At 40.1% G+C, this 487587-nt stretch overlaps 2 protein-coding genes across 3 annotated transcripts; one reads left to right on the forward strand and one right to left on the reverse strand.

The window, feature by feature from the left end:
• Positions 1 to 170588: 170588 nt before the first annotated feature.
• On the forward strand, positions 170589 to 205407 carry LOC124583542 (hemolymph lipopolysaccharide-binding protein-like). The gene is made up of 3 exons (XM_047131345.1): positions 170589 to 170835; positions 191190 to 191588; positions 205028 to 205407. The coding sequence occupies exons 1-3, from the start codon at positions 170640 to 170642 to the stop codon at positions 205192 to 205194; spliced, it is 762 nt and encodes a 253-aa protein (XP_046987301.1). The 5' UTR covers positions 170589 to 170639; the 3' UTR covers positions 205195 to 205407.
• A 44544-nt stretch (positions 205408 to 249951) lies between these two features.
• LOC124588421 (lysosomal alpha-mannosidase-like) lies at positions 249952 to 480830 on the reverse strand. Of its 2 annotated transcripts, XM_047131612.1 has the most exons (18): positions 480700 to 480830; positions 468163 to 468265; positions 462337 to 462418; positions 427630 to 427815; positions 393312 to 393517; positions 363012 to 363148; positions 345876 to 346009; positions 336288 to 336507; positions 313245 to 313444; positions 311358 to 311539; positions 311074 to 311282; positions 309385 to 309598; positions 297069 to 297186; positions 296701 to 296977; positions 296166 to 296411; positions 280457 to 280606; positions 250328 to 250553; positions 249952 to 250054 (listed from the first exon to the last, which is right to left on the reverse strand). In XM_047131612.1, the coding sequence occupies exons 1-17, from the start codon at positions 480805 to 480807 to the stop codon at positions 250353 to 250355; spliced, it is 2973 nt and encodes a 990-aa protein (XP_046987568.1). In that variant the 5' UTR covers positions 480808 to 480830; the 3' UTR covers positions 249952 to 250054; positions 250328 to 250352. The 2 variants fall into 2 exon arrangements, with proteins under 2 accessions (XP_046987568.1, XP_046987465.1); XM_047131509.1 differs by lacking the exon at positions 249952 to 250054 and having other exon boundaries at positions 250257 to 250553.
• Between the last annotated feature and the right edge of the window lie 6757 nt (positions 480831 to 487587).

Below are 487587 nucleotides of genomic sequence, written 5' to 3' on the forward strand. Positions count from 1 at the left end.
AGAAGCTGTGCAGAACAGATCATCACTTTAAAATAAGCCATAGCATATTACACAATACGAAATAAACCTCTTGTAATAACCTTTGCAGACTTTAAAAAAGCATATGACTGTGTCCATAGACCTTCAATGCTAAAAATCTTAAGAAATTTTGGACTCTAAACAGAATTAATCAAATTGATAGAACTCACTTAAGCAACACTCTATCAAAAGTCAAGTTCAGGGGGGAACACTCTGAGCCATTCATCATAAAAACAGTTTTAAGACAAGGAGATTGCTTAACACCCCAGCTGTTCAACTGTGCTTTAGACATAATGTGGTAATGGTACAAGAATAACCCAAAGAACATCCAAATTGGAAGACCCAAAGACAACATAAGTTTAAATTGTCTAGGATTTGCTGATCACCTTGCTCTCTTGTCCAACAGTATTCAGGAAACAAACAACAAGTTATCTCACTACAGGAAACAGCACAGAAAATTGGTCTTGGAATGTCCTTTGAAAAAACAGTCATCATGTTATTCAATGAGGCTTTCGCAACCGGATGGTACTGTTGTTGATAATTCTTCCGGGTCATATGGCCGTGGTCCATGGAATTCTTCTATTCCTAATGTTTCATCCAATACTATGTTGGACATCCTCAGAGGTATGGCTGGTCCTGCTGAGTCCTACCGACTGATGAGTCGGGCGTCGGAGAGCGGCCTAAATACCGAGGAAAATGGGCGTGGTCTAGCTTGCACATAGTAGCAGAGAGAAAACTAGTCAATGATAAAATGTAACTATCGCTAATAGGCCGTCATTGATAAAAATCACTTATCGATTCTGTAACGCCACTGTCCATATCTCGCTTAATTTCAGGGCCTCTTCTTTTCTGTTAAAATTATCTTCATGTTCATGAATTTCAATAGCCTTCCTATAAACCTAATTACAGCAGGCCAAAGAACAAGGATGGTACACAACAATGGAAGAACACGGTGTCTTTACCTTTCATTAGTAAGGTTACAGATCGAATCGGCAACATTTTGCTGAAACATAAAGTGAAACCGGTATTCAAACCTACTAGAAAAATAGGACAAGTACTTCATTCTGTTAAAGATAGAAGGCCACCATTATCATCTAGCGGTGTGTGTAAAATTCTGTGTACTTTTGGCAAGGTCTATGTTGGTACTGTGAAAAGAAGTGTGAATACGATGGTAAAGGAGCATAAAAGTCTTTGGCAACTGGGAAAAATAGATGAATCGGCTGTTGCAGAACATGCACTTCAGTCAGGTGACCATGTAGTTAAGTTTTCTGAAACTACACTTTTAAGTGTTATCACGAACTATTATCCACGACTGTATACGGAGGCTATTGAAATTTATAAACATGAAGATAATTTTAATAGAAAAGAAAAGGCCTTGAAATTAAGCAAGATATGGACAGTGGCTTTAAAGAATCGATAAGTGATTTTTGTCCATGACGGACTATTATCGATAGTTACATTTTTTCTAGTTTTCTCTCTGCTACTATGTGCAAGCTAGACCACGCCCATTTTCCTCGGTATTTAGGCCGCTCTCCGACGCCTGACTCGTCAGTCGGTAGGACTCAGCAGGACCAGCCATACCTCTGAGGATGTCCAACGTAGTATTGGACGAAACGTTAGGAATAGAAGAATTCTATGGACCATGGCCATATAACCCGGAAGAATTATCAACAACAGTCATCATGTTAACCAACCCACCACTCATAAACAAAATTACCACAGGAAACCAAGAAATCAAAATTGTAGATAAATTTAAATATCTCGGAGAAATCATAACATATAACCTCAACGAAAAACCAATATGGCATAACAGAATAAACAATAAATCACCAAGAACACCTACAACAAAACGAGCCTGTCAATAGCAACAAAATTAAAACACTACGAAACAGTCACTCAACCAGAAATAACATACGCAAGTGAAACCATCTTCAAAACAGCTAACATTGCACAAATAGACAAAATACTCAAAACAAAGAGAAGAATCATCAGAATGTGCATCAACAAATCATACCAGAAAGATGGACACTGGAGAGTAGCTACAAATGAAACAGTCTACAAGGAAATTGAACTAGTAATGAGTATGAGGAGGAAGTTTGGGTCGGTTACACCAAACAACACTCCCATTTTGTGGTAGTTCGTTTATTCACCTCTTTACACAAGCAAGGCTTACACAGAACTAACATGGCAGAACTGCACAAAGATAATGTTTAGCTTAGTTCAAAGAGGATACTCAGATCATCTGCGCCACAAGTACAATCAGGAAGAAACGCATTTCATTTTTCGGACATCTAATCAGAACAACAGAGAACAGCATCATAAGAAGAATAATAGAAAAATTTTGAAATAGTAAGTGCAATATTGAGTGGATTACAGAAATCGAGGAAGATATGGGTGAGCTACAGATTACATTGGAAGACTTAAGAAACAAAACTGACAAAATCAAGAAACTTACAGACAAACAAACCAGGCTGCAAATGAGACTCAACAGATAGACAATAGGAAGGGTGATTTCTGATGAAGAAAGAAGGATGAGTTCTGAGAGAATGAAGAGGTACTGGGCTGATAGGAAACTGAAAATTTCTTTGTATAAAGTTGGCTAGAGTTGTCCAATGAAGGCCATAAAATGTAAATAATAATAAAGGGATATGAAATTCAGGATCTGTATGTCTTATGAGCTGTCATGACTGCCTCTATCCAACAGTGGGTTCTTGAATAACTCTCAAACATGGTGTTCTGGGCAACACCTGTTCACTGAGCAGGTGAAAATCAAATGCTCTAGAATGGCATAAAATCTCCTTCTTCTACTGATTATGACACCTGCTACATTGTACAGATGGGGCATAGAGTGGAGGTCCACTTTGATGAACATGTGGCCTTTGATAAGAAAGATTCAGTAATGCCCAACCTTGCTGCTCACCTCATTCAGAGTAGACATTGTGTGCCAACTGTTGATTCACATGTGAAGTTACTGCACTAGCCTGAGAAGAGCATATTCATGGATCTCTTTGAGAAGATCACCATTTTCTGCTGTTCTAGAGCACCTAGAACATATGGTAATTTTTACATCTGGGTGTGCTCTGTGCAGTTTTACTCCAGTGTACTTTAGCTGTTAATATTTTTCTTATGTATGTGGCATTTTAGTTCCTTACATTCACAGCCATTTGCTATGAAGTGAGCCCACTTGGACACTATGCCTTTGAATACATTCAGTTCTAATTGTTTACCCATTTTATAGATAAAAAAATTTTTACGGTATGATACACCTATTTTACGATGCAATAAATGCCCAATGATTTGTGTAATTTGTATATCATGAAATAGCTGGGCCTGACATAACTAATAGTTTGCCCATATAAAGGGGATACGTGTTTGATCTATACAATTTTTGCTCCAGTATGTTTTAATTGTTAAATATTTTCAGTTTTAATTGTTTGCTCATTTTATGTATTTTAAGAAATTTTCACAATATTATACACCTACTCTTAGATGTAATAAATATCCACTGATTTTTGTAATTTACTTGCAATTAAATGGTTTTGTCTGACATAATTAATGGTATGTCCACATAAAGGGTGTGAATATTTGGGTCTGAAACAATGAGAAGCCACTGCAAGGTTTTGTAAGCAGTAGCTTTCTGTTTTGTATTAGACTTCGACAACTTTTGTTCCACTGGCTGTATCTTTCATAATGACTTCTGTATGAATTCCCGAATTCAAATTGCGGGCTACATGCCTCTGAACTTCATGTCCATATGTTTTTTGCTATGTTGGCATTTATACATATCTTGTATGGCTGTGTGACACTGGTTGCAACCGCTGTTACTTTACTGGTATTTGTCCTTTGTACCGTCTTTAGCAGTGATGATGACTATTCTATAGTTGAAACCAACTGCAGTAAAATTCAGATTGTTTGTGACTATGAGCTGCTGTTGCTGTCTGAAAACCAATGGTTCCTGCACAATGGATCTTAGGTACTTCAACATGAATAAGTTTCAAAGAGCATCATACAGATCAGCTTCTGGTGTATGAAAATTTACACATAAATGATCCTTGATTCTTAAAGATTAGTTTCATGAATGTCTCTCAATGAGGTTCTGATAAAATGTAAGATAGTTCTTTCTTTTTTTTTTTTACGTTATGAACAGTTTGCTTAAAATGTGATAGTAAAGGTACTTAGTGGTTTGCTTTATTCTTCTAATACAAGGATTTAAATTCTGACTGCTTTGAAGAAAGTCATGTATTTATATTTTGAGGGTGAAGCCAGATTAGTGTAAGTGCAGGACTGTAAAATTATTATCTATACTCCACGATGTTAAGTGTTTATGCCAAACAGTACAAAAAATTTGGGATGTTTACACAGTAAAATTAAGAATTTCTAGTGATCCAAATTTTTGCATATTTACATCAGCCTGTTCAAAATCATCACTGCTGCTACATTTTACATTGGGTGACCCAATATACACTATGTGATCACAAGTGTCTGGACACCCCCAAAAACATGTTTTTCACATTAGGTGCATTGTGCTGCCACCTACTGCCAGGTACTCCGTATCAGTGACCTCAGTAGTCATTAGACATCGTGAGGGAGCAGAATGGGGCGCTCCATGGAACTCACAGATTTCGAAATTGGTCAGATGGTTGGGTGTCACTTATGTCATACGCCTGTACACAAGATTTGTACACTCCTAAATATCCCCAGGTCCACTGTTTCTGATATGATAGTGAAGTGGAAACGTGAAGGGACACATACAGCACAAAAGCATACAGGTCAACCTCTTCTATGGACTGACAGAGACTGCCGACAGTTAAAGATGATCATAATGTGTAATAGGCAGACACCTATCCAGACCATCACACAGGAATTCCAAACTGCATCAGGATCCACTGCTAGTTACAATATATGACATAGCTCCATTCAGCAGTACTAAACAGTCCTCCAAAGTAGTACGTTCAGTCAACAATTTAACAATTGCAAATTTCAGGGAAAGCCTACAGCAGTTAGACTGGGATGAGGTGTACCATGAACCTGATGCCAATTTAAAATATAATTTATTTCATAACACTTTTGTAAATGCATTTGAAAACTGCTTCCACAAGAAAATAGTTAAATATACTCGTAAGAAACCATGTAACAAACCACGGCTTACTAAGGGCATAAAAATATCTTGTAACCGGAAAAGGGAAATGTATCTGACAGCAAGAAAGAGTAGTGACCCAGAAACTATCAAACATTATAAAAACTACTGTGCTATATTAAGAAAAGTTATTAAAAAATCCAGAAGTATGTGTATCATGTCTGAAATCAGCAACTCTGATAATAAAATTAAAACAATTTGGAATGTTATTAAAAGAGAAACAGGTCAACCAAGAGCACAGGAAGACAGTATTACCATCAAATTGAATGTAAACTCTACGAACAAAAAGTCAGAAGTTGAAAATATTTTTAATAATCATTTTCTAAATGTTGTGGATATAGTAGGATCCAGGTGTTCAATAGAAGATGCTAGGCAGTTAATGGAAGAGGCCATACCTATGCAATTTGATACAATTGAAATCTCACCCATTTCTCCCTCTGAAATTAGGAAAATAATAAACTTGCTTCAAAGCAAAAACTCACATGGAATTGATGGCATTTCCAGCAAAATACTAAAAGCTTGTTCTCAACAGATAAGTAAGATTCTCAGGCACCTGTGTAATAGCTCTCTGGAACAGGGCATTTTCCCTGATAGACTGAAATATGCTATTGTTATACCTTTGCATAAAAAAGGGGATAGATCTGATGTCAACAATTACTGTCCAATCTCCCTTCTACAGCTTTATCCAAATTTTTTGAGAAAGTAATGTATTCAAGAGTAGCTTCACGTATCTGTAAAAATGAAGTACTAACAAAATGTCAGTTTGGTTTCCAGAAAGGTTTTTCAACAGAAAATGTCATATATGCTTTCACCAATCAAATTTTGAATGATATGAATAACCGAACACCACCCATTGGGATTTTTTGTGATCTCTCAAAGGCTTTTGATTGTGTAAATCATGAAATTCTGCTAGACAAGCTCAAGTATTGTGGCATGAGTGGCACAGTGCACAAATGGTTTAATTTGTACCTAACTGGAAGAGTGCAGAAAGTTGAAATAAGCAGTTCACATAATATGCAAAGATCAGCACATTCCTCAAACTGGGGAACTATCAAGAATGGGGTTCCACAAGGGTTGATCTTGGGTCCTTTGTTGTTCTTAATATACACTGCTGGCCACCGTAAATGCAACACAAAGAAAGACAAGTAGTACAACAAAATTTATTTTGTAGATAACATGTTGACCAAGTATCAAATGATTACGTTTACAGACGTCTGTGACATGTGGTTCCTGCCAGAATCAGTAGCCAGAGTAGCCTCCATTGTTGGAGATCACCACTGCCACACGTCTCGGCATTGAGTCAAAGAGACATTGGATGTGTTCCTGGGGTACAGCAGCCCAAGCAGCTTCCACACGTTGCCAAAGATCATCTGGTGTGGCAGCTAGTGATGTAATCTGGGTCACTCGTTGAGCAACCATGGACTACATGTTTTCTATCGGCGAAAGATCCGGAGAGCGAGCCGGCCAGGGAAGCACTTCAATCTGGTTATTGACGAAGAACCTTTGGACAATGCGTGCCACGTGTGGTCGCGCATTATCCTGTTGAAATATGGCTGTGGCCGAGCCCTGAAGGTAAGGAAGGACAACTGGCTCCAGCACCTCGGATATGTAGCGCTGGCTATTTAAAGTACTGGCAATGCATACTAGAGGCATGTGAGAGTAATATCCAATACTGCCCCATACCATAATACCTGGTGCAAGACCAGTGTGGCGGTGCATAATGCAGCTGTCCAGCATCCTCTCTCCACGGTGTCTCCACACTTGAATCCGACCATCGTGGTGCTGCAGACAGAAGCGTGCCTCGTCAGTAAAGACAACGTCATTCCATTCTGCCGTCCACATCCATCTGTCATCACACGATTGGCAACAGAGACGTCTGTGGTTCTGCGTCAATGGTAGACGAAGCAATGGACGTCTTGCGGACAGACCACTCTGCTGTAAACGGCATCGAATGGTACGCGCAGACACTGGATGATGCGTTACAGACGCAATGTGCTGTGCTATGGTTCGGGATGTCACTGAGCGATCCGTCACTGCCATGCGCACAATTTGCCTATCAGCACGTGCAGTGGTGCACCGAGGTGAATGCGATCGACCACGTCAGTCCGTCGTACCCTCCTGCATCCAACAGTCACATATCCGCATTACAGTTGTTTGGTTTCGTCCAACACGACTAGCGATTTCTCTGTATGATAATCCACAATCTCGGTAAGCCACTATCCTTCCTCTGTTGAACTCGGATACTTGATCAAACGATGTTCACTGTTGTCTAGGAGGCATAACTGATCGTCTTGTGAAACAACCACAAGGTAAACACACGTGCCGAACGTACACTCGTCGAAATCGCCAAGCCTTAAATGGCGCTATGAGGTGGCGCCACAGGCGCGCGTGATGTGCGTCTGCGCTGAAATTCTAATCAGTTGCATATCTCGTCGCTGCAAACCCATGGTGTAAATTTCACTTGATTCGGATGCTTCCTTCAGGGTGTTGCATTTACGGTGGTCAGCAGTGTATATTAATGACTTGCCATTCTATATTCATGAAGAGGCAAAGTTAGTTCTCTTTGCTGATGATACAAGTATAGTAATCACACCTGACAAACAAGAATTAACTGATGAAATTGTCAATAATGTCTTTCAGAAAATTACTAAGTGGTTCCTTGTAAACGGACTCTCACTGAATTTTGATAAGACACAGTACATACAGTTCCGTACAGTAAATGGTATGACGCCATTAATAAATATAGACCTTAATCAGAAGCATATAGCTAAGGTAGAATATTCAAAATTTTTAGGTGTGTCCATTGATGAGAGATTAAATTGGAAGAAACACATTGATGATCTGCTGAAATGTTTGAGTTCAGCTACTTATGCAATAAGGGTCATTGCAAATTTTGGTGATAAACATCTTAGTAAATTAGCTTACTATGCCTATTTTCACTCATTGCTTGCATATGGCATCATATTTTGGGGTAATTCATCACTGAGGAATAAAGTATTTATCGCACAAAAGCGTGTAATCAGAATAATAGCTGGAGTCCACCCAAGATCATCCTACAGACATTTATTTAAGGATCTAGGGATATTCACAGTAGCTTCTCAGTATATATACTCTCTTATGAAATATGTTATTAACAACCAAACCCAATTCAAAAGTAATAGCAGTGTGCATAACTACAATACTAGGAGAAAGGATGATCTTCACTATTCAAGATTAAATCTAACTTTGGCCCAGAAAGGCATGAATTATACTGGCACTAAAGTCTTTGGTCACTTACCAAATAGTATCAAAAGTCTGACAGATAACCAACAAGTATTTAAGAAGAAATTAAAAGAATTTCTGAATGACAACTCCTTCTACTCCATAGAGGAATTTTTAGATATAAATTAAGGAAAAAAACAAAAAAAAAAAAATATAAAAACATAAAAAATAATAAAACACAAAAAAATAAAAAAGTTGTTATATTAACTTAAGTATGTTGTTAAATTAACCTAATTATGTCATGCATTGGAAAATTTGACTCGTTCCACATCATTACGAAATATTGTATTCATGATCCATGGAACTAGTATTAATCTAATCTAATCCAATCTAATCTAAACAGTTAGGTGGGAGGTGAGAAAACTTGGATTTCATGGTTGAGCAGCTGCTTATAAGCCACACATCATGCTGGTAGAAGCCAAATGATGCCTCGCTTGGTGTAACGAGTGTAAACATTCGACTATTGAACAGTGGAAAAATGTTGGGTGGAGTGACAAATCATGGTACACAATGTGGCGATATGACAGGGTATGGGTATAGCTAATGCCTGGTGAACGTCGTCTGCCAGCATGTGTAGTGTCAACAATAAAATTTGGAGGTGGTGGTGTTATGGTGTCGTTGCATTTTTCATGGAGGGGGCTTGCACCCCTCTTTGTTTTGCATGGTACTATGACAGCACAGGCATACATTGATGTTTTAAGCACTTTCTTGCTTCCCACTGTTTAAAAGTAATTTGAGGAGGGCGATTGCATCTTTCAACAGGACTGAGCACCTGTTCATTGCACAGCATGTGTCGGAGTGGTTACACAACAATAAAATCCCTGTAATGGACTGGCCTGCATAGAATCCTGACCTGAATCCTACAGAACACCTTTGGGATGTTTTGGAAGGCTGACTTCATGCCAGGCCTCACTGACTGACATCGATACCTATCCTCAGTGCAGCACTCCATGAAGAATGGACTGCCATTCCCCAAGAAACCTTCCAGCACCTGGTTAAACATATGCCTGTAAGAGTGGAAGCTGTCATCAAGGCTGAGGGTGGGCCAACACCATACTGAATTCCAGCACTACCGATGGAGGGTATCACAAACTCATAAGTCACTTCCAGCCAGGTGTCGGGATACTTTTGATCACATAGTGAATTATTAACATAATATTCAGAATTAACCAGTGGAGGTGTGGTGATGTAGCATCTCTGACTATGTAAATGAGGATTGCTGCCCCATGAGGCATTAGGAATTTGTACACTCTGTATCCTACTCCCATGAACCATGGACCTTGCCGTTGGTGGGGAGGCTTGCGTGCCTCAGCGATACAGATGGCTGTACCGTAGGTGCAACCACAACAGAGGGGTATCTGTTGAAAGGCCAGGCAAATGTGTGGTTCCTGAAGAGGGTCAGCAGCCTTTTCAGTAGTTGCAGGGGCAACAGCCTGGATGATTGACTGATCTGGCCTTGCAACACTAACCAAAACGGCCTTGCTGTGCTGGTACTGTGAACGGCTAAAAGCAAGGGCAAACTACAGCCATAATTTTTCCCGAGGGCATGCAGCTTTACTGTATGGTTAAATGATGATGGCGTACTCTTGGGTAAAATATTCCGGAGGTAAAATAGTCCCCCATTCGGATCTCCGGGCGGGGACTACTCAAAAAGACGTTGTTATCTGGAAAAAGAGAACTGGCGTTCTACGGATCGGAGCATGGAATGTCAGATCCCTTAATTGGGCAGGTAGGTTAGAAAATTTAAAAAGGGAAATGGATAGGTTGAAGTTAGATATAATGGGAATTAGTGAAGTTCAGTGGCAGGAGGAACAAGACTTTTGGTCAGGTGAATACAGGGTTATAAATACAAAATCAAATAGGGGTAATGCAGGAGTAGGTTTAATAATGAATAAAAATATAGGAGTGCGGGTAAGCTACTACCAACAGCATAGTGAACGCATTATTGTGGCCAAGATAGACATGAAGCCCATGCCTACTACAGTAGTACAAGTTTATATGCCAACTAGCTCTGCAGATGATGAAGAAATTGATGAAATGTATGATGAGATAAAAGAAATTATTCAGGTAGTGAAGGAAGACGAAAATTTAATAGTCATGGGTGACTGGAATTCGAGAGTAGGAAAAGGGAGAGAAGGAAACTTAGTGGGTGAATATGGACTGGGGGAGAGAAATGAAAGAGGAAGCTGTCTGGTAGAATTTTGCACAGAGCATAACTTAATCATAGCTAACACTTGGTTCAAGACTCATAAAAGAGGGTTGTATACATGGAAGAATCCTGGAGATACTAGAAGGTATCAGATAGATTATATGATGGTAAGGCAGAGATTTAGGAACCAGGTTTTAAATTGTAAGACATTTCCAGGAGCAGATGTGGACTCTGACCACAATCTATTGGTTATGAACTGTAGATTAAAACTGAAGAAACTGCAAAAAGGTGGGAATTTAAGGAGATGGGACCTGGATAAACTGACTAAACCAGAGGTTGTACAGAGTTTCAGGGAGAGCATAAGGGAACAATTGACAGGAATGGGGGGAAGAAATACAGTAGAAGAAGAATGGGTAGCTCTGAGGGATGTAGTGAAGGCAGCAGAGGATCAAGTAGGTGAAAAGATGAGAGCTAGTAGACATCCCTGGGTAACAGAAGTTATATTGAATTTAATTGATGAAAGGAGAAAATGTAAAAACACAGTAAATGAAGCAGGCAAAAAGGAATACAAACGTCTCAAAAATGAGATCGACAGGAAGTGTAAAATGGCTAAGCAGGGATGGCTAGAGGACAAATGTAAGGATGTAGAGGCTTATCTCACAAGGGGTAAGATGGATACAACCTACAGAAATATTAAAGAGACCTTTGGAGAAAAGAGAGCCACTTGTATGAACATCAAAAGCTCAGATGGAAACCCCGTCCTAAGCAAAGAAGGGAAAGCAAAAAGGTGGAAGGAGTATATAGAGGGTCTATACAAGGGCAATGTACTTGAGGACAATATTATGGAATTGAGTCGAGGGGCATGAAAGGGAAGCAGTGGTTGGGAAGGGACTGAGACAGGGTTGTAGCGTGTCCCTGATGTTATTCAATCTGTATATTGAGCAAGAAGTAAAGGAAACAAAAGAAAAATTCGGAGTAGGTATTAAAGTCCATGGAGAAGAAATAAAAACTTTGAGGTTCGCCGATAACATTGTAATTCTGTCAGAGACAGCAAAGGACTTGGAAGAGCTGTTGAACGGAATGGACAGTGTCTTGAAAAGAGGATATAAGATGAACATCAACAAAAGCAAAACGAGGATAATGGAATGTAGTCGAATTAAGTTGGGTGATGCTGAGGGAATTAGATTAGGAAATGAGACACTTAAAGTAGTAAAGGAGTTTTGCTATTTGGGGAGCAAAATAACTGATGATGGTCAAAGTAGAGAGGATATAAAATGTAGACTGGCAATGGCAAGGAAAGCGTTTCTGAAGAAGAGAAATTTGTTAACATCGGGTATAGATTTAAGTGTGAGGAAGTCGTTTCTGAATGTATTTGTATGGAGTGTAGCCATGTATGGAAGTGAAACATGGACGATAAATAGTTTGGACAAGAAGAGAATAGAAGCTTTCGAAATGTGGTGCTACAGAAGAATGCTGAAAATTAGATCGGTAGATCACATAACTAATGAGGAGGTATTGAATAGAATTGGGGAGAAGAGGAGTTTGTTGCACAACTTGAGAAGAAGAAGGAACCGGTTGGTAGGACATGTTCTGAGGCATCAAGGGATCAACAATTTAGCATTGGAGGGCAGCGTGGAGAGTAAAAATCGTAGAGGGAGACCAAGAGATGAATACACTAAGCAGATTCAGGAGGATGTAGGTTGCAGTAGGTACTGGGAGATGAAGGAGCTTGCACAGGATAGAGTAGCATGGAGAGCTGCATCAAACCAGTCTCAGGACTGAAGACAACAACATCAACACTCTGTATGCTCTTAACACTTGCATGTGTTACATATATGTGCTTACTAATAAATAGTGCGAAAATCATATCTCTAGGCTGTGTCACTATTCTGGTATTATGCTGCCAGTACCCCATTTCCCAAAGGTGCATTGAAACAAAGTATTTTTAATCCAACCATTTAACATGTTACAGACACCCTTACTGTCTCGTTATCACAAATGTGTAATCATGACTACACCATGAGTGTGTTGTTTCCAGTCCTAGTGATGGTATGGTAGAGGATGAGGATCACCAACAATTCATTATCAAAAAATTTAATGGAATGTAAAAGCACAATACAATTGAACAATTTGTAATGGCATGCAGACACAAAGACAAAGAAAGCAGAGTCAAAGACCACAACATCAAAATGAACGATGGTGTTCTATTGGTCAATGGTCATCACAGGTCAGTGGTGGGTACAGAAAAACCTCAAGGAGGGGGTGAGCTACCTTTACGTTTACTGTAATAAAAAATAATCAAGTCACATGCAAGGTTTAAGAAAATTTTATTTAAACTGATTATACGCATATACAAGGCAACAACATGTTATGATATAAAAAAGTTACGATTGTGGTTCTCTTCCTTAAATGATGAATTCTATGCACCTTTTCTTACTGGAAAATTGGTTAATTACATCATCAACAGGACAATCAATGTCAGGGTGAGTGTTCAACAGAGCTAAGCCATTAAGTTGATCCTTCTTCATTGTCAACCTCAGCCATGTTTTTCTTCACTACAATGTTGAAAAAAATTTTGTACTGTAGCAATAGACGCAGTTAGACAAGCAAATATTTTGTACAGTGTGTACAAAGTAGGATAGCCAGATCTAGGACAAACAGACAATGCTTGCAAACAGAATCACGATCATTAAGGGCATTTATGCTCGTTCACTTGTATTGAAAATGCATGCGGGCTGACTGGCGGGGCAGCACAGGTGGCACTGGAAAGGGGGTTGGGGGTGGTGGGGAGGGGGGCACGTGCCCCAAATATGTATCTGCCACTGCTACAGGTGTACAGAAATTTATCAACTTTCACATTTGGTAAATGATTTCATATTCCTATTCTTACAGATATGTTATACCCAACCAGAAACATTGTGATGTAATTGTTTTCACTTAAAATTAATTAATTCAGAATATATCAGGATTTGAAGGCAACATAATGTCATTCCCATACAAAAATACAAGTGTCAAAAATGAAACCTACAAACCAACAATTTAGATTGTAGACAAATTGTTTATGATTCTGAGAACGTGGTTACCTTAGTTTAAGTGTCTATAATTCAAAAGTTATTAATTAATTAAGGAACAGTTTCAAGACACCAACCACTTTTATACCTTGTAATATTTCACAATTCTGTTCTGATGACACCAAAGCATGAACAGAACACAGTGCTGTTCTTAGATTTCCCATATTCTATTTTATAAAGGAAATCATAAAAGTTTAAACTTTTGTCAAATAAATTATAAATGAAAAGTCTCTTAGACACCAGCGAATTTTTATTGAATCTATCATTACAATATGAAGAAGTATTGTCTTGTGTTTGTGTAATACACAAGGACACAAAACATCATGTACATGAAGTATTTAGTGTTAAAAATCCAAGCTGGTTACCTTAATAATTTCTCTTTTTTGTATCATCAGTTATTGTAGCATCCACTTTTAAATGGCTAAAAACCATTAAGTGAGGCATTCCTGCCAAGGGGTGAAAACATATATAGCTGGACATGATCCATTTGTAAGTAAGCTGCATATCAGTTACAATTAGTGAAATTTCAGTTACAGTCAAGTTACAATTACGTTAGGTTGACAGCATGGACTATGTTGCAAACCCATGTGAAGTATATCACACAGGAATACAATGAGAGTTATCAAGAACTATCTTAATGTCATGATGATGATGTATATATGTTGAACTGTTTTAGTGATATATTAGGAATAAATTGCCCATATGTTGTGAGTCTGTGTTTATTAATTAACATCCCCATAACTTCATATTTAAATGCACATGCAATTCAGAAAGCACATACAATGATCCTACAGAGGGATGAGATTGTACACCAGAAAAAGTCAGGAGAAAAATGATCTATAATGACAAGTTAGATAGTTAAACAATTTTTTTTTGTAATAATACTCTTTCAAATAATAACTGTAGTAAATTCCAAAAACGTTAAATTTATTCATACTTTTCTCATGTTCAGCAGCTACAGCTACAGAGTGAAAAAATATTATAAAAATACAATGGAAGGCATAATTGTTATTTAAAATAGTAACTGTGTTACTGAAAGCAGCTATAGAATAGTTTAATGTAAGTACAGATGTAATTGTTATTGTTATAAAATAAAACATGTTTGACTCTATCCAAAGTATTTGGTAAGAAATACTGTCACAATACCTTTATTCTACGTTATTATTTAATGTAAACAAATGCAGTGAATGGTATGCTGCATGTGTGTGACTTTATGAATGATGGATGAGGCACGGTATCTGTAAAAAGATACTGTCCCATAACAACATCACCTAAATCATCATAATTCTTATTTTCTGGTTTTCTTATTGCACTGAGAACATAAACCAATGTCTACAGGGAAAGAGAGGCATACCATCTCACCCTCAGACATCACATTCAGTATCTATGCAAACTCCCAAGGTACTTAAAAATGAGAAAAAAGCTGTGAAACGAGTTTATACTACACACAAAAAAAACTTAATTAGTGCATTACTTTATAATTTAAAACAATAACTACTGCCTTTAAAAGGAAATCACTGAAGGTAATTGTGGCTAAAAGCAAGTTGTAAGTGGCTGTTGTTCTACATCTTTCCATCCTCTTTAAGGAAAATCCAGTACAGCACATAAACACCAGAGCAACTGTCACCTTGGCAAGATGGGCAAATTGGCTGTAGCAGATCATGCACGAGCACTGGAAAACCATCAAATTCATTAATTTCACATTTTGGTTTTAGTAAGATCTAATTATTACTACACAAGGATGCACAGGGAGGTCATAGAAACTCCAAAGCACAAAAACAGCTCCTGCAGAAAAGAAGTATTGAAATTAGACAAGTTGTGGGCCCCAGTGCTAAATAAAACAAACAGCATCAGCTTTTCCCTCTACGGGCTCCATAGCATATGTTGGCATGACTCCTTTGGCAGTGGTCTGATGATGTCATGAACCAACCATTGTGTGTATACTTGTAAACAGTTTGGCTTGGTGAGCTTGTTTTGAGCCTGTAATAGCTTTGTCAGTCATTAAAGCCTCTGATGAAATCACCAGTGGTAGAAGATGAAAAATTAGGCAGGGAATTATGCCTTGGACCATAGCTTTCTGCCTATAAATAAAATGTCAGCAACATCACTAATATCGGCCATGAAAGCTTGCATTGGTACATGATAATGAGACTTCAGTTAATTTTACATGTCTGTATTAATATATTTTTAAAGAATTTCCTTGTACATTCAAACAGTATGCTGGGCCAAAATGCCTTTATCTTTAAAGCATTTTCTGTGAAAGACTATTTTTCAGATTTAATACTATGTCTCTTACAGTTTAGAAACTGTGTGTTCCTCTGCAGAGAGAAAGATTTATTGACTCCCCAGACATTGTTAGCATTATTAGCTTATGTTTGCAGCTCTGGTATTGTAGCATAACTGCTCAACGTAATAATCACCAACATATAGGGCCAGAGACTTACTTCTTATTTTTGTTTGCATATTATGTTTAGAAAAAATACAATTTAATATTTGATTTTACACCATTTAAATGAGACCTGGCATTGTGTAAAGTTATGATGGTAAGATTACTGTGTCTTTGTAATTTTTTTAATTTTTTTGAGTGGGGTTGGAGCTAGCATGGCAGTTTGAGCAAGGTGTGATTGTTTGAGATGAGGAAAGTAGTCAGACTGCTGACAACAGAGGAGGAAAACAGGTGTGTGTATAAATTATTTCTCATCAGAAAACATTGTTCAGTGAAATAAAAAGTTTTAAATTAACTGTTGTCATCCATAAGTGCTATCATTCTGATCTTTAAAGTAGTAATGAGTGATATAGCATATGATGATTCTTGCTCCAGCACACTGGTATGTTACAAGACGCAATGAGTGATTAGTACAATCTTCAGTGAAGAAGAATGTGGGGAGAACAAACTGAAACTATAATATAAAAAGTGAAAGTGATGGTGAAGATGTAACAACAATGACGCTGTACTATTGTACGTATAAGTAAATTTTTTTCCATTTCTTTTTTGTTTCATATCATTGTGTTAAGAAAACTGTAAACAATTTTCAATGTGAATATTAATGTTTATGTCAAATGTCAAGCAATATTGTAATAGAATTGAAATGTAACAAATGTTGAAACTGTTGTAAGATGTTTAAAATTGTAACTGTGCGTCTGGTCCATACATAGGCAATGTGTTAGGATATGTAGAATGCAAAACCTCGGGTGAATACCCTGTCTGTAAGGGAGCGGTAAAAGGTGGATGCCAGGCGAGCGCGGGAAAATGCGCATGGGCACTGTACAGCACAACGGGCTCAGCAGTAGTAGTTGGAGTTTGGCATTGGTCTGAGCAACACCTTCTGGAGCGAGGAGGCTCTCCTGGAAGACGTAGTTTCACTGAGCCTCGGGTATGCTGTTCCAACGCCCACACAGCATGGAAATATTCCATAGGCACTAAATGGAAAAGTATTGCGACGCTAAGAAGAATGAAAGTGCCGATACGTCAAGAGCCATAGCTGTGGTTGTATGTGTGCTCTGTGCCTCGCCATCTCGCCGCTTGCCAACCGCCGCATTGATAGAATCAGGTTGAAACTTTTAGTACTGTATGCATATGGACCATAGAGTGAACAATAATAACCTAAATTTTACCAGAACTTTCCCCTCATTTAATTATCCTCACAACTAACCTAGACAGGGTCCTTTCCAAATGTTGTGCAATCTGAGTGTCCCAAAATGAAAAATTAAATTTTGTGTTAATAATAATTAGTTGCAGACCTAGTTATGTTAGAATGATTTTTAAAGAACTGTTTTGTTAATGAACCAGTAAATGAATAACGAAGGTCTAACGAAGTTGAAAGATAACTTTAATATTGATATAGTAATGAAGTTTAATTATTTCGAGACAGATATAAAGGTATTTAAATGAGAAGTAAATAAGATAAAAAGAGTAGTAACTCATATACTGGAAGTCGAACGCATGATAATTTCAGTAATCAATTCTTTTAATATAGTGATCATAACAGTTTCAGGGTCCCCCCCCCCCCCCCCCCCGCCCTTTTATTCATTTGAATCCTGAAATGTTCCAAATTGGTTTGACCAGCAAAAGTTAAAGTCAATATATAAGTCAAAATTTATCAATGTTTTATCTTTATCAAAACTGAAATTTTGTGTGTGGCTCGAAAGTGCTATTTCTAGGGTAACCTATGCCCGATTTTAATCAGATCTATAGACAGTACAAAGCTTTGTAGTATACATTATAGTGTAGCGTTATGTATTTATGGTTTTCCCATATCAGTACACAACATGAAACTATCAGTTCAATAGATTTTCTGGTTCTAAAATTTTACGATATTATGCAGTGTTACTACGTGTTGTTTTGCATGAATATACATCAACTTGTACAGGGAAGAAACTCAGTTAATGCCTAATTAGGCTGGCGACCGTATTATTATCAAATTGGTAGCATCTTCAGTGTTGCTTTTGGTACATACTGACGTGTAATTGCATTTTGAACTTACTTGATGGATCATTGTTATTACAGAGTGGGTGTAAGTCTGATTTTGCCACCATTCAGGTTCATGCAGTCAATATCTATACGAAAATCCTGTCTTGTAAGGTGAACCCCACTCACTTACCATAGTACAGGCTTTAATGAGTATTGTGTGCCCCACGCGCACGTTACAAAGAGATTAGCATTATGGGCGAACAAAAGAGTTGACAATAGAAAGGAGTGCTCATAGTGTTGAACAACAAGTAGGAATTAATGGAGAACTGTGCAGGCAGATTAAGGTGTTGAATGAATTTTGGTATGGAAAAGAAGTAATTGTCAATGTGTTTAACAACCACAATAGTCACAAGAATGCCTTGGTATAGTTCCACACATTGCAGAGCATCCTATGCTATGTAGCCACATTCATTCAAGACAACTAGAAGCAAAAGTCACAAGAAGCAACATCATAGACTGTCTAGCATCAACACAGTATAATATTTTGGTGGTTACAGCTGTATTTTTGGGTGTGAAATAGCACGTCAAGATTTGGAGCTAACTGTGTTGAAAATGCACCTTACATTTTTATCCAAATTACATGGCAATTGTTAAGCTTGTAAGATTACAATTATCATATTGCCAAACTAGCAGATGTTTTTAGTGGGATAAATATAGACTATAAGACAACAAAATGGAGCAAGTACTTGAGTGCAAGACTTCAGAATTTTTGGATAGCAGCAAAATCAGAATGCAAGAAAATCTCACATACAGTAGTACGTCATGTTCAGGGTTATGCAAAGATCAACAAAAGGAAGAAATGACCAGCAGTGAACTGGAACTACGAAATCAAATCAAAGCATCAATGTATTTAATAATAAGAGAGAAAGAGGGAGGAAATCTGGGAAAGCACAGAGTTATATAAGGAAGAAAATGTGGAAGCAGAATTCATTGTACAAGGGTTCATAGATATGTCACCAAAAACAAGAAGACTGCAGTGGAAACAAATGAGAAAATGCCAAGAACAATAACAAGACTGACACAGACATACAGGAAAGTATAAAAAAGGAATTAAAGGCAGAATCACATAGTGTGCACAATGGATTAGCAGTCATAGAGTGTCATAACTAATGCTTAAGGGGAGTTGGAATGCCCTATCTCGCCAATGTTAAATTTGCTAACTTTGTGTACCTTTTTCTTTGGAACTATTATCTTCAGAACTTTGAAATTCTGGCAGAGGTTTTCAGCATATATTGTGAGCCCACTGAACTAGAACCAATGTTTTCTTTTTGTTGGTATAGTATTTATGAATTTTTTACCATTAAGCCATTTTTTATTGGAAAAAGTATAACATAAACTTCCCTAGTTCAGAGAATAAGCCAGTTCTTGTCATGATTCTAGTTCAGTGGCCTCTTTGAACTGTTTTGCAGCATTTCTGAAAATTTGAATGTTGTTGGTTGAGTGGTTTATGAGATAAAGGTACATGTAACACTAAAAATGTCAAATGCCAGAAAATGCGATTAAAGTAATTTATTATGAAAATTCACAAATACCTTTTATTCTATTATCAAAAGTGTCCAGCAGAGTAATCAGGGTCATCTTCTAGTTCTTCTTCTTCACCTAGAAGCTTTCTTCTCCTTGCTGCCCTTGCTTTTTTTGTATTAAATTCAGCTGCATACTGAGCCTTCCTTACTCGCACGCTGTCCAGAAGCTGAAGACCTCTGATGGTGTTGATACCAGGAGCAATGCCGAGCCTTGCCATGACCTTTAGCCTACCCATATGACCATCATTGAATGAAATAACAGCATCACTGACTCCCCATTTCAATGTTTTTATCCCAACAAATACATTCTTAGGTACACGAGTCCAAATGAGGTTGTTGAACGACTCGTTTTGATTCTGGGTACAACCATGAAGACATTTTCGCAGAAGATCAGGATGCCCCAAGTCTCTATATATTGGTTTAATTACTTCCATAACAGCCAATGGAATATAATTTTTATGGTGATAAGGATCCCCAGTAGCTTGAGATTTTCTATAATTGCACCATGACTGAGGACCATCTGGACAAGCAAAATGTTGAGGATTATCATCAGTTGATGATCGATGTAAATATGTGGCCCATACAGCTTGTCTCATTTCCTGCAAATTATTTGCATTATTTCTTATTGCCATACCATAGTATTGTTGTAATTCATTTATAATTTTATCTGACAGGCGACCTCTAATGGTTTTACCATCTGACAAAATTTTGTCCTTCAGATTCTGTTTCAGTTTCCTTAGACGAGTGCCCATTCGTTTCTGAACATGACCGACACATTCTAGTTTAGTTATTGTCTTATTGACATATGGCATGGATTCTGTAACACTTTTGTATGCCTTGGAGTCCCCATCTCCAAGGAATTTTGTGTAAAATACTCCCCGTTCTTTTTCTGATCTGCTAAACATTTTCACAGCAGCGGCAGCCTCCATGCCTCCACTCGTACCTTCATAATTCTTGCTACATATGTGAGCTGCTTCTATCTTACCAGATGCACAATGGTAACAATGTTTAGTGAGCACTTCATAGTCCAAAACTTTACCGCTGTCCACACTAGTAACAGTAGCAACAGCATTTTTGGATGTGTGACCCCTTTTCTGCCAGGTTCCATCAAAAGCAACAGGGATATCTGGGTTTCCTTCATTTATATATTTTGCTTCACTGGCAGCAGCTTTCATTGATAAATCTGCTACAGACTGAACAGCATCTCCTATCACTTCAGTGTAATTGTCAATTTTAGCAGGTGGAGGTGGAAGATTCATTATGGCACAAAATGTTTGAGCAGCAGTATGTCCTTTACCAATTGCTCTCATTGCATACATTAGCCTGATATTACTCTCAAACAAATTGCTACTGCATGTTTTAGAGCTCCAAAAACAGGTCTCATTTTCACAACTGGCACAAACTATAGCAATTTTGCAGGAAAGTCCTATAGATTTTGTTATGTTCATATCAAAAGAACCTCCACAAAGATTACAACACAAACATTTCTTCATAAACTCAGTAAAAACAGGAAAGTCGACTAAAACATATTGTTCATTAGAAGCTTCATCTGTAATTTCACTTGCACAGTTTGATAACTTCTTTTTTGATGCACTGGTGGGCGTGTCTCCTTCACACATCTCAGCTGTACAAACGTCAGAACTTTCACCAGCATCAACAGGTGCTGAAGCAGAATCACTTGAACAAACGTTATTTGTAAATCTATTACCGCGAAACTTTCGCTTTTTAAATAATGATGCACTCCTAGGCATCGTAGAAACTACGCACTCACCACTGAAAGTCAAAACAAGACAGATAACAAACTCCAAATGAGCGACAAACTAAACTCGAGGCTCAAAACAAACACTCACAGATCAAAAACTGAACAATAAACACAGCTAGTCGTAAAAACAATGGTACCTATGGAAGGATCAAAGATTCTACAACTGAAGAGTGAAATCCACAGCCTTCTATATGTAATGTTTTCGGAAATGCGAAGATTTAAATGTGTACAAATCACAAGATGGGTAACTTTGCTGGGCGCACATGTAATTTTGAAAAATTAAATAAAAATACTTCCAATTGGAATTTCTTAACAAATTTTGCACCATTTTAAGCAGAAAATTTCAAATTAAGTTATAAGGTTAAAAACTGAAAATGTGAATTTTTTCCATTTTCCGGCATTCCAACTCCCCTTAAGTGGGATAGACAAATCTAATGTGAAAGGATCAATCCACCTTGTACCATTTTTGGAGAACTTCAAAGGAGGGTGACCTACTGGATGGATGGGAGATCAGTTTTGAAGCAAGGAAGCTATGGGAGACATAGTTTGGTGGTGCATGCACATAGGAACAACAGTTGAAAGCTGTGCAGATTTTGAGGTGGCATTCATAGAAGATGTATGGTCAGAAGATAAACAGATTGAAATAATGCTGATGCTAGCAAGTTATCCAAAATACCAGAGAGAGAGAGAGAGACAATGAATGCATAGAGAATGCACAGTGATGCAAGAGGGGTGAAACAAGAACATGATGGGAAGGAAGAATGAGACAAAAGATCCCCTTTCATCTCAGAAATCTTCAAATGTCTAAGAAAGAAAAAAAGATGCCACATATTTTAGGATGTGAAAAGGCATGGAAGAAAGAAGAAAAGGACAAACTTTAAGCCCTGTTATGCAGTAGTAAAAGGCAAAACAAGGTGATGACTGATAAAAAAATGTATGAACATGAGTGAGTTTATTAACCACTAAAATGGTAGTTGCAATGAAATAAGGTTAGGAGAGGAGCAACACCAGGTTGAAAAGAACTTCATACCAAGAGACTAATGCAGTAGAAGTAAGGCCAAATAACAGTCTGCACAAGTGCAGAGCAAGGCTGCCCTCTCCTCCAGAGCAGCAAACAGTGTCAGTTGTCAATTTTGCACATGTGCAGTGTAATCTACTTCCCCCCTCCCACCTTATGATGGATGTGGCTAGCCATAAGCTGCACCACTGGGCACAACTCTGTTCATGTTGTGAGGTGAAGTAACTGACCTAAATGTGATGCACCAATAATAGCTGCTTTACCCCCCCCCCCCCCCCCCTCCACCATCCAAAACACCCAGTGGATGATGAGACAATGACACAAACAAACAAAGAGATTCTTTGTGTGTGATAGTGAGGTTTTTTCAATTTTGGTAGTATCAATTTTTTTTTATCTTTCAGCAGAATATAAAGTAAGTGTTAATACAGAAAATGAGGACTTAATGATAACTTAGATTTATTATGATCCAATTCTGAATATGTAATAGCTTAGTACCTTCAGTATTGTGAGTAAGATGTTTGGACAATTAACTTATTATCAAAGTAAAATTCATACCTTTTTTCCTTGTTAATTAATCCTGCTACTATAACTTGATGAAGGGACTCTGACTTATATGTATTAGGTAGATTTACATTATGCATGCATGCACACAAAGAGTTCTTTGATCTTTTTAGTGTGGTTGGAGTTAGCATGGCAAATGCAGCAATGTGTAATTGTTTGAAGTGAGAAAAATAACCAGAGCACTAAGTAAATGACCAGCAGAAAAGCACATGTATGCATTAACAATGTAGGAAAAGATGGATCACTTCTTACCATAAGCTGCAGACAGGCACAATTAAAAGACACTTACAAATTAGCTTTCAGCCACAGCCTTCATCAGAAAAAGAAAGAGAAACACATACCATTTGTTCACACTAGCAAGCATACCTCACAAACACATGATCATCAACTCTGGCAGCTTGGACCAGAATGCAACTATCATGCAAAATGGAAGCAGCAATTTGGAGGGGCCAGGAAAGGGAAGGGGATAGCAGAGTATGGGTTGGGGGAGAGAGGAGCACTGCCTTACATAGTATTCAGGGACTAGACCCAGACTGGATCGAGGTCCTTTGGTTTGGAGCCAAGTGGAGCGTCTCAACCAGAGACTTCGTCAATTCTGTGACGGTCTTGGCTGCAGATTTCTAGACTTGTGCTATTGGGTGGGGAATTGTAGGACGCCCCTTGATAGGTCAGGGGTGCACTACACAAAGGAAGCGGCTACTTGGTTAGCAGAGTACTTGTGGCATGCACATGGTCTTTTTTAGGCTAGGCAGTAGTGCGAGGTGTCCTGTTGAACACTCACCAGTTGATGTGCAGGCAGGGAAATCAAGATGCGCTCAGTGTAAAGACACTTCAACTATCAAGATATTAGTAGTAAATTTTCAGAGTGTTCGGAATAAAGTTCCTGAATTTACTGCCCTCCAGGAAGCCTGTGGCACGCAAATTATTCTCGGGACTGAGACCTGGCTGAACCCTGAGATAGGAAGTTCTGAAATATTTAGTGAGGATTGGAACGTGTATCGGAAAGACAGATTAGAAACCGTAGGAGGTGGTGTCTTCATCGCAGTTGACAAAAATATTGTGTCTACTGAGGTCGAAGTAGAGTGTGATTGCGAAGTTATCTGGACACATTTAACAGGGCTAGGGGAAATAAAGTTAATTATGGGGTGTTATTACTGGCCACCAGGTTCCACCGTAACAGTTCTAGAATCATTCAAATGGAGTCTGCATTCTATATCGCAGAAGTACCCAGATCATGCTATATTAGTCGGAGGCGACTTCAACCTACCTAGTATAGACTGGGACGTCTATGGATTCATTACAGGTGGTACAGACAAGCCGTCATGTGAATTACTTTTGAACACATTATCCGAAAACTGTCTTGAGCAGCTAAATCGACAGGCAACGCATAATGGAAATATTTTAGATCTGGTAGCTACGAACAGACCAGACCTCATCAACGGTGTCAGTGTTGAGACAGGGACTAGTGATAATGATGCTGTCATTACAACTATGGTTAGGAAAGTTAAAAAGTCAGTCAAGAAGGCTAGGAGAGTATTCTTACTAGAAAGAACAGATAAACAGTTGTTAGCATCCCACTTAGGAAATGAATCGACTTCATTTACTTCCGGTACAATGGACGTGGAAGAATTATGGGCACATTTTAAACACATTGTAAACCACACATTGGACAAGTATGTGCCAAAAAAGTGGGGTTACGGACGGAAAAGACCCACCATGCTTTAACAATTCGGAGAATGCTCAGGATGCAAAGGCAGTTGCACTCGTGGCACAAGAAAGATCCGGAGAATGAGGACAGGCAAAAGTTAGTAGAGATTCATGCTGCTGCAAAAAGAGTGATGCGTGAAGCATTCAACCACTACCACCGTCATACCTTAGCAAAATATCTTGCTGAAAACCCAAAGAAATTCTAGTCTTACATAAAATTGGTAAGCAGGTCAATGGCTTCCATCCAGTCACTCACTGATAAGTCTGGCCTGGCACTGGAAGACAGCAAAACAAAATCTGAAATTTTAAATTTAGCATTTGAGAAATCTTTCATGCAGGAGGATGGTACAAACATACTGCCGTTTGAGTATCGTACAGATTCCCGTATGGAGGACATAGTGATAGACATCCCTGGGGTTGTGAAGCAACTAAATGGGTTGAAAATAAATAAATCACCAGGTCCTGATGGGATTCCAATTTGGTTTTACAGACAGTACTCTACTGCAGTGGCTCCTTACTTAGCTTGCATTTATCGCGAATCTCTTGCCCAACGTAAAGTCCCGAGCGACTGGAAAAAAGCGCAGGTGACGCCTGTATATAAGAAGGGTAGAAGGGCGGATCCTCAAAATTACAGACCAAAATCCTTAACATCGGTTTGTTGCAGGATTCTCGAACATATTCTCAGTTTGAATATAATGAATTTCCTTGAGACAGAGAAGTTGCTGTCCATGTATCAGCACAGCTTTAGAAAGCATCACTCCTGTGAAACGCAACTCGCCCTTTTTTCACATGATATATTGCAAACCATGGATCAGACAGATGCTATATTCCTTGACTTCTGGAAAGTCTTTGACTCAGTGCCCCACTGCAGACTCCTGACTAAGGTACGAGCATATGCGATTGGTTCCCAAGTATGTGAGTGGCTCGAAGACTTCTTAAGTAATAGAACCTAGTACATTGTCCTCGATGTTGAGTGTTCATCGGAGGTGAGGATATCATCTGGAGTGCCCCAGGAAAGTGTGGTAGGTCTGCTGTTGTTTTCTATCTACATAAATGATCTTTTGGATAGGGTGGATAGCAATGTGCGGCTGTTTGCTGATTATGCGGTGATGTACAGGAAGGTGTCGTCTTGAGTGACTGTAGGACGATACAAGATGATTTGGACAGGATTTGTGATTGGTGTAATGAATGGCAGCTAACTCTAAATATAGATAAATGTAAATTAATGCAGATGAATAGGAAAAAGAATCCTGTACTATTTGAATACTCCATTAGTAGGGTAGCGATTGACACGATCACGTCGATTAAATATTTGGGTGTAACATTGCAGAGCGATATGAAGTGGGACAAGCATGTAATGGCAGTTGTGGGGAAGGCAGATAGTCGTCTTTGGTTCATTGGTAGAATTTTGTGAAGATGTGGTTCATCTGTAAAGGAGGCCATTTATAAAACATTAATACGACCTATTCTTGAGTACTGCTCGAATGTTTGGGATCCCTATCAGGTTGGATTGAGGGAGGACATAGAAGCAATTCAGAGGCGGGCTGCTAGAGTTGTTACTAGTATGTTTTATCATCATGTGAGTGTTACGGAAATGCTTCAGAAACTCGGGTGGGAGTCTCTAGAGGAAAGGAGGCGTTCTTTTCATGAATCGCTACTGAGGAAATTTAGAGAACCAGCATTTGAGGCTGACTGCAGCACAATTTTACTGCTGCCAACTTACATTTCACGGAAAGACCACAAAGATAAGATAAGAGAGATTAGAGCTTGTACAGAGGCATATAGGCAGTCATTTTTCCCACGTTCTGTTTGGAAATGGAACAGGGAGAGAAGATGTAGCTGTGGTATGAGGTACCCTCCGCCACGCACCGTATGGTGGATTGCTGAGTATGTATGTAGATGAAGATGTAGACTGCCAACAGGCACAGCACCAGGAGGTTGTGAGGCAGGCAGGTGGGAAAAACAGAGTGAAAATGGAGAGGAGCAGGAAAAGATGGGTAGGCTTGTTGGCAGAGGGTAGCTCACAAAGAGGCTGAGAGACAAGATTGGGCAGGAGGTGATTGGTTAGAAGGCATGGAAACTGTTGGGTGAAGGGGATGTTGGGCTGTATGTTACCATAGATTGAGGCTGGGATAATTATGGGAGTGGAGAATGTGTTGTAAGGTTAACTCCCATCTGCACAGTTCAGAAAAGCTGGAGGTGGAGTGGAGGATCCAAATGCCTTGGATAGTGAAGCAGCCATTAAAGTCAAGTGTGTTATGTCCAGCTGCATGTTGTTCACCAGGTAGTCTACTTTGGTCTTGACCACAGTTTAAGAAAGGAAGGAAGATTGGACTTAATGTCCTGTTGACACTGATGTAATTAGGGACAAAGCACAAGCTCAGTTGGTGTTAAGGATGTATAAGGAAATTGTTTGTGCCCTTTCAAAGGAACCATCCTGGCATTTGACTGGAGTGATTTAGGGAAATCAAGGAAAACCTAAATCTGGATGGCTGGATGCGGGTTTGAACCGTCATCCTCCCAAAGATGAGCCTAGTGTGCTAACCACTGTGCAACCTCACTCAGTTTTGGCCACTCTTTGGTGGTGGTCATTCACCCTCATGGTCAGCTGGTTGGTAGTCATACCAATACAAAAATCTGTGAACTGATGGCAGCAGAGCTGGTACATGACATGGCTGCTTTCACACATGGTCAAGCCTCTGTTGGCGTAAGATAAGATTGTGACAAGACTGAAATAGCAAGTGCAGGGGGGATAGATTGGGCACATCTTGCACCTGAGTCTTCCACACCGATATGATCCTTGTGGTAAGGTGTTGGGATTGGGAGGGGCATATGGAGAGACTGGGGTCCTGTGCAGTTTGAATTGGCAATGGAAAACCACTTCAGGAGGGATGCAAAGGATCTTGGGCAGAATGTCCCTCATTTCAGTGCATGATGATACGTAATCAAAGGCCTGGTGAAGGATGTGGTTCAGCTGTTCCAAACTGAGGTGGTGTTGGGTGACAAAGGAGGCAGTCCTTTATGGCTGGTTCTTGGGGATGGTTTGAGGATTGGGGGTGAGGGGGGGAATGGCAGAGACCCTCAGTGTACTGTTAAAGAGTGTTCTTGTAACTGCAGATACGCTGTCCTTAGGTGGCTAGGCTGTTTGGGAGGGATTTTTTGGTGTGAATAGGCTCTAGATATTAACTATTTGCCATCAGAAATAAATGTCCAGTGAAATAAAATGTTTTGATTTTGCTGTTGTCTTCTGAAAGTGTTATGTTTCTTTTCTTTAAGCGGTAATGAGTGACATTACACTCAGAGGTGGCTCTAAGGGTTTGTGTGTGGGGGGAGGGGGTGGATTGGGTGAAGTGGGGGGGGGGGGGAGGGGAGGGGCAAACCATACCACTGCCCAGGGTGGCAGTTTTCAGGCCCAAGCAAAATCTTAAATTTTAATGTGGTGCCAACAGAATGAACTAAATAATATGGTGAATGTTTTGCATGAATAAAAAAGTGAGAGAATAGAATTATTTAATTGGATAGATTATATAATGGTAAGACAGAGATTTAGGAACCAGATTTTAAATTGTAAGACATTTACAGGGGTAAATGTAGATTCTGACCACAATCTATTGGTTATGACCTGTAGATTAAAACCGAAGAAACTGCAAAAAGGTGGGAATTTAAGGAGATGGGACCTGGATAAACTGACTAAACCAGAGGTTGTACAGAGTTTCAGGGAGAGCATAAGGGAACAATTGACAGGAATGGGGGAATGAAATGCAGTAGAAGAAGAATGGGTAGCTCTGAGGGATGAAGTAGTGAAGGCAGCAGAGGATCAAGTAGGTAAAAAGACGAGGGCTGGTAGAAATCCTTGGGTAACAGAAGCTATATTGAATTTAATTGATGAAAGGAGAAAATATAAAAATGCAGTAAATGAAGCAGGCAAAAAGGAATACAAACATCTCAAAAATGAGATCAACCGGAAGTGTAAAATGGCTAAGCAGGGATGGCTAGAGGATAAATGTAAGGATGTAGAGGCTTATCTCACTAGGGGTAATATAGATACAGCCTACAGCAAAATTAAAGAGACCTTTGGAGAAAAGAGAGCCACTTGTATGAACATCAAAAGCTCAGATGGAAACCCAGTTCTAAGCAAAGAAGGGAAAGCAGAAAGGTGGAAGGAGTATATAGAGGGCCTATACAAGGCCGATGTACTTGAGGACAATATTATGGAAATGGAAGAGGATGTAGATGAAGATGAAATGGGAGATATCATACTGCATGAAGAGTTTGACAGAGCACTGAAAGACCTGAGTCGAAACGAGGCTCTGGGAGTAGACAACATTCCATTAGAACTACTGACAGCCTTAGGAGAGTCTGTCCTGACAAAACTCTACCATCTGGTGTGCAAGATGTATGAAACAGGCGAAATACCCTCAGACTTCAAGAAGAATATAGTAATTCCAATCCCAAAGAAAGCAGGTGTTGACAATTGTGAAAATTACCAAACTATAAGTTTAATAAGTCACGGATACAAAATACTAACGTGAATTCTTTACAGTCAAATGGAAAAACTAGTAGAAGCCGACCTCGGGGAAGATCAGTTTGGATTCCGTAGAAATGTTGGATCACGTGAGGCAATACTGACCCTATGAATTATCTTAGAAGCTAGATTAAGGAAAGGCAAACCTATGTTTCTAGCATTTGTAGACTTGGAGGAAGCTTTTGACAATGTTGACTGGAATACTCCCTTTCAAATTCTGAATGTGGCAGGGGTAAAATACAGGGAGCGAAAGGCTATTTACAATTTGTATAGAAACCAAATGGCAGTTATAAGAGTTGAGGGGCATGAAAGGGAAGCAGTGGTTGGGAAGGGAGTGAGACAGAGTTGTAGCCTCTCCCCGATGTTATTCAATCTGTATATTGAGCAAGCAGTGAAGGAAACAAAAGGAAAATTCAGAGTAGGTATTAAAATCCATGGAGAAGAATGAAAAACTTTGAGGTTCGCCGATGACATTGTAATTCTGCCAGAGACAGCAAAGGACTTGGAAGAGCAGTTGAACGGAATGGATAGTGTCTTGAAAGGAGGATATAAGATGAACATCAACAAAAGCAAAATGAGGATAATGGAATGTAGTCTAATTAAGTCGGGTGATGCTGAGGAAGATCAGGAAATGAGACACTTAAAGTAGTAAAGGAGTTTTGCTATTTGGGGAGCAAAATAACTGATGATGGTTGAAGTAGAGAGGATATAAAATGTTGACTGGCAATGGGAAGGAAAGCGTTTCTGAAGAAGAGAAATTTGTTAACATCGATTATAAATTTAAGTGTCAGGAAGTCGTTTCTGAAAGTATTTGTATGGAGTGTAGCCATGTATGGAAGTGAAACATGGACGATAAATAGTTTAGACAAGAAGAGAATAGAAGCTTTTGAAATGTGGTGTTACATAAGAATGCTGAAGATTAGATGGGTAGATCACGTAACTAATGAGGAGGTGTTGAATGGGATTGGGGAGAAGAGAAGTTTGTGGCACAACTTGACTAGAAGAAGGGATCGGTTGGTAGGACACGTGTTGAGGCATCAAGGGATCACCAATTTAGTATTGGAGGGCAGCGTGTACGGTAAAATTCGTAGAGGGAGACCAAGAGATGAATACACTAAGCGGATTCAGAAGGATTTAGGTTGCAGTTGTTACTGGGAGATGAAGAAGCTTGCACAGGATAGAGTAGCACGGAGAGCTGCATCAAACCAGTCTCAGGACTGAAGACCACAACAACAACAACAATTGGATAGATAAAAAATCTACTCCCCAAGTGGCAGAAGAACACATACATAAAAGATTGTTGTGATTGGCAAGGCAACTTACTGTACGGTAAGTCTCCACTGACCAGCGGTTCTGGGTGACTTTCCCGAAATCTACCCCTTTTCCTAGACCTCTCCAGTTCTTTTCCTTCACCATTCTTCCTTCCCCTTCAACCCTTCTACCTGAAGCATGATCCACTGGCTCTGAAAGCTTGCCAATCACAACAGACTATTATGTGTGTGTTCTGCTGCCACTTGATGAGTAGATTTTTTATCAATCCAATTAAATAATTTTACCAATAATTGATTGTTTTCATTGTTATACTAGCCAAAGCATTAGAATAAGTTGAAAATACAAATAATTCATAAAAATCTAGTGACTTACTAGAAATTATATGTGGTATTTTGAAACAGATGACAAATGAAGCACTGGAGTTGGTCACCTATGGTGCATCTTCCACAATAGCAATGCTTGCTAGAGACAGTTTTGCCAATTTCTATCATGCACCTACACAGCACTTCAAATGTACCTATGTCATCTTGGAAGCCTGTACAGAAGTGAAAAACTTTGTAACAAAGAAATAAAGAAAAATGTCAACATATGATGGTCTAGAAGTTCCTATAAAGCAACCTTAAACACCTATAACAGTGTCACTGAGAAAAACGCTTTGTTATAAATAAGCAAACAACTTTGTAAAAGATGAACTGCCAGTGACATGCCATAGTCTTTCGAATCCAGACTTTGTGATTAAGCTGCATTTACAAGAGGAAAGATTCATCGCAGCCTCCCCCACCGTGTCGTCCCCTTTGGATCTGCCATTAATATCATTTACATTTGTCTTCTCCTTGCTGTTCTTATCTAAATTAGTCTTTTCTGCTTTGTTTGTAACTATTTTAAGTTTTCCTTCATTCTCTTATCTTTCTCAGTGTTCAAACCATTGTCAATAGATATTGGTATTACAAGATCTTACAGAAAAACCATCACTTATTATTTTGGATCTGTAGCAATTAAACTGCACTGATCAACTATCTATCCAGTTTTGCTTTCTTTCACACTGGGGCTCAAAAATTTTATTTAGGATTTAACTGCTACCTTTTGCCACAATAAGTGAAAGTGCTTTTGCCAAAGCAAGAAAGCATCTGTTGTATAAGGTAAATGTGAAGTCATGTTTGCCATTAATTTTAGTTTTGATTTATTTACATACATTGTGCTTTTTCATTCATTTATTTAATAAACATACATTGTAGGGTAGGACTACATTTGTTCTGCCTGATGAAAAAATACATTCCCGAATGTCACCGGCCTGGGCAAATCCATCGCTGGAGGTGCTGTTTCACATCCTATAATCTGTATACTTTTTCTTGTCCCCTGAGACCCATAGTTCTGTCATTTCATGCCTTTTGCAGCTTGCACCAACGTATGCAATTTAACACTGTTGAGGGCTGCAGCGAACAGTTGTTCAGTTTGCAGTGAGCAGATACATGTTTGTTTCTTCGTGTTTATGTGGTGTGCTATGTATATGTACTGCACTGAAGCTAAACATCAATATAAACAAGCAATTTCATGACAACTGTGTCTTCTGAATGTCATTTATACCAGAGCAAGCTGTCAGTATGACATACTAACAGTGAGCTCTAAGTAGACTGTGAGAACTCTACTCGCATCTACTCGCCAGTTGTTACTCTCCCTGCAGCAGTCATAATGCTCCATGCCGCACACTGTGCTCTGATCAGGGAACAAGAAAAAATTGAGTTAAATAAGTTAATTTTGGTGTAAATAACTTAATTTTTGTTGAAATAACTTAATTTTGGCTAAGATAATTAGTTTGGGGTTACAAGGCAAAACGTATTGGACTGCAAATGCTTCACTTCTGTTTCACTGACTGATGAAATTCTTGAAGTTGGCCCTGATAGCAAGTGAGAGTTTAGTTCCTGCTTTCCCAAACCAATATAAAGTTTTTGTAGTTTCAATAGTTTTTAACTTTTACAATGTATCTGTTCATAATGTTCTAGCAAATGATAAGTGGGTAGTTTTCTTTCATTTTGAGAGCATACAGGCTATGACTCAATTAAAAACCTGTGCACAGACTCATTACTTTCACAGATAATATTCACTGCACAAGTAAACACACTGGAATTATCTGTAGCATTCATACAAACATAAATTTTTGAAATGTTAAGAATACTAACAATAATCTTAAAGTATTCATTGTTCAGCAATGAAATTTGTAATCAGGGGCTGATTACAGTTTCAGCACTGGAATGGCACTCATAAGTTACTGATGTACAAAACATTAAATGGCTATAATGACTTACATAGTAAATGTAAGAACTGTTAGCTAACAGTAACGGGAATATGTTCAAAAGCAATCTATAGCTGGTGTGGAAGAAGGCATGTTTGTTTGCAGGCAATGACTGTAGGACAGATGGTAAAAATATATATTATTGTACTGAAATCCATACTAAATAGCACTTTTGGTTATCTCCTCATCTCCTGCTGTTGCAGCTAAATGTGCAGTTCTGTTACGAAATTCCTGTGGGATGTCCATTAAAAAAATCATTGGTCAGATGTTCAATGCCACTACTTGTATTTGGTCATTGAAAACAAGGATCAATAAAGTACTGACTAGAGTTTTCAATTTCTGCCCATCTGGTACTTATTTCATGTGAAAGTTAAGTTTCAGTCTTGGTATTTAATAGATTTAGCTTTCAAAGAAACTGCTTATGTAATGTGATTTCCATGTTAGATGGTTAATTAAATTTTCTACAGATCATCTGAAAAAATTCCACCAAAATTAAGTAGAACAAATCACTGAATCATGATTGTTTTGCATGTGGCTGCATACTGATTAAATGAAGAGCACTAAATACAATAATTGCTTAAATTTAACAACTACTCAACTTCACGGAAAGATAGGTAAGTGACCTTAGAAGCAGTAGGGGCAGATTTGTCTAAGTGCCTTCAGAAATATGTGTAGAAGCTTAAGTTGGAATTATTGGTGATGCACTCTAATCTCCAATAGTTGTCATTACATTACAAAGAACTGATAATCTTTTGCATCAACTACACTTTCACACAATCATTGTCTGGCATGTAACTAGGCACACAAATCCTTTACATGGTTCATTTCCCAGGATCTTAGGGCTGACAGGTCACACAAGGGTAGTAGGAGAGTCAGTGCATATACAGGATCTGACTACAAACCCAAAGTCATGAAAACATTGAAACATAATGAAGAAAGACAGGTGGAATTCATGTTCATCAAAACAAGTTTGCAGAACCAGAAATATTTAATTAGCATTATACACTAAATAGTCAGAACTTTATGACCACTGAGCTACTATTGATATAAACCCGTTCAGGCGACAACAGTGCCACATGGCAAGGAATGACTGCTACTCAGACACATGATGGTGCTTGTAGTATCAGTAAGAGTGATATTAGTGTGTTGAATTGGGAAGGTGCGTGATCTATCTGATTTTGATCAAGGGCAGATTTTGATGGCCCAGAGGCTCAGCACAAGATTTTAGAAACTGCATAACTTGTTGGATGTTTGAGAAATGCTGCAGTGAGTGTCTTGAACAAGTGGGTGAAACAAAAGTGAAACCATGTCAGGACATGACAGGGGGGTTAACTGTGATGGAACTAATGTCAGGCTTTAATGCTGGATAGAGTAAAACTGGGTCTGATCAAATAGTGCGCCAAACACTCCTGTACTGTGGCACAGAGACAAGCTGTTGACGGCTCGATTATGCTTTGGGGCACATTCATGTGGGCATTCACGAATGCAGTGGAGCTCGTTGCAAGGCACAATGAGGACCCAGGAATAACGTATGCTAGTTGCAGACCATGTACACCCCTTCATGACGATAATGTTTCCTGACAACAGCAGCATTTTTCAAAATAGATAATGTGCTATGTCATGGGGCCAGGAATGTGATGGACTGGTTTGAGGAACACAGTGGGGAGTTCCAGTTGATGTGCTGGCCCCTCCAACTCACCAGATATGAAGACAGGTGGTCATAATGTTCTGGCTGATCAGTGTATATAATTTACAAAAAATCTGCAGACTGAATTCTTTATTGTCAATAAGAGCATATCATCATAGCTGGAGACGTGAACACTATAATGATACAGCATACCCCAAGACTCTAATGAAGAGACTGATCCCACATTATTTGTATGCATCCGGGTGGCTGCTGGACGAGTCAGTGCTTTCTAGGTACTTTTATATATATATATAACTAACACCAACCTGTCAGAACTCCGGAGATGGGAACTTGCTCTTCAATATATCCTCTCTTCTCGTTATCCGCCAGGCCTCAACCTCCACTAATTTCAAGGTGCCGCGGCTCATACCTCACCTGTCTTTCAACAACATCTTTACCTCTGTACTTCCGCCTCGACTGACATCTCTGCCCAAACTCTTTGCCTTTACAAATGTCTGCTTGTGTCTGTGTATGTGCGGATGGATATGTGTGTGTGTGTGTGTGTGTGTGTGCGCGCGTGTGTATACCTGTCCTTTTCTCCCCCTAAGGTAAGTCTTTTCACTCCTAGGATTGGAATGACTCCTTACCCTCTACCTTAAAACCTACATCCTTTCATCTTTCCCTCTCCTTCCCTCTTTCCTGACGAGGCAACCGTTGGTTGGTTGGGAAAGCTAGAATTTTGTGTGTATGTTTGTGTTCGTTTGTGTGTCTATCGACGTGCCAGCGCTTTCGTTTGGTAAGTCACATCATCTTTGTTTCAGTATTGTCCATCCGAGTTTTGTGATCACTTCCATGGTTTTTTCACTGAGATGTGGGCGTGCATTGTCGTGCAACAGCAAAACATCCTGCTTTTGCTGATGTGGTAGAACACAACTCAGTTGAGCTTGAAGTTTCTTCAGTGTCATCACATAGGCATCAGAATTTATGTCGGTTCCACTTGGCATGATGTCCACAAGCAAGAGTCCTTCAGAATCGAAAAACACCGTAGCCACAACTTTTCCAGCAGAAGGTGTGGTTTTTGATTTTTTTCCTTGGGTGAAATTGCATGATGCCACTCCATTGATTGCCTCTTCATCTCTGGTGAAAAATGGTGAAGCCATGTTTCATCACCTGTCACAATTCTTCCAAGAAATTCATCTCCACCATTCTCGTACTGTTCCAAAAGTTCACAGCATACCGTTTTTCTTGTTTCTTTGTGAGCCACTGTCAACTTCCTGGGAACCCACCTGGGACAAATCTTTTCTAACGCCAACACTTTCAGTATTCTGCAAACACTTCCTTCCCTATCCCAACGTAGCATGACAATTCGTTCACTGTGATGCATCTGTCAATAGTCACCAATTCGTTAACTCTCTGCACGTTGTCTGGAGTGTGTGCAGTACGAGGCCTGCCACTCCGAGGACAGTCCTCTATATTGCCGTGCCCACTTTCATCACGTAACCTGCTTGCCCACCGACAAACTGTACTGTGATCGACAGCATCATCTCCATACACCTTTTTCAACCTCTTGTGAATGTTTCCCACTGTCTCGTTTTCACATCACAGGAATTCTACGACAGCACATTGCTTCAGACGAACGTCAATGTAGTAGCAATCTTGAAGACATGCTGTGATGGCGCCACTAACGAGAACAGATTGAACTAAGTTTGAAAACAAGTGGGAAGGATGTACCTACACACTGTAAAACTTTCACACCTGCAGAGTGAAAACTGTATTTTCACAAAAAATAGTGTGCATTTCTTTTGGAGTGACCCTCGTATTTAAAAGGGGTGAAAGAAGAGGATGAATTCATGAAAATTGGTAATGACATCTGTAGATATCAGAACCATGATTCCAACTGGAAGTTAGTTAAAAGTTATCTGGGTAAGACAGGATATGAGAAAGTGGAGCAGTATTATAAAGTGCACAAGGGTATACTTTTCAGAGGCTACAGTGCAGACAGTGATGCTTGGAGATTGTGTTGGCCAGAGCAGTATACTGAGGTATTGATAAAGTATGCACATGAGAGTTTCAGACATTGTGGGACACTGAAATGTATCCGAAAGATCCAAGAAAATGTGTAACATGGCCAGGAGAGTGAGGAAGCAGTTATCTACATGTGACAGGTGCCAGAGGGTAAAAGTTATTAATCAAACCTGCAAAGGGTGTATACAAAACATCTTGCCAAGAGAACAACTACAATTGTAGCAGTTGATTTTTATGGATCATTGCCTAAGACTAAAGGAGGATTTTGTTATATATTTGTCACGGTGGATCTTTTTTCAAAATTCATTACACTGTATCCGTTGAAGAAGGCAACAAGTAAAACCATTATTTTGAAAACTAGAGGACACTGTTTCACAAAGGTAGGAAAACCGAAGAGCATCCTTTCTGACAATGGAGCACAATTTACTTCTAAACTTTGGAAAACATTTGTTGAGGATGAGAACATAAACCATATTGTGATATCTGCTTATCACCCATCAAGCAATCCAGCTGGACATTACATAAGAGAAATAGAGAGATTATTTAGAACTTATTGCAACAACAATCATGTAAGTTGGATAGAGTATGTAGACAGCTTTGAAGACATACTGAACAGCTTACAACATTCATCTACTGGGTTCTGCCCATATGAAATAATGTACCACAAGAAACCACTGAATCTGATCAATGAAGTAATGGGAATCAGGTCGCTTAGTTGCCTTTATAACCTTAACACCACTTGTATTAAACTCGTATTTATTCTAACTGCACAATTACACATATACGCACATAAACAAGCCTTGCGAGCATCACCGGTCGAAACGTAAACACACACTGCACTAAGGTGCGCGCCAAGACCCGCGTGCTACGAGCATGTCAGTGCACAGAGATACCACTCTGCTCTATTCCGGTGGTCGATGATCGTCACAGAGCCCCCCCCCCCCCCCCCCCCTTCAGTGCAGAGCACGGTGAGAGGAGGTGATGTAGGTTGGCGTAGTGATTCGTCCGTTGTGATGAAGTTGCAGTGCACACTGGTGGGCGTAGCGGGCGGCTGAAACGGGAAACTGGGATCAAGCGGCCAGGCGATGTGGGGGCGTGGTGTGCCGTGAGTGGCATGCGAATGCAGAGGTGGCCGTCCTCGTCAATTGAAGCGGTGATTGCCGCCACCTCCACTTCTGTCGGTACTGCAAATGTGTGTAGGAGTGTAACCTGGGTGGCCGAATTGTCCAATGTGCGGGGGGGAACGTGCAGGATGAACAGTGTCCCATCTCGTAGCTGGAGAGACAGGTCCTCGACCAGAAAAGGTGATGCGTCAATGTGGAAAATGGCGACGCTGGCGTTGTCGGTCTGCGTCGGCCAGTCGACGGAAACACAAAGGTTAGGGGAGGGAGGGGTGAAACCTTCACACGCGACCTTTCCTCCAGCCTCTGAGCTGGGGGGACAACACAAACCACTGGTGTCACACGCATCATCAGACACATCGTCACACGTGTCACAGGTACCGGAGGGGGGGGGGGGTTCGGCGCATTTGAGGTATTAGAGATGGAAGGTGGCACGAGAGTGTGGTCGGGATGGAAGTTGTATTCTGAATTTGCCTCGTCGTTGAGGTGCCGAGCTGGTTTAAGGCGCGAGACGGACACTGTTTGTATTTTATCGTTGCACAGAATGTCAAAGGTCTGCAGCGAGCGGCTTATCACTTAGTGTGGGCCCGAGTTGGACGGGTGTAGTGCGGGTCGTAAAGTATCATCGCGCAGCATCACGTAATCGCAAACGTGTAGGTCTTTGTGCACGAAGACACGAGGGACCGTGTGTGCTCATGGGGGCGGGGGTATACATTCGCGGCGGAGTGTCAGATGCGATCTATAAGCGTCGGAAGTTCTGACTTCTGGGGAGGATCGGAATTCTCGATGAATTGTGCTGGCAGGACGAGGGGTTCTCCGTACAACAATCCCGCTAGGGAGGCTTGCAAATCGTCTTTGTAAGCCGAACGGACACCTAGTAATACCCAGGGGAGGGCTTCGGACCGAGATCTGGACATCAGCGCTGCCTTTAATGTGCGGTGCCAGCGCTCGACCGACCCATTGCTTTGCGGGTGGTAGGCAGTTGTACGTAATTTGTTTGCACCGCATAGATCGCATAATTTGCCAAAGAGTACAGCTTCAAATTGTCGCCCTCGGTCCGTCGTGACCGAAGATGGGCAACCGAACCCTGCGATCCAGGAGGCGATGAAGGCCCGTGCGACAGAGTTTGCGGTAATGTCTGTTATTGGCATCGCCTCCACCCACCGACTAACACAGTCGATTATAGATGATATGTATCAGAAACCCTCGGAAGGGGGGAGCGGTCCGACCAGGTCAAGATGGACGCGACGGAACCTGCCTTTCGGTACCTCAAACGAGCCTGACGGTGGGTATGCGTGACAGCCGACCTTAGCACGTTGGCAAGGTATGCGTGCCCGTGTCCAGTTTTTGCAGTCTGCTCTAACCCCAGTCCATACGAATCGCTCTTTTATGAGGTGTGTGATAGCCAGAATACTGGGATGTGCTAGGTCGTGGATAGTGGCAAACAACTTACGGCGCAAGGCGGCCGGTACTAAGGGATGGGCAGTACCTGTGGAGACGTCACAGAGGACTGGAAAGGCCGAACCTGGAATTCGGCGGGGCTCAATTGAGAGCGAGGTTGACTCGCTATTCAGTAACTGTTGAGTGTCGTCATCCGCTTGTTGCTGGGCAGCTGGGTCGTTGAAGTCCCAAGAAAACGAGATCGTACTGACCCGTGACATGTAGTCAGCAACGACGTTGTCTGCACCCTCGATATAACGGACGTCTGTTGTCTGTTCTGAATTGACATATTAGGTCCATGTGTCTGAAACGGCGGGGGTGTGGGGGGGAAGTTCGATTGTGGGATTACACACGGCGTCCGCCAACTTTTATTAATAGAGGTGGAGCCCCTCTACGCCCACACCGGCATGATGGCCAACAGAAAAGGTCTTCTGCCATCTCTGCATAAGGGTTAGTATTCACTAAAGTGAAGTGTCGCAGGATGTGGGTACTGCGATGTTTCGTACGTCTGGTTATGGTTAACCATTAATACGCGCTCATCTGGAGATAGATTGATCGTAATCTGACGAAGGGTAGCGGTTTGAAGGGCAGAGGAAAAAAAGTGCCAAAGCAAGAGCGAAGGGAAAAAAACCTCTGCGAAAGTTAGGTCGGGCGGCAAGAGCAGTAGCGGTTGTCTTGCTGCCTGCGATAGGTTGTGCAAGGATAGGCTTTGTTAGTAGTGGGTATCATGCATGTCGATACCTTGACGATGTGCGTTTGTGCTGCTCGGCGGCTGGCGCTGGGTGCTGGTACAGAGTCCTTGTTCAGCGTCCTGCAACCTGCAACAGTTAGGTTTGTTATCGGTCTTGTGTCCGATAGGTCATATACCGGAGGCACAGTGTGAGGGAGTGTTGGCAGATTGTTTGTGCGTCTGTGGGCGAGCTCGTCGGTGTCCTTGCTGTGGCCTGTTGGTCGGCTCTAATAGCAGCTGGTAGTTGCCAGTCAGTGTTGCTGATATGCAGGGGCTTGCCGACGTTTGTCGCTGTTTGCGTATGTTAGTTTACCATAGGTGGTTATGCCCTAGCTAGCAGTGTCTTTGGCCGCTTGTGTTTCCACCTGTGGTTGTGATCGTAGTTTCCCAGAGTGAGGATGAAAGGATTGTTCGAGTGTCTCGAGTTCCTGTATAGTCGTGTGGCGTGTTTCTTGAATACTTCCTTGAGGGTATCAAGGCGGTATTCATGGTGAAGATCCACGGTGCGTGTGTAGCGTGGAGCATTGCTGATGATTCGTAGCACCTTGTTCTGTATGATCTGCAGGAGGCGCAGTCGTGTGGGAGCTGCGTATCCCCAGACGGGAGCTCCGTACGTCATCAGAGGTCTAATCAGTGTCATGTATAAGAACCTCGACACCCTCCTATTCAGTGTGCTTTCCTTGTTGAGCATTGGGTAGAGCTGTTTGAGCCTCGCGTGCGCTCGGTTGGCAACGTATTTGATGTGGTCCCCCCATGTAAGTTTCCGGTCCAGCCAGACACCAAGGTATCTGACTTTCTCTCGGAAACGTATTGGGCGTGTATGTAGTGTCATCAGTCTACAGTGTTGGTGTTTGCGCAGTAGTTTCGGTCTGCGTGTGAACAGAACTGCTTCGCACTTGTCAACGTTTACTTCAATACGCCATCGCTCCAGCCAAGGCTCAGCTGTTCTGAGTGCTGTCTGTATTCGTGAGTTGATGTTCGACGGTTTCCAGTCTTGCGCGAGGATGGCTGTGTCATCCGCGTAGACGGCTAACGTCCTGTTTCGTGTCGCTGGGAAGTCATTAATGTACAGGTTAAACAAGATGGGCCCTAGGATGCTTCCTTGGGGTACTCCAGCTTGATTACCGTGTTGTGATGATTGTTTATCCTGCACGTTAGTGTTGAAACATCTGTTCGTGAGATATGAGTGTATGAGACGTACGAGTCCGTCTGGGAAACCAGCTTCGCTTAGTTTGCGTATGAGTCCGTTGTGCCAGAGACGATCGAAAGCCTTTTCGATGTCTAGGAACACGGCCACTGTGGCTTTGTTCATGTTGTAGCCGAGTGTTATATGTTCGACTACGCGGAGGAGTTGTTGTGTTGTCGAGTGGTGATTCCTAAAGCCGAATTGCTCCGGTCTTAGGGTGTCATTGGCGATGCAATGCCTAGTGATACGTTTCAGTATTACCTTCTCAACAATCTTGCTGAGCGAGCACAGCAGACTGATGGGTCGGTAATTTTGTGGGAGGGAGTGGTCTTTCCCTGGCTTCCTGAACATCAGGACCTTGGCCGCCTTCCAAAAGTCAGGGAAGTGTTGGTGTGTCAGGATGGCATTCGTTAAGTGTGTGAGGTATTCTACGGCTTTATCCGTGAACTCCTGGAGGACACGGTTTTGAATGCCATCAGGCCCAGGGGCTTTTCTAGCGTTGGTGTGCTTGATAGCCCATGTGACTTCATTTGTGCTAGTACGTCTTATTTCGTTGCACGAGGGCTGGGCTACAAGTCGTGTAACCTCCTGGTCCGTTTCAAGTGTGAATGCTGGGTCTGAAGGAGCCAGATTCGGCATGAAAGACGCTGCAAGTGTTGTGGCCATAAGCTCTGCCTTCTCCGTCGCGGAGTAGGCCGGGCCGTCTGGTCCTTGTAACGTGGGAATGTAATGTTTCTCCCTGGCGAAGTGTCTGGCCAGCTGCCACACGCCAGGACGTGTGGTATCCAGCCGAGCGAGTCTCTGTCCCCATTGTTCGTTTCTGAATGTTTGAATTTTATTCCGTATTATGCCCTGGAGTCTGCTGACGTGCAGTTTATAGAACGGGCGCCTGGTACGCTGCCAGTATCTCCTGAGGCGGTTCCTCATTGAGATAAGGCCCAGGATTTCCTGGGGCAGGGCCGTCTGTATGGCGTTTTTGAGGCCGTACGGCACGTAACAGTATTCGTACAGTCCAAAAGAGGTGATAATTTCTGTTTTAGGGATGTCGTACAGGTACATGGGGATCTGATGGTACACTTTTTGGCAATCAAGTACACTGAAAACGCGTGCACCATGGAGTTGTTGGGCGAAATCTTGTATGTTTGGTATAGGGTAGTTGTCTAAAATCGTTCTGGCATTCAACTGTGGGTAGTCACCACACAAACGAAATGAACCGTCCTTCTTGGGCACTAGATGCATAGGAGAGGACCAATTGCTGTTGGATGGACGGACAATACCTGAATCTAACAGCTTCTGTACAGCGGTTTTGGCATGCTGTAATCTGGTGGCATTAAGGCGTCGAGCCTTGATGTGTACTGAGGGGCCTTCCGTGGTGTCCGAATGGTGACAGGTACAGTTAGTAATCGCGCCTATCACCTGCGGGACACCCTGGGGAACCACACTGGGACTAGGTGGAGTAACACGCACTACATTAGAGGTAGGAATGTCACTGACCTGCGGGAAAATGCATCGTTGCGGAGGTATCTGTGCCTCGGTGGAGTTCTCGTGGGTGTATCCCCGCGGTGCGGAAGCGTGCCCTGCTGCCTCCCATGCGAGTGGCAGGTCGGCTGGCGTGGCGGTGATCAGCTGCTGCAGGCGCGCGTTTTCGGCGCGAAGGTCGCAGATCTCGAGGCGCCGGGTTATCAGGCGCGACCGGGCGGTGGAGAGCTCTGTCATGAGATGGACGTGTTTGGCTGTCACGGTGGGCAAGGTATCACAGTGTGTGGCAGGGGCCGGGGGGAAGGTGGCGAAAATCCCCGGTATCCTGTTGCCGGAAGCGTGATGCAGGAGGACTGCTGTCTCGAGGTCTGGCGAGAGCTCGAAGTTATGCAGGAAATCCGTACCGATAATGGGGCAGTCGACATCTGCGACGCAAAATGTCCGGGTGCAGCATAAATCGGACGAGAGATTTAGTTGGAGTTCGGCTGAACCGTGGACGCGAATTGCGGAATTGTTGGCTGCTCGCAGTGGCACGGTGGGCGTCAATGTCGAAGATGGGGCACTCGACTTAGGGATGACGCTACCATTGGCGCCCGTGTCCACGAAGAAATAGAGTGTCCTCGTCCTGTCGTGGATGTGCAGTCTGCCGGCACGGTGGGCAGTGGGGGTGGCCAGTCGATAATGTTTTTGGCGCACTAAACTGCCGGTGCGAGCCGTGGCACCTATTCTGAGTCGCGCTTCCCGTTTGGGTAGTTGGAGGGTGCGCGACAAGAACGCGCGGCGTCGCAGAACGCGATATGATACCAGCATGGAGGGTATGCTGGGTGTTGTGCCTGAGGCGGCGAGCCGGCAACGTCACGTGGCGTGTTCTGTTGCGCCCGCATGGAGGTGGGTGGACAACCGGTCGAGGAACCGTAACAAGTACGGCCGTCTGGCCACCAGGGGGCTCCATCGGCTGTTGCTGCGAGCTGCGCCCCCGGCCTCTATTGGCCGGCTGGTGAAACGTAGTAGACGTGACGGCAGTGTCGCCAACATTCGGAGTGTCGGAAAAACAAGAGGATGCGACCTGACGATGTTTGATGATGGAGTATGCCTGGTCCGCCAGGAGTTCAAATGGTTCAAATGGCTCTGAGCACTATGGCACTTAACATCTGTGGTCATCAGTCCCCTAGAACTTAGAACTACTTAAATCTAACTAACGTAAAGACATCACACACATCCATGCCCGAGGCAGGATTCGAACCTGCGACCGTAGCTCCGCCAGGAATAGTTTTTCCTGCAGAGCGGCGTTTTGGTAAGCCAGCAGGTGTAGTACGAGGTGCATTCAAGTTCTAAGGCCTCCGATTTTTTTTCTAATTAACTACTCACCCGAAATCGATGAAACTGGCGTTACTTCTCGACGTAATCGCCCTGCAGGCGTACACTTTTTTCACAACGCTGATGCCATGATTCCGTGGCAGCGGCGAAGGCTTCTTTAGGAGTCTGTTTTGACCACTGGAATGGAAAATCGCTGAGGCAATAGCAGCACGGCTGGTGAATGTGTGGCCATGGAGAGTGTCTTTCATTGTTGGAAAAAGCCAAAAGTCACTAGGAGCCAGGTCAGGTGAGTAGGGACCATGAGGAATCACTTCAAAGTTGTTATCACGAAGAAACTGTTGCGTAACGTTAGCTCGATGTGCGGGTGTATTGTCTTGGTGAAACAGCACACGCGCAGCCCTTCCTGGACGTTTTTGTTGCAGTGCAGGAAGGAATTTGTTCTTCAAAACATTTTCGTAGGATGCACCTGTTACCGTAGTGCCCTTTGGAACGCAATGGGTAAGGATTACGCCCTCTCTGTCCCAAAACATGGAGACCATCATTTTTTCAGCACTGGCGACTACCCGAAATTTTTTTGGTGGCGGTGAATCTGTGTGCTTCCATTGAGCTGACTGGCGCTTTGTTTCTGGATTGAAAAATGGCATCCACGTCTCATCCATTGTCACAACTGACGAAAAGAAAGTCCCATTCATGCTGTCGTTGCGCATCAACATTGCTTGGCAACATGCCACACGGGCAGACGTGTGGTCGTCCGTCAGCATTCGTGGCACCCACCTGGATGACACTTTTCGCATTTTCAGGTCGTCATGCAGGATTGCGTGCACAGAACCCACAGAAATGCCAACTCTAGAGGCGATCTGTTCAACAGTCATTCGGCGATCCCCCAAAACAATTCTCTCCACTTTCTCGATCATGTCGTCAGACCGGCTTGTGCGAGCCCGAGGTTGTTTCGGTTTGTTGTCACATGATGTTCTGCCTTCATTAAACTGTCGCACCCATGAACGCACTTTCGACACATCCATAACTCCGTCACCACACGTCTCCTTCAACTGTCGATGAATTTCAATTGGTTTCACACCACGCAAATTCAGAAAACGAATGATTGCATGCTGTTCAAGTAAGGAAAACATCGCCATTTTAAGTATGTAAAACAGTTCTCTTTCTCGCCGCTGGCGGTAAAATTCCATCTGCCATACGGAGCTGCCATCTCTGGGACGTATTGACAATGAATGCGGCCTCATTTTAAAACAATGCACATGTTTCTATCTCTTTCCAGTCTGGAGAGAAAAAATCGGAGGCCTTAGAACTTGAATGCACCTCGTACGAGGTCTGGCGGTAATTTCACAAGCCACAACGCCCAGAGTGCAACATCGGGGAGTTGCTCCTTGCTCCTTGGGCCCTTAAATGGCGCCAAAGTTGTGAAGGCGTACGGTTCCCTATTGGCACGTCGTGAATTAAGCAGTGGATGGCTTCTGCTGGAGGGCGAGATAAGCACTCGATGATGTGAGCTCTTGCGATGGCATATTTGTGCTGGCTTGGTGGTGAGAGCAATAGGTCACTGACCAGGTCCGGTTCATCGTGGAGGTGGGTAATTAAACAAATGAAACGTGTGTCATATCCCCACACTCCGTGAATGTCCAGAATATTGTCCACTAACACAAACCATGATATAGCGTTGTCCTTCTGTAGTTGTGGCAGCTTTGGAAACCACCCTACAGGTGGCTGCTGTGGCATTGTGGGAAGATGGTGATTGGGGGGGGGGGGGGGGTAGCGGGGGCCCGGAAACTGGTATAGGGTGGAGTGTCTGTACTGTAGCGCAATTAGGCCTCTGACCACACGACACACACGGCGTGGGAGCAAACGCGGTAGGTGCAGGTGTTGCGGCTGCTGCAAATGTGGTCGCATGCTGTTGGTATGTCGGGAACGTAGCAGTATGCGCTTCAGGCATGTGTCGGGCTGGTATGTAACATACTCATACGGGATGATGCTGAGCCCTGTGGTGAGGGAAGTCCTTGTTTCACCTGTGGTATGAAGTCTGGGAACTGCCACACGTTTGGATGCACTGCAACATGTGTGGGCCACGGTGCGTGGACTGTACTAGAGGGGTTATGTTGTGCACACAGGTTTAACACTGTAGTCGGAGCCATCGATGGCTGAATTACCAGCAATTCGTCCATGGATGAAATTGTAGTTAAACTCATCTCGAGTTCTGGGTCACAAATCACGTGGTGGTTCATCAGTGCGTAATGGTGGCAGGAGGAGAGATGAGAAACACGCGTACTGTGGTCGTATTGAAAAAGTCCGGGGTCACCACTATGGGAATCAGTTCAGTTAGCTGCCATAATAACCTGAACACTTGTATAAAACTCGTATTTATTCTAACTCCACAATTACACATATACACACACAAACAAGCTTCGCGAGCATCACCTGTCGAAACGTAAACTCACACTGCACTAAGGAGTGCGCCAAGATCCACGTCCTAAGAGCGTGTCAGTGCGCAGAGATACCACTCTGCTCTATTCCGGTGGTCGATGACTGACACAAATTAATTGAATTTCCAGCGTATAAGGCTATGAGTTCACCGGAAAGAGAAGAAATAGTCGAGAAAGTAATGGAACAAAAAGGGAAATTGAGGAAAAACAAACATGAGAAGAAATTGAAACCAACAAATTTTAAAATCAATGATCTAATCCTGGTGAAAACACATGAAAAATCCAAGGCTATAAGAATGAATTGAAGAAATTCTTTGACATATATATTGGTCCATTCAAAATTCACTCTATGCCACACCCAAATACATACTGGTTAGTGTGTCCAAAGTCTGAAAGGTTATTTGGTTTACGTAACATAACTGAACTGAAACCCCATAAGCAAGTGTCAAACACCAAGAAAAAATAAGCTAATGTAAAAAGCCCTCAGGAGGACACATCTTTGTGTCAAGTGCTTGGTGAGCACTAGGTCTCCGAGCTATGTAGCATTCTATTTTCTTCATTTCATATTTCAGATGCTACTCTTTTACTCATCTATAAATGTATAATAAAGTTACCTCTTACTGAAAATACTCTCCATTCCCTGCAGTATAAGTTTTCTGTATGTAGTATGACTATTGAGTGACATTATTTGAGGAATAATTTGATAATATAAACTTTGTACTAAATTTGAGTTTCCTACTGTAGTAATTGTCCAGTTGTTGTAGGTACACTCTGTAGATCATGTATTTGATTTTATGGGTGGTTCTTTGATAATTACAGGCATGGTCATGATTTTATGAGTTTGCTAATGAGATATACAAGTGGACAATGTTAAAGATGTAAACATGTTACTGAATGGACAAGTTGCAATGTGAAAAAAGATATTTTGTGAAAAGTTTGTCATCACAAGATGGTGTGATAATGAACAATCTGTGAGTTTGTGCTTGATATGATAAAGAGTTAATTGAGATCTGGGGGGGGGGGGGGGGGTGTCAAATATACTGTATATGGGAACATACTGAAATATTAATCAAAAAGAAAGGATACATATATAATTTGTTTTTGTTCATTGACTTTAATCTGTATATAGCTAAACATTTACAGCTTAGAGATACTTATCTTTGTGTGATTTTGTTTATAAATATGCTAATAGTACAGGATATTATGTGAATGATTTTGACATATTTATACCTGGTGTGACCTTAATTGTAACCTGCACAAGTACTTTGAGTAATGAGTTCATCCCTGTTCGTACCTAGGGAACCATATCCAAGATTCTTACCTGAGCTGGAAGTAAAAATTAAAAACTGTAAAACTAATAGTGGACTGTGCTAGTGCAGCATAGACAGAAAAAGAGGGTTGCAAACAGAAGATGGACAGGGTAGAAGAACTGATGATTGTGAGCTGCAAATTCCTTAAGATGTGCAATGTGAACCAGTGAGTGGAGTGTTCTTAGGGGTTGTTTTACTCATTGTATCAGGCAATCTGTCACAGCATAAGTCCTACAGACAGTTACTGTAAAATTCCAGCTTCAGAAAAGTTAAAATTAAAATTCATCTTCCATTATGTTATTTTAAATACCTTTATTATACTTTCAAAACAAAGTTAAAGTATTATTACAAAGGCAAACAATGCTTACAATACAAAAGGAGCAGCAACATGCTCACTGCTCAAAAACTAAAACCAGACTGACTCCTCTTGCCAACATGGCAGTCACTATTTATATTTTCTTAACAACTGTGATCAATCCTTGGCATTGTTTAAAGTAAAATTTTGATGAATAACAATTAAAATTTACATATAAAAACTGAAAATACATGTATAAATCTATGTCTGTTCAGAACAGTAAGTACACTATGATATTAGTATGTCTGTTATTTCATTCGAGAAAAACTCTCAAATAAGGAATTACAATAATATGTTTATATTTTTGTTAATTACTGGAGACTCCCTTCACGGGAATTATTCCCTTCGTTTACAGAGCTTCTACACTTTTAACTTAAACAGATTAAACAGCTATTTTCTCAGTTACAAGTTTTTCTAGACGAGTTACATATTTTGTTTACATGTGCGATCCTGAATTAGACTGGGAAATGGTCATTTTAAATAGGCTTTAATGGGCTGTTACGTTTCAACACCCCCAGAAGGATTTGTGAAACTGAAAGTTGAACAAAACCTTTTCTGTCAGATGTATGTAACAGTCCTCATTTTATAAAAAACTGGAGTAACATGCATTTTACTTAAGATATGAGATAAACCTTATCTTTGATTAAAAATGTAAATTAATTATGAAGCATTATGCAATAATTATTACTCAATAGTACAAGGGAAGAACAAGTTATTTCTTAACTGTATGAGCTAACATGCAACCTAAGAGTTTCAAACTAATACAATATTCCTTAGTGTAAATGTACTAATCTCTGTACTTTACATAAATGTAAAATAGTCTTGATGTTTGCAGTTCGCAGACTGCTTCATAGTGAATCTTGATGTTTGCAGTTCGCAGATGCCTCCACAGTGAATCTTGATATATGCAGTACGCAGACTGCTTTTTAGATAATCTTGAAGTTTGCAGTACACAGACTGCTGTTTAGGATAAAGTGTCTGACCAATGACCAATCTTACTATTTTTCGTTTGTCAAGACACTTCCAACGCCACTTTCCCACCTTTAAAATGATTCAAACATGATACATAAGAGCGCAGTTACATATATCTCTGAGTGACAATATAAGTGACTAATACATCATACTGGTTGTGTTTTATAAGTAACTGAAACAGCACCAACAACTTCGTGGTTGGGCCTTATATACAGGTGTGTTTTCACCACTTGGGTGTGAATACACAATAAATGAATCATAAATAATTGGCACATCATAACATTTATATGGTAGAACATTGGTTCATAAGTGACACATACACCATGGCAGTTATATCATTGAGCATTTATTTAAGTAAAATCAGTATCTTCAACAGTGCAAAAATACTCTCCTATAAAATAGGGTTTGTACTTTGATGAGAAGTAAAAATTAAATAGAAAATTCGGAGTGTTAGAGTTGAAGAAGACTTGCATATAAGTGAGTTCACAATTTTGAGTGCTGGTACATATAAAAAAATTACATACAACAACCTAGGACATTGATAAATATAGAGAGTAATTACAAATATTAATAAGTGAGCCATACCTCATCATAATTACAAATATTAATGAGTGAGCCATTCCTCATGATAATTACAAATATTAATGAGTGTTCACAACTCTGAGTGCTCGTATGTAGCAAAATAAATTCATAAGTAAAATGTTTATCAATTTGGTGATTACATACAATAAAATAAGACATAAATAAATAATATAGTGGCAGAGTATGGTTACATCTAATAACACAGAAATGCTAGCTTGTTCCCCGGATCCTCCTAAAAAATAGGTTTTAGTTATTTAATAAAGTTGACACGGTAAATAAGAAGGGTCTCAGCAATAGAGACATATGCATGTGGACAGAGGGAAAGGGTAACTTGGTACTCTAATGAGAAGTAAGGAATGAAATAGAAGGTTTGGAGTGTTGGAGTTGAAGAAGAAAAGACGACAGACCCCAAAGGCAGGAAACCACCCTACCCCCCTACCCAGGACACCCACTGATCCAGTACTTCACTGTGGTGCCGGAGGGAGAAGAGTTCAAAATGGTTCAAATGGCTCTGAGCACTATGGGACTCAACTGGTGAGGTCTTAAGTCCCCTAGAACTCAGAACTACTTAAACCTAACTAACCTAAGGACAACACACACATCCATGCCCGAGGCAGGATTCGAACCTGCGACCATAGCGGTCGCGCAGTTCCAGACTGTAGCGCCAGAACCGCTCGGCCACCAGCGGCCGGCTGGGGAGAAGAGTGTTCGGCATTCCATGCACAACAGACTTGCCACAGCTTCACCTTCCCAGTTCCCGAAAATTAACCCCAACACTCCCTATTGATTGAACAACGAAAGGTGAACGAATAGCATTCTGCTGGACAGAGTAAAGGACAAATACAATGCTGTATTGGTTAACCAAGTAATAAATGCGAGACCCAACAGCTGACTTACAAGCAGTCCCTCTAGTATCTGGGTTTGATCAAACATAATTACCTAAACACATAATATTGAAACCTGTGACATATCTAGGACATATTCATGAAAATTACTAAAGCGAGGTACAGAATTACTGTGTTCCTCTAACATCTGTTGCCGCTCAAACATAAATTATTATACAAATATAACAATATAGAAATAAGGTAGCAAAATGCAATGAATACAGCATATCTCATATAAAAAAATGGACAAAGTCAATTGCCTCACTGGGTGGGTCATCCAAGTGTTACAATGTTCACATTATGTGAAGCACTTTCTTATATATCAATATATTTGCTTAACATCACAGAGTCAAGTGTGACAATGACAAAAGAAATTTTTTTTTGGTCACGTTTTCAAAATTAAACAAGAGGCACATCTGAGACATAAAATTAAAGTTATTGGAATCTCAGGCAAGTGATATAGAATTTAGAATGAAATTTTCACTCTACAGCAGAGTGTGAGCTGATATGAAACTTCCTGGCAGATTAAAACTGTGTGCCGGACCGAGACTCGAACTCGGGACCTTTGCCTTTCACAGGCAAGTGCTCTACCAACTGAGCTACTGAAACACGACTAACGCTCTGTTCTCACAGCTTCAATTCCGCCAGTATATAAAATTTTCTTTTCTAAATGTCATGGCATATATAGGTATTACATTAAGTTCAAGGACAATTTCATGTGTCTATAATATTACAAAATTTTATATAAAGCAAAGGCAATATATATATATATATATATGTTTTTCAAGTGGCAGTAATTATAAATAAGCAGTCATCAGCAGTGTGATAGGATCAATTATAGCTATAATATTGCTATTAAAAACTGCTGGCGTAGGCTGTATACCACAAGAAAGCAGTTTACTGCAAATACAATAAATAATTGCAGAGAATAGAGTTGCATGTGACAGCATATCATAGTATATGTCAGTACATCAATAGTTCTAATTTTGTGCCTGTAAGTTGTAGATTAACTACTGTAAGTGCATTTCTTTTGAAAAGAAAAGAACATTGATAATAAGTGACTGCTGAGAACAGTATATCATTGTATTAAGTATAGGCAGAAAATATTACAAGCAGCATTGCAGATGAATAAATACTCAAAGTTTGAAATTACATTGACAATACATAATTATAAAGGAATATATTGCATGTACCATTTGTATATCATTGTATTGAGTCTAGATAGACCAGATTAAACAGATGATTATAGTATGCATCGTATCGTATAGGTAGTTTTCAAGCAATTTACAAGAAACAGTAATTGTTAGCCTTTCAAACATCTATTTTCATGGAAAAATTGTGTCAGTTTTCATCTGTTGAAATGCACATAGATATAATGACTGTACCACTTGTAGGACCAAATGTCCTCATTTCTTTACAACTCAAACTCTGACTTTAGAACAACTGAACCGACATGAAAATTTCAGGTCAGGAAACCACAAGGACGGATAAAGGGATTTGCCCACAATAACTGTCAAAGGTATCTTATTCTCGTAGCGTGAATGACCTCATCCCAAATTTCTTCAGCATCTTCTTGTGGAGACTGAGAGCCACCATGGCCACAGGCCACTGCAGAATCAGATTTACATTGGCAAATTAAGTACCAGCAGGTTACTTCCTGAACACATACTGCTCAACAACTAGTTGACAGATTTATTGTTGGTCATCACCACATTAGACACGATGTAGCAATATCAGATCAGACAGGAATTGACATTGGGCACAGATATGGTAAATTCCAACATAGGCAAAGGGTAAAGTACTAGTGGTTAAATATGAATGGGATAATACTAGGAGTAAAATGGTTAGTTCAGTCACTCTAAAGGTATGATAAATATATTTATATTTCCTCATCAGCTACATATTAATGAATCAACTAGTCTTCAATTGAATGTAGATGTCCACAAAAACCATAACTATATGATGAATACAAATCCTCAATCTTTCGTTTTTCCTTTGCTACTCATTACACATGAATTATTAGTGGTCATCAGAGTATTTTCAATAAGGCATTGGAGAAAATTAACCAGCTTTCATTAATAATCAGCTAATAAGCTAACATTTGTATGTATTGAAAAACATGGACTTGCTGTAACATACAGCAGTATTGAACAGTTCAGATTTGTGTACACATTGTGACAAAGAACACTTCACATCTATACTGAGGATAAAGCATGACTTTTACAGATACCAAACATGTTGTAAACATCATCCATATCTTATAGTGTTAAGATGGCAAAAGAATAATTAAATAAGGCTACCAGTGGTTTGGTCATTGAAGTGGTAGAAAATTATGTGAAAATAAAACTATATGAATCTTAGATCCTGTGCGTCAGACCACTTCGTCCCAGTAACTATTTCCAACACAAAATTCAATTTTACTTATTGCCAACAGATGAATTACAGAAGTAATACTAACATAATAAATTTCCTTCTGATAAATGTTCCCTTTCCAATTACATACTAGATCTAATACATGTTAAGGACAAGATCATGAAAAAGTATTTTCATATTTGATAGTAAATCTACGTCTATCCAGTGACTTTCACATAATAGGTATAGTAACAGGTGAAACCAAATGAGAACACATCTATAAGGCCACAAAGAGTCTAACCTAATTGTAATCACATCTTAGCTGTAAAGTAATAGTACATTGCTATAGCAGCACAGATATCTTAAGTAAACTTCACACCAATTTTAAACATTTTCTCAACTTTTCACAAAGTCAAATGAGATTATAATTTTATCAGCATAATGAGAATAACTGTATGGACATCATGAGTAAGTATTACACCAACTCTCCTCAAAATTCATACTCTGTTTGTATTATTAAACTACACATTATTAAATCTGCCCAAAGTTTGTACTCGTATCCAGATAACCAGAAAAAGAACAGCTTTCCCAGTATAAAATACATGCACCAGTTCCTTTTGGCATCCAGTCTCTAACTACTTGTCCGAATCAGAAAGTGGAAGAGGATGAGTTTATACAGATAAGTAAGAGAGGATGTGACTTGAAAGGAAAGGGTCACACCAGCTCGGAGCCTTGGGTTCGCCACCCAAAAATTGCAAAAAGAGCTTGGAAACTCCTGAGGACAGACAATTCTTATGACATTATATGAGTGAAGAAGGCTGTTTGTATAATTTCAGCTGTGTAACATTCAGAAAAGTTAAAATTAAAATTCATTTTGCATTATGTTATTTTAAATACCTTTATTATACTTTTAAAATAAGTTAAAGTCTTTTACAAAGGCAAACAATACTTACAATGCAAAAGGAGCAGCAACATGCTCACTGCTCAAAAACTAAAACCGAACTGACTCCTCCTGCCAACATGGCAGTCACTATTTGTATTTTATTAACAATCCTCGACATAGTTTAAAGTCAATTTTTGATTAATTAACAATTAAAATTTACATATAAAAACTGAAAATACTTATATACACGTATGTCTGCTCAGAACAGTAAGTACACTACGATATTAGTACATGTCTGTCATTTCATTCGAGAATAAACTCTCAAATCAGGAATTACGATAATATGTTTATATTTTTTGTTAATTACTGGAGACTCCCTTCACGGGAATTATTCCCTTCATTTACAGAGCTTCTACACTTTGAACTGAAATAGATTAAACAGTTATTTTCTCATTTATAAGTTTTTGTAGATGAGTTACATACTTTGTTTACATGTGCGATCCTGAATTAGACTGGGAAATGTTCATTTTAAACAGGCCGTAATGGGCTGTTAAGTTTCAAGTCACAGCTAAGAAAAGAAAACTTTTAGATTTTTTTGAATTATGCATATGTATTTAGCAGCCATTCACACAAGTAATAATTGTAAGAGTGGCTGGGGTGTGTGTGTAACAATACAGCCTTCCCCAAGACTCTAATGAATAGATGGATACCACATTTTTTGTATGCATCCGGGTGGCTTCCGGACAAGTCAGTGCTTCCTAGGGACTTGTATGTGTGTCTATATTATATCACTCGGTCCAGTTTACTAAAACACATAATATTCATTGTGAAAGCATACAGAATGTAAGCTATAATTGTTTTGCCCATATATTTAATTCAGATTATTCACTGATAGTTTTTACATAATATGCTGTTATTCATATTTCTTCTGTATGTAACATATGACAAATCCCATATCATTGTACATGATAAAACGGGTGTTCAATAAACTGAAACTGAATGTTCTGGAAGGTTGTATATTATCATGATTGTCAGGGGATTGTTATCACTAACAAAATTATGTACAGATGCTGAGTTAGATGTTTAATCAAGAGATTGAAGTGTTAAATATCTGGTGGCAAATATTAAGAGGCTGTGGAAAAGCAGGCATAAGTGGCTGGTGCCTCTAATTACCTTAATTGCAGTTGATTGGTAGGTTGACACAGAGAACCTCATTATCTTGAGAAATGGCTTAAAAGTTATTGCCAAGCGATGTATTTTCATTTGTTATCTAGTTTTATGCCTGCGTCTGTAATTAATATCCTTTGTAATTACATTTCTAATTAATCTCCAATTGTTTACATCACACAACTTTCCAATTTTCTGAATTTGAGGCTTTATTTGTAAATGTTACGTATGTTGTCGGATAAAGCATGAGATTTGAACTGTCATTGATTGTTAGAAACCAAATCCACACTGTAATTAGTTACGTAACCAAAATAACACAAGAGACATTACTGTAATTAAAGTACAGGTCGATTTTTATATTTAAAACTAATGATGATACTATAAAAATTTTGTTAGTTAATATTGTATTTTATTCCTTATTCGGCTGTTACATTTTGTAGATTATAATTGTAGCATCAAAATAGTACAAATTTAATAATGGGTTATTTTGAAATTTATTGTTAAAATTCTATATAAAACAAAGCAGTGATGCTGTTAGGGAGTCAGTTGTTTTGTCAGTCAGTCAAAGAGAACTGTGAAGTATGTCAGTTAGTGTTTTTGTTAACATGACAAGTATGCAGTTCAGTTAATTAATTTTGTGAAGTTGGAAACTGTTGTATTCTTTCATCAAATGAACTCCAAGCAATATAAAGTTAAGTTAAATGCAATGATGTGAGTGGAATGTTATAACAGAGGCATGTTGAGAGACAGTCCCTCCACAGTGAACTAGGAGTACTGTTTAGTAGTATTAATATGAGCATTCTTATGTGGCAGTTCAATACATGGATCCATGTGATCTCTCTTTACGATGCTCTTTGAACTCAATTATTAAGTTTTGTGATCACGAAGTGAATAAAGAATATAATTACAATAAAGTGGTGTTAAATGTCATTATTTCTCCGTAATATCATTACTCGCCACACTGGTGAGTCTGTGTTACACATTTTCTGTGAATCCAGCAATTTGGACATTTTCTGTCATTGACAAACCACAGGACAACGTGGCCTACAATAGCAACTACTGTTATGACACAGAAACTGACTCCGTCCACTGGTTATATGCCTAAATGTATGTCTTCTGCTTCAGTTTGTCACCATCTCAAATTGCTGAACAAAGTGCACAGACAATGGGCATCATTGCACATTCTCTTATGTCCTGTGAACATTTTGCAAGACAATTTACTCATTACGCCACTCCATTGATTGGTTTCTGTGCGCACAATAATGCTGCTGTATCACAAAATCCATTTGTTACCCTTTCTAATTCTAAGCTACAAATGATGCTGTCAGCTCTGCACCATTGTGCCGTATTGCCAGCAGATTCACATAACCTTGCGAAATTCTATGGTAAATCACAAGTGTTTGGTACAGTGTGATAGCGGTGGTGCTCTAATAGTGACCTTTTGTTAATGAACAATGTGACTTTTGCCACTGTCCTGTCCAGTTCTCCTAGATTGAGTGTTCCCAGTGCACTACTGTTAGTAAACAAATCTGCACAGTGTACAGTGTCATGCAAACCAAATCTCTTGGTGGCCACGGCCATTTCTACTGCACCAGTCAGCCCTGCAACCACAGTTGCTACATCGGGTTATATGTATGAACATTAAGAACAGTGTAAAGTCGAGCGTCCAGATATTCTGCAGGCCGCCACAACATTGTCTGTGTTCACCACTCCACTCCTGCCTGTTCCTTTAGGATGTCTACCACAATTGCCTCCACTTAACAAGGAGAGCCCGAAAACATGGCTTGCTTTTGTGAGTTGCATCCTCAATGTCCATTGAGTCTTATCCGATGAAGCACAGTTCAAATCTTTGAGTGCAGCTGTGCACAAGCACACAGATTTGACATCTGATTTCATCCTTGCGGCACCGACAAGGGACCGCTATGAACACGCAAAATCTATTATTCTTGAGTGTTTGTCGAGAACTCCACAAAAAGCAATTAATCACAAAGTGCATGAGGTATTGCTCTGTGAGCCCACACCATTGCAGCTGTCGCAAAAGATCAGGGCACTGATTGATCCCTCCTACCTGTTTGACACCGCTTTGTGATTGCTATGGATAGTGAAAATATCGGAAGCTCTCTAGCTGCAACTTTTATCACACACCACCGACCCATTAGAGAAGCACCTACAGCTAGCAGATGACATCTATAAAATCATCAGACATCGGCAACACAGAGCTCTTCACCAACAGTTGACAATACTGCACACATCTCACCGTACTTTCACACGAGGCCACACAAGGTTGCTCCAGCCAACAACCTTGGTTGAGGTGCTACCTGGTGGTCGTGGCAGTGAAATGTCCTCCCCCTTCGTGCCTCCGCACCCAGGCTCCCTCTCCACCTAACCCAATTCCTGCACTGCAACTACAGAAGTCACGCACAGTCTGCAGCTGCACTCCGTATACCCGCTGTGTCGGTATCGTGCCCATCACGGAGATGTGGCTCAGAAGTGTCACCTGCCATCTGCCCTGCACCCATCCCACTGTGGGATGAGTTAGGCGCATCATCTGAAGGGTATTCTACAGGGTGCCTGCAGCAACAATAACAGTCTTCACACAATAAACAACTAATTCTGGGCAGACTGTACGTACATGATTTCATCAGTGACACTTTCTTTCTGGTCGACATCAGTGCAGATACCAGCGTCAGACCTCCAGCATTGTCAACACTGACGTCTTCCGCCTTGACATTGTGAGCAGCAAACAATTCGTCAGTCACCGTCCGTGGCTCAACATACCATCGCCTCAAACTTAAACCAAAATTTTGTTTTGAACGGACATTCAATGTGGCTGACACTGATGAGCCAGTGTTGGGCAATGACTTTCTGTGATACAATGGCCTCTCTCCAGATTTATCATCAGGAACACTGCTCCACCATTCTTCTGACACGGGCATTGAATGCTCCTTCATCGCAACACCCACACACTCATGAGCAACAACGGCTGCCCCTTTGCACCAGCTGGCTGAACACACTTCCCTCACACTGGATCTGGTGGATTCACTGTTCCAGCTACTGAACAGACGACATGACATTGCAGCCCTACGCATGGCCAACAAGTCGCTGCAGGCACTGATCTACAACACTTCCGCAGACCTGGCATGCGCACCAATGACCATCACAGCACTTTCAGTCGCTACCACCACTACAACACTGGCCACTGCTCCAGTCTTGCTCTCTATGGACAACATTGAACACAAACTGTGTTCTTGCTCCCACGGCGAGCAATCTGCCTCGTCCACGTCGGCAGACTATGCTCGCTCTCTCACATTGAGCCTGCACAACCTTGTGTCACCTCGCCCACCACAGACGCAGACCACGCCCCTCTCACCATGCTGCCACCACACACTACAGCTGGCCCAGACTCTACTCTTGCAGCTGCCGACGCAGTACCTGATGGCAGAGAATCTTCACCATTGCCACCTGTTCTACAGGGCAGTCCTCAGTTTCACAGTGCTATGTGTGATTTTGTTCACTGCTCGTGAGTGCCTTCTGCTCGTGTAGGACCAGTGAGTTTCTCCAATAAAGTTATTATGAATGGTATATGTCATAGGCTACATACTATGGAAGGACCCCCTGTCGACGCAAAAGAACGCCAGCTATCGGCGAAGAAACTTCGTGTTGCAAAAGAATGCATTTAGAAACTTTTACAACTCGAAATCGCACATCCTTCTGCCAGTAATTCGTCATCACCTATTCATCTCATCCCCAAAAAGGACTCAACCTTCAGATTTTGTGGAGACTACTGCAATCTCAATGCCCATACCATATTAGATAACTACCCCATCCCCAATACTCAAGATTTTGCGCTGCAATTATATGGTTCTCTGCATTTTAGCGTTATTGACTGTCATAAGGCATATCATCAGATTCCAATACACAAAGACGACATTCCTAAGATAGCTTTTAACTCGTTAGAATATTGCTATATGCCTTATGGACTCAAAAATGCAGCTCAGACGTCGCAATGTTTTGTACACTCATTATTTCGCCAGTTCCAGTTTTGTTATTATGCTTACCTTGATGACATTTTAATTTGCTCTGCCTCTGCTAATGAACATGAGCAACATCTTTCTCAAGTACTCCATGTGCTCTCAGATAACGGCGTGGAGATAAACGAAGACAAATCCCAGCTGCACCAGCCGGAAGTTGCGATCCTGGGGCACACAATGAACTCTGAAGACACATGCCCCATGTCTGAATGTGTCGCTCACATTACGAGCTTGCCTTCACCTGTCACTTTTCGTGACCCACGTCGCTTCTTGGGCATGATCTATTTTATCAGGCGCCACATTCCTCATACCGCCTCCGTGCAGTCTCCTCTAATTGACACCTTGCAAGGCAAACATACTTCAGGAGATCGCAAGATTATGTGGACCCAGGACATGACTCGCGCCTTCAGTGACCTAAAAACAGCCCTAGATAATACAGTCAAGCCCATCCAGTGCCGATGCACCTTCCTCAATCACTACAAACGCTAGTGACACCGCAATCAGCGCCGTGCTGCAGTAACACATTCACAAAGACTCTCAACCACTATGCTTCTTTTCAAAAAGCTATCCACCTCTCAACGTAAATAGTCAACATTTAACAGGAAGCTACTGGCCATTTATGAAACAATACGCTATTTCCGAGAGGATATTGAGGCATGTGATATATCCATTTATGTGGATCACCATCCCCTGGTTGACACACTGTGTAACCCTGCTAGTGATCTCCCTCCACGTCGCTTCAGGCATATGGATTTCATCAGCCAATATACTACAGATATACGTTTTATCAGAGGCATGGATAACATCGTAGGAGAATACATGACATGCATGAATACTGTTATGAGCCTGTTTGATCCCATGGACCTCACGCTACTACAATCTACTGATCCAGAGGTACAACTCCACCTATACTAACAATTCCACCACTCTCCACATTCAACCGTGCCCTTTCCCTGCCGTCACACAACCGATTCTTTGCGATGTTTTGACTAACACACCATGACCGTCAGCGCCCCTTCCCCTTCGACAGGCCATTTTCTCTTCGCTGCATGGTCTGGCTCATCTGGGCATCAGTACGCCTAGTAACTGAACATTTCGTTTGGCCACGCATCAAGAAAGACTGTCGTGAGTGGGCACAAGCCTGCATATCTTGCCAACGTGCCAAAGTTGGTCGACATGCAGATCCCCCTCTGGGACACTTTGAAATACTGAAGAGACGCTTCAAACACATCACACATGTTCACATGTACTCTATCAGCCCCCTACTCCATTCCAACAGCTTCCGTTACATTTTGTCAGTTATTGACCACATGACATGGTGGGTAGAGGCAGTTCCTTTGAACAATAGCTTGGCAGATACCGTGACTCAGGTGTTCATTACCTGCTGGCTCTTCTGTTTTGGCTGCTCTGCACCCATAACCACGTATCAGGGCAGCCAATTTGAGTCTCTACTCTTCAAATGATTGTGTGTCCTTTGTGGTGACAAGCGTTTCCATACAACAGCCTACCATCCCCAAAGTAACGGGTTAGTGGAGCGCTGTCACCGCACATTAAAGGCAGCATTAATGTGCCACTCCGACTCTTGGTTGGATGCACTTCTGTGGGTACTGCTAGGCATACGTATGGCATATAAGGACGATTTAAAGGTCCCTCTGGCAAAGATTCTTTACTACAAACCCCTGGTACTCCCAGCAAAATTTGTCAAGGACACTACTTCTCTCCAAGAAGAGAGGCTACTCTCCTTAGTTGTGCAAGTTCACTCTCATATCTTGTGTACGCACATAACACAATCATGAGCACATATTCGCCCACCAGTCTTTTACACAAGGAACTTGCAGACAGTGACTTTATTATGTTGCAAGATGATACCGTTTGTCCAGCTCTTACTGCACCCTATTCAGGATCTCATCGGGTTCTCGACTGAGCTGCAAACACTATGACCATCTTGTTAATTGGCATACCACAAACGGTCTCTCTACATAGAACGAAACTGGCATAGGTCTCGAACAACAGGGCCTCAGAGATTCCTCCAACTGCCAACACAACAAGTGAACTGGTTTCCAGTGAGTGTTCAGCAGGCACTTCCCTCCCACCCTGCTTTACATCTTGTGCATTTTGTGAAGCCAGTGTTAGTGATTGTGTCTCCCCCAGTTCTTGAGGTATACGAGTAGAGGTTCGAGATAAGATTAGAGTTACTTCAAGGCGACGGTGCACGCTCAAGGAGATTTGCGCCTTCGTTCAGTGTACCACCATTTGCCGGGCTGGAGAGAAAGGCAGCGTTACACAGTAAAAAAAAAAATGGTGCAATAGAAGTGGAAGGTTTTAGTTCCCCATGTTTTACAGAGGGTCGCCGTTGCCCAGGAGAGCCACCAAGATAAGTTGGAGTCATAAGCATCGCAACGATGCCAGTATCATGCCCACGCGTCCTCGACCGTACAGCGACAGTCAGGTGGGCGACATTGAATGTACACAGACCACTGTTCAGCATGACTTTCGTGATGGGTATGGTGTAGATTCTCTTACAGCACAGAGCACTAGACGATGGCATGAACAATTCCGAGAAACAAGTTGTTTGTGTAAAGGCAAATCGCCAGGCCGTCCCCGAGTGTCTGACACAGACGTCGACCGCATCCGCCGAAATCCGTTCGCCGTGCAGCTCGACAGCTCAACATGACCCCAATGTCAGTCTGGAGTGTGTTGCGTCGACGTTCGCACATGAAACGATACAAAATTAAGCTACTGCAAGCTCCTCGTGAAGGTGATATGCAACAATGTGTGGAGCTCTATAATTTCGTTCTTGGCGATATGGAGGCTGACAGTTTTCTTTCATGCTTAGTTTTTGGTGATGAGGCAACATTCCATTTAAATGGAAAGGTGAGCCGTCATAGTGTGAGATTATGTGGTACGGAACAACACGTGAAGTTGTACAACATGAGACGGACTCAACAAAATTTAACGTGTTTTGTCCAGTTTCAAGGGAAAATGAGTGTGATTCATTTTTCTTTGTGGAGAACGCTGTTGCAGGAAGCACAAATGTCGACGTGCTTGAGAACTTTCCTTTCCCTCTGCTGGGGACTGATTGGAACGGCTCCATTTACCAACAGGATGAGGCAGCACCACACTGCCTTCTGGAAGTGTGGGGATTTTTAAATCAAAGGATTACTGACCGGTGGATCTGCCGCACTCGGCCAAATGATTCAACCTTAACATTACTGGCCTCCAAGGTCACCGGACCTGACTCTATGTGATTATTTCTTGGGGGGGAGGGGGGCTTATAAAAGACTCTGTTTATGCGCCTGCATTACCAACAACGATGAATGAACTGAGACATCGCATAACAGCAGCTGCGGAAGGTGTAAATCAAGAAATTCTCGCTGCAGTATGGAAACAATTTGAATATCCCATTGACATATGGCGTGCATCTGAAGGGGAGTATATTGAACACCTATGAAAAGGTACGAAAAAAATTTTTTTTGACTTTCCCGTTCATCAGAAAACAAAATTCATTGTACATGGTTATTAGTTGCAGAAATATAGACGTGCCAAATCGGAGTATTTTGTTCTTTTAAGCGTTCCCACAAATAAAAATCTAGTGGTTTAAAGTCTGGATAACGTGGAGGCCAGAAAATTGGACCTTCACACCCAATCCATTTCCCTGCAAACGCTTCATTTAAATAGTTACTTACAGTCACATCGTGTGGCAATGCACCATCGTGTTGAAACCATAGCAGTCGATGAGCACAAAGTGGAATGTTTTCTTATGCATCAGGCAAAGGATGACAAAGAGACGTACGATACAGGATCGCATTCATCTTTTCCAGTAATAGGCAAGGGCCTACAAGCACTCCTCCCACGATTCCAGTCCACAGATTTTTGTCAAAGCAGGCCTGAAAACCACGTTCACAGGTGATATGTGAGTTGTGTTCCGACTAGTAATGGCTGTTGTGGAGGTTGAAAAAGCCTTCCCGAGTGACGCTAGATTCATCAGACCGTATCACATTATTTATATAGTGTACATTATCTTCCACTTGGTACAAAAACCATTCACAAAACTTTACTCGTCGAATGCCGTCTTCTGACCCCTAGTGTTGAGTCAGTATGTAATGATATGGATGCAGTTCTTCATCGTGTAACACTTCAACAACCAGATATCTGGAACTGCCTTGCAGTATGATGGGTGCTTTGCCGAGTTGTGAACGGTTTCAAGAATTGCGTCCTCTGTTTGTGGAGTGCATCTAGTCCTTGGACGACCTCTGTCCATTATTTGTGGATGAACATTACTGGTTTCCCAAAGTTGTTGCTCCAGCCAACGAGAAACATTATAACTGGGGTGGCACCTTTGAGGATACTGTGCAGCGTACACACTAGTAGCAGCAACAACTTGGTTCTCAGATACAGCCAGCACCAAAAGCATATTAACCTATTCATCGTGCGTGTACTCCAGTAGGGTGCCATCCTGCATGAATTTTGCAGGCCCAGCTATGGTTGTGCATTGTGTGGTTAGTAAATACATGCATGCAGTTTAATGGATCCCACTTTCATGTTATAGGCTATTGTCGTGTCAAAAACTGATGTCCTGATTATAAACTGCAAGAACTACGAAACAGCTGTCTAAAAAAATAAAAGAGGAACCTGATGATGATTTGAACCATAAGTCCATGGTGGATGTGGATTTGACTTTCTAGCAGCCTGCTGAGTGAGCTACAACAGCTGGTATGGTAGTGTTGGTTGACACAGGTTCTTAACTCCATTCTGACGAGTTGCAAATCTTGTCAGTCGTACCTAGCCACCAGCGAGGTTCAACCACCTGATGATGTCAGACAGTTGCTCCGAGGAAATATTGTGGGATTTTCACAACGTCATCCGGTGGCACAGCCGTGAAGACTATTTACAAAAGAGTAATCGTTTATTTAAATAATAACATGTGATGTCCGGCCCTGGTAGCTGAGTGGTCAGTGCGATGGAATGTCATACCTAACGGCCCGGGTTCGATTCCCGGCTGAGTCGGAGATTTTCTCCGCTCAGGGACTGGGTGTTGTGTTGTCCTTATCATCATCAATTCATCCCCATCGACACGCAAGTCACCGCAGTGGTGTCAGCTCGAAAGACTTGCACCAGGCGACTGGTCTGCCCGACGGGAGGCCCTAGTCACACGACATTTACATTTTACATAACATGTGACAGTGAAATGTTACACAGGAGTTAATCACAAGAGGTCAGATGATGACAGACAGAGGAAGGGCGGTGGCGTAGGTGGTGGGTGACGATGGCAGCCTCAGACTTAATGTATGAAGATTCGTCATTCAGGCGTTGCCTCATATTATACATTGGTTGATCCATTCCGAACATTATCCCAGAATTTATTTTTGCATATCTCGATCCACCTGAAGCATTATCTCCAGGCGAATCCACCTGAACAGTATTTGCTACATGTACTGAATACTGGATCCAGCCTGAACAGTACTCCTAGATGTACTATGTGCTGGATCCAGCCTGATCAATATTCCCAGTTGTAGCACTGGCAGGTCCATCTTTTGGATAATACCGCAGATTATACGTGTTTGGGACCATATTGAACATTATCCAGCAACTATTGCACAGGTGTATCAATCCAACCATTAACCAAGGTTTTGTGCAGGTCGATCCACTGCAAACAGTATTCCTGGATGTAGCACATGCTAGACCTACACCTAATAAGATTCCTGGACATATGGTGTTGTGAAGCTACCTTTAGCAATATCCTGCACCTAATCCAGGTGGATCCACCTTTCAGGTGTAACTCTGAATCCATCCTAGAATGCTGCTGCCAATTCCCCACACTGCCACCGCTGCCTCCACGCTGCTGCCTTTGACGATGCTTCCCGTGTTGGTGAGGGAGGGATTAAGATTGCCAGCACGGAAGTCAACACACAAAATAGCATAACTGTGCTGTTTATCTGTTTATAACAGAATAACATCAACATTCTGTCCCCACAGCAAGCCATGTACGTGCATGTGTGTTTTAGCGTAGGCTTTGGCTCTTGAAATTGAAATTTGGAGCAATACGTTCTGGCTTGGGGCTCTGTATCAAAGTGTGATGGTGCAGGGTGGGGCAAATAAAAGTGGTCCAGACATTTTGAAACCATTTGTGGCATCATTAACAGAGGAGTGAAAGACGTACAGTTACTTCCAACAGAATGGAGCAATTGCCCATCATACAGCTGGTCGAACCTTACACAATCTTGACGCCTGACTGAGTCGTTAGCAGAGGTCAGTCTGGTCATGGCTCCAGTTGGCCACTCAGGTCACCTGATCTGTCAGCGTGTGATTGTTTTGTGGGGGGAGCTCTCAAGACTAAGGTATATCGCAACAACCCTCATAGTCCTCAAGAACTACAGCAGAACGTTTCAGATGAGACTGTAGCAATCCCAGCAGTCCAGCTTCAATCCGCCTTCAGCAACTTGCTGACCAGTGTCCAGACATCCCAAGAAATGAACGATAGCCACTTTCAAAGTCTACTATAGTCATGTTAGTATTGTATTTCCTTTCCTGTGCTGTATTTGTTTGTATCCTGGAATTGTGTTCTCCAGGCCATTTTTATTTGCACCATCCTGTATAAAAAAATAGGAAGAAAATAGGAAGCCGCATTTGGTTAAGTAAGTAATAAGAGCATATATTCGCCTGTACATTTACATATGGAATAAGAAAAAAATTGATAAAATAGAAAAATTTGGAAAATGTCAAAATTGTAGTAAAAATTTCAAATACAGTTTGGTCACGCAAGATGTCTACTTTATGCTCAGAGGGTAATCGAAATATGACATAAGCACCAGATCAAAGTTTCTGGAGATATCTCTTGGACGCCTTCTTAGAAAACTATAAGGATGAGTGATCTATTAGAATCATAGCACCATCTGCCTCAAAACTGATGGAGATCTGCTCTAAGGGCTGAGTGTGAGAGCTTGTCGTAGGCCTTTTGGAGAATAATTTATGGATTTTGTTATTTATAGAGTGGCAGGGATGGATACGGCATCACACAGATACTTAGAAGAAACGAAATCATTATACAGATTGGGTAATCGGCGGAGAGAAGCTGTCACAAGTAAATGTAAGTGAGGGAGTGACACCACGTACGCCTTAAAAGCGTTCAAATGTGTGTGAATTCCTGAGGGACCAAACTGCTGAGGCCATCGGTCCCTAGACTTACACACCACTGAAACTATCCTATGCTAAGAGTATCACACACACCCGTACACGAGGGAGGACTCGAACCTCCGGCAGGAGGGGCCGCGCAATCCGTGACATGGCGCCTCAAACCGTGCGGCCACTCCGCGCGGCCCTTAATAGTGGAACGATGGTCCATTCAAGAGAGATGAGACAAAATTGTCATAATCCCACAAATTCTGTGTATTGGAGGAAACGGTACTGTTATTTTATTTTGAGTGCTGTGCCATTCTCCATCCAATACATGCTAGTTGCAAATCGTATGCATTTGGCATCGTAAAAAAAATTTGGATACAGTGTAAATTGGTATGATTTCAGAATCGAAAAAAGGGAAACACACTAACTACATGTAGACATAACTGTACTACAGACGAAATCATGACAAGCTTGTCGATAGAGGGTAACAAGGGACTCTGTGGACAACATAATAGCATAACTTTTATCTACATTACTTAGTTTAGCTTCTAATACTATTGCCTGGCGTTTCTCTAATTATTAACCCATTTTTCGTACATTTAAACCTTTCTTCACTTATTGTCTCCGGCTGTATCAGTTGTTCGGAAATTTACTGCTTCATTGGCTGTTTTGGCGGAGACTGGCGATGATGGTCTGAGACGCCGTCGGCGCAGATACGGCTACATATCCCATCTTCAGGTCTGTTGTGGGAGCTGAATCGCCAGGGCCGTCTGACAGCTCTGTCTGCCATCCTGCGCCCTCTTGTAGCTATCCTGTGCGTAATATTTTACCGTCACACATTGTTATTAAAATAAACAACTACTCTTTTATTATGAATTGCACTTGGTGTCTTTAAAACGAATTTACTCTATTAGTATGCCGTCATGGATACAGAAAAAAATCACATCCATCCTACCCCTTGGTATTGGGGTATAAACAGTGCTGTACACTCCTAGACGATATAACGGAGAAATGTTGCCATCTTGAGAAGTTATCCGTATGTTTTATACGAATCATCTACTAAACAGTGTTTGACTTGTGGGGGTCTAATGCAAAATATTATCTACCTGTCTATAATTTTAATTATTTAACTTGGAAAACGATTAAACGTAATCGTGTTGCTGGTTTGTGCTCGTATAAAAAATAATGTATTTTGAGCCACTTACTACTACTACAGAGTGGGCATAAGTGCTGCACTGAGGCTCTAAATCTAGAGTATGTGCTTTATTTTAGTTCTGTCTGAAACGATATCAAAGTCACCTGTGCTATTATGACGATTCTCCATGCTGTGGCAGCATTAGCACGCTGTTCCATACAGCTGTTAATCTTGGGAGCATCATCTCACGCTTTTTATAGACATCTGGGTGATACTTTGATAACTATACAGAGCTAAGTATGCTTTTTTTATTCTGCGGAGTGGCACTATGGACGTTGCTAATCATTGGTGGAATCCACCGCCGCCTCCCCCTCCCTTTCCACATCATGGCCGTGGGATGTCTACATCACTACATCACGGTACACACTAAATAGTGCAAGTTCAACCTCATTTAGAAGACTGTGTTACTGGAAGTGTTGACACCACGATTTTTTCCCAACGGTTTTTGCTGCAACAGTACTAAACACCTTTAGTAAACAGCACTTGCTGTTGATGGTCATATTGATATGCTAACAATAAAAAGCTTTGCAGTGTTTGTCCTACACGCTTTTACGAATTCTAATGCAGATTGGCTTGAGAATTAAATACCGCTCTTGTGGCCGTGCATACATTCATGTATAGTCAGCGCCGATATGTGGTTATAATGCTATGGTTTAAATTATTTTACCCGGAAATTGATTATCTGAGCTATAAAACAGTGATACTGACAGTTCTACTAGGGACTATTCGTGCACTGGATGACTGTGTATCTGTCGTAAGGAAGCCCGTGTGGGATACAATTCCTTCAAAGAGTTTTTTTATAGTTTTAAAAATATGAAAAATACTAGTTTCCATTAATAAGTGAATGCACAGAATAATTATAAGCCTCTAGAGGGTGTGGCAGTCTCTCTGGCAAGGATACAGAACAAGTTACAGTATATCTTCCTGGTACGTAAAGAAGGCAATTTGCGTTAAGCAGACTTAGACAGTTACCTATTAAAATTATCGTATATGTAAACGTAAGATTCTTTAGCAGTAAGTTTACTGGCGAAGTGATACCAGCTCAGATCGTGTTGACCATGACCCCTTTTCTCACTATGGTTCCTAAAATTCGAATACATTATATTATTAGCTGATGTGTGCATATTGTGGAAGACTGCAGTTTTAGGAAATTATTTGATAATGGTACACTCTGCTTTTAAAGAAGGCTATCAGGACCTGTAACGTTTTGTTAATGATGGAAGAATGTTTCTGGCTACTCATCTCATCTTTTAGTCAACCAAATTAGTGATAGCACAAACATGTTCGTTATTTGCGGTTCCTGTGTCTGTAAAATTCACAATCCTCTCTACAGCTTCTTGTTAGTGTGTTAAGAATATTTTTAAAAAAATCTTGTGACAGCAATTCTGATAATGCAAAGGTGAGTCCTGGCTCTCTTGCTGGTAACGATATAGAATAAATTATACCTGGTGACAGTAATTATGTTAACACAAAGGTGAGTCCTGCCTGTCTTGCTGGTAACGATGTAGAACAAATTATACCTCACTGGTTTGTCGAGAAGACTTAGATTACTTGTTTAAAGTTTCGAATATGTAAGTCTAGTGTCGTTCTGGAACTTGTGTATTGGGGAAGTACTACTATATTAGATGTTTTTGATCACGACATCTTCTTATTGCTATGAAACCTAAAATTAGATTACATAAGTGTTGTATTTTTAGCTGGGTGTGTAAACTACGTGTTGTGCAAAACTGGAGTTTTAATGGAATCAAGAATCTAAAATTTTATTCACAACAGAACATTTTAGAATGGTATTGGCTTCATTATACGGGATGTACATAATAATAAAATAAACTAATGTTGATACATTATAATATACATTTTAAACATGGCAGTCGACCAAATTACAACAGGATAGTTTTTAAAAGTTAATTTTATAAGCTACACTATAAAATAATATAAAATTGTATAGTATAGTATAGTATACCCTGTACATAGTGTATTGTGTATTGTATACACTATGTAATTACAGACAACTTGACCCCAGCACACAATAATATGTTTAACTACAGAAAACTTTTAAATGCTAATATCCTCCACAGGCATCTCAAAGAATTCTTTAATGTCATAAAATGGACTCCATAGACTGAAAACGAACTGGCAGTTTATTGAACGTTCTGAGTGGGTTAACTTGGTGGGAATTTCCTGTCCTTGCTAATCTGTGGCGCGGTATGTCTAAATTACCCTTAGCCCTGGTGTTGTGTTCATGTATTTCGCCTCTGGCAATATATTCTGATATATTATTTTTAATATAGAGTGCAGACAGATAAATGTATAAATTTATAATTCTGAGTATTCTGAGTCTGGAAAAAAGAGGACAATAGTGCTCCCTATGACCTCTTTTACAAATTATGCGTAAGACGTATTTTTTTGTAGTTTGAAAATGTTCTTGATGTGAGGGGAGTGCTCCCGTATAATCAGGCCATATGATAGGTGACTGTAATAGTCCGAAGTATGTCACCGTAAGGTACTCCAACTCACTTACTCCCTTTATGTAATGGCAGGATGTAATACTTTGATGGTACACTCAAAAAAGAACAATGAGAAATTAAATGATTTATAAAACTATGCATTATATACCTATTCTTTTAACGTGAAATTGATTATTCAAAAAAGCAGCGATTCTGGCAGCTGTTTTGTAGCCAGTCTGATGGTAGAATTCAGAAATACTCTGCTGGGACATTGAAATCATCTCGTCTGCCCACGTTACTTCGTATGAATCGAGACTTGGAAACTAGCTCTGTCATGGACTCGCAGTATGGCTGGTAGAAACACCGTCGTTCCAGATGTATTACGGTTCCACTATGCCCTGTAATGTCCGTATGATGTAGTAGATAAATACCTACGATTGGCCTTCGAATCTATAACTATTTATAACATACATAACATGTAACTCTTCAGGCTTTCCCGGCGAGATCTTGACATGTGGAATAATCGGGTCTACTGCCAGATGTTTGTGTCGCTGTGGCACAATATTTCGGCCACGTAACTCGTTGCCTTCTTCAGGTGCGACCTGAGACTGCCGTATTGGAGGATCTTGTCTACTGGACTAGATCCTCCAATATGGCAGTCTCAGGTCGCACCTGAAGAAGGCAACGAGTTACGTGGCCGAAATATTGTGCCAGAGCGACACAAACATCTGGCAGTAGACCCGATTATTCCACATACATAACATGTTTTGCATTTTCGTGGTGCGTTTTGACAAAACACAGGATTTTATTGGAAGTCTGAGACACGTATCAGGTTGGATTAATGGATGTGGGCTATAATTATCGCAAGAACTACTTCCATAGAAGCCTATTTTACTAACAGTCCAGGGGTTAGATAGATTCAGTTACGGACAATTACCCACAGATTCATAGTGTTTTTTAAATGCTTTCCGAAGTATAGGTCTCTTATTGCTTATTAGAGGATCAAACGTAAACGATGTCTCTCATCCTAACAAGGTTGATCAGGTTTTGCAAAGAGGATCTATATCGAAAATAAATCTTATGCGTCCACAGCGGGGCTGCCTACTGCGCACACTCTGAATCGGTCGGCGCCGGCGTCGACTCCTTTCGAAGGCATGACGGACGTTTTGCCTCTCTCTCCTGCACTGTCGGTGGAAGTAGTAGCAACGGACGACGGCCATCAGCAGGCCCAAGCCGTCTGCTCCGACCCCACGGTTGCTGATTGTGGAGATGTACCGACCTCCGCTTTTCTGCCGACTTCCGCCACCTGACACGGAACAACGTATTAGAAAGCAACGGCCGCCGCGGAAACAGAAGAGACGGTGCTGACGACTGCACCTCGTGTGCGCGGGATGACGACCCTCCTACTTAGGATGTCCCTCCATCTCCAGCCAGCATCCACCTACGGACACCACCGACCTTCCCCTGCCAGCGTCCGATGCGGCTGCCCCCCTCTATGTGTCTGGCGCTCGCTACTTGTGCACTGGGGAACCTCCCCATCGCAACCCCCTCAGATTTAGTCATAAGTTGGCACAGTGCATAGGCCTTGAAAAACTGAACACAGATCACTCGAGATAACAAGAAGAAGTTGTGTGGAACTATGAAAAAAATAAGCAAAATATACAAACTGAGTAGTCAATTGGCAACATCAAGGATACCATGAGCTCAGGAGTGCCGTGGTCCCCTGGTTAGCGTGGGCAGCTGCGGAACGAGAGGTCCTTGGTTCAGATCTTCCCTCGAGTGGAAAGTTTACTTTTTTATTTTCGCAAAGTTATGATCTGTCCGTTCCTTCATTGACGTCTCTGTTCACCGTAATAAGTTTAGTGTCTGTGTTTTGCGACCGCACCGCAAAACCGTGCGATTAGTAGACGAAAGGACGTGCCTCTCCAATGGGAACCGAAAACATTTGATCGCAAGGTCATAGGTCCACCGATTCCTCCACAGGAAAACACGTCTGATACATTCTATACGACTGTCGACGCACCTAACTTGTACACTTGGCGAATGGGTAAAAAGATTCTTCTACCTCGCCCGATTTAGGTTTTCTTGTGGATGTGATAATCGCTTCCAAAAAAGTGATGAAAACATAAGGGTTTAACACATAAACTGCAACAAATGAATGCAACAGTTTCACAGTCGCACAGTTTTCCCTGTGCTCTGTCAAAACATATGTTTTTAACGTTTTCAAATTTTTCCGTTTAGGTGTAGCGTCCCCATACTACGGCGCAGTTACCTCGCACCGGACGGACGGACGGACAGATAATAATTGTCTGAAAATAAAAAATAAAACTTTTCACTCGAGGGAAAACTTGAACCAAGGACCTCTCTTTCCGCAGCTGCTCACGCTAACCACCCGAGCACGTCGCTCCTGGGCGGAAAGTTGCCTTGATGTTGGCTATCTTGTGCATGGACTACTCAGTTTGTATACTCGTATTTTGCTTATTTTTTTTTCGTAGTTCCACACAACTTCTTCCTGTTTTCTCGATTGATGTGTGTTCAGTTTTTCAAGGCCCATCAACTGTGCCAAATTGTAACTAAATCTGAGGGGGGTACGATGGGGAGGTTCCCTTGTGAGAGTGTTCCACTGAACCGACGTGGTGAGACGTTTGTTTCCTGGGCGGACGACATTGATGCCGAGGATGAACATGCTGGAGCGGTGGAACCCCCTTTGTGGGGTCGACTCCCTCCCCATTGCAGTGACGTGCACTTGCACAGGGACCTAACAGGGAGCTCCTCGTGCTTCTTCGGTGCTCGCATCGCCAGCCCTCCTGGTGATGCCAGCTTTTCAAACATCTCATAGCCACGGTGAATGTCAACACAGTTCTCGCCATCATTAGTCCGTGAAATGCTGTATGCTATGGGCATTGACGTTGCCCTCCTTCAGGAGGTGCATATTGCAACGTTTTGTGCTCCCCGTGGCTCTATGGCAGTGTCTCCTACGCTTCTCCTAATGGTTGTGGGGCGGCGATCCTCTTGTACAATAACAGGCTGCAGTGTCACACGACAATACAAATCACAGAACTGGCACCATCTGCTAGAACATGTGTATCGAGGGAAATTTCGCCTATAATTTTCCGGCGAGAGAAAAGTAATTTGAAAAAATAAATAAATAAAATAAATGCCAATAAAAGTCAGCCACAATGAAACAGTTTAAGTTCTACTGAAATCCACAAAAGATTTGACTGTGTGTTGAATGGACAGTTGGAAATAGGTCATAAAAAGAAAATAACATTTGAATAACGAAGTGTCGAAACAGAAGCTGTAAATATAGTAAGACTCTTGATTAGTATGTGTGGATTCCAGCACTGTAATGATCTAAACACAAACAAAAGTGTATTTTACAGCAAATATGATTGAAAGAATATCTTAAATTTTGTGATAAATATTTTAATGAATACGATCTAAATGTAAACATAAATGACAACTAAACGTAGTTGGCCACAGATGACTAAGGCAGTGCCACTTTTAGATTAGATTAGATCAGATTTACTTTCATTCCAATTGATCCATAGTGAGGAGGTCCTCCAGGATGTGGAACATGTCAGAAAAACAACAATACATGACAAATGTTTACAACTAAAACAAATAAGCTAATGTACCATTCCACAGGTCCCAAGTGGAACGATCGTCATTTTTTAATGCACTAAGAGTCATTTTACAAATACTAATGCACTGAATTTAAAATAAAAAGGTTTTTTATTTATTTATAAGGTAATAAAAATGTAATACAACTACTGTAATACTTATTTACAATGAACACATTACTGCACTGAAATGACGCAGAAGTTAGATTATACTTACACACACACACACACACAGACACACAAATTTTCAATGAACACATTACTGCACTGAAATTTTGCAGAAGTTATGTTGTACTTATATACAAATCAGTTGGTTTTACTAAGAAATTCATCAATGGAGTAGAAGGAGTTGGCCACCAATAAATCCTTTAGGCTTCTCTTAAACTGAATTTCATTGGTTGTTAAGCTTTTTATGGCTGCTCGCAAGTTATTGAAAATGTGTGTTCCTGAATAATGCACACTTTTTTGTACAAGACTAAGTGACTTTAAATCCTTGTGAAGATTATTCTTATTTCTAGTATTGATTCCATGAATTGAGCTGTTGGTTTGAAAAAGTGATATATTTTTAATGACAAATTTCATTAAGGAATAAATACATTGGGAAGCAGTAGTTAGTATCCCTAGTTCCCTAAACAGGCTTCTGCAGGATGTTCTTGAGTTCACACCACATATAATTCTTACTGCACGTTTTTGTGCCCGGAAAACTTTAGCTTGGCTTGATGAATTACCCCAAAAAATAATCCCATACGACATTATGGAATGAAAGTAAGCATAGTATGCCAACTTTTTCATTTTTATATCCCCTATGTCTGACAAAATTCACATTGCAAACAGAGATTTGTTAAGACGCTTCAGCAGTTCTGTGGTGTGCTCCTCCCAGTTCAATTTATTATCAAGCTGTAATCCCAAGAATTTAACACTGTCCACTTCTTCTATCTTCTTGTCGTCGTATGTTAGACATATACTCTTGGGACACCCCTTACAAGTTCTGAACTGCATGTAGTGTGTTTTTTCAAAGGTTAGTGACAAAGAATTGGCTAGGAACCAGTGATTAATGTCCAAAAACATTTTATTGGCTGATCTTTCTAAGACTACACTTGATTTGCTATTTATTGCAATGTTTGTATCATCGGCAAACAAAACAAACTTGGCATCTGGTAATGTTACTGATGAAAGGTCATTGATATACACAAGAAAAAGTAAGGGCCCCAAAATGGAACCTTGTGGGACCCCACATGTAATTAGTTCCCAGTTGGATGATGCCTGATAGCTTGATACATGTCTCTTTCCTAATAACACCCTTTGTTTCCTGCCAGAGATATAAGATTTGAACCATTTTGCAGCATTTCCTGTTACACTATAATATTCTAGTTTACTTAAAAGGATATTGTGATTTACACAGTCAAATGCCTTTGACAGATCACAAAATATACCAGTTGCCTGCAATTTTTTGTCTAATGAATTAAGCACATTTTCGCTGTAAGTGTAGATAGCCTTCTAAATATCAGAACCTTTTAGAAATCCAAACTGTGACTTTGACAGTATGTTATTTGAGATAAGATGGTTATAAAGACGACTGTACATTACTTTTTCTGAAATTTTTGAGAATGCTGGCAACAGTGAAATTGGACAGAAATTTGATGCTATTTCTTTATCTCTCTTCTTAAACAGTGGCTTAACTTCAGCATATTTCAGTCATACGGGAAATATTCCACTGATAAACGACTGGTTACACAGATAGCTTAATATGTTACTTACCTCAGAATCACAGTCTTTAATTAACTTTGTTGATATTTCATCATACCCACTAGATGTTTTTGATTTTAAAGATTTTATGATGGACATTATTTCTATTGGGGTAGTGAGGGTCAAATTCATATTATGGAAGTTACTTGAAATGTCTGGTCTAAGGTAATCCATAGCAGCATCTACCGAACCTGACAGCCCCATCTTTTCAGTAACAGTTATAAAATGTTTGTTAAAAAGTTCTGCAACACTACACATCTGTCACCAATGTATCATTTACTCTTAATGCTATTTGTTCCTCTTCATGTCTGGTTCTACCGGTCTCCTCCTTCACTATATCCCATATTGTCTTTATTTTGTTATCTGATATGACTATCTTTTCCTTGTAATATATTTGCTTTGACATCCATATTACAGTCTTTAATATTGTGCAGTATTTCTTATAATGTGCTATAGCATCAACATTGGAAATGTTTCGGATTGACAGGTTCAGTTTTCTTTTTGTTTTACAAGGTACCCCTATTCCTCGAGTAATCCATGGCTCCTTTGTAGACTTTGCTCTAACCTTGGTAAGTTTTGGGGGAAAGCAGTGTTCGAATAAGGTAAGCACTTTATTAGCAAAAATGTTATATTTTTCACTCATGCCATGAGCACTGTAAACATCAGTCCAGTGAATGTCTCTGAGGAGTGTCCTAAAATAATCAATTTTTGGCTTACTGATTACCCTCTTGAGCTCAGATTTTACAGATTTTATATCCTGTTCAGTATTAACATTTAACAGAAGGAACTACATGTCATGGTCTGAGAGGCCATTGACTATTGGTTTTGTAATATAATTTAGTTCATTGGACTTTTCTGTAAAGATATTATCAATGGCTGTTTGTGAGCAAGTGGCTATCCTAGTGGGGAACTTTACTGTGGGAATTAGGTTGAATGATAGTGTTGCTAACTCAAATAAGTTCTTATTGGGAGAGTCTTTAAGGAAATCTACATTGAAATCACCAGCAACCACTATTTCTTTGTTTTTGGTTGTTAAATGGGCCAGTACAGCTTCAAGGTGGTTTACAAACAGATTAAAGTTACCTGCAGGTGCTCGATATACACTTAATATTATGAAGGATTTTTTGTGAAAATCTAATTCTGTTGCACATGCTTCCATATGCTGTTCTAAGCAAAATTTATGAATGCCTATGTTCTTACATTTATGACAGTTCCTGATGAATGTGGCAACTCCTCCTTTCTCCATTTCTGATCTACAAAAGTGAGATGCTAACCTAAACCCTGTAACACTTAAAAGTTCTATACCAGTGGTCACATGATGTTCAGAGAGGCAGATTATGTCAGCTGGGTTTGAAGACTCTAATTCATCTATGCAGATAGTTAATTCATTAATTTTATTTCTCAGTCCTTGAATATTTTGATGCAATAAAGATAGCTGACATTTCAATTGACTGAGTTAAAATTGGGTGGAGTTAAAATATCTGCTGACAGTTGAAAATTCTTAACCAATGGCTGTTTATGCTGATGTAATAAGCTGGAATTATGTTTTTTGATTTCTTTCTCAAACTGAAGGTTTGTCTCAGTTCTAACCTCTCTTAACATTTGCTTTCTTTCTGTCCTCCCTACCCTAAAAAAGGGTCTTTTCTGAATCCTATAACCACTGGTATTTTACCACTCATGACAGTGCCTCCCCCCTCTAACTTTCCTGCTATTTCCCCAGCCAATTTACCCCTCCATACTCGTGTATGTGAGCTGATAACGTCTTTGGGAAGTCTGCTTTAACGTTAGGACTGATATTACCAAGAGCCAGTTGTTCTTAGCGCTACATACGAGTAATTTTTTTTGTTTGCATGTACATAATTTGCCTGAAAAGTTCTTCACATGCACTGGTATGCATGTGCCAATTCAATTTGTTCTTGGAATAATATCATACTGATGAATATTCTGTTGGCCCAGGGTTCGAATGTGAAATGTTGTCATTAGATCTGAGTTTCGAAGTGTTAAGATGTTTGTTTTCATAATTCACTGACTGTGATGCACTGGCCACTTGGCCACTTGATAAAACTACAACATACACATAAGGGCGTAAATGCAACAGTGAACAACCGTTCCCCTTAGCAGATGAACCATCTGCTAATTTTAGGTTGTTCACTTTCCCCTTCAATGGGAAAGCAGCGGTGTTTCATGGTATTAGAGTCTGCTAGGCACGACAGGTGTTAGTTAGTGTATGCTACTTCCCTGGTATGTTGCACTCTTACCTGACGGCATCCTTCCTGATACAGTTGCCGATCTCCTGGATGCCAGAGGTATGGATCTTATGCCGGCCGGAGTGGCCGAGCGGTTCTAGGCGCTGCAGTCTGGAACCGCGAGACTGCTACTCTCGCGGGTTCGAATCCTGCCTCGGGCATGGATGTGTGTGATGTCCTTAGGTTAGTTAGGTTAAAGTAGTTCTAAGTTCTAGGGGACTGATGACCTCAGAAGTTCTACATCTACATCTACATTTATACTCCGCAAGCCACCCAACGGTGTGTGGCGGACGGCACTTTACGTGCCACTGTCATTGCCTCCCTTTCCTGTTCCAGTCGCGTATGGTTCGCGGGAAGAACGACTGCCTGAAAGCCTCCGTGCGCGCTCTAATCTCTCTAATTTTACATTCGTGATCTCCTCGGGAGGTATAAGTAGGGGGAAGCAATATATTCGATACCTCATCCAGAAACGCACCCTCTCGAAACCTGGCGAGCAATCTACACCGCGATGCAGAGCCCCTCTCTTGCAGAGTCTGCCACTTGAGTTTATTAAACATCTCCGTAACGCTATCACGGTTACCAAATAACCCTGTGACGAAACGCGCTGCTCTTCTTTGGATCTTCTCTATCTCCTCCGTCAAACCGATCTGGTACGGATCCCACACTGATGAGCAATACTCAAGTATAGGTCGAACGAGTGTTTTGTAAGCCACCTCCTTTGTTGATGGACCACATTTTCCAAGCACTCTCCCAATGAACCTCAACCTGGTACCCGCCTTACCAACAATTAATTTTATATGATCATCCCACTTCAAATCGCTCTGCACGCATACTCCCAGATATTTTACAGAAGTAACTGCTACCAGTGTTTGTTCCGCTATCATATAATCATACAATAAAGGATCCTTCTTTCTATGTATTCGCAATACATTACATTTGTCTATGTTAAGGGACAGTTGCCACTCCCTGCACCAAGTGCCTATCCGCTGCAGATCTTCCTGCATTTCGCTACAATTTTCTAATGCTGCAACTTCTCTGTATACTACAGCATCATCCGCGAAAAGCCGCATGGAACTTCCAACACTATCTACTAGGTCATTTATATATATTGTGAAAAGCAATGTTCCCACAACACTCCCCTGTGGCACGCCAGAGGTTACTTTAACGTCTGTAGACGTCTCTCCATTGATAACAACATGCTGTGTTCTGTTTGCTAAAAACTCTTCAATCCAGCCACACAGCTAGTCTGATATTCCGTAGGCTCTTACTTTGTTTATCAGGCGACAGTGCGGAACTGTATCGAACGCCTTCCGGAAGTCAAGAAAAATAACATCTACCTGGGAGCCTGTATCTAATATTTTCTGGGTCTCATGAACAAATAAAGCGAGTTGGGTCTCACACGATCGCTGTTTCCGGAATCCATGTTGGTTCCTACATAGTAGATTCTGGGTTTCCAAAAACGACATGATACTCGAGCAAAAAACATGTTCTAAAATTCTACAACAGATCGACGTCAGAGATATAGGTCTATAGTTTTGCGCATCTGCTCGACGACCCTTCTTGAAGACTGGGACTACCTGTGCTCTTTTCCAATCATTTAGAACCCTCCCTTCCTCTAGAGACTTGCGGTACACGGCTGTTAGAAGGGGGGCAACTTCTTTCGCGCACTCTGTGTAGAATCGAATTGGTATCCCGTCAGGTCCAGTGGACTTTCCTCTATTGAGTGATTCCAGTTGCTTTTCTATTCCTTGGACACTTATTTCGATGTCAGCCATTTTTTCGTTTGTGCGAGGATTTAGAGAAGGAACTGCAGTGCGGTCTTCCTCTGTGAAACAGCTTTGGAAAGAGGTGTTTAGTATTTCAGCTTTACGCGTGTCATCCTCTGTTTCAATGCCATCATCATCCCGTAGTGTCTGGATATGCTGTTTCGAGCCACTTACTGATTTAACGTAAGACCAGAACTTCCTAAGATTTTCTGTCAAGTCGGTACATAGAATTTTACTTTCGAATTCACTGAACGCTTCACGCATAGCCCTCCTTACGCTAACTTTGACATCGTTTAGCTTCTGTTTGTCTGAGAGGTTTTGGCTGCGTTTAAACTTGGAGTGAAGCTCTCTTTGCTTTCGCAGTAGTTTCCTAACTTTGTTGTTGTACCACGGTGGGTTTTTCCCGTCCCTCACAGTTTTACTCGGCACGTACCTGTCTAAAACGCATTTTACGATTGCCTTGAACTTTTCCCATAAACACTCAACATTGTCAGTGTCGGAACAGAAGTCCCACAGTGCTCAGAGCCATTTGAATCATTGTTATGGGTCTGATGTTTGGTGGTGGAAAGGATCATCACCGCTTATGTGCTGTCTGGTTCGCACTGGCACTGCAAACGTTCCACTTCCTTCTGCAAGGTGGTCACGTCTCTCTTCCTGGGACGGTAGGGTGACTTGATCATGGGAGGCGACTTCATCTCCACCCCGGCTCCCAAAGGCCAACTTTCACATCACCCTCAATGCACGATGCTAGCGGCAATTGTCCAGACTCTCGAGACCATGTTCATGGTGATCGTCCAGGGTTTACACATTTCACTAGCCATTCTTCCAGTCTCCTCGATGGCGTTTATATCACCTGCAATACTGTCAGTGGGGTGCAGGCTGCTGAAGCCTCGCCCATTACGTTCTCTGACCATGACGCCTATATCTGTGCCCTCAATCTCTGACCCCAAAGGGCGTGGTGCGGCTGGGGACCATGTAAACTGAATACAATACATCTTACTTCACATGACTGTCAGCAGCTCAGCGAGACCACCTCGATGAATATCAGTCTGCCCTGTCATGGTTGGTCCTCTGCAAAAGGCTGCCCAAGGCGTTGATTGGTTATGGAGCGGTGGTCGTGGCGTGAGGAGGAGGATGAGATTGGTGTTTAACGTTCCATCGACAATGAGATTATTAGAGATGGAGCACAAGCGGAGATTCCTTTCAAAGGAATCATCCGGGCATTTGCCTGAATACATAAATTGGGATGGGGTGCTTGGGTACCCAACCCGATATAGGGTATGATCCCATGCTGTACTCTGCTCAATGTCAACATCCTGCCAACTTACAGCGCTCTCCAGAATCCCCTTTGGCTCATTTTCTGCGTATGTTATGCTGATCTGCTTGTTGACATTATGGAGGACGAAGTCCATGATGTCATCCAGGTGGAGGCTACGAACAAGTCGCCCGGCCCTATGGCTGTTCACTAAAGTTTTATTGGACATTTCGTTCCCTATTAGCGACAGTGTGGACAGAAATCTGTCGAGACCTTGTATCGCCTAACGCGCAGATCCCAGACAGCCTCGACGGTCTCCTCATTCCCATCCACAAGCCTCAGGGTACATCACGGATGTGTGATTGTCGCTCTTTGACGTTGCTCAACAGTGACAAGAAGATCTTTACTCGGCTGTTGGCTGCACGGCTTAAATGGATGGTCCGATATGTGGTTTTCCCTGATCAAATGTCTTTGGGATGTGCCAGCATCATCCGCACTGCCCTCTGTCGCTATCGAGACATAAACACTCTTGCCCCCTCATGCTCGTCGTGTAACTGGACTTCTGGCAGCTATTGACTTCAGCCAAGCATTCAGTCAGGTTGATCGTGTCTACCTGGAAGGGGTGCTCCACCATGTGGAATACCCTGATACTACCATCGACATCGTAATGCATCTCCTTTGTGGAGCTGCATCCCGAGTATTCTACAATGGCAGTTTCCCTCCTCCCATCTCAGTCCGTCGTTTGGTGCGTCAAGGCTGCCCACTCTCTGCACTGTCGCACGCTTTCCCAATTAAATTGTTGCTCTTTGGCCTCCGTCAACGTCTGTCTGGGGTGTCTCTCTGCGGCCATGTTTTTTGCTGCACTGCCTATGCAGGCGATCTCGTCCATTTTCTTCGTAGAGGTGCTGAGGTCAGGGGGTCATTGGCATAGGTTACCACCTGCAGTTAACCTTTTGGCAGCTGCCTTAGCCTCCTTAACGTTCACAAATCGAGGCCCACTGTTATAGGTGTGGGGATTCCTTAGTACTGTGTTGCCGCATGGCATGTTGCTGCTATCCAATGCTCAGAACTCGATTTAGGGAGTGTTATGTGGCACACGATTGCCCTCAAATTATGGCGGCTACTGTCCCAACTACGAGCTCGGCCACTCTATCATCGCTTACAAGTCCTCGATCTCCTGAAATGGACACAATATGTAAATTTATATTTGGTGCCATCCGCTGTGGCTGAGCGGACCTAGACTCTTCTGTCCGGAACCGCGCGACTGCTACGGTCGCAGGTTCGAATCCTGCCTCGGGCAAGTATGTGTGTGGTGTCCTTAGGTTAGTTAGGTTTACGTAGTTCTAAGTTCCAGGGGACTGAAGACCTGAGATGTTAAGTCCCACGGTGGTCAGAGCCATTTGAACCACTTTATATTGGGTACCACGTGTCCCCCACGTTGCACAGACACTGCTCAATCACCCTTCCATGACTGGGAGTTTGTGTTGTCCTCATCATTTCATCATCATTCATGAATGTGGCGAAATTGGGCTGCACAGAGGTTGGGAATTTGTACAGGCGCTGATAACCGCACAGTTGAGCGCCCTACATCATCAACATCATCATCTTTCCTCCTTCCATGGACTGGTGGATGCTAGCGCCATTGGTTTCATATGTTTGCCATGGCTTGCAGTTGAAGATTCGGTATGAGACCACCACCCTACCGCAGTGCAGATTCGGTTTAGGCCTGTATCAGGTCCCTGACAAAGCGATAGCCCTTTTCCTCAGGTCTCAGATGGAGTGGCGCCATGAGCCTCACCGGCCTGTTATTGGAGGCTCTTGCACGACGCACTCTCTTAGCTCCCTATCCAGCTTTCGGATGTCCCGCCGTCTTTCTTCTATTTCCACCATTTTTTCCTTGAGCTAAGTCCGTACTGGATGCTGCCAACGCGCTTGATGACCACGAAGGCGATCTATGGCTTTCTTCAGCAGAACATGGTACCGAATGTGGCTGAGGGGAAGCATCGCCTTGTCGGATGGCGCACCGTCTGCCGATCGATGTCCGCTCCTTACCTTGCTACTGACGTCCAGTCTGCATGGTACCTTACGGTCAACGGGAAGCAAGTATGCCGCTCGTGCCTCCACGGGATTCACCTTGCAGACATTCCACTGTGTGTCGCTTGTGATGTTCTGGACACAGCTGAGAATCGCCTAGTGTGCAGATCATCGATAGGTATCTCGTTCTTGGTGCGATAGATGCTGACCTTAATTACCTGTACGACTCCTCAGCAGATACCTACTCGCCTGCTCTTCTTTCCGGACTCGGGATACTAGCACAAATGAGGACCAAATCTGTGGAGTGGATTTGTGGACACTTAGTTCACTACTTGTTTGCTGACGGCGAGAAAAATATCCTTGATTTAAGACACTCCTTTAACGAACGATATTTTGCAGTTGTCAGCAATCTCTAATTTTCTTTGTAGTGTCTTCCTTAACCCGCCCCAGAGTTGGGGTGTTACTGCAATTAGATGTTGATCCACGCATTTTCCACTCTTGCTACCAGTCATTCTCTGGTCATCGGAATGTTCTTTTCAGTGACATAAGTTTTTCTGCTACGCTCAGTGGTAACAAAAAATTTAAAAAATCAAACAAATGAACAAAAAACAACAAAATAAATAAATTTGTTTCATTGATGTACTTTGTACCTTTATTCCGCGTTGCACAAAGCGGTCAAGGCATTAGACAACCAAACTGCTGATTCATTTTCGGTTCTAGGTCGTGACTAATATTTCATTCGATATCTTTTTCGGTGTATCTGACAATATTGTGATGTGGAAATACCTTTCTTTGCCCCTTTTTTAAATAGTATAAAATCGGTAAATTTGATTAGAATCAAGTAATTATATATAATGAATTGACAGTTATCTTTATTGTGAAGCGCTCCGATAGGACTTTGCTGGGTGATGTTCAACCGACCTAAACCTAGAAAGTGATACCACAGAAATTTGACATTTACTTTTTTGTGACAGGTTTGGAATTTCATCGCGACAACTTCAAAATCAGGCGACATCACAGCAGAGTAGAGAATTGAAAGATAGGGTGTGTGCTATCAGTGTTGATGCGTTGATCCATAACTAGTTGTCTGCTCCTGTCTTTCGTACGCTCGGTGCACATCCAAACAAATATCTGATACATCTGTTCCTAGCAACGTGAATCGGTTATGTTTCCCACGAACAATACTGGAAAACACGCCAATGGGGCGATATTTCGTTTTGTGTGTTACATATAGCGTGAGATACGTCTATATTTTGTCTGTTTCTATGATGCGTTTCAGTCAAACGTTTGAGAGAACGTTCATTAATAGACGATTAGTTAGGGTTAGGCAATAATATACTTACGTGTGTTTTTGCACTACGTATCATAATGAAAATAATTGTCTGTCAGAACATTATATATACGTATTTGAATATTAATCAATGTTAATCACACCTCACGGTGTTTTACTTCAAAAAAAGGCAAAGGAAAGTATTGCGATTAGACGAATATTGTTAGATACACTGAGAAAAACATCGAATGAGAAAACCCACAACCGAGTATCAGACAAGGACCATCAGTTTGATAGTTCAGTGCCTTGACTGCACGACCGCCGATCTCACTTTGATAGACGCGTAGAATGACCGTTATCCTACCTATAACATGACAAGACAAAAACCTTAATAACGCGAACAATGTTAACTTTGAACCTCATATTATATTAGTAAAAATGTTTGTTTTAGACGATCTGTCGATGTGTAGCATCGAAAACACGATTTCCCGTCGTCAATCTAGATCTCGACTTCTTCAAAAACTAGGGAGTGTCTAACAAAAAACCGAATAATGTGTCTGTTTTCAATACAGATCGTCTTTGCAAAAATTAAAATCGGCGACCCACATGTCAGACCTTCCCCTTGTAAGACACACACACACACACACACACACACACACACACACACACACACACACACACTGTATGGTACCTTGTGCCACTCACAAAAGACAGTGCTACAGAGGAAAATGTCTATGGATCCATAATTTCTCTTACCTTACGCGAAACATATGATGACTATGAATGTCACTCTTCAATAATGTATTGGCGAGAAGAGGGTTGTCCCACTTGAGTTCACGTGTTACTAGCGTGTTGATTGAACCTACTGGTACCAAGGCCATCTTTACGTTATTGGTTTTTTGGCAAAATTCTTCTACTTAGTAGGGTCTGAGTACAGCAACATAAAATTCACTGTTGTACGACTAATAAACCTAAAAAACCAAATTTCAGGATTTACTCATCAGTCGAGACCCATACCGTCTTGGTGTAATAGATGTGGAGGATAATTATGGCGCACTGTATCTTAAATATATTATCCCCAAACAAAATATCCAGCAGAGTGCTATTAGAGGAAAACGTCACATTCAAGGGTTACAGGCATTTTTCCAAACGAGATGTCTTGTTTACCACCTTAGAAAAAATCAATAAAATGATTTAGTAATATTAACTGAGCCTATATAGTTCCAGAGATCAAGTCTCTGACATCTGTGATGTATGTATGCAGATTGAAGCGATGAATGAAAATTTGTACCAAGGGCAGGATTTGAATCCGGGTCAGCTGCTCACTGTGTGGACACGCTAACCACTACACCGTCCTGGCACAGTGTCTTTGCGCAACTGCATGGACTACCCTAGCACGCCTCCTTCACGAAACCAGCAGGCGCTGAAGTTGACTCAGATATTATCTGATATGAATGTCATAAACGGGATGCTGTCGGAGCTCTAACAAGGAGAGAGGTTATGATAAGGTGCTATTCTGGTGAAGCTGGAGAACGTCTGCAATCCTATTCGAGTTTAGGGGGAATACCAAGTGGGCTGAGGCGTGAATGGGAGTTTGGAATGAGGAGGGAGGTACGCAAGGTTAGATCCTGCAGTTGTGCAAAGCCACTGTGCCAGGATGACATAGTGGTTACTGACAAGGGAACCTCCCCATCGCACTCCCCTCAGATTTAGTTGTAATTTGGCACAGTGGATAGGCCTTGAAAAACTGAACACAGATCAGTCGAGAAAACAGGAAGAAGTTGTGTGGAACTATGAAAAAATAAGCAAAATATACTAACTGAGTATTCAATGGGCAGCATAGGCAACAACAAGGAAGATATGGGCGCAGGAGCGCCATGGTCCTGTGGTTAGCGTGAGCAGCTGTGGAGCGAGAGGTCCTTGGTTCAAGTCTACCCTCGCGCGGAAAGTTTACATACTTTATTTTTGCAAAGTTATGATCTGGCCGTTCGTTCATTGACGTCTCTGTTCACTGTAATAAGTTTAGTGTCTGTGTTTTGCGACCGCACCGCAAAACCGTGCGATTAGTAGGCGAAAGGACGTGCCTCTCCAATGGGAACCGAAAACATTTGATCCAGGAAAACACGTCTGATATATTCTATACGACACTGGTGACGGCATGTGCGTCACATGACAGGAATATGTTGTCGACCCACCTAACTTGCACACTTGGCGAATGGGTGAAAAGATTCTTCTACCTTGCCCGATTTTGGTTTTCTTGTGGATGTGATAATCACTCCCAAAAAAGTGATGAAAACATAAGAGTGTGTCACATAAACTGCAACTAATGAATGCAACAGTTCCACAGTCACACAGTTTCCTCTGTGCTCTGTCAAAACATATGTTTTTAACGTTTCCAAATTTTCCGTGTGTAGACCGTCAAATCCTGCATACGCCAAGCAAATCTGAACATGTCCTGGAATTTTGTAGAGCGAAATTAATTATGTGTGAGTGCCTGAACTCTGGTAATTGTCTGAAAATAAAAATTTAAACTTTTCACTGTAGGGAAGACTTGAACCAAGGAACTCTTGTTCCGCAGCTGCTCACGCTAACCACGGGTCAACGGCGCTCCTGAGCTCATCCTCTCCTTCATGTTGCCAATCTTGTCCATGGACTACTCAGTTTGTATATTTTGCTTATTTTTCATTGTTCCACACAACTTCTTCCTGTTTTCTCGATTGATCTGTGTTCAGATTTTCAAGGCCTATCCACTGTGCCAAATTGTAACTAAATCTGAGGGAGGTGCGATGGGGAGGTTCCCTTGTGAGCGGCAGACCCAGGTTCGAATCCTGTATTAGCCACGTGACTTCAGTCCACCAGGGAGTATGGTCCAGCTGAAAATGGGGTTGCACACGCTAATTTTAGTGGGTTGTCAGTGCTTGGCAGCTAACACGTCAGAGAGTTACGAATGGCTTGCCGAGTCTCCTTCCCTGAATGACTGAACGACATTTACATAAGCCACTAGGTTGGTCGCATCGGAGACGATTACAAACAAGTATTGTTTAATGATTTCAAATTTCTCTGCACTGCTTGGGGAGATTATACGGTGTAGTGTTGGGCAGAGATGTGGAGCTCTCTCATTCACGACCTGGGATTCTCTGATGGCCACATCCACTGGAGGAGTTCCATACCGTACCAGCATTATGCAGCGCATGCGTGGGAGGGGGAGTTATTCGTAATCAAGGTTTGTATCTCACCTTTAGTAATGCATCTTTCTCGCAACTGTTGGGTTAGGTGGAAGTGTGTCCACGATCATACTCGAAGCAATGGCTGTACCCCTACATATCAGAGTCTGATGGGTGGTCTGTCCTGCGGGCGACATGACTTTCGCTGGGGTGGTTTCAGTTCGTGCTCGACTCTAAGTCTGTATTTTATAGCGTTGTACTGCACACATACAATATCTTTAGTCATAGGTACAGAATTTTATTTGATATCACACATTGTATTAATATGACGCTGGCTTTGCCAGGGTTTATCCTTTGCGGTCTGGTATTTTTTATACGGGGGGTTTCAAAAAGGTCTATACAACATTAAAAATTCACATAAATTTATTGAAAGACGATATATAGCTGGGTTCAATGACATTTTGTAGGGAAAGACATCAAGTTCTGATGTGTTGGCAGAAGAGCCAACACTGTATAGCTAGAGGAGGCCGAAATGCACGCGTTTAAGCTCACGCAGGCTGGCATGAGGTCTGGAACAGTTATGTGAGTTGAGTCTAGTAAAAAAAGGAGGTAACTGGTAGAATACTTAACTTTAATCCATAATTGGAGAACATCGCTCTTGTTGATACATTATATAATCTCAATATAAACTGGTAATGGCGCCTTGCTAGGTCGTAGCAAATGACATAGCTGAAGGCTATGCTAACTATCGTATCGGCAAATGAGAGCGTATTTGTCAGTGAACCATTCCTATCAACGTCGGCTGTACAACTGGGGCGAGTGCTAGGACGTCTCACTAGACCTGCCGTGTGGCGGCGCTCGGTCTGCAATCACTGACAGTGGCGACACGCGGGTCCGGCGTATACTAGCGGACCGCGGCCGATTTAAAGGCTACCACCTAGCAAGTGTGGTGTCTGGCGGTGACACCACAAGTTCTTTTACCTTAAACTAAAGCTATTATATGTGGCTTCCATTGGTTATCCTGCACCCATCCCATTGGAAGTCAATTTCTTCCCAAACTCACTGTAGCATTGCAGGTGTAATTTGCTCAGTCGTGGGGTAAATTCTTGTTCTAAGTTCTGGTAGAGAATCCGTGACAGGAGGTACAAACACGAATCCTTGATGAACCACATAAAAAAGTCGAGTGGTGTCAGGTCCGGGGAATGTGGGGGCCATGCAATTGGCGCATCACGGCCAATCTATTGACCTGGAAAGCGGTCACTGAGAAAATCCTGGACGTCAGCCAGGTAGTGGGGTGGTGCACCATCTTGCATGAAGTAAACATTTCATCCTCATTGAGCTGTGGTATCAAAAATTGTTGTAATGTATCCAGATATACTATCTCATTGATGGTTTTCTCGCAGAAAAAAAGGTGCCGTACACTTTGTTCTTGCTCAATACACAAAAAACGTTCAGTATACGGCTATCACGAACATGTTGCAATGTTTGATGTGGATTTTCACTGCCCCAAATCCTACAGTTGTGTGTGTTAACTTGCCACTTAAGTGAAAAGTCGATTCGTCAGAAAACATGATTATGTCCAAGAAATGTTTATCCTCATGTAATTGGTTTAACATATCCGCACAGAAGTTGTTGTTAGCAATATTTCAGTGCCTTTTATTGCTTGTACAATCGTCAGTCTGTCCGGTTTCAAATGCAAACGGATTCTCAACACACGCCAAACAGCTGTATGTGGCATTTTCAGTTCGCTTGATGCACTCTGGGTCGATTTCGCAGGGCTGTTGACAAAACGTTGTCTCACTCGCTCAACAACGTCGTCAGATGTGCTTGGATTTCCCACGTCTCACCGAGCACCATATTTCTACAAAACATTTATGCCACTCTTAAATTGTACGCCTACTAGAAGGATCTTTAACGTACTTGGTACAAAAATACGCTGAACTGTTGTCGACGACTTCAATTCTTCAAAAGAAAAAAAAAAAAAGAAAAAAGACGCAGTTAGCACGCTCGGGTCCAGTGAAGGCAGCCATCTTTAACGGAAGTGCCCCTAGTGCTTCTTACGGTGCGATTCGGCACTAGCGAACTACGCGAGACAAAACTTGACGTATTTCCCTACAAATTCACATACAATTACCTCTGTTGGTACTATTAATTAATTTATATGAATTTTTGAAACACCCTGTACATTATCTTCGGTTGGAATTGTTGTTGATGTGGTCTTCAGTCCAGAGACTGGTTTGAAGCAGCTCCACTTGCTATTCTATCCTGTGCAAGCTTCTCCATTTTGAAGTACTTACTGCAACCTACATCCTTCTGAATCTCCTTAATTCATTCATCTCTTGGTCTCCCTCTACGATTTTCACCCTCTTTATTGCCCTCCAATACTAAATTGGTTATCCTTTCTTCTTGTCAGGTTGTGCCACAAATTCCTCTTCTCCCCAATTCTATTCAGCATCTCCTCGTTAGTTACATGATCTACCCAACTAATCTTCAGCATTCTTCTGTAGCACCGTGTACCGAAAGCTTCTATTCTCTTCCTGTCTAAACTATTTATCATCCATGTTTCACTTCCATACAAGGCTATACTCCATACAAATACTTACAGAATAGACTTCCTGACATATGCGAATGCAGTCTTTCTCGGCGGCATATTCAACTGATGAATTCTTCTTGGGTTATGAGCCGAGTGGTAGCGTCGTCTTCTCGCAACTTTTCATTGAAATGACACCACCACTTGGCTGATAGGCCGAGAATTCATCAGTGACTTCCAGACATAAAATTTTTGAAAACATTATCAGTGATGTTTAAAATTAAAATTTAAAGATTAAAAAACAGTCTTGATTGCAACTTTTTGTTTTTATTGGAGTGGCCGGTTTTGATTTGTAACAACAACTGTACATATAATAATTTTTTCTTCTGATTTTCGATAAATTAGTGTAAGCAATGTTTTGATTTCATTTCTTTTTCTTTTCGTGTCATTATGTTAAAGAAACTGTAAGCAACTTTCGATGTGAATATTAATATTTATGTCAAATTTCAAGCAATGCTATAACAGAAGTGAAGTGTAACCCGCGTTGAATCTATTGTAACATGTTTAAAATTGTAATTGTGCGCCTGGTCCATACGTAGGCAATGTATTAGGATATGTGGAATGCAAAACCTTTGGTGAATACCCTGTCTGTAGGGGAGCGGTAAAAGGTGGACGCAGGCGAGTGCGGGAAAATGCACACGGGCGCTGCACGGCATAACGGGCTCAGCAGAGTTAGTCGGAGTTGGGCATCGGTCTGAGAAACACACTCTGGATCAAGGAGGCTCTCCTGGAAAACGTGATTTCATTGAGCCTCGGATGTGCTGTTTCCGACGACTATACAGCATGGCTATATTCCATAGGCACTAAATGGAAAAGTATTGCGACGCTAAGAAGAAGCAAAGTGCCGATACATCAAGAGCCATAGCTGTGATTGTACGTGTGCTTTGGGCCTCGCCATCTCGCCGCCCGCCAACCGCCGCATCGACACGAACAGGTTGAAACATTTAGTACTGTATTCGTGTGGACCAGTGTTACTTTTGTTCCTGACTGTTCAATAACAACTTAACTTTTACCAGAATTGTCCTATCATTTAATTATCCTCATCACTAACCTAGACAGGGTCCTTTCCAAATGTTGTGCAATCCGAGTGTCCCGAAATGAAGATTTAAAGTTTATGTTAATAAGAATTACCTGCAGACCTATCTATGCTAGAATGATGTTTAAGGAACTTTATTGTTAATGAATATACAAGTAAAGAACATAGGTCTGACAAAGTTGGAAGATAATGTTGAAATTGGTTTAGTAGTGAAGTATAATTAATTTGAGACAAAAATAATGGTAGTTAAATAAGCAAGACATAAGACAAAAAGAGTAGTAATTCATATATTGGAAACCTTGAGCGCTTAATGAGTTCAATAGTCAAAGAATTTCAATGCAGTGACAATTACAGTTTCAGGGTCCCCCCCCCCACTCCCCCTTTTCTTTTCTATTCATTTAAATTCTGAAGTGTACTGAACTGATTTGACCAGCAAAGTTAAAGTCAATATAAAACCTAAATTTATCAGTGTTATACCCTTCTTAAAATTGACATTGTATGTGTGTTTCAAAAGTGCTATTTCTAGGGTAACCTATGCTCGATTTCAGTCGGATCAATAGACAAAACGCAGTTTGTAGTAATCATTATAGTGTAATGTTGTGTATTTATAACTTGTCCAAATTAGTACAGAAAGGGAAAATATTAGTTCAGTAGATTTTTCTGGTTCTAAAATTTACCATATAATGCAGTATTACTACGTGTTGTTATGCTTGTACGTACATACGTACATCCACTTGTACAAGGAAAAAAATCACTTAATGCCTAATTAGGCTGGCGACCGTATTATTAACAATTGGTAGCATATACTGTGTATGTTTCTTGCCCGTCCTAACGTGTAGTTGCACTTTAGACTTGCTTGACGTATCATTGTTGTTACTGAGTGGGTGTAAGTCTGATTTTGCCTCCATTCAGGTACACGCGGTCAACATATTTACTAAAATCCTTTCTTATAAGGTGAAGCCTGTCAACTTACCATAGTACAGGCTTTAAAAAGTTAACGTACGCAAGAGCGTAGACATTACAGATTCTATTTAAGAACCATCTTCAGACTCTGAAAAAACATATTACCAGATAGAGGGACCGTTATAATAGTAAGTATATACAGCAAAATGTAGAACTAATAAATAAACATACCCAGAACGGTGGTTGGACTCCGTGGAGCAACTTGCGCCAACCATCGAAGCTGGAATAACTGCTAATTACACAAGGAGGGAATGGTTATTAAATAGGCTTGGTCACGCCCACCGTCCTGAGTGTGACACCATTGCTAGCCAATCAGAAAGACGTCTATGATTAAGTAAACACAAGAAGTAGATTAAAAAATGTGCTTTATAGTTAAACTACATCGTAACATCATTATTAATGATTATTCGTCATAAAATATAAACTATAAAGGTTACTTGGTTTAAGATCAGCTAAAAGTATGATGCCCTCAAATTTCAGTTCTGTAAAAGATGCACCAAAGGTTGTTATATCGATAGTGAGACGCTGCTATCGGAGGTACATCGACTGTTGCCGTGGAAACGCCGTCCTTTTCCGATGCGGCAGTCTACAGAGCTGTCAAAGATTGTGTTTACCTAATCATAGATGTCTTTCTCATTGGCTAGCAATGATGTCACACTCAGGCCGATGGGCGTGACCAAGCCTATTTAATAATCGTTCACTCCTTCTCCGTTTAGCAGTTATTCCAGCGTCGAGGGTCGGCGCAACTTGCTCCACACAGTCCACACACCGTTCTGGGTATATTTATTTATTAGTTCTAAATTTTGCTATATATACGTACTATTATAACGGTCCCTCTATCTGGTAATATGTTTTTTCAGAGTCTGAAGATGGTTCTTAAACAGAATCGAAACCGGTCACTCCAATAAAAATAAAAAGTTGCAACCGAAACGCTCTCCTTGTCATAGCCAGTCTACATTTTATATCCTGTCTACTTCGACCCAACATCAGTTATTTTGGTGCACAAATAGCAAAACTCATCTACTTTAAGTGTCTCATTTCCTAACTTAATTCTCTCATCATTACCTGATTTAATTCGACTACATTCCATTACCCTCGTTTTGCTTTTGTTGATGTTCATCTTATATTCTCCTTTCAAGACTGTTCATTCCGTTCAACTGCTCTTCCAGGTCCTTTGCTATCTCTGACAGAATTATAATGTCATCGGCAAACCTCAAAGTTTTTATTTCTGCTCCATGAATTTTAATACCTACCCAAAATTTTCTTTTGTTTCCATTAGTGTTTGCCCGATATACAGATTGAATAATATCAGGGATAGGCTAAAACCCTGTCTCACTCCCTTCCCAACCACTGCTTCCCTTTCATGCCCCACTACTCATAACTGCCATGTGGCTTCGGTACAAAACGTAAATAGCCTTTCGCTCCCTGTATTTCACTGCTGCCACCTTCAGAATTTGATAGAGAGTATTCCGGTCAACGTTGTCAGAAGCTTTCTGTAAGTCTACAAATGCCAGATACATAGGTTTGCATTTACTTAGTCTATCTTCTAAGATAAGTCGTAGGGTCAGTATTGCCTCATGTGTTCCAACATTTCTACAGACTCCAAACTGATCTTTCGCAAGGATTCGTATTAGTATTTTGCAGCCGTGACTTATTAAACTGATAGTTCGGTAATTTTCACATATGTCAACACCTGCTTTCTTTGGGACTGGAATTATTATATTCTTCTTGAAATCTGAGGGTACTTCGCCTGTATAATATTTCTTGCTCACCAGATGGCAGAGTTTTGTTGGGACTGGTTCTCCCAAGGCTATCAGTAGTTCTAATGAAATGTTGTCTACTCCCAGGGCCTTGTTTCAACTTAGGTCTTTCAGTGCTCTATCAAACTCTTCACGCAGTACTATATCTTCCATTTCACATTCATCTACATCCTCTTCAATCTCTATAACATTGACCTCAAGAACATCGTCCTTGTATAGACCCTCTATATACTCCTTCCACCTTTCTGCTTTCTCTTCTTTGCTTAGCACTTGTTTTCCATCTGAGCCCTTGATATTGATACAAGTGGTTCTCTTTTCTCAAAAGGTCTCTTTAATTTTCCTGTTGGCAGTTTCTATCTTACCCCTAGTGATATATGCCTCTAGATCCTTACATTTATCCTCTAGCCATCCCTGCTTAGCCATTTGTACTTCATGTCGATCTCATTTTTGAGACGTTTGTATTCCTTATTGCCTACTTCATTTACTGCATTTTTATATTTTCTTCTTTCATCATTTAAATTCAGTGTCTCTTCTGTTACCGAAGGATTTCTACTAGCCATCATCTTTTTACCTACTTGATCCTCTGCTGCCTTCACTGTTTCAGCTCTCAAAGCTACCCATTCTTCTTCTACTGTATTTCTTTCCTCCGTTGAAACGTCCCCAAACTGACACACAATATTTGTAGCACAACGGGATCTGACTTTCAATAATCCCTACAAAAGGATGGCCCTGATAAACATTAACCTATACCTTTCACAAATCAATTACCACACAAAAATCTTCGTTACTCGAACTACTGCCAGCTAAATAAAAGACTCAAACTACTGAAGGCACTAACTACTGATAGGCATAGTTAGCAAATGAGAGATTTTGATATAGAACAAACAATGTATTTACCTTAATAGTGTTCAAAAGTCATAATATATATATATATCAGCTCATGACATCCAGTCTTACAAATCTACTGTCTCTGGTGGACACACGTCCATATCATCCGCTCTCAAAATTCCGCCATCTCTCTCCCCACATCCACCACTGATGGCGTCTCACCTCCAACTGCGCAACGCTACGCGCTGTTAACAGCCAACTGCCCACTACAATGGCAAAAATAACAACAATGCCAACCAGCCACAGACTGCTCACAGCACAGCCAGTGATTTTCATACAGAGCGCTACGTGGCGTTACCAATATAAAAACCTAAACAGCCTACCTACATAGCCCCCATGCTCCCCACAAAAAATTTTACAAATTATTTTGGGCAGTGGCCAATACAGATTTGAAAAAGTGTTTCAAAATTACAGTAACAAAGATATCAAATGCACACACTTGTCGATACAATGTTGGTCAAAAGCTAAAATTTTCTCACAGTCCATAAGGACAGTCCTGATCGGTCATCACAGTAAAATTGCAGTGTTTTTCTCAAAGTCTGAGCAGTAAAAGAAAATGCACACAGAAGTAGTGGATTTCCATGCAGTCTTGAAGAAGTAGTGTTGTCCTTCCAACGGAAAGACAGTGCTGACTCTTGACATGCCCACAGGTAATGGGCCACAACAGAGCAAACCCACAGCAGAGTCAGTCGAAGTTTTGAAGGGTATTGGTAGGTAGGTCATCACAGAGCAGACCCACTGTAGTCCCAGTAGAGATTACAGTATTGGTGGGCCACCAGAGATGCAGACCCACTGCAGTCCTTGTAGAAGTAATGGTATTGATGGGCCATCAAAGATGAGGACCCACTGTAGTCCTTGTAGAAATAATGGTATTGGTGGGCCATCAAAGATGCAGACCCACTGTAGTCCTTGTAGAAATAATGGTACTGGTGTGTCATCAAAGGTGCAGACCCACTGCAGTCCTTGTAGAAATAATGGTATTGGTGGGTCATCAAAGGTACAAACCCACTGTAGTCCTTGTAGAGACGGCCAGCAGCCATCTGTTGCGACTGTGCAGGTGCACACTCACCATCGAAGAGTCTTGAGGAGAATATAGCAAGTCCATAAACCACCACTTGTGCACTCACAAAGTTTTTGGAATTGTCCTTAGAACCAGCAATGCTGTTAACCAGTCCCTTGCTGAATTATCAACACACGTGGGAGCACTAACAGTCCTCTTTTTTTCACATATTGTGCATATACTATGACCAACAGAAATGTGTGCAGTGAAATGTAACTTAAAAGTTACTTAATTTGATGAACTGGTGTCACTTACAATTTTATAACATGAGAATACAATAACAAAGGTACAAAATACATCATTAAAGAACATAACAATACAGATAACATTTGTAGTAATACGGGCTTTACAAAAGAATCGAACTAACATATACATCAGTGTTACAAGAATTATGACATAAGTAAATACATAAAAGATCAGTATAACTTTTGAAACATCAACTTCACACATGAGCATTAAAATAAAACAGACTAAATAATGTCTAAACATCTTTACAAAGTAAATAACATATTATCAGAAAAATTCTACAACGTAAATCTTATTAGCTAAACATGTAATGATAGGAAAAACACAAATTCACATAACGTAATAACATAAAAGTACAGGACAGGGTTTGTTTTCAGTGTGACATTTGGTACTTCAGTCCAACCCGAAACTTCATTCTGTAGATCTTTCCTCTTATTTCAACATTTGTTTCCACAAAAAGAACCATATCCAAGCATGCTTTCTGTATTCTGTTCACATCCTCTTTCAAAAATAGTTTTTCTCCACTGTACACTACTTTTTTGGCCAAACCATTTTCTTATAGCTTCTCAATGCATTTCTTCCAATTCATCATAGTTAGTTTCTTATAGTCCACCCCCTCCTAAGCTAACTTAAATCTACTGAGCTCAGATATATATACCAAGGGATGAGGCAATGCGGCAGCACATAACAAATTAACAGAAACAGCAATGGCAAAAAAATGGAAATTGGGAAAGCAAGTAGCAGTATATATAAACTAGCAAAGCAATTGCAATATTACAACTAATATAAGGCAAAGTGCAGCAAACATGAAAAATCAATCCGTAGTAAAACTGGCTTAACAGAGTAATACAAAGTCAAATTCAGTAACACTATGCCTGGCAAACAGCAGCAGCAAATGCTATAACTTATACCTAAACATGACAAAGCTCAAGCAGAAAAAATATTACACTAAAGACAACAATGCAGACAAGGGAAATGTATATTCACATATTAATGTCTATGTAATTAAAGTGGTGCACCACAAAAACTTATTCTACAAAAAATTACAAAGTACTTGAAAAGAAAATAATGTATGCAATTACTGTTATTAGTCCCTTCATATTGTTCTTCCCTTTCCAAGGGCTCCTTTTTCCATGAATGTGAATCATAAAATTATTATTTAATAGATCTGTTGACAGAAAGTTTCCACATTAGCAAATGCATTTAATTTTATTTTATAAAACCAATGCTGCAACACAGCTTGAAACCAGATATCAAATGAAATAAGCAACTATCTAAAGAAAAGCATAAAAATATCATTCAATAGTCATGTGGCATTTCATAAGTTAGTATAAATTCTCTCAACTCTCGTAAAAAGACACTTGTCATAATCAGGCGTGCAGATGTAAGAATATTTCCCATCAGTTCATAATCATTTCAGTAAGTACCACAAAGTACGTGCTCCACAGTATAATCATATGTTCCAAGTTCGAGTGTGTCGTACTTGCAATGCTTTCTACAACGAAATGTCAATAGCGAGGATAATGGCCCCTTTTTTTTCTACACCTCGTAGCTTTCTTTTTTCAGACGACTATCTCTGAGCTGGGCGCCCAAAACGCGTTATGTCAAGGTCACTTACCATTCTTAACGAAATATTTACGACAGCAGTTTCCGCTACAGTGACATTCTCATATAAAAATTTCACAGGTCGAGAATTTGCGTTACAAATGTGTAGAAGAAAAATCCTATAAATATAACAGTGTCCAAAAAATTTTCGCCGGTATTGTGATACATCCACGCATTTACACACATTTCATAACTCTTAAAGTACGATTCTTGGTTTCCAACATCCTTTTACACAAAGCAGAGTCCGTAACCACTACTCATTATTACTTACCTTATTACACATATACATATTCGTCGACACTTCTTCAATATTTCGTCGTAATAAATATGTAGCATAATCAGATTCCTCATATAGCATCAGCTTATTGATCATAAATATACCTCAACAGCATAATACACATTGTCATCATAATAATAACATCATAAAAACTCAGCCAAATCTAAAAAACGTCGTACCTTTCTTCAATAATTTCAAACCCTAAAAAACATTCTCTGCTCATTTCAATAGTGTCATCTACCTCAAACGTACTTTAAAAATCATGATCTCATACCAAATACATCATTCAAAGCTCTCATAGTATCACAATGGTTCTGAAAAAATATGAAGAGTTCACAAAGTACATAAAAAATACAGTTTCGTAAGTGTGAAGTTATCCAACTGTGTAATTGCGTAAACATCTATCACTGACATAGTAAAAAAATGTTTGTTTCTCTGTTAAATGATCAGATAGCTGTGTAATTTATGTGTTATTGAAATATGGTACCAATGTGTAAAGTTGTATAAGCAAATACCATATAAGCTAGGGCTCCTTGTGCTTGCCAGACACATAGTACACAATGTAGGCGTGTACCCCCTGAGCATTAACGTAATTATACCCTCAGGTGTTACAGATTACAGCAATCGAAAGAAATATATCACCGAAAACTTTCTCTGTATCTTTGTGATTCAAAAATCTTTAAAAATAAATGTTTTAAGTACAAAATTAATGACTCAAATGCGTGTCCTGTAGCGCTAAATGTGCGTCTTGCTGTAAGATAATTCTGTGGAAGTGTAGTAGTTATCGTCCTCTGTAAGCAAAGTTCTGCTGAAGTCAATGTACTCACCTCATCATAAACAAAAGTGAAATGGTTTACGTATAGATATCGTAGTTATTATGATTATTGCCATGATGAAGAAAGTACTGTACTGTAACGTATTGTTGTGCTACGGAAAAGGCTGCCTCATTGTAGCTATACCACAAAACTTACTACTAAAACATGTTTTACTTTCCAGAATAATACATAAAAACTGTGCAGATATAAAACAGATACACCACAAAAGCAACAATGTAAATTGTGTCACACATTAGTAGCGTCGTGATATAACCGTGTAGCTGTCAAAGAAACCAAATGCTAAGTCATCTTTAATCTCACTGAAAGTACTTCAAATAAAGAATGTCTTTTCAAGTAAACCAAAATGTTGCATTAAAATCTCATTAGCAGTATATGTGCTAACTATGTAAGCCTTATAGTCGTTACGTAATCGTGCAATTAACAAGCAAGAATGCACACACACAATAACACCGTGTCCTCTGTTCACTATAACAATGCATTCATAATTTCTGTTTAAATAAGTTCTCTTGGTTCTTGACTGGATATTTAACTTCAAACATTGTTGCATGTTAACAGATTCTCAGTGTGATAAATTCTACTAGTAGCGTGAAGTGAAAAATTTTATGGCAAAGACTAAGTAAAAAAAAACAGATTATCTCTCAATAAACGGTTTTCCATATGAAATGTGGTGCAGTCCTTTACCCTTTCTAGTGCGCAGAGTTTCAACTTCAAAGTAATTATCATGTTGTATATGTCGGTAAGGAATGCTAAAATTTTTCTCAAGGTTAGCGTCTATGTTATTTTTCTGAAGCCCAGCTGGCGCACGTGGCTGTCTGCGGTGCGGGTCATTGTCTGTCTCTTTGTTGGCGCGCGTCGTTATTGGGATTAGGAGACCTAAATTCTACAAATTCATCTTGTCGAGAGGGCCCAGCCCTGTTTGAATCCCGCCAGATCTGATAAAATTCAGGTCTGTCGTTATGATTATATTGTCTGTTGTCATGTCGGTAGTTCCTGTAGTTTCTTTCTTGTTGGTTAAGTGGTGGAGAATTTCTCCCTGAATCGTAACTGCGCGCTTGACCGTTGCATCTGAAGTTATTCTGTCTCCCTTGATAATATTTATTTTGGTTCCTATATTGCCCATCTCTGTGATAGTCACTACCGCGGAGAGGTGATCTTTCCCTGTAATTATTACTACTCTGCTAACAGTTGTCATACGGGTGGTGTCTGTTTTGTTCACGGTTTATGTTGTAAGAATAGCCTTGTCGTGTCCATTTATTATTTCTGTCATCGTGGAATTGTGACGGATGTGACCTGTAATTGTCGTGCTCCTGTTTTCGCGTTCCGCGATTGTCAGTGTCAACTTCCATTTCTTGTAACAGTCCCTGAAAAGCTTCAATGTCGTCTTTGCAACGTCCTGCCAAAATAATATGTCGTAAATGTTCAGGCAATTTGATTAAGCAAATGCTGATGAGTTCTGAGGGGCTGTAAGGGTTTTGACAGGTACTGATTCTTTTGCAACATGTCTTCAAAATATTTCACAAGACTGGAAAATTCAGATTGTACGAAATGTTTCATCATTATGATGCTATGTTTTACTCGGTCTTGTGTGGCTTGAGACCAATATGCTGAGATGAAGGCATGGTAAAATTCTCCTTCACTGTGGCAATTGTGAATGACTGATCGCATTCTTACAGCTGGTTCACTCTCTAAGTAGCCACACATAAATTCTAATCTGTGCTCTAATGACCAGTTGGGAGGAAAACAATGAGAGAATTGATGAAGCTACGCTTGTGGTTGAATGTCGTTTCCGGGATTCTTAAATGTTTTGAATTTACGTGTAGTAATAAACAGCTTATAGTCAAAATCATCATGTCGGCGAGTCGCATGTCGGTCATTGTTACGTCGTTTCGGCGGTTCCATCTCAAAATTCGGTGTACCTTGCCAATTTCTTTCATAATTTCCGAAGTGCCCTGTGTTATAATTTTGTGGCTGTTCCGTATTTCTATGTCCCTTTTCCCGTATTGGAGCGCGAGTGTCTTCTGAAATATGTAATTCTTGTATTACCTGTGTCAACTGATCTTGTACTTCCCGGATTTCTCTTTGGAGTTGCGTATTAATTTGATTCTGATTTTGTTTGAATTTCCTAATTTGTTCATACTATTCTGTGTCAGTGAAGGCTACATGTCTTGTGTCATTCAGATCATCATCCACCTTTATAGATAAGTTAGTGAACTGATCCGAAAGTTTGGCTACTTTCTCTGATAGTGAACTTATTTCCTCAATGTGTTTTTCTGAACCGAGTTTCAGAGTGTCCATTTGTATTGAAATCGTATCTACTGTGTCCTTTAAGTTTTCCTGGGTTTTTGCAAGTTGCGTAACCGAATCGGTAGATGCAACTGAGTCAATCTTAGCTTGTAAGGTCTCATGATTTTTATGAACAATAGTTTGCGTTCTTTTATGGCTGCTTCGTGAGTCTGTAATGTATTTTCATGCCGTGAAAAAATAGGTTGGAAATGCTCACAAATTTGTGTTTTTACGTCATTACAGACTTTTTGACATTTCGATTCTATTTTATGTAACTCAGTAGTTAAATCTTCACGTGTTTGTTCAAGCGTGGTGTCTAACCTTTGAAGATTTTGTTCCATTGTGTCTAACTTTTGAAGATTTTGTTCCATTGTGTCTAACTTTTGAAGATTTTGTTCCATTGTGTCTAACTTTTGAAGATTTTGTTCCATTGTGTCAAACTTTCGAAGATTTTGTTCCATTGTGTCTAACTTTTGAAGCTTTTGCTGTGTTTGTCCCATTTGTTGCATTAATTGTAATAACAATGCACTGGTGTCTGAAACATGTTCCTCAGTGCTTTTAGGCAGTGAATTTGCACCGGTAACATTCACATTTTGACAAGTATTAAATGTGTCTTGACTTATTTGAGAAAATGGTGAGGACCCAAAAACTGAATCTACAGTATTTGCGAGATTGTGTCCTGTCATTTCGGATTCCTGAGGCGAGCTGTTGCCGACCGATCGATCGATAATGTTTCCCTGTTCACTAATTGCTTCACTGTCTACGGCATTATTTACCGCCGATCCATTTCCCTATGCACAATTACCAAATTACCACTTTGAATGTCTGTTAATTCATTACATAGTGGTGCTGATAATATACGCTCGTCGTCACTATTATTTCTCAGTTTACTTTGGAGCATAGTGTTCCGTTTTTCACACGCCATTATTGTCACAATATTTCACACGATAACACAGAAAAGCACAATTTGAAGAGCAAAATATAAAAACACATTAACATAGCACTGAAAATAATATCTAGTTAATTGCAAGCACAGCTGCGAAATACTTGGTGCAAATTTACATGCATGCCACAACTGTTTTACTGTACAGCAATGAAAAACTATAACTACAAGGGAAATTCTCTCTATGATTACGCGCTAGCAATAAACAATAGCTACACTAATTACACAAACTACAAGAAAAAAAATCAGAATATTCCAGTGAGGTATCCTCGGCTAAGGGTCGACATATGAAACGTCCCCCTAGAAAAATTATTGAATTACTATGCTGATAAAGCTCTTACATTATTTGATTTTCAAACAGCTGAGCAAAATTAAACGCACTCAGACATTACTCTCTTTACTTATTCTGATCACTGACACACAATATTTTTAGCCCTGACTAACATTAACCTATACCTTTCACAAATCACTTACCTCACAAAAATCTTCGTTACTCGAACTACTGCTATACAGCGAGAGCCACTACTGCCAGCTAAATAAAAGATTCAAACTACTGAAGGCACTAACTACTGATAAGCATAGTTAGCAAATGAAAGATTTTGGTAGAGAGCAAACAATGTATTTACCTTAATAGTGTTCGAAAGTCATAATATATATATCAGCTCATGACATCCAGTCTTACAAATTTACTGTCTCTGATGGACACACGTCCAGATCATCCGCTCTCAAAATTCCGCCATCTCTCTCCTCACATCCACCACTGCTGGCGGCTCACCTCCAACTGCGCAACGCTATGCGCTGTTAACAGCCAACTGCCCACTACAATGGCGAAAATTACAACAATGCCAACCAGCCACAGACTGCTCACAGCACAGCCAGTGATTGTCATACAGAACGCTACGTGGCGTTACCAATATAAAAACGTGAACAGCCTACTTACACCGTTCTCGTCCATCATTCGCTAATGGTCTCTCTGAAACTCTCTACAATCTCTGGTTCTTTTAGTTTATCCAGGTCCCATCTCCCTAATTTCCCATCTTTTTGCAGTTTCTTCAATTTTAATGCACAGTTCATAACCAATAAATTGTGGTCAGAGTCGACATCTCCTCTTGGAAATGTCTTACAGTTTAAAACCTGGTTCCTAAATCTCTGTCTTACTATCATATAATCTATCTTAAAACTTCCAGTGTCTCCAGGCCTCTTCCACGTATACGGTCTTCTTTCATGATTTTTACACCAAGTGTTAGCTATAACTAAGTTATGCTCTGTGCAAAATTCGACCAGGCGGCTTTCTCTTTCATTCCTTACCCCTATTTATATTCACCTACTACTTTTCCTTCTCTTCCTTTTCCTGCTATCGAATTCCAGTCCCCCACGCCTATTAAAATTTTGTCTCCTTTCACTACCTGAATAATTTCTTTTATCTCATCATACATTTCTTAAGTCTTTTCGTCATCTGCGGAGCTAGTTGGCATATGTACTTGTACTATTGTTGTAAGTGTGGGCTTCGTCTCTATCTTGGCTACAGTTATCTGTTCACTATGCTGTTCGTAGTAGCTTACCCGAGCTCCTAGTCGTTTTATTCATTATTAAACCTACTCCCGCATTACCATTATTTGATTTTGTGTTCATATCCCTGTATTCACCTCACCAGTAGAGTTGTTCCTCCTGCCACCGAACTTCGCGCAATTCAGCTATATCTAACTTTAATCTATCCATTTCCATTTTTAAATTTTCTAATCTACCTGCCCGATTAAGGGATCTGACATTCCATACTCCGATCCACAGAACGCCAGTTTTGTTTCTCCTGATAACGACGTCCACCTGAGTAGTCGTCGCCAGGAGATCTGAATGGGGGACTATTTTACCTCCGGAATATTTTACCCATGAGCACGCCATCGTCGTTAAACCATACAGTAAAGCTGCATGTCCTTGGGAAACATTACGGCCGTAGTTTCCCCTTGCTTTCAGCTGCTCGCAGTACCAGCACACCAAGGCCATTTTGGTTAATGTTATAAGGCCAGATCACTCAATCATACAGACTGTTGCCCCTGCAACTACTGAAAAGGCTGCTGCCCTTCTTCAGAAACCACATGTTTCTCTGGCCTCTCAACAGATACCCCTCCGTTGTGGTTGCATCTACGGTACGGCTATCTGTATCGCTGAGGCACGCATGTCTCCTCACCAACGGCAAGGTTCATGGTTCATAGGGGTTGGAATTATACAGTAGAATTTCCTGTGATGTCATAATCGCTACCAATGTGTTCGTTTATAACACATACACTAGTATGCCACACACATTAGCCATGTTGTGGTGAGTTAGCAGTGATAAATAAATTGGTATCATGCAGCGTTGTGACTGGCTGAGAGCATCATGAGATTGACACGACATGAGGCGATACTGGCGTTGCGCCGCTTCGAGACACGATGCGGCGCTGCGAAATCATGTCACAACGTCATGACACACTGTGTTGTCATGTTGAAGTGACTTCAAGAGCAGTGGGTTCAGAACTCGTGTAATTGGATAAAATGTGTAAAAATTGTGGAAAATATATAAAATTGTGGAAAATACAGAAAATTGTTAGCAACCCTGTAAAACTACAAAAATGGATGAAAAATATGACAAAGTGGGAAAACACGAACAATATGTGGAAAATGTGAATAAACACGTCAGAGTGTGGAATACTGAGAATGCTTATAATAAATAGACCTATGGTGATGTGACTTGCCGGAATTTGTTATTAACAAATGGACACAGGCTACAATGTCTCCATATTTTGTGTCCACCTCCTGAGTTCTCCCCACTTCCAAAAGAGGAAAATGAGGAAAAAATTACGAGAATGAGTGGAAAATGCGTAAAATTGGGGGAAAAAAAAGACGAAAAAATATGTAAAATAGGGATAAATACATTTAACTGTGGAAGAATAAGAGTACTTACATACGTGCCAGGTTATGGTCTCTGCAGGTGTCTCTACTAGTATTAAATTGTTGTTAACAAACAGACCTAGAGTAATGTAATTTGCTATTAACAAACAGAGACACCCTGCAATCTATCCCTCGGCTGACCAGCTCCTGAGCGAACTCCACCCACCCAAGTGTCCCAGCTGTAAAGGGGGGGGGGAGGGAGGGAGTGGAGGGAGTACTTGATTTTTATTGGCTCATTGGGTTTTATTGTGCTCCCATTGGCTGTGAGGGTGTCCCACCAACTTTACATCATGTGATCAGTATCGAGACCACTTTCGAGTTATGGCATGACGTTGAATACAACTTGCAGAATTGGCTGCGGGATTCCCCTGGGTGACCTTGATCAATTCGCGGTGGTTCCCCAGGGGAGGAGGGGGAGGGGTGACCTTGAATATAAGTCCCTCCACTTTTCATTCAGAGTAACATATTCAACTTTTCTGTGCTTCGACAGGGGAATTTTTTCCGCTGGTATAGTAACACACCTAACGACTAATGCGACGGTCTTGGACATTTTGAGGTTTACTGTGTCGGTCAGATTCTCATCAGCTCATAGTAGAAAATCTCTGGACTTGGTTTCGAATATTGCATTCGTCTACCGTGTAACCGTTGTATTGGGCTTGGAAACGATTCTTGTAACTCGGATCAAGATGTCTAGCAGAATGATGTAGTCTGGAAGCCGCTGCTTGAGAGAAGGAGGAAAATCTCTCTGTCTGAAGTGAAAACTCAACAGGATCGTGAAGACAAAAGGGCCAGCTGGATATGATAGACAGACCTGCTCATAGCCCCAATATAAACCTGACGAACCTCTCGGGCAGAAGCAGAGGGCTGAAAAGTCAACAGCATCGTGAAGACAAAAGGGCCAGCTGGATATGATAGACAGACCTGCTCATAGCCCCAATATAAACCTGACGAACCTCTCGGGCAGAAGCAGAGGGCTGGCTGTGCGCCACAGCTGTTTACCACGCATCAGAAAGGGTCCCGGTGAATTTCACCTTCAGTGCATCAGAACTTCGTTATAATGGCACGTATGAAATCTTGGTAAAATATTACATGCTATACTCGTACTTACTCATATGTACGTTGTATCTAGTTAAGGATATAAAACAAAACAGCGAATAAATAATATTAGGACTTAAAGCTAAGCTGTCCTTGAAGATGAAATGATTTGACTGTCAGGAAAGAATGTAAAAAACTACGGTATACATTACTACCAGCGCCTTGAGAGCTGGTGACAGTACCACACTTTCGTTATACTCTGGATGTTGAAGGAAATCCTCGTTCTCCAAACTCAGCAGAAAGTTAAATTTTTATGAATTATAGACGTAATTTTTTTGTGTGGAAGACATAGAACCTTTCCTCGGCAATTCTAGACAATGTGAAAAATGTGAAGAAGGATCCAGTTTTGTTGAACAACTTTGTTGAATAAATGTAATAATAACATGGACATGTTACACGCGATAATGAACTAAATAAGTATCTATAGCAATGGACCTCGTTCACCTAACTTGTTAATGGAACAGAATGCAGTCTCTTCTAGCTTGCTTGGTTGTGATTATAATATGTGGCGCAGAAATAGGGGATTAATTGCGGCCATTAAGTAGCTTCTGAAGAGAGGAAGTGAATAAGGGAACTTAATATCACATTGCAGCAGAAACAATGACCTATTAACTGAGACTTTATCTCAAATGAGGACGGAAAAGCGTTACGATGTTTTCGTCTGAAGTATAATTGAAATTACTGATGGCGAGTATTTAAGTGTATCATTAAAACTCGTAACTTCTCTACTTGTTGAGGTCCTGAGGTAAATATGGCTGCTATACACAAAAGAAATGGAATAAATATGGCTGCTATACAGTAATGAAATTGGATGCTAACGGTTACCATTTTACAACAATCTGTTTTATGTAACTTGGCTCTACTTCAGATAGTGGTATATATTTTCATGTGTAAATGTGTAATCTGAAATTATACCTGGAGGCAATGCTTGACTTTAAGTGACTCGTTAAAAAAAAAAAAAAAAAAAAAAAAAAAAAAAAAAAAAAAAAAAAAAAAAAAAAAAACGGCACTGCGATCTTCCTTGGGGAAGGGCGGGCATGAAATTTAGACTTTTCAAAACGTTACTTTGGCGCTTTTCTGCGCATTTAAAAGTGTACATACAACATTTGGGCTGAAAATATAGTTCTATCATAGTGCACTCAAAATTTGCGGCTCTGATTTTCTTTCATCAGTTCTACCAGTACGTAGTACTAGCGCCTACTGTCACAAATCAGACTCCAGCAGAGGTAAAACAGTCCTTCATCCTTATATCCATTCAACGATAACTATCAACAGAAAAAACAAAACTCTAGCTTTCCAGGGAACGGAGCGTGTAGGTTTATTAGAAAAGAAAAAAAGAATAGGACAGGATGATGTTCGGCAGGAAGAACAGAATTTCTGATCAGGTGAGTTCCGAGTTATCAACACAAAATGATATCAGGGCGGTGAAGGCGTAGGTGTTAGAATGAAAACGAAAATAGGAACAACGTGAGACCAGATCATCACAACCAAGACAAGTATTAAATCACGGTTCGCCACAGTAGTACAATTACACATCGCTAACACCTTCGCAAATAGATATTGAAAATAAAAATGCTGTTATAAAAGAATTATTCAGTGTATTAAGAAAGGCTAAAACTTTAATGTGATGGAAGACTGGATTTCGACAATATGAAAAGAAACAGAAAAAATTGTAGTAGGAAAATATGGAGTAAGGTAAAGCAATGAAAGGGGGAGTCGTCTGGTAGAATTTTGCACAGAGTCTAATTTAATAATTTGTAACACTTCGTTGAATAATGATGAAACGGCAGTGAATGTATGAAAAAGACCTGAAGATACTAGTAGGTTTCAAATAGATAAATTATGACAAAACATTTTATTAATTATAAAGTGCGGGATAAAACTAAAGAAGGCAGAAAATCAACGACTTTGATGCCTTAGAGCCTTGATAAGTTGAAAGTAGCAGAGGTTCTTGAAAGATATAAAGGAAACTGTAGGCTAAGAGTCACTGAAACTAGAGCAAGATATACAATAGAAACTGAACGAATGGCTTTCAGAGATGAAATCCTTGTATAAAACATACGCTATTAAATTCAAGCGATGAAAAGAAAAACTATAAAAATGCAACAGATACAACAGAAGAAAGGGAATATAGACTTACAAAACATGATATTGACAGTAAGTGCAAAAATGCAAACCAGGAATGGCTAGAAGTGATATGCAAAACTATAGACGGATACATGGCTACAGAAAATATAGATGTTACTTAAAAAAGAAACCTCCGGAAGAAATGAGAAGTTCCTACATAAACTTCAAGCGCTCGGATGAGAAGTCAGTACTCTAGGCAAAGAAGGGAAAGCTAAAAAGTGGCAGCAGTATATAGACGTGCTCTGTAAGAAAAAGAAACTAAAAGACAAATATGGAAAGAAAAAATAAGCCGATGAAGACGGGGTGGAGGAAGACATACTCAGAGAAGAATTTGATGGAGCACTGAAAGATTTACTCAGAAACAGTTCATAAGTATCAGAGTCTTTGAGAGAACTTATAACGCCAATAATGCTCCAGCTGGTACGCTAGAGAGATGAAAGAAGAAGAATGTGATTATTTCAATTTCAAACAAAACAGATGCCGACAGGTGTCAGTATTACCGAACCTTAAGTTTAATAAGCTATAGTTGCAGCAGCGTGCATTGTTTATGGAAGCATGGAACAACTGCTGGAAAATCAATTTGATTTGGGAACAAAAGAAAGAATACGCGAAGCAATTCTGACCCTTAGCCTTACGTTAATAGAAAGGTTGAAGAGAAGAATGCCTAATTTCCTAGAATTCGTAGATTTACAAAAACTTTCGATACTTGTTGACTAGAGAACACTCACTGAAATTTTGCATGTCTCAGGGATAAAACACAGGGAGCGGAAGGCTAGCTACGACTTGTACAGATATCAGATAGCAGTTATAAATTTCAAATGACGTGAAAGACAGAGCGTGGCTTAGAAACCACTGAGACAGGGTTGTAGTCTGTATCTTATGTAATTCAGTAAATGAGCCTGACGCAATTAGTTTACAAGTGAGACGCCGAAATTAGTAAGGGTAGTTTATGATGTGGTCAGCGAAATAACAAACGACTACAGAATTATGAAGTCACAAAATTTGAATAGGGAGGTGAAAGAAAAACTTTTCTACAAATGAGAAATTTATCTGGTAGTAACCTTATATGGATACTATCGAAAGCGATAACAGTAGCAACAAGAGGAGAACAGAAGCTTTTCAAATGTGGTGGTTCAAAAGAATGTTGCAGATTAGGCAGGTAAATCGGATAACTAATGAAGGAGTGCTAACGAATAGGGGAGACTTTTTTTTTTAGGCAAGTTCACTACAAGAGAGGATCAGTTGCTAGTGCTATTCTGAGGCATCAAGGAATAAATTAATCGGTAAACGTGGGGAGTGTAAGAAGCAAGGAAAGTGGAGGGAGTTCAACAAGATGTAGGTCACAGCAGCTAAGCGGAGACGAAGAAACTTGCTCGGGAACATCATATTTACATCTACATCTAGACCTACATGGATACTCTGAAATCACACTTAAGTCGTTGATAGAGGGTCATCGTCTAACTTCACAATAACTCTCTATTATTCCAGTCTCGCGCGGAAAAAACGAACACCTGTATCTTTCTGTGCGAGCACTGATTTCCTTTATTTTTATTATCATTATCGTTTCTCGCTATGCAAGTCGGCATCAACAAAATATTTTCGCATTCGGGGGAGAAAGTTGATGATTGAAATTCCGTGACAAGATTCCACCGCAACGAAAAACGTCTTTGTTTTAATGATGTCCACCCCAAATCCTGTATGATGTAAGTGACACTCGCCTATTTCGCCATAATACAAAACGAGCTCTCTTCTTTGAACTTTCTGTATGTGCTCCGTTAATGCTATCTGGTAAGGATCCCAGACCGTGCAGCAGTACTCCAAAAGAGGACAGACAAGCGTAGTGCAGGAAGCCTCTTTAGTAAATCTGTTACATTTTCTAAGTGTTCTGCCAATAAAATGCTGTCTTCCGTTTGCTTTCCCCACAACATTTTAAGTTGTTCGTAATTGTTATTCGTAGGTACTTAGTGGAATTTACGGCGTTTAGTTTCGTGTAACCGATTCCTTTTAGCACTCATGTGGATGACCTCACACTTTTCATTACTTAGGGTCAACTTCTAATTTCCGCACCGTAGAGGTATCTTTTCTAAATCGTTTAGCAATTTGTTTCGATGTTATGATGACTTTACTAGACGATAAATGACAGAATCATCTGCAAACAACCTAAGACAGCTGCTCAGATTGTCTCCAAAACCGTTTATATATGAAAGGAATAGCAGAGGGCCTATGGCACTACCTTGGGGAACGCCAGAAATCACTTACGTTTTACTTGATGACTTTCCCTCAGCTACGATCTGTGAGCTCTCTGACAGGAAATCACTAATCCAGTTCCGTAACTGACACAATATTCCATAAGCAAGCAATTTCACTATAAGCCGCTTGTATGGTACATTGTCAAAAGCCATCTGGAAATCTGGAAATACAGAATCAATTTGAAATCCCTTGTCAATAGCACTCAACACTTGGTGTAAGTAAACAGCTAGTCGTGTTTCACAAGAATGATGTTTTCTAAACCTGTGTTGACTGTGTGTCAATAGACCGTTCTCTTCGAGGTAATTCATAAAGTTGGAACACAATATAGTCCCAAACTCCTGCTGCATATCGACGTTAATGATATGGGCCTGTAATTTAGTGGATTACTCCTACTACTTTTCTTGAATATTGGTGTGACCTGTGCAACTTTCCAGTTTTTGGGTACGGACTTTCGTCGAGCGATTGGCTATATACGATTGTTATCTATGGAGCTAATGCATCAGCATACTCTTAAACGAACCTAATTGGTATACAGTTTGGACCGGAAAACTTGTTTTTATTAAGTGATTTAAGTTGCTTCATTACTCCGAGGGAGGATAGTTACTTATAATTTACTCCTTTTGGCAGCTGTTGTTGATTCTAATTGTGGAGTATTTACTTCGTCTTCTTTGGTGAAGGAATTTCAGAAGGCTGTGTTTAGTAACTCTGCTTTGACAGTATCTCCATTGCTATGGCGCATATAGGACGTTGATTGTGTTTTCCCGCTAGTATACTTTACATACGATCAGAATCTCTTTGGATTTTCTGCCAGGTTTCGAGACAAAGTTTCATTGTGGAAACTATTATAAGCATCTCGCACTGAAGTCCGCTCTAAGTTTCGAGCTTCCGTAAAAGATAGCCAATCTTGGCGATTTTGCGTTCGTTTGAATTTGGCATGCTTTTTTCGTTGTTTCTGCAACAGTGGTCTGACCTGTTTTTTATACCAAGGGGGATCCGTCGTTTGTTAATTTATTTGGTATAAATCTCTCAGTTGCTGCCGATACTATTTCTTTGCATTCATGCAATATCTGGTCTAAACCCACAGTGTTACTTTGGAAGGAATGGAGATTGTCTCTCAGGAAGGTGACAAGTAAATTTTTATCTGCTTTTTTGACTAGATATATTTTTCGTTTATTTTTGGAAGATTTGGGTGTTTCAGTCTCACTACGACAATCACGTCTTCACTAATCTCTGTGTGCGTGTTGATGCTCGTTAGTAGCTCAGGGTTATTTGTTGCTAAAAGGTAAAGTATGTTTTCACAACCGTTTACTATTCACTTAGGATCATGAACTAACTGCTAGAGATAATTTTCAGAGAATGCGTTTAGCACAATTTCGGATGACGCTTATGCGTACCTCCGGATTCAAACATGTTTTTTCGCCGACTTATCGAAGGTAAATTAAAGCCACCAACAACTATAATTGTATGAGCCAGGTACGTGTTTGAAATTAAACTCAAATCTTCTTTGAAGCTTTCAGCAATTGTATCGCCTGATTTCGGAGGTCGATAAAGACATCCAATTATTATTTTATTCCAGTTGCCAAGAATGTCCTCTGCCCATTATAACTCACAGGAACTATCTACTTGAATCTCACTACAAGATAAACTGTTGCCAACAGTAACAAACACGCCACCGCCAACTGTGTTTAGCCTATCCTCTCTGCACACCGTTATTTTCTTCGCAAAAATTTCGGCTGAACTTATTTTCGGCTTTAGCCAGCTTTCAGTGCCTGTAACGATTTGAGCATCAGTGCTTACTATTAGCGCTTGGAGCTCTGGTACTTTCCCAACACAGCTATGACAAGTTGCTACAGTTATGCCGATAGTTCCTGTAACTACGTTCTTCCTGTGTTCGACCTGCATCCTTTGAGACTGAAGCCCATCTTGTGTTTTCCCGAGACCCTCTAACCTAAAAAACCGCCCAGTCCACGCCACACAGCCCCTGCTACCCGTGTAGCCGCCTCCTGCATGTAGTAGACTCCTGAACTATTCAGCGGAAACCGAAATCCGACCATCCTATGTTACATGTCGAGGAATCTGCAGCCTACACAGTCGCAGAACCGTCTGAGCCACTGTTTCAGACCCTCCACTCGGCTCTGTACCAGATGTCCAAAATCGGTCCTGTAGACTAAGCTGCAAATGGTGAGTTTTGCTTTTATCTTACAAGCAAGACTGGCAGCCTTTACCACTTCCGTTGGCCGCTCTAAACCAGAAAGAATCTCCTCTGATCCTACCTCACACACATCATTGGTACCGATGCGAGCCACCACCTACAGTTGGGTGTATGCTGTGCTTCTCATGGATCCGCAAGGACCCATTCCATGTTTGGAATGGCTCTACCCAGTATGCACACGGAGTATACATTGGCTTTCATTCCGTCATTGACATACATGTCCCTAAGGGGCTCCATAGCGCTCCCAGCTACTTATAATCCCACCTTCCGTGATTGCCTTCTTCTTGCAGGCTGAGAAGTTTCCTCTGAAGCACAACAAGCGACTGCATCTGACTGAACTACAGTGTCAGCCTGACCTAGAATCTGTACATGGCAATCACACTCCGTATCCATACTAAAGACTATGAAAAACTACACTAGACATACAAACAAGGAGAATCGTCATGCACTGTGGAACTCTACTGTAGACACAGAGGAAAATGCAGGAATTGTGCCTAATAAATTAGATTAACATGCAGAGATTCAAAAACTAAACTACCAAAGCACTCAGGTGAGACTAAATAATGCGCTGCTGATTAAGAACGTGTGATATGTCCCAAAGTCGGTTTTCTTTCTGATGCAAACGAAAACAGGAGAACTGTGTCTATTAAATATTAAATTAACACGCAGAAATTCAAGAAACTGAACTACCAAAGCACACAGATGAAACCATACAGTTCGCTAACGGTTAGGAAGTCATGGAATGTCACAAAATCGGTTACTTCCCTATTGCTGCTTGTGTCTCAACTGGTTGCTGCTGGCTGACTGAAGGAATAGACAGGAGAGGTGCACCAAACCAGTTACCGTACTTTAGACCACGACACCAGCAACGTGATACAGTCTTTCCTTTCCTAAAATATTTTGATTGATTCATTTGAGACTAGTATCCCATCCTTTTTAGGGTTCCGCGCCTCAATTTGTATAAATGGAATCTTTGTAGGGTTGCTTTGTTGTTCGTCTGTCTTTTTGTCTATCCGTCTTGTCAGTCTGTCCATTTGCCCGAGTGTTGAGAGCCATTTTTCTCAGGAACTGGTAGACGAATCAAGTTCATTTTTATGTCACGCATTAAAGTCTGTGGTCCCTTGTAGGTATAAATCCCTTAAGTCTCTAAGTCTTCCCGTTAACAGAATAACGAAATTTAGTAAGAAGCGAGGTTTCACAGTACAAGTAAAGGAAAAAATCCGAAATGGTTAATTTGTAACTATATCAAAAGAAAAAAATATTTTTTCTAATTTTTTACCTGTCTGTCTGTCTGCCCGTCTTTTAAGACCCATTTTTCGTATCAAGTTCAAATTTATATTGCATACTAAGGTCTAAAAATGATTCAAATGGCTCTGAGCACTATGGGACTTAACTGCTGAGGTCATCAGTCCCCTACAACTTAGAACTACTTAAACTTAACTAACCTAAGGACATCACTCACATCCATGCGTGAGGCAGGTTTCGAACCTGCGACCGTAGTGGTCGCGCGGTTCCAGACTGTAGCGCCTAGAGCCACTCGGCCACCCCGGGCGGCACAAAGGTCTGAGTCAATGCAATGAAAATGTTAGGTCATTTATGTCATATATTTTGATACTCGCAAACTCACTCATCAAAATCTATAGAGTACTTCCCGTTGACGAATCTTCCCGAATCATGAAATTCGGATAGAAACGAGATTCCAAGTACAAGCAAAGTAAAAAATTTGCAACCTGTTACATTGTAATTATATCACATAAAATTATCTTTTGCCATTTGAAGACACATTCCATTCAACATCCTTCGAAAACATAAGAGACGAACATTACTGCATGCAAACATTAAACGTAAGTTGTCATGTTTTAGTAAATAAAAGACTTTTTGTTAAATCTTCTCGCCCCACATATATGTGTAAACTGAAGTCCCCTGTCCCCCCCCCCCCCCACCTTTTTTTGTATACTGTAGGAATTTTGATACGGTATTGAAATTTCCAATATCAACACCTTACCAGTACCGGTGTCCATAACGGGCAAGTACTATCGAGACTGTCGACTTCCAGGTTGAATGAACACACGTACACACACTTAATTGAGTTCGTACGGAAGCCTCAGAGTGCGAGACCCACTCGCAGTCGGTCAGTGTTTAGCCCAAAAGGCGCCGCGCCTACAAGTACAAAGTTCATAATGTCAACTGGTGACTCATCATAAAAGCTTGCAATAGTCTGAACCGATGTAATGAACTTTTAAGTTAAACCGAGCGTAAACCAGGGGAAAAAAGCAACACACCATCTCCACGTATATTTTCCTGCTGCCACAACACAGTCAGAGATGGGCGCTTAGCTCAATGCCAAGGCACGAACCGACACTCATTAGGCTAGCCGTACAGTGAGAAAAAAACAACAACAAAAAAACAAATTCAGGAGCAAAAGGAAGATATTCAGACGGGGAATAATGATTAAGAGACAGGGAACTGAAATTGAAGTTGTTCAAAGAGAATGCCAAACTCGGAAAAAGACGGTGACCAATTTAGTCAGCAGAGCAGTAGGTAAACTTCAGTTGCAGTGACAGAGGTAACTGCGAATGAAATACTGTCCTAGTTGGTACAAATACATCTGAAACGCAAATTTTCGATTAAATCCCTATTTAATTAAGCTCTATAGTTCACGGCTGCGGAATGAGGACGGTGCATGATAGAGCACCGGCATGTTTTCCATCTGGAGTAAGACTACATCTAACATGCCAATATGGTCCAAGATGAATCTTTCTTGTATTTCCATCATTACTGTTTCTATTTATAGACTGGACAGAATGGGCGAAAGACTACATCATCTTCATCTTAATATCTAAAATGAATGTTCTGACTGACTTGCTCACCAACGCCCACCGCAAACCGCTAACAACAAAAACTTGAAATTTGGAGAAGGTGTTCATCTTATACTGTAGGCGTCGTTTAAGGAGGGAGTTTTCTAAATTCCACCCCTAAGGGGGTGAATAGGGATGAATGATTTTTTCAGTGCCGCTATTAAGGCTATTTTGAAGCCAGATCTACGAAAATTGGTATTTGGTTTCTGGTCAGAAATAAAGAAATACGTGTTTCAGCATTTTTGGAAATTTAACCCTATGGGGGTGAAATAGTGGGTGAAATATTTTTTTTAAATATGTCTTTATTAAAGAACTACAAAAGTATTTTTAAAGCTACATATATGAACATTGGTATTTGTCTTCAGTGTTGCAGTGTTTTTGGAAATTGTACCCAGAAGGGGGTGAGACAGGGTCACACTGACCCACTGACTCACCGCCACCCAGCCGAAACTGCTGAGGATAGAAACTTGAATCTGGAGAGGCTACAGGCCTTTTTATAATGTAGGCATCGTTTAAGGAGGGATTGTCGGAAATTGCAGTCCAAAGACGGTGAAACAGGGGATGAAGGGCTTTTTGAGAAAAAAATAAATGTTGCTATAAAGGTAATTTTGAAGCTAGAACTCCGAAAACTGGTACTCGCTTCTCAGTCACAAAATAAAAATACGTTTTTCAGCATTGTTGCAAATTCAACCACTATGGGAGTAAATTAGCTGTCGAACGTTTTTTTGAAAATAAATAATTACTAAAGAACTACTAAAGGATTTTTAAAGCTACATGTACGACAACTGGTATTTCACTTCTCGGTTAGAAATAAAAAAAATACGGTTTTCAAGGTTTCTGGAAATTCTTCCCCTAATTGAGTGCAACAGGGGAAGAAAATTTTCAAGAAAATATTTCGTTACATTAAAAAATTTAAAGCTGAATTTATGAAAATTGGTATTTTCCTTCGCGGTTAGATATAAAGAAGTATTAGTTAGGGAATGAAAGATGCCATGAAAGTATCTCCACAAGAACGCAAAAGGCACTATTATCAAAAACTTTGGACTTCTGCTACCAGACTCGCTTTTTGGTCAGAAGTACATTAGGGAAAGACAACACTTATATGGCCTTAATTAGCGTGAAAAGCTTAGAAGCTGTTTCTGTTTGTGAGGAACACAAAAATTCGATGAAATAAAAGCAGAAAAATCTCTGCAGGGCACACAGTCCACGCGAGTGAGGCAGCGGGCGCTACGCTAGCTGTGTCAGGCCCACTCTGATCCAGTCACCTAGCTGTTGGCCTTCAATTCTTACTTTTCTCTCTTGATTCTAATACATATTGTATATTAACCGTATTTCCCTATAGCTTACAGCTACTTTCCTCAACATTAGAACATATGGCGCCAATTTACATTGTCGAATACTTTTTATAAGTCGACAGATCCTGTGAACATGTCCTGATTTTTCTGAAGTCTTGATTCCATAACCAAGCACAACGCCAATACTGTCTCTCCGATGCCTTTACCGTTCCAAAAGCCAAACTGATCATCTAATGGGTCCTCAATTTCCTTTCCCATTCTTCTGTGTATTATTCTTGTCCCCAGCTTGAATTAATGAGCTGTTAAGTTGATTGTGCGATATTTCTCGCACGTATGTACCCTTGCCACCACCAGGCATGGATCCAAAGGAAGAAAGGCGGTCAGGGGGCAGGCAGAAGGAGAAGGGTGGGGTGGGGGGGGGGGGTGTTTTGGGTGGTCATAACTCTTCACAAAACTAATTAGTAGAAGCGCTTATATTTTTACGTGCACCAATTTTCACCGCCCACACGAAACATGGGCCACGTGGGGTGGGGCAGCTCGCATGCCTGCAACATACCGATAACCGTATCATAGATTCAAGGTCACCGTGGAGAGGCCATGCAAACCCTAGAAGGCCAGCAGCATTTGCAGTAAATGCAGGGTCATAACTTTTGGTGATTGACTCATCTGGCCTTATGACATTAGTCAACATGTCTTGCAGCCTTTGTATTGGAAACGGCTGAAAGCATGGGGGAACTGAACCAGTTCTATTTCCTGGAGACATACAGCCCTACTGTGCAGCTTAACGAAGATAGCATCTTCCTGTATAGAATATTCAAGAGATAAAACAGCCTCTATTTGGATCTCCGCGTGGGGACTACTCAGGAGGGTGACGCCATCAGGAGAAACAATCTGGGGTTCAACAGGTGGAAGTGTGGAATGTTAGATCTCTTAATCGAGTAGGTATGTTACAGAATTTAAAAAGGAAAATGGATAGACTAAAGACACATTTAATGGAAATTAGTGAAGTGTAATGGCAGCAAAAAAAGGCCAGTACAGAGTGATCAACGTGAAATCAAGTTGAAGTTAGGAGCCGAAGGAGGTATAATAATGAATAAGGAAACTGAAATATGGGTACTTTAGTAGGAACAGCATCGTGAACCTAATATACAGTAGTATCCAAGCTAGATACGAAGCCAACACTCAACCATGATAGTACTACTTTATATGCCAGCTAGATCCACAGGTGGTAAAGAGATTCAAAGAATGGATGATTACATTAAAGAAATTATTCATATAGTTCAGGGAGACGAAAAATTTGTGATGAGAGACTTGATTTGGTTAGTAGGAAAATGCCGAGAAGGAAAAATAGTAGGAGAACAGGGACTGGAGGGTGGAAATAGTCTGCCAAAAAATCATGAATGGAGGTTATAAGTGGAAGCAGAAAGTTTTAAATAGATTGTGTAATGGTAAGACAGAGATTTAGTAAGTGGATTTTACACTGTAAAAAAGTTATATGGAGAGACGTAGACTCCAACTGATTAGAGTTGGAGAAACTGTAAAAAGGCAGGAAATTAAGGACATGGAACTTATACACGGTATTTCCGTAAGTGCTTGCAAAAATGTAACAGGACATAGAGAGTGCTCCATTGAATAATTTGAGGTATGGAACCCGGGGTCGGAGAAGCATTACTGTTTTCCAACTTATTTGCAACTAACGTGTGTACCAGTTTACACGTACTGCGCTGTTTATTTACATGTGCATTCTTTATTTCCTGCAAGAAAACGAGGAGGACGAGCCTGATTGCTAGGAAGTATTCCCCGGTCGCTGGACTGGAAAGGAAGGTCCTATACCACGCCTGGCGAGGTCACCTGACCTGAATCCACTTGTTATTTTCTTTGAGGATATCTAAAGTTACTTGTGTATGAGAACCCAGTGGATACGGAGATGGAATTAGTTGCCAAAATTATAGCTGCCTGTGGTGTAATTCGAAACACACCAGGAATGTTTGCCAGGGTGCGTCATAATCTTGTTCGCCGATGTCATGCCTGCATTGAGGTTGAAGGCCAAGATACAGTACAATTGGTACCTTCATTGTGTCAGTGATGGTATTAGCAGTTAACTGTAACTAATATAAACAGAAAAGTACACAGTACTGTCACTTTACTCCTATTATCTCCTTAAGCTGGCTTCTCCGACGACAGATTCCCTACCTCAAATTGTTCATCGGAGCATTCTCTATGTCCTGTTAAATTTTTGCATGCTCTTACTTAAACACCCTGTATGAGTGAAACAATCACAGATTCTTGAGATTTTTCGAAGGGAGCATTAGGAAACGATAGACTGAAGCGGGAGAAAGAAACGCAATTGAAGACGTATGGGCACGCTTGAAAGATGAAGTAGTGAAGGCAGCAGAGGATCAAATAGGCAGAAAGACAAGACCGACTAGAAGCCGTTGGATACCACACGAGTTATTCAATGTAACCGATGAGTTGTGGAAATAAAAATGCAATCAATGAGCAGACAAAGGGGAATACACAGGTCTAAAAACTTAGAGTGACAACAAACGCAGACTGGTAAAGCGAAAATGGCTGAACGAGTAAAGCAACACATAATTATGGGAAAGATGGATTACAGGAAACTTAAAGAGACCGTTAGAGAAAAAAGAATCACCTGTATAACTATTAAAAACCCGCACCAATCAAAGAAGGAAAGGCGGAAAGGCTGAAGGAATGCGTGATGTGTCAATATAAAGGAAACATACTTAACATCCAACATTAAAGAAAGAGAAGAGTAAGTAAATGAAGAGGAGGTGGGAAAGATAATGCGAGAAGAATTTGACAGAGCTCTCGAAGTGTCTAAGTCGAAGCAAGTCCCCTACCGCAGACGACATGTCTTCAAATAGTTGAGAACCTTGGGTGATACCACCATGGCAAGATACATCAAATGGGCGAATTACCCCCAGACTTCAAGAAGACTGTAATAATTCCTGTTCCAAAGCAAGCGGACCTGGTAGGAGTGACTTTTGCCGAAACAACAGTTATAAGCCACGGTTGCAAAATGCTGTCATGAATTACTTAGAGAAGAATAGAAAATTTTTAAGAAAAGGAGTCAAGTTCTGAAGAAATATAGGAGACGAGGGCAATACTGAAACCGTGATTTATCTTAGAAGATAAACTGAAGAAAGACAAACCTACGTTTATACTATTTTTAAATTTGGAGAAAGCGTTTGACAGTGTTGATTGAAATGCACTGCTTGAAATTACAAAGGCAGCAGGGGCAAAATATAGGGGACGAAAAGTTGTCTGCAACTTTCACACATACTAGATTGCAGTTACAAGACCGGAAGAGCTTGAAAAAGTAGCACTAGTTGAGAAGGGAGTGACACAGGGATGTAGCCTATCTCCGATGTTACTCAGTCTGTACATTGAGCAAGGATTTAAGGAAACAAAGGAGGAATTTGGAAAGAGAACTAAAGTTGAGGGAGAAGAAATAAAAACTTTGCGGTTTGCCGATGAGCTTGTAATTCTGTCAGAGACAGCAAAGGACTTGCAGGACCAGATGAACGGAATCGATAATGTTTTGAAAAGTGATTATAAGATGAATATCCAAAAAAATGAGTTTGGCTATTTGGACAGCAAAACAACTGACGATGTGAGCAAGTGTAATTTCTGTGTAACATTACTGGACAGAATTGACGATGATGATGCTTTTCTGTCAACCCTTCTGACAAGGCAAACTTTTAACTAAATAGATTTGTTAATAAACAAAACTTGCACTGTTACTCATTCATGAAAAGGCCCAGGGTAGCCGAAAGGTGTGTTGTGATATGCCATTTAACAGTCTGTTGGAACTGTTGGGCGATGTTATTTTGAAGACAACGGTCGACCTGTGAGTGTCAATGTGAGTAGTATGCGACCGTGATTAACAATTTTTTGGTACCATAGCTGTAAGGACGTTGCCGTTAAAATGAGATTTGTTAGCTACAATCCATACATCCCGTAATTCAATAACTTTTCGCCATGATTTACTTTGTAAATAAACATTAAGAGGGAACCACCACATTGATAAGGAAGAGTGAAGAGATGATATTCTATCCAAATACACTCTTTCCCGAATTAAGAGTGACTGTTTTTCACTGATTAGGACAGGACCGATTTTCTTTTCTGAACGTTTAAATTCTTGTAGTTGTCGGCATCATAAAACTGAACTGTATATGGCTTGCAACATATGTAGATGCCTTCTACACATCGGACAACAAGTAAGTGTGAATGAGGGTGGTTTCCATAAATATGAGTGTGACAGTAAACATAATGTTCTCTCTTATAGATTGTCAATGCGTCCCTTTCCAATAGTTGTCGTCAATTTTGTTTCCAGATGCCCAGCGGGTAGGTATACTCAAATATTCCTTCAGTCTGTAACACAATGAAGTCTGTCACTGACCTCACAAAATCTCAAACGTGAATGGGATGTAGTGAAAGAGGGTGAAACTGACAGTTTCATCGACTTTCACTTAATTTATGTTTGAGAGATTCTATAGCGTGTATGTAGATCGAATTAATTTCCTTTATTTTTATTAAAGGTTGTCCGATAGTGGATGCACTCTGTGGAACTCACGGACTTCGAACATGGTTGGTGATTGGGTGTCACTTGTGTAATACGCCTGTACGCGAGATTTCCACACTCCTAAGATCATCCTGCAGACACTTATTTCAAGAGCTAGAGATCTTCACTGTAGCCTCACAATATATATATATTCACTTATGAAATTTGTTATTAACAATCCGAACGAATTCAAAAGTACTAGTAGTGTACATGGCTACAACACTAGGACAAAGGATGATCTTCACTACTCAAGGTTAAATCTAACTTCGGTTCAGAAGGGGGTAAATTATGCTGCCACAAAAGTCTTTGGTCACTTACCTAATAGCATCAAAAGTCTGACAGATAGCCATATAGCATTTAAAAGGAAATTAAAAGAATTTCTTAATGGCAACTCCTTCTACTCATTAGATAAATTTTTGAATATGGTAAGTGGGTAATTTCCCCAACACCCACAAAAAAAAAGAAATTAAAAATATTGAGAGTCATGTAATATTTTGTGTAATGTAATATCTTGTATAGACACCTTTTATTAACCTGACACGTTCCACATCTTTACGAAGTGTCATATTCATGATCTATGGAACAAGTACTAATATAATCTAATCCCTTGGTCCACTGTATCTCATGTGATACTGAAGTGGAAACGTGAAGGACACGTACAGCACAAAAGCTTACAGGCCGACCTCGTCTGTTGACTGCAAGAGACCGCCGACAGTTGAAGAGGGTGGTAATGTGTAATGCCAGACATCTATCCAGACCATCACACAGGAATTCCAAACTGCATCAGGATTCACTGCAAGTACTATGGCAATTAGGAGGGAGGTAAGAAAACTTGGATTTCATGGTCGAGTGGCTGCTCATAAGCCACACATCACGCCAGTAAATGGCAAACGATGTCTCGCTTCGTGTAAGGAGCGTAAACTTGGACGAATGAACAGTGGAAAAACGTTGTGCGGAGTGGCGAATCACAGTACACAATGTGGCCATCCGATGGCAGGATGTGGGTATGGCGAATGCCCGATGAACGTCATCTGCCAGTGTGTGTAGTGCCAACAGTAAAATTCGGAAGTGTTGGTGTTATGGTATGGTTGTGTTTTTCATGGAGGGGGCCTGCACCCCATGTTCTTTTGCGTGTCACTATCACGGCACAGATCTACATTGATGTTCTAAGCACCTGCTTGCTTCCCACTTGCGATGCCACTACCCGAATTTTCTGTATTATTATTAAACCGTGCGGCATCGAACTTCCGGAAAGCGGCTCTCGCGTGTAATAGCTTTGAATATACACCCTGTGCTGATCCAACTACTACACGGAATTTTTGGAATAAATAATGATAATGGCGCGTAACAACTTATTTTTACATTTGTATTTGATTATTAGTAGCACTAATAATCTCTCTGAAGTGACTGAACAGGGAGCACTTAATTCTGTATGTTTGATATTGCCTAGCAGGAGGACATTATTCATTTAAAACAATACCACAGCCTGAAATCGTTTCACAATACATAAACACACATGATAAACACTTGAAATTGTTTTAGGTTAATGTAAACTACACAAATTGTAACTACTGAATTTAATGTTATTGAGCTTGCATTGTGCTGAAGGCACAATGTGTACTGTGGTGGCAGCAATTTCCTTGAACGCTTAATTGAAGAACAATATAGATCTGCTTGTCAATATAGTTACTGAAAACACTGACTGAGAATCACATTGCTGGGACGGAACTGAGTAACTTTTGACTATGGCAATGTAGTGAAGAGCCACCACATCGAGCTGGATAGTAATTAAGGTGGCACAGAACCTGGCATCTTCCATCCGTTGCATGAAGCGGCGTCTGCTGGCAATTTCGGCGTTAATTCCGACTATTTTCTCTTGTAACATAGCTGGGCCGATGCTCACGCACCACAACTGTTCACTGATGTTACAGCACATAGAAATCACTGGATATGGGGTAATAATGAGCTATTACCTTTAAATAATTGATTACACTCGGGGAATGCAATTTAAACCACAAAATTATTATTGCCTCCAAACTTTACACACTGTAGAGTATTTGGTTTGATTATTACACAAACTGATTCACAAAATATAAATGTACTGGTAATGGTGTCGGTATAACAACCACTCTTCATAATAATATGCCTGTAAGATAACTTGTAGTTCGTTGCTACCGAAGTGAACTCACCGATGGACCTCGTCAGTTATTGAGGTCACAATACGCCGTTGGATGCGGCTACTGGTCCCTCCACACCTCGCCCTTGGCACAAGCAATTCGACGCAATTAACGCAGCATTGCACCATGCCGTGCCATGTACCCCAGAGCGGGAAACCGTACTATTTTGCCGCTCACAGCCCATCTCCGTCGAAATACCGCGTCTAACAAGCCTTAGTGTCCATTTAGCTTGTAGCCATATGATTAACGAAGTCCATAACTGTTTTCACCTCACTTCTATATGGTCTGTTAGCAATGTTAGCGTAGCATACACCGGCAGTCACTTCTATGCCACTTAACACTTGTTCTGCCTCAGAGCTACGCCAACTTACTTCTACCGCCAATATTACGCGCCAACCTGTACACTGTTCTCATTCTCGGGGATTCCACTCACCCTTAACGTTATTTTACATTACGCCAAGTTCTCTATTTACAATTAAACATACCATAGCATTACAATATTCAATTACAGTCATTTTCATATATTAAAGTAATATTACATTTATACACTCCTGGAAATGGAAAAAAGAACACATTGACACCGGTGTGTCAGACCCACCATACTTGCTCCGGACACTGCGAGAGGGCTGTACAAGCAATGATCACACGCACGGCACAGCGGACACACCAGGAACCGCGGTGTTGGCCGTCGAATGGGGCTAGCTGCGCAGCATTTGTGCACCGCCGCCGTCAGTGTCAGCCAGTTTGCCGTGGCATACGGAGCTCCATCGCAGTCTTTAACACTGGTAGCATGCCGCGACAGCGTGGGCGTGAACCGTATGTGCAGTTGACGGACTTTGAGCGAGGGCGTATAGTGGGCATGCGGGAGGCCGGGTGGACGTACCGCCGAATTGCTCAACACGTGGGGCGTGAGGTCTCCACAGTACATCGATGTTGTCGCCAGTGGTCGGCGGAAGGTGCACGTGCCCGTCGGCCTGGGACCGGACCGCAGCGACGCACGGATGCACGCCAAGACCGTAGGATCCTACGCAGTGCCGTAGGGGACCGCACCGCCACTTCCCAGCAAATTAGGGACACTGTTGCTCCTGGGGTATCGGCGAGGACCATTCGCAACCGTCTCCATGAAGCTGGGCTACGGTCCCGCACACCGTTAGGCCGTCTTCCGCTCACGCCCCAACATCGTGCAGCCCGCCTCCAGTGGTGTCGCGACAGGCGTGAATGGAGGGACGAATGGAGACGTGTCGTCTTCAGCGATGAGAGTCGCTTCTGCCTTGGTGCCAATGATGGTCGTATGCGTGTTTGGCGCCGTGCAGGTGAGCGCCACAATCAGGACTGCATACGACCGAGGCACACAGGGCCAACACCCGGCATCATGGTGTGGGGAGCGATCTCCTACACTGGCCGTTGTAACCTCCCCACCGTAATTTTAAAAGAAGATGTAGCTATACTTAATAGAAATGGGAGCCAAGTGTAACCTCCCCACAAAAATTTTAAAAGAAAATAACGATACTAATTAGAAATGCTAATGGACATGGCTCTATGCGTAACCTGCCTACAATCAAATGTACTGACAATGGCAACAAATGTGAAATTCGCAATCTGACTCAATTATAAATCCTTCAAAAAATTAAAGTCCATTCAGTGACAAGAAAATTCAATTAAACCGAAATATCGGTTTTTGGCCCTGTGTAAAAACAATCAGAATTAAAGTCTTACCTCAGAATAAATGGATGTCACATATCTGCTCTTGTTGTTGCGCACCACTTGGAGGAACTACATTGCAAATAATAATATTCTCCTTTTTTTTTGTAATTCTAGTGAAATTTTTCTTCAAAAAGAAGTGGAATGAAATGGGAAGTGCAACGAGATCTTTAGTTCAAAAAAAATTAAACTTTTGAGAAAATGCTTTTGAAATAAAAAATTATTATTGGGAGACTTGTTGGAGAATAATTACAATAAATAAAATTTTTCATTATCTAATGATTATATTAATTAACAGTATACCTTATTCCTCATCTTGACCATTGTTGCCGACCGCCTACATCACACAACCGCACTGGGCTGCTACTACTGACCGACCGCTCTGCATGACGACTACAGACTGAGTACTGCTCTCAACTAGACAGAGCTACAGACTCGCAACGACTGAACTGACAGACTCGCAACGACTGACTGACTGCTACTCTGCATAGCGACAACTAACTCGCAAAGACTACTACTGACTGAGAACCGCTCGCAACACTCGCGCGGTCAAGCGCATACTCTCTGGTCACAGATGCTACAATGCCTCGCCATCGCTGCTGCGTTACATACGTGTTTCATAACCCTCCACTCGGGGGGCAAAAATTTGGCAGCGATGGTGAGTCATTTGGACTTGCCAAGCGCGGCAAAATTTTTCTTTAATTAACAAAATCCTACAACTTACAGAATATTTAAATGTTGTGCACACGCACTAAGTACAAAATATATCAGACAAGGACAAAATGTGAATACTAAACATAGTAGCAAATCAGAAAAAAGTATATACAAACTTTTTGACAGATAAAGTGCACAGGCACTGAAAAAATTCTTTAGCATATGCAGAACAAATAAACAGACTGGCAAGAATAATTAGATGTAGTACATAAAGTAAATGTTGTGCACACGCACTAAGTACAAAATATATCAGACAAAGACAAAATGTGAGTACAAAACATAGTAGCAAATCAGAAAAGTATATACAAATTATTTGACAGATAACAAAGTGCACAGGCACTGAAAAAATTCTTTAGCATATTCAGAACAAATAAACAGACTGGCAAAAAATATTATGTTGACAAGTGTACATGCACTGAAAAATGTCTTTAGCATTTTCACAACAAATAAACATAATGGCAAAAAAAAAAAAATTCATGTCCAAAGTGCACATGCACTGAAAAATGTCTTTAGTATTTTCACAACAAATAAACATAATGGCAAACATCATGTCGACCAGTGACATAAGTGTACTCACACTGGAGTTTAGCGAATCGAAAAATGTATAACCTATGAACATAAATGATGTTACCAAAAAAAATTTTTTTTTTTTTTTTATGTGACAAGAATCAGGATAGGAAAGGGAAGGATTGCATCATGGTTGTAGCACTTTAGATTGCACACAGCTGCTCTGAAAGTCCATATCTTTCCACAGTAGTACAACACCAAGTGACACAACTTGAAGTTCTTTTCCCATCAGAATTTATCAGTGTAGCCAAGACACTGAACTGTCGTAGTAATGTTCCATGTTTTCATTTTGGCAGTACATTAGGTACACCAAACAGTGGGACCATAATAATGTCTTCATCGCTCATGGTGGTGGACAGCATGTCGTGTCAACACCACACTCTTACAAGGCACACCAACGTAGAATTAGTGCAAAACCAAATATAGTGCTCCATGATCACTGGGATAAACAGGACAAATGGACATTGCAGTAATTCAGGGTAGTCAGCTTATGAGGTGAAGGACATCAAGTCACATAATATTGACAATTACAGTCTTCATTGATAGTTCGTGGCATTCATAGCCCAGTTATTGAACATTTCTGTACCAAGTATGTAGTATTACAGAAAAATGTTCATTAATTGTTTTACATAGAATCAGTAGCCTTCTTTTCCTGGTTACAAAATATTATGAAATAATCGCATTCTTTTCAGTTACAGAGTATAATTAAGAATCATTAACCTTCTCCTAATTACAGTTAATTAATCATTTGTCTTTAATTAATCATTTGTCTAATTACAGTTAATTAATCATTTGTATAATTACAGTTAATTAATCATTTGTCGTTAATTAATCATTTGTCTAATTACAGTTAATTAATTAATCATTTGTCATTTCAATATACTAAGAATTATTAGCCTTAATTAATTACAAAGCATTATTAAACAGTACCATAGTTAATTAATTATGTGTCATTCCAATCTATTAAGAATCATTAGTCTTTTCCTAATTACAAAGCATTATGAAACAGTCACATTCATTTCCAACAACAAAGTATCAACATTGGAAACAAGAGCTAATCAATGGCATAATTAATAACAATTCGTGGAGTGACATTAATTATTGGCACTCAGTGGCCAGCAAGTATTGAATAAAATCATCATTCAGTATTATTCAGATTATTACGAAGTCATTATTAAAAATCAGTTAATTACAGTCAAATCATTAGTAATCACAGGCATTACAATAAACAGTGGCAGTTATTAGCTAGTGACAAAGCATTATTTTGAATATAGTCTCATTAAGAGGTCATTACTCGAGTGACATGCTATTCAGAGTTGATCAGTATTATTCAGAATTATCATAAACTAGTGACATTATGTGGGACTGGTAATACATTTTTTTGGTAGCAATGCATTGCGTTGGGATCGATAATTAATTGCTGAGGCATAATACTTTTTGCTTTTGACCTATTGCTGCAAATGAGGATAGGTAACGTCATTCGTCATGAGTCAGCTGTAGCAAGATTATGTAACAAGGCAGTACATGTGATCACATTTATAAATGATAAACACAAATGGGTAAAAATATAAAAATGCAAGTACTAGAACAGGTATAATAAGTAACAGGTTTAGTAAGTGTCATGAAAAACTTCTCCTGGAAAAAATACAAAAACGGATTATTGACCTGAAAGAAGAAACGCACACTATGCTGAAAAGTAGTGAACTTCGAATTAACAAGTAGTGAAATGTGTATAAAATGTGTTCCATAGCTGTCCTTTCCAAAACTTTCCGTCATCCTACTATGCAATGTAACACCTGCTGTCAAAGCAAACCGCAACAAATACTTAAATAACTACGTGGCATAAAGAAAAAAACTTCATTATCCATATCATCATAACTTCACCATTATCATCACCTGTAAAGAAAAACTTCATTATTCATAATACCATTTCCTTCATCATTATTCATCAGTATTCACTATCATCTGCAAAAAATCACTTCATTACTCATTACCTAACTATTCCTTATCTCTAGCATATTTCATCACTAAAACTAAGATGTGTAGTTCTCTCTGACAGCCTGCATCAATCACCTTGTATTCTGAAAGAAAAAATTAGTTAAGACTGCTATTCTGTGATGAGTATAGTATAGTCTTGTTAATGCTTGTTAATCCTGATCCCTTTACTCTTCCTCATAAAGTTATTGCATCTCCTTTCGTTTATTCCGTAGGTGAAATTCCCATTTATGTTAAATTTATTTCTTAGAATCATCATTCCTTTCTGAAATTGATGAACAAAGATTAATGTCTTGCATTTAAATCCTATACCCACTAAATAATGACTGGTTTATGGTGACACAATTAACCATACAGCATAACATCACAGAAAACGTAATATGTCCAAGACATTGACAGTGTTCGGATGCGAAAAAATGTACACAGAATAATACAATGCAGTAGCAAAAAAAATGTGAAACAGTCACGATGTTGAGATGTCATAAGGCAAAAAAAAAATGTCAAAGTCGACTGGTGTGTGTTATATCTTAACTATTTCATAGTGCATACAAACAAAACTGGAGTACAGTCATATACACAAAAAAATGGAAAATGTGCACGGTCTGATGTGTAACGACAAGAAAAGCGACCTGCTAACCTTACCTTGCCGGGCACTTGCCAAGAAAAAAAAAATACGATAATCATCAATAAGTAGTCACATAAATATAATTGCAGAAATAGTCGTAAATGTGTAAATTCATCTGGAAAAATATGCACGGTCTGATGTGTAACGACAAGAAAAGCGACCTGCTAACCTTACCTTGCCGGGCACTTGCCAAGAAAAAAATACGATAATCATCAATAATTAGTCAGGTGAATTAATTGCATTAGTAAATGGCATCATAGTGTGTTGAATCATACAGTGGTTTCACTCAATAAACGGTTTAATGTTTGAGATATGGTGATTGCCTTTCGATTTTCTGGTTCTCAAAGTTTCGACGTGTACAACATTGGGGTGAGGGATGCTGCGAATCCGATACGGACCTGCGTATAGAAGTTCAAATTTACTGCACTTACCTTTTAATTTGCTGGATAAATAGTGTGTACGTACTAATATCTTCTGTCCAACGTGAAAGTCGCGGCGTGTACAAACCTGTTTTTGCTGTCTTCTCCGGCGCTCTGCGGCACGTTTGATGTTGTTCAGCGCAATGTCAATTATTTCGTGGTGTCGTAGGCGACGATTTTTGGGGAATTCTATTAATTCTTTAATTTTGTTCGGTGGTTCAACGTTTTTCAGTATAACAGTCGGAGATAGCATAGTGGATTCATTTGGAATGGAATTAATTACATCTTGGAATGAGAGTATGTGTGTATCCCAATCAATATGTCTTTTGTGGCAGTATATTCGGCACAGCTTACCAATTTCTTTCATTAATCTTTCACAGGGGTTCGAAGAAGCGTGGTACTTGGATATATAAATCGGAGAAATGTTTCTAGCTCGTAACATGCGTGTCCATATACTACTACGAAATTGTGATCCATTGTCGGAAATTACTTTCATTACATGCCCTACATGAGATAGAAAATGTTTTATAAATGCATTTGAAACAGTTTTAGCAGTAGCTTTGCGTAATGGAGTGAAAGTAACAAATTTTGAAGTGAGCTCAACAGCGACAAAAATGTAGCAAAAACCTCTGTTAGTTCTCGGAATCGGACCAAAAATATCTACTGCGGCCATGTGTCTTAATTTCACAGGTATAATGGGATATAAAGGAGGAATATGTGAAGTGGTGTCTGATTTAGCTTTCTGGCAAATTTTACAAGACGCTAAAACTCGTCGTATACGTTTTTCCATGTTGGTAAAATAACAGTTCTGTCTCAGTATAAGAAAACATTTTCGTGCTCCGTAATGTGCGTAACTTAAATGAGTGTACCAAATTAGTTTGTTAACCAGTTCGTCAGGAATGCATAATAACCAAATGTTGCTGTCAGGATGAGAGCGGCGAAACAGAATGTCATTGCGTACAGTGTAGTGGTTCCTAATCGTAACATTTTTCCTATCTTGCCAAAGGTGTTTAGTTTCTTTCCACACATTGTCCTTATTTTGTTCTTGTGCTATGTCCTGTAATGACGATGAAATAAAATTTTCAAATGCAACCTGCTGAATGTACATGACACTGAAATTTGCTTTGCAGAAGTTGGTTGCTACGTCTTGCTGATTGTTACTGAGAGAACACGATAGTGCGTCTGCTATAACATTTTGCGTGCCGGGAATATGAACAATCGTAAAATTAACTTCTTGTAAATATAGTTTCCATCTACTTAATCTGTCGTGAGTAAATTTAGCTGAAAGCAAAAAATTGTATAGCTCTATGGTCTGTGTAAACGGTGGTATGTCTGCCATAAAGAAAGTGCCGAAATCTCGTAAAAGCCCATACAACACATAATGTTTCAAGTTCTGTGACGGAATAATTTCGTTCAGCAGGTGACAAAATGCGGCTTGCAAATGCGATGTTTTTGATTACTATTGAACCATCTTCTTCAATTTCCTGGAAAATGTGTACGCCTAAAGCGGTGTTAGAACTGTCGGTGGCAATGGAAAAATTTCTAGTAAGATCTGGATGCGATAAAAGTAGAGCATTCAATAAAGCATGTTTCAAATAACATTCTCGTGAGCAAAATTCTGCTTGTCAAAAGTAATGTTTGCGTTACTGTAGTATGCAATCTGTGCTGTATCTGGTTAAATTCTATCGTACGTGTTATTATTTACGGGAGAATGTTGTGGCATATCCACTGTATGAACTGTTCTGTTATTTCATACTGACGTGTTACGCTATGGATGACACCTATTGTCTGGATCATTCATGATAATGTGTTGTTGCTAATGTTCTTGCTGCTGAAAAGATCGACTGTTATTAAATGTACGCTGAAAATTGTGCTCATCATTTTTACGTCTGTCATGATAGTAATTTCTATACGGCGCATAGCGATGCGAGTTGAAATAGTGTGTTGTCTGTACGTAGTTATTTCTTTGCTGCCATGCGTTACTATTTGTTGGGGCTGGGACTATACGTGCACGCGGCGAAACATTAAAGTTTGGTTGACCTTGTAGACTGCATTGTTGGTTACGTATGCTAAGCGGTTGACTTTCATGCTATTGTGGTGAAAAACATCTATTGTTACCAAAAAATGCGTTTGCTGTTAATTTTACTTTTACACATACTGATGATTACGATTTTATCTGTAATTAAAATTACGGCGGTAGTTGTCATTACGGGAGTGCCTACTGAAAATTGTCACATTCGGTAAAAGATTTGTCGTATCCGGTTTTCATTACATACGTTTCTTAATTCTACAAAGAGCAATAGTTAAAGAGCAGTTTTGATAGATATAAAGGATAGTAGAAGAAAAGGCAGCAGTGCAGAAAACTAAAGATGAAACAGCACTACTACAGCTCGGGGCCCTATGCTCGCTACGGCACATATTCATTAAAGCGTAATGAATCCCCTGAGGTCATTACGCACTGCAAATAAATTTTAGTTTTTGCGTTACAGGCAATAGCGGTAAAATTTCAAAGGCAAATTGTTGTATTCGTGCTAATTCAAATTTCTTCATTACAGGCAATGCTGTTGTAAATACAAAAATAAATTGTCGCATCTGGTTCAAAGCTAGTTTCTGCATTACAGGTAGTAGCGGTGAATGTACAAAGATAAATTGTCGTATACAGTGCAAAGCGTGTATCTGTGTTCTCCCATTATTAAATTCCTTAGATTTTCTTACAAATGCAAATTGCTCGAAATTTACGTTCTCGTCATTGAATTTGAAAACACGTTCGGGTTTGTGTGTGAATCTGTTCGTCTGTGTCGTTTCGGATTTCAAGTTGCGTAGCTTTTCAGATTTTAAGTCGCGTGGCTTTCCTGATTTTACGTCTCGTAGTCTCTGTAAATTGCTCACATTATGCGCGCTGCGTGACTCTGACAAATGTTCATAAAGTGGCGTCTGTTGCGGTATGTTATTAACTGAAATGTTTTTCACCTCTGTTACTTCTTGTTGTAAATTTGATAACTTCCGACGTAACGTGTTGTTAGATGAATCGATTTCATTAATTGTCAGCTGTAAATTTTGAAATTCAGGTGTTTGGATAAAAGAAACCGGTGCAGTATCGTCTGATTTATTGTCATTAGTATTTTCGATAACATCAATACGACTGGCCAATTCATCACATTTTTCAGTCAGTATTTTAACCTGATCATCGGTTTTAGAATCAGACGCATTAATCTGTTTTTGCAACTTGCGCGTAGTTTCGCTTAGTTTTTTAACATCAGCTTTGATGACATCGCAATCCTGTGTTAGATCTAGTTGTTCGAATCTATCTGTCACTGTTTGAATATTTACTGTGTGTGTATCCGTTTTTGCTTTAAGATCAGAAATTTCATCCCGTAATTCCGCGTTCAATTGTTCTATGGTATTAATTTTGTCGGACACTGTAGTAATATTATTGTCTACATACGTCTTCGCTTTCGCGAATATTTTACGTTTGTCCTCTTGTCTCTGTGCAGTGATTGTTTCCATGACTTGTCGTTTTACTTTGTTTTGATCTTGAATAAATCTGCGGAAACGCGTATCACTGTTCTGTATGTGCTGACTAAAGCGCTCGTTAATCTGAGTGTTCTGCTGTTCGAATTTCGCGTCTATCTTTGCGTCCATAGTGCGCGAAAGTTCTACCGTCATTGCTTTAAACTCGTCCCGTAATTGTGCAGCTTTTTCAGAGCATTGTTTGGCGACTCCGCTAATTTCGTCTCTGAGTGTATTTGTCGCGGCTGTTTGCATTTCCCTTAATTCTTGCGCAACAGACTTTATTTCTTCGCTATTTTTTTGTGAACAAGCCTCAATTTCCACGCGCAACTGTTCCTTAGTGTCATGGCACTGCGCAGCAACGGCTGTAATTTGTTCACTAAGTTGTTTGAAATTTTCGTCATTATTGTCAAGTTTTTCATTTAAGTGTTTGTTATCTTCCCTAAGTTGTTTAAAATTTTCATCAATTTTATTAAATTTTTTGTCCATTTTCTCACTTTGCTGTTGTATCAAACTTGTCATAATTCGTACCAAGTCAAAATTAGCGTTTATATTATCTGTACTGTTTAGTGGTGGATCTGGAATTGTCTCCTTTTCTGCAACCATTTGGTTATTCTGAGATTTACAAAAAGGTTTGCCAGTTAAACATACACTGTCAGTCCCTATTTCGGAATTAAATAAATCCGTCCTACTTTGTGTGATCTGTTCATTTTCATTAGACAGATTTGTCTGTACATTGCTTGAGTTTTCCGAATCGGATGTGTTAAGCTCTACAGCGCTCATTACCATAGAGCATTCTGCGTCATCAATTGTCGTCAAGTTAACAGACGAGACAATTGAGTTCGTTTGTTCATCATTAAGGTGAAAGTCATCATTAGTGGTTGGAATGCACTGATTGTTAGTGAACGCAGGATTGTCATCATTACGTTGCGTATCACAATTACTATCGGTCACGTTGTTTAAGTCGGTAATTTCATTCACAATACTTCGCGATACACTATTCACAGTCTTTCGCGGCATTTTTACAATAGTCAAAATTTTTCACAAAGCAAATAAGCACAATGCAAAAGCAACACACAAATACAACAAAGCAGCAAATTGCCGTTGACCTGTAGAAAGAAAGTCACAATATTATTAAAAGCGTTGCGCCAAATCCTAATTATCTAAACAAATAAGAGCAGATATCTGACTGTCGCTCAAAAGACTCTCAACGAAATACGATCCTGGCAGGGTCGCCAAGTGTAACCTCCCCACCGTAATTTTAAAAGAAGATGTAGCTATACTTAATAGAAATGGGAGCCAAGTGTAACCTCCCCACAAAAATTTTAAAAGAAAATAACGATACTAATTAGAAATGCTAATGGACATGGCTCTATGCGTAACCTGCCTACAATCAAATGTACTGACAATGGCAACAAATGTGAAATTCGCAATCTGACTCAATTATAAATCCTTCAAAAAATTAAAGTCCATTCAGTGACAAGAAAATTCAATTAAACCGAAATATCGGTTTTTGGCCCTGTGTAAAAACAATCAGAATTAAAGTCTTACCTCAGAATAAATGGATGTCACATATCTGCTCTTGTTGTTGCGCACCACTTGGAGGAACTACATTGCAAATAATAATATTCTCCTTTTTTTTTGTAATTCTAGTGAAATTTTTCTTCAAAAAGAAGTGGAATGAAATGGGAAGTGCAACGAGATCTTTAGTTCAAAAAAAATTAAACTTTTGAGAAAATGCTTTTGAAATAAAAAATTATTATTGGGAGACTTGTTGGAGAATAATTACAATAAATAAAATTTTTCATTATCTAATGATTATATTAATTAACAGTATACCTTATTCCTCATCTTGACCATTGTTGCCGACCGCCTACATCACACAACCGCACTGGGCTGCTACTACTGACCGACCGCTCTGCATGACGACTACAGACTGAGTACTGCTCTCAACTAGACAGAGCTACAGACTCGCAACGACTGAACTGACAGACTCGCAACGACTGACTGACTGCTACTCTGCATAGCGACAACCAACTCGCAAAGACTACTACTGACTGAGAACCGCTCGCAACACTCGCGCGGTCAAGCGCATACTCTCTGGTCACAGATGCTACAATGCCTCGCCATCGCTGCTGCGTTACATACGTGTTTCACCGTACACCACTGGTGATCATCGAGGGGACACTGAATAGTGCACGGTACATCCAAACCGTCAACGAACCCATCGTTCTACCATTCCTAGACCGGCAAGGGAACTTGCTGTTCCAACAGGACAATGCACGTCCGCGTGTATCCCGTGCCACCCAACGTGCTCTAGAAGGTGTAAGTCAACTACCCTGGCCAGCAAGATCTCCGGATCTGTCCCCCATTGAGCATGTTTGGGACTGGATGAAGCGTCGTCTCACGCGGTCTGCACGTCCAGCACGAACGCTGGTCCAACTGAGGCGCCAGGTGGAAATGGCATGGCAAGCCGTTCCACAGGACTACATCCAGCATCTCTACGATCGTCTCCATGGGAGAATAGCAGCCTGCATTGCTGCGAAAGGTGGATATACACTGTACTAGTGCCGACATTGTGCATGCTCTGTTGCCTGTGTCTATGTGCCTGTGGTTCTGTCAGTGTGATCATGTGATGTATCTGACCCCAGGAATGTGTCAATAAAGTTTCCCCTTCCTGGGACAATGAATTCACGGTGTTCTTATTTCAATTTCCAGGAGTGTACTTTTACTACACATAACAATATTATTTAGTTTAATTCCTTTGTTATTTCGCTGTCAGAGTGCAGCACAAGTCAGACACTGTCTCCTGCATAGCTTTCTTTAATTTTGCTGCCACCAGGTGGAAGTACTTCCGCTTTGCCTTCGATTCTGGCCCACAGATGGCATAAGCGTCCACTTTCTCTACCGTTGCGCCTTGACTGCTTGTTTGTTTGGTTAGAACAGCTCAGTGTCGGTTAGACCGTCAGTGAGAGAGCACTTCGATTTCCTGCTGCTAATAAGGCGAGTACACCGTTCGCTTGTTACACATTTTTGCGAGCTTCAAACAGGTACAACTTATTTTCAGTTATCTGGGTAGTTACTATTTTATTTTTGTAATTTCTTGCGTGTTTGAGTGCCTACTAGACACAACCTTTTATTTTAATAACAGTGTAGTGTACAGTATCGCCGTTGCTATCGACCCTCGTATCGTACAGGCTTTTGTTTGTTTGGTTAGAACAGCTCAGTGTCGGTTAGACCGTCAGTGAGAGAGCACTTCGATTTCCTGCTGCTAATAAGGCGAGTACACCGTTCGCTTGTAGGGTAAACATAGTCATGTGTAGGGACTGTGGTTGTTGTGAGCGGACGCAAGGAGAATTGGCCACTCTTCGGGGGCAGGTGGAGGCTTTGTCTGTTAGGCTCATCGAGCTCGAGGCGCAGGCGTCGGCTCGTAGTGGCGTTGGGGCAACTGTGGTGAGACCTATGCCTACTTCGGTGGCCTTGGAATCACATGGAACCCCTGATGTCGCTGCGTCTTCCGGCAGTGAGCATCTTACCGGTCAGCCATCACTCCAGGGTGAATGGCGGACAGTGGTGGGCTCGCGCGTGCCTGGCCGAAAGGCGAAGGTGGGATCTGGCCGCGTGGCAGCTGCCTTACCCCTTTCCAACAGGTACGGGGTGCTTCCTAGTGGTGATGACATCGTTTCCGAGCCACCACAGGATGCCTCGCCTGTTGGGCCAGTGGCCGATTCTCCGGCAAGGTCCCGACAGTCACAGAGGGCGGGCCTATTAGTTATAGGGAGCTCCAACGTTAGGCGGGTTATGGAGCCCCTTAGGAAAATAGCGGGTAGGTCGGGGAAGAATGCCAGTGTGCACTCGGTGTGCTTGCCGGGGGGTCTCGTCCGTAATGTGGAGGAGGCCCTTCCGGCAGCTATTGAACACACTGGGTGTGACCGGCTGCAGATAGTAGCACATGTCGGAACGAATGATGCCTGCCGCTTGGGTTCTGAGGCCATCCTTGGTTCCTTCCGGCGGCTGGCTGATTTGGTGAAGACAACCAGCATCGCACGCGGAGTGCAAGCTGAGCTTAATATCTGCAGCATAGTGCCCAGAGTCGATCGCGGTCCTCTGGTTTGGAGCCGTGTGGAGGGTCTAAACCAGAGGCTCAGACGACTCTGCGACTATAATGGTTGCAAATTCATCGACCACCGTTATTGGGTGGAGAACTGTAGGGCCCCCCTAGACAGGTCAGGCGTGCACTACACACCGGAAGCAGCTACTAGGGTAACAGAGTACGTGTGGCGTGCACACGGGGGTTTTTTAGGTTAGAGGGACCCCCCCTTGGGCGAAACGATAAAATACCTGACGGCTTACCAGAGAGGACATTATCATCGTTGATAAAGAACGTCCGTCCTCAGAGACCAAAAACAGGAAAAGTCAACGTAATATTGGTAAACTGAAGGAGTATCCAGGGCAAGGTTCCTGAATTAGTATCTCTTATTGAAGGAAATAGTGCGCATATAGTATTAGGAACGGAAAGTTGGTTAAAACCGGAAGTGAACAGTAACGAAATCCTAGACACAGAATGGAATATATACCGCAAGGATAGGATAAACGCCAATGGTGGAGGAGTATTTATAGCAGTAAAGAATTCAATAATATCCAGTGAAGTTATTAGCGAATGCGAATGTGAAATAATCTGGGTTAAGTTAAGTATCAAAGGTGGGTCAGATATGATAGTCGGATGCTTCTATAGACCACCTGCATCAGCAACCGTAGTAGTTGAGCGCCTCAGAGACAACCTGCAGAACGTCGTGAAGAAGTTTCGTGATCATACTATTGTAATAGGGGGAGACTTCAATCTACCAGGTATAGAATGGGATAGTCACACAATCAGAACTGGAGCCAGGGACAGAGACTCTTGTGACATTATCCTGACTGCCTTGTCCGAGAATTACTTCGAGCAGATAGTTAGAGAACCAACTCGTGAAGCTAACGTTTTAGACCTCATAGCAACAAATAGACCGGAACTTTTCGACTCCGTGAATGTAGAAGAGGGTATCAGTGATCATAAGTCAGTGGTTGCATCAATGACTACAAGTGTAATAAGAAATGCCAAGAAAGGAAGGAAAATATATTTGCTTAACAAGAGTGATAGGGCACAAATCGCAGAATATCTGAGTGACCACCATCAAACGTTCATTTCTGAGGAAGAGGATGTGGAACATAAATGGAAAAAATTCAGAAACATCGTCCAGTACGCCTTAGATAAGTTCGTACCGACTAAGGTCCAAAGCGAGGGGAAAGATCCACCGTGGTATAACAATCATGTACGAAAGGTACTACGGAAACAAAGAAAGCTTCATCATAGGTTTAAGAGTAGTCGAATCATAGCTGATAAGGAAAAGCTGAACGAAGCGAAAAAGAGCGTAAAGAGAGCAATGAGAGAAGCATTCAACGAATTCGAACATAAAACATTGGCAAACAATCGAAACAAGAACCCTAAAAAGTTTTGGTCATATGTAAAATCGGTAAGCGGATCTAAATCCCCTATTCAGTCACTCGTTGACCACGATGGCACCGAAACAGAGGACGACCGAAGAAAGGCAGAAATACTGAATTCAGTGTTCCGAAACTGTTTCACTGCGGAAAATCGTAACACGGTCCCTGACTTCAGCCGTCGCACGGACGCCAAAATGGAAAATATTGAAATAAACGATATCGGAATTGAAAAACAACTGCTATCACTTAGTAGCGGAAAAGCATCCGGACCAGACGAGATACCCTTAAGATTCTACAGTGATTATGCTAAAGAACTTGCCCCCTTTCTATCAGCAATTTATCGTAGATCGCTGGAAGAACGTAAAGTACCTAGCGACTGGAAGAAAGCGCAGGTCGTTCCCATTTTCAAGAAGGGTCATAAATCAGATGCGAATAATTATAGGCCTATTTCGCTTACGTCAATCTGTTGTAGAATAATGGAACATGTTTTGTGTTCTCGTATTATGACGTTCTTAGATAATACAAATCTCCTTCATCATAACCAACATGGATTCCGCAAACAGAGATCATGTGAAACTCAGCTCGCCCTATTTGCCCAAGAAATTCACAGTGCCGTAGACACTGGCGAGCAGATTGATGCCGTATTCCTGGACTTCAGGAAGGCATTTGATACGGTTCCGCACTTACGTTTAGTGAAAAAAATACGAGCCTACGGAATATCGGACCAGGTTTGTGACTGGATTCAGGATTTCCTAGAAGAAAGAACACAACATGTCATTCTTAACGGTTCAAAATCTGCAGATGTAGAGGTAATTTCGGGAGTACCGCAGGGAAGCGTGATAGGACCTTTATTGTTTACAATATACATAAATGACTTAGTTGACAACATCGGTAGCTCCGTGAGGCTATTTGCAGATGACACGGTTGTCTACAAGAAAGTAGCAACATCAGAAGACTCGTACGTACTCCAGGAGGACCTGCAGAGGATTAATGCATGGTGCGACAGCTGGCAGCTTTCCCTAAACGTAGATAAATGTAATATAATGTGCATACATAGGGGCAGAAATCCATTCCAGTACGACTATGCCATAGGTGGTAAATCATTGGAAGCGGTAACGACCGTAAAATACTTAGGAGTTACTATCCGGAGCGATCTGAAGTGGAATGATCACATAAAACAAATAGTGGGAAAAGCAGGCGCCAGGTTGAGATTCATAGGAAGAATTCTAAGAAAATGTGACTCATCGACGAAAGAAGTAGCTTACAAAACGCTTGTTCGTCCGATTCTTGAGTATTGCTCATCAGTATGGGACCCTTACCAGGTTGGATTAATCGAAGAGATAGACATGATCCAGTGAAAAGCAGCGCGATTCGTCATGGGGACATTTAGTCAGCGCGAGAGCGTTACGGAGATGCTGAACAAGCTCCAGTGGCGGACACTTCAAGAAGGGCGTTACGCAATACGGAGAGGTTTATTATCGAAATTACGAGAGAGCACATTCCGGGAAGAGATGGGCAACATATTACTACCGCCCACATATATCTCGCGTAATGATCACAACGAAAAGATCCGAGAAATTAGAGCAAATACGGAGACTTACAAGCAGTCGTTCTTCCCACGCACAATTCGTGAATGGAACAGGGAAGGGGGGATCAGATAGTGGTACAATAAGTACCCTCCGCCACACACCGTAAGGTGGCTCGCGGAGTATAGATGTAGATGTAGATGTAGATTCACTAGACGGCACGTTGTCACACTACACACTGTTGAAGAGCAGTTGGGGGATGGCGATTGCCTTTCAACACGATCGAGCACCTGTTCATAATGCACGGCCTGTGGCAGTGTGGTTACACGACAATAACATCCCTGTAAAATGGACTAGCCTGCACCTGAATCCTATAGAACTCCCTTGGGATGTTTTGGAACGCCGACTTCGTTCCGGGCTTCACCGACCGACATCGATACCTCTCCTCCGTTAAGCCCTCTGTGAAGAATGGGATGCCGTTTCTCAAGAAACCTTCCAGCACCTTATTGAGCGTATGCCTGCGAGAGTGGAAGCCGTCATCAAGGCTAAGGGTGGTCCAACACCATATCGAATTCCAGCATTGCTGAAGGAGGGCGCCACAAACTTGTAGTCATTTTCAGCGAGGTGTCCGGATAGTTTCGATCACATAGTGTACTCGTATATAAACGATTTAGGAGACAATCTGAGCAGCAGTATTAGGTTGTTTGCAGACGATGCTGTCGTTTATCGTCTAGTTAAGCCACCAGAGGATCAAAACCTATTGCAAAACGACTTAATAAGATATCTGTATAGTGCAAAAATTGGCAATTGGTCCTAAATAATGAAAAGTGTGAGGTCATGTAGATGAGTGCTAAAATAAATCCGCTAAATTTAGCTTACTTGATAAATCAGTCTAATCTAAAGGCCGAAAATTCATCTAAATCCCTAGGAATTACAAGCACCGACAACTTAAACCAAAAAGAACACTTAGAAAATGTTGTGGGGAAGGCGAACCAATAATTGCGTTTTATTGGCAGAACACATAAGAGATGCAAGGGATCTACTACAGTGACTAAGTATGCTACATTTGTCCATTCTTTTATGGAGTACTGCTGGGTGGTGTGGGGTACTTACCAGTTAGTGTTAACAGAGAATGTCGATGAAGTTCAAAGACGGGCAGCGCGTTTTTTATTATCTGAAGAAATTTCAGTCACTAACTTTCTCCACCGAATGCGAAAATATTTTATTGCCGCCGACCTACAGGGGGAGGAATGATCAAAATTTTAAAAAAATAAATAAATAAGGGAAATGAGAGATAGCATGGAAGAAATTTAAGCGTCAGTTTTTCCCGCGTGCTGTTCGAGAGTACGATGTTGTTGTTGTTGTGGTCTTCAGTCCTGAGACTGGTTTGATGCAGCTCTCCATGCTACTCTGTCCTGTGCAAGCTTCTTCATCTCCCAGTACCTACTGCAACCTACATCCTTCTGAATCTGCTTAGTGTATTCATCCCTTGGTCTCCCTCTACGATTTTTACCCTCCACACTGCCCTCCAAAGCTAAATTTGTGATCCCTTGATGCCTCAAAACATGTCCTACCAACCGATCCCTTCTTCTAGTCAAGTTGTGCCACAAACTTCTCTTCTCCCCAATTCTATTCAGTACCTCCCCATTAGTTACATGATCTACCCACCGTATCTTCAGCATTCTTCTGTAGCACCACATTTCGAAAGCTTCTATTCTCTTCTTGTCCACACTAGTTATCGTCCACGTTTCACTTCCATACATGGCTACACTCCATACAAATACTTTCATAAACGACTTCCTGACACTTAAATCTATACTCGATGTTAACAAATTTCTCTTCTTCAGAAACGCTTTCCTTGCCATTTCCAGTCTACATTTTATATCCTCTCTACTTCGAACATCATCAGTTATTTTACTCCCTAAATAGCAGAACTCCTTTACTACTTTAAGTGTCTCATTTCCTAATCTAATTCCCTCAGCATCACCCAATTTAATTTGAGTCCCTCAGCATCACCCAATTTAATTTGAGTACATTCCATTATCCTCGTTTTGCCTTTGTTGATGTTCATCTTATATCCTCCTTTCAAGACACTGTTCATTCCGTTCAACTGCTCTTCCAAGTCTTTTGCTGTCTCTGACAGAATTACAATGTCATCGGCGAACCTCAAAGTTCTTACTTCTTCTCCATGAATTTTAATACCTACTCCGAATTTTTCTTTTGTTTCCTTTACTGCTTGCTCAATATACAGATTGAATAACATCGGGGAGAGGCTACAACCCTGTCTCACTCCCTTCCCAACCACTGCTTCCATTTCATACCTCTCGACTCTTACAACTGCCATCTGGTTTCTGTACAAATTGTAAATAGCCTTTCGCTCCCTGTATTTTACCCCTGCCACCTTCAGAATTTGAAAGAGAGTATTCCAGTTAACATTGTCAAAAGCTTTCTCTAAGTCTACAAATGCTAGAAACGTAGGTTTACCTTTTCTTAATCTTTCTTCTAAGATAAGTCGTAAGGTTAGTATTGCCTCACGTGTTCCAACATTTATACGGAATCCAAGCTGATCTCTCCTGAGGTCCGCATCTTCCAGTTTTTCCATTCGCCTGTAAAGAATTCGCGTTAGTATTTTGCAGCTGTGACTTATTAAACTGATAGTTCGGTAATGTTCACATCTGTCAACACCTGCTTTCTTTGGGATTGGAATTATTATACTCTTCTTGAAGTCTGAGGGTATTTCGCCTGTCTCATGCATCTTGCTCATCAGATGGTAGAGTTTTGTCAGGACTGGCTCTCCCAAGGCCATCAGTAGTTCTAATGGAATGTTGTCTACTCCCGGGGCCTTGTTTCGACTCAGGTCTTTCAGTGCTCTGTCAAACTCTTCACGCAGTACCTTATCTCCCATTTCGTCTTCATCTACATCGTCTTCCATTTGCATAATATTGTCCTCAAGTACTTCGCCCTTGTATAGACCCTCTATATACTCCTTCCACCTTTCTGCCTTCCCTTCTTTGCTTAGAACTGGGTTGCCATCTGAACTCTTGATATTCATACAAGTGGTTCTCTTCTCTCCAAAGGTCTCCTTAATTTTCCTGTAGGCAGTATCTATCTTTCCCCTAGTGAGACAAGCCTCTACATCCTTACATTTGTCCTCTAGCCATCCCCGCTTAGCCATTTTGCACTTCCTGTCGATCTCATTTTTGAGACGTTTGTATTCCTTTTTGCCTGCTTCATTTACTGCATTTTTATATTTTCTCCTTTCATCAATTAAATTCAATATTTCTTCTGTTACCCAAGGATTTCTATTAGCTCTCGTCTTTTTACCTACTTGATCCTCTGCTGCCTTCACTACTTCATCCCTCAAAGCTACCCATTCTTCTTCTACTGTATTTCTTTGCCCCATTCCTGTCAATTGTTCCCTTATGCTCTCCCTGAAACTCTCTACAACCTCTGGTTCTTTCAGTTTATCCAGGTCCCATCTCCTTAAATTCCCAACTTTTTGGAGTTTCTTCAGTTTCAATCTGCGGATCATAACCAAGAGATTGTGGTCAGAATCCACATCTGCCCCTGGAAATGTCTTACAATTTAAAACCTGGTTCCTAAATCTCTGTCCTACCATTATATAATCTATCTGATACCTTTTAGTATCTCCAGTATTCTTCCAGGTAAACAACCTTCTTTTATGATTCTTAAACCAAGTGTTAGTTATGATTATGTTGTGCTCTGTGCAAAATTCTACCAGGCGGCTTCCTCTTTCATTTCTTAGCCCCAATCAATATTCACCTACTATGTTTCCTTCTCTCCCTTTTCCTACTGACGAATTCCAGTCACCCATGACTATTAAATTTTCGTCTTCCTTCACTACCTGAATAATTTCTTTTATCTCGTCATACATTTCATCAATTTCTTCATCATCTGCAGAGCTAGTTGGCAAAAAACTTGTACTACTGTAGTAGGCATGGGCTTTGTGTCTATCTTGGCCACAGTAATGCGTTCCCTATGCTGTTTGTAGTAGCTAACCTGCACTCCTATTTTTTTATTCATTATTAAACCTACTCCTGCTTTACCCCTATTTGATTTTGTATTTATAACCCTGTAATCACCTGACCAAAAGTCTTGTTCCTCCTGCCACCGAACTTCACTAATTCCCACTATATCTAACTTTAACCTATCCATTTCCCTATTTAAATTTTCTAACCTACCTGCCCGTTAAGGGATCTGACATTCCACGCTCCGATCCGTAAAACGCCAGTTTTCTTTCTCCTGATAACGACGTCCTCTTGAGTAGTCCCCGCCCCGAGATCCGAATGGGGGACTATTTTACCTCCGGAATATTTTACCCAAGAGGATGCCGTCATCATTTAATCATACAGTAAAGCTGCATGTGCTCGGGAAAAATTACGGCTGTAGTTTCGCCTTGCTTTCAGCCGTTCGCAGTACCAGCACAGCAAGGCCGTTTTGGTTAATGTTACAAGGCCAGATCAGTCAATCATCCAGACTGTTGCCCCTACAACTACTGAAAAGGCTGCTGCCCCTCTTCAGGAACCACATGTTTGTCTGGCCTCTCAACAGATACCCCTCCGTTGTGGTTGCACCTACGGTACGGCCATCTGTATCGCTGAGGCACGCAAGCCTCCCCACCAACGGGAAGGTCCATGGTTCATGGGGGGGGAGAGTACGATAACAGACAATTATTGTAAAGGTGGTTCGATGAACCATCTGTCGTACACTTAGTTGTTATTTGCAGAATAGCGATGTAGACGTAGATGTAGAAAACGAAAAACTAACTTGTCTTACACAATCTTTCACGCTACGGTATACTGTGGGACGCGAAATTCTACGCTGTGACGTCACAAAACTCGACACTTTCTCGTCCCGTCTGACGCACCGGCTGGTGTGGTGAGCTCCCGGGCGCCACCGCGGCGCCGGCGGCCGGAAGCGCGCCGGCTATAAAAGAGGCGGGGCTGGGCGCGGCGGCGCGCGCAGCCGCAGCTGCAGTTCCCCCATGGCCCGCCTAGTGCTGCTGGCGCTGGCCGCGGCCACAGCCGCGCTGCCGGCCGCCCGGGGCGCGCTGCGCTACTGCGACTGCACGTTCCAGGGCAACAGGCACTCCGTCGCCAAGGAGATCTGCTCTCTGACGCCGGTAAGCCCGCTGCGCTCAGCGCCTGCAGCTACGTCTACGTCCGTACAGGCGCGGTTCGTAATTAAACGCTTTGAGCTGGAACCACTCCACAATATACGGGGTGATCACGATTAAACTTTCGAACCACTGTAGAAGTAACACCACTGGCCAGAATGACGTCAAATTCCAAAAATGGTTCAAATGGCTCTGAGCACTATGAGACTCAACTGCTGAGGTCATTAGTCCCCTAGAACTTAGAACTAGTTAAACCTAACTAACCTAAGGACATCACAAACATCCATGCCCGAGGCAGGATTCGAACCTGCGACCGAAGCAGCCTTGCGGTTCCAGACTGCAGCGCCTTTAACCGCACGGCCACTTCGGCCGGCGTCAAATTCCAACGGAATATTGTCAGAGAAGGGGGAAAACGTATGGCAGAAGAAAATAAATAGTTACAAAAAGGAGCAATAGATGGCGCTGTAAGCATCATAAATCAATAGAGGTCGACTACAAATGACAAATGAATCATACAACAATGCCTAAAGTGCACGTTTGTCGTTAAACAAACTACTCCTCAGTGTGCATGGGTGTACTGGTGTGGTACTCTCAGTTAGCCCATCCACGGCAAGGTCTTACCACACCGGATGGGAAAAATCGGTTTTTAATTGTGCCGAGGCCAAATACCACATAAAAAACATAACTCACGTCGGTTTTTAATTGTCCTGAGGCCAAAAACTACAGAAAAGCATCTATCAAAATCAAATCGGATTATTAATTTCCGCGTGACTGGCGTAAAACATGTTCAGTATGCTGTACACCGTTTTCTGCAACAAGTTGAAATCGAGAAACAGCATTTTTCACAACTGCTCGAAGCGTTTCCGGGGTCACGTTCAGAGCGTCTTGCGCAGCTAAGTTTTCAGTCGTAACACTGAACACAACATCTTCCAGGTAGCCCCACAGCCAGAAGTCGGAAGGATTAAGCCGAGCGGTCTTAGGCGCTGCTGTCATGAACTGTGCGGCTGGTCCCGGTGGAGGTTCGAGTCCTCCCTCGTGCCTGGGTGTGTGTGTTTGTCCTTAGGGTAATTTAGGTTAAGTAGTGTGTGAGCTTAGGGACTGATGGCCTTAGCAGTTAAGTCCCATAAGATTTCACACACATTTGAACATTTTGATTAAGATCAGGTGATCGGGACGGCCAAGCTGTAGCGAAATGGTGGCTGATAATTCTAGCATCTCCGAAACGGCGCTTCACCAGCTGCTTAACTGGATTTGCAGTGTGCGGAGGTGGGCTGCCTTGCATAAAAATGATCCCATCCGCGCTGTTGGAGAGCTGGAATGACGTGGTTGCGCAAAAGACACTCATAGCACTTACGAGTGACGGTACAATTTGGGGAATGGCGGCTATTATGGACCATTTAAGGAAAAATGTAAATTACAAAATATATTTGTAGTTCAACTTAGTTATGAGCGAAAAAACTCATGTTTTCAACTTCTTTCCTCTAAGTAATAAAAATACATTTAGCAATATATGAAGAGAACATAACACAAAATGTATTTAGAATTAAACTTGCATTTTAGGCATTTTAAAAATTGGCGGGTAGTGTGGGCCACGCTAATATGATTATGTTTATAAATTAAAGACATTGTTTTGAATAAAAGTTTTATTGTTTAATGCTATACACCATGTATAATACATTATAGCTCATTTACCCTATGATTTATTTAGCTTAGAGAGATCATAAAAGTGAAAAAGTAAGTTGTCAACGTTCACACGGAGCTCATGTGCCCAGCCTTCACTCCTGTTGCACTGAATCCGCTTTTCCTCATAGCCTTCTCCACACACAATACATTTTACATCTACAACGTCTTGAGAAGTGCTTAGTGTAGGACTGTCATTACGAAAAATTTTGATTTGTTCATTTTTCTTCTTATTATTGATCATCGTTTGTTCTTGTCTTGAAAATTTCATTTGTCTCTCTTTCTGTTGTGCTTTTTCCTTTTGCTCGGGCCCATACTAGCCGACTCACGCTGATATGAAAACACGGTAGTAAGCGAAACATTGTTAGAGCAAACGAAATGCTATTGTCACTGACTTATATTAATAGAGTAAACTAAATAACAGCTCTAGTTTCATAACTATATTCTTACCTGTAATGATGCAGAGTGATGTTAAATAGTATTCGAGACAACATCTTGTAGAAGCACAAACAAACAATAATCACTCGCGGACGAGACAACACAGGTTATCAAACAAAATCTCTGCACATGGCGAAATGGCGCTGGCGGCAAAGATTAAACTGTGTACCGTGCTGCTACCTAGTAGTGAATAGCTGAAATACCCACTGGCCCATACTACCCGCCGTTCCCCTCCTAGGACCGGAAGCACCTGTCTCTTGGAAAACATACGGTCCTACGTAAATGATGCCGTAAACCCGCACCACACAGTGGCCTCTTCAGGACGATGTGGTACTGGTTGACTTGCGTGTGGATTTTCCGTTGCCCATATTCGACAATTCTGTGTATCGACGCATCCTGCAGGATGTAAGTGGGCTTCGTCAGTCCACAAAATCTTCTGGGGCTAATCATTGTCCACTTTCATGTGAGCAAGAAATTCTGAAGCAGTGGTCTCCCTTGCTAGCAGGTTAAGAGGAAGCAAATCGTGCACATGGGTAATTTTGAATGGATATCAGAGAAGGATGTTTCGTAGGATTTTACGCACCGTGCTCAAGGGTATGTCCAATGTTCGGGCAGTTCTCTGTGCGCTACACGTTTTCACACCACCACTCGTCTCCTCCGGCATTGCTGTGGCCGCTGCTTCCACTGACGTCGAATCAATTCGTTTCCTCCCTCTACTAGATTGTACACCAAAAGGACCCGTCTTTTCGAATTTCCGAATTATTTTCTCCAGACACACGGCAATCATCGGACCAACGCCTTTTTTCAAACACTTCAGTGTCCGGAACTCCTGCAGAGCGACATGTGCACAATCATTATACTTTTAGTATAGTTTTACAAGCAGATGTCGATCCTGCATTGAGACAGTCATGGCGAACGTCGCAGACGCGAAAGGGGGAAAAGCCGTGCACCCGGCGTGTTTATACCAACTTAAGTGGGTCGTGTGCATGACACGTGTATTTATGTACTCTGGCACATACAGCGCCGCCGCGTAGTCTCGATCGCTTTGCCACGGTACGCGTTGGAGGTTCGAGTCCTTCCCCGGGCACGGATGTGTGTGTTGCCCTTAGCGTAAGTTAGTTTAAGTTAGATTAAGTTGCATGTAAGCCTAGGGACCGATGACATCTGCAGTTTGATCCCAATGCACCTTACCACAAATTTCCAAAAAAACATACAGCGCCATCTGTTGATCAATTTTCACATTAATATTCTTCTTCTGCGATACGTTTTCCCCCTTCTCCGACAATATTCCGTTGCAATTTGACGTCATTCTGACCAGCGTTTTGAAAGTTTAACTTTTGTTATATTCACCCTGTACATTAAAATAATTTCTCTATAATGTACTACAGAATTTAAATTATTAGAACGCATTTCGCGTATCCCCCACACGGTTTCAAATAACACCGGTCAATGTTTTTGGAACTGTTGGTACGTGATATCAAGCGATGTTTTTCGGACAGGTAGAAGCTAGAATTAAAGCTGCGACTTGAAATGTCGCTTAGCTCTATGTGGCAGAGGTATGGGGCGTGATTTCCTCGGAGTACACCTCTTGTGGGCGTCCCGATGGCTCTGGTGTTTCAGCCTAAGGGTGTCCTACCAACCTGCAAACAATTTTCGGGCTCTACTGGTTACATCAAAAGGCAATGAACAGAGCTGCCGAAATCCCTGTCTCTGTATATCTCTATTACGCTTTGGTATGTCATTAATCGACGTTAAGTATTATTGTTTTGATACTGTTTTAGAGTGTTTTTTTGTTTCTGCCGTTGGCTGTTCTATACTCATATAGAATAAGTTTGCATATGTCTCGCCAAAGTGTACTAGAGTAGGGTAAGTGCCAGCACCTAGCGAGAGTTTCATGAATGATTAGAGGGAAAAGCGCGGAACTATGCCCTGTTCCTTTAGTTTCCTTGCTTTCTCACTACGGCAACGTGTGTTATAAGCAATAATCCTGTTGCTAGTATGTATCTGAGTCTTACTTTCCTACTAATAGCAGCAGCATACCACGAGTTCGAAAACAACGCAATATGAATTCTGTGTGCGGTTTATCAGGTAATAATTTGGAACATGCGGTTAAGATGAAAATGAAGGAACTTGCTGCGTACGGACCCGATGTGAACATGAATCAAGAACAAAAGCAGTGTAAATCCGAGCAAGGCACACACGCAATTTTGACAGAACGATGTCCAATACAGCTGAGTGGCTGTGTGCACTATATCACTTAAAATGCGTATTTTTGTAATACACAAGCATAAATAGGATGAAAATTACTGTGGCGGTTACTCGGGTTGGTCACGTCAACTCGATAGGTCTTTCCAAAAAATAGCATTTTTCTCACCGATATATCGATACCGAAATGGCAATACCAAGTGCTGAAATTTTTATTTTATGTTATTTTCGAGATTCCAATAAACATTTGAAGTTGTTATTTTGGAATTGTGGTGGCTTAGTTCCGTGATTTGGGGGAGTAGGCCAAACAGCGAGGTCATCTGTCCCATTAGATTAGGGTAGGATGGGGAAGGAAGTAGGCCATTTCAAAGCAACCATTCTAGCATTTGCCTGAAGTAATTTAGGGAAATCACAGAAAACCTGAATGAGGATGATGGGACGCCGGTTTGAAGTGTCCTCCCGAATGCAAGCCCTGTGTGCTAACTACTGCGCTATCTCGCTAGGTGGCTCTGAGCACTATGGGACTTAACATCTGAAGTTATCAGTCCCCTAGAACTTAGAACTACTTAAACCTGACTAACCTAAGGGCATCACACACATCCATGCCCGAGGCAGGATTCGAACCTGCGACCGTAGTGGTCTCGCGATTCCACACTGAAGTGCGTAGAATCGCTCGGCCACACCGGCCGCTACATCACTAGGTTTGAAATTGTAGTAGAATATAATTATACAGGGTGATTCAAAAAGAATACCACAACTTTAAAAATGTGTATTTAACGAAAGAAACATAATATAATCTTCTGTTATACATCATTACAAAGAGTATTTAAAAAGGTTTTTCTTTTCACTCAAAAACAAGTTCAGAGATGTTCAATATGGCCCCCTTCAGACACTCGAGCAATATCAACCCGATACTCCAACTCGTTCCACACTCTCTGTAGCATATCAGGCGTAACAGTTTGGATAGCTGCTGTTATTTCTCTTTTCAAATCATCAATGGTGGCTGGGAGAGGTGGCCAAAACACCATATCCTTAACATACCCCCATAAGAAAAAATCGCGGGGGGTAAGATCAGGGCTTCTTGGAGGCCAGTGATGAAGTGCTCTGTCACGGGCTGCCTGGCGGCCGATCCATCGCCTCGGGTAGTTGACGTTCAGGTAGTTACGGACAGATAAGTGCCAATGTGGTGGCGCTCCATCCTGCTGAATTATGAATTGTTGTGCTTCTTGTTCGAGCTGAGGGAACAGCCAATTCTCTAACATCTCCAGATACTGTAGTCCAGTTACAGTAGCACCTTCGAAGAAAAAGGGACCAAAAACTTTATTGGCTGAAATGGCACAGAAAACGTTCACCTTAGGCGAGTCACGTTCATACTGAGTTGTTTCCCGCGGATTCTCAGTGCCCCATATACAGACATTGTGACGGTTGACTTTCCCGTTAGTGTTGAAAGTTGCTTCATCACTATGCACAATCTTTGAAACGAAAGATTCATCTGTTTCCATTTGAGCAAGGATAAAATCACAGAAATCGATTATTTTAATCTTATCAGCTGCAGACAGCGCTTGAACCAATTTCAGACGATAAGGTTTCATAACTAACCTTTTTCGTAGGACTCTCCATACAGTTGATTGTGGAATTTGCAGCTCTCTGCTAGCTCTCCGAGTCGATTTTCCTGGGCTGCGAACAAATGCTTGCTGGATGCGTGCTACATTTTCATCACTCGTTCTCGGCCGTCCAGAACTTTTCCCTTTGCACAAACATCCATTCTCTGTAAACTGTTTATACCAAAGTTTAATACACCACCTATCAGGAGGTTTAACACCATACTTCGTTCGAAATGCACGCTGAACAACTGTCGTCGATTCACTTCTGCCGTACTCAATAACACAAAAAGCTCTCTGTTGAGCGGTCGCCATCTTAGCATCAACTGACGCTGACGCCTAGTCAACAGCGCCTCAAGCGAACAAATGTACAACTAAATGAAACTTTATAGCTCCCTTAATTCGCCGACAGATAGTGCTTAGCTCTGCTTTTTGTCGTTGCAGAGTTTTAAATTCCTAAAGTTGTGGTATTCTTTTTGAATCACCCTGTACTTTCACTGTCTGATGGAGCCTTACTATTTTTGAGCTTTCATCACGTCCAGTCTTTCTCTCTGACCGTGTGAAGCAAGTATAGATGGCACTAAGAAGTCTGATTGCACTGGGGGGCGGCGGTGTGAATGGAATAACAAGATATGTGATGTAAAGCAATTGCACTCCAGTTGCGTTAAATGACAATTTTAACGCAAATAGTGTGCTATTTCTTCACATCGGCATTATTCAAAAACAGTTGGTGAAACTGATGAACAAAAACCTAAATGACAAGATTGGCTTTCGCGGTGGGCAGAGGTATGTGAGGGGAAATCTGACGTAATTAACGCTCGACGCTACCAACAGACACCGCAACGCCTTAACTTCACTACGCAGTTTTGACTCCACAACTGCCAGGTCGCTGACGTTTGCAGAGATAAAAAGAACAGGGGAGTCGACACGAAGCGGTCCAGGCAAATTCGGTATTTGACGAAACCGCACGACGGATCCATCGAATACCTTTTACTATTCCATTTTATCTGCAACTACCATTGTTAACAAAGTGGTCATCGCCAAGTGTGACCGTGCATCGCTTGTCCTTACAGTTCTTGCTCTAAGGGGGATAAGCAGGCTGCTAGCTTGTTGATGCACGGAGTACCTAATAAGAAATATACAGATCTGAAACTGGCAGCATATTTACAATGTGCAGCCCATATATTTTTTGGCCAGTACGTTAGTATTTTATCTGTCAATGCACCGATAATTTTTTTCAACGTATCAAGTGCTGCTACCGATATTTTTAAATATCGATATGTCGGATTCCCGATATTTTAAAAGTATAGAAAAGGAAAGGGAAGTAGTGATTGAGAGGGGAATTAGACAGGGTTGTAGCCTATCCCAGAAGCAATAAAGGAAAGCAAAGAAGAATTTGGAGTAGGAATTAGGGTTCAGGGGGAAGAACTAAAACTCTGAGGTTTTCCGATAACACTGCAATTTTGTCAGAGACGGCAAATGACTTGGAAGAACGGAATGAACAATGCCTTGAAAGGAGAATATGGCCGTGCGGTTCTAGGCGCTTCAGTCTGGAACCGTGTGACCGCTACGGTCGCAGGTTCGAATCCTGCCTCGGGCATGGATGTGTGTGATGTCCTTAGGTTAGTTAGGTTTAAGTAGTTCTAAGTTCTAGGGGACTGATGATCTCAGAAGTTAAGTCCCACAGCGCTCAGAGCCATTTGAACCATTTTTGAACTGCAACATGAATAACGGCAAACAAAAATGTTGTTCGTCTTCTCCCAACTTAACGGATTTGGAATGTGCTCAGTATGGGTTGTGATCATCTCTGACAGCATTACAGGCCTAAAAACGACGGGGCGTGCTGTGAATGATGTAATCACTCTCATCTTGAGGCAATAACGCACATCCTTCCTGCAGAGCTACTTGCAGTCTTGTACAGTGGTTCGTGGATGCTGACGTCATGCAAGCCATCTCCCCAGTGCACCCCAGACATGCTCTATAGGATTCAAATCGAGCAGGCCACGCCATGCATGCAACATCATCCGCTTCCGAGGAAACATCAACCACCTGTGCTCTATGAAGTCGGGCATTATCGCCATCAATACGAAGTCTGGACCCACGGCAACAACTGCAAATGAGGTCGCAAGATCTCGTCACAATATCTGACAGCAGTTAAACCTTGCCGATTCACCCGCACAGTTTCATGAAGAGGGTCTCGTCTGCCCGCAGCATTAGAGATCCTCCTCAATACCGGTCTCTCCCCACAGTGTTCGAGTCCAGAAATCGTGCTCCACGCTCCCTCGAGATGCGAATCGATCGAGAACCGGGGCTCGTCTGTGAAAACAGCATTGGTCCAGTGTTCGACCGTCCAGGTGACATGGTGATGACTCCATTCTAGACTTTCCCTTCTGTAAAGACGCGTCAGAGGTAGACACGCCGTAGGTCTCTGACAGTAAAGGTCGCACTGCCGAAGCCTTCTGCACATGGTTTGCCCTCGATACAATACGTACGTCCAGTGGACGGTGCGAGCTCACGCGCCAGCTGCCCTGCAGTGCCAAGGCGGCGCAGTCGTGCCCTTGCAGCCAAATAAATAACGGTCCTCTCCTCTGACGTCACACGTGGTCGGTCCTGCCCTGGTCCTGCCTCGTTAGTGCCAAGCGTCGTGTGGCAGATCACGTCCATCCCTTGACACAATGTTTGTTCAAAATGGTTCCAATGGCTCTGGGCCCTATGGGACTTAAGATCTGAGGTCATCAGTCCCCTAGAACTTAGAACTTCTTAAACCTGACTAACCTAAGGACATCACACACATCCATGCCCGAGGCAGGATTTGAACCTGCGACCGTAGCGGTCGCGCAGTTCCGGACTGAAGCGCCTAGAACCGCTCGGCCACCATGGCCGGCCCACAATGTTTGTTCCCCTATGGCAGTGTTTTTAAGCCTTTCTGAACACGCGACCCCTTTCCAAGCAAAAATATTCTGGCGACCCGCAGAACTATGATAAAAGTATGTCAGCGATTTCAAAGGGCCGGCCGTTGTGGCCGAGCGGTTTTAGGCGCTTGAATCCGGAACCGCGCGACTGCTACGGTCGAAGGTTCGAATCCTGCCTCGGGCATGGCTGTGTGTGACGTCCTTAGGTTAGTTAGGTTTAAGTAGTTCTCAGTCTAGGGGACTGATGACCTTAGATGTTAAGTCCCATAGTGCTCAGAGCCATCTGAACCATTTTTTTATTTCAAAGGCAACGAATTTAATTTTCTTTCTATTGATACTATACTGATCGAGAAATCAAGTGCAATGTGGAAAGAGGTTGCAGTGCTCTGTGGACAGATATATAAATGTATTCTCTGCCGCGGTAGAAGGGGGTCAGCGGGGGCATAGTCTCTCGTTTTCGGTCACTGCAATCAGTTGTGCAAGTACGCCAACAGGTACGGACGTGCCTGTTGTCTTCGCGCGTCGCTCCGAGCGAGCACAAAGTGGACGTCTCGTTGCGACCGCGACCCCCTGAGCGAGGCTTTGCGACCCCGTACACTGGACAGTGGTGGTGCATTCTCAGACGAGGGGGCCCCTGCTCACACAGCTCGCACCGGCCAGGCGGGACTCGTTAGGTGAGCGCGAGGATGAACTGTCGCACCTGTCCTGGTGACCACAGTCACCACATCTCTGATTACCGACCCTTTGTGGTCGTCCGCAGCTCGTGGTCTCGCGGTAGCGTTGTCGCTTACGGAGCACGGGGTCCCGGGTTCGATTCCCGGCGGGGTCAGGGATTTTCATCTGCCTCGAGATGACTTGGTGTTGTTGTGTCGTCTTCGTCATCATCATTCACCCCATTACGGTCGCAGGAAGGCAACGGCAAACCACCTCCACTAGGACCTTGCCTAGTAGGGCGGTGCGGGTCTCCCGCATCGTTCCCCTACGCTCCGTCACGGAGTATGGGACTTCATCATCACCCTTTGTGGTCTGCAATGGAGAGAAAGGTGCGTGATCGCTGTCCACCTCCATCAATGTTACCTCAACTTGCGGCATTTTGCACGAGATGCCACTCCGAGACGTCTGGGATCTGTTTTGAATGCCTACGGTTTTCCTCCCCCGTTTTATGCATGATAATTTGTCTGGTTTTCGCTGTTTCCATGCTTTTATCCACCTCCTGTAGTGCTGGACCAAGAACTAATGACATCATTGCTAGCAGCACTACTTTTACTGTTGCTGCTGCCACTAGTAATAATAATAATAATGACAATAATAATAATGACAATAATTGTGCATCAGCTAATAATACTGGGTAATGAGTAAAATTTGGTAAAAAAACAATGCAGCAATATGGTCACGAGTTCGTGCAGGGACAAAGGTAGATGTTATTGTTGCTTGACTAGATACATCATCAACTGTTTTATAAGTTGGAAGTGTTATTTTAATTGTCGGATAAAACGTGAGATCCCATTCCACAATCGGGTACCTGGTGCTGAATAGGACTTCAAGAAAGTGACAGAGTGGTTGTCTGCGACAGTAAGAGTTTGTCTCTTACGGGAACGAACTTGCTTTATGTCGTCGTGAGAAGAGAGTTAATGTCGAGGAAAGGTATGAGGGGTAATGTACATTGATAAGACAGTAGAAGAGACAGGCGTATCGCAATCTCTGCGCTTGTCTGTACGTAGCCTGCATAGCCGCGCGTTAGATGATGAAGTATGACAAAGGAGTCGAACATCACACAAAGCAGGCACCAGCGTTATTTCGGTTGGGTTGTTTGAGGGGGGAGGCCGGACAGCGAGGTCGTCGGTCTCATTGGCTTAGGGAAGGACGGGGAAGGAAGTCGGCCGTGTCCTTCCAAAGGAACCCTCCCGGCATTTGCCTGGAGTAATTTAGGGAAATCACGGAAAACCTAAATCAGGATGGCCGGACGCGGGATTGAACCGTCGTCCTCCCGAATGCGAGTCCAGTGTGCTAGCCACTACGCGACCCCGTAATTTACGAGTTGTTTGCGTCTCTACACATCAGCTAATGCATTATTAGTGAATACTTTTGAGATCTGTAACCTGTGTATTGTGACTCCAATCACGTGAGGCTATTTTGCATCAGCCAGATAAATTATGTGAAATCTATAGCTAAATAAATTGTCCAGAAAATAAAGAAAGTACATTCCTACCTCTCTCCAGCAGCCCAGGAGAGGCTGGTTCGTTTTTCCCACCTATTTTCCCTCCCTCCACACTGTCGGCAGGGTGAGTGTTTTGTATCAGCATAATAAGCTAGGTGACATACGTCCCTCGACGTACGTAGCAAATGTGGTTGGGTGACCTTGAAAAGTAGCTGAAACTAGGCAGTTCATTTGCGAATGATGCAGTTGTTTACCTCAAGTCTCAGTCCGACAGTGCTTGTAGCGTACGGTACTACAGTGTTGTTGCGTGAACAACGAATACAGTTTTGTGTAGTGAAAATGCAACAGATTGTCGCACAAGCAGAGTATGCTGACATGGTGTTTGTCTACGGTTTGTCCAATGGGAGTTCCAGAGTTGCTGTGCGACAATACCAGCAACAGTTTTAGAATCGCACAGCGCCAGGTAGCAGGGTGTTTCACGGATTGCGTGAGCGAGGTACGCTTCCCAGCGTAACTGCTGTCCCTGAACGTCCCGTACAACAAAATCCTAATGAAGTTGAGAACATTCTGCCAGTAGTGGAACGCAAGCCTACTGCTAGCTCTAGAAGAACTGCTGGCCAGCTCGGTACTCCACAGTCACCAGTGATACGCACAGTACGCGAGCAGGATCCGTATCCCTGTCATCGGCAGAGTGTCCAGCATCTGCACGAAGGATGTGCTGCCGCCGGGCGAGAATTCTGTCAGTGGATCATTTTTCCAATGAGCGATCAACTCCACGTACTCTGTTCACTGATGAATCAACATTTACCCGCAACGCAATCAACAACACGTGCAACTCTCATGTACGGGCAAATGAAAATGTACACACTAGCGTGGAAACGAATTTTTCAACGACCTTTCTCAGTCACTGTGTGGTGCGGTATTATTGATGACCGACTCATTAGTCCAGTGGTTTTAGATGACCGCCTTACTGGGACACGGTATCTTGAGTTTCTTCGACATGTGTTATCAGAATACGTGGAGGATATCCCTTTGGCAACACGAGTTCGTATGTAGTTTCAGCATGACGGAGCTCCTACACATTCCATACCGCCAGTCACACAGTCACCAACACAACGATCCTGATTGTTGGATTGATCGCCGTGGAGTCACTGCTTGGCCACTCACGTTGCCCGATCTTACCCTATCGGATTACTGTTTGTGGGAGTGAGTGAAGAGCGACGTCTACAGCCGCAGAGCGGACACAAGAGAGGAACTTTCTCACGTGTTTTACACGCTTGCGCCCAGGTAAAGGAATGTAAAACTGAGCTCCGTTCGGCGACACAACACGTGTCTACAAGAGCAGCAACATGCACCGAAGTTGACGGTGGACTGTTTGAACATCTTCTGTGAGGAAACGTACACAATTAAACAAACCATAACGTAACAGTGTCTTAATTCATCGTCACCTGCACCTTTCCTGTTCCTAGCTGTTTTCATTGGTTTACCCAGAGACGGTTAAGAAAAGGGCATATGTTTATAAGAAGTTTTTTGTTCAGAATCACCAGTAGTATCACCTGTCAAAACAAGTACCTTTCCTCCTGACTCACCCTATATATTTGTGTGTGTGTGTGTGTGTGTGTGTGTGTGTATGTATGTATGTGTGTATCAGGCCCATACCTCTTTCTTCTTAATGCTTCGCTTCCCTTCTGTGAGGACAGCAACTGTGGACATAGTTACATCATTTCTCCCAAACACACTTTGGTGAAATGGACATCAGCCGCCACTTTCATCGACATAGCCGATACTATAAATGAGTGTGCTTATTTGATTGACGCGCATTAGCTATATACTTCTCAGTCCATCCACGTTACTGGGCAGCTTGACGTCTGCATTCTGCTGTCACAACAATGGGGAACTGCCTCGTGAGATTTAGCGTCTTTGGTTCGTGTGCGTTGTGGATCTATCTTTGGTCCGCCTGCTGCCGATCAGGATGATGTGACTTCTCTGAAACTCATAACGTAAATTGCACACGAAAAAATTTGCGAAACCTATAAGTTAGTAAAGAAAGTGTGAGTTGACCGAGACATAGTTCTGGTACCACTTTACTTGCAGAACGAACAAGCCACTATTGACTACGACAGATTGTGCAAACGCGCAAGGGTGTTGAGACATCGTGACAGTCGCAGATCCTTTGTAACTGGGGGAGGGGGGCGGGCCTTTGGTTCCTTTAAGGCTTGGCACAAATTGAGACATTGTAGCGCGTGTGGCTCGGCGCAGCGCAGTACGCTTTTTTGGAACTTCACAGGTTCAAATGGGACCGCGCAAATTGCTACGCGACGCGACTGGGACGAGACACGCACCCGCTATGGGGTGAGGCGGGAGCGGGGAGGCTGTCCTGCCATAAGCTCACTTCGGCATGGCGCACGTGGGCAGCGGAAGTATTGCCCAGCCCAAAGATCAGCCTCACGGTCTACTGAATTTCATTGTCACTGAGTAGTGTTTCGTTTTTCGCCGTTTAAGCGCTCCCTCTTTTTTCGTTAGTACATAACAGTTTTCAGTTACATATATCTGTGTACTTAGAATGAGATTTTCTCTATCCTGGGAAGTGTGCACTGATATGAAACTCCCTGGCAGATTAAAACTGTGTGCCGGACCGAGACTCGAACTTGGGACCTTTGGCTTTTGCGGGCAAGTGCTCTACCAACTGAGTTACGCAAGCACGACTCACGACCTGTCTCCACAGCTTCAATTCTGCCAGTACCTCGTCTCCTACCTTCCAAACTTCCAAGGTTTGCAGAAGAGCTTCTGTGAAGTTTGGAAGGTAGGAGACGAGGTACTGGCAGAATTGAAGCTGTGGGGACAGGTCGTGAGTCGTGCTTGCGTAACTCAGTTGGTAGAGCACTTGCCCGCGAAAGGCAAGGGTCCCAAGTTCGAGTCTCGGTCCGGCACACAGTTTTAATCTGCCAGGAAGTTTCATCTGTGTACTTTTTTTGTTCATTCTTTTGTTAAGAACAGTGCACAGTTCAATAACTGGTGAGCCATTAGCCATTGGAATTGTATCTTCTGCCCGCATCTCGTGGTCGTGCGGTAGCGTTCTCGCTTCCCACGCCCGGATTCCCGGGTTCGATTCCGGCGGGGTCAGGGATTTTCTCTGCCTCGTGATGGCTGGGTGTTGTGTGCTGTCCTTAGGTTAGTTAGGTTTAAGTAGTTCTAAGTTCTAGGGGACTGATAACCGTAGATGTTAAGTCCCATAGTGCTCAGAGCCATTTGAACCAATTGTATCTTCTACCTCCACAGTGCTTTTACATCGTAGGAGGGACAGACGATTCAGTATGGGGGTATTGTATAGTATGGAACTGGGGACCTAAAAACGATGGATAGGCTTCGTCCTTGTCGTAGCCCTCAGTGGTTCACAACCCCACAACAGGCTACAGCAATCCACTCACACCACCGCCGCCCCACACTGAACCTAGGGTTATTGTGCCAGATGAGTGCAACCCCAATGTTTGCGTTGTAGGGTAATTATGGAGTACGCGTACGTGGAGAAAATGTTTGCGCAGTAATCGCTATCATAGTGTAACTGAGGTGGAATAATGGGAACCAACCTGCCGAGGCAGATGGAAAACCGCATTAAAAACCATCCACGGACTGGCCGGCGCACCGGACCTCGACACTAATCCTCCGGGCGGCGGATTCGTGTCGGAGACCGGCACGCCTTCCCGTCCAGAAAGCAGTGCTTTAGACCGCACGGCTAACTGGGCGGGCATTTTGGGGTTAGTGACTAGAAAGTAAGGAATATTATAAAATCATGTGATCTAGAAGCAAGACAGGAAAATAAAACAAGGTTACGTATTTGTTGCCTGTTATGCTGACATATTCCTACGGAATGCAATTTTGTCATATGATGACATGATGGAGACCGTGGCTGTTGTTTGAAGACAAATGTTGATGGTGTTAGAACAGCAACCAGCCACAAATTTACTATTTTACCTATACAGTCCTATAAAAAAACTTTATAAATAATTTAAAAATATCAACTCAAAAATTCAATGTCTCAGTACTAGTGTAAAAGACATTACAGTTGCGTAAATGAATATATGATCCTTTCCAAACATAGGACATCATCGTCAAATGTTACGATATATCATAACATCTGTGATACTCATATGTTTGTAAGCTCTTTCTATGTATCAAAACATGTGGTGCGTGGTAGAAATCTTCTCAGTGACAAATCTAAAGTGTTTAGTGAGAACAATTTACGTGTGCAACGATAGGAATGCAGTGGGAATGCATTTACATTTGTTGGACGAATGTTATGGAAACAAACACTCTAAACCGACGTTTCACGTAAGTCACATGCAACGAAAATCTGTAACGCAACCATCTGTCTGTGGCGTGTTTATAATTAGATATTATTTATATTTTAGGAAAAACACACATGTCATAAAGAAAGCGTGTAAACCGTCTGAGGATGAATCACAGCGATTCGAAACCGGTAACGGTGCCCTTTAAATAAAGCAACTGAAAGTAAATTTGTGGCTGGTTGCTGTCCTAACACCATCAACATTTGTCCCTACGGAATGCTAGAAAAAGTCGAAAAGGCGTAGTTTACAACCGTCCGAGATACGAGCTTCATAAGTTTGACTACCATCATTTGGATGTGGAAGTAATAAGAGACATTACATGTGGATATCACATTTCAACTGCGAGCTAGAAACAGTCGAGACGCCCTCACGAATAACGATGTTTTAATCGGCTCGTCGTGACGAGAAAAAGCATTACAGTTGCTCCATACACACTATCAGCATTAACAGACTGATTATACAACAGGCTACACAAATGAAGGAGTGGTTCGCGTTATTCCGAAAGTTTGAGTATCCTGAAAGAGTGTGGTGATCTGATATATTTAATTTGTTGAAATGTGTTGCTGACAAAGGCAGATCTACTTACATGACAATGTTTTTCGAACGACATGAACTCTTCCTCTGACAAAGCACCTTGGCTAGCTTCCGAATTCCTGTAGCGCGCATTATTCTGAGTTGCTGACGATATACTGACCATTGTGTTGTGCCACGTATCAACTATTCACTTTTCTCAACAATAACTACTTTATTCGAGAATCACACATTGTCAGTTTGGCAAGGCGTAAGTGAGTAACCAGCATCAGGCATGTGCGTGTCTTTCCGCCTGAAGGCTACGCTCGTCATCATTTTATTACTGTTCAGATGCAGAAAAGGAATAAAATCCTTTAGTAAGTTTTCATTCCAGTCGCTCAGAGTTAAAATTACGGTGAGTTATGGGATTCAATCAAAACTCCAGCAGAACTGGCGATTTATTTTTGTATGTATTGTTAACCTTTTCTCATTCGAAAAAGCATCACCATTTATAAGTAACGGCCACATTTGCGTTGTTGACAGGTTTAATTGTACTTCTTTTCCCAAAACCAATATATTTACACAACTCATTATTTGCAGCAGCTCTTGTCCCAGAATTCTGGATCAGAGTGTCTGGTTGAAGGCATATACGACACTCATCGGTGAAGAGAACGTGATGCCAATCCTGAGCGGTCCATTCGGCATGTTGTTGGACCCATCTGTACCGCGCTGCATGGTGTCTTGGTTGCAAAGATGGACCTCGCCATGAACGTCGGGAATGAAGCTGCGCATCATGCAGACTTGTGCACAGTTTGAGTTGTAACACGACGTTCTACGGCTGCACGAAAAACATTATTCAACATGGTGGCGTTGCTGTCAGGGTTCCTCCGAGCCGTAATCCGTATGTAGCGGTCAGCCACTGCAGTAGTAGCCATTGGGCGACCTGAGCGAGGCATTTCATCGACAGTTCCTGTCTCTCTGTATCTCCTCCAGGTCCGAACAATATCGCTTTGGTTTACACCGAAACGCCTGGACACTTCCCTTGTTGAGAGCCTTTCCTCGCACGAAGTAACAATGTGGACGCGATCGAACCGCGGTATTGACCGTCTAGGTATGGTTGAACTACAGACAACACGAGCCTTGTGCCTCCTTCCTCGTGGAATGATTAGTACGCATCGGTCGTCTAATAGGCGCTGCTCATGCGTGGTTCTTTACATCTTTTGGCGGATGTAGTGACTTCTTTGAACAGTCAAAGGGACTGTGTCTGTGATACAATATCCAAACTCAATGTCTGTCTTCAGGCATTCTGGGAACCGGGATGATGCAAGACTTTTTTAGCGTATTTAAAACATGTCCTAAGGACTCTTGTAAAAGTTAGTGACGCTGTTCAGAACTTCATCATGGATGTGGTGGAGAAACTACAAAACCATGAGTCACCACATAAGGCAACTCGCTAAATAAAAAAAAGAAAACACGAAGATTACCACAAAGGCGCCCCCCAACTTAAATCTTCCGGGGATCTAAAAAAAATCAGGTGATTGATGAGGGCGAAAAAAAAAAAATGTATCAATGTGATCCGTGGCGTACGAAAGCTAAGGCAAGGGCCGCCAATTTGGAAACGAGCTGCGTGTTTGCTATCGTGGAGACCTTAACTGTTATGCAAATTAGGAGGCAGAAACACGTCGTTATGCAAATCACACCCAAGTGGTTTTACATTGAATCTAGACAAGGTGTGCATCGCTATCTTATAATGGCCCCAATATAAAACTTTAGTGGGGTGGCTACTTTCCCACCTAATTTATTAATCAAACTAATTAATGAAATTTCCCTTCCAAAAATGATCATGGGAAAGGATTAATTTTTTTTAATGGAACCCAAAACTGATTATGAATTTTTACAAGAAACAATCATGTATATTAACGTAAACCAAACATGTAAACAGTCCTCACTTGATAGAGGTGTTGGCAAGAACCTAGTATAAACGACACTGCATGTAATCTAATGTGCTTCTATACTGCGAGAAGGGGGAGCAAAGAGAACAGGTGAAATGTACAATAGCGATAAACCGGTGAGTAATCGGATGCAGTACCATGATATCATCTAAGGAGGCAAAGTGGTTCTATGTATGCTACCACAGAGAAAGCTGAATTCGAATTTTTGGCGACTGAAAAATCAACTGAAACCCTAAAGGCCGGAACTGCTTATATTAACGACAGCACGACGCAAGGCGCGGTGTTGATGCCGGCTGCATGGAGATGGGGTCCGGAGACCGATGGAAGTGCGAGTGTGGAAAAAAACTATATATTGTTCCGCGTGGCCAGACAAGTGAAAGTGTGAATGCAATTACTCTGCAGCAAGGGCGGTAAAGCACACGACCGGCTCGTAGAGTGACCAGGTACCAACTCCCCAAATTCTTTTCCGCCCCGCGCCCAGAAAGCGACTACTCTGCTTGTGCCAGAACTCGGCCACTTGCCGCCGATAAACAAAGCTCTCGTCAGTTATGGCCTTACAGCTCCTTCTAGATTCACTGCTCTACTTCGTCAAGTCAGGCGCCAGTGCCGCTCCTTCCGGCCAATTTCCGATAGTGACTGCAAATGTGTGCTGACGCAAAAGTCAAGCGGCCTATCATTGCCTCCGCATCGACTTTGCTCTGAAAGCTTTCTGCGACGGACGCCAACGGAGTGTGATCATTGCGGTTCTTGGTGTGGCGCCGTTCTGTTCGGCTGTCCCGTGGAGTTTGGCGACCGCATCTCTGGAAGGTCCCAAACAACAGCACAGCCAGCTGTGGCGCTGAGCTGGAGTGTTCCCACCCGAAGCCTGAGGCTTTCGCGAGAAAATAGCGAGCGTCCGTCACTCTGGCCCCTGCGACTTGGCGTCAAAAGAAAAAGCCGCCAGCCACGGGTCTGGGCTGTGCCCGCAGTTGCCGGTGCTGGGACGTCCCCCCACGTCCTGCTGTAGTCAGCGGTTCGTCTAAAAGTTCCTGCTCGCCTCCTAGGTGAAACGAAAAGTATTACGATACGCGTGCATCCTACTCCCGATTGTGTGCATGCCGGTGCACAGCGTGCGATGACCTACTTTGCATGTTAATGTACTACAGTTGCAAAAGGACATTAGTACGCATGTTTGCAAATTCACATTTTAGAAATGCAAGACGGGCTGGTCTGTATTCCCCTGAATAAGCGAGTGAAGAGGCCAGAGGGCCTGCCACGTTGCAAATAAATCAGCAGGTCTGGATGGAAAGTCAGTTCGATTTAACAAAGAGTATTCTACGGCATTCTACCCTTACCTAGCTTGCATCTATCGTGAATCTCTCGCCCAGCACACAGTCCCAAGTGACTCGAAAAAGCGCAGGTAACTCCAGTATGAGCACATCCACAAAATTGCAGACCAATATTCCTAACTTCTGTTTGCTGCAGAATCCTTGAACACATTCTCAGTTCGAATGTAATAAGCTTTCTTCAGGCTAAGCTGCTTATGTCCACGAATCAGTTTCAGTAAGCATCGCTCGTGCGAAACTTAGCTTGCCCCTTTACCACATGACAGACTGAGAACTATGGATGAAGGGCAGCAGGCAGATTCTGTATTTCTAGATTTCCGGAAAGCATTTGACACGGTGCCCCATTACAGGCTGTTAACGAAGGTACGGATATATGAAATAAGTTCACAGATATGTGTGTGACTCGAAGACTTCTTAAATAGTAGAACCGACTATGTTGTCCTCTACGGCGAGTGTTCATCAAAGACAGGAATATCGTCTAGAGTGCCCCAGGGAAGTGTGATAGGACCGCCGTTGTTCTCTGTATACATAAAGGATCTGGCGGACAGGGTGGACAGGTGTCTGCAGTTGTTTGCTGATAATGCCGTGGTGTGCGGTAAGGTGTCGAAGTTGAGTGACTGTAGGAAGATACAAGATGACTTAGACAAAATTTACATGTGATCAATGGCAGCTAGCCCTAAATGTGGAAAAATGTAAGTTAATGCCGATGAGTGGGAAGATCAAACCTGTAATGTCGGATACAGTATTACTAGTGTCTTGCTTGACACAGTCAAGTCGTTTAAATATCTGGGCCTAACGTTGAGGGATATGACGGAAAGCATGAGCGGGTTGCACGTTGAAGAAAAAGGTTGCTTGCTATCGAATTTAGAGGAGGTAGAGATTCATTGTGTCTTGAAAGAGGAGTGCATCGGTGTTTTAAATGAGAGGATGGAAGTGTCTAACACCGGCCGGAGTGGCCGAGCAGTTCTACACGCTAAAGTCTGGAACCGCGGGACCGCTACGGTCGCAGGTTCGAATCTTGCCTCGGGCATGGATGTGTGTGATGTCCTAATTTAGTTAGGTTTAAGTAGTTCTAAGTTCTAGGGGACTGATGACCTCAGAAGTTAAGTCCCATAGTGCTCGGAGCCATTTGAACCATTTTTGGAAGCGTCTAAAGGGCATTTCTGGACACACTTTAACGATATCCTTCGTAAGAAGCAGCCACCAACAGATTTTAGCTAGTGTTATAGGAATTTCGTATGCCAAATCCTTTCAGATTGCAGCGTGGTACAGTTTTAAGTTAGAATGAGCTAGGACCAGACAGGAATTTCTCAAAGATCTTATGACAGACAATAAATAGTATCGTTGCTGCGGAGCATCAGGCTTTAAATAAATATCGCCATTGGTAGCGGCTTTCAGTTTGCAACTACACTACTGGCCATTAAAATTGCTACACCACGAAGATGACGCGCTACAGACGCGAAATTTAACCGACAGGAAGATGCTGTGATGTGCAAATGATTAGCTTTTCAGAGCAGTCACACAAGTTTGGCGCCGGTGGCGACACCTACAACGTGCTGACATGAGGAAAGTTTCCAACCGATTTCTCATACACAAACAGCAGTTGACCGGCGTTGCCTGGTGAAACGCTGTTGTGATGCCTCGTGTAAGGAGGAGAAATGCGTACTACCACGTTTCCGACTTTGATAAAGGTCGGATTGTAGCCTATCGCGATTGCGGTTTATCGCATCGCGACATTGCTGCTCGCGCTGATCGAGATCCAATGACTGTTAGCAGAATATGGAATCGGTGGGCTCAGGAGAGTAATACGGTTCGCCGTGCTGGATCCCAACGGCCTCGTATCATTAGCAGTCGAGATGACAAGCATCTTATCCGCTTGGCTGTAACGGATCGTGCAGCCACGTCTCGATCCCTGAGTCAAGAGATGGGGAAGTTTGCAAGACGACAACATTCTGCGCGAACAGTTTGCAGCAGCATGGACTATCAGCTTGGAGAGCATGGCTGCGGTTACCCTTGACGCTGCATCACAGACAGGAGCGTCTGCGATGGTGTACTCAACGACGAACCTAGGTGCAAGAATGGCAAAACGTCATTTTTTCGGATGAATGTAGATTCTGTTTACAGCATCATGATGGTCGCATCCATGTTTCGCGACATCGCGGTGAACGCACATTGGAAGCGTGTATTCGTCATCGCCATACTGGCGTATCACCCGACGTGATGGTATGGGGTGCCATTGGTTACACGTCTCGGTCGCCTCTTGTTCGCATTGACGGCACTTTGAACAGTGGACGCTACATTTCAGATGTGTTACGAACCGTGGCTCTACCCTTCGTTCGATCCCTGCGAAACGCTACATTTCAGCAGGATAATGCACGACCGCATGTTGCAGGTCATGTACGGGCCTTTCTGGATACAGAAAATGTTCGATTGCTGCCCTGGCCAGCACATTCTCCAGATCTTTCACCAACTGAAAACATCTGGTCAATGGTGGCCGAGCAACTGGCTCATCACAATACGCCAGTCACTACTCTTTATGAACTGTGGTATCGTGTTGAAGCTGGATGGGCATCTGTGCCTGTACACGCCATCCAAGTTCTGCTTCACCCAATGCCCAGGCGTATCAAGGCCGTTATTACGGCCAGAGGTGGTTGTTCTGGGTACTGATTTCTCAGGATCTATGCACCCAAATTGCGTGAAAATGTAATCACATGCCAGTTGTAGTATAATATATTTGTCCAATGAATACCCGTTTATCATTTGCATTTCTTGTTGGTGCATCAATTTTAATGGCCAGTAGTGTATACCTCAGGGACGGTGCGTGCAGAGGCTGACGACGTGTTATATTTCGTGGTTTGAGTTGACAATGGTCGTGTGCAATTTGTTTTTAAGTTGTGACGAGGCCTAATGTGACAAAAAATTTTTTTAAGGTAGGTTATAACTCCAGACGTCTGTCATCCTTATATGTCTGTCGGTATACGAAAGACTGTTTTATCTGGTTTCCTTGCTTTTCGCACTTGAAAATGGGATGTTGTTGTCCTGAAACAATTTTGTGGCAGTAGTCCCATGACTTGCAGCTGGGCCGAATGTCCTCAATGTTGTCTGCTTTAATTGGTCTGCTAGAATGGCTGCTGCATCCACCACGATACCTTGACAACAGAGACATCTATCGATGCCTTTGAGAAAGCCAAAGTACTGTATGTCTTTGAAAGGAGCGCAGCGACAGTAGGTCTCAGAACAGTTTTAAAAACAAAGGAACGTGCATCAGAAGGGATTTCGGCGACGAACCACAGACCCAGAACATGAGGCCACTCGGGCCAACAGGGAGCGAAATGATGACCGCACTGCCGACTGGGCTTCTCGCCGAACGTCGCTGCCCCGCGGCCGAACTACAAGAGAGCAGTGCTCTGCCGGCGCCGAGCCGCCAGCCACGACTTCCGGCCGCAGGCGAGTCCAAGTCAGAGAGCGACGCGGGGTACTGACTTTGCGACACGGTCACCAGCGGCTGGAAAAGTGAGTGTGCCGCAGTTCACGGCACAAGATCAGCGTACCGCGCAGTTGTTGTTGTTGTTGTTGTGGTCTTCAGTCCAGAGACTGGTTTGATGCAGCTGTCCATGCTACTCTATCCTGTGCAAGCTTCTTCATCTCCCAGTACCTACTGCAACCTACATCCTTCTGAATCTGTTTAGTGTATTCATCTCTTGGTCTCCCTCTACAATTATTACCCTCCACGCTGCCCCCCCCCCCCCCCCCCCCCCAAACACTAAAATGGTGACCCCTTGATGCCTCAGAATATGCCCTACCAACCGATCCCTTCTTCTAGTCAAGTTGTGACACAAATTTCTCTTCTCCCCAATTCTATTCAATACCTCCTCATTAGTTATGTGATCTACCCATCTAATATTCAGCATTCTTCTGTAGCACCACATTACGAAAGCTTCTATTCTCTTCTTGTCTAAACTATTTATCGTCCACGTTTCACTTCCATACGTGGCTACACTCCATACAAATATTTTCAGAGACGACTTCCTGACACTTAAGTCTATACTCGATGTTAACAAATTTCTCTTCTTCAGAAACGCCTTCCTTGCCATTGCCAGTCTACATTTTATATTCTCTCTACTTCGACCATCATCAGTTATTTTACTCCCCAAATAGCAAAACCCCTTTACTACTTTAAGCGTTTCATTTCCTAATCTAATTCCCTCAGCATCACCCGATTTAATTCGGCTACATTCCATTACCCTCGTTTTGCTTTTGTTGATGTTCATCTTATGTCCTCCTTTCAAGACACTGTCCATTCCGTTCAGCTGCTCTTCCAAGTCCTTTGCTGTCTCTGACAGAATTACAATGTCATCGGCGAACCTCTAAGTTTTTATTTCTTCTCCGTGGATTTTAATTCCCACCCCGAATTTTTCTTTTGTTTCCTTTACTGCTTGCTCAATATACAGATTGAATAACATCGGGGAGATGCTGCAACCCTGTCTCACTCCCTACCCAACCACTGCTTCCCTTTCATTCCCCTCGACTCTTATAACTGCCATCTGGTTTTTGTAGAAATTGTAAATAGCCTTTCGCTCCCTGTATTTTACCCCTGCCACCTTTAGAATTTGAAACAGAGTATTCCAGTCAACATTGTCAAAAGCTTTCTCTAAGTCTACAAATGCTAGAAACATAGGTTTGCCTTTCCTTAATCTATTTTCTAAGATAAGTCATAGGGTGAGTATTGCCTCACGTGTTCCAAGATTTCTACGGAATCAAAACTGGTCTTCCCCGAGGTCGGCTTGTACCGGTTTTTGCATTCGTCTGTAATGAATTCGTGTTAGTGTTTTGCAGCTGTGGCTTATTAAACTTATAGTCCGGTAATTTTCACATCTGTCAACACCTGCTTTCGTTGGGATTGGAATTATTGAAGTCTGAGGGTATTTCGCCTGTCTCAATACATCTTGCTCACCTGATGGTAGAGTTTTGTTAGACCTCGTTCTCCCTAACCTGTCAGTAATTCTAATGGTATGTTGTCTATTCCCGGGGCATTGTTTCGACTCAGGTCTTTCAGTGCTCTGTCAAACTCTTCACGCAGTATCATATCTCCCATTTCATCTTCATCTACATTTTCTTCCATATCTATAATATTGTTCCCAAGAACATCGTCCTTGTATAGACCCTCCATATACTACTTCCACCTTTCTGCTTTCCCTTCTTTTCTTAGAACTGGGTTTCCATATGAGCTCTTGATATTCATGCAAGTGGTTCTCTTTTCTCGAAAGGTCTCTTTAATTTTCCTGTAGGCAATATCTATCTTACCGCTAGTGAGATAAGCCTCTACATCCTTACATTTGTCCTCTATCCATCCCTGCTTAGCCATTTTGCACTTCCTGTTGATCTCATTTTTGAGACGTTTGTATTCCTTTTTGCCTGCTTCATTTACTGCTTTTCTATATTTTCTCCTTTCAGCAATTAAATTCAGTATCTCTTCTGTTACCCAAGGATTTCTATTAGCCCTCGTCTTTTTACCTACTTGATCCTCTGCTACCTTCACTATTTCATCTCTCAAAGCTACCCATTCTTCTTCTACTGTATTTCTTTCCCCCATTCTTGTCAATCGTTCCCTAATGCTCTCCCTGAAACTCTGCTTTAGTCAATTTATCCAGGTCCCATCTCCTCAAATTCCCACCTTTTTGCAGTTTCTTCAGTTTTAATCTACAGTTCATGACCAACAGATTGTGGTCAGAGTCCACATCTGCCCCTGGAAATGTCTTACAATTTAAAACCTGGTTCCTGAATCTCTATCTTACCATTATATAGTCTATCTGAGACCTTCCAGTATCTCCAGGCTTCTTCCATGTATACAGCCTTCTTTTATGATTCTTGAACCATGCTGAAATATTGCGATTTCACCTGTTATTTAAGATCGTTTTCCGACGCAGTAAGGAGCTCGATTTAGTACTCGAGGCGATGAAGCGATCGGAGTCATCTCCGTGTTTTGAAGTTATATCAAACACGGCATGCAACAATTCTGTTTCGTCAGGTAATCTAAGGTAACAGTAGTTTAGCAATGCTGTACATGTAGTGACTGTGTTCCAGTATCAGAAGTATTTTTTTAATGAAGATTGAGTAGTCATCGGTGCTAGAACTGTGGAATGTAGTTTGTCATATTTTACTTTACCCTTCGAGATGATATTAGAATCTGAAGCATAATGATTGACCCTATACATACTTTTTTCAACAATGTAGTTTGTATGTAATTCCAACATTATACTGGTGTCAGTACAGCAACTCAATATATTTGCAATTTATTAATTGATGTTTCCATCTGAGGCGCAAATAATATTTTTATTCGTGACTAGTTTCGTACTTTTGTTTCATTCTCAAATCATTACCTGTTTTTGCTATGATTCACGGTATATAATAAAGTTATGTAAGTGTAGCAAATGTTCTTGACTGTATTAAGGTTGTCTTAATACATTCAAAATGCGGTAGTATCTTTAGTTCTGCAGAAATAATAATCTAACAGGCACCTTCAGTTGTTATAAATGTGGTTTGTGGTTCTACATTTGAAGGCATTCTTTTTTCAGCAGGCCGTTTATATTTGATAATACTATAGTACATTTGTGAACTGTCTTGTAGGATTTACAAAAATCAGTAGTATTTTATGTTTTTCTTGAGGAAAAATGCTCTTATATACGCTCTAGAGAGGATTTGTGGATTTCTGTAGTTATTTAAGTGGTGCTAACTTGTGCACCACCTTGGTGGGTACAGTTTTCGATTTTCTTAAGAAATGGTGAGGATACAGAATGCGCGCTGTGCTTATGTTCATCTTCAATATTCCATTCTTTGGTTCTTTTTAAAATGAAGTCCAGTGTTTGGTTTTAACTTCCCGAAATATGAGGTAGGAACTGTTTGAATACTGCATCTGACGTTTAGTTGAATGCGAGGTAAAAGATGTAAACTGTCAACAGTTTAAGTAAAGGGATTTAATTTTATTGAGACAGTTAACAATTGTCTCTGCACTTCTAGCCAATTTTACTATGTAGTTTTTAAGTGACTTGTTGACGGTATTTCTCTGTGTACGGGCTACATACTTGCACGTTTTAAAATTTCAGGACGATGAAGCGCATCCTGAGTGCAGTACTGGTGAGTGTTTCTCTGTTTTTTAATCAATACTCGCTATAACAGATGCTGAAATTTGTTGCTGGGTGCTTATCTATTTAGCCTTTCTTAACATTTTTTTTTAATGCTCACAGAAACGGTGCCATACATATCGCCTGGCTTTACATTCTACTCCTCAAAACCGCAGAGAATGTTCAAGCACTTCGCATTGCAAACAACTGCACATAAAGCACTGGAAATTTGCAAACAAGAAGGTGGCACTCTTGCACGTCCATTAAATAAGGAAATGATAAATCACATGTTGAGAAACCTCCGCACAGACGATGAGTGGATTCTTATCAATTACACAGATGAAAAAAAAGAGGGGGTGTGGCTGGACTTTGACGGTGAGTATTTGAAAGCGAAGCAGTGTCATCGTCTCAACTGTTGTAAACAGATTGTCAGCGTTACTCGAAACTGTTGTAAGTCTGCCCTACGTTTGCAAAACACCATAACAAGATGAGGCATACATATGCTACGCATATGTATCTGTAGTCAGTGAAAGAAAATTTAGAGGCACTTGGTTTACAGCCCACAGGTACATTAACAGATGTTGGTGTAGCAGTAATGCCATGTATGCTAGCCAGTTTACAAATTTGATATTAAATCTACTAAAACTTGTGTCTATATCTGTAACTGACTGGTCAACATGTCTGAAATTGGTCGTAAATCGAAGAAAAGAACTTTCCTTCTCCGAGCACTGATTAACTGAGGATTTGTAAAAAAAAGTAAATAAAAATGTATTTCGGGAGCTCTTTTTGGAGAAGCAGTAAGATGTGAAATTTGGAATAACAAATCGAGAAAGAAGTTTTTAAAACGTGAGTGGGAGGTTTTCAGGATTATGAATAATGCCTGATGGCATGTAGCTTAAAATCGCTCAATCATTACAATTAAGAAAATTGAGGGAAAGTTAGTTTCAAGGCATACATACAAGATTTCGTACCCTTCCAAACAAAGACAACCTTTTTCTCTAATTTAGTTAGTCACAGTCTCTTGATACATCCAGAGAGAAGACTCACAAAAGTAATTTTCTAGATACAAAAAATAAGTAGATGAAATAATTGTAAAGCACGAATCATATTTGTAAAAAATAAAAAAGTTGTTAAGATGTATTTTATGTACCTAGATTTTATGCGACTGTAGGTGCTATAAGTATTCTTCTTCTTTGCACAGCTTTGAGAATTTTACCTATTTTTGTACATTAAATAGCAAATCACTTAAACGTTTCAAATACCGCACTTTACACAGAATAAAGTCTCCTTTTAGCCAAACTGACTTACGCACAATTATCTTCAAAAATCTTGAAAGAAAATTTGCGCTTCGAGTTAAATTGAAGCTAACTGTATCCCATGCCATCATCCATATCTGTCCTAATCATTCCTTGACCTATGACATACACAACCACATCGAACAGACCATACTCAGCTAAGTTACTCCCATTGACCTCAATTTTTCTAGCCTATTCCACACCAAATTACAGTGGTTGTGTCGGATTACAAACACCCAACAAAGTAATCTTATTTCCCTCCCTTAACACGCCTGAGCAAAGGGTAGCTTCACTCCATACCGTATTAACCAATCTCCATGGTCACATGACTGCGCATGCCCTTATTATGACTGGACGTAATAGAATCTCAGCCCTCTTCCGCACGCTTTACGTCATAAACAAACTCACAACACCATTCCCAAAGGTCCTATATAAGTATTGTATTTGTATTGTATTGTATGTTAACGGGGAACCTAGAAACGACGGAGAGGCTCCGTCCCCGCCGCAGCCGCAGTGGTCCACAACCCCACGACGACTACCGCAGTCCACTTCACCCCTCCGCCGCCCCACACCGAACCCAGGGTTATTGTGCGGTTCGGCCCCCGGTGGACCTCCCAGGGAACGTCTCACACCAGACGAATGTAACCCCTATGTTTGCGTGGTAGAGTAATGGTCGTGTACGCGTACGTGGAGAACTTGTTTGCGCAGCAATCGCCGACATAGTGTAACTGAGGCGGAATAAGGGGAACCAGCCCGCATTCGCCGAGGCAGATGGAACACCGCCTAAAAACCATCCACAGACTGGTCGGTTCACCGGACCTCGACACAAACCCGCCCGACGGATTCGTGCCGGGGACCAGGCGTTCCTTCCCGCCCAAAAAGCCGTGCGTTAGACCGCACGGCCAACCGGGCGGGCTCCTATATAAGTACTTCCACATCAACAGACATTCCAATAGCACTTTCATCCGTAGCCAGATTTTAAGTAACTCAACGACACTGTAAACCCCTGATGACATACATCTCACTGCAGTCTTCCTCCAATCGATTATACAGTCTATCATCTGAAGCAGAGATCTTGAAATTCTAACACGCTTCTATATATCATATCGACGTATCCGAGACCTCCTGCTGGCAAAGAAAGCCCGGAGATGGCGACAGGTATCCGCCAAGCTCAGCATCACGCTGACATTAAATTCGTCAACATCTACGTCTACATCTACGAGAGGCGTTCCATATTGATTTAAGCTTTATTTTTTCAGTCATTCATAGTGCGAGGCTTGACTCAGCGTTACAGCTGCCAGTAGGTAGCACTTTTGTCCAACTGTAGGTATACAGAAATGTAGTCCCCGTGCAGAACACAGCCCCTTTTCCCAACTTCTGCCATTCATTACTTGAGCGGACAACAATGGACTGTGGCCATCAAGGACGGCGCTCGAAGAAGTGGCTTCTGTGAAAGGATGGCGCACTCAGTGAGGACACCGAGAAGCGACTGGTGGCAGCATATAGAGGGTGTGCACCGTCACAAAATCTGCTCCAGCAGCGCGACAGCACTCGTCTCCATACGAGTCGGACAACGGTAACTGCCACCGCTGGAACGGGGCTCGGGTCCTGCCACGCCCACCGCATCCTCTTGACTTGGCCCCTGTAACTTCTGTAGGCCCTCGTCGAACCGCTTTTCTGCACTCTTGCGCACCCACTCAAGGAAAGCCGCTTGCTGTCTGCGAAAGTATGTCTGTGCAGAGGTTCTTCGTAGGCCTGAATAGATGGTAATCAGAAGGGGCCAAGTCAGAAGAATATGGTGGGTAAGGCAGTGCCTGGAACCCAATTTCAGAGATGGCAGTCGTGGTTTTCCGACTCGCATCGGGACGAGCATTGTCGTGTTGCAAGAGCGATTTTAGTGACGGTGCACGCTTTCCATATATTGCCACCAATCGCACGTGAATGTCAGCAATGATTACACCCTCCTTCTACAGAAACCACTTCGTCCAGCGCTGTCCTTGATGGTCACGCTCCAGTGTTCTCCGTTCATGTGATGACAGCAGTTGGAAAATGGGCTGCACTGTGCAGGGATTACACTTCCAGCGATTGTCCTTCCACCAACTGTTAGGTCGATGTAACAAACACTTACAACTGTAATGGTGAGTCTAATAACGGACCATGAATGACGGGAAAAAATAAGGTGTAAATCAGTATGGAACACCCCTCGCAACATATATAATCGCAAGCCACCTTACGGTGCATGGCGAAGGTTACCCCGTGTCTCTTTCTCACTGCCCTCTTTAATGTTCCACTCGCGTATAATTTGCAGCAAGAACGATTGATAATAAGCCTAAATTTAACTCGAATCTAATTTTATCTTCATTGCCTTTTCTTGAAATATCTGCTGGAAAATGCTATACAGGTTGACTCTTCTAGGAGTACACGCTCTCTGAAGTTCAAAAGCAAACTAAACTGTGATGCAGAATGCCTCTCTTGTAGTGCGGTGCCTGTCGTACGTATAGGGCGTTAACCGTGAGGTCACCAGCGTCCTTACTAAATACATTGGGGACAATTATTATTTTTACTTTTTAAACTATGCAGCAAAAGTTAAACTACACTACTGGCCATTAAAATTGCTACACCACGAAGATGAAGTGCTACAGACGCGAAATTTAACTGACAGGAAGAAGTTGCTGTGATATGCAAATGATTAGCTTTTCAGAGCATTCACACAAGGTTGGCGCCGGTGGCGACACCTACAACATGCTGACATGAGGAAAGTTTCCAACCGATTTCTCATACACAAACAGCAGTTGACCGGCGTTGCCTGGTGAAACGTTGTTGTGATGCCTCGTGTAAGAAGGAGAAATGCTTACTATCACGTTTCCGACTTTAATAATGGTCGGATTGTAGCCTATCGCGATTGCGGTATATCGTATCGCGACATTGCAGCTCGCGTTGGTCGAGATCCAATGACTGTTACCAGAATGTGGAATCGGTGGGTTCAGGTGGGTAATACGCCGTGCTGGATCCCAACGGCCTCGTATCATTAGCAGTCGATATGTCAGGCACCTTATCCGCATGGCTGTAACGGATCGTGCAGCCACGTCTCGATCCCTGAGTCAACAGATGGGGACGTCTGCAAGACAACAACATTCTGCGCGAACAGTTTGACGATGTTTGCAGCAGCGTGGACTATCAGATCGGAGACCATGGCTGCGGTTACCCATGACGCTGCATGACAGACAGGAGCGTCTGCGATGGTGTACTCAACGACGAACCTGGGTGCAAGAATGGCAAAACGTCATTTTTTCGGATGAATCTAGGTTCTGTTTACAGCATCATGATGGTCGCATACGTGTTTGGAGACATCGCGGTGAACGCACACTGGAAGCCTGTATTCGTCATCGCCATACTGACGTATCACCCGGCGTGATGGTATGGGGTGCCATTGGTTACACGTCTCGGTCACCTCTTGTTCGCATTGACGGCACTTTGAACAGTGGACGTTACATTTCAGATGTGTTATGACCCGTGGCTCTACCCTTCATTCGATCCCTGCAAAACCCTACATTGCAGCAGGATAATGCACGACCGCATGTTGCAGGTCCCGTACGGGCCTTTCTGGATACAGAAAACGTTCGACTGCATCCCTGGTCAGCACATTCTCCAAATCACCAATTGAAAACGTCTGGTCAATGGTGGCCGAGCAACTGCCTCGTCAGAATATGCCAGTCACTACTCTTGATGAACTGTGGTATCGTGTTGAAGCTGCATGGGCAGCTGTACCTGTACACGCCATCCAAGTTCTGTTTGCCTCAATGCCCAGGCGCATCAAGGCCGTTATTACGGCCAGAGGTGGTGGTTCTGGGTACTGATTTCTCAGGATCTATGCACCCAAATTGCGTGAGAGTGTAATCACATGTCAGTTGTAGTATAAAATATTTGTCCAATGAATACCCGTTTATCATCTGCATTTATTCTTGGTGTAGCAATTTTAATGGCCAGTAGTGAATAAAATGCAATTAACAGTCACTCTGCTACACCATCTCCCACTCGCACTCACACTTTCACACAGGAGACCAAAACACATGTGCCTGACGTCGTTATATGATTACAGTATACAGGCTACAGCTACACTAAAGGTAAAATAATGTAACAGGTAACCATCTCTGAACGATAAATGGAAAAATAAAAGATGAAGCAGTCGCCTTGGACACTGTGTACCAGAGAAACGTTTCACAGTATTGAAGATGAACATGTGCTCATAGGTCTTGAGGTATGTGTTACAGAGCCGACGTTTACCACAATTTTTTGCTTCTAATGATCGTTCCTGTGTTCTGCTTACAGTATTCGTCTCTCGGTCTCCTTCTACGATTTTTACCATTCCCCCCCCCCCCCCCCCCCCTTCTCACCAGTACTACATTGGTGGTCTCAGAATGTGTCCTCTCAACTGATCACTTCTTCTTGTCAGATTGTGCCACAAATTTCTTTTCTCCCCAGTTCTATTCAGTCCCTCCTTATTCGTTACGCAATCTACCCATCCAATCTTCAGCATTCTTACGTAGCACCACATTTCAAAGGTTCTATTCTCTTCTGGTTTAAACTGTTTATCGTCTAAACTGTTTATCGTCCATGTTTCGCTTCCGTGCTCCATACAAATACTTTCAGAAAAGACTTCTTAACACTTAAATCTATGTTAGATGTTAAAATGTTTCTCTTCTTCAGAAACGCTTTGGTCCCACTGCCAGTCTACATTTTATATCCTCTCATCTTCTACCATCATCAGCTATATTGCTCCCCAAATAACAAAATTCATCTACTACTTTAAGTGTTTCGGTTCCTAATCTGATTCCCTTAGCATCACCTGATTTAATTCGATTATCTTTCATTTTCCTCGTTTTGCTTTTGTTGATGTTCGTCTTATATCCTCTTTTCAAGACACTGTCCGTTCCGTTCAATTGCCCTTCCAAGTCCTTGGCTGTCTCTTATAGAATTACAGTGTCATCGGTAAACCTTGAATGTTTTTCTTTTCCCTGAAGTTTAATTCCCACTCCAAATTTGTCTTTGGTTTGCTTTCCTGCTTTCTCAATGTACAGACTGAATGACATTGGGGGTAGGCTACAACCATGTCTCACTCCCTTCTCGACCACTGCTTCCCTTTCATGGCCTTCGACTCAAGTGCCATCTGGTTTCTGCACAAGTTGTAAAGAGCCTTTCGCTCCCTGTATTTCTAACCCTGATACCTCCAGAATTTCAAAGAGAGAACTCCAGCCAACAATGTCAAAAGCTTTCTCTGAGTCTACAAATGCTATAAAGGTATCTTGGCCTTTCCTTATTCTAAGATAAGTCGTAGGGTCAGTATTGCCTCACATGTTCCTACATTTCTTTGGCGTCTACCACTTTTTCCATTCTTCTGTAAAGATTTCATGTTATTAACTGATAGTTCTGTAATGTTCAGACCTGTCAGCACCTGCTTTCTTTGGAATTGGAATTATTACATTCTTCTTGAAGTCTGACGGTATTTCGCCTATCTCATACATATTGCACACCAGATGGAACGGTTTTGTCATGGCTGATTCTTCCAAGATTATCAGTAGCTCTGACTGACTGTCGTCTACTCCCAGGGCCTTGTTTCAAATTAAGTCTTGCACTGCTCTATCACATTCTTCTCACAGTATCATATCTGCCATCTCATCTTCATCTGTCTCTTCCAGTTCTATAATACTGCCTTCAAGTTAATCTGTCTTTCATTCACACTGCTATCCACCTTTCCCCATACGCTTCTTTGCTTAGGACTGGTTTTCCGTCTGAGCTCTTGATATTTGCACAGCTGCATCACATTTCTCCGAAGGCCTCTTTGATTTCCTGTAGGCGGTATCTGTCTAGAGATATATGCTTCTAAATCCTCACATTTGTCCTTTATCCATTCCTGCTAAGCCATTTGGCACTTCCTGTCAATCTCATTTTTTAGACATCTGTATTCCCTTTTGGCTCCTCCATTTGCTGCTTTTTTTTGTTTGTATTTTTTCTTTTCATCAATTAAATTCAGTATCTCTTCAGTTATCTAAGAATTTCTACTAGGTCTTTACATATTTGATCCTCTACTGCCTTCACTATCTTATCTCTTAAAGTTACGCATTTTTCTTCTACTGTATTCCTTTCACCTGTTCTAGTCAATCGTTTCCTAATTCTCTCTCTGAAACTCTAAACAACCTCTAGTTCTTTCAACTTATCCAACTCTCGTCTCCTTAATCTTCTATCTTTGCAATTTCTGCAGTTTTAATCTACAGTTCAGAATCAATAACTTGTGGTCAGACTCCACATCTGCCCATGAAAATGTATTTCAATTTAAAATCTGGTTCCGAAACCTCTGTCATGCCATTATACAGTATAATAATTCTGAAATCTTTCAGTGTCTCCAGGTCTTTTCCAAGTATATGATCCTTAAATCAAGTGTTAACTATTATTAAATTATGATCTGTGCAAAATTGTACCAGGCAGCCTCGTCTTTCATTCCTTTCCCCCAGTCCTTATTCACCTACTATTTTTTTCCATTCTTTTCGCGCCATCGAATTACAGTCGCACATAATAATTCAATTTTCGTCTCCCTTAAGTATATGAATTAATTTTTTTAGCTCATTATACATTGCCTAAATCTCTCCGTGACTTGTGGAGCTATCAACCTGTATTTCTGTGGTGGGTGTGGACTTCGTGTGTACCTTGGCTGTGATAATGCATTCAATATGCTGTTCCTAATAGTTTGCCCGCATTCCTGCTTTCTTATTCATTATTAAACCTACTCATGCCTTACCCCTGTTTGATTTTGTGTTTATTACCCTGTGTTCACCTGACCAGAAGTGCTGTTTCTCCTGCCACCGAACTTCTCCAATTCAGACTAGATCTAACTTACCATACCAATTTTCCTTTTTAAGTTTTGTAACTTACCTACCCAATTAAGGCATCTAACAATGCACGATACGATCCATGGAACGCCAGTTTTGTTTCTCCTGATAACGGCATCCTTCTGAGTAGTCCCCACCTGGAGATCAGAAGGAGAGACTGTTTTATCTGTGGAACATTTTACCCAAGAATGGGTGTCATCATCAGTCAACCATGCAGCAGAGCTGCATGCCACCAGCAGAAATTATGGCTGTAGTTTCCCCTTGCTTTCAGCATTTCGCAGTTCCGACACAGCAAGATCGTATTGGTTGATTTTACAAAGCCAGATCGGTCAGTGATCCCGACTGTTGCGCCAGCATCTACGGAAGAGACTGCTGTCCCTCTTCATGAACCATATGTTTATCTGGGCTCTCAACAAACTTCCCGTCATATCCATGAACGTCGACCATCCCTCATGGGACACCCTGTACATTGTTCACGTCCAACTTAAACTGAACAAGATAAAAATTAATGAAACTGAATTCACCTTTTTGAGTGACTCTGTACCTGCAAAGCATTCTGCAATATAGAGTGAAATAGGGACCGTTCACAGAAAAAGTTCAAGAATAAGTTGGAAGAAGCGTGATGTACATGTCATCTGAGAAACGCCTCTATTTCTGCTGATATTCATATCGTGATACCCTGTCACGTCTCAGAGGATCTTCCAGCTTTATTAATTGGATTCACGGTTCTTACGAGGAACTTGGAGACCCCGCAGAGCTACCTGCCTGCGTGGCCTTAACTTTATATGTGCTGGCACACAGTGAGTCTGGTGCACACGTCACCACTGGGGTATCGCCAACTGAATAAGTCACATCCCATGACATGGACTGGCTGAGTTGGAGCCTTCAGCTGGAATTTCCTGCAATAATGAATGTGTCTTGGAGGTAGGAGTCGAAACTGATGACTTTATTAAGGTCGCTGGAAAAAGATTTTACTGTTTTGGAAGAAGTGTGGTTGTAGTCATCAGAAACTACTTGGTTATTTTGAAGGAGTAGTTGCTGTGGAGAAACTATGTGGCCAGCAATATCATGGGCAAATTCTATGGAGTTTAGCATACATCTGACATAAGTAGCGGCATCTTTTCTCCTTTCTATAAATACTTACCCCCAAGATATGCATAGCACAATAGTAACACCTCTTCCTCTTTCTGAGCTTGCCGGCCGGTGTGGCCGAGCGGTTCTAGGCGCTACAGTCTGGAACCGCGCAACCGCTACGGTCGCAGGTTCGAATCCTGCTCGGGCATGGATGTGTGTGATGTCCGTAGGTTATTTAGGTTTAAGTAGTTCTAGGGGACTGATGACCTCAGAAGTTAAGTCCCATAGTGCTCAGAGCCATTTGAACCATTTCTTTCTGAGCTCAACATCTCACTCATTATGCAGGGATGCTGACTCAGTTTTTCAGGATAGCAAATGGGAAGTTTTGGTACAGAAAATGGCCCAGAGATCATCAGTGTGTGTGTGTGTGTGTGTGTGTGTGTGTGTGTGTGTGTGTGTGTAGGAAGTGATGTGTTATGAAACAATGTGTGTATAGTATGATCAGTGACTGACAGTGAGATATGAGTGAACAGTGTGGCATTACATTACTTAATAAGTTATTTGTAATAAATGTATTGTATACCAGGAGCAAATCTAATGATTGTGTCTAACTAGAAGTCTGTAAATATATGTGTATGCAAATTAACTTATTTTAAATTGCTCTAAACTTGTAAATACTTAAACATGTCCTATATCCTTGTAAAAATATTATCTACAGATGAATAAAGCTACTGTCATACACTGTTATGAGTACTGAGGAAGACTGACATAATGTCTAAATCGGCATCATCTAGAGTATTAAAGTAAATACCATTGGCTTGTGTGGCTGTGCACACATTCCACATAATCCCTCAATAATTAGTTATAACGCTATGCTCTATGTCTCTGTAGTTTTAATTATTTTACGTGGACATCGATTACATGAGTCAAGAAACAGCAAAGGTGACATTTGGGCTGTGGACTGTATGTGGGTTGGATGACTGTTTATTCGTCGCAAGCAAACCAGTATGGCTTACTATACCTTCCAGGAATGTTCTTTATAGTGTTAACAATATGAAAAATTCTAGTGACGATAATATGAGAATCTCTAAAGGGTGTGACTGTCATGTTGGCAGAGGTATAGAACAAATTATACGTTCCTGATTCATAAAGGAAATAACGTGCATTGAGAAAATTTGGACCATTACCTATTAAAATTATTGTTTATGTAATGCTAAGATCATTCTGTTATATGTTTACTGGAGAAGTAATACTAGCTGAGATGGTGTTCATCATGACATCTTTAATGGTTTGGATACTAAAATTGGAATACATTAGTGTTATATTTTTAGGTGAATGTGTACATATTATGAAAGACTGTAGTTTTAATGGATTATTTGGTAATGATAGGATGCAATATCATGCATTGATACTCTACTTTATAACAAAACTGATAAGCACCACCTGTAATGATCTGCTAATGGCAGAAATATGTGGCTGTTTATTCCTCTAGTCATTTCGTCAACCTAATTGGTGGTGTCAGAAATATGTTTGTAATTTGTTGTTAGAATGATTATCAAATGCACAACCCTCCCCAGATATTTTTTTAAGTATGCTAAGAATACGAAAAAATTGTAACGACAGTAATTCTGATAATGCAAAAATGAACTCTAGTTTTCTTGCTGGTAACGATATAGAGCAAGTTATGCCTTTCTGATGTGTATAGGAAGAACTGGTTGTCAAGCAGACATAGACCATTCGCTATTTAAGTTTACATATATGTATCTCCACGATCGTTCTGCAGCTTGTCTACTGAGAAGGTAATACTATTGTAGATTAGATGCTGTTGATCATGATTCTTTTTAGGCGAATGTAACCTAAAATTAGAATAGATACTTTTTATAGTTTTAGCTGGATGTGCACAGGGTGCAGAAGGCTATATTTTCAATGGATTATTCGGCAATGGCGTTATATTATACTTAAAAAAAAAGAAAAACAATCAGGACCTACAATGGTTTATAAAACTATGTGCTGTATGTCCATAGTTTTAACGTGGAAATCGATTACACAGAAAGCAGCTATACAGACAGCTGTTTCGTAGCCATTGTGATTGTGGAATTCGTAATTACTCCATCGGATGGTTGAATCATCTCATCTGCCCAAGTTTCTCCTAATAGAACCGAGACTGGGAAACTAGGTACACCCTCGCAGACATGGTTGGCAGAAAGACAGTCTTTCGGTATGTGTTACACTTCCACTACACAGTGCTTACGTCAGTATGGTGTTGTAAATAAACAAGTTTGGTTGATCTTCAAATCATTAACTATTACATGGATAAAATGTTTAGGACTTTCACGGTGTGTTACGACAAAATAAGAGATTTGATCAGCAGTCTGAGGCACTTACCACGTTCGATTAATGGGCCTGGGCTATAATTCAAATGGTTCTGAGCACTTTGGGACTTAACATCTGAGGTTCAAAAATGTTCAAATGTGTGTGAAATCTTATGGGACTTAACTGCTAAGGTCATCAGTCCCTAAGCTTACACACTACTTAACCTAAATGATCCTAACGACAAACACACACACCCAGGCCGAGGAAGGGCTCGAACCTTCTCCGGGACCAGCCGCACAGTCCATGACTGCAGCGCCAGAGACCGTACAGCTACTCCCGCGCGGCATCTGAGGTCGTCAGTCCCCTAGAACTTCAGAACTACTTAAACCTAACCAACCTAAGGACATCACACACATCCATGCCCGAGGCAGGATTCGAACCTGCGTCCGTAGCAGGGTGATGATTAGGCCATAAAGGCCACAAAAATAAATTTAAGCATACTCAGGAGGTATTATGCATTTTGGCTTAGAAATTCGTTTATACTATAATAAGATACATCTAGATTGAACTGCTTCAGATTTTCTTTAAACTTAGTATGTTTCCAACCAGTTCTTTAATTGTTGGTGGAAGGGCATTAAAAATCTGGGTGCCACTGTATAAAACCCCTTCTGCACCATGCTCTTTATTTTTAGATCATAGTGAATGACAAGTCTTCTTCTGGTTTTATAATTATGGTTCAAACTATTGGTTTTAAATAAGTCGATATTTTTTCAAATAAAGCACACCTGGGAAAAGTGTATTGAGCAGTTCTTATAAAGATTTGAAGATCTCTAAATAGATTTCTGCACGAGTGCCTAGGATGTACTCCACACATAATTCTTATGGCTTGCTTCTGTGCATGGAACAATTTTCTTGCTCCAGTTGATTTCCTCAGGATAATACACCATAGTTGATGGAAATAGCCAAAGTATACAGTTTTTATTCTTGTCATCTCCCTACTGTCTGATATGATTCTCAAGGCTAATGTTGCTGAGCTTAACGTTTTGCGCAGATAGTTAAGTTTACTGTCTATATGCACACCCAAGACTTTGAAGAACCCATCTTTAGACTCTCATGTTCACCCATTTTCAGATTCATTTCATTGGTAGCATTTGTATTAGAGGAAAAAATAACATAATTTGTCTTCTTTAGAGTGATGTAAAGACCATTAGTTTCGAATCATTTTGTCATATCTGCTAAAGCCTTATTTACTATCTCATTTGACACATTCATCCAGGGATTATTATGGTAGTGTCATCAGTGAACATGATGATATTGCCATGTTCTGTGCATAGTGGCAGATATTTTTATAAATATTAGAAAACGAGGCGGGCCAAATACTGAGCCTTGAGGTACTCCAGTGGCAATGGAGCCTCAGTCTGAAGACACCTGCCCACCATGATTACTTTTTGCTTTCTACCACACCGACAGGATTCAAGCCATTTGCCTACTGTTCTACTCATTCCTATGGTGTTGGTGTTGGCTTCATTCAGGAGAATATGATGATTACACTGTCAAAAGCTTTTGACAGGTCACAATATATTCCAACTGTCAGCATATTATTATTTATGGATTCTAATTCACTGTCAACTAATGCACGTATTGCATCCTTAGTTGATACCCCTTTTTCAAATGCCAAACTGGCTACTGCTGAGGGTGCTATATTTACTAAGATGATCAACCATTCGGTTCTGCACCAATTTCTCTAGTGCCTTAGAAAAAACTGAGAGTAATGAAATGGGTCAATAATTTTCTCCTTTTTATAAATTGGTCAGATAAGTCCATATTTTAGCCTATCAGGGAATATGCCTTCCTCAAGTGACATATTACAAATATAGCTGAGGGCTGTACTTATTTCTCTACAACAATATTTCAATAATTTGATGGAAATGTTGTCAGCTCCAGCAGAGGTTTTACTTTTTAAAGTCAAAATTACTTTTTCTATTTCTTTCACTGCCGTTTTTCGAACACGCGTATAGTCTATTTCGTCAGTCAAATTCTGGATCTTTGTTTACAGAAGCCAGGCACTGAATTTGATTGTTGAAAATATAAGCCACTATTTCAGGATCATCCACTGCATTGCACCCTTTTCTTAAACTAGTAATTTCTTGGCAGCTGAATTTTCCCAGTCTCACTTTCCACATATTTCCATATGGTTTTGTTTTTGTTATCAGATTTATCAAGTTCCTCTTTTAAGTACAGGTGTTTGTTTGCTGTATCACTTTCCTGAATATCTCAGAGTACACTTTATATTGCCTCATCATTTCAGAGTTGTTAGACAATCTGGCTGACATATACAGTTATCTTTTTGTTTTCATGAAACTTTAATACCCTGGGTAATCCATGGCTTAAATGTAGTGTTACACTGTTTTTCTCAGACTCTTTTCTTTGGAAACATTTCCTCAAAAAGACTTATTACTTGATTTATAAATCTTCTTTTGAACTGTATACTTCAGACCAGTCTACTAACTGTAGCTTCTACCTATATGTCTCCATTCTTTCTTTATTTATTGGTCTCAAAGTTTTCCACACAGATCTTGGTTTTATCTTAATATCAAACTGAGGGATAGTGACAAGTACAGCATCATGGTCTGACAACCCATGTAAGACTTAACTGGTTATCAAGCTGCTGTGTCTAGATTTATCAACAAAAACATTATCAATTAGAGTACTAGAATGGTCAGTTACCCTAGTGGGAAATTTTACTATTTGCCCTAAATTGTAACAGCTCATCAACTGCTCTAATTCTGTTCTGTCACTACTTTCAGTCAAGAAATTTAGATTAAAGTCACCTAGTAATATGGCTGAAATGTGTTTCTGTATACAACTTTCTCAAATCTGCTTCACTCTTTTTGAAAAAGATCCCGAGATTCACTGTAGGTACTCTGTAAATTTTTAATATCACAACTGGTCTCTTATTTGCTGTTAGCTCTATACCACACACTTCAAATTGTTGCTCAGTACGACAACTGCTTAAGTTTTGGTCTCTAAATTCAATGTTATTTCTAACATAAATAATGGTTCCACCCCCTTCCATGATGGATCTACAGTAACGGGATGCTACACTGAATCTTTAGATACACAACATTTGAATACCTCTAGTGACATGGTTTTCAGTCAAACACAGAATGTCTGGTTGCTCTGTATCATTTATACCCATTACTAACTGGTCTATTGAATTTTGAATTCCCCCTAGACCTATGTTCTGGTAGAAAATTGTGATAGATTTAGACACATTTAAATTTGCACCATATTCAGAGTAAGGCTTAAATATCAAGGTAATTTCACTGTGTTCACAAATTGTTGATTTGAATTGTGGTCTGCTACATCCTCTTCCTATGTGTAACGTTTATAAGAGACTATCTTGCTAACTGTAATTGCCTGAGGAGGTTCACTGGGATGTAGTGGATCTCAAGCTCATTTGGAGATGCTAACTTTTTTGCTCCTCCTCTTTAGATGTATTCCACCTTGGCCTTACATTAACACTCAAAGATGTCCTTGGTGATATTTTTGAGACTGGATCTGCTGTTGTCCTTAGTGGGTCTCCTGTAGTTACTGCTTCTGGTTTCCATTGCACATTTCTTGTTGTTGTATTTCGAACATCTTCATCTTGCTTGAGTTACTATTTTTGTGCTGGATGCTGCTGCTGGTATCACATCCTGGTTTAGTCTTTGGTAGTTTTGTTTAGCTGTTTTCTTTCAGATGTGAAGGTGTAGTACAATTCTGTCTCTTGGCTCCTCATTTATCTGTCATCACTGTTGAGTTGGATAAGTCTGTTTTTGCTATTAATTTTTCTTGCGATTTCACTGTCATATTTGGTGAAAGGTCTTCACATTGTATGTATGTTAGAGCTGGTATTTGCAGATTGGCATCTACTGCTAGCTGTATATGTCTACATAATTTCTCTTTGCCTCCCATTCGTAGGTGAAGTTCATGCTTTGTATTATCGTTTCTGCTGAGGAATATATTGACGTTCATTACCTTTACATTCTCTTCTTTGACAGGTCACTTCCTTAAAGAAGGCTATAGTTACATTGTGCAACATGAAGTCTTACATCACATTCATAAAGGGAGGAAGATGCACTATCACGAAATAATGAAAGTTAATAAACATATGTCCATTTGCGCAAGATTAGTACTGAATGATCAGAGACAGCTCCCTTACTCTCCACTTGAAACTCCAGATACTACCAACTGTGTCATCCAGACCACTTTGTAGATTACTCCTCCTACTCAAATATACAATTTTTCGTAAGTTTCAGCTATTATAGTTTCACTTGTCCTGCTAAAAATTTTGCTTTGTGTAATCACAGTTTTTCACCCAACTGTTCAATCTCACTTATATCATTTTAGTTGTCTGTTACGTTGGATCTATGAAATGTAAGATTATCTCATTCAGCCATGCCATTACAATGTGTCAACAAAATTTACTATATTGTACAATTTATTTTTCTTCTCAGAACTGTTGTTCTATTTGTATAGTTCATTATTTAGTGTGTCATACATTTTGCTGATGTTAATAGTTTTACGTTGCATTTTACTGAAATAATTACTCTAGTTTTAGTCCTGTATCACACATTGACAATTGTAATTTTTGAAAACCAGCTGAGACACTTTATAGATCCACTAGTTTAAAATTTTCAAACCAACAAAAATTTCTCGACTTATATTTCTATCTGCCAATAGTACAAATGGTTAAAATGGGGACTTAACTTCTGAGGTCATCAGTCTGCTAGAACTTAGAACTATGCAAACCTAACTAACCTAAGGACATCACGCTCAGCCATGCCCGAGGCAGGATTAGAACCTGCGACTGTAGCGGTCGCGCGGTTCCAGACTGTAGCGCCTAGAACCACTCGGCCACCAAGGCCGGATCTGATAATGGTGTAACAGCCGAAAACAGGCTTGAAAAGTAAAATAATAAATATTGTAGAATATTACACCAGTGTCATGTGTGTTTTCATTCTGAACCCTTAGTTAGTAACATCTGAAAAATTGGCGTTTACAGTAACATCCGTCTGGACAACTAAGATGATCAAATATTTCAAAGAATTTCCACTGTAGTGAATATCGTAAATAAACAACAATTTAAAAGCTTGATGAAAAATTAATATCAATATTTCTGTTGTCTTTCAGTCACATTTTGCAATACAATACGAAAAAATTATAGCATTAAATACAAGTTTTTCCATGAAATAGTATATGAAGTATATTGTTCCCTTGAAAAATTCACGAGATTTAGTATTACTGTGTCAAATTAAATAGTTTCTAAACTTAACAAGTGTTTTCTCAAATATCTTGATATACATGCAAAGAAATGGAAAAAAATTACAAACTTTCTATAAACATTTTACATATTTTCATGGAGCACTGGAAGCGATTGGGTTTATCACATTTCACACACATGTATGCCATCTTTCTGCTCAATGTGTAGAAACAATGACGATAGTTTTCTCTGTTTCCTAGCGTGTAGCTTATTTTTGTGCTTTTTGGATCCCATTTCTTTGCTTTTCACCAAAAATACCTGGAATAATTTTCCTGAGGTCATCCAGTAAGTTTGGAATCTGGAGCCTTCTCTGCATATGACATCTGATTAAGTCCATTCCTATGCTCTTCACGAACTCAGATCTTGACATCGTACCTTTTATGAAGATACATAACATTGGCATTTGCACAGCTCACAAATATTAGAAAGTAAAATACTGCCAGTGGCCATCCTGTTCTCTGGTTAGCTGAGTAGTTGCTGCACTTCATGTGTAGAGCATCTATGCCAGATTTTGTGGCATTACAGAAACTGATAATTGTTGCTACTTTCGTCAGTATACGCAGTGTGGTGCATGAAAGAAAGAGCTAAAACTGCCTTAGAAAATTTTGGAACAAAAGGCAATAGTGTAAGATCCTTAGTAAAACCATAAATACTGGAGCTCATTTCTTTCTTTGCGTTGGGAAGAAACTCTTTTGGAACGTCTATTTCGTTGCATTTTAGAATTCCAACATATGTCAACCAGTTTTTCAGCAGCTTCTTACACAATTTAATGGAGGAAAACCAATTGTCTGCTGTGGTCTTCATCTTTGTCCCATACAAGCTTTTGGAAAGACGAATCACAGACTGTGTTGGCCTTTCCCCACATAAACGTAAGCATTATTCAGATATGAAGAATGTGCATCTGCGAGGCAAATGAATTTTATGCCATATTTAGCAAGCTTCTTGGCTATAAATATTCTGAATCGGCATCTGCCTCCAAATAGGATTAGACTCTCATCAACACATGCAAGAGCCTCAATCAAATATACCTTCTGACAATTAAAATAAATATGTTGGAAATATTGGACACAGTGGCTGCAGGATCATCTCTTTTCCTTTGTTTGTGAGTAGATGCATCATCAAATCTGAGAGCCCAGTAAAGCGTCATGTCGTTTTAGAGGCATGGTTGCATGACAAATAGGACGTCCAGTACAGTCATTTGCGAAAAGTGATGCCAAGTTTTCACATCCACACTTGAAAATAGAACATGGAAGTATCAGACCAGTCAGTGCCCCAATTTCAGTTTTGTCTGTATCTTTATAACTGGAAATCTAAGGATTTTGCAATTTATTCCTTATCACTTGTACTTTTGAGTTGGTATGTACTACTATCTCGTCCAATATCTCAGTGTTAAAAACTGAACGCCATATTTCTTGTACATCTGGATCGTTACCTAACTGACTGGCAGGGTCTAACCACAATGACAATCTAATTTTTATTACATTTTTATTTCGTGTTTTAGTACCGCAATTGGGTGCACTGGAACTCCAACTGGAACAATTCAGCTTGCCATGATAAATTGCGTCGTTTCGGTGTTATCATTTTCCCCATTCTGAAGAGAGTCAACATCACCTTTTTCATTCACAGACGTGCAAATAATATCATTGACCTCTATTTCTGAATCACTGTCACGATTTGAATCTGATACGTGATCTTCCTCAGGATCATAAGAGTCGTCTGAATGATAACCATCGTTACTTTTCTCAAACTGATCTGAAGCCATCTGCTCCATTCTTTTGCTTCCTTGGGCCACACAAGGTATCTCTTCACTAGTAGTCGTCTACAGGTAATGAGATATTTGAAAGAAAGAGAGTATGACACAAAAACGTCCTCACTTAGAGTAATATCCATCTGTCAGACAGAGTAAGTATCTTACCTCTACAGTAACATCAGTCTGTGAGATGATGTGACTGACGTTTGTGCACGAGTAAAACAATACTATCATGGAGATGAAACAATGATGGCTACACAGTAGAAAGTTCTAGTTACGAATGAAGGTAGCTGAAATATCAGATCCAAGTAACAATGCGCGCCTGTCAACAATACATTGAGAGCTTTTATATCCTCCTAAGAGACAGATGTTACCAACTAAGGGGTAACACATTGCAAGTTAAGGTGTTTGGCGGTTTTGATTACACTAGGATTATGGCCAAGTGGAGAGGTTCTTCAGTCATCAGTTTGAGCTCTGCTCTGGTCGATGAATGGCTCTGAGCACTATGGGACTTAACATCTATGGTCATCAGTCCCCTTCTGGTCGATGAATGGGAGTTGTCAGTTCTTTGAAGGTTATGAGAAGATATGTGACTGGTGTTATGAGGTTGAAGGAACGATTTACTTAGGACGAATGCGTAAATTTATGGCTGGGTGAGGGCTTTATTGAGTAGGGCTTTCTATGTGTTTTGGCAACAATGGTACTGCCCTGTTTCATGTACAGAAACTATGATGTAAAAGTATGTAGGTTAAAGTATGGTCTTTAAGCACAAATCTGTCTTCCTTTCTTCCACTGTGAAAGGACGTTCCATTTTATTTTTGAAACTGGAGATCGGAGCATGCTGCCAACTGATTTTTTTGTGATTTTACTTCTTTTCCTTGTAATCATTTCTCGCTATCTCAGTAATGAATTACTTCACAGTGACGATTACTTCAAATTATAAATAAATATAATTGCAAACATTTTGTTTGGTACTTGACCTTCGTGTTTCCATTTGAAGTACGTAACATGGCTGAAGAAAATGCTGTTTGTTAACTGTAATTTCTAAGCCATTCAGTGGACTTGTTAATTAAATAACTCACTGATTCAGAAACTGCTCCATCTCTATTTTTAACATGAAATGGATACGTATATCTGTCTCACCATTGTACTAAAACCATTGTCTCCTTTTTTTCCTTCCAAATTAATGGTAAATGTAAAACTTTTGTTCTACTCAACATACTGCTACAACCACATGAAGGTGTGATATCTAACTATAACTGCTTTAGAATGACACTGAATATTTAAAGTGAATACGTCCTGCTGCCTAGTTTAATGACTTACCCTTAAGATTCAGTTGTGGTACCAGAACTAATGTTTATGATAACTTATTCAGAATCAGAGATGGACTACAGGCCAGCCTTGTGCAGGTTTGGATAAGGGAAGTAGCTGTGCCTTTTGAAAGGAAATCATGTGTATATTACTGCTATTAATAATAAATGGTACACTCAATCATTCAAAAATTTAGATAGGGAAATGTCAATAATTTTGATTGCAGCCAACACTGGAGACAGCTAAGGGTACTCAAATATCCAAAGAATGTATTCATATTAAGACTAAACTGGAAGACTTTCGCTCAAGGCAAAACAGAAATGAGAAGAGTGATCATGTGATTTCTATCTTCATCAACAATGTGTTAGACAATATTCTAAACTATAGAACAAAATGTTTAGGAACTATGCATAGTGTTTATATGTCAGCCACCAGTGTCTCATAGAATTGTTTCTGTGTGTGGTAGGGTTTGTTTACTTTTTCTATCATTATTATTAAAAGTAACATGTGAAACTCGGTTCTTTATTAAATGTTTACAGCTCTTGTACCATATTTGCGTCTCTTGATAAAATGAATTTAATGACGAAAGTATTGTGTATTGGTAAACTCCATATGTGCTATTTTTCATACTTCAGCGACTCAGTTATTTCTCTTGTCCTATATAGTTGTTGTTTGATGTTACCTATGTCTCCATACGAGATTCCAAATCACTATATATTACCTGAAATGTTATGTGTAGTTTCAGACTCATTCTTCTTTGCATTTAACCACAGCAACATGTAACCATACTGTTCAAGGTAACCCTGCGCCAAAACTACCGTGGGCGAAAAACAGACCGGACAACTGGAAAGGTGGTGAAAACTGTCTACATATACATGCTAAGAAGGGCCACGTGAACGATATTAGCTGCTTTACATATTACACATTTATTTGTGAACGCACCCTTCGTAAAAATGTACCGAAAGGTTACACATATTATGATTTACCTCGGACCTTCTACAAGTTATACAAAGAGGAGAAACCATTTCACCTTGCAAAGAAGACATGTGAGGATGATGGAGGGAAGCTGACGGCCCCAGAGGATTGGTTCAAGGCTTTTTCTGTGCTTTTTGTTATCAGAGAAGTTGGATTCCACGCAGACTTTTATGTCGACTTCTCTGACGAAGCTGAGGAAGGGAACTTCGTTACAAGCGAAGGTACGTCCAAAAGTGCTCTTGAAATCTCTATCCTATTTAGCACAAGATAGAAGTATTTCTACTCATTTTACAGTATCGAGAGCTTCTTTTGAGTATTTTAGAGTGCATTGCAATTTTGAAAGTGACATGTTTGATAAAACATGTGGAACAATACAAAATGCCTTATATAAGAATTAGATACAACAGATAGTTTGGATGCCCAGTCACCCTCAAACACCATGTAAATGACCCAAAAAATATTATCTTTCCTTCATTCATTGAGTATTTTTCACCATTTTTACCACTATTTTCATCATTTTTAACATTTTTCCCCCACAGCATTTCCCACAAAAACCATGTAGATGACCATAATTTCCCTAACATTTCTCTAAAATTTCCCTATTTTCTAAAAATTTTAGCAGACATGATGCTGTTATGAATTAATGATTATTCATGTTGTTTGAGTGCACAGTTAACCACACTTCTAACACATCCACATGTAACTTTTATCTTATTGTAATATTTTTAAATTTGGTAAATATACTGAAAGCCCATCATTTTTATATTTAACGTTATGAAATTCTTCGCTATTTTTTTTCTCAGTGCTCTGACCATATTGTTTGGTGTTGTCCATTTAGAGATTATAAACATTAAAAAATAAATCTAACTCATGGAATTCATATAGGCACAGCCCAAAGGCAGTAACTGCTGAAGCAGGCACGCTAATCGTCACAGCACCACAGTGGACCAGGACTCTGAGTTGGAACTTCGAAGAAACCTGAGAAGGATAAGAGACGAGATATAGTAGAGAGAGAAGCTGAAAGTCACTCTGCAATTTCCTTCATGTGGGAAGAAGGTTCTGTACTTTTTGAGATGAATTCCATAAGCTCTAGTTCATTAGGTGCTGTTGAAGTAGGACACAGTCCAGTGACTGCTCCAGCAGCTGGTAGTGAATTACAGATTGCAGAACTCATTACCATTATTTTCACAAACTTTTTCACTCCTTTGTATCTCAGCTAAATACTTCCATCCTCGAAACATTAAAAATCCCAACCACTGATCAATTTCGAGTACCTGTCTGACAAAATAAATTCAAATTAATTAATGAGTTCCATTCAAATTTTCTCTCCATATCTAGTGTTCAAATATTCACATTCAGTAATGCTATATAGAATGTTTAATTTCAACTCACTTATTTTTTGAATTAATTAAAACTGCTTGTGCTGTTGAGCTTCTTCAGTAGACTTTATTTATATAGAAATAAAAATTAATAACAAACTTCATTCTCAAAAAGTGCAAAACCTTCATCCCACATGAAGGAAATTGCAGAGGGATTTTCAGCTTCTCTCACTTCTATTTCTCATCTCTTATCCTTATGAGGTATTTTCGAAGTTCCAGGTCAAAGACCTGTTCTACTGCAGTGCCATGATGATCAACATCGTAATGGTACCTGCCCTTTTTCATTTGTCGCTGGCCTTCTTTAATTGAAGGGGCAAAGCTTGGACGGCAGCGACGTGATGAACAATGGTGATGATTTGAAGCCGAGTTTTTGGCACTCCTTACATCCATTGTGGGTTGTGGGTTCACCAGCAGGACCAAGCTTTACCAATGTGCTTATATGCTGCAATACAGCAGTAAAAACTACATTCTGAAATGATCGTATTCCCATCATGGTGATTTTTTAGAAGAGATGAACCTTAAACAACACATGAATGTTAGTATCAACACGCAAATTATCATTAAAAAAGAATAATATGCATGTAAAATGAAGTATGTTTCCAAATTGATTTAAATGGAGCTTGCCTCAATTGACAGATTTTTCTAAGTGAAACTAAATCCAGTACGTTCACACTACTGTTCACAGATTGCACCATTGTATGTATTAAAATTTAATAGTTCACACTAGAATTCAAAGATGGCACAACTTCATTGGCATCTTCTTGACAGTTTTCTTGTGTTAGGTTCTTCAAATTTATTTATCTGGAACCTTTTTATTTTTATGGATAATATAATTCTGATTAAATTTTCAGACAAGAAAAGTGCCCATGAAAAACCACTACCCACAATACATGGAAGTAAGGTGTGCTGCTTAAGGGGGAAATTCTTTTCTGTTAATTTCTCACCCAAATATTAACCGATTTTAAAAATTCAAAACGTTAACATAACCTACTCAAAATAAGGTATCCAGAAAAATAATGAGTAAAATCAGGCATCATCTTGTAAGTTAGATACTAAACTTTTCAGTTTAAAAATTATCATTTACAATTCCCTGTTGTGCATAATATGTGAGATTCTCTTTATAATACATTGTTACATGTGCAAGTGTTGCTATCGGAATTTTATCATTGAAAGTGGCACAAAGTTTCGTAGAGGTTTTCTGTGTAGCAACAATATTCTTTCTACACATCACATTAATCATATACATAGATATGATAATATATTATTAAATTGTGTGGATTCGTATCAACATTGCTCTTCAAGTCTTTTAAAATCACAAACAGCATTACATGCTTAGAGATAATTACGTGGTACATGTAAAAATTCAGTAAATGAAGCAGGCAAAAACGAATACAAACGTCTCAAAAATGAGATCAACAGGAAGTGCAAAATGGCTAAGCAGGGATGGCTAGAGGACAAATGTAAGGATGTAAAGGCTTAACTCACTAGGGGTAAGATAGATACTGCCTACAGGAAAATTAAAGAGACTTTTGGAGAAAAGAGAACCACTTGTATGAATATCAAGAGCTCAGATGGAAACCCAGTTCTAACCAAAGAAGGGTAGCAGAAAGTTGGAAGGAGTATATAGAGGGTCTATACAAGGGCGATGTAGATGAAGATGAAATGGGAGATATGATACTGCATGAAGAGTTTGACAGAGCACTGAAAGACCTGAGTCGAAACAAGGCCCCCGGAGTAGACAACATTCCATTGGAACTACTGACGGCCTTGGCAGAGCCTGTCCTGTCAAAACTCTACCATCTGGTGAGCAAGATGTATGAAACAGGCGAAATACCCTCAGACTTCAAGAAGAATATAATAATTCCAATCCCAAATAAAGCAGGTGTTGACAGATGTGAAAATTACCGAACAATCAGTTTAATAAGCCACAGCTGCAAAACACTAACACGAATTCTTTACAGACAAATGGAAAAACTAGTAGAAGCCGACCTCAGGGAAGATCAGTTTGGATTCCGTAGAAATACTGGAATGCGTGAGACAATACTGACCTTACGACTTATCTTAGAAGAAAGAATAAGGAAAGGCAAACCTACGTTTCTAGCATTTGTAGACTTAGAGGAAGCTTTTGACAATGTTGACTGGAATACTCTGTTTCAAATTCTAAACGTGGCAGGGGTAAAATACAGGGAGCGAAAGGCTATTTACAATTTGTACAGAAAGGAGATGGCAGTTATAAGAGACTCAAATGGCTCTGAGCACTATGCGACTTAACTTCTGAGGTCATCAGTCGCAGTTATAAGAGTCGAGGAACATGAAAGGGAAGCAGTGGTTCGGAAGGGAGTAAGACAGGGTTGTAGCCCCTCCCTGATGTTATTCAATCTGTATATTGAGCAAGCAGTAAAGGAAACAAAAGAAAAATTCGGAGTAGGTATTAAAATCCATCGAGAAGAAATAAAAACTTTGAGGTTCGCCGATGACATTGTAATTCTGTCAGAGACAGCAAAGGACTTGGAAGAGCAGTTGAATGGAATGGACAGTGTCTTGAAAGGAGGATATAAGATGAACATCAACAAAAGCAAAACGAGGATAATGGAATGTAGTCGGATTAAGTCGGGTGATGCTGAGGGAATTAGATTCGGAAATGAGACACTTAAAGTAGGAAAGGAGTTTTGTTATTTGGGGAGCAAAATAACTGATGATGGTGAAAGTAGAGAGGATATAAAATGTAGACTGGCAATGGCAAGGAAAGCATTTCTGAAGAAGAGAAATTTGTCAACATCGAGTATAGATTTAAGTGTCAGGAAGTCATTTCTGAAAGTATTTGTATGGAGTGTAGCCATGTATGGAAGTGAAACATGGACGATAACTAGTTTGGACAAGAAGAGAATAGAAGCTTTCGAAATGTGGAGCTACAGAAGAATGCTGAAGATTAGATGGGTAGATCACATAACTAATGAGGAAGTGTTGAATAGGATTGGGGAGAAGAGAAGTTTGTGGCACAACTTGACCAGAAGAAGGGATCGATTGGTAAGACATGTTCTGAGGCATCAAGGGATCACCAATTTAGTATTGGAGGGCAGTGTGGAGGGTAAAAGTCGTAGAGGGAGACCAAGCAGATTCAGAAGGATGTAGGTTGCAGTAGGTACTGGGAGATGAAGAAGCTTGCACAGGATAGAGCAGCATGGAGAGCTGTATCAAACCAGTCTCAGGACTGAAGATCACAACAACAACAACAACAACATGTAAATTACACATATTTTGAGGAAATATTTCATTTTTTCAACTTTTCAAATGCAGGTTTCGTAGCATAACGTGATCCTGCTGTGATGAATCAATCAGTTGGTCAATTTTTATGACTAGGCTGAAACGCAACACAGAGTAAGGCATATTAAATTCCATTTTAGCTGTAGTAATTTGTGATATGTAGCTCGAAATGCTTCCTACCAGATAAGCAAACAACTTCATAAGTTGCCTGTCAATTGAACGCTACAGGAATATCAGGATTTTTCAAGACAATTATTTGTTGTTCAAGCTCATAACTCAGTCTGTATTTAATGATAGTCACACGGTTTTCCACGTTTCCTACAACAATTGTATCTTCTTTTGGAAGAGTATCTTTTATCTCGACAACAGCTTCATTGAAATCAGCCCATCTAAGAATAGCATCTCCAGCACTTGAACTCCATGTAAAAATTATGATATGAACACCTTCTCACACCACTTCTTTATAATAATTAAAAATTCAGCCAAGTACATTAAGTGGCCAAGGCATCATGTTTTTCTTATTTATTATTTTATCATTGTGAAATATATGACCTTCCATGCATATTTCATTAGAATGAGATGAAGTAAAATGCAACAAAAGGTATGAGCAAAGGGTGTTCTCTTCTAGATGAAACATAATACACTTTCTTTATGGTCATGAAGTGAAATAGTTTTGCTACATAGTTTGTGATTAACTTCTTGCTGGATTTTCCATCATATGTTGGATAATCATTTCCATCATTGTGACTAGTTCTAAAACTAATGTGCAGCTGATCATGATTGTGAAGAAACCCAACCAACACAATGTTAATCTTAATTCAAGTTTTTACACTAACACCACTGAAGTCAAGTTAACAGTTATTGTTATCTTCTAAATTTTATAATGAAATGGAATAAATGAAGGATGATACGGTTCATAAGTTATTAGTGCAACAAACTCAACATTAGGCTTGAATGAAGCAATAAAGTTACAATATTGATGAAAGTGCTTACTATGGTTAATATACATTCCATCAGCCAAATTAAAATTAATATTCATAAATTTGAATGGAATTATATTAAGAACTTAATTAGCAATAGTTTTCTCATTAGGAGAAAAACTTTAATTATGAAGTCCTAGAACCCTTGCAGTGCTATCTTCTATATCTACATACAAATAACATCACTCTCTATAGTAACACTTTTTACACCTTCACCTTCTTTAATGTGTGTATTAAGCTTTGTCATGTGAATAAATTTTCACATGTTATTGACCAATAGTAATTCCCATTATTTGCCCATCACACTAAAATTTACAATTTTTAATGTAATATTTGGAGTTAAAAAAGTTGTGCAAAATCAAACTAATGTGACACTGTTACAACTATCTCCCAATAGGACAGTCGGTCTACTTTTGTGAATTGATAACTTACCACAAAGCTTAATTAATCTACTCATGTACTAGCAATGAAGAATTATGGATTAAATGAAAATCAGTTGAGTCTGTTTTAGATGCTGCAAAACAGATTGTGATCCAAAAATCACAATTCCAGAGAAACAATTAAAAAAAAAGCATGGCAAACATTTACCTAATTCCATTTGATGTGCAATAATAAGACCAACTGAATGTGGAAAAGCAACATTAATAACCAGTAACTTTATTTTAGCTCCAGGATGGTTGAATTGGGATGAGATCAGCCTTGATCTTTACCCTAAAAGTTTGGATCAATCGAAATATCTAGGGTTTATAAAAAAGTTAAAAAAAGTAGAAGACAAACATGAAGAGAAGATTACTACTTTTATTGGAAACAACGACGAAATTATACCACTGGATAAATGTCAAGATAATTCACTAGAAGTATTCAATGATTTCGTTCTTGGAAATCGGGATGCAGTTAGTGAATATTTTTCTAGACACAGACACAATTGAATAAGACTGATTCTATTTGTCTCAGACATAGTAAAAGATATCAAAGCAACCAGAGGGAGAGAGATAACATAATTTTTTTGAAGATCTTTAGGCAGGATATCACAAATTCAAATAATATTTACCACAGGTTTGTTGGTGTAGATTTAAAGTTTGATCATTTAAATGAAATGTGCAGTAAATATTGGAATAAGTATGAATTTGGACTTTTTACAATAGACATGACAAGGAAATCTAAAGACAGTCAGTACAGTTTTAAAATATAATCATTCTTAAATATCTAACACACAGCATAGCAACATTTTCGATCCAACACAACAACACGTGAAAAGCTTTGTGTTATTTAAATTTTGTGTTTATAGATGTTGGCAAAGAATGACCCACAAGTTATTAAAAAGGCAAAGAAACAGAAAAGGAGTTGAAGAGTTGAAAGAAGGAGTGAAGCTTAGGAAAGAACAACCAAGAACAGATTATGAAAAATATAAAATAGAAGATAAGCCTGTTACTGGTGCAGTCAAACAAGTAAAGCAAAGAACTAAAAGTTTAGATGACAATGAGCTGAACGCTGTCAAAGAAAACAGAGAAGTTGGAAAACAAATGATTCCTTACACACACTATAATGCCACTCCTCATCCAGAATAATTCTTAGATTTACCCTAAATTAAATCTTACGAAAGTCTGAAGTTTGATTACACAGTAAGTCAGTTAGATATATAGGATGTACTGAAGAAATGTGAAGAAGAGGATAAGCTAAAAGGTTGACTATCATATTGGATGATAAAGCACTATGGATCAAAACAGTGTAAGTGAAAGAATATGGCAATATATCAACAACAATGAAAATAAAATTTTTAAATTGAAACATGTTGGCCACTTTAAATTTGTTGGTTGTTTGTCAGTTGAGTTCCATGGAGAAAAATAAAATGGAGGTACAGGTGGACTGATGAATCTTATAACTAAAAAGCAGGTAACTGAATATGATATGAATAAAAAATTGGATGTTGTTGATTTATTTTAAAGGTATGCAGCATATGTTGGCAGTTTTGTATTCTGATAACAATGCAAATAATATAAAATGAAGTAAAGGTAACAAACACAAAAGTTTGAACAAATCAATTTTTGATGTCTATTTCCCAAAATGTAGACAATTACAGCCAATTTCAAATCCTTCAGATTATTCAGATACGAAAACAGGCGAAGGTTTAATAAAAAGGTATACAAAACAACCAGTTGAATGATGTATGTGGATTAATCAATAGATTATCAGAAATCATGGTGAAGAGAGGTTGGAAATAAAAATTGTCATAATGAATGAGTAGGCATAGTTCAGTGATATCATTATCAGCAATCCAAAATGAATCCATATCTGATTAGATTTTTCAGCAGCTTACTACACACACTATGGAAAAGTGAACTACATGGAAAAGGGTTAGCAAAATTGGGCTTTAAATAATTTGCCAATCCCAGAGTTGCATCTAACAGACTACACATACTGTGGACCATTTACTAAACAAGATGGAAGATTAGCACAAGGTTTTGAAAGGCATAAATCATTACAAGAAGATTGTAAACAACATGATATTACCTAAAGAGATCATAATGATGTATACTCTAGGGATGCTGCAGATACACAAATTCATTTAGAAGCAAATCAAAGAATTATCCTTCTAATGCTGCATTTGATGAAAAAGTTGTGGTAACAGCAGTTAGAGGAATAGTATTGATGAAAATGGTTGGGATTTATACAATCTGATTCTAGATTGCTACCTAGTGGCAAAACTAAAGCAAAATCACTTAACATTAAACTCAGTAACTGCACAGTACCGGTAATTTTTTTGCTGATGTTCAAAAGAGTAATGGAGTAAGTAGAGAAATGGTTGGAAATTTGCTCAAGATACTAGGCATAACTGCTATAAAAAATTGAATATCTAATGAAGGAGAAAGAAGGATCAAGATTAACAAAACAGGAAGATGGTTTCCTTCTACCGATTTAACTGTCAGAATTAGGAGCAACTGGTTCATTAGCAAGTAGAACAGCAGCTAATACAAAATCATTTCATGACAAACAGGAGAATGATGCATACTTGGCAGAACAAAAAAAGACAAACTGGCAATAGACAAGAAAGGAAAAGGGTTAAAAAATTAAAAAAATAATCAAAATGTGTGAAGTATTTTGACATAGAGAAACTTGCAAAGCAATTAACAATTAAAACTTTCATGGTGTATACATGATTGATGAACTACCTGATCATCCTAGAGAATACATATCTGGAGTGGTGAATGTAGATACAACTGATAATGTTGGTACACGTTCAATATGTTACTGTAAAGCAAAAATGTAAAATTTTTATTTGATAGATTTGGGGCAAATACTCCTGAAGAACTGGTTGAATATTTTGGTTCAAGTGAGTTGTACTACAATGGACACCGAATTCAAAATTGTGATGAAGTCATCTGTGGTCATTTGTGTATATTCATGCTAAAGTTATTGTTAGTTTAGTAATATTCTGACCACAATCAGTGAGCTTTTTGGAAATAAGCAGCAGCCTATAGAATGCATGATTAACATGCAAAAAAATCTGGAGGATTAGAAAATATCATAAATGAATTAGGATCAAAAATCGAAAATTTAATCAAACAGTTTCTTAAAGAATTACACAACATCCTTAAAGTAACAAAAGTATACGTTGATTTTAAAAGTAGAAGACTAGTAGATTTAAAAAAATGTAGTAGGTAGTTATGATGCAGTTAGCAAGCAATATGTATAAAATGAACTAAATTATGTTGTTAATAAAAATGAATATACTGCTGTGCTACACAACTCTTAAAAATTACTACACAAAAAAGGAAATAGAGAAAATATTCACAGATTATCACATAAAAATTGATTCCATGCATTAATCAGGTAGAGAGATTACAAAGTAAATTATATGATAATCAAATAACTGAATTAACGTTTATGACTGGAAACGAAAATCAAACATAATTTTGAGTAGGATTTTAAGCTCGGAAGAGTTCTTGTTCTTGAGAAGAATATAAATTACGACTTGACACTGAATGATTTTGATATCACAGTAAGTGTACCTGATAAGCTACATGTAATAAAGAATGATAAAAATCTGCATATATCAGTGCATAAATGAGATTTTCTAACTATAAGATTAAAGGATATAGTTAAAACTGTGCCAGTAGATGTAAAAAAAATTGGTTTATTAAAATTTTAATTCATATAAATGGATCAGTTCTGGTGTTCAAAGTGTAGAACATTTACTGAAACAAATCACCCTCAAGGACTAATAACTAAACATAGAAGACAGAGAATTGAAAGTCTTTGCAGAGTATGAAAGACTAGAAATAATAAGTTTGTTGAAAAAGATTTGTTGGTGATGGTGTGCAGCCTAATATTTGTGAAGATTTCACCAATAAATAACATAAGCTGATGATAAAAAATTTTAAAAGAAGAAGTGTCGTCTCATTTGGTATAGATGATCTATGGGAAGCAGATCTTATATAAATGGTAGTGGGAAGTTGAAATCCACCTCAAAAATAAATGAAGGGTTTAAATATTTATTGACTGTTGCTGATGTGTTTTAGAAATCTGCATGGGCTATTCCAGTTGAGTATAAAACAGGTAAAAATGTGGTTGAGGCCTTTGAAAAGATTTTAACTATGACAACCCTAAGAAATCTACAAACAAATAGTGATAGGGAATTCTACAATAAAGAATTTCAAGAACAAATCAAGGAACACACCTTTTACCATTACTCAATTTCTATAAGTATCTCTTGTAGAAAAATTTAACAGAACACTAAAGGAAAAGAATGTGGAAAAAATTTGCTCTTCAAGGTTGATACTTTGTTGATGAATACAGCAATACAAATCATTCAACAATAAACATGAAGCCAAAGGATACGACCAAAGAGAATTGAGAAAGGCTTGTTGTAAACTGTTTATATAGTACATGCTAAGCTAAGCCCAAATATGAAATGGGTGATAAACTTAGTATCAGCAAACTTTATGGAATATTTGCAAAATTATACACTACCAGCAAGTCAACAGAAGTTTTTGAAATTGAATAAAAATATTATTCTTTCTAATCCAATCATGCACAAATTAAGAGAGTTAGATGAAGCAGAAGTAAAAAGAATTGTTTATCAACAATAATTTCAGAAAATTAAACATCAAGATACATATTTTGTTGAGAAATTTTTGAGGAGGAAAGGGTATAAAGAGTATGTTAAATGGTTATGTTTTGATAATTCAAACAACAGTTTGGTAAAGAGAGGAAAAATTTAAGATTTTTATATATAAATAAAACAAAATTTCCAATCCCCAATTTCAGTGTCTTATTTGGAAAATTATGTCAATATTTGGAAAGCATGGATCATATTAGCAATTGTGACTATCTTCAAGGATTTTAAGGAAATTAAGCATTGGAATACACATTTGGTGAATCTATGAAGAAATTACCCGCTCTGCTTCTAAAAATAGATGAATAATAATTTCTTTATTTCTTATGGCCCTTAAAAATAGTTGATCGTCAAGTTTATTATGACTATCTACCAAAAAAATTAAAAGATTATATCAATTATTATGTAAACCTTTTACATTCATTCACTGAAATAAAATCAGAATATACCTGCTTGTGATATGAAATCTTCATCCAATAATCATAGAACAACAAACATATTTCTCAATTTAATATCTTCTGTAGGTGTAACCAGAAGTGGTTGCATTTCTCTTATTCTTTCATCTTCCTCACTTTGTTGAACAAGTTCGAGTTCACTGCATACAGGATGTTTTAAAAAAAAGTGTCGAGTACTTTGGGAGATGGTAGTACACATAAGAACATGAAAAGTAAGTCCAATAAACAAGGGTCCGAAAACGCATATTTTCTGCGATAAACACCTGTTTACAGGAGGTGTTCAACGTGATGTCTATTCATGACAGTGCACCTCTCTCCCCCCTGGCGTAACGAATGATGCAATCCCTGAAGTATGCTCGCTTGTCACTGTATCTGCTGGCACACTTTCAAGACACAACCCAGTAGTTTATGCACATCGTTCACTGGTGTGGCAAAGACCAATTCCTTCAAGTTTCCACATAACAAGGTGTGCCCCCCCACCCCCCTGCTCGACCCATCGAGCCGTCCTGAAACTTACGTGTCAGATGTTCACGCCCATTGTGTGTGTTCGCTGCAGCAAGATAGTCCAGTTAATGCGCCCCACTTAACCTTTACGGTAGCACAATTAATCCATCACCAAGCATGCCTGTCCATATGTTGATTGGGAGTCAGTGTTGATGCCCTTTTTCCTGAATTGCTTCAGAATTTACATCTGCCCATACATGCTGGTTATGGAAATTCGCATCACGGTCCCTTGTGAACCTCGCCTCATCGGTGAATAAAATCTTGTTAAGTGAGCAATGGATCTGTGGCACACTTCTGCAAGAGCCATTGAGAGAATCGCCATCTGCTATGTTGATCCTGTGGCCTTAGAGCCTGAACTTGCTGTAGATGACACGGGTACAGCAATTGCTCATGAAGTAGTTCCCAGATAAGAGTGTGAGACACGCCTTCTGCTGCTGTTAATCCTCACACACTGGTCCCAAGGATTTCTTCCACCCAATGTAGCCCATGCTCCTTTGTGTCAGACATGCGGACTGTGTGTGGACTTCCAATGTCAGTCTTCTGAGGTGTAAGGGTACCTGTATCCCTCAGACGCTGGAAAAGTCTGCCAAACAGCTTATTAGAGAGCACTCTGTGCTGTGGATGTTTTTCAGCGTAGAGGAATCGGCCTCGCAGGCTATGTCCATTTGCTGAATCATAGCAGAATATCATATCTGCCATTTCATTTGTGGAGTAGTAGGCTTCCATCGCTAACAAGTGATGGAAGAGAGAAAACGCAAATGTACTACACCTTTTGTACATACAAACAGCACAATAACAGTAAACACATAAGTGAATCCGGACTTGTTAGAAGGATAAAACACCATTATATGTACCCAGCGTTCACAGTGTTGTACAGTGAGACACACAAACACAACGAATACTAACATAGTTTACAACACGACTCGAACCACTGCAGCCATCTAATGGCAGGTAGAGTACTGTGCATAAGACGCATAATACCTTGCCGACATTTGATGGAGCGCCAATGCAACGACTGTGTTAATATCCGCAACCAAGCATCGTGCAGCCATCCCTATAAACAAGTGTTTATCTCGGAAACGTCCGCCCCTGGTAGCTGGGTGGTCAGCGCAACGGAATGTCATACCTGATTCGATTCCCAGCTGGGTCAGAGATTTTCTCCGCTCTGGGACTGCGTGTTGTATTGTCCTTAGCCGGCCAGTGTGGCCGAGTGTTTCTAGGCGCTTCAGCTTGGGACCGCGCGACCACCACGGTCGCAGGTTCGAATCCTGCCTCGGGGATGGATGTGTCTGATGTCCTTAGGTTAGTTAGGTTTAAGTAGTTCTAAGTTCTAGGGACTGATGACCTCAGATGTTAAGTCACATAGTGCTCAGAGCCATTTGAACCATTTGTATTGTCCTTATCATCAGCATTTCATCCCCATCGACACGTAAGTCCCCGAAGTGGCGTCAACTCGAAAGACTTGCACCAAGCGAACAGTCTACCCGATGGGAGGCTGTAGTCACACGGCATTTACTTTTACATCTCGGAAAGTATGCGTTTCCACGGCCATTTTTATTGGACTTGTTTTTCTTGTTTAGATGAGTAATACCACCTACCAAAGTATTTGCCCGCATCTCGTGGTCGTGCGGTAGCGTTCTCGCTTCCCACGCTCGGGTTCCCGGGTTCGATTCCCGGCGGGGTCAGGGATTTTCTCTACCTCGTGATGGCTGGGTGTTATGTGCTGTCCTTAGGTTAGTTAGGTTTAAGTAGTTCTAAGTTCTAGGGGACTTATGACCACAGCAGTTGAGTCCCATAGTGCTCAGAGCCATTTGAACCATTTTGAACCAAAGTACGTGACACTTTTTTTGAACACCCTGTGTAAGTCTGTTAATCGTTTTTAATTGACGACTGCAACCTCCAACAAGTAGGTCTAGATCACAAATACGTAACGTAAAATACCTTGTTTGCCTGTGTACACAGGCCGGAGGATGGAGGACATGGAGTTTCGCAACTGGAGGCCCGACGACCCGGACAACGGTGCGCCCTTTGGACCAGAGAACTGCGTCACCCTCAATTGGGAAGGCTTCTTCGCGGACATCCCGTGCGAGTCCACACAGCCCTTTGTGTGCGAACTCAATCCGTTCTAGTGGCCAATCGACGTTTTCCTCTAGAGCCTCATGTCTTGTCTGCCATAAGGCAAACTACTGCTACACTGTCTGTGGAACACAGATCCGAATGACTGCACACAGCATTTGGGAACTGCCTTTGAACTATTTGTAACATGTGGAACAATTGTGGGGTACATATACTACTCGAGACAGCATTGTGATTGGAAAATAAATTTGATTGTCATAATGGAGCGTCCTCCTTATCAGTGAAAAGTAAGTACAATAGGACCTTGACAATCCGAGCATGCTCAGAATTCTCTCAATGGCATTCTATCGAATATGCCGGATTATCAAAGTTATTTTTTAAAATCTGGTTTAAAAAGAGGGATATAAACAAAATGTACACTTTTAACATACAACACAAGTAACTTAAACATGATAGGACAGCCTAAATAATCGAATTTTAAAAGTTTGTATTACTATCGTATGAAAACAAAAATGAATTAAAAGTCGAATACTTGGATTACTTTATTAAATCAGGTTATGGCCCAAAATTTCAGAAAATATCAACATACATAAATAACTTTTTGTATACCAGTTACAAAATTAAATAGGTACCATTGATTTGAAAAGATCAAGATAATTAACAAATATTGTTACCAAGAATTTGGTGCAGTTTAATTGGGACCACTGTATTTATGAATACTCTGACATTGTTGAGGATGGTGTCTACCATTGACAGTGTAGGTGAAATTTTCTTCTGAGCGCTCTGGGACACTGCAGAAATGCTGCAAGCCGTCACTTGCTTTAATCGTAAACATATGTCTGAATGATGCTAAATGTTATCATCCTTAGATGAAGAAAAGTAGTATCTTCTCAATAACCTTAATTTTTTAATATGAAATTAGTGATTTTACTCATGGCACTTTTGTTGCCTATGCCTGCAGTCACTTTCAGTATTCATACTAATAATCAAATTAACTGATTTAATAAGATTGAACATTGAATTGTTGGTGTACCTGTGTACCACCACAATAAAATAAAAGCAATGAGTAGTTGAGGGAGTATTAATGAGAACAGTGGCGTATATAAGTTTACAAAAATAATGACAAGTTTAATTTATCCTTTAATAACTACAACAAGCTGATAAATCTTACACAAAAAAATGATAAACACTAATCGGAAAAGGGATGATGCTCTATTTGTAAAGCATTTATTAGGGTGGAAACTACACAAATTCTACCCTGAATTAATCCCTTTTACAATGCAATATGATTTTGTTTACATGAACCCACTGTGGGGTCCAACTCTATTCGAACGGAATCAACTACAACCAAATATAGCAGAAACTATGGTTCACCAGAGAACAGGGAGCTGAGAATATTATTTAACATCCCTACATCAGTGCAGCAGTATTTCACGCTTTCACCTTGATTCCAGAGCCTGCAGCAAACAGCGCAAGGAGTGGTGCACTGCTGCAGCTGTGATGTTCTGATGCATCGTGTTTACTGGCCTGGCCAAACTAATTTGACTCAGAGACACAACAGTGCATGCTGGAAATGTCAAAGGTCAGACGACTGACTCAGCACAAATAAGTTCATTCTCATGACACACGATATGTCCGAGATGATGTGCAGTTCCATTGCTGGTACAGCTGGAAACTACCACAGGCTGTTAGTCCACCACAAAATACAGACCACAAGTCTGACCTACTAGGGTTAGTCCTGAAGCTCTTCACCAGGGGAGGATCAGAAGACAAAGAAGAGCAAAGAGTCACTGCCACTTTCCACCAAGCTCCACTACAGGAGCGGAATCAGCAAAAACGAAACCACCCCCATATTGTACTGCTGGCTTCAGGGAGTACCATTATTATTTTTTGATGTAATATTTGGAGTTAAGAAGTTGTATAAAAAGAAACTAATACTACATTGCTATAACTTTCTCTTATAGGCACAGTCAATCTTTCTCTGAGGGCAGATGACTTATGACCCAATTGAAATGATGTATTCAAATATAAGAATTCAGAGAAGAGATTAAAAAAATGAGATTGTAAGCTTTTATTAAATTCTATGCAATGTACAGTTAAGGACCAAGTAGATGTGGAAAAATTACATTAACGATCGATAATTTCATTCTGGCTCCAGGATGGTTGAACTGAAATAAAATTAATCATTTGTATGTTTATTCAGAAGGGTTAGATCAACCAAAGTATCAAGAATTTATAAAAAGTTATAAAAAGTTGAGATAAAAATAATGAGAAAATTACTACTTTTATCGAGAATAAGAATTAAATTGTACCACTGAATCAATTAAAAGATAATTTGCCCGTAATTTTTTATGATTCCGTTCTTGAAAATCGGGATGTAGTTAGAGAATATTTTACTAGAGGTATGCCATGTCCCACTGACAAGTCCCGAAAGGGAGCAGAAGGCCTGCAAGAATGCGCGTCAAAGAACTTACTTGACAGGAGGTCTCGTGGTCATGGGCTGCCTTCTGTGCACCTGCTCCACTGAAAAGAGGGCTGTAGGGTGTGTCAGAATACGGAACTCGGCTGGGATATCGGGGTACACTGGATGCAATCATGAATCAGTGCATGAGGATATATACACTGGAAGCACCCCTGGCAAATGTTTTATAATCAGTTCTATACACAAAGTGTACTTACTGCGTTCTTCATAGTGTAGCGTCTCATAGTTCCCTGAGTTTAAGTCCCAATGTAGCCGGACTAAGTGTTGACTACATGAAAATAAGTCTAAGTCTCCTCGTAGTTACGCAGCACTGCACTGCGACCTCACAGCATCAGAACTCCAGCTAAACCATACCTGACCGACTGACCTGCTGCTCCATCACTGCCATCACTCCCATCACTGTCCCAACAATATGGTGGCTAGCCTTTTTTTTTTGGTGGTAATGCACCTGGCACCACTTGTTCTAGAAGTTTCCAGTACTCCTGAGCATTGTGTGTGTGTCACGTGGTAGCACATGAGGCTTACATGAGCCACAGGCAGTACACCACTGTCCGAGGGTTGCACCTTGTGACGGCTCTCAAGCCTTGTGATGCGGCATAGTTCGCTCTTGTTAGCAGAGTCAACAGTACACGTAAGCTATGTCCAGTCACTTGCGCCTCACTGACAACAAGAACTTTCAAGCCTACATCTTACTTGATTTTTAACTCTACTTTCTATCATTCACGACAGGTAGACATGAAGGAAGAGATTGTTTTATTGAGCTCAGACCTATTCAAAAATATCTAATTAATTAGTTACAGATAATCTCAATTTTTTTGAATATTTACCATGTGTTTGTTGATGGAGGTTTAAAATTTGACGATTTTAAAGAAATGTGTATCAGATGTTGGAATGAAGGTCAGTTCGGATGTTTTGCAATAGATATGATTAGGAAACCTAATGAACAAAAGTACAGACATGAGATAATTAATTTTTTAACTAAGTAAAATTATTTTTATTAGTGTCTTTTTTATCCTTAGTAAATGTTTGCAAAACATGACCCAGAGGATGTTAAAAAATCTAGACGAAATAGAAAGATAAAGGAACAATTAAAAGAGGAATTTAGTAATCAGAAGAAACGACCTATAGAAGAGCATTAAAAAAAAGGGAGATCAATAAGTTATTGACACTGTCGAACAATTAAAACAAGGCAGTGAATTTTTAGGTGACAATTGAAAGCTATTGAAGAAAATAGAAGGGTTGAAAAACAACACTATTTTGATGAATTTGATGACATACCACCAATTAAAAAGTATGAAAGTCCAAAGTATGATTATTCACTAACTGAATCAGAAATAAAAGTTGTATTGACTAAATAGAAGAAGACTCTAATGGCAGAAAAGCTAAAAAAATTAAGAAGCCAGATGTTAAAAAAATATCTATGAGTGAAACAATGCTAGAATACATCAGCCATAGTAAAAACCAAATTTTTGGATTAAGATCTGTCGGCATATTTATTTTTTTTCCGTAATTTACCAGCAAAATTTAATGGAGATAAAGTAACAGTTGGCGATATGAAGGTACAAATGGACTGATGAGTCTTTTAACTAAAAAGCAGATTACTATGGAAGCTATGAATACAAAACTTCATGCTGTTAAGCTATGAAATTATACAGATATTTTGCACCATTCAGGAGCATTATTTTCTGGAAAGAATCCAAACAAAATATAATCAAGTGTATGTATGACATAAAATAAGCTGAATAGCAGAAATTGTTGAGGTCTTTTTCCCAAAATTAAGACAACTACTTTCAGATTCAGAAATTAAAAAGGTTAAAGGTTTAATTAAAAAGTATTTAGAAAAACCTATTTATTATGTTCGTATGAATGATTTTGAAGATTTAATCGACAGATTAGCAGTAATACATGGAGAAGAATCAGCTGGGAACAAAAATTATCACAATCATAAAGTTGACAAACACAGAAGTTAACAAATAAAGTTAATGATTTCATTATTAATAATCCGAAAGGAATTCTATACTCGATCAGATTACTCAGCAACAATCCTCACACATTTTGGATAAGTGAAAGGCTTTTTAAAATTGTACTTTAAATTATTTACCAATGCCAGAGACGCATCTGCCAGGCTATGTGTATTGTGGACCTTATACTAAATTAGATGGAAGATTAACAAGAGGAGATCAAGTGATCAAGAAATAAGTAAATTAGCTGAAGCTTGAAAAAGTATAGTATTGCATACAGAAATAATAAAGATTTAGAATCTAGACATCAAAGAACTTCAGTTATCTACAAAAAAGAAAATGTATACTAAAGATGTATCACTTTGCAAAAAATTAGCAGCGATACAGTAAGAGAAATAAAGTACAGATAACAAAAATTAGGTATGATAAGACATGGATAAAAGTGGGTGAGAATTATATTTTTTGAAAACCCATATTACATTTTTGATCTATACAAAAGAATAACTTCAGCATTGATTATACTTCGCTACCTAGCGGCAAAACTAAGCCAAAAGCAATTAAAATTAAACTCAATAATCCTCAACAGCATAATATTGATAACTTGTAACTAATGCACAAAAAGGATAGGGAGGTAAAAGAATCGGCAGTAATTTACTTATAACTTAGGCCCTTGCTGTTGGTGGGGAGGCATGCATGCCTCAGCGATACAGACAACCATACAGTAGGCGCAACCACAATGGATGGATATCCAGACAAACATGTGGTTCTTGAAGAGAGGTAGCAGCCTTTTCAGTAGTTGAGGGGCAACAATCCGAATGATTGACTGATCTGGCCTTGTAACACTAACCAAAACAGCCTTGCTGTGCTGGTACTGCAATCGGCTGAAAGCAAGGGAAAAATACAACCATAATTTTTCCCGAGGGCATGCAGCTTTACTGTGTGGTTAAATGATGATAGCGTCCTCTTGGGTAAAATATTCCTGGGGTAAAATAGTTCCCCATACGGATCTCCGGGTGGGGACTACTCAGGACGATGTCGTTATCGGGAGAGAGAAAACTGGCATTCTATGGATTGGAGCATGGAATGTCATATCCCTTAATCTGGTAGGTAGGTTAAAAACATTAAAAAGGGAAATGGATATGTTAAAGTTAGATATAGTGGTAATTAGTGAAGTTCTGTGGGAGGAGGAACAAGACTTCTTTGTCAGGTGAATACAAGGTTATAAATACAAAATCAAATAGGGGTGATGTGGGAGTAGGTTCAATAATGAATAAAAAAATAGGAGTGTGGGTAAGCTACTACAAACAGCGTAGTGATTCCTTTATATTGGCCAAGACGACATGAGGCCCACACCTACCACAGTAGTACAAGTTTATATGCCAACAACCACCATAGATGATGAAGAGATTGATGAAATGTATAATGAGATAAATGAAATTATTCAGATAGTGAATGGAGACGAAAATTTAGTAGTCATGCAGTACTGGATATCGATAGTAGGAGAAGGAAGAGAAGGAAACGTAGTAGGTGAATATGGAATGGGCATAGGAAACGAAAGAGGAAGCCATCTAGAAGAATGTTGCACATAGCATAACTTAATCACAGCTAACACTTGGTTCAAGACTCATGAAAGAAGGTTGTATACATGGAAGAGGCCTGGAGATACTGGAAGGTTTCAGATAGATTATATAATGATAAGACAGAGATTTGTTTATCAGGTATTAAAATTGTAAGACATTTCCCAGGGCAGATGTGGACTTTGACCACAACTTATTGGTTATGAACTGTAGAATAAACATAAGAAACACAAAAAAGGTGGGAATTTAAAGAGATGGAACTTGGATAAACTGACAGAATCAGAGGTTGTAGAGAGTTTCAGAGAGAGCATTATGGAACGATTGACAAGAATGGGGGAAAGAAATACAGTAGAAGAAGAATGGGTAGCTTTTAGAGATGAAATAGTCCAGGTAGCACAGGCTCAAGTAGGTAAAAAGACGAGGGCTAATAGAAATCCTTGGGTAACAGAAGTTATATCGAATTTAACTGATGAAAGGATAAAATATCGACAGGAAGTGCAAAATGGCTAAGCAGGGATGGCTAGAGGACAAATGAAAGGATGTAGAGGTATATCTCACTAGGGGTAAGATAGATAATGCCTACAGGAAAATTAAAGAAACCTTTGGAGAAAAGAGAACTACTTGTATGATTATCAAGAGCTCAGATGGAAACCCAGTTCTAAGCAAAGAAGGGAAAGCAGAAAGGTGGAAGAATTATACAGAGGGTCTATACAAGCTTCATGTACTTGAGGACAATACTATGAAAACGGAAGGGGATGTAGATGAAGATGAAATTGGCGGTATGATACTGCGTTAAGAGTTTGACAGAGCACTGAAAGACCTAAATCAAGACAAGGCCCCCGCAGAAGACAACATTCCATTAGAACTACTGACAGCCTTGGGAGAGCCAGCCATGACAAAGCTCTGCCATCTGGTGAGCAAGATGTATGAGACAGGCGAAATACCCTCAGACATAAATAATAATATAATAATTCCGATTCCATACAAAGCAGGTGTTGGCAGATGTGAAAATTACCGAACTATAAGTGTCATAACTCAAGGGTGCAATTCTTTACAGATGAATGGAAAAACCGGTAGAAGATGACTTCAGGGAAGATCAGCTTGGACTACATAGAAATATTGGAACACATGAGTCAGTAATGACCCTACGACTCATCTTAGAAGGTAGATTAAGGAAAGGCAAACTTACGTTTCTAGCATTTGTAGATTTAGAGAAAGCTTTTGACAATGTTAACTGGAATACTGAAGTGGTAAGGGTAAAATACAGGGAGCGAAAGGCTATTTACAATTTATACAGAAACCAGTTGGCAGTTACAAGAGTCGAGGGGCATGAAAAGGAAACAGTGGTTGGAAAGGGAGTAAGACAGGGTTGTAGCCTATCCCCGATGTTATTCAATCTGTATACTGAGCAGGTAGTAAAGGAAACAAAAGAAAAGTTCGGAATAGGCATTAAAATCCATGGAGAAGAAACAAAAACTTTGAGGCTTGCTGATGACATTGTAGTTCCGTCAGAGACAGAAAAGGACGTGGAAGAGCAGTTGAATGAAATGGACAGTGTCTTGAAACGAGTATATAAGATGAACATCAACAAAAGCAAAATGAGAATAATGGAATGTAGTCGAATTAAGTTGGGTGGTGATGAGAGAGTTAGATTAGGAAATGAGACATTTAAAGTAGTAAATGAGATTTGCTGTTTGGGGAGCAAAATAACTGATGATGGTCAAAGTAGAGAGGATATAAAATGTAGACTAGCAATTGCAAGGAAAGCAGTTCTGAAGAAGACAAATTTGTTAACATCGAGTACAGATTTAAGTGTTAGGAAGCCATTTCTAAAATTATTTGTATGGAGTGTATCCATTTATGGAAGTGAAACATGGACAATAAATAGTTTGGACGAGAAGAGAGTAAAAGCTTCGAAATGTGGTGCTGCAGAAGAATGCTGATGATTCGATTGGTATATCACATAACTAATGAGTAGGTATTGAATATAATTGGGGAGAAGAGAAATTTGTGGCACAACTTGACTGGAAGAAGGGATCAGTTGTTAGGACATTTTCTGAGGAATCAAGGGATTACCAATTTAGTATTGGAGGGGATTGTGGCTGGCAAAAATAGTAGAGGGAGACCAAGAGATGAATGCACTAAGCAGATTCAGAAGGATGTAGGTTGCAGTAGGTACTGGGAGATTAAGAAGCTTGCACAAGGTAGAGTAGCATGGAGAGCTGCATCAAACCAGTTTCTGGACTGAAGACTATAACAACAACATCTAATAAAAAATAAAGAAGTTTCAGGGCTAACAAAACATGAAGGTGGTTTTCTTCCATTGCTATTGGCTGCATTACCATATTTAGCTACTTTTGGTCGTTCATTAGCAGACAAAGTGGCTGGTATTGCAAAAGCAGTAATGAACAAGAAAAAAGCTGAAGCTGAATTAGAAGAACGAAAAAGACATAATTTAGCAATGAAGAAGAAAGGAACTGAAGTAAAAAAATTGCCAAAAATACTAAATATGTATCGTAATACAATAGGTAATTATGATATAGGAATACTTGCTAAACAATTAACAATCTAATACTTCTGTTGTGCGTTCATGATTGATGAATTACCTAATAAACAAAAAATACTGAATCTGGAATAGTAAATTTAGATATATCTGATCATGTTGGTACACACTGGTTATTTTATTATAAGAGTAAAAATAAGAAAATTGTAATTGATTCATTCAGTGATATTACACCAACACAACTAGTCAAGTATTTGGGAAAAATGAACTAGACTACAAAACTGAGAGAATACAAAATTTTAATGAAATAACACGTGGTCATTTGAGTATTTTGTGCTAAAGCTATCGTCAGATAATTATAAGCTTAAAGAAATAATGAATGTAGGAAATCGATATTTTTGGAAATAATACGCAAAAATAAAGTTAAATGAAACTGATCCAAAATACGAAGTTTAATTAGACAATTTCATAAAGATTTATGTACCATTTTTCAAATAACTAATAGATACATTGATTTTAAAGATAGAAGGTCAGTAGATTTAAAAGATCCTATAATTAGTTATGATACAGTTACCAAACCATATTTAGAAAAGGAATATGTTACAAAACCTGAATATACAAGTATTCTAACACAAGTTAGTAACTATGTCACTACAACACGTTCTGTTAAAAGATAAAAGTGTACAGAAAAGGTTAATAGGCAGATTTAATGTTGTGCCAAGTCAATTGAGTGCTCTTCAAGCTATAATGTGTGACAAACAAAGTGAAATTTCATTTTTTTACTGGTGATGAAATGTTAAAATACAGATTTGAGTAGGATGTAAAAACCAAGAGAATTATTTTATTTGGGTCAAATACAGATGGTGATCTGTCACCTGCTGACTCTAAAATAGAGATAAAAAGGTATAATTTTGATAAACTGCAAATTTTGTATACAACACAATGCAATAATCCATCACTTGAAATGAACATGAAAGATAAAACATTTATATCTCTAAATCGATCTGCTTAAACTGTACCTGTTTCAGGTGAATAACATGTGTGTGGTGAGCTGATATTAGATTCCAATGATGGTGATGGAATGGAAAAATAATTTTAAATCTCACTGTATTTTTAACCTGTATAAATGCCAATTACAATAACATCTGGTGCTTGAAGTGTGGAAAAGTTACTGAAAAGTGTCATCCTCACAGAGTAACGACAAAAACGGTAGACAGAGGTCTTTGCAAACTCCCCAAGATTAAAAAGATTTATAAATTTTAGAACGCAGCTATCAGTCGTCCTTTTTCTTGTAGGTTTTATTACGCAAATTCAGATTTCGACTAGGACCTAGCCATTATCAATGCAACATTTTCTAATCTCGATGCATGTTAGTTCCCAGTTGTCCACTCGTCAGTCACTGTCACAGTCACACATTTAAATGTGATTTGCAGAGTATCCACGTAAATGTATATGTATATCTATATGTAGATGTAGATGTAGATGAAGATGTAGACAGATTAATTAAAGTAAGTACACCAAGAAAACTATGTAAAAGAATCCCACAATAAAGATTTGAAAGAACCTTGTAAATAAATAAGTTCACTCATTACTCAACTTTTTCGGAAATAAAAGCATATGTTGATGAAACATTTAATAAAGTACTTAAAGAAGATATGTGAAGAAAAATTTGACTTAGAAGGCAATTGTAAACAGGTTGATTTTTTTAAGAATGTAGTTGTTGAATACAATAACAGAAAACATTCAACAGTAACAATGAAGCCAATAGAAGTTAATGACAAAAATCATAAACATATTGACATTGTATCTAATGATAAATCCAGTGTCAGACCAAAGTTTGCTTTAAGTGACACAAAACATAAAATGGGTGATAAAGTGATGTGAAAGATTTCAGGGAAAGAATTAGAAATTAGTAAACATAATTTTGAAACTAATAATATGTACATCAAAGAACTGAAAGTCCAATTGAATACTGACTTAGATCTTGATAAGAGAAGAGAAAATCCAGGAAAATGAGCTGTTGCTATGACATGTCTCAATTCATCATGGGAAATGTGGATAATGATTAAATTTGTGTTAACCTGGGTGTGTGATAGATTTACAACAATTATATGACATGCTATTGGATGACTGTTTACATAATACAGATATAAATTTTATAAATTAGAGTATGGTACAGATGATGTACAATTTCAAGGATTATTATGTATAAAATAATACAGCTACCAGCATTTTATAGAAGTGTTCATTGCATCAAATGTAAGACTAGGAAAAACGTTATATATTTTGATACACATGATCTAACATACATTGATGATGGTGAAATCTATGTAGAAAAAGAGCATAAGATAGGTGAGTGGACAAATGAATTAGGAGATAAGAAATGGATTAAAAATTTGCCTTCTACTTGACCTAAAAGTTATTATTTTGAGAAAAATGATAAGAGCAAAGTGGTGAAGGTAAAGTTTTCCACTTTAAACTACAAAACATATTCAAAAGCGAATCTATGATAAGGTTAACTGAAAGCCTAGTGATGGAAGAGATATGATCAGAGTACAATCGAATAAGCAGAGATGTTGATACTAATAATTTAATCAACAAACAAGTTAAGATAGCATTCTAATTCCACCATGATAAAAAAATAGTACTAGAAAGTTATAATACATTGCCTTATGCATATTAAATTAATTCAATGAATTAAAATTAAAATAGGTTTTCTATCTCTTCCAACATAAATATAAAATTTATATTAAATTCATTATAACTATGGAATACATTTATTAGTTGCCTTTTATTGTATTCTCTCTTTTCTAAATCTCTAGATTTAGATTATTTGGTTATTGAGTGAGAAACTCCTAGTAATAATGTATTAGCTTCAATATAATTTTTTAATATTTTCGGTTAATTATTTATTGGTAAATTATATTCATCAAGTTGATAATTCGCTATTTTTACTGTCGTAAAGAAGGGAGAATTTGAGTTTTATATCTCTTCCCGCATTTCTATATTTGTTTCCTCATAACTGTAAAATCTCCTTTCGGATTCTTGTTCTCTATGAATTCATTTTAGTACATTAATACCTACAATATCATCCATACTTAATATGATTCATACTTCTCACCCCCGATGAACCATGGACCTTGCCATTGGTGGGGAGGCTTGCGTGCCTCAGCGATACAGATGGCCGTACCATAGGTGCAACCACAACGGAGGAGTATCTGTTGAGAGGCCAGACAAACATGTGGTTCCTGAAGAGGGGCAGCAGCCTTTTCAGTAGTTGCAGGGGCAACAGTCTGGATGATTGACTGATCATTAACATTAACCAAAACAGCCTTGCTGTGCTGGTACTGCGAATGGCTGAAAGCAAGGGTAAACTACAGCCGTAATTTTTCCCGAGGACATGCAGCTTTACTGTATGATTAAATGATGATTGCATCCTCTTGGGTAAAATATTCCAGAGGTAAAATAGTCCCCCATTCGGATCTCCGGGCGGGGACTACTCAGGACGACGTCGTTATCAGGAGAAAGAAAACTGGCGTTCTACGGATCGGAGCGTGGAATGTCAGATCCCTTAATTGGGCAGGTAGGTTAGAAAATTTAAAAAGGGAAATGGATAAGTTAAAGTTAGATATAGTGGGAATTAGTGAAGTTCGGTGGCAGGAGGAACAAGACTTTTGGTCAGGTGATTACAGGGTTATAAATACAAAATCAAATAGGGGTAATGCAGGAGTAGGTTTAATAATGAATAAAAAAATAGGAGTGCAGGTTAGCCACTACAAAAAGCATAGTGAACGCATTATTGTGGCCAAGATAGACACAAAGCCCATGCCTACTACAGTAGTACAAGTTTATATGCCAACTAGCTCTGCAGATGATGAAGAAATAGATGAAATGTATGACGAGATAAAAGAAATTATTCAGGTAGTGAAGGGAGACGAAAATCTAATAGTCATGAGTGACTGGAATTCGTTAGTAGGAAAAGGGAGAGAAGGAAGCATAGTAGGTGAATATGGATTGGGGGGAAGGACTGAAAGAGGAAGCCGCCTTGTAGAATTTTGCACAGAGCATAACTTAATCATAGCTAACACTTAGTTCAAGAATCATAAAAGAAGTTTGTATACCTGGAAGAGGCCTGGAGATACTGGAAAGTTTCAGATAGATTATATAATGATAAGACAGAGATTTAGGAACCAGGTTTTAAATTGTAAGACATTTCCTGGGGCAGATGTGGATTCTGACCACAATCTATTGGTTATGAACTGCAGATTGAAACTGAAGAAACTGCAAAAAGGTGGGAATTTAAGGAGATGGGACCTGGATAAACTGAAAGAACCAGAGGTTGTAGAGAGTTTCAGGGAGAGCATAAGGGAACAATTGACAGGAATGGGGCAAAGAAATACAGTAGAAGAAGAATGGGTAGCTTTGAGGGATGAAGTAGTGAAAGCAGCAGAGGATCAAGTAGGTAAAAAGACGAGGGCTAATAGAAATCCTTGGGTAACAGAAGAAATATTGAATTTAATTGACGAAAGGAGAAAATATAAAAATGCAGTAAATGAAGCAGGTAAAAAGGAATACAAACGTCTCAAAAATGTTATCGACAGGAACTGCAAAATGGCTAAGCAGGGATGGGTACAGGACAAATGTAAGGATGTAGAGGCTTGTCTCACTAGGGGAAAGATAGATACTGCCTACAGGAAAATTAAAGAGACCTTTGGAGAGAAGAGAACCACTTGTATGAATATCAAGAGTTCAGATGGCAACCCAGTTCTAAACAAAGAAGGGAAGGCAGAAAGGTGGAAGGAGTATATGGAGGGTCTATACAGGGGCGATGTACTTGAGGACAATATTATGGAAATAGAAGAGGATGTAGATGAAGACGAAATGGGAGATAAGATACTGCGTGAAGAGTTTGACAGAGCACTGAAAGACCTGAGTCAAAACAAGGCTCCGGGAGTAGACAACATTCCATTAGAACTACTGATGGCCTTGGGAGAGCCAGTCATGACAAAACTCTACCATTTGGTGAGCACGATGTATGAGACAGGCGAAATACCCTCAGACTTCAAGAAGAATATAATAATTCCAATCCCAAAGAAAGTAGGTGTTGACAGATGTGAAAATTACAGAACTATCTGTTTAATAAGTCACAGCTGCAAAATACTAACGCGAATTCTTTACATACGAATGGAAAAGCTGGTAGAAGCCGACCTCGGGGAAGATCAGTTTGGAAATGTTGGAACACATAGAAATGTTGGAACACGTGAGGCAATACTGACCTTACGACTTATCTTAGGAGAAAGATTAAGAAAAGGCAAACCTACGTTTCTAGCATTTGTTGACTTAGAGAAAGCTTTTGAAAATGTTAACTGGAATACTCTGTTTCAAATTCTGAAGGTGGCAGGGGTAAAATACAGGGAGCGAAAGGCTATTTACAATTTGTACAGAAACCAGATGGCAGTTATAAGAGTCGAGGGGCACGAAAGGGAAGCAGTGGTTGGTAAAGGAGTGAGACAGGGTTGTAGCCTCTCCCCGATGTTATTCAATCTGTATATTGAGCAAGCAGTAAAGGAAACAAAACAAAAACTCGGAGTAGGTATTAAAATTCATGGAGAAGAAGTAAAGACTTTGAGGTTCGCCGATGACATTACAATTCTGTCAGAGACAGCAAAGGACTTGGAAGATCAGTTGAACGGAATGGACAGTGTCTTGAAAGGAGGATATAAGATGAACATCAACAAAAGCAAAACGAGGATAATGGAAGGTAGTCAAATTTGGTTGGGTGATGCTGAGGGAATTAGATTAGGAAATGAGACACTTAAAGTAGTAAAGGAGTTTTGCTATTTAGGGAGTAAAATAACTGATGATGGTCGAAGTAGAGAGGATATAAAATGTAGACTGGCAATGGCAAGGAAATCGTTTCTGAAGAAGAGAAATTTGTTAAATCGAGTATAGATTTAAGTGTCAGGAAGTCGTTTCTGAAAGTATTTGTATGGAGTGTAGCCATGTATGGAAGTGAAACATGGACGATAACTAGTTTGGACAAGAAGAGAATAGAAGCTTTCGAAATGTGGTGCTACAGAAGAATGCTGAAGATAAGGTGGGTAGATTACGTAACTAATGAGGGGGTATTGAATAGGATTGGGGAGAAGAGAAGTTTGTGTCACAACTTGACTAGAAGAAGGGATCGGTTGGTAGGACATGTTTTGAGGCATCAAGGGATCACAAATTTAGCATTGGAGGGCACCGTCGAGGGTAAAAATCGTAGAGGGAGACCAAGAGATGAATTCACTAAGCAGATTCAGAAGGATGTAGGTTGCAGTAGGTACTGGGAGATGATGAAGCTTGCACAGGATAGAGTAGCATGGAGAGCTGCATCAAACCACTCTTAGGACTGAAGACCACAACAACAACAACTTCTCACATGTTCTGTATCTGAAGACAGTTTAAAATATTGTTTGCAAATATCACATTGAGATGTTTCTCTCTTTGCTTATTATTTCTCTCAACAAAAATGTCAGATTTAAATTTATCCCACATATTAGTCATATTTATAAGATTAATATTTTTTGAGCTTAATAAATATTTTATCTGTATAAATTAAGGCTCTACTCAATAAGCTCAACAAAGCCTGCAGTTATAGTTCGTTTAAAAAACTAGTGAGCTGGAAAGAAGTGAATTATATTAGACCACATGTTCTAATGTTTCTGGCTCAAAGTGTGAGTGTGAATCTGGGTTATTTCAGTTTATTCCCCCAAACCACCTTCCATATCTGCGATGTGACTTAGTTGGAACTTGCAGCCACTCTTCTTTACTGGATAGCCGGCTGCTGAAAATCCTCTTGACTTCTCCGTCGAATAACGCTGCAAGCTTCTTGATCTCCCAGGTGGGACAAGATGGCGGAGAGTATACACGTAGTTTCAAATCGCTTGGTAATTTGTGACCGTATTTCGTCAGTGAAGTGTACCATATGCCATAAAATTGTGTTAAATGGATTAAGAATTTGCGCGTTCAATCATAAGTGGTGCCATACCCATTGTTTCTCACGATCGGAAGTTCTAAACAAGTGCAACTGCGGTATAGAATGCAACGGGCGGGACAAAGCCAGTGAAATGCACAGGGCAGGTTTGCAAGTGAATGTAGAGAACGAACTTAGGAAAGAGCTCGATTATATTATAAAATACGCAAAAACGCTTGAAAACTTGGCAATAAGTGTGAGAAATTCCTCAAAATCTAGCCTACAAGCGTTCTCAAATACCAGTCAAATAAGCAGCACACGACCAAAAACAAAAACAGCGGAACTTACTTTAAAACTAAGTAATAGGTTTAGTGTGCTTCAAAATAGCACAGAGGAGAAAGAACAATCAAATTGCACCATCATCCACACGGACAGTTCAGTGATCAACGCTAAATTGCGCTCACAAAGCAAAACAAATCGGCCTCCTATTTGCAAACAAAACAAAAAACACACGTTGGAAAATAGACATGAAATCCTTATTCTAGCAGACAGCCACGGAAGAGGTGTAGCCGAAATTATGAGTTCTAAGAAAACAGGATTCAAGGTAACTGGCGTAATCAAACCAGGAGTGCCACTTTGTGAAGTTTTAAATAGCTGTAATCAATTTATGACGAATGACAGCACATGTGTGATAATTGGAGGCGCCAACGATGTATACCACAATGAAACTAGACGTGCTACAACAGTTTTAAAGCAAGTAATTTGTAAAATGCCTGAAGTGAATTTTTTTGTTGTCAGTGTCCCTCATAGGTATGATCTCATTGAAAACTCTTGCGTGAATACTGAGATTTTTACCGCCAACAGACTTTTCGCTAAGATATGTCGAGGTTATCCTAATGCTACATATGTTGGGATAAATAGTGTTTGCAGAGAGCATTTTACAGAGCATGGACTTCACAGAAACATGAAAGGGAAAGAAGCCATGAGTGCTGAAATATCGAATGCTATTAAAGACTCTAAAGTAGAACGAAACACTATTACACTGTCTGAAAACGGCCTTATTAAAGTATCAACATTAGCGGAAATAGGAAGAGCTGACGTCCCACAATCATTGGTAGCAACAGAAGATTCTTTGACGTTAGAAGAAATAAAAAAATCTGACGTCTCGTCTAGTGCAGCAGCCACATCAGCCAATTTGTCAGTAGAGTCGAAATGATCAAATACAGCTGAACCATTATCATCAGCAGCAGATGTACCACCCTCCCCAGCAGGTTCAAAATCAAGTCCAGAATCTTTGACTAGTCCATCAATCAGAAGAACAGAGGCAAGAACAGTGGTACAAAATGCCACTCAGATATCATCAACAGAAGAAAAATCAACACCATCGGAGCTTCATTTATCAGCTTCATACACAGCTTCAAGATCCACAGTAACGTCAGTGCCAACTGTAGTTCAAGATTTAAACGAAAATACAGTTTCAACAAAAGTTCCAGTATCAATTGGAACATCACTTCCAGTATCAATTGCAACATCACTTACAAAACCAGACTCAGCATCAAAACTGGCAGCACCTCCAACATCCACTGAATCATCAGCTTCAGGAACACCTCCAGCATCCACTGAAACAGCAGCTACAACTACAGATACAAGAAGTATGGTGGCACGTCCAGGGGTAAGAAATGCAAGGAGCAGGAAACGTGTAATTCTTAAGGATTTTTGGTACCCAGCCTCGGCAAGGAACAGCCGGTAACATTGGGAAACATGAGTACAAACTCCTCTCAATCTAATTTCAATAATTTAAAAATAATGAGCCTTAACATACAATGCATTAAAAATAAAATATTAGAACTTGAGATTGCAGCCAGTGAAGCTAGTATAGATTGTATTTGCATTCAACAACATTGGTGAATGAGTTATGAACTAGAAAATATTAGCATTTCCCCATACAAATCAGTATGCCATTTTTGCAGGAAGGAAACAAGACATGGCGGTGTTTGCATTTATGTAAAACCTGGAGTAAAGGTCAAAAATATGACTGTAACTTAATCCTTGAATGAAGAAAAACATTTTGAGGCTGCAGCAATACAGTTGAATATACAAAAGAGTAAATTAATAATAATGTCAGTGTACAGATCACCATGTGGTGATCCTGAAATTTTTAGAAATAAGTTAGAGGCATTGCTCAAAATATTACATCATAAAAAATCAACAATAATTATAAGTGGAGATTTTAATGTCAACTTATTGACTGAAGGCGCATCCAAAGATCAGTTCCTGAATGTTTTACATAGCTTCAATTTGTATCCACATGTAACTAACCCTACAAGAATAACAAACTCTTCAAAAAGTCTCATAGATAATATGTTCACAAATATAGATGCCATAGATATAGATGTAATAAATGTTGACCTAGGAATATCTGATCACAATGCACTTATCCTTAAATTTACCATAGCCCCTGTGACCAAAAATAGTTCATACCAAATGTACAAAAGAACCTTCTCCACAAATAGTTGCAGTCACTTCATAAATACACTGACTAACCAATCACGGGCAGAAGTACTGTTACAAACTAGCACAAACACTGCATATAATGTTTTTTCTTCCCTGTTTATGTTGAATTTTGAAATGTGTTTTCCTAAGAAACTTGTCAAAACAAACACATATTGGCATACACATGCTAACTCCTGGATCACAACAGGTATTAGAAATTCCTCCAGGACCATGAAAATGCTTAACTATAGACTGAAAAGTTGGACAGATCCCAAGTTTAAAGAATATGTAACAAATTACAAAAAATATATAGAAAAGTAATTACAAAAGCAAAATTACTAAGTAATGATAAATTAATAAGAAAATCAGGCAATAAATCAAAAACTATTTGGGAAATTGTGAAAAGGGAAACAGGTAAGAGCCTCAAGGATCAGGAAATAGTACTCAAAAATAGTGAAAATATTGAATTAAAAGATGAAACTCTGGCAAATTACATTGATAATTACTTTTTAAGTGTACCAGTGTCATTAAGTAAAAACTTTACTAAACATGAGAAATTAACAGCCCCAAAAGTAGACAGTAGTATGTTGTTAACTCCCACAAATGATAATGAAATATTAAAGGTGATAAAAAGTCTAAAATCAAAAATGTTTGCAGGTGTGGATGAAGTGCCTGTGTCAATAATGAAAAAAGTTGCCCAACAAATTATAAAGCCCCTGGTACATATTGCCAATTTGTCTTTCAGCGAAGGTGTGTTTCCTGAGAGGTTGAAAATCTCTATGGTTAGACCTCTGTTTAAAAAAGGAGATCCATACAAGGTAGAAAATTATAGACCAATATCCCTTCTTTAATCATTTTCAAAAATTCTAGAGAAATTAATGAAAACCAGACTCATAAATTACTCAGATGCTCACAAACTTCTAGACTGCAATCAGCATGGCTTTCGCTCGGGTCACAGCACAGAATCAGCTATCCATGCCTATACCAAAGAGATTGTCAGGAGTCTCGACACTATAAAATGTGTAGTGGGAATTAACTTAGATTTATCTAAAGCTTTTGATACAGTAAATCACAAAATTCTGTTAAACAAGATGGAGGCAATACGTGTAAGGAGAGTTGTGAAGCATTGGTTTGAATCTTATCTTCAAGATAGAACTCAGGTGTGTACTGGATCTGGTAGATGTTATTTTTTTTACCGTATTTATCGATACCAAATTGTAAATGTTTTCTTATATTTTTGGCAGAATTTATTATAATTTCTCTTGTTGTTGTTGTGGTCTTCAGTCCTGAGACTGGTTTGATGCAGCTCTCCATGCTACTCTATCCTGTGCAAGCTTCTTCATCTCCCAGTACCTACTGCAACCTACATCCTTCTGAATCTGTTTAGTGTATTCATCTCTTGGTCTCCCTCTACGATTTTTACCCTCCACGCTGCCCTCCAATGCTAAATTTGTGATCCCTTGATGCCTCAGGACATGATCTACCAACCAATCCTGTCTTCTGGTCAAGTTGTGCCACAAACTCCTCTTCTCCCCAATCCTATTCAATACTTCCTCACTAGTTATGTGATCTACCCATCTAATCTTCAGAATTCTTCTGTAGCACCACATTTCGAATGCTTCTATTCTCTTCTTGTCCTAACTATTTATCGTCCATGTTTCACTTCCATACATGGCTACACTCCATACAAATGCTTTCAGAAATGACTTCCTGACACTTAAATCTATACTCGATGTTAACAAATTTTTCTTCTTCAGAAAAGCTATCCTTGCCATTGCCAGTCTACATTTTATATCCTCTCTACTTCGACCATCATCAGTTATTTTGCTCCCCAAATAGCAAAACTCCTTTACTACTTTAAGTGTCTCATTTCCTAATCTAATTCCCTCAGCATCACCTGACTTAATTCGACTAAATTCCATTATCTTCGTCTTGCTTTTGTTGATGTTCATCTTATATCCTCCTTTCAAGACACTGTCCATTCCATTCAACTGCTCTTCCAAGTCCTTTGCTGTCTCTGACAGAATTACAATGTCATCAGCGAACCTCGAATTTTTTATTTCTTCTCCATGGATTTTAATACCTACTCCTAATTTTTGTTTTGTTTCCTTTACTGCTTGCTCAATATACAGATTGAATAACATCGGGTAGAGGCTACAGCCCTGTCTCACTCCCTTCATAACCACTGCTTCCCTTTCATGCCCCTCGACTCTTATAACTGCCATCTGGTTTCTGTACAAATTGTAAATAGCCTTTCGCTCCCTGTATTTTACCCCTGCCACCTTTAGAATTTGAAAGAGAGTATTCTAGTCAACATTGTCAAAAGCTTTCTCTAAGTCAACAAATGCTAGAAACGTAGGTTTGCCTTTCCTTAATCTTTCTTCTAAGATAAATCGTAAGGTCAGTATTGCCTCACGTGTTCCAGTGTTTCTACGGAATCCAAACTGATCTTCCCCGAGGTTGGCTTCTACTAGTTTTTCCATTCGTCTGTAAAGAATTCGTGTTAGTATTTTGCAGCTGCGACTTATTAAACAGATAGTTCGGTAATTTTCACATCTGTCAACACCTACTTTCTTTGGGATTGGAATTATTATATTCTTCTTGAAGTCTGAGGGTATTTCGCCTGTTTCATACATCTTGCTCACCAGATGGTAGAGTTTAGTCAGGACTGGCTCTCCCAAGGCCGTCAGTAGTTCCAATGGAATGTTGTCTACTCCCGGGGCCTTGTTTTGACTCAGGTCTTTCAGTGCTCTGTCAAACTCTTCACGCAGTATCGTATCTCCCATTTCGTCTTCATCTACATCCTCTTCCATTTCCATAATATTGTCCTCAAGCACATCGCCTTGTATGGACCCTCTATATACTCCTTCCACCTTTCTGCTTTCACTTCTTTGCTTAGAACTGGCTTTCCATCTGAGCTCTTGATATTCATACAAGTCGTTCTCTTATCTCCAAAGGTCTCTTTAATTTTCCTGTAGGCAGTATCTATCTTACCCCTAGTGAGATAAGCCTCTACATCCTTACATTTGTCCTCTACCCATCCCTGCTTAGCCATTTTGCACTTCCTTTCGATCTCATTTTTGAGACGTTTGTATTCCATTTTGCCTGCTTCATTTACTGCATTTTTATATTTTCTCCTTTCATCAATTAAATTCAATATTTCTTCTGTTACCCAAGGATTTCTATTAGCCCTCGTCTTTTTACCTACTTGAACGTCTGCTGCCTTCACTACTTCATCCCTCAAAGCTACCCATTCTTCTTCTACTGTATTTCTTTCCCCCATTCCTGCCAATTGTTCCCTTATGCTCTCCCTGAAACTCTCTACAACCTCTGGTTCTTTCACTTTATCCAGGTCCCATCTCCTTAAATTCCCACCTTTTTGCAGTTTCTTCAGTTTCAATCTGCAGTTCATAACCAATAGATTGTGGTCAGAATCCACATCTGCCCCAGGAAATGTCTTACAATTTAAAACCTGGTTCCTAAATCTCTGTCTTACCATTATATAATCTATCTGTTACCTTTTAGTATCTCCAGTGTTCTTCCAGGTATACAACCTTCTTTCATGATTCTCAAACCAAGTGTTAGTTATGATTATGTTGTGCTCTGTGCAAAATTCTACCAGGCGGCTTCCTCTTTCATTTCTTAGCCCCAATCCATATTCACCGACTATGTTTCCTTCTCTCCCTTTTCCTACACTCGAATTCCAGTCACGCATGACTATTAAATTTTCGTCTCCCTTCACTATCTTAATAATTTCTTTTATTTCATCATACATTTCTTCAATTTCTTCGTCATCTGCAGAGATAGTTGGCTTATAAACTTGTACTACTGTAGTAGGTGTGGGCTTCGTATCTATCTTGGCCACAATAATGCGTTCACTGTGCTGTTTGTAGTAGCTTACCTGTATTCCTATTTTCCTAATCATTATTAAACCTACTCCTGCATTACCCCTATTTGACTTTGTGTTTATAACCCTGTAGTCACCTGACCAGTAGTCTTGTTCCTCCTGCCACCGAACTTCACTAATTCCCACTATATCTAACTTCAACCTATCCATTCCCTTTTTAAATTTTCTAACCTACCTGCCCGATTAAGGGATCTGACATTCCACGCTCCAATCCGTAGAACGCCAGTTTTCTTTCTCCTGCTAACGACATCCTCTTGAGTACTCCCCGCCCGGAGATCCGAATGGGGGACTATTTTACCTCCGGAATATTTTACCCAAGAGGACGCCATCATCATTTAACCATACAGTAAAGCTGCATGCCCTCGGGAAAAATTACGGCTGTAGTTTCCCCTTGCTTTCAGCTGTTCGCAGTACCAGCACAGCAAGGCCGTTTTGGTTATTGTTACAAGGCCAGATCAGTCAATCGTCCAGACTGTTGCCCTTGCAACTACTGAAAAGGCTGCTGCCCCTCTTCAGGAACCACACGTTTGTCTGGCCTCTCAACAGATACCCCTCCGTTGTGGTTGCACCTACGGTACGGCTATCTGTATCGCTGAGGCACGCAAGCCTCCCCACCAACGGCAAGGTCCATGGTTCATGGGGGGGGGGGGGGGGTATTTGTCTTATTATATGTTAATTTACTTCTGTTTTTGAGAGTGAAAGCAGTTTGATTACTATTAGAAAATGTATCGAAGAATAGCAAAGAGACTGATTACAAGTGGAAGCTTGTGTGTTGTGTAAAATATCTTTGACTTTGGAGTCGTCTTTGGCTATAGTCAGTCGGCAGCTAACTCTTGGTGTGTGTTGACAGAAGAAGAATGTGAAGGTCGCCGTCATAAATAATTTTGAATTATGTTACTATTTTTTTGTATAAACTATAAAAAGAAACTACATTTGAAGAAATGGTATTTGAAACACCAAAATGAGGCAAACACGTTGAACCACGTCTTTTCTGCAGCCGACAAAGATGCATTGTGGAATCATACTTAGACAACTGAAGCCAAGACTAATATTGCCTTGCAAACGTCTAACGGAAAAGGTACTGTCAGGAAATATGGCAAATTTAAGTAAATAAAAAATAGTGACCATATTTTCAACTTGTGTCTTAGCCGGGATGCCATATTTCAGGTGGTAGAAATCATCGCAGAACATAAAAATCAGAAAATCAAGTGGGTCTCAGATGCAAAGAAATTGGAAATAGGTGTCCCACAGGGCAGTGTTCTCGGTCCTTTATTATTCTTGCTTTATATAAATGACATAAAAAATCCTAATATTTCTACCAAAATAATGTTGTTCACAGATGACACTAGCATAATTATAAGTGATGATAAAAAATCATTAACCACCACAACTGATATAGTCCTGAAATATATTCAACATTGGTTTAATGCTAATGAGTTAACACTTAATCTAAGTAAAACAAATTATATACAGTATGGCAAAGCAACTCAAGATATGGACCTCCAGTTAAAACTAATGGATAAGAAGATAGAGAGTGTACAATCCACAAATTTTTTGGGCATGCACATTGATCAAAACTTAAGCTGGAAAGACCATCTCAAGTACTTATCCCACAGGCTCAATTCGGCATGTTTTGCATTGAGGATATTATCTAGAGTATGCAGCACAGACTGTACTAGACTAGTGTATTTTGCTTACTTTCAGACCATCGTGTCTTATGGCATAGTGTTCTGGGGTAAAACTAAATCAAGCTTAACAGATATCTTCAAATTTCAGAAAAGAGCTGTACGAATCATAACACATAACTCTCCAAGAACTCATTGTAGGCCCCTTTTCAAAGAACTGCAAATACTCACAATACCATCAGTGTATATTTTTAAAAGCATTCTGTGTACAAGAGCACATATGAAAAATCTACGTACAAATGAGGACTGCCATAATTATAATACTAGAACTTGTAAGAATTTGTATGTAGAAAGGGTAAGGACAACACAAACCCAAAAGCATGTAAGTTATTTTGGAATAAAAGTCTACAATGCTCTGCCAGTGTACATGAAGGCAATAATAGATGAAGTAAAATTTAAGACTGAGCTTAAAAATTACCTTTTAAGCAAAACTTTCTATGACGTAGATGAGTACTTTGATTGTGTGTAAATTTATTGCCAAAAATTTTAATTTATATGTCTAAATTTGTACTTTTAAAAAATGCCTTGAAAGTGATATTCCATTATTATGTCTCTAGTACTTGTACTAGTATGATAACTTTGTTGTGACAATTCCTACATCATGTAAATGATATACAGGAAGATAATAAAATGAAATGAAATGAAATGAGTACTTACTGCAACCTACATCCTAATGAATCTGCTTAGTGTATTCATCTCTTGGTCTCCCTCTACGATTTTTACCCTCCACACTGCCCTCCAATGCTAAATTTGTGATCCCTTGATGCCTCAGAACATGTCCCACCAACCAGTCCCTTCTTCTTGTCAAGTTGTGTCACAAACTCCTCTTCTCCCCAATTCTATTCAATACCTCCTCATTAGTTATGTGATCTACACATCTAATCTTCAGCATTATACGTATGACAATGTATATGTTGGTAACAGTACAGGTTTCTAGTGTCTGTAAATGATTATCATTGCTAGTGTTTACTTTTGTTTCGCTGAACCAGTTTTTTCATGTCTTAGTGAATGTTTGTTGCACAAGTGCTACACATATTTGTGGAAGTACAATGTGTGTGCTACAAATACGAACTATACCACACATCAAGAAATTCAATAAAAGGAAATTCCGTGGTAACCAGTTCACAAAGAAAGCAAGCCACACTGTTGAAAGTAACCTATGTATCAGTTCTTCAAGGAAGAAACTCCCACATGGCACATCTCCTGGTGATTCAAATTTTTGTGTTATCAATGATGCTGTTTGTAGTGGATTTGTTGTTGTTGATGAAGGTGTCTTATCTTGTTTGATAAAGGCAGTAGCGAAATGTAAACAATGTGATGGCGTAGACTGTCTGGAAATAACTGAATAACAAAGTAGCAGGAAGGGTTTAGCGTCAAAATTAGTTGTTCTGTGTAGATCCTGCAATAAATCTGCATCAAAAATGACTTCGAACATTGCGCATAATTCTTATGATGTGAATCTGAAGTTAGTGTATGCAATGCATGCAAGAGGAAAAGGAAAAAAGGCTGCTCAAACGTTTTGTGGTTTGATGGTCCTTCCTACTCCTCCTCCAGTAGGTTCAGCAAGTACATAAAAATATTTTTAGGTGCCTTGACAATTGTGTTTAAAGCATCTATGAAAGAAACGTGCAGTAGAAGAAACTGTAAGTATTATGAAACCAGGGGCATTGCTGTTGCGCTTGATGGGACACAGCAATGTCGAGGACATAATTCCTTGAATAGTAATGTAAGTGCTACTTCTCTGGAGAATGGAAAAGTAGTTGATGTTGAGTGCTTATCTAAGTACTGCCACACCTGTCATGGTAACACTGAAGGACATATTGAAGATCAGTCTTCTAAGAATTATGATGGTTACAGTGGAGGTATGGAGTTTAATGGAGCTCTACAAATATTTTAGAGGTCGGTGCCCATTTATAACGTTAGATATATGAAGTACCTAGGAAGTGAGGACTCTAAAGCTAATAAAATGAATGAGTTCAATGTTTATGGTGATACCTTGGTAACAAAATTGGAGTGTTGTGGGCATTTGCTAAAGAGTATGGGTGCTATATTGAGGAAGCTATGAAGAGAAATGAAAGGAAAGTTGTTACCTGAGGCAGATTGACAGAAACTGAAATAGACCTTCTTCAGAGTTATTATGGACTGGCCATTAGATGACATTACAGCAGTGAGAAAAGCTGTGTGGACCACATACTTCCATAATTTGTCTACAGAAGACCATATTGTTCATGGACTTTACTCTAAATGAGCAGAATCTTTCTGTGGTTACCAAAAAGCAAAAGAAAGTGGTCAAATATACCATCATAAGCATTCTCTTCCTGAGCCTGTTATTAACGAAACAAAACCAATTTTTAGAGAACTGAGTGACCCTGTTTTGCTTAGTAAATGTCTTCATTGGGGGCACTCCAAATACAAATGAAAGTTTCAACCACTGCATATGGGAAAGATTACCCAATAATGTTTTTGTAGGAATAAATACGTTAAAAGTTGGTGTACTAGATGCAGTGATATGTTTCAATGATGAAGTGATAGGAAGGTTGGAAGTTCTGAGAATTTAGGCATAAAATGTAGCTCTAATATGGAAGATCAATTGCTTGAGTGTGATAGACAATGGGTGCACGAAGATGAAAGATTCACTCTTCAAGTTATCATAGAAGCAAGAATTGTTAAAAGGAATGCCAAGTGGAGGCTTGAAGATGAAGAAATGCTGCAGGATGAAGACTATGCTTCAGGAATGTTCTGAGTCACAGTTTAATTCCACTCATATCTTCATTTGCAATTTCCTGCAATTTGTATTTTTCAGAATTCAGGTACAAATATTTCCTGAAGTCTATAAGGCATTGCTCTAATTTTTTTCTGTAACTTGCAATAGTCTACACTTATGTAGTAGACCTAAGCTTTATTGCAGAATGAACAAAATTATTGAACAAAAAACATTTTTATTAGGAAAAAAATTATAAAAATTAAAATGTAAGATGCAATATTTTTTATCCTTGTAATATACATAATAGAAGGTATTAAATAGGTCTAGTACCTCAGCCATCATGTAATGCATATCTGGTAAAAATTTGATCTCCTTCAAGTGTATAACATTGGATTAAATGGTATGCCAATTTGAGGAAGCATTTTGGAAAAAAATTGCATCGATTTCTTTTTAATTTTCTTAATACCCCTCAGCAGATTCAAAAATATTCAAAATACTTCTAATTTGTTTAGAAAGTGCGCTGCATTACCTGATATCAACAAAAAATCTGTAAAACATATACGCTATAAACAGTGCCTCATAGGAATAGGTGTTAATTTTACATAATATTGAGCTGGAAACGTACCCTGTATCCTTGAGAGGCACCCACATGCCTTGCTCATACTGTGGCATCAAGCAGTCAGGCCTGCAAGATGAGTGGTCTGCCAAGCGAGCGGATTCTTTCTTATTTGTCGAGTAACATGAATTCTAGTACTCACACTTAAGTTACAAGTTATCCTCCTATGTGATTAATACGCAACGGAAACACGCATCTGACTTTCAGTAATTTACAGAACTCTGGCTGCACACTACGCACTGGCAATACCACATTTTCTTTATGTCTTTTATTTAACGGCTTTTATCGACACGTGGCCACCGCACTGAATATGAATGGCGCACACATTATAAATTCGGAACATTATTACAACATACAATTCGAAGGAAAAGTCACCAATATTTTTTCTTTTCACTATCTTATTTATTCCGATAAACTCTCTAACCTAAACGCACAAATTCTACAACCTACAACAATAACACATAAGAAATTCCGCCCAGTGGGCATGGCTTTACAATGGTGAATCTCTATATTATGGTCTCGTAATTACTTTTAACGCTACAGTGCACTTTCTGGATAGGATGGTGGATCTTTTATTATATCTCACGCTTCGACTCTCACAATCATCATCACGAAACTTTCCTCCAGACCGAGCGGTACCGAAGGAACAAGCGTAACCCACTAATCTTTTGAAACTACCTTGCTACTCTCCCATGCAAACCACACACACCCAAATTACATGACATACATCACACTGCAATAAGAAATATAAAACACTAAATAGTCACAACACTATCACTTTCAGCTTTCCCACTTCAATTAATATTTATCCCAGTTTCACACGACACTGCCCCACTTTGTAATTCTACTTTCCTACTGTGAACTCTGAAGATATATGCACGTCTTCCTGTGCAATGCAAGCCAAGTGGCGTTGCTGGATAGACGGCCGACTCACCTTGATTCTCTCTCAGAGTTCAAATCTAGCGTCACACGGAATCATATCACACAATTTAATATTAAGCACACACGCGAGTCCTCAACTGATACCATGGACGAGTACTTCTCTTTATCTTTTGTCTCATACACAGTTTGAGACTCACACAGTACTCACCACGTGGAAGTACTCGTCTCTAATTTCAAGTCCTGCGCACGCCATTTCTTAAATATTTCAACTTACGGTACACACGCTATTTCTTAAATATTTCAACTTATTGTACACACGCTAGTAATTCAGCTTAACTTAAGCACACGGAAGTATTTCAACTTAATGCTACACGTGGTTTCATTGTGACCGTTGGTCACTCCCGAAGATTCCTACAATCCCATTAATATTACCTGCCTGACATTTAATTCTCCCCACAAAAGTTCCTGAAATAGAGAAATTAATATCTCAAACTACTCTTAAATATTCCACATGCATACCATGTCTCCACTCTTTCATCATTACGAAGCACAACTAAAACAGGTCTTAACAGCATAAGATCCAGCGGCAGAGTGCCGAAACATGGCCGTTCTCTAGGTCCTCTCGCACCTGTGTCGAGGTGGGGGAAGCACCTTGCTATCGTATTGGTCAGCCACATTTCAGACGCTCAAAGCTCTGGTAAATTTCATCTCTTTGGTCCCACCAAAGGTGGCCAAAGGATCGACTCAAAGATGATCATATATTCACATTCACTATCTGCGGTTAGCAGACGACCATACATTCATTCATTTCACAGATCTCACCAAACTGGATGTAGGGATTTACTTTGTGGGAGTGCACATGTGATCAATTAAATAAATAAATTGTCATTCTTTCCCACACTGGTATCCGGCTTTGCTGTATTAATTGAAATTGAGTTATTTTACAAAAAAAAAAATGTGTTGTTCTGACAAAAATAATGAAGTATGTTGTACCTATTTTCAATGTCGGGTGGTACTGTACCCTTTCATCCTTAAGTGTGATATGTTCTGCAGTCCTGTAGGTGGCTGGTTTGTTGCATTGTCTACGTGTGACAAATCAAAATCTTTTTCCTCTAAGGCACTTATGTTAGCTATTGACATTCCCTTTCGTAACTCCTTGTCTTCTGTCTCAAAATTACTTGTATGCACCAGTATCTTCTGTACTCTACCAATTGTTGTGACACCAATTATACTCCTGTGCACAAAACAATGTGGTGTGTCTAGTTCACCATTTTCTTCTGACAGCTCCACCCAAAGTAGCTTTCTTGTACCGAATGGTATTTTATCACGTGAATCTATCCACAAGGACATTGCTCGGAATTGAGTTGATTCCTCTTTCTGGGGAGAGGGATCTTGCGACAGAGCGGCCTTTACAGCTGTGTCATCTAATCGAAACAATGTTCCACTAAGATTTATTGTTTCCTGCCCGAGGCTGATAATGGCTCGATGTTTATTCAACCAATCAAATCCTAGGATAGTATCTTAGTCGTCGCTTACTCTTGATACGACTTCATTAACCTCCTGGAATCCTACTCCTTCAATGTGAAAGATCAGTGATGTACAACCTACTGAATGTACGCCACCTCCGCCTATACCACTTAACATATATCTTGGATGGTCACACCTCCTGACCTCAGTGCACTGTTCACTTATGACTGACACGTGAGCCGCAATGTCTGCATGTTTTATCATTAATAGTGCGTGGTAACCAGCATGCCGCCTTTGCATGCACTCTAATAGCATGGAATTTTAATGGGAACGCCTGACGTCGGTTCCTAGGTTCCCGTTCCTGTTTAACGGACCTCTGTTTGCATATTTCCCTGTACTACACACACAATGCATGTTGCGCACACTTCGGCAATTTGTACACTGTGGCTGACGACAATTTTTCGCGATGAGTCCCTGCCTGATCACATGTGAAACAACGAACCGCTGTAGAAAGTACTTTTTTATTTTCCTTGTACCTTGTCGTGGCGTCTGTTTCCACTAAAGTTGTAGCAATGTTCACTGTATCAGGTAAATTCTTCAGAAAATTCTGGCCTAACACAGCGCGATGTTTCAGACAGCAATTCTTGGAAAAAATTATCTAAGGCCGTATTATCTGCTTGTTATAGCATACACTTATTGGGTTCATCACTGGTGATCACTTGGTAAGTGTTACTATTAACTTGTCGTACTCTATCCACAAGAATTCTATTGTTTCTTTGTGCCTTTGGGACATGGTGTTCAATTGCTCCCTACAGAAATAGAAACTGTTCTGCTTTTTAAACCTTTTGAGCAAACCTTGTTTCAATTCATCAAAAGTTAATCCATTTTGTAACTCCTCATGAGTGATTTAACATGTGCCCCTTGGCTTCCCCAATTAACTGTAATTTTGTTATTTGGAACATCTGTTCATCTGAGCAGGAACCAAGTTTAGCGACTGCTAACAAATCAGCAAAAAGTGCTTCAATATCCTCGTTTGGCTTACCAAAAGAAGGGAGTCACAAGGGTGGCTGCTGATGAGTCTAGAATGGGAGGGGTTTCGACCTACACTTGGATAATCGATTCCACAATTCATTATTGTCAGACCTCAATTGGGCTACCTGATTAATTAGGCACTGAATAGCCTCGTGGGCGGAAACTGCATGTGACTTACTGACTGTCATTGTAATGCTTTCCTTTTTAACAAATGGTCATTCCCACAAATATACTGCCTATGGCCACAAGAACATAGACTCAGTTATATAGCTAGTAACATTAGAAATTTGATTACAGTTTCGATCAAAATAACAAGACCTTCTGAAAAGAGGTTTTCTAGTGTCAAATTTCTTTGAAAGAATGAGAGCTTTACATAGTTTGTTTTTTACACTGAGAAAACATTATTTAAAAAGGAAAAACATCTGCAACCAATTTGCGCTCACCAATACACTGAAATACTGTCCGCTAGCTGCAGTTTGTCGTCTGCTGTCTGTGGGTTGGTCGCAGCTCATCACTGGTGACGGCGTCATGAATTTCTTGTACCACAAATTCCTTACCATATGTACCTCGAAATAGAGCCAAGGTTATCCGACACCAAATGTATCAGGTCGGGGTTTAGCGGCACTAGATTTTGTCAGTGACAGGGGGGAGCATAGGTCTTTGTTTTGTCAGTGATGGCGGGAGGGAAAGCTACACTTTGTTGGGGGTAGGAATGGCTTCTTTACTTGGCTCAGTGGATGAGGTGTGAGAGAAACATTGGTGGTTCCACTAACAATCACTTATTGAGACATTGTTGTTGTTGTTGTTGTGGTCTTCAGTCCTGAGACTGGTTTGATGCAGCTCTCCATGCTAATCTATCCTGTGCAAGCTCCTTCATCTCCCAGTACCTACTGCAACCTACATCCTTCTGAATCTGTTTAGTGTATTCATCCCTCGGTCTGCCTCTACGATTTTTACCCTCCACGCTGCCCTCCAATGCTAAATTTGTGATCCCTTGATGCCTCAGGACATGATCTACCAACCGGTCTCTTCTTCTTGTCAAGTTGTGCCACAAACTCCTCTTCTCCCCAATCCTATTCAATACCTCCTCATTAGTTACGTGATCTACCCACCTTATCTTCAACATTCTTCTGTAGCACCACATTTCGAAAGCTTCTATTCTCTTCTTGTCCAAACTATTTATTGTCCATGTTTCACTTCCACACATGGCTACACTCCATACAAATGAGCGGCAGAGTCATAGCCTGTAGGTTCCAGTGACCAGTGATAGGTGACAACACGTGTTGCAGCGTCTTCTGGCGGAGTTCAGCAACCTCTAGGATGAAGAAAGAGTTCATGGGTGACCACGTTGCCATCATCATGTGCACTGGCGAACTGACCGCAGAGGCGCCGGCGCCGAGGTTTTATCTTTTTGCCCCCTCCAGGTGTTCCTACTGTGGTTCGCGCCCAAGCACAGAGCATCCAGCATCCACTCCGTTTGTGGTCCGAGCCCAGATGCGCGGGTTCACAGGCCTTCCTAAGGATGCAACCGCTTTCTTGATTGATCAGCGGCTCCTGTGCTCGAATCCCGCTAGATTATTTAATGACACAGTCTTAGTATGTGGACATCTGTGTCAGAACCTATGTAATTCCGGGAGCCAATGTTCAGCAACCACCAACTTGTTAGGCTGCTGCAGTCTGGTGTACTCTCGATGTTCTTGGCAACAGTCTTCGATAGCACACACCGTTTGATCTATGTAAGTCAAGCCATATTTGTAGGATGTCTGGCAGACTCCGGATTCCCGTAGCCCTAGATCGTACTTGACATAACCAAGCAGTGCCTGCGTCTTAACTGGTGGGCGGAAGACAGTCTTCACTTGATGTTTTTGAAGAATTCGACCTACCTTTGCCGATAACGCACCACAGAACGAAATAAATGCTATGGCCCCATCTTGCTCAGTGTCCTTTCTTTTTCCTGAAAATCTAGGTTCACAGGTAACCCACTTGGTGAGGCCGCAGTCCCTTTGTGCTCACCAGCCACCAGGGTAATTACCACATGAAATTGTTTCTGGTAACATTTGGGATGGCATGTTTTGCGTTGACCTATTGGCGCTATACCGACGTCGTCTTCTGTCGATCAGCGTAGCGGCTAAGTCGCTGTAGCAAAGTATGACGTCCGCTGACTAACCATCAGTCCATCTGCCCAGGCGACTGTTCTTCATGTCTTCTTTCTCCCGTCGAAGGACATTCGCATGCCCGTTTATCTGAGGTATTTATTCAGTGTTTTCGCCAATAATGCGAAATTTCTAGGGCGGCGACTGACTCTTCGGTCATTGATCTCTACATCTCACATTGGGCAGAAACGTGACCAATTTCGACACACGTACTGGCTTTCCATTGATTTATACTTCTATGCTGGCGTGGTCGGGCACTGCCCTTTCATCCTCCACTGCATCGTCAAATACGTCACGCGTGTGAGTTCAGTATGAGCACTGATTTGCAAACTGCACTGGTTGTTGTTTTCCTTGGAAGCATTGCCCATCTGCTCGGTCGTTGATCTGTCAAAGTGCTGACTGCTGTTGTGTAAACTTCACTGGTCAGTGGCCTTTTCACGTTGGGCAGAAATGTGGCCAATGTTGATACACGTGCTGGCTTTCCTTGTCTGACTGATTCCGCTTCTGAATATTGTGGCTTAACCTGTAATAAGTCTCTATGTATTTTTCTGCTTTGAACAACCATAAATATATAGTTATTATACACCCTACAAATGAGGGAGTTCTGGTCATAGGTAATGTTATTTAAAATAAATGGTGATGATCACTGTAGAAAATCAACGTGACACGGAAATGCACAATAATAGGTTCACCTCTCTAGGTTATCCAATATATGCCATAGTCAGAAGCATTAGAGACACACTATTAAATTGTGGCGGTTATCGACTGCAAGAGTCGGCCGCCTCATCTTTGAGAACGAACTTCTTTGAAAACTGTTGATCTCTGTGTGTTCCGAACTGTGTATTCGAGCGGATGTGTTTGTACCGAAATGATCAAAATGAAGTTAATTCATTATAAACGAGCGAATACTTAATATTGGGTTCGATATTACCGTATGTAACATCTCGACCTCCATACTGGTGACCGCTTACGAAGCCAGAAATGTGTACTGGAGCATCGCCATGGACAAAAGTGCAGCAACCCTTTGTCGGATTTCTACGTCCATCGACTTCGCATCGCGCCGCATCTGGATGCAGTGTACAGGAAGTGTAATTAGTGTGTAAATTGCCGACTCTTGTGTGAATCGAACTTTTTGGTAACTTTCGTCACCTTCTCATACATCGACAATGCGACCGAGGAGCACACGTCGTCCTTCGAAACCCGCTCAACGCGTCAGTAATTTCACTTCCGGTCAGTGCAGTTCTCCTTCGCCGATTAATTTGAACAATTTTGACTTGCTTTTGTGTAATGAATTAACTTTGTGCAGTGCTTCGACATTGGACAATCGTCCCAAACAATGTACTGCAACAAACGGGGACTATGTTGCAAATCCCAGTTCGGACGAACTCCAAACTACAGCTAAATCACATGCCTGGTCGAATTCACGAACGCCCGTCACGGCTACCGCGCCTTCCGCGCCGCGTGCAAATTCGTTCGACCCGGTTTCCGCACAGCCCGTCTTCCAGAGTTCGAATGTTCGCGCCAACTTTTCCGCCGCTTCTCCGCACTTGTCCCTCATTTGCAGCATTCAACTACCATCATTTCTCTCGGACCAACTTCCAATGTGGTTCATGGCCGCGGAGTATATATTCTCCTCTTATGGCATCTCCGACGAAAGTGAAAAATACCTCGTACTCTTCAGGCACCTAAAGGACTATCATTACATAATTACGGACATTATCTGTGACAATTTGAGTGACAAGTACACCAGAGCGAAAGCCGCTTTAATTCAGCGCCTGTCACCAACATCACAGGAACAATTTCATCAAGGGCATTCTAACGATCAACGACAATGCACCAATTACACCGACGACAGTGCCGGCTGTTTCTCAGTGCAACACTGGACGTGCCACGCCTCCCTCTACGCAGCACCCGAGCCGCACCAACTCTGCTCGACCGCTACCGACAGCGACGTCGCGGCCACTGCCAACGTCACCTCTCCAGGTGGCGTTGCCGCCGCCTGCTGGCTCACTGACCCTCGACCCAGTCAAAACGAGCAGCTGCGCGACATGCGAGCCCGCCACGGCTACGGCACCCGCGTCTTGTCAACAACTCGCCGACACTACGCACGCTTACCGCCTGTCCGTTCACTACTCGATCGCGCGCGCAACTCGTCCACCCACCCGAGAACACGATTTCAGCGATATCAATGCTTCATACAGCAGTGAACATGTTCTCACTCCGCCGCCGCCGAGTACTGAGTTTCACATTCGCGATCGCACGCACGATCTCTTCTACTCGGACTGTTACGTCAATACTGTGCCGCCAACCTTGTCTTGTACACCAGGTTACCCTTTGATAGATACAGATTCTGATTTCACCCCCATCTTACTCAGTGATACGCAGCAAACTGCTTCACGACATACATTTCCGCCTGAACAACTGCGACAGCTACATGAGCAAATTGCGAAATACAACTTGTTGGTACAAGATCAGTTACACATGCTGCAGCCGACACCGACCGAGCACGACATGCAACAAGATGCTCCTGTCATTGTTCTGCCTCCGACTCCTGACGATCCTTTGCTGTTACTACCAGCTACAACTAATACCCTGACGATCACGCTACACGGATCTGTCCCAGATGTCACAACTGTCACCATCACACCGCCTCAAGTGGAAATTCTACTAACTGATGTGATACAAGCAACTTATTTACGCCACTGCCACCTTTCCTCGGTAGTTCCAGACACTTCGTTTCTGTACCACGGCATAATCAGTCGCATTCCAGTGCCGCTTTCTTTGCCGCCCTCTTCACTACCTGCGCAATGTACGACCGACACATCTGCCGTTTCTGCTTCGACGAGTGAGCGTCTTTCCGTTCCGACAGACTACCGCGCAGCAGTTTCGTGCTAGCAGCTTGCAGCCTTACGACTCGACCGCAGCGCCGACAGCGACAGCTCACACGCAGCTCCAGTTCCGTCGAACTGCGTCGCCTCTCCGCCACGGACCAGTAGTTCATCCGCCGATTCGACTTCTTCACCTTCACGTCACGTCTCGTCGCCTTCCTGCTTCGACCACGGTTTCGCCGACCACGTCCGCCTTCCACCACCTCTCGCCGTCGCCATGCCTCGTGCACAGGGCTCACGGCCACGCCCCCCAACCTTCGATCTCGACTGTTTCGCACATCAAAACACCGACACTGTCGACTCCGCTCGCAACATCCTGCCATCTACCGCTGTAACATACTCACCGTCCACGGACTCTGAGGTGACGCTTCTGTCTATACTAGAGATGGGGGATCCGCTCCTGAACTAATTCATAGAGTTGAATCTTTCAAAGGAGTGAACAATCAGTGATTCAGAAAAAAAGAACTGTAGCTCCAAACGTTTCCCACAGCAGAGAGAGAGAGAGAGAGAGAGAGAGAGAGAGACGGAGCAGACCAGTGGGGCCTCTGCTGGTCAGAGCACACTGCACGCCACACAACACAGCCAGCGCCGGCCTCTACCCTGCTTCTGCCTTGGCCGCCTGCATTGTGCAGTGCCCCATTGGATTTTGTGTTTCACATATGCCGTGCCCTCTCCGTGCTTCCTGTGCCGTGTGCAGTGTGTGGCGCACCTTAACTTAGCATAGCACTCCGTCGGCGATCGTTTCAGTCGCACGTCCTGCCCTCTGGGCAGTTGATGCGAGCAACAGGACAGAGAGCCTCCTAGCGGAGAACATAAGAACTACTTGCAACAACCTGCTCGCAAGAGAACGGACGATTTGTCTCGGAGCGGGTGAGTGTTGGCCGTTCACCGCTCCCCCCACCCTCGGAACTCGCCCGCTCAACGCTCACCCCACCGTCTCGACTCTAGCCAGAGCGTTGAGCAAAGCGACTCAGGTGTCACTCTGGTCTCTGCGGTCTCGGCTCACGCAGTAATACAGCTCGCGGCTCGACCTGCTCGACTCAGCGGCTCTGCATCGGAGTTCGTCTCTACTGGATATTGTTCTTCGTAGTAATACCGCTATGTATATTACATAATTATGTTATGTATACATCATTTGTTTTTATTTTATTTGTTTAAACTGATCAGATTAGGTTCTTGATGGCTCCTCTTACTATAGGATTTTTTGTTATGGTCATTCGAATTTACACTTTAATTACGAGCGAACCGATAAACGTATAGCAAAGGTGATACACCAATTTTTCCTTGTTTTATTCTGCAGAAGGCTATATGCAGCACTTTGGTCTTACAGTCAAATTTATATATTTTTTTCTTATTGTAGTACAGATTTTGCGATTTTAGGCGTCTTTGGAAGGAAACGTTCACTTTAAAAATATATGGCTTGCGATGTATTTGTATGAGGTTAATGAAAGTTTAATACATTATAGCCAAATATATTGTTAATGTAAATCTCAAGTTACAACATTTTCCGATAACCCAAAAAACCATGATGGTGCAAAATAAATCAATAATCAAAAATTTTGTCATATCGTGGAAATTTCAATAAACAATACAAAATTCTTACTCATTATCTGTGTTACTTCAAAATAGGATCAAATAAGATCAAAATACAGGTATAGTACTGGAATAAACCAAGTTTAAAGGGCAATGTGCCTTCCATTTATTTTCTGTTGTGAATGAGTGGTGAGTCATGAAAAAGAGCTAGTTCATTTCAGTGAGTGAACAGTTCTGATCTGATCTCTGAAAAGAACAGTTTTGCCCATCTCTAGTCTATACCGAGGTCATGCGCCGCCAAGGTCAGTCGTGTGCAGGTTGCTGTTTTCTCCCCTGCTGTGAAATCGAGCGCCTCTGTAACTCCGCCATTACCGCGAGTGTTGCTCATCCGGAATCTCTTAAGCAACCCGTTAAGCCACAGCATGCTTGCTCCTTTATGTCATACGGCCAATAACAAACTGTTACCGGACACGTTGCACTTACCGCGGCGCTCGCCGGCAAATACTTTGCCAATACATCGCATCGCATCTTCGACGCACTCCGCTCCTTTGATCGGATCAAAACCCTGCCATCAGCAGCATGCAGCGTGTATATGACCCGGAACAATCGGAAGATCCGGGAAAAACCCGGGAATTTTTTCATCCGGGAGAAAATCGGGAAAAACCCGGGAATTTTTTAGAATTCCGGGAATTTTTCATTGTTTTAGTGTTCTGTTAAATTTTTTTAATTTTGACTGGTAAGAACCGATACTCTAACAATGGATATTACTGTATCCCGCTACTGCAGAATAACACTTCAACAATAAACTATAAATGAGAGAAAAAAACTAAAATAACGTAATTGCAGAGGAAATGCGCCTGTAAGACGACGACACACAGTGCTCATGCAAGCGTGTGCCAACAGCAAAATGTGTCAAAGGGTTTAGGAAGACTATGCAATGCTTCATAACAACAAATTACCAACGGTGAGCGCGAAGTCACACTTGTTTACATTAGATTCGTTTTAGCAGTTATGAGAGGGCTCATGTGCACGCGCAGTTAAGTCGCGTTTGAGTAGTAGATTCTCCCACTTCTGGCTACAGGAATGTGGCTGTGCAAGGAGTCGGATCAAGCAGCTAGATGCTACCGGGAAAAGGGGGCGCCAAATTCATATTCTTGAGGGGGAAAAAAAACTTGCTTCACAAAGCGCCTAGCATCCAGCGCACATTGGTCTATCAATTATTCATATGATTTTGAAACGGATCCCTGTTGGTTTTTGGACATTTTTGAACACATTTTAAGTTAATTTCTGAAAGAATCATAAGTTGATTTTTGAATGCGTGCATAGTGTATGTGATGTCTCTGTCAGGAGAATCTTCGTCGCATCTCGAAATAAACATTCCACAGGCAAAAGGTGACGGGGCTGTATGAGTTGAGCGGAGTAAAGCCAAACGGATGAATGCCAATCGCTGTCTCATTATGTGGTTGATTGGGTTTACAAATGATCAGTGTTCTTATAATTACTAGCGAAATCCATAGATTCAGACCACCAGAATGGAAATAAACGACTAACAGAAATAACAGGTGAGAAAGATTACGTATTATCTACTTGGTGTATCCAAGAAAATGAAATTTTGACAGAAAGTTTTTGGTCAGATCGCTACACTAGTAAGGACCAGTTGTCAGCCGCTTAAGTTATATTCTGGAAGTAACGCGGAAAACGTGTTGTACGAACATGTAACAACGCCTAACCAGAGAATAATCGCAGAATAACTAAACCTGTGATTCTGCCAGGGTTAGTGAAGTTAATCGGTGATCAAATTTTGACAATGGCAGGAACAGCTGCAGAATTGGTGAAGACAAGATTGTTTGTTAGAATGAGGAAGGAGAAGAAATTGGGACATCACACAAATTATGGGAGAATAAGACAATTCCAAATTTATATAAAAATTTCTTAATAGTACTCTTCGATCTCATGCTGGTGCATATGAATGAAATGTGAAACTATTTCCTAACATAAAGCTTTTTGCTTGTAGTAGGCCCCATACACATTTGATATTGGTACTTTGTGAATTATATTCTGTTGTGTTATAAAAATGACCATTTGTGCCAAAACAGTCTCGTTTATTAGATGTGTGTTACAAAATTGCTGCAATATTAGAAAGGCCTATTTTCTTTTATCTAGCAAACAGTGACAAAATAGATGTAATCAGATCGAGAAACCACACCAGTCATGGGTATTATTCATATTAACAGTTTTTTCAGTTTTAGATAACGACATTTCGATTTTTCATGTAGCAAAACGTTTGATGAACTTTGATGAGGTAATAGATTCTTTCGCAGAAAGGAAAGCACGTCATGTAAAGCTGTAACAATATTAGATAGAAAAAAATGCTAGGAGCTAATTGAAGAAATGTGTACTTTATTGCTTGGCTCTTGTCTTTATTGCTTTTATGTATCCTATATTTAAATTTATGTCACACAAAACAGCAAGTTGTTAGTTAATAGGCAATAAAGAGTGCAAATTTTTCTTCTTTTTTTTTAGAGGGGCAGGCAGTCAAACCGGCTCACATGGGAGCAGAAGAGGGATCACAGGCATTTCAATTTCCACTGTCCTGAATATAGTTTGATGGCATCCATTACAAAATATACACGTTTCAATTTCACAGAGCGAAATACAGTGATGTGCGATAGAAGAATGCTGTCTGAAGAGACGTGGCAATGCACTTTGGCACACTTACGACCAAACAACATGTCTTACATTTCCTCGGACACATATGTTTTATGTTTCAGACTTTTCAGAAAGATGTGCGCTACAAGATGAACATATTTTTGAGAATTCGATTTTTTTTTTTTGGTATTGACCTGGTTAGCAAATATCGTAGATCCGGGGCTGATGCACAGAGCAGTCTGAGATATATTGGGTAGTCTCCACGTAACCGGTGTTTACATTTAGTGATTTTGCTGTTTCTCCTTCGTTTACTATCACGTCAAATGAAAACAAAACGGATGTCTTTGGCCGGGAGCTATCAAGTGAATTAAAATACATTTACATAATTGCAGAAGGCTAAAATATGTAATTAGTTTCACATTTTATTTTATTTCCACCTTTCCTGACAGTGAAGTTATTTTTGCCTGTTTACTAAGGAAATATGGCTTTTATTAACCTTTTCCGCAGAGGCAGTCAATGTATTTGAAACGAAATATTTAATTCCACAGTACTGTTACTGGCTAGTTTCAACTGTTCACTGCACTTCAAGTGCATGTTTTCATCTTCTAGCACGTATGGCATTGTGTCATAATAAAGAACCAAACATGATGTAATACAGTACTGGTGCTCAAAACAAATTTAAATCCCGGAAACCACACTGAAAAACTTCACATCAGGTCGAGGTCTACTTCATTGGGAATCTAGACATACGAATGTGCACTTTAAGTATGCACTTTAAATGTGCACATTTAAATATGGTTGACAAAATTCCAATGCTCTTGGAGTATCCTCTGATATCTTGTTTCTTTTATGACAATGCTTTATTTTCAGTGTTATATGTGTACGTACATTCGGGCTTCCTACGTCATGGTAGCTGCGTAAGCACAGTGTCGCCTGTTTTCTGCGCTCTCAGGCAACTGCTGAAACGAACCTATTTCTAACAAGTTGTGGGAAAATATTGTGAATGGTGGTTTGAAAGGCATCACTTTCAAAGTAAATATCCTTTTATGCAAGTTGCACTATGTGCAAGCATGTAGCGTGAATTTCTTAAATCACAGAGCGTTTGACACTCATTTAAAAATCAACTCTTTGTTGACGAGCCATTTAGAAGAATTTCGAACCCTGAAGATAAGTCATTTATGTCACTATTAAAAATTTTACTGGCACATTTGTGTGATATATCTTAAAATGTAACACGGGCAAAAAAGGTAAAGATTATATGCAAAAGCTTAGCTTCCCTTGCAGCTTATTTACCTTAGAGACCAATATTATATGTTAACGCTTTGTTTTTCTTGTAGCAACACTATACTTATTTAAACTATTAACTTTCCCTGTTTGTGCTTTGTAACAGTGATGTTGCTGTTGGCTGACTACATCATGTGTCCCATGCTCTGAATATCCACTGTCATCGGCTGGCGAGATCACATGACATGAGCTATAAATGGCTTACAGAAGCGCATCTCAATTTCGATTTCAATGATTCGGAAAGTAACATGCGGTGTTTGGTGGAATTCCAATGTACACTTTCGTAATACGAAAATACGCAGCGTACATGTTGTTGCACATGAAAGATATTTCCAAAACGCATCTTTTTCCCTGAGTTTTGTTTTCTAAAGTGCCGGGAAATTCAACACCCGTGTACAAAATCAGAACTATTCAAAGGATTGATAAGTTTCGCAGGGAAAATATGTCACTTAACACGGAAAAAGTATTTTTCACCCGGGATAAAGTGTATTTTTAACCGGGAAATCTGGGAAAAATACGATAATTTTTTTCCTTGCCCACATATACGCCCTAAGCATGGCACAGTCAACCTGTGGACGCCTTCTGTGCCTCCTTCCCTCCGCTGGTCGTGCCTACCGAGACATCGAGAAACGGTCCGATCGCGCTTCGCACTAGCGCCTGCCACGACACGATCGGCCACGCGCACCTGCGCCATCAGCCGGCCGGCTGCACACACACACACGCCTCTCATCATCCTTACTGTGCTCCGCACTACCGGCTGGGGCTCTGTGGCGGTTATCGACTGCAAGAGTCGGCCACCTCATCTTTGAGAACGAACTTCTTTGAAAACTGTTGATCTCTGTGTGTTCCGAACTGTGTATTCGAGCGGATGTGTTTGTACCGACATGATCAAAATGAAGTTAATTCATTATAAACGAGCGAATACTTAATGTTGGGTTTGATATTACCGTACATAACATCTCAATCCCCATAAAATAATAAATACTTTAGTAAAGGAATCTCTTTACATAAATATTGCATCCGATACAAGAATGACACACAACATGGTTCACAAGAGCACACACACTGAGAGTAAATCAAAGAAATTAGTCCCCACAGAACTGGTGCTCGACTCCTACTGAGTCGACTACACCACAATAAACGAAATATTCAAAATAACTTAAAATGCAAACATACATAAAAACATTTGTATCATCATCATCATCATTTAAGACTGATTATCCCTGTCAGCGTTCAGTCTGGAGCATAGCCCCTTATAAAATTCCTCCATGATCCCCTATTCAGTGCTAACATTGGTGCCTCCTCTGATGTTAAACCTATTACTTCAACATCATTTTTAACCGAGTCCAGGTACCTTCCCCTTAGACTGCCCCGACTCCTCCTACCCTCTACTGCTGAACCCATGAGTCTCTTGGGTAGCCTTGCTTCTCCCATGTGTGTAACAAGTCCCCACCATCTAAGCCTGTTTGCCCTGACTGCTACATCTATAGAGTTCATTCCCAGTTTTTCTTTGATTTCCTCGTTGTGGACACCTTCCTGCCATTGTTCCCATCTATTAGTACCTGCAATCATCCTAGCTACTTTCAGATCCGTAACCTCAACCTTGTTGATAAGGTAACCTGAGTCCACCCAGCTTTCGCTCCCATACAACAAAGTTGGTCAAAAGATTGAATGGTGCACAGATAACTTAGTCTTGGTACTGACTTCCTTCTTGCAGAGGAGAGTAGATCATAGCTGAGCGCTCACTGCATTAGCTTTGCTACACCTCGCTTCCAGTTCTTTCACTATGTTGCCATCCTGTGAGAATATGCATCCTAAGTACTTGAAACCGTCCACCTGCTCCAACTTTGTTCCTCCTATTTGGCACTCAATCCGTTTATATTTCTTTCCCACTGACATTACTTTCATTTTGGAGATGCTAATCTTCATACCATAGTCCTTACATTTCTGATCTAGCTCTGAAATATTACTTTGCAAACTTTCAATCGAATCTGCCATCACAACTAAGTCATCCGCATATGCAAGACTGCTTATTTTGTGTTCACATATCTTGATCTCACCCAGCCAGTCTACGGTTTTCAACATATGATCCATAAATAATATGAACAAGAGTGGAGACAGGTTGCAGCCTTGTCTTACCCCTGAAACTACTCTGAACCATGAACTCAATTTACCGTCAACTCTAACTGCTGCCTGACTATCCATGTAAAGACCTTTAATTGCTTGCAAAAGTTTGCCTCCTATTCCATAATCTCGTAGAACAGACAGTAACTTCCTCCTAGGAACCCGGTCATATGCCTTTTCTAGATCTATAAAGCATAGATACAATTCCCTGTTCCACTCATAACACTTCTCCATTATTTGCCATAAGCTAAAGATCTGGTCCTGACAACCTCTAATAGGCCTAAACTTACACTGATTTTCATCCAAAAGGTCCTCAACTAATATGTACCTAATTTGTACCTATAAGATAAAAACAAATTTGAAAATTGGTTGTATGAAGCCTGCAAAATTAAAAATTCTCATTACTTTTGGATCACACCTCATACATCATAATTCTCATTCACCAGTACAGTTAATCCTTAATGGTATTTGTTGCTGATAATAAAGGTCATTTTCAGGTGAACTATGATTTGGACGATGACAAATAATTTTAATTTAGACTTTATCTCCTTGGTTGGAGCTCAATTCAAACATATTTACAGAGCTTCAATGCAAGATAAAGCAATAAATTAGGGATTACAGCCTATTCAAAACAAAATTAAAAAGATACCTCATTAGGCAAGACATATTGTTTGAACAGCTAGATTCAGTGATCAAAAAGCAACAGTCGCTACATGACAAGTAGAAGTGCTCATTGTATATATTCATGACAGGTAATTGTCCATGAACAATCTGCATTGACAGATATAGGTGATTATTTTCTTTGAAAGATATCAATCTGATCAATTCGATACTACGTTACAAAGGAGATAAAGTGCGGATAGGATGAAACTTTTCACTCTGCAATGCAGTGGGCTTTGATATGAAACTGTCTGGCAGATTACAACTGTGTGCCAGACTGGGACTCAAACCCAGGACCTTTGACTTTCATTGGCAAGTGCCCTACCAACTGTGCTACACAAGTATGACTCGCAACCCATCCTTCACAACTTGTGTGAAGATTGAAAGGCAGGAGATAAGGTAAAGGTGGAAGTAAAGCTGTGTGCGTAGCTTTTGAGTTGTACTTGGATACCTAATTTGGTAGAGCATTTGCCTGTGTAAGGCAAAGATCTTGGATTCATGTCCCAGTCTGGCACACAATTTTCGGGTCTAGTGTAGCAGGGGATACAACCCGTCGGCTTTGGACAATGACGTCACAAGTCGCCAGAGAGCAGTTTACCGTTTTCGCTTTTGCTGTCATGTTTCAGTTTCGTTTTTTTACTGATTGCTTAATAAAGTGGATCTGTTTATTCTATCTCGTGAGATTTTTTTTAAAAAAAGCCAAAAAACACTTATCAGCCACTGAAGCGAGCTACAACACTAAGAAGAATCGCTTCTCGATTGGCCACTTGTGACGTCATTGTCCAAAGCCGACGGGTTGTATCCCCTGCTACACTAGTCCCCAATTTTCATCTGCCAGGAAGTTTTGCCAGTGCACACTGAACTGCAGAGTGAAAAATTTCATTCTGGAAACAGCCACCAGGCTGTGCCTAAGCATATCTTCACATTATTGTTGCTGGAGTGTTAGTCCTGCAAGATTCACAGGAGAAATTTTGTGAAATGAGTTAATGGTGGAAGAAAAGCTGTGAGGATGAGTCATGAGCCACTCTTGGGTAGCTCAGTCAGTAGAACAGTTGCCCACAGAAGGCAAAGGTCCTGGGTTTGAGACTTGACCCAGCACACAGTTTTAATCTGCCTGGAAGATTTAAAAAGTAAATTATTTAAAATAACTGAAAGAACGTCTGCTTTATGCAAAGTAATAGCTTCCTTTTTAATTTATTAAGTTAATTTTAGCTGCCATAACCACAAATACCAATAAGCAGTGTAGTGGTACTTTATTGTTATTGCAGGGTACGTCCTAAGTTTCTGTGATTTGGTTGTCTTTTGCTAATGCGTACCCAACTTGCGTGCATCTCTGTATGTTCTCCTTCTTGGGGGATCTATGGAAAGCAACAAAAAATACAAAATAACTTTTTCTAATCATATACTTAGTGTCATCGTTTATAATTGAAAAACAGAGAGGAGCATCATATTAATTGGATGAGAGGACTTCAGGATACTGATTTTCTAATGTAAATATCCGCATATATAAACAAATATAATATGATGGAAGGGAAATAATAAAAATCGCAGAATACCAAATACTTATGCAACCATTATTTATTCAGTAAATTTGTCTCGTACATTTTATGACATGAACAGAAGAGGTATACCTGTCTGCATCTGTCTGCCAGTGCTTTACCGAGTTACTTCAACAATAAATGTCCTGATTTGCATGGGTTTGAGAGTGATATTGGGGATATCATTGGGTACCTCCCAGCTGTCCATACCGACACCTGATGTGTCTATCCAGTTGAGTCTGCCGTATTCCCCAAGGTACTGGTTTGCTGCTAGTGTTGACTCACGTACTGATTTAATGACAAACGTTGTAAACAGCTCCTAATAGGGGACAAAATATCATTATTTTGACATTCAGAAAAACAAGAGAGACAAGTACACTCCTGGAAATGGAAAAAAGAACACATTGACACCGGTGTGTCAGACCCACCATACTTGCTCCGGACACTGCGAGAGGGCTGTACAAGCAATGATCACACGCACGGCACAGCGGACACACCAGGAACCGCGGTGTTGGCCGTCGAATGGCGCTAGCTGCGCAGCATTTGTGCACCGCCGCCGTCAGTGTCAGCCAGTTTGCCGTGGCATACGGAGCTCCATCGCAGTCTTTAACACTGGTAGCATGCCACGACAGCGTGGACGTGAACCGTATGTGCAGTTGACGGACTTTGAGCGAGGGCGTGTAGTGGGCATGCGGGAGGCCGGGTGGACGTACCACCGAAATGCTCAACACGTGGGGCGTGAGGTCTCCACAGTACATCGATGTTGTCACCAGTGGTCGGCGGAAGGTGCACGTGCCCGTCGACCTGGGACCGGACCGCAGCGACGCACGGATGCACGCCAAGACCGTAGGATCCTACGCAGTGCCGTAGGGGACCGCACCGCCACTTCCCAGCAAATTAGGGACACTGTTGCTCCTGGGGTATCGGCGAGGACCATTCGCAACCGTCTCCATGAAGCTGGGCTACGGTCCCGCACACCGTTAGGCCGTCTTCCGCTCACGCCCCAACATCGTGCAGCCCGCCTCCAGTGGTGTCGCGACAGGCGTGAATGGAGGGACGAATGGAGATGTGTCGTCTTCAGCGATGAGAGTCGCTTCTGCCTTGGTGCCAATGATGGTCGTATGCGTGTTTGGCGCCGTGCAGGTGAGCGCCACAATCAGGACTGCATACGACCGAGGCACACAGGGCCAACACCCGGCATCATGGTGTGGGGAGCGATCTCCTACACTGGTCGTACACCACTGGTGATCGTCGAGGGGACACTGAATAGTGCACGGTACATCCAAACCGTCATCGAACCCATCGTTCTACCATTCCTAGACTGGCAAGGGAACTTGCTGTTCCAACAGGACAATGCACGTCCGCATGTATCCCGTGCCACCCAACGTGCTCTAGAAGGTGTAAGTCAACTACCCTGGCCAGCAAGATCTCCGGATCTGTCCTCCATTGAGCATGTTTGGGACTGGATGAAGCGTCGTCTCACGCGGTCTGCACGTCCAGCACGAACGCTGGTCCAACTGAGGCGCCAGGTGTAAATGGCATGGCAAGCCGTTCCACAGGACTACATCCAGCATCTCTACGATCGTCTCCATGGGAGAATAGCAGCCTGCATTGCTGCGAAAGGTGGATATACACTGTACTAGTGCCGACATTGTGCATGCTCTGTTGCCTGTGTCTATGTGCCTGTGGTTCTGTCAGTGTGATCATGTGATGTATCTGACCCCAGGAATGTGTCAATAAAGTTTCCCCTTCCTGGGACAATGAATTCACGGTGTTCTTATTTCAATTTCCAGGAGTGTATCTCATTACATGAGCGTTTACAAAAATGTGATAAGAAGTTTTATTGGTCGAGATTTACAATCAAAGTTCTCATTGTTCAGAGAGCTAAAAATATGTGTTCCCACCAGCAATAACAGACAAATTACTAATTGAAAACACGGGTGTTAATGCAACAAAATCAGCCCTGTTAAGCATAAGTACACTGTGCATCTCTTTTGGTGTTCATCCAGTCTTTCTATTCAGCTGTCGTACATTGGAATTTAATTTTCACTCTGCAGAGAAGTGTGCGCTGTTATGAAACCTCTGGGCAGATTAAAACTATGTGCTGGACAAAGACTCCAACTTGGAATCTTCGTCTTTTGGGGACAAGTGCTCTACAGACTGAGCTACACCAGCATGACTTACAAACCCAGCCTCGCAGCTTTACTTCTGCCAATAACTCAGAATGTGGAAGATGAGTTACTGGTGGAAGCTGTGAGGGTGTGTTGTGAGTCATGCTTGCATAGTTCAGATGATAGAGGACTTGCTCAAAAAATTCAAAGCTCCTGAATTCAATTCTGTATTTGGCACAAAGCTTTAATTTGCCAGGAAGTTTCTGTGCATCTAGCTGTATGAATTTTTTGTTAAGTTGTATGTTTTTTCTTTTTCATTTTTTACTTTATTTGGTCTTACTGTAATCTTTCAGTTCACATTAATGTCCCACAATCCTGATAGCTTGATGGAAGGTTTAGCATCAAAGTATGTATTCATTAGTATAATAACATAGGCTGTATCATTGTCATGTTTCTTAAGGGCTGTGAGCTCAGATTTACTTCAACTGAGGTGAAAGCTTTTCTCAAATTCTATGAATCCCAGGCAACTGGTGGATCATACTCATTGCTCCAATCTATAATTTTATACGTGATTTATAAGTAGTCCAATATAATACATCCATTTATAAAGCGTACTTGTTTATTGTTTAATTAAAAGCCAATGTTTTTTCTCTGTAGCTGCTAATAATGTTAGTGAATATAGAAAACACTGTTAGCTGCTACAAGCAGAAAGCGTGCTTTGTTGGTGCTGCACATTGCAGCAATGTTGACCCACCAGTGTTTTATGCACACCAGTGCAGCAGAGACAGCTAAGTGAAAAATCTTTGCAATACGCATGTTTATTTATATATAAAAGCCGACTTCGGAATTTTCTTTGTGTGAGACTGCATGTACAAGATACGTGTGTCGATTTCAATTTCTAGATTCGCATATTTTACTGTTCGCGTGGCTCCTGCTTAATCTTTCATTGATTGTACCCATAACCATTAGTACTGCAATATATTGTGAAAATTTGTACATCCGAGAGTACCGTACCGCAATAACCTCATACTGTTATCTTCAGTTGTAGGCCTTGAATTAATTGTGCTCTTTTAAAACTTTTGAGAACAGTAGGCCTATCCTCATTCAGCAGTCGTTCTCTAATGTCAATCAATCAATCAGTTCCTTTTATTTGTCTGAAGACAACATTGCTGTTGCATAAGACATCGTCAAGTACAAGTTATTTCTTTGTGGACAACAGAATATAAGATTGAAGACTAATCAAGCTAATCCAGCCTATGTTACATGTAGGAATTAATAGAAAAAAGCGATCATAGAAGCCAAAAAAGCACACAAACTCAGAAGTATTGAGAAATCCACCAACAAGTGCAAAGGGGCTTGGAAGCTAATAAATAGTGTTGCTAAAGATGAAAGAAATGTTACAATTAATATCTCTCCCCAAAAATTCAATGATTATTTGTTAAATCAGTTGAAGAAGTAGGAAGTGGTATAGCTAAACCCGAAATCAGCTCATCACAGTTACTCTCAAAAAATAGTTGTAGATCATCGATAAATATGAGTATCTTCAGTTTCTCTGAGGTCTCACCAGATTTTGTATTTAGAATAGCGAAATAGTTAAAATCATCAGCCAGTGTAGACATATATGACTTATCCTGTAACACACTAAAGAAAGTCATACACAGTATAGTGTACCCCTTAACACATTGTATAAACAAATGTCTAGCTGAAGGATATTTTCCTGATGAGCTTAAACTGTCTAGAGTAGTTCCAGTTTATAAAAAAGGGGATAAAGACTCTGCCTTAAGTTACTGCCCAATTTCCATAGTCTCATCTTTTTCTAAAGTTCTGGAATACACAGTTTACAAACAATTATCTGATTACTTTGATAATATAGGAATTATTAGTGGATCTCAGTATGGATTTAGGAAAAACATGTCAACAACTGATGTGATAGATGCTGTGTTAAAATACATCCATCAAGTATTTGAGGATAAAGACTTCGCTCAAGTCACTTTTTGTGACCTAAGCAAAGCCTTTGACTGTGTAGAACATACACTTTAACTTCTATGGTATTAGAGGTAATAGCCTTAAACTATTAAGATCATTTTTACAGAACTGTAAGCAAGCTGTCTGTGTTGGCAAAGAATTGTCCAGTGTAAAACTAGTTAAGGTAGGTGTTCCACAGGGATCTGTACTGGGCTCTTTCCTGTTCCTAATAATGATCAACGACCTGCCGTCATGTATTACATATACTATATATACTATATATTCAGATGATACAACTTTTCTGAACAGCAGTAATGACCTCAATAGCCTTAAAACTTGTGTTACAGAGACAATTGCCCAAGCATCATAGTGGTTTAAAGCAAATGGATTTTTGATTGGTGAAAATAACACTCAGCAGATAGTATTTAGTCTAAAAGACAAGCTACCATCTGACGATCCTAGTTATGTTAAGTTTATAGGAGTATATTTGGATGACAAATTACCTTGGGGTCAAGTATCTTAGTGATAAGTTGCCTAGGGTAATCTATCTGTTAAGGCAACTAATGGATTTTGTACCTAAAAATTATGTTAGAATATCCTATCTCTCATTCTTCCAAAGCATAATAACCTATGGTACCATTTTATTGGGAAACTTCAGTTGTGTGCATGACATTCTTCTACTGCAGAAGAAAGCTATTAGGGTAATTACAGGCTCATCATATAAGGCACACTGTAAACCTTTTGTTTTATGAGCAAAAAATTATGACAGTAATAAACCTATATATATACTATGTCTTAATCTATACATAAAAGAAGCTGCCCGAAGCTAAACGCAGAGAAAATACACATTGCTACAACACTAGGACGAATAGATGTATTTATACTCCATTTCACAGACTCTCAAAATCACTGAACAGTTATGAACTAATGGGGCATAAATTATTTAATAAACTTCGACTAGCTATCCAAGATTTACCAGAGCAACCATTCAAACAAGCACTGTATGACTGGTTAGTTCCCCACCCATTCTACAACGTGAAGGATTTCATCAATTGTAATATTGTACTGTAATAACAAACCGATTATTCTATTGCAACAGAAATTATATAGTATTACAAGTATGACTCTGTAGGATTTCACCAATCGTAATATTACGTTATAATAACAAACCTATTGTTGTTTTGCAACATGAACTATATTGTATTATATGTATGACCTTGTCAATTGTAATATTATACTGTAATAACAAATCTATTGCTCTTTTGCAACATAAATTATATTGTGTTATAAATATGACTTTGTAGGATTTCATCAGTTGTAATATTACACTGTAATAGCAAACCTATTGTTCTATTGCAACATGAATTACATTGTATTATATGTATTACTTTGTCTATTGCCTTAATGGCCTAATGACAATAAAATTATTCTATTCTAGTCTAATGCTACATATAACTTATATAAATTTTAATTTATGCTTGTATAAGTTATTTCTTTGTGGGCAACAGAATACAATGTTACATATTAAACATACATAAATTTCAGTTTACACTTTTATATTACCCAGTTTATAATATACACAATTTAGTTCAAATTGCAGTTAAATCATTTATAGTATTACATAAAAATTCCTGAACATTATAGAAAACCTTTCTTTTTAGCTGTGATTCCATCACCATTTTAAATTTATTGTGTGGTAGTTCCTTAATACTAAGGAAAAGCTCGCAGGAGAGCTTCTGTGAAGTTTGGAAGGTGGGAGACGAGGTACTGACAGAAGTAAGGCTGTGAGGACAGGGTGTGAGTCATGCTTGGGTAGCTCAGTTGGTAGAGCACTTGCCCGCGAAAGGCAAAGGTCCCGAGATCGAGTCTCGGTCCGGCTCACAGTTCTAATCTGCCAGGACGTTTCATATCAGTGCACACTCCGCTGCTGAGTGAAAATCTCATTCTGGATGTTTGTATGATTTAGCTGTCTCACTGCTCTAGGTTCTTTTGTTTGCTCTTGACCTTTGCCAAGCCCGGTTAATTTTAGAAATATGCCATCATGGTCAGACAGCATGTGTTTCATAACATCCAAGACGTCATTATTTCCGCAGACACTTGAGATAACATTTCTAGGCATGCATTTTGTTTTGCGGGTTTACTGTTGAGACAGACGAAATTATATGATCTAAATGTATTCATTCTATAAATGCTTGTGAAATAGGTTATTTTGGATAATTTTCAGTTGCTCACAAAACTATATTTCTGTTAAGTTAATGGTTTGAGCGTTTTGGGTCCGTAACATAGCCTTTTTCATAGCAAAGCAGTATTGTGGGTCACAGTTGCCAAATAATATACCACCCTTGAATTTCATTGAATATCATCACAAATAAAGTGCGTTTTTGGAGGTTTTGGAAGCTACCATTGCCCTTTGCATAACCTACTAGCAATTTGTAGTAAATCGGCGGTTGTGATTTAATTACTGTAGCAGATATTCCAACTGACACATTATATTACATCTACTTTACCCTTAAAGAGGATTAGCCCTGTGTATCACTTATAATTAACCTTAAAACATTTTAGGAAACTCGTAATTTTAACCACAGGTTTTTGTGCTGCATTATTAGAAATCTCGTTTTGTGTATTTGCTTCAGTTCTTACAGGGAATTAGCAACTTTTTAGCTCAACAAGTTAAAAGATAATGAGCAGTCTTAATTTAAAGTTATTTGTTCACTGTCCTGTAATACATTGCACCAGCCAAAATATAGTGCACTGTGAATGCCTTTCTCGAACATGGGATGAGTTGGTTGATATCCATAAGCACGTGGAAATCACCCTTATGGCTGTCAAATGGTCGGCAGCTGCTGTGGATCAGTGTGTTGGAAAAGTTCCCGAGAGTCGTGTACCTGTGGTACTGGTACCAGAGGTACCACAAGTACTGTCCTCTCCTGTGGATCCTGTCTCCCCTGCAGAAAGTGCTGGATCTGTCATTACTCATCCACTTGACTGTGGGTGACATGTCAATGGCAGATCTAGGCGTCCTGTACAATGAGGACGGGGACCAGGGAGGATTCAGGGTGTTGTACCAATCCCCGTAACCAACAAGTCTGAGGTGCTGTCTTTCACTGAAACAGAAATGGATCCAGTGGGACTCACCACATCTGCTTTGGGGAAACTTGTGTTGTCTGGTGTCAAGAGGAGGCATATGTAAAAGGGTAGGGGTCCATTAATCATCAGCAGTTGAGACGACATTCAGTGAATGATGGTACCCCTTAGGGAAATTGCTGCAAGGGATAGGAAGCAACACTAGGTCCACTCACTGTGTATTTCAGGAGCCCATTGAGAGAACAGGGTGCAGATTGTGTCACACATTGCAACAGATGATGCTGGCATCTGGGCTCCGAAGTCATACTTGGATTTTTCCAGTGACTGGCAGAGAAGGTCGAGAAGACCAGCCTTGTGCATGACGTTTCAGTGAATCTCACAATCTGCAGCATTGTCCCCAGAACTGATCGTGTCCCCTCGGTTCTGAGTTGAGTGGAAGAACTGACCCAGAAACTTTGAAGGTTCTGTGACAAACTAGGCTGCAACTTCCTGGACTCGCACCATGAGATCGAGAACTGTAGGGTCCCCCTAAAGGGGCAGGCGTGCACTGCACATTAGAGGCTGCTGCTCATGTAACTCACTGTGTGTGAGGTGCACACAAGAGATTTTTAGATTAGACGACACTCCATCCAATCCAGGTAATGGTAGCTGTAGGAAACCCAGAAGTATCAGTGTAAGATCAAAAATATTCATTCCACAGATGTGAGAGTATTAAAATCGTAATGGTTAATTTCTGAAGCATTCACAACAAAATCCCAGAGTTTGAAGTGCTACTGAAAAGCAATGAAGCACATGTAATATTATTACTATTAAAAACAGTCTTGATCACGATTTATTTAACAAGGTGACCGGTTTCGACCACTACTGTGGTCATCTTCAGACCATTGAGTAGGAACCTCTTCCTGTTGGAGAATCACTATGAGTAGTGAGTCTCCAACAGAAAGAGGTTCCTACTCAATGGTCTGAAGATGACCACAGTAGTGGTCGAAACCGGTCACCTTGTTAAATAAATCGTGATCAAGACTGTTTTTAATAGTAATTATTTATAAGACATTGATCACTGCTGTTCCCATAATGCATTCAAAAGTAATACATGTAATATTAGGCAGACAAAACTGACTGAAACCTGAAACTGATAAAAGTGAGATTTTTATGGAAAATTTGAGTGTATGTCGACAGGATAGGCAAATGGGAAATGGAGGAAGTGTATTTGTCACAATACACAAGAAACTCAAATACAGCGAGATAGAAATTGAAGCTGCATGTGAGATTATTTGGGGAAGTGTCAGTAGCAGGGGTGGGCATAAAATGATAATTGGATCCTTCTGTCACCTACCAGACTCATCCCCTGATGTAACTCAAAACTTTAGAGAAAACATCAGTTCAGCTGTATGTAAGTTACCCAATAATACTGTAATCATCGGTGGACACTTTGATCATCCAACAATTAACTGGGAAAACTACAGGTTTGTCAGTGGTGGGCATGATACAACATCCTGTGAAACAATACTAAATGCTTTCTCTGAAAACTACCTAGTATAGTTAGGAACACCACTCGTGATGAAAATATATTGGATATATTGGCAACAAGTAGACCTGACTTCTTTGAGGCTGTCCACAACGAAACTGCTGTCAGTGACCACTGTGCTGTTGTGGCAGCAATGATTACCAAAGTACAAACGACAGTTAAAACATGCAGAAAGATATATATGTTCAGTAAACAAGATAAAACATCAGTAGTATCATGTCTCAATGAGGGACTTGACACTTTCAGCACATGTAGAGGAATTATGGCTCAAGCTCAAAAGAATAGTTGACCATGCACTGGATACATATGTATCCAGTAGATTGATTCATAAAGGGAGGGAACCTCCATGCTATACAGTCACTGTAAAGAAACTTCTAAATAAATGGAGATGATCGAATAATAGGTAGGGCTATAGATAGAAAGTGTAGGGCTATAGATAGAGAGATGGTAAATGAAGAACGTTTTGCTGTCATGAGAAAAGTGTGTGATGCCTTCAATGAGCACCATAGCAGAATATTGTCAAATGATATTTCACAAAACCCAAAGAAATTCTGATCATATGTAAAGGATGTTACTGGTACCAAAGTTAGTGTCCAGTGCCTAATTAACGAGACAGAAACTGAAACTGTGGGTAGCAAAGCAAAAGGTGAAATGCTTAACTGCAGTTTTAAATGTTGCTTTACAAAGGAAAATCCAGGAGAATTGCCCCTGTGTAATCCTCACACAACTGGAAAGATAAATGAAATAAATATTAGTGTTAGTGGTATTGAGAAACAGCTGAAATCATTAAAATCGAACAAAGCTTCAGGGCCCAATGGAATCCCTGTCAGATTCTATACTGAATTTGCAGCTTCTGGATAAAATCTATTGTAGATCCCTCAAACAAAAAACCTTGGCCATTTATTGTAAAAAAGCACAGGTCACACCAGCCTGCAAGAAGGGTAGCAGAAGTGATCCACAAAACTGCTTTCCAATATTCTTCGCATCGATTTGTTGTAGAATCTTTAAGGGAAAGCGCATCAAGTGCAGAAGTGAGAAATATTAACAAGACAAAAAGGTACAGCTACGTCCTAAAAAAGTGTGTTTGTAATAACGGTAAAGGCGAAATCGAAAAGTTAAATGAACGATTAAAAAGTCTTCAGCTAGTTGCTGATATACTGAGACGAGATATCACTAAACTTGAGAACGAAAACCGTGAGATAAAAACATTGGTTGCGAGCAGTAAACGCCAAAAGAGCATAAACAAGTTAAACACGCATTCCAGTGAAAGTAACGGTCAAAACTGTGTAAATAGGCCTAACTCAAATGCTCTTCAAAGTGAAAACAGTGGCCTAAAGTGTGTAAACGATTCAAAAACTGTTTCTCATGTAATGCCAAACAACGTGACTAAAAAAGTGCCTTGCTCACAAAGAAATAATGGAATAAACCTAATCTCGTGTGCACAAATAAGTTCAGTGTGTCATCAGAAAGCAGCAGCAACTCCATTAACATTGAAAGTGAACAAGCCACCCAACGTGAAGATACAAACATTGTAAGAAGCTGCAAAAGCATCGCCAACAGCCAGAAACAGCGAACAAAGAAACACAATGTGCTTTTTCTAGCGGACAGCCACGGAAGAAAGCTAGCAAATATTCTACAGGATGTGAATACGGATCTTCGTGCAACTGGCATCGTAAAACCTGGTGCGAGGACAGAAAATATTGTTGAAGACACCTCAGAACACAAGAATACAACAAGGGACAGTGACTTTGTTGTTTGTATGACTGGTGCAAATGATGTATCACACAATGAAGCCAAAAAGTGTATAACAGGTTTGAAATTTTTTTTAGATGTAAGTAAGATGGAAAACACTATTGTTGTGACGATACCTCATAGACATGACTTGATCTTTAATTCATGTGTTAACAAAGAGATTCTTAAACCAAATATTAAAATCAAACAACTATGTTCCATTTATGCTAAAAGCAATGTAGTGGATATTAGCAGACTTGAAAGAAATTTGCACACTGAACATGGTGAGCATGTAAATTACCATGGGAAAACATTTTTGTACCAGGAGATAATCAAAGTTGTAAATGAAATACGAGCACGCAGCAGCCTTGTCTTAAAAGACAGTCCCACGGAGCATGACTGTACAATTTTTTTTTTTTTTTTTTTTTTTTTTTTTTTTTTTTTTTTTTTTTTAAGAAGAGGAAACGACATTACAGACGAAGGAAAGTTAGAAGCCACATTAAGTGGAAACTGCAGCAGTCTAATTCATTCATTCATTCATTCATTCTTTGTGCAGCCCTAGATCATGTAGCGAAAATAAATGAATACAGAAGGTTCTGTGAAAGTAGAATACCATTATGTAGCAGTGACAGTTTCCTCCTCCTTCATATAAATGTACTATCTCTTAGGTGTAAAATCAAAGAGTTACAATACTGGCTCGATAAAATCAACTGCGGTGTTCTATGCATCAATGAATACTGGATGAAAGACACTGAAATAGGCTTGTGTGTTCCTCTTCGATATTTGTTAGTTACAAGCTACTGCAGAAAAAGTATTACACATGATGGGGTCTCAACATGTCAAAAGTAACCTTGAATTGCATTACTCAGTTATGGACCTAAGTAGAATATGCCTTGAAGCTACAGTAGAAATAGCTGGTGTGGTAATGCACAAACAGAAAACTGTAATTGTCTCAATCTATTGGATCCCAGGCTCTGATGAGATAGTATTTATAGAAAAAATTAATACTTTAATATTGCTGTTTTCAAAATATAAACAGCATAGAATTGTAATTGTAGGTGAAATTAACATAGATATAAGGGCAAAGAGAAAAAATGTAATTCATATGATTAACACTCTGAAGTCATCAAACTATTACTGTCTCAATGAAAAACCCACTAGACTGAATGCATGCCTTGATAACATAATTAGCAATGTACAAATAGATTCCATACAATGTGATGTAATAGAATTAGGAATATCAGATCATGCAGGGCTATGGCTTCAAATAGAAAAGTTAGCCTTCAGTTCCACAGAGAGAGAAGTGACATATAGAATTCTAGGTGAATCCAATGTAAACAAAATGATAAACCAGTTAAAAGAAATGGATTGGACTCATATAATGGATAACAAGAAAACGATTAATAAATGTTTTTCCATTTTCCTGACAGAGATCAAGCATATAGTAGAAATGACATGCCCCTTGGTAACCTAAAGGTACCAGAGGAATATTACTCATAAGCAACAAAATACTAACAAGTGGTACACCCCACAACTTAACAAACTCAGAATACTACTGATTATTATGAAAGACAAATCTCACAACAGTGATAGGGACAAGGAAAATTACACTAAAATGAGAAAACTTTACAGATTAGAAATAAAAAAATGCTAAGTGCTGTGCAAATGATGAATATATTTTAAATTTTAAAAATAAATGTAAAGCTGCCTGGACTGTCATTAAAAGGGAAATTAATAATATCAATAAAGAAAGGAGTATCCCTATTGACTGCAATATTCTCAATGAATATTTTGTAAATAGTGTCACCACCCCACCCATCAAATCTGCCTCTGATGCAGAAGCATTACTCACTTGTGCAAAACGGACAAGAAGTGAGAAGTTCACTTGGACCTGAATCACATTAAACCATATTCATATGTCAATAAACAAATTAAGTAATTCCAAAACAGAAGACTATTATGGACTCAGTAATCTCATCATAAAATGTATAGCAAAAGAAATTAAAATGCCACTTCTCTCACTATCAAACAGAGTACTTGATGAAGGAATATTCCTCGACTGTCTTAAGCTCACAGTTACATTGCCTGTGTATAAAAAAGGTGAAAGAAACCTCCCAAATAACTACAGACCCATTTCAATAGTACCAATCATATCCAAGTTAGTAGAAAATTGTGTGCATAAGCAGATATACAGGTATTTTGAAACCAACAAAATTTTAAATGAACAACAGTTTGGTTTCAGGTCACACCTATCAACTGTAAAAGCAGTAGAAGCTTTGGTGAGCAATGTTTATGAAGGGTATGAAAAAAGGGTATCAATGTGTGGAACACTTATTGACATAAGTAAAGCATTTGACTTGATGTCACATGACATACTCATCAAAAAGTTAAAATACTATGGCAATGAAGATGATACACACCATCTCCTCCCCCCTGAACCATGGACCTTGCCGTAGGTGGGGAGGCTTGCGTGCCAAAGTGATACAGATAGCCGTACCGTAGGTGCAACCACAACGGAGGGGTATCTGTTGAGAGGCCAGACAAATGTGTGGTTCCTGAAGAAGGGCAGCAGCCTTTTCAGTAGTTGCAAGGTCAACAGTCTGGATGATTGACTGATCTGGCCTTGTAACATAGTGGGAATTAGCAAAGTTCAGTGGCAGGAGGAACAAGACTTCTGGTCAGGTGACTACAGGATTATAAACACAAAGTCAAATAGGGGTAATGCAGGAGTAGGTTTAATCATGAATAGGAAAATAGGAATGCGGGTAAGCTACTACAAACAGCATAGTCAACGCATTATTGTGGCCAAGATAGATACGAAGCCCACACCTACTACAGTAGTACAAGTTTATATGCCAACTAGCTCTACAGATGACGAAGAAATTGAAGAAATGTATGATGAAATAAAAGCAATTATTCAGATAGTGAAGGGAGACGAAAATTTAATAGTCATGGGTGACTGGAATTCGAGTGTAGGCAAAGGGAGAGAAGGAAACGTGGTAGGTGAATATGGATTGGGGCTAAGAAATGAAAGAGGAAGCCGCCTGGTAGAATTTTGCACAGATCAGAACGTAATCGTAGCTAACACTTGGATTAAGAATCATGATAGAAGGTTGTATACATGGAAGAACCCAGGAGATACTAAAAGGTATCAGATAGATTATATAATGGTAAGACAGAGATTTAGGAACCAGGTTTTAAATTGTAAGACGTTTCCAGGGGCAAATGTGGACTCTGACCACAATCTATTGGTTATGACATGTAGATTAAAACTGAAGAAACTGCAGAAAGGTGGGAATTTAAGGAGATGGGACCTGGATAAACTGAAAGAACCAGAAGGTTGTACAGAGTTTCAGGGAGAGCATAAGGGAACAATTGACAGGAATGGGGGAAAGAAATACAGTAGAAGAAGAATGGGTAGCTTTGAGGGATTAAGTAGTGAAGGCAGCAGAGGATCAAGTAGGTAAAAAGACGAGGGCTAGTAGAAATCCTTGGGTAACAAAAGAAATATTGAATTTAATTGATGAAAGGAGAAAATATAAAAATGCAGTAAATGAAGCAGGCAAAAAGGAATACGAATGTCTCGAAAATGAGATCGACAGGAAGTGCAAAATGGCTAAGCAGGCATAGCTAGAAGACAAATGTAAGGATGTAGAGGCTTATCTCACTAGGGGTAAGATAGATACTGCCTACAGGAAAATTAAAGAGACCTTTGGAGATAAGAGAACCACTTGTATGAACATCAAGAGCTCAGATGGAAACCCAGTTCTAAGCAAAGAAGGGAAAGCAGAAAGGTGGAAGGAGTATATAGAGGGTCTATACAAGGGCGATGTACTTGAGGACAATATTATGGAAATGGAAGAGGATGTAGATGAAGATGAAATGGGAGATACGATACTGTGTGAAGAGTTTGACAGAGCACTGAAAGACCTGAGTCGAAACAAGGCCCCGGGAGTACACAACTTTCCATTAGAACTACTGACAGCCTTGGGAGAGGCTGTCCTGACAAAACTCTACCATCTGGTGAGCAAGATGTATGAAACAGGTGAAATACCCTCAGACTTCAAGATGAATATAATAATTCCAATCCCAAAGAAAGCAGATGTTGACAGATGTGAAAATTACCGAACAATCAGTTTAATAAGCCACAGCTGCAATGTACTAACACAAATTCTTTACAGACGAATGGAAAAACTGGTGGAAGCCGCCCTTGGGGAGGATCAGTTTGGATTCCATAGAGGGAGCGAAAGGCTATTTACAATTTGTACTGAAACCAGATGGCAGTTACGAGTCGAGGGACATGAAGGGAAGCAGTGGTTGGGAAGGGAGTAAGACAGGGTTGTAGCCTCTCCCCGATGTTATTCAATCTGTATATTGAGCAAGCAGTAAAGGAAACAAAAGAAAAATTCGGAGTAGGTATTAAAATCCATCGAGAAGAAATAAAAACTTTGAGGTTTGCCGATGACATTGTAATTCTGAGACAGCAAAGGACTTGGAAGAGTTGTTGAACGGAATGGATGGTGTCTTGAAGGGAGGATATAAGATGAACAACAACAAAAGCGAAACGAGGATAATGGAATGTAGTCGAATTAAGTCGGGTGATGTTGAGGGTACTAGATTAGGAAATGAGACACTTAAAGTAGTAAAGGAGTTTTGCTATTTGGGGAGCAAAATAACTGATGATGGTCGAAGTAGAGAGGATATAAAATGTACACTGGCAATGGCAAGGAAAGTGTTTCTGAAGAAGAGAAATTTGTTAACATCGAGTATAGGTTTAAGTGTCAGGAAGTCATTTCTGAAAGTATTTGTATGGAGTGTAGCCATGTATGGAAGTGAAACATGGACGGTAAATAGTTTGGACAAGAAGAGAATAGAAGCTTTCAAAATGTGGTGCTACAGAAGAATGCTGAAGATTAGATGGGTAGATCACATAACTAATGAGGAAGTACTGAATAGGATTGGGGAGAAGAGTTGTTTGTGGCACAACTTGACCAGAAGACGGGATCGGTTGTTAGGACATGTTCTGAGGCGTCAAGGGATCACCAATTTAGTATTGGAGGGCAGCGTGGAGGGTAAAAATCGTAGGGGGAGACCAAGAGATGAATACACTAAGCAGATTCAGGAGGATGTAGGTTGCAGTAGGTACTGGGAGATGAAGAAGCTTGCACAGGATAGAGTAGCATGGAGAGCTGCATCAAACCCGTCTCAGGACTGAAGACCACAACAACAACAACACTCCATCTATTGAAATCTTATCCAAGCAATAGGTTACAACTTGTATATGCAAATAAGCAGAGGTCAGAAATACTCCATATAGAAAGAGGAATACCCCAAGGCTCTGTTCTTGGACCTTTTCTGTTCATTGTCTATGTTAATGACTTCTCGAATTACATACCGTGTAAGAATATACTTACTGTAGTCCATAATAACTATAAGTACTTAAGCATAAAATTTTTCAATAAGTTACCATGCTCAGCTTGTACAGTACCACTAAATAAATATAAGAATACATTGCAAATCTGGCTAAAAAAACAACAAATTCTATACAACTGAAGAATACTTGGAAACTAATCATCAAAATATATGTTTTACCTAAGTTATGAAGAAAATGTTTTCATATTATATAAGCTAGTTACTTACTGTGATTCTTTTCTTATATGTGTATTTAATTATTGCATAAAACATTGTTTTACATAATGCTGAAGAAAAGGTCTTTAGTTCCTTTTCTCCCCTTTCTGTAACTATTTGAATATCGTACTGAAACTAAAACCCTCTATAAACTTTGACGAAGCCAATTGTATGAAAAATACTGAAAGGCTAAAAAAATATTCTATTCTATTCTAAAAAAAGAATGTGTTCTGAGCTCAAACATAAAGAGGTAACTTGAACAGAATGACCTCCTCCATGCCAAACAGCATGATTTGCAAAAACATCGATCATGTGAAACCCAACTCACACTTTTCTTACATGACATACTGAAAGCTTTGGATCAAGGCAGTCAGGTAGGTGCAGTATTTCTTGATTTCCAAAAAGCATTTGACTCAATATCACACCTACACTATTGTCAAAAGTATGATCATTGGGGCATGAAGTGAAATTTGTGACTGGCTTGAGGACTTTTTGGTAGTGAAGACACAGCATGTTATCATGGAGGGAGAGTCATATTTGGATGTAAGAGTAACATGGCTGCACCCTTGGGAAGTGTGTTGGGACTTGTGCTATTGATGTTGCATATTATTGACCTTGCACACAATATCAATGGCAAAAAAAAAAAAAAAAAAAAAAAAAAAAAAAAAAAAAAAAAAAAAAAAATCCTAGTATCATATAACTATAATATGGAACTGGCCAGTTCATACAAATGCTTGGGACACAGGCTCAGTTGTGGGTAAAGCAGGTGGTAGACCTCAATTTAAAGGTAAAATACAGGGGAAGTGCACTCAACAAAGGAGATTACAAATCGCTTGTGCAACCGGTTCTAAAATATTGCTCAGGTGTGTGGAACCCAAACCAGATAGGACCACAGGGCGTACTAAATGTATACAGAGAAGGGCACCACAAATGGAAGGTTTGTTTGATCCATGGGAGTGAGTCATAGATATACTTAAGGAACTGAACTGGAAGACTCTTGAAGATAGATGTAAACTATCCTGAGAAAGTCTATAAATAAAGTTTCAAGAACCAGCTTTAAATGATGACTCTACATATTGCTCACATAGAGATTGTGAGGATAAGATGAATAATTACTGCACACACAGAGACATTCAAAGAATTATTCTTCCTATGCTCCATATGTGAATGGAGTGGGAGAAACCCTAATAACTGATACAATGGGACATACACTCTGCTAAGCATCTCATGGTGGTTTGCAGAGTATAGCTATACATGTAGAATATCATATAACTGTGAAAGTCAGATTAAAACTGTGTGCCGGACCAGGAAACAAACCCAGGATCTTTGGCTTTTGGTGGCAAGTGCTCAGTTGGTAGAGAATGTGTCGATAAAGGCATAGGTCCTCTGTTCATCTCCTGTTCTTGCACATTGTTTTAATCTTCCAGGAAGTTTCGGATCAGTGCACACTCTGTTACAGAGTGAAAAATCCATATAAGCTTTTTGAACAGAATGTTAATACATCCTCAAACATGTAAGCTGGTCACTTTTGAGCACTGTAGGTTGTGGACAGATGGTACCACATACTTGTATGACTGCACAGCACTGATGTAGGTGACAGCAGTGAAGTGTATTTGTGGCAGGCACTTGTATGGAATCAGCATAGTAAAATGGATTGATGTGAAGTCATGGCAGAAAGGAGGTATCATGTTTGGACATGACCACACCATCAATGAAATTGCCCAATTTGTTGAAGCAGTAATGCAGACTGTCCAACACGACTACAAGTAATGGTGCATAGCCATTTTTTACATATTAATGTTGAGTACCTGTGGGCATTCTCATCTTCTAAGATCACAACAGCTGTGTTCAAAGGGCTGCACACATTATCCCTAGTTTGGTGAACACTTGGGCATGCCCCTGCATTTTGAGTGGCCCACTAAATTGCCCAGTCATAATCCCATCAACAATGTCCTTGGCTGTTTGGAACAGGGGCTGAAGCAAAGCAGTGAGTATCCATGCAGTTCCACTCTGCAGGACATAATCATCAATGAGTGGTTTCTGCTGAAGAACTTTGTGTAATTGAGGCCATTATCAAGGCTAGAGGTAGACATACACAGTATTAGCATGATGTCTTTTGGGGTGAGGAGTGGAGGAGGACGCAGATAATTCTGTAGTTTTTCATGTCTTGTGTGTTATCTTTCTTGTCAACTACATAAATTATAGCATTGTTCCAGTTTGGGGAAGTGTTTTCCTCCAAAGGCAGTCTCAAAATAATTTTGCAACTTCCTTCTGAATTACTTTGCCTCCAGCTTTAATAAGGAGTAAATGATGCATGCAAACAGATGCACTTCAAAATACAAAATACAATCACTAAAGCAATTTTTAGAAGGAGGGACACTCATTGAGCAGAAAAAGTTGAGGAGCTACTACAGCAAGAAGACTGTAAAACACTTAAGTCTGTATGCACTTTGCAAAGGACCAGAATATTCACTATCATTTAAGCCCAAGGAGAAAGAATAAATGCTCACAAGCTCGTTTCATATGTGGCAGTGCATCACAGAAATATTGAAAATCCTTTTCTGGTGTGTGCTTAAAAAGAGACGTCAGCTGTCCCATAAAAACCTCTAACAATGTTTGTGCACCATTATTAAGTAATGGATCTAGGAATATAGTGTATAGAATTTAAATACCTAGTATTAAATCAAGAATCCCAACTTATACTACATTGCTGCTGTTAGTAGTATCTCCCATAGGGACTGCAAAGGGAAGTTCAGGCTAATTAAAATGCAAATACATGCATTTCAGCAGCGATGCTGCTCAGACTTCATGCAGGAGTGGAACAGGAAAAATCACTACTACAATGTTGTACAATGGGTGATATCCTCTACCACTTACTTAGAGGTTTGCAGAGTACAGATGTAGATCAACTATTGTCATTCATTGTTCATCGTCACCATATCATCAGAGTGAACAGATTGCAGCATTCAAAATGTATTTGGATAAACATATTAATGATGAAGTTATAATTACATAGATTGAAGTGGATGAAAATCTTGGCATGAATAAACACATTTAAAAAGTGATTGGTTGCTGTATTCCCCCAACTAATTTAATCCATGACCACTGTGTTTAATCACCAGTATAGTGGCTAAATTAATTAATTCTTAGTTTTCCTATTTTTTGCATTAAAATCCTCCATTATCATTTTAATACTTGCAAAAATGTAATTAAGGACTCCCTTGTTAACCCTTATTAGAACTACCTTTTACCACACTTTGAAATAAACTGAACTATGTGTAAAACTTTTGAAGTTTAGTTTAATTATGAGTTCTGTCACAAATAATGAAAAGTAAAAGAAAGAAATTATGAATTATTATTCATGTAAAGCAAGTAATTCTGTAGTTAAGATTTTTTTTTCATGTCCTCCGATATCTCGTGTCAGTGCACACAGTGTTTCTGGAAATAAAAGACCATAATGGGGATTAACTGAATCTATAAACAGGATCCAATTTCACATTTTAATTGAATCCGGTATCTCAAGACATACACAAGAACTCAAAAAAAATTTGTTCACTATTTAATGACAGCATATTGGTCTGTCCTGCTCCAGTTGGTTCTTGAATCAGTACTTGGTAAGTGAATGTTTCTCAAAGTAATGTAAATGACAGGGATTAAATCATTTAATGTTTTGTGTAAACAAGAAATTTAACTGATTCTGAGTCTTGCCTACTCACAGAAAATTGGTTCAGTAATAGAGATAATATGAAGATCCATGATTAATTAAAATAGTTTCATCTGGAATTGTATTGATCTGAATACTCCCAATCACACAAGAAAGGCTAGCATAGTAGCATCACTGTAGATAGTTATACCAAGTTTATTTATTTTATTATCCATCTTTAGGCATTAAAAATTGCAATTGATGACGTCATTTGTGTACATATACAGTTTACATAACTAACAGAAATGGTGTAATATATTGTAGATCATTATTGTCTAATAAGATACAAAAATTTGTCCTTGATGCTGCACAAGGTATTTGCTTTATATTTACATGTTTAATCTAAGTGAAACTATATTAGTACCAGTACTTAAGATCATCTTTAGTGCACATTGTAAACTCTTCTATTGTATAAAAAAGCTTTTTCTATTAGCCATTTCTTTGTGAGACTTTTAAACTCATTGAGTGACACATTATGTGCCTCTATTGGCAACATGTTAAATAGTTTTACTCCCATGTACCTGTAACTATCTTGTGTTTTCTTTAGCCTAGCAACTGGGATGTCAATTTACTGTTTTATACGTGTGTCATGGTGATGGATAGATTGTCGTAGTTTGTGACTGTGTTGGTTTTCTTTTATGTGTATCAGCCAACTTAGTTTAAAGAGGGCTGCAACCGTTAGTATTTTTAGATTTTTGAAATATGGTCTACAAGACTCATTATTTCTGACTCCATGGATGCATCTGACGGCCTTCTTTTGCCAAACAAAGTGGCATATGTTAAATGGGTCTGGAAAAAAGTATAGTATGCATTGAGTAATAACTTACTACTAACACATGACCTTAGTTTACCTAACAAATATGTCACACGTGCTAACTTAGTACAAATATAATCGTTATGACTCTTCCATGTTAATTTTGAGTCAAGATAGAGCCCAAGTAGTTTAGCTGAGACACAATCAATCTTATCACTCTTAACACACAAGCTAAAAAGAATATTTACAGTTATATCATGATTTATATGCAAGTCATTGAGTTGAAACCACTTAATGGATGCTCTGAGATGAGCCTCACTTTCCTCATTTAATTTTCCTAAATCTTTCCCTGCTGTAACGAAAGTTGTGTCATCTGCATAGAGTGTGGATTTACATAACATGGTGCTGGGCAAGTCATTTACATGCGTGCATGACGAACTTCAAAAAGAACTTGACATTATAAAAAAATATGTAAAAACAATGGAAAATTTGGTACTAACCATACGGGAACTATCTGAATCGTCAAGGCAACAAGATCTCATTAATGCTAGCCATAAAATTCGTAGGTCTGCACAACCAAATGTACAAAGTGTAAACAGTACGACTGTAACTAGAAATATGAACGAACTGATCACTCAAAAAGACACAAGTGAATTAAACGCAAGAAAAGAAAGTGTTAGTAGTGCATCTATGGATAAAAATATGAACAAACTATCCACACAAAAATATACAAGTGGATTAAACGGAGAAAAACACAAGGTAATTATTCGTAAAGAAAAAAAAGTAATCAACCACGTTATGCATAAGCAAGGATACAAGCAACAGACATATATTTTTGCAGATAATCATTGGAGAGGAGTTACGGAAATTATGAGAAGAAATCACCCAGACCTTAATGTAACAGGCATCATCAAACCAGGCGTGCCGTTACGCGAAATTCTGAAAAACAGTGACAACATATTAACGACGGGTAACAGCTGCATCATAATAGGAGGCGCAAATGATGTTTACTGTAATGAAACTTAGCGTGCAATGAGAATCCTAAAGGAAACAATCAAAAGGATGCCTCGAGTGCATTTCTTCATTGTTAACATCCCCAGGAGACACGATCTGATGGAAAACGCGTGCGTAAACATCGAGATTGTTACAGCAAACAGGCTATTTGAGAAAATATGTCGAGGTTTCCAGAATACGACTTTCGTAGAGATAAATAGTGTTCACAGAGAGCACTTCACAAGACATTAAACACAGCAGATATATTTCTCCTCTTCTTGTAGATATAATTAATGCATCTTTCAGTACTGGCACTTTCCCTAGAAAGCTGAAACAATCAATTATAAAACCATTATACAAAAATGGGGATCATTATGATGTAAAAAACTACAGGCCGTTATCAATGTTATCTTGTTTTTCAAAAATTATAGAAAGAGTAATGTATGGAAGACTCTCTACTTTCCTAAAAAAAAGTGGAATATTGGTCGATGAACAAAATGGCTTTCGAAAGAATAGATCAACTGAAACAGCTATATACAACTTTCTAAAACTTGTCCTAAATTCCATTGATAATAATGAAGTAAATTGTGGGGTCTTTTTAGATTTATCAAAGGCTTTTGACGTTATTGATCATAAACTACTGCTCGAAAAACTTAGTTGCTATGGACTCCGTGGTACTGCTCATGCATGGTTTAAGTCATATTTATCTGGCAGATCCCAGAAAGTAGAAATAGTTCATGATGGAAAGTCATACTTTTCTGGTTATAAGGAAGTTAGTTATGGGGTGCCCCAAGGATCGGTGTTGGGACCCCTGTTGTTCTTGATCTTTATAAATGACTTGCCAAACTATTTAACACAAGCTGATTGTGTACTTTTTGCTGATGATACAAGTCTCTTTATTAATGCTCAGAATGAGACTGACCTTAACAGCAAAATTGAAACAACAGCAGTTGAAGCAAGTAAATGGTTCAGGGACAACAGTTTATTTGTGAATGAGGGGAAAACATTATGGATGAATTACAGACATGTTTCAAATAATATGAAGCCCAATATAACTGTGAAGCTAGGCCAACAGAATATACTACAAACGCCAAATACAAAATTCTTAGGAATTTGGTTAGATGAGCATCTAAAATGGGACAAGCATATAGATGTGCTCAATAAAAAGTTAAGTAAATGTTGCTATGTATTTAGAATGCTCAAAAATTGCTGCAGTGATCAAACAGTATTGTGTACATACTATGCATTTATGCATAGTCTTTTGCGATATGGTGTCATATTTTGGGGCAATTCAAGTCAGGCAAAACGCTCCTTTATTATTCAAAAACGAGCGATAAGAATCATAAAAGGAGCTGCACCTAGAGATCCATGTAGGGAAATTTTCAAAGAATATAAAATCATGACTCTTCCATCCATTTACATATATGAAAGTATAAGCTTTCTGAAGTCTCACCCCCAGTTTTCTTCTTTAAACAGTGAGTTCCATGACTATACAACAAGACAGAGTAATGAATTTCACAGAGAAGTGCATAAGAAAGCCCAATGCAACAAGAGTGCAATATACCACCCAAAAATTCTCTATAGTGCTCTTCCCTTAAAAATAAAAAGGATTCAGCAGCTGAGCAGTTTTAAAAGTGAACTCAAAAGAATGTTAATCAGTAATAGTTTTTACAGTGTTAGTGAATATATGAATTCTTCAGAAAGATAGCGTGCCTTCACCTATCTTATAAGTTACTCATATACAAACTTGTGTCGCGGGGTAGACTCTTTTATGTACACACAAAAATTAATTAATCTGTCAATATAGAGTGTTATAATCATTGTTTCTTGTTGCTGTCCATTATACACAGAATATATGTAACCTATTTGTGTCCTATATTGTTACAAATTTATATCATGTAAGCTATAATTGTTTTGCCCATATATTTAATTCAGATTATTCACTGATAGTTTTTACATAATATGTTGTTATTCATATTTTTTCTGTATGTAACATATGACAAATCCCATATCATTGTACATGATAAAACGGGTGCTCAATAAACTGAAACTGAATGGTCTCCACATGAATGTAAAAGGGAAAAAGATTATTAGTGCCGAAATACTTAAATTTATTAATGAGTCATCTGTAATGGAAGTGTCTCCAATCCCAATTCCGCCAAAACAAGAGTTGTCTGTAACAGTGGAACCATCATTATCTGCAGTAGAGCTACAACAAACACCAGTAGCAGCAGCTATGGCTCAGATATTCTCAGTAGCAGTGTCAGATAAACCAATAGCAGCAGAATCACCGCAATAATCAGCAGAGCTGAAACTTCCTGGCAGATTAAAACTGTGTGCCCAACCGAGACTCGAACTCGGGACCTTTGCCTTTCGCGGGCAAGTGCTCTACCATCTGAGCTACAGAAGCACGACTCACGCCCGGTCTCACAGCTTTACTTCTGCCAGTGTCTCGTCTCCTACCTTCCAAACTTTACAGAAGCTCTCCTACGAACCTGGTTCCTTACCCTCTCCCTTAAAACCCACATCCTTTCGTCTTTCGCTCTCCTTCCCTCTTTCCTGATGAGGCAACAGTTTGTTGCGAAAGCTTGAATTTTGTGTGTATGTTTGTGTTTGTTTGTGTGTCTGTCGACCTGCCAGCACTTTCATTTGGTAAGTCACATCATCTTTGTTTTTAGATATATTTTTCCTACGTGAAATGTTTCCCTCTATTATAACCATATATATATATATATATATATTCCCACGTGGAATGTTTCCCTCTATTATATTCATATATATATATATATATATATATATATATATATATATATATATATATATATATATATATATAGTTGTGTAAAATCTGAATATTTGTAATAGGTACGATGTAACACCCAATATTGTGCCTTATTAGGTACAATGGTACATTTGTATCATGTATATGTAATCACATATGTATATATGACTGTACTAAACTTGTAAAAAAATGCTATGACGTTTGCAAAAGACACCAGTTGGTGTCTCCATGCAAAAAAAAAAAACAATAAATAAAATAAATAAATATTATAAAAAGTAAAGGTCCAAACACAGAGCCTTGTGGTACACCCTGCATGATATCCAAGACATTTGACCTCATATTGTTAAAATGCACAATTTATTTTCTGTCGCTCAGGTAGGATCTGATCAGAGATAGTTCTGAGCCTCTAATACCTTAGTAGTGCAGTTTTTCTAGTAGTATCCTGTGACTGACAGGGTCAAATGCCTTGCTGAGGTCCACAAGAGGGGCATTAACTGATAATTCTGATTCGAATGATGACAGTATATATGAAACAACATCTTCAACTGCTTTTGCCATTGACAGGCCAGACCTGAAGCCATACTGAGAGTCACTGAGAATAAAATTCACAGACAGATGTTGACTGATTTTGAGCTGTATGCAGTATTCCACTACTTTTGATATGATGGGTACAAGGGAGATTGGACGGTAATTATTAGGACAAGACTTGTCACCTTTCTTGTGCAGTGGAGTAACAACTGCCATTTTTAAGGATGAAGGGAAACAGCCACTGACAAACATCCGGTTCATAAGAGAACGGATTGGATGTGCTATTACATCTGCTATTTTTTTAATTACAAAATTAGAGAGACCATAAATGTCTTCTGATTTTGAGTAACTTAATTTTGCTATTGCAGTTTTAATATCTGTTTCTTTTACTTCTTTCCATTTAAACACAGGAACCATATCCTCAAAATTTTGTAGAAATGAATTTATATTATTTGAGGTATGGTTGTTGTCACATTTATGGATATGTTCATTTGCAGCACTGTTATTCATACTGGCAGCATTAATGAAGAAGGTGTTGAAATCATCCGGTCTGATACAAGTATCACATGAGTTATTTTTGTTAACATCCTTATTTCTACCCAGATGAGTCTTGATAACAGTCCAGGCTGCTTTGCATTTATTTTGGGACTTATTAATATAATCATCATTTGCCTTGCACTTGCTTAACCTAATTTCTGCCTTGTATTTGTTCCTCAAACTTATGTAGTTTGCTTTTTTGGCTTCACTATTTTTTGATTTGTCATAGGAAATCATTAATAGAGTTCTGAGCCTGTGTAGGTCAGGTGTGAACCAGTTATGCACTGATGTGAGGCCATGTTTCCTCAAAGTTCCCTTATTTTTACTCATTACTTTAGGGCAACAAGTTTTAAATGCACTAATGAATAATGTAAATGCTTTTTCAATATGATTACTTTCCAGCAGAATGTCATCTTTATTTGTGTTCTGTAGTTATCAATGTTCTCTTCATTCACAAGCCTAATGTACTTAACTTTCTGGCAGATTTCTCATTCCTAATGTACTTAATTTTTTTGGAGACAGATGCTGGCTCTTTTGTTATCAATTTTAAGAAAATGCCTTTATGGTCTGATAAAAAATGAGTATTTATTTATTTATTTATTTATTATTTGTCCCGTAGATCAAATCAGTACAATGACTTGTACAACTGATATGGGATAAGTCAATACAAATATACAGTTTACAGGAGTCTAAAATAGTAAACAAGAGTATAGAAGAAAGATTATTTTACATTACCTACCAAATTATGTTACTTAAAGTTACAGCTTTACAGAGAATTGTTACATGATGTGACAAGACTGACTTAACAACATTCAGCTTTGATACATTATCATGCACTAAGACAATTTTGATTCTAAATATTCCTGGACGGTATAAAAGCATTCTTTTATTAAAAGAGATTTCACTGCCTGTTTGAATTTATTTATTTCTTGGATTTCGTGTATAAAAGTTGGAAGATGATTATATAATTTTATTCCCATGCACTTGACACCATCACTGTACAGTTTTGTTGAGTGGGGAAGTATTCTTAGAGAGGTTTTTGATCTTGTGTCATAATCGTGGTAGTCCATATTTTTGCTAATTTTGTTGATACTTTTTTTGGTAAAGAATAATAATTCTAGTATATATTGGCATGGGAGGGGCAAAATATTTAGTTTCTTAAATAATGGTTTACTAGTGTCTCTCTGTTTTTTGAACATTATTGTTCTGACTATCTTCTTTTGCAGTTTGAATATCTTAATTGATTCAGAATTTTGGCCCCAGAAGATGATTCCGTTGTTAAGTACAGAGTGAAAGAGTGCATGGTACATTGTGGTTAGGGTACTTGTGTTAGTGACGTTCCTTATTGATCTAATCATGAAGCATACTTTACTAAGTTTTGTGCTGGTAACGTCAATGTGCCTTTTCCATGTGAGCGTATCAGTAATAGTGACCCCCAAAAATTTTATTTCATTTTCAAGTTTAACATTATTTTTTTCCAGTGATATAGTTGGTAGTAATGGATTTCTGTTTTGGGCAGTATTGAATAGACCTAGTTCATACTGATTTGTCTCAACATTTGTGATTACATTATCAAGGCAGGCAGACTGTCTTTTTGGGTTTTCATTAATGCAGTGCAGGTCATGTGATCTTAGCATATTCAGAAGATTATGTTCTTTAGGTGTGTTCTGCCTTATATCAATATTTATGTCACCAAAAATTAAAATCCTATATTGAGGCCACTTATCGAGGTATAGTATCAGTTTCTGTAAGGCCTGTGCAAATACTTCAACATCATTATCAGGTGTGCGGTATACAGACACAATTATGATTTTTAACATGGGCAGTAACATTGCTGCTATTTCCAGTACATTTTCTATACAGTAATCATTAATGCTAAGGGTGCTGTAATCCAAGACTACTGACATATATAGAGGCTCCCCCATAGTTGTGTGTTGGTCTACAATAACTTGTTAGTAAATCAAAGCTTGGGGGTACATATAACTGCAGTTGGTCTTCACTTAACCAGTGTTCATTGATACATAGTATAATATTCTTGTTCACTCCTAACAAAAAACTCAGGTCATCAGTTTTCTTTCTTAATGATCTGATATTTATATGTACAAATAACAGAGTCACCCTCACAAAGGGGTAGGTCTGGGTTCCTCTGTAGCAGTATATCAGTTTGTTCACTTTGCTTGTACGTTCTTCTGTCACCTGTTGATTGTGTTCTTACATCTCTGGCTAGTTTCTTGATCGTGTTGGATCCAGATGCTGACGAGATGATTTCCCTGGTGCCATCCATAAAAAATCACTGCTCCTCTGTGGAACTTTCCTCACTCTAGAAGATGCATGTACAGTAGCTTCTTTGTTTTCACTCATGTCTTGCGTACTTGCTTTTCTCACTTTTACAGCTTGATTGCTTACACTCACTGACTGAACGCTTACATTTAAATCATCTGCTCTTTGAATGTTCTTATTCACTGACTGAAAACTTCCTTTTAACTGGCCCATTTGACCTGGAGATGACAACATGACATTTATATGTGTAGATGATGTGCTGACAGTTCCTGGATACTTTCTTCTTTGCTGGGAAGTGGACCGGATTATGGTTTCACTTCTGTTTATATGTGTAGTTGGTGCTCTGACAGTTTCTGGTGACTTTCTTCTCTGCTGAGAAGTGGACTGGATAACAGTGTCATTTCTGTTTATCATATGAACACCCTGTCCCAAAACTGGTGTCATTATATGACTGCAGTTTACTGAGGAGGTAGCTACCTTTGTCAATGTTTCCCTCCATGTGCACCTAGCAGAAGTAGTGATAGTTTTGGGTACTTTCTGTTTTCCTTCTGCGTTGAGATGCATCCCATGTTTTGTGTAGTCTTCTCTATGTAGAAGTGTACTTATCATGCAGGAACAAAACTTTACAACAGATTACCAAGACATATAAAATCTCTTACTGAACTACAAAGCTTTAAAAAGTCTGTGACATCCTACCTTCTGAAAAACTGCTACTATTCAGTCTCACAGTATCTTATGCAAGAAAAAATGTAATTTGTATCTTTAATTGTAGAAATAAGTTATAAATACACAGTATTTCAAAAATTTGTAATTATTAACTGTATAGATCCAATTTGTCATAAAAATTTATAAAATTTATGTTTGATATTTGAAAATCCAATAGCCAAAAAATGTTTTCTGTCCAATATCCTGTGTACAATATATGTACTTAAAAAGAGATTTATATGGACAAATAAATAAATAAATAAATAAGTTGGTTCAAGTCGATTACAGTGATGTTTGTACATGGAGATGCCAGGTCCATTATAATACAGTTAAGATTGTACACCATATAGTTGTTTTCTGGCTTATCATATCTGTATGAGATTGTACACAGTAGCAGCCTAGTATGACGCATTCTTGAAATTAATCTTTGTACACTCGTTTTAAAAACTGCTGTGCTTCTGTTACTGTCATTAAAACCTGCAATAACTACCACTAAGTCATCCAAAGTGAAGCCCCTGGAGAGTTCGACTGCTTCCCTGACAACATTTCCAAAGCATGCATTTGGTTTTACTACTGCTGACGTGCTGTAATTGAAAGATGCATTTAAGAGTGACGCACACCCACGCCCATGACTATCAGATAACAGCAGTACATTGTTTTTATGCTTGATCTGAATCATTTGACTACCAGAAACTGTTTTTGTGCAGTTGAAGGACGTTCCACTCCATCCTGTTGCGCCTTTTTTTGCAGCAGTATTGTTTTTTGGTGGAATATTGACACTAACGGTTGCTGGTTTCAAATTGTGCACTCTAGGACTATTAGTTACTGTATTTTGTTTTGAATTAGAAAGAAGAGTGTGAGTGTTACGTATTCCAGGTTCACTCTGTATGTATTTTTCCAGTAATGCATCATATTGATGTTGGAGAAGTTGAAACTCGTCGAATATCATCGAGATAACTTCGTCTTTACTTTTAAACATTTGACCTTTTCTTTGTCTAAGCATCTTTGACATAGCCAGATTTTTTGCTTTTCGCTAACATTTGTACAGCTGTAATGATAAACAGTCCCGCATTTAATGCACGAAACACCTTTAAACACATGAATATTGCAATAGCAGTAGTTAATTTCTATCAGTTCCTTAGTTGGACATGTTCGATCTTGTAACGAAATGGACGCTGAGCACATGGCTTCATTAACATAGTTTACTGCATTTATGCTTCTTTTTTCTGCAACATTACATAATTATTATATAATACAGGCAAAATTCAAGGTCACTTCAGGATGTTCATTTACCACATGTGCATATATGTTATTATCATAATTAGTTAGGAAGTTATTGTTTCCTTACTTTTTAGTTAACATTCTTCTGTAATAATGTATATAAATGAAAAGTTTAGATTGAATGTTCAATAGCAGAGAATTAGGAATAGTCAGTCTGGATGCATGCCCGAAGGGAAGGGTAGCTCAATAGCAACACACAAATGTGTAGTTATCAAGTGAAGTAGACCAAGATGGTAGAATTAGTAAAATCTCTGTTGCTAGGTAATATTTACAACTGGCTTTAAATTTCCTAAATAGCAGAGTCTCATGTAATAATTAGAAATAATTAAAATTAAATTATCAGAGACTACAACTTATTCAGGGTTATAAGACAGCAATAGAGAAAAGTACTATTAAATGGTTGCATGTTAAGAATAGCAAATGGCTGAGGGATTGGAAATATGGGACTAGCATTCATGCCATAAATTGCCTTCCACTTGTGACAACAGTGGAGAAGCAAACACAAACAACTACATTTACTATACAAACAAATAAATTTACTGTTGCACATGTTTGACAGGAGAATATTCATATGTATTGAAAATACTGACTCTGTACTCTGTAGATACATACCTCCAAATTTACTACAGTGGCATTTGAAAGGATAGGATCTTCATTATTTTCAAGTATATGTTCTAGCCGCAATAGTACTGTATTATTTTTCCATGGTTCCAAAGTTAGAATGTGAACGTTTTCTGGTACATTTTGGAAGACTCCTGAGAACTGGAATGGAACATCTCAAATGAGCCATAACTAAATATGTGCCAGTTTTATATATAATTTAAATTCAAGTCTCACACATTGTTTACATATCACTATTATTATTATTATTATTATTATTATTATCATTATCATCATTCCTCAGACACAACATTACAAAATTACACACTGTAGTTACACATGAGGAAAAACATAATAAATTAATGTAATGTATTGAGTTGATAATAGAACCAAATAACCTACAGTCTGAATAGCTGTTTTATAAGCTTGGAGGATCATACATAGCACAGGATTCACACAGAGCTTCCAATAGTTAAATGCTGTGGACATTGTTGGACCTCATGAATATCATGAAATACAATTTTTGTAAAGAATGGTAGCTAGGGATCAATACAAGAATGTCAAAGAGAAATGCGATGCCAACCACAACTTGCCATGTAAAGAGGAACTTTGTGACTGTGATGAACTTCAATACACATGGTACTTTGTCTGTTGGAAGTAAGTAGTTATAAAGCAAAAGTCTCTGTTGCCAGGTAATATTTACAACTGGCTTTAAATTTCCTACATAGCAGAGTCTCATGTAATAATTAGATATAATTTAAATTAAATTATGAGAGACTACAACTGATTCAGGGTTATAAGACAATCATTCAAGGTTTTTCTTCACAGAGGTCACTGACATGTAGCCAAACCAACAATGACCACAGCATTTAACTGTTCTTTTTCTCAATTTCTGCTACTATTCCTTTTCTGACTTTTGGGGCCTCTTTTCCCAGAAAAATAATACATGATACTGATTGAAGCAGATCATAGGTATCCTGTTACAAGGCATTCTAAACATTCACTTGTAATGATATTTAATGATTCAAAAAACTACAGACAGTACGCAAACAGTCAGTAATCCAAGAAAAGGGTCTCATATACAAACAATATTATGAAAAGGATAAATTTCTACTTATTTTAGAGATGACATGTTGAGCTGTAAACAGGCACAACAAAAAGACTGTTATGCACTTGAGCTTTCAGCAAAAGCCTTTTTCAGAAAGGAAAAAATGCACACACACATACACACACACACACACACACACACACACACACACACACACACACACACACACACACACACACACACAAGCAAGCAAGCCAGCACACACACAAATGGCTGCTATCTCTGCCCACATATGCTTTTAATAGGTATATTGAATACTATTCCTCCTCCCTCCTCTTTCCTCCTCCCTCCTCTTTGTCCCCCCTCTTCCTCCTTCTGTCTGTCCACCACCTCCTCCCACTTCATCCTGTCAATCTCCTCCTTCCCACTCTGTCTATCTCTTCATCTCCTCGTCCCCCTCTCTTTGTCCATTTCCTCCACCCCTCTCTCTAACCAATCTCCCTCTGACCATTTCCTCTACCCCCTCTCCCTTTCCAACTCTGCCTCCCCCTCTTCCCTTTCCAGCTGCTCACTATCTCTCAACAGCTCCCACCTGCTTCAAGCATCTCCCCCTCATCCTCCTTCTCTCTCTCCATTTTATCCTCACCCCCCCCCCCCCCTTTCTCTCCATTTTAACCTCCTCTCACTCTCTCTGTCCCCTCCTCTATCCATCTCAACCTGTCCCCACCCATTCTCATCAGCCATGTAGCCCCTGCAGTACAATTCATCAAAGCAGATTGATACCTTCCCATAACACACCTGTCATGCAGGGCAGGCTAGACATCAGTGACTTAAAAATCATCTATTTGCCCGTGACGTAGAGGTCGCCATGCAAAACAAGTCAATAAAGTGAGCCAATACTATTTCAACAGATCACACCTGTCATGCAGGGCTGCTACATGTCAGGGGCTGGCATTTGATTTGGAAGACCGATACTGTTCCCACACAACATCCCCATAGTGCAGGACAACCTATACATTAGGGGCTGGAAAAACACCTTTTTGCCTGTATCTCCCCTTCTACTGGAGCTATGAGGTTGTATACCCAATGTGCTGATAATCATGAGACCTGCTGTTTCTGTGCCAAATTGGTTGAAATCAATCCAGGGGTTTGGGAGGAGCTCCTGGACATACACACATACACTTTGTTTGCTTGTGTCTGTACATGTGCGGATGGATATGTGTATGTGTGCGAGTGTATACCTGTCGCTTTTCCCCCCTAAGGTAAGTCTTTCCACTCCTGGGAATGGAATGACTCCTTACCCTCTCCCTAAAAACCCACATCCTTTTGTCTTTCCCTCTCCTTCCATCTCTCCTGATGAAGCAACCATGGGTTAAGAAATCTTGATATTTGTGTGTGTGTTTGTGTATTTTTTATTGTGTCTATCTACCAGCGCTTTCCTGGTAGTAAGTCACAGCATTTTTTAATACATACACTTTGTTTTGTATACATAACGAAGAATTACTAACAGATTGCTTTGTATACATATATTAGGAGTAAAACCACTGTTAGGAAAAAGCCACTGATATTCCTCTTGAACATTCCAACTGCAGTATTTCTCTAATACTACATACTAAGCATTTATATAAGTTTACTCTTTTCAAAAATAGCTGATCCAACTCAGAGAAAAAGCAGTGGTCATAAGAGTTAAAACTTCAATGCTATCAGTATTGTAAAATGCTTCAATCTATTGTTCAGAAAGCAAAAGCACATGAAATGTGATCAAAAAATACAGCAATACAAGAATAAAGCTAAAATACTTGAGAATACCACCAAACAATAAGCAATCAAGAATTGTGATGCAAATTAAGTAGAGTTACCAGGAAATAGTTCTTTCAGAAATGATTCAAACAAAATGAAATAATTGACATTCAGATTAAATGCTTACTCTACTGCACTGGTACCGAATTATAAACAAACAAATATACAGAGTGATTATAATTAAAGTTAAACTTTCAAAACGCTGTAGAAATAACACCACTGGTCAGAATGATGTCAAATTGCGGTGGAATATTATCGGGAAGGGGGAAAACATGTGGAAAAAAAAAAAAAAAAAAATGATCAATAGATTGCACTGTATGTGTCAGAATATGCAGAAAACGCCGGGTACACGGCTTTTCCTCCTCTTGCGTTTGTGACGTTCTCCATGACTGTCTCAATGCAGGATCACGCTCTGCTAGTAAAGCTGCATTACAAGAATGATAACTGTGTACACGTCACTCTGCAGAGGTTCCGGACACTGAAGGGTTTGAAAAATGGCATCGGTTCGATGATTGCCGTGGGTCTGGAGAAAATGATTTGTAAATTTGAAAAGATGGGTCCTTTTGGTGTGCAACATGCTATTGGGAGGATACAAATTGATTCAATGTCAGTGGAAGCAGTGGTCACAGCAATGCAGGAGGAGATGAGTGGTGGTGTGCAAACGTGTAGTGTACAGAGAATTGCCCGAACATTGGACATACCTGCGAGCACAGTGTGTAAAATCCTATGAAACATCCCTCTTCACTATCCATTCAAAGTTACCCATGTTCTCAAGTTGCTTCCTGTTGACGTGCCAGCAAGAGAGACTTTTGCTTTAGAATTTCGTGCTTGCATGGAAGTGGGCGATGATTGGCCGTGGAAGATTTTTCAGTCAGATGAAGCCCTCTTCCATGTGACAGGATATGTCAATACACAGAATTGTTGAATATGGGCAACAGAAAAGCCACACGCAAATCAACCAGTACCAATTCATCTTCAAAAGGCATGTGTGTGGTGTGGTCTTACGGCATCATTTATCATAGGACCATATTTTTTCAAAGAGACAGGTGCTTCTGGTCTTGTTACCTGTACCATCACTGCCAAGTGCTATGAGTGTCTTTTGTGAAACCACATCATCTCTCCAACAGTGTGGATGGGATAATTTTTATCCAAGATGGTGCACCTCTGCACACTGCAAACCCGGTTAAGCAGCTGCTGAAGCACCATTTTGGAAATGCTAAAATTAGCAGTGGCCATTTACCTACAGCATGGCCATCCCTATCACCTGATCTTAATCCATGTGACTTCTGGTTGTGGGGCCATCTGAAAGATGATGTGTTCAGTGTTCTGTTTGCAGACTTAACTTCATTGAAGGCATGTATTGCACAATACATTCTGAATTCCCATTAGTTTTTAATCACATCCCATATTAGGTCACAAAATTTTAGTTTTTATACTCTGGTACTGTAAATTACTATGTACTGATTAACTTCATGTATTGTAAAAGATGATTCGTTTAAAATCACTGTTTATTGTGTAACACTGTGTATTGCAAAAGATTACGTATTGTAAATCATTGTGTGTTATGTAACATTATGTATACAAGGTGCAAACTATTGTATGTATTTACTGTATAAACCATTATATGTAAATTTATCAAAAAACAAAGATGATGTGACTTACCAAACGAAAGCACTGGCAGGTCGAAAGACACACAAACAAACACAAACATACACACAAAATTCAAGCTTTTGCAACAAACTGTTGCCTCATCAGGAAAGAGGGAAGGAGAGGGAAAGACGAAAGGATGTGGGTTTTAAGGGAGAGGGTAAGGAGTCATTCCAATCCCGGGAGTGGAAAGACTTACCTTGGGGGAAAAAAGGACGGGTATACACTCGCACACACACACACATATCCATCCACACATATACAGACACAAGCAGACATATTTGGTCTGTCATTCAACAACATCTTTGCCTCTGCACTTCCGCCTCGACTGACATCTCTGCCCAAACTCTTTGTCTTTAAATACGTCTGTTTGTGTCTGTATATGTGTGGATGGATATGTGTGTGTTGGCGAGTGTATACCCGTCTTTTTTTCCCCCAAGGTAAGTCTTTCCGCTCCCGGGATTGGAATGACTCCTTACCCTCTCCCTTAAAACTCACATCCTTTCGTCTTTCCCTCTCCTTCCCTCTTTCCTGATGAGACAACAGTTTGTTGCGAAAGCTTGAATTTTGTGTGTATGTTTGTGTTTGTTTGTATGTCTATCGACCTGCCAGCGCTTTCGTTTGGTAAGTCACATCATCTTTGTTTTTAGATATATTTTTCCCACGTGGAATGTTTCCCTCTATGATATTAATACCATTATATGTATGTATCTTCTAGACTGTAGACTTAATGATGTGTCCTATGTTACAATTACATATCTATATAAAAGCTAATTTATAGGACCAATAAAATCATAGTGACAGTAAGTAATGTTCTCAGAGCTGTTAACATTGCAGCAGGAGCATATGTCTCATTTTAGTGAAAACTTTTCCTGTGAGAACAACCATGAGTAACTAACCTAGCTTTATAACTACTAATCTACATCTACCTCTACATCGATACTATGAAAGCCACTGTATAGTGTGAGGCAGTGCATACCCTGTACCACTACTAGTCTTTTCCTTTTCTGTATCATTTGCAAATAGAGCGAGGGAAAAACGACTATCTATATGCCTCCATATGAGCCCTATTTCTCAAATCTTATGTTCATGGTCCTTACATGCAATGGACATTGGCAGCAGTAGAACCATTTGATGGTCAGCTTAAAATGCCAGTTCCCTAAATTTTCTCAGTAGTGTTTCTCTAAAAGAATGTTGCCTTCACTACAGGGATTCCCATTTGAGTTACCAAAATAATCTCCATAACACTTAAAGTGTTGCTCGAACCTACCGGTAACAAATCTAGAAGCCCGCCCTTTAATTGCTTCGTTGTCTTCCTTCAATCTGACCTGTACAGATCCCAAATTCTCAAGCAGTAATCAAGAATAAGTCCCACCTGTGTCCTTTATGTGGTCCCATGTACAGGCGAACCGCTCTTTCCTATCATTCTCCCAATAAACCAAAGTTGACCATTCAGCTGCTTGTTCCACTTCATATCACTTTGAAATGTTATTCCCAGATATTTAAACGACCCAACTGTGTCAAGCACAACACTATAACCAAAGATTACAGGTTTGTTCTTCCTACTCATCCGCATGTTGCGTACATCATCACATTTCACTTTAAAAACCCACTTAGTGTCAGCACCTTCTTGTTTTTAGTTCATTCACATAGTGTCCACGTCATGTGGTTATTTATTGTTCACATCTCTTCTACTACAGCGTGAAGCCATTCTTCTTTGAATGCTCTGCTGAAAATGTCCCTGAAAGTGTCTGCAGTGTGCAATGTCTCAATGTGCAATTCTGCATGTAGTGCAAATATAGCACCATCTTCCATCTATGCTGGTCATTTTATTTTTCTTACACTTGTGCAGATTTCATGAGATTTCATATCTTCAGCATCATTATCACTTGATATGGAGTCATTTCTGTTGTCATTGACATTTTCTTCATCAATGTTAACTCCATCATTTATGAATTCTGGCAATCACTTTTCCAGAAAGTCATAAACATTTTACACAATCAGACACTTTCAGCTTCTGCAACTCTGGTATTGCACCATGCCACATAGTAGCAGGAACCATCATTTTTAATGCACACGTTGGTGTTCTGTTTATTAAGTAAACTGAAGTCTGTACTGTTTCTGACCAAAAAGATTTTATTGTTCAACAACATGCAGCTAGCTTTCTTTTTAGTGTTTCTACTGTTGGAACCACATGATTACCCTAACGATGGTGAAAGAAATGGATGAGCAAAATTCAGGATGAGGCACTGCTTCCTTTGTGTGGACATGGATTGAGTGTGTTGGTGCTGACTGGAAGCAAGCAGTGGGTAAGGTAACCTTGACTGAATCAGACTTTTATTCAGGTTTGTACAGAGGTACAGTCTCCATTGGAGGGGCAGCCATTAACCACAAGATGATTTGATGAGTTGCCACCATCAGCACATACGTCAGGACAACGGCTTGCGTATGCAGCATCACCCGGTGACGTCAGCGGGACAGAGTAACTGGCAGAGACTGCACACCACATCTGATGGGTGGCAGCCCTGCCAAGGCTGCTGGCCTGCTTTGAGCCATGGAATACAGCACAGGGAAGGTCAACACGCTGTAGTCCCCAACATGGTTGATGTCAAAGATATCTTCCTGCCCTGAGCAGGGATGAGTGACAGCGAATGCAATGAGGAACTGAGTGCAGCAACAGGGTAGCCAGGCAGCTACCTGTTTGGATTCAAACACACATCTCACCAGGGAGGTAGGTGCACTCAGGAGGTGACTCCATGCCATGAAGATCACAGAAAGTCAGTATATAATCTTATGCTCAAGCAGATGCTTGCAGCTTTTGGAGCCTAAATGTAGAATAGGTGACAGGCTGCATCTCCGTGTACTACAAATGGTCTTCATCTTGAAGTTAGAGGCTGGCTCTGGCAGCATAGCTCAGTGTCATGTTTATACACTACTGGCCATTAAAACTGCTACACCAAGAAGAAATGCAGATGATAAAAGGGTACTCATTGGACAAATATATTATACTAGAACTGACATGTGATTACATTTTCACACAATTTGGGTGCATACATCCTGAGAAGTCAGTACCCAGAACAACCACCTCTGGCCGTAATAACGGCCTTGATATGCCTGGGCATTGAGTCAAACAGAGCTTGGATGGCGTGTACAGGTACAGCTGCCCATGCAGCTTCAACACGATACCACAGTTCATCAACAGTAGTGACTGGTGTATTGTGACAAGCCAGTTGCTCAGCCACCATTGACCAGACGTTTTCAATTGGTGAGAGATCTGGAGAATGTGCTGACCAGGGCAGCATTCGAACATTTTCTGTACCCAGAAAGGCCCATACAGGACCTGCAACATGCAGTCGTCGATTATCCTGTTGAAATGTAGGGTTACACAGGGATCGAATGAAGGGTAGAGCCATGGGTCATAACACATCTGAAATGTAACGTCCACTGTTCAAAGTGCCATCAATGCGAACAAGAGGTGACCGAGATGTGTAACCAGTGGCACCCCGTACCATCATGCCGGGTGATATGTCAGTAAGGCGATGACGAATACACGCTTCCAATGTGCGTTCACCGCGATGTCACCAAACACGGATGTGACCATCATGATGCTGTAAACAGAACCTGGATTCATCCGAAAAAATGACATTTTGCCATTCGTGCACCCAGGTTCGTCACTGAGTACACCATCGCAGGTGCTCCTGTCTGTGATGCAGCATCAAGGGTAACTGCAGCCATGGTCTCCTAGCTGATAGCCCGCGCTGCATACATCATCAAACTGTTCATGCAGATGGTTGTTGTCTTGCAAGCGTCTCCATTTTTTGAGTCAGCGATCAAGATGTGGCTGCATGATCCGTTACAACCATGTGGATAAGATGCCTGTCATATCGACTGCTAGTGATACGAGGCCGTTGGGATCCAGCATGGCGTTCCGCATTACCCTCCTGAACCCGCTGATTCCATATTCTGCTAACAGTCATTGGATCTCGACCAATGAGAGCAGCAATGTCTTGATACAATAAACTGCAATTGCAATACGCTACAATCCGACCTTTATCAAAGTTGGAAACATGATGGTACGCATTTCTCCTCCTTACTCGAGACATCACAACAACGTTTCACCTGCCAGCACATTGTAGGTGTCGCCATCGGCGCCAACCTTGTGTGAATGCTCTGAAAAGCTAATCATTTGCGTATCACAGCATCTTCTTCCTGTTGGTTAAATTTCGTGTCTGTAGCACGTCATCTTCATGGTGTATCGATTTTAATGGCCAGTAGTGTATCTTGGTACTTCCTGAGGACATGGGAACACAGTGAGACAGAGTCTGATTAAGTACTTATGTGAACCAGGTCAGTTAGTGTTTTCCTTCCACCAATATTTTAGAGTGGAAATCAAAACAAGTTAGCACACTCACTCACCACTATCGTGTAACAGTGACTTCACTTGCCCCATTTTTTTGATCTAGTCAGCTGTTATGTCAACTCTGTTACAGCTGAGAGATGTCTGAACTTCACTTTTCAGAAGTGCTGACAGATGTATTTTGCATTGTCAGCACACTGAATAAGAACTCTTTCACTCAGTTTTGTTGAGGTGTATCTCATCATTAGTTCATACTGGAATCCCTTCTGTTTAAAGAAGCTTTCATGTTGTTTGACAAGTATTCACTGCCAACTGCTAATCCTCAAATTGAAAAGCATAGTATCCATAGCTTCATACTGTTTATCATATTCCAGTACTTCTGATTTATTATTTGACAAATATTCACTGCCATTATAGTGGAAGCTGCTAATCCCCAAATTGAAAAGCACATTAGCTGTAGTTTCATACAGTTTGGCATATTCCAGTACTTCTGATTTATTATTGCATCAGACATAAGTCTGTAAGATGGGTGTAGTCATCTACAAATGCAATGATGCACCTTTTATGTCATAAGACATTGGAGTAATGGGAACCATGACATCATTGTGTACTAACTCCTGTGGATGTTTTGCTCTTGTTCTCTTCTGTTTGTGTGGACGTCTTGTTTGCCTGCCTACCATACAGATAGTGCACAATTCTACTGTATTTGTATCTTCAACGTTATTTCCTTCCATAGATTTCAGAAGCACTTTCAGATTTTAGATTGGTATAGGGGAGACCCGAGGAATACTGACAACATCATTTTGTCAGCTGAGTGGCACTGTATTCATTGGGAGATAGTGCTGCAGTATAGTGGATGATGTCAGAAGTAGGGTGCAGGTACAATGAGTCCTTGTAAAAGACAGCCCTGCTGAGGCACTAAAAATTAATTTTTATTGATTTTTTGTTAGTTTTGGCTTATTATGAAATTAAGGTAAGTATTTCAAAATTTTTTTTAACAGTGATAACTATAATGTAAGCAGACAGTATGTTTTCTAGTGAGTCTTTCAGCATGAGTTTTGTAACATTTTGGCCATTAGCAATGACATTAAAGTATGGTCTCCACTACAATGTCCGAGAGGGGTAATATGTTGTTGTTGTAGTCTTCAGTCCAGAGACTGGTTTGATGCAGCTCTCCATGCTACCCTATCCTGTGCAAGCTTCTTCATCTCCCAGTACTTACTGCAACCCACATCCTCCTGAATCTGCTTAGTGTATTCATCTCTCGGTCTCCCTCTACGATTTTTACCTTCCACGCTGCCCTCCAATGCCAAATTTGTGATCCCTTGATGCCTCAGAACATGTCCCACTAACCGGTCCCTTCTTTTTGTCAAGTTGTGCCACATACTCCTCTTCTCCCCAATTCTATTCAATACTTCATCATTAGTTATGTGATCTACCCATCTAATCTTCAGCATTCTTTTGTAGCACCACATTTCGAAAGCTTCTATTCTCTTCTTGTCTAAACTATTTATCGTCCATGTTTCACTTCCATACATGGCTACACTCCATACAAATACTTTCAGAAACGACTTCCTGACACTTAAATCTATACTCAATGTTAACAAATTTCTCTTCTTCAGAAACGCTTTCCTTGCCATTGCCAGTCTACATTTTATATCTTCCCTACTTCGACCATCATCAGTTATTTTGCTCCCCAAATAGCAAAACTCCTTTACTACTTTAAGTGTCTCATTTCCTAATCTAATTCCCTCAGCATCACCCGACTTAATTAGACTACATTCCATTATCCTCGTTTTGCTTTTGTTGATGTTCATCTTATATCCTCCTTTCAAGACACTATCCATTCCGTTCAACTGCTCTTCCAAGTCCTTTGCTGTCTCTGACAGAATTACAATGTCATTGGCGAACCTTAAAGTTATTTCTTCTCCATGGATTTTAATACCTACTCCGAATTTTTCTTTTGTTTCCTTTACTGCTTGCTCAATATACAGATTGAATAACATCGGGGAGAGGCTACAACCCTGTCTCACTCCCTTCCCAACCACTGCCTCCCTTTCATGCCCTTCGACTCTTATAACTGCCATCTGGTTTCTGTACAAATTGTAAATAGCCTTTCGCTCCCTGTATTTTACCCCTGCCACCTTCAGAATTTGAAAGAGTATGCCAGTCAACATTGTCAAAAGCCTTCTCTAAGTCTACAAATGCTAGAAACGTAGGTTTGCCTTTCCTTAATCTTTCTTCTAAGATAAGTCATAAGATCAGAATTGCCTCACGTGTTCCAACATTTCTACAGAATCCAAACTGATCTTCCCCGAGGTCGGCTTCCACCAGTTTTTCCATTCGTCTGTAAAGAATTTGAGTTAGTATTTTGCAGCTGTGACTTATTAAACTGATAGTTCGGTAATTTTCACATCTGTCAACACCTGCTTTCTTTGGGATTGGAATTATTATATTATTCTTGAAGTCTGAGGGTATTTCGCCTGTTTCATACATCTTGCTCACCAGATGGTGGAGTTTTGTCAGGACTGGCTCTCCCAAGGCCTTCAGTAGTTCCAATGGAATGTTGTCTACTCCCGGGGCCTTGTTTCGACTCAGGTATTTCAGTGCTCTGTCAAACTCTTCACACAGTATCGTATGTCCCATTTCATCTTCATCTACATCCTCTTCCATTTCCATAATATTGTCCTCAAGTACATCGCCCTTGTATAGACCCTCTATATACTCCTTCCACCTTTCTTCTTTCCCTTCTTTGCTTAGAACTGGGTTTCCATCTGAGCTCTTGATATTCATACAAGTGGTTCTCTTATCTCCAAAGGTCTCTTTAATTTTCCTGTAGGCAATATCTATCTTACCCCTAGTGAGATAAGCCTCTACATCCTTACATTTGTCCTCTAGCCATCCCTGCTTACCCGTTTTGCACTTCCTGTCGATCTCATTTTTGAGACGTTCGTATTCCTTTTTGCCTGCTTCATTTACTGCATTTTTATATTTTCTCCTTTCATCAACTAAATTCAATATTTCTTCTGTTACCCAAGGAGTTCTACTAGCACTCGTCTTTTTACCTACTTGATCCTCTGCTGCCTTCACTACTTCATCCCTCAGAGCTACCCATTCTTCTTCTACTGTACTTCTTTCCCCCTTTCCTGTTAATTGTTCCCTTATGCTCTCCCTGAAACTCTGTACAACCTCTGGTTCTTTCAGTTTATCCAGGTCCCATCTCCTAAAATTTACATCTTTTTGCAGTTTCTTCAGTTTTAATCTACAGTTCATAACCAATAGATTGTGGTCAGAGTCCACATCTGACCCTGGATATGTCTTACAGTTTAAAACCTGGTTCCTAAATCTCTGTCTTACCATTATATAATCTATCTGATACCTTCTAGTATCTCCAGGATTCTTCCATGTATATAACCTTCTTTCATGATTCTTGAACCAAGTGTTAGCTATGATTAAGTTATGCTCTGTGCAAAACTCTACCAGCTGACTCCCTCTTTCATTTCTTAGCCCCAATCCATATTCACCTACTATGTTTCCTTCTCTCATAAATTTCTTCAATTTCTTCATCATCTGCAGAGCTAGTTGGCATATAAACTTGTACTACTGTAGTAGGCATGGGCTTCGTGTCTATCGTGGCCACAACAATGTGTTCACTATGCTGTTTGTAGTAGCTTACCCGCAAACCTATTTTTTTATTCATTATTAATCCTACTCCTGCATTACCCCTATTTGATTTTGTATTCACCTGACCAAACGTCTTGTTCCTCCTGCCACCGAACTTCGCTAATTCCCACTATATCTAACTTTAACCTATCCATTTCCCTTTTTAAATTTTCTAATCTACCTGCCCGGTTAAGGGATCTGACGTTCCATGCTCCGATCCGTAGAATGCAAGTTTTCTTTTTCCTGATAATGGGGTAATATAAACAGGCAAATATGGGGAAATGTCAACAGAAGGTTGATACTTCCCCCATGCTGTAAATTTCAGAAAAAATGTGTCTATGTTTAAATAAGGTGTCATATCTAATTTCAGATGGCAAGGACAAGAAAAAAATATCACAGAGGACTAAATGGACTGAAGAAATGTGAGAAAGGCATTAATTTTAGTGAAGTCAGGTAGGTCACTGACCTGTGCATCAAAAGAGCTGAATATCACTGACCTGCACATCAAAAGAACTGAGCATACAAAAAATTACCCTTTATGGTTAATTAAAATCAAATTTTCACAGGACATCCCACTTGGCAAGAAGATCTGTTCTTACTCCTGCACAAGAACAAGAATTAGTCAACCATGTGACTAAAATGGCACAATTATCCTGTAGCATCTTCTTAGGTGAGATACAATGAATTGCCTATGGCCTTTCCCAGGAACTGGGCCTCAAGCACAATTTCAATAAAATTACCACAATATATGAAGAAGACTGAGTTTCTGGTTTTTAAAAAAGAAATCTTAAAATAAGCTTAACAAAACCGTTAAACAAGTACCAACTGAGTCCTATGTTTCAATAAAACTGAAGTTGATTTATTTTTTGCCAAGTTGAACACCAATTACAAAAAAAGTTATCTAGCTATTTTGATACGTATTGAGTTAATAAAATGTGTAAAATGTGTTTCAGTTTTTGCAGCATTAATGACTACCTGTCTTCCAAGCTTTTACAATTTATGTACGTCTTTTATGATGTTCACAAAATATTCACTCACACCAGAGTCCAAATACCAGGAAACTAATTCATTAAATCCAACCTTACAGAAACCTCTTGGGAATCACAATTTACTGCATTTGCAAAGCCTCTCTTGTCTTTGTTTGTTTTATTACAGTCAGCTTCCTTGTGTCTCAATTCATCACAGTTGTAATGTTTAGAATTAAACTGTTTTGATCCACCTGAACTGTGCCTGTCACCTTCAACAAAATTCAAGATTTTTTTTCCATTGAGTTTTCCCATGACTGGAACCATTTCTGCATGTATTGTGCCCCTGGTTATCCCCACATTTCTTCTTAGAATTAGCATGTTTACTTTTAAGATCCATGAGCCTATTTTCATGAAGCTTAACTTTAGATTTTATGTAGAGAATGTCTCTAATGCAGTTACAATGTTATCATATTCTTGTGGCATTGTTAACAAAAAATGACACACACAATCAGTTTCATCGACTGTTGCACCTGACAGAGATCAGATATCAACTTGTAAAATTATAAGAAATACTCATTGTACTTTTGGCTGGATTAAACTTCAACTTCATAGATGTAACTGACTAGTAATTCTTCTTTCAAATGTGTACCACAAGTTTTTCCACATTCAGGATGTACTGCTTCAGAATTTAACATATTCCAGGTGGCTGCCTGTAATGTGTTCTATTATTTTTTAATGACACTGTTTATCATGTTTTGTGAGATTTTTGAATGTTTCTCAGTTTGTTCCTTTCCATGTCACTATCTAGAAACTTCCCATTTCTCTGTATTCTTCTGCAGGGAGCCCTAACAAAGTAATTCATTTGGCATAACTTACATTTGAAATTTCCAGTTTCCAAAATTGTTCCCATTGCAAAATGAAACTCAGCTTGCACAGTCATTATATTTTAAACTTCCAACTATCTATTTTCCATCTTTGGTTCTTTGGGACAATCACTGAATAAAATACTATTGGAAATAATGTCACTGGACAATTTCCACAGCCTTGATGATCTTTGTCTCTATTCCATTGGGCTAAACGAGAGGATATTTGTGCAGTTCCCATTCCTCATGTACTTGCTATTGTTGAACAGCCTGAAATATCAACTGGAAGTGTATGTGCTGTTTTCAGGAAAAAAGTTACTGTTATGAATTAAATCTACAGTATGTAGTTCTATTTAAAAAATTAATGAACTTGAGCATTTTTTAAAGCAATGCTGGTGATCAAATATAAATTATCCACGACCCTTGAAATTTCAATGTTCTCTTTTAGGTTCTCAAGAAAAAAATTAAAACTTCTTATTTGTTACAAAAACAAGAGATAACAAAGGAACAAAAGAGCCATGAACTTATAATCTCAATTCATAATTCATAGCTTGTACTTTGAGGTTTATACTGCAAAAAGTTTAGGGATTATTCTTTTCCTTTAATGTCATTTTAGATGTGATTGTGAATTATGTTTCTTTGCCAAATAAAATACAAAAATGGAAGTATACATTTTTTCCTATCTTGATTGTCTTGATGGTGTTCCTTAAAGGTATGAGATTCTTCTTCTGCAGTCCTTATGCCACAGGGTACGTAACTTCCAAATTTCCCACATTCTGATTTAAATAAAAGAATGGTCATTCATTTTGTAAATATTAGCAAGTGTTGTTTTGTGCCATCAGACTGTGAAAAAAAAACATGACTTTCAAAGTCTGAAGTACAACAAAATTGAAACGGAAAAAGTTAATGTTCTAAAATTTGATCTCTATAGAGAGATCAAACAGGGTAAGTTTCATCCAGATCTGAGACAGTGAGTGCGATAGCCAGGATGATTTGTTACTCCAACCTAGAAAAGTGTCCATTATTCAGGAACTGAATATTGTTAAAATGGTTAAAATTTCTATACTATTCTGTTGTCATCTTATGTGTTCTCTTAAAAATATCTCATTTTACTTCAGTTACTTTGGAATCAAAACCTTTAGGGAAAGTGTCCAAGAGGGGGGCTGGGGGTCAAGTTTGTGGCTTCAATGTACAGTCAATGCATATAGTGTGTGTTAGTAATTCAGCAAATTCCTGGTGATCTTTGAAGGTGGCCTCTACAGATAGTGATCTAATAATAAAATATTTGTCAGATTCCATTTCAAGACAGCTCAGAACATGTAAATGTTGTTTTTTTGGTTATAAAACTTATATTTCATGATAAATATTTTATTACCTCTGTTGTGTAAGAAGTCCATTCATCAAATGATATATTTAGTGGAGTAACAAAGACCCATGGGCTCAGCAACTTCTCCTGTGCCAATAGTCTCTCTTGGGCTGCAAGACTTAGGTTTCCAGATCCTGTAGTTGGACCAACAACCAAATAGTGCTTCCCCCTAGCAATTCGGCCCTTACCAAATGCTTCATCATCAAGTGCTTCACCAACACCTTTTGCATCATCATTCAACAGACGACGGTGCACCTTTATAACAAAAATGACCACTTTCAGTCCACTGTAATTTTCATTTGTGACATTTTATTGAGACAACAGCAACAGAGTAGTTCTCTTTTGGATCTGTCTCTATTTCCATTACACTATTTAAGTCTATGTTATATCACATTTCAAAAATTGTTAATTTCAAGATTCTTTGAGTTTTATTGCACCTAACTTAATAAGAATTCTTTTATGATTTACTACTGAACATGCAAATAAGTTCTGGCAATTGCAAATGCACAGTTTTATTTTAACATGAAATTGGCAAAAAAAGTACCATTATTTCAATTTCTCCATTTCTCAGGCTGGATCCTCCTTGTGCTCTGTCATTTAAAATAGCCAATCTTAAATCTTTAGAAGCATCCTCTATAACTATTTTTGAAGTTATAGGATAGTAATTTCCTGAAATAGGTTCATTAACTTCTAAATCCCAAGTGGGCCGGAAGTTGATTACCCTTTTCAACATTTCTCTGCCATTGGAGTCAGTGTAAAATGTTTCATTGTTGACCAAGTCTGTTGTTATGTGGGTAATAATTTCCTTTCCAATATCATCACTGAAAATGAAAAAAAAGGGGAATGAATACTATGGTAACACTCGTAGAAATATGTAATAAACTCTGCACAAAGAGAACATCAAATACATACTCAACTGGTATGGGGCCCACCAGCCACTCAAATTCAATGTGATTTGTATCTTTATACACTCTAATAACTTGACTTATCCAATCAGTGAACTCCTGATGAACCTCTTCCACAAGCTCTCCTGTAAAAACAAAAGATTCACTGAAAATTTTGTACCCTGATAATAAAAATGTTTTATGCTTGGTATTTTATATTGCTCTGTGACCATACATTTCCTATTCCTCCTCAGTGATTCTTGTTATGTAATTGCAAGCATGTATAGGATAAGTGGTCAAATACTCTTGTATATTATCTTTCTTTCTAATTATTTTTCTTGTCCAGTAAATATGTAATATTTACTAAAACAAGTCAGCTCATGAATGAATGTAATGCACCAGATACTTTTGGACTAAAGACAACCAATCACTTATAAGCAGAAGCATGAAATTGTCAACAGGCACACACAAAAGAACAAAGACTTAGGCACACACAAATGAATGAGACTTGTTAGCTTTCAGAGTTATCCTTTGATGAGTTGGACTAAAATACACATAGAAAGCACTCGCATGTGCATACACATGCCTCTGCCCCAACACGGTGTCAGCTGGGCTAACAGTGCCAATGCTTTGTTTCTCAGCAGAGGGAGTGTTTGTGGTGGTGGTAGTGTCAGGTGGTGTGGGTAGAGGGAGAGGGAAGCAGGAGGCAGTGGGAGGGACTGGGGGTGGGTGACTAGTGGCTCAGAGGGAGGCAGTCAGTTTGCTAGCTAGGACTGTGGGAGGGAAGAGTGTGCAGGTACATGGGCTAGGCATGTAATGCATGATTGTAGGGGCTGGTGGGGAGTGGCGTACTCTGAAGATCACATGGGGGCCATGAATTGGGAGGAGGTGACAGGATGGAGGAAGGGAAAGCCATTGGGTGGAGGGTGTGGGGACAGTGGGTTACCTTAGACTGAGGCCAGGATGATTACAGGAGCAAAGGATGTGTTGTAGGATAACTCCCATCTGCATAGTTCAGAGAAACTGGTGGAGGAGGAAAGGACTCAGATGGCCTGGGTTGCAAAACAGCCACTGAAACTGGGCATGTTGTGCTCGGCTGCATGTTGTGCCACCCGTTTGCCAACTATGTTCTTGGCAAAAGTATGGCAGTGCCAATTCATCCTTGTGGACAGTTGGTTGGTAGTCATACCAACATAAAAAGCTGTGCAGTGTTTTGCAGCAAGATTAGTATAACAATGGTTGCTTTCACAGATGGCAAGTCCTTTGATGGGGTAGATTAAGCCTGTGTCAGGACTGGAGTAGGAGGTCCTTGTCGGGTGGATTTGGCGGGTCTTGCACCGTGGTCTCCCATAGGGATGGTACCACTGTGGCAAGGGGTTGGGTTGTGAATGATGCAGGGATTCACTTGGATTTTGGGAAGGTTGGGTGGGTGGTGGAATACTACGAGGTGCATTCAAGTTCTAAGGCCTCCGATTTTTTTTCTCCGGACTGGAAAGAGATAGAAACATGCGCATTTTTTTAAAATGAGGCCGTGTTCAATGTCAATACATCCCAGAGATGGCAGCACCGTATGGCAGATGGAATTTTACTGCCAGCGGCGAGAATGAGAACTGTTTTAAATACTTAAAATGGGGACGTTTTCCTTACTTGAACAGTGTGCAATCATTCGTTTTCTGAATTTGTGTGGTGTGAAACCAATTGAAATTCATCGACAGTTGAAGGAGACATGTGGTGATGGAGTTATGGATGTGTCAAAAGTGCGTTCGTGGGTGCGACAGTTTAACGAATGCAGAACATCGTGTGACAACAAACCGAAACAACCTCGGGCTCGCACAAGCCGGTCTGACGACATGATCGAGAAAGTGGAGAGAATTGTTTTGGGGGATCGCCGAATGACTGTTGAACAGATCGCCTCCAGAGTTGGCATTTCTGTGGGTTCTGTGCACACAATCCTGCATGACGACCTGAAAATGCGAAAAGTTTCATGCAGGTGGGTGCCACGAATGCTGACGGATGACCACACGGCTGCCCATGTGGCATGTTGCCGAGCAATGTTGACGCGCAACGACAGCATGAATGGGACTTTCTTTTCGTCGGTTGTGACAATGGATGAGACGTGGATCCCATTTTTCAATCCAGAAACAAAGCGCCAGTCAGCTCAATGGAAGCACACAGATTCACCGCCACCAAAAAAATTTCGGGTAACCGCCAGTGCTGAAAAAATGATGGTGTCCATGTTCTGGGACATCGAGGGCATAATCCTTACCCATTGCGTTCCAAAGGGCACTACAGTAACAGGTGCATCCTACGAAAATGTTTTGAAGAACAAATTCCTTCTTGCACTGCAACAAAAACGTCCGGGAAGGGCTGCGCTTGTGCCGTTTCACCAGCAGTGGGAGACTGCCACTAATTGCCATATTTGATTACTTTTGAAAAGCATACACACAGCAGGATACCTAGTATTAAGACCTGCTATTGGAATAAATGTTAATGTCCATGTTTTTATGTAAATTAAGATCAAAATTAGACGACACTAATTGTTTATTGTTGATGTTGTAAGTGAATATGGAATGGGGGTACGGAATGAAAAAGGAAGCTGCCTGGTAGAATTTTGCATGGAGCATAACTTAATCATAGCTAACACTTGGTTCAAGAATCATGAAAGAAGGTTGTGGGCATGGAAGAAGCCTGGGAGGTCGCAGATAGATTATATAATGGTAAGACCGAGATTCAGGAACCAGGTTTTAAACTGTAAGACATTTCCAGGGGCTGATGTGGACTCTGACCACAATCTATTGGTTATGAACTGTAGGTTAAAACTGAAGAAACTGCAAAAAGGTAGGAATTTTAGAAGGTGGGATCTGGATAAACTGACAGAACGTGAGGTTGTACAGAGTTTCAGGGAGAGCATTAGGGAATGATTGACAAGAATGGGGGAAAGAAATACAGTAGAAGAAGAATGTGTAGCTTTGAGAGATGAAATAGTGAAGGCAGCAGATGATCAAGTAATTAAAAAGATGAGGGCCAGTAGAAATCCTTGGGTAACAGAAGAGATATTGAATTTAATTAATAAAAAGAGAAAATACAAAAATGGAGTAAATGAAGCAGGCAAAAAGCAATACAAACGTCTCAAAAATGAGATCGACAGGAAGTGCAAAATGGCTAAGCAGGGATGGATAGAGGACAAATGTAAGGATGTAGAGGCGTATATCACTAGGGGTAAGATAGATACTGCCTACAGGAAAATTAAAAAGACCTTTCAAGAAAAGAGAACCACTTGTATGAATATCAAGAGCTCAGATGGAAACCCAGTTCTAAGCAAAGAAGGGAAAGCAGAAAGGTGGAAGGAGTATATAGAGGGGCTATACAAGGGTGAAGCTCTTGAGGACAATATTGTGTAAATGGAAGAGAATGTAGATGAAGATGAAATGAGAGATACGATACTGCATGAACAGTTTGACAGAGCACTGAGAGACCTAATTCAAAACAAGGCCTCGGGAGGAGACAACATTCACTGATAGCCTTGGGAGAGCCAGCCCTGACAAAACTCTACCATCTCGTGAGCAAGATGTATGAGACAGGTAAAATACCCTCAGACTTCAAGGAGGATATAATAATTCCAATCCCAAAGAAAGCAGGTGTTGACAGATGTGAAAATTACTGAACTTTCAGCTTAATAAGCCACAGCTGCAAATTACTCACACAAATTCTTTACAGATGAATGGAAGAACTGGTAGAAGCCAATGATGGGGAAGATCAGTTTGGATCCGATAGAAATGTTGGAACATGTGAGGCAATACTGACCCTATGACTTACCTTAGAAAATAGATTAAGGGAAGGCAAACCTATGTTTCTAGCATTTATAGACTTAGAGAAAATTTTTGACAATGTTGACTGGAATACTCTCTTTCAAATTCTGAAGGTGGCAGGGGTAAAATACAGGGAGCGAAAGGCTATTTACAATTTGTGCAGAGACCGGATGGCAGTTATAAGAGTCGAGGAGCATTAAAGGGAAGCAGTGGTTGGGAAGGGAGTGAGACAGGGTTTTAGCCTATCTCCGATGTTATTCAATCTGTATATTGAGCAAACAGTAAAGGAAACAAAAGAAAAATTGGAGTAGGAATTAAAATCCATGGAGAAGAAATAAAAACTTCGAGGTTTGCCGATGGCATTGTAATTCTGTCAGAGACAGCAAAGGCCTGGAAGAGCAGCTGAATGGAATGGACAGTGTCTTGAAAGGAAGATATAAGATGAACATCAACAAAAGCAAAACGAGGATAGTGGAATGTAGTCGAATTAAGTCAGGTGATGCTGAGGGAATTAAATTAGGAAATGAGACACTTAAAAGTACGAAAGGAGTTTTTCTATCTGGGGAGCAAAATAACTTATGATGGTCAAAGTAGAGAGGATATAAAATGTACACTAGCAATGGCAAGGAAAGTATGTCTGAAGAACAGAAATCTGTTAACATTGAGTATAGATTTAAGTGTCAGGAAGTCGTTTCTGAAAGTATTTGTATGGAGTGTAGCCATGTATGGAAGTGAAACATGGATGATGAATAGTTTAGACAATAAGAGAATAGAAGCTTTCAAAATTTGGTGCTACAGAAGAATGCTGAAGAATAGATTGGGGAAAAGAGAAATTTGTGGCACAACTTGACTAGAAGAAGAGATAGGTTGGTAGGACATGTTCTGAGGCATCAAGGGATCACCAATTTAGTATTGGAAGGCAGTATGGAGGGTAAAAATTGTAGATGGAGACCAAGAGATGAATACACTAAACAGATTCAGAAGGATGTATGCCGCAGTAGGTACTGGGAGATGAAGAAGCTTGCACAGGATAGTGTAGCATGGAGAGCTGCATCAAACCAGTCTCAGGACTGAAGACCACAACAACAACAACAACAACAACATTGTCAATAACGGAAGAGCCAGAAGTGCTATGTCAACTCTGAGTTGATACTTGGAAAGAGGGGGATTTTTCCAATTGGAAAGATGCCCTGCTTATTGCATCAGCATGAAATTTAGATATATTTTGACTGGTCAAAGATTTGTACTTGATGTAAATGCTACAAATCTCAGTAACTCAATTGGATATTTAAATTAGAAATGTAGTGTTTAGCTTCAATTTGTTCAGAAATTAAGCACTTTTATCAGAGTACATGTATTTTATAAATATCCAAACTTCTTCGAAAGATATGAACTTTTATAGTTTGGTGAATCAAGACAGTGTCAGATGGAGTAAAGCATATAGATTCTGAGACACAAATGTGGAGGGGCAGGGGCACCTACTGTTCCAGATGCATTTGTGCAAGGTGCTTGTGTTGGTTTGGGTGGCATTTTAGCTGCATTGATAAAGTATTTGTCATGATAAATGTTAAACTGAGGATTTTAACTTTTTAAGGGTTTTTGTGTATGATGAATGATAAGCTACTTGCGAAACTTATTAGACTAATTATTCAGTGGTTTTATAACAAAGCAGGTGGATTCCATCCAGCCTTTATGTTATCCCCCCCCCCCCCCCTCAACATTTTTTTCCTTGCAAATATCATCAATGCAATCATTTATAGCTTGTGCACAGTACCAGAAATCTTAAATATTAAGTCAAGGCTTAGGCTGCTTCACTTTATTGTCCGTTAAATTCATTTGGGTAATTAGACTGTGAGAATCTGTTGATGTGACTAGTTTACCTAAAAAGCTATTCTATTTGCAAATAATGGTAATTTCAGACTTTGTTATCATTGTTTGTACAGAGTGCATTCCATAAGTAATGCGACCAATTTTTTTCTGACGCAATGGTACACCACAGCGTGTTGTACCAATCTGGGCTAAGTGGAAAAGGGTGTTAGCTTCAAAACGCTCTTTGTCTCATTTAGCTGTGAGCTGCCGGAGAGTCAGGACATGCATTTCCATCACCCCAGTTTGAGTTTATGTACATGTCACAATGGATCATTCTGTAGACTAACGGTACGCTATCAATTTTGTGTTAAACTTGGGAAGTCTGACACCAAAACGTTTCCATTACTTCAGGATGTCTTTGGGACTGATTGCTTGTCCAAATCACAAGTTTTCTGATGGCACAAGTCATTCATGGAGGGCCAAGAGGAATCACTGATGAACCTTGCAGCCATCAACCACACAAGTTGACCAAAATGTGACATGTGTGCGTGATTGTTTGAACTCTGACAGACGGCTGAGCCTTCAATTGATAGCACAAACTCTAAACATGTCAGAAACAACCATTTTCTGCATTGTGACCCAAGATTTGAACATGAGAAATGTGTGTGCCAAACTCGTCCCAAAAGTATTGATCGACGAACACAAGCACATGCAAGTGCTTCGGTGCCGAGAAATGTTGGAAATGTGTGAAAATGATCCTCAATTTTTAAACTCAGTTATCACTGGTGATGAGTCATGGATTTTTGAGTAAGACCCTGAGACAAAAAGGCAGAGTTCAGAGTGGCACACACCATTGTCGCCCCATCCCAAGAAGGCACACATGAGCAAGTCCAGGATCAAAACCATGCTCGTTGTCTTCTTTGACATCAGAGGCATTGTCCACCATGAATTCATATCTACCAGGACTACAGTGAACTCAGCTTTCTACTTGGAAGTGCTCAATAGACTGAAAAGGAGGGTCTCGTGCTGCTGAAGCGACATGGGTGCTGTTACTGGCAGATGATGGCAGTAAAAATTTACAAAGCCTAAAAATCATCTGAGTTGCATATATTCTGTTGGCAATCTTTTCAGGCAAAGATCAGATCCCATTGGCAGAGGCTTTGTGGCCTAGGAGAGTTACCTCACTTTTGCACATGATGCACTTGCCTTCATTTTGTACCATTCCATAGCTATACAACCTCTACCACCCGTCATGTACAGACTTGTTATGAATATATGCATCATCTGAATGTATTAATATGTGATCTAAATACACAAAGCAAAATAGCAAGCCTTGTTAACACTTTGTCACCAAATCCCTTCCTGGTTTGGGCTGCATTTTTAAGACCAAATGTCATAAACAAAAACTCAAACAGGCCAAAAGATGTAATAAATTCTGTCTGTGCATCATTGGTCTGTGCCACTGGGATCTGGTTGTCATCTTTACTGCAATCCAACACTGAGAAAACTTTTGCACCCACCAGAGAATAGGTAATTTCTTAGATGTTAGGTACTAGGTACCTATCTGGGACTGTTCTTGCATTCAGCCAATGGTAATCACCACAGGTGTGCCATCCTTTTTGCACACTATGTGTGTCGGGGATTACCACGGGCTGTCGACCTCCTTATAACACCAGCACAGAGCATATCCTCAAATATTGCTTTAGCCTCAACCAATAGTTATGGAGCTATTCTACAGTCGCATCTTGAAACCAGTGGACTGTAAACGTGTGTATATAATGCACTGTATTGTGCTTAACACTGCTTGGGTGCAACAATGTATGTAGGGGTGGACTGTTTACTTGCATCATTAATTGCTCCAATTACATTACCCTCAGAACCCCTCTGAATTACCTTTACTTTGTCACATTGTGTCCTGCTTATAAGGCAGGCATTTGCCAAGTCAACAGCCATTGCAAACAGGGATAGAAAATCAGCACCTAATATGGGTTGCCTAATGTCCGCCACAACCTAACTCCAACTGTGCAGAGTAGGAAAACGAATGTCTATTGGCGTACCTTTGCGCCCATACTTTTTGATGCTGGAGTTGTTCATGGCTAACAACTGTAAGGTGTCCTGCATCGTCTTCTTAACTATGCCCATGACTGGAAGGGTGCTGACCTCTCAACCAGTGTCTATTAAAAATCTTAAGCCTGAAATCTTATTAGTCATATGCAACAGATGCAATGTTGTGCCGTGACTCGTCAGAAACATAGTAAGCATGCCATCATGGGCCTTACCTTTTCCATGTGTCCATTTGTGTGATGCTGCAATATGATTCTTCTTACATTGGCAGTGCCATTTGTCAGTCTGTAGCACCTTACTTGGACTGCCCTTGCCATTTGAGTACTCACATGGCTCCGTCCACTTTGTAGTAAGGACGCCAAACTGTTTGTGGTACCAGCAGATATCATCGGCAGTAGCTTCACCTTGAGTGAAGCTGTAGGTTCGATGAACGACGTGACTGTGTCGTCTCATCAGAGCCCATCCGTACCTCCAAGTTATGTAACTGCGTGACAACTCTTCCCTTTGTGGTTCATAACTCTCAGAGTTTCCCACTGATGTCCGGTGATTGTCGATAAGATGCAGTGACACAATTCGGCATTGGCTCCTTTTCCGATACATGTTTGTCACAGCAGTTGACTGCAACATGGCATATGCTCCATCAGCTACTTGCAGTAATTTATCCAATTGTTGTCCTTCATACACTATTAACATCAACTGTTCTTGAGATGGAAGCTGTGTCACCAGATATGTAGCAGCAGCTCATTAGATATTATGCTACAGTCCACTATTGCTCACAAATGTCTCCAACACTGTGATGGGTTTCTGTCCCCATGTTTCTTCTGGTAAAACACTTGTGAAAGCCTCTGCTCAGGTAACTTCATGCAACAAGTGATTAGCATAGTATTCAGCATGAGGTATGCTTGTTGATGATGTTGGTGTAGAATTTCATTGGAGACTATTGTCTTTACTCTCTGGTCCAAATTGTTAATTGCCAGCTTAAATTGTTCATGATCCTCTATGATCTGTGTTATGTGAAAATGCTTTCCAAGATCACAAAGCACATGTCTGGTTGTGTGGGTGTAAATGGAGGTGCCCGCAACTGTAACCGCTGTGCAGTCGACATGAACAAACCAGCATGTGGAAAATTTTCAGCGCAGGTGTGTGCTCGTGGTGTGGCCGTTATCACTGGAGTTTGTGATCTCATTTTTTCCCCTCTTGCTGTCGCTTCTCAGCACTGACAGTTCAAAAAATTCAATCTCTTGCTGCAGCTGCCGGATCTCATCACCAATAGTTTGTCATAAATTATTTGTGCCTTCCATGCTTAATGGATGTAATCCAAAATATTTTATTGTGATGGAACCCATTCTTGTTTTCAGGGTCACCAGTTATGTAGGTCAAAAATCAAACCCACAAACACTTCAAGACATTATTTAGTTACCTTACAGTTAGAAGTAGCAGCTCTAAACAAAAATTAAGAATAAACATCCAATTCTCAAAACCTGTTACTCTTCCAAAGAATAAACAAAATCACTTCACTAGTCGGTCTCTTGTTCTCACATGTTCATAATGTTGATATTGTAAGAATGTGTCTTTGATGCTTTGCACCAGCCAGTTGCGGTATCTTTGTTTATTCTCTGAGTTTCAGTCTCTGGGACTAATGGAGAAATGACAGTCATAAAGAGTCAAGTGTTGGGCTAATTTTTACAAAAAACGTCAATTTTTATAATTTTGCAATAATTAAAAGTAATGGTGTATTATCTCTTACAAAAACAGTGATTATTTGAAAGCGATATACTGTAACAAGGTACAATTTATCTGATTGAACTTGAGAATAATCCATGATCGTTTATAGTTTACAAATTATTATCTTCACTAAAACATTTGAAACCTAGGCGTTCTGAAGAATCATACCCCAAATGTACTGGATAATGAGCTGAGTCACTGATTTCTTCAAAATATCCAGATGAGTTTAATTATTGTTTTCTATTTTATGCAACAACCAATGTCAGAACTTCTATTCTATAGTGCTGTTTCCCACCACACAGTGATATACATTTACATTTATGTGTATAATAGTACAGATGAAGAAATGTTAATATTAAAATTAAACCATTTCACCTAATCTTTGATTGGACTGTGGAGGTGGGACAGTTAGAAGATGCTAATCAAGGAAGTTACAGTGTGACTTTCATATTTAATTATATCATTATTATTACTATTATAATTTTTATTGAGTACTGAACTGCAATATTGAAATCATACACAATGTTACACCGAGAGGGGGACTGTCTGAATTTCCTGAGTAATATTTTACGAATTTTTTTCCCTCCAACCTGTGTTTTATGTTTTGTGTCTGTCTCAACTGCTTTCTGGTATATAGAGAGTTTTTGACTTCTATTTCATTTGATTTTGAAGACTGCAGACCTTATTGACAATGCCAGTACAGAAACAGGGATTAGGGTTCACGTTGTCTTATAACAGCTATGATTATAAACTTAATAAATCAGTCAAGAGGGCCAGAAGAGTGTTTCTGCTAGATAGAGCAGATAAGCAGTTAGGCAGTGAATTCGTGTCACTTATTTCCAGTAAGATGGATGTTGAATAATTATGGGCATCGTTTAAGCAGATTGTAAATTGTGGTCTGGAGAGTTATATGCCTAGTAATTGGATAAAGGATGGAAAAGACACACCACGGTTTAATAATGAAATTTGGTGGATGCTGAGGAAGCAGTGGTTGTTGCACTAAAAGGTTCAAAAGGGGGTGCAAAAATGATGACAAGCGAAGGTCAGTTGAGATTTTTGCATCTGTGAAAAGATCTATGTGTGAAGCATACATCAACTACTACCGTCACACCTTAGCAAAAGATCTGGCAGAGAACCTGAGAAAATTCTGGTCATATGTAAAATTGCTAAGTGGATCTAACACTTCCATTCAATTCCTTGTTGATGAGTCTGGTGAGGTAGTTGAAAATAGCAAAACAAAAGCCATTGTTCACACAGGAGAACTGTACGAACATACTGTCATTTGACCATCATGCAGATTCCTGCATGGATGACATAGAAATAAGCATACCTGTCATAGAGAAACAACTAAAAGATTCGAAAACAAATAAATCACCAGTTCTGGATGGAATCCAGTTCAATTTTACAAAGAGTACTGTATGGCATTAGCTCTTTACCTAGCTTGTATTTATCGTGAATCCCTCACCAGCACAAAATCCCAAGCGACTGGAAAAAGGCGCAAGTAATTCCAGTATATACAAAAGGTAAAAGAATGCACCCACAGAATTATGGACCATTATCCTTGAACATATTCTCAGTTTGTATATAATAAACTCTCTTGAGACTAAGAAGCTTATGTCCACGAATCAGCATGGTTCTAGAAAGCATCGCTCATGCTAAACTCAGCTTGCCCTTTTATCACATGATATACTGAGAACTATGGATGAAGGGCAACAGGTAGCTTGCATATTTCTAGTTTTCCAGAAAGCATTTGACACAGTGCCCCATTGCAGGCTGTTAACAAAGGTACAAGCATATGGAATAAGTTCACAGATATACGAGTGGCTTGAAGATTTCATAAATAATAGCACCTAGTATACTGTCCTCGATGGCGAGTGTTCATCAGAGATGAGGGTATGTTAGGAGTGCCCCAGTGAAATGTGATAAGACTACTGTTGTTTTCTACACACATATATAATGTACAGTAGGGTGTCAAAGTAGAGTGACAGTAGGAAGATACAAGATGACTTAGACAAAATTTCCAATTGGTGAAATCCATGACAGCTAGCCCGAAATGTGGAAAAACGAGGAACAAACCTGTAATGATCAGATACAGTGTTACTAGTGTTGTGGTTGACACAGTTAAGTTGTATAAATACCTGGGTGCAACATCGCAAAACAATATGAGGTGGAACGAGCATGTGAAAACTGTGGTAGGGAAGGCAAATGGTAGACTTTGGTTTACTGTGAGGATTTTAGAAAAGAGTGGTTCACCTGTAATGGATACCATATATAGGACACTGGTGTGCCATATTCTTGAGTACTGTTTGAGTGTTTGGGATCCATACCAGATCGGAATGAAGGAAGATATCGAAGCAATTCAGAGGTGGGCAGATAGATTTGTTACTGATAGGTTTGGACAACACGTGTTACAGAAATGCTTCAGGAACTCAAATGGGAATCCCTGGAGGGAAGATGACTTTCTTTATGAGAAACAGTATTGAGGAAATTTAGTGAACTGGCATTTGAAGCTAACTGCCGAACAATTGTACTGCCACCGACATACATTGAGCATAAGAACCAAGAAGATAAGATATGAGAAATTAGGGCTCATACGGAGGCGTACAGGTAGTCTGTTTTCCCTTGCTCTATTTGCGAGTGGAACAGGAGGGGAAATGACAAGTGGTGGTTCTGGGCACCCTCCACCATGCACTGTATGCTGCCTTGCGGAGTATCTATGTAGGTGTAAGTGTAGATATACTTGACCTTGTTATGAACCACAACAAAAATTATTATACGAAAATAGTACGTGTAATTACAACAGCGACAATATCTTCCATCTCAGTTGGTGCATTTTACACAGTGATATCCTAGTGGAAGAAGAACCACAAACACTGTCTGTTATAATTATTAGTATTTTTGTTTGTGAATGTGTTATAAATTTCTTTCTTCACCAACCTTTGTAAAATTTTGTTTCCACAACAGGTGACACCTCCACTGAAGTTCCATAAGGACGGAATATGTATGCACCAGAAGCCCTTAGTGATGGCTGAGAATTATTTCCAGCCCATCCTTCATAATAACGGAAATTCTGGTGCAGAGTTATTTCTTCATTATTGAACATAACAGACTGGAGTAAACCAGTACTTTCATTGAACATTGCTTGGAGAACCTGTAAATATAAGTTACATCTGACAAACTAGTTATGAATGTGGGCCCAAAATGAAATACTATCTCTTTTCAAGTTATGTCAGTACGTTTTTGATGGTGTTCACCACAATTATCTTCAGAAGTTAAAACTACTGGCTATCAGGAATTGCAAGGTGTGCTCCTTATACGCAGGAATCAGCTTAGTCTAGAACCTTCCAGAAGTGGTGTGAATTTATGCATGTTTGGGAAGGCAAGTGAAGCAGTGTGTGGTGGGTGTGGCATGTTGTGAAGTCATGTGATGGCATGAATTAATTTATTCATTCATTCTGGGGGAACGAGGAGCAATCCCACCTTCAGAACTTCCATTCCTGCCATCCTACAATCATAAATCATCATTCCATACTCTTTGTTTTAGCTTTGTTTCCAGAGCCTACTTTCCTACTGTGCTAAGTGTTTATTCTGATCTCTTATGAAATTGTATTGTGGTTTAACTAGATTGCCTCTTTTCTAATTTAAGCTCATGAAGTTGTAACATTGGTCAACAGTTTCCTCTTTTCCACCATAATTTTGGGTAATTCTTTAGGTAATATTATCTTATGGCATATTTTTCTTAGATAGCTTTGCTTTATATGTTGTGCATGTGTTCAGCACATCACTCAGCAAGAGTGTGAAGGATTTGTCACATGCAAATGATGCCTCATTCACAGGGAATACTGTATACACCCAACATTATGATGGCTATGTCATCTTTAACTGTATACAATACATGCCAAATCTTCAGAGCAGTATGGAACACTGGGGAAAGCACCCTCTTCTGCTATTTGTTACACTGCGGTGTGGAAGGAAACCAGTGCCTTAGCATTTTCTGCTAATTCAAGAAATTTGCTTTGTCTATTGTATCTGAAAGGACCTGCAATATATTTCTTGCTAAAGCTGTTTTCCTTTAACAAGTGTTTTAAATTATTTCAGATGAGTGATGGATGTTGTTGGAATTCTTTGCTCAGGTGATAACTGATTGATATTCACATAGAAATGGCAGCCAAGATTCTATTATGGTAAAATAATTACAATAGAAATCAAGAGTATGTACCTCATATGATGTGGGGGCATGCTGTTGATATTGATCAAAAACAACAAATGATACTCAGTGGGTATAGGATGTTGGATTAATTTGGAAAGAGGCACCAGACTCTTGCATTTGTGGCATCACACAGCCTGACAGCAGACTAGATCTGCCATGTGCTGTGTGACTTGGTTTACTGCACATGTGAAATTCATCCCACTTCTGAAAGATTCTGGACCTAACTGCATTGTGCATATTAGAATTGTCACTCACGACAGTCAGTAGTTTGAACACTTGAATAGGGTAGTGACGATAGTTGCCAAAAACTCAAAACTTGCTATTTTTATTGATGTGGCTTGGAAATTGAGATAATGCCACTGCAAATGACTCTGAGAACACATCAAAAATAATTTCAGGATGTTTTATGTACTTACATCATTTCCTATTGATGTATCTGAGCTTTCTAACTCATTCTGCCTTGTATCATCTGTACTGTTCAGCTCAGTAATGTAGTATGAATGGAAGCCAAGGGGTTGAATATTATTTGCCAGAAAGACAATTTCAGTAGTTGCATTACTATTTCTTTCAGGCAAGTTGCGGACTGGGTCCGGTATGGTTGCCATTTGTACTTTCAGCTCATTTCCTGCACAAAGTTATTTGTGAAACAAAAAACCTCCTAAATTACGTTGCCAATCTTTATGAATGACTTATAGCTTACCTGAAGCATCTCTTACAGAATATGCAGTCCCAAGAACTGGAAGTCTGACATAGTAAGATACTTCATGACTCAGTGGATTGTACACAGTAACCATAAATGTTTTGGAATTTTCAGAAGGCTCACACTGGCTAACATTTCTTAACAAACAAGATACAAATGGTAGATCTGATGATGAAAGTTTACTGAAAAATGCAAAAGAGAATCACTGTAAAAAACATATGGTGCTAAAAAAGTCAAAAAAAGAATAGTGAAAATGCTCTGTAATGTCATTACTCAGTTTTTAGTGAAAACTGTAAGGAAGCTACCACAGAGTGGCAACTGCAGGCAAGTTAGCACATTATGTTAACATGTGGGTTAGAATGAAATATATGCAAAAGGATAGCAAGATGGGCCCACCGTGCTTGGCAAAACCTGTACTGTGCAGCAGTAATAACTGGGGCAGGCAGGACAATGTTACCACACCAGGGCAGAACCCACATTGTGAGCTATCTGGCAGGGGACTGGATAACAGTTCAACAATGCATCTCATAGCCATATAAATAGACGTGAATTTTGAGACAGATTAATTTGGAGTCTAGCAGCAGCATCACAATACTAGATCCATGCTAGATGACAAGACAGCTGAGCAACATCAGTTGCAGTCACGGGTTCGAGAGCAGGTCGAGCCAGTTGCCACCTGGGCCGAGTCTTTTTGTGGGACTTGGTGTCACAGCACCACTGAACTGCTGTCTGTGCCTGCAAAGACCAGATGCCTGCCAGGGGGCAGTGGGTCATGTCCTGTGCACAACAGTCACCACTCACCTCTGTAGTGAAGGCAAGTGGGGCCTGAGTCACTGTTTGCGGCCGTTCCACAAAAGAACACCAAAACAAATGAAGTTGTCAGCACTGCAGGGCACCTATGTGTGCATCTCTTTGCTAGGGTGGTAGCAGCTGCCTGCCAGCCAGAGTTGTTGAAGTGGGGTGGGTCTGCTTCCCATTACTAATGACTTGATGTTAATTTAAGTTGAATGAAACATTTCTCTTGATCAGCAATGTGTCACCAGGCCCCACCAGCCCATCTCCCCACCAATCAGCTACCGAGTGTTGGCTGCACTCAACAGCTTAAAGGTGGACAGAGAGGATAGAGGAACTACTGCTTTCTCTCCTACATTTGTTATTGGTGGCACATTTTCAGTGTGGTTCTTCAGCTAAGAAATGGACACTGGCTGCCATTTACAGAAAAGCCCAAGCGCCAGTTATGTGTATATAAGTGAAAATAATCAATTTTTGAAAATATAATGCAATTGGATAAATAAATAATCTACTCAACAAGCAGCAGCAGGTGAACAGACATACAAAGGTATCGAAAATTGCAAGCTTTTGGAGCCAGTGGCTCTGAAAGCTCTGTATGTTTGTCCGCATTCATATACCATATATAGTTTTAAACTTTTTAAAGGTAACCTTACTTAGAGGCACTGAGTAATGTATTAATTTGCTGTCAGTTTAAGAACAAATAAAGAAAAGTAAATGTCTCAACAGACAGAGCATAATTAGAATTATTACAAATGCTGATGATTAATATGGTAATGTTTTGTGATACCCAGTATATTCCTTTACTGGTTTCATACCCTGGAAGTTTCTCTACAAGCTGGCAAAAAGTGTGTGTAAAAGCATCCAGAAAATATTTTTCCTGTTTTCAGCTTTTGCATAATGCAAAATCAAATCATTAGTAATACAATTTCAAAACAAACATCTTTTACCACTCTCCACTGTGGATGGACAGTTACTTGAATGCTTCAGCAATTTGTAAATGAGAATCCACATCATATGTTTGTAGAGAAAAGGTTTTGGTTGATTTCTTTTTTTACCGCATGTTTACCACACATGTGCACTAAATGAGATAATTACCTGAGAGCTCTTTCAGTAATGTTTCCACAGTGTTGAATACCTTCATATATGAGACGACTGTAATCTTCAAACACATTCTGTTTTGCTGTGCCTGTAATGGCATCATGATGTTGCATAACACCCATTGCTTCACGGAGATTATTCAAATGATTCTCATATGCTTCTTCCACATTTGCCAGAACAAAAAGTTGCTTGCAGATCTGTAAATTGCAACAAATGTTTTCTGTAAAGAATGACAGTAGGATTGTTATAGCATTGGACAAACTACTTTCCTCACTGTGACTGCCAATAAAACTGATACTGAAGTAGTGAACAAAAAGACAGATATTATTGTCAGCCATCTGATGACTGGTTTTTGCTAACTGCTGGTTGTGACAGCTCAAAATATAAAATGAAACTGTTTAATGCCTTAGGTCATTTCCTATGTGTTTTTGGCTCTGATAGGAGTTATTCAGAGGATCAGTTTAAGGAAGCTATTGGAATGTCAGATATGATACAAGGGTCACTCCAAAAGAAATGCACACTATTTTTTTTGAAATCCATGTTTTATTCTACATGTTTGAAAGTTTTACAGTGTGTAGATACATCCTTTAGGAACAATATTTTCATTTCTCCACATAATTTCCATCACTCTCAACTGCCTTACACCATCTTGGAACCAGCGCCTGTATACCCGCATGGTAAAATTCTGGACCAACCTGTCGGAGCCACTGTTTGACAGCATGCAGAAGGGATTCATCATCTTCAAACCTTGTTCCACGAAGAGAGTCTTTCAGTTTCCCAAAGAGATGATAGTCACATGGAGCCAGGTCAGGACTGTTAGGTGGGTGTTTCAGTGTTGTCCATCCAAGTTTTGTGATTGCTTCCACGGTTTTTTGACTGACATGTGGCCGTGCAATGTCACACAACAGCAAAACATCCTGCTTTTGTCGATGTGGTCGAACACGACTCAGTCAAGCTTGAAGTTTCTTCAGTGTCGTCACATATGCATCAGAATTTATGGTGGTTCCACTTGGCATGATATCCACAAGCAAGAGTCCTTTGGAATCGAAAAACACGATAGCCATAAATTTTCCAGCAGAAGGTGTGGTTTTGAATTTTTTTTCCTTGGGTGAATTTGCATGTTGCCACTCCATTGATTGCCTCTTTGTCTCTGGTGAAAAATGATGGAGCCATGTTTCATCACCTGTCACAATTCTTCCAAGAAATTCATCTCCACCATTCTCGTACTGTTCCAAAAGTTCGCTGCATACCGTTTTTCTTGTTTCTTTGTGAGCCACTGTCAACATCCTGGGAACCCACCTGGCACAAACCTTTTTTAACGCCAACACTTTCAGTATTCTGCAAACACTTCCTTCCCCTATCCCAATGTAGCATGACAATTCGTTCACTGTGATGCATCTGTCAGCAGTCACCGATTCATTAATTCTCTGCACATTGTCTGTAGTGTGTGCAGTACGAGGCCTGCCACTGCGAGGACAATCCTCAATATTGCCATGTCCGCTTTCATCACATAACCTGCCTGCCCACCGACTAACTGTACTGTGATCAACAGCAGCATCTTCATACACCTTTTTCAACCTCTTGTGGATGTTTCACACTGTCTCGTTTTCACAGCACAGGAATTCTATAACAGCACATTGCTTCTGATGAACGTCAAGTGTAGCAGCCATCTTGAAGACATGCTGTGATGGCACCACTCTCGTGAACATGTTGAAATAAGTTTGAAAACAAGTGGGCACGATGTATCTACACACTGTAAAACTTTCACACATGCAGAATGAAAACTGTATTTTTACAAAAATAGTTTGCATTTCTTTTGCAGTGTCCCTCATAATAAAAACAGTATCCATCTTTCATAAACAGAGGTGTTGTCTTTAATGTAGTAGAGATATGTGTGGATCCCAGGCCCAGGTCCAGGGATTTTGATGCCCATGTGAAAATTTCTAGTGCACCTCCTTTCATTTTCACACACAATCAATCTTTCAGAACCAGGTATGGGACGCCAGTCACTCAAACAGAAGTAAAACATTTTGCAGAGTAGTACATTTTGAGCTATAACTCCGAAATTAATTATGTCAACCAAAATTATGTCACTCTTAGAGTATACAGGGTGTCCCAGGAGCAATGCTCAATATCCAGGGATATGACTAGCAAAAGATATCTAGTAAACATGGGCTCTAAAACCCATACCTACGATATTGTGAAACAAATCCCTTCTACTGCAACGTCTCTGCTTTCCTTATTATTGCAATATGATAGTATTGCCAAAACTAGAAAAAATTACCGTGTGAACTTGGGCTGTAAAGTGCACATCTCTTTCTATCTCTCCATTGCGTGACAACTTTGCTGCCAGATGGAAGTCTTTTTAGTCGATGCCATTTAGGCAGCTTGTGTGTTGGTGATAATGAGGACAACGTAACACCCAGTTCCTGAGCAAATAAAATCCCTGACCCTGCCAGAAATTGAACCTGGTCCCCTTTGGCATTGAGCCATGGTGACACTGCAGCTACTGCGGTGTGCAAGCAATAACTATGAGCACTTTTTTCATATTTGCTACTGTGAAACACTTCTCTCCTACCAAAAAAGTGCTCATAGCTCTTGCGGTATGCATTTTAGGGGCCTTGTTTAGTAGTGTTTTTGCTTTGACTGATCATTCCTTTCATATACCTGAATATTTGTAGTAGTTGTATTACACGTTTATTACCTTATAAATAAATAAAAAACTTTTTAATTTTAAATTCAGTGCATTAGTATTTGTAAAATGACTCTTTCATATAGTGTTCATTAAAAAATGATGATCATTCCACTTGGGACCTGTGGAATGGTACATTAGCTTATTTGTTTTAGTTGTAAATATTTGTCATGTATTGTTGTTTTTCTGATATGTTCCACATCCTGGAGGACCTCCTCACAACGGATCAATTGGAATGAAAGTAAATCTAATCTAATCTGTTGATTATGAAGGAAGACTTCATTGTAATATGTGGTGGTGCAAATGACGTCGCACACAATGATGGTTTGCATGCTGTTAATGCCCTAAAATCTGCTCTAAACCATCTAAATGACTCAAACGTCATTGTTCTCAATATTCCACACAGGTATGACTTGCCTCAATTCTCATGTGTAAACAGGGCAGTAGCATATACAAACAGTCAATATGCAGAAATTTGCAAGTGTTACGCAAATATACAAATGGTTAACGTGCAACATTTTAATAGAGATCTTTACACCACTCACGGCCTTCACCTCAATCGGCGCGGAAAAAGTCACTTAGCGTCCATTATTTGTGAAATCGTCGTAAATGCTAGGAACAATGTACACTCAAAACACAAACATTTGAAGAATGAATGTTCCACAACACAAGAAGACTGCAGCAATGGGTATAGGCAGACGACATTGGACAAATGGCTGCTGAAAACACCAGGTAAAGCTGATTCTTCCCAGGCTCCCAGTACATGGAAACAGACCAACTTGAATCAATGGATAGTGAAAAATACCAAACCCACTCTGTCAACTGATATTTCTTTTTTAGGGATAAATGTATAAGTGGTTCTGGTAGGGTGACACGTCCATCAAGCATTCAACAATCCAAGCTCACTTTCAAATTAATTCAGCAGAACTTTCAAAGTCTTGGCAATAAGCACAACGAGTTGGATACCATTGCAGCAATTGATAACCCTGATATTTTAGTTATAAGCGAACACTGGTACACAGATGAGCTAATTAGTGTATGTAAGCCACTTTCCATGATCTTTTGCTCTGCCTTCAGTAGAAAAGAGAAACGTGGTGGTGGGGTAGCTATCTTTTCAGCCAGTGGTAGTAATTATAGTGTAATAGATGTAAGTCCTTTCAGCATTGAGGGTGTAATAGAACTAGTAGCAATTAATTATAAGTGGGGGAAAGAGAACTTAATTATTATAGGCCTATACAGACCTCCATCTGGTAGCCTAGATAGTTTCTTTGATGTTCTTAATGACTTGCTTGTTGACATTGACAGTAAACACTGCAATAAAAATGGCTGGGTTAACATAATACTAACTGGAGATATAAACATTGACTTGCTGTCCAATGACTCTGTGTCTAAAAAACTAATGCTAATACTAGCTCAATTTAACTTAGCATTTCTGATAAACGAGCCCACTAGAGAGGTCAATAGTGTTCTTATGTTCTGATGTTTGATTAACAATGGTCAAAAATAAACTTAATTTCCAGCTGAAATTTCATGACAGCAATTATGTCTGATGATCAGTAATATTGTATGGTTACATCTCCTTGTTGGTAATCCTGCAAGCAATGTTATTTTTTATACTGAATGGATATTCATTTATTGAAGGCTTCACACATTTGTCCCTTGATTGCCAGATGTGTTTCATTCAGTATCTCTGTATCTATAGCCCTATGCTTTGTTTTATACCTACAAGGAGAAGTCAATTTTTATCCGCAAAGTAGTTATAAAATTTTATTGTAATCAGATAGGAAACTTACAAGAACATCATTTTTTGACATAGTCTCCTTGTGTTTCAATGCACTTGGTCCATCATTGTACAGCTTCCTGATGCCCTCATAAAAGAAGGTACTCGGTTGAGCTGTGTGCCAGGAATGCGCCGCTTCTTTCACTGCTTTGTCCGATGCAAATCGATGGCCCCTTAATTCACGTTTGAATGGACCAAACAAGTGATAGTCAGAAGAGGCAAGATCAGGACTATATGGAGGGTGACCCAGTACTTCAGATTTGAGTTTCTGGAGTGTTTCAGCAGTGTTGGCAGCAGTATGCAGATGAGCACTGTCGTGCAACAACACTACACCTACTGTCAGCAATGCTCGGCATTTGCTTTGAACTGCAGGCTTTAGCCTGGCGGTAAGCATCTCACTGTAACCTACACTGTTTATTGTTGTGCCCCTTTCCCCACAATGTTTCGGTACTGGACCTTGTGCGTCCCAAAAACCCGTAAGCATCAGTTTTCCTGTGGACGATTGGGTCTTGATCTTTTTCTTGCATGGTGAATTTGGATGTTTCCATTCCATACTCTGCTGTTTACTCTCCAGCTCATAATGAAGAATCCATGTTTTGTCACCAGTAATGATTCTGTTCAAGAAGTTGTCCCCTTTGTTACCATAGCAATACAAATGTACTTTGCAGATGTCCAAGCATGTTTGTTCATGCAACTGTGTGAGTTGTTTTGGGACCCATCTTGCAAAAACTTTATGAAACCCAAGTCTGTTGTGGATGATTTTGTAGGCAGAACCATGACTAATCTGCAGACAATGTGCCACTTCATCAATAGTCAATCGTCTGCCTAAGAGAATCATTTCACGTGAACACTCAGTGGTTTCTTCATTGTGGCAGTAAATGGTTGTCCAGCTCCTTCATCGTGCGTAACACTTGTGCGACCATTTTGGAATTTTTCAATCCATTCGTAGACATTCCATTGTGGCAAACCACTGTTCCCGTACTGTACTAAAAGTCTTCAGTGAATTTCAGCCCCTGATATGCCTTCCGACCACAAAAAATGGATCACTGAATGTTGCTCTTCTTTGGTGCAAATAGACAGTGGAGCAGCCACAATTAACAGCAGGGCAGCAATAACAAAACTAATCTAGCAGGTAGAAAATTGCAAAGATATAACAACAAATAAACAAAGCATGCATCATCATCGTAAAATGACAGTACTACCAAAATAAACAAAAATATAACTAAATTGCAGATAATAATTGACTTACCCTCGTATTTGCAGTATCTCTCTTTCTTTAGAAGTATCTTTATAGAGACTGTATTCATCTCTCCGATTATCAACTGTCCCAATGGGTATGTATCTATCTAGTGCATTGGCAACTATTCTTTTAAACTTGAGCAATAGTTCCTCTACATGTTCATGTCCTGAGCTAAAAGTTTCAAATTATTCATCAAGATTTAACATTGTTTCTCTGTCTAGTTTGCAGAACATATAAATCTTTGTGCTTCTTTTAGCTGCCTTTTGTGTTTTGTTAGTCATTGTTGCTATAACTGCCTCATGATCCCTGATACCAGTTTCAATGTGCATTTTCTCAAAGAGATCAGGTCTTTTTGTTGCCATTAAATCTAACATTTTTCCATCATTTTCAGAGAAGACATTTAGTAGTGTTTCACAGGATGTCTTGTCATGAACACCACTAACAAAACTATAATCATTCCAGTTGATTGTCAGACTATTAAAGTCTCCTCCAGTTATTAGAGTATGATTAGAGAACTTATGTACAAGTGACTGAGGTTTTCCATAAAGTTTTCAGTTGTGCCAGGAGGAGAGAATCTGGTGGTTGATAGGAGGACTCTATTACAACTTTTTGACCACCAGTGATATTGAGGATGGCCCAAATAATCTCACATGCAGGTTAAACTTCTATCTAGTGGATTTGAGTTTTTTGTCTGCTGCAACAAATACACCACTCTGTTTCCCTATCCTTTTGATATACTCTCAAGTTTTCCTCAAAGATTTCACTACTATCAACTTAAGGTTTTAACCAGCTTCCTGTGCCTAGTATTATGTGAGCTTCAGGGTGTTTTAGGAGTGCTTTGAACTCTGGCACTTTGCTGCAAATGCCTCGCCAGTTGACCACTAGGATTTTGATACTCTCACTTCTGGGAGCATTTCTTTCGATCTTACACTGATACTTCTCTGTTTCCTACAGCTATCATTATTGCTATCTGGATTGGATAGAGAGACACTCATGTAATTTAAAAAAAAAAAAAAAAAAAAAAAAAACCTTGTGTGGACCCCACCCACAGACAGCTAATTAGGTAGTTGCCTATGATGTGTAGTGCACACCTGATCTATTTAGGAGGTCCCTACAACTTTCAGCACTATAGTGCAGGTCTAGGAAGTCGCAGCCTTGCTTGCCACAGAACCCTTGGTGTCTCTGGTTCAAGCCTTCCACTTGACTAGGAACCATGGGCCTATGCTTTGTTCTGAGAACAATGCTGCAGAGTACGAGCTTCATTGAAACTCCAGGAGCAAGGCTGGTATTCTTAATCCTTTCTGCTAGTTGCTGGAATGATCCAAGTATAACCACAGAGCCCAGATGACACACATTGCTTGTTCCAACATGCACAACAATGTGAGGTTGGTTGCACATGAGGCCTCCAAAGATACACACTGAGTGTAGTTAGTGTTGCTTCCCATTCCTGGTAGCAATTTCCACAAAGGGTACCATTATTCACCATACATTTATATTGCTGTCAATTAATAGACCCATACCCTTTTTTGTCTGTCTTCTCTTGGTAGGACAAAGCATATTTCACCAAAAAAAGTGAAGTGCGTCCCACTGGCTCAGTTTCAGTTTTGGTGAAAGACAACATGTTGAACATGTTTCTTAGAGATTGGTATCGGATCTTGAGTCCTCCTGTCTTCCCTGTAAAGGACACCTAGGTGAATCTTTCACTATGCTCCAATGTAATTGTCATTGGAAATTCTGATTTTCCTCTATATTGAATCCCGTATTCCAGTCTGCACTTACTGGAAATCCTGAGTCTCTATTTGTAGGGTTATCCACCATCCAAGTATGTATTGCCTCTTTTACCACACAGTCCTAGGAGGGCAATGTTGAGGATATAATTTTTGCTTTTGTGTCTGATCCTGATAGCTGGTTGGGTGTGCTTCAGCATCTTGGAACAGAATGTATATTCACTCTGGGGTCGAGTGTGTGCTGATCTGAAACTTCCTTGCAGATTAAAACTGTGTGCCGGGCCGGGGCTTGAACCTTAGACCTTTGCTTTTCATGGGTAAGTACTCTACGAACTGAATGATTCAAGCACAACCTACCATCACAACATTATTTCCACCAGTCAGCAGTGCTCTTCCTGTAAAAGGTAAAGATCACAGGTTCAAGTGGGAGTCAAACATACTGTTTTATTCCGCCAGGAAGTTTCAAATCAGTACACACACTGTTGTAGAGTGAAAATTCATCCTGCAAACAGTCCCAGGCTCTGTCTAAGTCATGTCTCTGCAATATCCTTTCTTCCAGGAGTCCTAGTCCTGCAAGGAAAGCTGCAGAACATCTGTAAAGTTTGACATTGGGAAGGCGTGCTTGAATGGCTGAGATGGTAGAGCACTTGCTTGCAAAAGGAAAAGATCTCATCAGGCTCGAGTCCTGGTCTGGCATACAGTTTTAATCTGCCAGGAAGTTTCTCTCAGAACAGTTTTATTAGAGAATGGCTATTCTGAATAACAAAATACCGATGCAGGCACCTACAAAAACAGACCTTTTACTGTACATTTGCAATATTTCCTCAAGTATTAGAACAGTCTCCAACAGACACAACATTAGCTGTGTCTTTCAGCCCCCACCCCTGCAGAACTGTGATATTTGTTGTTGGGCATTGTCAAAGGTGATCTCAGTGAATGGTCAAGGACAGACCCAAGAGCCATAACTTGAATAAATCTGCCAGGAAAGTCTGAAGAGTCAGATTATTATTTTTATTTATAATCCTAGATTCATTGTCATTTCAGCACTTATTCTTAAATGCAGAACAGTGGCTTCTTCTGGTTCCTATTTATCTGCTACCAGGCACTTTTTTCCCCTCCAGGTGCCAGTCATTATAAATTTTTTCAGCCTATATAGAAATTTTAACATTTTCAATTGCCATTAGAAAAAGCCATAAAATGAAGTGTGAAATCAACTTCTTACATTTCTGTACCATGGTAATATTTCTTTTCCATAAGCTTGTATTCATAAATATTCATAACTCACAGACCAAAAATTTAAATTTCCTTTTATTATTTTTAATAGTGTTAATAGCTAATCTTGCCCTTCTCCCATGTATACTCCCACATCCATATAGAAATGGTTAGCATTATTGTCTTTGGTGTGAAAGGAAACAGAATCAACTCCCAGTACCATCTCAGACTTTTTTCTGAGGTAGGAAGGCCTGGAATGGAGTCCACTCAGACTTGCGATGCCAAATGTGCAGCTGCCTGAATAAAGGAGCAGTAGTATCATCACGGTTCTGGCATTACTGGCAGGAAGGATTGATGACATGCTGATCACGTACCACTGAATCATAGATCACTTCTCTTACTGCCTTGTAGGTGGTGTTGTCAGTAAAAACACGACATAAGACCTAACCTATGAGTGGTGTTTGCTTGCGAGGGTAATCCCAAAAGTAAGTTCTCGTATTTTTTTATAAGTACATACACCTGTTTAGTTCTACAATGGTTTACATCAGTTAACAGCTTGAACATGCAGTTATTTTTCAACATAATCACCATTTCTGTCAATGCATTTTTGTACATGTTGTGGCAGCTCATTGGAGCTGAATCACTTTCTGGCCAAATGTTCTTTTAACCTAGGGAACAGGTGATAGTCACTGGGCCAAGTCAGGACTATAGGGTGGTTGGGTGATTATGTTCCACTGAAACTGTTGCAGGAGAACAGTGATTTGCTGAGCGATGTGTGGGCAAGTATTGTCGTGGAGAATGTGTACGCCCTTGCTCAACATCCCTCTTCTCCAGTTCTGAATTGCCCATTTGAGGTTTTTCAGAGTCTCACAGTACCTGTCAGCATTAATTGTGGTTCCAGCGATTCAGCTCCAATGACAAGGAGAAAGGTTCATAACTTACTGAACAGCATTGCGGCGAGCTGGTATGATGTGGGCGTACAAAAATTGCCACAGTGTCTACAAAAATGCATTGACAGAAATGGTTATTATGTTGAAAAATACCTAAATGTTCAAGCTGTAAAGTGATGTAAACCATTGTAGAAATAAAAAGGTCTATGTACTTATAAAAAATAGGAGACTTTACTTTTGGGATTATCCTCATACTTCATTTCCCTATGTACAAAACAACTGTGAAAACATGGAATGTAAGAAGTTGCAATTTCATTTTGGTGCTAAGATGGCGACATTTTAGCTTGGAATTGATTTCTATAAGTGCTGTTAAAATAACTGCTCAATACAACTTTTACTTTATTTTGAACTGTCCCAGGGCTGCATTCGTGGTGATCCTTTGGTATGTCATATTGTTAACTCTCTCATTTACAACAAAACTAAGAAACAGTCTCCCCTCACATTGTCCTTGTTGCTTCCAACTGCAAAATTTTGTCTTTCTTGCATTTATGTGTAATCTTTGTCATGATGCTGTCTTTAGTCCAAAGACTGGTTTGATGCAGCTCTCCACACTGTTCTGTCTTGTGCAGGACTCTTCATCTTCAAATAACAACTGCATCTTCTGAACCTGTTTACTGTACTCATCTCTTGGTCTCCCACTACAATTTTTACACCCCACACTTTTCTCAAATATGAAACTGGGGATGCCTCAGAATGTGTTCTACCAACTGATCCCTTCTTCTAGTTAGGTTGTGCCACAAATTTCTTTTCTTCACAATTCTGTTCAGCACCTCCTCATCAGTTATGTGAACTACCATCTCCAGCACTCTCCTGCAGGACCACATCTCAAAAGCTACTATTCTCTTCTTGTCTAAACAGTTTATTGTCCATATTTCACTTCCATACATGGTTACACCCACACAAATACTTTAAGAAAACACTTAAATCTGTATTCAGTGTTAACAAATTTCTCGTCTTTAGAAATGGTTTTTTTGCCATTGCCACTCTTCATTTTATATCCTCACTAATTACGCCATCTGTTATTTTGCTTCCAAAATGACAAAACTCTCCACTACTTTAAGTTTCTCATTTCGTAATCTAATTCCCTCAGCATCACAAGATTTTATTCAGCTATATTCCATTATCGTTGTTTTGTTCTTGTTGATGTTCATCTTATATCATCCTTTCAAGATACTGTCCATTCTGTTCAACTGCTCTTCCAAGTCCTTTGCTGTCTCTAACAGAATTACATCATCATCAGCAAACCTCAAAGTTTCTATTTCTTCTCCCTGAACTTTAATTCTTTCCAGATTTTTTTCTGGTTTCTGTCCAAGTTGTAAACAGCCTTTCATTCCCTGTATTTTACTCCTGCCACCTTCAGAGCTTCAAAGTGTGTGTTCCAGTCAACATTGACAAAAGTTTTCTCTAAGTCTATGAATGCTACAAATGTAGACTTGCCTTTCCTTAACCTGTCTTCTGAGATAAGTTGTTGGATCAATATTGCCTCATGTGTTCCCACATGTCTCCAGAATGTAGACTGATTTATTATATTTGTTTTGCATGTCTAGTTCCATAGGACCAAATTGAGGAGCATATCTCTGAGGTCATGGAATGTGTCAGTACATGAAATCACAACATGAAATGTTTATGAACCCAAAAAAAAGACAAGCAATAAGTTTATGTAAACCGAATCAACAATATAACATAGGAACCAGCTTAATTTTTCAAGGAACTCCTTGACAGAATACACTCCTGGAAATTGAAATAAGAACACCGTGAATTCATTGTCCCAGGAAGGGGAAACTTTATTGACACATTCCTGGGGTCAGATACATCACATGATCACACTGACAGAACCACAGGCACATAGACACAGGCAACAGAGCATGCACAATGTCGGCACTAGTACAGTGTATATCCACCTTTCGCAGCAATGCAGGCTGCTATTCTCCCATGGAGACGATCGTAGAGGTGCTGGATGTAGTCCTGTGGAACGGCTTGCCATGCCATTTCCACCTGGCGCCTCAGTTGGACCAGCGTTCGTGCTGGACGTGCAGACCGCGTGAGACGACGCTTCATCCAGTCCCAAACATGCTCAATGGGGGACAGATCCGGAGATCTTGCTGGCCAGGGTAGTTGACTCACACCTTCTAGAGCACGTTGGGTGGCACGGGATACATGCGGACGTGCATTGTCCTGTTGGAACAGCAAGTTCCCTTGCCGGTCTAGGAATGGTAGAACGATGGGTTAGATGACGGTTTGGATGTACCGTGCACTATTCAGTGTCCCCTCGACGATCACCAGTGGTGTACGGCCAGTGTAGGAGATTGCTCCCCACACCATGATGCCGGGTGTTGGCCCTGTGTGTGCCTCGGTCGTATGCAGTCCTGATTGTGGCGCTCACCTGCACGGCGCCAAACACGCATACGACCATCATTGGCACCAAGGCAGAAGCGACTCTCATCGCTGAAGACGACACGTCTCCATTCGTCCCTCCATTCACGCCTGTCGCGACACCACTGGAGGTGGGCTGCACGATGTTGGGGCGTGAGCGGAAGATGGCCTAACGGTGTGCGGGACCGTAGCCCAGCTTCATGGAGACGGTTGCGAATGGTCCTCGCCGATACCCCAGGAGCAACAGTGTCCCTAATTTGCTGGGAAGTGGCGGTGCGGTCCCCTATGGCACTGCGTAGGATCCTACGGTCTTGGCGTGCATCCGTGCGTCGCTGCGGTCCGGTCCCAGGTCGACGGGCACGTGCGCCTTCCACCGACCACTGGCGACAACATCGATGTACTGTGGAGACCTCACGCCCCACGTGTTGAGCAATTCGGCGGTACGTCCACCCGGCCTCCCGCATGCCCACTATACGCCCTCGCTCAAAGTCCGTCAACTGCACATACGGTTCACGTCCACGCTGTCGCGGCATGCTACCAGTGTTAAAGACTGCAATGGAGCTCCGTATGCCACGTCAAACTGGCTGACACTGACGGCGGTGGTGCACAAATGCTGCGCAGCTAGCGCCATTCGACGGCCAACACCGCGGTTCCTGGTGTGTCCGCTGTGCCGTGCGTGTGATCATTGCTTGTACAGCCCTCTCGCAGTGTCCGGAGCAAGTATGGTGGGTCTGACACACCGGTGTCAATGTGTTCTTTTTTCCATTTCCAGGAGTGTAGAAGGAGTGACCCATGAGGAAACTTTTCAGTTTTGATTTGAAAGCCCGTGGATTACTACTAAGATCTTCCCCAGGTTTGTTTCTACCAGTTTTTCCATATTCAGTGAATAATTTTTGTTAGTATTTTGACTTAGTTCAGTAAGATTCACATCTGTCAGTACCTACTTGCTTTGGAATTGGGATTATTGTATTCTTCTTGAAGTCTGAGGATATTTCACCTCTCTCGTACATCTTGCACTCCACATGGAAGAGGTTCGTCATGTCTGGCTCTCCCAAGGAGATCAGTAGTTTTGACATAATGTAGTTTTTCACCTTAAGTCTTTCTCCACTCTGTCAAATTCTTGCAGTATCATATTTCCCATCTCATCGTGATATACATCCTTTTCCAGTTCTATATTGTTGCTTTCAAGTCCATCTCTCTTGTATAAACCCTCTACATACACCCACCTTTCAACTTTTCCTTCTTTGTTGAAGACTGGTTTTCCATCTGAGCTCTTGACATTCATACAGCTAGCTGCTTCTCTTATTTCCAAAGGTCTCTTTAATTTTTCAGTTGGTAGTATCTATTTTTCCCCTAGTGATATATGCCTCAGCTTTGTCTTTCATTCCTTTTCCCTAGCCCACATTTACCACAATTTTTCTTTCTTTTTCTTACTATCAAATTATGGTCCCCCATCACAGTTAAATTTTTGTATCCCTTTACTGCCTGAATAATTTCTTTCATCTCATCATACATTTCTTCAGTCTCTTCATCAGCTGCAGAGCTGCTTGACATAAACTTGTTCTACTGTGGTGGGTGTGAACTTCTAGTCTATCTTGGATATGATAATGCTTTCACTATGCTGTTCATAGTAGCCTGTTTTCTTGTTCTCTATTAAACATACTCCCGCATTATCCCTATTTGATTTTGTACTTAAAACCCAGTATTCAACTGACAAGAAGTCCTTTCCCCCTACCATTGATTTTCACTAATTCCCAATATGCCTAACTTCAAACTATCCATTTCTCTATTTACATTTTTTAACCTATCTCCCCAATTAAGTGATCTGACATTCCACACTCCGATACATAGAACACCAGTTTTGTTTCTCCTAATGATGAGTATTCCCCACCTGGGTATCAGAATGGGGGACTATTTTACCCCAGAATATTTTACCCAATAGGATGCCAGAATCATTTAACCATACAGTAGAGGTACATGCCCTCAGGGAAAGTTATGGCTCAAGTTTCCCATGCTTTTGGCTGTTTGCAGTCCCAGCACAGCAAGGCCAAATCAGTCTTATCATCCAGATTGTTGCCCCTGCAAGTAAAGACACCCGTCCAGTTGTGGTGGTACATACACAGCTTTCTGTATTGCTGAGGCATGCAAGCCACCCCACCAAAGGTCCATGGTTCATGGGGGTGGGGGAGGTCCATGGTTCATTAAATTCAACAATTTTGTGTAATAGTTACTGAACACCCTCCAACGAATCTGTGAATATGGTAGTACCATAACTGTACTGGATGTTGTTGAGACATTCACTGTAAACAAGAGATTTCTCTGAGAACTGATTTTTATTCATTCATCATGTTGCATCAATACCATCAAGGAGGACAACTATCAGACAAGTGGAACAACTATACATTAAGAAAAGACAAGTAAATTGTAGACCTGAGTTAAAAATAAAGTAGTACTACATCACATAGTGATATATGTGCTAAAAGTAAACAAGTGAATAAGAAAGAAAGCTGTTACTTTGGGAAAAAATCTGCCCCTTCAATTATATTGAATAACTGCTACTTATCTCTTAATGACAGCTCAATCCTTGATTACTTCAATACTTTTCAAAGAAAATAGTTACCTACCACTGTGACTATTTACTGTTTACTGTACATCACAACTTGCCGTGCAACTTTGCAGCAAAAACTGCTGCTTGCCATGTAACTAACAGAACTTTTCAGCCCTTGAATCCAGATATTCAGATAATTTACTGAAAAAGTGGCTAACGAATATGTTATAAACTTTATTTGGAACTGGTGGGGATTTACAGTTTCTTGCTTTACATACAATGTGAGTTTCTTTCCTACTGTAACTACAAGGAGAAACAGTCTAAATGAAAATTATCAAACAGAAAGTTCACTTTAGAAAACTAAAAAATTATGAGACAGAAGTACAGCACAGTACTTATCAGTAGAACCTTTGATTGTGGCACCATACACAATCATTAACCCGGCTCCAGGGAGGTAGGGTCCCCTTCCCTATTCCTCCACTGGGGTAATTCCTTCCTGTCTGGTGCGTCCATGTCGTGGGGGTGGGCATCCTACACTTCAGTAGGCCGGAGTGATAGGATGGCTGAGTTCAGGCAGGGACTCAATTCCGTGAGGTATAGCACAGAACCCATGCCCAGGGTTACGGGTGAAGACCTGAATGTCAGTGACGGCAGAGAAGAAAGACTTCAGAACAGTGTAGCTTGCAGATGAGGCAACCCTCCTTTCTGGGGATTAAATGAGAAGGGAACCACTGCCTTGGGGTGGAGGAGAAACTCCAAAGGCTAAGGGAGACAGCCCCAACAGAAAATCCTTTCTTGCATTAAGCCTAGCTAGCCAGTAGGATAGCCTTCATACATTGCTTTTAAAACGCAACCACTCAGGATTTGACTCCTTTGCTTCTTCAAGTACTGGTACGAATGATGGGAGAGCTGATGATATTCATCAGTACAAGAAGATGAGACCAAATGGACTAAAAAAGAACCTAAATATTGGCACCCTTAATGTATTAACCCTCCATGGAAAAATGGAAGAAATGAAAGTGTACTAACAGAGAGAAAGCTAGATATTTTGGGATTAAGTGAAATGAAGTGGAAGGGAAAAAGTGAGAAGAATTTGAGAGGAGGAGGAAAACTGTACTGGAAAGGGAATAACAGGTTTGGAAGAAATGGTGTGGCAGTGATGGTGAATAATAGTGTACAAAGCTGTATTGAAAGTGTGAGATATATATCAGACAGGATCATAATCTTAAACTTGAGATTCCAAAAAGAAACACTAAAAGTGAGCGCGGCCCCTCCTGTTGGATGTTCGAGTCCTCCCTCGGGCACGGGTGTGTATGTTGTTCCTAGCATAAGTTAGTTTAAGTAGTGTGTAAGTCTAGAGACCAATGACATCAGCAGTTTGGTCCCTTAGGAATTGACACACATTGGAACATTTGAAATAAAAGTTACCCAGATTTATGCACCTCAAGTGGGGTGTAGTGAAGAAGAGAAGATGGACTTTGAAAATGAATTAGAGGACCGTATAGAGAGTGCTAATATAGTGATAGCAGATTTTAATCCACAGGTAGGCAAAGACAGAAAGGGATTTGAGCAAGTGTTGGGATGTTTTGGATATGGAGGCAGAAATGAAGAAGGGGAAAGACTCCTGGGTTTGTGCCAGAGGGATGGAATGAAAATACAAACAGCTGGTTTATGAATGTTATCACCAGGTACAGTTGGGATGAAAGAACCAAGAGTGTAATTGATTATATTCTAGTAGATAGGGAATGGGAAGAGAAAGTAACAAATGTGAAGGTAATTCCAAGTGTGAGTACAGATGGAGACCATAGATTACTGTTGGGACAATGGAAAATGAACCAGTGTTTGAAAAATAGAAAACAGAAGAAAGTGATGAGGATACAGGATTGAAAACTCAAGGAGTGTGAAAGCGCTGAGAAGTACAAAGAATTAATCAGACAAAAATTTCCAAACAAAGTTTTCTGTGATGTAGAAAAAGAATGGAGTTTATTCAAAGACACTTTAGTCGAAGCAGCACAAAAAGTAAGTGGTAGAACTTCCGGAAAGGAAAAAGTAAGACAGACAAGTTGGTACAATGATACCACAATCCAAGCAGTTACAAGAAAAAAAAATGGAGCATGGAGAAACTGGTAGAAAACTAAAAATGATGAGGACCATAAAAGATATGTAGAGGAAAGGAAGAAGTGCAAAGAAATAGTGGAAACAGCAAAGAAAAAAGGCATGGGAAGAGTTTACAAAAAATACTTGAAGAAGATGTGAAGAGCAATAAGAAAATGTTCTACAAAATGATGAAAAATAAAAGGGAGGCCTCTGAAGTACCAGTAAAGATGGAAACAAGAGGATGGTGCTGTGATTGAAGATACAGGGAATATAAAAGATCTCTGGAGAGAACATTTTAAGAAACTGTTAAATGCTGAGGAGCAGGTACATGAAGAAACAACAAATAATGGAGAAATTGAGAGAAGTTGGGAAGCAGAATTAGGACAAATTACACGGGAAGAAATGGAAATAGCTGTGAAGAAGATGAATGGGGGGAAACCCCAGGACCTGATGAAGTATCAGTGGACATGATAAGAGCAGCAGGTCCAGTGGGAATACAGTGGCTGTATAGAGTACTATCAAGTGTGTGGAGAAATAGTACAATACCTGACGATTGGAGAAGAGGAGACATTGTTTCCATCTTCAAAAAACGCAATAAAAGACTGTAAAAACTACAGAGGAATTACCCTTATGAGTCATACAGCCAAGATTTTTGAAAGAATTTTACAAAATCAAATAAGTGAAAAGATAGAAAAGGAACTGAGTGAAGAACAGCATGGGTTTAGGAAAGGAAGAAACATGAGTGACTTGATATTTTCTAACTGTCAACTGATGGGAAAAAGTTGGGAGTATAACAAAAGGGTGATAATGGTTTTTATATAGCTCAGATGGTAGAGCACTTGCACGCGAAAGGCAAAGATCCCGAGTTCGAGTCTCGGTCGGGCACACAATTTTAATCTGCCAGGAAGTTTCATATCAGCGCACACTCTGCTGCAGAGTGGAAATTCTCATTCTGGAAACATCCCCCAGGCTGTGGCTAAGCCATGTCTCCGCAATATCCTTTCTTTCAGGAGTGCTAGTTCTGCAAGGTTCGCAGGAGAGCTTCTGTAAAGTTTGGAAGGTAGGAGACGAGGTACTGGCAGAAGTGAAGCTGTGAGTACCGGGCGTGAGTCGTGCTTCGGTAGCTCAGTTGGTAGAGCACTTGCCCGTGAAAGGCAAAGGTTCCGAGTTCGAGTCTCGGTCGGGCACACAGTTTTAATCTGCCAGGAAGTTTCATATCAGCGCACACTCCACTGCAGAGTGGAAATTCTCATTCTGGAAACATCCCGCAGGCTGTGGCTAAGCCATATCTCCGCAATATCCTTTCTTTCAGGAGTGCTAGTTCTGCAAGGTTCGCAGGAGAGCTTCTGTAAAGTTTGGAAGGTAGAAGCGAGGTACTGGCAGAAGTGAAGCTGTGAGTACCGGGCGTGAGTCGTGCTTCGGTAGGTCAGTTGGTAGAGCACTTGCCCGCGAAAGGCAAAGGTCCCGAGTTCGAGTCTCGGTCGGGCACACAGTTTTAATCTGCCAGGAAGTTTCATATCAGCGCACACTCCGCTGCAGAGTGGAAATTCTCATTCTGGAAACATCCCCCAGGCTGTGGCTAAGCCATGTCTCCGCAATATCCTTTCTTTCAGGAGTGCTAGTTCTGCAAGGTTCGCAGGAGAGCTTCTGTAAAGTTTGGAAGGTAGAAGCGAGGTACTGGCAGAAGTGAAGCTGTGAGTACCGTGCGTGAGTCGTGCTTCGGTATCTCAGTTGGTAGAGCACTTGCCCGTGAAAGGCAAAGGTTCTGAGTTCGAGTCTCGGTCGGGCACACAGTTTTAATCTGCCAGGAAGTTTCAGTATCTGAGATGTCTTTGGGACGTTGGATGAGGGAGTTCTGAAAGCCACATTTTTGTGCCCAATTGTGGTGGCTAAAAGTGTGCATATAGTAGTCCATGTGTGTAGGTTTCCTGTACACACTGTGGTGGAGATGTCCAATGGTCTTTTGGCCAAATAGGATGTCAAGGAAGGGCAATGCACCATCTGTCTTTATTTACATCATAAACCTAATGTGGTCAAAATGCCATTCACATGGGCAGATGATAAAAATGTCATTGACATAATGATAAAAGTAACTCAGCTTATCTGGAGCCATGTTCAAAGCAACATCTTCAAATTCCTCCATATACAGGTTGGCTATGGATGGAGCTAATGGACTTACCGTTGCCACGCCATCCAACTAGTTGAAATACTGGCCACCACATAGGAAATATGATGATATCAATGCATGCTTAAACAATCCCACAGTTGTATTCCAGACAATATTCGTCATGAAACTGCTGGGATTATTTCGAAATCTAAACCACCACCATCTGACTTGACCAGGGAGAACATAACAGACTTCACACCCTCTGCAACGCCCCCTTCACTGTGGTGCTGTCAGCTGACAAGGGCAACGCATCTGTCATTCTAAGTATATCTTACTACTATGCTAAACTTCAGTTGATTTTTGGCAACAGGTCATGAGACCTGTGAAGTCTGATCTATCCTTAGGACACCTGGAATGTAGAAAATACTGTGTCAGTGTGGCAAAACAGTACTCATTAAGGGGCAATACAGGATGGAGCAGCAGAGGTGTTTATGCCTATGCTATCCTGAAAAACAGCAGTGGCAGAACACACTTTAGAAAATTGAAATCGAATTCTATTTGATGAAACATCTGTCTTTATTAGGACGAAGGGATTTTGGGATAGCATCGTAAAAACATTGGTAGATATAAGTATCTGAAAACACCATCAACAAAGATGGCAGTTTGCAGCTCTGCACAGCCTGGGACTGGACCATCATGAGGCTGAAGTGTATGTGGTGGATGTGGGACATCAACATTATCGCAGTTGGTGTGGAAGAGGGGACCAGTGATGTTGTAGCCAGCAGGGCAGCTATAGAATGGTGAGGCTACAGCAGCACGGAAGTCATTTATCACCTGATAATGACTGAGGAGAGCTTAGTCAGAAGCTCATTGGATTTTGACCACCTGATGCAGCTAGAAGCCAGAGAAGATTTTATTACTTTACATAATATTTTTAATGATCTCTTTTTCTGAAGAAAAATTGATTTAATTTGGTTCAGTGGCCTAGAAGAAAACTCCAAAAACTAATAGGAGTGAAAACATGGAAAGCAAGCCAACATTATTCTCTTTGGGTCAGTACAATGATAAATGCTTCTAAGCACAAGGAATGCTGAACTGAACTTGTTGATTAGTTGAAATATATGTTGATTCCATTTCAACTTATTTCACAATTGGAACATGAGGAATTTTATACATGGTGTTTCATTCAATGTAGGATTATTAATATGTATTTATAGTGCATGCATATAATTTTTTAATGTTTGGAATTACACAATATGAATCCATGAGGGATTAACATTTAAACTGTTAGTTGTGTAGCACTTGTAAGCATGTTCAGCTGTCACATGAGCTGTGTCTGCTATGGCTGAATTTGGACCCTTGATCAGGTATATCATATATTACGGTCAAATGAGGGGTTAACTCATCCAAAAATCCTGTGTAGAATCTGACAGAGGCTCCAACAAGTCCTTGACTTTTCTTGATGTTTACAGTTTTTGCTGTTTCACAATGCCACTGACATCAATTATATTTCACTCATCTTTGCAGTGGTGTGATAATTAATGTGGGGGAGTGCTCCTAGTTTTTCCCATGTAAAAAAACTCTTGAAAATGGATTTCATCATTTCTGATTTTGCTTCACCAGCCTCAATTTCACTTCATGTACCATCTGTGAGTATCTGGACACTAATTGTAGTGTCACAGGTTGCCTTCACACATAACCAGACTTTCTGTGGGATTCACGAGAGGTCATTTGATAAGATCTTCCTATGGTAGTTGTTGAAGGTTTCATACAGAAGCCAAAGGCATGTCATTTAACATTTCTAAATCTATAGCCCTACACATTGGTTTTCACATTTTATATGTTATGGCAGTAGTCACTGTTTCTTTAGAAGTATCTTTGAAATAGCAAACAGGACGTTTACATTTCTTAAAGCCTGCTCTATCCATTTATGACTTGGCAAGACAGAAACTAATTACCCTATTTTAATAAATTCTTTGAAATAGGGGATGGGGAATGAAATGGAAAGTATGGGTGGGAAACTCATGACTTCCAGCTGCAGAGGACATTGTGGTAATGCAGTGGCAAAGTAGAAAATTTGTGCCAGACCGGCACTCAAACCTGGATGTTCCACTTCTCTAGACCAATTGTCTTAACTGCCTCAGCCATCCAGACATGCTTTCCATCCGACCCCACATTCTCAACTTATCACATGCTGTAGTGCAGCGTTCTTAACCATTTAACCTTATACTTGTAAATTATTGATTCTCATTGGAGTTTGACAGAGCAGACACCAATCAAATATAGACATTAATAAACTGTGAGATAATGGAGGGTAACAACAGTTCAGAGTTATACCAAGATGTTTCACTTTGCATCCACATATACACTCTACAAACAACCACATATACACTCCACAAGCAATCTTGTGATGTGTGTAGCACTGTCATTTCCCCCTTCCCTATCCCAGTCACAAATGCTGTGCAGGAGTAATGACTGTTGGTAAGCTTCAGTGAGCTCTAATCTCTCTAATTTTACCAGCATAATTTTTGTGAGATATATTTAGGGTAAAACAAAACATTGTTCCACCCTTCTACAGATACATTCTTGGAATTTAAACAGTAAACCACACCATGATGCACTCAACATCTGTCCTGTAGTGTGTGCCTCTGAGGTTCCAAGAGCATGTCTATGGGGCTTTCTTGCTTACTGAATGAGCCCACAAGAAAATGCATTGTTTTTCATTGTATCTACACTATTTCCTCTAACATCATTTTCTCATAAGTGTGTCAGGTTGATGCACAATGCCCAGGTATCACAAAAACAAGGCTTTTGTAAGCTCTCTACTTTGTGGCTGATCTACATGTCATGAATATTGTTCCAATAAATCTCAGTCTGGTCTTTCTTACAATTACTGTTATATGGTTATTTCACTTACACAACTTTTGTAAACATACTTAGATATATAATGGTTGTCACTATTTCCAATGATTGTTTAGCAATGGTTTAATCAAACTCGTCTTTCTACCTGTTTATGGGCAATACATTACACTTGTTTGTGTTGAAGGTCAAGCACCAATCCATGCACCAAAAATCAATTCTCAGCAGATCTTCCTATGTTTTGCTACAATGTTCTAGCATTGTGACTTCTTCACATACTACAGCATCTAGGGGGAACAGCCTCATGAAGCATCTAACATTATCATCTAGATCATTTATGTATATTTGAACATTAATGATCCTATGACACTTTCTTGCTGTACTGTATGTACAAAGATGCTTTTATGTCAGAAAATTTCTGCACATTAAGAATGAGATGCTATGTTCTATTTGTTAGGAACTTTTCAGTCCCATCATAAAATTACTCTAATATGTAGTGCACTCACTTTTTTATCAGTAGGTGAAAAACGTGGAACTGTGTCAAATGCCTTCCAAATCAGACAACAGGGCATCGACTAGGACAATGGTATACATAGCCCTCTGAATCTCATGGATGATCAGAGTGAACTGGGTTTCACAAGATTGTTGTTTGCAAAATGTATGTTGATTCCTATAGAGGAGATTTTCAGTCTCCAGAAAGATCATAATACATGAACAAAGAACATGTTTCAAAATTTTACAACAGACTGATGTTAGCCATAAAGGCTTGCAGTTGTATGTATCTGTTTGATGAACCTTTTGAAAGAAGGACTGATCTGCACACATTTGCAATCACTTTGGTACTTTGTTGATCCAGCATCCTAAGATAGTCAAGTTTTTTATTGCTTATTATGATAAATTATGACCAGCTTCAGTTGCTGAGAGTTATCTTCAAATCTCTGATCTCAAATGTGTTGATGTAAAAAGCACTCAGCAAAATATTTTAATAAGCTTGATTACAGTGATGTGAAGATCATCATCATTTACTGTACTATGTATTGTTGTATTATGATCAATGCTGGGATGGAGGTCCATTTAATGATCACTGTCTTCTTTTTCCATGTTGTACATTGTATGTTACTTGTCACCATGTGAGTGTTCTGTCTGCACTCAAAAAGTCACACTTACTGTGCAGGTTCTTTTTATTTCTCTTCTAGGCAGATGATGCTTGTCATTGTTTTACGTTTTGTGTTTGCTTTCAATATGCTGCCATTAAGTAAGTGTTCACACATTATACCTTATATCCTTATCCGCTCATAGTTCATATTGTGCTACGTGCTCGATCTCTACACCACATTAGCTATATACATTTAAGTTTAACGTATCTTTCAAGCTGTACCTTATTATTATAACCATTGCTCATTGCTTTTCAAATTTCTACAGCTATATGATGTAATGCCTAAGTGCAAACAGTACCTGAAGGAAATTGTTTGCCTGTCTTTCAAAGTATTTACTTGTAGTTCTAGAAACAAAATAGCCAGTCCAATATGAGTGTTCATCACTTGCATAAGGAAAGAAGTCATCCTCTTTAACTGTCCACGTTATGTTGGCTTCATTTAAGGCTTTTAGATAACAAGCAGGAGTTGAATATAACAGATTCAATCTTCCTCCCTCTTCCTGTTTGGCATTAACATACCTGCAAAAAATACTCATCTCAATTTTCTAAAAAAAAAAAAAATTCTAAAAATAGAAAATATTTTTTTAACTGAAGCTAAATTTACATTAACAAGATGTAGCATAAATTGTCACAAAAAAGCTGACTCTATAAAACAGTCTTACAAATTAAATGAAGTTGTAACATAGCAGATTTTTAAATACCTTTTATTCTTTGCAACAGTGGTACCTTTGTACACACCTTTTGATTTGATGCTACATTAGTGCATTTTGTGTTTGATATGTCAGCTGTGTGACTATAAAGATGTGATAACTGTTGAATAGTTATACAAAAATGTTTTGCTTGAGTTATTGATTGTAATGCAAGTGTTGTACTCTTGTTTTATTGAGGTTCTGGACACATTCAAACTTGCATAAAACACTCAAATATAGCATATGTTTACATCATTTAAATACTTGCTGTTGCTATGAAAGTGTGAAACAGTGTTAATGTAAGAATGGAAATAATCTTTGATTTGAGAATCACTGTTTTTTTTTTATTTTTATTTTTTATTTTTTTTTGTACGTTGTTATCCTACTTGTATATTTTTATGTTGATGTTCTTATAGTTCTATTAAAATTGTAATGTCTAAGTGACAAGTAAATTCAATTACAAATTTTCATGTACATGTATTTTAAATTGTAATGTTTATTGACAAGTCCTATGTCATTTTGATGATGTACTACAAGGACGCTAATAAATTGAATTGAATTGAATTGAACTGAATCAAATGTAGACAGTACACACAGTTACTTCAATGGGAAACAAAGTGGAAGAAGATATTACAGCTATAAAATAACTGTATGCTACAGTAGTTGACTTCATAAGAGCTATTATACACGGCAATCATCAAGTTTCAAATACTTCCTATGAACAAATTGGTTAAAAAATAGAAAAAATGGAGGTATTACACTAATTATTTAAGTACCTACATTACAATGAAAGAAAACAATTTTCCAATCCAGATATTGCTGTCAAAATTTGTAGAATGCACAAGTATGGCTCTAAAACTCATTAAAGGAGTGTCATGTCACAACTAGAGTCAGTCATGTCATACAAATATCTGACCATTAAAATTATGAGGAATATAAAGTGGGATAATCATTTTGGCTTAGTTGTAAGTATTGTTAGTGACAAGCTCTGATTTATTGGTGGAATATTGGTAAACTGTGGCTTCTCTATGAACAATGCAACTTATAAAACATTTGATTTACCTGTAGCAGAATAGTTGTCAAATGAGTGGAATTCATTTAAACAGTGGACAACAAGCATATAAAACAAAGTGCAACAAAAATTGTTATTACCTTATCTTACTGACAGGACAGTGTAATAAATATGATGAAAAATCTTAACTTTCAAACATTCAAACTATGACATTGAATATCTTGTGGGAAACTACTTTAAGTATTTCAAGAACACATTTCCATTGTTCAATGTATTATATCTGTAGAGACTGTGTAAAAAAATTAGGCCAATAACAGCAAGCAGTCATTCTTCTTACAGTGCATCCATGAATTGAGTGAGAAGAACTTGTATGGTAAAATGAAAACTACTCCTTAACATTCACTTTAGTCAGTGTTGTCTAACCTTTTCATGAACTGCATGTATTGCACAGCTGTTAAACTATGTTGAGTGAAACATTTACAATATCTGAATTGAGAGGCATAAATATAGTCACTGCTGTTGAAATGTTTGCTCATCTTATACAATCTGATGCTATGTGAGTGTATTGTATTGTATTGTATTTTTATTGATCCAGGCAATCATAGTATTGTACAGCTGTACATATGATATTGGATAGGTCAAGAGAGCTATTTACAGTAATTTTTACAAATTGATGTTTACATTATTTTGTAGCAAGGAAATTATCTTTCTTCAACAAAACAGTTAATACAAATCAAAGAGATGTAAGGTTTTACATACAATATTGGATAGGGCAAGGGAACATATTTGCAGGTAATATTTAATAAATTGTTTTTACATTATTTTGCAATGAGGAAGTTAGCTATCTTTAACAAAACAGTAAATGCAAATGTTTATGGTAAAATTCAAACAGCCAATACAAATGTAATAGTAAAGTAGTCCAGTGTATTTCATGGACATGCACAGTATATAATTTTCAGACCTAATTGAACATTTATCATATTTTTTACATTTTTAACCCCTTTCAAAAAAATGATCAACTGCATAAAAGCAATGGTCCAAGAGATATTTTTTTAACTTATGTGTGAAGGCTCTTGGGTTCTTTGTTGCTTTGATTTCATTGGGTAAATTATTATACATTTTTATCCCAACATTTAAAACACTTTTTTGGTAGCAGGTAGTTCTGGACTGAATCATATGTAGGTCAGATTGCTGCCTTGTTGCATAGTTATGAATATCTCCATTGAATTTTAGTGTGCAGTCATTGTTTAACAGGTATGACTTGACAAATGAGACGATATTATAAATGTAAGCAGAGGGCAGTGTCATAATGCCATTTGTTTTGAAATGTTGTCTGCATGATTCGTTATGTCTTAGATTACATATTATGCGTATTGCCATTTTTTGCATTTTGAAAATATATCTACCTCCAGGTGAGTTCCCCCAAAATATGATTCCATACTGTAATGTAGAATGGAAGTAAGCATAATATACATGTATGAGAACAGATTTTGTGACTGATTTTTTGAGTATCCTTAAAATGTAACACACAGTTGAGAGCTTTTTTGAGATATAATTTGTGTGTGTCTCCCACTTAAGATTTTCTGCAAGCCATATGCCAAGAAACTTGACAGAGTCCACACACATAAGCTCTTGGTTATTTAGAATCACATCAGGCATTTCTTGTTTTTGGGATGAGAGTCTGAAGTTGATGTAGGTTGTTTTCTGTATGTTTATAATCAGTTTGTTCTCGTTGAACCATTTGCTGAGTGACGACATAAGCGGTTTAATTTTTTGGTTGTGGTCCTCTGTATCAGTACCCGTTATTAGAATACTTGTGTCATCGGCAAATAGTGTGGTATGTCCTGTAGCAAGCTTTGTGCTTATATCATCAATGTATAGCAGAAACAGTATGGGTCCCAGGATTGAGCCTTGTGGCACACCATATCTAATAGGCATTGTGTCAGAGGAGTGGACAGTAGATTGATGGGTGGTTGTATTCTTTTTTTCAAAATTAATTTCAACTTTTTGAAATCTGTTTGACAGGTAAGATTCTAACCATTTGTTTGCAATTCCTCTTATACCTTTATTTGCTAACTTCTTAAGGAGTATGGTATGGTCAATTACATCAAACGCTTTGGATAAATCTAAAAAGATACCAGTAGTGATTTCCTTATTATCCAGTGCTTTTAAGGTTTCGTTGAGATATTCATAAATAGCTGTGGTAGTTGTCTTTTGCTTTCTAAAACCATGCTGGTGTTTTGTCAATAAGGATAGTTTATTAGTAAAGTCTTCCAATCTGGTGTAAAATAATTTTTCAAATATTTTTGAGAATGAGCTGAGTTGTGCTATGGGCCGGTAATTGGCTACATCATTTTTAGAGCCCTTTTTGTGAAGTGGGGTAATTTTAGAAGTCTTTAGTAGGTCAGGGAAAACTCCGTTTGTAAAGGATGTATTTATTATGTGGGTTAGGGGTTCTACAATGGATTCTCCACATTTCTTAACAATTAAATCAGGAATATTGTCACTACCACTGGAGTACTTATTCTTTAGTCCTTTTATAACTGTAAGTACTTCAGGATTGGAGACTTTGTGAAGAAACATTGATGCCTGTACCGGTGCGGTTTCTATTAGTGTTTGGTGTTGAGCATTTGGTCTGTGGCAGTTGTTCTTTATCAGGTTTTCTGCTATTTTGCTAAAATAGTCATTAAAACCATTTACTATTTTTTGGGGATCTGATGTGACTTCATCATTTAGGTTTAGTTTTAATGTTTTGTTTATAACATGCTGCTTACTGTTTGTTTCATTTTTTACAACCGTCCACAAGCCTTTCATTTTATTGTTAGATTCCTTTATAAATTTATCATTGTATAATTTTTTTGCTTGTTGGATAACTTTCCTATAGATTGCAAAATAGGTCTTACAGTATGACCTAAACTGATCATCAACGTCATGGTGTTTCATGTGATTTTTTAAGTCACGCTTTTTTTGGCTGGAAATCCTTATCCCTTTTGTTACCCATGAGTTTGTGTGTTTGTTTCCGATTTTCCTGGATTTCAGTGGAAATGCAGTATTGAAGTGTTGGAGAAATGTTTCATGGAAGGAATTAAATATGTAGTTTACATCATTTTCTTTATAGACCTCTGCCCAGTTTTCAGCCCTTAACAGATAGTTAAAAAGCCTTATATTATCATCATTAAATTGCCTTTGCATTTTAGTTATTGTGGGATATTGTCCTATGTAATTTAAATTCGCTGTTAGTACTTGGGCTTCATGGTCACTGTAACCTGTGCTGATGACTTCGATTGAGTGGTGCAGTTTGTCTGTGTTTATGAAAATCTGACCTAGAGCTGTTCTTGAATTTTTTGTGATCCTGGTTGGTGTGTTTACAGTTGGGGATAGGTTGAATGAATTTGTAATATTCAACAATTCGTCTTTGTTTTTTCCAGGTGTGAGGAAGTCAATATTAAAGTCTCCACTTATTAATAGATTTTTGTTTAGTGAGTGAATTTTTGTGAGTAGTGCTTCGAGGGAGTGTTTGAAGGTTTGGATGTTTCCATCAGGGGCTCTATATATATTCAGTATCAATAGGTTATAGTCTGTTAAGATAATTAAGGAGAATTCAATGTCTGTTTCTATTTGCATATTATTGTACTTTGTGAGGCTTTTGTATCTTAAATATTTTTTGACATAGATTGCTGTACCACCTCCCTTACTTTTGTTCCGACAAGAATAACTAGCTAGAGTAAATTCGCCAAGTGGGGTTTTATTAATTTTGTCTTCTGTTAACCAGTGTTCAGTAATACAGAGAACATCTAAGTGTGGCTTTGTTTTTAGGAAGAGATCTATTTCTAGTAACTTATTAAACATTGACTGCACATTATGGTGTAATATTTTAAAGGATAATAGTGACTGTTTTCCAATGGAATGATTTTTGACACCACTCACCGGGTTTTCTTGTAGTTTTGGTTCATGAAAATTTTGCTCTGCACCTGTTTTCCTTTGGTTTGCTGCTAGCAGGGAGCTACTGGCGTTCTTGCCCATAAAAAATCCTGGCTATGGACTGGAGGTCTGCGTTTTCGTGTTGAAGATCTTGTCACAGTTTCCAGTGGTGCTGATTTGGAGTGTGGCTGCACATTTTTTGCTGTTTCCACTTGGATGTCGTGGGCTGACTGATTTGTGGCACTTGACGAGATATTTGCATAGGATGTTGTTGGTGACTTAGTGCTGACTGTGGATACCTTCTTCTTTTCTAAAACTGTTTCTGGTGTTTTTCTTGATGACCCTGACTGCATATTCACTTTTGTTGTTGTTACTGATGGCTCTTCAGCTCCTGGTGTTGCTGTTGGTTCAGCTGTAGTATTGCTCATTCTTCTGAGATTGTCCACCAAATTAGCTTCATTGGACCACGAATATGTTTGATGTCCTGGTGTAACACGTTTTATGGCACTTCTTGTTACCAGTGGACTTTTGATGGCATTCAGCAGATTAACACACAGTTTCTTTTTCCCATTTTTATGTAAGTGAAGCCCATGCCTGGTGAAGTCTTTCCGTTGGAGGAAGCTATTTACATCTAAAACTCTGATGTGTTCACTGTAAGATGCCTTCTGCATCAAGTAACTGTTCATTTGGTAGATTTTGCAGTTTTCATTTGGCATGTCATATCTGTACGGTATTGTGCATAGAATTAGTTGTGTGTGCCTAGTTTTTGCGATCGTTTCATCTAGTGATGTCATAAAACCACGTTTTGATCCATTAATATCGTTTGCACCAGCTAAGACGACAACATAATCATTTTGTCCTAGACTAGACGTTTTGTTTTGTATATTGCATGTTGTTTCTTTGAATATAGCATTTGGCTTTATCAAAGATGTAAATTTATAGCTGGTTGTTGAAATTTCGTTCAGTACTTCTGCACAGTTCCTACCGTGACTATCTGAAAGTAACAGTACCTGTTTTTTGTTATTTGTAAGCTGACTCATGTTCGTGTTTGTTTTCAACTTACTGCAGTCATTTTTCTTAACCATTTTTAAATTACACGAGAAGTGTTCAGAAGCACTTTGTAGGTTACCTTTATTTACTGTTTCACATTTTATATGTTCACTCTTACCTTTGTTTACTGTTTCACATTTTTCATGTTCACTCTTCTTCAATGGAGCGTCATTTCTTTCGTTAGTACAAGTATTTAAAACAACATCACTGTACAAATTTCGAACTTTTTCCTTATGTGGCGGTTCAGAAAGGTTTTTGATCATGCTTTCCAGTAGCTGAGCATGTTGTCTTGCGGTTTGAAGTTCTTTCTGCAGTGTTTCTAATACATTGGTTTCGCGATTTTCACGATACATTCCAGTCGCATCTAGATAACCGTTGCACTTTGTTCCACAAGCACACGATATGTTTTCGAGATTTACTTTCGCAAAGCAGTGTGGATGATACCACACATGCATCACTGGGCAAGTTCTAATACCGCTTTTTACTATTTTATCACACGATATGCACTTTGTAGACGCTAAATACTCATAGTTTACCGAGCGATTTATTACTACATCAACGCGCGCCGCCATCTTAAGTTGCACACTAGTGAGTGTCAGCTTCAGGAGATGGACAAAAAGAAGGAGCAGTTGGAGCACTGAACTGACTCCACAGGGTTGGGCACTGGTTGTGAATGGTACAATAGTTTTTCTGAAGCTGACAGATACTGAAGAGTGACAAACACAGTAATAACGATTCAGACCAATAAAAACACTACCACTTTCACTGAAATGATTAAAGAAGATGAAATAGGTGAATAAATGCTAAACATTCCCATAAAATGTAGCTATGCAAATTGTGCATGAAGATTTGAGTAATTGAAGCTAAGTGTAGTGTTTGTTCCACATAGTCTGCACAGAATCAAATGGACAAATATGTTATGTTGTGTCAAGACTTGTTATCCATAACTGACTAAAATCTGAACTTTTTAAAGATGATTATTCTTTGCAATGAGACTTTGTATGTTGTCTACAATTCTAAAATAAAGTGTCAGAGTTGTCAAGGAGTTAGTGAAATATTTCTGTGATTACAAAACCTGCATTTTATAATATCTAGAGTGAAGATGATGTCGCTTGTATTTCTTAATGGAAGTGGTGCCATATATAAAGAATTTGTGTCTCCTCATAGGATAGTAAATGAGGAGCTCTATAAGGAAGTGTAAAAATGTGACCTGCTTGTCTGTCATGGTTTTTCCTTCTCTGGCCCTTTTGGCAGCAATGAATCACCAGTTGCTCACTGAAGGGCAAGTCTCAATACTGCACTACTCAAATTCTTTACCAGATTTGTTAATTCCGGGGTATTTACTTTTCTCAAAACTGAAACAGCAGATTTATTTCAGGTGGAGAGATCAGGAGGTTGTGACTGACAATCCTCAATTTTTTTGAGGTCTTCTCTTGTTTAAAACTTTCTAAGCAGCTTTCTGTGAATTTGTAGTGCCTCATTCCCTGGACAAGTAAGTTTCAGATTATATTGTTCTGTAGAACCTGGTAAAATAAATTATGCCTTATTAAGGCCACAAAGAAATTAAAGAATTAATGATATGCAATGTATCTACATCTACATCTACATCCATACTCCGCAGGCCACCTGACGGTGTGTGGCGGAGGTTACCTCGAGTACCACTATCGGTTCTCTCTTCCGTTCCAAAATGAGGAGCTCTATAAGGAAGTGTAAAAATATCATGCCAAGTGGACTCTTTTTGGAATGAATTCATTGTCAAATCTCATATTCTTTGATTTTTAATTTCTTAATACCTTAAGCCAGAAACTGGACCACGGTTTACACACATTGGTGGCCACCCAAAATGTAACACCATGAAGGAAGCATCCAAATCAGGTGAAATTTGCAGCATGCATTTGTGGCAATGAGAGGCGCATGTGATTAGCATTTCAGTGCAGGTGCACATCATGGGCAATGGTAGTGCCACCTGGAAGCGCTATGTAAAGGGGGAACAGACGGCGGTGTGGACCTACTGGATTTGTTTTTTTGTGCAGTTGTTTTGTGTGGGCAGCTTCAGTATGCCTTGTAGAACACAGCAAGTATCTTTTGAACACATTTCAGAGTTTGACCAATGAAAAATAGTTGCCTATATGCATAGTGGATTATTCTTCAGAGAAACTGGTGATAGTGTCAGGTGGAACCAAGAAACTGTGATACGGATCTGTAATCCCTGGAAGCAGGAAGGAATGATGGATTGATGGGACTGATTGCATCCCCTTTGTTGCACCAGTGATGACAGGGGTAGTGTGCACTTGGCAGTGACGGATCAGTCTGCCACATCACAAACCATATCTCAACACATTCGGTTTGTTGTGCAATATGCAGTGTCTGCACATATCATTTTACATCACTTGTGCAGCAGAGTAGACTGTCGGCAAGACATCTAATGGTGTGTTTACCACAGTCAATACCACATTTTTACTGAGGAATCCTGATTCTGCTTCCACCACTGTGATGGTAGGATTAGAGTCTGGAGATTCCATGGTGAGAGACAGTTGAACTATTGCCTTATGCTTCGCCATACTGGTATTATGTTTTGGCGTGGTATTGTACTCCACTCTTGCACCCCCATAGTACACATTGCTGGTACACTGGCCAACCAGTTTTACACCTCTGAAGTGTGGAGCCTGTTGTCCTCCCATACCTTCAGAGCTTGCCGACTGCCTAATTGTGACAGGATATTGTGTTATCACACGTGGCATTGCTGCCCATTGTATTGCATCACTGCCTTGGCCTCCCTGTTCCCCCAATCTCTCACCTATTGAAATCATCTGGTCAATGATTGCAGAATGACTGCTTGCGATACACAACCTGCTGCTATACCAGATTAACTTTGGCAATATGTGGAAGCAGAATGGACTGCTATACCCCAGCAATACATCCAAAGCCTCTTTGATTCAATGCGGAGGTATGTAGCACTGGTTATAGCCAGAAACTCTCAATACTGATTTCATGATCTTCCTCACTTCACATTCAGCTGTATTTTCAGTTATGTGATCTTCACACAATATGTTATCTCGCAAATCAGTTTGGCTGTGATATCTCTAGCCCTTCTTTGTGTTGCATTGTGGATGGTCAATAGTGTAGTAATTCACAATGTACATTTATATATGTGCCTGTCACAGATTTAGACATAATTCAAAACAACATGTTACTCATAAAAACACAAAACTTACTTTTTCAATTTATCCAGATTAACAAACCACTGGGCTGCATCTTGGTAATTGAAGTCATCACCCATTGTAACCAACACATGCTCAGTTTGGAGATGAGATGCTAAATTCTCAATGTAGGCTGTAAATTCAGCAACCTGTTAATCACACAAGCCTCATTAGAGTTTATAATTTAATTTCATTAATTTAGCATACAGGTTTAGTAAACAAGCAAAAACAGGACTACAGTTGGTTTTATCACTATCTGGATATAAAAACATGGCCATAAAGAGTCTCAGTTTTATGTGTAACGAGAACTGTTCAAAATATTTAATAACCATTTCCTGTCGATAGTCGGTAAGGTAAATCAATATGTTGTTCGTACAAACAAGTATTCAGAATACTTAACACCTGATGTTGAAAGACATTTATGTCATTACTTCAAGAGGAGAGATGTATGGAGGAAACTGAGTCAGTGAAAGATAAATAATCACATTGGGATTATGAAATATCAAGTACATTTTTGAAGATCAGTGTTCCATATGTGTGTGCCGCACTGTTCCTTGTTAACATAAAACCATTCTGTAAAAAGAGGTAATGCAGACAACTGCAGACCAATATCTTTGCTACCAGTGTTTTGAAGGTTTTTTTTAGAGAGGTATGTAGAAAGCACATTCAGAACAGTATGCAGTGTCACTTCCCAAGGTGCAAACCATTGTTGAAGTGTCTTGGCATTTTAAGTTTGTCATCCATGTACATATACTCCTTCATGTTTTTTTGGTTGATACTATGAACTATTTAAAAAGGAACTGTCACATTAATTCAGTGAACACAAAACAGAAAAAGTGATTGCTCTTGGATAACGTTTCTTAAACCATTGTACAGAAAGGTATAAAAACGTGATTTTGCCAGAAGGTAAAACCTGATAACCATCTTTTATGCAAACACAAGCACAGAGTTTAAAAAACCAGGCTAAATGATATCCCTTCATTCTCTACTGGAATTCCTCTTAGTAGATTAGGACAGATTGTACTGTAGTGTATTATTATTTTTTTAATACATAATACTGGAAATGTGTTTGTGTGTATTTAACTTTTGTAGTAACTTATTTATTTTTAAATTTTATTATAAGTTTTCTGTAGATTACGTAATGAATCATTCCATGACAAAGTAGATTAGGCTTACATTGTCCCATAATATTGTTGAATTAAATCTTCTAGGGTCAGATGGATAATTTTCTATTACAATAAGATATAGACTATTCTTTTCTAGTTTCCTTAGATTGGAAATAAAAATTCAGCTGTCTTCTGGAATGTATAAAGACTGTCACTCACTCTGAAGGCCTTGAACAGGGGGTAAGTTTGAGGAGGAAGTTCTGGTCGGTTACACCAAACAACACTCCCATTTTGCAGTAGTTCGTTTATTCACCTCTTTACACAAGCAAGGGTTACAAGGAACTGGTCATGGCGGAAGAGAGCAAAGAAAATCTTAACTTAGCATCCAAAGACGATGCTCAGAGTCTAGAGACAAACGTATATTGATGCTGTGTTGACCTCATCGGCACCACATGCCCCCCCCCCCCCCCCTCCCCGCAGTATGGAGTACTCTTGAGAGGCCACGAGGGGGGGTGACCAACGCGTTGGCAGGGGTGGTCTGAGGGAGTGAGGGAGTTGGCCCACTGTCAGCTCGACAGCATCGTCGGGGAGCTGCGAAGGTAGATAACGAGAAGGAAGGTTCGGCCACCAAACCTGGAAGTCGTTGAAGCGCGCCGGGCATCGTACTGGGCATGCTGGTCGTGCAGCAAAAGGTAGGCCGGTGGTTAGCGAGTAGGACGGAGCAATGACAACGATGTCTCCGGTGGTTGTGGCGAACACACGAAGCATTTCCAGGTCAACGTTGGGCAAGAGGGGTACACATTTCACCAGGTGGCAGGGAATGGTGGAGGTTATGTCATGAGCACTGGATGAAGAGAAACGCAAGATGAACAGTGTATCATCGCATAGTATTATAGAGATGTTGTGGATTATGTCCAGGGGAACAGGCACAAACACCTCAAGCTAGGGCACATTCGAGATGGGGGGGGGGGGGGGGGATGTTATGAGAAACCTCGACAGGGCGAGGTAGGCAATGAAGGAGAGGTCGAAGGGACCAGCGAAGGGCCTGGCGGCAAGGGCTTGATCGTAGGTAAGCTCGACGTGGGGAGCATGGGGTCACTCGACGGAGTGCCGTGAGACCGGAGTAGAGGGCGAGGTCGGAGAAGAGCTCGACGATTGGAGATGGAAGTCACTCGACCGAGTGTGTGAGTCCGACTTGGAGGGAGTGGTCGGAGCGTCATGAGCCACAACAGTGAGTGGCACGGTCATGGCCTGAAGGAGGGTAGAAGCGGGCTTGACATGAGCAGGCTTAAGTCTGTTGAGAGAGACTGTAACAGCTGAAAATTTTATCTGTATGTCGTAGGTGTTAGCTGAGCGCAAGAGAACTCGGTGCGAGCCGGTATATGGAGGTTGGAGGGGAGCACAGACAGTGTAATCTCAGAGCATGAAGTATTCGCAATTGTCCAGAGATTTTGGGACGTGAACCTTAGGGCAGGAGTGGCTGGCAGGCAGAGGGATATGGAGGTTTATGAAGCGGCGTCTGACACGGTCCACAAAGGAAGGTAAGTCAGACTGAGGGAGAGAAGCGGAAGGGCTCACAAGTTCGCCAGGGAGAACAATGTTCTGGCCTTATACAAACTCGGCTATTGTGCCTTTGAGGCCTTCCTTATAGATCGCACGAATGCCGAGAAGCACAATGGGAAGGGCCTCCATCCATAGAGAGTCGTGGCATTGAAGTGCCGCCTTAAAAGTGCGGTGCCAGCACTCAACTAGCCCGTTTCATTGCAGGTCATATGCTTTGGTATGGATGCGCCGGATGCCGCAGATGTTACAAATCTCGTTGAACAGGGCTGACTCAAATTGTTTACCCTGGTCAGTTGTGATGATAGCTGGACATCCAAAACGCGATACCCATGACTCGATGAAAGCTTGAGCAACAGTTTCTGCCGTAATATTGGGGAGGGGGACATCCTCAACCCAGCAAGTTGTTTTGCCGATAGACGAGAGAACATAACGAAAGCTGTTAGAGAAGGGGGAGGGGGGGCGACAATGTCAATACGAATATGCTGGAAACGCCCAGGAGAGATCGACGAAAAGGCTCCAAGGGGTGGTGAAGTGAGCTTGTGTACTTTGCAGCGTTGGAACACGACGCAGGAGCATGCCCATTGCTGGGAGTCCTTGTTGACATTTCTCCACACAAAGCGCTCCGCAACGTGGTGGGCAGATGCACGAACACCGAGGTGGGCTAAATTATGCAGTGCGTTGAAGACAGCTCGACGGAGCATGCTTGGAATGAGGGAGCATAACGTGCCCGTACTGTCGTCGCACCAGATCTCACCAGAAATGCCAGGGAAGGTGGTGCGGATGAAGTGTAGTGAAGAGGTAGAGTCTGAAATCAGATTTTGTGTGTCCTCATCGGCGGGTTGGAGGTTAGGCAGTTCAGAGAGGTCTAACAGCAAATGAACGGCGTTGACTCGTGAAAGGAGATCAGCAACTATATTGTCAGCACCCTTTATGTGTCTGACATCGGTGTTGAACTGAGATATGAAGTCCAAGTATCTGAAACAGCATGGAGGTGGGTCATCTGGCGGGTTTGTAATGGCCGCAGCTAGTGGTTTGTGGTTCGTTAAAACATAGAAAGGGCATCCCTCAACGTCACAACGTCAGTCTTAAAATGCTTGATCCCTTAGTAGACCGCAAGCAACTCCATTGAGCATTGGTGAGCTTGCGCGAGAAGAATTGCAGAGGCGAAGTCTGGCCGTCGATCGTCTGGCTAAGGACAGCGCTGATGGCAGTATCGCTCGCGTCTGTGGTGATGAAAAGCTGCACATTGGGGAGAGGATGCGCGATGGTGCAGGCCTCGGCAAGAAGATTTTTGGGGGCAGTGAAAGAGTCAGTCATAGCAGGGGTCCATGGAACGGGCCGAGATCCAGAAGTGTTGGTGCCTGCCAAGGCGTCCGTCAGTGGAGCCTGAATCTCTGCAACCGAAGTAGATGTCGGCGATAATAATTAACAGTCCCCAGAAAGCGCCGGAGGTCTGGGTAGGTTTAGTATTGTTTGTACTTTCTCAGGCGGCGGTGAAATGCCGTCGGCAGAGACCTGTAAACCAAGAAAAGTGACAGCAGGTTGATGTAGCTACAATTTGTCCTGGTTGGTCTTGATGCCTGCTGCTGCGAGAGTGTTCCTAACAGTTTGCACATGTCGAATGTTGTCCTTGACGGAGGAGCTGAACACAAGAATGTCATCGAGATATGCAAAGCAGAATTTTAGGTCAAATAGCACTTTGTTGACGAAGCATTGCCAGGTCTGGGTTGCGTTTTTCAGACCAAAGGGCATGAATTGAAACTGAAATAACCCTCTTGGAGTGGTGATTGCTGTCTTCTTGATGTCTTCAGGAGCCATGGGGATCTGGTGGTAGGCCCGTTTGCAAACAATGACAGAGAACGTGGTCGCACCTGTGAGGAAACTGGTAAAGTCGGCAGTGTTGGGTATGGGGTAGGTGTCCATACTTGTTCGTGCATTTAGTCGATGGTAGTCTCCGCACATGCGCCAGAACCTGTCTTTCTTGGGTGTCATATGTATGGGTGTAGACCAACTACTGGCAGAGGGTTCAATGATGCCAGAGCTTAGTAGTTCAGAAATCTGGTGTTTTAGGTCATAGAGGCACTCGGGACAAAGTCGACGTGGTTTACTGGAGATCAAGGGACCTGGTGTGAGGCGAAGTTTGTGAACCATACTGTTGGTGAGGGTGGAAATGTTGCCGGCGGCGCGCGAGGCAGTTTGTTTACAATGTGTAGCGAGGCGGAGTGTGGTCGTGGTGTTCAGGACCCCTCGACGGATCTGACGGGAGCTGAGGTGGTAAAGTATCCCAGGAGTCAATGTGCCAAAATGGCCGCCGGCCCGAAGCAGTGGCACCATGGTCAGGTGAGCTCAATAGAGCTTGTGAGCCATTAGTGAGTCCATTGTCCGAGGGCGCGGCCTGTGGCAGCACGGTCGTGGGCAAAGGGCTGTGTAGCGAGGCGGAGTGTGGTCGTGGTGTTCAGGACCCCTCGACGGATCTGACGGGAGCTGAGGTGGCAAAGTATCCCAGGAGTCAATGTGCCAAAATGGCCGCCGGCCCGAAGCAGTGGCACCATGGTCAGGTGAGCTCAATAGAGCTTGTGAGCCATTAGTGAGTCCATTGTCCGAGGGCGCGGCCTGTGGTAGCACGGTCGTGGGCAAAGGGCTGGGCGTGAGTGCACTGTTTGTGTTGTCAGTGACGTTCGCACGGCAGTGCGCAGGAGCTGAAGTTGCATAGTTTGAGGTGCTGTCGGCAAGGGGAGGGGTAGGAGCCATCAGTTCAGGAACACGTGCCGCTCGTTGCACATGCGCACTTGTGTTTGGCCGAGTGTCAGTCACTGCCGTGTTAGGAGGGTGTGGCTCTGCGGAACTGTCAGTACACGTTATGGCAGTCTTGATAGCACAGTTGTGAGGGGTAGCGGGAGGTAAACACACGGGGGTTCGATTGCTGGGATTGCAAGCAGATTCGGAGCACTTACTGACCTTGCTCTGTCCTTGGTTCAGTGTCTGTAATTCCTTTGCTGCATCGGAGCTGTGTTTTGTCTAGCCGGAGGGAGAGCTCAAGGTTTTCCTTGCGTAGGCGAGCGTTGTTTCTTGTAACTTTGTCGACAGAGACGAGCATGTACAGATGAGATGAGCCCGGACCAATGTGTCACGGGGGTGGGGGATTGTGGGGGTTGCTTGATGGAGCACAGGGGAAGTGAGTCTTGGACAGATGATGTACCACGGTGTTTCGCACTAGGTCCGGTGACAGTTTCTGTTGCCGCAAGAAGTCAATGCCTAGTATAGGTGTGTCAATTTCGCACACTAAAAAGTCCAATCGAGTTTGCAGTTTGTTGTAGTTTAGTTGAATTCATAGCTTGCAGTGAATTATGATGAGGGCGGATGTTCGACGACACTAAGGATGAAGGCAGCAGTGACACATCAGCGCCTGTGTCCACTAGGGAAAGGTATCCCGACAAAATGTCTTTAATGTAAAATCATTATCCGGTCGTTCCCAGACAGAATGGAGCACTGGGGGTTGCTTGTCATGTTGTGTGCAGGAGGCGGCACCCAGACCTACCTGAAATTGGCGTTTGGGAAGTGGCAGGGTGGTCTGCAATTCTGTGCCACCTGACCAAACCGTGTGTGGAAGTAACAATACGGGTAGTGCGGTTGCATTTCCTGAGGAAAGTTTGTTGCCAGAGGTGATGGCCGAGGTTCAGTGGCTGCGGCAGGTTCGGTTGCAGGAGAGGGCATGACCATGGGTGGAGCTGGTGACATCCCAGTTGCTTGTTTACTGCTTCTCAGAGTGAGTGAAACTGTCGGCACAGTACGGCCCCGGCCACGTCCGGCTACAGGGTGATGAGCCTGAACCTGAGACTTGAGAGGTAGGCAGTGGCTGGCGGAATACAGCAGTGATGCATCGTGTAGCTTGTCAGCAATTGTCATTCTTTGCTCGATAGGTTCAGGAGACCTTTGAGCCAGAGCAAAGCGGATATGAGGAGATACTTTATCTGAGCAGATGGCAAGGAGAGCAGTGTCAGAGAATGGATCGGCACTGACCAGGGCACATAGCCATCTCCAGAGCTGGGAAGGTTTGTCATTGCCTAGTTGCTCGACGTGGAGCACTTGCCGTATTGCTGCCTCAGTTGAGCGTGCAAGCTGACGTAGAACTGTCTCTTTGGCTAGAGTGTACCGGGTAGATGAGTCTGGGGCATCGACCAGGTCAGCAATCAAGTTCTCCTGGTCGTGCAGGTGGGCAATGAGGCACAGAAACCTGGTTGACTCATCGAGTTTGTAATGGTCAAACAGTTTGTCCACAATTTTGAACCAGGTTTTTGCTCTGTCGGGATTAAATGGCGGCAGCATCGGTAAGTGTTGTAGAATGTTCAGTAGAACAGGTTGAGTTGAGTTTGCCAGGGCACTGCCTGAATCGAGCTGTTGTTGCTGTAGTATTCCAGGACAGTGTGCCTCCAGGGGATGTGGCAACGATGGCTGTTCGGGTGGTAGCATGAAGATGACATGTTGTGGTTGAGCGCGATACATCTCGACGTGGGTGAGACACCATAATGTGTTGACTGCGGTTTCAGAAGCTCAACACATTGCACGTGTGTTCCGATTGATGCGTCGTGAAAGACCGCCGCCAAGAATGGTAGCAGAAGCTCGACTGGAGCCAGCACATGGGCGACAGGTGAGAGAAAGTTCAAAGTTTTAGTTTGCAGAAAGCTAGACATTTGATCAGAGCCAGGGCCTCCTGAGTCACAGGGAGGCTGCAGAGGTATGGGCTGTCCAGGCGAACAGTGTGGAAAATGATGTCAAACGTAGGATGGAATGTGGGAATGTTCACTGTTCTTAGTCACTCCACTCAAAATAGTGTGCGGATAAGGTGAATGTCATGGGACAAAACCCTGAGGCATATCAGTGGGATGGAGGTGGAAGTCAGGCTCAGATAATAAGTTATTGTTTCTGTTGCTGGCCGAGGTATCGAAGTAGGAAGGCATGTGCTGATGTTGGACCGAAGCAGGCGTGGGTGTGGACGGATGCTGAGGATGTAGACCTGTGAACAAAGCAGTTCCGGCCATGTGGCAGGTATCCACGTGGTACTGCATGGATTGCAGCATGGCAAATAGTTGTCCTGGCAGTAGTAGGTTGTCCGATGAAGCATTTGCAGAAATCTGCATTGGTCCTGCACTGCACGTAGATCTGTAAGAGGTAACTGCAGAGTTGATGATGGCGGGCACATGTGGCGGGAACAAAGGCGTTTGATAGCCAGAGTCATGCACACTCCTAACCTCACTTATTGTTGCAGGCTCGAAAGCGAAATCGGCGGAAGCATCGAGTGAGAGGCATCGTGTTGCAGTCCTGGCGGGTGTACATCGCCCGCAACATGATGCATGTCAGTCACAAAATCTGGCATAGGCACTGGTCCAAAGTCATTGTTCGAATGCTGTGTCGATGTAATACACCTGAAAATAACCAACTTGGAGGTCACGGACACAGTAAAATGGCAAAAACGGAAGATGTTACAACTCGGGGTCACCAGTGAGTTGGATTTTTGGGTTGGTTACACCAAACAACAGCAATTTAACAGTAATTCATTTATTCACCTAAACACATCAAAGGCTCACAAAGAACTGACATGGCGGAACTGCTAGAAGATAATGCTTAGCTTAGTTCAAAAACGATAAGACGATACTCAGATCGATGGTGGTGTCGACCTCATCAGCGCCACATTCTTAATGTCGCCCGACAGAAGGAAACAACATTATGTGTGTGTGTGTGTGTGTGTGTGTGTGTGTGTGTGTGTGTGTGTGTGTATACCTGTCCTTTTTGCCCCCTAAGGTAAGTCTTTCCGCTCCCAGGATTGGAATGACTCCTTACCCTCTCCCTCAAAACCCACATACTTTTGTCTTTCCCTCTCCTTCCCTCTTTCCTGATGAAGCAACCTTGGGTTGTGAAAGCTTGAAATTTGTGTGTGCGTTTATGTGTTTTTTATTGTGTCTATCAACAACCAATGCTTTCTCATTTGGTAAGTTACAGAATCATTGTTTTTATTTATAATTATTCCATATCAAATTCATTATGGATATCATACTCTAGAAAACTTAGTGTAATGTAAACTTCCATTTATATAATTTTAATTGATGTACCTGACCTGTGAGAAACAATTAACTTTCTGGCACATAATTCTGGATCGCTTTCCCCCATATGGAGGCAACCACATGAGAGGACTTAGAAACGTTAGCAATTCATTGACAGTCCACAGCAGGTATGATTAAGCCAGGTGCTGATTTCAAAGAAGTGGCAAGAAATATCTGAAAAATGACTACACAGACCAGGAAAGCATAATGGTTTGTGCTGGAGCAAATGACATTTACAAAAATAGGGTCATAGTCATGTTTAAACAGCTCTTGAGACTTCTGTTACTTCTAACTAATACAAATATCATACTCATAAACTTAGGCCATAGACATGACCTGCTGTAATGCTTACCCGTGAGCAATGAAATTCATAGAATAAATGAAAAACTAAAAAACACGTGTAAGATTTCAGTATTGTCAAATTAATAGATGTCAGCTCACTTGATAGAGCATGTTTCACCAGACATGGATTTCACATGAATAGCTAGTAGAGAAATGTGTGTGTTAGGAAAGTTGATATCTACATCTACATCTAGACTCTGCAAACCACAGTGAGGTGCGTGGCAGAGGGTCGCCCCAGTGTGCCAGTTATTGAGGTTTTGAGGTTTTTGCCCATTTAATTCATGTATGGAGAGCGGGAAGAATGATTGTTTGAATGCCTCTGTGTGTGCAGTAATTATTCTAATCTTATCCTCATGATCCCTGTGTGACTGACACATTGGGGGTTGTAGTATATTCTTAGAGCCACAATTTAAAGCCAGTTCTTAGGTTACATCTGTCTTCAAGAGTCTGCCAGTACAGTTCCCTCAGTAACTCTTCTAAACACTTTGCAAAACTGAATCATTGCTGTGTGCCTATTATTCTTACATGAACAGTTTGCTTAGATATGGTGTGACCTTCTGGGGAAATACAGGTATGGCAAAACAAGCTTGTAAACTTCAAAAACGGCTATTAGAATAATGAAAGGGGTTCCCTGCAGAGTGCATGCAGGGAAATATTTAAAGAATTTAAAATAATGACTCTTTCTAGGTTATACATCTATGAATGTGTATGCTTTCAGAAAACTCACCAGGAATTTTCAACATTAAATAACCAGGTTCATAACCATGAAACAAGGAACAGGGATGATTTCCACAGAGACACCCACAAAGGAGCACTCTACCAAAAAAGTGTAAACTACCAGCCCAAAATACTTTTTAGTGCATTGCCTTCTACAATAAATAAAATTAAAGAATTTCATAAATTCAAGGTAGATCTTAAACAATTTTTAATAACACATAGTCTTTATAACATTGAAGAATATCTGAATATGGAAAAGTAATATTATTTATATATACTGATATAAAATATTTTTATTTATTATCCAAGTTTTTGAAAGAATTTAAATATAAGAAACTATATTGTAATTGACTACATCCGTACAATGTATATTGTTAATGGATGAATAAAGCAATTGATTGATTGATTCATTCATTCATTGTCCCTCTATCTATAGTGCTATGTTTTGTTGTACACCTATTATGCAGTATTCTCTGTTTTGTGAGGAGTTTCTTTACAGTGACTGTATAACATGGAGAGTCCCTCCCATTATGAACTGTTCTACTGGGTACATATGAGCTGCTGAGAGCCTAAGTGGTAAATTCAATCTTTCCCATTTTTGAGAAATGAAAGGTTTTGTATTTTATCTAAGATAAATTCATTCTATATGATAATTCATGATTCATTTGATGAACTGCACAAATGAAGTATTATTATTAGGTTTACACAGACATTTTAGTTATGTGTACCTTAAATTCCTTTTTATAGTCCCTAATAGTTGGAGTACCACTTTTACTCTCAGAAATTTACTGATAGTGAAAGGTAAATTGGTACTTTACCACTCTTCATACAAATGTTTTGGTGAAGTTGGGTTCCTGAGAAGGAATACACTATCATTTAATCTCCATAATTGCAATTTATTTATAAAACATAAATTGAATGTGATACAGTAAATGTGACATTCACTTATTGCTCACATTTTGCAGTTTTCTCTCACAAATTGAGTTAAAATAATTGCATTATTGTTGTCAATTACTAAACTGCTACCTACTAAGTCAGTCTAATAGTTTGGCAGTTTACTCAGCTATGGGTTATAAGTAAATCGTTGTTTCTAAATGTCAAAATTTCGTAAAATGTAATTCTTGCTATGCTGCTTTTTCAAGAGGCTTTATAAACGAGCATGTCTATTTACTCAGTTTCACCATCCACATCGTCTTCCTTTGCCAAAGAGTCAACATGTCCAGGTCCAGATGGTGGTGCACTGGAGGGATGTAAGGGAAGATTGTCATTGTGTCTTTCTGTTATGCCTCAGTGACAGATCACACAGCTTTGTTGAGAGGGATGAGTTTTATGACTTATGTATTTCATGTGAGACAGCACTGCTTGATTCATGTAGACTTCAACATGGAGCATAAACTTCCCTTATAAAGACAATTCCTGCTTTAATAACGTCTGGATATTACAAATTTAAAGAAAGAAAACAATGCTAATACTTACTAGCACTGTTATAATGCCTTTTTGATTTTAGAGTATAAATAAACACACAAACCAACGCAGTACAACAAGACCACATGGTCTGGCCATTTTACTTATATCACTATTTCTGAAAATGCACTTCACTGTGGTGGGAGAGGAAGAATGCTTTTGGAACTCTCAAGTGGCTCCAGTGGGAGTTCCAAATTTTAGTTTCCAAATTTTTCACACTACGACTGATTTTAACATATTATGGCAACTCCTCCTCTCTCCATAGTGTTTCTACTTACATGTGCCAAAAGCTTATTTCCAACTGCATTTACCATTTCCATACCTGTGACTATATGATGTTAAGATAGTACTTCTATTCCACCCTCAGTTTCTAAATCTTCTAAACAAACAAGAAGCTCATCTACTTTGTTTTTTAATCCCCTGATATTCTGATGCAATATATTAACTATGCATTTATGTGAATCTTAAGATTCTGCTGTCAACCGAGCCACTTTACCCTTCCCTTTCTTATTGAGATGCAGGCCATGTCTTGTGAAGTCCCACTTACCTATACCATCAACAGGAACCAAACCTATGCCTGACAAAGTAACCGTCCAAAGCAGCTGATCTATCTCGATATTGAGCCTCCTGACAGAGCTGTTCAATTGGGGCTGGTAAAAACCACTTGAAAGCAGGAACCAAGCCAACATTCCCATGATTCGTTACAGATGCTATTTTTACCAGGTCACACTCAATATTGTAGCCCTGATCCCTATCAATACTGTTTCCTGCTCCACCCACTACCACAACATGATCCTGCTTTGTTAAACCCTTGCACAATGCTCCTACATCCTCTATCACTTGGCTAAGACATGCACTGGGCTTGAAAATACTTGTGACCTAGTACATGTCACCTTATTTTTCCTGCAAGAACTGGCCCACATGTCTTCCATGGCTACTACCTAACAACAGAACTTTCCTCCTACTTTCTAATTTTTTTGCAACAGTTGGTCTCCTGACTGAGGTAGCAAGGCAAATCTATTGTTTGTGCCAATGATGAAACTGGCTGATGCTGTTCTCTTTCTGTGGCCCCTGTTCCTTGCTACCATTTCCCACCTGTCTTCACCCTCCTCCCCCATTAATCTCATCAGTATCTCCCTTGCACTATCCAGTTCAGCCTGAGGGGCTCTAATATTCCCTTTCTGTTCTACTATTTTCCTATCCCTTGAACATAATCTGCAGTACCATGGAAGAGACCCATTTACTTCACCAATTTCCATGCCACTACATTCACCCCAATGTAACCATTTGCCACAACAGCTGCACAGAGCCCCAGAACTGACTTTCATATGGCAACTCAAACACTTCTTGCTCACAGTTGTTTACAATATTTTTTACAAAATTTATCTTGGCAATAACAGTAATATGCTATTAACTATAGATCACAAAAGTCGCTAAAGTTATGTGAAACACTAATGTATGTGTATATTATTAATATAGTAACGTAATGCAGTTATCATCATATCACTTTTCCACAAGAAATTTCCTTGGATTGTGAATAAACTGAGTAGTATAGCTCAAAAACTAAATTATTTGGACTTGGAACACTTTGGCTTTCAGCGGCTCATATCTAAGTGCACGGTCAACTATTCTTTTAAACTTGAGTCATGGTTCCTCTAAGTGCTCCTGTCCCATGTTGAAAGTTACAAGTACATCACTGAGATATGGCACTGCTGATTTTTTATCTAGTTTACTGAACTCATATATCTTCTTGCTTGTTTTAGTTGTCTTCTATCCCTTGGTAATCACTGTTGCCATAACCATGCCATGGTCACTGGTACCAGTTTTGACATGAACATCCTCAAAGAGGTCAGCTCTGTTTGTGTCATCAGATCCACGATATTCTCATCATGAGTGGGGTTCTTAACTATCTGTTCTTGATAGTTTTCAGAGAAGGCATTTAATAGTGCTTCACAGCATGTCTTATGCCCACTACTAAAAAAACTGTAATTTTCCCAATTAATTATTGGATGATTAAAGTCTCCACTGATGATTACAGTATGTTTGGGGAACTTGTGTCCAAGTGAACCAAGATTTTCCTAGGGACTGTAAATTACCACCACGAACACATTCCCCATGCCGACATAGAAGTCCCACTGACGGATGTTCTCGCAGGCAAAAATACTTCAGGATCTCAGGCTGTCACGTGGACTCCAGCTATGGAATGTACATTTGACAACCTCAAGTCTGCCTTACAGATGGCCGTTATGCTCGCTCGTCCCATCCCTGATGCTCCCATCTCGCTTACTACAGACATGAGTGGTACAGCAGTGGGGGCAGTACAAATGACATATGTTATGTCAGAAGGGCAGACAACGCTGTCAATGATTTTTATCTCGTGTTGATATTATCTTCACAACTGGACCTCAGTGAACTCCCTAAATTGCAAACAGATGATACTGAATGTGCCACATTGCGCTCTGATGCTGAAACAGGACTCAAACTAGAGTTAGGGACACTTCCTGGGTTCTCACCACCCATCTGGTGCTACATTTCAATAGGACGCATACATCTGGTGATTCCTGTACCTCTCTGCTGGGACATTTTTAATAGTACTCATGACTTGGCACACCCCATCATATGCACCACCACACGTCTGGTATCTGAAGGTTTTGTTTGGCCCGGGGTGATAAAACAATGCCACAGTTAGGCGCAAGCACGTGTGGCTTGTCATGCGCAAAATTAGGACGTCATGCACAGTCCCCCATGGGTACGTTCAATGTGGCAAAATGAAGATTTCAACATATACCCATTGATATCGTCAGGTCCTTACTCCCATCAGGCCCTTTTCGTTACATGCTGTCTGCCATTGACAGATTTACCTGCTGGGAAGAGGTAATTCTCCTAACTACTATCACAACCGACATGGGGGCCCAAGCCCTTTTATTAACGTTGATCTCGTGCTTCGGCTGCCCAGCTTCTATCACCACTGACAGGGGTGCCAGTTCAAATCCACCCTCTTCTGACAGCTTTGTGAACTGTGCAGGGTGAAACGATTTAGGACAACAGCATACCATCCCCAGATCAATGGACTTGTCGAACGCTGGCACCGAACACTTAAAGCTTCACTGGTGTGCCACGGAGGCAAGTGGGCAGGCCGACACCCTACCGTGGGTAATGTCAAGCATTCATGCTGCATACAGAGAGGACCTCAGTGCATCCCTGAAGGAAGTACTATACGGAGAACCCCTCACCCTCCCAGCAGAGGTAGTCGAGCCTTCACTCCCCCAGATCAAATCTGTGACTCGACATTCATCGAGCATGTTAAGCAGCTTATCACTAACATTCGCATGCCCCTCCTCGGCCGCACTCACTTCTCCCCGTATTCCCGCGTAAGGACTTGGCGTCGTGCACTCACATCGCAGTGGCAATGACACTGTCCGACCGCCACCCAGCCCTCCGTACTCGGGCCCGCATAGAGTCATCTCGTGGCGCAGCAACAAGTTCAAAGTGCTCATTAATGACACACCTCAAACTGTATCCGTCTGCTGCCTCAAACCAACGTGGTCACTAGGAGAACTGTTTGATACCCCACTCAGTCAGTCCCCACCTCCTGCTACACCTGCCTCGCATGAGGTATCTACTGACGGTCTGCGGGTGAGTGATGACCATCCCCACAAGTGTGACGTTACCCTGGGTGCTTCCTTTAAATGTATGCCCTAATATTTGTGTTTGTGCTCCACACTTGGGGGGGGGGGGGCTAATGTGGTGACTACATCTTTGTGAGCAGTCTGTGATCACATGTGATATGGTAAACACATGTGTGCGAGAATCAACAAAATGTATGTATATAAATATGGGAGCTTCGGTCCATAAAATAGTGCTTATTACATGAGGTATAGTGTAAATCATTGGATCCGGAAATGCTACAACACAAAACCCATAAGCTATTTGTATCTCTGTTTGTTGGATTATGTTTAGAGTTGTGTCAAGGCTAGTGTGAGTAAGATGATGTAGTTATTGCAAGTTAAGAGTAGCAAGAGTGCTAAGTATATGATAAGGGAAAGTCAAATGTGCATTAATGATTTATGGCCAGAAAAAAGTGTTCACTGAAACAAAAATTTTGATTCAACTGTTGAGTGACTAGTGGTCCAGTACCTCCTCCCTCATGGCCTTTTCCTTAATGGCATAACGCTATCACGCCACTCTTCTTTGGATCTTCTCTATCTCCTCCGTCAACCCAACCTGGTACAGATCCCACACTTATGAGCAATACTCAAGTTTAGGTCGAACGAGTGTTTTGTAAGCCACCCCCTTGTTGATGGATTTCATTCTCTAAGGACTCTCCCTGTGAATCTCAATCTGGCACCCGCCTTACCAACAATTAATTTTATATCATCATTCCACTTCAGTTCATTCCATACACATACTCCCAGATATTTTACAGAAGTAACTGCTACCAGTGTTTGTTCAGCTATCATATAATAAAGGATCCTTCTTTCTATATATTCACAATGCATTACATTTGTCTACGTTAAGGGTCATTTGCCACTCCCTGCACCAAGTGCCTATCCCCTGCAGATCTTCCTGCATTTTGTGCAATTTTCTAATGCTGCAACTTCTCTGTATACTACAGCATCATCCACAAAAAGCCGTATGGAACTTCCGACACTATCTACTAGGTCATTTACATATATTGTGAAAAGCTTTGGTCCCATAACACTCCCCTGTGGCATGCCAGAGGTTACTTTAACATCTGTAGATGTCTCTAGATTGAGAACAACATGCTGTGTTCTGTTTGCTAGGAACTCTTCAATCCAGCCACACAGCTGGTCTGATTTTCCGTAGGCTCTTACTTTGTTTATCAGGCGACAGTGCGGAACTGTATTGAACACCTCCCAGAAGTCAAGGAAAATGGCATCTACTTGGGAGCCTGTATCTAATATTTTCTGGGTCTCATGAACAAATAAAGTGAGTTGGGTCTCACCTGATTGCAGTTTCTGGAATACATGTTGATTCCTACAGAGTAGATTCTGGGTTTCCAGAAATGTCATGATACGTGAGCAAAAAACATGTTCTAAAATTCTACAAGAGATCGATGTCAGAGATATAGGCCCATAGTTTTGCGCATCTGCTCAATGACCCTTCATGAAAACTGGAACTATCTGTGCTCTTTTCCAATCATTCGGAACTTTCTGCTCCTCTGGAGACTTGCGGTACATGGCTGTTAGAAGGGGGGGCAAGTTCTTTCACGTACTCTGTGTAGAATACTAATGGTAAGCCCTTGAAAGTCTTTGTAGAGGTTGCTTTTGGTCATGGTATTTATAGCCCTACTTGGAATTATTTTTCAAGAAAAGAGATATATTGGTAATGACAAAGGACATGAATGAATAAATGTATTGTGAAAGTACTATTCTTGTAGGTTGAGTTTCCCCAAAACATGATTCAGTAACTCAGTAGTGAATGGAAGTATGAAAAATAAACTAGTTTCTTCATTTTTAAATCACCTAAAATGGAAACCATGCATTTTCAAATGTGGTTGAACTAGGTCATTTAAATGTATGGTGAGGGTTTCTAATTAAATTCATGCTCCCGCTGTAGTTCAAAATTTTTATAACCTATTTCATTTAATTCCTTGTTTGATTAGAAAATTTTATAGAGTTTGAAGTTCTGTTAGAACCAGTGACTTTATAATCAATACAAAGAAATTCATTGGTGGATATAGTTAATGTCTATTTAACTTGCTACACAACATATACCATCATATGAAAACAAAATTTTGTTGATATCAATGTCATCTCAGTGCTAGCCCAAAACTTTTTTGTTGTACCTTTACAAGGAACTTACATGATTTTTTTTTATAAAGACTATTCATCCCTTACCCTTGAATCCACATTATAATCAGGGCTGTTAATGTCATCAATAATTGGTTCATCATTACAGTTAATATCAAAACAGAAACCAGATGGTGGAGAATATGAGCCATTGAAAGCCACAGTAAACAGGCGGGATGCTGTACCTGAAATACATTTTACCTCTATTAGCCTTGATCACATTTCTGAAAAGAAATATAATCTTGTAAATATTAGGAAAAAGGAAAGCTGGGTAACTGTTTTAGTCTCACATCATTGTTAAATTACAATGCACTTCAAAAACTAAATCCCAAATTCAGGTGAAAACTCCTAAAGAAAACAGGATGATACTAAGATACTTAATTGGGCCCACTACTCACTGGTGCAGATTCATGAACATATTCAAAACTTTCTAACTGTGAGTACAGGGAACCTTTTGTTTAGTGAGAATCACATATTACAAAGAGTATTCTACTGAATTTCACTATGATAAACTGACAAAGTGCATTTAGCAGCTCCACCACTGGAGGGGGGGGGGGAGTGAGGGAAAGGGAGATGGAGAGGGGAAAGAAGGAGACAGAGAGGAAGGGACAGGTAGAAGGAGAGGGGGAGAAGGAGATAGATGGAGCGATGGAGAGAGGGAAAGAAAGAGGGAGGAATAAGGAGAAGGAGAGGGTGAGAGATGAAGATAGTGAGTGAGAGATAGAGAGAGAGAGAGAGAGAGAGAGAGAGAGATGGAAGGTGAAAAACAAGTGGATGAAGGGAGAAGCATGACAGCATTTATCCCAAAGTATTCAGATTCAATTCTGTATTAAAATTCTTACTGCTAGTGTTTGTGTGTTTTATTGCCACTGCACTTCTAGCTTTTTCCACGAACTTGTTACTTCATGAATCCATGGTATGAGATAATCAAATAATAGCATGCATACATATATGAACCTGGTCTCCTTAAAATCCCAACAGAAAAGAACATCTTTTGGAATGCAAGTCACGAAGAGTACATGTACAGTTAATTCCACATATCAACTAAATGATTCCTTTATCAAAATGATAAGGAACAAGTTATTTTACGGGGTATGTATACATGATTAATGTCTACATTTATGAACACATTATTTTTCATTGCTATTTGTACAGCAACTGTTACTCTTAAGAAGTAATTTTTTTACAACCTACCAATTTTTCAACAAAAATTCATTTGTGGAACAGGTTAAATTGTCCAAAAGAAGTGATTATAGGTTAGATGCTTTGTGACTTGTCAGATACAAAATGTCAGTTGCTTTGCTACCTGCAGACATTTTATGTTACTGGGTAAATGATGAAAAAATTTTGTTGTTATGTTCTGAATTCTTTTTTCGACAACTGACAGCTTTGATAATGGGAAATAAAGGTCAGCATTCTCGCTAGTGTTATAGATATTGACATCACTATTTATCTCAAATTGTTATGACGATTTATGATGAATTTCACTAGGGAAAATAGGCAATATTATACATACTGTACTACACTACACCCAGATTTAAAGATCATTAGAAGTAAAATATTTCAGTAACTTACCAAATAGGGTACAGCGATTAGACAAACTTCACTCAAAAATTGACCAAACAATAACAAGAGTTTTAATATGGAAGTGAAACATTTCAGTAACTTACCAGGAGAGCTGCATCAAACCAGTCTCAGGACTGAAGACCACAACAACAACAACCAAATAGGGTAAAGCGATTAGACAAATTTTACTCAAACATTGGCCAAACAATAACAAGAGTTTTAACACATTATATAAAGTACACTATCTAATTCAGTGTGATAATTAAACAATGCAATGCAGGGAAAGTTCCCCCCTGCGCAACTCAGAAAAGCTGGTGTTGGTGGGAACGATCCAAATGGCACAGGCTGTAAAGCAGTCATTGAGATGAGGGGTATCATGTTTGGCAGCGTGTTCAGCTACAGGGTGGTCCACTTGTTTTTTGGCCACAGTTTGTGGGTGGTCGTTCATGCGGACAGACAACTTGTTGGTTGTCGTGCCTTCATAAAATGCAGCACAGTGGTTGCAGCTTAGCTTTTAAATCACATGACAGGTTTCACAGGTAGCCCTGCCTTTGATGGGATAGGTGATGTTAGTGAACGGACTGGTGTAGATGGTGGTAGGAGGATGTATGGGACATGTCTCACATCTAGGTCTATTACAAGGGTACGAGCCATGAGGAAAGGGATTGGGAGCAGGGGTTGTGTAAGGATGGACCAGTATATTGTGTAGGTTAGGTGGACGGTGGAATACCACAGTAGGAGGGGTGGGAAGGATAGTGGGCAGGACATTTCTCATTTCAGGGCACGACGAGAGGTAATCGAAACCCTGACGGAGAATGTAATTCAGTTGCTCCAGTACTGGATGGTACTGAGTTACATGCTTCATAAAGTCCATAAACTGAGTTACATGCTTCCTAAAGTCCATAAAGCCAACCACCCAGGATAGCCCATTGTGGCCGGTTACTGTGCCCCCACTGAAAGAACCTCTGCTCTCGTAGACCAACACCTTCAACCTATTACCCGGAACCTATCCTCCTACATAAAAGATACCAACCATTTCCTCGACCAGCTCTCCACTGTTCTTTTCCCTTTACCACACTGTGCCCTGCTCATCACTATTGATGCCACCTCCCTGTACACTAACATTCCTGATGCCCATGGCCTTACCGCTATCGAACACTACCTTTCCAGATGCCCTATAGATTCCAAACCAACAACCTCCTTCCTAGTCTTCATGATCAGCTATATCCTCACCCACAATTACTTCTCCTTTGAAGACATTACCTACAAACAAATCCACAGTATGGCTATGGGCACCCGCATGGCACCGCCCTATGCTAATCTATTCATGGGCCATCTAGAGGAATCCTTCCTAAAAACCTAGAATCCTAAACCCCTCACCTGGTTCAGATTCATTGATGACATCTTTGCTGTCTGGATTGTAGGTGAGGACACGTTATTGACATTCCTCCAGAACCTCAACAACTTCTCTCCCATTTGCTTCACCTGGTCCTACTCAACCCAACAAGCTACATTCCTATATGTTGACCTCCACCTCAGAGATGGCTACATCAATTCCTCTGTTCATATCTAACCTACTAACAATCAGCAATACCTCCACTTCAACAGCTACCACCCATTCCATACCAAGAAGTCCCTTCCGTACAGCCTAGACACTCGTGGTTGTCACATCTGTGGTGATGAGCAGTCCTTCTCTAAATATACCGAGGGTCTCACTGAAGCCTTCACTGACTGTAATTATCCTCCCATCCTTGTACAAAAACAAATCTCCCGTGCCTTGTCTTTCCAGTCTCCCACCACCTCCCAAAGTCCCACAGTCCAGCTACAGAGGAGCATTCCCCTCGTAACTCAGTACCATCTGGCACTGAGGCAACTGAATTACATTCTTCGCCAGGGTTTCGATTACCTCTCGTTGTGCCCTGAAATGAGAAATGTCCTGCCCACTATCCTTCCCACCCCTCCTACTGTGGTATTCCACCGTCCACCAAACCTACACAATATACTCGTCTCCCAATTCCTTACCTCATGGCCCTTACCCCTGTAATAGACCTAGATGTGAGACCCGTCCCATACATCCTCCTACCACCACCTACTCCAGTCAATTCAGTAACATCTCTTATCCCATCAAAGGCAGGGCTACCTGTGAAACCAGTCATGTGATTTACAAGCTAAGCTGAGACCACTGTGCTGCATTCTATGTAGACATGACAACCAACAAGCTGTCTGTCCACATGAATGGCCACCGACAAACTGTAGCCAAAAAACAAGTGGACCACCCTGTTGCTGAACACACTGCCAAACATGACACCCCACATCTCAATGACTGCTTCACAGCCTGTGCCATATGTATCCTTCCCACCAACACCAGCTTTCCTGAATTGCGCATGTGGGAACTTTCCCTGCAATACATCCTATGTTCCCGTAACCCTCCTGGCCTCAACCTTCGTTAGTCACTGTCCTCACCCATCCAGCCCCCTCCCTGTTCCCATTCCAGCGCTACACAGCCATCATTTCACCGCAACACCCAGTCTTTTAATTTATTTTTCTCCTTTCTGCGACTTACTCCCTCCTCCCTCCACACCTTCTCTCCTGCCCTCTGCCTAAACTGCAACACTTCACTGTCCGCCACTCCCACCATACTATCTCTCCTGCTCCCTGCCCAAGCAACCTCCTTACCCCCACCCAGTCACCACTCCCATCATGCACTGGTGCTGCTGCTCACAGTGTTGTTTCAGCTCTCTGAAACTGCCGATGTGTGTGCAAGTTGCATTTGTGTGAGTGTGTGTGTGTATGTGTGGGTATATGTGTCTACTGTTGACAAAGACTTAATGGCCGAAATCTATGAGTGTGTGAATCTTTTTATTGTGCCTATTGCGACTCAGCGTCTCCGCTATATGGTGAGTAGCAACTTTCCTTCTCTGGAATCAGTATGGTAATTACTACATCTGCATAGACTACTCTTCAAGCCACCATATGGCTCTTGGCGGAGGGTTCCCTGGACCACTACTAGTCATTTCCTTTCCTGTTCCACTTGCAAATAGAGTAAGGGAAAAATGACTAACTATATGCCTCCATATGAGCCCTATTTTCTCATATCTTCTCTCTGTGGTCCTTAAGCACAATGTATGTCATTGATAGTAGAATCATTCAGCAGTCAGCTTCAAATCTACATGGATCTGCATCTACATCTACATGTATACTCTGCAAATCACATTTAAGTGCCTGGCAGAGGTTTCATCGAACCATTTTCACAATTCTATATTATTCCAATCTCATATAGCATGCGGAAAGAATGAACACCTGTATCTTTCTGTATTAGCTCTGATTTCCCTTATTTTATCATGGTGATCGTTCCTCCCTATGTAGGTCGGTGTCAACAAAATAATTTCACATTTGGAGGAGAAAGTTGGTAATTGGAGTTTCGTGAGAAGATTCCGTCAAAATGAAAAACGCCTTTCTTGTAATGATTTACAGCCCAAATCCTGTATCATTTCTGTAACACTCTCTCTTATACTTTGCGATAATATAAAACATGCTGCCTTTCTTTGAACTTTTAAATGTACTCTGTCAGTCCTATCTGGTAAGGATCCCACACCATGCTGCAGTATTCTAAAAGAGGGTGTCCTGCCAATAAAACGCAGTCTTTGTTTAGCCTACCCCACAACATTTTCTATGTGTTCCTTCCAATTTAATTTGTTCATAATTGTAAAATCTAGGTATTTAGTTGAATTTATGGATTTAGATTAGACTGATTTACCATGTAACCAAAGTTTAATAAGTTCCTTTTAGCACTCATGTGGATGAACTCACACTTTTCGTTATTTAGGGTCAACTGCCACGTCTTTCACCATTCCGATATTTCTTCTAAATCGTTTTGCAGTTTGTTTTGATCTTCTGATGACTTTATAGTCGATAAATGACAGCGTCAACTGAAGTTGGCTGCTCAGATTGTCTCCCAAATAGTTTATATAGATAAGGAACAGCAAAGGGCCCATAACACTACCTCGGGGAACGCCAGAAATCACTTCTGTTTTGCTCGATGACTTTCTGTCAATTACTATGAACTGTGACCTCTCTGACAGGAAATCACAAATCCAGTCACATAACTGAGATGATATTCCATAAGCAAGCAATTTCACTGCGAGTCGCTTGTGTGGTACAGTGTCTAAAACCGTCCAGAAATCCAGAATCAATCTGAAATCCCTTGTCAATAGCACTCAACACTTCATGTGAATAGAGAGCTAGTTGTGTTTTGCAAGAACAATGTATTCTGAACCCATGTTGAGTATGTGTCAATGGACCATTTTCTTTGAGGTAATTCATAATGTTGGAACACAATATATGATCTAAAATCCTGATGCACATCGACGTTAACAATATGGGCCTGTAATTTAGTGGCTTACTCCTACTACCTTTCTTGAATATTGGTGTGACCTGTGCAACTTTCCAGTCTTTGGGTATGGATCTTTCATTGAGCAAATGGTTGTATATGATTGTTAAGTATGGAGCTAATGCATCAGCATACTCTGAAAGGAACCTAATTGGTATACAGTCTGGACCAGAAGACTTGCTTTTATTAAGTGATTTAAGTTGCTTCACTACTCTGAGGATATTTACTTCTACGTTACTCATGTTGGCAGGTGTTCTCAATTTGAATTCTGGAATATTTACTTCATCTTCTTTTGTGAAGGCATTTCGGAAGGATGTGTTTAGTAACTCTGCTTTGGCCACACTGTCTTCGATAGTATCTCCATTGTTATCATGCACATACAACCAAAATCTCTTAGGATTTTCTGCCAGGTTTCGAGACAAAGTTTTGTTGTGGAAACTGTTATAGGCATCTCGCACTAAAGTCCGCACTAAATTTTGAGCTTCTATAAAAGATCGCCAATCTTCAGGATTTTGCATCTGTTTAAATTTGGTATGTTGTTTTGTTGTTTCTGCAACAGTGTTCTAACCTGTTTTGTTTAACAAGGAGGATCGGGTCCATTGTTTGTTAATTTATTTGGTATAAATCTCTCAATTGCTGCCAATACTATTTCTTTGAATTTAAGCCACATCTGGTCTACACTTATATTATTAATTTGAAATGAGTGGAGATTATCTCTCAGGAAAGTGTCAAGTGAATTTTTATCTGCTTTTTTGAATAGGTATATTTTTTGCTTATTTTTGAAGGATTTGGGGATTACAATAGTCAATCTCAGTAGATCAACCCTGTGTTCACTAATCCCTGAATTGGTTTTGATGTTCATTGTTAACTCAGGATTATTTGTTCCTAAGAGGTCAAGTGTGTTTTCACAACCATTTACTATTCACATGGGCTCATGAACTAACTGCTGAAAATAATTTTCAGAGAATGCATTTAGCACAATTTCAGATGATATTTTATGCATACCACTGGAATTAAACATATATATTCACCAACATATAGAGGGTAAATTTAAGTCACCACCAACTAGTATCGTATGAGTTGGGTACGTGTTTGAAATTGAACTCAAGTTTTCTTTGAACCTTTCAGCAAATGTATCATCTGGATTGGGAGGTCAGTAAAAGGATCCAATTATTGTTTTATTCTGGTTGCCAACAATGACCTCTCCCCATACTAATTCACAGGAAGTATCTACTTCAATTTTATGACAAGTTAAACTACTTCTCACAGCAACAAACATGCCACAGCCAACTGTGTTTAGCCTATCCTTTCGGAACTCCATTAGGTTCTTCGCAAAAAGTTCAGCTGAGCTTATATCTGGCTTTAGCCAGCTTTAAGTGCCTATAACAATTTGAGCATCAGTGCTTTCTGCTAGTGCTTGGAGCTCTAGTACTTTCCCAACAGAGTTACGACAGTTTACAACTGTTGTACCAATGGTTCCTGTATCTAAGTTATTCCCGTGTTCAGCCTGCACCCTTTGTGACTGAAGCCCTTCTTGTGTTTTCCCGAGACCCTCTAACCTAAAAAGCCACCCAGTCCATGCCACACAGCCCCTGCTACCCGTGTAGCTGCCTCCTGCATATAGTGGATACCTGACCTATTCAGCGGAACTCAAAACCCAACCACCCTTTGGCGCAAGTTGAGGAATCTGCAGCCTATACAGTCGCAGAACCGTCTGAGACTCTGATTCAGACCCTCCACTCAGCTCTATACCAGAGGTCCGCAACCGGTCCTGTCGACTATGCTGCAAATGGTCAGCTCTGCTTTCATCTTGCAAGGAATACCGGCAGCCTTTACTACTTCTGTTAGCCACTTGAAACCATAGAGAATCTCTTCTGGTCCAAAGTGACACACATCATTGGTACTGACGGTGTAGTTGGCTGCACCCTGAGCTCTTCATGGGATCTGGGAGGAGCCTTTCCACATCTGGAATGACTCCTCCTGGTACGCATACGGAGTGCACATTGGTTTTCTTACCCTTCTTGTCAGCCAAGTCTCTAAGGGGGCCCATAATGTGCCTAATGTTGGAGCTCCCAACTACCAATAATCCCACCCTCTGCGATTGCCCGGATCTTGCAGGCTGAGTGGTTTCCTCTCAAACAGGACAGGCAACAGCATCTGGCTCAGCAACTGTGTCAGCTACAGACAGCACCTGGAATCTGTTTGTCAGACAAACCGGGGAGGCCTTACGTGCAGCTGCCTGGGAAGTCTTTCACCAGCTGCTTCACCCCAGGCCGACCTCCCACTTGACGACAGGCGAGGGGTCGGTCTCAGTGCGAGCATAACTGGGTTGGCCACCAGTGAGGACCAATCTGAGGACTCTGACGTGCTGGACGTCTGTTGGATCCCCACGGCCAGCCCAAAACAGTGGTGCACATCCACTGCAGCCTCAAGCTGTGTAACCAAAGCCATCACAGCCTGAAGTTGAGAGCAAAGTGTCACCAACTTATAACGGTTATCTAAATTTTCTCAGTAGTGTTCCTTGAAAAGAACATTGCCTTCCCACCAGGGATTGCTACTTGAGTTCCTGAAGCACCCCCGTAATATATGCTGTTTGAAACTGCAGTTGACAACTGCTTTGATGACCTTCAGTCCAGATCTGGTATGGATCCCAAACACCAGAGCAGAATACAGGAATTGTTGCACTAACATCCTATATGCAGTCTCCTTTGCAGGCAGACCACCCTTTCCTACAATTGTCCCAATAAACCAAAGTCAACCATTCCCCTTCCCTACCACAATCCTGATATGCTCGCTCCATTTCATACCTCTTTGCACCATTGATCCCAAATACTTAAATGAGTTGTCTCTGTCTGAACATCAGAAGTTTTATCTTCCTACTTGTCTGCATTAACTTACATTTTTCCACATTTAAAACTTGCTGCCATCTATCACACCAACTGGAAATTTTGTCTGAGTTGTCCTGTATCTTCCTAAAGTAACTCAGCTTTTGCACCTTACTGTACACATGGCATCATCAGTAAACAAACACAGATTGCTGTCCACCCTGTCCGTCAAATCATTTATGTATATAGAAGACAACAGAAGTCCTATCACACTTCACTGGGGTGCTCCTGACAATTCCCTTGCTGATACCCTTGTCTCTGATGAACATCCACCACCGGGATCAACATATTGGGTTCTATTACCTAACAAGCCTTTGAGCCATTCAAATATCTGTGAACTTATTCCACATGCTTGTAGAAATTTAAAACTGCCTACTGCTCTTCATCCAAAGTTTGCAGTATGTCATGTGAGAAAAGGGCAAGCTGAGTTTTGTATGAGCGATGATTTGTAAAGGGACATCCTCCTCTAGCATTACTTCTCCTCAACAGTAGTATTCAGTACCAGTAATATTTTTCGAATTTTGGACAGGTCAGTATTATCTCAGCTGTTTCTGTGAAAAATTTTATATAATTTTATACACAATATGTTACATTTCAAGCTAAATTTTATGAACAGGAATTATTTTATTTTCAATGTGACAATTGATAGGTACTAATTTTGACTGTACAGTTAAAATTGTCTTTTTAGGAAACATTTCAGATTACAAAATTTTAGGCACACTTAAAATTTCTGTTATGAATTATGCAATCTAGTCCTGTTTATCATATTTTGTTCTGAATTTATTTCTGAAATTGTAATCAAATTTAATAGAAACTCATTTGTCAAGGAAAGTTGTAAACCCTTTGAAATAATGTTATTACCACAGAGTGAAGAGTAGTAGTAAAGCATGTCTCTGATGTGGTCAGACATATATCTGTATTTTGGGAGAACAATGTAATTTCGGCTTTATCTGTGTGAAAATTCAAAAGACTGTGATATACAGAAATGTAACAAAATAAATTAATGAAAAACAAAATTATTTAGATCAGTTGAATCATGAGAACCTAAAATGCAAGAATTTCAGCTTCAAGAATCAGACACCTAGACAAGAACAACTGCAGCCAACTCTACAACAGAATATAATTAAACTAAAAAGTTTGTTGTAATCTTACGTCTGTCAAATGTTCAGAAAAGACTTTGCACATTGGTGAACAATAGCAGCAACTAGGAAGGAGGTGCTAGATTAAAAGTGTGGGTGTCATCGATGATTAAGTGACTAATAATGAAGGTTTGTCTGTTGCAGAAAAGACAGTGCTTTATTTTGTTTACAATTTATGTGTGAATAAATTTTTGATCACTTGAAGCAAAAAACCAAAAGGCTGTCCAACAAAGCAAATCCTAAAATAATACCAAATAATGAAAGTGAAGAGGATTCTACAGCTACAACAGGGACATCAAAAAGGAAAGATAAGTATAAACTACTTGTGAAGTTAATTTGTTTTGGACTCATGGGCTTTTTAACAAAATGAATAGGGACAAAAGCAAAAATGAGATAGAAATGAAAGCTATAGGATCCAGTCAGGACATGCCTGAGCCAAGTGAAATCATAGTCAGTAAAGAAACAGTAAAAAGTGATGTTTTGCAGTTAATTTTGGCAAAACTAGAGGAAATGAAGACAGACAGCAACAACAAATTTAGTGTAGTTAATGATCGGTTAACTGAAACAAGAAATGAAAACAATAGCTAAATGGATATAGTACAAGATCAGATAGGTAAACTTAGTAGTCAAGTTTCAGAGTTAAAAAATGAATTGTCAGATGGGTTAAGACGTGTGAATGAAAAAATTGATGTTTCAGAAAATAAATTTAATGTTTTGGAAAATGAGTATGTAGCAGAGTCAGTGAAACAATCAAAGTATGTTAATGACATTGGAGTTGAACAGAAGGCCATAGCAGATAAAAACCAACAAAATATCGCCAGTTTAAACCAAAAAATTTGAACTGTAGGTTACCATATGCAAAGTAATGTAACTGTTTCAGATCAAAAAAATTCAGCAGTTCGGGAAATTTGTCTGGACCAAAGTCAGTGTGTATACAATGGTATTGCATGGTCCAACACTTCTGTCAAAAGTTTTCCATCAGATAATTTACATCCAGTGGATTTTCTGCACCACTGCAGAGATAGTGTTGTGCCTGGCAAGAATGACAATCAAAACATTAAATTTGTTAAAAGATTTGTAGAAGGCGAAGCTCTGCCATAGGTAAATTTAAATTTAAATTAAAAGAAAACATATCAGAGTTCTGAGAAAAGTTTTTTAAATAAATTTTGGTTGGAAGCTGAAAGGGGAGAATCAGGAGTTAATTTTTGAATTATCCTAATTATAAGAATAGGGACTGGACGTTGAAAGAGTTTTGTAAGAACTAACTTAAAAAATTAGCACATCTTGACAAACCATTTGATGAAATGACCTTGATTGATGCACTTAAAAGGAGATTACCAGAAAGATTGCGGTGGGATTTAGTAAACTGACCTGACAATTGTCTTGATCAATTTTTATGATTTGTCGAACAAATGCCAGACAGAATAACATATCAAGATCACTAGAATGATCACAACTTTTCTTGTAGAGATGTGTTAGCTATCTATGTGGCAAACAAAAACATATAAAAAACAATGACATGGATGCGCATGATACATAGTTACACGCAACTACTCGATAACTCGATTCAGTCAAGTCAACTGATGAAGGGGGGCAGTGCCCCACATGGCCCCCCCATATGTATCTACCACTGGTTGTGCCATGGAATCTATTCATTGCGTTCAACCTATACCTGACAACATGTGCAACCAAAGTAAAGCTATAATATCTATAAAGTTGATAAAAACCTTGTGAAGACAGTGTGGATGTAACATTTGATGAAATTGAACATTATCTTTTGCATGAAGTGTCTGACAACAGAGAGGATGATTCAGATTTTGGGTGTCCTTACATTAAAGTTAAGATTGATCAGTGGGAAGGGAACTGTTTGATTGATACAGGTAGCCCCATTTGTGGTATATCTGAACAATTTAGAGACAAGATCAAGTATAGCAAGAATTTTGTGGAAGTGGCCTTGGTAGGTGTAAAGGTAAGAGGAGCTGCAGGCAAGCAAAGCAAATCAGTAAAATCTCAAGTTCTTTTAAGTGATAAAGAATGTTAATACTTTGACATGTCCTATATTACACTCACATTTACTGTACACAATGTAATCTTACAGGATCAAATAAAATTCAATTCAATTCAACTTGTAGTATAGAAGACAAGACCTTTGAACATGGATGTTTAGTGATCCCTAGTCTGGAAGAAAATGTAATTCTCAGTATGGATTGGATAGCGAAAGTTGAGGCTTGTTTTGGATGGAGTGTTAAAGAATTTTTTTGTATCCCAAAAGTAATACTTATGTGAAAACTAATTTCTGTATTTTAAACTGTGGGAAAAGTTGTAACTATTTGCAAAACACTGTGAACCAAGGTGAGTACCAGATTGAGGCCAAGTGAAATCTTTACAAGTTTTCTCCCAGAGTAACTTACGCTATGCCTACATGACACAAGTTACCTGTCTCACAAAACTGAGGCAGTTCTGTCCAGTTAAAGCTGCTGACAAAAGATGCCTGGAGACCTCTGCTGAAACTGCTAGCAAATTCATGCCATTGGTTTTAGCCAATAACGTGCGTGGGATAGAGGTCACACGTGTGAGCGCTGGAGTTTTCTGCGGTGCAGAACACAGTTGCCTCTCACTCTTGTAATCCAGACCTCGACCAGAATAGACATCTTTTTCAGAAGGCAAAGCCTCTGGCTCTTCTATTCATGACTGGCCACCCATGTAAGTTAACATGAACCACTTCCCCTTCCGTTGCCCTTTCAATTAATTGTTTGATCTCCTAGACTGGCCTAAAGCTGGTAACTTCCAACCCTAGGCACGCCCCTTGTACACTGTACATTGAAATATATCCTCTTTATTGTACCTAATTTCCTGTTTTGTCGTTTAACAGCAGCCCTGGATGCCCACTCTCAAATCCTGACCACTCGACCTCCTGCACACTGTCATCACGAGACATAAGTAACAACCTTCTCCCCCCTTCCCTGAGCATATACATTAACATTGGGACTAGAAGTGGGATTTAAAATCATTAATAGTTTAAAATTGACCTCTGGATTTCACCAGATCCCACTTGAAATTATTCTAGAAAGTATACAGCATTTTTGTATGGAGGTATGTGTTTTCAATACTGTGTAGTACCATTTGGTCTAAATGTATCTGTAGCTGAATTCATAAGAGCTCTGGATTCTGTCTTGGGAAGTGAAGTAAGTTCAAAATTAACTTTGTATGTTTTGATGACATTTTGGTCACTGAAAAGACTTGGGAACAACATTTGGATCTGTTAAGAGGTGTGTTTTCAAAACTGAAATCAGGAGGTATGACTTTGAAAACAGGTAGATGTAAATTTGTTGTGCATGAAGTTAACTTCTTAGGACATGTTATATCTGAAAAAGCAATTGCACCTGATAAAGATAAACTTGATGCTGTTGCTAATTTTCTCACTCCTTGCAACAAAAAACATCTTAAGTCATTTTTGGGTTAATTGGAGTCTATAGCTAATTTTGTGGCAGCCAAGCTTTGAATGCTTCATGACTGTGTGAACTATTGAAGAAGAATACTGTTTGGGATTGGAATCAGGATGTCAGGATCCTTTCAATGATATCAAAGGACAGTTGTGTCAAAGTCAGGTACTGTTGAGACCGGATTTGTCTCTTGCTTTTTGTATCATGACAAAGACTAGTTATGTTGGTTTGCATGCTCATTTATTTCAGGAGGTTATAGTTGAATATGAATAGATATCTTGCATTTGCTAGTATAGTATTGCAGAGGCATGAAAGGACATATACTGTAACTGAGAAAGAACTTTTGGCTGTACACAGGGCATTCAAAAAATTTAAAAATTGTTTACTAGGTCACAAAGTCATTAATATACTGATCACAAAGCATTATGTTATCTCCAGGTGTGTAAACTGTACCATAACAGAATTACTCATTGGGCCTTGTTTTTACAGCAGTTCAATTATGAACCAAGATAAATTAAGGGCACAGACAATGTAGTTGCTGATGCTTTATCTAGGCTACCTTTAGGGAGTGAATCAGGTAACAATTTTGGAGAAGGAGAGAAAGGGTTTAAAATTATGTGCTCGAGAGGTGTGAAAGAGGAAAAAGAGATCTCAAAAATTTGCAGAGACATCTGCAGGTATCAAAATCATGATCAAAATTCGAAATTGGTTGACAGCATGTTGGGTATGAAAGGAGAAGAAAAGATGGAACAATATTATAAGGTATACAAGGGTGTGTGTGTGTGTGTGTGTGTGTGTGTGTGTGTGTGTGTGTGTGTGTGTATATATATATATATATATATATATATATATATATATATATATATATATATATATAATGGAAGGAAACATTCCACGTGGGAAAAATTATATATAAAAACAAAGATGAGGTGACTTACCGAACAAAAGCGCTGGCAGGTCGATAGACACACAAACAAACACAAACATACACACAAAATTCAAGCTTTCGCAACAGACTGTTGCCTCATCAGGAAAGAGGGAAGGAGAGGGGAAGACGAAAGGAAGTGGGTTTTAAGGGAGAGGGTAAGGAGTCATTCCAATCCTGGGAGCGGAAAGACTTACCTTAGGGGGAAAAAAGGACAGGTATACACTCGCACACATGCACATATCCATCCACACATACAGACACAAGCAGACATGTACTGTACACCACATTCACAGGTGATGCCATATATGCTAGGTGTGTTGAGTTTGAGTGGGTCTTTAACTGAGCCCAGCAGCTCTTTCATCTTCGGCGGTGGTCGGAAGACTGTATTTATGTTTGATTTTCTCAGTAGCCTCCCGATTTTGGCTCGCAGGGACCCTAAATGTGGCAGAAAGATGAGTCTCTTGTTATCTTCCTCTTCTTCTTCTTCTTGCTCTTCCTGAAATTTGTCACCCTGTCTCCTCTTGAAGGCCCTACCAATCTGTGTTTCACTATACCCATTTTTCCGAAATACTTCTCTTAGGTATACGCCACAGATATAAAGGGACCGGCATCTGCAAAGTCTCAGCACTTCGCCAGAAGATGATGAGTATGTCACTCGTCAAAACGTAGCAGTTTGAAGACACCGCCAATTGGCTGGAAGCCTGAGAACTCTTCACCAGCTGTGTACACTGGGAAAGTATACATTCACAACCTAGATCTTGTGTCTGTGGACTTTTATGGACCTTTGTCTAAGTCTAAGAATGGATTTTGGTATGTTTATGTGGTGACTGATGTATTTTCAAAGTTCATGAAGCTGCTTTCTCTTAATAAAGCTACCAGTAAGCAAATCATGTGTAAGTTTGAAAACACATGTTTTCATCAGGTGGGTATTCCTAAAACAATTTTACCTGACAGCGGTTCTCAGTTTACATCATAAGTTTGCAAAGATTTTGTTGATCATGCAGAGATAAGGCCTATTCTAACCTCTGTGTACCATCCGTCAAGTACTCCTGCAGAAATATATATGAGAGAAATTGGAAGACTGTCTAGAACACATTGTAGTAAAAATCATACCACTTGGATAGATTATGTCAGTGATTTTGATGATAATGTAAACAGCTTACAACAGTTTTCAACAGGTTTTTCACCATTTGAAATCATGTTTAATTGTGGACAAGCTAACTTTATTTATAAGAATGTTGCGTTTCCTCCATGTAAAATTCTGTCACCACAAGAGAGTGAAGAATGTCTCTGGGAGATGATGAAAAAGCAGGGGGATAGGTCATAGCAGGACATGATGGTAAACACAGATTTTCGAAGTCTGAGGTAGGAGATCTTGTGTTGGTGAAAGCCAAAGAGAAATCTAATGTGTTGACATCTGAGATAAAGAAATTTTTCGATATTTATGTATGACCACTCGAAATTCTTGAAAACCACATCCTACATGCATACAGACTTGTGTATCCTAAACCTAAGAAGTTGTTTGGATTACACAATATCACTGAACTGAAAGTTTATACAGATGATCCATAAGTATCTAATTTTTTGTTTCCTTTTCTTTCTCCATTGTCAGGAATGTAGTATGTAAGATGATGTGGTTTCTAAAGTTCTGTCTTATCTATTGACTGAGTTTAAATCTATGTCACACTAATTTGCAGCTTGATACAACTATATAAATCTGTTTTGTAATAGATCTGTGCCTTAGACTCTGATACATATATGCAATGAAACTAAATGAGTAGAAACTTTTACAATTTTGATACGGGAGAATGCCATTAAATATCTAGTAACAAATTTCTTATCTTAGAATGCTATTAGTGTTAAATATTATTATTATCAGTTTTTACTATGCAGAAAATAAGTAAATTTATCTGCCTTATACTCTTTTGGGTAAAGTCATGGGTGTTGTGGTAAATTGAGTGATGACTCATTTTATTCATAAATACTGTAAATATTAGGAGTATTATCTTAAATTTCATATGTGAACATTTTTTAATCCATTCTGATACAAACACTGTATATCTGGTTTTTTTTTTTTTTTTTCAATATAGATAGGAAAAACATAAGCCATGTGATGTGAGGGAAGTATTGAACAGCATACTTCATACACAAAACAATGTTTCAGGATTCAATGTGAAAGCTAGACAGGAAGTTACCTATCTGTTGGAGCGTGTGATGAGAAATCTAGGGAAGAACCTGAAAGATGTGGGTGGATCCACTCCCACACTCCTGTGTGGCTTCACCCTTGCTGGTCCAGTCGACTCACAAGAGATCATAGGCGCTGGGTAATGTACTCAAGCATCTGTCAACTACATCAGTGTTGTGACTGAAATTTGTAAATTGTTAGCTGAGAAATTATCCTGTATGAAGAATTTGTGGAACTATTTGTTTAGAAAAGTAGTCACTGCTATGGGTATTGTTATTCCACATAAATGTATGTTTTTTCAAATACAGGGAATAACTTCCTAATAAATTAAATAACTTTAAACAATTCTATGGAAGGTTGATGTTCTATGGCTGATGATTTATTACGTGAAAACTAAAGAAGTTCAAGATCACATTATATGAACCACGTCGAGTATAGACTGTGTAATAAGATGTATACATTTTTGGTTTCACACACTGATTTTGGTCCTCAAGCTTCTTGATTATGTCTTCATTTGAAGCTATTTATGACTCTGATTACCTGTATTTCTCCTGAATATTGCATTAATGCATCTCATTGGATCCTGAGTTGTGTGCAAACCCATGCTTAACTCTGTTTTGGGTACCCCTGGTCATTGTGACTGCGTGTGTGTCCTCAAGGAGACTGTGCAACTGTTGACTGAGGCTAGATGCTTCCTCTAATTATTCTTTACATATGACTGAACTTATTGATATTTGATTAAGAACTTTATTCATTGTGTTGTGTTGAAACATTTCTGCTGGTGTGTACTCGGTGTGGTTTGGATTCATGTATTGGTCCCCACATTGTAAGCTTAGGCCCCAATATTTTTCAATTATTTTCTCCTTTCATGAGTCGACATATCCTTGCATGCTCTGGTTTATGTGGCTGATTGACTTGTGCTATACTCCTAGTTGTGATTGAGTATATTCTTCTGGTCTGTACCTGTCATTGTGAGTTTTTCAAGTTGGCTCACTCGTTGTATACTCAGGCTCTGAATTTTTTTTTTCTCTATTGATGATTTCAAAGGTGTGACTTTATAGATGCAAACTTTCAATTTGTAATTCTAGTAATTTACATTGTCTCTGCACTTATTTCTATAGTTTCTTCTTCTGTAGTGGTCAATCCAAGGATTGGTTTGCCACAGCTACAATGGCAGCTTGTCTCCATTCTGTGCGTCTTTCAGCTTTTCTCTTCATTTCTTTATAGGTGTCACATCCCACATCTTTCATGATTTGATCCATGTACCTCAGTCGCGGTCTTCCTCTTGGTCTTTTTCCCTCGACATATCCCTCTATGATTGTGTTCAGAAGTCCTTTATGTCTTAATAGATGGCTTGTAAATTGCACTCTTCTTTTAACAATGAAACTCCAGAAGCTTCTCTTCTCACCTGCTCTTTCCAGAACCACTTCGTTTGTGACCTTGTCGATCCATTTTATTTTGAGCATGTGTCTATAGCACCACATTTCAAAAGAATTTAGCTTCTGCTGTTCCTCTGTCCCGAGAGTCCATGTTTCACACCCATAGCATGCCACACTCCACACATATGATTTCAAAAATATTTTCCTGGTTTCAAGGCTGATGCTCTTAGATGTTAATATGTGTTTCTTCTTGTTAAAAGCAGCCTTTGCTTGAGCTATTCTACTTCTCACTTCTGCCTTGCTCCTTCCATCCCTGGTAATATTACTGCCCAGATAAGTAAATTTATCAACTTGTTCAAGCAGTTCATTGCCTACATGAACTTGGACTTTCACTTGATCTTCTTTGTTGCATGCCATTACTTTTGTTTTTGCTTTAATAATTCTCATATTATAGTCTTCACCCATAACTTTATCCATTCTATTCAGTAAGACTACAAGATCTTCTTCACTTTCAGCCAGGACAGCTATATCATCGGCATATCATATCAACAGCTTATGATGGAAAGCTCTTTGGTTAAATTCTATAGTTAAGTGCTGTAATATTGTAGTTTTGACTTTCTATGATTTGTCTTGTGACAGAATGTTCCATATATCTGAAAATCTGAATGCCATGTCCTCTTATATGTGTAGATTTTGGCTTGAACGGTAGATATTTTCTTATGTTTATTGACATTGTTTTGTACACCACTTGGTAAACCTTATAGTAGGTCACAAAATATTGTAAACACATTGTTTCCGTATTATGTGAGGGGGATATCGTAAAGCGACATCCTCCCCTAGCATTACTTCTCCTCAACAGTAGTTAACAGTACCAGTATTATTTTGCAAATTTTGGACAGGTCAGTATATCTCAGCTGTTTCTCCGAAAAATTTCATATATTTTCATACACAATATGTTATATTTCAAGCTAAAATTTAAGAATAGGAATTACTTTATTTTCAACATGACAATTGATAGGTACTAATTCTGAACATACAGTTAAAACTGTCTTTTTTAGAAACATTTGAAATTATGAAATATTTGGCACACTTAAAATTTCTGTTATGAATTACGCAATCTAGTACTGTTTATTAAGTTTATTTCTGAATTCATTTATGAAATAATAATTGAACTTAATAGAAATTCATTTGTCAAGAAAAATTGTAAACCCTTTGGAATACCGCAGAGTGAAGAGCAGTAGTAAGCATGTCTCTGATGTGATCAGACGTATTTCTGTATTTCAGGAGAACATTGTAATTTCAGTTTTGTTAATGTGAAAATTCAAAAGACTGTGTAATGTACAAAAATGTAACAAAATAAATTAATATAAAAACAAAAATTCTGCAACAACAATCTTCAAAATTATCTAGATCAATTGAACCATGAGAACCTAAAATATGATAATTTCAGCTTCAAGAATCAGACACCTAGACAAGAACAACTGCAGCCAACTCTACAAGAGAAGATAAGTAAATTAAAAAGTTTGTTGTTGAACAATAGCGGCAACTAGGAAGGAGGGGGTAGATTATAGCTTCCTAAAACCTTGCTGATTTGTGAACATAAGCTTCTCAGTCTCAAGAAAGTTTATTGTATCCAAACTAAGAATATGTTCAAGGATTCTGCTGCAAACCACAGATAGGAATATTGGTACCAAACTTTGCAGGTCCGTTATTTTACCCTTCCCCTATACAGGAGTCAGCTGTGCTTTTTTCCAGTCACTTGGGACTTTGTGCTGGGGAGAGATTCACGACAAATTCAAGCTAATTAAAGGGCCAATGCTGTACAGTACTCTTTGTAAAACCAGATAGGGATTACATCCAAACCTTGTGGCTTATTTGCTTTCAAATCTCTCAATTGTTTCTCTATGTCAGGGATGCTTGTTACTATGTTGTCCATATGGGATTCTGTCCAATTGTCAAATGACAGTATGTTTGTATGATTCTCCTGCATGAATGATTTCTTGAATGCTTTCATTTTGCTATCTTCAACTGCCACTCCAGACAATGAACGAGAGCATGAATGGAAGCAGTGGGCTCACTTAGCGACTTTATATAGGAGCAGAATTTTCTCACGTTCTCTGCCAGATCTTTTTTTATGATATGACAGCAGTAGTTGTTGCATGCTTGAGGCACAGACATTTTCACAGTCACATGAATCTCTACTAACCTTCGCTTGTGCATTCTCTTTTGAGAGAGTGCAACAGCCATACTTCCTCAGCATCTTCTAATTTCTTTATTAAACCGTGGTTGGTCTTTTCCATCCTTTAATCACTTATTAGACACATAACTCTCCTGACCAAGATTTACAATCTGCTTAAACTTTGCCCATAATCCCTCTACGCCCATCTCACTGAGACCGAGTGAGATCAGTTCACCCTCTAAATGAGATGCTAACAACTGCTCATCCGCTCTGTCTAGCAGAAATTCCCTCCTAGCCTTCTTGACTGATTTATAAACTTTCATAACCATAGTCGCTATAATGACATCACAATTGCTAGCCCCTGTTTCTATATTGACATGGTCAATAAAATCTGGCCTCTTTGTAGCTACAAGCTCTAAGATGTTTCCACAGCTTGTGGGCTGCTGAGCTAACTGCTCAAGACAGTTTTCAGAAACTTTTTCACATAACAATCTGTCTGTACCCCCTGCAATGAATCCATAGACTTCCCAGTCTATACATCGCTGGTTAAAGCTGCCTCCAACTAGTATTGTATGGTCTGAGTATTTATCCACTGCTGGCCACAGGCTCTCTTTGAATGACTCTATAATTATCACAGTGGAGTTGAGTGGCCAGTAAAAAATCCAATAATTAACCTGGTTTCACCTACACATGACTGGAGAACTTCACTGTCACATTCCACATTGACCTAGATGGAGACAATATTTTTGTCAACTGCAATGAGCACTACCCATCCTGTTGCCTCTAATCTGTATTTATGATAAGCATTTCATGGGTTGCTAAATATCTCAGAGCTTTCCACTTTGTGTTTCACCCAGCTCTCAGTCCTATGATTAATTTCAGCGCAAGAGCCTTCCTGAAGGGCAGTAAATTCAAGAACTTTGTTATGAATATTTTGACAGTTTACCAATACAATTTTGACAGTCAATGTGACTATACTCTGAATGTGATTGGACTTCCCATTCTGTCTGTCAACTGGCATGTGTTCACTAGAGTTCCTCAAACTACTGTCAATCCTGAAAAACCCTCATGTGCACTCCACAAGTACTCTGATACCCAATTAGCTGCTTCCTCCATGTAACGCACCCCTGACCTAGCAAGGGGAGTCCTACAAATCCCCCCCCCCCCCTCCCCCCCAATAGCACTGGACTAGAAATCTGCAACAGGCAGGGATGCCTCCACACCTCAGATGTGGCCCCCCGGCAGACATACCAAGTGCACATTGGCTTTTTTCCAGCTCTGAATGCTATCTGTATAAGCGGCTCCAGAACATGCCCAACATTGGAGCTCCCAATAACTAGTAAATCTCTCCCCCTGTGTGTCTGCTGCTCGGGCCCTGCTGAAGCAGCAGCCACATGTCATTTCACAGGGTGAATGGATGAGGCCAGATGGCCATTCTCCACATTGGCCTTAAGTGGGGAAAAACAAGCGACACCTAAGGTGTCCCATGTGATATGCCAGATTCTGCACCCTGAGGGAGCAATCCAAAGGTGACTGACCATAGCCAAAAGTGCATTTAGCTCTTTGTGAACAGGGGACAGCTCCTCTTGTGTCACACAAAGCATGCACACATCCTAACCATCCTTGCAAAACTAACACAGGAAGTAAACTACAAAAGCAGACAGAATCCCAGATATGCAATTTCCTACCCTCCTGATGTTTTGCCAGAGGATGCTGATGCATTAATGAGCTGTGTAGCTGGCAGTTCAGTGAGCAACTACTGTGCTATAGACTGAAAGAATTTACCCTTACAAAAACATCACATTAAACCTCATAACGAGAACAACATCCATGAAATGTAATAAATATACTAAGAGGAAAAGACAGAAAAAGATAAATGTGTAACATGCTTCTCTGTAAATGTATATCAACCAAGAGCTGTGACCTCACTGAATGGCTTACTAAATGAAGACTGCAAGCTACAGTACATTGTTATTCTGCTGCTTTATGGGAATCAGTTAGCTTTCTTTGACGGCCATTTCACACAGTTTCTTTAGTGCATATTGTTTTATGCTCATCAGGCGCAACAATTCAATTTGGTTTTGTTCACTTTATTTATATAAGTCAATATTTAAGATTTACTGGGAACATTATCTATACTTTCTCCTTCAGTTTCATCATCTTCATCCTCAACTGCTTCACTACTCTCATTTCGAACAGCATCAATAGTGTCCTTGTCATCTATGATCTGCAAAATTTGTTCATAATTGTTCATGGCTACCCAACAGTTTGAGTTTTAGAGATCAGTGTTGCACTATATAACGTCACATGCTGACTGGATGTCACTGCTGTTGAAATCTGTTACTACAGTATTCATCTTTTACATTTTGTTCAGTGGAACACTTGTCCCAGCAAGGTGGTCAGACTGATGTTTTGCCTCACCAGGTCTACTGAATATGTAAAACTCTTAAGGTTTATGGATTTCAAGAACATTTCTATTTCCACATCTGATTTTATTATTTAAATGAGCAATTCACAGTTAAAATGAGCCTTAAATGCTTGTATGATGCCCTGATCCAATTGCTGAATTAATGCCATTGTGTTTTTTTGGCAAAAGTAAAGTTTTATTTTTTTCATCTTCTGTGTGGAACACGTCAGCAGGTGAATGATCTGGACAGTGTTCAAACATTAGTAGAGCTTCTTCTCTCAGCTTGAGTGACCATAAATATTTTCTCACTGATGGAACACACTCTTCTTAAAACAACTGGTGAAAATGTTATATGTCATCCAGGCATTCTTTGAATGCCTGAAAGTGAATTGTAATGATGACACGTTTACATGTTTGAAGCATCTTGGGCTTTTATTTTTACCTCCACATAGAGGTTTCAGTTTACAGCTGCTTAATTTATTTGTGGCGAAGAGGAGGGCTATTCTGTCTTCATTCATTTTCATATCCATCTTATTTCCTGATTTTTTGTATCAAGAGTTCTGGTAGGGTAGCCATGTCCCATATTTGCCTTGATCTCCCTCATTTAAACACATTTTTTCATAATCTCACAGCTCCCATATCTTCAGGCTCATTGGGTGTTTCTCTCCAGTTCTTAAATTTCTTTTTTTTAATTTTGCATACACAGTCAGAATTCATTTAAACATTGGGCAATAGAGACAACTGATTCTATATTGACACAGTGTCTATCGATTATCTTAGAAATCTTGGCTTGGTGGTTAGACATGAGTTCATTCCAGCGCTAGTACTTACTGTGAATCATTGCTTAAGATTTTATGATGGGCAGTGAGGATGATGATAAAACACCACAAAAAACTAAAATAAAATTTATGTGCACATATCTTACGAAGTGCAAAGCCTTTTATTCCTGGACTGGACCAGCACATTCAAATACTCATAAAGCAAACTGCTCAATATAGAAATGTGACTTTAGCATGGTGGCAAGAACTATTGTGTACAGTGCATGAATACTTAAGGTAATAAATTATTACTATGTATTCTAAATAAAAAAAGATGTATCTTTCTGTTCAGCACATAGTAATTGGTAATTGGCAATTTTCTGAGTTGAGTTCTTCTATTTTCTTATAGGTCACAAAAGCGAAGCAAATGATGTCATTACTTAATCCAAGACAACTGCTTTCTTCAGCTCTCCTCATGTGAGCAACCTAGCAAATGGTGACATGAAAGCCATTGCTGGTGAACTTTCGTTAGTCTACCATACAGTACAACACAAACTAAGCCATATGAGTTTGGATTGTGTGATAAAACTTTCAGAAAACCTGTTCAGTGCATCTAACATGTCAAAGAAAATAATTTGTGGGCAAACTAAAGCTGAAATGATCGTAATGAACATATTGGCCCCAAGACGTGTGAATGATCTTTTGGAAGTTTTAAATGACCACAAAAAGTGTAGCATGTTCTTTTCCCTAGCAACAGATGTCTCCAGTCACCTAACAGGAAAATGTTTCCAGTTGTATTATGAATTTTTAGCAGAGTTCAAAACAAATTGTTGGATTTCATAGAACAGGTGGATCAAACTGCAATGCAAATTCATAGGTTGCTAAAAAACTTAGTGAAGTCAAATTATTTGAATGTCAGTAATATATCATAATACTGTGCTGATGGTGCCAATATAAACTGTGGCAAGCACCATTCAGTCATGAAACAATTAAGTAATTAGAATGAAAAAATCCTCAAAGCCAGTTGTTTCAACTATGCACTTCATAATTCCATGAAATGTGAATGCCATTGTTTACAATATGTAGTTGTTGAAGTGTTAGTGTTGAAAACATATAGTCACTTTTCCTGTTCTGCCAAACGAAGGGAAACATTAAGATAATTTTTTGAGTTTGTTGATATTGAATGGGCTGAAATCCTGTGAGATGTAAATACTAGATGGTTATCTCTCACACCTTCTGTAGAAATGCTTTTAAAAAATTGGGAGCCTATAAAAAGCTATTTTAAAAGCATAGATGATTCAGATTGTCCTAAAGTTTTGAAAAAGTATTTTTGTGATGAAAATACAGAAGTAGACTCAATTGTTCAGGCTTATAGTAGTTTCTTTGTAAATATTGGAAATATTTTCATTCAGAAAGCAAAGTATATGGTGAATTCCAATCTTAGTATTATGGAATCTCATGATGCAAACTGTTGGTAATTAGTAAAGTTAGACAGTTCTTGATTCAAATCTGACAGCTGCTAGTGAGAACAATGTCATTGAATCCTATGATTCTTTAAATTCTTACTTAATTAACAAATTTGTTGATAGTTTAAAGCGTCTAATCCCACTATGTCGTAAAAGGGAATTAACATTCAATGACATGCATGAAGTTATGGAGTATATCAAGCTGGATTAAATGAATGAAGATGAATTATATAAGGAATTTTGTAGTTCCAATTATGTGATTAAATGTGTTGTATCTTTAGAGGGTAGCATTAGCCAGAAATGGATAAAAGTTGTAGCAAATTTGAAATCAAATAACGTGAATTCTGAAAAGTTGGGTAAGCTAGTAGGTTGTGTTTTGAATATACCAGGAAGTAACGTTCATGCTAGGAGAATATTTTCTCATATGAATAATAAGTGGATATATATAAGAAACAGAAGTAGTACAAACCTAATTAAGTCTGAACTGCAAATTGCCATGAATTTTCCTTATTCATGCAGCTAATTTGCTAAAAATGATATAAAACTACTGACTGAGGCAAAATCTGTTGTAAAATATGTGTATTTGGAATGTGTAATTAAATAGTTTTCTTTTACAAACACTGCTTTGATTTTTGGTGGAATTTCACTGATGTAAGGCTCTACAGGTTGCATGCAGCTGTACAGTACGTAACATGCACTCGCCAGCCATCCTGTCTGGAATGCTGACAATTTGCTTGGTCAGCAGACGCACGTCCAGCAGCACTGCGATGGAGAGTACTCCACTGGCCACTGTCCACAGTGTGCAGTATTAACTAGCGTGGCCTTGGGTGCAAATGTCTCTTTTCTTAGCTCACCATGGAGCCTTTGAGACGACTGTAATTAGCCACTGTTAGGATGTCAAACACAGTGATGATGGGTACGTGTAGTGTGCATGTTTTATAGTCCGCCTTTGTTAATAAAATTGTTTAAACTTACTTCTCATGTTTGTGTATTGCTGTACCTCAAGAATTCACCGCTTACAAATCCTGACAAAATATTTCTTTTAATTATCATCCAGGGATACAACACAAACTACACCCTCTTATACTGTGCTCTTAATCTACCTTATTTTTTGTCAAGGATAATATTATCTCCCTTATTTTCTTTTAAAAAGGTTGGTCATTCTAAGTCCAGGTTGGAAGCAATTAATAATAAAGCACCATTTCATCACAGTTATATGCTTGATGATCATTTAAATTTTTACCTACTGCTACTTTGCATAAAATTTCAGGAAACTATGAAGCAAATTCACTATCAAGACCTTGCTTCTTAATGACGATGGAACACACAAATTGCGTCGAGATTCAATACATCGTCATCCAGCCGAAATGTCTCCAACGGTCTATTGATGCGTTGGTCACCTCATGGCCATTTGGAGAATTTCACAGTTACATTTCCATCTTGAAAACCATTCATCAGATGGAATAGAATCTTTGCTGCCATGTACATCAATGTGACATTTTTCAGCTTGAGCTTTAATAATTGGCCCTGAAAGTGGCAGACCGTTACTTTTCTGCATTATAAACCACCTGTAAATGCATTTGCCAAGTTTACTGTCTTTTCCTCATTTAGTCATTTTTTCTGTTCATTCCCACATCACTTTCGACTGTGGTTACAAAGCTTCTATGTTTATTCTCTTCTTTCACCTATCCCCTGAATGTTCCTTCAGGTACACCATAATCACATGTTGATAAACTTGTTTTCTTTTCACCATTCTTAACACAATCAATAATTTTTATTTTATCACTTGCAGACCACTCTTTCCATTTCTGTGACATTGATACAAGCATATAGCAATCTATAAAATGAATGAATAATTCATGATCAACATGATGATTGTGTTCATTTTAATTATTGCCAAGCACTGTTGCATAGTCATTTTGTTGACTGCATCTGAACGGTAGCTGTGATGTGTATTCCAAGCTTCTGTCCAACAACAATCCTGGTATGTTGATAAGACAAGCCAATGGCTAAGTTTAACTTGATTCATCTATTTTGGTTATTGTTTAGAGAGCTTGGAGGTTGCAGCAGTAAATTTTACTTCAGAAATGTTACATGCAGCCTACAATAAGATTTTTTTCAAGTTCATAAAATATACTGAGAGGTAGAGAAATCATTCATAAATGATATTTTAGTTTGGGGGATGTACTTAATACCAGTTTATATCAAAGGCTGCTGTATATCAGACCACATTATACCAGGCTTCTACTGCATGTGTATGTATATTGTGATGGAGCAGTTGAAATGCCTCACTCCTTGGAGACGTACCTACAAGATGACTGATGATGAATACTAATACCTTTCTTATTGCTCAGTTTTGTGTAATCAGCATCTTTTTTCTAAGCAAGTAGTTACCCCAGAAAATTATTCCATGAGATATTATTGAGTGAAAATACAAGGGGTGTTTGAAAAGCCCGTGCAAAAATGAAAACTACTTATGTGTTTGGGGTAATCCATTTTTATTTTTCAAATTAGTCTCCTTTTAGACTTATACATTTCGTCCAACACTGTTCTAATTTGTAGATCCCTTCTGAATAATAGGAATTGTCCAAGTCTGCAAAATAGCTATTAGTTGCTGCAATCACCTCCCCGTTTGAATAAAAGCTTTGTCCCGCCAACCATTTTTTCAAATTGGGGAACAAATAGTACTCCTAAGGAGCCAAGTCTGGAGAATAGGGGGGATTTGAAACGAGTTGGAATCCTATTTCGATTAATTTTGTGACCACAACTGCTGAGGTGTGTGCTGGTGCATTGTCGTGATGGAAAATGACTTTTTTGCGATCAATCACCGTCGTTTTTCTTGCAGCTCGGTATTCAAACTGTCCAATCATGATGAATAATATGCAACTGTAATAGTTTTACCCTTTTCCAGATAGTCAATGAGGATTATCCCTTGCAAATCCCAAAAGACAGTCGCCATAATCTTTCCGGCCAAAGGAATGGTCTTTGCCTTTTTTTGTGCAGATTCTCCATTGGTAACCCATTGTTTAGATTGTTGTTTAGTCTCAGAGTATAGTAATGTATCAATGTTTCATCCACAGTGATGCAACAATACTTAAATTCCTGTGGATTATTCCTGAACAGCTACAAACCATCCTTGCAACACTTCACACGATTCCGTTTTTGGTCAAGCGTGAGCAATCGAGGAACCCATCTTGTGGATAGCTTTCTCAAGTCGAAATGTGTATGCAAAATATTATGTAACCATTCATTCAAGGTGCCAACAGCACTAGCAAGCTCATGCACCTTAATTCTTCTGTCATCCATCACCATATCATGGATTTCATCAACGATTTCTGGAGTCGTAACCTCTGTAGGGACTCCAGAACGTTCAGCATCACTTGTGCCATATGGCCACTCCGAAAATTTTGAAACCACTTATAAACTGTTCTAATCAAAGGTGTAGAGTCACCTTAATGCTTATCAAGCCTCTCTTTAGTCTCCTGAGGCGTTTTGCCTTTCATAAAGTAATGTTTAATCACCACACGAAAATTTTTTTTGTCCAGTTTTTGACAATCACTCGACTTCCTTGATTCACACCAATGCCAAACACAAAGAAATATACCAATATGACTGAAACTTAGTGCACATTCTATCCAAAGATGCTACTAACTAAACATGACCTCGATACACGCTGGTGGTGCCATCTCTTGGACTTTGCACAGACTTTTCAAACATGCCAAATATCTTGAGACATTGATTCATTTGCTTCCAAGACTAACAAGGATACAAAGGGCAAAAACAGCTGCAGTTAATTGTTTGAAGAGCTTACTAATATGATTCTTCCAGTTTTTTCAGCAATATGTACACCTAAAAATCTGAAGCATTCTACTCTGTTTATTGACTCCTGTTCATGTAGTATATCATTTGTTGCTGTGACTCTGTCATATAGAATTGAATATAATGTGTTTTCTCCAAATTTAAGGAGAATCCATAATCAGAGCTTCTTTGAAAACCAATTAGAAAATGTACCAATTCTGCTTGATGAATGGTAAGTGGAGATCATTCACATATCCAAGGTGTCACTCCTAAAAGTTATCACATGTTTTCTATGGTATTTTGGAAAATATTTGCAATTTCATTTTTCAATGTGTAGCTGGACTCAGTCCAAACAAATACTGCTTGTTTTATTTTTCCCATGACCCCGGCATAAATGTGAAGCAAGAGTTTGTTTCCCATTAAAAACAAAATGATTTTTAAAGTGGAATTTTATATGTACATGATATAGAGTGGTCCCAGATTAGTTTATTGAAATTATCAGTGTGCATTAATGGGGACAGTAAAACACAAAGAATAATCAGTACTCCGTCAGTGACTCAGCAACACTGCCACATGGTAGTAAGAGTCAGGCCAGGCCAGGCAGTGCTATCGCTGCTGGATTACAATTTATTTTTCATGTTTTAAAGTCCCTCTTAATACATACTGATAAGACAAATATCACATTAGACTAGTTGGAGACTATTCTATTGAATGGTCACTTCAGAGTCCACTGAGTAATTTGTCATATTTAGTCAAACAGATCTTGGCCCAAGAAAATTGTGATGTATACAAGATCCCATGCCAGCGTTGGAAATTTTTTATTGGGCAGACATGTTAGACTGTGCAAGTATGCTGTGTTGAACACCATCAGTCTACACATATGGCCAAACCTGATAAATCAGTGGTAGTGGAACATTGCCAGAACATGAGATATCACATGTTTTATGAGAATAATTATTCTGGGATTGTGTTTTTAAGGAGGACACACATTCTCACAATGCAACATCTTATCAACTGGGATGACAGTTTTCAACTGAGCTTGGCTTGTAATCCAGCATTGGTTGCCATTAAATTAAAACAGGAGAGACAAAATCCTCAAATTTATGACCAAGCACAGTACACTGCAGACAGTTAGTTCAGCTTCTAGCCACAGGAGCATCTGGCAGCACTGTCATTGTCCACTAAAGATAAGTGGAAGGCTACCAGGAGGTGTGGAATTTGAGCACTGCTTCCATCCAACTGTGAGCATATCTTAGAACATGCATAGTTCCTGGTCCTGATCTGACAAAAATTTTGAGGCCATCACATGATTATCACCAGTCGCATCTTACAGCAGTGACAACAGCACCTACCACTAGCTGAAGATATGGAACAGTTGTTTTGATGAAATGCTGTGGGACTTGTGCAACATTATCTGGTGGCAAACCCAATAAATGTGTTTGCAGCCCATCTGGAGCCAAACTATTATGGGCTAAGTAAATTGTTTCCATTTAAATGTGAGATTATTATTCAGCACACTGCTTTTTTCAGCATTTTTGAAAGTAAGCTGGGTGATAATTATTTAAGGCTTAATTTTAAACTTTCTTATAAAGAGTATTAACCAATTATTTGGTGACAATGATGCTAAATAAATACAAATACAATGCAGTTTATCTTCCTCTTAAGTATTGGTGTTGTCCACATATAAATTAAGCATCCTTACTTACTATTTATGCTCACTCCACTTGTATGAACAGAACAGTAATAGTGTGATACAGTGAATGCATGTGTGATCAGTACAGCATATTTCTATAATACGGGCAAAGATGTAGGTGTATGAACTTACCTAAGTTAACACTCCCTTGCCAAATCATTTGTGTGGTTTTTGTAGCAAAGCGATTATTGAGGTCTTGGTAATCAGCTCTTGCAAAGAACAAGCCATCATATCCAAACTGGCTGAACAGGGATGCCATTTCCCGAGAATGTCCAAATGGGTCAATCTGCCATCCTACATGAGGACGACCACAGGCTCCAAATGTGTCATTCAGTTTCCTGAGAAATGGTTATATTAATTAAGATCCTCTTAATATGTTAACACAAGTTTGCAAAGTCTTGAGGAATGGCATAGATGAATCAGAGACAGTTGCCCATAAATGACATGGATTACATAAAAACCACTCCTATTGCTGTGTTACAATAAAATATATCCATCCTTTCTGGGTGCACTTCATTCTAAACACTGTGACTTATTCATTAGTGATAATGTTGTTACACAGTATTTTTGTTTCATTATCCCCTCATGAACACTGAACATTGCCAAGGCGGGATGGCTTGCATGTCATTACTACACAGACAGCCACACCATAGGTGCAGCCAAATTGGATGGGTATCCGTAAAGACATGACGCAAATATAGGGTTCCTGAAAATTGGCAGCACCCTTTTGAGCAACTGCAGAGGCGACAGCATGGTGACTTACCAATCTCTCCTTGTAACATTATCCAACATGGCTCTCTGATGTTGGTATTATAAATGGTTGAAAGCAAGGACAAACTACAGCATTTATGTTTCCCAAAACTGTGTAGCTCTACTGTATGGCTTAATGATGATAGCAGCCTTTTAAGTAAAATATTACAGGGGTAAAATAGTCCCCCACTTGAATATCCAGAAAGGGACTACTTAGGGGGATGTTGTCAACAGGAGAAATAAAATTAGCAGTCAACTGGTTACACGTACTGTACAGATAGTGTAGCAAATTGAAAAAGAGGGCTGGATAGATTGAAACTAGATGTGGTGGGAATTAGTTAAGGGCGGTGGCTGGAAGCACTGGACTTCTAGTCAGGTTATTGGAGGGTTATCAACACAAAATCAATGCATGAGTAGTTCTTAGTTAGAAAAGAATTTCTAATAAAGAGAAATTTGTTAACATCAAAGATAACTTTAATTTTTAGGAAGTCTTAAGATATCTGTATGGAGAGTAGCCTTGTACTGAAGTGAAACATGGACATAAACAGTTGAGACAAAAACAGAATAGAAGCTTTTCAGTTAATGTGGTGCAGCAGAAGAATTCTGAAAATTAGATGAGTAGACTGAACAAATAATGATCAAAAGACGAGATTGGTTGATGGGACACATCCTGGAGCATCAAGGAATCATCAAGTTGATATTGGAAGAAGGCATGCAAGGAAAAAATTGTAGAGGGAGACCAATGCTTGAGCACAGGAAGCAGGTTCAAAGGGATGGAGGCTGCAACAGCTAATGCAGAGTCAAAGGAGCCTGCACACATTATGCTCTTGTGGAGAGCTGCATCAAACCAGTCTTAGGGCTGAAATCTACAACATATCATTTAAAACTACCTGACAAGCTTATTTTAGGTTAAGATTAGTCCACCTTTGTCAAATGAGCAAAATATTAGGGGGGCGGGGGGATTCATAAAATTACTATACTACAAAAAGATCTATATTTTTTGTTTATGTGAATACATGTTATCATAATTTGTTCTGTTGTGCTGTTGAGTAAATGTCATTTTTTGTAAATTATTTTTGATTTAATTTTCTATGTTTCGATCTTAGTATGACTATATATTTACTGATGTACATTGGACCTGTGTTAACTGAGTGCAGTTGTCTTGCATGTGTGTGACGGGAAGGAACGAAGGAGAACTGTAAAGTTTTCTCAAGCTGCATTCAAATGGAATGTATTTCACTGAGTGAACATTGTAAATTTATGGTAGCAAAGTATCTAGAACTATTAATATGAAAATTATGTGTGAATCTGTTTTTCGTCTATGTTATTTCAAGCAAAATGTCAACCTACAGGGTTTTCCAGACCTAAAAGAGAACCTGGTTTGCAGACAGAAGAAATTCAAACAACAGATTAAAGGGGATCATTAAAAAACAAGATGAGTATTTTTTTTGTTAAAACTATCACTAGAGCTGGCCAACAATATTTTATCTCCATAAACATTTATTACAATTAATGGTCTTCCAATTGTACGTAACAAAGGAGGTCATTAAAGTAGTGCCATTGTGACCAGAATACTTGTACATTTGGATTTTTGACAGAGTTTACGTTTCAGGTGCCCAAAAAGTATAGAATTATGTTGCAAGGTGAAATGATTTTAAACCAAATACAATTTTACATACTACATGTGGAGGAGTTTTGGAATGATGCAACACTATGGACATACATGGTTGTAAAAGGTTGAAGAGCTATTACCAAAGTTGACACTACCTACCCAATCCAGAACAATAATAAGTTAAGTACCATACCAATTAAAACATATATTTTTGTATTTTTTCAGTGCAGTGTTGTGTGAACATTTTGACCAGTTTTTTCTTGCATTGATAATTTATGAACAAATTTACAAAAAATGGATTGTGATCAGAACAATGAAATAAATATGCCAAACCTACCAGCTTTAACCAGTGATGTTCCAGGATGTATTAGATAACAGTCAATCTAAACAGTTAAATGAAATCAGTGCAGACTCAGGATTTTTTAACAGTAGCATGTTAGATTTGAGTCCAGACCATGAGAAACAAGTACAGTTGCATGTAAGTGAAACAACGCTGGGTGAAAAATGCAAACAGTTGAATGTACAAGACATGTTTACAGCATTAATGTACTCAACAGAAAAAAATAGTGAAAAACTTGAAAAAAATCTGTCATCAATGGAAAAAATTTGTAAAAAAACTTGAAATGTCAATAGTTTCAGAATGTAATCTCATTAGAGCAGAGCTTAATGCACAAATTTCTAATGTTAAAAAAGTCTTAATTGGTGTGTTTTCTCAAGTGAAAGCTACAGATGAACATGTGAAAAAAGTAGAGGGGTGAGTAGAGGCTTCAGAGTCCAAAATACAATTTTTAGAGACAAAAATAGGGGAAGTGGACAAGGATCTCAGATGTGAGATAGGTGCTGTTAAATGTGAATGTGAAATGTTAAAGTTAGATGTAAATATGCTGTTGGAGACACTAGTAAAAAAGCCGCAACCTTTATAAATAAGCTACATCAAAAAATAGACAGTGTTGCCTCAGATGTAGATGAAAAAGTTCAGAAGATAGCCGAGATAACGGACTCAAATGTGTTAGACTTACATAGTGATGTCACTATTATCAAAAAACAAGGACAACAGTTACAAAATGGGGCTTATCTAAAAACAGTCTGTAATGTAGGACACCCAAGCTATCCTACTATGCCACTTCCCTGGTGACAAACATTTTCATCGAGTTGATTTTATACAACATTTCTGTGATAGCTTTCCCCCTGGTATGAGTGATGAATTAAAAATTAAGTTCATTAAAAGATCAATAGAAGGGGAAGCCTTGCCATGGCCCAACCGACTCGACTGTAGCAATTTATCCATGGATGAACTTGAAAAGTGTTCCTTGAAGAAGTTTTGGTCTGACACTGAACAGGCAAAGATAAAGAGTGACTTTTTAAATGGTCTGATAACTGGAAGCAGAGAGGGGGTATGAAAGAGTTTTGCAAAGACCAGATCATGAAACTTGCACACTCAGACCAACCTTTTGGTGAAGTAACTCAAATACATGCACTTAAGAGAAGGCTACCAGAAAGAATTCAAATGGGGTTAGCTTATGGGCCAGATGATTCCGTAGACCAGTTCCTAAAATATGTAGAAAAGTTGGACAGGGCATATAACAGGCTTGGCCAACATAGTACTGATTTCAGGAGGCCAAACTGGAGTAACCACAATCATAATAGAAATATTAATAGCAATGACAGTTTTAACTAAGAACATAACAACAACATGTTGGGGAGGAATGGCAAGAATCCAAATAATTTCAGAAATTATCAGTATGTAGGACCAAACCATAGGGACCATCAATTCCTATTCCTATCATCATTTCTGTTCCTAAAATTTCTATTCTCATAAAAATGAGAAGAGAAATTCTGGGAACAGGAACGGTGATAGGAATTTGGAGAATAGAGGTGGACAGTGGACTAATAATAAGCAGTCCCCCGCACATGTGAGAGTTAATGACAGTAGAGGTGACAGGTTAAACTGAAACCCTCTCGGTTGTCGGAAACATTGGTGAACATTCATTTTGGGCAGTAAACAGAAACATAAAACCTATAAAACACTGACTTTGTAAAATTCAGAGAGTTAATACTTATCTGATTATTTTTATGAGTACAAAAGTAATATGGGAGGATGTTTTTCTGATTTTAGTAAAAAAATAAAATAAAATAAAAAAGTTTCTCAATTATTTCAAAGTGGTAAGGTAATGTAATTTTACAATATGTAAAAGTATATCAAATTATATCTAAAAACAAAGATGATGCGACTTACCAAACGAAAGCGCTAGCATGTTGATAGACACACAAACAAACACAAACATACGCACAAAATTCAAGCTTTCACAACCAACAGTTGCTTCATCATTGTGTCTGTGTATGTGCGGATGGATATGTATGTGTGTGCAAGTGTATACCTGTCCTTGTTTCCCCCTAAGGTAAGTCTTTCCGCTCCCAGGATTGGAATGACTCCTTACCCTCTCCCTTAAAACCCACATCCTTTCGTCTTTCCCTCTCCTTCCCTCTTTTCTGATGAAGCAACTGTTGGTTGCAAATGCTTGAATTTTGTGCATATGTTCATGATTGTTTGTGTTCTATCAACATGCCAGCGCTTTCGTTTGGTAAGTCACATCATCTTTGTTTTTAGATATATTTTTCCCACGTGGAATGTTTCCCTCTATTATATTAGTATATCAAATTATGTTGAATGCCCTGAGTAACTAGTAAACATGTGCATGTAAAAGGTTACATAATTTCAGGAGTAATGAGATTAGTACACGGAGTAAACACAATTTTTGATAAATTTTGAGGAAGCATGTGGGATAAGATAAGATACTTTATTGTCACATAATATGTTTTTATGCAATCATTCGATTGAGAACATTGGTGACTCGTCAGTCTTTAACCTAAGTTGTTACAGTATTTTCTACAGAGTGGTCCATTGATAGTGACCGAGCCAAATATCTCACGGAATAAGCATCAGACAAAAAAAACTACAAAGAATGAAATTCGTCTAGCTTGAAGGGGGATACCAGATGGCACTATGGTTGGCCCACTAGATGGTGCTGCCATAGGTCAAAAGGATAACAAATGCGTTTTTTAAAATAGGAACCCCTATTTTTTATCACATATTCATGTAGTATTTAAATAAATATGAATGTTTTAGTTGGACCACTTTGTTCGCTTTGTGATAGATGGTGCTGTAATAGTCACAAATGTATAAGTATGTGGTATCACGTAACATTCCGCCAGTGCGGATGGTATTTGCTTCGTGAAACATTACCCATGTTAAAATGGACCGTTTATCAGTTGCAGGAAAGGTCTGAGGAGGATGTTCGGGTCGGTTTCACCAAACAACATTCCCATTTTACAGTGGTTCATTTATTCATCTCTTTACACAAACAAGGCTTAGACAGAACTGGATGGCAGAACTGCACAAAGATAATGTTTAGCTTAGTTCGACATCAAGATATGCAAGGCATAATTTTAGGTCGAATAGCACTTCGCTGATGAAGCGTTGCCAGGTCTGGGTTGCATTTTTCAGACTGAAGGGCATGAATCGAAACTTAAATAACCTGATTGGGGTGGTGATTGCTGTCTTCTCGATGTCTTCAGGAGCCATGGGGATCTGGTGGTAGGTCCGTTTGCAATCAATGACAGAGAACATGGTCGCACCTGTGAGGGAACTGGTAAAGTCGGCAGTGTTGGGTATGGGGTAGGTGTCCATAATTGTTTGTGCGTTTAGTCGATGGTAGTCCCCGCACATGCGACAGGACCAGTCTTTCTTGGGTGTCATATGAATGGACGTACACCAGCTAGTGGCAGAGGGTTCAATGACACCAGAGCTAGAACTTCAGAAATCTGCACTCGGGACAAAGTCGACGTGGTTTACTGGAGATCGGGCGGCCTGGTGTGAGGTGAAGTTTGTGAACCGTGCTATTGGTGATGACAGAAATGTTGCCGGTGGCATGGGAGGTGGTTTGTTTACAATGTGAGGTGGGCAGGGCAGGCGAGGCATGGTCGTGGGGTTCGGAGCCATTCAGCGGATCTGACGGGAGCTGAGGCACCAAAGTAACCTAGGAGCCAACGCGACAAGATGGCCGCCAACCCGAAGCAGTGGCACCGTGATCGGGTGAGCTCGGTAGAGTTCGTGAGCTGTTAGTGAGTCCATTGTCCGAAGGTGCGACCTGTGGCAGCACGGTCGCAGGCAAAACTCTTTGCGCAAGTGCATTGTTTCTGTTGTCAGTGGCGTTCGCACAGCAGTGTGCAGGAGCTGAAGTTGCATAGTTTGAGGTGCTGTCCGTGAGGGGTGGGGTAGGAGCTGTCAGTTTGGGAACACATGATGCTCATCGTGCATGCACACTTGTGTCTGGCCGAGTGTCAAACGCTGCCATGCAGAACTGTCAGTACACGTTATGGCAGCCTTGATAGCACAGTTGCGAGGGGTAGCGAGATGTAAACACATGGAAGCTCTATTGCTGGGATTGCAAGCAGATTCGGTGCACTTACTGACCTTGCTTTGTCCTTGCTGTAGTGTCTGTAATTCCTTTGCTGCATCAGAGAGCTAGAGCTGTGTTTCGTGGAGCCTGAGGGAGAGCTTGAGGTTTTCCTTGCACAGGCGATTACGTGCTCGAGCTCAACAAGGCACTTATGTGTCGTTTCATGTAACGTCATCGACAGAGACGAGCATGTACGGATGAAATGAGCCCAGACTGATGTGTCACGGGGTGGGTTGCTCGATGGAGCACAGGGGAAGTGAGTCTTGGACGGATGATCAAACACGGTGTTTCACACTAGGTCTGGTGAAAGTTTGTGGGGTCGCAAGAAGTTAATGCCTAGTATAGGTTCATCGATTTCGCACATTAAAAAACTCCACTCGAGTTTGCAGTTTGCAGAGAGTGAGACGACGTGTGAGGTTGAACCTGAGCATCATAGTGTAGTGGAATTCACGGCTTGCAGTGAAGTATGGTGAGGGTGGATGTTTGACAGTGCTAAGGATGTAGGCAGCAGCGAAACATCAGCCCCTGTGTCCACTAGGAAAAGGTGTCCCGACGAAATGTCTTTAATGTAAAGTCGTCCGCAATTATCTGGTCGTTTCCGGACAGAATGGAGCACTGGGGGGAGGGGTGGGAGGGTTGGGGGGTGCCTGTCATGTTGTGCGCAGGAGGCAGCAACCGAACCTACCTGCGACTGGCGTTTGGGAAGTAGCAGGGTGGTCTGCAGTTCCGTGCCGCCTCACCAAACTGTATGGGTAGTGCGGTCGCATTTCCTGCAGAAAGTTCGTTGCCAGAGGCGGTGGCTGAGGTTCGATGGCCGCAGCATGTTCGGTTGCAGGAGGGGCCATGACTGTGTTGGAGCTGGTGACATCACAGTTGCTTGTTTACTGCTTCCCGGGACGAGTGGAACAGTTGCCACATTACGGCCCTGACCGCGTCTGGCCATGGGACGAGGAGCCTGAACCTGAGACTTGTCAGGTAGTCAGTGGCTGGCGGAATACAGCAGTGATGCATCGTGTAGCTTGTCAGCAATCGTCATTCTTTGCTCGACAGGTTCAGGAGGCCTTTGAGCCAGAGCAAAGCGGATGTGAGGAGATAGTTTATCTGACCAGATGGAGAGGAGAGCAGTGTCTGAGAATAGATCGGCGATGACCAGGGCACGTAGCCACCTCCAGAGCTGGGAACGTTTGTCGTTGCCTAGTTGCTCGACACGGAGCACTTGCCATATTGCTGCCTCCGTTGAGTGTGCAAGCCGACATAGAACAGTCTCTTTGGCTAGAGTGTACCGGCTAGATGAGTCCCAGGCATCGACCAGGTCAGCAATCAAGTCCTCCTGGTCGTGCAGGTGGGTGATGAGGCACAGAAACCTGGTTGGCCTCTTCGAGTTTGTAATGGTCGAACATTTTGTCCACAATTTTGAAGCAGGTTGTTGCTCTGTAAGGATTAAATGGCGGCAGCGTTTGTAAGCATTGTAGAATGTTCGGTAGAACAGGTTGAGTTGAGTTCATCGGGGCACTGCCTGAATTGAGCTGTTGTTACTGTAGTATTCCAGGAGAGTGTGCCACCAGGGGATGTGGCAATGATGGCTGTTCAGGTGGTAGCGTGAAGGTGGCACGTTGTGGTTGAGCGCGATCCGTCGTGACGCGGAAGGCCGACGCAGGTGAGACACCGTAATGTGTCGATTGCGGTTGCGGAAGCTCAACACGTTGCGGGTGTGTTTGGATTGACGCAGTGCAGAAGACCAATGGAGATGAGGCACCGAGATGTGCCAGGAACAGGAGTGGAAGCTCGACTGGAGCCGGTGCATGGACGACAGGTGAGAGAAAGTTCGAAGTTTTAGTTCGTGGAAAACTCGACATTTGATCAGAGCCAGGGCAACCTCGGTTGCAGGGAGGCTGCGGGGGTGTTGGCTGTCCAGAAGCACAGTGTGGAAAATGATGTCAAACGTAGGACGGAATGTGCGAATGTTCACTGTTCGTAGTCACTCCACTCAAAATGGTGTGCGGATAAGGTGAATGTCATGGCACAAAACACTGTGGCATAGCAGTGGGATGGAGGTGGAGGTCAGGCACAGATAACAAGTTATTGTTCCTGTTGCAGTCCGAGGTATTGAAGTAGGAAGGCATGTGCTGATGCTGAACCGAGGCAGGCGTGGGTGTGGTCAGATGCTGAGGAGGTAGACCTGTGAATGAAGCAGTTCCAGCCATGTGGCAGGTATCCACATGGTACACCATGGATTGTAGCAAATCGTTGTCCTGGTGGTGGTAGGTTGTCCAACGAAGCATTTGCAGAAATCGGCATTGGTCCCACACTGCACAGAGATCCATAAGAGGTAACTGCACAGTCGATGAGGGAGGGCTCATGTGGAGGGACCAAAAGCGTTTTATAGCGTCACTTATTGTTGCAGGCTCAAAAACGTCCGGCGCAATCAGCGTAAATGTCGAGTGAGAGGCATCTTGTTGCAGTCCTGGCAGGTGTACATCACCTGCAACATGATGCATGTCGATCACAAAATCTGGCATTAGGTGTTGGGCCGAAGTCATTGTTCGAATGTTGTGTTGATGTAATACACGTGAAAATAACCGACGTGGAGGCCGCAGACACAGTAAAACGGTGAAAACGGAATACATTACAACTCGGGTTCACCAGTGAGGAGGATGTTTGGGTCGGTTTCACCAAACGACACTCCCATTTTACAGTGGTTCATTTATACATTTGTAAAGGCAAAGAGCTTGGGCAGAGATGTCAGTCGAGGTGGAAGTACAGATGCAAAGATGTTGTTGAATGACAGGTGAGGTATGAGCGGCAGCAAATTGAAATTAGCGGAGATTGAGGCCTGGCGGATAACAAGAAGAGAGGATATACTGAAGGGCAAGTTCCCATCTCTGGAGTTCTGACAGGTTGGTGTTAGTGGGAAGTATCCAGGTTACCCGGACGGTGTAACACTGTGCCAAGATGTGCTGGCCGTGCACCAAGGCATGTTTAGCCACAGGGTGATCCTCATTACCAACAAACACTGTCTGCCTGTGTCCATTCATGCAAATGGACAGTTTGTTGCTGGTCATTCCCACATAGAATGCATCACAGTGTAGGCAGGTCAGTTGGTAGATCACGTGGGTGCTTTCACACGTGGTTCTGCCTTTGATCGTGTACACCTTCCGAGTTATAGGGCTGGAGTAGGTGGTGGTGGGAGGGTGCATGGGACAGGTTTTACACCGGGGGCGGTTACAAGGGTAGGAGCCAGAGGGTAGGGAAGGTGGTTTGGGGATTTCATAGGGATGAACTAAGAGGTTACAAAGGTTTGGTGGATGGCGGAAAGACACTCTTGGTAGAGTGGGGAGGATTTCATGAAGGATGGATCTCATTTCAGGGCAGGATTTGAGGAAGTCGTATCCCTGCTGGAGAGCCACATTCAGAGTCTGATCCAGTCCCGGAAAGTATCCTGTCACAAGTGGTGCACTTTTGTGGTTCTTCTGTGGCAGGTTCTGGGTTTGAGGGGATGAGTAAGTGGCTCTGGTTATTTGCATCTGTACCAGGTCGGGAGGGTAGTTGCGGGATGCGAAAGCTGTTATCAGGTTGTTGGTGTAATGGTTCAGGGATACCAGACTGGAGCAGATTCGTTTGCCATGAAGACCTAGGCTGTAGGGAAGGGACTGTTTGATGTGGAATTGGTGGCAGCTGTCATAATGGAGGTACTGTTGCTTGTTGGTGGGTTTGATGTAGACGGACATGTGAAGCTGGCCATTGGACAGATGGAGGTCAACGTCAAGGAATATGGCATGGGATTTGGAGTAGGACCAAGTGAATCTGATGGAACCAAAGGAGTTGAGGTTGGAGAGGAAATTCTGGAGTTCTTCTTCACTGTGAGCCCAGATCATGAAGATGTCATCAATAAATCTGTACCAAACTTTGGGTTGGCAGGCCTGGGTGACCAAGAAGGCTTCCTCTAAGCAACCCATGAGTAGGTTGGCGTATGAGGCGGCGATCCTGGTACCCATGGCTGTTCCCTTTAATTGTTGGTATGCCTGGCCTTCAAAAGTGAAGAAATTGTGGGTCAGGATGAAGCTGGCTAAGGTAATGAGGAAAGAGGTTTTAGGTAGGGTGGCAGCTGATCGGTGTGAAAGGAAGTGCTCCATCGCAGCGAGGACCTGGATGTGTGGAATATTTGTGTATAAGGAAGTGGCATCAATGGTTACAAGGATGGTTTCCGGGGTTAACAGATTGGGTAAGGATTCGAGGCGTTTGAGAAAGTGGTTGGTGTCTTTGATGAAGGATGGGAGACTGCATGTAATGGGTTGAAGGTGTTGATCTACGTAGGCAGAGATACATTCTGTGAGGGCTTGGTAACCAGCTACAATGGGGCAGCCGGGATGATTGGGTTTGTGAATTTTAGGAAGAAGGTAGAAGTTAGGGGTGCGGGGAGTCGGTGGGGTCAGGAGGTTGATGGAGTCAGGTGAAAGGTTTTGTAGGGGGCCTAAGGTTCTGAGGATTCCTTGAAGCTCTGCCTGGACATCAGGAATGGGATTACCTTGGCAAACTTTGTATGTGGTGTTGTCCGAAAGCTGACGCAGTCCCTCAGCCACATACTCCCGACGATCAAGTACCACTGTCGTGGAACCCTTGTCCGCCGGAAGAATGATGATGGAACGGTCAGCCTTCAGATCACGGATAGCCTGGGCTTCAGCAGTGGTGATGTTGGGAGTAGGAATAAGGTTTTTTAAGAAGGATTGAGAGGCAATGCTGGAAGTCAGAAATTCCTGAGGGACTGCGTCAGCTTTCAGACAACACCACATACAAAGTTTGCCTAGGTAATCCCACTCCTGATGTCCAGGCAGAGCTTCAAGGAATTCTCAGAACCTTAGGCCCCCTACAAAACCTTTCAAATGACTCCATCAACCTTCTGACCCCAACGACACCCCGCACCCCTACCTTCTACCTTCTTCCTAACATTCATAAAGCCAATCACCCCGGCCGCCCCATTGTAGCTGGTTACCAAGCCCCCACAGAATGTATCTCTGCCTACATAGATCAACACCTTCAACCCATTACATGCAGTCTCCCATCCTTCATCAAAAACACCAACCACTTTCTCAAACACCTGGAATCCTTACCCAATCTGTTACCCCCGGAAACCATCCTTGTAACCATTGATGCCACTTCCTTATACACAAATATTCCGCACGTCAAGAGCCTCGCTGTGATGGAGCACTTCCTTTCACGCCAATCACCTGCCACCCCACCTAAAACCTATTTCCTCATTACCTTAGCCAGCTTCATCCTGACCCACAGCTTCTTCACTTTCGAAGGCCAGGCATACCAACAACTAAAGGGAACAGCCATGGGTACCAGGATGGCCCCCTCGTACGCCAACCTATTCAGGGGTCACTTAGAGGAAGCCTTCTTGGACACCCAGGCCTGCCAACCCAAAGTTTGGTCCAGATTTATTGATGACATCTTCATGATCTGGACTCACGGTGAAGAAGAACTCCAGAATTTCCTCTCCAACCTCAACTCCTTTGCTTCCATCAGATTCACCCGGTGCTACTCCAAATCCCTTGCCACTTTCCTTGACACTAACCTCCATCTGTCCAATGGCCAGGTTCACACGTCCGTCCACATCAAACCCACCAACAAGCAACAGTACCTCCGTTATGACAGCTGCCACCCATTCCACATCAAACAGTCCCTTCCCTACAGCCTAGGTCTTCATGGCAAACGAATCTGCTCCAGTCCGGAATCCCTGAGCCATTACACCAACAGCCTGAAAACAGCTTTCGCATCCTGCAACAACCGTCCCGACCTGGTACAGAAGCAAATAACCAGAGCCACTTCCTCATCTCCTCAAACCCAGAAACTCCCACAGAAGAACCACAAAAGTGCACCACTTGTGAGGATACTTTCTGGAACTGGATCAGACTCTGAATGTGGCTCTCCAGCAGGGATACGACTTCCTCAAATCCTGCCGTGAAATGAGATCCATCCTTCATGAAATCCTCCCCACTCCATCAAGAGTGTCTTTCTGCCATCCACCTAACTTTTGTAACCTCTTAGTTCATCCCTATGATATCCCCAAACCACCTTACCTACCTTCTGGCTCCTACCCTTGTAACTGCCCTCGGTGTAAAACCTGTCCCATGCACCCTCCCAACACCACCTACTCCAGTCCTGTAAGCCGGAAAGTGTACACGATCAAAGGCAGAGCCACGTGTGAAAGCACCCACGTAATTTACCAACTGACCTGCCTACACTGTGAAGCTTTCTATGTGGGAATGACCAGCAACAAACTGTCCATTTGCATGAATGGACACTGGCAGACAGTGTTTGTTGGTAATGAGGATCACCCTGTGTCTAAACATGCCTTGGTGCACGGCCAGCACATCTTGGCACAGTGTTACACCGTCCGGGTCATCTGGATACTTCCCACTAACACCAACCTGTCAGAACTCCAGAGATGGGAACTTGCCCTTCAGTATATCCTCTCTTCTCGTTATCCGCCAGGCCACAACCTCCGCTAATTTCAAGTTGCCGCCCCTTGTACCTCACCTGTCTTTAAACAACATCTTTGCATCTGTACTTCCGCCTCCACTGACATCTCTGCCCAAACACTTTGCTTTACAAATGTCTGCTTGTGTCTGTGTATGTTCAGATGGATATGTGTGTGTGTGTGTGTGTGTGTGTGTGTGTGTGTGTGTGTGCGAGTGTATACCTGTCCTTTTTTCCCCTTAAGGTAAGTCCCTCTGCTCCTGGGATTGGAATGACTCTTTACCCTCTCTCTTAAAACCCACAGCCTTTCGTCTTTCTCTCTCCTTCCCTCTTTCCTGATGAAGCAACCGTTGGTTGCGCAAGCTTGAATTTTGTGTGTATGTTTGTGTTTGTTTGTGTGTCTATCAACCTTCCAGCACTTTTGATTGGTAAGTCACATGATCTTAAATGATGTAACTTTCCAAACGAAAGCGTTGGCATGTTGATAGACACACAAACAAACACAAACATGCACACAAGTTTTCGCAACCAGTGGTTGTTTCATCAGGAAAGAGGGAAGGAGAGGGAAAGACGAAAGGATGTGTGTTTTAAGGGAGAGGGTAAGGAGTCATTCCAATCCCGGGAGCAGAAAGACTTACCTTAGGGGGAAAAAAGGGCAGGTATACACTCGCACACACACTCACATACATATCCGTCCGAACATATACAGACACAAGCAGACATATTCAAAGGCAAAGAGTTTGGTCAGAGATATCAGTCGAGGCGAAAGTACAGAGGCAAGATGTTGTAGAATGACAGGTGAGGTATGATCGGTGGCAAATTGAAATTAGCAGAGATTGAGGCCTGGCGGATAACGAGAAGAGAGGATATACTGAAGGGCAAGTTCCATCTCCGGAGTTCTGACAGGTTGGTGTTAGTGGGAAGTATCCAGATAACCTGGACGGTGTAACACTGTGCCAAGATGTACTGGCTGTGCACCAAGGCATGTTTAGCCACAGGGTGATCCTCATTACCAACAAACACTGTCTGCCTGTGTCCATTCATGCGAATGTACAGTTTGTTGCTGGTCATTCCCACATAGAAATCTTCACAGTGTAGGCAGTTCAGATGGTATATCACGTGGGTGCTTTCACACGTGGCTCTGCTTTTGATAGTGTACAACTTCCGGGTGCAGGACTGGAGTAGGTGGTGGTGGGAGGGTGCATGGGACAGGTTTTACACCGGGGGCGGTTACAAGGGTAGGAGCCAGAGGGTAGGGAAGGTGGTTTGGGGATTTCATAGGGATGAACTAAGAGGTTACAAAGGTTTGGTGGATGGCGGAAAGACACTCTTGGTAGAGTGGGGAGGATTTCATGAAGGATGGATCTCATTTCAGGGCAGGATTTGAGGAAGTCGTATCCCTGCTGGAGAGCCACATTCAGAGTCTGATCCAGTCCCGGAAAGTATCCTGTCACAAGTGGGGCACTTTTGTGGTTCTTCTGTGGGAGGTTCTGGGTTTGAGGAGATGAGGAAGTGGCTCTGGTTATTTGCTTCTGTACCAGGTCGGGAGGGTAGTTGCGGGATGCGAAAGCTGCTATCAGGTTGTTGGTGTAATGGTTCAGCGATTCCGGACTGGAGCAGATTTGTTTGCCACAAAGACCTAGGCTGTAGGGAAGGGACCGTTTGATGTGGAATGGATGGCAGCTGTCATAATGGAGGTACTGTTGCTTGTTGGTGGGTTTGATGTGGACGGACGTGTGAAGCTGGTCATTTGACAGGTGGAGGTCAACGTCAAGGAATGTGGCATGGGATTTGGAGTAGGACCAGGTGAATCTGATGCAACCAAAGGAGTTGAGGTTGGAGAGGAAATTCTGGAGTTCTTCTTCACTGTGAGTCCAGATCATGAAGATGTCATCAATAAATCTGTACCAAACTTTGGGTTGGATGGCCTGGGTAACCAAGAAGGCTTCCTCTAAGCGACCCATGAATAAGTTGGCATACGAGGGGGCCATCCTGGTACCCATGGCTGTTCCCTTTAATTGTTGGTATGCCTGGCCTTCAAAAGTGAAGAAATTGTGGGTCAGGATGAAGCTGGCTAAGGTAATGAGGAAAAAGGTTTTGGGTAGGGTGGCAGGTGATTGGCGGGAAAGGAAGTGCTCCATCGCAGCGAGGCCCTGGACGTGTGGAATATTTGTGTATAAGGAAGTGGCATCAATGGTTACAAGGATGGTTTCCAGGGGTAATAGACTGGGTAAGGATTCCATGCGTTTGAGAAAGTGATTGGTGTCTTTTGTGAAGGATGGGAGACTGCATATAATGGGTTGGAGGTGTTGATCTATGTAGGCAGAGATACATTCTGTGGGGGCTTGGTAATCAGCTACAATGTGGTGGCCGGGATGATTGGGTTTGTGAATTTTAGGAAGAAGATAGAAGGTAGGGGTGCGGGGAGTTGGTGGGGTCAGGAGGTTGATGGAGTCAGGTGAAAGATTTTGTAGGGGGCCTAAGGTTCTGAGCATTCCTTGAAGCTCCGCCTGGACACCAGGAATGGGATTACCTAGGCAAACTTTGTATGTAGTGTTGTCTGAAAGCTGACGCAGTCCCTCAGCCACATACTCCCAACGATCAAGTACCACTGTCGTGGAACCCTTGTCCGCCGGAAGAATGATGATGGAACGGTCAGCCTTCAGATCACGGATAGCCTGGGCTTCAGCAGTGGTGATGTTGGGAGTAGGAATAAGGTTTATTAAGAAGGATTGGGAGGCAAGGCTGGAAGTCAGAAATTCCTGGAAGGTTTGGAGAGGGTGATTTTGAGGAAGAGGAGGTGGGACCCGCTGTGACGGAGGACGGAACTGTTACAGGCAGGGTTCAATTTGGATAGTGTCTTGGGGAGTTGGATCATTAGGAGTAGGATTAGGATCATTTTTCTTCGTGGCAAAGTGATATTTCCAGCTGAGAGTATGGGTATAGGACAGTAATTCTTTGACAAGGCCTGTTTGGTTGAATCTGGGAGTAGGGCTGAAGGTGAGGCCTTTGGATAGGACAGAGGTTTCAGTTTGGGAGAGAGGTTTGAAGGAAAGGTCAAATACTGAAGTAGGGTGTTGTGGTTCCGGATTGTGTTGTTTGGAATTTTGAGGTTTTGGGGGGAGTGGACCTGGAAGTGGGAGATTGAGTAGATGGGAGAGACTGGGTCTGTGTGCAATGAGAGAAGGTTGAGGTTTGCTGGAAAGGTTGTGAGGGGTGAGTGAGTTGCCTTTCCGGAGGTGGGAAACCAGGAGATTGGATAGTTTTTTGAGGTGGAGGGTGGCATGCTGTTCTAATTTGCGGTTGACCTGTAGGAGGATGCTCTGAACAGCCAGTGTGGATGTGGGAGAGGAAAGATTGAGGACTTTTATTAAGGATAGGAGTCGACGGGTGTGTTCATTGGCTGAGATGATGTGTAGGTGAAGGATTAGGTGGGTGAGGGCAACGGATTGTTCAGTTTGGAACTGGTATAGGGACTGATGGAAAGAAGGGTTGCAGCCAGAGATGGGAACTTTAAGTGTGAGGCCTTTGGGGGTAATGCCAAATGTCAGACAAGCCTGAGAAAATAAAATATGGGAGTGTAATCTGGCTAGGGCGAAGGCATGTTTGCGGAGGGAATGTAAATAAAACTTAATGGGGTCGTTGTGGGGATGTTGTGAGGGTGACATGGTATTAGAAGGTGGAAAGTGTAACATGAGGCTGAAATGAAAATGAAAATAAAACTATATGGGGAGAGATAAAGGTGAACTAGAAAGCAACTGGAGATCTGGTGTGAAAAAAGGCGAAAAAGTGTTGGTTATAGCTGGGCTATGTAGATCCTGTGGTGAACTTGGGTTGGTAGACAACGATGTGCAAAAAGGTTAGGTGGTTGTGTTGCCACCAAAACACGTTAAAGGGTGGAGCAATTCGGGAAAATTTCGAAAAAACTGCATGTAAATGTATTAAAAGGAGTGGTTCTGTGGTGGCAGATTGTGAAAATGAGGCTAACAATTGTCTGACGAAGAAATAATGACGTTAAAACCTGTGGGAAGCGGCTAAAAAGTCAGTGATGTGGGAAAAACGGAAATGGAGAAAAAGCGAAAGTTATTAGAACTAGCCGAAATGGCTGTTTAATGGCTGAAAGGAACTGTTTGTGAACTGGAAATGGTGGATTTTATAGCAGCGGTAGTGTTGAAAGCGGAAAAAAAAAATTTTTTGTTATAGTTTGGAAGTGGGTTACGTTATTTTTGAGTATATATAGGCGGGATAAAATTGTATGGTAGATTCGGTAAAGAGGAGAAAGTGAATACAAAGTGAAACTACTTACAAAAATAGAAAGAGAAAATAAGATGACAGGAAAGATTTTGAAATGCAACAGTGACACTAACAAACGTAATTGTTGGGTTCAGATTAATGATATGAATATAATAGAGTGAAAAATATATCTAAAAACAAAGATGATGTGACTTACCAAACAAAAGTGCTGGCAGGTCAATAGACACACAAACAAACACAAACATACACACAAAATTCAAGCTTTCACAAAAAATGGTTGCTTCATCAGGAAAGAGGGAAGGAGAGGGAAAGACGAAAGGATGTGGGTTTTAAGGGAGTGGGTAAGGAGTCATTCCAATCCCGGGAGCGGAAAGACTTACCTTCGGGGAAAAAAAGGACAGGTATACACTGGCACACACACACACACACACACACACACACACACATATCCATCCACACATACACAGACACAAGCAGACATATGTAAAGGCAAAGAGTTTGGGCAGAGATGTCAGTCAAGGCGGAAGTACAGAGGCAAGATGTTGTAGAATGACAGGTGAGGTATGAGCGGCGGCAAATTGAAATTAGCGGAGATTGAGGCCTGGCGGATAACGAGAAGAGAGGATATACTGAAGGGCAAGTTCCCGTCTCCGGAGTTCTGACAGGTTGGTGTTAGTGGGAAGTATCCAGATAACCCTGATGGTGTAGCACTGTGCCAAGATGTGCTGGCCGTGCAAAAGGGCATGTTTAGCCTCAGGGTGATCCCCATTACCAACAAACACTGTCTGCCTGTGTCCATTCATGCGAATGTACAGTTTGTTGCTGGTCATTCCCACATAGAAAGCTTCACAGTGTAGGCAGGTCAGTTGGTAAATCATGTGGGTGCTTTCACACGTGGCTCTGCCTTTGATCGTGTACAACTTCCGGGTTGCAGGACTGGCGTAGGTGGTAGTGGGAGGGTGCATGGGACAGGTTTTACACCGGGGGTAGTTACATGGGTAGGAGCCAGAGGGTAGGGAAGGTGGTTTGGGGATTTCATAGGGATGAACTAAGAGGTTACAAAGGTTAGGTGGATGGTGGAAAGACACTCTTGGTGGAGTGGGGAGGATTTCATGAAGGATGGATCTCATTTCAGGGCAGGATTTGAGGAAGTCGTATCCCTGCTGGAGAGCCACATTCAGAGTCTGATCCAGTCCCGGAAAGTATCCTGTCACAAGTGGGGCACTTTTGGGGTTCTTCTGTGTGTATGTGCGGATGGATATGTGTGTGTGCGAGTGTATACCTGTCCATTCCCGGGATTGGAATGACTACTTACCCTCTCTCTTAAAACCCACATCCTTTCGCCTTCCCCCCTCCTTTCCTCTTTCCTGATGAAGCAACCTTGTTTTGCGATAGCTTGAAATTTGTGTGTGTGTTTGTGTGTTTTTTATTGTCTCATTTCAACATACCAATGCTTTCGTTTGGTAAGGTACAGCATCTTTGTTTTTAGATATATACAATGCTGTGGACTACAATTATCTACATTAATACAACATTATATATCTAAAAACAAAGACGATGTGACTTACCAAATGAAAGTGCTGGCAGGTCAACAGACAGACAAACAAACACAAACATACACACAAAATTCAAGCTTTCGCAACAAACTGTTGCCTCATCAGGAAAGAGGGAAGGAGAGGGAAAGACAAAAGGATGTGGGTTTTAAGGGAGAGGGTAAGGAGTCATTCCAATCCCGGGAGCGGAAAGACTTACCTTAGGGGGAAAAAAGGACAGGCATACACTCGCACACACACACATATCCATCCACACATATACAGACACAAGCAGACATCCTTTAGTCTTTCCCTCTCCTTCCCTCTTTCCTGATGAGGCAACAGTTTGTTGCGAAAGCTTGAATTTTGTGTGTATGTTTGTTGCGAAAGCTTGAATTTTGTGTGTATGTTTGTGTTTGTTTGTGTGTCTGTCGACCTGCCAGCACTTTCATTTGGTAAGTCACATCATCTTTGTTTGTAGATATATATTTTTCCTACGTGGAATGTTTCCCTCTATTATAACCATATCATTAATACAACATTACATGTACAACTAGTACACTTGAATAAACAAGTAATTGACATAAATTGTTGTGTGTGTGTTTGTGTGTTTTTTATTTTCTCCTATCAACATACCAACACTTTCGTTTGGTAAGTTAGAGAATCTTTGTTTTTAGATATATACAGTGCTGTGGACTACAAATATCTACATTAATACAACATTATATGTACAACTAGTACACTTGAATAAACAAATAATTGACATAAATTGTTTATTAATTTAACATTATAAAATTCTGTTTCATTCTGAGAGGTATTCATTTACAGAGTAGAAACTGTGGTCCATCAGAAATGACTTCAGCTTTTTTTTGAACAACTGTCATGCTTTACCAACTTGATATTGTTAGGAAGGTGGTTATATAATTGTGTGCCTCTATGAAGGACACTCTTCTGGTAGGCTGAGGTTCTATCATCTGAGACATGAATGTTATTGCCATTTCTTGTTGTGTAATTGTGCACAAAGCTGTTCAGCTGATAGGCATTGGAGGTTCTTAAATATTCTCTTACAAAGACTATTGTTTGAAATATATATAGGCATGGGAGGTTCAGTATCTTTAGATTAGGAAAAAGAGAGCCACATGAACCTCTTTATGTTGCAGATGATTCTGATAGCTCATTTCTGGGTTTTGAAAACAGATTGACTATAAGGTGCATTCCCCAAATTATTATTCCATATCAGATTGCTGACTGGAAATGTGTGTAATATATCTGTATTACTATTTCTCTATTACAGCGTGTGCTTAGTATCCATAGCATGTAACAGATTGATGATAGCTTGGTTGTAAGAGCTTTAATGTGTGTATTCCACTTGAGTTCACTCTGCAGATATATTCCTAGGAACTTTTGTTGTTTATTTTCAATGTGTGTTCATTTTGTTGTTTATAGTGGGATATATGAAAGTTCATGGCCATCATTTTCCCAGTGTTAATTACAAGCTTATTTTTTTCAAACCTGTGTGTTAGCTCCAGCAATGATGCATCTGTAGTTAATTGAAGCTCTTTTTGGTCTGAACTTGTAATCAAAATACTGGTATCATCTGCAAATAAAGGTTTCTGTTTGGCATGGACAGTGTCATTCAGGTCATAAATATACAAAAGAAAGAGGATAGGACCTAATATTGATCCTTGTGGCACACCATATTTGATGGTAGTTTTTTCTGATGTGTCTATTGTTGTTCTGGAAATGTTTTCAGTTATTGTGTCTTGTTTGAGAACAACTTTTTGTTGCCGGCTAGTAAGATATGATCTAATCCCTTCATTTGGAATACCTCTAATTCCCTTTCTTTCCAACTTACTTAATAGGATACCATGATCTGAAATGTCAAATGCTCCGGATACATTGAAGAATATTCCAGTAGTCATTTCCTTTCCATCTACAGCTTTTAGAATGAAGTGCAAATATTCATAGACTGTTGTGGTTGTGGATCTAGATTGCCTGAAGCCATGTGATGATTTGACAGCAATGAGTTTTTGTAAACAAACTCTAGCAACCTATTATAAAAGAGCTTCTCAAAGATCTTTGCAGTCTATAGAAGATTTCGAAAGGTACCTGTGGAAAAGGAGTGATTAACAATATGCTTCAGAGGTTCTACAATATGATATCTTGTTTGGTTTATAATACAATCTGGAATCTCATCAAAACCACATGAAAGTTTCTTTAATGAGCTCATTGCCAGTACGAGCTCACTCTGTATGGCCTGCTGGAGAAACATAGACCCCATTGGAGGTTTACAGTTCTCAATGTAGTGCACATTAGTATTCTGAAAGTTGCTTTGGATAAGATCATTTGCAGATTTGCCAAAGTACTTATTCAAGATATTAGCTACAGAGGTAGCATCAGATACTTGTTTGTTTTCCAGCTTTAAGTTAATATTTTTTGCCACTGGTTTTGTGTGTGTTTCAGATCTGATGATGTTCCATGGGGCCTGTGTTTTGTTTTTTGATTTGCAGATACATTCATCATTTCCCTTTTTCTTTGCCTTTTTAATAACTCTGTGATAGATCTTACTGTATTCTTTGATATAATTTTGCATTTCTAATGATATATTATTTTCTTTTTTATGTGAATGTAGAAACCTTTTCCTTGCACTGGAGATTTTTATGCCTTTAGTAATCCAACTTTGGTTTCTAGTTGGTTTTAATTTACATTGCTTTAATGGGAAGACTATGTCAAAATAGTACTTATATGATCCATGAAAGTTATCAAACATTCTATTTACATCTGTTTCAATGAACACTTCATCCCAAGTTTCTTGGTTTAATATGTTTCAAAAGTTTGCTATATCACTGAAATCCCTAAACTCAGTTATTTTAATGGGATATATTTTCTCTGAACATAATTCCACTGATAACAAGACAGCCCCATGTTCACTGTATCCCATCTTAACTGCTTCACTACTGTATGGAGAAAAGTTTTCTTGAATAAAAATTTCGTCTGGTGCAGTTTTACTATGCCTAGTGATTCTAGTTGGTGTATTTACTGCAGATTGGGGACCAGTCCTACAAGAGAGTGCAAGAATTCAAATACCTTTTCACTGAGAACTCATCATGTGAAGCAGAGATCAGTGCCAGAATACAAGCAGGAAACCGATCTTACCATAGCCTAGCTCAACTGCTTCTGTTCAGATATCTCTCCAGACAGTTCAAGATTCGACTGTACAAAACCCCGATCCAGCCTGTTGTTCTATATGGCTGTGAGACATGGAGTATCCGGAAACAGGACTTCCATAAGCTCCTTGTTTTCGAGAGAAAAGTGCTTTGGAAGATCTTCGGTCCAGTTGTGGATGCAGATACAGGGGACTGGAGGATCAGATACAACCAAGAGCTTGAGGAATTATACCAGCAGCCCAACATAGCATGAACTGTCAAAGCCAAACGAATGCAGTGGGCCGGCCATGTGGCCCGGATGGGGGATCACAGATGGCCTCGGAAGCTCCTGGATTTCACACCTACAGGAAAGAGACCACCAGGGAGACCCAAGAAGTGTTGGAGGGATGGGCCCCATGAAGATTTAAACCAAGTGTCAATAGATGTGAATGCATGGCAGATAGCAGCAATGGACAGAATACAGTGGAGGAGGAAACTTGTAGATGAGTGCGGTCCACTGAGCCTGATCACGTAGTAGTAGTAGTATTTACTGTGGGGATTAAGTTGAAACTCTCTGTCGTATATAGTAATCCATCTTTGTAGTTTGAGGGTTTCAAAAAATCTATGTTGAAGTCTCCACATATGATTTTTTTTTTTTTTCAGTTCTACAATATTTAACATCATTTTAAATTTACACAGGAACTCTTCTATGCCAGGGGATCTGTATATAGTTATAATAACTAGCTGAATGTCAGTAAGTTCAATAGCTGCCATTTCAAAGACTTTTTCTTTATTCAGTGCAGAATATGTTTGGATTGCTTTGTATCTTAAATCCTGCTGTGCAAAGGTAGCTATCCCTCCATGTTTACAATAAGACCTGCAAAATGAACTGACTAGGGAAAAACTAGGGATCTTTACTGTTTCTATTTGCAGTTCTTCTAGCCAATGTTCTGTTATGCTGAGAACATCAACATTTAGGTCAGACACAGTATTATTTCTAGTTCTTGCAGTTCGTTAGTCAGAGACTGAACTTCATGATACATTATATTAAATGTCAAAAGGTTGAATTTAATTTGATTACTGCAGCTACTGCTTTTTGTCATTCCTGATGAACCACTCACCTGAAATAATATCCCGACCCTATTTATCTTGTGCTGTTCTTCTTTGCTCGGTTTTCTACCACAAAATCATTCAGGTGGAAGGCAGTACTCTTTTCCTTCTGCCCTGCTCAATGGACACCGCTGCTGGTGTTGTTTCTTCTGTATTTATAAAAGAAGCTGGGACTTCTGCGCATGTATTCACAATGCTAGCATAACTTTTTCTTGGGAGAGGTATCTGATGTTGACACTGGTTGTGTAGGCCTACTGTCAGTGTGGGAGCAATCTTCTGATGCTGTTCCTGTGGTATGGGACGCTTCACTGCACTTTGATTGACTATGATTAGCATTCTGTGAAACTGTTAGTACTGTCTGAGGTAGAGGAATGGTTGTTAAATCAGGTGTGCAATGAACACTTCTCAAAATTTCCATGATTTTTTTACTGAGAAATGATTTTCCCCTCCTATTGAAGTGCATGCCATGTTTGGTAAGGAATTCATGGTCCATGTCCCCTGTAGGGAGAAACAATGTGTTCTGAAAGACTTGGCAGATTTTGTAATACAATCTGTTGGCTTTCTGGATCTCTTTGTTCACACAGGAGAAATCTGGAAGGTCATGCCTTTGTGGAATTCCCACAGCAATCATTGTTTGCTTGTCCCATGATCTCAGTGTTTTCATTAGCATCTAGTGGCTTCTTTGAGTTCATTTTTGTACACGTTAGCACCTGCTATTATTACCGTGCATCATTCTTTATTGGAGCAATTCTTAACGACTTCAAACATAGGAGCTCCTGGTTTGATGACGCTGGTGGCGTTTACACTGTGATCATTTCATAAAATGTTTGTAGTTCCTCTGCCATGACTGTCGTAATGTATACTGATTTCATGTTTATTCCGTGGCTCTTTACATAGTGTTGCTTTGTCATTCTTTCTGTTCTTTATAAGCTTTGAATTACTTATACTAGGTATCAAAATTTTTTGTCACTATTAGTGGTGGTACATGATAGTTCATCAGTTTAAGCATAGGACAAAAATTTGAATTGCACACATTGTCTTGAGACAGGTCATTACTTCTCGATTTCACAGAGTTTTGTGTAATATAACTTAATGAACCTCCAAGCATCTTGACGTAATTTCTGGCATCTTTTAATTCACTGAGCAGTGATTCTGACACAGAAAGTTCCACACCTTCAATGCACATTTGAATTGCCATGTAACACGTTATTTCCTTATTATTGGCTCGTGTGAAACATTCAGAGTGGTACCATTTCCGAAATGTTGAGCATATTCGGAGTCCTTTTATCACTTTTTCACTACATAAAAGACACTTGGTATGGATAAAATTATCGTTCAGTGCAGTGCATTTTACCACAGCCTATATACCTTCCACCATCCTAAAAATCATCTGTGTACACTATAATTTTGTGTATTACCTAAGTAGACATTTTCCAATTCTATCTATTTTTAAGTGCATTTTCAACCAGAAGTGGTATGTAAATTTCAGACAAACCCACGATCTGGGGAGGATATTTTCATTTTTGTGCTTTAAGTGTTAGTTACATGACATGTTCCATGGACACTCACCGTAGGGAATTACTTGTTAAAAGTAAAGAGACATTGACCCTGTCATAGCTCCAGCTCAATGATATGGAACAGTTGTTTCATTTTATTCTTGATTTCTCTTGTTCAGTTTAAACCCTAACAGTACTGGGTCACTACCTGGGATTTAGGTGCTAATAATGTTCGCAGATACAGAAAATTCAGCACTGTGAACAACATTTTTGCTACTGTTCATAGACCACACATAATCAAAATGTCTATTATTGGGAAATTGTGTGACAAGATCTAAAGTTACACTTTATTTTATCCATTATTTTAAGACTGTGTAAAAATATGAAGTGTGTCATTTTAATCCTCTCTAACAATTGATGGAATTCTTATACTGTGTAACCTATTGGAAGCAAGAAGCATTAATTGTAGTATAAAGTAACATAACTTCAATTTCCAGAATTAAACCCTTGCAATTAGTTTTCAAATTTATGTTGGAAGTTCAGTAGTTTTGTAATAAGAATGGGCATTACTCTCCAGACTAATTAGTTTCATGCCATTACTTTACTAAAGATATTTTGAGTGACCTGTGTTTTCTGTTAAAAGTTGAAACGTTGTTAAGACAGGTGTATTGTTAGTTCAACAAATAAGGTAATGCCTCCAATGCATATTGTAACACCTGTCAGCCAGTGATGCAGACAAATGATCCTAACCATCATTTATGGTATCCAACGGATGCTAGAAACACTGCTTCAACACTCTAGTCCCTCTGCCATGGAGCTCTGTGACCCATACACACCATCCATCTATTCATCTATAAGTTTGTCACCTCATGGGTGATAATTCAGTCATGTGAAATATAAAGCAAAATTTTTGTGACACCTAATATAAATATCAATTCAAAGGTTTTAAGTATTTGTAACCCCAATCAGTAAGCCCCCTCATAATTACTTTGAAATGTAATTCAGTATCTGCCACTGCATCCCCTCCAACCCTCCCCCACCCAGCACCCCATGCTCAAGTCCAATTGTTGCTTCCATGGAAGAGGGATGGGTTGTGCAGGACACCATGCAGTTGGAGTGTTAACAGGAGTAATTTATTGACAAGTTCTTACCAACTTAAAATTTTCTTCTACATTTAGGGCTATCATCTGTGCTCGGTATAATTCCCTATGGCCTACAAGCCAGAATAGGCCTCTATTTCAGGCTAGATGTTGTGAGTTTCAGTTAGAGTTTCTGACAGGCCATACTTTGGCGTGTCTGTGGCAGTCAGTAAGACATGTGGGAGAAATGTTAAAAGTGGTGCCATGAGACGTAAGCAGAGTGTGAACTGAAGAGGCTTCACATACTCTGCTCCCAGCCTGCAACCTCACAGTACACACCTCTCCTCTCTGTTCTTCTGCTATTTGTCTATTTTTTGGACTGCAGTCCATCTTAGATTGGCTTTGATGACCCCTCCTGGCATCTGGTGATATATACTGTCCCTAGGGTTTGCCCCTTGTATGCCATTTGTTAAATATGAGATGTATTTAAAAAGCAATGCAACATATTTTTTTTCTAAAAGCAGATAGGTTTTATTCAGGATTCCAATATGCCATATTATTCCCGACTCTTTTGGTCACAAACCCCTATTTTTTAACATAATGTTCATTAAATGCAATGCAAATGGCCTGGCACTTACTGGGAGGGCTTGAATGTCTGCAACGTACCACCCTACTGGTCAATGGCAGAGCCAATGCCTTGCTGCCCCACCATCCACATACTGCTTCCCATGCAGTATGTCCTTCACTGGGTGGAGTACACAAGCTAGAAAATCTTGGCATTAGGGGAACAGCTAACAACTGGCTCAGCTGTTATCTTAAGAACAGGGAACAATATGTGGAAACAGATCAAGAAAGGGACAATGTCATTAGAAAATATAATTCCAAGCTACTGACTGTTAATATGGAGTGCCACAAGGATCAGTAATTGGTCCTGTCCTGTTCTTACTCTATGTAAATGACCTAAACATAAGCAATGACAGCAGTAAAATATTTCAATTTGCTGATGATAGAAGTGTTCTATTTACAGGGAACTCAGAAGAAACTCTTGTAAAAACATAAAAGAAGCCACTGACAGGCTAACATGTTACTTTGATGACAATGATTTAATAATAAACACTGAAAAAACTGTAGGTATGGATATTCACACAGCACAAACAAAAACTCTGAAATCACCCAATCTAGAGCTATATGGACAGACAATTGCCAAAACAGCCTGTACCAAATTTCTTGGACTTCATCTGCAAGGCAACTTGAAATGGAAAGCACATATTGAGCAAATGAACAAAAAATTAAGTACTTCTTGTTTTGTGTTACATACGTTAAAAAATTGTACCAACTACAACACCCTTCAGTGTGTATATTATGCAGTTGTACGCTCTCACCTCCATTATGTGCTGGGGAAATTCTGGAGATGCCATCAAAACATTCAAAATTTAAAAAAATACATATAAGAATAATGAAAAGGGTAGATAATTGAAAATTCCATTGTTTCAAAAAAGGATGATCCTGCCACCTTCTTGCATATATATACTTGAAAATATAATGTATTTAAAGCAAAACTTACATTCATTCATTCATTCATTTATTGGTCCATTTGATTCATTACATACTTAAACAGTACATTAAATATAGAACAAGTCAAAATTGTGAAAGGAGCAGAAACACACACACACACGCACACACACACACACAAGAGAGAGAGAGAGAGAGAGAGAGAGAGAGAGAGAGAGAGAGAGAGAGAGAGAGAGAGAGAGCATGAAAAAATTAATTACAGATAACAATTATAAATTACAAGTGACAAATATAGCAATTTGAATTTAATCATTATTACATAATCATTGTTTACAAGGCTATTTTTTGTAATTTAGAAATTCTTTTAAAGAGTAAAAACATTTTTCCACTAGAAATGACTTAAGATTATGTTTAAAAAAATTTTATGTTGCTGCGATTTTAAATCACTACATAGGCTTTTATATAGCTGAACTGTTATCTGTGATACACTTTTTTGGTACAGTGCTGTTCTACACTGTGACACATGGATATTATTTGTGTTTCTTGTGTTGTGACTGTGTATATGCTTATTTTGTCGAAGATGTCCAGTTTGGTTTAAAAGATACTCATTAGATTAGATTAGATTAGATTAATACTAGTTCCATGGATCATGAATACGATATTTCGTAATGATGTGGAACGAGTCGAATTTTCCAATACATGACATAATTAGGTTAATTTAACAACATACTTAAGTTAATATAACAACTTTATTTTTTGTGTTTTTTTGTTTTCCTTTATTTTTTATTTTATTTTTTTTTTTTTTTAATTTATATCTAAAAATTCCTCTATGGAGTAGAAGGAGTTGTCATTCAGAAATTCTTTTAATTTCTTCTTAAATACTTGTTGGTTATCTGTCAGACTTTTGATACTATTTGGTAAGCGACCAAAGACTTTAGTGCCAGTATAATTCACCCCTTTCTGTGCCAAAGTTAGATTTAATCTTGAATAGTGAAGATCATCCTTTCTCCTAGTATTGTAGTTATGCACACTGCTATTACTTTTGAATTGGGTTTGGTTGTTAATAACAAATTTCATAAGAGAGTATATATACTGAGAAGCTACTGTGAATATCCCTAGATCCTTAAATAAATATCTGCAGGATGATCTTGGGTGGACTCCAGCTATTATTCTGATTACACGCTTTTGTGCAATAAATACTTTATTCCTCAGTGATGAATTCCCCCAAAATATGTGTTTATCACCAAAATTTGCAATGACCCTTATTGCATAAGTAGCTGAACTCAAACATTTCAGCAGATCATCAATGTGTTTCTTCCAATTTAATCTCTCATCAATGGACACACCTAAAAATTTGGAATATTCTACCTTAGCTATATGCTTCTGATTAAGGTCTATATTTATTAATGGCGTCATACCATTCACTGTACGGAACTGTATGTACTGTGTCTTATCAAAATTCAGTGAGAGTCCATTTACAAGGAACCACTTAGTAATTTTCTGAAAGACAGTATTGACAATTTCATCAGTTAATTCTTGTTTGTCAGGGGTGATTACTATACTTGTATCATCAGCAAAGAGAACTAACTTTGCCTCTTCATGAATAAGGAATGGCAAGTCATTAATATATAATAAGAACAACAAATGACCCAAGACTGACCCTTGTGGAACCCCATTCTTGATAGTTCCCCAGTTTGAGGAATGTGCTGATCTTTGCATGTTATGAGAACTACTTATTTCAACTTTCTGCACTCTTCCAGTTAGGTACGAATTAAACCATTTGTGCACTGTCCCACTCATGCCACAATACTTGAGCTTGTCTAGCAGAATTTCATGATTTACACAATCAAAAGCCTTTGAGAGATCACAAAAAATCCCAATGGGTGGTGTTCGGTTATTCAGATCATTCAAAATTTGACTGGTGAAAGCATATATGACATTTTCTGTTGAAAACCCTTTCTGGAAGCCAAACTGACATTTTGTTAGTACTTCATTTTTACAGATATGTGAAGCTACTCTTGAATACATTACTTTCACAAAAATTTTGGATAAAGCTGTTAGAAGGGAGATTGGACAGTAATTGTTGACATCAGATCTATCCCCCTTTTTATGCAAAGGTATAACAATAGCATATTTCAGTCTATCAGGGAAAATGCCCTGTTCCAGAGAGCTATTACACAGGTGGCTGAGAATCTTACTTATCTGTTGAGAACAAGCTTTTAGTATTTTGCTGGAAATGCCATCAATTCCATGTGAGTTTTTGCTTTTAAGCAAGTTTATTATTTTCCTAATTTCAGAGGGAGAAGTGGGTGAGATTTCAATTGTATCAAATTGCATAAGAATGGCCTCTTCCATTAACAGCCTAGCATCTTCTAATGAACACCTGGATCCTACTATATCCACAACATTTAGAAAATGATTATTAAAAATATTTTCAACTTCTGACTTTTTGTTCGTAAAGTTTTCATTCAATTTGATGGTAATACTGTCTTCCTCTGCTCTTGGTTGACCTGTTTCTCTTTTAACAATATTCCAAATTGTTTTAATTTTATTATCAGAGTTGCTGATTTCAGACATGATACACATACTCCTGGATTTTTTAATAACTTTTCTTAATATAACACAGTAGTTTTTATAATTTTTGATAGTTTCTGGGTCACTACTCTTTCTTGCTGTCAGATACATTTCCCTTTTCCGGTTACAAGATATTTTTATACCCTTAGTAAGCCATGGTTTGTTACAAGGTTTCTTACGAGTATATTTAACTATTTTCTTGGGGAAGCAGTTTTCAAATGCATTTACAAAAATGTCATTTGCGAACAGGAAACACTCATATATGTAAAGGCTCAATAGGCTCGTTATTTTCATCTGGATGAAATGTGGTCTACATGTTTCCAATTTTCTTAGGTTGCAGATACCCCTGATTGCTCTTTTCTGCATCCTAAAGATCTTTATGCTGGTGGCTGAATTTCTCCAGAAGATTAGCCCATATCGAAGTAGTGCATGGAAGTATGCATAATACACCTCAATAACTGTTGACTTGCTTGCACTTTTATTTGACACACGCAGAGCATAACAAGCTTTTGAAAGTTTTTTTCAAGTTCTTTTATATGACAGTCCCATTTTAAATTATCTTGTATCCATAGGCCTAGAACCTTAGTGTCAGTAACCAAGTTCAGTAACGTATTTTCAAGGTATGGTACTGTAACAAAGTTTTGCACATGGGGAGAAGAGTGGAAATACATAAATTTATTATTATTTTATTTTTTTGAAACCAGCTAGTAATTTGGGGCATTACAGTATCTATTGCTACTTCCAATGTGATTTTGTCAGCAGCTGTTATCAATATACTGGTGTCATCAGCAAATAAGATTAGTTTTCCCAATTTAATAAAGTCATTTATATCATCAATATAAAGGAGGAACAGTAGAGGTCCTAGGACAGAACTTTGTGGCACTCCGTACTTTATTTTTGATTACTCAAGACATGTGTTGTTGTGATAACATTTCCGTGTACTGAAATGTCACCATGCCTTAAAACTACCACTTGCTGCCTGTTTTCTAGGTAAGATCTTATCCACTGATTTGGGATTCCTCGGACATCATTTTGATCTAATTTGTGAATGAGGAAGTCATGGTCAATTATGTCGAAAGCTTTTGAAAGGTCCAGAAAGATACCAGTAGCATCTTTTCTGCCATCCAGTGCTTTAAGCACAGCTTCTATGTACTCATACATTGCTGTTGTTGTAGACTTTGATTTACTGAATCCATGTTGATTTGCTGAGAGTAATGAATTTTTTGTAATGTAGCTTAGTAGTCTATTGTAGAAAATTTTCTCAAATATTTTGGAGAAAACAATGAGTTGGGATGCTGGACAATAATTATGTACATTTTCAGAGTCCCCTTTTTTTGAACAGTGGGGTTACTTTAGCTATTTTTAGGCTATTGGGAAAGATGCCAGTTGATAAGGAGTTGTTTAATATATATATTACAGGTTTTAATACATTATCAGATGACTTTTTTAAAGTGTTACAACCAAAATATTAACATCTGTCAAACCAACAACACACAGCTCAAAGGCTTGTCTCTAGCCAAGCTTTGAAAATTTTATACTGCAGTAAATTTTAAATAATCTTTTACAAAACTAGCTGCTCCACCACATTTACTATTGCTTCTACAATAATAACTGGCAAACTTGTTACCTGGAATCACAGTTGACAAAATCTGGTCTTTGTCTAAACAGTGTTCAGTTACACATAGAATATTGATTTTTAGTTCAAGATTTACTACTTCAAAAAGACCACTCATCACAGCTATGATACAAGACATAAATTGTACATACATGTTCAAAGTGCCAACACAAAATTATTTCAAAATGGCCTTATCCATCCTAGTATCAAACTATACAATGCCTTACCAGATACCATACAAAATATTGGTCACTTCAAATCTAAATTGAAGTCGTACTTGGTTGATCACTGCTTTTACACAGTAAAAATTTTTCTATGTTAACCCAAAGTAGTCTCATTCAGAAGAACATTTGTATTTTATCTCTCTGTATATAGTGTAACAACATTTACTTTAAGTATTCATCACTAATTGATCTATTAATGTGTGCTATTATGTACAACTATAATAGAGGGAAACATTCCACGTGGGAAAAGTATATCTAAAAACAAAGATGATTTAACTTACCAAACGAAAGCATTGGTATGTTGATAGACACACAAACAAACACAAACACACACATTTGCAAAGGCCTCCTTACCCTCTCCCTTAAAACCCACATCCTTTCATCTTTCCCTCTCCTTCCCTCTTTCCTGATGAAGAAACCGTGGGTTGCAAAAGCTTGAATTTTCTGTGTGTGTTTGTGTTTGTTTGTGTGTCTATCAACATACCAATGCTTTCATTTATTATGTACAAACGTATATTATATGTAAAACTGTTAATATTAACATAAAAATCCAAATATCTCTTGCACATTGTGCAGCTGTAGGTGAAAATGGATCAATATATCAAAATCAATAAATCAGTCCATCCTTCATTGGGTCAAAAAGATAGAAGTATAAAGGTGTGAGATGTTGGCTGGGCTGGGCTATGCTGTAGGATGGATCCTAGTGGGCACACTCCAACTTGTGGATGAATGTGTCAGCTTTACCAACAGTCGCTCAGATGTGCAGTGAGATGTTTTCAGATTTTTCTAGTTCCCCTTTTATCCTTTCAACACAGAATTTTTGTTCCATAATGACTTAAGGGTGAGGCCAACCTCTGACTTTTTTTTTTAAGTAACATCCTGTGCACATTTTTAATTTATATTAATTCTTTCTAGAAGTTTTAGCTGCAAAGTTCCTTATCTGACATTTCAAACTTGAGGTTCCCTCACATTGTCTTGTAATACAACATTTTCATTATTACAGTTTACACCAGATGGTGGAATCAGAGTGTTCTAAAAGTGGTCATATCTACAATAAAAGATTGAGGATTAAGCAGCTATTGTGCAGTTTCCTTGTTTTAAAAAATGTAGGTAAATACTGTTATGTTAGCAGTGGAGTAAAGGAGCTGAACAATTTACCAGGGGATAAGCTAAGCCCTGCATCAGATTGCATCACTAAGTTTAAGTACCTGGTCCAAAAGTGACAAAAAAGCATAGATATGGACATTACGCAAAATTTAGTTTTTTATTAAATTATTGTATAATAATACTAGGTAGGTACATAATGTGAATACGTCATGAAAAAAGTCATATTCACCACTGTGACATCAGTCATATTTTGTGAACAAATACAAATCATCTTACCTAATATTTATTCAGTTCAGTTACTTATTTCCAGTAGGTCATCTACATTGATATTGTTCGCAAAATTAAGGTAGTGCCTAAGCAATAAACTGTGTATTTGGAATTGTTATGTTCTCTATAAAGAATCAGATACAGTAAACTATTACTTTCTTCCCTCCAAACTGATTAGCATATAAGCAATGTGACACTGGGGTTAATTCACTGGATTCGTATTCAAGATGAGTAGCCATGCACATTTCCAGGCTTCTATGACTCTCCTAAACTGTTTAAGACAAATCCTAAGGTGGTTCCTTTGGAAGAGAACATAGCTAATTTCCTTCCTCATCTTCATCCAAACCAAACTTATGCTGCACCTGTAATGACCTGGTTATTGATAGGATGTAAACTTTAATCTTTCTTATTTACCAGAAACACTATGAGTAACACTGAAGTAAATATCTAAACTAAACAGAATGCAATGATATTTTCATCAAACAACAATGAGAAATTTTTCTCTCTTTGGAAGGAGATGAAACTAGGCTAAACCCTGGAGATCGGCATTAGAAGTAAGACAATTTTTTACTGCATAACTTATTTCAGAATAAGTGGAAATATGAACCAATAGACAGAATGAGAATATACTTCTTAAGCTAATACATGAGCAATGACATAAATGACACTGGAAGACCTCAGGAAAGATGAGAGTAGCTCTCTGGACAAAACTGTAACCGGTATTTTGCCTATACCTTGAAGTAAAGGATTAGAATCATATTCTGTTTAATTACCTATGCATGTTTTCTTTTGAATATGTTACAGTATCACACAACATGTATGCTACATCTCTTAGGTCTCTGGTGTAAAATTATATGGACACCTCACATTAAGATAAACTTTATAAATTTGCTTGGTCCTCTAGTGCCTATGAATCTCATTTTTAACATTCAGTAAGACTATAAGAGACTTAATTGGATATGACTGAAAATATGCCCAGGAAAATGATAAAATGTAGAACTTGAGAACAGTAAAATGATGGAAGCAGAAAAATCCTGATTAGATTAGATTAGATTAATACTAGTTCCATGGATCATGAATACGATATTTCGTAATGATGTGGAACGAGTCGAATTTTCTAATACATGACATACTAAATAATAAATAGTTTTTGGATGTAAAAATAGTTCTGGTAATTAAGTGCAAAATAGAAATTGTCTTGTTGAGTGAAAGAACTAAATGGATACACTTACCTCAAACCCCATGTAAACTGATCTATTATTGACTGATAGTGTGTAGCTGCTTCATCATTCATGCTCCATGCCCCACCAACAATCTCCAACTGCCCAGAGTTGATAAGATCTATCAGTTGCTGTTGCTTAACTTCATCATGATCCAGCCACCACTTCCATAAAAAAGCAGTTTCAACATAAATAAACCTGAAAAAATTGAACATTAAGGACAGACTTACATATAATGACAATAACTAATATATTAGTAGTACATCATATAAGGATGACATGATTTCCAACTATGGTTGGTAGAGGCTATATTTTTAGTGACAATCTAGGTGAATGATATGCTCAATTACCCCAGAGAGAGGCACTAAAATAAAGATATATAATGATATACCAGGAAAAAGGATTATTCTTGAAATTCTGCAAGGAGCTAATAAATATATGTCATCTCTAATTTCACAAAATAGCAAAGACAGTAACATGACACATATTCGCAAATATCACACTCTGCCCTTGCACCATTCACACATGAATTATGTGACAGAAAGAAGTGGCTAATGATACTGATTCACTATGTGTCATCCATTAAATACTGCATAGGAAACTATACATTGTTACTTACCATATAGATAATAGACTAAGTTGCAGACAGGCACAATTAAAAGACACTTACATATAACCTTTTGGCCATAGCCTTCTTCAGAAAAAGAGAGAAAAATACCACCCATTCATACAATTAAACACGCTTGATGCACACCTGACTGCCAATGCCAGCAGTTTGGGCCAGAAAACACCCATCACATGGTATCGCAGCAGCAATCCGGAGGGGGTGGGGAAAGGGAAGAGAAAGGAAAGGGGAAGAGAGAGCAATGTACTGGTTGGGAAACAGAGGAGCACTGTTTGGCGGAGTTTACAGGGACTAGAATGCCAACAAGTGCAGTGTCAGGTTGTGAGACAGGGAGCTAGGGAAAAAGAGCAAAAATGGAGAGAAGCAGTGAAAGATAGACGGGTGCATTGGCACAGGGTGGAAAGCGAAGTGTGAAGGAGAAGGGAATGGGGAGGAGGTGCTAGGACAGAGTGGTTGTGGGTGTTGGACAGAATGTTGCAATAGGTTGTGACCAGGATAGTTAGAGGAGTCCATGTTGTTGAGAAAAAATTTCGTTACTGAGTAAATGTACTGTGAAGCAGTTGTAAGAATTCCTAACCTTTTAAACAGATGCCTACCAGATGTGCAACTACGAACCCCACACATTTTTCTCACTATTTTCTCTTGAGCAGTGAATATCTTTTGCCTAAGTGTTGAGTTGCCCTAGAATATTATTCTGTATGACATCAGAGAGTGGAAGTATGCAAAGTATGTTAGCTTACTAATTTCTACATCCTCAAAATTGGCAATTATTCTGATTGCAAAAGTTGCTGAACCTAGTCGCTTTAGGAGATCCAAAATATGAATTTTCCAATTAAGATTCTCATCTATATGTACACCCAAAAATTTAGTATGCTCTACTCTGGCTACTGACTTCATTTGATGTGTTATGTTTATTGAAGGAATTACACTTTTTGCAGCAGAAAATTGGATGTACTGTGTTTTTTCAAAGTTCAGAGCTAGCCGATTCACATAAAACCAATTAATAACTTTTCCAAAGACCTTATTTGTATCACTTTCTATCAGACTTTCTTTTACTGGATTAATAATTATGCTTGTATCACCACCAAACAGCATCAGCTCAGCATCTTGTTTCACATAAGAAGGGAGGTCATTCACATATATCAAGAACAGGAGGGGACTCATGATCGAACCTTGTGGAACACCTAATGTAATTTCACCCCAGTTACATGAAGTGGCAAACTCCTTTGCATCACTTGAAGCAAATAAAGAGACTTTTTGCTCCCTGTTGTGTAGATATGACTTAAACCACTCATATAACATAATGTCATGGTTCACACAATCAAATGCTTTGGATAAGTCACAGAATATTCCTACTGGTGACATTTTACTATTTAAAGACTCTGTTATGTGGACATGAAATTGTATATTGCTGTCTCAGTGACACAGCATTTCTGAAATCCAAACTGTGATTTACTAAGTATCCCATTACTGTTGAGATGGCTAACCACTCTGAGTTCATTACTTTCTCAAAGATTTTTGAAAATGCTGTAAGCAAGGATAATGGCCAGTCATTATTGACATCTGTGGTTTCCCCCTTTTTGTAGAGGGGCCCGACAATGGCATATTTTAAGCTGTCTGGAAAAATACCCTGAGTCAGTGATGCATTACATATGTGACTCTAAACATCAGCTGTAATTGATCCACATTGTTTTAATAACTTGTTAGAGATGTCATCTACACCAACAGAACATTTATTTTTCAAAGATTTAATAATTTCACAAGAGGCTGTTAGATGAAACTTAATCTAACTAAAATTTTTCAAAACTGACTCTTCCATGTACTGTCTGGCTTTTTCTTTTGAACTATTTTCACAAATTTTTCTCCTACACTTAAGAAGTGATTGTTAAATACATTGGCTGCCTGTGTACTGTTGGTTAAGATGGTCTCAAATACAGTAATACTCTCTACCCCAGTGGTTACTTTTCCTGTCTCCCTTCGAACAACATTCCATATTGATTTGATTTTATTGCTGGAGTTGTTAGTTTCTTCTCTAACACACATATTTTTTGATTTCCTTACAACTTTTCTCAGTATGTTATAATAATTTTTATAGTGTAAAAGTACTTCTGGATCTTTACTGGTTCTTGCTGTCTCATACAGTTTTCTTTTTATTTCTGAAGACACTTTAATACCTGTAGTAATCCAAGATTTCTTTGAAAAGTTTGTGGTGTTACATCTAGTAATTTTCTTTGGAAAACAATGTTCAAGAAGGGATATAAATTTATCAAGAAATATGCTGCATTTATCATTAGCATTTGGCTCATTATGTACATCTTCCCAGTTTACATTTCCTAAACTTTCTCTAGATACCAGGTTGAGCACCCTCACACTTTTACTTAATGGCTTCTGAAGTGTACACCCTGCCAGGTTTTGTAAGTTAATCAGTTGTGCATCATGGTCAGATAATCCATTTACCACAGGGAGGATAAGGAGGAAGACTGTGGGTAGGATAGTGGTTGGAAAGTGGTGTCCCAAGGCAACAGTAGGGTGCCAGCAGGTTGGATAACTTATACAGGTGGTGTCTGGACTGCTCCTCCCAATGTTGGAGAGCAAGGGATTCAGTATCAAGGATGTGATGTATGAAGCAGGGATTGCACAGTAGTAGTATCTTGTGGAGAGAGCAGAGGTGATTCTGGGATGCCAGTACCATGGAGATGTGTTTTTGCAGTACCAGGTTTGTGAGGGCCCAGGAGTCTGGTGAAATATGTAAAGGTGTACATCATTGTGAAAGGAGGGGTGGCATCCAGGGAAAGAAATTTTTATGGTTAGGTCATTTGGGAGGAGTCTATGGTTTAGGCAATATTTAAAAAATACAGGATGTGGGACTCGTGTTTAGCCAGGGGAAGGGATGCTTTTCTGAACTGGTGCAGAAAGATGGAGCAGGGGCCCATTATGGCAGGAATGATGTAAAGGAAATGGTAATGACGCGGAAATGGGCAAAATAGGTCCTGATGGTTGTGAGAGGATCTGGACAAGAGACAAGATGTGAAAACGATATGTAACAACACGCAAAAAAACTACAGATACACAAAAAATGTAGAAAACCAAAAAATACACACAAATACATAAAAATATGAAAAAATGCTTGAAAGTGAGTGAAACTATGTAAAAACATGCATAAATACATTGAAAGTGTACATGAACATGAGAGAAAATGAACAGAGAGGTTGTGGGAGTATGAATGTGTTTCGATAGTGGAAGAGAGGGAGTGAGTGGGTGTGGAAAATAAAGCACTAAAGTATATCATCATGAGGGATCTGTAATATCAAATATAATTACAACTATCAGGGAAAGAATCTGAGGCATCAGATGCTGTGTTGTGTGGATGATCGTTGATAGAGTGTGGCTGGGAAGTAGATGCCCTTTGGAGGGCAGTGAAAAAATACAGGAAAAAGAGAAAGAACAGACACTGAGAAGAGTAATGCTCTAGCAAACAACAACAAAAGAAAACATAACAGGGTTATAGGATGGAAGAAATGACATTTGATAAAATCAAACAATGGAAACTCCAAGTAGGAATATCAGCAATGCAGGATGAGATAGATTGCTAGTTACCACATAGAGACCATGTTACGTTTCAGACAGGCACAATTAAAATACACTTACAATAAGCTTTCTCCATAGCCTTCATCTGTAAAATAGAAACACACACCACTCATTCATACAAGCAAGCACATCTCACACACACATTACCGTGAACTCCAGTGACTTGGGCCATTACACAACTATCATGTGGGACAATAGCAGCAATCTGGAGGTAGTGGCAGATACAAAAAAACCTCAAGGAGGGCGTGCTAAAGATATCTTGAGCTACCTTTGCTTTTACTGTAATAAAAAATAATCAAGTCATTTGCAAAGTTTCAGAAAGTTTTATTCAAACTGATTATACACATATACAAAACACTGCCATCTTATTTATATATTTATTGATATAAAAAAGTTACAATTGTGGCTCCCTTCCTTAAATGATGAATTCTATGCACCTATTCTTACCGGCAAATTGCTTAATCACATCGTCACTAGGATAATCAATGTCAGGCTTAGTGTTCAACACAACTAAACCATTAAGTCGATCCTTCTTCATTGTCAACTTGAGCCATGTCTTTGCTGAAAAACTTCTTTCTACTGTAGCAATAGATGCAGGTAGACAAGCAAATACTTTGTATAGCGTGTGCCAGACAGAAGCAAATAAAATACAATGACGCGGATGGGTGTGCTACATAGGAAAGTACAACTACTCAATATCTCAATTCAGTCAAGTTGACTGATGAAAGAAATGAACGAATAGTGTCCAGGCTGACTGGCGGGGGTGGCACGGGTGGCAATGCGGGTGACCCCTCAGTTGGGGAGTGCACCCCGCATGGCCCCCCATATGTATCCACCACTGTCTGGGGGTGGTGGGGGGAAGAGTAAGGGGAAAGGATAGCACTGTACATATGGGGGTAGTGAGGAGTGCTATCTGGCATAGTGTGCAGAGATTACAATGCCAACAGGTGCAGCAGCCACCACTAAACAGGACAAGAGCAAAGTAGGCCATCCTGTGGCATGACATACAGCTGAACAAAACATCCTTGATTTCAATGGCCATTTTATTAATGGAGCCATATGGATCCTTCCCTCCACCATCAGATTTTCTGAAATGAACAGATGGGAGTTATCCTTACAACACATTCACTGCTCCCTTAATTATCCTGGCATCAACCTATGGTAACATATTGTCCTCACACCCTCCACCCAGCAGTTCCCACCTCCTATTGCCCATCACCACCTCTCCATTCCTGTTTCCTACACTTTTTGTTTGCTACCCTCTGCCAATGCACCTACCCATCTTTCCCTGCTGCTCTCCTTTCCTGCATTTCTGCATCTCCCTGCTCCACAATCTGACACTGCACCTGTTGACATTCTAGTCCCTGTACACTCTGCCAGATGGTGCTCATCTCTTGCCTGACCTGTACACTGCTATCGCTTCCACTTTCACTTCCCCTTCCCTTTCCCCACTCCCTCCAGATTGTTGCTGCCATCCCATGTGATAGTTACTTTATGGCCCAAGTTGCCAGAGTTGGTGGTCATGTGTGTGTGAGGTGTGCTTTCTTTTATGAATGAAAGATGTGTGTTTCTCTTTTCCCCTGAATTCTGTGACTGAAAGCTTATGTGTAAGAAAGAGTCTTTTAGTTGTGCCTGTATGCAGCTTAACATGTTATCTTTATGGTAAGTAGCAATCTATCTTTTCCCTCATTGTTGATATTCATAACTTGAGTTTCCATTGTCTGATTTTGCTTTTCTTACATGCTATAAACCTATGACATTTTCCTTTGTTACAATTCTCTATAGCACAGCTGGTTTTTGTGTCTGTTCTTTCCCTTCTTTCCAACATTTTTTCACTGCCCTCCAAACTGCATCTACTTCTGAGCCACATTGGATGAGTGATTTTCAACACAAATACAGGCTTTGTGACCATGTGGCTTGTTGATGCATTATCCTATGCCCAAATTCTTTCCTCTGATAGTTGTCATTGTATTTATTCCTGCTGATCCCATTTCATCCCTCATTTGGATGTACTGTAGCATTTTATTTTCCAGACTTGCTCATGCCACATGAACTTGGGCCATAGACCTAACCCATCCCCATTCACCCTCTCTCCCCTTATCACAATACAAACATACTCCCATACCTTATACGTTCCTTTTCTCCCAAGTTTATACACGTTTTTAATGTGTTTGTGTATATTTTTCCACGTCTGTATATATTTTTGCATATCTGTGCATGTTTTTGCATCCCTTTATATCTTTTTCACACGTCCATTCTGTTATCCAGCTCCTCCCACAACCATCAAGACCTATTTGGCCTTTTTAACAAAATTATGAAAAGGGAAGTTGCTACTCACCATACAGTGGAGATACTGAGTTGCAGATAGGCACAACGAAAACACTGTCACAAATAAACATTTGGGCCAGTAAGGCCTTCATCAAAAATAGAAGACAGACACACACACACACACACACACACACACACACACACAAATGCATGCGCGCGCGCACATGCAAATGCAACCCGCTCACATGACTGCAGTCTCAGGCAACTGAAGCCGCAATGCAAGCAGCAACACCAGTGCCTGATGGGAGTGGCGACTGGGTGGGGGTAAGGAGGCGGCTGGGGGGGGGGGGGAGGGGAGGGTTAGTAGGGTAGGGGTGGTGAACAGTGTAGTGTTGCTGGAGGATGCATGGTGATGAGGTGGAGAGACGGTGGGGGCATCTGTGTTCAGTTGGGTGGTTAGATGGTGGGCAGGTGAGAGAGAGGGAGGGGTGGGGCAGGGGGGGGGGGGGGGAAGGGGGGCGAGCAGAAAAGGAGAGAAGTAAAAAGACTGATTGTGATGTTGGAATGAGGGATGTGTAGTGTTGGAATAGGAACAGGTTAGGGGCTGGATGGGTGCGGACAATGACTAATGAAGACTGACGCCAGGAGTGTTATGGGGACGTAGGATATATTACAGGGAAAGTTCCTACCTGTGCAATTCAAAAAATCTGGTGTTGGTGGGAAGGATCCACATGGCACAGGCTGTGAAACAGTAATTGAAACAAAGGATGTCATGTTTGGTAGCATGCTCAGCAACAGAGCGTTCCACTTCTTTCTTGGCCACAGTTTGTTGGTGGCCATTCATGCGGGCAGACAGCTTGTTGGTTGTCATGCCCATGTAGAATGCAGTGCAGTGCTTGCAGCTTACTTTGTAGATCACATGACTTATCACAGGTATCCCTGTCTTTGATGGGATAGGTGATGTTTGTGACTGGATTGCATTTAGTGGTGCTGGGAGGACGTATAGCCCTGAGGTACGGGGTTGAGAGCATAGGTTGTGTAGGGATGGAGGAATATATTGTGTAGGTTCGGTGGATGGTGGAATACTACTGTGGGTGGGGCCAGAAGAATAGTGGGCAGGATGTTTCTCATTTCAGGGCATGACGAGGCATACTCAAATCTCTGGTGGAGAATGTAATTCAGTTGCTCCAGTCCTGGACGGTACTGAGTTACGATGGGAATGCTCCTCTGTGACCGGACTGTGGGACTTTGGGAGGTGGTGGGAGACTGGAAAGATAAGGCACGGGAGATTTGTTTTTATACAAGGTTGGGAGTTTAGTTACAGTCTGTGAAGACTTCGGTGAGACACTCGGTATACTTCGAGCGGGACAATTCATCACAGCAGATGCAATGATGATGTGTGGCTAGACTGTATGGAAGGGACTTTCTGGTAAGCAATGGGTGACAGGTGTCGAAATGGAGTTACTGCTGGTGGTTAGTATGTTAGATATTGGTGGAGGTACCGATGTAATCATGAGGTGGTCAACATCTAGGAAGGTGGCTTGTTGGGTTGAGTAGGACCAGGTGAAGTTAATGGGGGAGAAGTTGTTGAGGTTGTGGAGAAATGTAGATAGGGTGTCCTCACCCTCGATCCGAATCACACAGCTGTCATCGATCAATGTGAACCAGGTGAGAGGTTTAGGATTCCAAGTGTTTAGGAATGATTTCTCTAGATGGCCAATCAATAGGTTGGCATAGGACAGTATCGTGCAGGTGCCCATAGCCGTACCTTGCTTGGATTTGTTTTTAGGTAATGCCTTCAAAGGAGAATGAATTGTGGGTGAGGATGTAATTGGTCATGGCAACTAGGAAGAAGGTTGTTTAGTTTGGAATCTGTTGGGTGTTGGGGAAGGTAGAATTCAACAGCTGTGAAGTCACGGGCATTAGCGATGTGGGTGTAAAGGGAGGTGGTAACAATAAAGATGGGCAGGGCACCGTGTGATAAAGGAACAGGGACTTTGGAGAGTTGATGGAGGAAACTGTTGATATTTTTTATATGCTACTGGCCATTAAAACTGCTACACCAAGAAGAGATGCAGATGATAAACAGGTATTCATTGGTCAAATATATTATACTAGAACTGACATGTGATTACATTTTCACACAATTTGGGTGCATAGATCCTGAGAAATCAGTACCCAGAACAACCACCTCTGGCCATAATAACGGCCTTGATACACCTGGGTATTGAGTCAAATAGAGCTTGGATGGAGTGTACATGTGCAGCTGCCCATGCAGTTTCAACATGATACCACAGTTCATCAAGAGTAGTGACTGGCGTATTGTGACGAGCCAGTTGCTCAGCCACCATTGACGAGACGTTTTCAGTTGGTGAGAGATCTGGAGAATGTGCTGGCCAGGGTAGCAGTCAAACATTTTCTGCATCCAGAAAGGCCCGTACAGGACCTGCAACATGCAGTCGTGCATTATCCTGCTGAAATGTAGGGTTTGCAGCGATTGAATGAAGGGTAGAGCCACGGTTCGTAACACATCTGAAATGTAACGTTCACTGTTCAAAGTGCCGTCAATGCGAACAAGAGGTGACCGAGACGTGTAACCAATGGCACCCCATACCATCACGCCGGGTGATACGCCAGTATGGTGATGATTAATACACACTTCCAATGTGCGTTCACCACGATGTCGCCAAACATGGATGTGACCATCATGATGCTGTAAACAGAACTTGGATTCATCTGAAAAAATGACATTTTGCCATTCGTGCACCCAGGTTCATCATTGAGTACACCATCGCAGGTGCTTCTGTCTGTGATGCAGCGTCAATGGCAACCGCATCCATGGTCTCCGAGCTGGTAGTCGATGCTGCTGCAAACGTCATCGAAGTGTTCGTGCAGATGGTTGTTGTCTTGCAAACGTCCCCAACTGTTGACTCAGGGATTGAGATGTTACAGCCATGCGGATAAGATGGCTGTCATCTCGACTGCTAGGGATCCAGAATGGCGTTCCGTATTACCCTCCTGAACCCACCAATTCCATATTCTGCTAACAGTCATTGGATCTCGACCAACACGAGCAGCAGTGTCACGATATGATAAACCGCAAATGCTATAGGCTACAATCTGACCTTTATCAAAGTCAGAAACGTGATGGTACGTATTTCTCCTCTTTACATGAGGCATCACAACAATGTTTCACCAGGCAACGCTGGTCAACTGCTGTTTGTGGAATGATCATATAAAGTTGATCGTTGTTAGAGCAGATGCCAGACTGAGATTCATTGGAAGAATCCTAAGGATATGCAATCCGAAAACAAAGGAAGTAGGTTACAGTACACTTATTCATCCACTGCTTGAGTACTGCTCCCCAGTGTGGGATCCATACCAGATAGGGTTGATAGAAGAGATAGAGAAGATCCAAAGGATAGCAGCGCACTTCGTTACAGGATCATTTCGTAATCACGAAAGCGTTACGGAAATGATAGATAAACTCCAGTGGTAGACTCTCCAGGAGAGAGGCTCAGTAGCTCGGTACGGGCTTTTGATGAAGTTTGGAGAACATACCTTCACCGAGGAGTCAAGCAGTATATTGCTCCCTCCTACGTAAATCTCTCAAAGAGACTACGACAATAAAATCAGAGAGATAGAGCCCACACAGAGGCATACCAGCAATAGAGCCCACACAGAGGCATACCGACAATCCTTCTTTCCACGAACAATACAAGACTAGAATAGAAGGGAGAACTGACAGAGGTACTAAGGGTACCCTCCGCCACACACCGTCAGGTGGCTTGAGGAGTATGGATGTAGATGTAGATGTAGATGTAGATGTAGATGTAGATGTAGATGTATGAGAAATCGGTTGGAAATTTTCCTCATCTCAGCACGTTGTAGGTGTCACCACCGGTGCCAACCTTGTGTGAATGCTCTGAAAAGCTAATCATTTGCATATCACAGCATCTTCTTCCTGTCGGTTAAATTTTGCGTCTGTAGCACGTCATCTTCGTGGTGTAGCAGTTTTAATGGCCAGTAGTGTATATGAGGATAGGTTCTGGGTAATAGGTTGATGGTGTTTGTCTACAAGAGCACAGATTCTCTCAGTGGGGGCACAGTAACCGACCACAATGGGGTGTTTTGGGTGGTTGGCTTTATGGTCTTCAGGAAGCATGTAGAAGGTAGGTTTGCGGGGAGTGGTAGGGGTGAGCAGAGAGATGGACTCAGAGGAGAAGTTCTCAGATGGGCCTAAGGATTTGAGTAGTGACTGGAGATTCTGCTGGATTTCTTGAATGAGGTCACTGTGGCAAGGTTTGTAGATGGATGTATCTGACAGCTGGCCGAGTCCTTCCGCCAGGTAATACTTGTGGTTCAAAACAACAGTGGTGGAGCCTTTGTCCATAGGTAAGAGTATAAGATCCAGATCAGTTTTTAGTGGGTTGACTGCTATTCTTTCTGCAGATATAAAGTTAGTTTGCATGTTGAGGGATCTGAGGAATGATGGTGAGGCAAGGTTTAAGGTTAAGAAATTCTGGAAAGTTAACACGGGGTGATTTGGGGGCAGAAGGTGTGGATCACAGATGGATAGAGGAGTGAACTGTGTTAGGCAGGGCTCAACATTGGTCTTTGGTTGAGTCTGATTGGTAGGGTTGGGGCAAAAAAGTGTTTTCATTGTAGGGATTGGGAGAAAGATATGCATGATTGAATTTGGGAATGGGGCAAAAGGTGAGGCCTTTGGAAAGGACTGATATTTCTGTGGGGCTAAGGCGTCTGGAGCAAGGGTCCATGACTGTGTTGTACATGTTGCCATAGTTCCTGGGGGGCAAGAGTTTCAATGTGCATTACAGGTTCCAGGAATTTGGGATTGCATACTAGGAGAAATTTGTGGAGGGAGAGAAGGTACTGCAAGGAGGTTTGGACTTGGTTGATATGGTTTTACAGGACTAAGTTGGTAAGGGCTAATGATTGGTGGAATCTGTGCAGGTGTAGGTCATTGTGGAAGTGGGAGTGGCTGCAAGAGATGGGTAATTTGATGGTAAGGCCATTTGGTGGGATTCATTGAGCCAAGCAAAAATGCAGGAAAAGTTTGTAGGACTTGGTTCTGGCTGTGGATAAGGAAACTTTTCTGTATTGACTCAAATGGAAGGAGCAAGGATGCAGAAATAACCACAGTCAACCATCTAAAAACTGATCCCAAACTTATAATCCTGCCTGCGAACTGCAAGGATTACCTGGCAGAAAGACTCTGACAGGTGTCAGATAAATCCACCTAAAAACTTGCCACAGTGACCTCATTCAAGAAATCCAGCAGGATCTCCAGTCACTACTCAAATCCTTAGGCCCATTCTAAACCCTCTCCCCTGAGTCCATCTATTTGCTCACTGCTACCATTCCTCACACTCCTACCTTCTACATGCTTCCCAGAGCCCATAAACCCAACCACCCAGTATGCCCCATAGTGACCGGTAACTGTGTCCCCGCTGTGAGAACCTCTACTTTTATAGACCAACATCTTCAACCTATTACCCTGAACCTACCCTCATATATAAAAGACAACAACCATTTCCTCCATCAACTCTCCACAGTTCCTGTCTCTTTATCAAATGGTGCCCTGCTCATCACTATTGATGCCACCTCTCTTTACACTAACATCACTAATGCCCATGGGCTCGCAGCCATTGAACACTACCTTTCCCAACACCCAATGGATTCCAAATCAACAACCTCCTTCTTAGTTGCCATGACCAACTATATCCTCACCCACAATTCCTTCTCCTTTGACGGCATTACCTACAAACAAATCCAAGGTACAGCTATGGGCACCCATATAGCACCATCCTATGCCAACCTATTCATGGGCCTTCTAGAGGAATCCTTCCTAATCACTCAGAATCCTAAACCCCTCACCTGGTTCACATTGACTGATGACATCTTTGCGATTTGGATTGAGAGTAAGGACATCCTATCCACATTCCTCCAGAACCTCAACAGCTTCTCCCCCATTTACCTGGTCCTACTCATCCCAATAAGCTATTTTCCTAGATGTTGACCAGCACCTCAAAGATGGCTACATAGAACCTCTGTCCATATCAAATCTACTGATCACCAGCAATACCTCCACTTCGACAGCTGCCATCCATTCCATACTGTGAAGTCCCTTCCATACAGCCTAGCCATACGTGGTTATCACATCCGCAGTGATGAGTGGTCCCTCTCGAAATATACTGAGGGTCTCACTGAAGCCTTCACAGACCATAATTAAACTCCCAACTTTGTACAAAAACATATCTCCCATGCCTTATTGGATAGGTATATGTGAGAAGATATTGGAAAATTGAAATTGATTGATAGTTGGAAAAATTGATTGGAGAGAATAGTTGCAAGAAATTTGAAAGTAATTCAAGAATCTGTACACAATCCTGGGTGAACTTTAACTGTGAGTTCCAAAATGGCAAATACTGAGATAACCAAGTGTGCAATTGAAAAGCAACTACAATCACTTAGTAGTGGAAATGCGTCAGGACCATATGAGGTACCTATAAGATTCTATACAGATTATGTGAAAGAACTTGCTCCCCTCCTATCAGTAATTTATCGTAGATCACTTGAGCAACAAAACGTACCTACTGACTGGAGAAAAGTACAGGTCATTCCCTTTTCCAAGAAAGGTTGCAAGATAGATCCACACAGTTACAGACCTATATCATTGATATTAATCTGTTGTAGAATTATGTTTTATGCTCAAGAATTATGACATTTTTGGAAAATGAACATCTCCTTTATAAAAATCAACATGGATTTTGCAAACAGAGATCCTGTGAAACTCATCTCATTCTGTTCCTCCATGAGATCCACAGTGCAGTGGACAATGGTGCTCAGGTTGATGCTGTGTTCCTTGATTTTGGTAAGGCATTTGACACCATCCCACATTGCCATTTACTGAAAAAAATTAGCTTATGGAGTATCAGAGCAGACTTGTGATTAGATTCAATACTTCCTCGCAGACAGAACTCAACAGGTCGCTCCTAATGGAACAAAATCAACAAATGTAAAGGTAATATCCAGAGTACTGCAGGCTGCAGGGAAGTGTGATAGGACCATTGCTGTTTACAATATATATATATATATATATATATATATATATATATATATATATATATATATATATGCCTGCTTGTGTCTGTATGTGTGGATGGATATGTGTGTGTGTGCGAGTGTATACCTGTCCTTTTTTCCCCCTAAGGTATGTCTTTCCGCTCCCGGGATTGGAATGACTCCTTACCCTCTCCCTTAAAACCCACTTCCTTTCGTCTTTCCCTCTCCTTCCCTTTTTCCTGATGAGGCAACAGTTTGTTGCAAAAGCTTGAATTTTGTGTGTATGTTTGTGTGTCTATCGACCTGCCAGCGCTTTCGTTCGGTAAGTCACCTCATCTTTGTTTTTATATATATATATATATATATATATATATATATATATATATATATATATAAAAATGACCTAGTAGAAAGCATCAGATACTCTTTAAGGCTATTCTGAAGATGATACAGTTCTGTGCTGGATAGTAATTACTCCGACATCTACAACCAGCCCCACCACTCACGGTCGAGTGAATACTGTGTGCATAACGGACATTCACCGGCATACTTAAGCACTTGTGGCTTCTCTCCGAGCTACCACGTCAATGAGAATGCACATTTTGACTACGATCCTCACACCGTTTGAGCGTCCATCGCTTCTCAGCCGCCCCCCCGGCGTCAAGTGAATTTCGCGATTCCCGCATTACGGGATGCCAATAATGCGGACTCGCAATCTTCTGCATGCTCTACTTCCGTCCGAAGTAGTAGGCGCACCTCCGCAGTGACTGCAGTGCTGAATCTGCCGAAATTACCAGACTTCAAACCTGCTCACCCGGAGTTCTGGTTTAACCTGGTTGAGCAAACATTCAATGTCTGTGCTTTGGACGACGATGCACGCTTCGCCTGCCTCATGAACCATCTTCACGACCGCGTCAATTTAATTTATGATCTGGTCAAAGCACCCCCGCTAGCAGGGAAGTATGGTGTGGCGAAACAAACGATACTGGAGCGCGTCTCTAAAACCAGGAGAGAAAATGTGCGACAGCTCATCTATGTAGAGCGTCTCGGCGACAGGTCTCCTTCCCAGCTGTGGCGGTGCATCCGTCTTCTCGTCGATGAGCAAGTTATGCCTGATGACACGCTCGCAGAAATCTGGACTGAAAAGCTGCCTTTGCCTGTCCAGACTGCAATCTCTGCGTATGAAGATAGGCCAGTAAATGAACGTTTACGCGCCGCCGACAGAGCATACTCCGCCAGGCAACGTGAGCTCCGTGCACTGCATTCTGGACGTGACCGCACTAAGACGCTTTCTGACGCCACGCCCTTGTCTGGTGCTGCTGATAACAAGTTTTTTAAACTAGCCGCCCTGCCTGCACCTTCAACTCCTCGCAACGACAGTGCATCAGCCTCTGTGGAAGACTCTGGGGCACATACTCCGTCACCTAGCAACTACCCACAAGGGCACAGGCTCGCCCAACCTTACTGTTTCTTCCACGCGAGATTCGGGGAGCAAGCTTGGAAATGCCAGTCACCGTGTTCTTACCCAAACTCCAACCACAGGTAGGCTACGGTGCCACCTCCTGCGATGTAAACAACGGGCACCATCCCACGTTGCACTCCGTTTCGGACAATAACAGTAAGTGTGGTCGAGTCTATGTTCGCGATTTACAATCAGGTGTATGTTTTCTGGTAGACACTGGCGCAGACGTCTCTTTGCTGCCGGTTCGCCCAGCAACCAATAAAGTGCAACCACACAAAACAGTACTTCGTGCAGTGAACGTGTCTACCCTACAGTGTTCGGGTTCCACTTTGTATACAGTGAAACTTTCGCCCGAGTGCAAGCTGGAGTGAACGTTTCTAGTGTCCACAATTGAAGAACCTATTCTCGGAATTGATTTCCTCAAGCACTATCAGTTGTCACTAGATTTTGTGCCAAAATACTGTGTTTTACCCCTCCCCCCCCCCCCACCCCCGCCCCCCCCCTTAACAAACATATTCCTTTCGCTTCGCCGAGTGACAGTTCGGCTAACACCAAACGTGTGTGCTGTGCTAAGAAGTGTGTAAACCTATCCTTGGAGCTGCAATCTTGGACAAACAAGTGGCTAGTGGAGTGCGCCAAGTCTTCAAAGTTGCGGATGGAACGTAGGGAAATGTTGCTGCATCTCCACGACATACACCACGAGTTGGCCTCCAAACAACAACGCCTCGCAGCACTACAAGCAGACGACTCGTCGGTTACAGACAAGGTCAGTCCATGCCAATCTGGTCTTCCCGTGCCCGCGTATGTTAATGACAACGTAGTGAACTCTGTAAACTGTGTCAGCACCCCCTTTTGTAATGATAGGGTGTGCCCGAGTGCTCATGCTCCTTGCGTTCTGAATGGACAATTAACTTGCCAAGCTCATGGCAATGAACTACGGCCATCTGCTGTCCGGCCACGCCCACTCGTGCCTACAGCGCTCGTAGCGGCACGGCCCGCTACCAAGAATCAGTGTACCAACCTCGCCCATGTTAACACGTTGAAACACGTATGTAAAGTAGCAGCGATGGTGAGGCACGTTAAAATCTTTGACCAGAGAGCCTATTATCGTGGTTAGTCTGCGCTTGACCGCGCGAGTGTTGCGAGTAGTACGCTAGTAGTCGTCGTGCAGTACGGTCTGTCGATAGCAGTAGCTCAGTTCAGTTGCGTCCAGCATTACGCTAGTAGTAGTCGTGCAGTACAGTTGGTAGCAGTCTGTCAGTGGGCAGTCTGTGAGCAGAGCAGTATGTCAGTAGTAGCAGCCCAGTGCAGTTGTGTGATGTAGTCTGTCGGCAGTAGTGGTCTAGTCCTGTCACGGTCGCGAGCGGGACGCAGTCGGCGAGCGTCGACATGGCATTCTGGTCAAGATGCTGAATGAGGTATATTGTTAATGTAGGTAATCATCAGATAATGTAAAGTTTATTTATTGTAATTAATTTCCAACAAGTGCCCCAATAATAATTTTGATTTCAAAGCAATTTTTACAAAAAAAAAATTTATTTAATTGAACTAACGATTTCGTTCCACTTCCCTTAAAGAAAAGTTTCAGTTAAATTTCAAAAAAAAAAAAATTATTTGCAATGCAGTTCCTCCAAGCCGTGGGCAACAATAAGAGCACAAATTTGACATGCAGTTATACTGAGGTAAGAATTTAATTTTGATTGTTTTGCACAGGGTCAAAGACCGATATTTCGGTTTAATTGAATTTTCATTGTCACTGAAGTTTCATTAGCACTGAATTGTTTTTCATCATTTTCGTGACAGCTTATACTTTCAGTCAGATTGGGATTGGGGAGGTTACACTTGGCTCCCATTTATTATTATATTTTTATTTAAATATTTTTGTGGGGACAATCTTGCTTCTTGGCTCCTATTCATTTTATATTTCTGTCTTCTTAAATTTTTGTGGAGAGGTTACACTTGGCGACACCCAGTCCAGGATCGTATTTCGTTGAGAGTCTTTTGAACAACAGTCAGATATCTGCTCTTATTTGCTTAGATATAATTAGGATTTGGCGCAACGCTTTTACTAATCTTGTGACTTTCTCTCTACAGGTCAACGGCAATTCGTTGCTCTGTTGTATTTGTGTGTTGTTTTGCATTGTGCTTATTGTTTTGTGAATATTTGTGACTATTGTAAAAATGCCGCGAAAGACTGTGAATAGTGTATCGCGAGGTATTATGAATGAAATTACCGACTCAAACAACTTTGCCGATAGGACATGTGACACGCAGTGTAATGATGACAATCCTGCGTTCACTAACAATCAGTGCATTCCAACCACTAATGATGACTTTTATCTTAATGATGAACAAACGAACTCGGTTATGTCCTCTGTTGATTTGACGACAATCGATGACGCGGGACGCTCTATTGTAATGAGCGCTGCCCAGTCTAACACAACCGGTTTATTAAATTTACGTGATGAACACACAAATTTGTCTAACGAAAATGAACAGGATGCACAAAGTAGGACGGATTTATTTAATTCCGAAATAGTGTCTGACAGTGTACATCCGACTGATAAACGTTTTTGTAAATTACAGAATGACCAAATGGTCACGCAAAACGCGACACTTGCAAATACACCGTCAAACGGTACAGAGAATGGAGTAGATAATGTTACATTGGGTCAAATTATGGCGATATTGATACAAAATAGCGAAGATAACAAACAATTTAAAGAGAATTTCAAACAACAGAACGAAAAACAAGACAAACTTAGTGAACAGGTCAAACAAGCTAACGAAAAACTCAAACAATATTTAAATGAAAAATTAGACGACAATTCCAGACAGTTAAATGAAAAATTAGACGACAATTCCAGACAGCTTAGTGAACAAATTAGAGCCGTTGCCGCGCAGTGCCATGACACTAAGGAACAATTGCGCGTGGAAATTGAGGCTTGTTCAAAAAAAAGTAGCGAAGAAATTAGGTCTGTTGCTCAGGAATTAAGGGAAATGCAAACAGCTGCAACAGAAACACTCAGAGACGAAATTAACGGAGTCGCTAAACAATGCTCTGAAAAAGCTACACAATTGCGCGACGAGTTTAAAGCAATGACAGCAGAACTTTCGCGCACAGTGGATGAAAAGATAGACACGAAAGTCGACCAACAGAACTCTCAAATTGACGAACGCTTTAATCTTCACATACAAAACAGTGATACGCGTTTCCGTAAATTTATTCAGGATCAAAACAAAGTAAAACGACAAGTCGTGGAAACAATCACTGCACAAAGACAAGAAGACAAACGTAAAATGTTCGCGAAAGCGAAGACAAATGTAGACAATAATATTACTACAGTGTCCGACAAAATTAATACCATAGAACAGTTGAATGCGGAATTACGTGATGAAATTTCTGATCTTAAATCAAAAACAGATACACACACAGTAAATATTCAAACAGTGACAGACAGATTCGAACAATTAGAACTAACACAAGATTGCGATGTCATCAAAGCTGATGTTAAAAAACTGAGCGAAACTACGCGTAATTTGCAAAAACAGACTAATGCGTCCGATTCTAAAACCGATGAGCAGGTAAAAATACTGACTGAAAAATGTGATGAATTGGCCAGTCGTATTGACGTTATAGAAAGTAGTAATGACAGTAAGTCAGACGATACTGCAGTGGTTTCATTTAACCAAACACCTGAATTTCAAAATTTACAGCAGGCAATTAATGAGATCGATTCGTCTAAAAACATGTTGCGTAGAAAATTGTCGAGTTTACAACAAGAAGTAACAGAGATGAAAAGTATTTCAGTTAATAACACATCACAGCAGACGCCACTTTGCGAACATTTGTCAGACTTACGCAGCGTGTATAATGTGAGCAATTTACAGCAACTACGCGACTTAAAATCCGAAAAGCCACGCGACTTAAAATCTGAAAAGCTACGCAACTTGAAATCCGAAATGACACAGACGAACAGATTCACACACAAACCTGAACGTGTTATCAAACTGAGTGACGAGAACGTAGATTTCGAGCAATTTGCATTTGTAAGAAAATCTAAGGAATTTAATAATGACAGAACACAGGTACACGCTTTGAGCTGTATACGACAATTTGTTTTTATGCTTTCACCGCTATTGCCTGTAATGCAGAAGCTAGCTTTGAACCAGATGCGACAATTTATTTTTGTATTTACAACAGCATTGCCTATAATGAAGAAACTAGAATTAACTTGGATACAACTATTTGCTTTTGAATTTATACCGCAATTGCCTGTAACGCAAAAGCCAAAATTTATTTGCAGTGCGTAATAGACCTCAGGGGATTCATTACGCTTTAATGAATATGTGCCGTAGCGAGCATAGGGCCCCGAGCTGTAGTAGTGCTGTTTCATCTTTAGTTTTCTGCACTGCTGCCTTTTCTTCTACTATCCTTTATATCTATCAAAACTGCTCTTTAACTATTGCTCTATCCAGAATTAAGAAACATTGTAATGAAAACCCGATATGACAAATCTTTTACCGAATGTGACAATTTTCAGTAGGCACTCCCGTAATGACAACTACCGCCGTAACTTTAATAACAGATAAAATCGTAATCATCAGTATGTACAAAATTTTCGGCAGTCGCAACCACATTTTTGTAACAATAGATGTTTTTTCACCACAATAGCATGAAAGTCAGCCGCTTAGCATACGTAACCAACAATGCAGTCTACAAGGTCAACCAAACTTTAATGTTTCGCCGCGTGCACGTACACACTATTTCAACTCGTATCGCAATGCGCCGTATAGAAATTACTATCATGACAGACGTAAAAAAATGATGAGCACAATTTTCAGCGTACATTTAATAACAGTCGATCTTATGAGCAGCAACAACATCAGCAACAACAAATAATCATGAATGGAACAGACAATAGGTGTCATCCATAGCGTAACACGTCAGTAAGAAATAACAGAACAGTTCATATAGTGGATATGCCACAACATTCTCCCGTAAATAATAACACGTACGATAGATTTTAACCAGATACAGCACTGATTGCATATTACAGTAACGCAAACATTACTTTTGACACGCAGAATTTTGTTCACGAGAATGTTATTTGAAACATGCTCTGTTGAATGCACCACTTTTATCGCACCCAGATCTTACCAGAAATTTTTCCATTGCCACCGACAATTCTAACACCGCTTTAGGCGTACACATTTTCCAGGAAATTGAAGAAGATGGCTCTACAGTAATTAAAAACATCGCATTTGCAAGCCGCATTCTGTCACCTGCTGAACGAAATTATTCTGTTACAGAACTTGAAACATTGTGTGTTGTATGGGCTTTTACGAGATTTCAGCACTTTCTTTATGGCAGACACACCGTTTACACAGACCACAGAGCGATACAATTTTTACTTTCGGCTAAATTTACTCACGACAGATTAAGTAGATGGAAACTTTATTTACAGGAATTTAATTTTACAATAGTTCACATTCTCGACACACAAAATGTTATAGCAGACGCACTATCGCGTTCTCTCAGCAACTATCAGCAAGACGTAGCAACCAACTTCTGCAAAGCAAATTTCAGTGTCATGTACATTCAGCAAGTTGCATTTGAAAACTTTATTTCATCGTCATTACAGGACATAGCACAAGAGCAAAATAAAGACAATGTGTGGAAAGAAATTAAACACCTTTGGCTAGATAAGAATAATGTTACGATTAGAAACCATTACACTGTACGCAATGACATTCTGTTTCGCCGCTCTCATCCTGACAGCAACAATTGGTTATTATGCATTCCTGACGAACTGGTTAACAAATTAATTTGATACACTCATTTAAGTTACGCACATTACGGAGCACGAAAATGTTTTCTTATACTGAGACAGAACTGTTATTTTACTAACATGGAAAAACGTGTACGACGAGTTTTAGCGTCTTGTAAAATTTGCCAGAAAGCTAAATCAGACACCACTTCACATATTCCTCCTTTATATCCCATTGTACCCGTTAAATTAAGACACATGGCCGCTGTAGACATTTTTGGTCCGATTCCGAGAACTAACAGAGGTTTTTGCTACATAATTGTCGCTGTTGAGCTCACTTCAAAATTTGTTACTTTCACTCCGTTACGCAAAGCTACTGCTAAAACTGTTTCGAAAGCATTTGTAAAACATTTTCTATTTCGTGTAGGGCACGTGATGAGAGTAATTTCTGACAATGGATCTCAATTTCGTTCTAGCATATGGACACGCATGTTACGAGCTAGAAACATTTCTCCGATTTATATATCCAAGTACCACGCTTCTTCGAACCCTTGTGAACGGTTAATGAAAGAAATTGGTAAGCTGTGCCGCATATACTGCCACAAAAGACATATTGATTGGGATACACACATACTCTCATTCCAAGATGTAATTAATTCCATTCCAAATGAATCCACTATGCTATCTCCATCTGTTATACTGAAAAACGTTGAGCCACCAAACAAAATTAAAGAATTAGTAAACTTCCCTAAATGTCGTCGACTAAGACACCACAAAATAATTGACATTGCGCTGAACAACATCAAACGTGCCGCAGAGCGCCGGAGAAGACAGCAAAAACAGGTTTGTACATGCCGCGACTTTCACGTTGGACAGAAGATATTAGTGCGTACACACTATTTATCCAGCAAATTAAAAGGTGCAGTAAATTTGAACTTCTATACGCAGGTCCATATCAGATTCGCAGCATCCCTCACCCCAATGTTGTACACGTCGAAACTTTGAGAACCAGAAAATCGAAAGGCAATCACCATATCTCAAACATTAAACCGTTTATTGAATGAAACCACTTTATGATTCAACACACTATGAAGCCATTTACTAATGCAATTATATTCACATGACTAATTACTGATGATTATCGTATTTTTTCTTGGCAAGCGCCCGGCAAGGTAAGGTTAGCAGTTCGTTTTTCTTGTCGTTACACATCAGACCGTGCATATTTTTCCAGATGAACCTACGTATTTTATGAATAATTATGCAATTCTATGTAATGACGTATTAATTTTATCAAATTCTCTCTCCATTAAAGTCTTTAATTCTCGCCTCGATTAACTACACTACATACAAGCTGAACACAACGAACGACACATTTTGTCTTTTTATGTACGATTGTTTTCATGTTTTGTTTATATGCACTGTGAAATAGTTAAGATATAACACACACCAGTCGACTTTGACATTTTTTTGCCTTATGCCATCTCAAGATCATGACTGTTTTACATTTTTTGCTGCTGCATTGTGATATTCTATGTACATTTTTGCATCTGAACACTGTCAATGTCTTTGACATATTACGTTTTCTGTCATGTTATGCTGTATGGTTAATTATGTTACCATAAACCAGTCATTATCTAGTGGGTATATGATTTAAATGCAAGACATTAATCTTTGTTCATCAATTTCAGAAAGAAATGATGCGTGTAAGATATAAATTCAACAGAAATGGGAATTTCACCTACGGAATAAACGAAAGAAGATGCAATAACTTTATGAGGAAGAGTAAATGGATCAGGATTGACAAGCATGAACAAGAATATACTATACTCATCGTAGAATAGCAGTCTTAACTAATTTTTTCTTTCAGAATACAAGGTGATTGATGCAGGCTGTCAGACAGAACTACACATCTTAGTTTTAGTGATGAAATATGCTAGAGATAAGGAATAGTATAATGAGTAATGAAGTGATTTTTTTGCAGATGATAATGAATGCTGATGAATAATGATGAAGAATATGCTATTATGAATAATGAAGTTTTTCTTTAGAGGTGATGATAATAATGAAGTTATGATAATATGGATAATGAATAATGAAGTTTTTTCTTTACAGATGAGGATAATGTTGAAGTTATGTATTTATGCTATGTAGTTATTTAAGTATTTGTTGCAGTTTGCTTTGACAGCAGGCGTTATATTGCATAGTAGGATGATGGAAAGTTTTGGAAAGGACAGCTATGGAACACATTTTTATACACATTTCACTACCTGTTAATTCGAAGTTCACTACTTTTCAGCATAGTATGCATTTCTTCTTTCAGCCCAATAATCCATTTTGTATTTTTTTTCAGGAGAAGTTTTTCATGATACTTACTAAACCTGTTACTTATTATACCTGTTCTAGTACTTGCATTTTTATTTTTTACCCATCTGTGTCTATCATTTATAAATGTGATCACATATACTGCCTTGTTACATAACCTTGCTACAGCTGACTCATGACGAATGACGTTACCTATCCTCATTTGCAGCAATAGGTCAAAAGCAAATAGTGTTATGCCTCAGCAATTAATTATCGATCCCAACGCAATGCATTGCTAAAAGAGGTATTACCAGTCCCACATAATGTCACTAGTTTATGATAATTTTGAATAATACTGATCAACTCTGAATAGTATGTCACTTCAGTAATGACTTCTTAATGATACAATATATATATATATATATATATATATATATATATATATATATATATATATAAAAATAATGCTTTGTAACTGGCTAATAACTGCCACTGTTTATTGTAATGAGATTACTTATAATGCCCATGATTATTAATGCTATGACAGTAATTAACTGATTTTTAATAATGACTTCATAATGATCTGAATAATACTGAATGAGGAACAATGTTTTATTGTAATGAGACTACATATAATGCAAATGATTATTAATGCTATGACTGTAATTAACTGATTTTTAATAATGACTTCGTAATGATCTGAATAATACTGAATGAGGAACAATGTTTCATTGTAATGAGACTACTTATAATGCCCATGATTATTAATGCTATGACTGTAATTAACTGATTTTTAATAATGACTTCATAATGATCTGAATAATACTGAATGATGAACTATGTTTTATTCTATTCAATACTTGCTGGCCACTGAGTGCCAATAATTAATGTCACTCAATGAATTGTTATTAATTATGCCATTAATTAGCTCTTGTCTTCAATGTTGATACTTTGTAACTGGAAAGGAATGTGATTGTTTAATAGTGCTTTGTAATTAGGAGAAGGCTAATGATTAATACTATATTGGAATGACAAATGATTAATTAACTATGCTATACTTTGTAACTGGAAAAGAATGCGATTATTTCATAATGCTTTGTAACTAGGAAAAGAAGGTTACTGATTCTATGTAAAACAATTAATGAACATTTTTCTGTAATACTACATACATGGTACAGAAATGTTCAACAACAGGGCTATGAATGCCGCAAACTACTAATGAAGAATGGTATGTGACTTAATGTCCTTCACCTTATGAGCTAATTACCCTGAATTACTGCAATGTCCATTTGTCCTGTCTATCCTAGTGATCATGGAGCACTATCTTTGGTTTTGCACTAATTCTACGTTGGTGTGCCTTGTAAGAGCGTGGTGTTGACACGACATGCTGTCCACCACCGTGAGCGATGAAGACGTTATTATGGTCCCACTGTTTGGTGTACCTAATGTACTGCCAAAATGAAAACATGGAACATTACTACGACAGTTCAGTGTCTTGGCTACGCTGATAAATTCTGATGGGAAAAGAACTTCAAATTGTGTCACTTGGTGTTGTACTTCTGTGGAAAGATATGGACTTTCAGAACAGCTGTGTCCAATCTAAAGTGCTACAACAATGATGCAATCCTTCCCTTTCCTATCCTAATTCTTGTCACATAGTGAAAATCATTTTTTGCTAACATCATTTATGTTCATGGGTTATACATTTTTTTTCGATTCGCTGAACTCCAGTGCGAGTACACTTATGGCACTTGTCGACATGTTTTTTTTGCCATTATGTTTATTTATTGCGAAAATGCTAAAGACATTTTTTCGATTTGTTCTGAAGTACAGTATATGTGCACTCTTGTCTTTTATATTGTATATACATTTTTATTTTGATGATATGTTCTGAACTACAGTGCATGTGCACTTATGTTATGTGTTAATATGTTTTCTACTCATTCTGTATGTTCAATACTTCAGTGCGTATGCACTTATGTCATTTCTTACTCATTGTATATACATTTCATCATTTGCTGATATGTTCTCAACTGCAGTGCATGTGCACTCATGTCACTTGTCAACATGATTTTTTTGCCATTCTGTTTATGCTAAAGAATTTTTTAAGTGCCTGTGCACTTTATCTGTCAAATAATTTTTATATACATTTTTCTGATTTGCTACTAAGTTTTGTACTCATATCTTGTCTTTGTCTGAAATGTTTTGTACTCGGTGCATGTGCACGACAGTTAATTCATGTATTTAAATATTCTGTAAATTGTAAAAGTTCATTAATTAAAGAAAAAATTTCTTGTGATGGCAAGTCCAAATGACTCACCATCGCTGCCAAATTTTTGCCCCCCCAGTGGAGGGTTATGAAACATGTATGTAACGTAGCAGCGATGGTGAGCCACGTTAAAATCTTTGACCAGAGAGCCTATTATCGTGGTTAGTTTGCGCTTGACCGCGCGAGTGTTGCGAGTAGTACGCTAGTAGTCGTCGTGCAGTACAGTCTGTCGATAGCAGTAGCTCAGTTCAGTTGCGTCCAGCATTACGCTAGTCGTAGTCGTGCAGTACAGTTGGTAGCAGTCTGTCAGTGGGCAGTCTGTGAGCAGAGCAGTATGTCAGTAGTAGCAGCCCAGTGCAGTTGTGTGATGTAGTCTGTCGGCAGTAGTGGTCTAGTCCTGTCACGGTCGTGAGCGGGACGCAGTCGGCGAGCGTCGACATGGCATTCTGGTCAAGATGCTGAATGAGGTATATTGTTAATGTAGGTAATCATCAGATAATGTAAAGTTTATTTATTGTAATTAATTTCCAACAAGTGCCCCAATAATAATTTTGATTTCAAAGCAATTTTTACAAAAAAAAATTTATTTAATTGAACTAACGATTTCGTTCCACTTCCCTTAAAGAAAAGTTTCAGTTAAATTTCAAAAAAAAAAAATATTATTTGCAATGCAGTTCCTCCAAGCCGTGGGCAACAATAAGAGCAGAAATTTGACATGCAGTTATACTGAGGTAAGAATTTAATTTTGATTGTTTTGCACAGGGTCAAAGACCGATATTTCAGTTTAATTGAATTTTCATTGTCACTGAAGTTTCATTAGCACTGAATTGTTTTTCATCATTTTCGTGACAGCTTATACTTTCAGTCAGATTGGGATTGGGGAGGTTACACTTGGCTCCCATTTATTATTATATTTTTATTTAAATATTTTTGTGGGGACAATCTTGCTTCTTGGCTCCTATTCATTTTATATTTCTGTCTTCTTAAATTTTTGTGGGGAGGTTACAACGTGTGCGGCTGCGGCCTTTACGCAGCCTACGAGCGGGTGGCACACCTGTACTTCCGTGCCCTCAGCACCACAGCTTGGCCCGGCCGCCACTGCCTGCTCCGCTTAACGGACATCTGACTATCGTGCCGCACCACGTATTGCAGTAGTCACTAACGGCACAGCTCATCGGTTACGTCTAACCGATGGGCTGCCCATATCGCAACGTCCACGCCGCCTCAAGCCGGAATTTATGAAAATTGCAAAAGAACAATCGGACGATCTGTTACAAAAGGGAATAATTGAACCTTCTTCCGGTTGCTGGGCTAGTCCTATCCTGTTTGACCAAAAGAAAGATGGTACTTGGCATATGGTCGGAGACTATAGGCGTTTAAATGCCCGCACCATTATTGATAAATATCCGGTCCCACACATCGCAGACTCCAATCATGCACTCGCAGGTGCAAAGTACTTCTCTGTTTTGGACTGTAAGCACGCATTTCATCAGATTCCTATGGCTCCGGAGGACATTGAAAAGACTGCCATAACCACTCCCTTTGGGCTGTTCCAATACAAATTTATGCCGTTTGGGTTGAAAAATGCACCCCAAACGTGGCAGCGTTTCATCAATCAAACTTTATCCCACCTAGACTTTTGTTTCGTATATATGGACGACATATTGGTTTTTGCTTCTACTTTAGAACAGAGTGAGGAGCGTGTTCAAGTCGTGACAGATATTTTAGCAGCCGCTGGTATTGAACTGAACAATAAAAAGACTCAATTGCACCAGTCATCCGTCACATTCCTAAGTTATGTTGTGTCATCGGATGGTCTGACAGCACCACAGGACAAGATCAAGCCTGTTCTCGAAATGCTATGCCCTCAGACCTACAGGGAATTATGCAGGTTCATCGGAACAGTTAATTATTACCGGAAACATTTGCCAGCCGCTTCTGCGGTGCAGGCTTCTCTCACAGATGCTCTCGCTGGCCCACAAACTTCTGGCACCCGCCAGGTACCATGGACACCAGACATGAACAAGGCATTTAATGAACTCAATCAGCTGTTGGCCTCCGCTGTCACTATTGCTCACCCACGGGCGGACGCCACAATGTTTATCACTACTGACGCTAGTGACAATGCTATCGGTGCAGTACTGAGTCAAACATACAACGATATTACGACCCCCCTGCAGTTTTTCTCACAAAAGCTAAACAACGCGCAGAAGAAATACTCAGCATTCAACAGAGAACTACTTGCAGTTTACGAGGCCATAAGACACTTCAGAACTGATGTTGAGGGACGAGATTTCTATGTGCTCACTTATCACAAGCCGTTGGTTCCTGCCATAAAGAATCCTGCGGCTGATCCGCCCCCACGACGCTTTCGTCACATCGATTACATCTTGCAATTTACAAATGACATTCGCTACATCCGAGGATCGGACAATGTGGTTGCTGATTTTCTCTCGCGTGTTGGTGCTGTCACAACCTTAATTGACTTAACGGACCTACCTCGGTTGCAATCGGCAGACCCCGATACCATGCAGTTAATTTCAGACCACAGCTCCTCTCTCCAACCGGTACGCTCTACTTTCCCTGGCATATCTGACTTAGTGTGGTGTGATGAATCGACTGGTACGTTGCAGCCATTCATTCCTAAGCCCCTTCAACGCCAGGACTTGGACAAACTACACACATTAGCACACCCTGGTGTCAAAGCCTCCACCCATCTGGTAGCTGAATGGTTTGTCTGGAGAAACATGCGCCGTGACTGTCAGTCTTTGGCAAGGGCATGCATGGTGTGTCAACAGAACATAGTTTCCAGGCACACTTCTCCACCCCTTGGCTGTTTTGCCCAACCGCCAGGCCGGTTTCACCATGTTCATGTCGACCTCGTAGGCCCTTTGCCCCCCTCCGAGGGTTTCCGTTACTTGTTTACAGCTATTGACAGGATGACTCGGTGGGCTGAGGCTGTGCCTATTCCAAACATTACCTCTGAGACAGTAAGTTGAGCATTCTTAGATTCGTGGATCTCTAGATTTGGCTCACCTGTTTACCTCACCACTGACCAGGGGCGACAATTCGAGTCTTCAGTTTTCTCTGTCTTATGTAAAATGTGTGGTATTGTCAAAATTCATACTTCTGCATACCACCCCCAAAGCAATGGGCTTGTCGAGTGATGGCATCACACCCTGAAGTCTGCCCTGCGTTGCCATGACTCACTATGGACAGAGGCACTGCCCTTCGTGCTTCTTGGCCTTCGTGCGACTTTCAAGGAAGACCTCAAGGGGTCCGTAGCCGAGTTTGTATATGGCCAACCTCTGGTTTTGCCTGGAGAATTAGTCACTCCGATCCCACTTCCACGACCTTCTGAACTCCCTTCACTTCTCGAGCGGGTGCACTTGCACTGCAGCAAAATTCAGCCGCCACCTCCGGCTGTTCATACACCTCCGCGCGTGTACGTACCGCGCACGCTAGACCCTTGTGAGTATGTGTTTCTCAGAGATGACTCAGTCAAAGCCCCGCTTCAGTCACCCTACACAGGTCCTTACAAGGTCGTCAAACGCTCTGAGAATAACATGGATCTCCTCATAAAAGACTCTGTAACCACGGTCTCACTCAACCGAGTGAAACCAGCTTTCATTGAGCCTCAGGTGAACCTCCCTGATTCTGCTCCTATTTCTCCCACTCCTGCTTCGAGCAGCCATCCATCTTCACACACCATGCATTTGGGTATTGATTTTCCACAGCGTGTTTCTCTGCCGAGCACTGCTCCTTCTCCGCGTTCATCTAATTCGAGTGGCCAATCTTTTCGGGGCTTCACTCCTCACAGCCCTCGCAGTCGAACTGCCAACCACTCGGATTCTACCATTGTGTTACCATCTTCGTGTGACAGCTCTTTGTCACGCCGTTCAACCCACACTGGCTCCTCGTTGCCTTCGGTCACGCTCCCTCGTCTGTCAGCTGATCGCCCGATGTTGTCTCCTGCACAGTCTAGTGCACCTGCCACCCCCCTCTTAGCAGATGCTTCCCCCTGCCATGGCTTTCCCACACCTCCCTGCCTCCCTACCATTAGTCGTACAGGTGCCATCCTAGAATTCACAACACATGTGCACCCTGATGACATACATAAATTATCTGTTGTCATAGATGGCGATACAGTGTGTGTGGTACTCGCGTGTGACAATATTGAGGGAGGAAGTGCAGAATCTCGTGTGGTGCGCCACTTTAAATTGAGCGGAAGTGCTGCGTGTGGCAATTTGCGTGCCTTTGTTAGGCCTTCTGGCAAGGTGATTCTCCGCCTGCCGGCTGACGAAGTGCTACACCTTCACTCCAGGACGCGACGTCGTCTTCAGCCACCGGCATCGCTTGCTGACTTCACCGTCGACGTACCGGGCTTCACCCCCCGGTCTCTTACCAGTCAACCGCTTCCGCCTGACCCAGAAGAACTGTGCGTTACCTTCCTAACTTCTCACCCTCCCCCATTCACAGGGACGTACTCCATACTGCGCGGGGGGGGGGGGGGGGGGCTATGTGGCATAGAGCGCCATAAAAATCGATATTTGTTCTGTGCGTAAGTGTGCTATCTTCGAGGAGAGGGCTTTGGAGAGCATGTTGGACGCTAATGGCAGTTAGCCTCCGGACTTGTATCTGTGTAGACGCTAAGAGTGAATAAATCTGTATATGAGAGAATTCTAGTTGTTTACCTACAACTATACCATATTCCCTCACTACAATGTTTGTTTATGAAACAAACCCTGATGAAATTAGGAACATAATAAAATTGTTACCCAATAAAATCTCTAGTGGCTATGATGAAGTACCTGACCTCATATTAAAGGTGTGTGCTCCCCATATAGTAAAGCCATTATCAACCATCTACAACCAATCATTAAAAACTGGCATTTTTCCAGATGCTCTCAAAATAGCTAAAGTCTCACCATTACTAAAGAAAGGTTCCCCTGATTTAGTATCCAATTATAGACCATTATCCATATTAAGCATCTTTTCAAAAATCCTGGAAAAACTTTTTATGACAGGTTTATAAATTTCATAAAAAACCACGCACCAATCAGCATTCAGCAACATGGTTTTAGTAAATCTTTATCCACACAGACAGCAATTTTTGAACTGTTGGACCACATACAGAAATCAATTGACCAACATAATATAGCTGCAGGTATCTTCTTAGATCTCTCTAAAGCCTTTGATATACTAGATCATAAAATACTGCTTGCTAAATTGGAAAGAAGAGGAATAAGAGGCGTGGCTCACAACTGGCTATGCTCTTACCTACAAAACCGCAAACAGAAGGTATCACTTCAATACGATATTAATGTACAGAATAAAATAAATAACACAGTTTTCCTCTCTGAGGAAAGAACAATAAGATATGGTGTTCCCCAGGGTTCTTTCTAGGGCCATTACTTTTCCTCATTTACACAGATGATCTTGTTGAACGTATGAGCCCACAAAAAACTATCCTGTTTGCTGATGATACTAGCATAGTGTTGACTGGATCTAGCCCTGAATCCCTTCAGACAATATCTGATAACTCTACGAAAAAACTTTCTGAGTGATTTAACAAAAATGGTCTAATTGTTAATAGTGGGAAAACTGTATGTATCAACTTCCATCTAATTCCCACATCCAAACAAAAAACTATCCAAGTAAAGTTAAATAATGATAAAATTGAAAATGTAAATGCAACAAAATTTTTGGGTCTATGGGTCCAACAAAATTTAAAATGGGACACACATATAAACAACTTATCAAAGAAACTCTCATCATTGTGCTATGGACTAAGAATACTAAAATCTACTACAAGTAAATCCACACTAATGCAAGCATACCATGCGCAGTTCCACTCATTGCTCCGCTATGGAATCATCTTTTGGGGAAATTCAACTCACAGCACAAATATATTTAAACTACAAAAAAGAGCACTGAGGATAATCTGTGGCCTCAAAAAGCTGGAATCCTGTAAATGTCAATTTATAAAACTTAATGTTCTAAGCATCCCATCCCTATTCATTCAAGAAACAATCCTATTCACCAGGGAATACCTCTCAAGAACAGGTAAATTAATCCAAAACAATGATATACACGCTCATTATACCAGAGGGCAATCTAATATCCATCAATTTTTTTCAAGGACATCATCATACCAAAAATATATAACTCATCTGGGCGTCGTATTACACAATAAAATTCCAGAACAAATAAAATCTGCTCCAGATCCAATATTTAAAAATAAACTAAAGGCATTTCTAACAAAGCACTGTTTCTATTCAGTACAAGAATTCCTGGAAATGAAAAATTATAAAGTTCCTTTGTAAATACTGTGATTAGAGTAAAACAATTCTGTAGGCAAAATAATAACCTAATTTCTACTATACACAACTATGTTTCAGTTTCACTTCCCCAAATTTTTTAACTCGCTTTTTGAATGTACAAGTACACATTCTATTAGTATTAAAACTTAATTGTCTGTGAAATCTCAATGTTAATTTCATGTTTAATGTATATTTAAATGACATTGTCCTTCTGTTGTGTTTCCAGTTGACATTTTCACTATTCTGTAATCTCAGTGATTATTTGTGTAAAGTTAAAGTAACACTACATTGCCTACATGTTTCTGTTGTGTTTCCGGTTGACATTTTCACTATTCTGTAATCTCAGTGATTATTTGTGTAAATTTAAAGTAGCACTACATTGCCTACATGTTTCTTAGTTCCCCATGTAAATTGTTTGTATTCTCTGTATGTGAAGTTACTATATTCATCAATGAACAATTTTGTGTACATTTTTTTAAATGCCAGTCCATTGCCTATTTTTTTCTCCAAACTGCATATTTGTTAAGAAAAAGGACTTGTCCTATATCGTGTGTACTTTGTACAATATGTGATCCACAGGATAAATAAATAAATACAAATACAAATACAAATTGCCATATGCTTTCTGTACAAATCATAAATAGCCTTTCGCTCCCAGTATTTTACCCCTGCCACCTTCAGAATTTGAAAGAGAGTATTCCAGTCAACATTGTCAAAAGCTTTCTATAAGTCTACAGATGCTAAAAAATGTAGATTTGCCTTTCCTTAATCTTTCTTCTAAAATAAGTCGTAGGGTCAGTATTGCCTCACATGTTCCAACATTTCTACAGAATCCAAACTGATCTTCCCTGAGGTCAGCTTCTACCAGTTTTTCCATTCGCCTGTAAAGAATTCGCGTTAGTATTTTGTAGCTGTGACTTATTAAACTGATAATTCGGTAATTTTCACATCTGTCAACACCTGCTTTCTTTGGGATTGGAATGATTATATTCTTCTTGAAGTCTGAGGGAATTTTGCCTGTCTCATACAGCTTGCTCACCAGATGGTGGAGTTTTGTCAGGACTGGCTTTCCCAAGGCTGTCAGTAGTTCTAATGGAATGTTGTCTACTCCCGGGGCCTTGTTTCATCTTAGGTCTTTCCGTGCTCTGTCAAACTCTTCATGCAGTATCATATCTCACATTTCATCTTCATCTACATCCTCTTCCATTTCCATAATATTGTCCTCAAGAACATCACCCCTGTATAGACCCTCTATATACTCCTTCCACCTTTCTGCTTTCCCTTCTTTGCTTATAACTGGGTTTCCATCTGAGCTCTTGATATTCATACAAGTGGTTCTCTTTTCTCCAAAGGTCTCTTTAATTTTCCTGTGGGCAGTATCTATCATATCCCTCTAGAGATAAGCCTCTACATCCTTACATTTGTCCTCTAGCCATCCCTGCTTAACCATTTTGCACTTCCTGTTGATCTCATTTTTGAGACGTTTGTATTCCTTTTTGTCTGCTTCATGTACTGCATTTTTGTATTTTCTCCTTTCATCAATTAAATTCAGTATCTCTTCTGTTACCCAAGGATTTCTACTAGGCCTCATCTTTTTACCTACTTGATCCTCTGCTGCCTTCATTATCTCATCCCTCAAAGCTACCCATTCTTCTTCTACTGTATTTCTTTCCCCCATTCCTGTCAATTGTTCCGTTATACTCTCCCTGAAACTCTTTACAACTTCTGGTTCTTTCAGTTTATCCAGGTCCCATCTCCTTAAATTCCCACCTTTTTGCAGTTTCTTCAGTTTAAATCTACAGTTCATAACCAATAGATTGTGGTCAGAGTCCACATATGCCCCTGGAAATGTCTTACAATTTGAAACCTGGTTCCTAAATCTCTGTCTTACCATTATATAATCTATCTGAAACCTTCTAGTATCTCCAGGGTTCTTCCATGTATACAACCTTCTTTCATGATTCTTGATCCAAGTGTTAGCTAACATTAAGTTATGCTCTGCGCAAAATTCTACCAGGCGGCTTCCCCTTTCATTTCTTAGCCTTAATCCATATTCTCCTACTATGTTTCATTCTCTTCCTTTTCCTACTGTTGAATTCCAGTCACCCATGACTATTAAATATTCGTCTCCCTTCACTAACTGAATAATTTCTTTTATCTCATGATACATTTCATCAATTTCTTCATCAGCTGCAGAGCTAGTTGGCACATAAACCTGTACTACTGTAGTAGGCTTGGGCTTCGTGTCTATCTTGGCCACAATAATGCATTCACTATGCTGTTTGTAGTAGCTTACCTGCACTCCTATTTTTTTATTCATTATTAAACCTACATCTGCATTACCCCTATTTGATTTTATATTTATAATCCTGTATTCACCTGACCAAAAGTCTTGTTCCTCCTGCCACCGAACTTCACTAATTCCCACTATATCTAACTTTAACCTATCCATTTCCCTCTTTAAATTTTCTAACCTTCATGCCCGATTGAGGGATCTGACATTCCATGCTCCGATCAGTAGAACGCCAGTTTTGTTTCTCCTGATAACGACGTCCTCTTGAGTAGTCCCCGCCCCGGAGATCCGAATGGGGGACTATTTTACCCAAGAGGATGCCATCATCATTTAATCATACAGTAAAGCTGCATGCCCTCGGGAAAAATTACGGCTGTAGTTTCCCCTTGCTGTCAGCTGTTCGCAGTACCACAACAGCAACGCCATTTTGGTTAGTGTTACAGGGCCAGATCAGTCAATCATCCAGACTGTTGCCCCTGCAACTACTGAAAAGGCTGCTGCCCCTCTTCAGGAACGTTTGTCTGGCCTCTCAACAGATACCCCTCCATTGTGGTTGCACCTACGGTACGGCTATCTGTATTGTTGAGGCACACAAGCCTCCCCACCAACGGCAAGGTCCATGGTTCATGGGGGGAAGCCATCTTATCAAGTAATTTTAATGTTGTATGTGAATACAGGCATGAATTTTGTTGTAATTATCACAAGTTTGTTTCAGTGTGATGTTATGACTCACCTTCTATCTGGATTTTCTTGAAGCTCTCTTAACACAGTATCTATAATGTACTGCACACCAGCTCTTTGCACAGACTGTTTACCTGAAAAATTATAGAATTCAATTATCAAAATCCTTTACCTGTATATGTGAATATAATATTAATGGTCATTAATAAAACAAGCAAGTCCCCATGGTCTAGGGGTAGCGTCTTTGATTCATAATCAAAACGTCTTCTGTCCCGGGTTCGATCCCCGCCACTGCCTAAATTTTGATAAATAATCAGCATTGGCGGCCGAAGACTTCCGGCATAAGAAGTCAGCCTCATTCTGCCAACGGCCTTGTCAAAGAGGGCGGAGGAGCGGATAGAGGTTCAGGGCACTCTCTTGTCCTAGGGGTGGGAAATTGACCCTAAAGGCAGAAGAATCAGCAATGATCAACGACATGAGGATGCAGAAGGCAATGGAAACCACTGCATTAAAGACACGTAACGTGTATCCACAGGACATGTGGCCTGTAATTGAAGAAGTGTCATGATGATCTCTCCATTGGCAAAAGATTCCAGAACAGTCCCCCATTCGGATCTCCGGGAGGGGACTGCCAAGGGGGAGGTTACCATGAGAGAAAGATTGAACAATCAACGAAAGGATAAAATTCTACAAGTCGGGGCATGGAATGTCAGAAGCTTGAATGTGGTAGGGAAACTAGAAAAATCTGAAAAGGGAAATGCAAAGGCTCAATCTAGATATAGCAGGGGTCAGTGAAGTGAAGTGGAAGGAAGACAAGGATTTCTGGTCAGATGAGTATCGGGTAATATCAACAGCAGCAGAAAATGGTATAACAGGTGTAGGATTCGTTATGAATAGGAAGGTAGGGCAGAGGGTGTGTTACTGTGAACAGTTCAGTGACCGGGTTGTTCTAATCAGAATCGACAGCAGACCAACACTGACAACGATAGTTCAGGTATACATGCCGACGTCCCAAGCTGAAGGATATTGAAAGGGTAATGCAGTATGTAAAGGCGGACGAAAATCTAATAGTCATGGGTGACTGGAATGCAGTTGTAGGGGAAGGAGTAGAAGAAAAGGTTACAGGAGAATATGAGCTTGGGACGAGGAATGAAAGAGGAGAAAGACTAATTGAGTTCTGTAACAAGTTTCAGCTAGTAATAGCGAATACCCTGTTCAAGAATCACAAGAGGAGGAGGTATACTTGGAATAGGCTGGGAGATACGGGAAGATTTCAATTAGATTACTTCATGGTCAGACAGAGATTCCGAAATCAGATACTGGACTGTAAGGCATACCCGGGAGCAGTATAGACTCAGATCACAATATAGTAGTGATGAAGAGTAGGCTGGAGTTCAAGACATTAGTCAGGAAGAATCAATACGCAAAGAAGTGGGATACGGAAGTACTAAGGAATGACGAGATACGTTTGAAGTTCTCTAACGCTATAGATACAGCAAGAAGGAATAGCGCAGTAGGCAGTACAGTTGAAGAGGAATGGACATCTCTAAAAAGGGCCATCACAGAAGTTGGGAAGGAAACATGGGTACAAAGAAGGTAGCTGCAAAGAAACCATGGGTAACAGAAGAAATACTTCAGTTGATTGATGAAAGGAGGAAGTACAAACATGTTCCGGGAAAATCAGGAATACAGAAATACAAGTCACTGAGGAATGAAATAAATAGGAAGTGCAGGGAAGCTAAGACGAAATGGCTGCAGGAAAAATGTGAAGACATCGAAAAAGATATGATTGTCGGAAGGACAGACTCAGCACACAGGAAAGTCAAAACAACATTTCGTGACATTAAAAGCAACGGTGGTAACATTAAGAGTGCAACAGGAATTCCACTGTTAAATGCAGAGGAGAGAGCAGATAGGTGGAAAGAATACATTGAAAGCCTCTATGAGGGTGAATATTTGTCTGATGTGATAGAAGAAGAAACAGGAGTTGATTTAGAGGAGATAGGGGATCCAGTATCAGAATCGGAATTTAAAAGACCTTTGGAGGACTTACGGTCAAATAAGGCAGAAGGGATAGATAACATTCCATCAGAATTTCTAAAATCATTGGGGGAAGTGGCAACAAAACAACTATTCACGTTGGTGTGTAGAATATATGAGTCTGGCGACATACCATCTGACTTTCGGAAGAGCATAATCCACACAATTCCGAAGATGGCAAGAGCTGACAAGTGCGAGAATTATCGCACAATCAGCTTAACAGCTCATGCATTGAAGCTGCTTACAAGAATAATACACTCCTGGAAATTGAAATAAGAACACCGTGAATTCATTGTCCCAGGAAGGGGAAACTTTATTGACACATTCCTGGGGTCAGACACATCACATGATCACACTGACAGAACCACAGGCACATAGACACAGGCAACAGAGCATGCACAATGTCGGCACTAGTACAGTGTATATCCACCTTTCGCAGCAATGCAGGCTGCTATTCTCCCATGGAGACGATCGTAGAGATGCTGGATGTAGTCCTGTGGAACGGCTTGCCATGCCATTTCCACCTGGCGCCTCAGTTGGACCAGCGTTCGTGCTGGATGTGCAGACCGCGTGAGACGACGCTTCATCCAGTTCCAAACATGCTCAATGGGGGACAGATCCGGAGATCTTGCTGGCCAGGGTAGTTGACTTACACCTTCTAGAGCACGTTGGGTGGCACGGGATACAGGCAGACGTGCATTGTCCTGTTGGAACAGCAAGTTCCCTTGCCGGTGTAGGAATGGTAGAACGATGGGTTCGATGACGGTTTGGATGTACCGTGCACTATTCAGTGTCCCCTCGACGATCACCAGTGGTGTACGGCCAGTGTAGGAGATCGCTCCCCACACCATGATGCCGGGTGTTGGCCCTGTGTGCCTCGGTCGTATGCAGTCCTGATTGTGGCGCTCACCTGCACGGCGCCAAACACGCATACGACCATCATTGGCACCAAGGCAGAAGCGACTCTCATCGGTGAAGACGACACGTCTCCATTCGTCCCTCCATTCACGCCTGTCGCGACACCACTGGAGGCGGGCTGCACGATGTTGGGGCGTGAGCGGAAGACGGCCTAACGGTGTGCGGGACCGTAGCCCAGCTTCATGGAGACGGTTGCGAATGGTCCTCGCCGATACCCCAGGAGCAACAGTGTCCCTAATTTGCTGGGAAGTGGCGGTGCGGTCCCCTGCGGCACTGCGTAGGATCCTACGGTCTTGGCGTGCATCCGTGCGTCGCTGCGGTCCGGTCCCAGGTCGACGGGCACGTGCACCTTCCGCCGACCACTGGCGACAACATCGATGTACTGTGGAGACCTCACGCCCCACGTGTTGAGCAATTCGGCGGTACGTCCACCCGGCCTCCCGCATGCCCACTATATGCCCTCGCTCAAAGTCCGTCAACTGCACATACGGTTCACGTCCACGCTGTCGCGGCATGCTACCAGTGTTAAAGACTGCGTTGGAGCTCCGTATGCCACGGCAAACTGGCTGACACCGACGGCGGCGGTGCACAAATGCTGCGCAGCTAGCGCCATTCGACGGCCAACACCGCGGTTCCTGGTGTGTCCGCTGTGCCGTGCGTGTGATCATTGCTTGTACAGCCCTCTCGCAGTGTCCGGAGCAAGTATGGTGGGTCTGACACACCGGTGTCAATGTGTTCTTTTTTCCATTTCCAGGAGTGTATACAGAAGAATGGAAAAGAAAATTGAGAATGCGCTAGGTGACGATCAGTTTGGCTTTAGGAAAAGTAAAGGGATGAGGGAGGCAATTCTGACGTTACGGCTAATAATGGAAGCAAGGGTAAAGAAAAATCAAGACACTTTCATAGGATTTGTCGACCTGGAAAAAGCGTTCGACTACAGAAAATGGTGCAAGCTGTTCGAGATTCTGAAAAAAGTAGGGGTAAGCTATAGGGAGAGACGGGTCATATACAATATGTACAACAACCAAGAGGGAATAATAAGAGTGGACGATCAAGAACGAAGTGCTCGTATTAAGAAGGGTGTAAGACAAGGCTGTAGCCTTTCGCCCCTACTCTTCAATCTGTACATCGAGGAAGCAATGATGGAAATAAAAGAAAGGTTCAGGAGTGAAATAAAAATACAAGGTGAAAGGATATCAATGATATGATTCTCTGATTACATTGCTATCCTGAGTGAAAGTGAAGAAGAATTAAATGATCTGCTGAACGGAATGAACAGTCTAATGAGTACACAGTATGGTTTGAGAGTAAATCGGAGAAAGACAAAGGTAATGAGAAGTAGCAGAAATGAGGACAGTGAGACACCTAACATCAGGATTGATGGTCACGAAGTCAATAAAGTTAAGGAATTCTGCTACCTAGGCAGTAAAATAACCAATGACGGACGGAGCAAGGAGGACATCAAAAGCAGACGCGCTATGGCAAAAAAGGCATTTCTGGCCAAGAGAAGTCTACTAATATCAAATACCGGCCTTAATTTGAGGAAGAAATTTCTGAGGATGTACGTCTGGAGTACAGCATTGTACGGTAGTGAAACGTGGACTGTGGGAAAACCGAAAACAGAAGAGAATCGAAGCATTTGAGATGTGGTGCTGTAGACGAATGTTGAAAATTAGGTGGACTGATAAGGTAAGGAATGAGGAGGTTCTATCCAGAATTGGAGAGGAAAGGAATATGTGGAAAACACTGATAAGGAGAAGGGACAGGATGATAGGACATCTGCTAAGACATGAGGGAATGACTTCCATGGTACTAGAGGGAGCTGTAGAGGGCAAAAACTGTAGAGGAAGACAGAGATTGGAATACGTCAAGCAAATAATTGAGGATGTAGGTTGCAAGTGCTACTCTGAGATGAAGAGGTTAGCACAGGAAAGGAATTCGTGGCGGGCCACATCAAACCAGTCAGTAGACTGATGACCAAAAAAAAAAAAAAAGAAACAAAATGCACCACAGTTACTTTTTAGCTTTTCTGACAACATGAAATATTCTTGTGAAGAGAAAAAAATCATTTGTTTGACACTGAACTTTTTTGCATTGTTTCACAGTCACAAGAAACTATTCATTTCCAGTATACAGCAGAGTGTTTGTTTCTTTCAAATTTTCTACCTGATTAAAGGTGTGTGCCTTAATTTTTGTTCAGGATCAGGACTCCAGTGTAGGTAGGACTTTTGACTTTTTCAGGCAAGTGCACTATTGACTGAGCTACCCAATCATGATTCACAGTCCATTTTCACAGTGTCACTTCCACTAGTACCTCATCTTCTTCTTCCAAATTTCACAGAAGTTCTGTACCTTGTGAAAGAAATGAAATTGCAAAGACATGGGAGGCTAAGGAATTGTTTCTAGAATGAGTTTTCACTCTGCAATGGAGTGTGTACTGATTTGAATCTGTGCACTAGACTGGGACTGGCTGATGTGGGGCTGTGATGATTGGTTGTGAGTAGTGCTTGGATAGCTTAATTGCTAGAATACTTACCCATCGAAGGTAAAGGTCCTAGGTTTGAGTCCCTGTCTAGCACACAATATTAATCCAGCAGGAAGGTTCTACTGTTCATTTACTAGCTTGATAGTACTCAACAAACTGTTATTTTAATACATTTAAAATCTGTGCTTGAATGAATAGAGATTTAAATAACTCTTAATTTGGTTGCAGGCACACAAGAATGTTACATTATTTCCTAGCAAGGTTAACTATTTTCTATATTTGTTTCCTTACTGTTATTTTTCCATATAATTTGGAATAGCTTTTTAAACCTATTCTTATATAAATTCAGCATTCATTGATGTCAGTTACAATTATGTAAAAACTCTTTTCCAGTATTCAACTACAATAAAATTTCATACTTTTAACATTACTTACTTCCATAATAATACTGATCCACTGTTTTCAGCCAACCAACATCATCATGCGAATGTGGTATCATGTGCACATTTATCATGCCAGGAATGGTCTTATGGCATGCCTAAAACATCAAACAAATATTTTTTATTGCCTTGGTAGTGTGTATATTGTTAACAACAGTCTTACAATGTGTATCAGAATTAAGTAACTGAGGAAAACAGAACCATATGCTGAGAATAGACAGGCATCAGCCTTCACTCCAGCAGCACCAGGAGAGTACATCGTTTGTTTGTTTATTATATTATGAGCTTCTAGCTAGAACTGAGTTACTTATTTAGTCTGCCATGTATGCTTTTGCTTATTGTACATTTGTGTAGTGTAGGTTTCCAGCACCTTTATCATGGATAGGGACTGTGAATGCCGCTTTTGGGTGTGAGCTGAATTGGTGATCTTTTGCTAAGAGCTCCAGATGGTGCTGCTTTGGTGAAAGAGCATGAGCCTGTTGCCAGTGTGAATCACTGTGAGGGCAAGAAATAGGGATTTAAGAGATTCAAGCACACCTCATCTGTCTCCAAACACTCAGGGGTATAAGGGATGTCCACCACATCCCACCTGCCCCCAAATGGTCCACTACTTTGGTCATTCTGGTTACAGCCCACATTGAGATTGACACCTCACTTGTGATCAAGTGACAGGTTGTTGCAGGCAATGAAAGATATTCTGGGATACAAATCAAAAGGCCTTTGCAGTTTGTCTGACAAACAGGTTCAGGTGCTGTCTGTGGCTGATAAAGATCATGAGCCAGGTGCAGTCTCTTTCCCAGTTTCAGGGGAAGCATCTCAGTCTGTGCATTCACAGAGAGTGGGATTATTGATAGATGGGAGCTCCAATGTAATACACATGATGAAGCCCCTTCTTTATAACATACCCACTTTGTAAAAGTATATGCACCTCAGAGATCATGTGCTACCCTAAAGGACTTGCAAGAGCAGTTGAACCAAATGGACAGTGTCTTGAAAGGAGGATATAAGATGAACATCAACAAAAGCAAAATGAGGATAATGGAATGTAGTCGAATTAAGTTGGGTGATGCTGAGGGAATTAGATTAGGAAATGAGACACTTAAAGTAGTAAAGGAGTTTTGCTATTTGGGGAGCAAAATAACTGATGATGGTCAGAGTAGAGAGGATATAAAATGTAGTCTGGCAATGGCAAGGAAACCATTTATGAAGAAGAGAAATTTGTTAACATCGAGTATTGATTTAAGTGTCAGGAAGTCGTTTCTGAAAGTATTTGTATGGAGTGTAGCCATGTATGGAAGTGAAACATGGACGATAAATAGTTTGGACAAGAAGAGAATAGAAGCTTTCGAAATGTGGTGCTGCAGAAGAATGCTGAAGATTAGATGGCTAGATCACATAACTAATGAGAAAGTATTGAATAGAATTGGGGAGAAGAGGAGTTTGTGGTACAGCTTGACTAGAAGAAGGGATCGGTTGGTAGGACATGTTCTGAGGCATCAAGGGATCACCAATTTAGTACTGGAGGGCAGCGTGGGGGGTAAAAATCGTAGAGGGAGACCAAGAAATGAATACAATAAACAGATTCAGACGGATGTAGGCTGCAGTAGGTACTGGGAGATGAAGAAGCTTGCACAGGATAGAGTAGCATGGAGAGCTGCATCAAACCAGTCTCAGGACAGAAGACCACAACAACAATAACATCCTCAATCTCTGCTTTTTGAGCCTTCTAGAGCCATGAAGAGCTATACTCCATCACTGTTACATGGAGCTAACCAGCCCTCCAAGGCACAGCCTAAAGTCTTCTACCTATTTGAAAGCCATCACTCAGTATCAACAGTTTTTATATCATGCACCATCATTATTTAAATCTGAGTGAAAAGTATTCTAAATGCTTCCTGATTATTTAAATTCTGTAACGCATTAGTGAAACATACAAAGATCAGAAAAAGTTTTGCATCATCCCAGTTCGCAGAACTCCTGAAGACAGACTTTGACTGTGCATACTGTATCACAGACACAGTCCCTTTGACTGTTCTGAGATGTCACTAAACTCACCCAAAGGTGTAAACAACCATGCATCAGCAGCACCTATTAGACGGAGGGGGTGAGACAGCCAATTGGTTCCAGTTGTTCCACCAGGAAGGAGGTACACAGCTTGCATTGTCTGTAGTTCAACCATGCCTAGACAGCCAATACCTTGGTTCGATCATGTCTGCATTATTACTTTGTGCCAGGAAGGGCTCTCAACAAGGCATCTTGGAGTGAACCAAAGCGATGTTGTTTGGACATAGAGGAGATACAGAGAGACAGGAAATGTCAATGACATGCCTCGCTCAGGCTGCCCAAGGGCTACTACTGCAGTGGATGACCACTACCTATGGACTATGGGTTGGAGGAACCCTGACAGCAATGCCACCATGTTGAATAATGCTTTTTGTGCAGCCACAGGACGTCGTGTTACAACTCAAACTGTCTGCAGTAGGTTGCATAATGTGAATCTTCACTCCCGACGTCCAAGCAAGGTTCTTCTTTGCAACCATGACACCATGGAGCATAGTACAGATGGGCCCAACAACATGTCAAATGGACCCCTCAGGATTGGGATCACGTTCTCTTCACCAATGAGTGTTGCATGTGTCTTCAACCAGACAATCATTGAAGACGTGTTTGGAGGCAACCCGGTCAGGCTGAACGCCTTAGACACACTGTCCAGCAAGTGCAAGAAGGTGGACGTTCCCTGCTGTTTTGGTGTGGCATTATGTGGGGGCAACTTATGCTGCTGGTGGTCATGGATAGCACCATAATGGCTGTACGATATACGAATGCCATCCTCCGACTGATAGTGCAACCCTATTGCTAGCATATTGGCGAGGCATTCATCTTCATGGAAGACAGGTCATGCTCCTATCGTGCACGTGTTGTGAATGACTTCCTTCAGGATAACGACATTGCTTGACTAGTGTGGCCAGCATGTTTTCCAGACATGAACCCTATCAAAAATGCCTGGGATAGATTGAAAAGAGCTGTTTATGAGCAACATGACCCACCAGCCCCTCTGAGGGATCTATGCCGAATTGCTGTTGGGGAGTGGGACAATCTGGAACAACAGTGCCTTGATGAACTTGTGGATAGTATGCCATGACGAATACAGGCATGCATCAATGCATCAGCACGTGCTATTGGGTATCGGAGCTACTGGTGTGTACAGCAATCTGGATCACCACCTCTGAAGGTCTTGCTGTATGGTGGTACAATATGCAATGTGTGGTTTTCATGAGTAATAAAAAGGGTGGAAATGTTTATGTTTATCTCTATTCCAATTTTCCGTACATGTTCCAGAACTCTTGGGACTGAGGTGATGCAAAACTTTTTTTTATGTGTGTATTTTTTAACTTCATTTTTGGAGATGGCTCTGTCTCAGAGCCCTGAACAACAAGCCAGATCTATCCTGGATCTATTGCTTTAGTTAAATGGAACCTATTATTCCCATTGATAATCTAATCAACCAGCTATATTTCTAAAACTTTTTGTCAATGATAATTAAAGACTCAGACAATAGTTCTACTGTATTATGAGTGAAACAATGTTGGGCCACAATTTGTATGTAATGTTATACTAAGAAGACAATGAATATTTTAGGTCTCTGCCTCCTGTACAATATGATCAGATGATCTGTAAAATGCATGTTATCAGACAAATACAAATACTATACAATACAGTAGACTGTTCTTTGTGTTATAATATATAATCAAAAAGGAGAGTACTGTAAATGTTAGAATAAGGAAAGGTTCTCATAAAAGTATAATTAAAAATAATGTAAGTATATTTCATCAAAATATTGGGAGCTTAAAGAATAAAGTAGATGAGCTTCTGGTTTGTTTAGAAGATTTACAAGCTGAGAATGAAATAGATATACTATGCCTGTCTGAGCATCACATTGTTACTGATATGGATAAGGTAAATGTAAGTGGTTATAAGCTCTCTGCACATGTAATGAGAGAAAATATGGAGAAAGGAGGAGTTGCCATATATGTCAAAAGTTATCATTGTGCAAAAAGTATAGAAACAAAAAAGTTTTGTGTAGAGAACCATATAGAAGAATGTGCCTGTGAGCTTAAATTAAATAAAGGCACATTTATAATTGTAACTGTATATAGGTCCCCATCAGGAAATTTTCATCTATTTCTGAAAAATTTGGACTCCTTGTTGTGCTATCTGTCAGACAGGGGGAAGCAAATTATTATTTGTGGGGACTTCAGTGTAGATTCTCTGAAAGAGGGTAATAGGAAAAATGACCTTGAAGTATTACTCGGTTCTTTCAATTTGACACCCGTTATTGATTTTCCTACTCGGGTGGTAAAGGATAGCAGCTCACTGATAGATAACTTCTTTATAGACCAAGATAAGTTTAACCAGATAAATGCTCAGCCTGTTGAGAATGGTCTTTCTGATCATGGTGCACAGCTAGTCACAATATATGACATAGCTCCATTCAGCAATACTAAACAGTCCTCCAAAGTAGTACGTTCAGTCAACAATTTAACAATTGCAAATTTCAGGGAAAGCCTACAGCAGTTAGACTGGGATGAGGTGTACCGTGAACCTGATGCCAATTTAAAATATAATTTATTTCATGACATTTTTGTAAATGCATTTGAAAACTGCTTCCCCAAGAAAATAGTTAAATATACTCGTAAGAAATCTTGTAACAAACCATGGCTTACTAAGGGTATAAAAACATCTTGTAACCGGAAAAGAGAACTGTATCTGACAGCAAGAAAGAGTAGTGACCCAGAAACTATCAAAAATTATAAAAACTACTGTGTTATATTAAGAAAAGTTATTAAAAAATCCAGGAGTATGTGTATCATGTCTGAAATCAGCCACTCTGATAATAAAATTAAAACAATTTGAAATATTATTAAAAGAGAAACAGGTCAACCAAGAGCAGAGGAAGACAGTATTACCATAAAATTGAGTGAAAACTTTACGAACAAAAAGTCAGAAGTTGAAAATATTTTTAATAATCATTTTCTAAATGTTGTGAATATAGTAGGATCCAGGTGTTCATTAGAAGATGCTAGGCTGTTAATGGAAGAGGCCATACCTATGCAATTTGATACAATTGAAATCTCACCCAATTCTCCCTCTGAAATTAGGAAAATAATAAACTTGCTTAAAAGCAAAAACTCACATGGAATTGATGGCATTTCCAGCAAAATACTAAAAGCTTGTTCTCAACAGATAAGTAAGATTCTCAGCCACCTGTGTAATAGCTCTCTGGAACAGGGCATTTTCCCTGATAGACTGAAATATGCTATTGTTATACCTTTGCATAAAAAGGGGGATAGATCTGATGTCAACAATTACCATCCAATCTCCCTTCTAACAGCTTTATCCAAAATTTTTGAGAAAGTAATGTATTCAAGAGTAGCTTCACATATCTGTAAAAATGAAGTACTAACAAAATGTCAGTTTGGTTTCCAGAAAGGTTTTTCAACAGAAAATGCCATATATGCTTTCACCAGTCAAATTTTGAATGCTCTGAATAACCGAACACCACCCATTGGGATTTTTTGTGATCTCTCAAAGGCTTTTGATTGTGTAAATCATGAAATTCTGCTAGACAAGCTCAAGTATTGTGGCATGAGTGGGACAGTGCACAAATGGTTTAATTCATACCTAACTGGAAGAGTGCAGAAAGTTGAAATAAGTAGTTCTCGTAACATGCAAAGATCAGCACATTCCTCAAACTGGGGAACTATCAAGAATGGGGTTCCACAAGGGTCAGTCTTGGGTCCTTAGTTGTTCTTATTATATATTAATGACTTGCCATTCTACATTCATGAAGAGGCAAAGTTAGTTCTCTTTGCTGATGATACAAGTATAGTAATCACACCTGAGAAACATGAATTAACTGAGGAAATTGTCAATACTGTCTTTCAGAAAATTACTAAGTGGTTCCTTGTAAACAGACTCTCACTGAATTTTGATAAGACACAGTACATACAGTTCCGTACAGTGAATGGTATGACGCCATTAATAAATATAGACCTTAATCAGAAGCATATAGCTAAGGTAGAATATTCCAAATTTTTAGGTATGTCCATTGATGAGAGATTAAATTGGAAGAAACACATTGATGATCTGCTGAAACGTTTGAGTTCAGCTACTTATGCAATAAGGGTCATTGCAAATTTTGGTGATAAACATCTTAGTAAATTAGCTTACTACGCCTATTTTCACTCATTGCTTTCATATGGCATCATATTTTGGGGTAATTCATCACTGAGGAATAAACTATTTATTGCACAAAAGCGTGTAATCAGAATAATAGCTGGAGTCCACCCAAGATCATCCTGCAGACATTTATTTAAGGATCTAGGGATATTCACAGTAGCTTCTCAGTATATATACTCTCTTATGAAATTTGTTATTAACAACCAAACCCAATTCAAAAGTAATAGCAGTGTGCATAACTACAATACTAGGAGAAAGGACGATCTTCACTATTCAAGATTAAATCTAACTTTGGCACAGAAAGGGGTGAATTATACTGGCACTAAAGCCTTTGGTCACTTACCAAATAGTGTCAAAAGTCTGACAGATAACCAACAAGTATTTAAGAAGAAATTAAAAGAATTTCTGAATGACAATTCCTTCTACTCCATAGAGGAATTTTTAGATATAAATTAATAAAAAAAAACCAAAAATATTAAAAAAATAAAATAAAAAATAAAGAAAAAAAGAATAAAGAAAAAAAAAGTTGTTGTATTAACTTAAGTACGTTGTTAAATTAACCTAATTATGTCATGTATTGGAAAATTCGACTCGTTCCACATCATTACGAAATATCGTATTCATGATCCATGGAACTAGTATTAATCTAATCTAATCTAATATAAAGATTTACAGACTTGAGCTGCAGCAGAAATCCATTTCATCATTAATATTTCATTTTTAAATTAATCATACAATGTAGTTTGTTGACTTTTCATGGAATCTTTTCTCCATATTGTGCTCATTGCGTATCATTAACGAAGGACTGTAGTTGGATTTAGAACTAGAAGACAGAAAGGGGCAGGCTGGATTTTTGCCACAGTTCATGAGGCATGCTGAATTACCAGAGCACTGTTCATAGTAATATGGGCCAATAGTGGTTAGTACACGAATAATGGTTCACTCCAGTCATTATTTGGTCCTTTTGTTACTGGACAGATACATTCCTTATATAGTGCAGAGTAACATACAGAATTTCATATAATTATGAGGTGAATATGTTACTCATCATCTTAAGTCCTGTTATGATTATTCTTTAATAGGCTCTTGAGGTTAGAAATAGAACACCATACTGCACTTTAACAGAAAATCCAGAATAGCCTTGGCAGACAGATACTGTGGTCATGTTTTTATCAGTTATTTTTTTATTTTATTTTATTTTATTTATAAATCCATTGACAATAAATATTGCATGGATGTTGTCAAGGGTACATGCAAGCCATTTCAAAGAAATGGGGCACAAACAATATATACGTAAAAAAGTACAAAACAAAATAGTACAATGAAGTTAATTATAATACAATGAAATTAATATAGCCTATATACATCCCTGCTTGTTATTTTAAATGCTTAGTCTGTTTTTCATAAGGCTTTAGTTTTGTCCTCCCTAAACGGCAAGTCCTTATATACACAACACTGCTTAAGTATATATTTACATCACACAACAGCTGTCCTTTAAGTATGTAAATGTAATGAATGATTAGGTAATGAATGATTAGGTACAGATAGATTATTTCCAATTTTGCCTTTATAAATATCACCAGAAAAAATTTATTGACCTACATAGTCATTTACAGAATAAAAACATTGTTCTACTAGAAATTTTTTAAATTCTGTTTTAAATTTGTTATCATCTTCTAACTGCCTGATGTTGACTGGCAGTGCATTGTACGGTTTTGCACTGATATGGCTCACATGCCCTTGTGTATTCATTTTTTTTGTTTGCTGAGTATGGAGTGCTGCACTATTACGGGTATGAAAGTTGGCATTTGTCTGAAAATCTGCAATGTGGGTCCTAACATACAGTACACATTTGTATATGTATAATGATGGTATAGTAAGTATTCTAAGCTTTGTCTGTGGATGACTGTGAGTTGTTATTCGGATGGCCGTCTTCTGCAACAAAAAAAGTTTGTTTTAGGCGCCCTTTTGTGGAACCCCAAAATATTATTCCGTATGTGGCAAGAGATTGAAAATAGCCGAAATATGCCATTCTGGCACCCTCTGAAGTGCAAACATTTGTAATAATTCTGAGGGCAAAACAGGCTGAATTAAGTTTCTGTGAAAGTTTCATTACATGGTCATTAAAATTTAAGTTTTCATCCACATGAATCCCCAGCAATTTTGTGGATGTCACTCTGTCTAAGGCTTTGTCACCCCACACCAAATCGAGATTTACATTTTGACATCTTTGCCCAAACTGCGTATAATTTGTTTTATTTGCATTCAATGTCAACCTGTTTGCATTGAACCAAGAGTGAATGTAATTTAGTACTTTATCAGCAGTTGTTGGTAGCAATTGCTTTGGTGCACTTATCATCACACTAGTATCATCTGCAAATATTATTGCTTTGGCTGCATCATGTGAGGTGTGAAAATCATTTATATAGACAAGAAACTCCTTCACTGAATAATAAATTGGCTATGTGTGCAAAGGGCTTTGCAATTTGTGGTGCTGTCCTTGTTATAATTGACACAGGCACCTCATCTATGCCAGCCGACATTTTGGCTTTCAAACTTTGTATCACTTTCAACACTTCACCCTCATTTATTGGCTCACCCCCATCATACATGCTGTTTTTGTATATTCAGGTATTTCTTCATTTGTAAATTTTAAGCTTAATGAAGTTGTTGCATTTATGAAATAACTGTTAATATAATTTGGCAAATCTTGTTTATTAATATTGACATTTTTTAAATTTTTGAGGCTAATGTCCTGGTTTTCACAACTCTTCCCCATTTCAGTCTTCACAATACCCCATATGGTTTTTGATTTGTTTTCAGACTGTCTTATAAAACTATCATTACTCGTGAATTTTGCTTTAGCAATTACTTTTCTATACACCCTCTTGTAATTCTTGACATATTCTACGAATTGTGGGTCTGTGGATGCTTTCATTTTAGAAATTAGTCTCTTTAGAGTTCCACAGGAAGTTTTGATGCCAGCTGTGATCAAAGAACTTGGCTTTGTATTGCCATATGACCTGATTTTTGACAGATTTTTTGGAAAACACATTTCAAAATATCCCATGAAAATGGAAGAGAATGTGTTATATGCATCATTTGTATTTGTTAGGGATAGTACTTCTGCCCAAGCCTCATTGGTTAGCATATTTATGAATTCTACACAGTTTTCTGTAGAAAAATTTCTTTTATACATGAAGTGTGTTTTTTTCTCTTTCAGTGGCCTTGAAGGAATTCTGAGAACAAGAGCATTGTGGTCTGATAATCTCAAATCAGTATTTGTTACTTCAACTTTGAAAATATATTATCAATAAGACTGTCTATATTATTTGTTATTCTTGTGTGTGTGTGTATGGAAGCAGGTTGAAACTACATAACAGATTTAGGAACTGGTCTTTTAGCCTAGATTCACTCATAAGATTAATATTGAAGTCACCACACACAACTACAGTGGCTCTATTAGTGAACAGAGTGTTAAGCAATATTTCTAATTGGTTAAAGAATATGTCTGCATCACCAGTAGGTGGTCTGTATATTGCCATGACTATGACTTTTCCCTGTATTTCATTCAACTGTACAGCTGCTGCTTCAAAATGATTTTTCACACTCAATGATTCAGCTTCACACCTTCTTTTATAGCGGATACTTGGTTTGGTGTGTGTGTGTGTGTGTGTGTGTGTGTGTGTGTGTGTGTGTGTGTGTGTGTGTGTATTGTCTAATCTGATGAAGGCCTGTCTTACTAAAAGCTTTATTTGGCAGTCTTTTTGTTGTGCCTGGCTGTGACATAGCATCTGCTTCTCCTCTGTATGAAGAGCAGCAACTATCCTTTTCTAATACTGTCATAGTGTCTTTTATTCGTATGTCTAAATCAAAAACTGATAATGTGGAACTCCTGTTGTGATGAAGCAAGTTGGGATATTTTTACTTCCCCTCTTGTTTTGGCATCTGCTTCCTTAAATTATTCATCATCAAACAAACTTTCTATAAAATTAATGACTACTTAGAGTTATAAGATATAAGAGTGGGGGAAAATGCCTAAGAAAAGCACTCCCTTAAAGATAAAGTGTGATGCTGTTACTTGTAGTTTAGCTGAAGCTGTGGTGATAAAATGTAAATTTATCTATGTCATTTCGAGAAAATGTGAACTCTATGTATCCCACACTCTTGAGCATTCACTTAAACCTCTTCTTGATGAATGCAGTTAAAATTTGTATTCAATCCAAACCATCGCCATGAAGCAAATTTACCTGCTTATGTATGTCAGTAGCATAAAAATGTGCACTATCACTTATTCTACTATTTTAAACAGTCACTTAAACTGTTTTTGGCATAAGGCGGGCTTTAATATTGCATGCAAGTAATTGTTCTTGGTAAATAAACAAATGTCTGTGCAATGTGATGTATAAATGTTCATGCACTACTGTATTGTATCAATTGACTTGTCCTGTATTACTTGTATACTGGTTGTGTAATATGTAATCAACAGGACCAAATAAATAAAATTCATTTTTTCAATTTTAACTGATTACCATTAACATACATGAGTAAATCTGCATTTTCATAGGAGCCTGTTGGCTACATCATTTACAGTAGACAGGACTGAACTTTCACGCTCTATTTTTTCAGCCGGTATGTTGACACCAAGGACAACAAACAGAAATAAAAGAAGGCAAACCATCACTCTGTGATATAAACATTTGAAAAATTAGTTAAAAATTGTTCACTGAATCACAACACACAGGAAACCAAAATAAAAATAAAAACAGAAATAATAAAGAAAACAAAACAAGTAATAAGATAGCAAGCAGTAAAGATTTAATTATAGCAGAATTATTGGAATGTTCAAAGATTACAAGTGATCCTTGGTTGCTATTTGAGAACATTTGGAAACCAGAAAATAACACAGAAGAAACAACATTAATCACCCACATTATATAACAAGAAATACAAACAAATTGTTGACAACTACATGTAGTGTCACTTCTGTCAGTGGCAAACAAAATATTATCAAGAATTCTGCTGAATTCACTTGAAGTAGCTATAGACAAAGAACTGGGGGAGTATCATGGTGGTTTTCAAAATGAAATATTCTGCACAGAACACACTTTTAAATTAAAAACAATAATTCAAGACACAATATTGACCAGTAAACTTATAACAATATAATTTATTGATTTCAAGAAAGCATTTAACTTGGTAGATAGGGAAACCATAGGTAAACCTATTTGACCATTTGATGTTAAAGCAAAATAAGCAAACATTATTTGTGAAATTGACAAATATGATATGGTATATAAAGTTAAATTAATGGGAGAAATATCTTAGCCATTTGCACTACAACTGATCTTACACAGTGATAAAACTTATCACATCCACTCTTGAAATGTGTTTCAGAAACAAATGTAAGAATCTAGAACATGTAACTAAAAATTGAAAAACTGAACCAATAATTCTGGAAAAGAAATCAAATGCAATTAAGGTAAACTGCCTGGCTTTTGCAGACAATTTTTCAAGATTTTTAGAAAAGCCAACAGAAGCAGTTACTCAAATAAATCTTCTGAAAAAAATTTCAGGAAGAAAGGAGAAAGAGAGAAGGAACATACAACACTAAATTCACAGTTGATCTATGAATTAATAATGTGCCAAGTGGATATGTTTTGACAAAAGCTAACTACAACAACAAATGTGTATATAGGAAAGCAAACCAAACACTATACCACAGCACAAAAACCACAATGTTAATAGTGTATAAACACTCAGCAAAGATATATAAGCTGAGCAGAACAGAGACACTTGGAGGACATATATTTACAAAAATAACTGGGTGCAACATGAACTATAGATGGTTGGAAAATGGGAAGTAATGAGAAAATTTCCAAAAATATAAAAATAAATGAAGTAATGCCAATGTGAAGATTAACTTTCTTTGGACAGGACTACTTAAAAAATGAGAACAGGCTAATGAAAAAAAATACTGCTGTATATCTGGAAAAAAAAAAGAAATTGACAGCAACATAGATTAGAAAAATAAGAAAAGAACTGGAAAGAAACAACCAAAGAGACTGTAAATACCAGAAAGAAGCTTTGAAAATAAAATAATAAATTTAGAACTCTTTCAAGGCAGAAGAAATAAGAAATGAGGAGCAATGTAGACAGAAGAGAGGGGCAGACAACATGAGGAGAAGAGAAAGGAGTAATGGAAAACTAAGAAGAGAAACTGACATTGTTACAGGATCCTAGTTAGCCAATTTTTTAAACAGATTATTCACAACAGCACAAAAATACCTACTTTATATCCACATGTAACTTCCTTAACTGATTCTTCCAATGGAAATGCCTGGTAAAGTAATAGTAGAGTTAAAAACACTACCAAAAGAATATTTCTGTCAGATTTCATGCTGTACTGTGGACTGCAGCGAAACTAGAACACACATGAAATTTTTCTTCTTTGTTTTCATGATGAAACAAGATAAAAACAAGTGGCTTGCTGATAAAAATTCTGGACAAGTACACAATAAATAACTGCCAGTTAAGTTGCTATCAGATACACTTTTTAAGAGACAGTGATTAATAGCCCTGATAAGAAAGATAACAGAATTTTGAGAGGTACAGTTTCTTTCACGTTCATAGCTTCCTGAATGGCTAATATTTTCAATCTATCTGTTACAATTTAGAGTATTCAGTATCTGTTACTTACATTCATGTTGCCAGAGATCCTATTCTTTACTAAGGAGGTGCAATAGTTATGGTCTAATTTTCTTTGATTGTATTGTAGATTCTTTGTTTTATTTCAGTTATTGTGAATAATGAACACACAGGACGCTTAAACAATCAATAGTTGAACGATTTTCCACCAGTCACAGTTTTTAGAAACATCTGTGTTTCTGATAATTGTGGTAGTATTCTATCAGTTTATCACACATTCCTGCAATCCTTTTCTGGTTCTCTAAGGTCATTCCAAGATGTATACTACACCTGTCTAAATTTGACCTAGCAAATGGTCAACAAATATAATGACCTGTTCTTGGGCCAACAATTAATTATGAATTAGTAAGATCAAAGACTGGGAAACAGAAACAGGAAAACATGGATTCATTCATTCATTCATAATGTTCCATAGCTCCTACGAAGAAGCAAAAACTTCAGGGATGTAGAACAAGTTAATGTGTACTTTAACACGAGACAAAGAACTCATAGATACTTACTCTGTATAATGTATTAACAATAAATTATTGTGGTGCCGATGAGATCGACACCAGTATCGATCTGAGCATCACCTTTGAACCTAGCTAAACATCATCTTTGTGTAGTTCCGCCATCCAGTTCTCTGTAAGCCTTACTTGTGTGAAGAGGTGAATAAATGAACTCCTGATTATAAGGTGTTGTTTGGTGTATCTCACCCGAGCATCCACCTCACTGGTGACCCCGTGTTGTAACGTCTTCAGTTTTCGCCGTTTTACTGTGTCCGTGGCCTCTGCATCGGTTATGTTTGCCTGTATTACTTCGACACTGCATTCGAACAATGACTTCGGCCCCAACGCACAATGCCAGATTTTGTGATCGACATGCATCGTGTTGCGGGCGATGTACACCCATGAGGACTTCAATACGATGCCTCTCACTCTTCGATTACGCAAATTTCGCCGGACGTTTTCGTGCCTGCAACAATAAGTGAGGTTAGGAGTGTGCATGACTCCGGCTATCAGACGCCTTTGTTCCTGCCACATGTGCCCTCCCTCATCGACGGTGCAGTTACATCTTCTGGATCTCTATGCAGTGCGGGATCAATGCCGATTTCTGCAAATGCTTCGACGGATAACCTACCACCGTCAGGACAACGGTTTGCCACGCCACTATCCGTGCAGTACCACGCGGATACCACATGGCCGGAACTGCTTTGTTCACAGGTCAACCTCCTCAGCTTCCGACCATGCCTGCGCCTGCCTCAGTTCAGCATCAGCACGTGCCTTCCTGCTTCAATACCTTGGCCTGCAACAGGAACAATAGCTTGTTGTCTGTGCCTGACCTCCACCTCTGTCCCACTGCTATGCCTCAGTGTTCTGTGCCACGACATTCACCTTATCCACACACCATTTTGAGTGGAGTGACTATGAACAGTGAACTATCACACATTCCGTCCCACGTTCAACGTCATTTCCCACACTGTGCTTCTGGACAGCCCGTACCTCCGCAGCCTCCCTGCAACACAGGTGGCCCCGGCTCTGATCATACGTTGAGCTCTCCACGGGCTAACACATGATCTCAAACATTGAACTTTTTCTCACCTGTCGCCGATGCGCCGGCTCCAATCGAGCTTCTGCTACTGTTTTTGGCACATCTCAGTGCCTCATCCGCGTCAGTCTTCCGCGCCGCGTCAATCCAAACACACCCGCAATTTGTTGAGCTTCCACAACCACGATCGACACATTACAGTGTCTCATCCACGTCGGCCTTCTGTGCCGCGACGGATCGCGCTCAACCACAACGTGTCACCTTCACGCTGCCATCCGAACAGCCATCGTTGCCACATTACCTGGAGGCACACTCTCCTGGAATACTACAGCAACAACAGCTCGATTCAGGCAGTGCCCTGACAAACTCAACTCAACCTGTTCTACCGAACATTCTACAATACTTACCGACGCTGCCGCCGTTTAATCCCGACAGAGCAACAACCTGCTTCAAAATTGTGGAGAAAGTGTTCGACCATTACAAACTCGATGAGTCAAACAGGTTTCTGTGCCTCATCACCCACCTGTACGACCAGGAGGACTTGATTGCTGACCTGGTCGATGCCTGGGGCTCATCTACCCGGTACACTCTAGCCAAAGAGACAGTTCTATGTCGGCTTGCACGCTCAACTGAGGCAGCAACGCGGCAAGTGCTCCGTTGAGCAACTAGGCAATGACAAACGTTCCCAGCTCTGGAGGTGGCTACGTGCCCTGGTCAGCTCTGGAGGTGGCTACGTGCCCTGGTCAGCGCCAATCTGCTCTCTGACACAGCTCTCCTCGCCATCTGGTCGATTAGATTAGATTAGATTAGATTAATACTAGTTCCATGGATCATGAATACGATATTTCGTAATGATGTGGAATGAGTCGAATTTTCCAATACATGATATAATTAGGTTAATTTAACAACATACTTAAGTTAATATAACAACTTTATTTTTTTGTGTTTTTTTGTTTTTCTTTATTTTTTATTTTTATTTTTTTATTATTATTATTTTTTTTCAATATTTTTTTTTTTTTTTTTTTTTTCTTAATTTATATCTAGAAATTCCTCTATGGAGTAGAAGGAGTTGTCATTCAGAAATTCTTTTAATTTCTTCTTAAATACTTGTTGGTTATCTGTCAGACTTTTGATACTATTTGGTAAGTGACCAAAGACTTTAGTGCCGGTACAATTCACCCCTTTCTGTGCCAAAGTTAGATTTAATCTTGAATAGTGAAGATCGTCCTTTCTCCTAGTATTGTAGTTATGCACACTGCTATTACTTTTGAATTGGGTTTGGTTGTTAATAACAAATTTCATAAGAGAGTATATATACTGAGAAGCTACTGTGAATATCCCTAGATCCTTAAATAAATGTCTGCAGGATGATCTTGGGTGGACTCCAGCTATTATTCTGATTACACGCTTTTGTGCAATAAATAGTTTATTCCTCAGTGATGAATTACCCCAAAATATGATGCCATATGAAAGCAATGAGTGAAAATAGGCGTAGTAAGCTAATTTACTAAGATGTTTATCACCAAAATTTGCAATGACCCTTATTGCATAAGTAGCTGAACTCAAACGTTTCAGCAGATCATCAATGTGTTTCTTCCAATTTAATCTCTCATCAATGGACATACCTAAAAATTTGGAATATTCTACCTTAGCTATATGCTTCTGATTAAGGTCTATATTTATTAATGGCGTCATACCATTCACTGTACGGAACTGTATGTACTGTGTCTTATCAAAATTCAGTGAGAGTCTGTTTACAAGGAACCACTTAGTAATTTTCTGAAAGACAGTATTGACAATTTCCTCAGTTAATTCATGTTTCTCAGGTGTGATTACTATACTTGTATCATCAGCAAAGAGAACTAACTTTGCCTCTTCATGAATGTAGAATGGCAAGTCATTAATATATAATAAGAACAACTAAGGACCCAAGACTGACCCTTGTGGAACCCCATTCTTGATAGTTCCCCAGTTTGAGGAATGTGCTGATCTTTGCATGTTACGAGAACTACTTATTTCAACTTTCTGCACTCTTCCAGTTAGGTATGAATTAAACCATTTGTGCACTGTCCCACTCATGCCACAATACTTGAGCTTGTCTAGCAGAATTTCATGATTTACACAATCAAAAGCCTTTGAGAGATCACAAAAAATCCCAATGGGTGGTGTTCGGTTATTCAGAGCATTCAAAATTTGACTGGTGAAAGCATATATGGCATTTTCTGTTGAAAAACCTTTCTGGAAACCAAACTGACATTTTGTTAGTACTTCATTTTTACAGATATGTGAAGCTACTCTTGAATACATTACTTTCTCAAAAATTTTGGATAAAGCTGTTAGAAGGGAGATTGGATGGTAATTGTTGACATCAGATCTATCCCCCTTTTTATGCAAAGGTATAACAATAGCATATTTCAGTCTATCAGGGAAAATGCCCTGTTCCAGAGAGCTATTACACAGGTGGCTGAGAATCTTACTTATCTGTTGAGAACAAGCTTTTAGTATTTTGCTGGAAATGCCATCAATTCCATGTGAGTTTTTGCTTTTAAGCAAGTTTATTATTTTCCTAATTTCAGAGGGAGAATTGGGTGAGATTTCAATTGTATCAAATTGCATAGGTATGGCCTCTTCCATTAACAGCCTAGCATCTTCTAATGAACACCTGGATCCTACTATATTCACAACATTTAGAAAATGATTATTAAAAATATTTTCAACTTCTGACTTTTTGTTCGTAAAGTTTTCACTCAATTTTATGGTAATACTGTCTTCCTCTGCTCTTGGTTGACCTGTTTCTCTTTTAATAATATTTCAAATTGTTTTAATTTTATTATCAGAGTTGCTGATTTCAGACATGATACACATACTCCTGGATTTTTTAATAACTTTTCTTAATATAACACAGTAGTTTTTATAATTTTTGATAGTTTCTGGGTCACTACTCTTTCTTGCTGTCAGATACATTTCCCTTTTCCGGTTACAAGATATTTTTATACCCTTAGTAAGCCATGGTTTGTTACAAGGTTTCTTACGAGTATATTTAACTATTTTCTTGGGGAAGCAGTTTTCAAATGCATTTACAAAAATGTCATGAAATAAATTATATTTTAAAATGGCATCAGGTTCACGGTACACCTCATCCCAGTCTAACTGCTGTAGGCTTTCCCTGAAATTTGCAATTGTTAAATTGTTGACTGAACGTACTACTTTGGAGGACTGTTTAGTATTGCTGAATGGAGCTATGTCATATATTGTAACTAGCTGTGCACCATGATGAGAAAGACCATTCTCAACAGGCTGAGCATTTATCTGGTTAAACTTATCTTGGTCTATAAAGAAGTTATCTATCAGTGAGCTGCTATCCTTTACCACCCGAGTAGGAAAATCAATAACGGGTGTCAAATTGAAAGAACCGAGTAATACTTCAAGGTCATTTTTCCTATTACCCTCTTTCAGAGAATCTACATTGAAGTCCCCACAAATAATAATTTGCTTCCCCCTGTCTGACAGATAGCACAACAAGGAGTCCAAATTTTTCAGAAATAGATGAAAATTTCCTGATGGGGACCTATATACAGTTACAATTATAAATGTGCCTTTATTTAATTTAAGCTCACAGGCACATGCTTCTATATGTTTCTCTACACAAAACTTTTTTGTTTCTATACTTTTTGCACAATGATAACTTTTGACATATATGGCAACTCCTCCTTTCTCCATATTTTCTCTCATTACATGTGCAGAGAGCTTATAACCACTTACATTTACCTTATCCATATCAGTAACAATGTGATGCTCAGACAGGCATAGTATATCTATTTCATTCTCAGCTTCTAAATCTTCCAAACAAACCAGAAGCTCATCTACTTTATTCTTTAAACTCCCAATATTTTGATGAAATATACTTACATTATTTTTAATTATACTTTTATGAGAACCTTTCCTTATTCTAACATTTGCAGTACTCTCCTGTCTGAGTTTCTCATTGTGCTTAGGCCTAGTTCCTATACCAGTGGTCACATGGTGTTCAGAGAGGCAGATTATGTCAATTGGGTTGGGTGACTTTAGTTCATCAATGCAATTACCTAGGACTGAGATACAACTTGGTGGAGATAAAATTTCTGGTGATTGATGAAAATTTATAATTGATAGCTGTGATTGGTGATCCAATGTGCTAGAATTGTGCTGTTGAATTTCTTTCCTAAACTGAAGATTTGTTTCAATCCTGACCTCTCGTAGAACTTGACATCTTTCTGTGTTACCTATCCTAAAAAAGGTGCTGCTCCAACACCTGTAACCACTGGTATTTTACCATTCATGGCAGTGCCTCCCCCCCTTAAATTTCCTGCTATTACCCCAGCCAATTTCCCCTTCCCTTTCCTGTTGAGATGTAGGCCGTGCCAGGTATAGTCCCCCCTACTGAGATAATCAACAGGAACCACACCAATATGAGCCCCCGCACCCGACACAAGCAGCCGTTCCAACTCCAAATTAACTCTCCCAACAGAAGAGTTCAAATGAGGCCGGTCATGGCGTCTCAGGACAGATACAAATTCAACATTGGTGTGTCTCGATGCCGACGCAATCTTTACCAGGTCACACTCTATACTGTACCCAGGATCTCTGTCGATGCTGTTCCCTGGCCCTCCCACAATAACCACGGTGTCTTCCCTGGTAAATCCTTTACAGAGTGAACCTAAATCCTCTGTCACCTGATCCAGACTAGCACTTGGTTTGAAAAAATTTGTGACCTGGTATTCTGGTCCTAATTCCTCCTGCAGAAGTTGGCCTACACCTCTGGCATGAGAACTGCCTAACAACAAAACTTTCTTCCTTTTCGATGACTTTCCTACATTCTTTTTCAATTTCCTATTGAAAGTTTGTTGTGTCCTGTCTACACCTACCTCTGCTTGAGGCTCATCAGTTTCTAACTGAAGCAACAGGT

This window comes from Schistocerca americana, chromosome 1 (genome assembly GCF_021461395.2).
Source record: "Schistocerca americana isolate TAMUIC-IGC-003095 chromosome 1, iqSchAmer2.1, whole genome shotgun sequence".
NCBI lineage: Eukaryota > Metazoa > Arthropoda > Insecta > Orthoptera > Acrididae > Schistocerca > Schistocerca americana.

Bases quoted from the DNA above. Each gene is read 5' to 3' on its own strand.
- LOC124583542 (XM_047131345.1), top strand. From the start codon at position 170,640: ATGTTCAAGCACTTCGCATTGCAAACAACTGCACATAAAGCACTGGAA. The intron at 170,836-191,189 runs GTGAGTATTTGA...ATACTGTTCAAG, and splicing joins GGTGTGGCTGGACTTTGACG to GTAACCCTGCGCCAAAACTA. The intron at 191,589-205,027 runs GTACGTCCAAAA...CTGTGTACACAG, and splicing joins GAACTTCGTTACAAGCGAAG to GCCGGAGGATGGAGGACATG.
- LOC124588421 (XM_047131612.1), bottom strand. From the start codon at position 480,807: ATGAAATCTGACAGAAATATTCTTTTGGTAGTGTTTTTAACTCTACTA. The intron at 393,518-427,629 runs GTAAGTGTATCC...ACCATTTCTCAG, and splicing joins CAGTTTACATGGGGTTTGAG to GAAACTGAATGACACATTTG. The intron at 311,283-311,357 runs GTAAGCTATAAG...AACTTTGTGCAG, and splicing joins TTCTGTAAGAGATGCTTCAG to GAAATGAGCTGAAAGTACAA.